Consider the following 576,716-nt stretch of genomic DNA (forward strand, 5'->3'; position numbering starts at 1 on the left):
GTGATTCTCCTGCCTCAGCCTCCCAAGTAGCTGGGACTACAGGTGTGTGCCACCACACCTGGCTACTTTTTTGTATTTTTAGTAGAGACAGGGTTTCAACGTGTTAGCCAGGATGGTCTCAATCTCCTGACGTCATGATCTGCCCACCTAGGCCTCCCAAAGTGCTGGGACTACAGGCATGAGCCACCACACCCGGCCTTTTTTTTTTTTTCTTGAGACGGAGTCTTGCTGTGTCACCCAGGATGGAGTGCAAATGGTACAATCTTGGCTCACTGCAACCTCCACCTCCCACGTTGAACTGATTCTCCTGCCTTAGCCCCACGAGTAGCTGGGATCACAGGTGTACACCACCACACCCAGCTAATTTTTGTATTTTTAGTAGAGATGGGGTTTCATCATGTTGGCCAGGCTGGTCTTGAACTCCTGACCTCAGGTGATCTGCCCGCCTTGGTCTCCCAAAGTGTTGGGATTACAGGCATGAGCAACCGCACCTGGGCTGATTTCCTAAAGTAAGGAAATATCTAAGGTACAATTTCTGGCATTTTCACGGGGGCATACTTTTGCAACAGAACAGAGGGCTACCACTGATAAAACACCACCTGTGTGCCTGTGTCCTGACTGCATTGCTTATGTCATGCTCACACAGTCTTGTGTGACTGAGTATTAGCATAATGGTATTGTGACAGAGAGCACTGGGGTCAACCCTGGGCTCTGTACTAACTAGCCAAATGCCCCTGGGTGCTCCTTTTTAAAAACATAAAGGAGGGGATAGTAACAGTACCTGCCTCACGAGATGGTCATGAGAATTAAATGAGCTAGGGAATGTTGGAGTGTGCTTCACTCGGCACCTTGCAAATAATAAGCACTTAGTAAATGTCTGCTTGTGTTTTGTTGTTTTCCTCATTTTACAGATAAGAAAGTCTTATCTCCAAGAGATTAAGTAACTTGTCATATCAGAGACATGTTAAGTCACTTGCTTAAGGTCACCACATAAGTAAGTCATGAGAGAGGAATTCAAACCCTTTTGTCTAATTTCAGGTTTGTCCAATTCTAGAGTCAGATATTTCACAACTATGTCATCTTTCTGTTGAATAGTCTATTTCAAACACTTTATTCCAATTACGCAAGATAATGGGATGAAGCTCCTAAAAGTTGGAAATTTAAAATAAATATTTTTTGTTATCATTCTGAGTGTTCTGCACTTAGGAGGCATTAAGCGGATGTTGCTGCATGACTGAAAAATGGCGAATCTATGCTTAAGACCTTGATAAACTACCATGTTACAGTTTTCAGTAATAGACTGAAAATGTAATAATCCTCACACCAGCTGGGCGCAGTGGCTCATGCCTGTAATCCCAGGATTTTGGGAGGCTGAGGTGGGTGGATCATGAGGTCAAGAGATCAAAACCATCCTGGCCAACATGGTGAAACCCTGTCTCTACTAAAAATACAAAAATTAGCCGGGCGTGGTGGTGCATGCCTGTAATCCCAGCTACTCGGGAGGCTGAGGCAGGAAAATCAGTTGAACCTGGGAGGCGGAGGTTGCAGTGAGCTGAGATCAGGCCACTGTACTCCAGTGTGGTGACAGAGCGAGACTCCGTCTCAAAACAAAACAAAACAAAACAAAACACTCATACCTTAGCAAGGTGAAGAGGTTTGCCTGAGGTCATAAAGCTAGCAGGTGGCAGAACTCCGGGGGGAAGTGTGCGTGGCTGCATTTCTGACCCAAGTTCCTGACTGCCCTGCTGAATTGTCCCCTCGCTTTGAAAAAGCTCCCAGTGTGTTCAAAGTGAACTTAGGACAGTATATAGAAAAACCTTAAGTAACCAGGACCTAAGAATCAGGCTTTGTTGTCTCTGCTCTGGTGAAATAAATTCCATCAAAATAAACAGGTAAAAAAAAAAAAAAATTATATATATATATCTATATGCAAAACCAAACCAACAAACCAATACAGCAAACAAACACCCTCATGCTTGGTTTGGGGTGGGTATGGGGTCCCACAGAGTCAGTCAATTTCCATGCCATCTGCAACTTCTCTATTTCTATGTGTTACTATGATCTTTACTCATGACCACCATCTTCGAGAAAAGGTTTAGTTTTGCTAAGTGTTCTCTCTCTGTTAGAGAAAGGAGCTAAAGTTTCAACAAGTTTTGAAGCGAAAAAATGTTCTCAGTTCACCAGAAAATTTATATTTATTTAAATGTCCCAGCTATAGTTAAGATATATTTTTTTCTTTTTTAGTAACCACAGTAGAACTTCTTTTATTGCAGTTTATCATTTTCTGGATTTGGGTATACTGTGTATCAAGTTGCATGTGCCCAAATAGATCAGTCAACTAAAGAGTAACTTGGTGTGTTTCAGCTGGCCTATAGGGTGAGGTTTCCCTTTAACACCAGATTTTAAAGCCATTCTAATGCATTGTGTTACAGCAAATATAACTGGTGATTCAATTCTGAATATCTGAATCACCTTAAAATATAAAAATAAATACATACTTTTATTATATGTGAAATTTTAGCTCAAAAGGAAAAAAAAGAACCACAAACAACTCTTTATCCTAAACTCTGTTTAACAATATGCAGGCTGACATGTTTGGGCGTGATGTATACTGATGTTTTCAACTTGATTTGATGTGCATCAAAATAATAACGATTTTGGATGGATATAGGGACGGGTAGAAAAATAAGTGATAATACCACTGCACAGTTCTTTCAACCTTACGATAGGTTTGGAAATTTTCAATAAAATGTTGGGAAAAACATGAATGCATGAATTAAATTACTTGTAGTCAGACATTATTTAAAAGAGTCCAGAAAATGTTTGTATTATAGAAAATCTCACATTAAGTGAACTTGATTATGAAAACATAGAATTAAAAATGACTTTGGTTACAATTTATCAAGTGCCCAGTAAGTGCCAAGAACTGCACAAAGCAATAAATATTATTTAATTTAGGCCAGACACGGTGGCTCATGCCTGTAATCCCAGCACTTTAGGAGGCCGAGGCGGGCGGATCACGAGGTCAGGAGATCGAGACCATCCTGGCTAACACGATGAAACCCTATCTCTACTAAAAATACAAAAAATTAGCCGGGCGTGGTGGCGGGCGCCTGTAGTCCCAGCTGCTCAGGAGGCTGAGGCAGGAGAACGGCATGAACCCAGAAGGTAGAGGTTACAGTGAGCCAAGATTGCACCACTACACTCCAGCCTGGGGGACAGAGTGAGACTCCTTCTCAAATAAATAAATAAAAATAAATGTTATCTAATTTAATATAAGTGTCTTTTGAACTGTGGGGAATTATTCTTATTTTACAAGTTAGGACACAAGCGTAAGAAGGTTATATAACATTCACAGAGTACACATCCAGTAAGCAGCAGATACAGAAACTCTTATCTGTCTGGGTCTGCAGCCAATGCTGTTAGCCACTGCACTCCAGGAAAGGCAAAACTGAACTGGAAACCTTTAGAGATTATCTAATTCAATGTCCCCACCCCTTGTTACAAATGACACAAATGTTCAGCAGCACTAGAATCCCAGGGTTTCTACTCTTTGGTCAAGGCTTTCCCACTAGTCACTGAGTGTCGCTAAGTACAGCTGTTTTTTACGAAATGGATTCGCTATAGGATTCCTTTAAGTAAAAATTTTCCATAATACACTTTAATTCTAACATGACGTACTAGAATTTGATCTATATACTTTTTTTTTTTCAGGCATCATATATGCAGTAAACAGGGGCACCCTAATGCTACAAACAATATGTCTGAAAGTGTAACATTAGCTTGAGCTTCTGAATGAACTCATATTCTGCAGATTTCCCTAATGGGAAAAAGGCATGAAATTCTGAAGTATTTAATACATATATATTGCAGCCATTTGGGTGAAAATGCCGTAATTCTGATAATTCTGGAAATTGTTTCACAGCTCAATTCTAAACCCATGGCTTTCCTGGGCTTTTTTTTTTTTTTCTCTGATTTCCATGGTGCAAACCACCCTAAAAACACATGAACAGAGGAATGGGGAGTTGAACATTAAAAAATAAAAAGAACATTTGTGTCCTTTCCTCCACTTACAATCTATCCCTTTTCCCCCAGATTTGTCTTCAGTATTATTTTTGAAATCCTGATGTGGGTGTGTGGCAGCATTGAAGAAACGAAGAGAGCCACTCAATCTCCTCTTAGGTTTTAAGTTCTAGACAGTTGTCCATTGATTCCAGTACAATTAGTCAAGTGTTTGGCAGCTTTGAAGTTAGAAGTCTTGAGTTTAAGTTTCAGCCCCATCACTCACTAGATGAGTGTCAGTGAAACACCTTGTCTTCTGAGTCAGTTTTCCATCAGCTATAAAATACTAACCTGACAGGATTATTGTGGGTATCAAATCAAAATGTATTTATGCTTTGAAAACAAAAAAGCAAAGACAGAAAAGAACAAGGTGATCAACATTTTAAAAAAATTACCCTTTGTTTTTGCCATTTTCTATCAGGCATAATTGTATGTTTTTAGTGTATGATGAAACTATAAACATCTTTCTTGATTTCAGAATATGGAAGTGCTGGAAGACAATTTTCCGTTGATCTCTTGCATATCTGCACATGTTGCAAGTGAGGCACTGATTTCCTTTATTACAGACTATTTTTTCAATGATTTTTATAGAACAGCCTTGAAAGACAGAGATAATGTCTCTTTGTGGAGCAAACAGCAGGCATGCTTACTATTCAGTATAAAAGATTAGAGTTCCCTAACTTTAGTGTTTCTCTACCATAACACAATCAGTTGTATGTGCAGCTGTCTATCTGGGCTTGTCCCTGTTGCCCTGTGGGAACTGGGCCTTGGGGTACTGGTGAAAAGGCTGACGCTCTGTCTACTTCTCTTGCTGTGAGTAGTAAAGCCTCTTGCCTCTGCCCCACGAGTCTTGTGTCTTCTAACAATCCTTATCATACTCTGTGGCAAGCTAACTTGTTGGCTGGCAAAAAATAAAATCTCAGGCCCTTCACAATTCTTGACAGGAAGTTGGGATGTAAAATGGGGAATGGTTTTTCCTTCTATCGTGACTTGAGACAATTTTTACAAAATATGTGTCAACTTTTTGAGAGTGGGCAGTATATTGTAGTGATTAATCTTATAGACTGTGCAGCCAGGCTGTTTGGGTTCTAATCCTGAATAGTGGTCCCTTTTAGTTTGGGTTCCCAGAAACAGACCCTGAGACATGGATGTGAGTGAGATTAGTTTATTTGGAAGGTGATCTTAGGAATCTGTGATAGGAACTGAGAAAGTTGGAATGGAGACGGAAGGCAGACAATAAGTGATGAATTTTCAAGTGAGTTATGACTGTGGATAGCTAGAGTTTAACCTTATTTGGGAGCTCTTGATAGCCAATACAGAACATGGGCCTCTGATTTTCCTACTTGAGGGGTGAGGGAGCTGGATGTTATACACTAAATTGCACGAGTCCTTGGTTGATGGGTCCTGGAAGAGGGTAGGTACTGATTCTAGTCCTGGATTTTTTTGGTCTGCCTTGCACAATACAAAATAGACTGCCACAGGCCCTGGCAGGTAGATGTGAGATTTGGGTATGCATCGCCCAAGGGAATGTAGTTGGCACAGCCACAGCTTTCGCTATAGATACCCTCCAGCAGTATAGTCTTATGAAGTTACTCAATCTGTTTATGCCCCTGTTTCCTCATCTGTACAATGGGAATAATAGCCTCAATCGTATAGGGTTGATGAAAAAATTAAAAACTCAGTCCATGTAAAACACTTAAAATAAGCCATAGTATTTCATAAGCACTTATGAAATGTTGTTTATTGTTGTAGAAGAAGGTGACCTTTTGTATTGACATTTTTTTCTGTCTCATTCTCCAGCATTTTGGAGATTGACTTCTAATTTCTTAACATCGTGAAATGTTATTTTATTAATACTACATGCCTGTGATTGAGTCTTCTAAATTTGAGGTATATTTATGTTTGACATTTGTCCAGGGGCAGCACTGGCTGCCTCATGGGAAGCACCAGAAGGATGTGTTTAAAACTTATTCCTATTTAAATTTCCTTAGAGAATTTATGGGGCTCAGCACTCCTGAACTCTTTAATTTAAAGATTTACTGCTTTGTCAGAGAAACTAATTGAATCTTTTTTGAAGTGTCAGTAACACAGCAGCATTAGACTCAATTTTCTGTTCCTCTATTATGGGAATGAGAATATAAAATAGAAGTGTATTTTAAACTCAATTTTCTAGCATTATGTATCATTTATGTCAGACTCCTGCGAATTGGCATAGTAACTATGGAATTTGCCAAAACAAAACACGCAAGAATTTTAGTAAGCCTACTTAACTTTCGATTATGGTAAAATTCTACTATTAAGCTAAACAGCGCATGTAGGAAGTGACAACTTACTGGGAAAGAGGCCCATATTTATGGAAACCAACTCCTCAGAGGTCTATAGATTTGCCTGTTTCCTACCTTAGTAACATTCTTTTTTATTCTCCCTTTTCTTTTATTTTAGTAAGCCAACAGTCCTCTTGGCTTACTCGATCTTTTTTTTTTTTTTTTTTTGAGACAGAGTCTCGCTCTGTTGCCCAGGCTGCAGTGTAATGGCGCGATCTCGGCTCACTGCAACCTCCACCTCCTGGGTTCAAGTGATTCTCCTGCCTCAGCCTCCCGAGTAGCTGGGATTACAGGCGTGTGCCACCACGCCCGGTTAATTTTTTGTATTTTTTAGTAGAGACGGGGTTTCACCATATTAGCCAGGGTGGTCTCAATCTCCTGACCTCGTGATCCGCCTGCCTTGGCCTCCCAAAGTGCTGGGATTATAGGCATGAGCCACTGCACCCACCCGGCTTACCCTGTCTTCACTCTTGACCTCTTATTTAAAGATCCCAGTCACTTTTACATATTATCCAAGTCCTTATATTAAGGAAATTGGCTAAAGAAGTTTCCCCAAACCCTTCTTTCATTTTTGCAGTTGCTCATATAGGTATTCTTTTTTTGCCTAAGGATATGTTAACACAATGTATATGTGAATATTGTTAAAAGTTAAGAAAGTTATAATTTTTCTATAAATATTTTATCAGTGTTTAGGCCAAAATAAAATTAGTCATAATTTTCTGCATTAATTTTCTGCATTAGTCATAATTTTTTGCAATGAAAATTTTAGTTAAATTTTTTTTCTAGTTACTGTTTTTTTTTCCCACCTTAAACATCTTAAATTTGAACTCTACTAAATGGTGTTTAATTTTGGCTATGAACCACAAAGAGTTGTAAAAACCTATAAACTTTCTTTTAATCCATTAGTCAACTTTTAAAAAGCTTTTGATGTCTTATTGACCTAAAAATTTTTTCTAAGTAAAAGGTAGAATAAAATTTCCTATCAATTTAATCCATATACACTGTGACACTATTTTTATTGAGTTTTCCTACCCATTTTCCTTCCTGCTGAATTCCAGCCTGAAAAAATATATTAATATATATGAAAGAAATATATATTGTTATAGATAATATGAACCAAATGTTGTTATCTTAAACAGAATATTCAGGCTATTAGGGAGGAGAAATTAATGAAATTCAGCTAAATACTAAACCCAAGTTTAAAAAATAAGTTCAAATTGTATTACAGATTTATGGAGGTTAAGAAGTGTTTTAATGTTTTTAAATGTTTTAAATAGTCTTTTAGTGCATATATGTGGTTATAAAATAATCCAATAATAATTGATTGAATTATATCTCTTTGCTTTTCATCAGCTCATTTATGGAAAGTCATCCATTTGTTGAGACCAGCCCAAAAGACCCTCAGGAACTTAGAATATTCCTACCGACTTTGAAGACCATAGCCCCAAAGCTGAGCTGTGAAATGGAGCAGCAAAGAAGAGTAGCATTGTCAAAGCTCAAGTTCCATCAGAATGATAAAGTAGGCAGAAAGTGTTTTGGGGGCCACCACTGCCTTCTCTTTCTGCACTATCTCCTACCTCCCTTCCCTCCCAAGTGCCCAGGGTCCTAGGCCACATCCGATCTATTTGGGGTTCCTCTGCAGCATCCCACTAAAGCTTATTTTTCATGGGTATATTCTAAAGTGAACCAAATCCTATCTTTCAACAAAAGTTGCTACTCTTTATTCCATTTTTTATGGGCCCCCATTTTTTCCTCGGGAAAGATAATATTCAAAAAATCTATTTCTGATAAATTGTTAATGATGAGAATGGATTTAGGATAATGTCTGGCACAAAAATACTTGCTGAAGATATAAAAGCATCTGGTAATCTAATAATATCTCTAGGTCACATGTATATGTTCTAACAGGGGCCACTTGGATACATTTCTTAAATTACAGAAAATGATGTGGTTATAAAGTAATCCAATAATAATTGATTGAATTATGTCTCTTTGCTCTTCATCAACTCATTTATGGAAGGTCATCCATTTATTGAGACCAGCCCAAAACACCCTCAGGAACTAAATTTGACAGTTCCAGACCTATAAGAAAGTTCTATCTGCGGGTAGGTCACCCATTTATTAACTTGATGGCTTCATATAATTGATGCATATGGTGAGCCTGGTCTTACGGGCAAAGTCTATTATTATATGAATAGGCATTGAGTTCAAGGTACACTGTTGGAAATTTGAGGCTTATCAGTGATGCTGACTATTTCTGGGCACTGGTACAAGCCCCAGAAAGAAAGATTAGTTACATGTTTTCTTTAGTGATGACATGAATTAAATAATACACTCTGAGATTAAATTTGTCACCTATTCAACAGAGTACTTACAAAAGACCTCAAAGCAAATATAGTCTGTTAAGTGTAAAAACTGGGGAATGTTGACAGCTGCCAAGCCCATATCGTGTTTACACATTTTATATGCTAAGCAAACATGTCAGTCAATTTGTCTGACCTAGCTGTGCCCTCTTCCTGAGAACCTGTTACCATTACTTTTGGTGAATGCACAGCAAGCCACATGACCCCGTCCTCCTGGACACAGTGGCTTGGAACAGAGATGAAAGAGACAGAGGAAGAGAGGGAGACACACGTAGAGGCAGAGAGAGGAAAAAAGGGCAAAGCCAGCAGGTAGTCAAAGACCAGTAACCACGTGGCTCCAGTGAGAGAGGGAGGAAAAAGGAAAAAGAGAGAGTACACATTTTGATTTCAGAGATCTTTCCAATTCCTCATTGTAGTTCTGTGAGTGGCCCAGATGTATGTTCTATCCTGATTCTATAAGATAATCTGTGTAACAGAGAAAGCTAATTTCTATAACAGTATCCAACAGAAATAGAATGCAAGCCACATGTGTAATTTAAAATTTTCTAATAGCTACATTAAGAATATTTTAAAAACAAGTGAAATCAATTTTAGTAATATATTTAACCCTATATATAATATTGCTATTCAATATGTAATCAATATAAAAATTATTGAGATGTTTACATTCTTATTTTTATACTAAGTCATTAAATTCTGGTGTGCGTTTTACACTTACAGTGCATCTCAGTTTGGACGACCGAATTCCAAATGCCCGATAACCACATAATAGCTACCCTGTTGGAGAGTGCAGACATAGAACAGTTACTGGAAGGCCCTGCGCTAGCAGGGGCTACATTTCCCGGCTGCCTTGCATCTAGGAATGACCACGTGACTAGTTATTACCAGACCTAAGAGTAGAAGCTATGTGTGTCACTTCCAAAAAGAAGGTGGTTAAGAAGCAGATATGAGGCCGGGCGCAGTGGCTCAAGCCTGTAATCCCAGCACTTTGGGAGGCCGAGACGGGCGGATCACGAGGTCAGGAGATCGAGACCATCCTGGCGAACACGGTGAAACCCCGTCTCTACTAAAAAATACAAAAAAACTAGCCCGGCGAGGTGGCGGGCGCCTGTAGTCCCAGCTACTCGGGAGGCTGAGGCAGGAGAATGGCGTAAACCCGGGAGGCGGAGCTTGCAGTGAGCTGAGATCCGGCCACTGCACTCCAGCCTGGGTGACAGAGCCAGACTCCATCTCAAAAAAAAAAAAAAAAAAAGAAGCAGATATGAGCTGGGCGCGGTGGCTTATGCCTGTAATCCCAGCACTTTGGGAGGCCGAGGAGGGCGGATCACAAGGTCAGGAGTTCGAGACCATCCTGGCTAACACTGTGAAACCCCAACTCTACTAAAAATACAAAAACTTAGTCGGACGTGGTGGCGGGCACCTGTAGTCCCAGCTACTCGGAAGGCTGAGGCAGGAGAATGGCGTGAACCCGGGAGGTGGAGCTTGCAGTGAGCCAAGATTGCGCCACTGCACTGCACTCAGCCTGGGGAACAGAGTGAGACTCCATCTCAAAAATATATATATATATTTATTTTGGATGTTAAGCAAGAAATTAACTTTTCTGGTTTGAACTGCTATATATATTTTTCTGTTTGCTTAGCAGTTTAGCCTATTCTATCGTGTGTGTGTGTGTATGTGTATAGATATATACATATATACATATATATTTTATAGAGAGAATATATATATATAGAGAGAGAGATTTGTACACTCATGTTCATAGAAGCATTATTTCTGTATTGCTGTTAAAAGCTTTTTCTATTTCTAGTGGCAAGTGATACTCTAAAATGTGTGTGTGTGTGCACACACTAACTACCTTTGGGTTTTGTCAATGGGTAATTTATCTGTGTGTATTTTACCCAGCACCCAGCACATGTTTGGGCTGAAGACTTCTTTTTTTTTCCCCCCTTTTTGAGACGGAGTCTCACTCTGTTGCCAGGCTGGAGTGCAGTGGCACAATTTCAGCTCACTGCAACCTCCACCTCCCAGGTTCAAACGATTCTCCTGCCTCAGTCTTCCAAGTAGCTGGGACTACAGGCATGCGCCACCACGTCCAGCTAATTTTTGTATTTTTAGTAGAGACAGGGTTTCACCATCTTGGCCAGGATGGTCTCTATCTCTTGACCTCGTGATTCGCCTGTCTCGGCCTCCCAAAGTGCTGGGAATACAGGCATGAGCCACCGTGCCCAGCCAGGCTAAAGACTTTATCTGGAAAAATAAAGCTCTAAAAATAAATTGAGAGGAGAATATGAATGAACTATAAAACTCTTACAAGAAAACGTTGGACAAGATCTTCACAACATTCAATTTGGTGATGATTTATTGTATATAACACCAAAAGCACAGGCAACAAAAGGAAAAATAGACAAACTGGACTTGATGAAAATGTAAACATTTTGTGCATCAAAAGACACTAAACAGAGTAAAAGGTAACCCACGGAATGGAGAAAATGCTTGCAAATCATGTACCTGATCAAAGATTAATATCTAGACTATATGGGGAACTTCTAAAACTCAACAACAACGAAAACTAAACAACCCAATTCAAAAATGGGCAAAGGACTTGAATAGACAGTTCTCCAAAAAAGACATACAAATGGCCAATAAGCATATGAAAAGATGCTCAACATTAATCTTCAGGGAAATGCAAATTAAAACCACAGCGAGATACTACCTTATACCTATTAGGACAGCTACCATAAAAAACAAATAACAAATGAAACAGAAAATAACAACTGTTGGAAAGGATGTGTACAAATTGGAACCCTCGTGCACTGTTGGTGGAATTGTAAAATGGTAGAGCCATTGTAAAAAATACTATGGTAGTTTCTTAAGAAACTAAAAATGGAATTACTGTATGATCCAGCAATTCCACTTATGGGTATATACCAAAAGAAATTGAAAGCAGGATCTTGAAGAGATATTCGTACACCCATGTTCACAGAAGTATTATTCACAATAACTAAAATGTAGATACACCCTAAATGTCCATTGTGGATCAATGAATAAGCAAAATCTACATACTTACTTATTTGTGGAGTATTATTTAGCTGCAAAAAGGAATGAACTCCTGACACATGCTGCAACACAGATGAACCTTGAGAACATTATGCCAAAGGAAAGAAGGCCGGGTGCAGTGGCTCATGCCTGTAATCCCAACACTTTGGGAGGCCGAGGTGGGCAGATCACCTGAGGTCAGGAGTTTGAGACAAGCCTGGTCATCATGGTGAAACCCCGTCTCTGCAAAAAATACAAAAATTAGCAGGGCATGGTGGCAGCTGCCTGTAATCCCAGCTACTAGGGAGGCTGAGGCAAGAGAATCACTTGAACCCATGAGGCAGAGGTTGCAGTGAGCTGAGATCATGCTATTGCACTCTAGCTTGGGCTAGAGTGAAACTCCATCTAAAACAAAAATTTAAAAATTTTTACAAAAGGAAATAAGCCAATCGAAGAAAAACTAATACTGTATGATTCCATTTATATGAGGCACTTAGCATAGTCAAGATCACAGTGACAGAAAGTAGAATAGTGGTTGCCAGGGATTAGGACGTGGGGAACTGGGGGATCGCTCTTTGATGGGTATAGGGTTTCAGTTTTGTAAGATGAAAAGAGTTCTGGAGATGGATGGGAGTGATGTTTACTCAACAATATAAATATACTTAATACCACTGAACTGTATACTTAAAAATCATTAACATAGTACATTTAATATTATGTATATTCTACCCCAGTAAAAATAATTTATTTTAAAAGTGTTATTTTAAAAAATCAAGAGGAGCATATGATCAAAGGCTTTAGAATTCTGAAAGATTGGATTAGTAAACATGGAATTACTCTTTGCCAAGAGTTTTTCCAACCTCACTGTATAGCTAGAATAAGGAAAGGATTATTAATAAGCATAAACATTTAACATGCTTATTTTCATTGTGCAAAAATAATTCTGACAGAATACTTAAAGCTCCAAAGGCACTGTGTTCAGTCCTATGATATTTTCACAGGAAATATATCTGTATTTTTATGGAGGGAGATTCTGAAACGTAAAATTGTTAAATCACTTGCTCAAAGTCATTTGCCCAGTACTTTAAAGTGGGGCTTCTCAACTTCAGCATTATTGACTTTTGGGGCTGGATAATTCTCTGTTGTTGGGGCTGCCCTGTGCATTGTATGATGTTTACCAGCATCCCTGGTCTCTACCCACTAGATGTTGGTAGCACCCCTCCCCTTCAGGTTGTGATAAAAAACTTTGTGGATTAGTTCAACCATTGTGGAAGACAGTGTGGCGATTCCTCAAGGATCTAGAACTAGAAATACCATTTGACCCAGCCATCCCATTACTGGGTATATACCCAAAGGATTATAAATCATGCTGCTATAAAGACACATGCACACGCATGTTTATCGCGGCACTATTCACAATAGCAAAGATATGGAACCAACCCAAATGTCCATCAATGACAGGCTGGATTAAGAAAATGTGGCACATATACACCATGGAATACTATGCAGCCATAAAAAAGGATGAGTTCATGTCCTTTGTAGGGACATGGATGAAGCTAGAAACCATCATTCTCAGCAAACTGTCGCAAGGACAGAAAACCAAACACCACATGTTCTCACTCATAGGTGGGAATTGAACAATGAGATCACTTGGACACAGGAAGCGGAACATCACACACCGGGGCCTGTCGTGGGGTCGGGGGAGCGGGGAGGGATAGCATTAGGAGATATACCTCATGTAAATGACGAGTTAATGGGTGCAGCACACCAATATGGCACATGTATACATATGTAACAAACCTGCAGATTATGCACACGTACCCTAGAACTTAAAAGTATAATAATAAAAAAAAAACAAACAGACAAAAAACCTTTGTGGAAATGCGCTCTGGGGGCAGAATCGCTCCAGGTTGAGAACCACTGCTCTAACACCAGCAGCTTCACGAGGTTAGGGAGGCCCACCAGAGTCCCTGGCCTTAGAACTGGGGTTTCAGAAAATAACTGGTCAGGTCAAGGTAGGATCAATTTAGGAGGATCTCACATACCAAATTATCAAAGTAAGGGTAGAGGTGGGAGTTTTGTCATAGTAACAAACTAATCTATCTGTTTTAACTTTGATCAGAGTAGTGCTAGGCGATTGAACTAGGCCTTCTCCTAGTCCTTGGAGGGTAGAACATCTATCCCAGGGCTTAGGATTGGGGGTTAAGCCGCTAGGTGGCGAGGCAGTGAGAACAGGAAAGCAGACAGGTCATGACAAGATAGCAGAGCAAGGCAAGAATCATCTGAGCTGGGACGATTCAGAAAAGTGTAATGGAAGAATTGTCATCTGAGCAGGGGTGTTTTTTTAAAAGCAAAATTCAATGGTTGTAAGGGATGGAAATCCATTCAAATTAATTCCAACTGAAAGATTTATTTTTAGGATATAGCGCACTCACGTAAATGAGACACAGCTGGGAATGGAGCTGCAACTTGAAGAGCTGCTGAGGATCATCATTCCTTTTTCTTTACGTGGCTGCATGATCCTTCTTCTATGCATCATTTTGCAAGTATGCTCTCTTCTGTTTGGCAAACTGACTTTCTTTGCTTACTCTTGGTCTCTGATCATCCATAGCTTTGTCTTGCCCATGACTTTGGTTTGACATAGTGTTGACCTGTGAACAGACCCTAGATGAGCTTTCACAAAGCTTTCTATGTTGAACTGACTCTGTTATTCTCCAGATTCCCAGGAGAAGAATCTGATTGGTTGAATTTGGGTCAGCTATGCACCCAACATGATTAATTCAGCTGAAAGTAGGAGAGGGAGCACATGATCAACACATGGTCACCTCTGCCCATTCCTTTAGCAGCTCTAGTGGACTGAGGTGAAGGATGGCATTTATCAGGGAAGGGAGTTTGGGCAGATACATTTCTTAAGACATATCTACCACAGCCTTAGTGGGTGGGTAAAGTGTGGAAGAAATTAACTTCTGTAAGAGGAAATGGCACCAACAAAAGCACAAAACAAAGATATTTTATATATATACATATTCAGTACATTTTCTAGATTAATTAGACTGATGTTCAAGGATCATTACATAGTCTGGATTTATTGTAGCCCAAGATATACATAGAGGACAATAAGGTAATGAGGCTGGAGATACATTCTAGTATCAGATTGTCAAGGGCATTTTAAATGCCAGACTGAGGCATTTAGATTTTTTAGGGTGTCTCTAATGTCTGAGGATACACCATGGAGGGAAGCTGCCAAGTTTTTCTAGAAAATATTATTTGGTTCCTGGGTAAACCCTAGGATCGAGTCAAGTAGCAGGTTAATTTCATTTTACAGTGCATTGAAAGAGAAATCAATCCACAAATTGAAATAATGTAGAAAGAAGTCTACTTAGATTAAGAGTCTACTTAGTAAGTTAGTAAAAAAAAAAAAAAAAAGATTATCTGTTATTTCAACACTTTTAAAATAAAGCTAGTAGATCTCTACAAATGACCTAATTAAAAATCCCAGCCAAGAAGCCAATAGCCATTACACAACAAATACAGATAACAATGACAACAACAACAGCAGCAGCAGCATTTATAAGGTTTCTTCTATGGGCCCACTACTGTTTTAAGCATTTGTGTGAATGGTATAAGGTAAGTGAATGAGTGTTTTATTCATCTGTTAAACACATATAATCTTTTTCTTTCATGGCCCAGAATCACTGAATCTTAAGAGTTGTGAAGGACTGTGACCTCCATGCCAGGGGCAGAGTCTTCTTTAGAAATATCTGTTAATCGTCTAACAGTTACCAGAGTCTGTCTGGTAATTGGCCATTTACCTAGAACCTAACAGATTCCAGATTATATAGCCCTATGGTTCTGAAGACTGGACAGGCAGTTTCATGTACAGAGGTACAGCTGACTTGCATACTATATGTTGGGCCTTAAAGTCCACATTAGAATATCAAAGTGTTTTGTAAACTGCATGTCTCTATAGAGAATACAAATCTACTCTAGGATTTGGTAAGTCTGCTTCTTGCTTTAAATTTAATGCTAATGGTAAACTGAAAAAGATTTCTAGTGACAGATAATTAGTGATAATGGTAATTACTGGCCTTTATATAGTCTTTCACCCAAACAGATGGCAGAGCACTTACAAAATGAGTGCTTTAAGGCATAATTTCTCCCCCTTCTTAAATAAAAGTTCCTCTAGGGTCAGCAATAGTTTGTATTTAACACACTGCATTATGTTACCCATAACTAAACAACCATTTCCAGACAATTCAGTTAGTCTGTTAATTTGCTTAGCAATTAGCTTTGAATGGATTTTTTTGCCCTGAATACATTATAAATGTATGAATACATGTTTGCCTTGCTTATTTTTCTTATTATTTTATTTAACTTTTGTAAGCCACTGTGGTTACCATCGCATGGATGATTTCCAGGGAGCGGGAGGCTGGATCACTTAGCAGGCTTCCACAGGTCCTGTCTCCATGAACAGAAGTTAGCCTCTTGTAGATGGAGCCATCCATCCCCATACATTTGTTGCTGTTTTCATTTGTTTGTTTTGAGACGAAGTCTTGCTCTGTCACCCTGGCTGGAGTGCAGTGGCACAATCTCAGCTCACTGCAACCTCCACCTCCCAGGTTAAAGCAATTCTCCTGCCTCAGCCTACCAAGTAGCTGGGACTACAGGAACACGCCACCATGCCCAGCTAATTTTTGTATTTTTAGTAGAAACAGAGTTTCACCATGTTGGCCAGACTGGTCTCGAACTCCTGACCTCAAGTGATCTGCCTGCCTCGGCCTCCCAAAGTGCTGTGATTACAGACATGAGCCACTGCGCCTGACCCATCCCCATACATTTGATATCTCTGGGTATTCCTGAATTCCTAGGACTGTACATCAGGATTCATTTTCTGGGGGCTATTTTCCCTATTTCATGTAGAGTTCTAAAGACAATATTAAAAAGTCATCAACGTTTAATCAAAATGTATCATACATTTATACTATGAAAGGAAACACAGAGACTCTTTTCTCCATTCTCCCTTTCTTCCCCCATCTCCCCTCTCGGGAAAGATGATTTGGGCTTCGTGTTATGGGATACTTCATGATGTGATCTAGGAAAAAGTCAGGGCAATGCTTTCTAGGCCTAATAAGATGAGGATATTCATTTGTAAGAAATAAAGTCAAAGTTATGTTAATGGGAAGAATATTAATTTCTATTCGTATTCTACCCCCAGATGAAGTTTTAGAAGGAAATGAGTCTTTGTGTTGCAGGATGTGTTTGGTTCTGCAGAGGACGTGTTAGGGGAGGGTAGGTGGGGGAGTTGCACCCTGGGAGAACGACTCTCACCTCCTCTCTCCTCTGCTTCTCCCCATCCCTAATCCTTCCTTCCCTGGGGCAGGCCTTCGCAGCCTGAGTCAGACCCCAGCTCTCTCTTCTTCAGAGCAGATGATGGCTCTGGATGGCTAGGGGAGAAAGAAGAGGTGATATGGTGGCTGAAAGCCCAGAACAGGAGGTCTGGATCAGAATCTTACAGCCTTATGGCACCAGGAATGTCATTCTTTTTATCTGGAGCTTCAGCTTCTTCAAACATAAAATAGAATTAATAATTCCCAGTCAGGCATGGTGGCTTACACCTGTAATCCCAGCACTCAGAGGCAGAGGCGGGCGGATCACAGGGTCAGAAGATCGAGACCATCCTGGCTAACATGGTGAAATCCCATCTCTACTAAAAATACAAAAAATTAGCCAGGCTTGGTGGCATGTGCCTGTAGTCCTAGCTACTCGAGAGCCTGAGGCAGGAGAATTGCTTGAATCCGGGAGATGGAGGTTGCAGTGAGCCGAGATCGTGCCACTGCACTCCAGCCTGGGCAACAGAGCAAGACTCCATCTCAAGATAATAATAATAATAATAATAATAATAATAATAATTCCCTTGAGCATCATATAACATGCTAAAGCCTTGAGCACATAGCCCTTGGCATGTAGTATAAACGCCATCCATGTTAACTATTGTTATTGCTATTGGCATTCCATGCCTGGGATTGTGGAATTGAATTTACTTGATGATTTCTTTAGGGAAGGGTGAAAGTCCTGGGAAAAAATTAGGGAATGGAACAGTGAAGGGGAAAGGGTTAAAAACAGAGAGAGAGAGAGAGAGGAGACAGGAAACAAGAGAGATGCAGGCAGAGCTCCCTCCGAAAGCTGGCGATTGTCCTCATAAGGCTGTTCCCTTCACCCAGGAAGTGACACATGGAATCCTAGCCACAGTGAAGTTTAAGAGAATTGAACAGCAAGATGAGGGGTGCAGTGTTTGATTCTTCCCCTCATCTCCCTACTCCCTCTGTTCTTTGCAGCCTGGGAGTAAACCCAGAGCGCTAGAGGTAAAGACCTGCTTCTGGAACTGCAAATTCAGATGGCTTCAGGGGCCACAGAAGTATTTCAAATGTCAGAGGCAGTCAAGTGTGTATCACCTAAAGGCCTTCAGATTCAAATTAAAAAACATACCCTCCTTACCAATGATTGCTTGCATGTCTTTGGTTTTGTTTGCAAGCTTTGGCTTCACTCTTCAGGCAGTACCATGCATGGGTGCTTTAGCCAAAGGTCTGAGAGGCAGTGTCCGTAAGAGGAGAGACACAGTTCTCTATGTCCTCTCTGGTTACATAGAACCCTCACTATGGGCCACTGGGGGCCAGAAGAATCACTCTGCAAGCAATGGGTATCTCGCAGAGAGATGGAGAGAAAAAGTCTACCCTATGGGTTATATAACAATTCACTTTTATTGAGAAAAGCACAATGACTGTTGGCTTGGAACTGTATAGCAGATAGTGAACACAATGAGAATAGCCAAGGAAAGCAGGATGCATAAGAGACATGGATGAAAGGTGGTGTGTTGCCGTGGTATGGAGTCTTGGATTCTAAAATTACTGAAGCCTCTAAGCCTCACGTTTCTCATCTATAAAATAAGACCATTACTATCACTGTATGGAGATGTTGCACATGTCAAATGAGGCCAATATACGATAGAAAAGTATTGTGATTTTAAAAAATTTCACTCTCTGTTTATTTGCGTATGTTTTGGATACACTGTCTGCATATGCTCCCTTTAGACCTTATCACCAAATTGTTCTTTGTTCTGAAAGTTTAGGTTCACCTAATGATCTCCTCCTCAAAAAATCACCTGTTTCCCAGATATTTTCAGATGGCTTTGGTTTTTCTCAAAAAAGATGAAATAAATTCCTTTTTTTTTTTTTTTTTCCTGCGACGGGGGTCTCATTCTGTTGCCCAGGTTGGAGTGCAGTGACTCCATCGCAGCTCACTGCAACATTGAGCTCCTGGGCTCAGGTGATCCTCCTGCCTCAGCCTCCAGAGCAGCTGGGACTACAGACACATGCTACCATGCCCCACAAGTATTTCTGGATCTAAACATTGAAAAGATGCAGGAAAAACATGTTACTATAATCTTATGGGACTGTCATATAGGCGGTCCATCATTGACTGAAACAGTGTTATACGGCACATGACTATACTTAAATCTGGACTATCCCTGTGACTTGGATTTTTTGTTTGTTTGTTTGTTTGTTGTTGTTGTTGTTGTTTTCAGACAGAGTCTTGCTTTGTCACCCAGGCTGGAGTGCAGAGGCGCGATCTCCACTCACTGCAAGCTCCGCTTCCCGGGTTCACACCATTCTCCTGCCTCAGCCTGCCGTGTAGCTGGGACTACAGGCGCCCGCCACCACGCCCGGCTCATTTTTTTAAATGTATTTTTAGTAGAGATGGGGTTTCACCGTGTTAGCCAGGATGGTCTCGATCTCCTAACCTCGTGATCCGCCGGTCTCGGCCTTGTTTGTTTGTTTTTTAAGAGAGAGTTTTGCTCTTATCACCCAGGCTGGAGTGCAATGGCACAATTTTGGCTCACTGCAACCTCTGCCTCCTGGGTTCAAGAGATTCTCCTGCCTCAGCCTCCCGAGTAGCTGGGATTACAGGCACCTGCCACCACACCCAGCTAATTTTTGTATTTTTAGCAGAGATGGGGTTTCTCCATGTTGGTCAGGCTGGTCTCAAACTCCTGACCTCAGGTGATCCACCCGCCTCAGCCTCCCAAAGTGCTGGGATTACAGGCGTGAGCCACCGCGCCCAACCTGTGACTTGTTTTTAATCTGTAAAATGTGACAGTTCAGGATGAGTGTAGTGGCTCACGTCTGTAATCCCAGCACTTTGAGAGCTTGAGGCAGGAGAATTGCCTGAGCCCAGGAGTTCGAGACCAGCCTGGGCAACATAGTGAGACCCTATCTTTATAAAAAATGAAAAATTAACCGAGTATGATGCCATGGGCCTGTGGTCCCAGCTACTCAGGAGGCTGAGATGAGAGGCTCACTTGAGGCAAGCTTTGGCTTCACTCTTCAGGCAGTACCATGCACGGGTACTTTAGCCAAAGGTCTGAGAGGCAGTGTCCGTAAGAGGCAGAGACACAGCTCTCTATTTCCTCTCTGGTTACATGGAACCCTCACCATGGGCCACTGGGAGCCAGAAGAATCACTCTGCGAGCAATGGCTATCTCTCAGTAAGAGAGAAAAAGTCTACCCTATGAGTTACATAACAATTCACTTTTATTGAGAAAAACACAGTGACTGTTGTCTTGGAATTGTATAGAAGACAGTGAACACAATGAGAAGAATAGCCAAGGAAAGCAGAACGTTTAAGAGACATGGATGGAAGGTAGTGTGTTGCTGGGAGGCCAAGACTGCAGTGAGCTGTAATTGTGCCACTGTACTCCAGCCTGGAGATAGAGCAAGACTCTCTCTCAAAAATAAACATGGCCAGGTGCAGTGGCTCACACCTGTAATCTCAGCACTTTGGGAGGCCAAGGCGGGCAGATCACTTGAAGTCAGGAGTTCAAGATCAGCCTGGCCAACATGGTGAAATCCTGTCTCTACTAAAAATACAAAAATTAGCCGAGCATGGTGACTGGCGCCTGTAATCCCAGCTACTCAGAGAGGCTGAGGCAGGAGAATTGCCTGAACCCAGGAGATGGAGGTTGCAGTGAGCCAAAATCATGCCTTTGCACTTCTGGGTCTCAGCCTGGGTGAGGCTCAGCCTGGGTGACAGAGTGAGACTTCATCTCAATAAAATAAAAACAAACATATAAAAAATAAAATGTGACCGTTCAAAGACAAGCAGGAGGAATTCTCTCTTACCTGGGGGAGGGTCAACCTTTTTGTTCTATTTAATATTTAGACCTTCTACTGATTGAATGAGGCCTACTCACATTAGAGAGGGCAATCTGCTTTATTCAGTCTACCTGCTTAAATGTTAATGTCACCCAGCAACTCCTCCATTGACACACTCAGAATAATGTTTGACCAAATATCTGGGCACCTTGTGGCCCAGTCAAGTTGCCATATAAAACTAAACATGAATCACATGGTGTGAAATTGAGAGTTCTGAATTTTTAAAGTCCTCAAAGACGTATTTGAGAGAGAGTACAATGGAATGCCTTCAAAGACCTGAACTCATCACCCTAGATTTTATTTATTTATTTTTTGGTAAATGTTCCTCAAATCCTTAGCAAATCAATATTAAGCATTCATTCAGTGCTTACATATGAAGCATCCTGCCACCATCGGAGGGAATCATGATAAAAGCGATTAAGTGTTGTACTCTTACTATGTGCCTCACCTGATCCAACATGGTACCCATGTACTAACTTACTATTCACTAAAGCCCTTTAGTAGGTATGATTGTCATCACCATTTTAAGGATGAAGAAATGGAGCCACTTGACCAAAGTTAAGGAATTGGCCAAAGTCACAACACAGGAAGCAGGAAAACCGGCCTGCAGAGCCCCTGTTCTTCCCGAATACTACACAGAACTGCCCAGAAAAATAGAGCCCAGCAACCTCTCTAAGAAAAGGAAGAATAAAAGCTGGCTGCTGGAATGTGTGTGTGAGAAAGAGAGAGATTGCAAGCACACTGGGATGCTCTTGGACTGTGCTTGTAACCAAGGTCCCTGTGGACAGGAACCACTCCAAACCTTCCTCTGAAAGGGAGACTGCCAGGCATGGTGTGTGTATTAGTGTGCTAGGGCTGCTATAACATAGTACCACAAACTAGGTGGCTTAAAACTATGGATATTTATTCTCATACAGTTCTGGAGGCCAGAAGGCCAATCTCAAGGTGTCAGCAGGGCGATGCTTCCTCTGAGACTCTGGATAGAATCCCTCCTTGCCTCTTTCTAGTTTCAGATGGTGGCTGTCAATCTTGGTTCTTTGTTTTGCAACTGAGTCACTCCAATCTCTGTCTCTATTATTGTTTGTTTGTTTGTTTTTGAGGTGGGTCTTGCTCTGTTCACCCAGGCTGGAGTGCAGTGGTGCAATCATAGCTCACTGCAGCCTCAAACTCCTGGGCTCAAGGGATCCTCCAGGCTGCCTTTATCTTTAAATGATGGTCTTCCCTTGAGTCTGTTTGCATATCCACATGGCCTTAATATTATATAAGGACACCAACCATTGGATTTAGGGCCCATTCTAATCCAGTATGACTTCATCTTAACTTGATTACATCTTCAAAGACTGTGTTTACAACTAAGGTCACATTCCTAGTCACTGAGGGTTAGAACTTTTTGGATATAACATTTCTTCTAGAAGACACACCTCAACCCATAACAGATGGAAGTAGGACTCTTCACCTGGAAATCAAGAGAATCCTAAATGACAATAACAATTAAATATTTGATATTGTATTTGAATAATTTTAAAAACTTAGATATAATTTACATGTCATAAATTCATCCTTTTAAAGTGTACAGGTCAGTGGTTTGTAAAATATTCATAGAGTTGTACGGCCATCATCTCTAATATCAAAACGTTTTCATCACTCCTGTATCCATCAGCCCCCAACCCCTGCCAACCACTAATTGACTTTCTGCAGCTATGAATTTACCTATGCTGGACATTTCATATAAGTGGAATAATATAAATGTGGCTTTTTGCATCTAGCTCCTTTTGCTTAGCAAAATGTGTTCAAGGTTCATCTATGTGGTTAACAGGTATCAGTACTTTATGCCTTTTCATGGCTGATTAATATTCCATTGCATGGGTATGACACATTTTCTTTATCCATTCATCAACTGATGGACATTTGAGTTATTTCTACTTTTAATTTTTTTGTAATAGAGATAAGGTCTTGCTCTGTCACCCAGGCTGGAGTGCAGCAGCCTTGATCTACTGGACTCAAGCTATCCTCCCACCTCTGCCTCCCAAGTAGCTAGGAGTGCAGACCACACCACCATACCTAGATAATTTTTTAATTTTAACTTTTTAATTTTTTTGTAGAGACAGAGTCCCGAACTCCTGGCCTCAAGCAACTTTCTGTCAAAGTGTTGAGATTCCAGATATGACCCACAGCGCTCAAAACTCCATTTTTTGACTATTATGAATAATGCTGCTATGAAATTAGTGTACAAGTTTTTGTTCACATATGCTGTTTTAGTATTTATGGTGTCCTTTAAGGTCGCTTGTCTCATTGGGCCTCACAAACACTTTGTAAGATAAGACAAATCGTATTTCCATTTTGCCGCTAGGGAAACAGGCTCTCAGAGATAATTGCCTAGTTTGTGCTAGAGTCAGCACGCTAATCCAGTCCTGTTTTTTAAAAAATAGCTTAAAAATGTCAAAAGAAGCACAGAATGTTCTGGAAAAGGTGAAACTTGTTGCTTATTTTTAGTTTTGTAAAGATGTGAATATATTTACTCATGCTCATTAGAAAAGCAGTGTCTAGAGTAAGTTACAGATCCAGAAGAAAATGTTGCCATAACAAGTGGTCAGAATTTCCTAAAACAGAGTTAAAACAGAATTATACCCAGGCTGTTGTATAGGAATAGGCACTTCTATTCTTTGTAGTTTTGTGATTTTACTTTCAAGGAAAACGCAGACAGATTGTAGCTGTTCGCAGTTCTAATGGTTCACAGAAAGAAACTGTTTCAGATTATTTTTTTTCTCTTAATTATCATGCATCTTAGAGACATGTTTATGACTAGATTTAAATCTTAACACAGTCTATTAATATTTCAGTTTTGGCATCAGGCACATGAAATAGTATTATTCATGCAAACCTTGCCAAAAGCATTCTGAGTCAAAACCTGACTAAATTAATACAGTCCTTTTTTGATATTTGAATCATCATATATAAAAATTTTGTAGGAGACCTTGGAAACAGTTTAATCCAAATACTTACCCAATGTATGCATTCTGATTCATGAATTGAATGCCCACCCCCCCGCTACCTACTCTCTTATTCTTATGGCCAAAAGCAGGAACACTAATAATAAAGGACAGAAGCCTAACAACAAACAAAAAAGTCTTGTTCAATTTTTCTTGCTTGGAATATCTTTCACCACATCATATTCCTGGTGAACTCTGACTTACCCTGAGTTAATTACTCTCACCTTGTATCAATGCTCGTATTCTATTTATCACACTGTATTGAGATTATTTGTTTAAATATGGGTACTCTATCAGATGATGTGATTTAAAACACATTTTGTTAAATCTCCAGCATATAGTAGAATTCCTGGTATAGTCATGCAGTAAAGATTTGGTATTTTGTTGTTGTTTTTTTGGTTTCTTTGTTTTTTGAGACGGAATCTTGCTCTGTTGTTGGGACTGGAGTTCAGTGGTCCTATCTCAGCGCACTGCAACCTCCACCTCCTGCGTTCAATCGATTCTCCTGCCTCAGCCTCCAGAGTAGCTGGGATTACAGGCGTGTGCCACCATGCTCAGCTAATTTTTTGTATTTTTAGTAGAGACAGGTTTTCACCATGTTGGCCAGGCTGGTCTCAAACTCCTGACCTCAGGTGATCCACCTACCTTGGCCTTCCAAAGTACTAGGATTACAGGCATGAACCACCATGCCCAGCTAAAGATTTGCTGATTTTAGCCAGGCTCCGTGGCTCACGTCTGTAATCCCAGCACTTAGGGAGGCCGAGGCCGGGCAGATAGCTTGAACCCAGGAGTTTGGGACCAGTCTGGGCAACACGGTGAAAATCTATCTCTATAAAAAAATACAGAAATTAGCTGGGTGTGGTGGCACGCACCTGTAACCTAGTCCCAGCTACTGGAGTAGCTGAGGTAAGAGGATCACTTGCCCTGGGAGGCTGAGGCTGCAGTAAGTCCTGATTGTGCCACTGCACTCCAGCCTGGGTGACAAAGCAAGACCCTATATCTAAAAAAAAAAAAAAAGAAAAAAAAGATTTGTTCATTTGGATGGACTTAGGATCTCAGTAACTCTGAGTTCTGACTGACTGCTGGTTGTGAAATCACTATCTGCATTACCATTAACTAACACTTACAAAGCCTCACAGCTAGGAGAACGAAACTGGACCTATAAGATGTATGAAGTATCGGCCGGGCGCGGTGGCTCAAGCCTGTAATCCCAGCACTTTGGGAGGCCGAGACGGGTGGATCACGAGGTCAGGAGATTGAGACCATCCTGGCGAACACCGTGAAACCCCGTCTCTACTAAAAAATACAAAAAACTAGCCGGGCGAGGTGGCGGGTGCCTGTAGTCCCAGCTACTCGGGAGGCTGAGGCAGGAGAATGGCGTAAACCTGGGAGGCGGAGCTTGCAGTGAGCTGAGATCCGGCCACTGCACTCCAGCCCGGGCTACAGAGCGAGACTCCGTCTCAAAAAAAAAAAAAAAAAAAAAAAAAAAAAAGATGTATGAAGTATCTTGCACACGGTCCCAGCACTTAGGAAGTGAATGAAGTCTGTAAATTCAAAGTAGAAGTCAAGCCCGGCAAATGTAGATTCAATATTAATGTTGAGAAGACTACCCATGCAGACACACGTAATCAATGGGGCGTCAATGTGTGGGATATGTAAAAGGATTAGTGATATTGAGATTGGGCCATGTTATTAGCCAACTTCACAAAGATCAATCAATCCTTCAACATAAAATTACTGAGCAATTATTTTAAAGGTGGGGCCAACAACATTTCCTGACTGATTGGATGTGGTGTAACAGAGAAGGTCAAGAATGCCTCCAATGTTTCTGACCGGGGTCACTGGAGGTATGGAGTTGCCATCCAGTGAGACAGGAGAATCTGTGGTAAGGCAGGTTTGTGGGAGGTGATTACGAGTTAGTCACTAGGCTCTAGAGAGACATTGGGACATCTTAGTGAACAAGATAAGGAAAGATCCAAGCCTCTGACATTACACACTCATGGATAGTGGGGACAAAAGTGTAATGCATAAGAAAATTATATCAATGTTAAAACAGATGAGAGCTAAGAGAAAATAAAAAGCAGGGTGCAGGGATTGGAGAACTGGGGTGGGAGGTACCTGGAAAAAGTCTGTTTCAAGCAGAGGAAATGGTCAGCTCAACTGCCCTAAGGCAGACAGTGCCTGCCAATTCCTCTAGGGAGGATCGGGGAGTACAGAGTGGCTAGAACACAGTAGCCAGTGAGAGTAAGAGATCCGAGGGGCCAGCGGCCCAGATCATGTATGGCCTGATGGGCCATTGTAAGTGGTTTGTACTACTCTTGTTTAAACAGGGAGTCTTTGGAAATTTTCCTGCAGAGTGATGACATAATCTGATTTATGAATTCAAAGGATTACTCAGGCTGCTGGGTTGAGAATACACTCCGGGAAGGTAGAACAGACCCAGGTGGAAGCAGGGAGAGTTAGAGATGCCATTGCGGTAATCCAGGCAGGGAATCATATGGATTACTGTGCAGGGAGGAGCGTGGGGAGTGAGAAGAACTTGGAGTCTGGATATATCCAAAAAGTAGAGCCAACAGAATTTCCTTACAGATTCAATGTGGAGTGTGATAGAAAAGGGAACCAAGCATCACTCCAAGTTTTTGTTTTATTTTGTTTTGAGACAGAGTTTCACTCTGTCAACCCAGGCTGGAGTGCACTGGCACAATCTCAAAATCTCGGCTCACTGCAACCACCGCCTCCCGGGTTCAAGTGATTCTCCTGCCTCAGCCTCCCTAGTAGCTGGGACTACAGGCATGTGCCACCACACCTGGCTAATATTTGTATTTTTAGTAGAGACGAGGTTTCACCGTGTTGACCAGGCTTGTCTCGAACTCCTGACCTCAAGTGATCCGCATGCCTCGGCCTCTCAAAGTGCTGGGATTACAGGCGTGAGCCACCGCGCCCGGCCTGACTCCAAGGCTTTTGACCTTAGCAACTGGAAAGGATGGAGTTGCCGTCTATAAAATAAGGAAGTCTGTGATGGAGGCTTTTTGTGGGGGAAGATCAGGATTCCATTTGGACATGTTAACTTTGAGGTGCTGATTAGACATCCAAGTGATACAAGGGCTATGGGGGAAAAAGGATCATTGGATGAGAGGCTGCAGGGGAAACAGTGTCCTCAGGGGAAAGCCATGTTATAGTTAAAGCTAGAAAAACAAAGCACTGTGTGTCGGGGGGTGTATTTAGAGATAGAAAGGGAGAGGCCGGGTGCGGTGGCTCATGCCTGTAATCTCAGCACTTTGGGAGGCTGAGGTGGGCAGATCACGAGGTCAGAAGATCAAGACCATCCTGGCCAACATGGTGAAACCCCTTCTCTACTAAAAATACAAAAATTAGCCAGGCCTGTGGTGCGTGCCTGTAGTCCCTGCTACTCGGGAGGCTGAGGCAGGAGAATCGCTTGAACCCGGGAGGCAGAGGTTACAGTGAGCTGAGATTGCACCAGTGCACTGTAGCCTGGGCAACAAGAACGAAAAAAAAAAAAAAAGAAAGGTAAAAGGGGGGATATTTAGAGATAGCTTGAGGGTACAGGGATTATTATTATTATTATTATTATTATTATTATTATTATTTGAGACGGAGTCTAGCACTGTTGCCTGGGCTGGAGTGCAATGGCACGATCTTGGCTCACTGCAACCTCCACCTTGTGGGTTCAAGTGATTCTCCTGCCTCAGCCTCCTGAGTAGCTGGGACTACAGGTGCACATCACCACGACCGGCTAATTTTTTGTATTTTTTAATAGAGACAGGGTTTCACCATATTGGCTAGGCTAGTCTTGAACTCCTCACCTCGTGATCTGCCTGCCTCGGCCTCCCAAAGTGCTGGGATTACAGGTGTGAGCCACTGCGCCTGGCCTGAGGGTACAGGGATTTTATAAAGGATGGACCATGAATTGCAGAGGGCAGTGTGGAAAAGGTTCTAAGAGCTGGGGAGGAATAGAACTTAGGGCCAGACAGGTGCTGTGCAGAGTGCTATGGGGGTTCGAGTGAGAAAGATTCCAGATGACCTGAGAATCTGGGTCTTATTAGGGTGATTGACATGCACAATATTATGGGACTTGAGATTCATCCAGGGGGATTCATGGCAGTGGTGGTGAGACTTTGCAGGCTGGAGGGCGGAGGAGAGGTATTTCAAGCTTGCTTTTGATCTTGTTGGAGGAGAGGAAGACCAGACAAGAGGCATTCCACTGGCCCCTGTTGATGTATTTAAGAACTTCTAGGGAAGACGGATGTTGCTCCTTGCAGACACCATGTAGTTACTCCTGTTTGTGTAGAAATTGAGACTCAGTTATTAGGTTGGTACAAACATAATTGCCAGGTAATTGCAAAAACTGCAATTACTTTTGCATCAACCTAATACATTTAAAGTTTTAAGAAGCAACGTGGGACAAAGAGAAGTTATGTGGGAATTGTTCTTTAAGTATTTGCTATTCTATTAAAACAGAAGCAATCGTTTCATCACAGTCTAAAAGCATGACAACCGAAGTTAATAAGTAACAGAGTCTGTGCCACTTTGATATTGCTCAGATGAATTCCACGCAGGGGACACTGTCAGGGATGTTCTTCAGACTACCAGTGTATCAGTGTATGGAGAAGAATATCTTTTTTTTTTTTAGACGGAGTCTCCATCTGCCGTCTAGGCTGGAGTGCAGTGGCACGATCTCGGCTCACTGCAACCTCTGCCTCCTGGGTTCAGGTAGTTCTCCTGTCTCAGCCCCCTGAGTAGCTGGGAGTACAGGTGCGTACCAACACACCTGGCTAAGTTTTTGTATTTTTAGTAGAGACAGGGTTTCACCGTGTTAGCCAGGATGGTCTCAATCTCGTGACCTCATGATCCACCTGCCTTGGCCTCCCAAAGTGCTGGGATTACAGGCGTGAGCCACCATGCCCAGTCAATCATTTTCAAAGGAACTAAACTAGCCATTTCAAAAACCTGAGTTGAAGTCCCACTTTTTAATTAACTAATTGTGAATTTTCATGCTCGTTATTCTCTTTTCATTTTATTCATTTATTTACCTTTTTTTTTTTTTTTTTGAGACAGAGTCTCGCTTTGTCACCCAGGCTAGAGTGCAGTGGTATGATCTCGGCTCACTGCAACCTCTACCTCCTGGGTTCAAGTGATTCTCCTGCCTCAGCCTCCCAAGTAGCTGGGATTACAGGCGTGTGCCAAGCCACCACACCCGGCTAATTTTTTGCGTTTTTAGTAGAGACAGGGTTTCGCCATGTTGCCCAGACTGGTCTTGAACTCCTTAGCTCAGGCAATCCGCCCGCCTTGGCCTCCCAAAGTACTAAGATTACAGGTGTGAGCCACCTCACCTGACCTCATTATTCACTTTTAAAATATCAGTATAATGAAGCCTCCCTCACAGGTAAATGAAAAATAAAATGTGATATGTATACAAAGAAGCACTGTAAACAAAAAAGTAACACAGAAAGCTAAGGTGGTATTATAGCGAAAATGTTGTCTATTTTCTATAGTTAATCTATGAATATGATGGAAGTCCCAGAAGCATACTTTAAAATACTCAGCAGATCATGTGCTCCATCATCAGTAGCTAGAGGAACGAGCAGTGGTTCTTTGAAAACGGCAATCCCTACTTAGACTCAGAAATATAAGAGAAAAATTTTAAAATACTCAAAATAGAATTATCATCATTTGCTTCAGTTAGCAACAGAGACTGCAAAGAATGAGTAAATTTTTAACATTTTTACCTACATTAAAAGTTGATATTGGGACGGGCGTGGTGGCTCACGCCTGTAATCCCAGCACTTTGGGAGGCCAAGGAGGGAGGATCACTTGAGGTCAGGAGTTCGAGAACAGCCTGGGCAACATGGTGAAACCTCATCTCTACTAAAAATACAAAAACTAACCAGAGGTGGTGGCACATGCCTATAATCCCAGCTACTTGGGAGACTTAGGCAGGAGAATCGCTTGAACCTGGGAGGCAGAGGTTGCAGTGAGCAGAGATCACACCTCTGGACTCCAGCCTGGGTGACAGATCGAGACTCCCTCTGAAAAAAAAAAAAAAAAAAAAAAAAAAGGTTGGCAAGGTGAGGTGGCTCATGTCTGTAATCCCAGCATTTTGGGAGACTGAGGCAGGTGGATCACTTGAGGTCAGGTGTTCGAGACCAGCCTGGCCAACATGGTTAAACCTCATCTCTACTAAAAATACAAAAATTAGCTGGGCGTGGTGGTGCATGCCTGTAATCCCAGCTACTCTGGAGGCTAAGGAAGGGGAATTGCTTGAACCCAGGTGGTGGAGGTTGCAATGAGACGAGATTGAGCTACTTCACTTCAGCCTGTGCGACGGGAGCGAGATTCCATCTCAAAAAAAAAAAAAAAAAAAAAAGTTGATATTAAAGGATTTTTTCAAAGGAAATCATAAACATTACAAGGTTTTATCCTTAAATTAATGCATTTTAGTTAAACATTTCAGACATGCTTTAAAATATTTTTAATTCTGGGCTGGGCACAGTGGTTCACACCTATAATCCCAGAACTTTGGGAGGCTGAGGCAGGCGATCACGAGATCAGGAGATGGAGACCATGGAGACCATCCTGGTTAACATAGTGAAACCCTGTCTCTGCTAAAAATACAAAAAATTAGCCAGGTGTGGTGGCGGGCGCCTGTAGTCCCAGCTACTCAGGAAGCTGAGGCGGGGGAATGACGTGAACCCGGAAGGCGGAGCTTGCAGTGAGCTGAGATCACACCACTGCATTCTAGCCTGGGTGACAGAGCGAGACTCCGTCTCAAAAAAAAAAAAAAAAAAATTAATTTTGATTTTTTTTTTTTGAGACAGTGTCTCATTTTGTCATCCAGGCTGGAATTCAGTCCTGTGGTCATGGCTCACTGTAGCCTCAACTTCCTGGGCTCAAGCAATCCTCCCATCTCAGCCCTCCCAGCAGCTGGGACTGCAGGAGTCTGCCACTATGTGTGGCTAATTTTTTATTTTTGGTAGACAGAGGTCTCTCTGTGCTGCCCTTGCTTCTTAATTTGGTCCCCGTTCCTCTATCTGGGTACTTAAGTTCCATAAGTGGTTGACTTTTTCTGTCTTGCTGGCTCTAGGGTCATGAATTGGACACATTTGATTTATCTGGGCATGCTCAGGTTATATGACTTGCAACCTGGGCGTCCTCTACAACTGAAAAACAACTCATCAGATGGCTGGGTGCGGTGGCTCACGCCTGTAACCCCGGCACTTTGGGAGGCCAAGGGAGGAAGACTACCTGAGGTCAGGAGTTTGAGACCAGCCTAGCCAACAAGGCACAACCCAGTATGTACTAAAAATACAAAAATTAGCTGGGTGTGGTGGTGGGTACCTGGAATCCCAGCTACTTGGGAGGCTGAGGCAGGAAAATTGCTTGAACCTGGGAGGCGGAGTTTCCAGTGAGTTGAGACTGTGCCATTGCACTCCAGCCTTAGCAACAGGAACAAAACTTCATCTCAAAACAAAAAAAAAAAAGAAAAAAGAAAAACAACTCATCAGATTTATCATTTTGTTACATTTTCTTATTGACAAGGTTGAATCAGACTGAGCTGGTTCTACAGGTACAGTAGGGTGGAAAGCACTCTTGAGAGATCTTCCAGTCTATCTGCAGCCATTCTGCAAGCCCTTGCTTCAGCTGCACTATCCTTAAGCTATATCATATGAATGCAACCAAAATCTAACTTTAAAGATAATTCCACTAAAAAAAAAATGTTTTGTGACTGAAAATTGACCTACAGAAACACTCATACTTGGAGAAACTTTCCCATGCCTACTTTACATTTCACATGCGGTAGTTTAAGTTAAACTAGGTGGGAATGGGGAAGGGACACTGCAAATACAAGGGAAAAGAGAGAGGGGAAAGTGTCCAAAAGCATCCAGTGTCTTCACTGAGAAACAGAAGCACAGTTCATGCACACGCCATGGAATGTTTGTGGCATAGCATGTCACTATCGTCTTGGAGAAAAAGTTGGTGCCAACCATGGATCTTCTTATGGGAAGAGCTGTTGGTATAAGCATATCAACTCATTTTGTTTGCAAGTACAAGGCAACCCAAGTCAAATTGCCTTAAATCAGGGGTCCCCAACTCCCAGGCCATGGACCAGTACCAATCTGTGGCCTGTTAGGAAACAGGCCACAGAGCAGGAGGTGAGTGGCGGGTGAACGAGCATTTACCAGCAAGCTCTGCCTCCTGTCACATCAGCTGCAGCATTAGATTCTCATAGGAGCGAGAAGCCTATTGTGAAGTGTGCATGTGTGGGATGTAGGTTGTGCACTCCTCATGAGAATCTAATGCCTGATGATCTGAGGTGGAACAGTTTCATCCTGAATCCATCTCTCTCCCTCCATCCCCCTGTCCTTGGAAAAACTGTCTTCTATGAAACTGGTCCCTGGTGCCAAAAAGATTGGGGACCACTGCTTTAAATAATAAACAAATCCATTGGCCCCCATGACCAGAAGCCCAGACATAGGACAGATTTTCAGTTATGTTCACTTTTGACTCTGGCTCCATTTCCCTGTGCCTTCTCCAGCTCGCTCTGTGCTTCTCCATGGGTCAGCTCCATCCTCAGGCCCGTGGTGAACGGATACACCAATTCCAGATGTGTAATCTGTGAATGACATCATCCAGAAGCAGACAAATAAAACCTTCCAGAAGCTGAGGGTTCTGATTTAGTGGACCCTAACCCAGAGGATGGGGGAAACCTGCAGTATACTTCTCATGACTAGGCAAGAATTTTCACCTGCCCAATGACTGACAGTGATTTACCCTTCAACCAGAGCTCTGGAAGGCCTAAGGGAGGGATGCCTTCTAGATTTGCAATCCGTAATGCCCACCCCTACTGTTTCCTTCTGCAGGATTTTGCTGAAGGTGGGTACCATGTTTTACTCATTCATTTATTTCTCATATCTATCATGGTGGCTGGTACATTGTAATTATTCAATAAATGTCATTGAAAAAAAAATTAATAAACGAGTACCCGGAAAAGTGCCAAGTCTGATCCATAATTGCCCTGTAGTTAAAAAAAAAAAAAAAGTTCAAATAATCCCTGGTTTCCTGAAATTCAAAAGGAAGGCATTTTGGCCAGGTGCAGTGGCTCACACCTGTAATCCCAGCACTTTGGGAGGCTGAGGCAGGCGGATCACGAGGTCAGATGGAGACCATCCTGGCTAACATGGTGAAACCCTGTCTGTATGCAAAATACAAAAAATTAGCCAGGTGTGGTGGCGGGCACCTGTAGTCCCAGCTACGAGGGAGACTGAGGCAGGAGGATGGTGTGAACCTGAGAGGCGGAGCTTGCAGTGAGCCAAGATCACACCACTGCATTCCAGCCAGGACGACAGAGCAACACTCCGTCTCAATAAATAGATAAATAAATAAATAAATAAATAAATAAGTAAATAAAAGATAAAAAAATAGGAAGGCATTTTAAAGAACATCCTATCTAGAAGGTACAAAGGAATATCCAATAATATAATCAGGACTCAAGTTACATAGGATTTTATAATAGACCAGCTGTCAACCATTTAAATAACATTTAGCAGTAAATACACATAAGTGCTACACTTTTTTAACGAACAATTTGGATACTGAATCAAATGAGCTTCTGAATTTCACACAATGGAAGGTTCCAGATTTTCAGCTTACATTAATCGATTTAGAATTATTTTGCTTGGAGATGGGGGGATGGACTCGTGGGCTGGTGGTTTGCAGGCATTTCTTCCAGATTTTAAGATTATATTGGGATTTAGCACTTACAGGGTTTAATAGAAACGCAACAGAAAGCAACTGGCACCAGTTAGGAACTACTTCCTGCTGATTGCAAGTTTTTTTCTCTACTTTCTTCACAATTTACCCAGGACAATATAAATGTTACAAATTATCAGCATTGATTGCATTACTGTGAGTAGGAGGAAACAGGATATTAATGAATGTTTTGTAGCAGCCTTTCAGACCTGAATCTGCCCAGCCTTTTGCTGCTGTTTGTTAGGGTTGTAGTCTATTTCTTTGCATTGGCGATATCTTGTCCCTGCCAAACGCTTTACAATGTAAACACTTTGACAAGTGGGTGTCTTTGGGAGGAGCCCTTAGTCTTTCATAGCAATAAACTTCAGCACTTCCTCATTTTGGCTGCCTCCTCATTCTGATTCTAAAGAAAACAAACAAGCCTGGCCTCCGCCTCAGCTACTGTGCACCTGCAAGAGGTGAACGGTGATTGTGCCAGTCTAGGCCCTGATGGTCTAACCAGGGTCCAGATTGGCAACTAACAGTGTTTGGTTGAGCCTGTATTTTTTCTTTTTATGGTATTTGGATTTGAATGACTTTAGCTGAGACATGCTTTTTCTGTGCATTGTAAGTCTCACTATCTCTTATTTGACTAATGTGTTTCCATTATGTGCCCAGCTCCTGTAGGCGTTGACCTTGCCTCCCCAGACCAACCCACAGAAGGAAGTGCATAGACATTGAGGCAGAGTTTATTTACGTTAAGTAGGGAAAAGAACAGAGTTAAGCAGATACCTTTTTTTTTTTTTTTTTTTTTTTTTACCCTCCTAGAATAAACATAGCCATTAGTATTTTCAATCATTGCTTCCAGAACTGTGATGAAACTCGGAAGGACCTTCAAAGCCTGGTTACCATTACACCTACGCATACAGAAGCGTGATTTTGCATTGACTTGGCGCTCAAAGAAGTTTCCTGGGCTGGGCCGGGCGCAGTGGCTCACGCCTGTAATCCCAGCACTTTGTGAGGCCGAGGCAGGTGGATCACGAGGTCAGGAGATCGAGACTATCCTGGCCAACATGGTGAAAAACTCCGTCTCTACTAAAATACAAAATTTAGCTGGGTGTGGTGGCAGGCATCTGAAGTCTCAGCTACTTAGGAGGTTGAGGCAGGAGAATCGCTTGAACCTGGAAGGGGGAGGTTGAAGTGAGCCGAGATTGTGCCACTGCACTCCAGCCTGGCGACAGAGTAAGACTCTGTGTCAAAAAAAAAAAAAAAAAAAAAAAAAGACGTTTCCTAGGACTACCTTAAAAACTTAGTTCATCTCATTTTCACACCTGTGAAAAATGAGGAATGTTGTAAGCCAGTCCGTTAGGGCAAGCTTAATTCAGGTCATTTGTGAAGAGATACATCATCTGGTTTTGGAGGAAGAGCAGTGTTTTCTGTATGTACATAAAGCACTATATCACTAAGTGAGAAACACCGTCTTCCGCCCACCTCAATCTTTTTTTCTTTTTTTTTTTTTAAGTCAGGGTCTCACTGTCACCCAGACTGGAGTGCAGTCGAGATCTTGGCTCACCGCACCTCCGCCTCCCAGGCTCAAGCGATTCTCCTGCCTCAGCCTCCCGAGTAGCCCTGATTACAGGCACGCGCTACTACTGCCCTGCTAATATTTGTTTTTTTTTTTTTTTTTGGAGATGGAGTCTCGCTCTGTTGCCCAGGCTGGAGTGCAGTGGCGCAATCTCGGCTCACTGCAAGCTCCGCCTCCTGGGCTCACGCCATTCTCTTGCTTCAGCCTCTCGAGTAGCTGGGACTACAGGCGCCCGCCACCATGCCCGGCTAATTTTTTTGTATTTTGAGTAGAGACGGGGTTTCACCGTGTTAGCCAGGATGGTCCCTATCTCCTGATTTGGTGATCCGCCGGCCTCGGGCTTCCAAAGTGCTGGGATTACAGGCTTGAGCCACCGTACCCGGCCAATTTTTGTATTTTTAGTAGAGACGGGGGTTTCATTTTGGCCAGGCCGGTCTCGAACTTCTGACCTCAAATGATCCTCCCAAAGTGCTGGGATTACAGTGAGCCACTGCGGCTACTCCCCCTCCCCCGCACCTCAATCTTTATTCTCTAGCATTACAAGTTGTTTTATTTATTACATTTCTTTCCCATTTCCCATGCAGGCTGTCTTTTCTTCATATATATATATATTTTATTTTTATTTGAAACGGCGTTTTGCTCTTTGTTGCCCAGGCTCGAGTGCAGTGGTGACATTTCGGCTCACTGCAGCCTCCGCCTCCTGGGTTTAAGCGATTCTCCTGTCTCAGACTCCCAAGTAACTGGGATTACAGGCACTTGACACCATGCCTTGCTAATTTTGGTATTTTTAGTAGAGACCGGGTCTCACCATGTTGGCCAGGCTGGTCTCGAACTCCTGACCTCAGGTGATCTGCCTGCCTCGGCCTCCCAAAGTGCTGGGATTACAGGCGTGAGCCACCGCGCATAGCCCTTCTTACATTCTTATATATCTACTCTTAACATTTTTATATTCATGCATCCAGTTAGCCAATATTTGGAGCTACTGCTGTGGACTGAGTACTTGCTGAACCATGCTGTACTAACCCTTGCCTAACTGGTTAACTGTGGGTGATAACCTGTGAAAAATGAGGAATGTTGTAAGTCAGTCCTTTAGGGCAACCTTAATTCAGGTCATTTGTGAAGAGATACATCATAAATCCTTATGATATATATGAATTTTAGTATTTTAATTAGAGGATAAGTGATCATCTTTATTCCAGCTGTTTCCTAGTTGTCCAAAGTGACTTAAACATGGTATTCTTTAAAAAAAATTTTTTGTTTTGAAAGTATAAATTCACAGGCAGTTGTAACCATAGTACAGAGAGTTCTTTTGTACAAGTGACTCAGGTTCTCCCAATGGTTATATTTTGTATAACTATAGTACAATATCAAAGCTGAGAAACTGACACTGGCAAAATGTGTCTAGTTTTATGCCATTTTATCACATGTGCACACTCATGTAACAACTACCTCTGTCAAGATACAGGGCTATTCTATCACCAGGAAGATTGCCCTCTTGTTACCTCCCCACACCATCCCTCTTGCTACCTGCCCCACTCCCAACCCCTAAACTCTGGCAACCACAGATCTGTTTTCCATTTGTATAAACTTGTCATTTTGAGACAGTTATATAAATGGAATCATATGGTATGTGATCTTTCAAGAGCGGGCTTTTCTCACTTAGCATAATGCGTTTGCGATCCTTCCAAGTTATTGCATGTATCAAAAGTTCATTTCTTTTTGTTGCTGGGTAGTATTCCACTGGGTGGATGTGTCATAGTATTTTGGCTATTTCAAATCACGTTGCTATATATAACCATGTACAAGTTCATGTGGGTTTACGTTTTTATTTCTCTGGGATAAATGCAATTGCTAGGATATGTCATAAGTGCATGTGTAGTCTTTTGTAAGAAATTGCTCAGCTGTTTTTCAGAGTGGTCATATCATTTTACATTCCCAGGGTGCTATTTTGTTAATTTTAAAAAATAAATTCCTTAAGAAATTGATTCTTGATAACGGTTCTTCACATGGGAAAGCCAATTTGTGAATTTGTTTATAATCATTATGTATGACCACATCATGGTCCTTTTCCAACACATCCTAATTGATGGGGAAACCTAGGATCCTAGGCCATTCCATTGGCTGACTAGACCAGCAAATATAGAAACTACCTTGTATGGGTATGAGCAGGAATGGGCACATCCATCAACAGGCCTTCCATTGTTGGACTTCACTATATCAGTGTGGACACAATTCGTTCCGGCATTCGAGATAATCAAGAGTCACTTTGTTGTCAAAGATGCTGAAACAATTTTTTTAGCATTATCTTCTTGCCTTGGTCACATTCCTAGGATAGAGAGGGCAAGTTCCTTTTTTTTTTTTTTTTTTTTGAGACAGAGTTTTTCTCTGTTCCCAGGCTGGAGTGCAGTAACATGATCTCAGCTCACTGTAGCCTCTGTCTCCCGGATTCATGCAATTCTCCTGCCTCAGCCTCCTGAGTAGCTGGGACTATAGGTGCCTGCCACCACGCCCGGCTAATTTTTTTATTTTTAGTAGAGATGCAGTTTCTCCATGTTGGCCAGACCTATGCCTGGACCTGGGGAAAAGTTCTTTTTAGCTCCACCTTTTTGTAGGAGAACGTGCAAGGATGGAATGTCATGACAGTGAATCTCAAAGACAGCAGTCAAAGCCAAACAGAGCAGTGGGAGGAAAAATAACTCCAGCTTTGGGGTCAGTTCTGTCACTTTCTAGCTATTTGACTGGCCCGTGTTACTTAAAGTCGCAGCCTCAGCTTCCTTTTCTGTAAAATGGGACCACTAGTGTCCACTTCACAGGATCTATGAGAGTATTAAATGCAATTGTGCATGTAAATCAGTGGGCATGTAGCATCAACAAACACAGGTACTGTTTGTTGGGGGCTTAATTTGAGGCACTGTGCTGAGCTCCTTGTAGGCACTTTAAAAAAATGACAAGTTTTTTTCACTCTTTCTAATTTCCTTTTGTTTTCTTATTCTTACCTCCCTAAAGCTAGTGAGAGGTGACAACGTGCTAGCAGCCCTCACTCTCAGCGCCTCCTTGGCCTCGGCGTCCACTGTGGCGGCGTTTGAGGAGCCCTTCAGCTCGCCACGGCACCGTGGGAACCCCTCTCTAGGCTGGCTGAGGCCGGAGCCGCCTCCCTCTGCTTGCAGGGAGGTGTGGAGGAAGAGGCGCAGGTGGGAACCTGGGCTGCTTTCCTTGGTCAGCCCTTGAGTTCAGCCAGTGCCCGAGCAGTAGCCGGGCTCAGGAGCTCCCAACACACTGAAGCTGGCCAGCACCGCAGGTGCAGGGCAGTGAGGGCTGCCCACCAGACCCAGCAGCTACAGGGTACCCATGCAGATCGCACCGCTGGGGTTCCAGGCCTCACTTCCACCTCCCCGTGAGCAGAAACTCCATTCCTTCCTGTCCCTTCCCCGACCCCACCTCCCGCCCCTCCAACCCCTCCACCCCTCCACCCCCTCTCCATCCCCCCACCCCACCCCCCCCACCCCCCACCCCCCCACCCCCACCCTCCGGCGCCCCTGGTGGGATCCCACCTTGTTGAGCCTCCCCAATGAGCACCGCCCCCTGCTCCGCGGTGCTTGGTCCAGTCGACTGCCCAGGGGCTGAGGAGTACGGTTGCATGGCTCAGGACTGGTGGGCAGTTCCGCCTGCAGCCCCGGTGCCGGATCCACTGGGTGAAGCCAGCTGGCCTCCTGAGTCTGGCGGGGACTTGGGAGAGCTTTTATGTCTGGCTGAGAGATTGTAGATACACTAATCAGCACTCTGTGTCTAGCTCAGGGTTTGTAAATACACCAATTGGTACTCTGTATCTAGTTAACTTAGTGGGAACTTGGAGAACTTTTCTATCTAGCACTCTGTGTCTAGCTCAAGGATTGTAAACACACCAATCAGCACTCTGTGTCTAGCTCTGGGTTTGTAAATACAGCAATCAGTACTCTGCGTCTAGCTCAAGGTTTGTAAGTACACCAATTGGTATTCTGTATCTAGCTAACGTAGTCGGGACTTGGAGAACTTTTCTGTCTAGCTAGAGGATTGTAAATACACCAATCAGCACTCGGTCAAAACGGACCAATCAGCTCTCTGTAAAGTAGACCAATCAGCTCTCTGTGAAATGGACCAATCAGCGGGATGTGGGTAGGGCCAGATAAGGGAAGAAAAGCAGGCGGCCCGCGCCAGCCCGCGGCAACCTTCTCGGGTCTCCTTCCATACTTTATTTTTTCACTCTTTACAAATAAATGTTGCTGCTTATTCTTTGGGTCCATGCTGCCTTTATGAGCTGTAACACTAACCTTGACGGTCTGCAGCTTTACTCCTGAAGCCAACGAGACCACGAACCCACCAGGAAGAAGGAACAACTCCAGACGCGCTGCCTTTGAAGAGCTGTAACACTCACCACGAAGGTCTGCAGCTTCGCTCCTGACAGCGAGACCACGAACCTGCCAGAAGGAAGAAGCCCCAGACACATCTGAATGTCTGAAGGAACAAACTCCGGACACACCATTTTCAAGAACTGTAACACTCACCGCGAGGGTCTGCGGCTTCATTCTTGAAGTCAGTGAGACCAAGAACCCACCAATTCCGGACACACTAGGAATCTAATGGCAAGTTTATAATTTCATTCTTTCGTTTAGCAAATGTGTATTGAGCAACTATTGTGTGCTAGGCCTGGTTCTAGGTTCTGAGGTCATAGCTCTGAACATAACAAGCAAATATGTATACTAGAGAATTTCAGACCGTTCTCAGTGCGAAGGAAACAAAGGAACAAGGCAGTGTGAGGTGGCAGAGGCATCAGGGATGAGGCAGGGGAGACAATGAAGAAGGGCTACCTTAGAAATGGTGACCGGGAATGAACCTTTACGGAGAAGGGGACATCAGAAAAGAAACACGGAAGAGAGAAAACAGCAATAGAAACATAGGAAAACAGAGTTGGAGGCAGAGGGTATGCAAGTGAAGTGAACTTCGTGTGCTTTGAGGAGCAGGAAGAAACTCAGGGTTCCTGGTGCTTGACAAATGAGAGTGATTGTGGAGGAGATGAAGAAAGAGATCGGGTTTTCTAGGACTATGGCAAGAAATTTGAACTTTATTGTAAATGTGACGGGAAGTTTTTGAATATTGGAACCATGCAATTTGATTTATGTTTTATAAAGGAGTATTTATTCGGCTGTTTGAAAGGTAGACTGAAGAGGTTAAGATGGCAAGGGAGCATGCAAAAAAATGAGAGGGCTACTGTGGTACTCCAGGTGAGAGGTGATTGTGGTTTGGCCAAGGCTTCTAGTTAGCTGAGCTGGAGAGAAGAGGATGGATTTGGGATAAGTTTAGGAGAGGAGCTGATAGGATCTATTAGATGGATAAAACATGGGAGCGAAAGAACAGAAGGAATAAAGGATGATTTCAGGCTTTTGACTGAGGCATTTGTTGATTGGAAATTCAGGGCCCTCTTAATGTTCCATTGTGTGTTTTAAAAGGGAGCAATTTCTTGTACAAGATGCACTTAGTCCTGTATATGCTATTGTCAGTGAGAAGCAAGACTGGGCTATAGATTTGTTGGAATTAGAGAAGAGAGGTTGATTACTTCTTGAATCCTCTAGGATTTTTCATTTATGGATACAGTTGTTGAATTACTTTGTATATTTTGCTTCAGTTATCCCCAACTCTCCCATGTTTCTACTCTACTCCTGGCTCCCACTTCTGCTTCCTCTGCACCTCAGTAGGACAGGAGCAGCCTCCCAGGGTGTGGCAAGTTCATTTGGCTTGGCACAGGCCCTGGACAATGGGTCTTGCCTTCAGGTGGTGTGACTTCTTGGCTTGGTGAATAGAAAATGCCATCCTAGGCCAGGCGCAGTGACTGACACCAGTAATTCCAGCACTTTGGGAGGCCGAGGCTGTCGGATCACCTGAGGTTAGGCGTTCGAGACCAGCCTGGCCAACATGATGAATCACCATCTCTACTAAAAATACAAAGATTAACTGGGTGTGGCAGTGCACGTCTATAATCCCGGCTACTCGGGAGGCTGAGGCACGAGAAGCACATGAACCCCGGAGGTGGAGGTTGCAGTGAACCAAGATGCACTACTGCACTCCATTCTGGGCGGCAGAGCAAGATTCCATCTCAAGAAGTAAACAAACAGAAAATGTCATCCTGGCTGCCTGTGCTGATCCTGAACAAGGCTTGGGGGCTAGAGCAGAGCAGACGCCTACGCATGTCTCTTTTCATTTAGGGTCTTTGGGGAAGGGGTGCTGCAGCCATGGGTGATTGGTGGTACTGAAACCCCAGCCCGGCAGCTTTGGGCTGACTCTGTGGGAAGCTGATGTCGACTGTAGAAAGCTTCTCATCTGCAGTGCTTTGACGAGCACTTTCAGAAGTGTTTCTTAATTCTCTGAGCTCTAATTTCCTCATCTGTAAGAGCAGTAATAATTATGGCTTCTTAGAGTTTTTATGAAAATTTACTTCATTTCAGAGGCAGTAAACAGCCCAGGTAAGCTTGGCTTGGAGTGTGGAGTCAGGCCTTTCAATTCCTTTCCGTCTGGAATTTTGGGTTGTGGGACTATGGGAACAAGTTTCTGTCTGTGTCTGTTTCCTTATTCCCAATAAGAGGATAAAAATGGTACCTACTTGTTATGCTTGTGAGAATTGGATGAAATATTTTATGGGAAATGCTTTAAACTGTGACTGGTATTTGATTATAGCACTTAAAAAGTAGCTGTTGAGGCCAGATCATGCCTGTAATCCCAGTACTTCGGAAGGCTGAGGCAGGCGGATCATGAGGTCAGGAGATCAAGACCATCTTGGCTAACATGGTGAAACCCCATCTCTACTAAAAATCCAAAAAGTAAAAATAAAAAAAATTAGCCGGGTGTGGTGGTGGGCGCCTGTAGTCCCAGCTACTTGGGAGGCTGAGGCAGGAGAATGGCATGAACCCAGGAGGCGGAGCTTGCAGTGAGCCAAGATTGTGCCACTGCACTCCAGCCTGGGCCACAGAGCGAGATTCCATCTTAGAAAAAAAAAAAATTGCTGTTGATAAAAGAGGCTCTTGACGATGTCTGTTATTTTAAGAAATTACATCCATGAAAAGTACTTTAACAGCATTAAAAAGTTAGTTATTGTGGGGCTGGGTGCGGTGACTCATGCCTGTAATCCCAGCACTTTGGGAGGCCGAGGCAGACAGATCACAAGGTCAGGAGTTCAAGACCATCTTGGCCAACATGATGAAACCCCGTCTCTACTAAAAATACAGAAATCAGCTGGGCGTGGTAGTGTGCTCCTGTAGTCTCAGCTACTTGGGAGGCTGAGGCACAAGAATCGCTTGAACCCGGGAAGCAGAGGTTACAGTGAGCCAAGATCGTGCCACTATACTCCAGCCTGGTGACAGAGTGAGATTTAGTCTAGAAAAAAAGATATTGTGTTAACTTTTTATTACAACCTCCGTTATCCTTGCTGATTCTGTTTTCCAGAAATAATTACAACATTATCACACAGCTCTAATCTCTGGTATCTAAATGAGAGGATCACACACTCAGATGGCAACAGGGGGTGAGACAGGTCACACAAATAAATGAGGGTGCAAGCTCTGGGATGAAGGGCCCACAGTCAGAATCACATCTGTCTAAATAGGCTATGGCCAACTATTTCAATACCAGCAGTATCACTTACAGATTCTTTCAGAGAAGTTGGAAATCTGAAATTTTTATTAATAGCTGAGATTTCTGGGTTTATTAATGTTAGCAGTTTAACCAAAGAGTTTAGAAACACCTTGCTGGCTAAAAAAAAATATATATATATATATATGTTTCAGGGGAGTGGCCTTGACCCACAGACCACCAGTTTAGAAATGCTGATCTAGACTACTGCAGATTAGTTTGTGAAACCAGCCAGAAATAGGATCCAGGAAGGTCAATATACATGGGAGGATGGTTTGAGCACCAGGAAACACTGGAGTGACAGGCTCAGGTGGGTTCTGACAGGATCCTCAGAAGCTGTTCTGGGGCAGGAGAAAGACTGGACTTGGGAGCAAGGAGGATGCTGAAAAGATGAAGCCCGTGACCGAAGGTGACCTGGGCATACTTCACAACCTAATCTAGGGCTGGCCGCAATGCCACAGATGTCTGCACTTTGAATACAGGTTGTTTTTACTTCCTTGGCAATCAGGTTACACAGAGGCAGTATTGTTCAATTCCTATGGCTTCCTGGGACCTGAATTGCACCTGCTGTGCATAGCGATGGCATCATCCATAATTAGGCAACGGCTTGCTTTTGTCTTGAGGCTTCTGTGGGCCTTACCTGATGCAGGCATTCTGGAGGGGAGTGTAAGTGGAAAGACTTTGCTAGAGTCAGGTAATATAATTCAGCACACTAAAGTGAACTATGGAACAGGTGCACATACAATGCAATAGCTCAGTTTCACTTTTAATGACTTGCATTATCACACAGCTATTTGGTTATCATTTTCATAACTCAACAATCTCAAATTAAGACTTTACTGTACTTATATAATGGTCTTCTATGCATGGGCAGAGACAAGCAAGGTACAAAATCGGGGGAAAATGAAGGCTAAATATGTATTACTAATATTTAAAATGAGAAACATTTATTGTTACTTAAAAGTTATAGGACAATAGCAGTTGATGAGTGGTTCTTAACGGGGGCAATTTTACCACCACCAGGGGACATTAGCAATGTTTGGAGACATTTTTGGTTGTCACAACTGAGGGTAGCGATTGCTACTGGCATCTAGTGATAGAGACTAGGGATGTTTCAGAACATCCTACAATGCACAGGACAACCCCCTACAATGATCAGGCCCAACATGTCAACAGAGACAAGGTCAAAATAGTTTGAAATATGCAATAGTTTTGAAAGAAAAAAATTCATCTGCGTGTAACTTTAGAAATGATTTAGGGGCGTAAATTAAATTTTTTTTATTTGGAAATTTAGGGGCGTAAATTCAAGGCTGCCATGTATATGCACGTAAATTAAAGGGTGAAAGGTGTGCGTATGTGTGACTGATTACAGCACATTGCTATCTCTTCATGAACTCTTAGCTGAATTAATCAAACCAACCTCAGATAACAAGAAAACCATTTTCGCTATTAAGGAGATGCTTAATACTGCACGTGGAAGCCCCCCAAAAGATGAATGTGCTGATGATATGCAGAGCAAAAATCATGTGAATAGAAAAAACTTGAAGAGCAAAACCTAGGGTCCTTGATCCTTCTGAATGGACCCACCAATTGTGTCATCTCCACCCATTGCTCCCAGTATATGGTAGCGTTTATCTCCTTTGACATCTTGCTTTACTAACAGATGCTTTAAATATAAAACAAGTTTAAAGACAGGTAAACAGAGGCTGAGGCTTTCATGCAATAGAGTGTGCTGTGGATAAATTATCTGTCAAGTACAGTGTTTACTCAGTTGAGATACCTCTCCACTGAAGATGCAGGCCATTATTTCCTAAAGGGGAGTTCTACCCTGAAGTATAGTCTGAGCTGTTAAGGACAAAGGATAACATAAAAGAGCTGAAAAGTTTGGGATGTTGAGATAAAATGCTGAATTTCATGAAGGATCTAATAGAAAAGAAGTAAGATTGAGGGTTTGGGGTTTTGCAGTTGTTTTTGGTTTTTGTTTTTGTTTTTGTTTTTTGAGACATTCATGTTCTGTCACCCAGGCTGGAGGGCAGTGGTGCTATCACTGCAGCCTCTGCATCCTGGGCTCAAACTGTCCTCCCACCTCAGCCTCCCAAGTAGTTGAGACTACAGACATGTGCCACCACCCCCAGCTAATTAAAATATTTTTTCTTTTGTGGATACGGGGTTCCCCTTCGTTGCTCAGGCTGGTCTTGAATCCCTGGGCTCAAGTGATCCTCCCACCTCAACCCCCAAAGTGCTGAGATTACAGAAATGAACCACTGCACTAAGGCATTTTGATTTTACTGCAAGGGGGCAGGAGTGTGGGGCCTGGTTTTTAAATGAAATCTGCACACGAACTATTAAGGTAGGTTTTCCCGCTTTCCTGTAAACAGTCTCATTATGTAGCCAGGGAAGTCGTATCACCCAAAAGAATCCAACAGAAACCAAAACCCAAACTGGAATATTTACACGGGTTTTTTTTGTTTGTTTGTTTTTTATTTGTCTTGAGACAGAGTTTTGCTCTGTCACCCAGGCTGGAGTACAATGGTGTGATCTCGGCTTACTGCGACCTCCGCTTCCCAAGTTCAAGCGATTCTCCTGCCTCGGACTGCTGAGTAGCTGGGATTACAGGCATGTGCCACCACGCCTGGCTAATTTTTGTATTTTTAGTAGAGATGGGGTTTCACCTTGTTGTCCAGACTGGTCTCGAACTCCTGACCTCGTGATCCACCTGCCTCGGCCTCCCAAAGTGCCAGGATTACAGGCATGAGCCACTGCACCCGGCTTGTTTTTTTTTTTTTTTAAAAAAAAGAGTCTTGCTCTGTCACCCAGGCTAGAGTGCAGTGGTGCGATTTCGGCTCACTGCAACCTCCACCTCCCAGGTTCAAACAATTCTCATGCCTCAGCCTCCCCAGTAGCTAGGATTACAGATGTGCATCACCACGCCTGGCTAATTTCTGTTTTGTTTGTTCCTTGTTTTTAGTAGAGATGGGGTTTCACCATGTTGGCCAGACTGGTCTTGGACTCCTGGCCTCAAGTGATCTGCCGGCCTTGGTCTCTCAAAGTGCTGGAATTGCAGGTGTGAGCCACTGCGCCCAGCCTACATGGGGTCTTTAAAAAGTCTTAATTGTTAAACTTAACTGTACACATCCTTACGTTTTTTTTCCCCAAGTTGGTGATCCTCTTTCATAGTTCCCATTATTAAACCTCCTTCTCTCTTTTGATTTCAAACAAAAATAGGAAGGGTTGGTATTTCCTGAGCACTTACCAGATGTTGTTGTAAGCACTTTACACATACCTAATTTAAGCCTCATCTGTGAAATATATTTTATTAACCAATTTCCAAATGAGGAAACTGATGCCCAGAGAATGTAAATAATTTGTTTAAAGGACTTTAGCTAGTAAGGGAGGAGTCAAACTTCAAGCTAGGCAATTTAGCCCTAGAATTTGTGACGTATTGTACAGTCTGAAATCAGGATCTAGAATTTTTCTAAGCCACGAGTCAGTTTTGTCATGGGGGGATATTGAGAAAATTGATTTCTTATTTTTCCTGAGATTCCTTTGAATTATTTCCAGTGAATTATCCTCACTGCCTTTGAAAGAAAGGAGTGTAAGTGAAGGAAGGAGTACACGTGATGCCTTTGATAGCTCAGCTGATAGAGTGGAGGACTGTAGTGGATGAGAATGGACTACAGTAAGTCCTCACTTGGCATCGTCAGTAGGTTCTTGGAAACTGCAACTTTTAGCCAAATGATGTATAACAAAACCATTTTGTTCTCATTAATATTATAACAAAGTGATGTTATTTGAAGACCTGCAGTTCATCATTTCGCTTAAAGTTGTAGTTTCCAAGAACCTATTGACGCGGTTAAGTAAGAACTTACTATACTTAAAAATTTACGGGTTTGGAGACACTTTGGGGGCAGTCTTTGCAGAGTGGCAAGATGGCAGTGGACAAGGAAATTTATTCACTTTGTGTTGGACGGAAGTGACTTGATTTCTAGTTAAATCTACTAGCTGAGTGATGTTGAGCAAGTCACTTAGTGTCCCCAAGCCTCAGGTTCGTCATTTGTAAAGTGAATAACAACACATCTTTGAGTTGTAAGGATTAAGTGATATAATTCAGGTCAAGTGTCTGACACAGTGCCTGGTACAAAGAAAGGGCTCAGTAGAGGATAGTTCTCATTGTTTTGCAGGGAGCTTCGTGGTGGAATTACAGGATGGGGGTGGATTAGCAAGCAAATCTCAGATAAACATTTTGAAACTGTGAAACTAAATTCTGTTTCTGCCAATCTGAAATAAGGTGACCCTTGGAAAATGGTTTGGCACTTTGGAAATTTTAATTCATAATGAATTTAATATAATTTATAAAGGAGGCTGGGTGTGATGGTTCACGCCTGTAATCCCAGCACTTTGGGAGGCCAAGGCAGGTGGATTTCTTGAGCTCAAGGAGTTTGAGATAAACCTGTGCAACATGGCAAAACCCTGTCTCTACCCAAAATACAAAAATTAGCTGGGTGTGGTGGCATGCATCTGTGGTCCCAGCTACTTAGGAGGCTGACGTGGGAGGATCCCTTGAGTCCAGGAAGTGCAGGCTGTAGTGAGCTGTGATGGCAGTGTGAGATCTGGGTGACAGAGTGAGACCCTGTCTCAAAAAAAAAAAGTACAAAGGAAATTTGTATTTGTAAGTTATTTATTATGTAATGTATGAGTCTATAATTATGTAGATATGATTATCTTTATAATTTGTTATGTGGTACATGTCTCACATATAAGAGGTGGGACTTGACTCCGGACCAGATTAAAGACTAGTTAAACATGGAAGAATCACCAAAAGCATCTCTCCATAAGACATGCCTACCAGTGCCATGACAGTTTACCATTGCCATGACAACACGTGGAAGTTACCACCCCTTGCCATGGCAATGACCCGGAAGTTATCACTCCTTTTCTATAAATTTATGAATAATCTGCCGTTTAATTTGTATATAACTAAAAGTGGATATAAATATATCTGCAGAGCTGCCTCTGAGTTGCTACTCTCAACGTAACTGCTTACAGGGTAGCCCTGCTCTGTGGAAGCGGTCACTGAGTTGTTAACATTGCCGCCTCAATAAAGCCATTTTCTTCTATCACCAGCTCATTCTTGAATTCTTTCCTGAGCAAAACCAAAAAACTTTCCCAGGCTGAGCCCAAGTTTTGGGGCTCACCTGCCCTGAGACATCACTAGTGATATTTTTTTTTGGTTACATGTAGTAAAACACTTCTATATTACCTCTGTTCTTAAAAGCAAAATTAAGCAAAACCAAACTCAGGAAGAGTAAGCTAGAGACTGGATACCTACTGAGTTAATATTTTGATGTACAGCAAACAGCATTTGCTATTTTTTTGGTACCAAGAAACAAAGTCACACATGGTACGATTTACATACTTGGAAAGGGCTTTGAGGGATTACCTACTTTTTCTTGACACTTTCCTTTTATGGATGAAGGAATGAAAAAGAAAAAGGCATAGTGTGAAAAACGAAGACCAGGTGGTTGGTATGTCACAGGGAACTTGGAAGCAGCAGTGATAATTTTCCCTCCTGGTGGTTTTCCTAAGAGATTACTTTCTAGTTTGGGATTTGGTTAGTCTCAGCTCACTCCCTGTAGAATCAGATCCTGTTAAAATTAGGAAGGATCGCCCTCTAGAGGTCAAAATAAAGAGCGTATACCTACAAAATGGACTAGATTTGGGCAGATGAGGTTCCCCTTCATGAGGATTTTTGGAGCTGAAGAAAACTCTTAATTTGAGAGACGAATTTAAAGTTTTGCAGAGGGGAAGGGACTTTATCACGTGGAAATAATTAGTATAATTCAGTTAATTTGACAGCCCAGCTTACCTTCCTTCTCAGGCTTCCCCATGCAGCAGCAAATCTTTAATTTGTCAACCTTTTTCATAAGCAGGAGATTCAAGAGCAATAAATGAAAGAAGCAATAATCAGCAGTTGGGGGCATTTCTATTTATTTACTCCCATCACTGCTGCAAGATTGATTGCTTTAACTTTACCATAGTTTGATTAATGCGTCAAGACTGGACAGAGTGTATTGAAATGCTAGTTCCACTAAATTTTGCTTGAACTCTTCTTATACTGTCTGTCTGTGAAAGTCCTGAAGTCAGTTACAGAAATGCATGTAGTTAAGGGTAAGAAAGGCAAGGCCCAAGTTCTGGGAACTTGGACAAAGGACAGGAGAAATACTTTTGAAAATGTAATTATAGCAGTAATTAATAAAACATATTTCTGAATGCCTGAACAGGGTTAAAACTGGCATCTAAATTTAAGCAGGAAATTTTTATTCAAAATTTACTTCATTATGAAAATGGCATGCACTGAAGATATTTGTATTAGTTCACTTGGATCACTGAAAATCTAATGCATTCACTTCAATATTAACAATTTTTTGGTACAGTAAACTAATTTTCAGAGAAATGTGATTTATATCTTGTAAACAAGCTGGAAAGCAAATGTTTCACGTATTGAATCTTTCTATCTATGCAAATACTTGGTAATAGATAAGTAATGGAGCTTTGTAGTCACTGTCACTTAAGTTTCTACTGTTTACTATCAACATGTTTAGAAAACTGCATTCAAGAGGAGAAAAAAAATCACCCTTCTTTTAACATAGCCTATTTCTTTTCTTTTTTTTCTGAGACACAGTTTCACTCTTGTTACCCAGGCTGGAGTGCAATGGTGTGATCCGGTTCGCTGCAACCTCCACCTCCTGGGTTCAAGCGATTCTCCTGCCTCAGCCTCCCAAGGAGCTGGGATTATAGGCGTGTGCCACAATGCCCGGCTAATTTTGTATTTTTAGTAGAGATGCAGTTTCACCATGTTGGTCAGGCTGGTCTCGAACTCCTGACCTAAAGTCATCCATCTGCCTTGGCCTCCCAAAGTGCTGGGATTACAGGCATGAGCCACCTCACCTAGCCAAGATAGCGTATTTCTGAATGGTTTTTGGTTCCTGACAGAAAGTGAGCTGAAAGCTGATTGGATCTTAGCTGGCAAGTCTTACAAGATCACAAATTCTAGGAGTAAGGCATAAAATCAGTAAACAAGAGTTACAGCATCCGTGAAGTATGAATCTGAGAGCCTAAAGGCAGGATGTGAAATTGACTTGAAAAATGTGGCACTTGAAACTCAGGACACAGATACACATAACCAGGAGGAAAAGAGTCTTCTTTGGCTAAGCAAAGAAATGGTGGACCACTGACTTGAATTTAACAAGATGCATAGAGGAGTATTTTTTACATCAAGGATTTAGACCTGCATATACTTTTAGGGAACAAGATTTGATTTAATAGCATGTTGTCAAATATTTTTTCTCCTTTACATTCCTTAATAGGCCATGTAAATGAAGGACAGTATCACTCAACATTATCCTGGAATTGTTTCTGTTGATACCAAAGAATGTTGGATGAAATGATTATTAACCTGAAATTTGCATATATTATCTTTTTGGTGATAAATTCATGTAGTTTTTGATAAGCATTTGAAATTATAGATATGATGAGTTTTGTTTGATGTAGTTTTTTTTTCTTTTTTGAGACACAGTCTTGCACTGTCACCCAGGCTCAAGTGCAGTGGTGCGATCTCGGCTCACTGCAAGCTCTGCCTCCTGGGTTCACGTCATTCTCCTGTCTCAGCCTCCCGAGTAGCTGGGACTACAGGCACCCACCACCATGCCTGGCTCATTTTTTTTTTTTTTTTGTATTTTGAGTAGAGACAGGGTTTTACCGTGTTAGCCAGGATGGCCTTGATCTCCTGACATTGTGATCTGCCCGCCTTGGCCTCCCAAAGTGCTGGGATTACAGGTGTGAGCCACCATGCCCAGCCGATGTAGTTACTTTTGAAAGGATAGTAGTTACAGATATAGTTTATGCGTTTAATACTTATGAAAGGTCTGGGACACATTTTGTGATAAATGGAGCCTAAGAAGCAAATATACATACATGTGCGCGCGCGCAAACACACACACACTACCCATACTGCGCATATTTTCTCTAAAACTAAGTAGCATGTGTGAAATTGGCCAACCAAAGAATGGCTTAAGGTAAAAATGCATAATGTCATAAATGTGCATCCTCCAAACTTTTTATCTTTTACTTTATTTTATAAGGTCCACCTTTGGAGGAATCATAAGGTTCTGAAATCAATAAAAAGTAGGTACATTCTTATGATTAACGTAGTACTCTACCATAATGGATAGCAGCATTTGCCTCAGTCCTGGATACTTAATGTTGCAAAGACCTTGTTCTCGCAGGGCAGACTGTAGTCAGACCCAAAGTCTGATACAGTGTGATTTTCCAGTTGCTGGCGTTGAGCCCAGTGGTCATCAAGTTGCATTTTCCCCTGAGGTTTGTATTCTGCCAAAATTTGGCTGGAAAATTATTTTCTTGTGGATGTGGTTTTAAAAGACATTCACAGGTAGGTGTAGTGTCTCATGTCTGTAATCCCAGCACTTAGGGAGGCCAGCCAGGGGGATTGCTTGAGACCAGGAGTTTGAGACTAGCCTGGGCAGCATAGTAAGATCCTGTCTCTTAAAAAAAAAAAAAAAAAAACAAAAAACCAAGGTTAGCAGGGCGTGGTGGCTCACACTTGTAGCCCCAGCTACTCCAGAAGCTGAGTCAGGAGGATCACTTGAACCCAGGAGATAAAGGATGCAGTGAACTGTGATGGTGCCACTGCACTCCAGTCTGTGTGACAGAGTGAGTCCTCTGTGATTTAAAAAAATATTTTTAATTAAAAGAAAAGACTAAAGGACATTTACAAGAGCAAACAGCCTTGTGCTTGAAGAGCTCTAATTTGATGTCTTACTTCTTACCCCTGCAATGTCTTTCCTGTCTCTGCTTCTCACAGAGATCAACCATGCCTACTTGTCTCCCTTCCTTCAAACCAGATTTATTTAGAGAAAAGCTTTTTGAAAGAAGTCATATGAATTTCAAGTCAGGCATGGTGGCTCACGCCTGTAATCCCAGCACTTCGGGAGGCCAAGGTGGGTGGATCACCTCGAGACCAGCCTGACCAACATGGTGAAACCCCATGTCTACTAAAAATACAAAACATTAGCTGGGCATGGTGGCTCACACCTGTAGTCCCAGCTACTCAGGAGGCTGAGGCAGGAGAATCGCTTGAACCTGTGAGGCGGAGGTTGCAGTGAGCCAAGATTGCATCATTGCACTCCAGCCTGGGCAACAAGAGTGAAACTCCGTCTCAAAAAAAAGAGATCAAAACAAAACAAAAACGGAGTCATATGAATTGCCTTTCCTTATCCCAACTCCCATGGCTGTATCTGGCTCTTTCTGCAGTAGAATATGATGCTTGAAAGGTGGCTTTTAACTCAGGCGGAAAGAATATGTTCTTGGGCAAGAGAGAGGAAAATGGTCTTTGACATGGTCAGAGAAGCTCTAGAAATCTGTTAGTTTCATCAGCTCTCAGGTTTTCAGAGGTTTATGACTTAGTAAAATAATTCCTAGGCTCAGTAACGTAAGTTTAAAGAAGGTGAAAAATCTTTTAAATGTTATTTTAGTGGTGGGAACATATGTTGAGGTCAGAAAAGTTTTTGGAAATATCAATGATCCAGCCAATCTTTAAATGTTATGCCTTGAGAGAGGTGAGGGCCAGGCGTGGTGGATCATGCCTGTAATCCCAACACTTTGGGAAGCCGAGGCAGGTGGATTGCTTGACCCCAGGAGTTTGAGACCAGCCTGGGCAACATGAAACCCCATCTCTACAAAAAATACAAAAATAAGCCAGTTATGGTGGTGCATGCCTGTAGTCCCAGATATTCAGGGGGCTAAGACAGGAGGATCACCTGAGCCCAGAAGGTCAAGGCTGCAGTGAGACATGATTGTGCCACTGCACTGCAGCCTGGGCTACAGAATGAGACCCTGTCTCAAAAAAAAAAAAAAAAAAAAAATAGAAACAACAAAAAAAACTACATGACAGGATCCAGGATCCAATCAGACCAGGCTCCAGCATCACCTCATGGCTGGATCCGTCAGATCACACCTCATTTACCTCATGCTTATAAAACTCAACCCAGCCCTCAGCTCTGGGAGCATTTCCTCTTACCACCTTGTCAGTACAGTCATAACAAACCTTTCTCTGCACAAACCCGTGTTTTGGTGTTTGGCTGTCCATTGAGCAAGGGCAACTGAACTCAGTTTGGATACACATGAGTGTGTCCACATACACATGTTAGCATCAACTACACTGTTCTGGATAACCTGGGGCCAGGCTAGGGTTCAGGCTAACTTGGCAGATTTTTTCATTATAAGGCCAAATAGCAAACATTTTAGGCTTTGCTGGCTACAGACGGTCTCTGTCACATTTTTTGTTGTTATTTTTTTTTTGTTGTTATTTTTTACAACCCTTTAAAACTTGGGTGAACTTCAAAAACATTATGCTAAATGAAAGATACCATACACAAAAGGTCACATATTGTATGATTCAATTGATATGAAATGTCCAGAATAGGTAAGTCCATGGAGACAGCAGATTGGCGGTTGTCAGAAGCTAGGGGAGGAGGAATGGAGCGACTGTTTAATGGGCTTGATTGTTCTTTCTGGGGTGATGAAATGTTTTGGAACTGGATAGGTGAGATTGCACAACATTGTAAATGTACTAAATGGAATTATTTCACTTAAAACATGGCATTGTTAAATTTAAAATGGTTCGGTTTCTGTGAAGTGAATTTCTGTTATGTGAATTTCAATTTAAAATGGTTCAATTTCTATTATGTGAATTTCACCTCAAGGAAGACAAACACGTACCTTAAAGAACATTCTTAGCTCAAAAGCCTTAAAAAACAGGCTAGAGGATGAACTTGGCTGCAGGGTCATCATTTGTGGACTCTTGGACTAAAGGAAAGGCTAATTTCCTTTGTCAGAAGTAAGGAGTATATAATAAGTTCTCTGGGGCATGAATTTTATGTTAATCACATTTATTAATTCCACAGAGCATCACCCAGGAGGACATATGCCTGGTGCCCTAGTTACAGTAGTGGGCAAGGCAGACATTTTGCCACCCTCATGGAGCTTAGTCCTTTCCTTGTTTTTACTTCCTCAGGATGCAGACAATAAGCCGAGGCCAATTCATGGGCTGCATGAGAGTTTATTGCATTTGAGTATTTTTCTAATTTGGGTCTCTTATTACAACAATGGCCAATTTGTGTGTGTGTGTGAATGTTTTGCAACTAGACAGATGTGAAGGTTACCCAACATTGTGAATGTACTAAATGGAATTGTTCTATTTAAATACGGCATTATTTGCTTTAAAATGCATTCTGTGAGTTTCAAGTTATGTGAATTTCACCTCAACAAAAACGAACAATGTAAAAAGGCCATTCAGTTTGAAGGCCTTAATATCCTTATGGAGATATAATTCATATAACTATACAACTTCTCCATGTAAAGTGTGCAATTCAATGGGTTTTGTATATTCATAGAGTTGTGCAACTATCACCATAATAAGTTTTGATACATTTTCCTCTCCCCATAAGGAAGCCCTGTGCCCCTTAGTTGTTGCTATGGACTGAATTCTATATCCCCCTCCCCATAATTTATATGTTGAAGCCCTAATCCCCAATGTAATGGTATTTGGAGATGGGGCCTTTGGAAGATAATAGGTTTAGATGAGGTCAGGAGATTGAGACCCTTATGATAGGATTAGGGCCCTTATAAGAAGAGACCCCAGAGAACTTGCTTGTTTTCTCTTCTCTCACCATAGAAGAAAGCTTCCACCAGAGACAGACTCCACTGGTACCTTGATGTTAGACTTCCAGCCTCTTGAATTGTGAGAAAATGAATTTATTTCATTTAAGTTACCTAGTATGTAGTATTTTGTTATGGTAGCCTGAACTGATTAAGACAGCTGTCATTCCCCTATGTGTCCTCCTCTGCCCACCTCCCACCTCCATTCCCCCAGCCCCAGGCAACCACTAGTCAACTTTCTGTCCCTGTGGGTTCTCCCATTCTGGACATTTTATATACATGGAATTGAGGCAGGAGAATAGGGGCTGGAGGCAGGGAACCCAAGGACTCCCTAGAACTAAATCAAACAGAAACACTTCAGCGATGATAGGAAATATCCTTTTCATTTACATAGGGCATACACTGAGTAAATGACATTGTAACTTCTCTTTAGTGTCTTCATTTACATAGCACATACTCCAAGTAACCAATGGACACCTCTAGAGGGTATTTAAACCCCGGAAAATTCTGTAACCAGGCTCTTGAGCCCCTGTGCTCCGGCTGCTCCCACCCTATGGCACGTACTTCCGTTTTCAATAAATCTCTGCTTTTGTTGCTTCATTCTTTCCTTGCTTTGTTTGTATGTTTTGTCCAATTCTTTGTTCAAGATGCCAAGATCCTGGACACCCTCCACTGGTAACAGAATCATACAACATGTAGCCTCTTTCACATAGGGTAATGTTTTCAAGGTTCATCTACATTGTAGCATGTATCAGTATAATCAGTATATAATTTCTTTCCTTTTTTTTTCTTGAGAGGGAGTCTCGCTCTGTCATCCAGGCTGGAGTGCTGTGGCGCCATCTCGGCTCACTGCAAGCTCTGCCTCCCGGGTTCACACCATCCTCCTGCCTTAGCCTCCTGAGTAGCTGGGATTACAGGTGCACACCACCAGGCCTGGCTAATGTTTTGTATTTTTAGTAGAGACAGGTTTTCACTGTGTTAGCCAGGATGATCTTGATCTCCCGACCTCATGATCCAACCACCTCGGCCTCCCAAAGTGCTGGGATTACAGGCGTGAGCCACGGTGCCTGGCCCCCCACCGCCCTTCGTTTTATTTTTTTGAGATAGGGTTTTGCTCTGTTGCTCAGGCTGGAGTGCCATGGTATGATCATAGCTCACTGGAGCTTCCAACTCCTGTGCTCGAGCAGTCCTTCCTTCTCAGCCTCTCGAGTAACTGGACTACAGGTGCATGCCACTGTGTCTGGAATTGGTGGGTTCTTGGTCTCGCTGACATCAAGAATGAAGCCATGAACCCTGGCGGTGAGTGTTACAGTTCTTAAAGATCGTGTGTCCGGAGTTTGTTCTTTCATATGTTCAGATGTGTCTGGAGTTTATTCCTCTGGTGGGTTCGTGGTCTCGCTGACTTCAAGAGTGAAGCTGCAGACCTTTGTGGTGAGTGTTACAGCTCATAAAGGCCGCCCAGACCCAAAGAGTGAGCAGCAGCAAGATTTATTGTGACAAGCGAAACAACAAAGCTTCCACAGTGTGGAAGGGGAGCTGAGTGGGTTGCCGCTGCTGCCTGGGGTGGTGTGCTTTTATTCCCTTATGTGACCCCCACCCACATCCTGCTGATTGGTCCATTTTACAGAGAGCTGATTGGTCCGTTTTGACAGAGTGCTGATTGGTGCATTTACAATCCTTTAGCTAGACAGAAAAGTTCTCCAAATCCCCACCCGTCCCAGAAGCCCAGCCCGCTTCACCTCTCACTGGCACTTGCTGCAGGACTTTGCGGCACCCAGCCCGGGCACTCTGGCAGCCTAGAGGGAGCTCCTCCCCTGATCAAGCCCAGCAGGCGCCAGCCTGCCTCGCTGAGTGAGGGGCCCATTAACCCGTGCCCACCCAGAACCTGCCCCGGCCGGCAGTGCGCAGCCCCAGCTCCCGCCTGCGCCTCTCCCTCCACACCACCCCGCGAGCAGAGGGAGCCAGCTCCTGCCTCAGCCAGCCTCGGAGAAGGGCCTTCATAGCGCAGTGGCAGGCTGAAGGGCTCCTCGAGTGTGGCCAGAGTGGTCGCCAAGGAGGAGGAGGCGCTGAGAGTGAGCAAGGGCTGCTAGCAGGTTGTCACCTGTCACCACCATGCCCAGCTAATAAATTTATTTATTTATTTTTTTTTGTGGTGACAGGGTCTTGATTTCTTGCCCAGGCTGGTCTGCAACTCCTAGCTTCAAATAATCTCACCTCAGCCTTCCAAAGTGCTGAGATTATAGGTAAGAGCCATCATGCTCACCCATCATTTCTTTTTATTGCAGAATAATACTTCATAGTGTGGTATTTATATAGCTGTAAATTTTTGTGGCTACAATTTGTGCTGGGTAGAATTTATCCCTGTTGTAGAAAAGGACAGTCCTGGTAGGTGAAATGTGTAGATATGCCCTTCCTAGAGACAGGGTGTATTAGTCCATTTCCATGCTGCTGATAAAGACATACCTGAGACTGGGAAGAAAAAGAGGTTTAATTGGATTTACAGTTCCACATGAGTGGGGAGGTCTCAGAATCATAACCGGAGGCGAAAGTCAGTTTTTTTTTTTTTTTTTTTTTTTTAGATGGAGTCTCGTTCTGTCACCAGCTTGGAGTGCAGTGGTATGATCTTGTCTCATTGCAACCTCTGCCTCCTGGGTTCAATCGATTCTCCTGCCTCAGCCTCCCAAGTAGCTGGGATTACAGGTGCCTGTGACCATGCCTGGCTAATTTTTGTATTTTTAGTAGAGACAGGGTTTCACCATGTTGGCTAGGATGATCTCAATCTCTTGACCTCGTGATCTGCCTGCCTCAGCCTCCCAAAGTGCTGGGATTACAGGTATGAGCCACTGTGCCTGGCCATGAAAGGCACTTCTTACATGGAGGCAGCGACAGAAAATGAGGAAGAAGGAAAAGCGGAAAACCTAGAAAAACCCATTGGATATTGTGAGACTTATTCATTACCATGAGAATAGCATGGGAAAGACCAGCCATCATGATTCAGTTATCTCCCCCTGGGTTCCTCCCACAACACGTGCGAATTCTGGGAGCTACAATTCAAGTTGAGATTTGAATGGGGACACAGCCAAACCATATCATTCTACCCCTGGCCCCTCCAAATCTCATGTCCTCACATTTCAAAACCAATCCTGCCTTCCCAACAGTCTGCCAAAGTCTTAACTCATTTCAGCATTAACCCAGAAGTCCGTAATCCAAAGTCTCATCTGAGACAAGGCAAGTCCCTTCCACCTATGAGCCTGTAAAATCAACAGCAAGCTAGTTACTTCCTAGATACAATGGGGGTACAAGCATTGGGTAAATATAGCCATTCCAAATGAGAGAAATTGGCCAAAACAAAGTGGTTACAGGGCATATGCAAGTCCAGAATCCAGCAGGGAAGTCCAATTTTAAAGCTCCAAAATGATCTCCTTTGACTCCAGGTCTCACATCCAGGTCACGCTGATGCAAAATATGGGTTCTTATGGTCTTGGGCAGTTCCACCCCTGTGGCTTTGCAAGGTACTGCCTCCCTTCTGGCTCCTCCCTCCCACCTACCAGCACTGTCCTTTTCTACAACAGGCACAAACTCTAGCCAGCACAAATTGTAGCCGTGAAAACTTATAGCTATGTAAATACCATACAATGAAATATTATTCTACAATAAAAAGAAATGATGGGTGGGCATGGTGGCTTATACCTGTAATCTCAGCACTTTGGGAGGCCGAGGTGAGGAGATTATTTGAAGCTAGGAGATGGAGACCAGCCTGGGCAAGAAATCAAGACCCTGTCTTTAACCAAAAAAAAAAAAAGAAATTTTTTTTTCATGGGCTGGCGTGGAGAGCCTGTGGCTTTTCCAGGTGCACGGAGCAAGCTGTCGGTGGATCTACCATTCTGGGGTCTGGAGGATGATGACACTCTTCTCAAAGCTCCACTAGGCAGTGCCCCAGTAGGGACTCGGTGGGGGTGGCGCTCCGACCCCACATTTTCCTTCTGCACTGCCCTAGCAGGGGTTCTCCATGAGGGCCCCACCCCTGCAGCAAACTTTTGCCTGGGCATCCAGGAATTTCCATGCATCTTCTGAAATCTAGGTGGAGGTTCCCAAACCCCAATTCTTGACTTCTGTGCACCCAGAGGCTTAACCACATGGAAGCCACCAAGACTTGGGGCTTCCATCCTCTGAAGACACCGCCTGAACTGTACACTGGCCCCTTTCAGCCATGGCTGGAGTGGCTGGGACACAGGGCACCAAGTCCCTAGGCTGCACACAGCATGAGGACCCTGGGCCTGGCCCACAAAACCACTTTTTCCTCCTGCACCTCTGGGCCTGTGATGGTAGGGGCTGCTGTGAAGGTCTCTGACATACCCTGGAGACATTTTTCCCGTGGTCTTGGGGATTAACATTAGACTCCTTGCTACTTAGGCAATTTCTGCAGCTGGCTTGAATTTCACCTCAAAAAAATGGGTTTTTCTTTTAACTGCATCATCAGGCTGCAGATTTTCCAAACTTTGTGATCTGTTTCCCTTTTAAAATGGAATGCTTTTAATAGTACCCAACTCACCTCTTGAATGCTTTTCTGCTTAGAAATTTCTTGTGTCAGATACCTAAATCATGTCTTTCAAGTTCAAAGTTCCACAGATCTCTAGGGTAGGGGCAAAATGCTGCCAGTCTCTTTGCTAAAATGTAACAAGAGTCACTTTTGCTTCAGTTCCCAACAAGTTCCTCATCTCCATCTGAGACCACCTCAGCCTGGAGCTTATTTTTCGCATCACTATATCGGCATTTTCATCAAAGTCATTCAGCAAATCTCTGGGAAGTTCCAAACTTTCCCACATTTCCCTGTCGTCTTCTGAGCCCTCCAAACTGCCAACCTCTGCCTGTTACCCAGTTCCAAAGTTGCTTTCACATTTTTTGTGTATCTTTTCAGCAACACCCCACTCCTGGCACTAATTTACTGTATTAGTTCATTTTCAGGTTGTTGATAAAGGACATACCCAAGACTGGGAAGAAAAAGAGGTTTAATTGGACTTACAGTTCCACATGGCTGGGAGGCCTCAGAATCATGGCAGGAGGCAAAAGACACTTCTTACATGGTGTCAGCAAAAGAAAATGAGGAAGAAGCAAAAGCGGAAACCCCTGATAAACCCATCAAATCTCTTGAGACTTATTCATTATCATGAGAATATCATGGGGAAGGCTGGCCCCCATGATTCAGTTACCTCCCCCGGGTCCCTCCCACAACACATAGGAATTCTGGGAGATACAATTCAAGTTGAGATTTGAATGGGGACACACCCAAATCATTATCAGAGGGAGCTGTTTTTCAGAACAGAGTCCTCTTTTCCGTTCTCTGGACCTTTAATTGTTGCTTCCTCTGTGCGCCTGCTCTGAATACTGTGAGGTCTGGGGCAGGAGTCCAAATGGAGGCCATCATGCCATATGTGCAAATATGTAAAAGTTACAAATCAAGGAACCGAACTGTTATATAAGACATATTATGTCCTCATCTTCACAATGATTAGAAGGGTTGTTTCAATCTCCTGGGCTCAAGTAATCCTCCTATCTCAGCCTCCGGAGTAGCTGGGAATACAGAAGCATGCCACCACTCTTGGCTAATTAAAAATTATTTAAAACTCTTTTTTATAGAGTTGTGTCTCACTATGTTGCCCAGGCTGGTCTTGAACTCCTGGGCTCAAGTAATCCTCCCACCTTGGCCTCTCAAAGTGCTAGGATTACAGGCATGAGCCACTGCATGCAGCCCTGGTTTCAGTTTTATAATTATTGGACTCCTTGGACTTCCGTGTCTCTATGCATCCATGACTTTCCTTTTCCCATCCGAGCTCCATCTTGCCCTGCGAGAAGCCTTGTGCAGTGGTTCTCTCCACATCTCACATACATAACTGCTTTTGGCCACTCTAGTCTCAGTATGAGGAGTCCAGGAAGAGCTTAGGCTCTGGAATCAGGCGTATATGTGGATTCTGTATATGTGGATCATGGCTCAGAAGAGGAAAGTGTGGGATCCAGGGGAGTATGTCCACTGGGCTTATAGACTCTTTGGTCTGTGGGGAGAGCTGGTAGCCAGACGAAGGCCAGAGTGGGTTCCTCTAACATGTGAGATTCAGTTTCGCAGCCCTTCTTGCTTGAAACCAAAGGCAGTACTGTTTCTGTGGTTCCCAGGTAATGGAGACATGATTTCCAGCAATCATAAAAGCCTCACCAAGCTTGCCTATCCTTTCCCACCTGGAGTGAGACCCACACCGTCTCAAAGACAAGGCCAGAAACCATTACACGTGCTTCACCGAGATGGATTTTAGAAAGCCTAAACCATTACTTACACTTATTTGATCCAGAATGTCACCTCTGAGAAACACTGTGTGTGTGTAGTCTTGGAACTCCTGGGCTCAAGTAATCCTCCAACACACATTGGTATGTCTGTGCTAACCTAAAAGGTTGAGCAGATGCCACCACATCTTGATGTTCTTTTGTGTCTGCTTATTGCAGTTTCCAATCAGGTGTTCAGGATACTTTTGCCTTGCCCTCCCAAACTACTCTGGTTATAGGCATGAGCCACTGTGCCTGGCCTAGAATTTTTAACTGTATTCAGTAAGGACTATTTTATTATCAAGTAACAGAAATAGTACTTAAACTCGACAAAAAAAGAATATATATTTCCCTTTTCTGGAGAAAAGAGAAATACATGTATTGCCCACTTATCTGGAAAGTCAAGCAGTAGTGTTGCAGACACAGCTTTTTCTAGGGGCCCAACATCACCAATAATACGTCCCTCTCAGTTCCCGATTCTGTTTCTCTTCATGTTGGCTTCATTTTTGGGCAAGGTCTCCCTTGTGGTAACAAAGAAGGCATCATGCAAGGTTACCACCTTCTGGAAAGGCTCATCTTTCACAACAGTTAAAATAAAAGAACCAGAGTCAATTCTTTTTGAAACATCATGGGTCATGTGCCCCACCCTGAATCAGTTGTTGTGCCCAGGGAAATGGAATGCACCTGTTGGCTAATTTGAATCACATGCTTCTCTTTAGAGCCAGGAGGTTTGTGGGTATGAGGTTGACTCATCTAATCATGTAACCTAAGTGTTGGGAAAGGGGTAGTTCCTTGAAAGAAGACCAGGCACTGACTTCTAGAGGGTGGCTGGATGTTGGCCAGGCCAAAACAATAGTTATCTCCTACAAGACTGCAAAATCTAATGGGTTTTAGAGTCTGCCTTTAAAAGTGGGGACAATAAAATGTGCCTTACTTTACTTCACAGGATCAAATTCAATCCTTCAAATGAATTCTAAAAATTATAAAGGATTTTACAAAGGCAAGGTAATAGGTTACCTCTCACAGGTGATTTAACTAAAGGAATATATAGAAAGACATTACTGGGGCCAGGCACGGTAGCTCACACCTGTAATCCCAGCACTTTGGGAGGCTGAGGCGGGCGGATCACGAGGTCAGGCGATTAAGACCATTCTGGTTAACATGGTGAAACCCCGTCTCTACTAAAAATACAAAAATTAGCCGGGCGTGGTGGCAGGTGCCTTTGATCCCAGCTACTCAGGAAGCTGAGGTAGGAGAGTCGCTTGAACCCAGGAGGTGAGGGTTGCAATGACCTGAGATCGTGCCACTGCACTGTAGCCTAGGTGGTAGAGCGAGACTTTGTCTCAAAAAAAAAAAAGAAAAAAAAAAGAAAAAAAAAAGACATTATTAAAGTGTAAAGCATACCCAATTTTCTTTATCTTACCATATATTGACCCCAATGTAATTTTGAAGACGTTTGGAGAATATTTCTTTGAGTTTTGCAAACGGTCAGACACTGATCATATGCTGATGATCCTAACTAGAAATTTGTACAACTTTATGGAAAACTTGCATGCATTACATAGTTCCTTATCTGCATTAGTCAGAGTTCTCCAGAGAAACAGCACCGGTAATATACATATGGGTTTTTTTTTTTTGAGACGGAGTCTCGCTCTGTCACCTAGGCTAGAGTGCAGTGCTGCAATCTCGGGTCATTGCAACCTCCACCTCCTGCGTTCAAGTGACTCTCCTACCTCAGCCCTCCTGAGTAGCTGGGATTAAAGGAGCCTACCACCTTTAATCTTTAAAATTTTAAATCTTTAAAATACCCGGCTAATTTTGTATTTTAGTACAGACGGGGTTTTACCATTTTGGCCAGGCTAATCACGAACTCCTGACCTCAAGTGATCCACCTGCTTTGGCCTCCCAAAGTGCTGGGATTACGGGCTTGAACCACTGTGCCCAGCCTATGTGGAAATTTATTGTGAGAAATTGGTTCATACAATTATGGAGGCTGAGAAGTCCCACAACCTGCCATCTGTAAATTGGAGACCCAGGAAAGCCAGTGGTATAATTCAGTCAGAAGGACTGAAAACAGGAGAGAAGTAATTATGTAAATCCTATTCTGAGGGCCAAAGAAGCTGAAATGAGGTGTCCGAGCTCAGCAGAGAGGGGCAAATTTCTCCTTTCTCCACTTTTTCTTTTATTTAGGCTCCAGTAGATCAGATGACACCCATGTACACGGGGAGGGCGGTCTACTTCACTGAGTCCACTGATTCAAATGATGTCGCATCTGGAAATACCCTCCCAGATACACTCAAAAACAATGTCTAATCTGGGCACCTCATGGCCAATCAAGTTGATACATAAAATTAACCATAACACCTGTCTTTGTCATATTTGGTTGATCAGCCAGCCAAGAAATGACATATTTTGAGAGTTTTCAGACTTGCAGAGTCACTAGAGGGTTAACGGTAGTGCAAGTATCTTAGCTTTCACATCCTCTCTTTGATAAGAGTTTATGTTTGCAGCAAATAATCTGTGAAGTGGCTAATTTGCTGGGGGATGAGAATAGATAGTTACTTTAAAAATTACTCTTATACAATTCTACTTACTTTTTAATAGTGTCTCTTTTCTTTGTAAGGAGTGCCATATTTTGGGACAACATGGGGAATTTAATCATTAAGTTAAACAAGAAACCCTTTAAGCTACCTTAACTTCATTTTTTCTTCCTCTTCTTTTTTTTTTTTTTTTTTTTAGATGAACTCACTCTGTCACCCAGGCTGGAGTGCAGTGGCACAATATTGGCTCAGTGCAGCCCCGCCTCCCAGGTTCAAGCAATTCTTGTGCCTCAGCTTCCTGAGGAGCTGGGATTACAGGCATAAGCCACCACACCTGGCTACTTTTTGTATTTTTAGCAGAGCTGGGGTCTCGCCAGGCTAGTCTCGAACTCCTGACCTCAGGTGATCCACCCACCTCGGCCTCCCAAAGTGCTGGGATTATAGGCGTGAGCCATTGTGCCTGGCAAGCTACCTTAATTTCTAAGAGATTTAACAATTCTAGTAGCTGAATTATACGTAAGTAAATAAAACCTTAAAACAATCGAAAACCTCTTATACAAAAGGGAAACGATTAGAAAAGACTTAGTACCCTGGGGCCTGAGTAATATCATTAAAAGCAGGATTTTAAAAAATAAGTTGTTTTATAAAGCAGAAGAAAGCACCAAGGTGATTGCTTTGTTTCCCAGAAGCTTTCAGACCCTGAGTGTATTAGTAAGATTTGCATAATTGCTATATATTTTTATATTTTATGAAATAAACAGATCATTTATCTTTCTAGTATACAAGAAACATTTTAAAAGGGCCAATTCTCTTGTTTAAATGATAATTCTGTGTCATAATCTGTAGTAAAGGTAGAAAGGAGGCTCACACTCCCAGTGTTTCAGGAGACAATGGAATATAACTAGTTAAGATGTCATTGTTAAGATATAATAGTAATCAGTTAAGATGAGGTCATACTAAAGTAGGGTAGGCCTCTAATCCAACATGACTGTTGTACTTATAAAAGGGGGAATTTGGACACAGACAGTCTCATAGGGAGAACACCATGTGAAGATGAAGGCAGAAATCTACAAACCAAGGAGTGTCAAAGGCTGCTAGCAAACCACCAGAAGCTTGGAGAGAGGCATAGAACAGATTCTCCCTCACAGCCCCTAGCAAGAAGCAACCCTGGCAACCTCTTGATCTCAGACTTGTAGTTCTAGAATTGTGAGATAATAAATTTAGTTTGTGGTACTTTGTTATGGCAGCCTGGACAAAGTAATTATGGTCCTCATTTTATAGGTCAAGATTCTGAGGCCCATGAAGATAAACTTGTCTGAAGTCAAGCAGCTGGCAAGGGGCAGAGCTGGGGCTGGACTCAGGCCACTCCAAAGATTGTGTTTTAAACCTCTGCATCGTTTTCCAAAAACTGATCCAAGGACCTCTTGCATAAAAATCACCTGGGATTCTTATTAAAAATGCAGATTCAGGCTGGGTGTGATGGCTCATGCCTATAATCCCAGCACTTTTGGAGGCAGACATGGGTGGATCACCTAAGGTCAGGAGTTCAAGCCAGCCTGGCCAACATGGTGAAACTCCGGCTCTACTAAAAATACAAAAATTAGCCGGATGTGGTGGCACATACCTGTAATCCCAGCTGCAAGGGAAACTGAAGCAGAAGAATCACTTGAACCCGGGAGGCAGAGGTTGCAGTGGCCCAGGATCACACCACTGCACTCCAGTCTGGGCAACAGAGCAAGACTTCATCTCAGAAAAAAAAAAAATAGAAAAAAAAAGCAGGTTCCGGGATTCAACTCAGACCCATTGAATATGAAACTGGGGAAAGGTGGCAAGATACTGAATTCTAAAAAAAGAAACAACTCTAGATGAACACCCTTAATACTTACTTTGCTTCTGAATTAGAGTCCCTCAACCCCTTCACTATGGTCTGTTGAAATTGAGGTGATTCCAGCACTAAATGAGAAATATCTGTGTTCATCAGTTAGATTTTGGGCAAATTTTTGTCTGGACTTCAAATTTTGCTTTTTTTTTTTTTTTCTCCAGTGAGGATAATAAAATATATCCTATTTTATCTTCTAGAATCAAATTAAATCTTTTGAAAATGAAAGTTAAAACTTATAAAGGTTTTAGAAATGCAAGGGAATATTATAAGCTATCTTTATTCAGATCATCTAATTAACAGACTATGGAGGAAGATATTACTTCAATGTAATTCCTACCCATTTCTCTGGAAGAAGTAGCCACTGAGTTATCAGTGGTTTTATTCTGGAAAGCTTTGCTTTGTTTTTACCACAACTAATGCCCTGCCTGTGTGGTGGGGCAATTCCTAACATCATCTTCTATGTTGAATCATCTTCTCTTACGTGATCGTGTATTGTACTTGTATGCAAACTTTGCTCATATTTTCCAAGTGTAAGGAGAACTTGGTAATGGCAAGAGAGTTTATTTTCTTGATTATGTCATTGTTGACTCCAGATGGAGAATAATTAATGGTGTATACATATATATTATTTATATCACCACTATATTTATATATACATATAAAAATATATAAATATAAATATATAATTTATATCACCATTATATATTCATCTATTATATGTAATGTACATATAATATATAAAATAATGCATATATTATATATTATGTATATAATAGCTAAACAATGTATATATTATATACATTATGTGGTATGTATTTATACTATATACTATATATACACTATATAATGTACATATAAAACTATGTACATATGTAATATACAAAATAATATACATTATATATAAAAATAATGGTGATATAAATTATATATGTATGCAATTTTTATACAATTTCATACAATTAAAAATAATTAGGAATTACCCCACTTTCTCTTACCAGAGAAGAGTAAGGACGAGCCAGTGCATTGCACCATTACTCAATGATGTGAGCTGTGCTGTATTATTACAGGCGCTGCTGACTGTGAGGTGCTGTTACGTTATTAGTTGTGTCCTGTTATAGAACTCAGAGTCCGTCCTTATCAAGGTTAATTGAAGCATGCAGCATGGCTGTATAACTTAATTATTGCTACTGAACAAAGCACCCAAAATGTAGTGGCTTAAAAACAATGACTTACTATGACTGGGTGCCGTGGCTCACGCCTGTAATCCTAGCACTTTGGGAGGCCGAGGCGGACAGATCACAAGGTCAGGAGATCGAGACCATCCTGGCTAACATGGTGAAACCCCGTCTCTTCTAAAAATAACAAAATGAGCCAGGCGTGGTGGCAGGCACCTGTTGTCCCAGGTACTCTGGAGGCTGAGGCAGGAAAATGGCATGAACCCGGGAGGTGGAGCTTGCAGTGAGCTGAGATCCAGCCACTGCACTCCAGCCTGGGCGACAGACCCAGACTCCATCTCAAAAAAAAAAAAAAACAAAAAAAACCCCAAAAAAACCCACAAAAACCAAAACACCAAAAAAATAGCTTATTATTTCTCAGGTTTTTAAGGATTGACTTGGCAGGTTCTTCACTGGGTTTGCGTAAGTCTGTTCATGTAATGCCCTTCAGCTGGAGGTCCCCAGGGCTTAAACTCCAGGATGGCCTCCCTCACACATCTGGGCAGTTGGTGCAGGCTGAGGTGCCTTCGTTCTCCTTCATGGTCTGGCGTCGTTCACTAAGCTAGACCGGCTGTCTCACTTGGCTCTTCCAGGACAGTTTTCCAAAAGGCAAATGTGGAAGCTGCAAAATCTCTTGAGACTGAGGGGCTGAGACTTGTATCACATCACTTCCAGCACATTTTATTGATTCAAGCAAGTTACAGACCCAGCTCAGATTCAGGCAGGTTGACGAACAGACTCTTAATTTTGGATGGTAGAATCAGCCATGTCACACTGCAAAGGAGTGCAATGTGAGATGGGAGGAGTTTCTGGCTTTTAAACAGTCTACCACAATGATGATACGATAGGTTGCATTATTCTTTACCAAATACCAAAGACCATTGCTAGAGCTGTGTGAAAGGCTTACTTGGAACAAACAAATGAAAAGTCCAAATCTCAATAGAATCTACTTTCAGCAATAACCAGTTAAGCTACTTCATAGAGCAAATAAAAAGGGGACTCACAGGTTATTGTATTTGAAGGATATGTTATGTAGTGCCTGCATATTATCTTTTAACAAAGGTAAAACATAAAAGGTGTATTCTTTTATGCAATCTCTTTTTGTATCGAATGTAGATTAAGACAGCCTTATTATGTGGTCCAGGGACGAGCAGCGTTAGCATCACCTTACAGATTGTTAGAAATAAAATTTTCAGGCTCCGTCCAAGACATACTGAATTAGAATCTGGGGGGGCCCAGAATCTGTATTTTAAAAAAATTTCCGAAGTAATTCTTACATGTACTAAAATTTGAGGAGTACTGTTTCAGATCAGACATGCCTCCTCATTAGATAAAAGTACAAGATTAGAGATACTTTTCCCAAATCTCTTCCCTTCTTCGTACATTTAGAGTAAATCCAATGACTGATAAAGTTGAATTTGTTTTAACAAAATGGTGTAGTCAGTTTTTCAAGAGGTTTGAATTCAAATAAATTACTGGTAGTTGTTTTTAATATATTCGTATTTCTACCATATATTTAAGAAACCAATAATCAGAGATGATACAATGTTTGTACTGATTTGGGATCAGGGACGTCCCACAGGATTATTCCAAGAGGATGGCTTAAAAACAGCCAGGAGTATGAGCTTTATGAACATATGGAGAGCTCTTCCTTTTCAAAGGCAAAATAAATATAACCTGGCAAAGCCCAGCCAAATAGCATTATGCTTTTGAAAGGAACTTCACGGCAGGCAGCTGTTTGTATTCATTTTCTAAAGGAAAGGATTTAGGCTTACTCATAAAAACAAACATGGTATTATTATCTAGAGTCTGTGTATTTTTTCTTTTTAGGTAATGAAGAGTTCACTTATTAGGAGAGATTCATCACACATTACCAATGATGTTCTTTTTTTTTTTTTTTTTTTGAGACAGAGTCTCACTCTGTCACCCAGACTGGAGTACAGTAGCATGATCTCGGCTCACTGCAACCTCTGCTTCCTGGGTTCAAGCGATTCTCCTGCCTCAGCCTCCCGAGTAGCTGGGATTACAGGCGTGTGCCACCATGCCCTGCTAATTTTTGTATTTTTAGTAGAGAGAGGGTTTCACCCTGTTGGTCAGGCTGATCTTGAACTCCTGACCTCAGGTGATCCACTCGCCTCTGCCTCCCAAAGTGCTGGGATTACAGGCATGAGCCACCAGGCCCAGCCCTGCCAATGATGTTCTTAGAAAAGTCATTTTTACAAAGATAGATGATTATAAATAGCTTTAATGGTAATGGTGAATTTTATCAGAAAACTCTTCAATTTTCAGTAATCAAGGGATAAGTATCTCCATTATTAAAATCAGGGAGTTTTCTCAGATTTATACTAACTTTCCTAGAAATCATTGCAAGTTCCTGTGATGTTGATAATAAATTTCATCCCCAAACATAGCATGATCTTGTAATTTTTCACTGATTGTCCAAAAATTTGTAGGCTACTTTTACTCAAACTTGGAATTGTTGAGAATTATACCAGGTAGTGTAGAGTTAATTTCCCTTCAGCAAACTAACAGTGTTTGAAAATAATTTTTGATTCTAACAAAGCAGAGGGCTTTGGTAAATTATAAAACCCTGTCTCAAGATGTTATAGTTTTTCCTATCAAGAGGTGGAGCCCATGTCATCCTTCCTTGATTCTGGTTGGGCCTTGAGACTTGCTTTATGCCAATAAAATGTAGTGAAAGTGACATTGTGAGAGTTCTGATGCCTAAACCTCCAGAGGCCTTGACCCGGAATCCTTACATTCTTGGAACACTGTTCTGAGACTGCTCTGTGGGGAAGTAGTTCTACTCTTTTGGAGAGGGAGAGGTCATAGAAGTAAAGTGGTGGCCCAGCAAGCAGCCATGCCCACCACCAGAGATATGTGTGAGGTCATCTAGGATCTTCTAGCCCAGCCAGCTTTTCAGCCGAGTATAGAGGATGAACAGGCCCAGGCAAAACCTCAGGAGAACCATCCAGCCATCTCAGCGTTGGGAGAAATAATACATGACTGCTATTTTAAGCCACATGCTTTGGGATGGTTTGTTATGCAGCAATAGGTAACTGCCACTTTTTTTTTTTTTTTCCCTTAATGTAGGCTGGGAGCAGTGGCTCACACCTATAATCCCAGGACTTTGGGAAGCCGAGGCGGGTGGATCATCTGAGGTCAGGAGTTTGAGACTAGCCTGGCCAACATAGCGAAACTCTGTCTCTACTAAAAATACAAAAAATTACCTGAGTGTGGTGGTGGGTGCCTGTAATCCCAGCTACTAGGGAGGCTGAGGCAGGAGAATCACTTGAACCCAGGAGGCGGAGGTTGCAGTGAGCTGAGATTGTGCCACTGCACTCCAGCCTGGGTGAGAGAGTAAGACTCTATCTCAAAAAATAAATAAATAAATAAAAAGTGTAGTAAAAAAACATCTATCATAAAATGTACTGTCTTAACCATTTTTTAAGTGTATATTTCAATAGTCATAAGTATATTTACATTGTTGTGAAACAGATCTCCAGAACATTTTCATCTTGCAGAATTAAAACTCTACTTGTTAAACAATAACTCCCCTTTGCCTTCTCCTCCCAGCCGCTGGTAACCAACATTCTCCTTTCTATGTCTATGAATTTGACTACTTTAGATACCTCATGTAACTGGAATCATACAGTACGTGTTGTTTTGTGAGTAGCTTATTTCACTTAGCATAGTGTGTTCAAGGTTCATCTGTGTTGTAGCATGTAACAACACGTTTCCTTTTAAAGACTGACTAATATTCCAAAAAGATGAAAGAACAGGGAAAAGGATTGGCCCAGCTTTGTGGTCTGATTGTAACTGCATTCATCTGGGATCTCAGCTGGGCCTGCAGTGTCCAAGATGTGCTCTCCAACTCCAGGGCCCCTTTCCATGTGGTGTCGCATTATTCAAGTGTAGCCCAGGCTTCTTTGTAGCATGGTAGATAGCTTCCAAGGAGGAGCTTTCCAAACGGTCAAGCTCCAGTGTCCAATCACTTAATCAAACTCTGTTTGCATCATGCTTGGTAATTTCCCATTGGATAAAGCAAGTCATATCACCAAGGCTGGAGGTGACATGGAAGGGACAAACTGCAGAAAGGCACGAACACCATTAGGTAAGGATCCGTGGGGGCTACCAGTGTAGCAGTGAACTACACCTACTCTGTTCTTTTTCCACAGCACTTATCACATAACAATTTTTATTTAATTTTTAAAATTTTTGTAGAGATAGGGTCTCACCATGTTGCCCAGGCTGGTCTCAAACTCTTGGCTTCAAGTGATTGTCCTGCCTTGCCCTCCCAAAATGCTGGGGTTACAGGCATGAGTCACCATGCCCAGCCCACCTACCACTTTTTAACGTGCTCTATACTTTACTCCTTTATTTTGTCTGATATCCATTGTCTGACTCATCATTAGAATGTAAGTTTCAGGGCTGAGCTCAGTGGCTCACATCTGTAATTTCAGTGCCTTGGGAGGCTGAAGTGGGAGGATCACTTGAGGCTAGGAGTTTGAGACCAGCCTAGGCAACATGGTGACATCCCAGCTCTACCAACTCCCCAAAAGTTAGCCAGGTATGGTGTTGTGTACCTGTAGTCCCAGCTACTTGGGAGGCTGAGGTAGGCATATTGCTTGCATTCAGGAGTTGGATGCTGCAGTGAGCTATGATCACGCCTCTGCACTCCAGCCTGGACAACAGAGTAAGATCCTATTTCTGAAAAAAGAAGAAAAAGAACATGTAACTATGTTTTGTTTAGTATTTTTAATGAATGCATGTTTGAAAGATTATAAAATTACATAAGAATGAACAAATTCACAGCATAATAGAACTTTTCCTGTTAATAAGTCAAAGTATATTAAAAAGAATAGGACAAATACTGGGTTAATCCTCCCTCCTGTTAGATAATAACGATCGTCTTGTTTGGAAATCATGCATCCTTCATCCATGTAGAGCTATTAGGTTCCAGGAAACAGGGAAGCAGTGGAGAACAGGATGGACACAGTGCCTGCCCTCATGAAGCTTAGGTACTACTGGTGAAGATGGAGAAAAACAAGTGAGCAGATCAAATGATTATGAATTAGGAAAAGAGTTACAAGGTAAATAAGAAAAATGGTGGGAGGTGCTCACTTCATATAGGTTGCCTGGGGCCAACTTGCCTGACAAAGTAGCATTTCAGCTGAGATCTAAAGGATAGGAATAAATTAGTGTATTAGTCCATTCTCACACTGCTGCTAAGAACATCCCCTGAGACTGGGTAATTTGTAAAGGAAAGGGGTTTAATTGACTCACAGTTCAGCATGGCTGGGGAGGCCTCAGGAAACTTATGATCATGGCGGAAGGGGAAGCAAACATATAGGGGAAGCAAACATATGCTTCTTCACATGGTGGCAGCAAGAAGTACAGAGTGAATGGGGTAGGGGGAGGGGGTAAGCCCCTTATAAAATAATTAGATCTCGTGAGAACTCACTAGCATGAGAACAGCATGGAGGTAACAGCCCCCATGATTCAATTACCTCCCACTGGGTCCCTCCCATGACAGGTGGAGATTATGGGAGCTACAGTTCAAGATGAGATTTGGGTGGGGACACAGCTAAACCGTATTAATTAGCTACCTGAAAAGTGGAGGAGGAGAGTTCCCAGCAGAGGGAAAAGCTTGTATGAAAACTTAGGCAAGAACAAACTTGGAGTATTCAGCGGGGGAGGAAGCGTGTTGGTTCTGGAATTGTTTCTGGACATAGACCCAGCCTATCTGGCCCCAAGATCCCTAAAGGCACCATGATCCCCAAACCAGCTAAATGTCATCATCATTCATACAGTTTTTGTTAAAGCCAGAAACCTAAGAGTCCTTGTGGATGCCCATCTAGCTATCAGCAGGTATGGTCAATTCTGTGTTCAAATCTAGCTTCGCCTCTTACCTGGACTCCTTCTTACCTGGTCTACCTGCCTTCAGACTTACTTTTTCCCATTCCTTTCTCTATAGTAGCAAAAAAACAATCTTTGAAAATATGAAACAAATGATTTTTTAAAAAATCCTTTGAAAGGCTTCCCATTATACTTTGAGGGGAACAAAAGCCCAAGTTTTTTCATAGTCTGTGGCCTGTTAAGTCCTATGTGTGTTATAACCGCTACCTGCCCTCAAATTCAGTTAGTTCCCCTATTTTACAGGTAACTAAACTGAGGAAGAAAGAGGTCAAGACACTCATCACAGGTTAACATAGCTAGTGAGTAGCAGAGGCAGGATTGAAGTCTGGTAAGGATTCTAGACTCTAGGAGTACAACTAAAGTGTCATTCCTCTTTATATGAGAAAGAATATTTAAACGCTGCCCTCAACGAGCCTAGCATTGTTTAAGGGCTTAATAAACAGTAACTCTACTAAATAAACAGTAACTCTACCTTAGAACAACCCTCTGAGGTAGATGTTACTATCATTACCATTTTACAGAAGAGAAAAGCTATGTTGCAATAAAAAGGAGAAACTGAGTTAGGCTCCAGGAAGTCTCACTCCAGAGGCCACACTGTTAACCAGTAAATTACCTATGTTGGTTGTGTTACTAAATAAAGTGTAGAGAACAGTTTTGACTTTCTAATGGATTTTTTTAAATGAAAAGACAACACGTAAAGAAGAAAGTGTAAAAGGCTGGGCACAGTGGCTCATGCCTGTAATCCCAGACCTTTGGGAGGCTGAGGCAGGCGGATGACTTGAGCCCAGGAGTTCGAGCCCATCCTGGCCAACATGGTGAAACCCCATCTCTACTAAAAAATACAAAAATTAGCCAGGTGTGGTGGCGCATGTCTGTAATCCCAGCTGCTTGGGAGGCTGAGGCACGAGAATCTCTTGAGCCCAGGAGGCGGAGGTTGCAGTGAGCCGAGATGGCGCCACTGCATTCCAGCCTGGGTGATGGAGTGAGACTCTGTTTCAAAAAAGAAAAAAAAAAGAAGGTGTAAAAATCATGAGTGGACAGATTGATGACTTATCAAAGTGGACAAATTCATGACTACCGCTCTGGTCAAGCAATGGAACATTATAGAGCCTAGCAGCCCATGCCATGCCCCTCCTAGTCACTCACGCTCCCTCCTGCTCACAGGTAATCACTCTCCTGACTTCTAAAACTGTAGCAGAGTTTGTCTGTTTTTGACTTACTATAAACGAAAAGATAAAATTTGCCTTTTTTTTTTTTTTTTTTTTTTTTTTAGTCTCTCTCTGTCGCCCAGGCTGGAGTGCAGTGGCACGATCTCAGCTTACTGCAAGCTCCGCCTCCCGGGTTCATGCCATTCTCCTGCCCCAGCCTCCCGAGTTGCTGGGACTACAGGCGCCTGCCACCATGCCCGGCTAATTGTGTGTGTGTGTGTGTGTGTGTGTGTGTGTGAAGGACAAAAGTGTGTTCTGGCCGGGAGTGATGGCTCACACCTGTAATCCCAGCACTTTGGGAGGCCGAGGTGGGTGGATCATGAGGTCAGGAGGTTGAGACCATCCTGGCTAACATGGTGAAACCCTATCTCTACTAAAAAATAAATACAAAAAATTAGCTGGGTGTGGTGGCGGGCGTCTACAGTTCCAGTTACTGAGGCAGGAGAATGATGTGAACCTGTGAGGTGGAGCTTGCAGTGAGCCGAGATCATGCCACTGCACTCCAGCCTGGGTGACAGAGCGAGACTCCGTCTCAGGAAAAAAAAAAATTGGGTCCTATTTTGGAACACATGGGCCATTCAGTGGGAATCAGAACAACCTGGTGGAAATTGCCTCTAAATGCTGAGGAGAAACCACTGTGCCCACCCAGTGTACTATAGGGCCGAGCTTGGAATAAACGTCCCTGGATTTCCCAGTGACAGGTGGTACAGTCAGCCTGGAAAGTAAATGAAAATGAGGTAAAAATGAAATTTTGAAGGAGACATCTCGAGAATGCATGAACAGAACTGGAAAAAAAAATGCCACGTGGAATTAATAATGTGGGAAAATGAGAGGTTAACTCACTACCAAGGACAAATTGTAATTGCAAGGTAAGACATTTATGGAAAGATCACTTGTTTACTTGTGACGTTTGGGAAGTGAGGAACCATTTGGAGTTGTTCCGTCTTTTATCCATTTTCAAAAACCACAGGGGTAAGCTCTTAAAAGCCAATAATATGAAAGAGAAACTATATAATATGGCATGGCTTATGTGATGCAATAAAAAAGATTAAGGGGTTGTACAAGCTTGCAATTGTCAGTTAATCACTAGCTGCATGAGTGATGAAAGAGATTTTATAATCCAACGCCTGCAGTTTATAGAGACCCCGCCTTGTTAAGTGAACAGAGGCACAGTTAACCAGGGCACACCCTGAGAAGGGACAGGGTTGGGGCTAGAGCCTTGGTATTGGGAAGGTTCAGTTCTTCACCCTATACTCAACTTTCTTATGACGTCAAGATGTGTAGATGAAGGCTGTGGTCTGAGATCTTAAAAAGGTAAGCTAAAATTATTCTGGGGTGATTTTGCCTACTATTTATTCTCCGTCGTGAAAGATCAAGGGGTCCTGGTAGTAGGAAAATGGCTTCTGTGGGTTTGGGGATGGGATGACTACCTGCACCTGGAATATAAATTATTCTTCCATTTCCCTGCAGACTCTGCTCTCGGTTCTTTGAAAGCTGCCTCCGTCTCACCCTTCAACCTTTCCTAAAACTGGACCTAATTTTTCTCCACTTAGCACTTGATAGATTTTTTTCCTCAAAACTTATTACAATAGTATTTATGTGTGAGAGTGTGTGTGTGTGTGTGTGTGTATTTATAGACAGAGTCTCACTCTGTCACCCAGGATGGAGTGCAGTGGCGCACTCTTGGCTCACTGCCAACTCTGCCTTCCAGGTTCAAGTAATTCTCGGGCCTCAAGTGATTCTCGTGCCTCAGCCTCCCAAGTAGCTGGGATTACAGGCATGTGCTAAAACACCTGGCTAGTGTTTTTGTATTTTCAATAGAGATGGGGTTTCGCCATGTTGCCCAGGCTGGTCTCGAACTCCTGGCCTTAAGCAATCCACCCACCTCGGCCTCCCAAAGTGCTGGGATTGCAGGCATGAGCCACCGTGCCCAGTATTTATGTGTTTTGTTTTGTATTTTTTGTTTGTTTGTTTTTAAATCTCTTGCTTGGTTAAGAAATCTCTTTGTCTGTGTCCCCAGCTATACGCTAAAATCCAGCCAGCCAGGGACCGGTCTGTCCAGTTCACTGCAGTAATCCCTGTGTGGTTCCAGCACTTCACCCATAGTGAGTACTAAGTTAAGATTTCCTGGAGTCAGGGACAATGACTCACGTGTGTAATTCTAGCATTTTGGAAGGCCACAGTGGGAGGATCACTTGAGTCCAGGAGTTCAAGACCAGCTTGGGCAACAAAGTTAGACCCCTTCTCTACAAAAAAATTAGCTGGGTGTGATGGTGCACACCTGTAGTCCCAGCTACTTGGGAGACTGAGGTGGGTGGATCTCTTGAGCCTAGGAGTTTGAGGCTTCAGTTAGCTATGGTAACTCCACTGCGCACCAGCTTGAGTGGCAGAGCAAGACCCTGCCTTGAAAAAAAAAAAAAAAAAAGGAAAAAAGATTCCCTGAATAAATGAAATGGCCTTTCTGAAAATGATAGGTGATAACCATATGTCCCTGAATGTCTGGCTCTAGTACAGGCAAATTGCTTTTAAAATAAGGCTGTTAGGCTAGGCGTGGTGGCTCACTCCTGTCATCCTAGCACTTTGGGAGGCTGAGGTGTGTGGATCACCTGAGGCCGGGAGTTCAAGACCAGCCTGGCCAACATGGTGAAACCCCGTCTCTACAAAAATAGAGAAATTTGCTGGGCATGATAGCGGGTGCCTGTAATCCTAGCTACTCAGGAGGCTGAGGCGGGATCATTGCTTGAACCCAGGAGGCAGAGGTTGCAGTGAGCTGAGATTGCGCCGTTGCACTCCAGCCTGAGTGACAGAGCAAGACTCTGTCTCAAAAATGAATGAATGAATGAATGAATAAATAAGGCTGTAACATATATTTGGGCTTTCAAAAGCAATGTTTCTATTATGTCAGCAGTTTTGAGTATTCTTGGTACTTTCAGCTATCTGTATGTGGTCCCTCAGTTTGGTAAGCAACAGAAGTTGTGGAAGATAACACACCTCAGTCGTCTCATTGAATTCTTCTTAAAATCTATCTAGTCCCAAAAGTGTAGGTTCTTCCAATGTGTTCAAAATCTGGGATGTTTTCCTGAGTGGGTTCATCTTGGGGAAACTTAGTGGTCCACTTCAGTGGAATTTTGTTTCTATTTCCTGGGATTTTGTTTTTATTTTCTGAATCGAAGTGAACTTGAGATGCCTCTAGAGCTTTCTCACTGGCCTGGAAATTCTGGGGGACACATGCAATTCTTGGGGATCCTCCAACCTAGAGTCAGTCTGCAATTAGACCTTCTACAGCATTTCAGGATATCATCAAGCCCAGAGAGCCCTGTGTTCTCTCCTCCTTGTCCAGACCAATGTGTGGAGAATGGAGGAAGAATTATTTTAAGATGGATATATGTATGGCTATGATTTTTGTGACTTAGGAGGCAGCATCAGATAGTCGCTAGTTCCATGGGAATCAGACTGCCTGAATTCAGACCCTGTCTGTATTACTTAGTGTCAATATGACTTTGGGAAAGTGATTTCTGTGATCAGAATGTTTGTGTCTCCCTCTAAATTCTTTTTTTTTTTCAGACAGAGTCTTACTCTTGTTGCCCAGGCTGGAGTGCTGGAGTGTAATGGCACAATCTAGGCTCACTGTAACCTCCACCTCCTGGGTTCAAGCAATTCTTCTGCCTCAGCCTACCGAATAGCTGGGACTGCCTGCCACCACACCCAGCAGATTTTTGTATTTTTAGTAGACATGAGGTTTCCCCATGTTGGCCAGGCTGGTGTCGAACTCCTGACCTCAGAGGATCCACCCGCCTCGGCCTCCCAAAGCACTGGGATTACAGGCACGAGCCACCGTGTCTGGCCTCCTCCAAATTCGTATGTTGAAATCCTGACCCCCAAAGTGATGGTATTAGGAGGTGGAATATTAGGAGGTAGTCCATTTCTGCTGCTATAAGATAATACCTCCGACTGGTTAATTTATAATGAACAGAAATTAATTTCTTACAGTTTTCAAGGCTGGAAGTCCAAGATCCAGGGCTTGGTCTCCAGCAAGGGTCTTCTTGCTGCATCATCCCACGGTAGAAGGTATAAGGGCCAAGATAGCGACAGAGAGAGAGAGAGAGACAAAAGGGGCCAAACTCATTCTTTTATAAGGAACCCACTCCCATGACAACAAAGCCATACCCTATTAATGGCATTAATCCATTCCTGAGAATAGACTCTCATGGCCTAATTACTTCTTAAAAGTCTCACCTCATAATACTGTTAAAATGGTAATTACATTTCAACATGAGTTTGGGAGGAGACATTCGAACTATAGAGTGGGGCCTTTAGGAGGTGTCTAGGGCGTGAAAATGGAGCTCTCATGAATAGAATTGTGCCCTTATTGTGCCCTTAAAGAGACCCCAGAGAGACCTTGGTCTCTTCTGCCATGTGAGGCCACAGCAAGAAAGTGCCATCTATGAGCCAGAAGTGGGCCCTCACCAGACATTGAATGTGCCTGGATCTTGGACTTTGCAGCCTCCAGAATGGAGAGAAATAAATTCTTGTTGTTTGTAAGCTACCCTGTTTATGGCATTTTGTTATAACAACTTAAATGAATTGAGACATTGACTTCTCCTATCTGAGAATTGTCTACCAATATTGGTGTGTGGATTTTTATTTCCTGGGGCTAAATTCCCTGCCCATAAAAGTCCCTTCCTACCTGAATTTCTAAGACCAAAATGCATTTCTGTTGCTCAGAAGTGGTGAGAAGTTGCCTGGCAAACAGTATACATGGATAGTCTCCTTACCTGGAAAACTCCTGTGTTTAGCATTGCTTATAGTCATCAAAGAAGCAAAATTGCCTCTAGTGAAAGATATTTGGCACAATCTCCAGCCCCAGGGGTATGCTACAATCAAGATGGCTCAGATCTCTAGCAGGACAGCAGGTGCACATTCAGGTAAGCAGGATTACTCTGGAGTAGGACTATAGGCACAGCTTTTTATTTTATATTATTTTCTGAGCTTAATCCACAGAGTTCTTTCTCCTCAAGGGAATGTGATAATACATGTTGGCAAAATAGTACAAATGTAACTTGAGACCATATGATGGTGTATTTATTTTCTTATTAGGCAAATACTGCTAATCTGTTATACATAGTAAGTATGTGTTGTGAATATATTTTAATGAACAAAGCAATAGCTAAACTACCTTTAAAAAATAAGGTTGACACCATTTTTTGCATCTATTTTCATTTATTTTACCACCATCTAATATTTTTGCATTTTAAAAACATTTAAATCTTACAAGCTTTTCAATTGCAATTTTCGGCTGAAATCTCAAAATATAAACCTTCAAGATTGAGATAATGATTTCTGTCTTGGCTCATTTATCCAGTTAAAAGTCAAAGTGAGGTACAAATTAAATGATCCACATCATCAAATAACAGTTTGTGGTCTCTGGGATGAGATATGAGAAGGGACATGAGACAATCACAGATTAGTTGGTTCTTAGGCATCGTAACATTTTTACATACGGAATTATACTTTATGTAGATTTCTGCATATGTCCTTCAACTCAATCAAAACGTAAGTTGGGGGAAATTGATTTACTCCTAAAGGGACTGGTTTTTTATGTTAGAGTACTGAGTGAGCTATGAATTAACTTTTAGTAGTTTGGATTCTGTTTGGCTTCTGTTTTGATGAATTGCTTCATAAAGCTTGACATTCTTGGGGTTTTTATCAAGATTTCTGCCTGGCATTTTTCTTTTCTCTTTGAAAAGCTTTATTTTTTTGTTGAGGTATAATTTACGCACAGTAAAATGCATATATCTTAAGCACTGTGCTAGGCGGAATAATGTACTACCAAAGATTTCCACACCTGAATTCCTGAAACCTATGAATATGTGACTTTATATGACAAAAGGAAATTTGAAGATGTGCTTAAATCTCCTTGAGATAGGGAGATTATTCTGGATTATTTATGTGGACTCAGTGTATCACAAAGGTTCTTAAAAGCAGGAGAGAGAGGCAAAAGGGAGATCAGAATTATGTAATGTAAGACCTCTACCCATTACTGACTTTGAAGATAGAGGAAGGAGGCCATGAATTAAGGAGTGTGGTTGACTTCTAGAAGCAGGAAAAAGCAAGACAATGAATTCTCCACAGTCTTTATTTATTTTATTTCTTGAGACAGAGTCTCACTCTGTCCCCCTAGGCTGGAGTGCAGTGGCACCATCTTGGCTCACTGCAACCTCCCTGGTTCAAGCCATTCTTGTACCTCAGCCTCCCAAGTAGCTGGGATTACAGACGTCTGCCACCACACCCAGCTAATTTTTTGTATTTTTAGTAGAGATAGGGTTTCACTATGTTGGCTAGGCTGGTCTTGAACTCCTGACCTCAGTTGATGCACGCACCTCAGTCTCCCAAAGTACTGGGATTACAGGTGTGAGCCACCACACCCAGCCAGTCTTTATTTTATTATTATTATTTTTTGAGACAGAATCTTGGTCTGTTTCCCAGCTTGGAGTGTAGTGGCATAATCTTGGCTCACTGCAAACTTTGTCTCCCAGGCTCAGGCAATACTCCCACCTCAGTCTCCCGAGTAGCTGGGACCACAGACGCACACCACCACACCCAGCTAATTTTTTGTACTTTTTTGTAGCGAAGGAGTTTTGCCATGTTGCCCAGGCTGGTCTTGAACTACTAGACTCAAGTAATCTGCCCACCTCAGCCTCGCAAAGCTCCACTATCTTTAGAAAAGAACACAACCCTGCCAAAACCTTGATTTTCACCAAAGGAAACCTTTGTTGGATTTTTGGCCTTATAGAACAGTAAGACAGTACATTTGTATTGTTTTAAGCTACTAAGTTTGTGGTGATTTGTTCTGGCAGCAATAGAAACCCAGTACAACAGCGAAATAAATCTTTTGGGTGAGAGGGACAGATGCCTCATAAATAGCTTGGTACCCTCCCGACAGTAATGAGTTAGTTCTCACCCTGAGTTCACATGAGAGCTGGTTGTTTAAAGGGGCCTGGCACTTCCTCCTTGCTCTTTTGTTTCTTCCCTCTCCATGTCATACCCTGGCTCTCCTTTTGCCTTCCGCTGTGAATGGAAGCTTCCTGAGGCTCTCACCAGAAACCAAAGAGATGTTGGTGCCATGCTTGTACAGCCTGTAGAAAGATAAGCCAAAATAAACCTCTTTTTAAAATTCATTACCCAGTCTTAGGTATTCCTTTATAGCAATACAATCCGACTTATATAGTGTAAAACATTTTAACCACCCTAGAAAGTTCTCTTATACCTTTTCCCAGTCAATATCACCCATTAGAGGTAACCACTATTCTGACTTCTCAGTTTCGCCTTTACCTGATCTTCTTATAAATAGAATCATACCATATGCTCTTTTGTATCTGGCTTCTTTCTTTTTACATAATGTTTTTGAAATTCATCTATCAACATCATTTTTATTGCTATATGGTATTCCATTGTATGGATATATCACAATTTATCTGTTTGCTCTATTTCTCTGTTTCTAGCTTTGTCTATTACTAATACTGCTCTTTGAACATTCTTACACAAGGCTTTTTATGGACACATGCACTTCTCTTGGAGATGTACTAGGCATAGAATTGCTTGGTCATAGATAGGTTTATATTTAGTAAAAAGTGCCAAGGTTCTTTCGAGTGGTTGTACTGTTGCGGAATAATTTTGCAAAGCTTTGACCCAGATGTACAAAATCTCTGTGGAAGGACTTAAGAACGTTCTGTAGTGGGCTCCCTTCAGTCATGATTATTGATGAAAAGGGTGTGTTTTGTGGCACCATGTTGCACAAGGCTCATTACCAGGTGCTGGGAGGAGAGCAAAGAGCTGCTGAGACAGTGGCTGGGACTCTGTGCTTTGGACTTTCATCTGCCACTTCAAATACATATTCAACTCTGTTCTGTTAACCTGTCAGCATCAAAAGCTGATGTTATGAAGCTTAATTTAGCACTATTACTATGTTAATAATTACTTGGGGAAACATTGAAGGACACATGTGAAGGAGACCAAAGGAAGAAGAGAGAGAGGAAAAAAAAAAAAACAAAAAACGCTCTGGGGCTGGGATTTTGTCGAATTATTTCATGCATCATATAAAATAAATATAGTGCCCTTTGGAGTTAGTACAGGGATCCTATCAGAAATAATAAAGTGCCAGCCGGACGCAATGGCTCACGCCTGTAATCCCAGCACTTTGTGAGGCGGAGGCGGGTGGATCACCTGAGGTCAGGAGTTCGAGACCAGCTTGGCCAATGTGAAACCCCGTCTCTACTCAAAATACAAAAATTGGCTGGGCGTAGTGGTGGGTACCTGTAATCCCAGCTACTCCAGAGGCTGAGGCAGGAGAATCGCTTGAACCTAGGAGGTAGAGGTTGCCATGAGCTGAGATCGCACCATCACACTCTAGCCTGGGTGACAGAGTGAGACTCCATCTCAAAAAGAAAGAAATGACAAGTGCCAACTCCTGGAGATACTGAAGAGACATATATTGAATGATCACTCTGCATCTGCTTTTCAAAAATGTTAAAGTTCATAAATACTCTAGTCCCCAGCCTCCCATCATCCTTGTCATTTATGTTTCTGTTGATGATAAGATGAGAAATGCAGGTGATCCTCGTTGTTCGTGGATTTTGTAATTGTGAATTCACCTACTCACTAAAATTTATTTGAACCCCCCAAATCAATACTTGTTGCACTTTCATAGTCATTTGTGGATGCATGCAGAGTGGTGAAAACTTTGAGTCATCCTAAAATTGATGCTCTGCCCTCTGCATTCTTCTTTTTCTTTTTTTCATTTTGTTTACAAATCCACATATTTAGGTTTTCATCAACGATATTTAGTTTTTGATGAATAGGTTTTCCGTCCGTCCGTCCGTCCGTCCGTCCATCCGTCCGTCTGTCCGACGGAGTCTTCCTCTGTCGCCCAGTATAGGTTTTCTTTTTACAACTTTTAAAAATTGGCCAGGCACAGGCTCACGCCTGTAAGACCAGCACTTTGGGAGGCCAAGGTGGGTGCATCACCTGAGATCAGGCGTTCGAGACCAGCCTGGCCAACATGGTGAAACCCCGTCCCTGCTAAAAATATAAAACTTAGCCGGGCATGGTGGCGGGCACCTGTAATCCCAGCTACTCAGGAGGCTGAGGCAGGAGAATCACTTGAACCCAGGAAGCGGAGGTTGCAGTGAGCCGAGATCGTGCCATTGCACTCCAGCCTGGGCGACAGAGCGGGACTTCGTCTCCAAAACAAACAAAAACTTTTTAAAATTAACAGATACAAAATGTATATATTTATGGTGCACAACATGTTTTTATATGTGTTCATTGTAGAATGGCTAAATCAAACTAATTAATATATGCATTGCCTTGTATACTTATTTTTTTTTGTCATGAAAACACAAAATCTACTCTTGGCAATCTTGTCTCAGCTCTCATGTTGCAAACAAGTGTTGTTCTCACAGTCTTAGTACCACATTTATTTTTTGTTTGCATTTTTCTGCTTTTTGTTGGGGATTTTGCCCTTTAAAATGGCCCCAACCATAGGGATGAAGGGCTATTTAGTGTTTCTAAGTGCAAGAGGGCTGTGACATACCTGCTGGAGAAAATACAAGTGTTTGATAAGCTGCTTTCAGATGTGAATTATAATGCTGTTGTCAGTGAGTTTTATGTTAATGAATCCCAATATATATTAAATAAAGTGTTTTTAAGCAGAAGCACACATACAACAAGCTTCTCTATGGATCAGTTGATGAAAAGATACCAGAGGCTCACAGGATCTAACCCTGTTTCCCCTAAGGTGATGGTTCAGTATTCACTAATTCAGTGTTCACAGTGGCTTTACAGAACATAACTACCCTTAATAACGAGTACCAGCTGTCTGTGGAACATCATCCCTCACTTCCACTGACATCCCGGAGAAATTCTTGATGGTAAACCCATTAAACCAACATAGAAACCCATTGGGACTTCCCACTGATCTACTAAGGGGATTTCTGTAGGTTCGTAGCCAAGTTTCATGCGAGCCCATCCTGATCTCTTTTAGGTTCTAGACATACAGCTTCATATTTACTCTTATATCTGTCTTTTCTGCTAAAATAGATAACAAGCTTGTAGCAACAGTTATAGACTTACGTGTCAGTGATGAGAAGTTCCTCAGTTGTAGCAGTCCACATCCCTCTTTCACAGGTGAGAAATTTGAGGCCTAGCCAGGTGGAGGAATTGCCATGACTTGGAATTCGGTTCATTCCACTGTCTTCTATTTAAGAAGTATGAGTTGATCTGAGGAGAGAAGATGGCAATAATAACAATATATGAAACCTATTAGAAAATAACATAGGCCAGTGTGGTGGCTCACATCTGTAACCCTAGCACTTTGCGGGGGCTGAAGTGGATGGATCACTTGAGCCCAGGAGTTCGAGACCGGCCTGGGCAACATGGTGAAATTCGCTCTCTACAAAAAATACAAATATTAGCTGAGTATGGTGGCGTGTACCCGTGGTCCCAGCTGCTTGAGAAGCTGAGGCATGGGGCTCAATTGAGCTCGGGAGGTCGAGGCTGCAGTGAGCTGTGATCATGCTACTACATTCCAGCCTGGACTACAGAATGAGACCCTTCTCAAAAAAAAACCAACAACAACAACAAAATATATATATATGTAAACATAGTAAGAACACATTCTATATTATCAGCCTCGTATATATTTAAGTGACAGCCATAAATTTAAAAAAAAAATGTTTCTCACATAACTTAGAACTCTATCATTGCAAGTCGAGGTTTCAGAGCGCCAGTGTCATACTGTAGAGAAATCTTTTAACTAGAAGATAGTTGAATCACGGTGTCTCCGTGTGACACTGTGAATTTTTGAAAAGTTGTTATATACAGTGTAGCTAAAGAGACACTTGTGGGAAGCGAAGCTCTGTTTACTGACTTGATGAACACAGAACTGAATTCTTTCTTTACCTGTCCAGAGTGAGGCAGATACCCTGAAGCAATTTCCTCTGTATCTGTTATTCAGATGTTAATTGCCAATATTTTAGTTTATATTATATGTATATGAAAACACTATATATATATTTTGGTTTGTTTTTGTTTTTGAGATGGAGTCTTTTTCTGTCACCTAGGCTGACCCAGGACGGAGTGCAGTGGGGGGATCCTGGCTCACTGGAGCTTCTGCATCCCAGGTTCTAGCCGCCTCCCACATCAGCCTCCCAAGTAGCTGGGACTACAGGTGTGCACCACCTGCTTGCTAATTTTTTGTATTTTTGGTAGAGATGGGGTTTTGCCATGTTGCCCAGGCTGGTCTCCAACTCCTGGCCTCAAGTTATCTGCCCACCTTGGCCTCCCAAAGTGTTGGGATTACAGGCATGAGCCATGATGCCTGGCCAATAACATTATATATATATATTTATATGTATAATACCGTATATATTATATATATACACACACACATATATAACATGTGTTATATATACATATATAATTTTTTTTTTACTGAGAGAAGGACAATGTGTGTGTGTGTGTGTGTGTGTGTGTATGTCCTTTTTTTTTGTTTGTTTTACTGAGAGAAGGTTGATGCTAGAATCTGGAGAGAAGCAGCCCAGCCAAAATTGAGAGTTCCTGGAGTGTGTGACCTCTGCAGCTATTCACGCATGAAGATGATGCCACCGACTCACCCTATCAGCACATCAGAAGCTCTTGAGTTGTTTTTCTGTGAAATCAGTAACATTTCCCCCAATTATAAAATTCCCTATGGAAAATCTGGGAGATAAAGGGTGAAGAAGAAAATAATTTATTCATAATTTTGCCTTTCAGAGATGAGCACTTCGGGGATTCGATCTTTTTATCCTTTGTGCATATATACTCACAGACATTAGTTGTATTTTTAAAAATAACAAAATAGTGTTACATGCTTTACTTTGTACCATTTCAGTTTAATATGTCGTGAACGTTTCCATGTATTTCCACATATTCATGAAATATTCTCCAAAAACTCTAAAATCGTACCCCCAAATTTTTGGGCAGGAAGGCTACATTTTTGCTCTTGTAAAATAACACCACAATGAGTATCTTTGCACTTTTTTCTTTTTTTTTTTTTTTGCTTTTGCATAGCTCTGATTGCCGCCTCAGGATAAATTCCTAGACCTGTAATTATAGGGTTAAAGGGTGTGGGGAATTTTTATGGTATTGGCAGAGGTTTCTCTGGGCCCATTATCATCGTAGGGCCTTTTGATGTGGATGACTGGAGGGAAGGGGAGTTGTCCCCCCTGTGGTGATGGCTACTGAATTAAAGGCTCTGAATCTACCACTGGGGTCAAGTCCAATATCCAGTTTTGATAGAATAGCTTCTCTCTCTAGCCATTTTCCTGGAGGCGGGTACCTGGAGTTACAGTTTTGCCTTTTAAATTGAATCTGCCAATCATGACTTTTTATGACTAAAGCTGGATATTTTGATGAAAAAAGATAACATTGTCCAGAAAAACTGTTTGAATATTTAAAATGAGAACAATACATTTTTGAAGTTGTTTTTCTTTTAAGATTTTCTCAGAGCCAGAAAATCCAAGCATATAGAGACTAAGCCCAGTTTCCTTTCAGGATATTTTTAACAGTATTTACAAGGGGATCAGGCACACTGGCCTTAGAAGACCGGGTGCGGTGGCTCACGCCTGTAATCCCAGCACTTCGGGAGGCAGAGGAGAGCAGATCACGAGGTCAGGAGATAGAGACCATCTTGGCTAACATGGTGAACGTCATGTCTACTAAAAATACAAAAAATTAGCCAAGCGTGGTGGCAGGTGCCTGTAGTCCCAGCCACTCAGGAGGCTAAGGCAGGAAAATGGCATGAACCCAGGAGGCAGATCTTGCAGTGAGCCAAGATTGCACCACTGTACTCCAGCCTGGGCAACAGTGGGAGACTCTGTCTAAAAATGAAAAACAAAAAACAAAACAATTATTACTCCCACCTCCTAAAACCCGGTATATATAAATATTATGTAGGCCAAGCGTAGTGGCTCACGCCTGTAATTCCCACACTTTGGGAGGCCAAGACTGGCAGACCACTTGAGGTCAGGAGTTTGAGACCACGCTAGCCAACATGGTGAAACCCCATCTCCACTAAAAATACAAAAAGAAGCTGGGCATGGTGGCATAAGCCTATAGTCCCAGCTATTCAGGAGGCTGAGGCAGATTCACCTGAACCTGGGAGGCGGAGGTTGCAGTCAGCCGAGATTGCACCACTGCACTCCAGCCCGGGCAACTGAGCAAGGCTCCATCTCAAAAGAAAAAAAAAAAAAAGATTGCCCTATAAATATCATATAGAGAAGTGATTTGATTTGGCTTTTTTCCGTGTGTGTGTGTGTGTGTGTGTGTGTGTGTTCCAAGTAAACCTTTCACACATTTCTAACAATAGTCTTGAACTTATAAAACGCCTATATTGTCTAAAGAATAATGGCAACGAACAATGTGTGGGAAATCACTTTCAATCTGGCCAGTGCCCTTTGTTCTTTGTATACCTATTTTATATCTCAAACAGCCCTTTTTTCTTCAATATTTATTTAACAGAGGAGGAAACAGCCTCAGAGAAATCAAGGCACTTTCCTCAAATCTGACATTACATGAACAGCTTGGTCTGTCCAGTTTCAAAGTCTACGTTCACTCTAACACTCGGTCTCCCTTAGAGTTCTTACAATGGTTTCTTATTCCAAATCAAGTGACTACTGTGCATCCCCACCACTGTTTCAACCATTCATTCACTCATTGGCTTAACATGTATTCACTCATTTAACATGTATTGAGCGAATACCCTGAATAAGGTTTTAGGAGTAGAAAAATGACCAGACATCCCATCATCCTAGATGGCTTTGGGAGGAAGACATGGAAATGAGCAACACAGGATACTGTGATGGGTGTGAGAAAGAGGAATTGCAAAATCTTATAAAGTATCTGATCTTGACTGGGGGCAATGACCTTGAGGCCTACCCCGAGTGATTTTCAATCATTAATGTTCTGTCACATCTAAATTCACCCTCACACATGTTTACTCACTCTTGTGTATCCCCTTACACACTCTCATGCAATTCACTCAGAGTGTGCTCAGAAAGGTGATACGCAATTTAAAAACAGCCCAGTGTTTTTTGTTTATGATAGAAGCAAAACTATATGTGTTTCTCTATCAACATTGTCAGTGAATCACCTGAGGGACACATAGATTGTAAAATACCCCTAGATTACAAATTGTAAACTTGCCAACTAAAAACTGTTTATTCAACACCTCTATATGCAAGACACTGGGCTAACTGGGGTAGAAGATTCAAAGCAATAATAATGATATAAAAATGATTCCTGCCACCAGGCAGTAAAGAAGTGCTAAACACTGGCACACATCACAGTGCTGAATGAAATCAGAGGGTGCTACCATTCATAAACAGGAGAGATTCAAGGTAATTCTTTCACTTTAGACAATAACAATCCAAGTGCTTTATATAATCTGGATAATAACAAAGAACAAATATGCAATTGCAAAAATGTGGAACCAGCCCAAGTGCCCATCAATGAGTGCATAAAGAAACTGTGAGAGAGAGATATATATACACACACACACACGCACACGCATAGGTACATATCTATATATCTATATGAATACTGCTCAGCCATGAAAATGAATGAATTAATGGCATTTGCGGCAACCTAGATGGGATTTGAGACCATTATTCTAAGTGAAGTAACTCAGGAATGGAAAACCAAACATCGTATATTCCCACTTATAGATGGGAGCTAAGCTGCGAGGATGCAAAGGCATAAGAATGATACAGTGGACTTTGGGGACTCAGGAGGAAAGGGTGGGAAGGGGTTGAGGGATAAAAAACTACAAATTAGATTCATTGTATACTGCTTGGGTGATAGGTGCACCAAAATCCAGAAATCACCGTTAAAGAAGTTACTCATGCAACCAAACACCACCCGTTCCCCAAAAACCTATGGAAATAAAAAATAAAAAAATAAAGAGTGCGGCAGCTTTATTAATAAACTTCAATGGAGACCAAGTATTAGGGACTGCACAGAAGCAATTGATCCACTATAGAGCTTTCTGTGGTGCAATATGACTGGACGCTGGAGCCGAGCATGCTAATCATCTTAGCTGTTATACTATGATGGGTACCGAATGTGTGAGAGTCTTTATAAATACATGATTTGAGTCCTGTGAAAACAAAAGCATGGTAAATAAAAGTACAGAAAAAGTCAGGTAATTTTCCATCTTCCTGTACCCTTACACTTGCATGTTTTCCCCACCTTTTTTCCCCCCATAGTTGCATTTAGGTAAAGTAGCTATGACTTTTTGTGCTCTGATAAACTTTAAACTTACCTAAAGTAAAATAGCTGCAGTTTTCTTTGTTATAATAAACTTCAAACTCGCTTATTTTTTTTTTCCTGAAATTATTGATGTTCTATTTTTTTAGACATGAGCTGTCCTTTCTAGTATTAAAAAAATAGCTCTATTGAGATTATTTGTTTTCACATGTGAGACTTCTGTATTTACTATAAACAGTCTTTTATCACAAAGATTCTATATTTTATTTTTCTCTTTACAGGGAGAAGTCTAGTATCACCCACACATTCCTGTCTTTTTTCCTTCAACTGTGCCCTCATATTGGTTCCTTCATCTGAGTTATATCTATCCTATTCAAGTAGGAGCCTCTGAAACTCTCTCTCAATCCCTAGACAAGACTGTAAGTAAAAATAACATTGCATCCCAGGAGGCATGGAGAGATTAGAGCCACCCTTAAGGATACAGTGGATGAGGAGTCAGTGGTCCCCATTATATCTCCATTCAGTTCACCAAGTAGACCCCAAAGAAAGTCAGTGGATCCTGGAGGATAGCTATAATGACAGATAGTAAGATAAGGTATTTTTGCTGGAACAAATTATTAAACAATTTGTTCTCAAGTTTCTGATAAGTGGCCATGGATTTGGCAAATGCATTTCTTTGCAGCCCAGTTGCAAAAGACTATTGCTGTAATGGTGAAGACCAGGAACAATTTTCATTCACATGGAAGAGACATCAATATTTGCTTTCTGTCATGATACAGTCTGAAGAAATCCACCCTGCCTCAATGTCTATGGAAGGCTGAATATCGATCCCCCTTCCCCACTCAAAGGTGTCCATGTCCTAATCCCTGAAAGCTGTGTCTGTGTCACCTTCCATGGCAAGAGAATTTTACAGATATGATCAAGCTAAGGCTCTTAAGATGAGAAGACTATCCCGGGTGATGTGAGTGGGCCTGATGCGATCACAAAGATCCTTATCAGTGAAAGAGGGAGATAAAGGAGTGAGAGTCGGAGAAGAAGATGTAATGATGGAAGCGTGTGTGTGTGTGTGTGTGTGTGTGTGTGTGTTTGTATAAGATAGAGAGACAGAGATTGAGATTTGAAGATGTTACTTTGCTGGCTTAAAGATACAGGTAGGGGCCATGAGCCAAGGACTGCAAGTAGCCTTTAGAAGCTGGCAAGGGCAACGAAACAGATTCTCTCCTAAAGCTTCCAGAAGCAACACAACCCTGAAGACACCTTGATTTCAGGACATCTGGCCTCCAGAGCTATAAGATAATACATAGATACGGCTTTATGCCATTGAGTCTGTGGTGATTTGTTGTAACAACAACAGGAAACTGATGAAGATTTCCCAGAGAACATCAGAATGATGGTAGGAGGTAGGATGTTTTCACGGGTTAGTGAATTCAGCAGCTCAATGACATATTCAAAGTCCCAGGTTCTTTAGCAGTTTTCTCTTTGACATCCTCAGTGTGGTTTTTGCTTTTGTTTTCAGACTAATCTCCTCATGGTGACATGATTGCTGCCTGGTTCCAAGCATCACATCTCACATGTCACCAGTCAGGAAGAGGGAATGGGCATTGTGTTTATTTACAGTAATAAATAACACTTTATCATAACAGTAGAATATATTTTGTCCCGTGTGTCCTCCATTCTTTATATTGAACTTCAAATCAGGATAACTAAAGGAGACATTGCAAAGGGTTGTATAGATGTTGAGATATAATGTTGAACAGGCAAGTGACCTTTGAATCTCTGAATATTCTTGTCGTATTTGATAAAGATAAGAGTTGGCATACAGCGTAATCTAACTGGAATGTTTGTTGAGAAGAGGTATATTGAATATTTGAAGACACAGTTCATAAAGAATCTTGTGTAGAGAGTTACAGGATTCCAAGCAAAATTCAGTCCAAGTACTTATCAGTGAGTAGTTATGAAAATGCCCTTTGCTTTAAAGGCCTGTAATCTTTGGAAAGCTCTGAATGCAAACCTTCTTCTAAAATGACCAAATATACTTATTTGCCAATAATCAATACTTTCTCAGAGTAATTTTTGTTCTCCACTATAGATTTCATTAACCTATTCCATTTATAAGCTTATTCAGTTAATTACACAGTTTTGTTCTGGGGCCTGGCAGCAGCAAAATGATGTCATGGTTCACCAGTGTTGGGGAGCATGTGTAGGGATTGGGTTGGAAATTTTCACGAGGCTGAATTCACTGAGGGCAGAAGTGTGATGCCATGGGAAGGGCATCGGACCATGAGTCAGGAGATGGGGTTTCTGGGGCAAGTTCTGCCACTAACTTCCTGTGCAGGACTTGGAATCAAAATGAATGCCCACTTTAATTTTCTTCGAAGGTGAAAACGATGTCATATATATAATGTTACTACTACTACTATTACTTCTACTGCTACTACTACTACTATTACTACTACTACTGCTACTACTACTACTATTTCTTTTTCTTTCTTTTTTATTTTTTTGAGATGAAATCTCGCTGCTCAGGCTGGAGTGCAATGATGCGATCCTGTCTCACTACAACCTCTGCCTCCCAGGTTCAAGCGATTCTCCTGCCTCAGCCTGTCAAGTAACTGGGACTATAGGCGTGTGCCACCTTGCCTGGCTAGTTTTTTGTATTTTTAGTAGAGATGGAGTTTCACCGTGTTAGCCAGGATGGTCTCGATCTCCTGACCTCATGATCTGCCCACCTTGGCCTCCCAAAGTGCTGGGATTACAGGTGTGAACCACCATGCCTGGCCTACTACTACTATTTCTTCAGTGCTTACTGGGAACTAAGTATATCATAGTAAGTGCTTTGCGTCATTTGCCTCATTAAATTTTTATGTCAGAGAATGTCAGTATATCTCATCTTAACAAATGAGAGGACGAGACTTAAAGAGGTGCGGTCACGTTGCCTAAGGTCACATGGGTATGTAGGTGTTAGAGCCCAGGACTGTCTGATTTCAAGGCCTATGCGCTTTCTGCTTTAAGATGGATAACAAGCAGGGCTGATATGAGTAACCCCTCACCTTTACAAGAGTGATTCTCAGCCTGCGTGTCCATTGGCATCATAGTGGGTGAAGGGGAACTTTAAAGGACACTGATGCCAAGCTCCACCCCAAGGGATGCTGATGTAAGTTGTCTTGGGTGAAGCCTGGGCAGTGGGATTTTTTAGTTCTTCCCAGTTTGTTTTATTTTGCAGCCAAGATTGAGAACCACAGCTTTATGTGAAGTTTCAGAGATTGAGAAGAGAAAGCTTGCAGGGTTGAGGCACTTCCTGGTCATGGAGCTCCAGGGTTCAGAGAGCTAGCTTTTCTTAGAAGAGTTTCTTGAAGAGATTCTTTAAATGCTAAATTCTTGGGATTTGGACTAATCATCAATGCAGCTCTAGAAGTGTAAAGCACTTGTGGAAGGGAAGGAGCAAGTATTTGGGAGGAACACTTGAATTAGTTGGTTTCAGAGAGCATATTTGATATCTAGGGAGTTCCTGTTTTAAGAGAAAAAGGGCCAGGCGTGGTGGCTCACACCTGTAATCCCAGCACTTTGAGGGGCCGAGGTGGGTGGATCACGAGGTCAGGAGATCGAGACCATCCTGGCTAACATGGTAAAACCCTGTCTCTACTAAAAAAAAAAAAAAAAAAAAAACAAAAAATTAGTTGGGCGTGGTGGCAAGTGCCTGTAGTCCGAGCTGCTGAGGAGACTGAGGCAGGAGAATGGTATGAACCTTGGAGGTGGAGCTTGCAGTGAACTGAGAACACACCACTGCACCCCAGCCTGGGCGACAGAGCGAGACTCTGTTTCAAACAACAACAACAAACAAAAAAAAAAAAAAGAGAAAAAGAAGATTCTATGCGTGATGACGTAGTGACAAGTTCCCACATAATTAATCCAGACAGGCCCATAACCAAAGATCATGGCAGAGATGAAAAGGGTCACAGTTTGGGTGGACAATGTTATACCATCCACATAGTAGATAAGATTATATAAATTAAGAAGGGAGCAATTGGCTCACGCCTGTAATCCTAGCATTTTGGGAGGCCGAGGTAGGTGGATCACAAGGTCAGGAGATTGAGACCATCCTGGCTAACATGGTGAAACCCCGTCTCTACTAAAAAAAGACAAAAAATTAGCTGGGCGTGGCGGCGGGCACCTGTAGTCCCAGCTACTTGGGAGGCTGAGGCAGGAGAATGGCGTGAATGTGGGAGGCGGAGCTTGCAGTGAGCAGAGACCGTGTGCCACTGCACTCCAGTGAGACTTCGTCTCAAAAAAAAAAAAAAAAAAAAAAAAGGCAGCAATTAGTTTACTTCTTGGTAATTAGTCAGATCTGTTACATGTGACTATGAGCCATTGAGCAAATTACATTTTCTAGTATATTAAATGGTATAACAACGGAACCAAAGAGTTATCTGCTTCTGGGTTATGTATTCACCTTCCTGCTCTGCAATGCTGAATGCTCTTTTATATTAAATAACTGGATTTGTTGGAAAATGGTGCTTCAAAATCAAAGGATCTTCTGAGTGTTTTGGAGAGTGAAGTTTCCTCCTCCTTAGCAAGTCTTGGTTGTTCCACCATCTTTCCATCAGCAGTGAGTTTCTGGTTAGAAGTAACTCTGTATAAATTAAAAATCCTCAAGGCCATGGAAGAAGAGGAAGAAAGAAGTGTGTGGGCTTGAGAATTAATTCTGTGTAGAACTGGGGACAGTCTTCATGAATGAGTGAAACCATGAGTGATAATTGTGTTCCTTGAAGAAGAGGGTTGCTGTGTTTCTTGGGATGCTCTTTAGAAAAGTGAGTGTGTATGTGGTTTTCCCAAAACAGTGTTGAGCAAACGACAGGATGAATTTAGCATTGTTAGGTACGGACTTTTCATTGGTCCTCAGATATAGACATACCCAGTATAAGAATTCTGAAGTAACTGAAAGAGAAGATATTCTAGTGGAAGAAAAAGAGAAAAAGGAAGAATGAGCTGCTATTTCCTGACTGAAAATCTGACATCCACAGAGAATTATCTTTTAGGAAAACCCAGACAGGAACAAGTTTAATCTTTCTCTGAGTTCAGGCTGAATGGGGTTTCCAGTTCAATTTTTAAGGTAGTTTTAATAATGCCAAACTATTACACATGTATGTATGAGATTGGATTAACTCAGTCTTTCTTGTCTCACATTTTAGAAAATGAATTGTTAGCAGATGATTATAGTCATGAAATATTTTGACTGTGTGGCAGCACTAATGGTAAAGATAGAAACCATAAAAAAAGCCAAAACAGGTCGTTTATTCATTCCTGTATGAAAAAGCATATTCTTCAACTATCTATGCTTTTTGAAAAATTTTATTTTTCCGTAAGTTGTTGGGGTACAGGTGGTATTTTGTTACATGAGTAAGCTCTTCAGTGGAGATTTGTGACATCCTGGTGCACCCATCACCTGAGCAGTGTACACTGCACCATATTTGTTGTCTTTTATCCCTTGCCCCCTCCCACTCTTCCCCACAAGTCCCTAAAGCCTATTTTATCATTCTTATGCCTTTGTGTCCTCATAGCTTAGCTCCCACATATCAGTGAGAACATACGATATTTGGATTTCCATTCCTGAGTTACTTCACTTAGAAGAATAGTCTCTAATCTCATCCAGGTCATTCCAAATGCTGTTAATATGCTTTTAAAAATGCAGCTTGATTAAGTGAACATTCTCCGGCATTGATATTTAAAAATTAAGTATTGCAGCAGGTGGCAGAACTCAAGTCTCTTGAGAAAGGGATATGGTTGAAGATTGTTGACTGGAATAACATACTTTTTCTTTCCCAGATGGTTTTATTGTCCTTTAAGTTCTATGAATGGTGTTTTCTATAATCAGCAGGTACTACTGTATTTTACCTTTAATTTTGGTGGCTAAAATTATCAAGCTCAATGTTTGTGCCTTCCAGGATTCTTAGAAGTTGCAAAGATCTGTTTTCTAGAGGATAAACTAGAATTTGGATCTAGAAATAAAATGAACTCCATTATGTTTCACATTTTCCCTGTACACAGCTATCTCTCTGGTTAAGTTTATTGTAGGTTTTTACCATAGAGAGCAGAAGTAGCTCAAGGCAATGAGAACAGACAGAACTGGGGTGCTAGAAAAATTGCCAGAGCTTGCCAGCCTGAACACATTGTTTAGGCATCCTTTGCATTAGTATGCTCATTTGTTCAAGGAAATTTGCTGGAGGCCGTGTTTACGAAAGCAGATAGCTCTGGCAGACGGTGTTATGCTTGACAATAAATAGATGGATGTATTTGCTAACCCCTAGTTTTCATCTCCCACAGGATTATTAATTTGTACCATTATTGGTAGTGTTGACCATCCAGAATTCATCGTGAAGTCTTCCTCCCCCTTCTTCTTTGTCTTTTTCTTCTCTTACTCTTCTTTACAGGTGAAGCTCTTGACCCAGCACTAGGGAAGTGTCTTGCTCTCCAACTATTAGCTGATCACTCTTCAGTTCAACCTAGAGAAAATCAAAAGCTAGAAAAAAACAGCAGCTAGAAATCTCACGTCTAAATTTTATCAATTTAACACCTTGACTTAGGTGTATGTTGGGAGTCTGTTTTGAATGGAACAAAATAACAGTATCTTGCATTTGTTTAGTGCTTTATGCAACATATTGACATTCATTATCTTATTTGATCTTTAAATACCCCTGATATGGTTTGGCTCTGTGTTCCCACCCAAATCTCATCTCGAATTATAATCCCCACGTGTCAAGGGAGGGACCTGTAATTCCCACGAGTTGAGGGAGGGCAGTAATCGGATCATGGGGGCAGTTTCTCCTCTGTTGCTCTCGTGAGAGTGAGTCTCTTGAGAGCTGATGGTTTTATATGTGTTTGGAAGTTCCTCCTTCGCGTTTCTCTCCTGCTGTCATGTGAAGAAGGTCTTTGCTTCCCCTTCACTTTCCGCCATGATTGTAGGTTGTCTGAGGCCTCCCCAGCCATGTAGAACTGTGAGTCAATTAAATATCTTTTCTTTATAAATTACTTAGTCTTGGGTCTTTCTTTATAGCAATGTGAAGACAAACTAACACAACCACCCAGACATTGAGAACATTGAGATCATCACTTTTGAGAATGCCTCAAATTACAAACATTTAAATTTGATAACTCGCTTAGTGTCATACATTTAGGGGATAGCAAGGAACTCTTGCAGAAGGAATCAGGAAATATAAGTTCTGGTTTTGGCTGTGCTACAAACTAACCATGTCAGGTTGGTGGCGCAACCACCGTGAGCTATTAGTCTATGAAATTATGTCCTGGAACTCGAATTTTGCAGGAATATTTTATGATTTTTTGATTTTGGAATCTCCTTTCCCCATCAAAAGGAAGAAAAATCAGCTGGGCGTGGTGGCTTATGCCTGTAATCCCAGCACTTTGGGAGGCTGAGGTGGGCAGTTCACCTGAGGTCAGGAGTTCAAAACTAGCCTGGCCAACATGGTGAAACCCCAAATCTACTAAAAATACAAAAATTAGCTGGGTGCGGTGGTGGGTGCCTGTAATCCCAGCTACGTGGGAGGCTGAGGCAGGAGAATTGCTTGAACCCGGGAGGCGGAGGTTGCAGTGAGCCGAGATCATGCCACTGCACGCCAGTCTGGGCAATAGAGTGAGAGACTGTCTCAAAAAAAAAAGAAAAATCTGCCAGAGTGATTGTTTTTGTTTATGTATTGTTTTCCTTACAAGATAACTGTACAAGTGAAAACCATAAAACGGACAAAAATATATTTTGAAAAAAGTTTTAAGACAAAATATGCTTGTACTTTCCAACATTATGTTTCAGTTCTGTGGCAAATATGTCTTGACTCTGGATTAGGCTACATTTTCATGAAGATGAAACTTTAGTCTTTTTATCCACGTAGATGTCACTTCTTATACGACCCTCTTATTCTCTTTTCCCATCCTCAGACTTCCTCTTCCCTTTTTCATTTTCCAAAGTGTAACTTTCCACATCCCACTTCTTGTTCTGGATCTCTATGTTGAGGAAGTTGCATTTAAGTCAGAGATCAAAATCTGATATCCTAGGGCAGGGGTCCCCAACCTCTAGGCCACGAACTGGTACTGGTCCGTGGCCTTTTAGGAACCTGACTGCACAGCAGGAGGTGAGCAGCAGGCGAGTGAATATTACTGCCTGAGTTCTGCCTCCTGTCAGATCAGCAGCAGCATTAGATTCTCATAGGGCCACTAGAAGTGCCAATGTGAGGGATCTAGGTTGCATGCTCCTTATGAGAATCTAATGCCTGATGATCTGAGGTGGAACAATTTCATCCCCAAACCAACCCCTCTACCTGCCTCCGCCATCCATGGAAAAATTGTCTTCCACGAAACGTCCCTGGAGCCAAAAATGTTGGGGACCCTTGTGCTAGAGGCTAGATCTGGCCCCTAGATACATTGTGTTTGGTTTTCATAGTGTTTAAAAAACTTGAGCACATTGCCAACATTTGTGAATCAGGAAATTTTGTATAAAAACCCAGATTTTAATGTTTCTTGAAAAATAGGCCATATGGCAATACTATGTCTGCTTTGCCATATGGCACTATGAAGGTGGGTAACAGTGGCTCTTCTTAGATGGAGCATATACATGTCTGTTTTCCAGAATCTTCACTCATTGTTGTTACTTTCCTGTCACTGCTAGGCATTTGAATTCCCGACTTAGTTTCATACATACCACTGGAAGTTTTGGGCATAGAAGAAGACAAATATATTTAGTCAATCAGAGCATGACCAAGATGCATTTCGTATTCTTTGTAATTCATTATATTTAAAAATATGCTCTGAGGGCTTATTATTAAGCACTATATCCAGCCGTGGAACAGAGATAGAGCCTTGTTTCTTTAATCAAAATGTTAAATGATTTAATTTCAAAGCTTAACATTTTATAGTGTGGTAGCTTTTTTTTTTTTTTTTTTTTTACCAGAAACTGTTAGATTCATGTAACTGTTCAGCTCACTGAACATGGGTGAAATGCCAGTTACATACTCATCATTGAGCTTAGCATTGGGGATATTTGTCATATTAGCTTGGCCAGTTATGACATTACAACTTGCATAATTGTCATGTATTTTAAAAAAGTTTTGCTGTTTGGGGAATGTTTCTTTTTAACTGAGGTTAAGGTAAAATTCCCAATTTTATACATATGCAAAGAATATAATTGTGCATAAACTAAAAATGCCAAGTATCTCATAGGTAATAGCTTAATTATCGACTCAGTGTGTGTCTTTATTCCCAGAGGCGTGTATTTTCACGTGCAATTTTTATCTTTCCCCTCTAACTGTAACCTTGCCCTATTGTATATCTGTTATCATGTTGGGAATCTTGTTAATATTAAATGAATACCATAAATAAAAGAAGGATTTCATTTTATTACATGACTTTTACCACAGGGTGTTGGTTGCTTTATTTCTCTCTTTTCTAGAAGCCTGTGACTATTAAAATTTATTCTTAGAAATGGTATGAACCATTCCTATCCTTTCTTTGCTTCACTGCTTCCACTTGGTGCAAGCTCGTAGGGTCCTGGACCATGTTTCTTGGTATTTACAACAGTAGATCGCAAGCACAGCTGTATGGCAGAAGTCACCTTGGAAAGCTCATTTAAAACGTGAATTTCATGTCTTCTTTCTGCCTTCCCCAGCTCCCCCAATCAATCTAGTAGGTCCGTGGTGAGGCCCAGGAATCCGCATTTTAACAATCTGGAGATTCTAATACAATATGATCTTTGTTTAAGAAGGGTATTTGTATCAGAAACTCAATTGCTATAAACAGGAAGAGGAGCTGTTATGTTAACTAGAAGTTGGGGAGTTCTGAGAACTTCCATCCCTTGAGTGGTGATGAGCGGAACCATTTTTTCTCTCCTTCCAGTCAGGGTTAGTGTGTTTGCCCTTAGTCAGCTCGCACTTGCTCTGAGTCCACAATGTACACTACGGATGTTGCTGTGTTTGAGCTCACACGTCTGTGACACAGGCTCTTAAAGAACAAATGAGCTGGTGTCAGTGAAGTATCAATACACGATGAACAAAAAGGAGAGTCAGACTTACGTCACAGAAAACAAAGGATAGTTGCTTTTATGCCACTAATCAAAACTAGAACTTTTTTTCTAGGCTTGTTCTAGCTTTATCTGGAAAGTGAACAGAAGCATTTCTTGATGGCATAGTACAGACCCTGACACTTAGCATATAATCACATTTAATTACTCACATGTTGTATAGTCTACGGTAGCCACGGCACACATACCAGTCCTTAGCATTCAGCAACAACAAAAAGTAATTGCTTCCACTCCTTGGCCAGACAGGTCCATTGACGCAATACCAAGTATTTTGTATGTCTTACTGGACATCTTGCCAGACTTCTTTATAGGGAAAGACACTGACCCAGCTAGACCTTGGTGCTCCTATCTCTTGAGAATCAACTGTTTCTTACATTTAATCATTTCACATATCCTATTCTGCAATGACACTTAGCTGGTTTGTGGTCTGATTTGGTGAGTATTTCAAAGAACTTGAATTTTTGGAATATGAAGACATGTCCGTGGGTAACAGGAAACTGACTGTCTTTGTCTTGTCCCTATAAGAAGCAAAATAAAGGGAAGAAAAAGACTTTTTAGTGAGCCTTTATACAGAACATTGATGATTTTTCCCCCAATCACCAAATACTGCCTACAGTGTTAAAAGTTCACTTAAAAATATATCATGATATTTTTTGTTAAGTTGTTCAATAATGATATAAAATATATATTGGAATGACCTTTTAATTAAACCCAAGGAATAGTGTGGATAAAACAAAAACTTAAAACTATTGAGGGAGAGACTGTATGGCTGAGGAATGATTATTAGTTTGATGTTCAAAGTGGAAGAATATTTCATTCTTAGGCAGAGTCTCTTGCTTCAAATCTCTTCAGCTCATGAAATGAAGCAGAAACTTGAGGCAATTATTTTATAATCCAGATAAATCTGCTCCCTTTGACTGTGAATTAACTGAATATCCATCATGCCTGAAGAGTAAAGGGGGTAAGAGCAATAGCCCCATGTTATCTGAGGGATTATATCTTTTCATTTTGCCTACTTCTCCTTTTACCTCTAAAATATTACATAGAATTTAGACGTTAACCAGGAGAAACTGCTCTTGGGAATAAATCTAAAGAACAGTGTTTAAAATGACTGCCTTTTCTTCATTTTTGTTCTCTTTTGTGGGAACAAAGAGGGTAGATAAGGCAATAATTTCACTGAATGACATTTGGTGGCCTGTGTCTCAGAAAATACAGCTGCACCTTTTTTTTTTTTTTTTTTTTTTGAGACAGTCTCATTCTGTCGCCCAGGCAGGAATGCAGTGGTGTGATCTTGGCTCAGTGCAACCTCCTCTTCCCAGGTTCAAGTGATTCTCCTGCCTCAGCTTCCCCAGCAGCTGGGATTACAGGTGCACGTCACCATACCGGCTTATTTTTATATTTTTAGTAGAGATGAGGTTTCGCCATGTTGACCAGGCTGGTCTGGAACTCTTTACTTCAAGTGATCTGCCTGCCTTGACCTCCTGAAATGCTGGGATTTCAGGCATGAGCCACCATTTCTGGCCAGGCCAGCTGCACCCTCTTTTGGGAGGAAGGCAGGCCAGCGCTTCTAAGCACTGGGATTGATAAAATAATAACAACCACTGCCACTTGGTGAGCAGTCACTCAACCACCTCATTTACTCTTCACAAAAACTATGAGGTCACTGCCTTTAGGATTCCCTTTTTACAGAAGAATAAACTGCGACACAGGGCAAACTAGTAACTTTCTCCAAGCCCACATTGTTTGTAAATGATGACAGAGGTGGAATTTTGGCTGATTCTGGAAGCTGCCTCCTTAAACTTCTTTCTGGATTTGGAAAAGGACAGAATATATTTATTGTAATGAATCTGGTTTAGCCTATCAGTAAACTGAATAACATAACATTTCTAATTTTAACTGTTTATATGGGCCCTTGTCCCTAAGCTTGTCAACTGAAATTTGTTTTTCTAAAACACAGGAAGAAAAGATCGAATTTCTAAGTCAAAATTAAGGAAAAATTAAAATCCTGTCTTTAGTTTCTGGAAAGCTTTGATTCTTAGAAATACTGACATTGGCATTATTTTGTAAAATACTTTCTTGGTATAATAATGGAAGAGTTCACAAGCAAATTGGGTATGATGTCTGATATGATTCAAAAGTCAGTGCAAACAAATTGGTTCTGGATAAATATTTGTTAAATGCTTTGAAAGCTATTAGTAAGGAAATTAATTTCCCAAATAATCAGAGGAATAATATAATGACATTTTACTAGTTAATTCCTGAGACTATAAAGGACATATTTAAAAAGGACTACAATGAAAAAAAAAACATGCTGAATTCCTACTCAATAGTTCTAGTGGATTTCATGCCAATCCAGCTGTTGATTTTAAGCCAATACTGGCTTTCTTCCTTTAATACAACCTTGCAATTGGCTCAACCTTTCAAATTAACTTTTACATTAGAAATGGGGTGTGTTCTAAATAGTTCATTAGTTGGCAGCTTGGAAGTTAGAAAACATTTTACTTTAGAAAAATAATACCTCATAAATGTTTGTTAGGTTCCCATACTATTGTAGAAAATAATATAAATTGAAATGGAAAAACTAATAGTACTATAATTCTGAGCATTGTAGGTCTGTGAGAATGATTTAAGTGCAAAAAATAAAACATGATATATATACCATATAATTTCAACATATGTGGACACAAGCTATCCATCTCAATTGTAGTTATTCAGGTAGTAGGATTATTTACTTTGTATATTGCCTCTATGTTTTGTAACTTTTTTTTTTTTTTTTTTTTGGAAACAGAGTCTTACTCTGTCACCCAGGCTGGAGTGCAGTGACCCAAACTCGGCTCACTGCAACCTCTGCCTCTTGGGTTCAAGCAATTCTCCTGTCTCAGCCTCCCAAGTAGCTGAGACTACAGGCACATACCACTATACCTGGCTAAGTTTTGTATTTTTAGTAGAGATGGGGTTTCACCATATTGGTCAGGCTGGTCTCGAATTCTTGACCTCAGGTGATCTGTTCACCTCAGCCTACCAGTGCTGGTGCTGGGATTATAAGTATGAGCCACCGTGCCTGGCTGTAACTTATTTTTTTGTTTGTTTGTTTTTTTGAGACAGAGTCTTGCTCTGTTGCCAGGCTGGAGTGCAATGGCGTGATCTCTGCTTGCTGCAACCTCCGCCTCCCGGGTTCAAGTGATTCTCCTACCTCAGCCTCCCAAGTAGCTGAGATTATAGGCGCCTGCCATCACGCTTGGCTAATTTTTGTATTTTAGTAGAGATGGGACTTCACCATGTTGGTCAGGCTGGTCTCGAACTCCTGACCTCAGGTGATCCGCCCACCTCAGCCTCCCAAAGTGTTGGGATTACAGGCGTGAGCCACCATGCCCGGCACCTGGCCATAACTTTTTTTATGATAAACATTTAGTGCTCTTATAGAACTGGAAATATATATATACACACACACACACATATATGTATATACATATATACACATACACATGTGTGTATATATACATACACGTATATACACACATACATGTGTGTATATATACATATACATATATGTGTGTGTGTATATATACACACACACACTTTTTTTTTTAAGGAAAAGTACATATCTCTGCCATTCTTCTGTTTTCCTTTGGAGACACATGACCAATGGAACCCGATGGTTGAGTGTTCATTTCTTGTTTCCATATGCCACATTTGCTCTATAAATAAATCTCGTTGGCTCCACCTTTGATACACATCTAGAAATCACACCCACTGGTGGCACGCTTGGCAAAGGAATAATCACCTCTTGCCTAGATTATTTTATAGCCTTCAGTCTGGTCTCCTTGTTTTCGATATTGTTCTCTTAAAATTTTTCACAATACGGTTTCCAACCCAAGAGCTTTTTACAAAATGAAAAGAGCATGTTATACACACAAATTTATTTAGAATAAATCCAGAGTCACTGGAATTGGGTGGAAGGCCACCCTTGGCTCTCTGCCTACCTGTCCTTCTGCTCACCGGCTTGCTCACTTGTCACACCAGGCTCCTGGCCTATCCTTGAACACACTGGCCATGCTCCTACCCAGGGTTTCTGCATTTGCTCTTCTCAATGCCTAGAGAGTTCTCTCAGCCGTGATCAGGACTCACTGTCTCTCTGCCTTCTTTACTCAGATGGAAAGGCATTCTTTGGCCGTGGTATCAAACATTTCATCATGTTCCTCTAATCCTTCTTTATTCGCTTTATTTTTTGCTTTGGTACTTAACACCGTCTAACAAAACATACACTTTATGTATTTGCATGTTTACTGATTATCATGTTGCAAAGAAATAAGCTCCACATGGGCAGGGGTTTTTGACAGTTCACTTTCCTGCTGTATCTGCAGGGCAGAGAATCCTGCCCAACATGCAGCACACCCTCAGAATATATTTATTGAATGAATGACTGTAATAAAAGTATAAAAACCTAGACTGAAAAGATAAAAACCAATGTCATGATTACATTTGCTCCTGGGAGGACAAGGGAAAAGTTACATAACTTTCTTTCTTTCTTTCTTTCTTTTTTTTTTTTTTTTTGATGGAGTCTCACTGTTACCCAGGCTGGAGTGCAGAGGCGCGATCTTGGCTCACCGCAAGCTCTGCCTTCTGGGTTCACGCCATTCTCCTGCCTCAGCCTCCCGAGTAGCTGGGACTACAGGCGCCCACCACCACGCTTGGCTAATGTTTTTTGTATTTTTAGGAGAGATGGGGTTCCACCATATTAGCCAGCATGGTCTCGATCTCCTGACCTCATGATCCACCCACCTCAGCATCCCAAAGTGCTAGGATTACAGGTGTGAGTCACCGCACATGACCGCTCGTTTCTTCCTTCCTTCCTTGCCCGCCCGCCCTCCCTCCCTCCCTCCCTTCCTTCCTTCCTTTTTTTCCTTCCTTTTTTCTTAGAGGCAGGGTCTCACTATGTTGCCCAGGCTGGTCTCGAACTCCTGGGCTCAAGGCATCTGCCCACTTCAGCCTCCTAAAGTGCTGGAATTACAGGCGTGAGCCACCACATTTTATTTCTTTCATATATAAAAACATGTGAAGCAAATGTGGCAAAACTTTTTGAATCTATTGGTACATGTAACATTAATTTCTGAATATTTCTGTATTTTGGAAGTTTTCAGAAGACATTTATTCTGGCTTTCCAATAATTTCATGATAAAGCATATATTCCTTAGCATTCCATGAGTGGCCTTTAATGATGAATTCTTCTCACTTCTCCATCCTCATTTATTTCACTACTTTTAGTTTCTCTCAAAGACATGACTTCTTCTATCCTCATGTCAGTTTCATTCTACTTGGGATGACCTTTCCATTTTTCTTTGGCTAAATCTAGTAGTCCTTGGTGACTCCAGTTACTCTTCCCTTTCTGCAAGGGAAACACAATTTTCATCCTGTTTTTGGAAATCCAAATAAAGCTGGCTCAACCTTTGTATCCCACATCCTGTGGGAAGTCCAGTGCCCTTTCCAATATTTACGAGAATTCCTACAGGCTTCTTGCTTATGGTTATCTCTTGATTTGCTTTTCTGCCACTGCTGAGTTCGATGGTGCTCTTGGTCTCTCAACAATCATATTTTTGCATTTTCTCTTTCCTGTGGTAAGCTAATAATCATGAGACCCAGGTCCCCTCCTCTTGATGTTCCTCCTTCTACTCACACAAGACAAAGACAAGTAGAGATCTTGCTGAAGAGTTAGGGCCTCCCTGGGAGTTGGAAGGTAGGGATACAGAGTGTGGGAGAGAGGGGGCAGTGCACGCTGCTGCACAGTCGTGCAGATAAATTGGGCTTTGTGTTAGAGGACTTGACTCTACCGCTTCAGGAGCCACTGGCCAAGTTTCCCCTAACAGACCGTGGCCTGTTTTAATTTTTCTTTTGAGATGGAGTCTCACTCTGTCCCCCAGGCTGGAGTGCAGTCCCGGTGCCATCCCAGCTCACTGCATCCTCCGCCTCGTGGGTTCAAGTGATTCTCCTGCCTCAGACTCCCAAATAACTGAGGTTACAGGCACAGGCCACCACGCCTGGCTAATTTTTGTATTTTAAGTAGAGACAGGGTTTTGCTATGTTGGCCAGGCTGGCCTTGAACTCCTGACCTCAAGTGATCCAGCCAGCCTCAGCCTCCCAAAGTGCTTTCTTGACTGTTGTCTCATATCCCTCCTAATCTCAGGCTGTTCCAGCTCTCCAAATACCAATTCACATAGTTTGGAGAGCAGATTGGTTTTTCCTTTGTCTCTTGGCCCTTATGAGTTATGCCTAAGTAGTTTTTTTTTTTAAAACAATTCCCCTAAAGCCCACTAAGGCACCTGCATCCACCAGAACAGCTGTTCTCAGAGAGGAGTTCTGCATTCAGCTCTTAAAGTAATTGTGCCTTCTCCCTGAGATGCACTTAATTGCAGTGGATAGTTTACTTGTGTGCCTTTGTCACTAAATGAGAGTTTTGAATGTAACAGCTTACTTTTGCTGAATCTTGTATCACCAGTGCCTGGCTTAGAATATGATCACTAATGCTTAATGAATAAATGAATACTAAGTTGTCCACTTGTTAGAGGCATGTATTAGAGGGTGCCATTTAACCTCAAATAAATTTGTTACTGTAAATTCCCAAAGTGGACATAGGTGAGATGGAAATTATTTATATGCTATTTGGTTTAGTTTCCTCCACTAGATAAGACTTCACTTATCCAGGGGAATGTCTCAGTAACCATCTCAGCATGTGCCTGTACACCAGCTTGAAGTGTATTGTACATTACCTGCAACCACAAACATGCTCAGGAGAAGATCTTTGGCTGGTACTGTTGCTGGTGAAAGAATCTGTGGCAAACACCTTTTCTTCCATGTCTTGCTTCTTAATTGGAGAACATGCCAGTGACTTAAGTGTTCCCTGAGCTTCTAGAATTCTGCTCTTTGAGTGACTTTTCCCAGCTTTCCAGGGATCATTTACAGCAGATGAGCAAACTGATGATGAAATGGAATAGCGTCTGACAATCATGACATTGCCTGTACAAAAACATAAAATTCAACTTAAAAATATTCTACCCTAATGACACTCACAATTGAAAAATGATAGAATTTTATTGAAACCAACTAGACAGAACTATTGTTTCTCATTACTTTTTTGGCATAAAAGATATCCATTTGGCCGCACGTGGTGGGTCATGCCTGTAATCCCAACACTTGGGGAGGCCGAGGCGGATGGATCATGAAGTCAGGAGATGGAGACCATCCTGGCCAACATGGTGAAACCCCGTCTCTACTAAAAATACAGAAATTAGCTGGGTGTAGTGACAGGCACCTGTAGTCCCAGCTACTCAGGAGGTTGAAGGAGGAGAATTGCTTGAACCCGGGAGGCGGAGATTGCAGTGAGCCAAAATCATGCCACTGCACTCCAGCCTAAGTGACAAGAGGGAAACTTCGTTTCAAACAAACAGACAAAAAAAAAAAGCATTCACTGATTTATTTTACAAATATTAATTGAGTGCCAACCATATGCCAGGATCTTTTTTAAAAGATGGGATGTGGTAGAGAACAACATAAAATTCCAGAGTACACCTTCTTATGTGGAAGACAGACAGTAAACAAACAATATATAATAGAATTCACATAGTAATACATTCTAGGAAGACAAATAAGGCTGATGAGGGCAAGGGGATAGAGACAGATGCAGAAAGATGTTCGGAGGCTATTTCAATTGTGTGGCCAGGGAAGACCTTTCTGAGAATACAGCATTAGAATGAGGGCTTGACATACATAGATAATAAAAAGACCTTAAAATTGGGAGAACGTGAATCTTCCAGACATGACAATTCTTGATGGCCTTCTTACTCCTGATTTTAGAAGAGCAGGCTTATCCATAGTGTCTGATCACCTAAATGGCCTCAGGAATTTAACAGGTTGTTGCTAACTGGCCTATGATTGCATGTCTTGGCCTTAGTTGGGACAGTCGTTAGGAGGATGTCTATTGAATGAGAGATGAACACCAAGGAGACACATGGCAAAGAGCAAAGATGCATGGCTTGGGAAATTGGAGAGCCCCTGAAAGAGATGGAGAGATTTGTGGCTTTAGTTTCCAGGGGCTTCCAATTCAGTTTCTGTTCATAGTGTCTCCCAATAAACCCTTTCCTTGAGGTAAATCAAATCTTTCTTCTTTTTTTTTTTTTTTTTAATAACGAAAACATGTTGATTAAAAGAGCTTTATTTTAGAGGGTCTTGGTATGTCTGAATGCCAGCTCTTACACTGCATTAACTCTGATCTGGAGCCGGTCATTTAACCTCTACTTGGAGGTCTGGTGATTATCCAGCATCTACTTGCTTGTCCAGTGTTGTCCATGTGGCTTACAACACTGACCTCATGGGTTGTTTTTCATTTTCCAGAGCACTTTATGAGTGATTGTGGAATCTTCATTCTTTCTCACTGCAGCTTTGCCATGAACGAGCTTGAAAGTGTAAAAAAAAGCACTGCATTATGGGTAGGCTTTGCGAGTGCCAGAAGCACAATTATTTTTTATTTATGCTTGCTGGCCCTTCTGGAAAAAGCAGACAGAAAATCTTTATGGTTACTGCAAAAGTTGGAGGCTATTTCGGCTTTTTGTAGAACAGAAGACTGAATTGTAGGAGAAGTCTAGGGAGAGTTTAAGTTCAAATCTATCTGAAGTGATTAACTGCAAATATTATTCATAAATGATCTTTAAATGCTCCCTGTGGTCATGGTATATAACTTGTATAATTATCTAAAAACAGATCTGTGACTACTTACAAACATAAAAGTTTTTGTTTAGAAGGATTATAAAACGATCCCTTGATACTGAATCGTAGGAAAACACAACAGGAAATCATGCTGATGATAGCAAAGTTAGGTTTATTTTCACTGGGGACCTACAGTTAATTTGGGAGTGATTAGCATATAGGCTCATTGTTCATCTCCATGGGTCACAAAGGGTCTGTGTCCTTTAGTTTCTTATTAACAAAAGAGAAAAGATATTCAACACAGCATCACAGGCTTATTAGAACAGTTTCAAAGATCACAGCCAAATGCAGTTTATTTGCCAGCAAAGGATGTGAGCAGAGAATCAGAGGTCCAGCAATGCTGTAGAGAGTTGTTTCTTTTATCTTCACTGCGGCAAATTGCTTCAAGGTTCCACAGGGCAAGAGGGGCTGGGAAACATCTCTGAAACTGCTGGCTAGATTTCATATCTACCAAATATTTATGCACTATTACAGATGTTTCCATGAGCATTTATCCAGCAAGGATTCATTCTGAGCAGGCACTCTGCATTCTCAGTACATTCTATCACCGCGCAGCTGTGTCTGGGCTGTAGCGTAGCTCTGTGTCCTCAGGTGACTTCAGGGGAAGTAGGGTTCTCCACTCACAGAGAGCCTCACTTCATCTCACCACACATACCAAGGAACACATGGAGGAACTTTTAGTTCTAAGTGATCCACTTCCAGGCCCTCCTTAATTGTTCCCTTTCTTAAAGGAGACTCATATTTCTGATTTCACATTATTCTTTCTGAAAGAACAGGTTTATGTATTTTTGTTTCCAAAAAAGGATTGGAGAAGTTGAATAAGATAATCTCTATGAGGCTTATATTCTCAACTGTAAATAAGGAAATTTCTACTGGATGACCTCCCTCCCTCCCTCCCTTCCTTCCTTCCTTTTTGATGGAGTCTTGCACTGTTACCCAGGCTGGAGTGCAGTGGTGCAATCTTGGCTCACTGCAACCTCTGCCTCCTGGGTTCAAGCGGTTCTCCTGCCTCAGCCTCCCAAGTAGCTGGGACTACAGGCACATGCCTCCACGCCCATCTAATTTTTATATTTTTAGAAGAGATGAGGTTTCACCATGTTGGCCAGGATGGTCTTGATCTCCTGACCTCGTGATGCACCCACCTTGGCCTCCCAAAGTGCTGAGATTTCAGGAGTGAGCCACAGTGCCTGGCCTCTAACGTTCCTTTCTAGTAACAGATTTGTATGATTCAATTAATTATGAGTATGAATTTCAATTGACTTTGGCAATTAGTATTAAAACTACTGATAAAACATGCTCAAGTCAAATAATATTTTTTCTGACATGTCCAATGATATTATGACAACATTTAGTCTCACTTACACTATCTTTACTCCTCTCAACAGCCCTGTGAGGTAGACTCCATCATTACCTCCATTTTACAGATGAGAAGAGTGATCATAAAAAGCTCTACATCACTCTGCATTCATAGAATCACAGAATTTTGCAGTTGGAATAGGACTTGGAAAACTTTTAGCCCAATCCACTTACTTTTACACGAGGATGCTAAGATCTGAAAGTTTATGTGATCTGCCCAATGTTGAACAACTGTTATAAAACAATTAGGAATACAGCCCAGGTGTCTTCATGCTGAGGACAATGTTCTTCCTACTTATGTCACTTGCTATTTTAATAGCTCATAACATTTAAGAAACAGGTAAACATCATTTAAAGTAACTCAACTGGACTCCCAATTACAAATCGAAATCACATTTCTTTCTGTGTTTTATTTGTGCAATAAGCAAGGTTTCCTACAATTTTATCAAATATTTTTCACCAGTATTTTTTTTTGAGACAGGGTCTCACTCTGTCACCCAGGCTGGAGTGCAGTGGTGCACCCTTAGCTCACTGCACCTCAAACTTCTGAGCTCAAGGAATCCGCCCATCTCAGCCTCTCAGGCTCTCAAGTAGCTGTCTATAGATGCACGCCATCCTGCCTGGCTAATTTTTTCCTGGCTAATCTTTTTCTTTTTCTTTTTCTTTTCTTTGTAGAGATGGGGGTCTCACTAGCATGCCTAGGCTGATCTCAAACTCCTGTCCTCAAGTGATCCTCCTGCCTTCACCTCCCAAAGCGCTGGGATTACAAGCATGAGTCACCATGCTTGGCCTCACCAATCCTTTTCAAAGTTAATGCTAACATTCTTACTGGAAATTACCACCCATATGCTGAAGAAGTATGATACCAATTGTGCGTTTAACTCTTACGAATATGTTCGAACCTCCTCTAAGCTTGATGATTAGACCCTGAGAATTTAAAGGGCAATATTCTGTTCTTTGAACAGCATTAATACATGTTTTAAAACAGGACAGTTAGTTCTAAGACGCAACTTACTTTTCTCTTAGGATAAATACCACAGATAATAGATTTGAAGGATTATTGTTTATTTTTGGAGTAAGGCAGTGGTTTTCAATGGTGGATGGGGTGCGATTTTGTTCCCAAGGCAACACTTGGCAATGCCTGGAGACATTATTGATGGTCATAACTGGAAGGAGAAGCCTGAATACTCCAGCATCTAGTGCTTAGAGGCCAGGGAAGCTGCTAAACACCCCACCATGCTCTATGACCTCTACAGTAATTATTCCATCTCAAATGTCAGTAGTGCAGAGGTTGAGAAACCCTCAACTAAGCATATATTACAAATGTCCACATCTTTATTTTCCCAGCAAGAGAATGTCTAACCTCCTTTAATTCACTCTTTCACAGTTTTATTAAATAACCAGTAGACAGTTACTCAATCCAGAGTTGTACTTATGAAAAGGGAAAAAGACCTGGATCGGAATCTGTTTTCAGCTTTCAAATATAGGGTCTCATATTAGAGAGACACATCTCTAACTGGGAGACCAAACCAGCAAATATGACCTGTTCCATTGTCAAGCTGTTCAGAACTTCTTTTTTTTTTTTTTTTTTTCTTTTTGAGATGGAGTCTCACTCTGTCGCCAAGCTGGAGTGCAGTGGCACGATCTCGGCTCACTACAACCTCCACCTTCCAGGTTCAAGTGATTCTCCTGCCTCAGCCTCCCCAGTAGCTGAGATTACAGGTGCGCGCCACCACGCCTGGCTAATTTTTGTATTTTTAGTAGAGACAGGGCTTCACCATGTTGGCCAGGTGGTCTCGATCTCTTGACCTCATCACCCATCCGCCTTGGCCTCCCAAAGTGCTTCTAATTGGCAGTGCCTGAAGCTTTTGACAGATTATTTTAAGAGTTTTGAGTATTTAAGTATGTATATCAATTATTTTATTTGAATATGTTGTGTGTAGGCAAGTATTGACGATTTTAATGTACAGTGTATTTCTCACTCTGCTGATTTCTGACCCCATGTGTAATCTTCACAGTCAAAATATTTCTCGTAAAAGGTGAGAGATTTGGCCAGGCACAGTGGCTCAAGCCTGTAATCCCAGCACTTTGGGAGGCCAAGATGGGCGGATCACGAGGTCAGGAGATCGAGACCATCCTGACTAACACAATGAAACCCTGTCTCTACTAAATATACAAAAAATTAGCCAGGCGTGGTGGCGGGCGCCTGTAGTCCCAGCTGCTCAGGAGGCTGAGGCGGGAGAATGGCTTTAACCCGGGAGGCAGAGCTTGCAGCGAGCCAAGATCATGCCATTGCACTCCAGCCTGGGCGACAGAGTGAGACTCCGTCTCAAAAAAAAAAAAAAAAAAAAAGGTGAGAGATTTGATTTTTAGATTATATCAAACATTGACCCTGTATCTTGAAGTCTTCAATCTGGATAGCAGGCTGAATTATGTGCAGCATTCATTCATACAGGACAGTAAAGTTGTTAGTAAAACATGGATAGGAAATAGTATCTGCCATTTGTTGTGCCTTCACCAGGTGCAATACTAAGCATTTAATTCATATGACTGTAGTTAATCCTCACAACCTTGTGAGATAGGTACTGTAACACTTCCAGATGAAGAAAACAGAGATTAAAGAGGTCTAATCACTGGCTTAGAGACAAGTGGCTGAATGACAAATCATTGGCAACCATATTTGTTTACTCTGACATCCATTCCCTTATCTGGTGTGCATACTGTTCCAGCCTTATAAGTGTGTGTGCCGTTTGACATACACACATTCAATGTTCTATTATACAGCATTTAAATAGTTGAAGTTAAAGAGGAAAAAGACCACAATGTTCCTAGCGTGACTGGTTTCCACAAACCTGTCTCTCTTATCTTTCCTAGCAAATACGGAAGATTTAGTGTTGCTATAATATGTTGCTTGAAGATGCTAAAGGCATTTTTGTCTAGGGATTCAAAGGTAATCTACTAGGAGGAAAGGGATGAAACCCACCACTGTTATTACCAAACTATACAGTTATGTGATCAGCACAATACACTTAACTATTTCACAATATTTGCAAAATGGGCACAGTCCAGAAGAGCTTGGAATGTTTGGGTACCTTGGTGTTCCTGCACTGCTGGTGCTGCATCAGGGGAAACGGCACCCTGAAGGGTTGCTGGAGATTGTCCTGGCGCTTCCTCCTCCCTTTCGTCTCCGGATTCTCCCCCTGAGCCTGAGGCCTTCTGACTACTTGCAGTGAGTTTCATCCGGAGGGCTTGATTCTCTTTCTCCAGTTTGTGGATCTCTGCTTGCATTTCCTGGATAACTCTCACGAGCTGGATATTAGCTTCCATTGCCTCTTCTCATGTCACTCTGGTTGGCTTCTTTGGGAGAGACAAGTGGGCTTTTCCTCGTGAGCCCAAAACACAGTCTACTCAATGGGTCTGGCTGATCCTGCTCATAAACCTTCCTGAACAATAGATGTCACTCTTCTCTGCACCATCTTTCAGCACCTGGAGGGTTAGGCTGCCAAGGGAGGTAAAGGATCTTCCATGAAGTATTCATTGTGGGTTTTGTTTTTCAAAACAGAGATTTTCTTTCTATCTTTTATTTCATGTCAATCCACAGTTCTAGAATATTGCTTTGTGTGGGAGGAGAAGAGAACACTCCACAAATTTCCAGTGAGGAACAGTTTCTTGTTTCCATCATGAACTTACCATCACAACAGCCACTCCGTCTTTTCTCTGTTGCCACTTCTGGGATCAAATGTTTCTCAGGATCACCAGCTGCCACAAGTGCATCAAAATGGACATAGAAGAATTATGCCATGTCTTCTCTGTCAAATGTGCCGTAGTTCTGCATTTTTTGCTAAATTATTAATTTTGACACTTATTAAGGAAGGGTAGTAACATTAATCACAGGGGTCATATGAACTGCAGGGATATTATTTAAATATGATGTGGTAATTAATGCCTAAATCCCTCAAGATAGGCCAAGGAAGGACAGATATTATCACTCCTCAGCAAGTTTCTATCTTACAAGCATTTTGCTATTATTTACTTATAGGATGTTTGCCTGGGCAAAGGCTGCCAGGGGTATTTTGGAAATGTAAGAAGATACAGGCTAAACATTAATCTTGAATGAGAGAGACACTTGACAGTTACAGCTTTTGTTACCTATTTCCTGAAGAGGTTTCTTTGTGGGGAAATGAAAAGTACAAATCTTAAATAGCATATGCCCTGATAGCAGTATCTGCTTGGAAATTCAATTAATGTTTAAACATAAATGATCTTTTGCAATAGGGTGAAGGTAATTAGAAAACTTTTTATGGGGACAGATTTTCTTTCACATTCATTTTTGTTTTCTCTCTCTCTCTCTGCGTGTGTGTGTATGTATGTGTCTGTGTGTATTTTCCCCATCCTAATACATATTTGTTGATTGATCCAGGGCTGTTTAGATGGAAGGAATGACTGGAGAAAGTATTACTCCTTTTTTATTCATACAAATGTATTTTATATGTTTGAATTTTATGTTCACTAAAAAGTCAGTATATAAAAATGATGAGGGCATTTTGATATACTATTTATATTTGTATTTAACTGAATTTCAGTAAACATGTGCCACTCCAGAGGCTCTAGAAGTAGGTTGTAGAAATATGGACTGTGGAGCAAAATGGGATTGGAAAGGTCATCCAACCTCACCACCCAGTGTATGTTCAAATCTGTTCCACAGTATCTCTGCAGCGGATCATTGATCCTATATGTGAGTATTTCTTTTGTAGGAGAGTTTCCTTCCTACGATTTTCTTTTTAAGAAAATTTACTCATAAATAAGATGGGCAGTATTATTATCCCCATTTTACAGCAAAGGAAATGGGCATAGAAAGTTGAGGAGACTTGGCCTAGGTCAGGGATACTAAATGCAGGCAATGTGACTCAGGAGTTTACATACTCAATAATTACTTATACTGTACCCCTTAAAATTGTGACCACCTCATCAGATATTCTTTAAATTATTTTTATTTTTAATTATTATTAATACAAAACAGTTGTACACATTTATGGGGTACATGTGATTTTTTTTTTCTTTTTTTGAGACAGAGTCTTGCTCTGTCGCCCAGGCTGGAGTGCAGTGGCGTGATCTCGGCTCACTGCAAGCTCTGCCTCCCGGGTTCACGCCATTCTCCTGCCTCAGCCTCCTGAGTAGCTGGGACTACAGGCGCCTGCCACCACACCCAGTTTTTTTTTGTGTGTGTGTGTGTGTATTTTTAGTAGAGACGGGGTTTTACTGTGTTAGCCAGGATAGTCTTGGTCTCCTGATCTCGTGATCTGCCTGTCTCGGCCTTCCAAAGTGCTGGGGTTGCAGGCATGAACCACCACGTTCGGCCCACATGTGATATTTTGATAAAGCATACAAAGTACAATGAGCAAATCAGGGTAACTGGGGTATCCACCACCTTAAGCACTTATCATTTATTTGTGTTGCTTTTTAACTACAATTATTTCCATTGACCAAAAATTGGTCTCATGCAGCTCGTTCTTAGTGCTACTCTTTGGAGATGTTATGCAATATGTCTAATCTTTGCTTTAATAAAAATTATTGTTCCATCATGTTCCAGTGAGTTTCTACACTCTAGAATAAACAGCCTCGATATTTTTAGGTATTGTTTTATTCTAATGTGTGTTCCAGGGCCTGGAGTGCATCTTAACATGTTTCAATTTGTCAGTAGGTGTCTTGAACTAGGATATCTAGGTCTAAAGGCATTCTCCTGAATGCATCTGACTAGAATAGGACAAACTGCCTCAGGTTCCATAAAGTATTTTGTGGTATATTCCACAAAAATGGGCCATAAAATTTCATTCTTGAAATTGAACTCAGTGTTGAAATTGTATTTGCTTCTTCAAATTGCATTCAGCAACAAAGCAGAATGTGAAAACAGCTTGTATTGTTATTGGAAATGACAAGATTATATCATTATTTATAGACAATTTGATTACACATCTAGAAAGCCCAAGAAAGTAAATCTGGGTGGGTGCAGTGGCTCACACCTGTAGTCCCAGAAATTTGGGAGGCCGAGGTGAGTGGATTCCTTGAGCTCAGGAATCAAGACTGGCCTGGGCAACATGGTGAAATCTGTCTCTACAAAAAATATCAAAATTAGCCAGTCATGGTGACATGTGCCTGTGGTCCCAGCTACGCAGGAGGCTAAGGTGGGAGGATCGCTTGAGCCAGGGAGGTCAAGGCTGCCAAGATTGTGCCACTGCACTCCCAACCTCGGTAACAGAGCAAGCCCCTGTGTCAAAAAAACAAAACAAAACAAAAAAACCCCACAAATAAAATAAGTCCAAAATTTTATTTTGTAATCTACTCGTATGTTACAAAATAGGCACTTAAAAATCAACAGTTTTTCAAAATACTATCAATGACCAGTAGAAAAAAAATGAAAAAATTCCGCTGACAATAGGTCTCTGCGTATAAAATACCCAGTAATTTTTTTTAAGTTCGTAAGGTTTATTATTAAAAAAAAAAAAACACTAACATTTTGCTGAGATATAAAAGAAAACTTAGGAAAATGGAAACTATTTTCTTGGCAAGAAGACTGAATATTTTAAAAGAAGTCTTAATTGAATTTCTTTTCTTTACTGTTTTTTTTTTTTGAAATGGAGTCTTGCCCTATCGCCCAGGTTGGAGTGCTCACTGCAACCTCCGCCTCCTGGGTTCGAGTGATTCTCCTGCCTCAGCCTCCTGAGTAGCTGGGATTACAGACGCACGCCATCATGCCCAGCTAATTTTTGTATTTTTAATAGAGATGGGGTTTCACCATGTTGGCCAGGCTGGTCTTGAACTCTTCTGCTCGTGATTCGCCCACCTCGGCCTCCCAAAGTGCTGGGATTACAGGCGTGAGACACTGCCTGGCCGTCTTAATTGAATTTCTAATCAAAATCTCAATGGGACTTTTAAAAAAAGAAATTGTTGAAATCATTGTAAAGGTCATCTGGAAACAATTGTTACGAAGTATGTGAAAATGAAGAGTAATTATTGGGGACTTGCTGTATTGAATTTTTCAATATAAAATGAAGTTATAATGATGAAAACAGCAAATATTGGTGAATTTGCAGGCAGGGCAAAGTTACAGACATTTCCTAGAAGAATAGCAAATGGCAAAACATGAGGAAAAAAGCTCAACTTCATCGGTAATTTTGCAAATTAAATTACTGAAATTTTTATTGAGGGGCCTAAGAAGTTAGCAAAGATTTTGAAAATAAAGTTAATGCAAATACTATTAATAATTGACAAGTCTTTCAGATAAAGCAATTTAACAATAAGTATCAAGGATATTTAACAAGTTCTTAACTATAAAGCCTTTAAATTCCACCTTCTAGACTCTACCTAAGAAAGTAATTGCATGTAAAGATTCTTATAATATGATGCATACTGCACATTGATAGCAAAACGCTGGAAATAACCTAATTGCCCAAAAGAGAAAGATGAATAAACAAAATATGGTATAACCATAAAACAGAATAATATTCTGAACCCGAAAATATTGAGTGCAAAAATCAGTATACCCAACTGATATGGTTTGTCTCTGTGTCCCCACCCAAATCTCATGTTGAATTGTGTTTCCGAGTGTTGGAGATGGGGCCTGGTGGGAGGTGTTTGGATCATGGGGGTGTTTTCTAATGGTTTAGCACCATCCCCCTAGTGGTGTCTCATGAGTGAGTTCTCATAAGATCTGGTTATTTAAAAGTGTATAGCATTTCCCCCTTCTCCCTGTCTCTCCTGCCGTCGTGCGAAAACGTGCTTGCTTCCCCTTCACCATTTCGCCATGATTATAAGTTTCCTGAGGTCTCCCCAGCCATGCTTCCTGTACAGCCTGTGGAACTCTGAGTCAATTAAACCTCTTTTCTTTATAAATTGAGAAACCTTGTCTCTACTAAAAATACAAAATTAGCTGAGTGTGGTGGCATATGCCTGTAATCCCTGCTACTTGGGAGGCTGAGGCAGGAGAATTGCTTGAACCCGGGAGGTGGAGGTTGCGGTGAGCCAATATCATGCCATTGCACTCCAACCTGGGCAACAAGAGCAAGACTCCATGTCAAAAAAAAAAAAAAAAAAAAAAAAAAAAAATTACCCAGCCTCAAGTAGTTCTTTATAGCAGTGTGAGAATGGACTAATACACCTACTGTACATAAAATATTATCTAAACTATGTTAAAAATGGAAAGAAATATCCCAAAGGAAAAACAGTTTCTAACTGTGGTAAGATTTTTGATGATTTTTAGTTACCCATGTATGTTATCTGAATTTTAAAAAATTCTGTAATTATGTGAATGGCTTCTATAATAAAAAAATTAAGTAATGAAAATAGAATAAATAATATGAATGAAATTTAATAAAATGAAGTGATATTACATTTTTTTGGAATTTTTGGTGGACTTTTGAAGTCAGATGACTAGTGAAAACTGGAATTTTCTTACCAAAGTTGTTGTAGTCTGTAATAGTTGTCATAAAAATTTGAAATTTTGATATTTAGTGAAAGCTGTTTAGAATTAGTAAATTTTTATACAAATGCAAGAACCAAGTTTTTTTTTGTTTTTTTTCTTTGAGTCAGAGCCTTGCTCTGTCTCCCAGGCTGGAGTGCAGTAGTGCGATCTCGGCTCACTGCAACCTCTGCCTCCCAGGTTCAAGCAGTTCCCGAACCTCAGCCTCCTGAGTAGCTGGGATTACAGGCGCCTGCCACAACACCCAGCTAATTTTTGTATTGTTTGTAGAGATGGGGTTTCACCATGTTGGCCAGGCTGGTCTTGAACTCTTGGCCTCAAGTGATCCACCTGCCTCAGCCTCCCAAAGTGCTAGGATTACAGGAATGAGCCACCACGGCCAGCTGGTTTATACACACACACACACACACACACACACACACACACACACACACACACGTACGTACGTATATGTTGTAAAGCACGTGGATGTCTTATGTAGTGGAATAGGCCAAGGTTTCCCTAGGCATCTACATAGCTAATTTCCTCGTCTCCTGCATCAGCTAGTAAATACCATACCTCCAGCCCCCAGCCTCCAGCATGAGTCAGCACTGTGGGAATTGAGTAGGCCTTTGGCTCTTCTCGGGTCTGAGGGCAACATTTTAGAAAAAATGATTAGCCACATTAGGATGTCTGCTTTTCAGACACTGGAAACCTGGCAAGTACCTTCCTTCCACCCTGCTCAAACAAATACCACAACATTTGCCTTTTCTAGACATAACATCATCTTTCTGGGATATGGTGTGGAGGGGTGATATGTGGCTTCCTTACCTGTCAGAACCTTCCATTTTAGTCAATGACAAAGAATGAACAAGGTCAGAGTAAAAAGAAGGGATTTTGACTGGATCATCAGCACTCGATCATATTTCCTTCTGTGCAGAGATAACCAATTGCCTTACCCTCTATGACATAATAGGAAAATGTCACTTACATGAAATCTTACGTCTTACTTTTCAAGCAGACATACATCCTGCTGTTATAAATTATTTAAACAGCTGCTGAGAAATTCTACTTTTGCAGCATTTGCCAAGAATTTACTTTGACCTTGAACTTGATATGCAGCTATTGTCACTGTGATTTCCCAGGTGACCAGAAGCATCTGGTGTTTCTATGAGCCCAGACTCAGCACTAGATTTGACAGTCTGCCATTTTGCTGTTGTTCTGACATTTGAGTACCACAAAGTGTCAGAGCAGTCGTGTGGAAAGGCAGAAGGAGATGAAAAGTTTTTGATGGGCACGACATACATGAAATGCTGATGAGTCTGTGAGGGGGATGTTTACAGATGCCCTGGGTCAACTCACATGAAAGAGATTAGCTGCTTCCTCGTTCAGCCAGACATGAGATGATCATGGCTTGGTTAGGTTTGTGTGAATACAGGGACTTCCTTGGAGGCAGGTATGGGAAGGAACATCTACCATTTGGTAAGCCGATGAGAATAGGAATTTCAAAGCCCCCTTGACTGGCATGTGTGCCAACAATTTGAACCGATGTAATGGACAGGGTGAAGATCCCAGGTCCTAACTTCTGCTCTGTCATTAACTCATTATTAAATCTTAATTACAAAATACAGACATTGCAAAAATTATAAATAAATGTCTTATAGAGGGAGTCAGGTAAAATAAATGACTAGAGATGCTGAGGTTGGCAACTACTCAGCTCCAGCCATTTGCTGCCATAAAGGATTATAATTGCAGTGTTTCCAATTCTTTCGACTGTCAACCTCAAGTAACATCAGCGAGAGTGGCTCTCAAAATAAATGAGTTTGTTCCGGAACGAGCAGGGGATCATAATTTAGGATATGCATACTATGGTGGATCACAGGCATATCCAAGGAGTTTAGGATAAGGGGAAATTTTTAAAGGCAAAAAGCAGAAGTTCACACAAGCTCTCCTGAAACTAACTTCATTAGTCACAGAGGCTCACTGCAGGAGCTGTTGATTACTCACTGGCAATGCTGATCATTGTTGGAAAGACGTCTTCATTGAAGCATCATCTTATCTAGAATTTTTTGTGGTGTCAGAGAGTTCTTGCAATAGTTCTTGTCATAGGCATATGTGAATAAGGACCTTCAGAGAGTCTTTGAAATAGTTCTAATCTCAAACATACATGCATGAGGTCCCCTCCCTCATGCCCTCTTGGCTCTGCTTTGGTTTAGGTCTGACGTAAGTGACTCCATCTTGGCTTCGGCAGCTTTCGCAAGGCTTTCCAAAAGAAACCGGGCATTCAGATTTTTCGGTGTATTTTTAACTGATCTATCAGAGTTGTACGTATTTTGGGGGTACATGTGATATTTTGATACATGTATATAATGTATAATGAGCAAATCAGGTTAATTGGGATATCTGTCACCTCCGACATCTTTTCTTTGCATTGGGAATATTACAATTCTTCTGTTCTAACTATTTTGAAATATACAATAAATTACTAACTATAATATCAAACACTAGAATGTATTCCTTCTATCAAACTGTATTTTTGTACCCATTAACCAACTTCTCTCTATCCTTTCCTTTCACCTTCCCTTTTCAGCCTCTGGTTACCATCACTGTACTCTTCACTTTCATGAGATCCAGTTTTTTAGCTCCTGCATATGAGTGAGAACAGGTGCTCCTTGTCTTTCCGAGCCTGGCTAATTTCACTTAACATAATGACTTCCAGCTCTATCCATTCTGCAGCAAATGACAGGACTTTTTAAAAAAAATCCATTTGTCTGTGGATAGGCATTTAGGTTGATTGCGTATTTTGGCTGTTGTGAATAGTGCTGCAATAAACAAGGGAGTGCAGATATCTCCTCAATATAACAATCACCTTTCTTCTTCTTCTTTTTTTTTTTGAGACGGAGTCTCGCTCTGTTGCCCAGGCTGTACAGTGGCACGATCTAGGCTCACTGAAAGCTCTGCCTCCCGAGTTCACGCCATTCTCCTGCCTCAGCCTTCCGAGTAGCTGGGACTACAGGTGCCTGCCACCACGCCTGGCTAGTTTTTTGTATTTTTAGTAGAGACAGGGTTTCACTGTGTTAGCTAGGATGGTCTCGATCTCCTGATCTCGTGATCTGCCCGCCTCGGCCTCCCAAAGTGCTGGGATTACAGGCGTGAGCTACCACGCCCAGCCCAACAATCACCTTTCTTTTAGATACATACCCAGCAGTGGAATTGCTGGGTTGTATGGTAGTTTTAGTTTTACATTTGTTTGTTTATTTATTTATTTTTGAGACAGTTTTGCTCTCGTTTCCCAGGCTGGAGTGCAGTGATGCCATCTCGGCTCACTGCAACCTCCACCTCCTGGGTTCAAGCAATTTTCCTGCCTCAGCCTCCCTAGTAGCTGGGATTACAGTCCTGTGCCACCACGCCTGGCTAATTTTTTGTATTTTTAGTAGGGACGCAGTTTCATCATGTTAGCCAGGCTGGTCTTGAACTCCTGACCTCAGATAATCCATCTGCCTCAGCCTCCCAAAGTGCTGGGATTGCAGGTGTGAGCCACCACACCCAGCTGGTACTTCTATTTTTAGTGTTTTGAGAAACCTCTATACTGTTTTCCATGATGGCTCTTACTTTACATTGCCACCAGCAGTGCACCAGTGTTCCCCTTTCTCTGCATTCTTGCTAGCATTTTTTTTTAAAAATAGCCATTCTAAGTGGGGTGAGATAGTATCTCATTGTGGTTAATTCACATTTCCCTTGTATACCTGCTGGCCATTTGTATGTCATCTTTTGGGAAATGTCTATTCAGGTATTTTGACCATTTTAAAATTAGATTATTTATTTATTTGCTACTGACGTGTTTGCTTTCCTTATATATGCTGGTTATTAGTCTCTTGTTGGATGGATAATTTGCAAATATTTTTTCCCATTCTGTAGGTTGTCTCTTAATTTTTAGCTTGATGTAATCCCATTTGTCTGTTTTGGCTTCTGTCGTCTGTGCTTTTGAGGTCTTGCCCAGAAAACTTTGCCCAAATCACTCTTCTGGAGTGTTTCCTAGTGTTTTCTTCTAGTCATTTCATGGTTTCAGGTCTTACATTTAAGTCTTTAATCCATTTTAATTTGATTTTGTTTATGGTGAAAGATGGGGATGTAGTTTTATTCTTCTGCATATGGGTTATCCAATTTTCCCAGCGCCATTTATTATAGACTCTGTCTTTTCCCCAGTGCATGTTCCTGGCACCTTTGTTGAAAATGAGTTGTCTCTAAGTGTGTGAATTTATTTCTCAATTTTCTTTGCTGTTCCATTGGTCTATGTGTCTGTTTTTATGCCAATAGCATGCTGTTTTGTCTACTATAGCCTTGTAGTATAATATGAGATCAGGTAGTGTGATGCCTCCAGTTTTGTTCTTTGTGCTCAAGATTGCTTTAGCTATTCTAGGTCTTCTGTAGTTTTACACAAATTTTGCAATTATTTTTCTTATTTCAGTGGGGAATGTCATTGGTATTTTGATAGGGATTGCATTGAATCTGTAGATTGCTTTGGGTAGCATGGACATTTTAACAATATTGATTCTTCCAACCAGTGGACATGGAATATCTTTCCCTTTTTTTGTGTCCATTTCAATTTCGTTCATCAGTGTTTGGTAGTTTTCCTTGTAGAGATACTTCACTTTTTTGGTTAAATTGATTCCTAAGTATTTTATTTTCTTTGTAGCTATTGGGGTTTATTGCTTTTTCAGATTGATTACTATTGGCATATATAAATGCTACTGAATTTTGTATGTTGATTTTATATCCTGCAGTTTTACTGAATTTGTTCTCGGTTGTAAGAGTTTTTTTGGTAGAGCCATTAGGATTTTTGAAACATAAGATCATGTCATCTGCAAACAAAGATAATTTGACTTTTTCCTTGCCAACTTAGATGCCTTTTTAAAAAAAACTTCTCTTGCCTAATTGCTCTTGTTAGGACTTTAATACTGTTTTGAATAAAAGATAAAAGTGGTGAAAGAGGTTATTGTTGTCTTGTTCCAGATTTTAGTGGAACAAGTTTTCAATTTTTAAAAATCAGGTTTTCAATTTTTCCCCATTCAGTATGTTAGCTGTGGGTTTGTCATACATGGTTTTCATCATGTTGAGGTATGCTCCTTATATACCCAATTTGTTGAGGGTTTTTGTCGTGAAAGGATGTTGAATTTTATTGAACACTTTTTCAGCATCTATTGAAAAGATCATGTGGGTTTTGTCCTTGAATCTGTTGATGTGATGTATCATGTTTATTGATTTGCCTATGTTGAACCATCCTTGCATCTCTGGGATGAATCTCACTTAATCATGGTAAATGATCTTTTTAGTGTTGATATATTTTGTGTATCTGTCCCTGAACAAATCTCATGTTGAATTGTAATCCCTAATGCTAAAGATGGGGCCTGGTGGGAGGTGTTTGGGTCATGGGGGTGGATCCCTCATGGTTTGATACTGTCTTTGCAGTAGTGAGTTCTTGTGAGATTTGGTCATTTAAAGGTTTGTGGCATCTCCTCCACCACTTTCTCTCTCCCATTGCTCCTGTTCTCGCCATGTGAGATGCCTGCTTCCACATCACCTTCTGTCTTGAGTTAAAGCTCCCTGAGGCCTCCCTAGGAGCTGAGCAGATGCCAGCACCATGTTTGCGCAGCCTGCAGAACTGTCAGTCAATTAAATATCTTTTATTTATAAATTACTCAGCCTCCGATATTTCTTTATAGCAGTGCAGGAATGGCACAAAAGTGTTGTTGAATTCTGTTTGCTAGTATTTCATTTAGGATTTTTGCATCTATGTTCATCAAGGATATTGGTCTGTAGTTTTCTCTTTTTTTTTGGTCTTTGCTTGGTTTTGGTATAAGGGTAATGCTGGCCTCATAGAATGAATTTGGAAGTACTCCTGCCTCTTTGATATTTGGAAATCATTTGAGTAGAATTGGTATTAGTTCTTCTATAAGTGTTTGATAGAATTCAACAGTGAATCCATCAGGTCTTTTCTTTGAGATTCTTTATTACTGCTTCCCTTTACTTGTTATTGTTATTACTGCTTCCCTTTACTTGCTATTGTTATGTTTAGGTTTTCAGTTTCTTCATGGTTCAATCTTGGTAGGTTGTATTTGTCTAGAAATATATCTACTTCCTGTAGGTTTTCCAATTTGTTGGAGCATAGTTGCTCATAGTATTTCTAATGATTCTTTGTACTTCTGTGGTATGAGTTGTAATGTTTCGTTTTTCATCTCTGATATTTAAAATGTGAGGCTTCTTTTTTCCTTGGTGTACCTTAAGGTTTGTTGATTTTGTTTAGGACTGTTAGAACTCAGAAAGCTTATCACTCACAAGCTTCAGAAAGATTTACTTAAGGATATATTGTAGCAAGTGAAAATTGAATCAGAGAAAGCATAAGGCCTAAGATATAAGAAACTGATAGGTAAATAAGCCTGTAAAAGGTATAATTATCTTATTAATCTTTGATATATAATATAGAAGAAAATTTATAGTAACTTTTCTGGACCTAAATTTCCATAGCTTATAATATAAAATATTGTTGAAATAGTAAGGTGATAAAGTTCTTTTATTCTCTATGGAAATGTCTAGATATTGATTCATTTAATATAATTATAGAAGAATACAGATTTAGATAGGTCTGTTAAAAATGTAAAGGATAGTACTAGAAAAAGAGATAGAATGCATGTCTTCTGAACCACTAGAGATAAAAATTGATACCATCACAAAATACTTATAACCAAAAAGGAATAGATCTAAACATATAAACATTACCCTTATGATGAATGGATTAGTTTCATAGAGGTACTTGGATTGGGGTTTTTGTGTGGGATTCTATAATTTAGCTAAATGTTGGCTGCAGTAGAAGCATTAGCACACACAAAATGACAATGAAAGAAAAGGAAATCTTATGCCAGTCCTTCTAGTTCAATATAGCAAACTGAACACATGCTTTATCTCCACTCCCTCTCAAAACCCCACTACAGAGAAGGAAAAAGAAAGCATGGCTCCAGAAGGACAAAGAAGACACAATGGCAATAAATTTTTGAAGCTAGAAATTAGACACAAAACCGGTAACTGACTTGGCAGCTCAGAGAAAGCACACTTAGGAAGCAAGACTGAAAACCTGGATAGTGTCCTTGAAACAGCTAATTCATCATGCAGAACCTGAGATTTTGGAAAAATCAGGTGATGATCAATGTGCAGATATGGAAAGGTCCAAAACAAGGAGAATTGGTTGAAGCAGTTAGATCTCTAGATGCCCTTTCACCCCACATAGACAATCAACTACCGAGCATTAATATAAAACAGGAGATTTATTTTCTGGAAGGGATGAAGCAAAGGGACTCTGAACTGGGAACACCAAGTTGAAAGTGTGAATCCTATACTGAAAACAGGATTAAGTGATGCTCTACCTGCTGAATGATGAAAATGCTGGAACCAGTTTTGGCCAAACAGGTTTATAATCTTTTTTTTTAGACGGAATCTCGCTCTGTCACCCAGGCTGGAGTGCAGCGGTACGATCTTGGCTCACTGCAAGCTTTGCCTCCCAGGTTCATGCTATTCTCCTGCCTCAGCCTCCTGAGTAGCTGTGACTACAGGCACCCGCCACAACACCCCGCTAATTTTTGTATTTTTAGGAGAGGTGGGGTTCCACCGTGTTAGCCAGTATGGTCTCGATCTCCTGACCTCGTGATCCGCCTACCTCAGCCTCCCAAAGTGCTGGGATTACAGGCGTGAGCCACTGCGCCTGGCCTAGGTTTATAATCCTTGGTGATTCTCTCTTGATTTCTGGGACACTGACCAGCCCAATAAGAAAAATCTATAGATATTGTCAGTGGATAGCTCCCTAAGTTAATGCCCAGTCTGCTCTGGTCACTCAACAACGAAGCCCAGTAATAGAAAGGTGTTCTCTCTGTTTCTTGCATGCACACGTGTATACACATTTGCACATTCACTGAGTTTAATGTCAACTAGTAGTGCCCCACTTTGAGTATGGATGGGTAGTAAATCATTAACAAATTGAGGAAATCATCTAACATAACAGACAAAGGCCAAAACAAACAGAAAAAAGTACTTGTAGGAAACAGAGATAATGTAAGAAGAAAATTCAAACAAGTAACTATAATTAGTATTCCTGGAAACTATGTGAAGATTAGTGTTAATGAAACAAAAACAGAATGTACATAAAAAGAGAACCTTTAGAGAAATAAGGAGCCTCTAGAAATTAAAAACAAGGTGGCAGAAATGTATGGGTTACATTTTCTGAAGATAGTTAATATAAGCAAGAGGAGAGATCTCTATTTCCATCCCTAAGAGACTGACCAAATGCGTAACTTAAAGTAATTGCAAAAACCAAAATTACTTTTGCACCGAACTAATAGAAATTTAAAACCAGCCATGTGTTAATACAGAAATTAAAATAATTAAAAATGAATGGAAAATCTCTGAGATCCACTATAACTATCTTCAGAAGAAAATTTGATATTTGAAGTGAATTTATTTAATGCTTTTACCAAATTTGTTTAATTTTTCCTCCTTGACTTGTGGATAAACTACATTTCCCGCAGATAGTTGGGACCATGTGACTAAGTTCTGGCCAGTGGAATGTGGGCAGAAGTAATTATGCTGCTTTCCGGCCTGACCTCTGAAATGCCCATTCTCTAAAAGTCCTGCTTTCATTCTCAGATTTTTTTTCCCCCATTGGCTGGTCAAGTAAAGGGACTCAATCAAGGTGCATCACAAATCTCCAGTAAACATTACCCATGCTTTTCTGCTACTGCCGAGCCTGTTCTGTCTTTCCAAGGGTGAAGGGAAGGTATCATTTATCCCTGGTTATTCGGTGCTTTTAAATCCAGGCTGGTGGGATACCTCATAGCTTACTTAGTATGAATCAAACAATGTATTTCAAGTTCTTAACTCAGTGACGCAATAGTTTGGAAAGGATCCTTTACCACAAGCCTGACACCTGTGTATGTTGGGGGCGGGGGTAAGAGAGAGGGGAGGGGGAGGGGGGGGAGAGAGAGAGAGAGAGAGAGAGAGAAAGAAAGAAAGAGAGACACTATTTGAGAGGTTGAAATAATTCATCCATTTGTTTGTTTGTTCATTCATATATATATTTGGCAAATACTTATTAAGCATCTATCTATCTCTAATGCACTATCCTAGACACTAGAGACAACAAAGTAAATACATAAAATAATCAAAATATAGATTGCGGTTTGTTTGTGATTAGTATTAGAAAGAAACCACCAAGGACAATCTTCTTTAAGGAGAATATCAGGGAGACCTCTCTGTGTCACAAAGAAGTAGAACTTGAGAGTCCCATAAAAAATTCAGCCAGCTTATAAAAGGCCTTGCAGACCACATGGTGAAATTTGGCTTTTATTTTAAGTTTTTAAGACTTAGGAAGAAGATCCTTTGGGCTATTCAGTGAAGAATGGTTTAAGTGATAATAAGTAACTGGTAATAAATCCTGGTGAGGAGACCAGATAATTTATGAGAAAATATTTTAAAAGTTCATTAAGTATTGCAATGTTATTTAAGGAATTCTTCCTACCCATGGTCTTTTGGTAAAATAATTTTCAATCCCAAGCTTGACAACAATGATCTTGTTATGACCTGTCTGCAAAAGTCCTGCTTTCTGGGTGACTGCATTGTTTGTGGTGGACAAAAACATTGTGTTTTTAAGAAATATTATTTAAACATGTCTGATTATTTTAAATGGCAAGACGTCCTTGAATTTATCTGATGATCAATTGTCTAAAGTTTATGATTGAACTTACGTGGTGGCGGATAAATCTTATTTCAAAGAGGAGAAGCGACAAACTATTACTTTTTGTTCTCTTACTAGTTTATACTAGAGACTGTTCCAAATGAACTGTGGTATTTTGACTACTGCCATTATAGTAGAACAAAGATCTTTCTTTATTCCTTATGCTATTATGGTGTGTTTGGTAAAGGAAGAAATCAATAGCAGTTTTCTCTGAATATATTTAAAAAATACATAGAAGGTACTCTGCCAATAGAATGAGCACTAAAATGCCTACTCATTTAGTTATTCAACAAATGGCTGGTGTCATTATAAATGAGTTTATGCATGGGACTTCTTTAAGCATGAGTAATGCAAATGATAAGACTATTTGACTCTGGATTAAATCTCTGTGAAGTCATTGGCATGTGTTGCATGCAGTCTGGCTGGGTTGGAGGTCCTGAAAATAGGGTTCCCATGCCTCTTTCCACTCTCAACTCCTGCCATGATGAATGGAGACAGAGCTCTTATTCATAACAATAATTCATGCTGTGGCAGAAACAGGCCAGCCTATGGAAATGATTTCACAGGGCAAAGGAGTCATCTGACCATTATACAAATTGATGGAGAGCTGAGTTCTTTCCCTGAACTAGCCATAATGACAACCTGATGAAAATGGGTTAAATTTTGGTTCACCTCTGGTTTTCCCTTTTCATGAGATTTATATTAGATTTAGTTCACTGGCTTTTATATTAAACTTGGTTAATGAGTATAAAAACATACAGGTTAAAGTTAACAAACAAAATATACAGAGTTCACTTGCATTTGTGATTTTGTTAAAATTTTTTTCCATCAAATATTTTACAGTTTATTCTTGTCTGGGTTCAATTCAAATTCTTGGTCTCTGGAAATGCTTATAAATTAAGAAAATGGCCATCTGGTTTTTTTTTTAGATAGCCGTTCATCTGCCTAATGGAAGTGTTGAGGTCATCTCCAGCTCTAAGGTTTTGTGATTCAAACAGGAAAATATGTTATTCTTCTTTAAAGACCTGGCCACCATCTGTGATTTTTGGTATGTTGCCACATAGAGAATAGCAATGTATCAGAAGGTGGGCTTAAAAAAGGATCAGTGGAATGAAACAATATGAATAATTTTTTTTTTTTTAAGATGGAGTCTCACTCTGTTGCCCAGGCTGGAGTGCAGTGGCGCGATCTCAACTCACTGCAAGCTCCGCCTCCTGAGTTCACACCATTCTCCTGCTTCAGCCTCCTGAGTAGCTGGGGCTACAGGTGCCCGCCACCACGCCTGGGTAATTTTTGTATTTTTAGTAGAGACGGGGTTTCACCGTGTTAGCCAGGATGGTCTCAATCTCCTGACCTCATGATCTGCCTGCCTTGGCCTCCCAAAGTGCTGGAATTACAGATGTGAGCCACCACGCCCAGCCTAATAAATTTTTTTAAAATTAGAGTTTCTGTGTTTATATAGCCATTACCATTTTTTCTGACTATTATTTTGATCTAAGTAGTTAATCAAATTATGTTTTTGGAATTGAGTTTTTGGGTCCTCTGTTCTTTCTTGCAGATTTTCTTGGCAGTACAGCATTTTGGTATTAAAATCCTGCTTCTTTTATATATCTCATATCTATGCATTGTCTTTTTACATCTAAAAGCAATGGTTTAGAGATATTGGACAGTGATGATGTGACACAGAAACAGGAAATCTTGCTAGGCTATTATTTATTACCTTACTTTTTTTTTTATTGTAGAGGGTATTCATGTCTGTAATCCTAACACTTTGGGAGGCCAAGGCAGGTGGATCATTGAGGTCAGGAGTTTGAGACCAGCCTGGTTAACATGGTGAAACCCTGTCTGTACTAAAAATACAAAAATTAGCTGGATGTGGTGGTGGGTGCCTGTAATCCCAGCTACTCAGGAGGCTGAGGTAGGAGAATCGCTTGAACCCAGGAAGCAGAGGTTGCAGTGAGCCTAGATCTCGCCACTGCATGCCATCCTGGGCGAAAGAGCGAGACTCCGTCTAAAAAAAAAAAAAAAAATGCAGAGGGCAAATAAGTGTTGGGAAACATTTAGCTATAATCGTAAATGAAAATAGATCACAGATGCCAACCTTTTTTTTTGAAAAAAGAAAACATATTGTTTTCTAACCATCAGGAATAGCTCTGTTATTCATTATTGGAAAGATGCTTTTGTTATTTTTTTCTATCACTCTTCTGAGTGGAAAAAACTCAAACCATGCTTTTTTTTTTTCTACTCACTCAAATAACAATACAGAAGACTTCTGTGACCAAACGCGTGGGATTTTTTTCTCCCACACACCAAGCAAGCAGTCGGTTCTGTAGTGGGCACCAGCTGGGTAACCTCTAGTTCAATTTTGACACTATTTACTTGGAGATAGCATCAGGTCCTATAGGTTGAGGGCTCAGTCTTGAAGACTGTTCCCCAACTTTAAATACCAATTGCAAACCCTCGGTTGTTTTACCTGTGCTTCTGACTGACCAGCTATAAATTGGGGTTCCTGTGGTCACCTTCTTGGACTCAATTAATTTTCTAGAGCACCTCATAGAACTCAGGGAAACACTTACTTTGGTTTACTGGTTTGTTATAAAGGATGTTACAAAGGGTACAGATGAAGAGATGCATAGGGTAAGGTATGAAGGAAGGGGTCATGAAGCTTCCATGCCCTTCCCAGGCATGCCACTCTCCAAGAACCTCTAGGTGTTGGGCTATCCAGAAGCTCCTCAAACCCAGTCCTTTTGTGCTTTTAGTGAGCCTTCATTATGTAGGCATGATTGATTAAATCATTGGCCATTGGTGATCACCTTAACTTTCAACCTCTCTCGCCTTCCCTGAATTAAGGGAGGCAGGCTGAAAACCCTAACTCTCTAATCCTGCTTTGGATTTTCTGGCGACCAACCCCCATCTTGAAGCTACCTTAGGGCTCCAGCCATCAGTCAATCATTAGCAACAAAAATACATCAATTTGGAGAATCTAAGAATTTTAGGAATTGTATGCCAGGAAACAAGGTCAAAGACCACATATATATTTCACAAAATCATACACTCCATTTTCTATCTGTTAGGTTTATGTGACTATTGTGTGTTTATAGGTTATTACTTAGGTTTGTCCAAAGAAACAGAACAAAATGATGTGTGTGTGTGCATGCACATGCATGTGTGTGTGTACACATATATGTATATATGTATGTATATACACATATATGTGTGTATGTATGTATATATATGTGTATATATGTATATATGTGTATATATACACATATATATAGAGGACCAACAGAGATGTATAAACATACACACATATGCTTATATACATACATATATATATTTATGTATACATACCCACACATACATATATATAGAGAGAACCTTCAGGAGCTGTAGATAAACACACACACACACACATATACACACATATATATACTCATACACTATCACAAGAACAGCAAGGGGAAATCTGCCCCCATGATTCAATCACCCCCTACCAGGCACCTCCTCCAATTCAGTATGAGATTTGGGTAGGGACACAAGTTCAAACCACATCAACAGGACTTCTTAGCCTCCATAATTATGTAAAGCAATTCTTCATAATAAATCTCTCTCTGTATGTATATATATGTATGTGTGTATGTGCATACAGTTGGTGGGAGGTGATTGAATCATGGGGGCAGATCTCCCCTTGCTGTTCCTGTGATAGTGAATGAGTTCTCATGAGATCTCATGGTTTAAAAGTGTGTGGCACTTCCCCTTTCACTGTCTCTCTCTCCTGCTCTGCCACAGTAAGACGTGCTTGCTTCCCCTTTTCCTTATGCCATGATTGTAAGTTTCATGAGGCCTTCTAGCCTTGCTTCCTGAAAGAAAGAAGCTATCCTGTACAGCATGAAGAACTATGAGTCAATTAAATCTCTTTTCTTCATGAATTACCCAGTCTCAGGTAGTTCTTTATAGCAGTGTGAGAACGAACTGAGACAGAAAATTGATACCAGGAGAATGGGGCTCTGCTATAAAGATACCTGAAAATGTGTAGGTGACTTTGGAACTGGTCATGGGCAGAGATTGGAACAGTTTGAAGGGCTCAGAAGAAGACAGGAAAATGTGGGAAGGTTTGGAACTTCATAGAGACTTGTTGAATGGTTTGACCAAAATGCTGATAGTGATAATGGACAATGATGTTTAGCATGAGTTGGTCTCAGATGGAGATGAAGAACTTATTGGGAACTGGAATAAAGGTCATCTTTGCTCTCCTTTAGCAAAGAAACTGGAGGCATTTTTCCTCTGCCCTAGAAATCTGTGGAACTTTGAACTGGAGAGAGATGATTTAGAGTATCTAGCAGAAGAAATTTCTAAGCAGCAAAGCATTCAAGAGCTAATGTGACTGTTTCTAAAAGTGTATGCTCATACATGTGAACAAAAGATTATCTGAAACTGGAACTTATATTTAAAAGGGAAGCAGAACATAAAAGTTTGGAAAATTTGCAGCCTGGCCATGTGGTAGAAAAGAAAAACCCATTTTTTTTGGGAGAAATTCAAGCCTGCTGCAGAAATTTGTATAAGTAAAGAGGAGCCAAATGTTAACAGACAATACAATGAGGAAAATATCAGATACCAGGGAATTTCAGAGACCTTCACCGCAGCCCCTCCCATTACAGGTCCAGAGGCCTAGGAGGAAAAAATGGTTTTGCGTGTCAGGCCAAGGGCCCAGCTGCTCTGTGCAGCCTTGGGATATGGTGCCCTGTGTCTAAGCTGCTCCAGCTCCAGCTGTGGCTAAAAGGAGAGGACATACAGCTCAGGCTGTTGCTTCAGAGGGTGCAAGCCCCAGGCCTCAGAGACTTCCACGTGGCTGTGGGCCTGTGGGTGCACAGAAGACAAGAGTTGAGCTTTGGGAGCTTCTGCCTGGATTTCAGAGGATGTATGGGAATGCCTGGATGTCCAGGCAGAAGTCTGCTGTGAGGCAGAGCCCTCATGGAGAACCTCTACTAGGGAAGTGCAGATGAGAAATGTGGGGTTGGAGCCCCCACACAGAGTCCCCACTAGGGCCTTTCTTAGTGGAGTTGTGACATGAGGGCTACTATCCTCCAGACCCTGGAATTGTAGATCCACTGACAGCTTGCACTGTGCACCTAGAAAAGCCACAAGCACTCAATGCCAGCCCGTGAAAGCAGCCACAGGAGCTGTACATACCCTGCAGAGCCATGGGGTGGAGCTGCCGAAGGCCTTTGGAGCCCACCCCTTGCATCAGTGTGCTGTGGATGTGAGACATGGAGTCAAAGATCATTTTGGAGCTTTAAGATTTAATGACTATCCTGCTGGGTTTTGGACTTGCTTGGGGCCCCTTTGTTTTGGTCAATTTCTCCCTTTTGGAATGGAAGCATTTACCTGACGCCTGCATGTCTGTATTATCTTGGAAATAACTTGTTTTTGATTTTACAGGCTCACAAGTGGAAGGGACTTGCCTTGTCTCAGATGAGACTTTGGATTTGGACTTTTGATTTAATGCTGGAATGAGTTAAGACTTTGGGGAATTGTTGGGAGAGCATGACTGGTTTTCAAATATGAGAAGGACATGAGATTTGGGAGGGGCCAGGGGCAGAATAATAAGGTTTAGATTTGTGTGCTGTCAAATCTCATGTTGAATTGGTGGTGGGGCCTGGTGGGAGGTGATTGGATCATGGGGATGGATCTCCTCTTGGCTGTTCTCATGTTAGTGAGTGAGTTTTCATAAGATCTCATGGTTTAAAAGTGTGTTGCACTTCCCTCTTCTCTTTCTCTCTCCTGCTCTGCCATGGCAAGATGTGCTTGCTTCCCCTTTCTCTTCTGCCATGATTGTAAGTTTCTTGAGGCCTCCTAGCCATGCTACTGGTACAGCCTGAGGAACTTTGAGTCAATTAAACCTCTTTCCTTCATAAATTACCCAGTCTCAGGTGGCTCTTTATAGCAGTGTGAGAATGGACTAATGCACCTGTGATCTACCTTTTGCAGGCTGAAGACCTAGATGAGTCCATAGGCCTAAGAACCAGGGGCACAATGATATAAATCTCTGTTACCAGACCAAACTGGGATCTGCTTACCCTGTGCCATAGGCCAACTATCTACATGAAAGTTTGCAGAGGGAGAAAAGAGGGACCCAAGCATGAAGAATTGGGCAGCTTACACTTGAGACATGACCCGTGATGGCTTGTGAGTGTTATCTAAAGGTGGGGGTAAATTTTAGGAAAGTTGAAGTTACAGTAAAAATTATAAATCAATACATGGAGGTTACACATCGATTTGGCCTAAAATGGTTTGATATCTTAAGGCAGGTAGATTCAAAGACTTTCTGATTTGCAATTAGTGAAGGAAGAGAATGTCTGTTTTGAAATGTGGGGTTAGCAGAAAAGAATGTTAGCTCTGGCTCATGGGCATGATTTCCTCCAGACCCCTCAGGAAGAACTTTAGAGTGAAGAACTGCAGAGTTCATTCCTCGGTTTTCCCTTATCTGAGGTCTGCATGCCATCATGTTTATTTGATGGGGATCCAGGTTTCTGAAAAGAGCTCAGGCACATAGGTTAGGATGTTGCCTTTAGTTTCTATAGGGAACACCAAACATTCTCTAACTTCCTTGGCTATTGTTTTAAGCTACTATTCCTTCTTACTTTTCAAGTTGCTCATTTACTTCTCAGGGCTAGCTAGGTGCCTGGAATTTCCCTTGAAGGAACCAAATATTTTCTTTTATTTTCACAGTATGGGGTGCCCACAGGTCCCTCAGAGGGGTCCCTGCTTTGTCTCAAGTCCAAGGACAAGCGAAGACTGATGTCCCAGTTCATGCAGGCAGGCAGAAAGCAAAGGACAAATTCCCCCTTCCTTTGCCATTTTTTTTTCTATTTCGTCCCTCAGTGAATTGGACAATGCCCACACACATTTGAGAAGGACATCTGCTTTACTCAGTCCACCATTTCAAATGCTAATCTCATCTGGAAACAACCTCAGTGACACATTCAAAAATAATGTTCAATTTGGGAACCCTGTGGTGTAGTCAAGTTGGCATATAAAGTTAACTGTTAAAGGCTGGGCGTGGTGGCTTACACCTATAATCCCAGCACTTTGGGAGGCTGAGACAGGTGGATCACCTGAGGTCAGTAGTTAGAGACCAGCCTGGCCAATATGGTGAAGCCTCGTCTCTACTAAAAATACAACAATTAGCTGGGTGTGGTGGTGCATGCCTATAGTCCCAGCTACTCAGAAGGCTGAGGCGGGAGAATTGCTTGAATCCAGGAGGCAGAGGATTCAGCGAGCCAAGATTGTGTCACTGCATTCCAACCTGGGCAACAGAGTGAGACTGTGTCTGAAAAAAAAAAAAAAAGTTAAACTGTTACAACAGATTTTCCATAAAAGGGTTAAGACACTAAGGGTAGTGTTCTCCCCTGGACAGAGATTGGCTACTGACCTTTGGGTCTGATCTCAGATTTGTTCAAGATATTGTCATTTACAAGGTAGTGCTACCACCACTGCAATCTAATTCCAAAATATTTTCATCATCCCCAAAAGAAACTCCTTACCTATCTGCAGTCACTCCTCATGGCTGCCCCCACCCAACACCTGCAACCATTAATCTACTTTTGTCTCTATGGATTTTCCTGTTTTGATATCGCATATAAGTAGAATCATAAAGTACGTGGCCTTTTGTGTCACTTAGCATAATGTGTGATAAAGCAAATATAGAAAGTGTTTATTGTAGAACTTAGGCAGGAACATATGGGTGGTTCATTCTGAAATTATTTTTGTATATCAAATTCCACCTTTCTATCAAATGGGAACCATATCAAGTTCATGAAACCCTTCTTGACACCCTACATCACCTCGGTCTTTTCCTCCTCTGAATTCTTTTTCTTTTTCTAGAGACAGGATCTCGCACTGTTGTCCAGGCTGGAGTGCAGTGGCCCCATCATAACTCACTGTAGCCCCAACCTCCTGGGTTTAAGTGACCCTCTTGCTTCAGTCTACCAAGTAGTTAAGACTATAGGGTTGCATCACCACCACACTCGGCTAATTAAAATTTTATTTATTTATTTCATTATTTATTTTTTAGAGACCGGATCTCACTATGTTGTCCAGGTGGGTCTCAAACTCCTGGTCTCAAATGATTCTCCCACCTTAGCCTCCCAAAGAGCTGAAATTTACAGGCAGAAGCCATCATGCAAAGCCTTCCTCTGAATTCTTTTAATAAAAGCATAATCACAAATTTTAATAGTTGATTATAGACTGCCATGCATTTTCTGGAATTGTGTAAATAGCATTTATCTCCTTGACTAAGATACAAACTTCTTAAGAGCAAAGACTAGTCTCATTGCTTTATTTCCTCTCCCCTTATGCCGCTTCCTCATCACTCACAGAATTCACGAGAGTGTTGTCGCCTAGTAATAATGTTTGTAGGTGCAACTCAGCTTCCAGACACAGGTAATAACTGTGGCTTCTTCATCATTTTTCTCACAAATTTTTAATTGGCATTTCAAGGATGGCCTAGCCTTGTAGTACTAGACTAATCTGTTCCCTGGGTAGATTCCAGTTTCCATTCCATAGGCCTGGACATTACTGTTTACAGATGAATAGAATCATCCATTCAGCTCTTCTCTGTCAATGTCTCTTACAGATACTCTTCTATATAGAACCAGGGGCACAATGGTTATAGACTGTCTAAGAAACATTGACAGAGAGGAGAGGAGCTGAATGAAGTGTCCCCAGTGAACCAAAGCCAGCCCATTGAGTTACTTTTGGGGCACCTGGGAGTGTGGTGCTTTCCTTGACAGTCTTTAGAGAAGAGGAGACTGTGGAAAGCTGTTCAGACAAAATGATATGCATGCTGGTGGCTTACTGATCCCTTACTCAGCAGACAAATATAGGTCAACAATTATAAAATCTTCAGAGGGTGGTTTGCATTAGAACCGCCTTCTGGGACATTGACACTGATCTTACATTTTCTCAGTGGTTGATGACCCAGTAGATACACAACTGTTACACTGTGAGCAACCAATATTGTCCTTGCTGTTAATTTCAGGAACAATGATCTCTAGGATTAGTGAATAGAGGTAATTAATCTGTATTGAGAAAATTATTAAAATCCAAAAACTAGATTATTTATCCCAAAGATAAGGATGGGTTAAATATTATGAAGTATATTTTCTATTCTCCACATATCTGAATTTTCTTAATTATAGCAATGGAATTTCTCAATGTTTTACACATTATGTTTTTAGAGTAAGTTTGAAACATTAAATACAAACTTTTTTTTTTTCCTGAGACGGAGTCTCACTCTGTCACCCAGGTTGGAGTGCAGTGGCGTGATCTCAGCTCACTGCAAGCTCTGCCTCCCGGGTTCATGACGTTCTCCTGCCTCGGCCTCCCAAAGTGCTGGGATTACAGGCGTGAGCCACCATGCCTGGCCTAAATACAAATATTTTTGCTGTAGTTTTTGGAGTGAGGTGAAATTGTAATATAAAAATTTATTAGTTCCAGCTCTAGAGAACATTCTGTAATTTGTCATTTCAATAAAATATTTTTAAAGTCTGACTTTGTTTTTGAACTTGCTTAGCTATGTTCATGTACATGGAAGATCTCCTCCCCCAGAGGTATCCAGAATGTTCAGTTAGCCTCAGCAGGATGAGACATATCTGCTTTCTATTTCATCTTTGGATTCCACATTCTGACCTGTGAAATAATTACACCAGATTTAAAAAACATTCTAGTCGACTTAACTAAGAAATTCTTTTTCAAAAATTATTTTTTATTATGATAAAAAGCATATAACATGAAATTTACCATCTTAACCATTTTTAAGTACGCAATTCAGTAGTGTTAAACATATTTACATTATTGTGCAAATGATCTCCAGAACTATTTCATCTTGCAAAACTGAAACTCTATGTTCGTTAAACAATAACTCCTCATTTATCCCTCCCCCCGTCCTCAGCAACAACTATGCTTCTTTCTGTTTCTATAAATTTGACTATTCTAAATAACTCATAGGAAAGGAACCATACAGTATTTATCTTTTTGTGTCTGACTTATTTCACTTAACATAATGCACTTTTTTTTAAAAAATTTATTTATTATTATTATACTTTTGGGTTGTAGGGTACATGTGGCTAACGCAGGTTTGTTACATATGTATACTTGTGCCATGTTATGTGCTGCACCCATCAACTCATCATTTACATCAGGTATAACTCCCAATGCAATCCCCTCCCTCCCTCCCCATGATAGGCCCCGTGTGTGATGTTCCCTTCCCCGGTCCAAGTGATTCTCATTGTTCAGTTCCCACCTATGAGCGGAGAACATGTGTTTGGTTTTCTGTTCTTGATAGTTTGCTAAGAATGATGGTTTCCAGCTGCATCCATGTCCCCAAAGGACACAAACTCATCCTTTTATGGCTGCATAGTATTCCATGGTGTATATGTGCCACATTTTCTTAATCCAATCTGTCACTGATGGACATTTGCTGATTCCAAGTCTTTGCTATTAGAATACTGCTGCAATAAACATACGTGTGCATGTGTCTTTATAGCAGCAAAATTTATAACTTTTGGGTATATACCCAGTAATGGGATGGTTGGGTCATATGGTACATCTAGTTCTAGATCCTTGAGGAATCAGCCATACTGTTTTCCATAATGGTTGAACTAGTTACAATCCCAGCAAATAGTGTAAAAGTGTTCCTATTTCTCCACATCCTTCCAGCACCTGTTGTTTCTTGACTTTGAATGATCGCCACCCTAACTGGTGTGAGATGGTATCTCATTGTGGTTTTGATTTGCATTTCTGATGGCCAGTGATGATGAGCATTTTTTCATGTGTCTGTTACGTATCCGAATGTCTTCTTTGAGAAATGTCTGTTCATATCCAATTCACTTTTGATGGGGTTGTTTGTTCTTTCTTCTTGTAAATTGTTTGAGTTCTTGTAGGTTCTGGATATTAGCCCTTGTCAGGATGAGTAGATTGCAAAAATTTTCTCCCATTCTGTAGGTTGCCTGTTCACTCTGGATGGTAGTTTCTTTTGCTGTGCAGTAGCTCTTTAGTTTAATGAGATCCCATTTGTCAATTTTTGGCTTTGCTGCCAAGCAGCTTTTGGTGTTTTAGACATGCTGGGTTCATGCCTATGTCCTGAATGGTACTACCTAGGTTTTCCCTTCTAGGATTTTATGGTATTAGGTCTAACATTTAAGTCTTCTAATCCACCTTGGAATTAATTTTCAGATAAGGAGTAAGGTTGAAAGATCCAGTTTCAGCCACTTATGGCTAGCCAATTTTCCAGCACTATTTATTAAATAGGGAATCCTTTTCCCCATTTTGTTTCTCTCAGGTTTGTCAAAGATCAGATGGCTGTAGATGTGTGGTATTATTTCTGAGGACTCTGTTCTGTCTCCATTGGTCTATATCTCTGTTTTGGTACCAGTACCATGCTGTTTTGCTACTGTAGCCTTGTAGTATAGTTTGAAGTCAGGTAGCATGATGCCTCCAGCTTTGTTCTTTTGACTTAGGATTGTCTTGAGATGCGGGTTCTTTTGGTTCCATATGAACTTTAAAGCAGTGCTTTTCCAATTCTGTGAAGAAACTCATTGGTAGCTTTGATGGGGATGCATTGAATTCATAAATAACCTTGGGCAGTATGGCCATTTTCACGATATTGATTCTCTTCCTATCCATGAGCATGGTATGTTCTTCCATTTGTTTTGTGTCCTCTTTATTTCACTGAGCAGTGGTTTGTGTGTCTCCTTGAAGAGGTCCTTTTACATCCCTTTGTAAGTTGGATTCCTAGGTATTTTCATTCTCTTTGAAGCAATTGTGAATGGAAGTTCATTCCTGATTTGGCTCTGTTTGTCTGTTACTGCGTATAAGAATGCTTGTGATTTTTTGCACATTAATTTTGTATCCTGAGACTTTGCTAGTTGCTATCAGCTAAGGAGATTTTGGGCTGAGACAATGGGTTTTCTATATACAATCATGTCATCTGCAAACAGGGACAATTTGACTTCTTCTTTCCTAACTGAATTTTGATTTCTCTTGCCTAATTGCCTCTAGCCAGAACTTCCAACACTATAGTGTTGAATAGGAGTGGTGAGAGGGCATCCTGTCTTGTGCCAGTTTTCAATGGGAATTTTCCAGTTTTGCCCATTCAGTATGATATTGGCTGTGGGTTTGTCATAAATAGCTCTTATTATTTTGAGGTAATGCTCTCGCTCCATCAATAATGTAATTTATTGAGCTTTAGTATGAAGGGCTGCTGAATTTTGTCAAAAGCCTTTTTCTAATTCATTGAGATAATCATGTGGTTCTTGTCTTTGGTTCTGTTTATATGCTGGATTATGTTTTATTGATTTGCTTAATGTTGAACCAGCCTTGCATCCCAGGGATGAAGCCCACTTGATCATGGTGGATAAGCTTTTGATGCTGTTGAATCCGCTTGCCAGTATTTTATTGAGGATTTTGCATCAATGTTCATCAGGATATTGGTCTGCAAATTCTTTTTGTTGTGTTCTGCCAGGCTTTGGTATCAGGATGATGTTGGCCTCATAAAATGAGTTAGAGGATTCCCTCTTTTCTATTGATTGAATAGTTTGTAGCTGAATGGTGCCAGCTCCTCCTTGTACCTCTGGTAGAATTCAGCTGTGAATCAACCATCTGTCCTGGACTTTTTGTTGGTAGGCTATTAATTATTGCCTCAATTTCAGAGCCTCATATTGGTCTATTCTGGGATTCAACTTCTTCCTGGTTTAGTCTTGAAGAGTGTAAGTGTCCAGGAAATTATCCATTTCTTCTAGATTTTCCATTATTTGGTGTAGAGGTGTTTATAGTATTTCTCTGATGGTGTTTGTATTTCTGTGGGTCGGTGGTGATATCCCCTTTATCATTTTTAATTAAGGCCGATTTGATTCCTTCTCTCTTTCTTCTTTATTAGTCTTGCTAACGGTCTGTCAATTTTGTTGATCTTTCAAAACCAACTCCTGGATTCATTGGATTTTTGAGGGTTTTGTGTCTCTATCTCCTTCAGTTCTGCCTGATCTTAGTTATTTCTGCCTTCTGCTAGCTTTCTCGGGACCGTGTTTGCTCTTGCTTCTCTAGTTCTTTTTAATTCATGTATGTTAGAGTGTCAATTTAGATCTTTCCTGCTTCTCTTTGTGGGCATTTAGTGCCATAAATTCCCTCACACACTGCTTTAAATGTGTCCCAGAGACTGGTATGTTGTGTCTTTGTTCTCATTGGTTTCAAAGAACATCTTTATTTCTGCCTTCATTTCTGCTATGTACCCAGTAGTCATTCAGGAGCAGGTTGTTCAGCTCATGTAGTTGAGCGGTTTTGATTGAGTTTCTTAGTCCTGAGTTCTTAGTTTGATTGCACTGTGGTCTGAGAGAGACAGTTTGTTATAATTTCTGTTCTTGTACATTTGCTGAGGAGTGCTTTACTCCACTACGTGGTCAATTTTGAGTAAGTAATGACATGAAAAAAAAGTTGAGAAGAATATATTCTGTTGATTTGGGGTGAGAATTCTATAGATGTCTATTAGTTCTTGCTTGCTGCAGAGATGAGTTCAATTCCTGATATCCTTATTAACTTCTGTCTTGTTGATCTGTCTAATGTTGACAGTGGATGGAAGTTCTTAATATTATTGTATGGGAGCCTAAGTCTCTTTGTAAGTCTCTAAGGACTTGCTTTATGAATCTGGGTGCTCCTGTATTGGGTGCATATATATTTAGATAGTTAGCTCTTCCTGAATTGATCCTTTACCATTATGTGTAATGGCCTTCTTTGTCTCTTTTGGATCTTTGATGGTTTAAAGCCCGTTTTATCAGAGACTAGTACAGTAACCCCCGCTTTTTGTTCTCCATTTGTTTGGTAAATCTTCCTCCATCCCTTTATTTTGAGCCCATGTATGTCTCTGTGTGTGAGATGGGTCTCCTGAATACAGCAGACTGATGGGTCTTGACTTTATCCAGTTTGCCAGTCTAAGTCTTTTTCATTGAGCATTTAGTCCATTTACATTTAAGGTTAAGATTAAGTTATGTGAACTTGATCCTGCCATTATGATATTAACTGGTTATTTTGCTCGTTAGTTGATGCAGTTTCTTCCTAGCCTCGATGGTCTTTACATTTTGGCATGTTTTTGCAATGGCTGGTACCGTTGTTCCTTTCCATGTTGAGTGCTGCTTCCTTCAGGGTCTCTTTGTAAGGCAGGCCTAGTGGTGACAAAATCTCTAAGCATTTGCTTATCTGTAAAGGATTTTATTTCTCCTTCTCACTTATGAAACTGAGTTTGGCTGATATGAAATTCTTGGCTTAAAATTCTTTACTTAATGTTGAATATTGGCCCCCACTCTCTTCTGGCTTGTAGAGTTTCAGTTTCAGAGATCTGTTGTTAGTCTGATAAGCTTCCTTTGTGGTAACCCGACCTTTCTCTCTGGCTGCCCTTAAGATTTTCTCCTTCATTTCCAACTTTGCGGACCTGGCAATTATGTCTTGATGTTTCGAGGAGTAATATCTTTGTGGCGTCCGGCCTCCTGGATTTGAATCGCTGTTCGCCCTACTTCAGTTCAGTTCTCCTGGATGATATCCTGAAGAGTGTTTTCCAACTTCTGGTTCCATTTTCCCTCACTTTCAGGCACCCCAATCAGATCGTGACGGTCTTTTACATAATCCCATACTCTCTTGCAGGCTTTGTTCATTTCTTTTTTTCTTTTGTTTCTCTCGCTTCATTTCATTCATTCTGATCCTCAATCGCTGATACTCTTCCAGTTGATCGAAGTCGGTGTTACTGAAGTTTGTGCATTTGTCACGTATTTCGTGTCATGGTTTTCATCTCTTTCATTTCGTTGACCTTCTCTGCATTAATTACTCTAGCCATCAATTTTCCACTTTTTTCTAAGATTTTTAGTTTCTTTGCTGGCACGTAATTCCTCCTCTTTTAGCTCTGGAGAAATTTGATGGACTGAAGCCTCTTTCTCCCATCTCGGCCAAAGTCATTCTCCCGCCCAGCTTTGATCTGTTGCTGGCGTATGAGCTGCCTCCTTTGCTGGGGAGAATTTTATTTTTGAATCTCCAGCTTTTCTGCCCTGCTTTTTCCCCATCTTTGGTTTTATCTGCCTCTGGTCTTTGATGATGGTGATGTAATTACGGTTTATGTAGGTGTCCTTTCCCTGTTTGATAGTTTTCCTTCTAACAGTCAGGACCCTCAGCTGTAGGTCTGTTGGAGATTGTTTCTGAGGTCCACCTCCAGACCCCTGTTTGCCTGTATCAGCAGCAGGTGCTGCAGAAGATAGAATATTTCTGAAATTATGAGTGTGTACCTTGTCTGTTTCTTTGCTTGAAGCCCTCCTCAGGGTGTACCCACCCTGTGAGGTGTGGGTGTCAGGGACTGCCCCTAGTGGGGATGTCTCCCAGTTAGGCTACCAGGGGTCATCAGCCAGCAGGAGTTCGTCCCTTCGTGATCTCAACCTCCTGTTGGGGAGATCCACTGCTCTCTTCAAAGCTACCATGAGTCATTTGAGTGTCCGCAGAGGTTTCCCTGCTATGTTTGTTATTGCTTACTGTGCCCTGTCCCCAGAGGTGGAGTCTACAGAGACAGGGTAGAGCCTTGAGCTGCTGTGAGCTCCCACTCCAGTTCGAAAGCCCCAGCAGCTTACCTACTTAAGCCTCCTCAAGCAATGGCGGCTCTCCCCCAGCCTCATGTTGCCTTGCCGGTAGATCACAGACTGCTGTGCTAGCAATGAGGGAGGCCCTGCGGGTGTGGGACCCTCCCGGCCAGGTGGGATATGATCTCCTGGTGTGCCTGTTTGCTTAAAGCAGTATTGGGGTGGGAATTACCCGATTTTCCAGGTGTTGTGTGTCTCAGTTCCCCTGGGTAGAAAAGGGATCCCTTCTGCGCTTCCCAGGTGAGGCAATGCTCCTCGGCCTCTGCTTCAGCTCGCTGGTCGGGTTGGGTAGCAGCCGACCAGCACCGATCAGTCCTGCACTCCCCTAGTGAGATGAACCCAGTACCTCAGTTGAAAATGCAGAAATCACCGGGTCTTCTGTGTCGCCGCTTGGGAGTTGGAGACTGAGCTGTTCCTATTCGGCCATCTTGCTCCGCCCAACATAATGTACTTAAGGTTTATTTATGTTGTGGCATATGTCAAAATTTCCTTCCTTTTGAAGGCTGAATAATATTCCACACACACGCACACACACACACACACACACATACCCATTGTAGAATTCTGTTCCTCTGTTAATGGACAGGCAAATTTAGGTTGTTTCTATCTTGGCTAGTGGGAATGGTGTTGCTATGAAAATGAGTGTACAAATAATGTCTTTGAGATCCTGCTTTCAATTCTTTTGGATATGTACCCAGAAGTAGAATTCCTGGATTGTATGCTAATTTTGTTTCAATTTTTTTTTTGAGAAACTGCCATACTGTTTTTTATAATGGGGAAACCAACCCAATTGTCCCATAGAACTAATGTTTATGGTTTCTTTTGAATAAACATAGAAATTGACTCTCTCAGTTTTAAAACTTGAAAAAGTTACATTTGTCTTACCTGAGTACTTTTCTTAAGAAAACAACCATCGGCCAGGCATGGTGGCTCACGCCTGTAATCCCAGCACTTTGGGAAGCTGAGATGGGCGGATGATGAGGTCAGGAGATTGAGACCATCCTGGCTAACACGATAAAACCCCATCTCTACTAAAATTACAAAAAATTAGCCAGGCATGGTGGCAGGTGCTTGTAATCCCAGCTACTCAGGAGACAGGAGAATGGCATGAACCCAGGAGGCGAAGCTTGCAGTGAACCGAGATCATGCCACTGTACTCCAGCCTGGGTGACAGTGCGAGACTCCGTCTCAAAAATAAATAAATAAACAAATAAATAAATAAATAAACCAAATATCAGGCCTCCCAGATAGTACCAAGGAACTGACATTTACCAGATCACTGCATCTGGATAATGAGACACCAGACTCCTTACCCATCATGATTGTCTAACCCATCACCTACTTCCTGTTTACCAACTTCTTTTCCTTACCCCTCCCTAAATCTTGTTTTCCCACATGTGATTACATTTCTTCCATGCTATATAAACCCCTAATTTCAGTTGGTTAGGGAGATGGATTTGAGACTGATATCCTTGGCAGCATCAACTGATTAATGCCTTTTTTCTTGGAAACACTCATTGTCTCAGTGATTGGCTTTCTGTGCAGTGAGCAGCAGGATCTAGACCCTGGTGTCTTAGTAACAGTGGCTGCACCATTTTACATTTTCCCTAATAGTGCACAAAGATCACAATTTTTCTACATCCTCTCAAATACTTGTTATTTTCTGTGTTTTTTGATAGTAGCCATCCTAATGGGTATAAGGTATAAGAAATCACTTTTTTTTTTTTTTTGAGATGGAGTCTTGCTCTGTCGCCCAGGCTGGAGTGCAGTGGCCGGATCTCAGCTCACTGCAAGCTCCGCCTCCTGGATTTACGCCATTCTCCTGCCTCAACCTCCCGAGTAGCTGGGACTACAGGCGCCTGCCACCTCGCCTGGCTAGTTTTTTTTTTTTTTGTATTTTTTAGTAGAGATGGGGTTTCACCGTGTTAGCCAGGATGGTCTCGATCTCCTGACCTCGTGATCCACCCGTCTCGGCCTCCCAAAGTGCTGGGATTACAGGCCACTTTTAAGCAGAAAAAACCCATCACTTTCTAGCCAAAGGAATTAAAACTATCTAAGGTACCTAATCCAAGTAAGATTCACTTCACATTAAACTTGTGGTTTATCATTCTTACATTCTTCATGGATTTGTTCTTCTTTGGGTGTCTGAAATAAGCTATATACTGATTTTATCACCTACCTCAGTATGACTGAGCAGGATTTCTTTATTTATTTGCTTATTTTCTTTTGAGACATGGTCATGCTCTGTTGCCCAGGCTGGAGTGCAATTGTGCAGTCATAGCTCACTGCAACCTTGATCTCCCAGGCTCAAGCAGTTCTTCCACCTCAGCCTCCCAAGTAGCTAGGACTACAGGCATGTGCCACCATACTTGGCTAATTTTTAAAATTTTTAGTAGAGACAAGACATCGCTATGTTGCCCAAGCTAGTCTCAAACTCTTGGGTTCAAGCAATCCTCCTGTCTTGGCCTCCAAAAGTGCTAGGATTATAGGTGTGAGCCACTGAGCGTGGTGGAATGAGCAGATTTTTTTTTTTTTTTTTTTGAGACAGAGTCCTGCTCTGTCACCTAGGCTTGAGTGTAGTGGTGTGGTGGTGTGATCTCAGCTCATCTCAGCCTCTGCCTCCTGGGTTCAAGCAGTTCTGTCTCAGCCTCCTGTATAGCTGGGGCTACAGGTGTGTACCACCATACCTGGCTAATTTTTGTAGTTTTAGTAGTGATAGGGTTTCACCATGTTGGCCAGGCTGGTCTCGAACTCCTGGCCTCAGGTGATCCCCCAGCCTCGGCCTCCAAAATGCTGGGATTACAAGTGTGAACCACTGTGCCCAGCCCCAAATGAGTAGAATTTAAAAGGTAAACTTTGCAATTCTCTTATTTATGGTAAAAAATTTGTCTCTAGGGGAAACTACATTCTAAAAATGAGAAAAACTAGCCATGCAGACTTGGTCTGCCCCTGAGAGATGATGTGCATTAAAGTTCATCATCACCATGGACCTCAGTGTTCTCATTGGTCAAACAGGGGAATTGGTCTAGATGAGAGGCAGCCAACCTATATGCCTGTGGGACCACAGCAGGTCCTGGAGACAAGTGAAGAGATCTGGTTGTAAAATCACAGTGCTGTAGTGTCCTCATCAAACTGAGGAGTAGGAGTAAGAGCTCATTCAAAAGGAGGTAGGCTGGGCACAGTGGCTCATGCCTGTAATCCCAGCGCTTTGGGAGGCTGAGGAGGGCAGATCACAAGGTCAAGAGATTGAGACCATTCTGGCCAACATGGTGAAACCCTGTCTCTACTAAAAATATAAAAATTAGCTGGGCTTGGTGGCGTGCACCTGTAGTCCCAGCTACTCGGGAGGCTGAGGCAGGAGAATTGCTTGAACCCAGGAAGCAGAGGTGGCAGTGAGCCCAGATCGTGCTACTGCACTCCAGCCTGGTGACAGCTAGACTCCGTCTCAAAAAAAAAAAAAAAAAAAAAAAGGAGGGTGGTAGCGTTGGTAGCATTCACCTCCCACTTAACATGCTGTGAGGGAATATAGACTTATGTCTGTAATGTGTTACATCAGATCTTCAAACTCATTAAAAAACGTTGAAAAATTTAAAATATGGCAAAAATGTTAATTAACATAAAACACTTCTGTACAGGGCAAATAAAACACCTTTTGAGGTGAAATGTAGTTTGTCTGGTGGTTTGTAATACGTGGGCTAGATGATCTCTAAGGTCCTTTGAGTTTTAAAATTCTTTGATTTCTGCGTACCAAGAACAGATTAAAAATAACAGCAATAGTTAGGGGCTGTGATTCTATCTTTTATCTTGGATCACTCAAAACTATAGGCTGCTGTCTTGGTTTCACTAGAATGGATCAAAATGACTCAATTGTTTGATATATAGACATTATCTCCTTAAGCACTATATTTATCTTCAGTGAATTGTACTAAGAAAGATTTATGTGACAATTCATATCACATTGGAAAATGATACATGGTTCTCTCTAGCAAAAACTGCCATCTTCTATTTGATTCCTGAGCTCTGTTTTGAATTTTGGCAAAATTGAAGAGACAAAAAAATCAGTTCATGTCTCAATCAATTTCACAAACTGAATGACAGATGAGATTTCTCTTTTCACTCCAGATTCCCCTGTCCCTACAGAATTGTTGGAGAATATTTGTGGTTGTCAGAATGTTTTTCTTTTAATGAGAATGGAGTCGTGATTGACATTTGTTCCCTGACCAGCATCGTTCTTCTTTTGTTTCTTTCTTCTTTTATTAACAGATGCTGATTTCCCAATAGGGAATTATTGCTGCCACACCCATAGCCTACAACAGAGGTTCTCCCTAGACCAGGAGCATCAGCATCACCTATGGACTTGTCAGAAATGTCCACTCTTAGACTCCGTTCCCTAGTTCAGGTAATTCTAGTGCCACTGAGCCATCGTACAACTCCAGGCCTGAATTCTTAGGTCCTGAGATTGGTTTAAGGATGGGCATATGACCTAAGTCAGTGGGTGTCAAACTTGATAGGAAATCAGAATCACTTGGAGCACTTCTTTAAACAAAAATTGCTGGTCCCTTACTTCAGAGTGTTTAGTTGTGTAGGTCTGGGGTGAGACCTGATGACTTGTTAAGTTCCCAGGCAACACTGATGATCACACTTAAGAACTACTGACCTGAGCTAATGAGATTAAACAATTTTGTTGGAATTTTATATGCACCAATCAGCTGTTGCCTCACATCCGCTGTGTGAGAAACTGCTCCAAATCTCAGTTGAAAACTATTTATTTATTTTTTACGCAAGGTAAGATGGACTGGGCTTGGCTCCAATTTTGCTCCATGTGTCCATCCTCCCTGGGCCAGTAGCTACTCAACTCAAAGCATAGTCCTCTAATGATGAAAGCAAAGTGTAAAAGACCACGTCCCACTGTGTAAACCTAGTTCAGCCAAACTCATGTCACATTGACTAATATTCCATTGGCCAAAGCAAATCGTATGACCAATATTGACATCAAAGGCTCTCATGAAAGTTGAGGGGGCGATAATGAATACTTGCTGAATGATAATCTAATAAATCTGGGAAAAAGTGCCTTCTTTCCACTGTTTTGTTCTTTTTGAGACAAAGTCTTGCTCTTGTCCCCCAGGCTGGAGTGCAGTGGTGCGATCTCAGCCCCCTGCAACCTCCACCTCCCGGGTTCAAGGGATTCTCTTGCCTTAGCCTCCTGAGTAGCTGGGATTACAGACGTTTGCCACCACACCCGGCTACTTTTTGTATTTTTAGTAGAGACAGGGTTTCACCATGTTGGCCAGGCTGGTCTCGAACTCCTGACCTCAGGTGATCTGCCCGCTTCAGCTTCCAAAAGTGCTGAGATTACAGGCATGAGCCACCACATCTGGCCTTTCCACTGTTGTTTTAAGCTGGTAAACTGTAGTCTTGGACTGGTTAGTGGTTGACTTTGCAGCCATATAGAAAGAGCCTGCCTCAGAATAAAACCAATAAAAAGAAAATTATAGCTGAGAGCTGAAGAGAGACAGATTCCTGAAGATGCAGCCATGTTGGAAAGCAGGTCTATTACTACACTTTTTTGTTAGGTAAACCAATACTTTTGTTTTTCCTAAGCTAGTTCTTGCAACCCAAGGTCCATAGCCATGACCCAGTATTTAGTTTTTTCAGTTTATAGATCATCATCAGCCCTTGAGACAATGAATATTTTAAAAAATATAGTGTTTAAGTTGCTGTATTGAAATTTTATTTGCCAGTTTTTATAGTACAGTGGTATTATAGAAGTTTGACTCGAAGTTAAATTTACTGTCATAGGATTTGTCTTTAATCAGACTTTTAATACCTTAGAACATTTCACTTGGTCATATCCCAAAGGATTAGATGAAAATTAAGTTTTTTTTTTTGAGACAGAGTCTTGCTCTGTCGTCCAGGCCAGAGTGCAGTATGCCGACCGCTCACTGCAAGCCTGCCTGCCAGGGTTCACTTCATTTCCTGCCCCCAGCCTCCTGAGTCGCTGACTACGGGCGCCCGCCACCACGCCTGGCTAATTTTTTTGTATTTTTAGTAGAGAGGGGATTTCATCATGTTAGCCAGGATGGTCTTGATCTCCTGACCTCGTGATCTGCCCACCTCTTCCTCCCAAAGTGCTGGGATTACAGGCGTGAGCTACCGTGGCCCGACCTGAAAATTAAGTATCTTTCGTCTATCTGTAGTTTCCAGAAAGGAACTCCATATCCTCAGGGGAGTCCAGGAAGATTGCATTTATTAACAATTGTGTAAAGATACTAGTAACAACACTAGGAGCAACACAGGCTTAAATGAGATGAGTTCTTAAGTTTCCTTTTTTCTCTCCAGAAATAGGCAGTGTAAGACTGGCGTGGTACTCCACCATTATCTTGGACCTGGTATCCTGTCTGCTCTGCCACATGTAACGTGTGTGACTGACAATCTTCCCTGTGGTCCAACATGGCTAGCAGGGCTCAGGCTCACACGTCTGGCAGGAGGAAGGAAGTGAGGAAGAACAAAAAAGGCCCGGGCCAGCTGTCTGGTGCTCTGTCAAGGAGCATTTCTATAAGTGTCACTGACACTTCCACTTGTGTGTCATTGATCAGACCTTAATCACATCGACACAGCAAGGTTGGATGAGAAATACAGTCTTTTGTCTCAGCAGTTTCATCCCTTGCATAAAATCATGGTTGTGCAGAACAGATATTGGGACGGCAGCTACCCATCTCTGGCAGAAATGCCAATTTCAGAAGTAAGAAAGAATGAAGTATGTCTGATGGAAATAAACATAAAATCAAAGATCAACAGGAGACAAACTTAAATGGCTACCAAAATGAATGTGAACACACCCCAGAAGAGAACTGGAAAACAAAATGTAAGTAGCTATGCATTGAGAATGAAAATCAAAATGGTCAGTATATTTCTAAGAAAAAGGAGGTTGGAGAAAAACATTTTTCTCAAGGTTTACTGCATGCAGTTCTTGGAATAGAGGAAACTGTGATAATTCAGTTTATAGAAAGGCATACCATTGAAAGGGAACACACATTTTCTTTTCAAATAAATAAGTCAAAATGTTTTTCGATGGGCTTTAGCAGACTTGGCTTGAATGAAATATATTTTAAAACATCTACGTCTAGTATAGTAACTTTAAGTTCATTATCAGCCGTCCAGTGACACATTTACCTTCCAGAGTAGACTTCAAGCTTACTCAGAAGAGATTTTTTCATTGTAAAAAACTTTGGGTTTTGGCATTTAGGGTGAAAAACATCATTATGTGAATTTCCCTAGAGTGACACAGGTAGGCAACAGCATCTCCTTAACCTCATGTGGAATCAGGGATGTCCTTTGCAGGATTGGGAGTGCCATCAGGAAGGGTACCTGATGACATGGTGGGCAATAGCTAAATGGCCAGGGCAGGTGGGTTGCTGTTGACTTGTTGAGGAATCTGGTTTAGGGTCAAGTATGTGCAGGCATCTGGTGAGTTGCAGAACAGCAGTGGGCAGGCCAGAAGAACTGAGAATAATCTTGTTCTGCCACTTATTATACTGTGAGACTGAACCAATTTCTTCACTTCTCTGGACCTCCATTTCCTAAGCCATGAAATGAGGCTTAGGATACCTACTTACAGTGGAGTTGAGAGGATTAATGAGACCATTTAGGTAAAATTGCTTGGCATGGTATAAATGGTGGGCATTCAAGGAATCCATCCCCTACTTCTACCCTCTACTCTGCCCTTCTCTTTTTTACCTTTCCTCTCTCTCTCCATTCTTCTTTCCCCCAATCCCTCAAAATTTCCTAAAGTGCCACCAGAGGGCACAACCTAGACCAACCTTGTGTAAAAGTATAATAGATTCCATGCAGCTTATGGAGTCCTCAGAGATGATTCCCAAGTTATCCTGGAGTGTGGTAAAAAGCCTTTTGACTGGAAGTTCTGCCGTTCTTCTGTATAGATTAAGTACGTGCAACACTGTATGACATCAATTTATTTACTCCAATTTGTTTAATCTAAAATCCAACAAGTACAATGTAACTAGGTTGGAGCAGTCTGTCGTTTTCTATTCATTTCTTCTATTTCACACTCATTGTGATGTGCATAAAGTCTTGCTCTCTAGTCAAAATTGTCATACGATCTCTGCGTGTGGATGTGCATGTGTTGGTCCTTGGAATAAACTAGTAAATGAATAGTTTTTATTTTTATTTTTTTGAGATGGAGTCTCACTCTGTCGCCCAGGCTGGAGTGCAATGCAATTGCGCGATCTGGGCTCACTGCAACCTCCGCCTTCTGGGTCAAGCCATTCTCCTGCCTCAGCCTCCCAAGTAACTGGGACTACTGCCTGGCTAATTTTTGTATTTTTAGTAGAGACAGGGTTTCATCATATTGGCCAGGCTGGTCTCGAACTCCTGACCTCAAATGATCTGCCCACCTCAGCCTCCTAAAGTGCTGGGATTACAGGTGTGAGCCGCCGCGCCTGGACCAAATGAATAGTTTACTTTAGATTTCCTTTCTATGTGCTCCCCCATGTCCTCATCATCTCTATTTGAATTTTGTCTTATTTTTTTTCACAGTATTACATGTATACATATACATATATCTATTTAGTTATTTCACAGCATTGCTTTGAAAAGCTATAAATTCCATCTTTGAGCTGTTTTGGGGGTGTTAATTACAACAAATGATTGCCAAGAACATTACTCAGTCGGTCTCCAATCTCAACATTATTTCATTTATTTTAAAATTTACTCTCCAGCTCAAAGGATTCAATCTGAACTTTTAACCCATGTGGCCGGTCAGGATTATACATTTTCTTGTTTTTAAATATCTTCTAGGAATTTTAAAATACCACAAAACCTTACATCTTTCCAATTTTTTGCCACTAAGAAAGATCAAGTTGACCTCCTAGCAGATAAGTCAAATCTTAAATTAATTTTGACATCATTGACTTATAAAAGGAGAATGTCTTTACACAAATAACTGTCTCATCTAGCTGGACCCAAGAAAGCATGCCTGTGGAGACTAAAGCAACACCATCTTGGATGGTAGTCGCCATGTTGACTTTTGACTAGCCCCAGTTCTGAGAATGCCTCTAAGATTTCTATTTTATCTACTGTTCCTTGTATAAGAGCATATGTTTCAAGTAAATTCTGTCCTTAGGTCAAAACAACTTTGACCATAAATCCTGCCCTTAGTGAGAGTCACATGACATTTGTGCCTTTCTTTGAGGGGTTGACTTCAGTTGTCCTACACATTCCTACCCGATTATATAGAAGCCTTGGATCTGGGGGATAATGGTGCCAGGATCCACCATCTTGCCTCACCACCACCGGAAACTATGGCTTTTATTTGTAAGTCACTATTAAATGTTCCCTTCTGAGAAACTGGATTTGTCAGCCTCTTTCTTTGGTCTCTTAACTTCCTTGGCCTTTGTGGCTGGGTTTACATAGGTCTGCCTACCACAGAGCAATGTCTTTTTTGTGTTCATTTTCTTTGTCAGCAATTCCAGTTTAATCTTTTATGGACAAGCTCAGAGGGCTTATCCAAGGCAAAAATAGTAGCTAACATCTTTCCTTAGGGACGTTTACAGATAATGAGTAATGTTTCTGTGCTTTGAACACTTCCCGAGTGACCACAATGCAGTGTGCACTCTGCTAGTCTTTGAGTAGATGTGTTTCCGCCCTAAGAAATCTTGCAGAGAAGAAAACCACCCCAGGTTTTCCAGCTGGCACTGGGTTGTTCATTAGAGACCTTGTAAGGAGACCACATGAGTTACCCATTTCCCAGTTTATGCATTCATTATTACTCACTTATTTGTATCACTCTTTTTTTTTTTCTTTTTCGAGACAGAGTCTTGCTTTGTTGCCCAGGCTGGAGTGCAGTGGCATGATCTTGGCTCACTGCAACCTCCGTCTCCCTGGTTCAAGCGATTCTCCTGCCTCAGCCTCCCGAGCAGCTGGGACTACAGGCGTGTGCCATGACGCCCAGCTAATTTCTGGTATTTTTAGTACAGACAGGGTTTCACCATGTTAGCTAGGATGGTCTTGATCTCCTGACCTCGTGATCTGCCCGCTTCGGCCTCCCAAAGTGCTGGGATTACAGGCGTGAGCCACTGCACCTGGCCTGTATCATTCTTTTAATAAAGATAATTAGAAAAGCAACTTAAAGTCATAACCCTGAACTTCTCACTTGGGCTCTATTTGGTACCATCTTCATAATTATATCTCAGTTATGAGTGATATCGCAAATATTGAGTGCTTACTGTTGTCTGGCTTTGTGCTAAGGACTTTAGGTTTTTTATTTAACTTAATCCTCTTAACAACCTGGTGAAACTGTTGCCAAATACCAGGGGTTCAACCAAGGTCCTGTTGCTCACTATACAGAAAGCCAATCCCTGAGCCAATGAATATTGCCAGGGAAGAAAGTCTTTTTAATGCAGTTGACAGCTGGTAGATGGGGGGTAAGTTTCAAATTGGTCTCCCCAACCGACTAAAATTAGGTGTTTATATAGTGGGGAAGGTTTGTGACTATGTGTGAGAAAACAGGAATTAGGGAGAGGGAAGGAAGAGGATTGGTTAGTAGGAAGCAGGTGGTCAGTTAGGGAATTATGACAGATGAGGGGTCTGGCATCTCATTGTCTGAATGTTTCAGTTCTGGTGAGTTTCAGTTCCTTGATACTGTCTGTTTTCTGAGAAGGGGGCTCAGAGAAGACAGCTGTAATTTTCAGCTTTAAGACCAAAAGAATCAATTTTTATATTTACTGAAAAAACCCATTAGTTCTATGGAAAAATTGGGCCAATTTTAAAATTTGTGTATTTATTATTATCATTTTACAGATAATGAGACTGAAGCTCACTGAGGAGACTCACTCAGGGCCACACAGGCAATTAGCAGTGGAGCTGGAGTCCTCTGTACAACCCTGCTCCACAACCAGAATGGTGCTCCACATTGCTATGTCATTCTGATTTAGAATGTTCCACCTTCAACAGTATGAATAGGGAAACCAAAAGAGTCACTAGTCAGTAGAAATTGCTCAAGGAACTCTAACCTTGATTTCTTTTCGATTCATTTATTCATTCACCTATGTGTTCAGAAAGTGTCGATTGAAATCTTCTCTGTGCTAGGCACTCCACTAGGCCTCTGATAGACACAAACAAGACACGATCTTTGCCTCTCACGAGTTACTTGCTTATATTCAATTATTTCTTTTCCGTCTCCTTCATGGATTTCTCTTTTCATTACTCTTGTGCCATGTAACATCTTAGCTGTGTGAGACCAGGAGAAGGTGTTTGTCACCTACCCTGGGCAGTAGCAAGTCTTTCAGATCTGATATTAATTGTGTATTCAAATGTCAAGGTATCATAGTATACAAAATATCAGTGGGCTGGCCGGGCGCGGTGGCTCAAGCCTGTAATCCCAGCACTTTGGGAGGCCGAGACGGGTGGATCACGAGGTCAGGAGATCGAGACCATCCTGGCTAACACGGTGAAACCCCGTCTCTACTAAGAAATACAAAAAACTAGCTGGGCGAGGTGGCGGGTGCCTGTAGCCCCAGCTACTTGGGAGGCTGAGGCCGGAGAATGGCGTGAACCCGGGAGGCGGAGCTTGCAGTGAGCTGAGATCCGGCCACTGCACTCTAGCCGGGGCTACAGAGCCAGACTCCGTCTCAAAAAAAAAAAAAAACAAAAAAAACAAAAAACCAAAAAACCCAAAATATCAGTGGGCTATTCTGACAAGGAAAATACTATTTGCTAATTTTAGAAAAGAGAATATGCTAACAGTTAGACCTCAGAGGGAATGTCATCTGATACGGTGAACAGTAAACCCAAGAAGTTGTGAATTCCATTCAAAAGATGAAACTGCTTAGAGGATAAAGTAATGTTCTCGCCCAAGATGAGCACTGCACTCAAGGCCATTTCTAGGGTGAAAGGGTGGGATGATTATCTGTGATTTTAGCCATGAATTATTTCTGTGGCCCCCCGAAGATGCAATTGAATTGTAGCTCTGTGTCCAAAATTAGTTCCTTCTGGTGGGTTCTTGGTCTCGCTGACTTCAAGAATGAAGCTGCAGACACTCACGGTTAGTGTTACAGTTCTTAAACACGGTGTGTCCAGAGTTTGTTCCTTCAGATGTTCAGATGTGTCTGGAGTTTCTTTCTTCTGGTGGGCTCGTGGTCTTGTTGACTTCAGGAGTAAAGCCGCAGACTTTTGCAGTGAGTGTTACAGCTCTTAAAGGTGGTGCGTCGGGAGTTGTTCGTTCCTCCCAGTGGGTTCATGGTCTTGCTGACTTCAGGAGTGAAGCTGCAGACCTTCGCGGTGAGTGTTACAGCTCATAAAGGTAGTGCAGACCCAAAGAGTGAGCAGCAGCAAGATTTATTGCAAAGAGTGAAAGAACAAAGCTTCCACAGCGTGGAAGGGGATGGGAGTGGGTTGCCGCTGCTGGCTGGGGTGGCCAGCTTTTATTCTCTTATTTGGCCCCATCCATATCCTGCTGATTGGTCCATTTTACAGAGCACTGATTGGTCCATTTTACAGAGTGCTGATTGGTCCGTTTTTATGGAGTGCTGATTGGTGCATTTACAAACCTTTAGCTAGACACAGTACTGATTGGTGCATTTTTACAGAGTGCTGATGGGTGCATTTACAAACCTTTAGCTAGACAGAGTGCTGATTGGTGTGTTTACAATCCTTTAAACAGAAAAGTTCTCCAAGTCCCCACTAGACCCAGGAAGTCCAGCTGGCTTCACCTCTCAGCTACACAGTCCTCCATGGGCTCTGCATTTTTACTAAAGTCTTTATCAGTTTGAGTAGAGGAGGAAAGCTGCCCTTGAGGAGAGTGGAAAAATCCATGGTAACTGAAAGCCATGTTGAAACCTATTATTCAAATTTAAGGCATCCTGTTGTTATTTTATTGACAATTTGATTTGAAAATCTAACTTTTAATGCTGTACATATGAATAAGGCCAAATAAAGTATAATGTTGCCATGTTATCCACCAGAAACAAACAGATGCCTCAACACGTGGGAGCTTCTGTAAATGGGAAACTTCAGATCCTCCAGGGCCAGTGACTTGCCACGGAGTCAGAGAATTGTTGGCTGACTTTGTTGGGCTAGAATTCATTTGTGTTTCGTGCATTTTTTAAAACATCCCTTTTGTTCTTGCCAAATGTATGATATTAGGAAATCCCCATTACTGGGGTGTGGTACCTACCCATCCCCTCTTGGGATTCTGACTCATTGCAAGCAGGAGCAATAGTGAGATAGGAAAGGAAAATGGGCAGAAGAATTAGACTCTATTAGCACAGTTATATTCCCAAGTTATGCTATAAAAGCCAGTGAACACTGGTTTGGAAAGAGCTGTTATTTTTTCATTCTCAACTTTTCCCAGTGGTCTCTATAAATAACATAATATGTGAACCTAGGTCCCTTGAGGAAAAGAATGATGATTGTTTTGCATCATTATCTGCAACTCTTGGGCTTAAAGTCCTAACGAAAACAGTTTCTTTCTGGTGAGGACTTCTATTTTCAGCTCTTCTAAATGTTAAAGGCAAAGTAAGAGGGTCACATACTCCATAAATTCTTTAACTCAGGAAGACTCAGTTCAATAAACCTAAGGGAGTTGATGTCTTTTTGCTCAGCTATTCAGAAGAAGAAAGACACGCAAATTTGAAACCATTCAGTAGAATGTGATGGGCCTATTTGACTGCAGGATTTTAAAGGAGTGTTTTTAAAGGGAGACAGTGAAAACCGTATTCCCTGGGCTTGGGGGTTACTGCTTGGAAATGTTTCCATAGAACCACCCAGAGCCTTTTGGACTAAATTTTCAGTTCATGTTACTCTTGTTAAGAAGTAAAAATTTATCATTTATTGGATTTAAATTATTATGCAGCTTTGTTATTCTTCTTTAAAAATTCACTCATCTAAAGGGAAAAGTCACATTGTAGAAGACAGGTTCCTTAAAATCCAAGGGAACTCACTAATCTCCATGCAAGTGTTATTAAACAAACTTACTTTCTCAGTCCATGGGCCACACTGTTTAATAAAAAATCCTGCAAGTACCACTGTCCTATTTATAACAACACCAACACCAACAACACCTTACTCACCATAGTTTTAGTAGTTATAGTTGCACTATTTTTGATAACATGCAAGAAACGTTGGCAGGGGTCACGCCTTGTAATCCCAGCACTTTGGGAGGCCAAGGTGAGTGGATCACAAGGTCAGGAGATTGAGACCATCCTGGCTAACACTGTGAAACCCTGTCTCTACTAAAAATATAGAAAATTAGCTGGGTGTGGTGGCATGTGCTTATAGTCCCAACTACTCAGGAGGCTGAGGCAGGAGAATAACTTGAACCCAGGAGGTGGAGGTTACAGTGAACCGAGATCGTGCCACTGCACTCCAGCCTGGGTGACAGAGAGAGATTCTGTCTCAAAAAACAAACAAACAAAAAAGAAAAGTCATCAGCCTAAAAAATAAATACCCTTTATGAATTAGAAATATATCCAAGAAACAATGTTGCTATAGTTAGTATATTAATATTGGCCAGGTGTGGTAGCTCACACCTGTAATTCCAGTACTTTGGGAGGCCAAGGTGGGTGGATCACCTGAGGTCAGGAGTTCAAGACCAGCCTGGCCAAGATGGTGAAACCCCTATCTCTACTAAAAACACAAAAATTAGCTGGGCATGATGGCTTGCACCTGTAGTCCCAGCTGCTCAGGAGGCTGAGGCAGGAGAATTGCTTGAACCTGGGAGGTGGAGGTTGCAGTGAGCCAAGATTGTGCCATTGCACTCCAGCCTAGAGTGAGACTCTGTCTCAAATATAAAAAAAAAAAGAAAACTGCAAGCAGATTCCTCTGGAGAATCCTTCATGTTAGTGTTATTTAAAGCTATTCTTTTTAAACCTTGCTCAATTATTCAGGCTCAGTCACCATTACCTTCTCCATCAAATTAATCTTCTCATATATCCCATCCCCTACCACATGCAACCTGTTATAAGAATAACAAGATAAGGGAGTTTAGAACTTTTATGGGATTTTTTTTTTGACTGACATTCCTCATCTCACAATTTACCTGGAACATTATGATCACCCATATTCTGAGCCCAAACGTGTTTATTTGCCCCTTATTCATAGCGGATCCTCTTGTTTGCCCATAGGTTAATCAACTCTTTTTAAATTTTTAAAATTGATACATAATATTTATATATATTTATGGGATACATGTATTATTTTGTTACATGCTGATATGGTTTGGTTGTGTTCCCACCAAATCTCATCTTGAATTGTAACTTCCACAAATCCCGTATGTCATGGGAGGAACCCAGTGAGAGATGTTTGAATTGGGGGGGGTGGGTCTCTCCTGTGCTGTTGTTGCGATAGTGAATAAGTCTCATGAGTTCTGATGGTTTTAAAAATGTGAGTTTCCCTGCGCATGCTCTCTCTTCTCTTGTCTGCCGCCATGTGAGATGTGCCTTTCACCTTCTGCTGTGATTGTGAGGCCTCCCCAGCCATGTCAAACTGTGAGTCCAATAAACATCCTTCTTTTGTACATTGCCTAGTCTCAGGTATGTTTTTATCAGGAGCATGCAAAGGGACTAATACAGTATATTGGTACCAGTAGAGTGGGGCACTGCTGAAAAGATATCTGAACATGTGGAATCAGCTTTGGAACTGGGTAACAGGCAGAGGTTGGAACAATTTGAAGGACTCAGAAGAAGACAGGAAAATGTGGGAAAGTTTGGAACTTCCTAGAGACTTGTTGAATGGCTTTGACAAAAATGCTGATAGTGATATGAACAATAAGGTCCAGCCTGAGGTAGTCTCAGATGGAGATGGGGAACTTGTTGGGAACTGGAGCAAAGGTGACTCTTGTTATATTTTAGCAAGGAGACTGGTGGCATTTTGCTCTTACCCTAAAGATTTGTGGAACTTTGAACTTGAGAGAGATGATTTAGGATATCTGGCAGAAGAAGTTTCTTAGTTGCACAGCATTCAAGAGGTGACTTGGGTGCTATTAAAGGCATTCAGTTTTAAAAGGGAAACAGAGCATAAAAGTTTGGAAAATTTGCAGCTTGACAATGTAATAGAAAAGAAAATCCCATTTTCTGAGGAGAAATTTGAGCCAGTTGCAGAAATTTGCATAAGTAATGAGGAGCCGAACATTGTCACCAAGACGATGGGGAAAATGTCTCCAGGCCATGTCAGAGGTCTTCACAGTAGCCCCTCCTATCACAGGCCCAGAGGCCTAGGAGGAAACAATGGTTTTGTGAGCCAGGCCCAGGGTCCATGTGGTGTGTGCAGTCTAGACTTGGTGCTGTGCATCCCAGCTGCTCCAGGCATGGCTAAAAGGGGCCAAGTTACAGCTCAGGCCATGGCTTCAGAGGGTGCAAGCCTCAAGTCTTGACAGCTTCCATGTGGTGTTGAGCCTGCCAGTGCACCAAAGTCAAGAACTGAGGTTTGGGAACCTCTGCCTAGATTTCAGAGGATGTATGGAAATGCCTGGATGTCTAGGCAGAAGTTTGGCCCTGGTGGTGGCAGCTGGGAGCAGTAGTGGCTGTGGGCAGGAAAGCCTGACCTCAAGGTGCATGGAAATACATGGTAGTTCCTCTGCTGGGTGGGGAATTGCAGGGGTGGTGCTTGTTCCCATTGGCTCTTGCCAGCTTGCTGGGTGTTGTAGCAGCAGCTGCGGGTGGGGGATGTCAGTGGGGCCAAAAGGGTATAGAGATATAGGGTCTGTTGGGACCTAAAGCAGAATGCCTTCTGGTGAGGGCTGGGTTTCCAGAATGGTGCTGTGCTGTAACTGCTTAGAACTATGGATGTGTGGAACCCAGTGTGAGCTCCCTCTCTGGATCAATGCTATTGAGCAATCTCCAAGCACCTCCTATGTTAGCCTGAAGGCCCATGACTGTCAAGTGGCTCTTCTGTGTCTATGATTGCAGAAGTCTGTGGTGGGAATGTGGACCACTGGGGGTCTCTCGCTTACTGTTTGTTAGGGAGCTTCTCCAGGTTTCTAGATGCTTTGGGAGAGCAGGCTGCCTCACTTCCTTCTCCTTTGCCTTCCATGTTTGCTATCACTTGTCTGCGGAATTCTGCTGTTTTATCTTAAATTATGTATTCAAAGTGGGATTATCTACTCACTATTTTGGTTCTTCTTTGTGAAGGAGGTGAGTACCAGATGCTTCTAGTTATCTTGAAGCCCCTCCCAGATTGGCCTTTAAAACCCAGATTAATTTTTGTCATGCTCCATCTCAGGCAGATGACCTCCTGGTTAGAATGGGGCTGTTCTTTAAGTAGTCCCTGGATCTTCTAGTGAAGGCTTGGGACATGGCTGAGTGGATGTGCAGAGGACTGGCTCTCACATGCCAGCTTTTGTCATTCTTTACACTTGTCTCCATCTGCTTAAAAAAATCGTGATCCTACATAAACTTTCTTACATTTTAAAATTTCTTTTATTAGTTTTACTCACATGCAGCTCTCTCAGTGGCTCTCAGACCTTGAATATTGTCTGAGCATCAGGTCTCATTGATGTCAGTTGCTTTGTAATGATGTAAGAAGATGGAATGAGTAGCTTGGATTGCTCATTGGAACTTGTCAATTCAGGACTATCATATGACATATATATACCACTCTACAAAGTACCCATATGTCCTCCTGCCTTTTGTTCTAACAACCCTTTCAGTAGCTATTATTTTCCCCTCTTAGAGATGAGGTTTAAAGAGTTTAAGTGATTGGCCCAAGGACATACTGATTTGAGCCTTGAGACCGTTATCAGGTATGGTTCTTCATAACTTACTATGCCACCTAGATTTAAATGAATATGTTTAGGACTGGCTTTAGGCCTAGATACAGGAGATGATTGCTCATGCAGTGAGATGGTGAAGAGGGGGTATGGGTGGAGAAGAACTTCAGTGGTAGAATATCTGAAAACCTAGTATTACCCAAATCAGAAATTCATCCTCTTGGGTTAAAGATTGTCCTTTGAAGGTATTAATTTATCTCAGGAAACCATAGCTCTTTTTCCTGTAATCAGCCATTTGCATTCTAGTTTGAGCTGAATTAGTGTTAGTCTTGAGTAGGGTTCACAAGAGTGGCAAAGACACAGAAAATGGGCCACCATTCCTAACGCCAGTGCCCCGTACCTCATAAGATGCTCAAACCTCCTGGAGCAGAGGTGGCCTCACATGTTCCTTCTCAACCCAGTGTTCCAGGAAGCAAGTTCCTTTTGATTGGAGTTGGCATTTGAATTGGAGTCCCTTTGGAAACAAAAAAGGCACGGAGTGAGAAGGGGAGGGGGCTCTGTTTAACCAAGGCGGGCCTGGGTGGAGGCCGAGAAAGGACTGTGACAAGGTAATGGTAGGTAGCAGTTGACCGGAGAGGACAAGAATCTAACGGAGCTTGGAGCAAAGACAACTTGGGAAACTTCCAAATAAAAAGATCATGTTGTTAACAATTTTGCCTAAGTTTGCTCCTGCAGATAAACATATCCAGTATCAAATACTTCAGTGGCAAAACCCTGAGAACTGAAAGGAAGCCAAAGTCCAGTAAACTCTGATATTTTCAAAAATAGTCCCTTGTAAAAGAGATTCAAGGACAGTCATTCCTACGATGAAGTCTGGGCCCCTAATCCATCTTCCTCTGCTCCCCATTCCCTGCCCTAGCATTTTCTCTGGAACGACTCCATTCAACAGAACGTTGAGAATTTGACTCCAAAACTCTGAAGGGCAGGTCAATATGTCAAACCTTCAAGATTACAAAGATTAAGACACAATCTGCTTCAGGGAAGCCATGACAGGATTGGAAGACAATGACATGATAACGGATGATATAACTAAGGAGAAGAGGGAGACGGGTGATGCAAGCAACACCTGCCAGTCATGGGCAGAGGATGGAAAATCCAGGCAAGCTAGGAACACAAGCAAAGCCTCAGGAGAACCTCCTGACTTAACCCACTCCCAAAAAGACAGGCTCTGAGGTGGAGATTTACATGCAAGATGTTTACAAAGCAATTCCCAGTGCTTCTTGGGAATTTGCCTAGAGGGAGGAGTTGAACTGTGAAGCAGTTGCAAGAGGCCTATTAGGAGGAGCTGGGGAACCAGGATGATTTTTAGAGCCGGGGCAATGAGCGCCTTTGTGCTTCTCATCCTCAACCAGTCATTGAAGTGAGCTTCCGCTGGGCTGGTGATGTGACCTGGAGCAAGAGGGACTCAGCTGAGATCCACTGGGAGTCCACATAGCTGGGGAAACGGGGATCTCAGTTCTGAAGGAAGATCTAGGTATGATTTCGCTGCATCCACTGTACATATGAATTAAGCTGGCTCCTGATGTGTATGGGTTAGATTTCCATGCTGGGAGAAAAGGGAGGAAAGGACAGGAACGGTTTTTTTTTTTTTGGAGATGGAGTCTTGCTCTGTCGCCCAGGCTGGAGTACAATGGTGAGATCTTGGCTCACTGCAAGTTCCACCTCCCGGGTTCAGGCCATTCTCCTGCCTCAGCCTCCTGAGTAGCTGGGACTACAGGCGCCCGCCACCTCGCCCGGCTAGTTTTTTGTATTTTTAGTAGAGACGGGGTTTCACTGTGTTAGCCAGGATGGTCTCGATCTCCTGACCTCATGAATCACCCACCTCGGCCTCCCAAAGTGCTGAGATTACAGGTGTGAGCCACCACTCCTGGCCTGTTTTTTTTTTTTTTTCCTCTTAAGTGAGCAGAACATTGCAGCTCTAGTGAAGGTTGCGCATAGGCAAGCAGATGGGATATGAAATTAGGAGGAAGGCAAGGGGCTCTCTGCAGAGAATCTTGAAGGCCAATCATGCCTACACTTCGTCATTTTCTCAACAAAATATATTAACATATAACATTGAATATATGGTATATAGTTTTTCACTGCTCTAAGTGTAGGGGTGGGGGATATGGGGGCCACTTGTAATATGAGCAAATAATAACTTTGATTTAGTATCATTTTGTCACATTTGTTCTCAAAAGTTTCTTATTTCCTAACTGCTCATAGGAGTACTGAAATCCTATAATATATATATTTTTGGCTTTCTGGGGTTTGACTAATATGATAAATCATCCGCCTGCAAATATGGTGGACCCCTTCTGCAGAGACCAGCGTTCAGGATTATAAAAGCCAGGCCTTCCCAGCAATGTTCTCTCCATCTCCCTGTGACTACATCCCCCAGAAAGCTGTCATTAGGAAGGAAACATGGTGATTGGACCATTCGTATTGGTTTCTAAGTGAGTGTTAACACAGGACTAGAGATGTACTATATGAGGTTTGGATAATGGACACTCATTTGTAAGGTAATTGTCACCAAAAATAGGGGATTATGTTCATTTTTTATAGTCTGGGCATTTTGCACTTTGAAATGAGAGTGAAAAGAGAAGTAGCTACTGAGCGGGATGATGAATGAATGAGGGGACAGAGCCAGGGCTGACATCCCAAGTATTAGATCCACGTATTCTGTGTTGGATCCTTTCCAGGGTAAATTATAGGGGAAAATGCCATTTGTCTTCTTTTCATCCTTTTCATCTGTAGAACTGGAAGAGTTACTACCATTTTTTATTGGGCTTATTTTGAGGAGTATTAATTTAACTTTATACAAAGATGAAAAAATGTAAAATAAGAATTTGGTTTCTTGGCAATTCAAAATCAGGTCACTGTTTTACAAGGCTTTATCATCTGTACAGTAATTTTTTAAGGGGTAGCTAATTAGCAGAGGACCCAGTGGGTTTTTTATACCCAGTATGTCTAAGAATCATGTGGGCCTGGGTACTGGACTCCACTCCTGGGGTTCTAGTTCAGAGGTTCTTATGGCACAGAGAAGTATGCATCTTAACAGGTGTTTTATCTGATTCTGAAGCAAGTGGTCTTCTGTCCATGAGTGATTACTACAGTGAGATAGATAATAATAGTTTGTTTGAACTGGGGTCTAGACATGCCTATGGGATCTAGCCAGGAAATATAAATAAGAGGGGCTGCCTGGTATAAGTCGATTAGGGCTTGGTGCATATCGCTGCAAGCCGGAAAGCACATGTAAGTGGGGCAACAGTGTCTCAATTTTCACTTATTGTTGTGATGGGGGAGTGCAATTCCAATACTGGTAAATGGCCTGAGCATTCAACAGATACCAGGGAGCTGGAAATCTATACAAAGTCTCCTAATATTTAAATGTTGACACCTAACTGAAATAAAATTAATACTACGTGTTTGGCAGATAAAACATGCATACTGGATTCCATCACTAAGCAGCCAGTCTGATGCATCTGCTCTAGAGAAAGGAAGAAGTAAAAGGTGTTGGGATTGTGAAGGGTGAGTTTCAATGCTGTTAAGGCAGAGTGGTCTTAGGTGATTCTCTTTAGAGCAATTGTATTTAAAATTCTTGTTCTATGAACAGTGTCAGGGGCAAAACAGTGACATCCTCAAAGATATTGTGGTTTGTGATGGAAAAATTAGAATATTTGGCACCTGACACAGGCACAAAGATCTATTATTTTCAATTACTTCCTTGGAGATTTTTTGGGAAGATTTATTTTCAGATTTGGAGGCAACTCATTGCCAACTATGTCCTGGGGGCATGGGAGATGGGTGGATTGGCATGGGTGAGAGGACTTGAGCCTACAGGTGGGAATTAGGTGGGAGATGATATCGGAGGCAGAGTCCTCCTGGGTGCCTGGAATAGTGATATCTAAGGTGGCCTAAAGCTACATACAGGGAAATTAAAAGACCTGAGATGCTGACCCAGACAGTCAGGAACCAAGAGAACTGGAGCCAGAATTAAGCTGGGAATAATGCTTTGGGCCAGAGCTCATCACAGGGCAATCTTTTCTAAATAAAGAAGTGAGATCTATTTAAGAAAAGAATAGTTAAAATGTGTCTTGAGGCCTGGCGCGGTGGCTCATGCCTGTAATCCCAGCACTTTGGGAGGCCGAGGCGGGCAGATCACGAGGTCAGGAGATTGAGACCATCATGGCCAATATGGTGAAACCCCGTCTCTACTATAAGTACAAAAATTAGCCAGGCATGGTGGTGCATGCCTGTAATCTCAGCTACTCGGGAGGCTGAGGCAGGAGAATCGCTTGAACCTGGGAGGCAGAGGCTACAGTTAGCCGAGATCGTGCCATCACACTCCAGCCTGGGCACAGAGCAAGACTCTGTCTCAAAAAAATAAATAAAATTAAAAAAAAGTGTCTTGAGGTATCAGAGTTCTCACCCAAAATATCTTTCTATCACTTCTGTGTACTCAGCATTTAAATATGCATTCCAACCTCTCACCTCCCTCCTCACCATCAAGTACTGACATGGCCAGTGGACTTGTATAGCAGAAATATGAACTCAGCTAAAGTCTCCTTCTTTGAGTCTGGGGCTTTGGAATGACTGCTGAAGGTGAATATGAAAATTAGATTCTCTAGCTTGCCTTCTGCACACCTAGAAGCAGCTCAGTTCACGTCCATGGCAGGCAGTATTCGCTAGGGAAGGGAAGTGGGCCAGAGGGTGGAAAATGTCAGTGGTTCCCAAACCTGGGTCAGCACCTATCAGTCATAGCTCTGATAAGCTTATGACACGGCGGTAACAAACAATCTTGAATCGTAACACAGCGAAATGGTATTTCTCACGCAAGACTATATGACCAACAGGGTTAGCAGAGAGAGAGAGAGAGAGAGAGAGTGTGTGTGTGTGTGTGTGTGTGTGTCTTGCTCACTGTGGTTACTTGGGTATTGAGGCTGACACAGTACGTCAAAGGTAAGTAAATCACGGCTTCAGGTACATCGGTAAGTACATCAGGGGAAGCAACTGGGAAGAACTACTTACTGGCTTTGAAGCCTCTGCCTGAAAGTAACACATGTTACTTCTGCCTACATTTCAATGGTTATAGCAAGTCACATGATCATGCTTGCCTTCAAAAGAGGCAGGAAAGTGCAATCCTACCACAAGGTTAGAGCAGAGAAATGGAACATTTGTGATCCCTCTGAGAACCTCCACAAACCTTAAGATTCGGATTCATTATATTTTCCCCAAGTCATTCTAAGTCTCTCTTATATTTGGAAACCTCTGATCTACCCATTTCATCTTTGGAGGAACTTCTGAGCTGAGATGTGAGTCCTTTCTTGGCTTCTTGGCAAGGCATCCTAAGTATTGAGTGTAGATTTGCATTCAGCAGGTATCCAATGAACCGTTTTTCTCAGTAACGCACCCAGTCTTCAAGAGGAAACCAAATGCAAAGTAACCATATTTTTTATTTCTATGAACAATAAAATACTTTCATAATTTCACATCCCATTGCTTTTAAGAGCACATATATTACAAATAAAGAAACTCCACAAACTTTAAAGATTAGTATTTATCAACACTTCTGTACACATACACAAATATTTTAATATAATGGTATCTGAAATGTTATTCATATATTTTTAGTACTGTCATAGTATTAACTAAAAAGGATCTTTTAAATTTGGTAAAAACCGTATATTTTACAATCTTTTATTTACATCTGAAATATGCTTAAATGTTACAAAAACATTCACTTTAACCTTTAAAATATGTGTACTAGGACTAGGGTACTGACCATACAATAACTGACAGCAAACTTAGGGTTTGCATTTGAGCTACACATTCACTGGAATTTCATGGCAAATACTCACCTTGGCTTGATCAACACTGCTTAAAGAAAAAAAAAAATTATACAAAATGTGCAAATTCAGAGATTGGCAAAATTCTGAAGCTTAGCGAGGTAAACAAAAATATTAACACCATGAAAACTTCAAATAAATTAAACCTATCTTCCCCGAGATTAGCTGCAAATTCAGAAAGTTCTCTTAGAGGCGGGTCTGATGCTGCAGAGCCCTCAGACTTCAGCACTAGATGAGATGGAGACCGTGGGTAGGGCCGGAGTTGCTTTGCTAATTACTCGAGTGCAGGTTTGGTCCACTCCGCGCTTTGACGGGTCGTCCCTGCCCGTAATCTTAAAACAGGAAAAAACAACACAACGAAATAAAATAATGCAGAGGTTAATGTTAATATCCCAAACACAAAATTAAAACCCAGAATACAGGTTTTTATTCCCCACAGGGCAATTTATGCAAATTATGAAAAGACTCATATCAAAGTAGATCTAAAGAATTTTTCCCCAAGACGGTGTGCTGGCTTTAACTTTTGGTGAAAGTTAAAATAGTTTCACCATCATCTTCCGCTATCTGACATAAATTTATAAATGTTGGGTGAAACTTACAAAATATATCTGAGTAATTCCAGGATTTTATTCTATTCTAAAAGGCTATCATTTATATTGTCAGCATGTGCCAAAAAAAGGGAAACATTAGAAACCTCATTTAAATGTTTGCATAAAAGGAAATACAGTAAATAAAAGTCTTCACCTGATTTTAATTTTGAAAATAATGTTAGTGTGCCTAAAAAATACTTTTTCAGATTGATTCAAATAATGACGTGTAAGCACAATAACAGCAGAAACTCCAGACACTTTTAAAATATATCTTTGTACAGAAGAGATTTCTGTACAAAGAATTGTGAAGATTTTTCCACTAACTTCACACATTGTCCCACTGTGCCATGACCACCATCTCTACTCTTCCAAGATAAAATCGCTACTTCTGTTCCCCAAAGAGCACTCAGCTGAGAGCATCCTATACCACCAGTAAATTCTCCTTATGATCAATATCACAAAGCTCTGAATAAATAATCCGACTGATGATGTGTTCAAAGAGTAGACTCCAGGTGCAGTATACCTATGCTTGGCATCACACCAGATTGGGTCTGTTCCTTTCTCTGTATTTTACATTGGATACCCATCGTCACAGTTGACTTCAGTATGCTGTTATTCTTACTGAATGTTGAAACAGACTCCAAATGGGCATCTTATACTGATGCTTAATCTGAATGCTTATATGCATTCCTTTGGCCTCAAGCCTTTTATGCTTTTTTGCTATTTATTATAAACAGTATGGAATTTTGGCACCTATAAAAGCAATTATTGCCATGCGCTGGGGCTCACGCCTGTAATCCCAGCACTTTGGGAGGCCGAGGCGGGTGGATCACGAGGTCAGCAGATTGTGTCCATCCTGGCTGACATGGTGAAACCCCGTCTCTACTAAAAATACAAAAAAATTAGCCGGTGAGGTGGTGGGCACCTGTAGTCCCAGCTACTTGGGAGGCTGAGGCAGGAGAATGGCATGAACTCGGGAGGCGGAGCTTGCAGTGAGCCGAGATCACGCCACTGCACTCCAGCCTGGGTGACTGAGCGAGACTCCGTCTCAAAAAAAAAAAAAAAAAAAAATTGTTGCCTGCTGGTCAGTGACAACTCAAACTACTTTATCTCAACACCTCCATTTTACACAGTAGCATCCACTTTATCTTGTCTTGTCTCTTTCCTTATACTGAAGGTTCCTTCATTAACTAGATGTATTCAAAATACTCTCTAAGCTAATACTTTTCTAGACACTTTTTGAGTGAATTGCATATGTAGCTGAAACAGCAGAAGGACGAACATAACTACATTTTTTAGTTTTAATCATGGGGCTTTTACCCATTCCTGCATGTAAGCTGGGATCATTTTGGAGCACTGATACAATCTGAAAAAACAGCAATCATGTAGTTTTTTTTTAGACGGAGTCTCCCTTTGTCACCCAGGTTGGAGTGCAGTGGCACGATCTCAGCTCACTGCAACCTCCGCCTCCTGGATTCAGGCAATTCTCCTGCCTCAGCCTCCCAAATAGCTGGAATTACAGGCGCCTGCCACTACGCCCAGCTAATTTTTGTATTTTTAGTAGAGACGGGGTTTCACCATGTTGGCCAGGCTGGTCTCGAACTCCTGACCTCAGGCAATCTGCCTATTTCAGCCTCCCAAAGTGCTGGGATTACAGGTGTGAGCCACTGCGCCCGGCCTCATGTAGATTTTAAAACTAACTATGGGATTAAAGAAGTACGTAAACAACTGACAATGTTTTGTTAAAAGATTTATAGGAGCACTGTGACCTGACCAAGGACAAAGAAGTTTCCAGCCTCCTCAGACCCTTGCTGGTGCCCAGATATCTGTGGTCATCAGACACTTCTTGATTTCAACCACTTTCTTTTCTCCCTGCCCTTAACTTAAAAAGCGCTTAAGATGTGTACTGAGTTAAGATGCCACGTTAGGATGCTGGATCACCATCTTCATGTTTGCTGGCTCTTTGAATAAACCTGCTTTTCCTCCCATCAACTCTCACTTCTAGCATTCAGCTTTTGAGCAGAGAGCAGCCAAATCTGGGTTTGCTTACACATAATTAATTCTGTTTTTCTATTTCTTTTTTATATTTTGATGTCTAGCTATCCATTCTAATTGTTTCTTTTTTCTTTTTCTTCTTCTTTTTTTTTTTTTTAAGACGGAGTTTTGCTCTTGTCACTCAGGCTGGAGTGCAATAGTATGATCTTGGTTCACTGCAACCTCTGCCTCCTGAGTTCAGTGATTCTCCTGCCTCAGCCTCCTGAGTAACTGGGATTACAGGCATGTGCCACCACACCCGACTAATTTTTTTTCTTTTTTGTATTTTTAGTAGTGACGGGGTTTCACCATGTTGGTCAGGCTGGTCTCGCACTCCTGACCTCAGGTGATCCAACCACCTCGGCCTCCCAAAGTGCTGGGATTACAGGCGTGAGCCACTGTGCCCAGCCTGTTTCTATTTTCAAGTGTTCAATAGAATTTTTTTCTTCATTGTAATTTTATATGTACCTGTTTTCAGAATATGTGCATGAATAGATAGGTATGTGAAGGCATTCTGATAGATAGAGACCTAGGTGACAAATCCCCATTGAAGTTCAGAACCAGGAGGAGGTGTATCTTTCCTGTGGACAGATCTTTTTACAGATCTATTTCTATAACAAGGCCTGTGCAATCCATCAGTTTCTTTTCTTTGTGTCAGTTTCCACGAGGCATAGAGTCAAGTTTTGCTTCTTTTAGCAAAGGTTTCCTGGAAAAGAAATGATTTTTCTCTCCCCTTAAGCACCTGGTCCTTGTCTTTATATTTTTGTTTTAGCACTTTGAGGTATAGCATATCTTTGTTTTGGAAACAAATCAGCTCAAATATATTTTAAAAGTTGGAGTATGCATTTTCATTTTAAAAGCTACGTTGTTAACTTCAGTTTAAATCACTAGGCTTTCCCCCCCACCCCGTTGATCTCCCTTGAAATGGAAATGGAATTGTTCTAATTAAATAAAAACTTAGAGAGTACTAGCTACTATGGAGGTGACTAGAGAAACTGAATGGCTAGGAAGAGAGGGGTACACCAGAAGGCCACAAAGGACAGAGTAGACATAAAGAAAGAAAAACATACCACTTTTGCTTACAGTACTGAGGGAAATACTAGACACAGAGGAACAGAAGCTGTATAAACACGGACCTCGACAGAGCTGTCAGGAAAAAAGAGAAAAAGCATTTTTGTGCAAAGTTTCTAGGTCAGATGTGATTGACAGTTGGAGACAAGCATTCCTTCACCACCTTCCCAAACTTTCAGATCCATCGTTTGTTCTTTTTATTTCACTCCCAGATTTATGATTTTCCCCATTCTATCATGTCATCTCTCCTGAGTACCTAATTCCCATCACCCCTCAAGTAGCCCAAACCAATACTACCTCCATGAGGAATCCTATCTACGGCAATTCATTTTCTCCAATATAACTCGGTCAACCATTTCTTTCTCTAGCTACAATGGAGAGTTAAAAATCAAGATGGAAGAAGATGGAAAAAAAGAAAAGAAGCAAGATGGGAAATGCAATTAGAAAAAACAGATTCATACAACACACTTCATGGTTTGTGAATCGTATTGATGCCAGGCCATTTAAGGAAAACAAGGGAAATGCATATTCAGTGGGTGGCTACCATGTATGAAGCACTACTGGGAGGCTAATTCAAGTTCTGTCCCTCAGTTTTTCTGTAGAGAACACATCTAAGTCCTGGGGAGGAGCATGCGTGATGAGATGTGCAGGTAGAATGTGAGGGCATGGGGGGGGGGGCAAGGTGCTGGGAGGAGATGTCTGGAAGTAAGAAATAGAGAGTATGGTAGGGAGCAGAAGTGCTGGAAGTGCAGGTAGAAGCGTGGGGATATAGGGGCACAGGTGCTGGGATGAACATATGCAGGTTAGGCGTGGGGGAATTATGGGGAACCGCAGGTGCTACAGGATGTGCAGGTGGGGCGTGGGGGTATGGGGGCATGGGTGCTGGGGATGTACAGGTAGAGAAGTGCAGAGTGTAGAGGGCCTGGGTGCTGAGGATGTGCAGGTAGAAGTGGGGGTATAGGGGGAGCCGCGGGTGCTAGGATGTACCCAGGTGGTGATGGGGGAGTATAGGGGAGCTGGGTGCTGGGGATATGCAAGGTAGGCTGATGAAATTATGGGGGGCATGGGTGCTGGGGATGTACTGCAGGTAGGCGTGATAGAAGTGCTCAGGGGCATGTGGAGTGCTAGGATGTGCAAGAGTGGTGATAGAGGTGCTCAGGGGACATGGGTGCTAAGGATATGCAAGGTGCGTGATGGGGGCATGGGGGCATGGGTGCTGGGATGTTAGATGGAAGTGGGGGGTATGGGGGAACCGCGGGTGCTGGGATGTGCTGAGTGGGAAGCATTAAGGTGTCAGGGGAACAGGGGTGCTGGGATGTGCAGATGAAGCACGTGGGGGTATGGGGGGGAACCGCGGGTGCTGGGATGTGCAGATGGTGATGGGGGTATGGGGGCATGGGTGCTGGTGCGGAGTGGGGAGTAGGGGGTATGGGGCATGGGTGCGCTGGGAGGATGTGCAGGTGGGGCGTGGGGGGGGTATGGGGAGGCCACGGGTGCTGGGGATGTGGAGTGGAAGTGATGGGAGTATGGAGAAGAAAGAGTCACGAATAAATGTCATGTCGGGAAATCTCGAAAAGGCTCGAAAGTCACTAAAGATAAATCGCTTGTCGAAATCTCGAAGATAAAGTCGGAGGAATGCAAATGCGTAATAAAGATGCGTCGAGAGAACAAAGAGGTCGGATCTTCGTCAATGCGAAGTGCATCACGAAGGGAACAAAGTGCAGGATAAATCATTGTCGAGGAGTATAGAGGGAGGAAGGTCACTGAGAGATGTCGGCCGTCGAGGTATCGAGAGAACAAAGTGCGAGATAAATCGGCAATCGAGATGCGTCGAAGGAGTCTGGATAAATGATAAAGTCTCGAAGAACAAAGGAGTCGAGATCATACGTCGAAGCAATGTCGAGGAATCTCGAAGGGGCTCTAAAGTCTCGAGATCTCGTCATGTCGAGTCTCCGAGAACAAAGTCTCGAGATAAATCATTGTCGAGGGGAAGGAAGGTCTGGATGCCGTCGGCGTGAAGGAGTAGAGGATGTCGACATCGAGGGTATCGGGGCTCAGATTGAGATGTCGTGGTCGGTCTCGAGGGGTTTCCTGGGTCTGGATCTGCGGTCGGCAGGTCGGATATACAAAATGCGGCCCCGATAGAAATTATCGAGAACAAAGTGCTAAGGATGTACAGAGTAAATGAGAGGGTATAGAGAACCACAGATTCTTTCTGATATGCAAATGGCCGTGGGGTATATAGAGAACCGCAGGTGCTTTCAGGGGATGTACAGGTGCGTGATAGGGTATGGGGAGTCTGGGTGCAGGATGTGCAGGTGGAAGTGGGGGTATGGGGGGGCCGCGAGGTGCTGGGGATGTGCAGATGGAAGCGTGGGGTATGGGGAACGCAGTTAACAGGATGTGCAGATGGGCGTGGGGTATGGGGGGAGCCACGGGTGCTGGGATGTAGATGGGGCGTGGGGAGTTATGGGGGCATGGGTGCTAAGGATGTGCAGGTAAGAGCATGTGGGGGTATGGGGGAGCAGGGGGTGCTGGGATGTGCAGGTAGGTGATGGGGTGCTCAGGGGGCATGGGTGCTGGGATGTGCAAGGTAGAGGCATTAAGAGGGTATGGGGGGCATGGGTGCTAGGATGTACAGGTAGAGCGTGGGGGTGTAGGGGGAGTCTGGTGCTGGGATGTGCAGGTGGGAGGCGTGCAGGGGTTATGCGGGGGGCCGCGGGTGCTGGGATGTGCAGATGGGAGGGGTGCCGGGGAACCACGGGTGCTGGGGATGTACAGATGGAAGTGCAGGGGTATGGGGGGGGAGCAGGGGTGCTGAGATGTGCAGGTAGAGCGTGGGGGTATGGGGGGGAGCAGGGGTGCTGAGATGTGCAGGTAGAGCGTGGGGGTATTTATGAATTCTAGGAACTCGGCCAGGAAGTAACATTTGGCTTTCAACCAGTTGATTTTTAGCCACCCAAAAAGTACTGAGATGACTGAATGCCCACATTTTGTGTGCAGCCTTACAGAACATGCTGTACACATCCGAGACATCACGGATGACTTGCTTATGGAGTGGGTGGTAGAGTTTTATCTGAATTCTGCACATCTGCAGGAGGCCCAGCCGCCACAGAGGCAGTCTTGGTAGCAAACAGCCATGACTAGTCTTGGGGTTCATCCTGAGTATAGTGCAGAGACCCCCTCAACTGTGGACTCCACATCACGGCCTTGGGGTTGTGCGGTCCTCAACCAGGGATGGCGGAGGGTGGCAGCAAACCCTCATGGGAATGCCACCCAGTGTTCCTCAGCATTTGATGGGACTCACATAGTCTAGAAAAACCAAGGGTTCATGTGGACTGTGGAAAGTATCTGGATTCTCATAATCCTTTTCTATAGATTTTTCCCCAACCTGACCTCTGCTTTGGGGCAAGAGGTGGTGTGCACAGGAGAGAAAATAGATCAGCAACATGGCGCTGATGCAGTGATTTCTGCAGCAAGAAAAGGGCCTCTTTCCTGTCCTTCTGGCATTGGGGGTGAAAGGGATTTTCTGTCCACTGATCGCGCATGTGCACCAAGGAGCGCTTACCTGCTCATTCATGATAGTGGAGAGTTCGCTGAGCATGTCCTTGTAGTGGGACCTCAGTTCTTCCTGGTACTCCAGCTGGTCCTCTTTGATGAGGCGCTCATTCACGTCAAGGGCCTGCCCACATGCATCTGCAAATTGCCTTTAGCAACAGCATTAAACAAATTAAAAACCAGTCCTCGCAAGTGGCATTGAATTCAGTGACTGAGTTCAGAGTCAGGCTGCTGATGGACTCTGCCACCTCAGTGAGTTTTGGTGTGATGGATTCTTGGGGAATTGAGGACTCCCTGTCTGAGGAAGTTCAAGGAAGAACATTCCAACAAAGAGAAGCTTACCTGAAGATCTCCTTCAAAAGCTTTACTTGGTTGTCAGGGTACTTCTTTGCATTGGTTTCTTCAAGAAAAGCTCGTGCATAGGCCATTGGCCCGGCATTAACCTGTTGAGAAGAGAATTGGTGGAGGAAGAGCTACCTTCTGCATGGAAGGAGTAGCAACTGTGCACCAATGGTGTGGTACCCCGATCTCACACCCTGCCTTCTAGTCCACTCATTTGTATACCTGACTTAGTTGCCGTCCTCCAACTTGTCAATAAAGCATGAGTCTGAGCTCTACCTTTCATTGACAAACTTCCTAAACTTCAGTCCTTTGCCAATCCTTCCATTTTTTTTTTTTTTTTTGCCATATCTGCACATTACCTGAACTGCTGTTTTTTTTTTCTTCATTGTTTTCTTTGTTGGAGACAGGGTCTCACTCTGTTGCCCAGGCTAGAGTGCAGTGGCATGATCACTGCAGCTTCAAACTACTGGGCTCAAGTAATCCTCTCACCTCAGCCTCTCAAGTAGCTGGGACTACAGGCGTTTGCTGCCATGCCTGGCTAATTTTTTTAAAAAAGTTTTTCTAGAGATGGGGACGGTCTCACTACATTGTCCTGGCTAGTCTCGAACTCTTGGCCTCAAGCAATCCATCCGCCTCGGCCTCCCAAAGTGCTGGGATTACAGGCATGACCCACCCACCGAATCTGCCGTTTTCTTAATAGCTTTTAAAACGACTCACTTCTAGTAACTCCAGGATATTTATTTAAATTGAACATTTGTGAAATCAAATGTTTGAAGTGCTAGTTTTTCTCTATTAACACTCAGATAAACACATACTACTTTGAAGGGATAACCCACAGTGGTGGTGGTGTGGGCACTGCCCCGGAATCACTGTTTCACTGGGTTCCATTTCATGGTCTGGCTTAGATTCTGGCTCAAGGAGGCATTTATCAGATTTGCTGAATGAATGCACAATGCTGGGTTCAGTTCATGCTCATGCACGTGGATGGCCTCACTTGTGCAGGAGTCCAAATCCTTTAGTGCATAGAAGCTTTTAATGTGGCTGTCAGGCTTGGGAAGGAAAATGGTAAAAGATGAAGGAAGCTGACTTCAGGGGCCTGTGACCAGCAGGCATGGCCAGTGTGGCAGATGCAGTCACTGGTACTGGGTGTACCATCTTTTGCTTCTTCAGATCCAATCTCCACTTCCCTCCACTCAGCTATGTGCCTAGGGAAGTCATCCTGCATGGGACAGGACCATGGCTCTCATGCTTTCTGGCCTTCTCGGCCCATGGGGGACACAGACAAGGGAGGTAGGGAAGGGGAGAGTGTAGTCAGTGTCAAGATCAGTAGCATTAATTTTTCCTTTGGCTTTTTTTTTTTTTTTTTTCTTTCTTTTTTTTGAGATGGAGTCTTGCTCTGTCACCCAGCCTGGAGTGCAATGGTACGATCTCAGTTCACTGCAACCTCCACCTCCCAGGTTCAAGCGATTATCCTGCCTCAGCCTCCCAAGTACCTGGGATCACAGGCGTGTGCCACCATGCTCGGCTAATTTTTGTATTTTTAGTAGAGGTGGGGTTTCACCATGTTGGCGAGGCTGGTCTCGAACTCTTGACCTCAAGTGATCCATCCGCCTCAGCCTCCCAAAGTGCTGGGATTACAGGCGTGAGCCACTGCGTCCAGCCGCCTTTGGCTTTTAGGCTCCAATGCAGCTGTGCAGGGTGCTACTACTGATCTTCCTTTATTTTAAAATTTAATACTTTGTTCCTTATGAATACTTTGAGGATCAATTTATTAATACAATAAATAAAAATTCATGCCTTATTCCTGATTTACTTGGGGCTCCCTTTAATTTTGTGCCCGAGGTGAGTGCCTTACTCACCTCACCTGCCTGGCTGTGGTCAGAGTACTAGGCCCCAGGCTTCCTGCTTGCAGAAGCCTCCTTATCGCCAGCTGAAGCCACTCCTGTCTACTTGTCTGTCATCAGACAGACTTCTCAGCTCCCCTGTCTGCTTCCACTAACCCTCCTCTGCTTACATCTTCAGGTCTACACTGGTCACACCGCCTGAGTGCTGCCAGTCCCTGTGCCAGCCCTTTCTGGCTTTCCCAAATGCTGCACACATTTTTGGGAACAGTTTATTTACTCTGTCCTCCTCAATCACTCACTGAGCATGCCAGCTGCTTCCTGTCACAGCTCTGCCAGACAGATAAACATGTATGCACCTTTTATGAACTAGTAATCATTCTTTTTTGGACTTGTTTCGGAACAATTTTTTAAGGCCCTTAATGACAGATATGTACAAGAATGTGGTGTTTCTTCATTTGTTAATTCATTTGTTAGTATACACATATAGGACACAGTTATCCATAGAAGATGGGATAGCAGAGTGGAGGAAGAATACATTTTATTTCAGCTAAACCTAAGAAAGAGATATCTACAGGTTTCGAGTAACGTTAATGCACATTGACAACTCGAAGCAATTTTAAAGACCCAGATAAAGGTGTTCTCACAAACAGAAAAATGTTTCTTATATTCTTTGTAAACAAAGTTCCCAGGGCATTTTCCACCCAGTTTCATTGGCCATGTGCATCTCAGCCCTGGGCAATGCTTACTCACCTTCACGCTGACACTTCCTTGCAGTTTGAGCTGCAGTCTGATCATGTCCACTTCTTCCATTGTGCAAAGCTGATTAAGCTCAGAAACCTTCTTGGACATCTCGTCAATTGCCACTTCAATTGGATTCAGTTCTGTGCTCGATTGGCTAATGACTTGTATTCTCTTCTTCACGTAGGGGAACAGGTGACTCGCTGCACAAAAGCCATACAAAAGGGATTTCAAGGTTGAGGATTAGTGAAGAGTCAGGGGTTTCCCTGAAGGACCAGAGAATCACCTATCATTTCACAGCACATGGCACCTTCCATTCTGCATGCTTTTCACGCGTGGGAGTTACTTTTTCTGCTAGGTGCCATCCTCTCTCATACCTCTTAGCTTTTGCCCAAACTCCTTTGACCTGGTGTGCTCTTCTGCCTTCACTGCTAACAGACCCTCATTCTCAGGGCTGTTTTAGGCCTTTAGATTTTTTTTCTTTTTTTTTTGAGATGGAGTCTCGCTGTGTCGCCAGGCTGGAGTGCAGTGGCGCGATCTTGGCTCACTGCAATCTCTGCCTTCCGGGTTCAAGTGATTCTCCTGCCTTAGCCTCCCAAGTAGCTAGGACTACAGGTGTGCACCACCATGCCCAGCTAATTTTTGTATTTTTAGTAGAGATGGGGTTTCACCATGTTGGCCAGGATGGTCTTGATTTCTTGACCTCATGATCCATCCGCCTTCGCCTCCCAATGTGCTGGGATTACAGGCGTGAGCCACCGCACCCGGCCAGCCTTTAGAATTTCTAAACACTGAAAAGATTAAAGCTTCCACAGCAACTTGTAAATTCATATAAAAACTATACTAACCCACAATACAGAATGCCTAAATATATGCCAAATAGTATATATTGATACAGCTTTGTTGTGGCTTTTTTATTTCAAAAGTTTTGGATACATTTGCTGAAGGCAGATGCTTGTCACAGTTTAGACGTCAGTGCTACTGACAGGCTGTAGCCTAATCTGAGATGGCCCAGTTCTCAAAGCGGGTTACTGATCATTTCCTCCAGAATGCCCTTGCTCACCTTGCAGCCAGCCTTAGGAGCCCCCACGGGTGCTCTTGTTTCATTTCTCATGCTCTGCTCACCTGAAATTCTTGCCTTACTTGGTTCTTTCTCCTACCAGACTGTGAGCACCTTGAGGGCAAGAATCACGTTTCATTTGCGTTGCCAGTAGCTAGAACAGTGCCCAGCCCCTAGTAGGGCCTCATTAAATGTGTGTTGAGGAAATGAAGGGATGGCTAGCTCACAGCATGGATCTAGAGAGCGCATAGAGGGATATTGGAGATCCACATCTGCATTAGCTCTCCAGATGAAGAATGTGAATCCCAGAGTGGTGGTTTAGAATGTCGCCCCAAAGCACACGATGAGAGCTGCTAACCCTGAAACAGTTGAAGGTAGACTCAGAGGAAAGTTCAGAGTGCCTTGTGCCTTTCCCAAGGCACTGACCCCATGACCCTTCACACTTACAACCTAAAGGGAACAGGTATGCAAAGCAACTCTTTTGACAGTTTCTCCTCTGGTTGACTTCTGTTAATAGAGAATAAAGAGATGGAAATCTCTTCTTGGCAAACATTTCCAAGTTAGCACATTTTGAGTACTTCTCTGCAGGACTGAAATAACTCTTGATGCCTACTGATCCAGCCCTATAAAGGGGCCTGTGCTGGAACAGGTGCACACATGTGGCCCGGCTGCCTGCACCTACTTGTCAGGATCGTCCGTCGCTTGCACTGCTCCGCCACTCCACCGTGCTTCTTGCCCGACAGCGTGAAGGGCGTCTCGAAGACAAAGCGGTTGATGTTGTGGTGCATTTCGAAATCTGTCTTCCGGTCTTCAACTTCCTTTTCCTCAAAGAATGGCGTGACATAGGTCACCTGGATGTAGGCATATTTGGGGTCCAAATCCTTGGGGTTTACCTGTGTTAACAGATTATGGGCAAAGTGAGTGGTGTGCCCTGGAGTGCTCCTGAAAGCAGGAAGCTTCCATTCCCTCAGCTTGCATACCAACGAGGCTGTGCCTCTCCCCTTGGAGAAAAATAGGCAGTCACATCATTTCAGAGCTAGGCAGGATCACAGAGAGAATAAAGGTTGGACTGCACCTGAGCAGCCTGGTCTGTAGAGGGGGGATTGGAGCCAGCTCACCAAGTAGCTGAGGCTCTTCCAGATGTGCCTGGTTGTGGCATGTTATTTAGTCCTTTATTTTCTCTCTTCGCTGTAATGAATGTTTAATCACCTTTGTCTGGAATGCAAACTTCTTTTATTTCTTAATTTTGTTCATTATTATTATTATTATTTTTTGAGACAGGGTCTTGCTCTGTCTCCTAGGCTGGAGTGCAGTGACACGATCTCGGCTCAGTGCAACCTCCGCCTCCTGGGTTCACGTGATTTTCCTGCCTCAGATTCTCTAGTAGCTGAGATTACAGGCATGTGCCAACACACCTAGCTAATTTTTGTATTTTTAGTACAGAGGGTTTTGCTGTGTTGGCCAGGCTGGTCTCAAACTCCTGGCCTCAAGAGATCTGTCCTCTTGGCCTCCCAAAATGCTGGGATTACAGCCATGGGCCACTGCACCCAGCCCTAGAATGCAAGCTTCTTGACAGTATTTCAAATGAAAACTTTTAAAAAATATATTTTGGTCCCTCTATGATTTTACCCATGTATCTAGACTGGGGCCACTGGCTTTGGGCTTGTGGCAAGGAGGGAGGTTCCTTGTTTTATTTAGCAGATTAGCTGAGGAGCCTATTACATGATTGCGAAATTTTGTAGTTTTAATGTCAGGATCCTTCTCTAATCTGTAACAAGTCATCCTACGCATTTTTAAAAAATTCAACTCTGCTTTGGGGAGTGAGTTTGACAAATAGCAAGGAAGACAGGCTGGGGGTACTAAGAAAATCCAGGAAATCACACTTGCTCTCCTTTGGAGTTGGAAGAGATGGAGTTCTCAGCTTCTTTTCTAATGAAACCTCAAAGAATTTTAAAAATTCTTCCAGTTTTCTCCATCTGTCTACCCATCCGCTGCCTATCCAGTCCCAGAGATTTGAGGGACCTCCTGAATTTATTTGTAATGCTACTACTAATTACACTATAAGGTAGGTATAATTGTAACCATTTTATAGATCAAAAATAGAGATTTAGAGTGACCAACTAATTTCTCTAAGATCATCAGCTGATCGGTGGTGGGATGGTAGAATGAAGACTCAAGTTGTTCTGATACCAAATTTGGCATTTTCTCATCCCCCACGCTGCCCCAGGAACTCTGTGCATACTTTCTACTTTGGAGAGCCAGTAACACAGTAGTTCCAGCTGCCTGCCTTTCTGGGGAAGGGGACTGTAGCCATCAAGCTGAGAAGGAGAATGATGAACGCAGTCACAAAAATTTCTGCCCAGACTCAGGGATTTCATGCCCAGATGCCTCCAAACTTGAGTTTGTAAAAGAGGACAGAAAAAAAAAAAAAAAAAAAAAAAGACTTCTATAGCCCAATAGGACTGTATGCCATTGGGCAAAAACCATCTTATCCACCTCCATCTTCTACCACACTCTTCTATCCAACCTGTGTTTCAAAGGCCTGCCATTCTCTACACATATCTCCCTCTTTCATTCCTCCCCATCATTGCATGTGCTGGGCTTCTCAGCATGCCCTTTGCTTCCAGCAAACTAACTCAAACATCATCCCATCTATGTAATGCTGCCCAACCAAGAATGAGCTGTTAAGAGAGGTCCCTGCCCTGAGCTTTCCTTGTACAACTTGGACTTTGACTCTCTGGTGATACTTGATTGTAATCTATTTAATTGGCTGTTTGCACAGGTCCTTCTCTTCTTAGCCCCATGTGAACTGTGAGCTCCAGAAGGAAGAGACCCTGTGTGCCTCATCTCCAGTTCTGGGCTTGGCATTCAGTAGGCATTTGATAGAGGTTGGCTAACTGAACAAGAGTGTATAAGAAGATGCTGAGTAATCTAAGAGAAGAGGTAAGTATTTGCTTTCTGGAGCCAAGAGGAGGGTAACTGAATGTTCAAAGGTTAATGTAATGTAACTGGCAAGTCTGCCTCTATTATAGGGGACAGCTTTCAAAATTGGTGTGGCCTACCGTGATGGTTAATATTAAATGTCAACCTGATTGGATTGAAGGATGCAAAGTATTGTTCCTGGGTGTGTCCATTGCGGGTGTCGCTAAAGGAGATTAACATTTGAGTCAGTGAACTGGGTGGGAGAGGCAGACCTGCTCTCAATCTGGGTGGGCACCATCTAATCAGCTGCCAGTACAGCCAGGATAAAAGCAGGCAGAGGATGTGCAAGGACTAGACTGGCTAAGTCTCTGACCTCCATCTTTCTCCTGTGCTGGATGCTTCCTGCCTTCTAACATCAGACTGCAAGTTCTTCAGCTTTTGGACTCCTGGACTTACACCAGTGATCTGCCAGGGGCTCTCGGGCCTGCAGCCACAGATTGAATGCTGCACTGTCAACTTCCCTACTTTTGATGCTTTGGGACACAAGACTGGTTTCCTTGCTCCTCCGCTTGCAGATGGCCTATTGTGGGACTTCACCCTGTGATCATGTGAGTCAACACTCCTTAATCAACTCCTTTTCATATATACATCTATTCTATTAGTCCTGTTCCTCTAGAGAACCCTGACTAATACGCCTAGGAAGACTTCCCTGACAATAAATATTTTCAATTTGCTGTTTTCTCCAGTTCCACCACTGAGCCCAATTACTTTAAGGCTTTGATTGCTATTCAAATGTAAATAACCAATGGAGACATAGAGAATTTACTAAGATCTTTTTAAAAGTTACCCAAATAAACACATATAATGTTTTTGACTCTTCTTCCCTCAAATTACTAACCAACTAACCAACCAATAGGCAAACAAGCAAAACATCTAAAATCGTTTTAGTAGTTTACTTTGCATCATCAGGCAGAAAATGAAAACTTAATGTGGTTAAAGAATAAAAAACTCAGTCAATTGTTAGCACTTGCATGAAAACTGATTTTCCTCTACCTTGTTGGAATCCTGGATTATCTTCACATTGTCTGCTCCAAATTTATCTGCATAGAGCTTGAGGAGTCTTTGGGAAATCTCGGACAGACCTGTCAGCTTAGGCTCTTTATAAATATACTCTTTACCTTCTTCTTCTTCAAAAAAGCCCTATGGAACATAATGAACCACCAATTTTATTAGAGAATGCTAGTCATAAATCAAAAGCAAAACAAAAAGCCATTTACTTAAAAAATATATACAGTTTTTGGTTGTCATCCAATCCACTGGTTAACACCCTATAACATTCAAAATCGGAGAAAACACAGTGAAGAAAATAAAATATCATCTTATAATCAGACATTAATGTAAATATTTCCTAGCCAGGCCAAAGAAACTCATGAAATATCTTGCAAATACTGTTTTCTCTATTTGTAGAACTCAATGGTACTACCTACTTGCATATATTTTGGGGGAAGCATGCCCTCTTGTGGTAGCTTGGGGTAGAACATGAAATATGGAGCAATTTTTTGCAGCAAAGAGCAGTCAGTATCCTTTTTAATAAGATCTTCTATAAGTCTTTGAAACTAACATAGGAAATGTGTACGGCATGTAAAGCTATTTAAATGGGCTGACGTGCATCCCACATAATCTTCGATGAAAAATCACAAGACTTTATATAGTTGTCGTAACAGAAATTACATGTGTTATGCTCCCAAGTACTGCTATTTAAAAAATAACTTTACATCAACATGACTTCAGGGACCTGCTGAAACTTAGCTATATGTAACTTAATCATGCAATCTACCTTACTAAGAGATCTTTTACATTCTTGAAAAGGAAGACATTATAGGATTAAAAATAGCAACCATATCATCATTTTTATTCCACAAGAGCAAGTAGGTTTTAGCCTCTATTAATTTATTTGTCTGGTTGGAAGCAGAGGGAAGGGAAGATTCTATTATCTGAAGATAACTAAGTGAAGCAATCTTTGTAATTCCTTCTCTTTGAAGAGACACAGAAGCATTTTTCCTGTGGAATACATGTGGCCTCAGAATACCAGATTAAGTTTGGAGTTAAGAACCCAAGGATATCTGGTTTCTTTTTTTTTTTTTTTTTGTAGAGTCTTGCTCTGTCGCCCAGGCTGGAGTGCAGAGGTGTGATCTTGGCTCACTGCAACCTCTGCCTCCTGGATTCAAGTGATTCTCCTGCTTCGGCCTCCCAAGTAGCTGGGACTACAGATGTGTGCCACCACGCCCAGCTAATTTTTGTATTTTTAATTGAGATGGAGTTTCACCATGTTGGCGAACTCGAACTCTTGACCTCAGATGATCCACCCACCTTGGCCTCCCAAAGTGCTGGAATTACAGGCTATATCTGGTTTCTGCTGATTGTAGAGTTGACCCATAAGGAAATGGCTTTTGAGGTCTGGGTGAAGACACTGGACGTCAAAAGGAAACTTAGCCATATTAAAAAATCACTTTTGACTATTTAAAAATTATATGATAAAAAAAGCATAGGTGGCCGGGTGCGGTGGCTCACGCCTGTAATCCCAGCACTTTGGGAAGCTGAGGCAGGTGGATCATGAGGTCAGGAGATCGAGACCATCGTGGTTAACACGGTGAAACCCTGTCTCTACTAAAAATACAAAAAAACTAGCCAGGCGTGGTGGCGGGCACCTGTAGTCCCAGCTACTCGGGAGGCTGAGGCAGGAGAATGGCGTGAACCTGGGAGGCGGAGCTTGCCGTGAGCCGAGATTGTGCCACTGCACTCCAGAATGGGCGACAGAGCGAGACTCCGTCTCAAAAAAAAAAAAAAAAAAAGCATAGGCAAAGTGTTCCAGTGCTATATTTTTTCATGGTTAATGTGAGACAATCTAAGAATATTGATTAAACTCAAATCTGTATGATGCTTTATACTTCAAAAGCACTTTCATACATGCAAATGGGATCATCTTTAACAGGGTAATTTGTATTCTAAGTGTACTGTAGCTGTACCTTTGCAGAAGCAAATGAATAAGGTCTACTCCATAGTGGAATTCTTGCCAATCAGGTAATCGCCTGCTTCCTTGCACATCTCCCTAATTGACTTTGGGCTTTCTAAAGGCAGGAAGTGTGTCTTCAACGTTGCATGCCCAGTGTTTAGCACAATGCCTGGTCTTTAGGGGGAGGTCACTCTATTTGTTGCGTAAGCAGATGAATGAAAGAATTCTTAAAGGGCATACATCTTAAACAGGCGTATATGCACCAGGCATAACTGGAAAATAGTCCATGGCTTTAAATAAAGATGTTTTTAATGAACAATTTCTTTGAGAAATGTTCAAGACAAAAATACAAGTAATTATAAGTGCCTTGACCCCAAACTGCTACAAAGTGTCATATGATGTTGAAAGCTTTTTGAAAAGCAGCTCCCTGTCATTCCTGTAGATTTCATAGGGGTAGTGAGGTCTGACTCCACTCCCACATGACTTCCAGCCTGCTATGTTTTTTTCTGTTGCTGTCTTTGTGGAGTTTTGTCTGATTCAAGGTCAGGAGTTAGTGGCTACAATTGACAGACTGACACATCAGAGAAATAAGACCTTCTGAAGCCTTCAGGCAGAATCCTCATGGGGCTAAAGCTGAAGCAACATTTGCAACTTCAATTTCAAGGAGAAAAATGTCTCTAAGGTTCAGGAAAAGATTTTTTATTTTTCACCATAGTGTGAAAACTAGTATAAAGACACATTTTCACTGTAAACCCCTGACAAATTTCTGAATCTAGAGTGAGCAGAAAATGAGTGGTAGGAGGCAGGTAAAAATTGCCATCATCGGCCGGGCGCGGTCGCTCATTCCTGTAATCCCAGCACTTCGGGAGGCCAAGGTGGGTGGATCATAAGGTCAAGAGATTGAGACCATCCTGGCCGACATAGTGAAACGCTTTCTCTACTAAAAATACAAAAATTAGCTGGACATGGTGACGCATGCCTGTAGTCCCAGCTACTGAGGAGGCTGAGGCAGGAGAATCACTAGGAGGCGGAAGTTGCAGTGAGCCAAGTTTGAGCCACTGCACTCCAGCCTGGGCGACAGTGAGACTCCGTCTCAAAAAAAAAAAAAAAAAAAAAAAAAATTGCCATCATCGTGACCTTTGTGGCCTTGTTCATAACCTGTGGCTTTCTTTCATCCCTCCTCCTTGGGCTATGGGGTGGGAAAATTCAGACTCAGCAACCTACTGGGGGGTTGTAAGGACCACACCTGGTAATCAGATGGCCTTTGGTGAGTGCTAGCTATGTTGAGGATGGTAATGATGATGATGCTGGTGGTGATGACAACAATGACGAAAAAACTCGGTATCTATAAAGCAATTTGAGTTCTGGCTTTTATGCAGCGTAACTCAGTGTTCAGTGCTTGAAAATACATACTTTCAGCTTCTCTTGCTTAGGCAATGAAGTTTTTCTTATTATAAAAGGTCTATTGAAGCTCATTTGAATATTTTGGTAACTGATAAATTAGTGATTGGAACCTTTTTCTAAAGAGCTTGGAAAGGTAAACCTGTTTTGTAAAATGAGTAAGAAGGAGATGGAGGAGCAGAATAAAGCGTTTAATCTGCTGTCCACTGGGGTTTCTGTAAACCGTTTTGAAGCCAGACAAATGGCAGCTCTGAAAATGTTTGGAATGCAGGCTTACCTTATACCCAGGGAAGCTATCAAAGCAAAGCCCACGGAGCTACAGGCACTATCTGAAGGAAGGCTTCCATTTCAGCTCTGTCTATGATATAAATGATTTATCAACAGGGACACAGAGTGACAAAAACCAGGATCAGTTTCTCTTTTGCTTTAGCCCCAAGTTTATAAGCTGACTGAATTTCAAGGCAATGGGAAAGGTGATCTCTGCACTTCCCTTGCCAGTTTGATTTTTAAAATGTCATTTGGCAATGCAATAAACACCTTCATCTGCTCTGGTCAAGAAAGAACACGCCCTGGTTAAACAAGGACTGTATGAATTATGAAACTTTAAGGCAATACATTATGGTAAAAATGGACTTCAATAAACTGTCAACTAAAAGCATTGACTCCTCCTCAGATGCTTTTGCAGGTACGTTAGCATCTTGCAATGTCCCTGGATCATCACTGTGATGTCAAATATCAGGGCCCCTGGTATTATATTAGACTCATTCAAAGTTCACAAAGAGAAGAATGTATTTGAAAAGGAATCTAGTATACAAAAGATGGGCCAGAAAATGTCAATACGAGGCTAAATGCTAAGAGAAAAGAAGCTACATGAATGAATTTCTCTGCATTCATGTAGCTTCTCTTAGCATATACATCAGAACTCAATTATGATGTTTATACGGTATAGATATGCGGCCTAGATCAGCAACTTTCCTATAGGCGGAGAGCTATATCATGTCTCAAAGTGGAGATGGCGGTTTTCCACACTACACATGCACCTTTCCTCCTCCCCCAAATTCCTTTTTTATTAAGATCCTGAGATGCAAGTACACCCATACAGGCATGACTGCAAATTATGGCATCTATGGCCTTTGGTGGATAGAATAAAATTCTCCCAGGTCTTTTACTTAATTAATTCCAGGGGCATCTGATATTTTGTTATGTAACGGGTATTCACTTGCTTTCACGTTAAATACCAGGGCCTAAGGACTTCATTGATTATAGTTGATGTTTGCTCACTGCTGCTGTTTCATTACTGTGGAAATCAATACTTCAGGGACACTTTGGAGGACACTTTGTATAGGCTGCTGTATGTCAAATTTCCATATTGATGCTGATGCCGGGTGTTGCATTAGACGGTTCATGTTGTGCAAGACTTGCATTTTTGTAAAGTTCCTGCTATGAATGATCAGTTTTATTTATACTTGTTTTCTAGTGTCTGGCTTATTACAGACACAGTATTAATACCTCAGCCAAAACTATAAAATGAGAGCAGTGGTCTACATGGGACACTAAAAAAAAGTACCCAAAGGCCTTTGTGCAGGCAAAGAGCCTATTGCATGTCATATTTCCATAATCTTTTTAACATCATTGCAAGGCATGTCAACTTGGATATTAAAAGATAACTTTTATACCATATGGGACATAAAGCACCATTATGAATAAGAAATTATTTCTGACCGTGGGGATTATGCTAATCAAGTAGTCAAGATTTTATCTTAAATCTTTGGAACCTTCATTCTGTACACGTTCTGGGGAATGCTGGAGTCTACTTGGTATTTATTTATCATCGAGTGTGAAGTGATGTGTGCTGTCTGCTCCTGTTGAATCCCGCAGTTCTCACTCTCCATGTGGTATCTTGAGACAGGCATTTGAATCTCGTCTAAGCAGTGATGACTGAGGCTCTAATTTGCTGCTTATCAGGACAACCTCCATTAGTTCTCGTTGTTCGAAGGTAGCTGGGTTTGAGCTTATGGAGTGTCATGCTTAGGCAGGTTCTCAGTCAGAGGATTTAACAAAACACTTTGCGTTTTAAGCTCAGACTGGAATTTATTTATTTTTGTTTTTATTTTATTTATTTATTTTTTTGAGATGGAGGCTCACTCTGTCACCCAGGATGGAGTGCAGTGGCACAATCTCGGCTCACTGCAAGCTCCGCCTCCCGGGTTCACGCCATTCTCCTGCCTCAGCCTCCCGAGTAGCTGGGACTACAGGGGCCCGCCACCACGCCCGGCTAATTTTTTGAATTTTAAGTAGAGACAGGGTTTCACCGTGTTAGCCACGATGGTCTCGATCTCCTGACCTCGTGATCCGCCCTCCTCGGCCTCCTAAAGTGCTGGGACTACAGGCGTGAGCCACTGCACCCGGCCTTGGAATTTTTTACAAAGACAAGTGAGAGTACTGCAGCATTAAAAAAAAAAATCAGGTGCAAAATCAGCACACTTTACTGAGGAGTCTGAAAGAAAAATAAAGTTAGGTCATTTGCAAGGGCCCCCCCAATGCTTCCCCACTGCCCCCCTCAGTCTATTTAGTACAGGGGTTTTCAAGTATTCTTTTAGTAGGTGAGTTAAGGGCCCATAATCCCATATTTATAAATGAACATAGAAAATGCTGATATGGTATGAATGTGGGAAGGAATTTAAAGAATTACAAAAAAGTATGTACTGGTCAGACAAGTAGGGCTGAATATGAACAATGTGTGAATATTAAATGTTCTCTCTTTCCAGCTTAACTGACAATAATTATGTTGAACCATATAAAGTTGCCATTTTTGTACATAAAAAAGTGATTGAATATAGGCAATTTCATATGGCTCAAAATAATATGAAGAAAATCCTTTGTCACAGAGCTCTGGGTACTGGCAGGTTATTTTGGACATGGCTTGTTCTCCAAATTTCTTACCTTGCTCCTTTCTGCATCTCTGGAGACTTACCCAGACATATTGGGTAAAGATTTATTCTCCAGTTCCTCTTTTATGTTGGGAATTACTCCCATCACCTCTGAGAATGCTCAGAGCTCACCACCATAGACCCCCATCTCTCTAAGACACTCCTTTGGAAAAAACACAGTTTTTTCAGTATCTTGGGAGGTGTCCACCAATAACCATTACTCCAACTTCCAAAATTCTGACCATTCTGTTCTTAATAAGCTGCAGCTCATAGTGGCCTGAAATAAGTAGACAATCTACAATACCAAGTCTGTGCTACGTATATTTAAGATACGCGGTACCCATACTTATCTCTGTGTGTGTTTGTGTAGGTAAGGCTTTCAGACTACATCTACCTTTAGGCAGAAAGATAGCATGTATGAAAAACAAAGGATACATTTTTTGTAATTCAGATAACTGGCATAAACGTAACTTAGTTAAAGAGATGCAGGATGATTCCAAAAATGAATGAAAGCAAGATTATCTCACCCTTCGTACCAAATGTTGATTTGCACAAAAAGGTTAAGTTTCAGTAAAACCATACAGAGGGAAGTGTGAGGGGTGTTAGAGCATGCAAATGGAGAGTGAGAGTGAGTGAGAACTTACCACGGCCTGGAACAATCAAGACCAAAAGAAGAAAAGAGTAAACATCTGCATTAAAAACTAGTTGAAAAGCAGCGTGATTCACTTCTACCTGCTTTAGAGCCCGTGTCTCAGATAGTGGTTGCAGCAACCATCTGGTAGGCAATCCTGTTTTCATGATCAGGTTATCAATGATTTTTTTTACTTTTTCATTGGAAGGAATGCCTGAGGCGTTACAGAGTCATGTCTTGGTGACCCAGAAGCACATCTTTTGTGCTACTTCTGTGCTGCCCAGTTAGCCTGTGGCCATCTCCCTTGAAACTCTGTTTTTCCCTTTCAATTCTTCTGCTCCCATATCCCCTTCCCTACTTATAGCATTTTCTGCCACTTTTCTTGCTGTCTCACCAATGTCACAAATTGTATATTTTCTTCGTAGCTTGCCAAATGGCTCCAAAGTGTCATTTTCTCTTTTTTCTCTTCCTCTTCTGAAGGTTCCCACACCTCGCTCTCTCCCCATCTATGTTCTCACTTCAGATAGTTCAGATTCTTTTCCATGGACCCCCAAAATGTCTAAATTTGCTTTTTATATTCTATAGATTGTTTATGCAGATCCCCATTTTTCAGACCATTAGTTTCTCTGTCTCCACTATCCTGATGTTGCTGTGTCCTGAGAAAAATCCTGGTTGGATTAATTTGTTTATAATAAGTGGCTACTTGGTGATACTTCTCCTTTCCAGGTAGAAAGTATCTAGCTTTATTAATTCAGAGGTTCTTTCTTTTCTTTCTTTTCTTTTTTTTTTTTTGAGACGGAGTCTCACTCTTGTCACCTAGGCTAGAGTGCAGTGGCACAATCTCGGCTCACTGCAAGCTGTACCTCCCGGGTTCATGCGATTCTCCTGCCTTAGTCTCCCGAGTAACTGGGACTACAGGCACCCTCCACCACACCCGGCTAATTTTTTGTATTTTTAGTAGAGACAAGGTTTCAGCTTGTTAGCCAGGATGGTCTCGATCTCCTGACCTCATGATCCGCCCGCCTTGGCCTCCCAAAGTGCTGGGATTACAGGCGTGAGCCACGGCACTCAGCCCAGAGGTTAGTTTTTAAGCTGCTTTTGGTGAGCAGAGGAAAATATGTACTTTTCAAACAACTTCAATGGGGAGTGACCTAGAATGAACATGCTGGAGTTGACTCCTTCCGCTGCAGTCTTAAGAACAAGAAGCTGAGGCCGGGCACAGTGGCTCACGCCTATAATCCCAACATTTTGGGAGGCTGAGGTGGGTGGATCACAAGAGGTCAGGAGTTCAAGACCAGCCTGGCCAACATAATGAAATCCTGTCTCTACTAAAAAATACAAAAATTAGCTGGGCATGGTGGCACCTGCCTGTAATCCCAGCTGCTCAGGAGGCTGAGGCAGGAGAATTGCTTGAGCCGGGATCCAGGAGGCGGAGGTTGCAGTGAGCCGAGATCATGCCACTGCACTGCACTCCAGCCTGGGCTACTAAGTGAGATGATAGGTTGCGGGGAGAGGAAGTGTGAGGTCTGAGAGCCACTGCCACTCTGAAAATAAAAGCATGGGATGTCTATCCACACGAGCAACAGTCTAAACTACGTCTGCTGAAATATAATAGCGTTATAAGCCTTCCCGAAAAGAAATGAATGGTGCCTGGGTTTATCCCATTGAAAATGTTGCTCAGAGACATTCACAATTAATATATAGTATGTTCACTTTCAGGCCAATACAGTGGCTAAGTAATATTTTCCATCTTCTTCATTGGTTATGCAGTAAACTGGGAAAAATAATGTTGAAATTATACTGACTTGCAATATAGGAAGCAAAATAACCATCTGGTATTCTGTCTAGAAACAGTGGCAGTTTGAAAATAGGAGAAAAGAAATTGTGTGATTGTAAAATCAAAGGTTTGATACGGTGGAGCCCCTAGGAATTCTCTTATTTCCTAGAATATTAGGAATGTTATTTCTTAAAGCATGTTCAATTTAATTTCACTTTAATATATGACATAAACTCATAATTAGATATTTTAGGGTGAGCTGGAAAGAAGAGAATGTTGAAAAATAAGTGCCCTCTTTCTTTGAGAAGTCAGAAATCACTGTTAACTCAACCCATGGATTTCTTAGCTCACTTATTTTCCAACTTAGTACATTCCTATGGACAAACATATAGACCATCACATCCGGAGAAACACTCAAGTATAGTCAGACACAGCCATACCTCTCCATTCACTGGCACACACAGATGTCTCGTAAAGAATGAAAGACAACATTCAACTGCTCAGCAGAATTTATGGGCCATGTTATTTCTGGTGAACTTACCTGCCCATAAAATGCCACACGATAGTAGCGACCAAACAGCCGCTTCTCTGAATTCACCACCTCTGCCACTTTCAGGTATGACCGATGAATGTCATAGTAGAGATCTGACAATTTCTGAAACCATAAGTGAAAGAGTTTCATGAAGATCACGCTGACATACAAATAGAGAGTTTTTAATTTTGAAAACTGTAAGTAATTTTCCAATTCAACATAGGATATTTTACATAACTTCTTCTACAGGGTTGGAATACATACTTTGAAGTCTCGTTGTTTCTCAAAGACAGCAATGATGGGCTTGTTGACATCAGCGATGAGTTCGTATCGCTCAGACTTCCAGAGAAACTCCACACACATGTATAGCTGCTCCACCAGGATATTCTGCAATTCCCCCAATCAAAGTGAGATTTTACATGATTAGGATTGTGGCTCATGCCTGAAACTTGGTTTCAAAGCTGTTGCATTGTCAAACTTTTTCCTCTGTTACTGGCATTTAAAACCCAGCAGGGGATCGTGGTGTCATCTTGGATTCTTGCCTATCCCGCATTACCGTTACCTAATTAGTGCCTCAAAAGTGCTAATTTAAATCTGTGAAATGCCTTCAGATCTGTCTCCTCCTTTCCATTCCCACTGCTACTGACTTACGTACTCCCTGACCCCTGCAACAGTTTTGAGCGAATCTGTTTTCCCTCTCCAATTGCTGCTCTCCAGTAATCTTTCTTTGTAAAACACAAATCTGATCACGAGACCTCCCGTGCCTTAAACCTTTGTTGGAACTCCAGTATGTAAGCTGCTGTCCAAACTCTAGCATGGCCTTCAAGAAGCTCCACAATCAGGCACCAACCTCCCTTTCAGTGACCCCTTCTTTCAGTGCTCTCTCATTGACTTTGCATTTGGCCATACCATATACCACTCCATTATTAGAACACTCTCTGACCTCCATACTTTTGTCTGTGTTACAGCTGCATCTCTAAGAACCTTCTTATTTCACACCTTCAAGTCCTATCAAGACTCAGCACACAAAAAATGAAGAGCTTTTATTTACATTCTATTCATCACCATTTCAACAATTGTCATGTAAAAAAAAAAAGTTCCCCTTCTAATTGCAAGTGTATATGATACCTAGATTTGGTCACTGGGCATCTGTTTTTGCCTGGCCATTCCCCACTCTGTAGGAACTGTCTTTCTCAATATTCTAAATTCTTTGAGAGCAGAAATTATACCTTATTTTTTTTCTCAGCCCTTACCTCAATTCCTTTCATATACTAGTGGCTGAATAAATTTTCAACTGAATAAAGTTATATAAGCTTTCAAGCAAATGTATGATATTGTTGGAATGTTTTCAACAATTTCCTTTAAGAAAAGGTTCTTAAACATTATTTAAAATAGTTAACATAAATATGTAATTACATTTACTTCATTTATTTGCAATATATGCTAAATTGATGTAGAACCATGTGTAAAATTGTATTAACATTCATCTGAAAATTTACTTTCTATATAGTTTTTTCCATTTATGTAATATTGACTTAAAAATTAGCTTATAAAATATTTTACTTAATGAGAGGAATTCTGTTTTCTTCACCAGAACTATTGCTAAGTAATTCCCAGTAGAACGTTTCTTTTTGTGTTAATGAAAAATAACTCTGCTTATGTTCCATAACAGAAGTTTTTCTAAACTAGTGAACTTTTACATCCACCTGCATTTGTAAATAAACTTGCTAATGCTTTTAGAAAAAAAGCTATGATCGGTTTGCAAAATTTAGCATCCCTTATCACCTTTACCAAAAGGCCAGAGATATTATCTTATAGAAGAGCTGATAATATACATTTGAGCCCATCTTACAGAAGTACGACATAGTTTAAATTTTTACTGAAATCTGGTATCTACTAATCTTGGCTTGATTTTAGCCTACATTTCATTTTGTCTAATTAAGTTATAGAACAGCTATAAGCTTGCTTCCCCTTATTTAGCTTAATGTCACAAGCCAATGCATCTCTTTACTTAGTTACTGTACATGAGATAATTTTGGTCTAACCTCATTGTAGGGTGTATCTTGCATTCCGGAATCCTCTTTCATTGCTCCTTCTTCCTTAATATTTGGCGTAATGCTCAAAAAAGCTGGCCATCCCATAGAGAACATGCCTTGGGAGGACCAAGCAGAATAAAACGTTACTATTTGAGACAAATTTTGCTTAGATTAGATAATGCCTTTCTTCATGATGTTACCAATTGGTAGTATTACAAAGCTCACATAATCAACAAGATGGTTAGATTATGACTGTTGATAAATACTCTCTGTCAGACAAACAATATTCCCCTTTTTATAATTCTTGTATAATTTTCAGGTGGTATTTTTAATAAAGAGATAGCATGGGATTATGGACAGAACATAAGATTTGTGGGTAGATGTTACACTTCCAATCTTCTGCTTTAATTAATCTCTGAGACTGTGTCCTTCTTTTGTTAAACTGGGGACATTAATATCTATCTCAAAGGATGTTGAAAGGACTCAAAACATTAATATTTGAGAAAATACCGGGTACACGCAGCACATTATAAAGACAATGCTTATAGTTGGATGTGTGGGTGCCTGTAATCCCAGCTACTTAGGAGGCTGAGACAGGAGGATTGCTTGAGCCTAGGAGTTTGGGGCTGGAGTGAGCTATCACCATGCCATTGTACTCCGGCCGGGGTGACAGAGTGAGACCCTATCTCTCCCCCAATGGCCCCCGCAACAAGACAAACAATGCCCAATACTTGCTTTTTTTTTTTTTTTTTTGAGATGGAGTTTCACTCTTGTTGCCCAGGCTGGAGTGCAATGGTGCCATCTTGGCTCACTGCAACCTCTGCCTCCCGGGTTCAAGCAATTCTCCTGCCTCAGCCTCCCGAGTAGCTGGGATTACAGGCGCCCGCCACCATGCCCAGCTAATTTTTGTATTTTTAGTAGAGACGGGGTTTCACTATGTTGGCTAGGCTGGTCTTAAACTATTGACCTCAGGTGATCTGCCCGCCTCAGCCTCCCAAAGTGTTGGGATTACAGGCGTGAGCCACTGTGCCTGGCCAATACTTGCTATATGTCACTCTTTTACATTATGTAGAAACCTTTTCAAATTTTCTTAGTATCTTAGCCACCAAGATTTAAAAAGGCCTCCCTCTACAGATACGTGTGAAAACAGCTGACAACGGGTAACATTCCCAGAGGAGAGATAGATCTGAATTGTGGGGAATGTGAGTGATTAGAAAAGCACTAGCTGGAGTGACAGACCAGCCTCTGAACTTTGGCTCCAACACAAGCTAACCATGACATTTGAGGCAGATTATTTAGCCTCTCTTGTTTTTCTCACCTATATAAACAGGAGGTGATAATAGCACCTAACTCACAGATTTGTTACTGGCAACTAATTGACACATTGCTGGTACAGGGCTTAGTGTGGTGCTTTTTAAATTATAGCTAATACTTTTGTGGAATATTTTTGCTTTTAATAATCAGCTCATTGGTTATGTAACTAAATGATCACCCCCCAAACATGCTAGAAATTATAAATATAATAATTATTGCAATCTAATACTTGCTTTTATATAAATTTTATTTTTCTACTTTTTATAATAATATTAAACATATATTAAACTATATCAGTTAATTGAAGGAGGAGAAGTCACAACATACTTCTTGCAGGATGATGATCACTTATTAGTACAACTGAAGCAGCTGTACTTTCTGGGGTCGCCTATATTCACCTATATTCATACCATTGTGCACATTGTAGGGAAGGGATAGTTCACTCCTTTGACTCAAAAATATCAAAATAGAAAAGTATATTAAGGGCTTCAAATACATGCCAATGACATTCACATATATGCTGATGATATGTGCTAGTTAGAATATGCTAATATATCATAGCCTATATCATCAGTTAATGTATCATCAGATATATGTTAATATGTCATAGATGATCACCTTCCTAATTTTAACGTTTCCTAAACAAATATATCCTTTTCTTGTTGAACACATTATATTCTAATATCACCTTAGGTCTAACATTGGGCATTTAAAGCATTTTGAATATGAAAGATTCACACAACTTTTTGGCATATAAGTTTCCACAAGTTCTGAAACTAACACCTGCTTTTATCGGTTTTCTTCAATTTTGTTCTTAGAATTTGAAAGTCTTTATGGAACGTTATGGCATCTGGTTATGATAAGCAATAGAGGAGGAGGAAGGGCATGTTAAATAAGGCAATCATGTTTTTGATGACTTGCATATAAAAATCAGGCTAAATAGGACATGTGACACTAAGCAAGAAGATTCCTGAATTTTAGGGTGGACATGAGCCATGGGTGCCATAGGGTGCCACATCTGGCGTCTTCTCCAAGGTCCTCAAACAAGTGACCTCACTGTCTCTCAGTTTGCTTTGGTCATTTGGTTCAAATGTCTTTTTTTTTTTTTTTTTTGAGATGGAGTCTTGCTCTGTTGCCCAGGCTGGAGTGCAGTGGTGTGATCTCAGCTCACTGCAACCTCCACTTCCTGGGTTCAAGCAATTCTCTGCCTCAGCCTCCTGAGTAGCTGGGATTATAGGCACCTGCCACCATGCCCGGCTAATTTTTTTTTTTTTTTTTGTATTTTTAGTAGAGATGGGGTTTCACCATCTTGGCCAGGCTGGTCTTAAACTCCTGGCCTTGTGATCCACCCTCCTTAGCCTCCCAAAGTGCTGGGATTACAGGCGTGAGCCATGGTGCCTGGCCAGTTCAAATGTCTTATATGCAAACTCCACTGAGACCTTTTAGAAAACCTACAAATATTTAAATGAATAAGGGATGAATTATGTTTCTGAAATATAGCAAGTAAAGTCCATTTACATTTCGTTTTAAGTATTCTGATTTTCAACATCTAAAAATGTATTTCTGTTGTTTGTACACTGAGTTTTCCACTGCATTTGGAAAGTTAAACCAGTGTTATCAAATAGACTACAGTTCATAAAATTCAGATTTGAACAAATTTTTGCAAGAGAATGTAGATTAAATGTATAAACTATATCACCCACTTTTTTGTGCAAAGAGTAACTCTTTAGTCTTTATAATTTCAAGAAATCAGACATTGATGGGATATTTCTAAAGGAAATCTGTACCATAAACCATATGTTATAAATTGTCATTTATACTTTTTAAAAATGAAATGGAACACGCTGATTATAAAGTCCTACATATATAGTATATAGATATATGTATATGTCTTCATTTTTCTTTTTATTTTTTTTGGAGATGGAGTCTCACTCTGTTGCCAAGGCTGGTGTATAGTGGTGTGATCTTGGCTCACTGCAACCTCCACCTCCTGGGTTCAAGAGATTCTCCTGCTTCAGTCTCCCAAGTAGCTGGGATTACAGGTGCCCACCACCATACCCGGCTACATTTTGTATTTTTAGTAGAGACCAGTACTTTAGTAGAGACTTTGGCCTCCCAAGTGCTGGGATTACTGGTGTGAGCCAACACGCCTGGCCCTATCTTTTATTTGGAATCAACAGTTTTATTACATTTAAAAATTAAAATAGATTCCTCTTGCAATTCAGAGTAAAATCCCTATGGCAGGCTGGCATGCAGATTGGTAGCTAAATATGGCCGTAACTCATAAACTTGAATGTTGGAGAACATACAGTTCTATTTGCTGACAACTTTTCAGTTATTTAAATTTCATAAATTTTGGATGGGATTTCTGAATGGCAGGAGTTTAAGTGTTTTGCAGAGTAAGTTGTGTAGATCTGAGATAGTTTTTGCTTCTAAGAATGTATTTAAATCCTAGCACTTTGGGAGGCCGAGACGGGCGGATCACGAGGTCAGGAGATCGAGACCATCCTGGCTAACACGGTGAAACCCTGTCTCTACTAAAACATACAAAAAACTAGCCGGGTGAGGTGGCGGGCGCCTGTAGTCCCGGCTACTCGGGAGGCTGAGGCAGGAGAATGGCCTAAACCTGGGAGGCGGAGCTTGCAGTGAGCTGAGATCCAGCCACTGCACTCCAGCCTGGGCGACAGAGTGAGACTCCATCTCAAAAAAAAAAAAAAAAAAAAAAAAAGAATAAAGAAGGTTTCACTGAAGTAGAATTTAAGCAGCAAGTTGATTTCCTCTGCATTGGGATAAATGAGCAGTTAGGTCACTCACTTCCTCCACTGGGAGTTGTTAGTAATGAGTTGCTATCACAGGGGTGGGTATCCTCCGAGAGCAGGGATGCTGTGCAAATCTTTTCCACTTTCCAGTAACCTATGGTAGTGCAAGATGAGGTTAGGACGTTGCTACATGTTTATGTTAATACAAGCTTTTGAGACTACAAATTGTTAGCCAATGATGCATTCTCGTTTTGAACTAAGAAGTTGACCATTCAGTTAGCCTTTGCTGTACATAGAATAAATACGTCAGTGGCATAACAGACTGAAAATGTTAAAGTACAGCATAATTAGAAGTATCTGTGAAAGCAATTATTACTTAATTAAACATAACAGATTAATAAAATGTAAAATTAATACATTATTTCTATTAGGCTTCAATGTGTTGAAATCTGGGCTTTTTGTCTCCCTCACGTGGTCATCTTACCCTTTCTTTTCAGATATTCTGCAATGAGAGCAGCAATATGGATATAACACATGGCAGCCTGTAATGAGAAAGAAAATAAAGAGGCTCAGGGGATGCAGTTTAATATAATTAGGGCTAATCTTCCAAGGCGAGTCAGTATTCCATATCAGAATATGTTATGTAGAAGGATCCTTTGTAAACACCGAATTGAAAGCAAGAATCAATTGTATTTCCAAAAAATTCACCATCAAGAATAAAATGAATATTTGGGTTTTTGTTTGTTCTTGATTAGTCTGGAGATGGCTGAAGGAGCTGGCCCAAAGAATTTTCCCATAGAATTATCTTCCTCCTTTAATGTCTAAGCCTATATTAAAAATAAATCATAGTTCTCCTTTTACAATTAAAACTATAATTCTAGTATTTAGATATAAATTGGAAATAAAAATAATCTGCCTTCTAAATAACTTTTTTTTTACCTCCAGGAATAGCCCCTCTGAATTTGTGTTGCCTTTAAAACGGTCACTTCACAAGTGAGTGCTTGATTAGGTAGTGTGACCTGATGTAACTAACACCTGTGCTCCCCACAAACCAGGTTATGTGAGTGATGTTATATTTTACTCTAATGTCTCTTATGAAGCCCTGAACATTGCTGAATCCATATTAAAACTCAACTTGCTAAAGATTCCAAATGACTTCAGCTTTTTCCTTTTGAGGTTTTATGGAGGAATTTCATCATTTTCAGAGCAGCCCAAGGGCTTCTCATTCCTGTCCTCACTAAATTGCTGCCAAGCCAGGCTTGTGGTTTCCATTCCAGAGTCCCTGATTACCACATGTGTTTAGAAGAGCTTCAGAGTTCAGGACTATCCTAGACAAAGTAATCTCTTCCCCAAAGGGACATAGTTCTGGAATGGAGTAGAACTTCCCATTTGGTACTCAGAAGCCCTTGGGTGCCATGAATTGCTGCATATGATCCACCCGGTATTGAAACTGACATAAAAAGTTAAGTGTTGACTTATAATCTTCGCACAGTGGACTCTCCTCACGTGGTGCTAAGGATCATTAATTTTTCTATGGCCAGTTCAGACTAGCTGTAAATGAGGACTGATTCCCCCTGCCTGAGTTTACTCACTATGGTGGCAAGCTTCCCCATTCAACTCCAGTTGCAGAGAAGAAGTTTTAAAACACAGAACATTAATTTAATGACTCAATTGCCAGACACCCCTACCACACTCCTCCTTAGCCTCAGGTTTTTAGCATTCAGCGTTGCGTTACAATTTATACACCTGCAGTTGCCCCCACTGACTCTGGTCTTTATTTGATGTCATTTACTTAGAGTCAGGTATCCTTGAACGCGATATGCAAATTTATTGTATATGATATATAACTGAGTCATTTCTAGATTAGTGGAAAAACATAGCTTCTTTTTCTAGTCCATGCTATAAATGAAGATCCAATTTTCCTGATAAAGAGGACAATACTGATGGTAAATGACCGAGCCTTGGCTAATCACCTCAGATAAATCTCCGTTTCTGGCATGAATCTTGGCCATACTTTCCAGCCAGGTCCTTCGTAGTTCGGGAGTGCTTGCATAGGAGTTTGCCAGGCTGTACTGGAGATCCACCAGCATCTCGGGATCCTTCTCATGCTCCTTCATCTGAGCTGTGGCCATCAAAACAGTCCTTATACGCTTAGTCAGGTCTTTCACCTCTGCTGGGAAATTGCTGTTCTTTGGAAAAGAGAGAGCCTGGGTCATTATCTGTTTAGAACCTGTAGGTTAACTGACTTCAAGTCATGCTATTAATTATGGCTAGGCATCACAGTTTGGAGCATTCTATAGTTATAAATGTGTGCATTCTATATATGTGCATTCTATGTTTTATGACTGTGGATATACACATTTGAAGATAAAAATTTCAGGAGGCTCTATTCTTTTGTCTTCAAGCACACCTTCTGGTAAAACATCCTGATTGTCTTTGAGATATATTCCCCTTCCTGACTCTAGTTCATGTGATTTGCACAGGTCTGACTTTACTCCTAGGGACCATGGGTGGCACATAACACTGGCCTGGCCAATTCTATTTTTTGATCCTCCAGGCTACAGTGATTGGTTTAGGGATAAGCATATGATTTAAGCTTGGATCAAAGAGATTCAGTTGTGGGACTTTAATTGGAACTATCAAACAAGGTGATTTTCTACTCATAAGATACCACCAGGGTCCTTAGAATTTCTGAGAACATGCCCAGGGCGATAACCTGTCTGGAAATAAGTAAACAAAGAGGAAAGCTGAACTGACAGACAGTGAGAGAGGCAAGATCGAGGCAGTGGAGGGATGGGTCTGAAAATTATTTTAATCCCTGGGTCCAGCCATGACTGAAGTCTGGCTCTAGACTTGGACTTTTCAGTATAATGACTACAGGAGAAGTCTTCAGAAAGCACTAAACAAAAGAAAAGATGAATTTTCCCCCAAATAGAGTTAGGAGGGAGTCATTGTATTTCTGGATATTTACGGTAAATCCTCTTGTTCTAGGCCATTCAACCACGCATATTGGGAATGCCACTTAACAGATCACATGCTTAAAGTGTAAGAGCTGCTTAGCGATTCAAACAATAAACTTGATCGTTTACTTTGAGGAGGGCTCAAAGCTCAAAGTCTCAGTAAACAAAATAAACAATTATTATTATTATTTAGAGACAAGGTCTTGCTCTGTTACCGAGGCTGGAGTGCAGTGGTGCCATCATAGCTCACTGTAGCCTCAAACTCAAACTCCTGGCCTTAAGCGATCCTCCTGCCTTGGCTTCTCAAAGTGTTGGGATTACAGGCGTGAACCACCATATCCGATCTATTTCTATGATTTTGGTATCTCACAAAAAGAATCCACTTCAGATTTTAACAAATTCTGTAGTAAAAGCCCACAAAGCATTTCTTACTTTCATTTGCTTGTCTCCATTGGCGAAATTATTGGTAATTGCAAGCGAATGTTGAAACCGAGAGCCTCCGATCCCAGCGTCAGCTATTAACTGGCTCACAGCTTTGATGAGCTGGAAGAGAAAAAAAATGAACTCTCAAAAACAAGACCAGAAATAGTCTTCTTAAAGAAATCCACTGGGCTGGGTAAATGTACAATTACTTTCTCCCTGTAGGTCCAATAAAAGATGTGTTTATGTATTAAAGCTCCAGAACGTATTATTAAATCTAGTGTGTTTCCTATAATCTTAAATATCTAAGAGAGGCTGCAGGAATCTTGGAATCTCGGGATGCCTAGAAGAAAAAAAAATTATGTTTGGAATTTGGTGGGGTTTGACCTGCTGGAGCTAGCCATGGTTTCCTTAGTTGTTTATTCCATGTGATTCTATTTCCTGGCAGAAGAAAGGAAAGTACAAGTGGAGATGGGGCTCTGCTGATTTCTGCCCAGCGGCGCCCCTCCTATTAAACAGAACTGAATGCTATGGGTGTCTTTAAGGAGGACTTTGGTGGAGGAGTTAGTAACGGCTTGCCCTGAGGACAGTAGGCTTTAAGCATTGCTGAAACAGATCAGTGGTTTTAACAACAGTGTTAATGAAAATTGGCAGCACTTACTTGTAAGTGGGACCGGACAATTGACTTCTGCTTGTTAAATTCAAAATTCTTCCTCATGAAAAAGTACAGAAGGGCTGAGGCTTCTGTCTGAGTTGACCGTGACCTGTGGTTACAGCATTTTAGGACTTCATAACAGAACGATCCACAGAGGTCGGCAGGCCCTTGAAAGAACGCTGAAGGAAACTGCAGAAATGAAAGAATGGGTGAAGGAGCAACATGCCTTCATTTTGCTCTGTTCATGCTCATACTTTAAAATTCCCTAAAACAAACAAAATCCCTCTCCTTTTTTTTTTGTTTTTTTTTCAATCTGGTCTTTTTTTTTTTTTTTTTTTTTTTTCATTTGCAAGTGAGGAGGATAGAATTTGTTAAGGTCTATGTTAGCATTTGTCTTTTTTTCCTAGACATAATTATTCTCTACATTGTATAAGTATCCTTTGTATCAGTAACTGATGACGGTCCAAAATAACGGAATGAGAGCTTTGAAATGACCTCAATTCATCTGACATTGTTAAAATCACAGGTGTTATTTACAAGTGTCCTCAAAGGCAGTGGCTGTATCCACTTTAATGTGGAATCTTTAACTTGATATGGATGGATATGACAGTTCAAGGGGTGCATTTTACCTAACTTGGTGCTGCAAACACAGATAACTCAAAGAATTGGTGACCAGATGCTAATATCTTCTGGTATTTGAGCAGACATATTGTCAAGGCTGTGCACTCATTTTGAGAGCAGGAATCAATGTCTAATAAAACCCAAATTGAAGAAAACAATCCTTCTTCCCTCTCTACTGAGAGACGCAGGGATTCCTATGGGTTTACTGTTCTGTGGGTTTACTGTCATCCTACCTAAACTTCACTGAAACCTGGAGGATCCTTACCTTGCATACAAACAATCTCAAGGAGGCAAACACATGCTTCAGTGCTGTGGCTGACTGATTGACTTGGAAAAAGAGCATGTAGGTATCAAAGACCCTTTTCATCAATGAATTTTGACAGTCACATTGTTGGAGTTGTCTCTGGAAATTCAATGCAGATGTTATTCAGGATAAGTGAAAGAAAATTTGCATTCTATCAAAAATGTTTGTTACGAACCTATTGTGGTGAGGCACTATTCTAGAAGTAAAGGATTGAACAAGGAGACACAGTTGATGTTTACTGTGAAACTTACATAGCAGTGATTGAAAAAACATGACAAATTGAAATAGACTAGGATGATGTGATTGAAACTAGTTGCTTTGAGGGTAGAATTACTTCCATAGGGTAGTCTGCAAAGACTTCTCTAATGGAAAATTGGCACGTGAGCTCAAGGGGCCTGCCCTGGAGAGATCTGGGAGGATTGTCCCATGGGGGAGAAACAGCTAGTCCAAGGGCCTTGATTGGGAAAGGAGCTTATGAGTTCAAGGTTGAGAAAGAAAAGCAGAGTAGCTGGTGCAATGGCAAGTGAGGTGGGGTTAGGGGAGAAATGGGAGATGAGGTCACAGGTTCTTGAAGGCACTAGTAAAGTCCTTAAAATCTGTGAGATTTGAGTGACATTTTCATAGCCCAATAAAGAATCAATATAGTCATTAGTTTCTCTACCACCATGCTGACATTTCACCTGCAGTAGGGCTTTCTTGGCATAATTATGCTGTTCTGTGTAGACTTTATTCAAAGAATCCAAATTTTCCTGGCTCAATCTTTTTTTTTTTTTTTTAAGACAAGGTTTCACTCTGTCACCTAAGCTGGAGTGTCGTGGCACCATCATAGCTCACTGCACCTCCACTTCCTGGGCTCCAGTGATCCTCCCACCTCAGCCTTCCAAATAGCTGGGACTACAGGTATGTGTCCCCATAGTTGACTAATTTTTAAATTTTTTTGTAAAGATGAAGTTTCACTATATTGCCCAGGTTGGTCTTGAACTCCTGGGCTCAAGTGATCCTCCCTCCTTGGCCTCCCAAAGTGCTGGAATTACAGATATGAGCCACCACAGCTGCCCCTGGCTCAATCTTTAATGTGCTAGCCTAGGTATTTAAGCTCATTTGGTAGGAGCTGCAAATGTTTTTAGTAGCTTTATTGAAATATAATTGACATACAGTAAATTGAACTCATGTGACATGTATAATTTAATAAGTTTAACACTTGCATATACCCATGAAACCATCACCACAATCAAGATAATGAACATATCTATCACTCTCAAAAGTTTTTAAATACTTTTTTTTGTAATTCCTTCCTCCCATCCTTCTTCCACATCCCTAGGCAACCACTGATCTGCTTTTTGTTTCTATAGTTTGCATTTTCTAAAATTTCGTATAAATGGAATAATATACACTGAGTAATATAGTATATACTGTTTCTGGTTTCTTGGGTTTCACCCATGTTATAGCATGGATAAGTAGTTTATTTCTTTTAACTGCTGAGTAGTATTCTATTGTATGGATATACCACAGCTTTTTAAATCTATCCACCTGTTGATGTATACTTGAGTTGTTTCTAGTTTCTTTTTTTTTTTTTTTGCTATTAAAATAAAGCTGCCATGTATATTTGTGTACAAAGTTTTGTGTGGAGATATGCTTTCACTTCTCCTGGGTAAATACCTATTATAGTATTGGAATGGGTGGTCATATGATAGATGTATGATTAGCTTTTCAGAGACTGCCATACTGTTCTCCAATGTGTTTTTACCATTTTGCATTCCCACTGTCAATAAATGGGAGTTCTAGTTTCTCCATATCCTTGCCAAAACTTTAGATGGTCAGTCTTTTTAATTTTAGCCATTCTAAGTAGTGATAATCATTTCATCAAAGTTATCTGAATGTGAAATGAGCACACAAAAAGATGTTCAGCATTATTAGCTTTCTTTAGATCTAGCTGTAAACTTAATACACAGGACCATTTATCGCTTTCTCTTCTACTGAAAAAGTACAGAGTCACATTCCCACTCAGCCCAGCTTACCTGAGAGTGAAGCAAGATAAATGAGGAAGAAAGACTATTTGACAATAGTGAAATGCATACATGTACATATCAAGCAAACATTAGTCAACCTGTGATAAAATCAAAATCTCATCTTTAACATGTTTTCCACTCACACTTGGGTTGATTTATATAAGGTTAATTGATTTCATAAATAATTTAAAAAAAACATGTTTTTGACTTCACATGGTTTTTCCGCCTCACATTTCATCATTTTTGCAGAAAATGTTGTCATATTCACCTGGTGAGTCTGAGTGAAGAGCGATAACAGGTCTAGAATAGTGAGGCACACCTCCGTAGCAATATTGGCCTCCGTGTCTACGTGATGCACAATGTCTATTTCGTTGGAGTTGCCTATAAAATAAAAAACAAAACATGCATAAAAGTCTAAGACAATACTTTGTACCCTATAAAGTATTTCCTTTCATTACAGTATATTCAAAGTTTACTGGCATTTTGATTAATTATTAAATCAAAGTGCTTTTGTTTGTTCAGTTTCTTCATTGGCTGAATTAAAAGTACTAGAGTCTTTAGTGTGTGTGCCCTTTGCATATATCAGTTGTGGGGTTTCCATTGTTTCTGAGTTATTTTCCATTAATTTGGCCAAAGACAGGGTCATATTTCTTTCATAATCAGGCTGTCTCAAGTTCTAGGCTTCTGGGCTAGTAGACCAAATGTACAGTCTCAGTGGACAGTCTTCATGTCCCCTCAGAAAGTCACAAAGTCTATTTATAGATTAGGGCAAATACCTCCAAACAAGTAACTGTGGGCCACGTGCCCATAATTGCTAACAATCTGTCAATGAAAAGAGTCAAATTCTGTAAAATACTTGAAGAGATTTACTATGAGCCAAATATGAGTGACCATGGCCTGTGACACAGCCCTCAGGAAACCCTAAGAACATGTGCCCAAGGTGTTTGGGCTACAGCTGGGTTTTATATGTTTTAGGGGCACATAAGACATCAATCAATACATGTAAGATGTACATTGGTCTGGTCTGGAAAGACAAGACAACTGAAAGTTGGGGAGGGGGCGCTTATGGGTGGATTCAAAGATTTTCTGATTGGTGATTGGTTGAAGGAGTTTATCTAGAGACCAGGAATCAATAGAAAAGAAATGTCTGGGCTAAGAAAGGGGATTGTGGAGACCAACGTTCTTATTATGTAGATGAAGCCTCCAGATGGCAGACTTCAGAGAGAAGAGATTGTAAATGTTTCTTATCGGACTGAAAAAGGTGCCAGACTCTCAATTGATTCTCTCCTGGATCAAGAAAAGGACCTGAAGAGGGAAAGGGGATTCTTTACAGAATGCAAATTTTTCCCCATAAGAGACAACTCTGCAAGGCTGTTTCAAGACATGGCAAAAAATATATATATATATATATTTGGGGGTAAAATATTTTGATTTCTTTCTTTATCTCTCATGTGATGTTATGCCAGAGTCAGGTTGGAAAGTAAGCCATGTTATATAAGGTTAACTAAAACCCCTCTGATGAGACTGGTGTGACTTTCCAGGCCTCTTAAGAATTTGGGCAAGAGAAGAGAAAAGGTCAGAGTTTAGTCCTCAAATTACATGCTTACAAAACGCTGGCCTCCATTTTACCCTCATTCACAAGCCGGAGTGTGTGCATCTCTAGGTTCAAGATGTCACCCTTGCTGCTTCTGGGACATTGGCAACTTTATCCCCTCCCCACAGAGGAAGCAGTAATCATCTGTTTGACAGCAGCCTCCATAACCTGCACAATGCTGAAAGTCACTTGTTTCCAAGGGAGCTATGCTAAACATATGATAATTGAGGGTTCTGCCTTTCCCCTTTCTTCACCATCGGGCACTACATTTTTTTTAACCACTCCCTGGTGGCTCAAGCCTGTAATCCCAGCACTTTGGGAGGCCGAGACGGGCGGATCACGAGGTCAGGAGATCAAGACCATCCTGGCTAACACGGTGAAACCCCGTCTCTACTAAAAAAATACAAAAAACTAGCCGGGCGAGGTGGCGGGCGCCTGTAGTCCCAGCTACTCGGGAGGCTGAGGCAGGAGAATGGCGTGAACCCGGGAGGCAGAGCTTGCAGTGACCTGAGATCCGGCCACTGCACTCCAGCCTGGGCGACAGAGTGAGACTCCGCCTCAAAAAAAAAAAAAAAAAAAAAAAAAGAAAAAAGAAATATTTCCAGAGCTACAGCAAACCTTAAAAGCAGTGGTTTTAGTGCATTTCATGTCCTACACATACCTAGAGAAAAACTGGTAACCATCTTGTTCCTGTTATTTCGGTTTACTTACTGGTCATGGTATTGTCTAACATCTGTAAGAGTTTGGGGTTAGAAAGTGCATTTTTGCCTCGAATTATAGGTAAAGTTTGTGATCTGTGCTGCTTATGGCCTTCATGACTGGAAGTGGAGTGCATCCTGAAAATGAAATAAGAAAAGTGATTAGAGTTATTTTAGGGATGTTACAGCCAAATAATACTTGTTCATTCAAATGTTCTAAATTGAGTCAAACATTAAAAACTAGTTTGGAAAGCAACTTTTTATTACAAATATTAATTACAGGTGACATGATGAGAGGGACTTTTTAAAGTACTTTTGGAGAAATTTCATTTAAGCCAAAATAGCGTTCAGAAGGATAATCTATAGAATAACAGATCCTTGAGTGAAATCTATTCAAGCATATTCATTATTGTTTATGAAATAATGGGATTCTATGAATGTTAAGTTGGCTACTGGCTGATCAGGAAGGTACAGTGGTGGACATTAAAAGGTACAATATTGTATAGCTCAGATGCATCAACTTATTTTTAAAGAGGGCCGGGCGCGGTGGCTCAAGCCTGTAATCGCAGCACTTTGGGAGGCCGAGGCGGGTGGATCACGAGGTCAGGAGATCGAGACTATCCTGGCTAACATGGTGAAACCCCGTCTCTACTAAAAATACAAAAAACTACCAGGCGTGGTGGCGGGCGCCTGTAGTTCCAGCTACTTGGGAAGCTGAGGCGGGAGAATGGCATGAACCCGGGAAGCGGAGCTTGCAGTGAGCCGAGATCACGCCACTGCACTCTAGCCTGGGAGACACAGCGAGACTCCGTCTCAAAAAAAAAAAAAAAAAAAAAAAAAAAAAGTGTAAAATCGGGTTCTAAAACAACCCTTGCTTTCCGAGGTATTTGTATTTGGACATTCCTGTTGATTTGTCATTTCATTGGTGTCATGTCCACAGGGGGCTGACATGTGATGGTTGTGGGAGTTAGGTAGTTGAAGGACTTCTGTGCCTCTGTGTTTCCAGGGCAATGACAATGGCCTGCAATGACTCATTCAACACCCCATGGCATTTCCAGCTGGGAAAAATAAGCCAGTGTTACTGTGGCAGTGGGAATATTTCCTACTCCTGACTTTATCATTTGGCCAAGGAAATAGGTTGATAATTCTTGGGATATGTGCTGTCATAAAAACTATTTATAAAAACACTTACGTAAAGAAAGCAGCATTTGGAAATACCCTGAAGTATTTCCTAATTCCTTCTTTAGGCCTTAACCTAAAAATGACTCTTTCTCCCACTCTTAAAGGCTGTTTTGGTTCTGGCTAAATCCGAAAACCTGGATGGGTGGAGGCCCAGGAGATGTGACTTTGGCTTTCAATAGCCAGGGGAGCCTGGGTCATTCCTGCAGCTAAAAAGAGTGAGTGATTCCTTGGCTGTAGGCCTTAGGCATTTGGATTGGCTTATTTCTAGGTTTTGAGTGTAGTACAGACTGAACTTGTGGAGGAAAAGCCCTGGTTTCTAGGATGTGAGGGACAGAAATGGCCAGGACCCATCCAGATGTTTCAGGAGCAGCCTGAAATCTAACCCACCACCCATCTACAAAACTTGAGTGACCTCAGGTGGCTCACTATTATTAAACATGGAAACTAATTCTTTATTTTCTTCTGTTCTGTTATTATTTGCAAAAAATGTCCATTACATTTTTTTTTTCATTTACTTTTCACAAGGGGGCAATTTCAAAGGATTCCCATGGAGGGAGGCAAAATTTATTTTATGATTTATTTGCTATGTATTACTTTCATATTTCTTTCTAAAATCCTTTCTAAAATATTCATAATATATATTATGATGATACCTCTGGGAAGAATAAATCAAAGTGGGGATAATTTTAGCAAAGACTTCTCATTTACGAGACCCAGAGGAGCTCTAGGTAGAATTTCAGGGCAAGTGTTTCCCATTGGTTAGGCTGGTGAGGGATGATCTCCAGGTCCTATCTGCTAGTCAAATCAGTCTAATGACTAGGAAATCTAAAGTGAGGTTATGGGACTTCCTCATTGCCTTTGACCCTTTAAGAAACAATTTCAGCTTCAAGAACATTGCAAAAATATTATAATTACTGAAAAGCCTAGGGAGACATGATCCCACATTTTGGTTTGTCACTGGAAGATTAGCTAGCATTAAAAGAGGCATTTATTGGGCCTAGGTCTCAGGTTTCATTAAATGAAAATACTCATTAATGTTCAGTCTATGCAAGGGATTGTGCTCTAAGTGCACACATATGTCTTTGGTCTTTACCAGCCAGTAGGGCAGACAGTAAAGTATCTAGGAAGTTTCTTTAGATAGACACATAGTTATTTGAAATCTGCACTTGGTTTGAATATATAAATAGAAATATGTGTGTGTGTGTGTGTGTGTGCGCGCGTGTGTCCTCTGACGTGCATATACAGACACACAGAGCTATGTATAATTTTAAATACCAAGCAAATGTGACATTACCATTGTGACAAGAGACCTGATGTCTGGCAGGAAGGATTGGATCCTTTGAGAGTTCCATTGTTCTGGGTGGACTGCACAAATTTAAATGCAGCAGCAATTTTTCTGCAATGAAAATGGAAGTTTTAATCATAGCTCAGTGTTTGTAATTTACATATAAAAATGAATGGCAACTGACAAAATGATTACTGCACAATGAAATATTTCACATGCTGTGAATTAGTCAAAAATAAAACCCTGTTTTCCTTTGGAAATCAGAAATTGGGATTTAGTGAAGGTGATTCAAACATTGTTATCTCATAAGAAAATGATGACAGTGCAAAGTTACTCCAGATTACTTTTTTCTTTTAGTTTACTGAAAATGTCTTCTGAAATAGGTATCTTCCAAGTTATATCTATATAATGATAAATTCGTTCTGAAGATACATGAAATGTGGTTTTCTTTCAAAAATTTGTGCTTTTGTGCTTTTCTCCCTAGATAACATGAACTATTCCTAGATCTACAATGTGTATGAGGCAATCTTCAAACTTCTGTGTCTAATGTGAAGTCAACCTAACAATCCTTATTTGCATTTTAAGATTTCTAACGTATATTTATAACTCTAACCTGATATGTTAATACATGTCATATGCTTTTTAAAAGACCAGATTCACCTATTGGAATTTTAAATTATTACCTTATTATGTTGCGTTTTCCTAGGTATCTGAAATTTTGAAGACAAACGCTAGAAACGAAAAAAAAAACAAAAAACCACGTTCTAATTATTCATATTCTTTCATTATATAAACTGTTCATCTAAGTATATTGAAAGAAAAATATTAAATTTTCTTTAAATAGTTCATGTGTTATTATTGATAACTTACTATATGGGTTCTTGAATGAAACTTGGTATAGTGGACTATTTAGAAATTTCCAGAAAAAAGTGTTATGTCATCAACTCTAAAACTTACTCCAAGATGCTGAAGAAGTCGGACACCTCTGGACTGGGAGCTCTCTGCCAGTAGGCAATCAGAGTCTCTAAAAGGAAACACCACGTAGCATGAGAATCTGCAGGTTTTCTTTTTCCTTTTTTCAAAAAAATTAATTTTAAAGAGTTCTATTTACCGTACGAAATCGTTTTCATAATGTGAAGAAAACACATCAGGAGACTCCTGGTTTCTGCTTGATCTAACTTGTCAAATCGAAGAGTTGAGCCAATCAAAGACAAGGGTCTTGGGATCTGGGAATTCAAGAACCAATCAGGATTGAGTGAGAGTGAGTGACGTCTGCCTTGTAATGATCAGTAGGTTTGAGAGGGAAGCCCTACCTTTTCACAGTTGTCCGTCTTCTCACTGCTCTTCTCATTGGTACTTGGATTGGAGTCAAGACTTGCTAAAGATGCTCTGGAGTCAGCATGGTTTACTGTAGAAATAGCTATTGATGAAAATGCTGTAAACACAAGCCACAGCACACATATGGGAATGAGATGTATGGGCGCACACACACACAAAAGCTTCACATGATGAACCAAAAAGATGTTGATTACTGAGGTGGCAGCAGTGTTGTGAAAGACCAACATAACAGCGCCTGGGACTGGCATTCAAGATAGCTCTTGTTTTAAAAATGCTTTAGTAAAAGTTCATAAAGATACTTTTGGGAAGGAGCTTTCAACTTCTGATTGTTTATGAGAAATTGAAATGACATTTCCAAAACAGTTCTTAAAAATAATCCTTGAAGTTGAAAATCCATTATATTTTAAAAGGCTGTCTGCAGTGAAAACTTAAAGATGGTTTCCAGAATAAAGTAATTTGATAACATCTAAGTAGGCTGCTCCTCAAGCCAAGTAATAATGAACACTAAGTAGAAGAGGAAGTCACTGGATGGAATTCAAAGAAATATGTTAAAAAGACTCTGGTTGTATAAATGTAGTATACTTTGCCACATAGATTATGCATAATAAATTATGGACTGAGTAAAAAGCACAATGATATACAATGTAAACATGGATGAGTGTTAAAAATAAGTGATCTCAGAAGATCTCAAGTACCTGCTATGGAATTTAAAACATCTTTAGAAAATGATGTATCCACAGAGTTTGCATGTTTCATAGCTGTCTGGCTTTGAAATCCGCCGTTGGTGCTTAGATCATCTCTAGACCCCTGTATTCAAAGTATAGTAAAGATTAATGGGAATCACGGTATTTCAACATTGTTAACCCACATATGCCATCTTCATTACACTTCCAATTAAGTGATATTTAATTTGTTGTTTTATATCCCCTCAAAGGTTTTCTGCTAAAGTAGGCAGTGAAAACAAATACAGCCAAAACCATACTTGTAGTTATAATTTGATTGATGTGACTTTTTTACAATGTTGTAGAAACAATCTTTTAGATACAGATATGTAGACCACATGGCTGGATTGGTTATGGATATATTCATGGATCACATTATGGATATCATTATTACCATGAGTTATCTTATGTACATTACTATTATTGTCAACTACATTTTATTTTGTTTTAATTATTCTGTTTCATTATTTAAGAGGCAGGAACTTACTGTTACTCAGGCTAGAGTGCAATGGCATGATTATAGCTCACTGCAGCCTCAACCTCTGGACTCAAGGGATCCTCCTGCCCTTAACCTCCTGAGTAGCTGGGACTACAGGTATGTGCTACCACGCCCAGCTAATTTTTAAAATTTCTTATTTGTAGAGGTGGGGTCTTGCTGTGTTTCCCAGGCTGGTCTTGAACTCCTGGCCTTAAGTGATCCTCCCATCTTGGCCTCCCAAAGTTGCTGGGATTAGAGATGTGAGTCACTATACCTGGCCTACAACTACATTTTAAATATTTATTGTTTGCCAGGCTCTATAATAAATGTTTTCTAGTATGTTTTCTAGTATGTTTTCAATTTAATCCTCATAAAGACACTGTGATTTAGGTATTTTATTCCATATTATAATGAAGGAAATGGAGTCTTAAGGAGGTTGGCTGACTAATCTCCAGCCACCCAGATAGTCACTGATACTGCTGGGATTTGAACAAGGTAAAAAAAAAAAAAAATCCATAGGCATAGCTACTAACTCCTAGATGGTAATACCTTCATTAGATACTGGACTCAGCAGTGGGTTATTTCATCTGAGATTAGAACACAGGCAACAGATCTCTAGTGGATTGTGTGTAGTCACTGTGGTGCCTCCGTGGAGGAAGGATTGTAGTCACTCCTGGGTTGTGACTACAAATAAGGCACTTGGCTATTTATTCTGACACCAGGTGGGGATGTAAGTAATGTAGACAGTGGTAGGAGAAGGTGTGCACTGAGGAAGGGGCCATGATTGCAACAGAGGAAACTGTAAAAGCTGGAAAGAATTGGAAACTGATACAGAGAACAGAGGGAAATGAAAGCCTAATGTTGAAGGGTGGATCAGGCGGAAGGCTAAAGGGACATATCTGGAACAAATGACCCATCGATGTGAGTACGTAGCAGAAAGTGTTGTTCAATGCCTAGTATGTTCACAGATGAGAAGAAATGGTTACCCAGGGCAAAAAATAATTTTAAAAAGACAAATTCCTTATTAACATCGAAATGCGACTTATTGTGCAAACGTACCTGATTAGATGTGTTGACAGTAAAAGGATACAGGTCCTTCAGATAAATCCTTGGCATATTGTCCAGAAGCATGCCGTATAGGGGCATGTATAAACTTGCTATCTGGGCCTGCTTTCTCTAGGTGAAAAGGTAGCCAAAAGAAATGATTCACATAAAAATCAATAGGCTTGTCGGTTTCATATGCATTTAATGCAGTGAGCCATTAAATGGTGTTTAGGGAAGGGAGAAAGGAAGATCACTTACTGGCTCTCTGTATCGATCATCAAACGAATGCTTAGCCATTAGATTTTTTAGGACAGCTAAAGCTAAGTGTCTGACATCTTGGTCTTCCTGCAGGGCAAAGCCAACTTCTCGGAGCAGAATTCCGATTAAGAAGTGTTTGCGACAAAATTCATTTGTGACTGAATATTCAGGCATATCTTTGTGAGGAAGGAAAATAACTCATGTTATTGAAAATCAAATGATCACTTTATAATTGAGACAGATATACCAGACAACTACCATCAACTTCTTCCACCATTAGGAGGGATTCAGGAATACAGTCTTGCTACAGAAATGAGGTGTGTTGTATCCTCAAGGAGCATTCAGTAAGGGGACTATTCTGTGTATACAAACACAAATACAGGTACAAACTAACACACGACATCAACTTTTGAATCCCATAATACAGCATATTTACAGGATTACAAGAGCTGAGAGGGGAAAACACATTTTCTGCTTGGAGGAATCAGGATATGAGTAGGAATCCATCAAGATGAGCCTTTGAGGATACTTAAAATTTGGAGGTGCAGATCTTTATGGGAACAGATGGAGGTAGTGGAAGGGACAGGAGGCTGGGAGAAGCCGTTGGATTTTCAATGGCACAGAATTCTGAAAGCACAGGTATGGAAGGGAGCAGGTATGGAGGGGAGCACGGGTATGTGGGAATCAATAAGCACAATGGCTAAAAGAGGAATGGTGAGAGAATTAGGCTTGAGAGGCTGGGGCTAGATGATGGAGAACAGTACAATTTCCTTAGCTGCCATCTAGGTCCCTCTCCATTTGTATTTAATTCTGTAAGAAATGTTAACACACGGACAGCTTTGAGATCAGTGCCCTGATAAAGCTCATGCTTTACTGACTTATTAATATGGTGTGGCAGGGTGTAAATAATTAGACTGTGGGGAGATGTGGGGTGAGGGATACAGTACAGGACATTGTAGCAATGGGGGAGGGAGGGGACAAGTGACAACGTGATATCTGGGCTGGGGTAGCAGAAACTGAGTGGTAAATCACTAGGAAAAGTTGACTTAAGTATGTGAGGGAGCAAGGGGAGAGAAAGGCACTGCCAAATTTTGAGCCTGGATTATAGAGAAAAGAATGTTAAAATTTCCAGTAATAGTGGATTTATTCAAATTGTCCAAAGGGTTTTTAAAATGTAACAATTAATAGTAGTACTTGCACCTACAAGAAAACATAGGGAGAAAGCTCTTTGACACTGGCATTCACAATGATTTTATGAATATCACCCCAAAAACACAGTCAATAAAAGCAAAAATAAGCAAGTAGGATTATATAAAATTAAGAAGTTTCTGGACAGCAAAGGAAGCAATCAACAAAATGAAAAAGCAAACTACAGATTGGGAGAAAATGCTTGCAAACCATATATCTGATGAGGGCTGATATCCAAACTCTACAAGGAACTCATATGACATAATAGCAACAAACAAACAAACAAACAAAAACCCCACCAAGTTTTAAAAATGGGCAAAGGATCTGAATAGACATTTTTTGAAAGAAGACATACAAATGGCCAAAAGATACAGAAAAAGTGCTCAATATCAATATCACTGATCATCAGGGAAATGCCAATCAAAACCACAACGCACTATTACCTCATACCTTTTAGGATGGCTATTATCAGAAAGTCAAATGAGAACAAGTGTTGGTGAGGGTGTAAAGAAAGGGGAACCCTTGTACACGATTGGTGGAATACGTTCATTATAGAAAACAGTATAGAAGGTCCTCAAAAAAATAAAACTAGAGCTACCATATGATCTAGCAATCCAACTTCTGGGTATATATCCAAAAGAATTCAGATCATTATGTTGAAGAGATACGTTGCAGCATTATTCACAATAGCCAAGCTATGGAAACAACCTAGGTGACCATCCATAGATGAATGGATTAAAAATGGTATATACATGATGGAGTAGTATTCAGCCTCAAAAAAAAAAAAAAAAAAGAAAGAAAAAAGAAAAAAAGAAAATCCCACCATTTGTGACAATGCAAGTGAACCTAAAAGTCATTATGCTAAGCGAAATAAGCCAAACACAGAATGACAAATACTGCATGATCCCAGTTAATATGTGGAATCTAAAGAAGTCAAGCTCTGGTGGACAATAAGAGACTACTTAATAGGTACAAAGTACATTATTTGGATGATGGATATCCTAAAAGCCTTGACTTCACCACTATGCAATCTATGTATGTAACAAAATTATACTTGTACTCCCATAAGTTTCTACAAAAAAAATTAAGTTAAACTCATAGAAGCACGGAATAGAAAGATGGTTGCCATGGGCTGGTGAATGGGAGAAATGGGAGGTGGATTTTAGTCAAAGGATACAAACTTTCAGTTATAAGATGAATAAATTGTGGAGGTCAAATATGTAGCATAGTAAGAATCATTAATAATACAATATTGTATATTTGAAATCTATTAAGTGAGTAGACCTTAATTATTTTAATCGTGCAGACATAAAACTATATGAGGTGTTTGCTTGATTGTAGTAATCATTTCACAATGCACACATATATCAAAACATCATGTTTTCCACCTTAAATATATAAAATTATTATGATTTTTTGAGACAGAGTCTTGCTGTGTTGCCCAGGCTGGAGTGCAGCGGCACAATCTTGGCTCACTGCAACCTCTGCTACCAGGGTTCAAACGATTATTGTGCCTCAACCTTCCGAGAAGTTCAGAATACAGGCATGTACCACCACGCCCAGCTGATTTTTCTATTTTTAGTAGAGATGGGGTTTCGCCATGTTAGCCAGGGTGATGTTGAACTCCTGGCCTTAAGTGATTTGCTTGCCTCGGCCTCCCAAAGTGTTGAGATTACAAGTGTGAGCCACTGCGCCCAATTTTTGTCAATTTTACCTCAGTAAGGCTGGGGGAAAACAGTAGTACTGGCACCCATGTATACAACCTGCCGTCTGCTAGCACTAGGCTAAGCACTTTATGTGCATTATCCCATTTGATCTGCAGGACAACCCATAAGGGAGGTATGATTATATAATTAACTATTAGAATATTCCAGCTCATAGATGACCAATAGCAAATTAAACAACGGACTTTTTTAGTACATAAAGAAGCTACTGAATATGGAAATTCACAGGGCTTCAGGTTAAATAAATTTCTTAGTGACATCGTAATACTGAAGATCCAGGACTAGAACACAACTTTTAAACTCCCATCTATGACTACAGAAAAGGTTTGCCTAGACCATTTTAAGTTACTAACCTATTTCAGATAAAATAAACTTATACTAATATCCTCTGTCTTAACAAGATTGATCAGACCAGGTTGTGGTTTAGGAAAAGACACGTATCAAATAAAGTCAGTTACATTGAACAAGCATGTTGTTATATATATCTGGGAATTTCATTTATGATACAAATTAAGGAAATTTCAAATGCTTTGGGAAATTAAAAAATATTTCCAACCTCTGGAGAATAAAATATGAAAGAATTGAAATTAGGCAATCATTAAGCTATCTGTGACAAGAAAACAATTCAGTCAACTTTTTGAATATTTTTATTATATGATATTAAATATATGAATACTTATGAGCACCCAGAAGCTGGAAATTTATAGTATTTATAGTTGTCAATATTACTGGATTACTAGGTGGTTACTGATGCTTAGATAAGGTAATAATCACTTACCTGATGCATGTAACTCTTGAGTTGATTCTGAAGGTGTCAAAGGATCTGAATTTAATATAAATAAAAAGTTCAGATATATACATATACATACTCAGATACATATAGATTCATTATGTGTAGTTTATACTGAACAATTAAACTATATTATTTAAAAATGTGAGTCTTCAGTATTGCCAATTTTCAAGGAGAATGTCTTAGGTTATTTGTTTCCTTTTTTTTTTTTTTTTTTGAGACAGAGTCTGGCTCTGTCGCTCAGGCTGGAGTGCAGTAGCACGATCTTGGCTGGCTGCAACCTCGGCCTCCTGGATTCAAGCGATTCTCCTGCCTCAGTCTCCCAAGTAGCTGGGATTACAGGTGCCCACCACTGCGCCTGGCTGATTTTTGTATTTTTAGTAGAGACGGGGTTTTGCCATGTTGGCCAGGCTGATCTCAAACTCCTGACCTCAGGTGATCTGCCTGCCTCGACCTCCCAAAGTGCTGGGATTACAGGCATGAGCCATCACACCCAGCCTATTTGTTTTCTTAAAAAAGAGTCATGAGCAGAATTATTCTAATTGTTAGCCTTCTACTTGAGCATCTATTTTTCTATCAGAACTTTGCCTGCTATGAAACATATTTTTATGTTCATTATTTATAGTATCAGATCTACAAAGAGACTATCAGGATTTTCTCTGAGCTACTGACTAGTAGTAAGTAATATAGTTTGACTCTCTGCTCTCACCCAAATTTCATCTTGAATTGTAATCCACACGTGTTACGGGAGGTACCTGGTGGGAGGTGATTGGATCATGGATACGGTTTCCCCCATGCTGTTCTCATGACAGTAAGTGAGTTCTCTTGAGAGCCGATGGTTTTAAAGTGTGGCACTTCCTGCTCTCTCCCTTTCTCTCTCCTGCCGCCATATGAAGAAGGTCCTTACTTCCCCTTCCCCTTCTGCCTTGATTGTAAGTTTCCTGAGGGCTCCACAGTCATATGGCACTGTGAGTCAATTCAACCTCTTTTCTTCATAAATTACCCAGTCTTAGGTAGTTCTTTATAGCAGTGTGACAATGGACTAACACAATAAGCCCAAATAAAGATTTGGTCATCTTGACTATCTCAATCAGCCTGGCTAACCAATAATAACTTGTCACTAATTTATAAAACAAAAATAAATTCAGAACAAAGTAAAAACCTTAAAGCATTATTATCTAATATACCATTTCTACCCTATTTTCTATGAAATATGCTTCATAAATTAGAAAAAATTGGAATAATATTATATAGATTATATTTAAGATTAAAATAGCAAAACTTTTATAGGCTTGATAATGTAATTTTCCCTCCAGAATACTAGTGTAAGCTAATAGGTTAAGGAAGTATAAGGAGGCTCTCTACAAATCTTAGTGCTTGCGTTTGTGAATATCAAAGCAAATATGCCTCTCGGCTGGGCGTGGTGGCTCACACCTGTAATCCCAGCACTTTGAGAGACTGAGGTAGGCGGATCACCTGAGGTCAGGAGTTGGAGACCAGCCTGGCCAACATGGTGAAACCTCCTGTCTACTAAACATACCAAAATTAGCCAGGTGAGGTGGCACACCCCAGTAGTCTGAGCTACTCAGGAGGCTGAGGTGGGAGAATCGCTCAAACCTGGGAGACAGAGGTTGCAGTGAGCCAAGATCACGCCACTGCACTCCCAGCCTGGGTGACAGAGTGAGACTCTGTCTCAAAAACAAAACAACCCCCACCCCCAGAAAAAAACTGTACCTCATAAATAGTTTACTCTTTGCTTGGTAATAAAGTATTTCATGCTCCGAAATAATTTTTTTATTTTATTTGCATCTTGATGTTTGGTTAGTTTTTGATGTCTACATGGGTAATACTCTCTGCCATAACACATATGTATTTTTATATATAATATTTGTAAGTTATATATATAGTACTTCTCCTTCCTATAATTTTATGTCTCAAAATCAAAGGAAAGCTGTCTTTTGGAGCCAGCAAGGTGCCTCTAGGTTCAAATTATTTGATTTACAATCATCAGGTTTATAATTTTGTTGGCCTTCTCTTTAATAAAAAGGGAAACACACAAAAATTGAGGAATATGAAGCTGCATTCATCACCACATGCCAACAACTTCTTTTGCATTTTAATTTAATTCTGATTACCTGGGTCTGATAAACAAAATTATGACTGAGGAAACAGGAAAATAATAATAAAAGGTAAAACGAACAAACAAAAGCATTCACTTTGCAGGAACTGATGAAAATTCTGGGAATTTTATTACCTGGAATGTTTGCTGATCTTATGGGCAGACACAAAGGAATAAAGTGTTCATGTTGACATACTTCTTGAAGAAAATCAAATTTATACTGACACAAGGTCTGAAAGAGAGGCAAACTAAATGACTATGACTTACAGACCAAGAAACTGAATAAAAACAAACAAACAAAATCTGCACTTGAATCTTATCTCTAAAAAGAAAAAGTATTTACCGTACACTTGTGGGACCACTAGGTAATTAGGTTGAAAGGATTTTGTCCCCTCTGAACTGTAGTTAAGCTCCCTACTTTTAGAAACTGGTCACAGCCTCCTCAGGAGATAATCCCATTTGTAACCTACATGTAGCTTCTATGAGATAAGATCCTACTGAGTCATATTTTGTAGCTTCTTTTAGCATGTACCATGATGCATTTATTCTGAAAAAAATTTCTGCTGTAACACATGCACAGAATTCTCTCAAAGACTACACTCAGATAATGAAACAGACCTCTACAATGAGCTCCTACCATCCAGAGCTAAGGAAGACAATGGTATGTATCACATAAAATTAGAGTGAAACTCTGTATGCTACATGTTCTCATAATACATTATTTAATTCCTCTTTCCTCCCTGCCCTTGGAAATAAGTCTGTCTTTCCAATAATGTTTGAGTTAGACAGAGATAAATGGAGTCCAGGCACGGTCAAAGTCTACTGTAACACAGAAGTCAAGAAAAGCCACATCAGTAGGAAAAATTAGCATGTTCCTAACTGCTCTATTTTCACTCTTATGCATGCTAAGTAACCATGTTTTAAGACTAAGTTCGATGATCATCATTATATTCACTAATCTCAGCTCACAAAATAAAATATATCCCAATTTCTCAGATATTTTAGAATTATATCTTGTGGCAACTTTAGTTAATAAATTAAAATGCTGCCATTTCAAAAAGGATAGTATTTGACTTAAACTTTTGTACATCAAAGTGAACAGGAACATTATTATATTTTAACTATTTTACACTGAGAACATTCTGTTTGGTCTTTGAAAATATATAATTTAGGTCTGATGCAATTAAATGGATATTCTGCAAATTTCATGCCTGAGAGGAGCACAAATGAAGAATATACTTTCAAAAAAATATTTAGAGGGAGAATTGGATTTTCAAAACCAAATGACATAAAATCATGTAACTCTGGTCAAAAGTAAATCTCCACTGCACCCCATCTCCCAAAAATAATATTTAAGCACCTAAGCATGACATCAAAGGCTGTAAGAATCTCATTATTTATTTTTGGCTGGTCTAAATCTATTGTTCTTTTCAAATACCTAGATACTTTCCCCTTGAGGACTGGCCTCCTTCACAGTGGGTAAAGGATAACAGAGAATTATTAATTCATATGCCCTGTCTTCCCTCCTAAAGAGGCAAGCATGTGACCCAAAGCAGGCTGCTCCCACACTTCCTCTATGGAAGGTGAATCTGAAGCAGAGTGTTGGGGGGAGAAAATGGCTTCAGTTGATTCATTTAAGCAGATGCAGCAGCACCCTGGCCAAATGGTTCTTCATTTGCAATTATTGTCAGGCCCCACATAACATTTTGGTGAAAGACAGACCATATATACAATGGTGGTCCCATACAATGAGAACAGAGCTATATAATGGAGTAGGATATATACCAGCTGGGTTTGTGTAAGTACACTCAGTGATAATCACACAGTGATGAAATTGCCTAACAATGCTTTTCTCAGTACGTGTCTCTGTCATTAAGTGACGCATGACTGTATTCCTTGTGCTTGAAAAGGCTTGGCCCCTGCTCTTTTCAAAGCCTGCTTCTGCAGCTGCTTCATCAATGCTATTTACTCCCAATACCTTCCCAGTCAATTCCCTTTTGCTCAAATTGGAGTCAGTTTCTGTTGCTTGCAACCCAAAGAACAGTAATTGATCCAACTTTCATCATCTGGCCCATTTCCAGTCTAAGTTCTCTCCAGCATATGTCATAACCATAGCTCAGTGGTTCTCAAACCTGAGAGTGCGTAAGAATCACCTAGAGGTCCTGTTAAAACAGACTTCTGGGCTCCATTACCAGCAGTTCAGTTCCCAAGTGATGCTACCTCTCTGGTCTAGGAACCACTGCTCTAGAGTTCTCTTTACATCTCCCCAACATATACCCCTATTTGGGTAGGGCATTCAACTGTCCCATTTTGCCCAGGACTTAAAGGTTTCCAGGGAAGTAGGACTTTCAGTGCTAAAACCAAGCCAGTCTAGGGCAAACTGGACTGTAGGAATTGTAGCTACAAAGAGCCATTCTCTTCACCACCCACAGGAAATAGAAATGAAATGTAAACACTTTCATTCCACTCTCCTTTGTCCGCATTAAGGGAGGACTTGGTAGGCATACTCAGCAGATGAACCATTAAAAGGCTGCCTCTCCTTAGCGTAGAAATCACTTTCTGATACAGAGAATGGATAGGTTAATGACTTAAGCAGGTATCCACAGAGACTACTTTATTTATTTACAATGCCATAGTTTAGAAAACGATCACTCCTGTACATGGTTCTTACCTTGAGGTCACCGGAGGAGAACATGCTGATGTAATTGTTGACCATCTTAAACACATATCCTCGGTCCATAAACGTAAAGCAACGCTAAAATAGATAAATTCTAAATTCAAAAACTTTTACTTGAAGAATCTATTAAAGATTTTAGAAAATATGATTAAATATATTGAGGTAAAATAACACTGAACTAAATGTGTTGTATAATTAGGTATTTTAGAAATCTCCTAAATATGTTTAAGCAGTCATCCACATATGGCAACTAAAATAACTAAAATTTATATTAAAAATGAAAATGAAATGAGGCAATATACTAACAGAGAATAGGTACATTTAAAAATTCAGAAGAAAACAGAAAAGTTGAAAGAAAAACAAAATGAAAGTATAACTGAACAAAACAAAAATATCAATCAGAAAGCTACAAATCTAGATTTATTGATTTTATAAAATGTCACTGGAGCTTTGCAATGAAATATTATAGCCCCTTCTATTTTATACAGAAAGCTTTAGCTTTTGGTTGTCTACTTTTTTAACCACTTAGTTACATTTTATTATTTTCTTTTAGTAATTCTATTTCACACTTCTGGGGTTGTAGATCTTCTCCTGTATACACTGGGTCATAATGAGGAGTGGTAGAGATGGGTCAGGAAAGCCTTTTAAATCTCACTGGGCCCTTTCAACAGAGTAGCTCCTCTCCTTATCAGCTGAGGAAGCTTGCATTTCAAGGCCAAAGGAAAGAGATCCTAAGATTTCTATCAGTGAGCTGCTCACTACCTGTCTTATTCTGTGGTCAAATTTCTCTTTACTGTATCAAGGAGAGTCTTAAACAGTAAGTAGGCTTGGAGGAGCACTTGCTGTCTCTCTAAAAGATGGATGGTCATGTAACCAGTAACCAAGCTACCGTGGCCAAAGACTGCATAGGCAAAGTGTGGAGCAGGAGGAAGGGACCATAGTTCCCAATGTAGGATCTGGGGAGGCACTAGAGCAGGTGTCTCCCACAGTGGATCTGCAGCTCATCACTTGGTGTGTGAGTCTCATTCTATTCACCCACGTGGGTGTGAGTCAACATGCTGCTTGGGAAAATTCCACAGCTAGTGTGGAGTGCTTCTTTCTTGTCCAAAGAGTCCAGGATGGTCCATTAAAGTGGTTTTGCATTTCTTGGAATCTCTCCTCAGTTTTACTCACAACTCTCTTTTCTCAGACAGGACTACACATAAAATCTTGCTAATGGAGAGTGGACCAAGTGAAAAGTCTCCTCTTGAAATACACCTGTGTGTAAACAAGAGCTATTTTCTCCAAAGTTGTTCTTCGAATTGTTAGGTCAGTTATATTGTTGTTTTGTTTTTCCTTTCAATTTTTCTTTACTTTCTTTTGAATTTTTAAATGTACCTATTCATGACTGTGTTAGTACATGGCCTCATCTATATTTTCATTTTAAATATAAATTTTAGTTCTTTCAATAATTCTTCATTCAGTAAAAAGTTAATGGCTTCCAGTCCTCACAAGTCTCAATAGAATAGTGGGAGAGAGGTAGACACCACAGTATAATCATAGCCTAAAAAGACAGAGCCAAATGGGGAGGGGGAAGGAAAGGGGCTTTGGTGCCTTCTGCACTGAGCTGGCTCCTGTCTCCCAGGCTCTCCATTTGCAGGAGGAAGTCCCAACCTGGCCACCTTTGGAATATCAGGGGCCCTGCCTCATCTTACAGAGGAGAGGAAGACCACCCAGCACATCTCTATGCTGTAGAAACTTCCCAAGAAAGAGAAGGAGAAAGGAGCCCTGGGGAAGTCTTTGGCAAAGATGCAGGGCTGTTTGACTGCATGAAGGAGGGACTGGTGAGTCCTGTCTTTGAACTAGTCCAGAGTAGGGATGGTGACTGCTACATCCCAGAGACTATGGCGGCTACTCTGCAGATAAGACCTGTGAACGTTGAAGGAGACCTGTCTCCAGCACTCATAAATGGGGATCGTGGGGAGAAAGTGGTGCTGGGGAGTAGAAGAATCAACTTGAGGTTTCTTGACTGTGAAGAAAGACCTTCTATGTGGTCAGCTTGGCATCCTCTTTCCAAGGGGCAGTGAGGGTGAAAGGGGGTCATTCTTAGGGTGAAAGGTCTCCAGAGTCAGCTGTCTTCCTGCAAAAAGCCCTCCCTCAGGTCTGGCTTCACCAAGTGTAGTGTGTCCCTCTTGCCCTGGGCCCCCTGAATCTGATCTGTTTTAGCATCTTCTTGACCCCCAGGGGCAGTGGCTCTCTTGCTTATGGCTGAGGCCTGGAGGGGCCTCTCTCATTTCATTTTAAGATAATTTATATTCATCTTTTATATTAATAGAAAATAAATTGTAGCAGATTTTGGTAAACTATGCCCCATGGGCCAAATCTGGCCCACTGCCATTCTTTTTTTAAATAAAAGTTTTACTGGAACACAGTCACACTCAGTCCTTTACATATTGTGTATGGCGAATTACTGTTTTTGTGCTGTAGTTGCAGAGTTGGGTAGTTGTGGCAGAGACTGTATGGCCCACAAAGCTGAAAATATTTAGTATTTGGCTCTTTACATAAAAAGTGTGCAGACTCTTAATTTAGAGGATAACTTATACCCTACCAAACTTTTTTCACAGTTTGGTTGAATAAACTAAGGACCAAATATTCTAAATTATCTGTTAAAATATATGATGATAAAAAATTTATTTATTTTATTTCACCAACTGTGAGAGCAATGAGAATTTTACTTCACAATTGGTTGGGAGATGAGTTATGAACCTTCACATTTCAAAACAAACCACATGAATGTCTTGTCCTTTCCTTATATAATTTACAAAACCACTACCCGCCCCCCCACCCCATTTTCTTTTTCACCTTGGACACTTTTCCTTTGCCCCCGTATTAGACCTTTAGCTCATGTGCCACCAGCAGCAAATTTTGCACAGAGGAGCTCTATGGAAAACATTCATTTGTTCCAAAAGCACAGGATATTTAAGCCAAGTAGAGGAGATGTGAAGGGTTTTCCCTTTTTAGAGACTTGCTTATCCATCCTTATCTGGTATTTAGAGAGAAATACCACAGATGTTTCTTTAAACATGTTTTGCTAACAAACCAAGTCTCTCTCTAATATTAGGTGATTTCCAAATGGTTTTCAAAAGCTCATTGAAACAAAGCAGTGGTTAGTCAGGCGAAAGGGCTAAAAGATATGGCTATCCAATCAGGAAAATAAAAATCAGAATGAATCCGTCTTTGCTCCCATCTTGGTATTGTGCTTCATAAAGAGAGTGTCTAAATAGGTATGTTCAGATAAGTAGACCTGTGACCTAGGTGGGTGGCAAAAAGAAAAATGACAAAAGCTGCATTCATTTGAATCCTATTTACTTCACTGAGAGAATAGTTGAGAAATGTACCAGGTTTTTGGCATAATTGCTGAAAAAATATTACTTTCCCATAATGTGGGCTAAGGGAGGCTACCTTTTAACGTAGAATATTTTTACATGCCCACACACTGGTTCCCAGAGGTGGTTCTTGATTCTTGGAGACCAATTTTGAGCAACCCGTGGAGTGTCAATAATATTTTGTTAAATTCCAACGTTGACTAATTCACAGTAGTTGACTGCTAATGTAGACTTCAATAACAAAAAGAGGTAGCAGTCATTTGAAGCCCCAATTGAGCAAACAACTACTGTTTGCTGGAAATATAAGAGATTTATGACATCAGCACTGGGAGTGGGCTGTGTGGAGCAGCTGAAAATTCAAACGTATTGGACTTGCACCAAATGACTACGTTCAGTTTTACATTTTCAAAATTCACTTTCTATTCCTTTCTTTTTTTCTCTCCTAGTTCAAATGATTCATCTAATAAGTGTTCCAATTTTGTTTTAACTTTATGTGTCAAATAAATGCCATTAAAACTTCAAATTAGTAATAAGGAGGGCAACTATGGGGTCTCTTCCCTTTTTTAGAGACTTGCTTCTCTGTCATTTTTTTATAGTTTAGGGAAGAATATTTCAGATGTTTCTTGCAATATATTTTATTTGCAAACTGAACTATATAGAATTCTTTCTAAGTTTCCTAGTAAACAACTAGCATAGCAATAAACCTTATTCCCATAGGTCTTAAAACGTGGTAGAAAACTACAGTAATTTTTCCCCCCTGTAAACTTTTCAACCCTTTAACACTTATCATTCTTGTCTCTTTCTGGAAGCAAGGAAAAAGTTAAAATCAGAGACAAAACCTTAAAGAAAAAAATAAATTCAGGGTAAGAACACATATAGTGTATAATTTGAAATAGTTTTTAACACATTAAAAAAGAAATTAGGCTGGATTAAAGCTCTCCACTGACAAGCTGGGCTCATTTTCTACTTCTATAGGCTTTTAACTGTATATTATTAGCATTTATTTATACCCTCTCACACCCACCCATAAGTTCTGGTGACTACCATTAAGAAACAAGTCAGATGACTTCATAAAGGTTACAGTAGTCAAGAGTTAGACAAAAGAAGGAGGCACAGAAAACTATTGTCTTTCTAACTGCATGCATCATCTGTTAAATGGTATACTGTAATTATGTATCTTAGTTTTTTCTTTGACTTTGCATTTCTTTCCTCTCAGCTCAATATAAATGGTTGTAACCCAATGAAATATAACTAATTTCCATACATATCCAGTTTAGTAAGTAGTTGCTCAGTGCTTTACTTGATAATTTTTCTTTCATGGGATCAGTGTGATCTTTTCATAATGTAAAAAACAGCCTGGGTCAAGCTTGGTGGCTCACACCTGTCATCCCAGCACTTTGGGAGGCCAGTCGCTTGAGCTCAGGAGTTTGAAACCAGCCTGGGCTACGTGGCAAAACCCCGTCTCCACAAAAAATACAACAATTAGCTAGGTTTGGTGGTGTGTGTCTGTGGTCCTAGCTACTCAGGAGGCTGAGGCGGGAGGATCGCATGAGCCCAGGGAGACTGAGGCTGCAGGGAGCTGTGATCACGCCACTGTGCTCCAGTTTGGGTGACAAGAGTGAGATCCTGTCTCAAAAAGAAAGAAAGAATAAAAAGAGTCTGGAGATAATAAACAAAAATGCTAAATTCCTGAAGGTTTTCAAAAAGTGGCTATTTGGTATCACTGTCAGAACTAAAGCCATTATAACATCACTTTCAAGGGCAGAAATGCCCGAGACAATATTACTGTAGTGCAGCTTCCCTTTTAAAAATTTCATTTTTTCTCTTCAGATATATTTAGAAGTATTATGATTTGACTACACTCAAATGGATACTTTGCTCTAACCTTAGTTTTCTTTTTTTTTTTTTTTTCTGTGAGACGGAGTCTCACTCTGTCACCAGACTAGAGTTCAGTGGTGTGATCTCAGCTCACTGCAACCTCCGCCTCCCAGATTCAAGTGATTCTCCTGCCTCAGCCTCCCGAGTAGCTGGGACTACAGGCATGTGCCACCACGCCCAGCTAAGTTTTGTATTTTTAGTAGACATGGGGTTTCACCATGTTGGCCAGGATGGTCTCTATCTCTTGACCTCATGATCCGCCCGCCTCGGCCTCCCAAAGTGCCGGGATTACAAGCGTGGGCCATCGCGCCCGGCCCTCTAACCTTAGTCTTTATTCAATAAAACTTCAAATTGGAAAAAAAAAATTAAAAAGTATTTCAAGCAGGAAAGATGTATAAATGAAAGTTTTCATCTAACAGTGCTAGTTTTGATTTTTCATCATACATGAAGATGTGAACTGATGAACGTTTAGACTATCTTGCATCCACCAACACGGGGCCTTGAATAGAACTGTGATCTCATATAACTGTACCTTGAGAAATCTGGCAACGCTGTGGTTTGCTCTTCTCGTTTCTTCAAGTGCATCCTTGTATTTCCAAATCACATGGTCGGATAGGACCATGACAAGATTGTCCAATTCATTTTGGTAAGATTCAGGAAATCTCTGAGGCCGGGGAAGCTAAGGAAAGAATGGATTATTTCTTTATAATGTGGCATGTGAAATATTAAGCCGAGGAAATATCAATCGAAAGATTTACTTTATTTTATAGGTCATCAAATAAAAAGAATCCTTTTGAAAACTTGAAAGCAATAATAAAATAGAAGCCTTTTAATTTCAAGGTCATGATTTCCATCATTTTTATTTAATGTTTCCTTCAATTTTGGTCAATTAAATTTTCACCTTATAATAAAAGTCAATCATAAATATTAATTGCAAACTATTGAAACAATGTAGCAATGTACAAAGTAAAACGTGAACCTTTTCTGTGACCTGTCACATCTTACTTCCCCTCCTTCCCTCTCAGGGAATAGCTACTATTAATGATTTAATGAACATTATTCTAGATATTTTGGACATGTAGTTCTCTATTTCATTGTATTTTATTTTATTATTATTATTATTTTTTGAGATGGAGTTTCGCTGTTGTTGCCCAGGCTGGAGTGCAATGGCATAATCTCAGCTCACTGCAACCTCCGCCTCCTGGGTTCAGGTGATTCTCCTGCCGCAGCCTCCCGAGTAGCTGGGATTACAGGCGCCTGCCACCACACCCAGCTAATTTTTGTATTTTTAGTAGAGACAGGGTCTCGCCATGTTGGCCAGGCTGGTCTTGAACTCCTGACCTCGGGTGATCGACCCACCTTGGCCTCCCAAAGTGCTGGGATTACAGGCGTGAGCCACCGCACCCGGCCCCTCTATTTCATTTTAAAATAAACTATTTTGATTTTTTTACAACTAGGAATTCCCCCAATAAACAACTTTAAGAAATTAATAAATGAATAACTGAATGAGTACAGATACTGGTTTGAAATGTCCTCTGATACATGGTGAGTCCCAGCTAGTTTTAACTCCCTGGTCCTAGTATAAGACATAGTTAAGAGGCACCAGTGGAGCCTCACAAGTCAAGATAAAGAAGGGCTTGGCTGTGAGATGACATTACATCCACTGAATAAAGCTCTATGGATCCCAAAAGACCATTTCAGGTCCAGAAATCCATCCCTCCTGTTTGGACTCCTGCATATGAAGAGAATGTTTGAGGCAGCTGAGTTCTTCCAACCCAGACTTGGCCCTTTTTTTTTTTTTTTTTTTGGAGACAGGGTCTTTCTGTGTCACCCAGACTGGAGTGCAATGGTGTGATCTCAGCTCACTGCAACCTCCGCCTCCTGGGTTCAAGTGATTCTCCCACCTCAGCCTCCCAAGTAGCTAGGATTACAGGCGCCACAAATGGCTTGGGGAAAGTTTACTATGAATGCTTTGGTGTCAAAAGATAATATCAGGGCTGGGCACAATGGCTCACGCCTGTAATCCCAGTACTTTGGGAGGCTGAGGTGGGTGGATCACTTAAGCCCAAGAGTTCCAGACCAGCCTGGGCAACATGAAGAAACCCCATTTTACTAAATATATATCTATCTATCTATCTATCTATCTATCTATCTTCTATCTATCATCTATCTATCTTCTATCTATCATCTATCTTCTGTCTCTATCATCTATCTACTATCTATCATCTATCTATCTTCTATCTCTATCTATCATCTATCTTCTATCTCTATCATCTATCATCTATCTTCTATCTATCATCTATCTACTATCTATCTATCTATCATCTATTTATCTATCTTCTATCTGTCATCTCTCTCTCTCTCTCTCTCATATTAGCTGGGCTTGGTGGCCGTGCTTGTAGTCCCAGCTACTAGGGATGCTGAGGTGGGAGAATCACCTAAGTTGGGGAAGTTGAGGCTGCAGTGAGCTATGATTGTGCCACTGCACTCCAGCCTGGGCAACAGGAGTGAGACCTTGTCTCAAGGAAAAAAAAAAAAAAAAATGGGCCAGGCATGGTGGCTCATGCCTGTAATTCCAGCACTTTGGGAGGCTGAGGTAGGTGGATCACCTGACGTCAGGAGTTGGAGACCAGTCTGACCAACATGGTGAAACCCCGTCTCTACTAAAAATGCAAAAATTAGCTGGCCGTGGTGGCATGCGCCTGTAATCCCAGCTACTTGGGAGGCTGAGGCAGGAGCATCGCTTCAACCCAGGAGGTGGAGCTTGCAGTGAGCCAAGATTGTGCCACTGCACTCCAGCGTGTGCGACAGAGCGAAACTCGGTCTCGGAAAAAAAAAAGAAAAAAGATGGTATCAGGTCTTTTCCCACTGTGATGATGAGAGATGGTTAGAGAGTGAAAGGTGCAGCGCTCCTGAAAGAAGACTAGGGTGTGAGGGTTACCACTGAAGGGGGTCATGAAAAGCATACCTCTATCGGGGAAGACAAACTGCTGGACACAATCATGCTGGCTATTATCAGTTCATTTATTCTTAGGCTGCTCACAGGTGTGTTTTGTGACCTGTCTATACAAGCAGATGCATATTGGTAGGAACTAGAAGAGAATTTTAGTCCAATCCACTCTTCTTACAGATGAGAAAACAGGCACTGAGATGTGAAGCGTCATTTTCATCAGCTAACAAGTTAGTGACAGAGCAGGAATTTCAACAGTGAGGTTTCCTGACCCCAGTAGAGCTTAATGACAGCGAGATACGAACCATTTTTATCTTTGTGTTAGATTTTCTCTCCCTCCCAGGTAGGAGGTTCTCATCTCCAGAAGTGGAAAGCAGATACAGCAGAAAAGCAAACACAGGATTTACGAGTTAAGAGTTATGGAACTCTACAGACAATTAAAGGTCCAGCAAGGCATTTCTGTCATGCTAAGATCAAGGCCGTGGTTAGAAAGACCTGGGGCCTAGAGCGTGGATGAGGACCTCTGGATGGATGACTCTGAGGAAGTGGATCTGCATACTTCCCTGAAGCCTTAGTGCTGGCAGAAGTTTAATTCCTCCCCATTAAGTGTCAGCACTCCTCCCATGCAAGATGATATTGCAGAGGCTTCTCCCTGCTAGGAATCAGGCAAACCCTTGAGGAGTTGTCCCGCCTCTCCTTCTGGTGATCAGGACAATACCTGGAGGTTAAATCCTAGCTTAACCCAGCTGGGTGCTTGCTGGTCCTAAAAAAAGCAAGAAAGAGAATACACCCAAAGGGGCTATAAAAATTAGCTAGCATGTACCACCAGGAGGTAGGGCAGAACCTCTGCAACTGGACATTGAGGATGTGGGCCAGAAAGTAAGGGCAGGTAACTTAGAATGCATTGACATGGAGGTGCTTTTTCAGAACACGGGATTAAATAAGGACTCACGGGATGAGCAACTCACTGCTAGGGTTGCTCTGAGAATCCAGAGATGGCCTACTTTAAGCGAAGTGGAAATGTCTGGTTGTCCTGGCAGAGGATAGAGGAAAAAATAAAGAGGTGGAGAGAGATGGATATGTGGGAATGGATATTAATTGAGACCAGAAGATCCACCAGCGTATCAAGTTCCCCAGGCAGGCCCAGAAGACAGCATGCACCACGGCCATCAAGAAGGTGCTGGGGACCAATATCATTAAGAAAGTCAGGGGCGTTTCCCATCTGTTGGCAGGAGCAGCAGTCACAGCGTTGGCTCATGAGCAGCCATGGGGATCAGGGATCACCAAAACAACAGAGGCCATGTGCTACGCTTAATCTTAGGAGCCAGGAGGCTGTGAGTATCATGACAAATGGCAAGACTGGTGGGGAAGCCAAGAGGGACCAACTCTCAGGGAGTTGTAGAGCTGGTTAATGATACCTGGAACTCCTAGGGACAAAACAGACAGCAACCAGCAATGGTGGTACATCATATTAACAAAGAAGGCAAGAATGGGCAACTGGAAGATGAGGATGTTCATTCTAATGAATAGTCATGGTTCCTTTCTCTGTTCCTGGACCTGAGTCACAATTCAGATCTGGTACACATTGACTGAAGAGGTGATGGAGTCCTTAAAGGAAAGCCCCTGCTGCAACAATGCAGTAGGTACGTAGTGTAATGAGTCTATCAGTTCTTCTCCAAAGGGCCCTGTAGCCATTTACTCAGGCTACTATACACTGAGAAGAAGGGAATACAGTTCAAGGACTGTTGGACACAGGATCTGAGTTGACACTGATATCCAGAAGTGAAAAGCATCACCCTGATAGAGTGGGCACTTACAGGGATTAAAAGTGGAGTCCTGACTAAAGTTCTGTTAACAGTAGATCCATTGGGTTCAAAGATCTCCCCCAATAGTCATGTAACTGGTCCCAAATGTATAATTTGTATTAGTAAAATTGGCATTTGGAGTAACCTTCCATGGGGTGCTTGGTCCGTGGAGGTAGCCTAGAGGGAGAGGCCAGGTGGAAGCTTCTGACGCTGCTTCTCCCCCACCAAAAGAGTAAATCAAAACAACATCACTGTACACCACCAACCCCACCTCATGCAGCATTGTTCTGATTTACTCTCCATGTGGGGCAAGGGCAATGCCAAAGGTCTTCCCTTGACCTTACCCACAATGGGGGCTGAGAGAAATGTGTGTGGAACTCAGGTGATCTACTTGGCTGCTTCTTGGTCTTCCTCACTCCATTGTAACTATGAATGGCCACATGTACCAACTCTGGTGTGAGTACAGTATGATGACCTGAGGCCAAGACCACTCTAGAATGAGGGTTTGGGTTACATCACCAGGTGAGTCACCAAGACCTTTGGAGCTGCTAGCTAGGGTGAGAGGGATCTGGAATGGAGGGTTGTGACGGGAGATGATGAGTAATACGTAGGCTCCTGAAAAGCCATGGCAGGGGCTTTAGTTAATTCCATCAGGGTCCCTCTTCTAAGCTTCCTTCCTTTCAGGAGGAGAGGCCCATGGGAACTGTGGGGAAGCAGATTCATGAACATGTACAATATGTCATGCAAACTTGGACTGTGGCAGCCAGGAATGTGCATTGCTCAAATGTTTCTTCAAGACAGAATCTAGTGGAGGAATATAAAGAGCTGCTGTATCTTGGGATCTGCTCCAGCATTCATGCCAAGGCTACCCTCTCCCCAGGCTGCTCCCAGTCAATGACTTAGCTTGCAGAGGTCCTAGAGTCAGATGGCCTCCCCAGTGCAGGGTTCCTCTAATGACAACTCTTTGCTCTCAGACTTCCCATTAGCCCAGCTAAAACCTTATCACTGTGAGACTCTTCCTAGCCAATCCTCCTTCCTTCCCGCTTTTCATTTACAGGCATCAGACTTTCCCATTTCTTTTTCCTGTTCCTTTTATCCTTTATAGTTACTTCCCTCCAATACGTCTTTTGCATTTCCAATATTGTCTTGGTATCTGCTTCTGAAGGGCCTGTGCAGATGTACACAATCATTTCTCCTACTTATAAAGTAATTATTGTAAATTGCTAAGGTTTATAAAGCAAGTAAAAATGGAACTAATGACAGCATAATCATTAGTGCAATTGTTGGATAATATTGTAAACATATTATAATATTATATTACTGATGTTCTTACCTGGATTTTATTTGTTTCAATCAAGTGCTGTGCCATCGATTTTAGGATAATTGCAAAGAAGAACCAGGAATGCTATTAGGAAAAAAAAGGCAACGAGACATTTATTATCCTATAGTAAAATAATGATAATTTTTTTCTTTGTAATATGTAATATACTATAACATTGTTATGTTAAAATGTGTTCTTTGAAACTAAATGAATTAGAGCAGTAAAATATTCTCTATTATAGTGGGATGATTTGTATCCCACTATAAAATGGGATACAAAGTTCTAGTGGTAAAAGTAAATGTCAGACATTTCAGTCTCTCAATCCTCTCAAAAAACATTTAAAACAAGTTACAAGTTTACTTGGCATGACTGACTAAGCTGTTATTTTATGAAATATTTATTCAAGGGATGTTCTAGTTGTTTCACTTAGTGAAATAAAACTAAACAAACTTTTTTTTTTTTTTTTGAGACCATCTCACTCTGTTGCCAGCCTGGAGTGCAGTGGTGCTATCACAGCTCACTGCAGCCTTGAACTCTCCGGCTCAGGTGATTCTCCCACCTCAGTCTCCTGGATACCTGGGACTACAGATGTGTGCACCATGCCCAGCTAACTTTTTGTGTTTTTTGTAGAGACAGGGTTTTACCATGTTGCCCAGGCTGGTCTTGAACTCCTGGTCTTAGGTGATCCTCCCGCCTCAGCCTCCCAAAGTCCTGGGATTACAGTCGTGAGCCACCAAGCCCGACCTAAACAAACTTTTTATTGTACCAGGCTCACCCCTAAAATTTCAAAGGTTAGAGGCAAGGGTGAAAATGGAAGGTCATATGTCTAAATATCTAGAAGTTGGAAGTCAAGCTGAAAAGGTGTTAAATAAAATATATTTGATCCTCCTACCTCGACAAACAAAACTTCATAACACCTTGGAATGCCGCACCAGTGTGTGAGGTCCTAGGGGGCACAGGGCCTGGCCTAACCCTTTTCTTCTCGCCCAAGGCTCTGTCCTCCCCCTTGAGGGGCCTGGTGCATATGTGTTAAGTACTTTAAAAAACAAAGCTTCAAAACTTATGTCACCTAAATAACTAATATCTCAAAATTATCTGCTCATACCAGATTTTGTCATGAAATAAATGCAGGCCCAATGATAAGAGCAGTACACACTTGTTCCTACTTAGGGCTTTGCAGAGGTAGGACCTTGTTCACCTGAGCTCTTTTGGAAACTGTCCAGCCTGCACATCTGAGTGCTATCCACAACGCGACCCTCCTCCCTGCCACAAATAGCTCCTTAATGGGGTCTAGTGTTGCACTCAGGCATCAAGACCTGTCCTCTGGGGGTCCTGGAGGGCTTGGGACAGAGATTGAAGCAGGCCTGGGAATCCGCCTATAGGACCTTCAGCAAGAGGGTCTTGGGGTTCCTTACAGGTCTAGAAGGGGAGGTAGGGGCTCCTGGTGGGCTTACTCTCTTTATTCTCTTAGCTCCTCTTAAACCTTGGCCTATGAGGATGGGTGCAGTATGAGAAAAGCAAAGCACACCCCAGGATGGGCACCCTTCTTTCTTGGGCCTAAGGGTGACACTTAGCTACAAAAAGTCATATTGTATATGTACAGTTTCAAGAACGCACCCCTTGCATCCTCTCTGCTTCCCACCCCTTCCACCACAGTAACAGTTTTAAATTTTATGCTAATCATTCCCTTTACTTCACAATTTTGCTATGAATACTTATACAATGAAGGGATATTTAGTTCATCTGGCCACTGATCTTCATATAAATGGAACTGTCCTCTATGTATCTATGAGATTGAGATTGCCTTTTTCATTCAACAAACTCTGTTCTATGGTTTGTTTATGTTGAAGCATGTAGCTGGGGGCATCACCTATGGTCACCACATGACATATATAATCACCACGTACTTATCTGCTCTACTGTCAGTGGGCATTTGGATTATATCCTGTTTTAAGCTCATACAAACAAGGCTGCTATAAACTTTTGACAACATAGTCCTAATTCCGAAAGACTGGCTCAGATCAAAAAGAGAAGGGATTGATGTTCTACAAAGGCAGCTATGGCTTAATGGAGTGATCACTTCTTAGTAAGAAGAAATGGAAATGGCTACCAATACTATCCTAGCACTCCAACAGCATTCTAATGGCTATTAGAAGTGAAACATGTTGTTAGGAATATGAATGAATCCCAGGCACACTGCTGCAATCCTCTCTCCCTAATCTTGTCCAAAATATTTTTAGCCATCATGTCAAGTGTTCCAGCATTTGTCTCTTAATTCAACAGACTCCTGCCCCTCTCCACCCCTAAGCACTCTGGCCTGCCTCCACTATTTTCCTTGAATCCACCAGCACTAATGAAATTGAGCTTTTGCCTGTTTACGTCTGATGACAGATGAAACCTTGACTCCTCTGCTGCCCTCTCCACACGTTCCCTTATGTATCTGCACACTCCACTGCCTCCCGTCTCCTGAAACCCGCCCGCCCCGCCTTCCAGAGCACATGGTCCATCATTAGCACAATCTCCTGAAGATGCAGTTCTTCTCCGAGCATTCTCTTCACTCCGTATTTTAACTGAGCAGCGACTCTCTGCAGAGGATCCTGCCTCTCTGATAGCCCCTCGAGTGGTTGCGGTCTCCATTTTCACCCCACTGTAGTCTATTCTCAACACAGCAGTCAGAGGGATTCTTTTAAACTAAGGTCAGCTTGGTTTAAAACATTACTCCTCTGTGCAAAACCTTCCAATGACACAAATCCCCGTTCTGCTCTGAGTGGGAAAGCCAGGCCTGTGCTAACTGCCAAGCCTCCAGTGGCTTCCATGACTTCATCTTCCATCTTTTTTTTTTTTTTTCTTTCTGCTCACTTGGCTCCAGCCACAGTGTCCTCCCTGTCTCCTGCAGACACACCAGCCGTGCTGCTGCCTGATGACTTCATGCAGGTCTTTCCCTCTGAGCATCTCCATGGCCAGCACCCTCTTTGCCTTCACATTTTTTTTTTTTTAACTCAAGAATTACCTTCTCCATCAGATACATCCTGATCACTCTATTTAAAACTTCAACTCTCCCCTACACCTTCAGTACTCACAATGCCCAATTCTTACCAGTTCTATAATTTTTCCAATGCATCTTCTTTTCTAACATACAATATCTGTCTGTCTGTCTGTCTGTCTATCTATCTATCTATCTACCTACCTACCTACCTACCTACCTACCTATCTATCTATCTGGTCTTGTTGCCCAGGCTGCAGTGCAATGGCATGATCTCAGCTCACTGCAACCTCTGCCTCCTGGGTTCAAGCGATTCCCCTGCCTCCACCTCCTGAGTAGCTGGGATTACAGACGCGCACCACCACTCCTGGCTAATTTTGTTTTTGTAGTTTTAGTAGAGATGGGGTTTCACCATGTTGGCCAGGCTGGTCTTGAACTCCTGACCTCAAGTGATCTGCCCATCTCGGCCTCCCAAAGTGCTGGGATTACAGGGGTGAGTCACCGCACCCAGCCCATTCTACTTTTTTGTATGTTGTCTTGATATAGATCTCTTTTGCTTAGTATCTTTATATGCTAAGTTTCAATATGAATCTTAATGCTGGAAACTGCAAGAGAAACAGTCTACATCAATGACTCCTGTCATTTTCCAGGGATAAGCATGATCCATGCCTAGTACTCACATTAAAGGACCATCTTTAAATTCTTACCTTTAGGACATGCTTTACTGTTGTTGAGTCATTTGATTTCAAAAGACCAGTCACATTTTTAGCCAGTTCCTCATGTACAGTCCTCTCCTTGCATGCCCTGGTCTTGAACACGAACTGAAGAAAATCCAAAAAGTGAATAAAGTTAAATACTTTGAAAAATGAAGCTTCAAAAACTATGCCATGTGAATAACTCATATCTCAAAATTATCTGCTCATGCCAGATTTTGCCATGAAATAAATGCAGGCCCAATGATAAGAGCAGGACACACCTGTTCCTATTTAGGGCTTTGCAGAAGTCGGCCTTGCTCACCTAAGCTCTCCTTGAAACTCTTTGTAGAAATCAAGAGAAAGAGTCGGAGAGCCATTTAACACGTTCAAGGAAACATGGAGGGCTTTGACCCACCTACTTAGGACACATTCCCCTTCTCCTTCCTCCATTGGTAACAGGTGGCATGGTAGCAATTCTTCATCCTGAAAGGGTAGAGCACCCACTCAAATAGCCAAGTGGGGAAGCTGGTGCCTTCCAGAGGCCAGTAGGTGAGCTCCCCACAAGCCCAGGGTCTATCATCCCATGCTTAGACACATCTATCAAGGCGTTCATGAACATTGGCCATCAGTAAGATAACAAATGGTGCATACTTATTTTTTTTCCTCAGAAGATTGGTTTTGGCATGCACCACTGAGTGCATGTAATGGCTAGTTTTCAGTATTTCTTCATCTCTTAAGAATATCAGTATCAATTTATGCACATCCATAAAGTTCAAATATAAAATGCTTATTACTGAATTATAATATTTCACTTATGAGTTGGGTTTGCCTCATAGAAGGACATTTCTTCATAATTTTCACAATTCAGATTTCACTATAATTGAGAGTGAAGGCAGGAAAGTGAATGAATGGCTTAACATAGAGGCACATGAGCTTTTGGATCTGTAACTGTTTCTTTAAACTTTGTAGCACACTGGCAACCTAACTTGTCTTGGTGGGATTTGACTTCTCCAAGCTCATCTCAAAGAAGAAAGATGAAGTTAATGGATGCATGAAACTAGATAAGATCAAGAGTAATACAATTTTTCCCTCTCATGGATTATACCTCAGATGAGAGCAATGTCATCAATGAGCTCATGCCATGCACAGTTATTTAGCCTGAAGGGCATTTAAACTGGCACTGAAATATTATTTTAAAATGTTGACTATAACCCATCAGTGCTACAAATCACTGTTAACCATGGCATTTAATTAGACTGGCTTTAGCCACGCATCTTTGAAAAAGGCATGGTGTATGTGTGCATTTTGAATATTGTAGATGAAGTGAGTTAGCAGCATTTAGCACCACTGAACTTGAAATGGTGTTTAGATAACTTCTGAATAAATACAAATTGCATTGAATGTCACATCTTTCGAGGACATTCAAGCATGCGCTGAGTCCAGTCACAGAATGATAGAGCTGAGTGTTCCTTAGGTCATTTCATCGCACATCACAGAGGAGAAAACTGAGGTTCAGAGAGGCTGACTGCTCCAGTCTAGAATTGACTAGAATCTAGTCTCTTACTTGCCAGCTTAGTGTTCTTTCCAGAGTAAAATGTGAGTTGATGATATTTATTAGGAGGTATTTTAGATATGTTAAAATTTATTATAAAATTGTTATCAGCCTAAAATTCCACATAGGTGTATTTTTGGATTTAAATCACTTAAAGCAACCTAAGTAGATAATCTCCTGTATTATAAAGTGAGATGGTCCTATTGGGTATTTCAGATATCCTGGTTAAAAATAAGGGCCACACCAGGATGCATTTCTAATGCATCTCTCCAGGAGCATCATCGGTAGAGAGTCTGAGATTTGAGGTACTCACAAAGAGCTAGCCTTGGTAATCACAAAAATAGTCACAACACAGGAGAATTCTTAAAGTAATTTTCAATGATTTCACTGACATGAGGAAAATAATATGTGTTGAAATGGAGATGCCTGTGTATAAGATGGGTCAAGAACTTTTTTTCTCTTTCTCTCTCAGTCCCTTTAAGGATTGAAATGAAACATTGGGGTAAGCATTGAGAGGGTGAAACCTCTCGAGGTGATTCTGTTGAATGGTAAATTCATCGATACTCTATAAAACTAAGCTATGACCCTATCTTAGGGAGCAAACTAACAAGGCATGTGTAGGTGGAACTGGCTTTTCACAACTGAGATGTGGATCTTAGTGGGTAAAATTATACCGTAAGAAATTATTGTGAAATAACTATTTTCGGCACGTAGCCTATGTTTAAAAAGGGCACACACTCATACTTTGGTATTTGGGAAGACAACCAACATTTCTGACAGATAGAAAACATATGGATATAAAAATTGTTAACGAAAAATATTTCCTTCCAGATGGTATCTTAGAGGGGTTCTCTCCAGAATGCAAGTTCTGGTTACTTCCTTTTATGGGAGCGAGGATTTTTTTTTTTTTGAGATGGAGTCTTGCTCTGTTGCCCTGGCTGGAGTGCAGTGGCGCGATCTTGGCTCACTGCAAGCTCTGCCTCCTGGGTTCACGCCATTCTCCTGCCTCAGCCTCCCGAGTAATGGGACTACAGGCACCCACGATCACGCCTGGCTAATTTTTTTTTGTCTTTTTAGTAGAGATGGGGTTTCACTGTGTTAGCCAGGATGGTCTCAATCTCCTGACCTCGTGATCTGCCCACCTCGGCCTCCCAGTATGCTGGGATTACAGGCGTGAGCCACCACACCAAGCCAATTTTTTTAAAAAAACAAGTTTCTAGACATCTTGAATATGTTAGTATCTGTCTGTGCATACATATTAAGAGAATATAGTTTTTTGATGAAAAAGCTGTGTCTCAAAAAGATTTAATCTATGCATAGGAAAAAGATTAGATATTTAGATCCTCTATGTATTATAAAGTAATTTAAGATACTCTTCTGTATTTCTGGATGGGTTCTCTCTTTTCATTAAAGAGGATGACATTTAGGTGGGAACTACGAAAACACAAACATCATCACAAGTTCACTGGCATTAATCCACAGGCCAACTGGAAATGAGAATAGAAGCATCTCTGAGTGAACACTTGACATAGGACACTGGAAGAAGCAGTGCACATTATGGAATGGGCAAGTGGTTCATGCCAGAAGATAAAGGACTTAACATACCAGAAGCAGGTACAAATATACAGTAACTGGGAAAATGAAATAATGCCTGAGAAAACAATAGAAAGAGCTAAGAAAGCATTGCAGAGGAAACACAGAGCATTCAACAAACCAATAGGAAAGTCTTCCTTAAATTAACACAGGAATCTCATTTACTTGTAATGTTGACTTCAAAAGCACAGCACTTGAGTCTTCTCCTCTATCTTTTTCTTTCCTCTCTCTCCCCATTTAATTATTTATTTGCACAGGTACACATTACTTATACGTTTAAAAATTCACCTTGCCCATTAATGCAAAGAGATGGAATTCTAAGTAGCTAAGGGGAATTCCTGATATTACTGTGATGGGCGCCACTCAGTTAAAGGGAGAAAACTTCCCACTTACTGCACACAGGAAATGAGACAAGCCACACAGCACAAGGGATATGAGCAATTTCCAAGAGGCATTTCATACCTTAATATATGACTGGACAGAATGATCCAGCTGTTCGTCATGGCACTTGGCCACAATGTCGGTCAGAACCCTGGAAAAGCAAAGCTGATCAGTGGCCTTTCTGGAGAGGGCAGAAAAATCCCGCTTTAGTTTGTCATTACAGTGCTTCGTAAATTGGGTATTTAATAGTTACCGGGTGAATGAATGAACCAATCTCTGACTCCTTCCTTGCCCTTCTCACCCCCATATCCAATACTGGGCATTTAATATCTATAGCATCGATGACCATTTCCATCAATGAGCCATTTCCAACTTTGAAACTTTGAAACACAAAGATATAAGTAGTGTTGTAATATCACAATGGAGACTTTTTGTCCAAGTTGAATGTGCTAATTACAGTCTGTGCATTTTTGACATTATCTTTTTTGCAAAAGTTATTACTTTTAGTGCCTCATTAAAATTTTAGACTTTTAACTTCAAATTAATAATCATATTTCATTTGAAAAGGGCTTGCCTTCCGATCTATGGGCAGTATATATGCTTTTGGAAGAAGTAATTAGGTTAAGATGTAGTTGGTTTGTTTTGCTTTGTTTTTCCCGTAGCTGGGTTGGGGTTTCCAGTAGCAGTGATGGTACAGGTGGATCTTTTTTCACATGAACACTACTATAGCTCCATGGCTTTTTTTCTTTTTTCGGCTTTTTTTTTTTTCTTTTTTCACATTAACACTATAACTCCATGGCTATGGTGCTCAGGAATATCTCAGAATTTTCAACAGATCTATCTGCTGCAATATTTAGGAGTCTTGCCAACACAGACACACATTCACATGCTGAAAAGAGCATGAGTTGAAGACACAGTTGGGGCTTTTAATGTGGGTCCAGAACTGGATGGTTGTGGAGCCATTAGAGATATTTAAATTGTCCAGAATTTCAGGCTCTGCTTTAAAAACTAGGCTAAAAACCCTCATTCAGAAAGAGGTCAGTAACAGGCCTGTGAGTTAGAAAGATACTGGAAACATTTCAATGCCAAAAGTAACATTTTTTTTTTCCCAGAATTCTATGACTAAGTTTTTATAAAAAATGAACAGCACAAATATAAATTTAATAATTAATTCAAAACACTATCTCTATAAAGAAGAAACTGTGATCTGTGAAGGCATTGGCCAGATTAGAGATGTTGGAAGAAGTCAGTATAGCCAAATTTAAAGTGAGAACAGTTAAAAAATTTAGTATTTTAAAAAAAGGTTCTTGTGGGAATGCAAAATGATACAGCCACTCTGGAGAACAGACACTTTCTTAAATATCAAACATGCAACCACCTTGTCTCCCAGCAATTACACTCTGGGCATTTACTTCAGAGAAACGAAGACTTATGTTTACACAAAACCTGTACATGAATGTTCATAGCACTTTTATTCATAACAGCCCTAAACTGGAGACACTCCAGATGTCCTTCAACAGGTGAATAATTAAACATACGTGGTGCATCCACATCATGGAATACTACTCTGTGATGAAAAGGAGTGAACTATTGATAGATGCAATGATCTGGATGAATTTCCAGAGAATTATGTTTCGTGAAAAAGCCAATTTCAAAAATTTATACTGTATGATTCTACACCTGTATGGAAGATGTTGCCAGTGGGGAAAACTAGGTAAACGGCACATGGGAAACTGAATTATGTTTTACAATTGCATATGAATCTCAAAATAAAAATTTTAATTTAAAAACCAAAGAAAAAGAGGTCTAACACTTTACTACTAATAATAAGGTATTAGAAGGTAAGGAGTGAAGAGTGGAAAATGCTTAAATTAGAGATGCGTTCAAGTGAAATGTAAACACACAACAGTAGATGACTGTTTAGTTATAATTAAGAGTTTGTGTAACTACAGATTATAAAGTCTCTTCTCTTAAGGTTGTGTTACGGATACCTGGTGACAGTTGTAGTTATTTCATCTTCCTCATTCTGTACCAGAACTTTGAAGAGCTGATTCAAAATTATAGGCAGAAAACTCATGATTGCATGAATCTTTTCCACATTCAATAAGTTCTGTAGTAAATTGGCAGAATAAAAAGGGTATCAATTAAATTTGAAGCATGTCCTAGATTCAAGACCTGAAACGATAAAGCTATGAGAAGAAAACATAAGGAGAAAAACTTCATGACATTAGACTGGGCAATGATGTTTTGGATACGACCCTCAAAGCTCAGGCAGCAAAGTGAAAACAGACAAGTGGCACTATATCAAACTAAAAGGTTTCAGCACAGCCAAGGAAACACTAAATGGAGTAAAGAGACAACTTTACTCCGTTGAATGGAGGAAAATATTTGCAAACCATACATCTTAGAAAGGGTTAATATCCAAAATATATAAGGAACTCAAACAACTCAATAGTAAGAAAACAAATAACCCAATGAAAAAGTGGGTGAGGAACCCAAATAGCCATTTCTCGAAAGAAGATGTACAAATGGCCAACAGATATATAAAAAATGTTCAACATCATTGATCATTGGAGAAATGCAAATTAAAACCACAGTGTGATATCACCTCATAACTGTTAAAATGGCTGTTATCAAAAAAGGTGAAAGATAATAATTATTGGAGAGGATGTGGAGGAGAAGGAACACTTGCATACTGCTGGCAGGAATGTAAATCAGAAGAGCCACTATGGAAAACAATATGAAGGTTCCTCAAAAAATTAAAAATAGCACTGCCATATAATCTAGCAATCCCACTACTGGATGTATATCCAAAGGAAGTGAGATCAGTATGCTGAAGATGTCTAGGTTCCCATCTTTATTGCAGCATGATTCACAGCAGCTGAGATATAGAATCAATTCAAGTGTCCATCAACAGATGAAATGAGTAAAGAAAACGTGGTACATAAACATAATGGAATACTATACAGCCTTAAAAAGGAAGGAAATTTGGTCATTTGCAACAACATGGAGGAACCTGGAGTATATTATGCTAAGTGAAATGAGCCAGGCCCAGAAAGACAAATACCACACGATCTCATTTATACGTGGGATCTAAAAAAGTTGAATTCATGGAAGTAGACAGTGGAATGGTGGTTATCAGGGGCTAGGGAGGAAGTGCTGGGGAGATGCTGATCAAAGGATACAAAATTTCTGTTAGATATATAGGAGGAATATTGCACAACATGGTGACTATAGTTAATAAAAACGGGCTATACTCTTGAAAATCTCTAAAAGAGTGGATATTAAGTGTTATAACCATAAAAATTATAAGAATGTGATATAACAAATACAGTAATTAACTCAATGAAGCTGTCACATAATGTATACATATTTCCAAACATCATACTGTATACAATAAAGGCATATAATTTTTCTTTGTTAATTAAAAAATGAATACATTAGAAAAAAATAAAGTATATTCTGCTGGTATTTTTTTCAGAACTTGAATATGAGCACTGTAGCCCACCTTTATCTGGCTTTATTCTTTATTGCAATTAGTATGGAATATAGGCATGATGGCAATGTTGCAAGGACTCGATTTAATAACTAATTTAAAATAAATTGATTCTGATTTTCAATTATTTTTATTTCGGAAGAAACTGATTTTTGCCTGTCTTTTAAGTCAAGAAACAGAAACGATTCAGAAATTACGAAATAAAATCATTTACTCTCTGAATTGATAAGGTATTTAAAAATCTTGAGTAATAATCATCTCCCAGTTTACCAATCAGTGGAAAATATAAATGTCTCCTTTGCATATTTTTACCCTGGAGATCACTGAAACTGCTTGCATGTCATGTTACCTTACAAGAGCGGACGAAATTTGAGGTAGGTGACTGAGACATATCTTTCTCTCTTTTTTGGCACTCTTGGAAAAATGCATTCACATGTGGATCCTACAACAGCAAAAAAAAAAAAAAAAAGTTTATTTCTGATGACACGTAAACTGTGTTACAAACATAAACCACTGTGATGTGAGGTAAGCACTTCTGTAGGATTGATGCCTTGAAGTGCAAATGCTTTATTAAGGAGTCTGAGGAACACAGCTTTGATGTGGACATTGCTGGCCTAGTGAAGGCTCTGCATAAACTACAAAGCCCACTCTTCTATTTCATTCTAAGAGGTTTTGTTGTCCTGTTCAACCACATGACAATGGCTGGAGAATTACTTCTCTTGGTTGTGCTTTTTGTGTTGAGAAAAATTTTCCTCATTTATCTTCCCACTCCCGCTTCTTCCATAGAATTCCACCAATTTCTTCCATGCCATGCTTGACACACATGACAATGCGTACTCTTTAATATCCACGGGGCATATTTTCAGGCTTAGAATGCCTGAATTAGCCCCAGATTAGAAGTCCACAACTCATATCTTAGGATAAAACTGACTATAACACTTGAAATTTATTTCCTGAAGAAGGTGGTACCTGGAAAATTCTCTCATGTTCTGCCCTGAGGGGAGCTACACAGTCAGGCAGTGAGATAAAGAACTTGTGTGAGGACATACTCTGAATGTTTCTCTGGCTTTCTATGATTCCAGAAAGGCATCTGTAGCTTGGGTTTCCCTCATTTCTCTCAGGTCACTATGTGTGTGCGTGTGTGTGTGTGCGCGCGTGCTATTTTCTGTTTTCGAAATGTAGCTCTTTTTTGACTAGAAACAGCTGTTTTCCTTTTAAGTATCACTTCATTGATTCGTCTATTTGCTCATTGTTTATGGAAAGCTGACTGCGTGCCAGGCTCTTAGCAGGCACCGAGGGAGGACAGAGCAGAGGGCAAGGAAGGCCCAACCCCTTCCTCTGTGTACCTTCCATTAAGGTGGGGAGGCCAGCACGACACCACTACTTCCACACACACCTATGTAATCCCATTTGATGAGCACTTCAAACACAAAGCAGGTGCCATCTGGATGAGTGACAAGATGGCCCAGCTTTGTCTGTTGGGTCAGGGAACAGGGAAGGCTTCTTAGAGGAAGTGACAATTGAGCTGAGATCTGAAGGATGGGTAGGAACCAACCAGACCAACAAGGGGAAGGGGGGGTGTCCACCCCCTGCAATATGGTTCGTAATAGCTGGCGGGGCGGTGGGGGGTGGCAGGGAAGGGGAGTACAATTACTCCCCATATCATGTAGGGTGTCCACCCCCCATGATATGGTTCGTAATAGGGAGGGTAAGTGGGAGAGCTTCTCTTCCCCACTGAAGAGGGGCTGAATGTCAAAGGGATCACTGGGTCTTCCTGGAACCAGGTGGATATTGTTTGGCTGCAGGGCCTTGGGTGTTTGAAAACTAAGGTAAATGCTGCCAGCATGTGGGTGATGAAAGTCAAGGCAGAGAGAGGGTGTGTTGTGGTGAGTTAGAGACCAGCTCTTTGGAGAAAGCAGCTGGAAGCATGAGACAGAGAAACTGAGGAGCTGCTGAGATATACGAAAATATAGGGTTTGGTGGACATTGAGCGTTTTGTGGAACTTGACCAGGGTTGATGGCATCAGAGAAAAGATGGGTTTAAATAGTTGTGGGTTCAGGGCTAGGGATAAGAAGTCAATGGGACTTGAAGCCTCAGAGGTTGCCGAGAGAAATTTTGGTCCAATGTATATATGATGCCTGGATTATTTCATTTTTCTTATGGATCAAGTGTGGCTTGTAGATAAAGCAGCATGAAGCAAAAAATGAAAAGCAGATACACATTAAACCTAAGAAAGGAGAAATACATATTTTATGTACTTGTAATAATGTATAGTTTATATCTGTTGCCAGAAAACTCACATTGTGGTAAAATAAGCTGCTTTGCCACGGAAGGAATGAGTTTGTGGTCATTTAACAATGGTAATAATTATACATGTATTGACTTTTGCAGTTCATGATGTATTTCTCATTTTGATCACATTTTGAAATATTTCTCCTTTGGATCACATTTGCTACAACCTTAGGTAGCAGAGACTCTGTTGATATCATTCCTTGTTGAGGAAATAAGGATATCGGAGGTAAAGTGACTTGCCCAGGGTCATGGAGCCAGAAATTAGGTGGGGTGGTTCTCAAATGCAGTTCTGCCAACCTCATGGCCTTCCCATGAGGTGAGCCCTGGGAAGGCATTGGGGATTGGACTTGGTTTTCAGGTAAAGATCTGAAGTATTTGTTTGTTTGTTGTTTATTTATTTATTTATTATTTTTGAGATAGAGGCTCGCTCTTGTTGCCCAGGCTGGAGTGCAATGGCACGATCTCAGCTCAACACAACCTCCACCTCCCGAGTTCAAGAGATTCTCCTGCCTCAGCCTCCGGAGTAGCTGGGATTACAGGCATGCATCACCATGCCTGACTAATTTTGTATTTTTAGTAGAGGCGGGGTTTCTCCATGTTTGTCAGGCTGGTCTTGAACTCCTGAACTCAGGTAATCTGCCCGCCTCGGCCTCCCAAAGTGCTGGGATTACAGGCATGAGCCACCGCGCCTGGCCTTTGTTTTTAACATTTAACATTTTTAACACATGAGTGTTGTCAGTAGAAGCAAGCCATATTCCAAGGGCAGTGTGATCCTATTAAATACACTTCTGGTATTTTGGTCTGAAGTTTTATGGTATGTGGGCTTAAGGGATTAGGACATTCTATCTATCTTGAGGGAGGCATCAGATTATGCCCTTAACATTCTTCCTTTGTAGTATTCAAACACCTGCCTTTCTGACACTTCAGGAAATGATTAGTCTCATCCTGTAAATATGGGACTTACCTCATGATGCTGTGAGTTAGAGAAAATGCTACTATTTCAGGTCAACATGCTCACCTGAGTATTTACTGTTGATAAAACAAATGTCGATACTTTGAAAAGTGGTTTGCCACCATCAACCCATTTGATGTCACTCCCACCATGCTGCAAAATAAAGTTTGTTTACGGTCACTGTGACAATTTGAGAGAAAGAAAATAAATAGATTGTTTAGTTTATGTTAATATGCTGTTCTGATCCATTAATCTTATGTCACCATAGAGGAGAAAATAAAAGATGCAAATACACTTAGCACTATTGGTAGATGAGACCAATATGATATCGGGATCATTTTTAACAGATCATTTCCAGTGGCCATAAGCTAAACAAGAGATGTGGCATAGGTACGCTTGATTCATAGCTACAAGGGACGTATACACTATGATCTTAATTTAAATAGCAGAGAAAGAAGATAATCTTATGCCATTAAGCTGTTGTGCTTTTTAAAAATCTTGAATTATACATTATTCAGTACCTTTCCGCTTGCAGAATCTTGAAAGCTTAAATAATTAGGAGGCAGACTTGTTGCTACTGGAATGTTGTATTCTTGAGAAGCTATCTGATCATGTTTCATCAGAGGAAGCCAAGCATATCCAACTGTGCAAAAGAATAATAAACACAAATTCTGAGTACAAACCTCCACGGTAAGAAGTCACAATAACGCTATTTATTATTTACTAATATTAAACTTCATGAAAAATAATTGCATAAATCAGAGCTTTGAAGATGCTCTCCAAACCAATTCGAACAGAAGACATGTGACTCTGCCTCAGATTTCTTCCTGGCAGTACCTGATGTTTCCAGAGCCTCCTTCTTTTTGGCATTAGCTTTTGCATTGATGTCACAGGTGACGTGATAAAAAGAAAACAAAATATGGTGTTTCTCATGGAGTTGTGTTGGTAGCTCAATTTTCACCTGCAAGGAAAGAAACCATAGTTGGACTGAGATTAAAATCATTTGCCCAATATCAGAGCAAGACAAAGCATAGCTTTAAAAAAATTTTTTTTAAAAATTCTATTTAATTTTTTTTTTTTTGAGACTGTGTCTTACTCTGTCACCCAGGCTGGAGTGCAATGGCGTGATCTAGGCTCACTGCAACCTCTGCCTCCTGGGTTCAAGCAATTCTCCTGCCTTAGTCTCCCCAGTAGCTGGGATTATAGGCACGTGCTACCATGCCAAGCTAATTTTTGTATTTTTAGTAGAGATGGGGTTTCACTATGTTGGCCAGGCTGGTCTCAAACTCCCGACTTCAAATGATCCGCCCTCCTTGGCCTCCCAAAGTGCTGGGATTACAGGCATGAGCAACCACACCATGGGTAAAAATTCTTTAACTGAAATCTAGGTCCGTGTTTAACAGTGCTGGATGTACTGATTTAATGCTCAATAAATATTGTTTCTGCTAGCAGTGATTTATTCACATGTTGATATTTTTACTTCTTTATTGTGATGGATGATGATAATTTAGAATACCTAGTGTTTCTCATTAGATAATTCATGCTACTAGGGTATGGATTAAATACATGCACATACATATGCATAAACACACACACAGATGTAACTGCAGAATATAGATAAGACACACATCGAGGAACTGTCATTAAGGGACACAAATTGAATAAACAGTAAGTCCGTGCCTCCCAAAGTGTGGTTGGGGACCAGTTGCATAAGCATCACTTGGAAGTTCGTTAGAAATACAGAAGTTTTTTTTTCATTTTGGAGACAGGGTCTCGCATTTGTTGCCCAGACTAGAGTGCAGTGGTACGAACACAGCTCATTGCAGCTTTGGCCTCTGGCTTTTTTTTTTTTTTTTTTGAGATGGAGTCTTGCTCTGTCACCAGGCTAGAGTGCAGAGGCATGATCTCAGCTTATTGCAACCTCCACCTCCTGGGTTCAAGAGATTCTCCTGCCTCAGCCTCGCGAGTAGCTGGTACTATAGGCGCACGCCACCGCACCCAGCTAATTTTTGTATTTTTGGAAGAGATGGGGTTTCACTATATTGGCCAGGATGGTCTCAATCTCTTGACCTTGTGATCCACCCGCCTCGGGCTCCCAAAGTGCTGGGATTACAAGCGTGAGCCACCGCAGCTGGCCATGACCTCTGGCTAACTTTTTGATTTTTGTTGTTGTTCTTGTTGTAGAGACAGATGTCTTACTTTATTGCCCAGGCTGAAGTCTCAGACATTAACCTAGGCACACTCAATTGGAATCTGCCCTTTCATAGGATCCCCAGGCAACTCATATGCACATTGTTGAGTAATATGGTATAGTAAATGATGCAGCTTTGGCATGGAATTGATCTCTTTTTAAAAACTAACAAACATATCTGTGTTACTGTGACAGCTAATGAGACATTTTGGGAAGTGGCCAGGCTGTAGCTATACAAATAATGCTTTCGAATGAAAATAAAATATACTGAATGAAGGGCATTCTCTCTATTTCTGGAAAGAAATGTTTTCAACTAACTCTACATTTTATCGTGCTTTTGAGTTTTCAAAGCTCTGCCACGTACGTCATCATTTCATTGTCCCCAGTGGCCTTGTGAAGTAGCATGGTGCAGTGTTAGGAACCAGGGCTGCACATGTTAGGGGGCTCTGAGTTACTGCAAAGGTGGTGTGGTCAGTAAGAGGATCTTCCAGGACAAGAACCCACATCTTGGGATGATCATTTTGCATTGGAACTCCGGTGAGCTGCAGGCAGCTCAATGTCAGCAACCGAGTCGTTCCCAGAATTGTACATATTCTCATGTGAAAAAGCTCATGGCTTTCATGAGGCTTCCAGGAAACACATGAGAATAGAAAGATTAAAACAGTTAAGAACAGTAAGAATATTAATTTTTTAAAAAAATCATATATCTACAGAAAAAGCATCTTCCAGATGGGTTTTGTCAACCGATTGACCCTTTGGTCAACCGATAACAGTAAATATTCTGTAATGTGATCATGGTTTTCCCTTAACTGTATTTCACTTTCTGTCCTGAATTTGTGGGGGAAAAATTAAGGAGCACTAAATGTACATGGAAGAGTGAAATAATGTCAGGCAGGTGTTTCATTGGTGTTCCTTTAATTAGTTTTTAAATGATTACTGTGCACAGTGTGGGAGGCAGAAAGACATCACCCGCTAGATGTCCTGAATGTTCTAATTCTGCCAATATGCTACCTTACATGGTAAACAGGACTTAACAGATGTGATTAAGTTAAGGACCATGAGATGGGGAGATTATCCTGGATTTTCCAAATGAGCACAGTGTCATCACAAAGGTCCTCATAAGAGGAAGGCAGAGTCATAAGAGAAGTGAGAACAGAAGCTGAGGTCAGAGTGATGGGATTGTCGGGAAGGCTCAAAAGCCAAGAAATGTGGGCAGCCTCTAGAAGCTGGAAAAGGAGAGGAACTGGAATCTTCCCTAGAACCTCCTGAAGGCTCGTAGCCCTGCTGCAAGCTCGATTTTAGCCCTGTGAGCCATTTCAGACTTCGGAACAACAAAACAGTAAGATAACAGTTGCATGCTGTTTTAAGCTGCTAAATGCTGGTAATGTGTGAAAGCAGCCATAGAAAATGCCTATAAAAGGTGTGATATTATGAATCTCAGGCATCCCATCAGCAGGCTGCACTAGTCAGACCTTCACTTTACGGTTAAAAATTAAATTTTATCACTGAAATTTGTTTGTCTAAAGTTGTTTGTAATGTAAGCTAACATGTGTATAGTAATTGACCATGAGCCCAATGACTTTCTGTGTGTTAGAGGAGAAGGGTGAAGCTTCAGGCTCTGGAGTCACATGGCCTGGTTTGATTTCTCTCACTTATTATGTACCCTTGGTAAAGTTACTTGACTTCTCTGAGCCATAGTTTTCTCATCCATCAAATAGGGAGGTAATAATAGTACCAACTTCTTGGAATTACTGTGGGGATTAAGGGAGATGATGTGTGCATGGAATTTAGCTTGAGGCTTGGCACACTGCAAGAGTCCTGAAAGCCTGCCAGGGCAAGGCTTGTTCCCTGTCATGTTTAGAGATGACAGGGTCCAAGCTCACTTAAGTTCAGGCATGTCATAAGCAATGTAATTGGCTCAGGCTCTAGTTCTCTGCTCTCTTCCTTATGACATGAAATGCTGCCATTCATTGGTAAAGCTATTTAACACAATCTCTTCACTAGCTAGTGAAATAAAAGAAAAAAAAATTCACTGAAAAAGAAAAGAAGAAAAGATATATGCCAGCACTAAAAGCATATTTTTTTAAATTTAAATTTTAATGTTTTTAGTTGAAATGGAGTCTTGTTCTGTTGTTAGGCTGGAGTGCAGTGGTGTGATCTCGGCTCACCACAGCCTCCGACTCCCTGGTTCAAGTGGGTTTCCTGCCTCAGCCTCCAGAGTAGCTGGGATTACAGGCACGTACCACCACACCCAGCTAATTTTTGTATTTTTCGTAGAGATGGGGTTTCACCATGTTGACCAGGATGGTGATCTGCCTGCTTCGGCCTCCCAAAGTGCTGGGATTACAGGCGTGAGCCACTGCACCTGGCCAGCATCCCATTTTTTTAAAAGGTCACTCCTGTCCTGAAATACATGAATTTGCAATGTACTCCTGGAACAACTGTCAATTAATATAGTTTAGAAATCTTGGTAAGTATACATCGGCCAAGGCATGTCCTGAGTCTAATGAGGTCTAGAGAGAGTGTTTCTCACTACACAGTTATCTGACCATTCACCCACCTTTCTTAGGAGCTGCGGGGGACAGTGGAGGGCTGGCTCTTACCTCATCTGAGAAATCTGGATTCTGAGAGTGGTGCAGAACTGCTGTGTAGGCGGCTGAGGTGAAGATGGTCCCTCCAGGTTTTCCATAAATACACTGTTTAAAAAGTTATGAGTTGAACAATTTTAAGTGTCTGAAATTATCCCTGGGTGAAAAAAAGGCCACAACTCTTCAGTACCAACCCTGGGACAATGGCAAACTTTGTGATAACTTGCCAGGCTAAGCTGGCATCTAATTAACTTTTAACTTCTTTGGCCTACTACCCTGCATTTATTATACAGTGAAAGCTGCTGAAGATAATTTGATGGCTTTCATTCATCATATAGATAATACACCAGGGCCAAATACCTGTGAGACAGGAGTAATACAGGGTGGCCACAGGAGAACAGACAATTCCAGGCAGAGGTTTCACATGACTAGCAAAAAGGATACTGTTGAAATAGCTCCATAAGTCAGTGGCCAATAAGACCCTAAAAAATAAGATGTGGGCCAAGCTGGCCAAGACCAACTGTACCCAGCATGGTGCTGGATTTGACCTAGGTTTCTCCCAGGACCTCATTATATGCCCATTAACATACTAAATTACACTTCCACCAGCACCTGGGCAGTTTTGCAAACACCCATGTTTGCTATAAATATAGGTGGCACCACATTTCTGATACATCGTCACCTTTCTTTAGACATCTTCATGAATGTAAAGAAACTAAAGATAGAAGCCCTAAACCTTCTTGCAGACGAATGGCTCTCTTGAGTACACCCACACTCTTCTTTCCTGAGTGTGTACTTTTTGCTTCGCAAAAACTACTTTCACTATTTTCTGAGTCATCCTTGAAATCCTTCTTGTGACAGTGTCAAGAGCCTGTTCACCGGCTGGGGTTGGGGTCCTAAATACACTGTTTAAAAAGTTATGAATTAAACAATTATGAGTGTCTGAAATTATCCCTGAGTGAAATAAAAGGCCATAACTCTTCAGTTACCAACCCCAGGACAATAGCAATGACTCAGACAATGACCCGAGACAATAGTGAGTGTTTGGGGACCTCCCCTAGCCCATGGGTATCACCTGGACCAATCCGACTCTCGATTTACATGGGATAAGGGCTAACTTGTTTAAGACTGATTCCTGTAGAATGGCTTCCTGAACAGGCCCTCATGGTTAAGCTTTGTGTCCCTACCCAAATCTCATCTTGAATTATAATCCCCACATGCTGAGGGAAGGAAGTGATTGGATCCTGGGGGCAGTTTCCCCCATGCTGTTCTCATGATGGTCAATGAATTCTCAAGAAATCTGATGGTTTTATAAATGGCAGTTTTTCCTGCTCTCACACAGGTGCTCTCTCTCTCTCTCTCTCGCCTGCCACCATGTAAGACGTGCCTGTTCCCCTTCCACCATGACTGTAAGTTTTCTGAGGCTTCCCCAGCCATGCAGAACTATGAGTCAATTAAATCTCTTTTCTTTATAAATTACCCAGTGCAGTGTGAGAACAGAGTAATACAGGCCCCATGGAACCAGCTCTGATCTAGAGTTAAGGTCTTGTGCAACCACAAGAGTTGGTTGGACCCCAGCCCCTGACACGCCAGCTTCTGGGATAGGGCTGGTTTCCGTTTCCACCACAGTAAGTTACTATTCTGTCCAGCCCCGAATCAGGCCAGGGGCTATGATATGGCACTTCCTTATAACTTATAAGCCCCCTTTGTCCAAAACTCAAGACCCCTCTTGTAGCGTCTGACATTTGACTTTGCTCTATCTCTGTGTAGTATTTTAGAATGCAGTGAAGCCGGGGACCCACCTGTGATTGTTCTTCTTTTCTACAATTTTCCATGTAAAAACATTGCTCTACAGGGCAGATGTGCTTGCCATCTGATCATTGCCTCTGTTTGCTTGACAATTATATTTCACTTGAATTTTTCTCTCCTGATGCTAACGCTATTTTGGAGTTTGGTGCCAGTGGATGCTGACAGTGGCTCAAGAGTTTTTTTTTTGTTGTTGTTGTTTTTTGTTTTTTAAAGACTCTCTTTACTGTGCCTGATTAATTCAGTCACTCAAATTGATTATTGTTCTTCTGAATAATGCTACAAATTAGAGGACTCAGTTTGTACCAGACAGACTGCTTTAAGAGGCTACCACAGTGACTGGTGGGGGTTAGTTAGAAATTAGTTTTGTCCTCTACTACCTCATTCTTTGATTTGCCGAAGCTGGTAAGATCGGCAGCAGGCCCACTACAAATAATTTCCCCCTCAGTTTTTATGGGTTACTTTATGTTGTTTGAAATCCCTAAAATAAAAACTGCATACTATATATCAAATATGAACTCTAAAAAATGCCATCCAGTTGTAGCTTTGTAGAGTGAAACAGCACAGTGCCTGCAAACCTCACAGTTTTATGGAGCATACTAAATCACGTGATCAGCAACCGGGACTGACTTCCCAGAGCCATTTTTCCAGTTCCTCAGGCACTTGGCCACGTGCACCTTCCATAACTGTGGGCATCCCACGGGCCCCTGCGTTAGACGTTGGGCCAGTATGCAGCAGTGCTTCTGCGCAGACCACACGAGGGCCGGCTGGGAGTTCTGTTTTTAATCAAGCACGCTGAACCGAGAGGCAGGCTAATCTTTGAAAAAGGCAATGTCTTCCACAGGGGAGTCTCGGCATTTACCTTGGAGATTGTTGATTTTTAGATGGGAGAAGCAGAGAGTCAATATTTGGGAACAAAAGGTACAAGAATACTGTGTGTACATTAGAGGGCCAGAAGTTCATGATAAGCAGCTCGTAATGAAAGACTTCGTCATCATCAGATGTTGGATGTATGGTTATTCATTTAAAAAATGTGTCCTTTTTTTCCCAAGTCATGAAAAGCTAAAAGAGCTATGAGACTGGGATTTCTAACAGATCTAGTTAATGATGACTGTTAAATCAGGTACATTTCAGATCTAAAACAAATGTATTAAATTACTGCTCTTTCAACCACACTCACATAAAAAGCCCCACAATGGTGGAAAGAATCCCTGCACCTGCCTTCCCCCTTGATGCTGGGTGCCTTTGCTGACTTGGCTTACCTTCAGGGGCTTGGCACTTTCTTCATCGGAATTTTTGAATTCAATGCACACAGTTATATTTCGTGCCTGAAATTATGGAGAGAAAAAATGAAATTGTAATTTCCTATCAAATAACATAAAAAAATCCAAGTGCCTAAAATAAGTAGCTTCTAATTAAATCCGAAAAATGTAAAATATCCAACATTTTCTTGTGACATTATCCGTGATGTTCTGAAATAACAGAAGGATCTGGAGAGTGTAGTTAAAAGGGAAGTAAAAGCTCATATTGAAAGGGGGGCAGGCATGCTATTTTTAGAATATCTTAAGAAACTAAAAAAAATGGTCTAGAACAAAATTATTTAAGACTGATTTAGAAAAGATGATTAATATGCTACAAAACTGCATCCTTAAACACTTCTAAGATAAAACTCATCTCTGCCTCTTACTAAACATTTTCTCCAAAAGGTTTTCTATGACAAAGTGTTGCCCTATAGTAATTTGTATTTGCACATTCAGGAACTATCGTATATGGTCTAAATATGGTGAAAAGAAAAGATGATATCTCAGAAACTTATATCATACCTTGTTGAAGCATTTCTGACTATCATACTTGAGGTGTCTGGGGTAAATATAAATTTGATTTTTATATACTCTATAAGGCCGACAATACTTTGTTGAGTCGTAAACAAATTCTTCCACCTCCACTGTGGGTTCTGTTTGAGCCATCATGTTGAAAGGCTTGACAGGGATAAAGGACGATGTTACACAATCTTAAAAAATCAGAAAATAAGAGTTTGTCATTTAATATGGTTCTTTTAAAGTGAACAATACTTAACATATTTTAAAATGAACCCACTCAAGATAGAAACTCCTGGCTTGTACGCCAATGGATATTAACTTACGCTACCAGGAAAAATTTGTAGGAGGTGGGCATGGCAGATTAACAAGCTACATATTTAATATTAAAACTGATGTCTCAGAAAAAGCAGTAAATCTTTTAGACAGATTTATAACTATTTTCTTTTTGTATTAAGCTTCCCATAAAAACAAATTTTAACTAATGAACCACTGAACATAATAACCATATATTATAAGAAATAATCCACCAATCTTTGCTATAACACTATAAAAATAATACATATTCTGATATATGACTGAACAAAGCCTTGTCCATTAGATATATTACTGATAGTAACAGTTAGATTAATAGCAATATCTCTCTACAGAATGGATTTCACAGCACGGGCCTGAAGCCCCTCTCTTCATCAGTAGATACAGTTTATTTATTTTTCTCTTCAGTTTGTATCACCTTTTAAAACCTACTCTTGGAGGAATAGCTTAAGAAATAATGATTAGGAATTTATAAATCAAAACTTCTGTCACCAAACAGTTTGAAGGCTGAAGTTGTGGTACTGAAAGACCAAGGCCTTCTACCTCCCTTTACTCCACCTGGAATCTGTGTTCTAAAAAGCAAAATGATTAGCTATGAATGCTTGAGAATCAGATTATGGTTTTCTTTTTTCAAAAACCAATTATGATATTTTTATTATGTGTTCAGATTTCTCTAAGATTCTACCCTTCTTCCAAAGAGAATACTGAGTGCCTCATTTGTCATGTTTCATTTCCATAGGTAATAAAAACAATGATCCCCAAATCAGGTAGAGGAAATGGCTTAGTTTACCCTCTGCTTTTTCACATCAATCAATATAAAAATGATTTCGAGCCATGGCTTAAGTTAGAATGCTCATTACATTTCATATTAAAATTATTTGTAGAAAGTTACAAGGATGGAAAACTTAATACCGCAATGGTAATCCAAATATCCCATGTCAATAGTCCTTTCCCTGTTTAGAGTTCATTATAGGAGGCCTTTATTCTTTTTTTTTTTTTTTGCATTGCTGAGAAAGTCACTAAAAGGTAGAATCAGAAATAACAAAAGAAACCAATTTTACCACTTAAAAATTAAATTCTGAAACTCTTATAAAGTTAATAAAAGTGCCTTCTAAAATTCAGTTTTTTTTACTGACAATACTTTTGACCATATTCTAAAAAAAATTATGTTCTCTGTATAATAACAGAGTCTGACAATATTTGAGTTATAATCATTGCATGGCCACTTGAATGCTTACACATAGTGTTCAGAGTAACCCTCTGGCAGCACAGTATGGCAGAACTAGCCTCTATTTTGAGTGAGAGGAACTCACTCAATGGAAGCATATTCTCCCGTTATGGATTATTGGTTTGTTAATCTATCCAAATCTGACTTTCCTTCTTTGAAACCCTCCAGGGTTTTGAGGATTAAAAGACGTAATTTAATACCTTGTTGGGTGCATGGTGCATACCAGGTAAATGTTAGGTTACCCTGATTATAGTTCTTGCTCTACAAAACTCATCATCTGTCTTAGTGAAGCAAAAAGAAGCTCCACATTTCTGTAGCATCATGAATTCCACATATTTAAACTTTTGGGGAAAAAAAAACCCAAAACCTTGTAACCAACCAACTAGCCAACCAACCAACCAACCAAAAAAACCCACTAACTATTCAATATTCAAAACTCGGCAACCAAACCATGACATCATCATCATACTTGGATGCTCCAAGGGAACGTTGTCAACAGCAATATCCAGGCTTCCAGGAATGGTCTGCATTTTGCTTATTCTGTCGGCTCTGGAAGAGTCCATGAGCAAGGAGACACACACACACACACACACACACACACACACACACAGAGAGTATTATTCCAATTTTCAAGAAAAAGCAGTCATCTATAATTCTGAGTTTTGTTAAGGGTAAACAGCAGATTCCCAAATAATCTTGTGAATGATTTATTTAGCTGGTTTAATTTTGCAAACTAAAATACATGTGATATTGCAAATAAAAATACAAATCAGGGAGGGGTCAAGTGACAGATTTTCTGAAAAAGATTTTAAATGTATTTCCTTCTACTTCAGATAACACGAAAATGATCAAAAAAGTATGAGAGTAAATTATGGAGTTTTTATTAACAAAAGCTAACAGTATTTAAACTGGCTTAAGTAATGCACTCTCATAATGAATTTTAAGAAGTTTTGAGAGCAAGCTTGGTCTTCGCTACAATTGCCAAGTGGACGGTCCATATTCTTCCTCTTCACCAACAAACAAGGAGGAGGGGGACCCTTCCCTGAGCCCTGTTTCTTCTGCTCTCTCTCACCCCTATAGTGTATGCGGACACCCCTTCCCCACCTGTCTCCCACTCACATGCACTCCCTGGCTCAAATCCTCCCATTTCCCTCCTACTCTCTCTCTATTAAAACCTCTCGCCAGTCTTCCTTTAGAGTAGTGTGAAAGCTGCTGATAACAGTTGCAAGTCTCAGGAAATCTACTTTGAAAGGTGGAATAATTACAGTGATGGGTCAGAGTCAGCTCTTCTCAGCTTGTGAGAGCTGAATGTTCAATTTTTAGGAATTTTGCTTGACAGCTAAACACGGCCATTAATATAAATTAAGTTAAATAAACTTATGAAAGAAATTATATTAAACACAAAGGTAGTAAGTACTCAAAATTCACCACTTTCTGATTATTTCACTACATGGTAAGATTATCTGTACATCTCTAACTATATGGTGGAAACGCTGTATTAGGGTGCACATCTCTTGCTAACTCTATGTTCAGTGAAGCCCCATTGGTAGGTTGGAATCAGCAATAGTAGATAGACACCGGCCATCAGCACAAGTCCATTGTTCCCTTAAAGAGTTGGTTGTGAAACATTTGTCAGCACACCACTGAGAATAAAGGCCATAAAGTGTGAGGCTGACATGAAATAATTTAATGTCAGCACTGCGTTGTGTATTCTAGGGTGCCCCCTTAATTTACACGGTAATAATTTTCCTTGCTATTCACTGATAACATGGGTTTTGTAAGAGTTTGTTTTTTTCTATTTATAACAGATCACCCCAGAACCTTCTGCCTATTCTCTTCTGCTCAGCATTATAGCCTTTCACGCTTCAGTATACTGGCAAAAAGGTAAAGAGGAAAGGCTGGGCCTTAGGAAGGCTATGGTATGGGTTTTGGCCAGGATGTTTGATTACTTTAAAGGGGAGGAAGCTCTCTCCATGTAAGAAGTGGTCCTTTTTTTTTTTTTGAGACAGGGTCTTACTCTGTCACCCAGGCTGGAATGCAGTAGTGCAGTCGTGGCTCACTGCAGCCTCAACCTTCCAGTCTCAAGGGATCTTCCCACTTCAGCCTCCAGAGTATTTAGGACGACAGGCACATGATACCGCACCCAGATAATTTTGAAAAGTTTTATTAGAGATGATGTTGCTACTGTGTTGCCAAGGCTGGTCTGGAACTTCTGGGTTCAAGCCATCCTCCTGTCTTAGCCTCCCAAAGTGTTGGAATTACAGGTGTGAGCCACTGCATCTGGCAGGAATGGTCTTATAGCATCAAAAATAAGTCAGACAGGTTCCAGACTCCTTCAAGATGTTACTTCCCATTTTTATTTTGCTTTCTAAGATTTACATAATTTTCAGAACAACATCATCAACAAAACATTGGCAAAACTTCTTGTCACATAGAGTATGTCCTCTCCAGAAGCTGCAGAAAATATTAACTGTTCTTGCTTCATAATATTATATTATTTTCATTTTGCATAAATGAATTAAAGGATTGGAGATTGTTGATTCTTAGATGGGAGAGGCAGAGAGTCAATATTTGGGAACAAAAAGTACAAGAAGACTGTGTGTATATTAGAGGGTCAGAAGTTCATGATAAGTAGCTTGTAATGAGCGACCTCGTCATCATCAGATGTTGGATGTATGGTTATTCATTTAGAAAATGTTGTGGCATGTATATGTTTTCTGTTTTGGCAGTAATTTCCACTGTCTTTTCTAAAAGTATTTGAATGACAGAGCTGTTATGAATGATTATATTTACAGCAAAATAACTGTAAAACATTGTCCTAAAATGCTTTAATACTCCCCCTACTGAGAGATGTCTATGCTTCCTTCCTTTGAATCTAAGTACTGTGTCTGGGCTCTGTGACAGCTTGATAGGTGACTTTGGCAGACATGGCACTGTAACAGCTTCTGGGCCCCAAACTGAAATCAACAGTGGTCATTTCCTGCCCTTGAGACACTTACTTTTAAAACGCAGCCACCACGCCTAAGGAAGTCAAAGAATTTCATGAAGAGGACCCCACAGAGAACTGAGATCTCTAGCTCATAGTCCCCGCTGAGTTTCCAGCCAACAGCCAGCACCGATTGGCTGAAAACCAAACGAGCCATCTTGAAAGTGGATCCTCTGACCCCAGCTGATCTCTCTCAGCCCATGCCATGTGTGGAAGAGATAAGCTCTCCTCACTCAGATGTGCTCAAATTGTGGACTCAGGAGTATAACTACTGTGGCAGTGTTGTTATTTTAAACCATTAAGTTTTGAGGTGGTTTGTTACACAGCAATAAATAACTGATACAGTTTAACATTTCACAGGCCTTCCATACAATTCTAGCAGTTTTTGCCTTTGTGGCACTATTTGGGCATACGTGAAGTCACCTGGAGGTTTGGGCATTCGGGAATCAGATCCTCAGGTATTTATGAAGCAATAACAAATCAACATGGCTGATTTTTGTTAATTTCAAGAGTATTAAAAAAACATACCTTCTATAATCTGATACTAGTTTAATCAGGTCCTCGGTTGAAATCTTGCTACTTTCTTGTCTAAACAATGGTGAAAATCTTGAGTCTCTGTCCACATTTCCCTGGTTGTCCTTAAATACTGATCTGAAAGAAAATATTTATTCAGGTTGGTATTTGGATATTGTTTATAAAGTTGTGTTTTTAAGGTGACTATATTAATTAAACTTCTCATTTATAACCAGAGAAGCTCTAAGAACTTATAAAATAAAAAGACAGAAAACTTCTTATACAAATGTTTCATTTATACACTTTATTTTTGTTATCTTTAATTTTTTTATTTTTAACTCTGTATCCAAAGTGATACCATTCCACATTACAACTGTATTTTTTATGATGTCTCACATTTAATAACTTGTGTCAAAACCTTGGAGTATTAGGGAAGTGGAAAAGAATAGGAACACAAGTTATTCTTTTAAATTATTTCTTCAAGACACCTTAAACCTGGGCAGGACAGAGTCACTTCAATTTGAGTGGCATTACTAGGATTTACGAGTGGTGGAACAGGGATAAGGTTGTATATGTGAGTGTGGAAGGCCATACTCTTGACACATTTTCATGGAGCTAAATGTACCCATGTCCTAACTTTTAGGACAGAGACAAAGATAAAATGGAAGGCACCTGAGTCAGACTTTTGTTTTAAAGAAAGGGAACACCATGAATCCTAGCCACTTATTTCCTTCCTTGGTCTATTTCATTGGAACCAAGGAAAGTTAGGCTTAGTTGAAACACATAAATAGCTTTTGTCCAAAGAATATAGCAACATCAGACAATACTTGCTTCACATACGTACCATGCTTAGATGTCAGTTTTACATGAAGTTCCTCATATCTCATCATACAATGTGTGGTCCAAAAAAAATTAGACCCATATATTTTCTTCAATGTTAGAGAAATAAATATTGAATTCTTACTTCAGTGTTAGAGAAATACTGAATTCTTACTTCTTCTAATGTAGGGCCTTAACTAGAATGTTTCATCACTCTTTAAGTTAACCGAAGAATTCAATGCACAGGCTGAGATGACCATTTAAACAGATATCAGATTATACAACTTTAGTGTTAAACAGAACACTAAAAGAAAATAGGCTAAGATTTTATCAGAATGATATTTTTAGACTCCTTCAACTTGTCTCCTCATTTTTTCTCTGTTAAGTAGTGAATGAGGGAAGGTAAAAAGGCAAATAACATTGGGGAGAAAGAATAAAAATATTACATGAACATTATTTTTATTTAAATATTATAAAGGGCGTTTGTTTCAGTGCATCACATGTTGAAACTAACATGACACAATTCCCAATATGAGAGGAAGCTAAACTGAGCTTGAGCAATAACTTTTTAATTAATTAGTGACTTCCATTTATTGATAGATGTTACTTGTGGAACTCAATTTGCTCTTATCCATAACTCTGTCATGGAAATTGCTCACTTACACTGGACACTTTTCATAAAAAGAATGAAGAGTACAGCACCATGGGAGAAGTTTTGCTCACAGTGCCATACAACCTGCGGCTGCTCAAGAAATATATAACTGGTGGCTGGGCACGGTGACCGCCTGTAATCCCAGCACTTTAGGAGGCCAAGATGGGGGAATCACGAGGTCAGGAGATTGAAACCAGCCTGGCTAACATGGTGAAACCGCATCTCTACTAAAAAACACAAAAACTAGCTGGGCGTGGTGACGTGCACCTGTAATCCCAACTAGTTAGGAGGCTGAGGCAGGAGAATCCTTGAAGCTGGGGGGTGAAGGTTGCAGTGAGCCGCGATTGTGCCACTGCACTTCAGCCTGGCAACACAGTGAGACTCCGTCTCAAAAGAAAAAGTAGGCCGGGTGCAGTGGCTCAAGCCTGTAATCCCAGCACTTTGGGAGGCCGAGGTGGGCGGATCACGAGGTCAGGAGATCGAGGCCATCCTGGCGAACACGGTGAAACCCCGTCTCTACTAAAAAAAAATACAAAAATTTAGCCGGGCATGGTGATGGGCGCCTGTAGTCCTAGCTACTCGGGAGGCGGAGGCAGGAGAATTGCGTGAACCCGGGAGGCGGAGCTTGCAGTGAGCCAAGATCGCGCCACTGCACTCCAGCCTGGGCGACAGAGAGAGACTCCGTCTCAAAAAAAAAAAAAAAAAAAGAAAAGAAAAAGTATATATATATGTATATATGTGTATATATGTATATGTATATATGTATGTATATGTGTGTATATGTATATATATGCATGTGTGTGTATATATACATATATATGTATATGGCAGGAGATAAAAGAACTGATTCATTTACACAGATGGTTTTGTGATGGCTGGAACACCTAGTTCCAACTGCTACAGTTGATCAGTGGTCAGTATATTGTGAGGGTGTCAGCACCATGATATTTGGGGTATGATTGTAGGAATCATGAAATATGGCCGAGCCATTCCAAAACCACTCGTGTAAGTTTTCTTGTTTTCTTGCCCAAAGGAAAAGAACCTTAGATGTCCCTGATAGATTCATTCACAAACAGTATGAATAACCATGATGTGCAGAATGAAGTAGACATATGTTTTGTATGTGTGTGTGGCTATGGAAGAAAACACATAAAAGTGGTTTTCAGATAGCTGAAGATGATTTTGAAAAATAAATTATTTAATAATTAGAGCTCTACAAAGACAGACAGAAGGAAGCACTGTGGGGTGCACTCGGGTTTTTGTCACTGGAAGGAGTCAAACAGAAGTTGGACGACCATTTGTTGAAGACGTTGTCAGTATGGGAATCTTAAATGACAGTTGTACTGTGCACCTTCCATAATTGTAGAGATATGAGAATGAAATGTTTATTTTAATTTTGCTTCATTAAAAAAAAAGTCAGTGTTGAGTGCTGGTCCATTTAGAATATCAAATGAGGTAGTCAAGGAAATCACAAAAGAGTCCTTGCAAGGATGCTGGCACATAGGATTCTGGGGATGATATGCACGGAAAGAGATCCATTCACAACCTGACACATTCGGAAGGGTCAGTTTTCTCCCGAGTCAATGAGTATAAAATACCCTGGGGAGTCGTCTGTATGTGTTCTCTATTCCTCCCCCAAGGATAACCTTTTCACCGTGAAATGGCACTGCAGCTGGTGCCAAATATAAGAACACCAAATTAATTTCAGAAAAAACGTTGTTCACAGCGATGAGCATCTGTGCGTACTGCAGTGGGTGGGATGATTAGATGTGGGTAAAAATATGGTCATAATCTAAATTGTCAGTTCTACTTTGTAATGACAGTTGATTGTAAGGGCCAACACGTCTTAGGGCACACTGAAAGCTGTACTTCGCAACGAACTGCAATCTAGAAAGCGTAACAGGAAGGAGCAGTAGCCTCAAAATCAGCAGCATCAATTAGGTATTGAAGTATGTCAGGAAGCTGGTAAAGACATGGGCAACAACCGGCCTTCCTCTGATGCTGTCCATACTAATTTGAAGCAGTTTCTATGTTGTGAAAGAGGAATTAAAATCTTTGGCTGGTAATCCAAAGATTTTTTTTTGTGGTTCGGTAATCCAAGTGGTTTGACCTATTCTTTAGAATTGTCCTGTTAACTATTTTTCTCAGTTGTGAGAAATTTAGGTGGAAGTAAATCACATGTGTATATACACAGGTTGGTGCTGTTTCCTAACTTACAACCAGACCACTAATTGGGCATTCATATGGTCTAAGCTTGTGGTTTCACTGGCTTTCCTATCCTAGGAATAATTTCAATAGTCAGTATTACTGTCAGCCTCCCTAGAGACTTCATCTGTCTTTCTCCCAGCATATTTTACTAGACAACTTCAAAGCAGGATTGTCACTTCGCCTAATTTCTCAGATTCTTTCAATAATGGGTAATTCATTGACTTCTCTCCTTTATATTGTTCTTCACTGCCTCAAATTTATCAGAAAAGGGGACTTGGTGACGTAACTATGATCTCTGTAAGTGACTCTATAGTAATAATAATATTAGAAAAAAATGACTTCTAAAAATCACAGTCTTTTATTGGGTACATATCTCTTCTCCTTAATCCTTATACCAGTACATTAGATATTCTTATTTTCCTCTTTTGTAGATTAAAAAAAAAATAGGTAAAGTCAGGTTATAAGTAACTTGCCCAGGCTCACTTGGCTAATAAAGGATAGAGTGGGTTTTTTTTCTTTTTTCTTTTTTAGAAACAGGGTCTCACTCTGTTCAGGCTGGAGTGCAGTGGTGCTACCATAGTTCACTGCAACTTCCAGCTTCTGGGCTCATGTGATACTGCTATCTTAGCCTCCTGAGTGGCTAGGACTACAGGTGTACGCTACCACTCTTGGTTAATTTTTAAAAGTTTCTTAGAGATTGGGTCTCACTATGCTGCCAGGCTGATCTAGAACTCCTGGCGAACCTCCAGGAGACCTTGGCCTCCTAAAGTGTTGGGATTATAGGCATGGCCCACCATGCCTGGCCAGAGTTAGGATTTTGAGCTCAGTTCTGTCTGGCCCCAAAACGCCTGCTTCTAAAGTCTCAGAGCAATGTTGGATCCTTAAAGTGAAAAATGTGTGCACTATTGTACTTTTGTTATACTGGAATATTTCACAACAGACATCTTGCCTCTACTTGCCCCAGTAGGTTTTCTGGAGGGAACTGAGAATGCTTAACAATACCAAAAATGTTTAATCAGTGAATTATAATTAGTTAGCCTTTCTCTTAAAGCTTATGAGAAATAAAAACAAATTCATTACGAAGGGTTTTGTAGCTCTAAATACCATCTTTTTTCATGCAGAATGTCCTGGCATTAGTTGTTCCTATAGAAAGAGATAGAAAAGGGAGGATAAAGTACTATCCATGAGCTATTTTATGCCAAATGCTTCTGCACTTGAGATTGCACATACTGTTCATAAGGCAGGTATTGTCAGCTTCAATTTATAGCTGGGAACCTTGAGACTTGGAGAAGAAACTTGTTCCAAGTCACAGTAAGTAGTGGCCTGATCTGCAATGTTTATCAGACTCCCAGGCCTAGACTCTCCCTCCCTTGCTATGGCACTGCCTTAGGGCAAACTAATTCCTGGAGACTGCATGAATCTATCTTGGTTTACTGCTGCCCAAACTTCCACATTTCTCCTTCCTACACCTACTCATCTCCAACTTCAAATAATAACCTCAAAATTATGACAGATATTGGTGAGTTTACTCTGAATATACATCACTGGGAACTGTGAGACTTAAAAATGGCATAATTAATAGGTTCTCTCGTCCTTCTGGATGTTAAAGTTAGATACATTGAGATAATGTTACCAAAGTTCAAATGAATATTTGATGGGCTGTATTATTTGCCACCACACCTGGCTAATTTTTGTATTTTTAGAGAGACGGGGTTTCACCATGTTGGCCAGGCTGGTCTCGAACTCCTGACCTCGGGATCTGCCTGTCTCGGCCTCCCAAAGTGCTGGGATTACAGGTGTGAGCTACCATGCCCGGCCGGTAGCTCTAACCTTTCTTAGTTCATTCAATGTGTACATTGCTGACCTTTTAGCCTTATGAGTCTATGCCAGGCTCTTCCTCACTTAAGAAATTCTTATACTAATAAAGATGTAAAGAGATTGAGGAGGACAATAATAATTGATGATATTAAACAGTTCTGAAAAGCAATTATGGTTCTTCATGAAGAGGTTATGCATCCAAGTGAATGATGTGTCCATCTATGTCCACAGAACTCAGCCTTTCTTTCAGAGAGGCAACTGGTACTGATACATTTGGCTAGGCTAAACAGTATCAAAATCAAAATGAGTTTAAATGATTGGTTTGATGGTTTCATTTGGACATCCATATATAGATGTGAGCTCTACGCATAGATGAAAACATGCAGCTACATAAGAAATCATAGTGCATCTATCTGAATTTTAGGCACACCAGACTCTCAAGACTGACATAATGTCAAAGATTTGTTAAGTCAAATACACATAATAAACAATTTATGACATTGATTTGATATCTACCAAGAACCCATAGCATATCTGGTCACGCACGCACGGCACATGTGTCACGGCCCTCTATTATAAACTGTATTGCTAAACTGTCTTGTGAAATGTATTCTCAGGGAAGCTCAAGATGTTTATGAAGATGACCATATTAGCATTTTTCCAGGTGTAGACACGTTAAAAATAATAGGCAACACAAAAATGTTCAAAACTGAAGCTTCCAATGCCACCATTAAATGTATTTCTGTTGACTGTAACTGTCGACTTACCTTACTGCCCAGGCGAAAGGCATACGGTATTTTCCCAATTTGCCGCAGAACTGTCTGTTGGATTTTAGTATCTTTTGTGCATACTAAAGAAAAAATAAATACAAATATTGTTTAGAATAGCACTTTACAAACTGTACATATAAAATAATACTAAATACTTTTTCATATTATTTTATACTGAAACTCAGCATAACTCTGTCTTACTAGCCCATATTACCTTATAAAGAGCCAAATGGTGTCCGTCTGTGTTCAAACTATTGTATAATATTTTTCTTTGTTTCTTTTTAGTTTGGAGATTTCAAATGTAGAAAATATCCATGTCTTGGAATATCAACTTTTTTCCTTTTTTTTTTTTTTTACTTAAAAGATTTTAAAATCTTGAACGGAAAGTATTAGCAACTTTACATTTACAGTCTATTCTATATCCCTTTTATTTGTAATGACAGAGGGCAGGAGACTGGTTCTATAAAGTGTCATATAGTAAACACATTGGGTTTCATGGGCCATATAGTCTCTGTCACAAATTTTCAACTCTGTTTCTGTAGCAGGGAAGTGGCCATAGACAATCCACAAATGAATGTGACTGTGTTTCATTAAAACTTTATCAAAACAGATGGTAGGCTGGATTTGGCCTGCACACCGTAGTTTGCCAAACACTGAATTATGGGACTCTCATAAATATGTTAAACTTCTTTCTAAATTGTCATACATGCTCAGATTCAATTCTTGTAAGCTATTTCCTCAGTATATTTCTTTGGCATGGAAAATATAGACTTTTAATACTTCTTTTCTTTTTTTTTTTTTAGACGGAGTCTCCCTCTGTCGCCCAGGCTGGAGTGCAGTGGCGCGATCTTGGCTCACTGCAAGCTCCACCTCCCGGGTTCACGCCATTCTCCTGCCTCAGCCTCCCGAGTAGCTGGGACTACAGGCGCCTGTCACCACATCCAGCTAGTTTTTTGCATTTTTAGTAGAGACGGGGTTTCACCGTGTTAGCCAGGATGGTCTCTATCTCCTGACCTCATAATCCATCCGCCTTGGCCTCCCAAAGTGTTGGGATTACAGGCGTGAGCTGCTGCGCCCGGCCTTAATATTTATTTTCTATTAAACAGTAATATTTGATTATTAAAGAAAATCTAATAGAAAAGAAGGAAGTAGAAACATATTACCTGTAGTTCCACCATTCAAAGCACAGTATTCTCTTTCCTGTTCCTTTTTTCACTTAAGTGATATTATAATTTGATATACAATTATTTATCTCACTTTGTTCATCATCAGCATTGCTGATGTCTCATTCACTTGCTTTTACTAAGATTATTCCTAAGGTTTCATTATTACTAATACTCTGACCCTTGGAGTGAAAGCTTTGTCCACATTTGAATTTATTTCTACCATTAGATTCTCAGAGATCAAAAATTACCAGATCAAAAGAACATAAAGCAAAAAGATATACTTAAAAAAATTTCTGGTGGATATTCATTTCACCATTAAGTGAGTATTTCAAGATACACAAATTTGATAATTCAAAGTGTGGCTTTCTTTCTTAAAAGCAAATGAAGTTGGCTGGGCACAGTGGCTCATGGCCTGTAATCCCAGCACTTTGAGAGCCCAAGGCAGGCTGATCACTTGAAGTCAGGAGTTCGAGACCAGCCTGACCAACATAGTGAAACCCTGTTTCTACTATAAAATACAAAAAATTAGGCAGGCGTGGTGGCATGCGCCTGTAATCCCAGCTACTGGGGAGGCTGAGGCAGGAGAATCACTTGAACTCAGGAGGTGGAGGTTGCAGTGAGCCGAGATCATACCATTGCACTCCAGCCTGGGCAACAGAGAGAGACTCCATTAAAAAAGAAAAAGCAAAAGCAAATGAAGTTATTTATAAGATTATACATTACCTTGTTGGAGTCTGGGTTCTTAACATAAGGTTCGGCACCACTTGCAATGTTTCCCATCAAGACTTTTTCGATTTTGGCCACCAGAACAATTTCAGAATGTGGATTGCTTACAGAAAATACAGCCTGTGTACAAAGAAAGCAGCTAATAAGCATGGAAGAAATCACATTGTAGACATTTACAAAATTCCACTTTTTCAAAAAAGGACAGCTTTAAGGGAATTTTTATTCAGGAAATTGCTCATCTTATGTGATCTATTGGTAAGAATAATGGTACACGCATTTTCCATCTCATCACAAGTAAACAAAGTGCCACCTGCTTTGGAAATTTTAGCCATTCCTCCGGAAGTCCCTTGATGTGAGGTTCTTCTGATTGTCTTGGCGTGATGGTGTCGATGTTGCCATTTTCCAAAGCCACAGAAGCCCCCAAGAGCATCTGTCTGACAGCAGCATGGTTTAGATCCACGTGAAAATCAGCAGAAATCTTCCTGCCGTCTCTGAGGTCATAAAGTGCCACACTCACAAAAAAAGGCTCAATCTGCATGAAAAAGAAAGAACAGATGTTTTTGACATAAAATCATTATCCATGCGACAGCCTCGTTAGTACATCATTTAACAAAGCAGTAGATAAAATAAATGCAGCAGGCAAGCTCCCCTTGACTCAGTGACCCGGAATCCTGTCCTCCAGCAAGTGCCTTAGATCCTAGTACTGGATCTCATTGGTTCTTTAGTTTCCCTGCCAAGAACTCTCTTCTTTATGTTGCTTTTACATGCATGGTTAGGCCTTACAAATCCTTCCAGTTATTTCCCTTACAGTCTTAGAAAACACATGCCACCTCAGTCTCTTAGGCCCTTGAAAATCTGTAATGAAATGCTAGAAGTTTCCAGACTGCACTGTGGTTGGACTTCACTAGACCAACCACGTCTCTGTTTTTTTATCACAGCTTGATAGAATCATAATAATAGCTGACAGTTGTTGAGCATTTACTATGTGTTTTGCACTGTTCTAAGGCACTCCTAACACATTAGTGTCACAGATACATATTAAAGCACAAAACACTGTGGCAAGCAGGTAGGTGAGCATCAGGTTGTGAGGGAGTCTGTTGGCAGAGAGGGTGGCAAGTTTCCCGAGATGAGTTGATATCTTAGTTGAATTTTTAAAACAGATACTATTTTTTCTCTTATCTTGAAATAATTTTGAATAGAGAGAAAGGTTGTGTATAAGGTGCATAAAACCACCTTATTTATCCCCCTTGCCCGGATTCAACTGTTAACCTCCTGTTTCTCTCTCTCTCTCCCTCTGTCTGTCTCTCTCTCTCTCACACACACGCACACGCACTCGCTCTCGCTCACGCAGTCACCTATTATAACCAGTGTGAATGCTTTGAGAGCAAGTTTCCAGTATTACTCCTCCCCTAAATACTCTGGTGAGTGTTTGCCCCAAATGAGGACACTCACCTGCCTAATCACTGTGCAGCCATCCAAGTCAGGAAAGTCATATGGGCCTAAAACCACTGTGCAACTCACATGCTCCTTTCAGTGCTGCCAGTTGACTCAACAATGTCTCTGCTTTTCTTTCTGGTCCAGAATCCCATCTAGGACTACTCAGTATGTTTTTCTGCTATTTCCCTTCAATTTACTTCAGTCAAAACTGTTCCTCAATCTTTTTCTCTCTTTCAGGTTTTTGGCCTTTCAAAGACTACAGGACATACATTGTGACATACATTCAATCTGGGTCTGTTGTGCGTGTCCTCATGACAGGATTCAGGTCATGCTTTTACGGCAGTACAATCTCGGATCGATGCTTGATTTTCATACTTCATTGTTTCAAGAGCACACAGTGTCAACTCCTTCAGCAGCTGTGACGTTAACCTTATCTGCTGGTTTTCTCCATTATAAAGGTCACCATTTTCCCTTTGGCAATTGATTTGTATTTGTGGAAATATGTTCTACCCCCATGTCTTGCTACTCATTAAACACAACCCACCCTAGTCTTCATCTCCATTGATAACTTCCATTGCAGTCAACTACCACCACAATGGTGGCCAATGGTGATTTTTCAGTTCCACCATTCTTTCTACACGTATTAGCTAGTATTCCATCATAAGGATGAACTTCCCCTTCTCCCTTATTTTGATATTAATTAATTAATTTATTAATACAAGTATAGACTCATGGATTACTGTTTTACTCAATGGGTTTTGCTCTTACAATAATTAGTGTTAGTGTGATGCTGAAATTGTCCCAGATTTGGCTAGAGGCATTCATTCAAGGTAACTTCTGGGTATTTTTTTGGCAAGTCTCCATCATTTTCTGAGTACTTCTTTATCAAATAGTATGTTCCAGACTTATCCTATACTTCTCATGCTCCAGATATTTCTCCAGGGAGCGCTGGTTCCTTATAGTGAGGGTGACATTTACAAACGACGATCTGGGTGCTTGTTGTGCTCACTGTCACTGGGATATCATTGCTTCTGTGCCCTCCCATCATACGGAGGTAAGAAATACACACACACACACACACACACAATTTATCTCTATCTGTGTATGAATACTTATTAAAAACCAATTAGTTCATGTTTATACCTCTGCTTCCAATACAAACACTCAAGGGTTCATTCTAGCCTTCCCATTTTTTATATTGGTAAGTAGGTCCTCCAACAATGAGAACCCAGGATCTCATTACCATGAATCTGTTTACTTACTTGTTCCACTAGTTACTTATTGATTCAAAGTAACCAGTCTCCCAACCATACCAGCCATCTTTTCTAATTGCCTCCTCTGGGCTGCCCTGCACCTGTATCCCAACACATCCAGGACAGGCTGCTTCTGTTCCTCTTCATGGCTTTCTCTCCCCATCAATTCTTGGGTGCTCACCCAAATTCAAGCCTCTATGTGGCTTTCCTCTTAACCTCTTGTCCCCAGGCTAGGAAGGAAGTGGAAGATGTGAAAATGGGAAAGTTATGGAAGATGAGAAGAAGGAGAAATTTCTTGGTCAAGTGTGAAAGAAGTAGGAATTAGGTAAAGAGTTGGTTAGAAGGGATTTCTAGGTAGGGTGTGTGACCACATGTGCAAAGACATAAGACATCAAAGAGCACAGGAAAAGAACATTAGAGTGGGATCAGAGTGGAAGCAAAAAGAAAAATTGGTAGGAAGTGTTCGTGGGAGAGGCATTTGAAAAACATTAAGGAAGTATGACCAAAGAGCTTGGATATTCTTTGCATGTGTTTGTATTGGTTGATTGGAGAAAAAGTTTAACAGGGGCATGAATACAGAAAATTCCCAGGTTTGAGGATAAAAGAAATGAAGTACATGATCATACCATTGGTTGATATAGGGGATAAAGATACAAAGATGAATTCTAAATGGGACATAGAAAGTCATCTGCGGGACATCTCAGTGGCAGCTGGATGTGTGTATTGAGCCGAGTCAAGGAAACTGGACTGGAGAGCTGGACTTGAGAGTTTTTTTGTGTGTGGGGTCCTGTTGAATCCATGAAATAGAAGAAAATCAGAACAGGATTCTGGAAAGTATCAACATGCAAAGGATGGAGATGGGAGTAGGGAAGACAACTTATAAAACAGATTGGGAAATAGGGAAAAATTTTAAAAAACAAATAAAAAATTTTAAAATGCTGCCAGAGTATTACAGAAGCTAAGAAAGATTCAAGAAGGAAAGAATGGTCAACTAGAAAAATCTCACAACAGAGATAAAGACCAAATTAATATATGCCTATGTAATTACATACATATATGTACATATATACATATATTGAATACATGCACATATATGTAGTTATACATTTATGTGATTAAAATTGGAATACGCCTATAAAAACTAGCATTTTTACTGTTTTAAAATGCTACTTAATTTTGAGTTGATGCCAATCTCTACCAGTATTCTATGGACAAACAGATTATAGTGAAACACCATATTGTGATCCAGTTTATTATTATACAGACTCACTCATACTGTGGGTTTTGTTAAATGCTTAACGGTATCTCCTGTCTTTGAAATGTAGTAATGTGACTAGTTTATACCAAGGGGACAAGTTCAATTTCTTAATATTAGCAATACTTGCCAGCTCCCTTACTGTTAGAAAAAAGTTTTTGCATATGAAATAATTCAATAAATTATTATTATTATTATTATTATTATTATTATTATTTTGAGACGGAGTCTCGCTCTGTCGCCCAGGCGGAGCTTGCAGTGAGCCGAGATCGCGCCACTGCACTCCAGCCTCCCGGGTTCACGCCATTCTCCTGCCTCAGCCTCCCGAGTAGCTGGGACTACAGGCGCCCACAACCGCGCCCGGCTAATTTTTTGTATTTTTAGTAGAGACGGGGTTTCACCGTGGTCTCGATCTCCTAACCTTGTGATCCGCCCGCCTCGGCCTCCCAAAGTGCTGGGATTACAGGCGTGAGCCACCGCGCCCGGCCAATTATTTTTTAAAATATAAAGCAATTACAAACTAAAAGTTTATAGTATACCAATTTAAATTAATTTAGAAAAACTCTTGTTTTGTGGTAGTGGTTGTCTGCCAAAAGTTGAAAAATGCAAAAATTACAGAAAAATAACTCAAGTGAGAACTCAAAACACATTGAAGGTCAAAGCAAAACCCTTATTATTTTTTCCTGAATTGTTGCATTTTGATTTTCATTTCTACTTGTGAATGGAAATAAATACCTACTTTGATAACCCATCAAAAATTAAAGCTCATGTGGTAATTCATTTCTTTCTTCCAATCCACCTTTTCAAAATAAATGTCAAATCACTGTCTTTTCAGTGAGGATTTGTTTAACAAAGCTCTGCAAAGCCTAACAAATTAATTCATAGGTTTCTTGTGTTTAGAATTCTGTACTCTTCTGAAAAAAACTCAACGATAAAATTTTAAATGTAGTTCTACTGTGATGTAGCTTTATTAGTTCAGATTTTTGGAGTCAATTTCTATTTTCAAAGAAATATTTTATACTATAAAACCATCAACTTGAATTTGGTTTTCAATTTACTGACTAAAAAATTACATGCTGTCAAACACTGTTTTCTCATCACGAGGATGTTATTTCAGGGAGTCTTTAGAATCTCATTCATTAAATGCAGTAGTTGGCTCTTAAGCAACTTGGAGAAATACTTCAATTAATTTAAAACATGCTCATTGAATTAAGAACAATGAGTTTAAAAATAGTTTCATTAAGGAAAGAGTATCATTGAATAAATAAGCAATGATTTTTAAAAAACAATGACATTAAATAACAAACTGCTGTGAAGGTGAGGCTGACATTATTTTTTGTATTATTGCTCATAGGCACAATGAAATTATTTTTCTAAAGTAATTTCCCAGTTTTTCAACGTATGTATCAACTGTAAAATGAAAAACAACACCGACATATAAAACACTCCAAATCAACTTAACCCTTCAGTCTGACAGATACCAAAGGACACACTAACTTGGGTCTCTGTACTTGGCCCTGTTCTCTTGCCTGGGGAGATTGGCCTAAATACAAGCATTTGGCTTCTGAATATGCATCTTAGTACAAAGAAAGGAATTCATGTGGAAGGAGTCATATGCCCCTGGCAGTAGAAAGAAAAGCCCACTATCTTTGATTTTCAGTTTCTAAATTGCATTTAAAAATGTTCTAGGTCAAAAAAAGCATCTATTTTTATTTAACAAGGTGACTAACTGACATTACCATTTGAGGTAATGATATGGTTTGGCTGTGTCCCCACCCAAATCTCATCTTAAATTGTAGTTCTCATAATCCTCACGTGTCGTGAGAGGGACCCAGTAGGAGGTAATTGGATTATGGGGGCAGTTACCCTCATGCTGTTACCGTGATAGTGAGTGAGTTCTCACAAGATCTGATGGTTTTATAAGGGGCTTTTCCCCTTTTTGCTTGGCATTTCCCTTTGCTGCTGCCATGTGAAGAAGGACATGTTTGATTCCCCTTCTGTGATGATTGTAAGTTTCCTGAGGCCTCATCAGTCATGTTGAACTGTGAGTCAATTAAACCTCCTTCCTTTATAAATTACACAGTCTTGGGTATGTCTTTATTAGCAGTGTGAGAACAGACTAATACAGGTATTTCCAAATGGTTCCAAGGACTAAGTTTCTAGATTTTTGTTTTGTTTTTATTTTAAAATCCTGCATGAAGGCATGATCAGATTACTTCTAACACTTTCCACTCTATGGGAGTTGCTCTTGCCATAGTCCACAACATCCCTCACTTTGCCATATCTACCGGATGGACTCCTCTTTCACTTCATGTTCCTCAGCTTCTTGGCACCACTACCACAGCTACCCATTCGCTATTGGTTTCATGATTCCTTGGTTTATCTTTATCCCAACAGCCATTTCTGCTTAGACTTTTTTGGTCACTTCTCTATTCATCCTTCAGATATTTTATTTGGTTTCTGGCCCCTTCTCTATGGTCATAGACATTTTTAGATCCCCGCCCCACAACATTATTGTCTGAAGTAGACTTCCAAATTTGTGTTTCCATTCATGGCCACTCCATTTTTTTTTTTTTGAGACAGAGTCTCACTGTGTCACCCAGGCTGGAGTGCAGTGGTGTGATCTCGGCTTACTGCAACCTCCATCTCCTGGGTTCAAGTGATTCTCCTGCCTCAGCCTCCCAAGTAGCTGGGATTACAGGTATGTACCACCACATGTCCAGATAATTTTTGTATTTTTTGTAGAGACAGGGAAGCCACCACGCTGGGAGGGCTGGTCTCAAACTCCTGACCTCAGGTGATCTGCCTGCCTTGGCCTCCCAAAGTGCTGGGATTACAGGCATGAGCCACTGTGCCTGGCCTCCAAACTTGCATTTGAATCTGTTCCTAAGATATCTCTCTTTGGATATCTAATCGTCCCAACAAGTGAAACATGTTCATAATGGTATTTTTGACTTGTATTGTGCAAATCTCTCTCGAATGTTACCATTTTAGTCAATGGCATCACCGTGTGTAAAGCTGTCCAAAGCAAAAACCAGTACTCATCCTTGAGATTTATTTTTCCATCATCCAGTATATCCAACACATGAGGAAAACCTATCAGCTCAATTTACAAAACACCAGTCCAATCCACCCATTTCTCTCCTTCTCCCTTGCCAGCCCTTGTTCAAGCCATGCAATAAACGGTGGTAGTAGCCTCCTAACTCTTCTTCTTGGACAACTCTTGTGTTTTTGTTTGTTTGTTTGTTTGTTTTGTTTTAAACCTTGTTTTTAAAGTGCTTTAAACCATTGAATAGCGTCCACTCACACTTAGGATAAATTCAAACTCTTCACTGTGGCTTAAGGCCCTTTATCATCTTATCTCTGTTTCTCCTACGTCATCTTGGTATGTCCTTCACCTCCCTAACTCTTTTCAGTTCCTAGAACTTGCTAAAGCTTACCTGTCTCAGTGCATTTGTACTTCTCTTTCTTCTGCCTAGAATGTTCGCCGCTGACCTGCCTTTTTATCCTTCCCAACCCTTAGGTCTCTATTCAAAATCAGCTCTGCAGAGAGGGCCTTCTATGACCATCCTGTCTAAAGTAACCCTTTCCTGCATTCCTCTGGAACACCTCTCTCCATATTTATTTCTTTTAAAGAACTTGGAATAATGTGCACTTAAATCGTTCGTTTTCTTGTTTGCTTTCTGCTGTTTTAAAAAAGAATCTGATTTTCAAGACACTGGGGACCTTGCTTATCTAGTTACTTCCTGTTTTCCCAGTTCTTAGGACAAGTCTGGCTCACGGGAGACACATGGAATAAGTATATTTGGAGAATAAATAAACCTGACTTCACCTACTTTCATTTCTACTCACACCTAGTACAAAGTTAAAGTTATAGAATATAAAAGAGCTTCATTTTTCAACAAGATTCTTATTGGTGACACATTTCCATGTTAGCTTACCTGTCAACAAGAATCTCACATATATCAACACAAATATCAATAACTTGCATGCAGTTTTGACAAATTTCAATGCAATGTCTTACATATTTAGATGACGGTTAAGTATTTAATGAACGCTTACTTTGTACCAAGCAATGTCTGAGTACCTTTGATACGGTACCCTGTGTAACCACAGTGATCACTTGAAATAGCTATTGTTACTGTCTCCATTTAAAGGAGTGAAGGCTGACAGTAGGCCGTTGCCCAGCGTGGCACAACTTGTGAGCTGGAAAGCCAGGCAATCTAATCCCAGAATGGCACATCCCATTTGAGTCTCCTCATTAAATCAGAGGTCCACAGCATGGACCTTTTCCTGCTCTATACCTGGGGTAGGAGGCTCAAAGCAAATCATTGAGGTGCTAAAGACACAAGTCAGTCGATATCAAGTAGAGTCTTCTGAAAAGGTTAATTCTTTCTGCCATCCACTCACTGTCACAACTAACAAGGCTAGTTTCACTGGATCATAAATAGATGAAGGCATGACATGTGTGGACCCAGTTTACAGTGAAAATTTAATGTGGTTTCTGCCTTCGAAAGCCAATGTGACTCCTATCAAGGATCTGGAAATCAGTTTTCCTCTTTTAGGTGAAAGATGACAACTGAGGATGATGGATTAGAAAGTGAACAGAATGCATTAAAAAATAATGAAAGGAAATATGCCAAAATATTAACTGTGCCTTATAGTGATTAGGATATTAATATAATCGAGATTGATATAGAATTTTGAGTGATTTTAAAAAATAATTCAACATTTAATAATGTTTATGCTCATAAACAGTTCCCTTCCCACACATACATTCACAATCCAGTGGGACTGACCACTAAAGTACTAAGAAGAAGTTCTCAAGAGAACTCACACAAATATCAGTGAAGCTCCTTTGTCATTTCTGCTATTTACATGTCCCATCCTGCTAGTATTTATTTAACATCCATCTAATATTATTTTACTTGATACACTATTTAGATTTGTCCTCAGCAATAATGGCTGGGAAGTCACAGGGTTTGTTAGCTTTGATTTTTCTCTAATAGACATGAAAATAAATATAGAGTAAAATAAAAACGTCCATGTAAAAGCCATCTTTTACATGGATAAATATAGAAAGAGTAAAATAAAAACTGTAATCCCAGCACTTTGGGAAGTTGAGGCAGGCAGGTAGCTTGAGCCTAAAACCAGTCTGGCCATCGTGGCAAAACCTCATCTGTATAAGAAACACAAAAAACTTAGGTAGGCGGCCACAGTGGTGCGTGCCTGTAGTCCATTACTCGGAAGCCTTCGGTGGGAGGATCACTGGAACCCTGGAAGTTGAGGCTGCACTGAGCAGAGGCTGCAGTGAGCAATAATGCGCAACTGCACTCCAGCCTGGGCAACAGAGCAAGACCATTTCAAAAGAAAAAAAAGCCATCTTGAGTACTACTAAGAGGAGTCACACAATGCCATAGAAAACTCTAAACCACTATGCTGATTTCATAGAAAATCCCCAAACACAGTCCTTTAATGTTTTTTCTTTAAGTTAAAAGGAAAATTTTATGGCAGTATATTGATAAAGTATAGTATATTAATATTTAATTGTGCTTTATTCATACAGTGTATTATAAAGTGTTCCACTTTAGAACTTGTAAACTTGTGTAATGTGGGAAAATGCTGTTAATAATGTTCCCTGGTACACTAGATAGTGTGAAACCAGTGCCTGGAATTAGCAGGAATAGAAGAGATTTTGACTAGGGTGGTGTAATGCTGGCTGAATGGTATAAGATGTAACAGAGGAGAAACTTACATTCGTTATCGGATCATTTTCATTCTCCGTAACACATCCCTGAAGATTTAAGTTGAGGGTTTTACAGATGATCATGATTCTCTTGGCAGCTTTTTCTTCAAATGGTTTGATCACAGACTCAGGTTCCAAGAGATCTTTTTTGTGAAGTTTCAAGGTCTAAAAAAGTTTTGAATGAGTCACCAAACATCCAACATAAAAAAGAAATTCTAAATTATAATCCCCAACTGTATGGATCAAGTTCATATCTGCTTAGAAAAAATTTTGACTTACATCTATGTCTGGATCTAGAGAGAACAGATTTAGCCTCTCCATGTTTCGAGTTGTTCTTACAGTATCTTCTGTTTCTGTGAGGTACTACAGAGAAAATCGTGTTAGTCCTTAGTATCTCAATATCCAGATACAGCCCGACACATCCACATGGCCAAGAAGCAGCCCCTTAGTATTATCACCATTTCAGTATTACCCATTAACACTTGGCAAATCTTGTAAAAGTTTCTTTCCCTTTTGAGCTCTGTGTGTATGTTAATGAAAACACATAGGTTAATGGAAAGTTCCGAATTAGTTTCTTAGTCTAAATCTTAAAAGAAAGCATTTACGTCTTTTCCGTGAAAGCCGTAACTAACAAATAGCTCAAATCATTTTTGCAAGTACAATGTCAACTTTATTACCTTTGCAAAGTCGGGGTGTAGGTTGTTCTCTAAAGAATCTGTTTCCTCTGGCGTGCATTCGCAAGTTACAGAATTATCCAGTGAATCTTAAAAAGATATACCAAGTCAGGTTATTAAATATTACTCATGAGTCACACATTCTTCTAGCCTGTGACTTACAAAACTAAGTTAGACTTAAGAGCTAAGAGGGACGTTGGTGAGCCTAAACTTTCCTTGTGTTCTGACTCCTGAACATTGCTGGGTGATCTGGGCCTGGAAATCAGACCCTCTGAGGATCATTTTGGGATTCTGACCATGATACCATCTTGTGTCTACAAGAACTTTGGATTTTTACACTACATTTATACTTGGGGTTGTCTTGACCTACTTAATTAATGCATACTAAAGTTTTCTTAAATATGTACATATTTTTGGTAATTCTCGCTCTTAGGCTGTCAATTTAGAATCCACCTTCTTGCTTCAGCTACTTAAACTCTGTAAGACACTGTAAACATTAATACTATGGTTGTTATTATTAAGTAAATCATAAGTGTAAAACACCTACTATGGCATACAGTAGTTGTGTTAAAACAACAATAGTTTTTTTCCACATTATTCTATGGCTCTTTCACTCTAGAGCCTGAGACGTAGACGAGGAGAACTTAAAGATGCTTTGGTTTCTAATGTACCATGTGCTGTGCAAAACGCCTGAAAATAGTTTTGTTTTGGGAGGAGTGACTGACTTTGCTGGTGTTGAACTTGCCTTCTATGCAGCTACAGGCTTGCTTTTCTAACCTTCTTTTCACCTTTTCTTTCCTCTCTCTTGTTCCCTTCTCTTTGCATAAAATGAAGTAGACTCTTATGAAGGAATCAGGATGGGGAGAAAAAAAATTTAATCTTATAAAAATTCCATTACCATGTATAATTTTTGAAACTTTCACATATAAGATGATCACAGTATGATCAAAAAGCACAAATGAAAGATGCTTTTTAACTTACAGGAAGAAATTCATATTTGCCTTTACAGAGCATAAGATTCATTAATTAAATTTAATGAAAGACTGAAAACCACAAATTGCCCCCTAAAAGGTAATGTCCCATTGGACATGAGCACATTTTTGATGCTGTGACAAATGATTCCCAACATCATTTGCTGGGGGACAGCCTCAGATCATTGCGAGTTGACTCTCAATTGTACTTATGTGTGGTGGCCATTACTGTGCAGTAAAGATTTAGGAGTGATTAGTGATTTCTTGGAACAAACGGCCCCAGGATGGATGAGTTAGAACAGACAGCGACTACAATGCCTAGCAGCTTGAGTGAACCAAAAACACAGGTCACACTGGACAAAGGAAGGAAGACGGCTTCATATGCTCTCACCCAGCCCCAGATCAGTGAGCTCTGTGCTCCTCCTCCCTTGGTGGGGCCCCTCAGGACTGATTTGCAGAATGCGGTTGAGGGTGTGGATCCATTCATCCATATCTGACTCTGTTTCAGCTGCCAGCACAAAATAGGTCAGGTCATTCATTTTCAATTCAAAGGCATATTTTCTTAGTCTGTTATTCTGTGGTATAAAAAGAAAGAAAGAAAAAAAAAGAGAATACCAAAAAATAAGCCTTCGAGAGAGAGACCATTTATGTGGGCTTGAGGTTCCAAAAGTCTTTCCATACAGATAGGTAACATAAAGAAGATTTTCCAAAACAAGACAAAATTTTAGATGGCTCTGATCATTTTGTTTGGTTTCTTTCAAAGCTTTTTGTGCTAAGAAATAACTTATTTAGGGTTTTGTTGATTGGATGTACACGTTAGCTTAAACATTTCATCATGGGCATGTGCTTGAGTATATTCTCAACTCTTGGTAAAAGTTTCTTTGAGTTTCTGCCTGGACTGTCTCACCTTATGTTCTGTGATTCACTCCAGGTGGGCATCTGACCCTATCACATCCCAGAGGCAGCTCTTACCGAGATCACTAACAGGCCCTGTGTTGCCATACTATCTTAAGGACTATTTCTTTCTTCATATCTTCCTTGTCCTTGCAGCATAATTAATACGATGGCCACCTCCTCCTTTCTGAAACTCACCTTTCTTCAGTTGCCATGACCACATTCTATTCTGGTTTTCCTTCCACCTCATTGGCTGCCATTTTTTGATCTCCTCTGCCAGCTCTTCCTTCTTCTCATGACCTCTAGTGAGAATCCCAACTATGCCTCAGACTCCTTTCTCTCCTTTATTTCTCATCTGTTCCAATAGCCTCAAATGACATCCATGTGCAGTGACACCCCAGTTCCTTTCCTGGTTCTGGCTTCACCAACCTCCGGATTCTTCTATAACTTGACATCTCTACTTTGCATTTTGTGACCAACCCACAAAGCCTTGTTCTAGTTCCTGAATGTGTTCCTGTCATGTTCTTGTTGCTGCCACAAGGAAGGCCTGAGACAGGTTGGCCCCCTCCACCACACATGCTCTCACAAGCACAGTGAGCATGATGTATGTCCTCATGTACTTATATGATTTGTATCCACTCTTCAGATCTCAACTGAAACTTTCCTCAATTTTCCAGTCTAGGACAAAAGGACAAAGGTCTGGTCCTCCAGAGCACTTACCATGATTTGAAATTATTTGCTTATTCATTTTTGTTTATTTGTTTTGACAAATACATGTCTCCCTTAAGGCTACCTCCGTGAGGACTGGATCAGTTTTGCTAACCACCAGATCATGTAATAGTGCGGACACATGAAGGATTCAATAATGGTGGGTTCAAAACCAGTCATATTTTATGAATGGAACAGAATAGGTTCCTATTCCAAGTTGACATTCTAGTAGAGAAGAGGTGAATGGATGAATGGTTGAAGGAATGAACAAACAATTGAAAAACAAAGGTTCTCCATTCTGCAGAGAACTAAAATAAGCCAGTGTGATGAGTAGGTACTTTAGATTGGGTGGTCAGGCCTTTCCCTAAAGGAGATCTCTGATTTGAAATCTGTAAAAAGGAGAAATGGGCTATTGAAAGTTCAGGGAGGGACATTTAAAGCAGGGGAAACCCAAGAACAAATTGTTACAATTTTATATATTTATATATATACAATTTTATATATTTATATAATATATATATAATATAAATATATATATTTATATATTATATGTATGTTATATATATAAAATACAATTTTATATTCCTGGCATGAGATTGGAATGTACATTTAAAGAGAAAACTTTCCCCTAACGACACAAACTGGTGTTATTTAAGGGGGTGGTTGTTGGAAAGATTACTGAAGATATTTCATCTTTGATTTACTCCAGGCAATTCCTATGCAGGTGTCCAGCTTTTATCAATAAAGCCTGTAGCTTACTCATAATTGTAATAGAGCAAACTCTAACACTTAGGACAACTCTATTAAGTAGAATACAAATAAGAGAAGAGCCATAAAATGAAATGAATGGTGTGGGATTGTGGCTAAATAACAATGTATGAAATTCTTTCTGAGAACAGGATTGCTATTTCTTGGTGACAAGCAAAATTTCTAATACCCCTCCAGCAATGTTCTCTTTCTTTGGGATACTCTCAGACTGTCCCCAGATAGCTGTTTCTTTCAACATTCACAACAGATTACTAGTGCAAACACAACAATTACTAAACACTGGTTCTGTTAATTTAAATGTCATAACAACCCTATCAGACCAATCACGTTATTCCATTTCACATGTAGTGAAACTGAGTTTTGGGGAGATTAATTAAAATGTGTTTGGGATTATATTGATAGCAAATGGTAGAGAAGGGGAAATAAGCCCTATATACTCTAACAACTGTGCTCCTAATCCCACCCGCTGAGCTGTCTTATGCATTGCACAGAGCCAGGGACACAGAAGATGCTCAACTGATGCTGGTCTCCTTTCTTGACATTGCCCCAGCACAACAAAGGGGCATCTGTGGCCTGGGAGTTGTGGTTTCTCTCAGTGCTCAAGAACACATAGTGGGGCAACACATAGCCTTGAGAAAAAGTGAAGTTCAGGAACTGAAGGGGAAAGAATTGGCTAAAATGCTAACTATGGTTCTCATGTGGAAATTCACAGCTCAAACATCACTTTCTAGACTTCCAAGGATGAGCCCTTTGCTCCTGTCCATACTTTTGTATTACTGTCAAATATTATTTATTTCTTTGCCTTATAATGACTTAGTCACAGGCCTGGCTCTTTGTAGTCCACAAGTCTTAGAAGGGCAGAACCTAAATTTGTATCCTCAGTGCTTAGCGCAGTGATATAATTGACTATCAAAGAGATATCTGTTGTGTTCATATTTTGTTTTGGACAAAAACACAGCGAGTCTCTGCTCTTGCAGAATAGGAATGACAGGCATTAAGCAATTAGTCAGACAAATGTGATATCAGAAAACAAACATACTTAAATTGTGTATAAATGTTTTGAAAAAGAGGTATTAGGTTCTATGAGAACATAGAATAGAAGTATTTGGACAAGTAAAAGGTCAGAGTTGCATTTTGAAAAAATCATTTTGACTGCAGTGTAAACAGAGTGGAGGGTACTCAGAAAGCCCATGGCCTCAAACTTCAGTGTGCAAAGCAAACATCTAGGCAGCTTCCTTCCAAAGGCAAATTCCTAGATGCCCCACTCTGCCCAGGAGGACTGGGGTAGATGTCCTCCACGTGCCCTCACACACAGCTCTGGGATGTTCTGATGAAGAAGGGCTACAAAACTGCCTGTAACCTTCACTGACAGACAGTCTAAGGGCAAAGACAAGATGGCTGCAGAGAAGGTATAAAAGGAAAGACAGGTGTCCTATCACAGCACAATTTCCTTCAAAAAACAATAGGAATAAAAATAGACACTCAGGGCCAGGCACGGTGGCTCACTCCTGTAATCCCAGCACTTTGGGAGGCCAAGGCGGGCAGATCACTTGAGGCCAGGAGTTTAAGACCAGCTGGCCAACATGGTGAAACCCTGTCTCTACTAAAAAGACAAAAATTAGCTAGGCATGGTGGTGCACGCCTGTATTCCCAGCTATTTGGGAGGTTGAGGCAGGAAACCCAGGAGGTGGAGGTTGCAGTGAGCCAAAACTGCACCACTGCACTCCCAGCCTGGGTGACAGAGTGGGTCTCGGTCTCAAAATTAAAAAAAGAAAGAAATAGACACTCATAAAAGAACTAGAAATGTCCAGAGTTTGGCACACAACTTTTGCTAGGACATTTTTAAGTATTTGATTATATAAAAATGCAAGCAAATCCCAGTGTTATCTTGAAAACAAACAAATGAAAGAATTTGCTCGATGAATTTGATGCTGCAAATAATGTTAACGGGGAGATAAAAAGCAACCTAAAATGCTTATATTGGGTCTAAATTAAAGGTGAATCGAGCTGCAACCTGCTTTCAAATGAAGATGCTGAATACTACCAAAATTTTGAAATGAAACATTATAAAATGTAAACAAACATTGATTTGATTGTCTAAACTGCATTCAGTACTTCAAATGAATTAAATATGATTGCTGGCTTCAACAATGTAATCACAAATATTCTTAAAAATTTGAGCAAAGGATTACAATCTTGTTTCTCAAAAAGGGACATTTATAATTAAAATAAATATTCGATTTGAAACTTCTCAAGAACTAAATTACCTTCTTCTATTTCAAGAGAAATAGAACTATTTGCAGCCCAGAGAAGCTTATGTTGGGAAAGATTAAGGTGTCTGAGTGGTTTTCGATCTCGCTGTCTGTAATCTCAAAGATAATGTCATATAGAACAGCAAAAAGGACAAAAATTGAAAATCAATGGGACATGTCAATAGGACATTTTAATAACTTTGAAGTACAATTGTTAAGTCATTAAAATGGTAATCAAGAAGTAATCATATTCTTCTTTTTACTACCCCCAAATTTTCCTCTATTTCTCGTGTATCAGTGTCCTTTGCAGCCAGTGCAACTACTTCATTCAGTCAACCTTACCATAGTATATCTACATGACTTCATAAATAGTAGGAACCTGTGAATAAGTCTTATTGTCATGATATGTTTAACAAGTTGTGGCAAACTGTTCTGCTTCCACAATGTCCATCTGAAAAAGTTCCAGACTGTAGATACTCCAAGAAAATCACTGAAGCCAATGGAGGACTGAATATCAAAGAGGGAAGCTACCCAAACCAAATATTTAATTACACCTATTATGTGGCTACCATCTGGCATAGAATTTTGCGGGAACAAAATAAGAGTCTCAAGGGAATCATACAACAAATCCAGGTTTCTGGTATCGATGGCTCCCTTCCATGAAACCCTCTCCACTCTGTAGGTTTATTTGTTCATTCATTCAATGAAAATTAAATGGGTACCTCCTATGTTTCAGTCACACAGAACTGAAAAAATTCAAGTAAAGTGCTTTCCCTCATTGAACTTACCTTCTGGTGTAATGAAATGTCAGTAAGCAAATAAGCAGAAAGATAACATATGTAATACACACACACACACACACACACACACATATATATAAATAAAATAGATGTGCAATATAATATGGCATCATGCAGTGATGAATGTAATTTCATTCCTGCATATGTTATCAGGACTTACTGCTTGAGGTGTGTCACTTGTTTGATTTGCATGTACCATATTTGTTTTGTTTTTTTTCCCTGTGCATCCTTCCCACATCCTGGAAGCTTTTTGAAGACCTGAGCCACGTGTATTTTTAGTGTTTGCTCTTTTCACAATGGTTTGCACATTGCAAGTTGTCCAATATATATATAGTATTTGCTGAAATGAATCCCATATCTAAAATTCACTGCTTAAAGCTCCACATGAACATATCTCTGTAGTGTTTCTTCTGGCCACATAGCTTATGCAGGTAGAATAAATGTACGTATGTGGGTATGCCTACTTTACATATGATAATACATCATTTCTTTGGGCATCTCTCTGTAATTTTGGACATTCCTCTGCCTCAAGTTAAACTTTGCAATTCATTAGCTCTGTGACTTGTGAAAGACACTCTATCTCTCTGAATTGTATTTTAATAAATGGAACAATCATAATTCATGTTCCATCAAGTGCTGTCAAATAATAAATGAAGAAAACCACAAGTATAATTTTGGCTCTTATTATTCTCAGAAGTGAGATTTTCAGAGCTTGAGTTGCTAATGTGAGGCTTACAGGTCATATTTGGCTTCTAGATTTGTTTTCCTTGTAATGTTCTTTCCCCTGCTCCCAATTTGACTTGCTTTCTGTAGGCAGGCATTCTCCACGTCTACACAGTCCAAGCTGCATCTATTTCTCACATCTGGCCTCTCTTCACACATGAGGGGGCTGCTTGACCTACGGGAGGTATCTGCGTTTCTAGCCTTTGATTAGTCACATGAAGCCATTGTCTTGGAACCCATATCCACATGGTGGTAGACTTGTCCACCACACTGTCCACACCCATGTAAGCCTGTCTAAAGTGACATCAGCTAGTATCATTACTGAGATAGGGACCTAAAACAGATGGGATTCTTGGGCTGTTCATTCTCTTCTACAGTGGCAGAACCTGGAATGAATGGATGGATAGATGAACAAATGTGAGAATGAATGAATGAATACATGAACTGAAGGAACAAGATAGGATAACACAGGCCTAAATATCCCTTAGTCCCAGGAAAAAAAAAAAAAAAATTGAAGCAGCAAAAACCAAGTTCTCTTCCAGACCGGGAGCATAGGCCCATAAAAAATATCTAATACTGTTTGATGATGTTATGAAAAAGTAGAAAACCACGATTAGGTTTTGTTTTTTTGTGTGTTTTTTTTTTTTTTGGCCAAGATTCAGAAATTGTCAGTCATAAACATTACCTAAAGTCTCTGAGAAAGCTGGGAAGGAGTTTCTCTCTACTTAAACCACCCTTGTAATATATGTCTAAGAATTCCAAATTATTCTAGGGAAAATGATGATATGGATTGAGTCTGAATGAATCAAACTGAAATGGCAATTCACTAAAGATTGTTATGAACTTGAACTCCCTAAGAATGCCGGATGTTAAGTAGTACTTTCTGAGGCAGAGACTTTGTTCCTCTTTTTTGTTTGATTCAACAGAACCTGGCAATGATTCTACATAAAATTGGTCTGATTCATCCTAGTTATTCATTTGCTCTGTGCTTTTGTGTGTACATGATTCATCTTCAGGCACATTTCATGCCTGAAAGCTTACTAGAGCAATGGTTAAACTGGCATTATTTCACTCAAATTCTTCTCTCCAGATGTAAAAACTTACACATCTGGAAGAACTATAAGCAAATATGTAAGAACTGGGACCCACACGCAAAGTGACAAGTGACCCAGGGTCTGTCTCCCCAAAGTGATCCCAAGAAACTGGTCCCTGCCTCTACAAAGGATATAGAGAATACTGGATAAAGCTTCTTGATGAACAGGAATATAAATGCAGGGATAGAAGTGAACTCTTTAAAAGATATATGTGCCAGATCCACCTTGGGGAATACTACAGACAGGCCCAGCTTTTTCTGTATAGACTTATAGCCTGAGCTGAAAGAGTTCATCATTGTTTCATGTTCCCAGAGCATTCCATGGGCTCTGCCATTCATACCTCCATCATCGCTCCATTCATACCTCCATCATTGCTCTTGAGATACTGTGTGACAGTGAGCAAGTAGCAATGCCCTTCTCTGATTCTGACTTCAATAAAGAATTGACTTCCCCACACCTAGATGTAGTTTCTAGCATGTCATAGGCACTAAGTGGGTTTGCTGAATGCATCAGTAGATTAATGACTAAAGACACAGATAAATAAACACACTTTGGAAAAAATATCCGGAAGGTAAATCAAGGTTTTCTAGGAAGGCTTTCCCATAATGGAATGTCTATATCCTAGGTTGTGACCTTTGAAATTAATGGAAGAAGTAGGGGAGAAGGGCTAAATACACTATCTCCCAGTTCTTTTCTCATGCTAGTACATCGTTCTGGTTTTACAAATGAGGAATCTGAGATCAAATTGGTCGAGTAACTTTCTCAAAGTCTTCAGATAGTAAATGGTCAAACTAGGATTTGAATGCTGACCTGCGTGAACCCCAAGCTTGTGTTTTCCCTTCAAGACTCCTTTTTTTTTCCATGACAATGTTTAAGCAGAGACTGAAACACAATCTAAGTAAGAGATGATGGAGAAGCAGTTCCTCCATAGGAAGGGCAGATTAGAGCAGTAAGTTCTATGATTATTTGAAGAAGAAAAATATTGCATATTAACCTGTGTTTCTGCAAACTTAATATATAACAAAAGACTACAATGATGTGTCTTAAAAAATGATGACTCATTTGCTGGAGAAAGCTTTCAAGTACAAATGGAAAGGATAATATTTAAAATTTTCAGCTCAATGTCTATAAAACGCAGTTATTGATCTTTATTGCTAACGTTTTACTTCATGTTTCTAAGGCCAAAAAGTGTCCTTTGTGATCAACGATAGAAAACAATTTCCACCTTCCATTAAGGTCATTATTGCCCTTTCCCTATGGAAAGCTGGCATCTGTGTTAAAATGCAATCATCTTTCACTTGTGGCAGAGTGCTCAGAAACAATTAATTCTTTCCTTTTAAAGTTCAGCTTTATTGCTTCCTGGAAGAATTCCAGATTTTAACAGATAAACCATCCAGAAATAGGCCAGGACTAAATCATTTAGACTGGAGAGAACTCTACTTGTATCCGCATATCCAGGGGCCTCCGGAGTGGTCTGTGATGTCATCTCAGCTCGTAACAAGCTAGGCGAATGCTGAGGTTTGAGGGTAACCAAAAGTACTTCTCTACTGGCCTGTGACCAGAAATAGAGTCCTGGACCTCAGTGAGCCAGTGTCATTGTGAAATTTGAGGGAAGATTCCTAAAACACTTTTGATTGCTCCATGGCTACATAAAAGGGAATAAGGTTAGTTATTTCATTAGAGTAGGAAGCAGCACTTTGAAACTAAAATGTCCAAATGGGGTCTATGGAATTACTCTGCTTCCCTTTGCCACAGTGGCCCATGTTGAATTTCATACTAAGGACAATAATTGGAAGACCGAGAGTTGACAGAACATTATTTGTTAAAAGCACTATGTCTGTTTTTGAAATTAGACTCTTTGGAATCAATGGAATCCTTGTCTTTGAAGAAAACCACCTCTTAGAAGAAAGATGCTGCATATGTACACTGTCAACTTACTCTATCATTATTACCTAATTATAAAATAACATATTTGAAGTGCCCATGTTAATACTATGTCATTTACATATTACTTTACTGAATTTCATGATCTCAGGGGTTCGCTACATGGCAGCAAACATGGGTGCTAATTTTCTGCTTCTCTTTGAATATCTGAGACTCGCCCCTGCCACAGGGCCTTTGCACTTGCTGCCTCTGCCCATTCTTTTTTTGTTGTTTGTTTGTTTTTTGAGACAGAGTCTTGCTCTGTCACCCAGTCTGGAGTGCAGTTGCACGATCTCAGCTCACTGCAACCTCTGCCTCCTGGGTTCAAGTGATTCTCCTGCCTTAGCCTCCCCAGTAGCTGGGATTACAGGCCTGTGCCACCATATCTGGCTAATTTTTGTATTTTTAGTAGAGATGGGGTTTCACCATGTTGGCCCAGCTGATTTCGAACTCCTGACCTCGTGATCCGCCCACGTTGGCCTCCCAAAGTGTTGGGATTACAGGCGTGAGCCACCACGCCTGGCCCTCTGCTCATTCTTTAGTTTGCAGATCAAATTATCTGTCTTCAAAAATACTCTTCTCCCTTATTGAGTATTAATATTCCTTTTCATCCTCACCACTCTTCTGTCTCCCTTATGTTTCTCTGTTTATTTTCTTTATTGAAAAGTTTAACAGCTGATTCCATGCTGCTTATTCATGTCTTTGCTTATTTCCTGTTTTCCTTTCTCTCTGGAAAGTAAGATTTGTGAAAGCAGAGATCCAGGCTGCCTTGTTTGTCACAGAATTCTTAGAGTCCACAGCAGCTCTTGGCTCATATCAGATACTCCATGAATATTTGTTAAATATACTTTTCAAATAAAAGAAATATCCCAAGGAGGAAAAGGGATTTCTACTCACCTGCACCACTCCTGTACAGGAATCCAAAAAGATGCATCCTTTGGGTTCTTTGGATATTTTCTCATCTTTGTAAAAATTCATAATGTAGGAATTATCTGGCAACTGAGTCAGCTGGAAGTAGCGCTTTTTGAATGACTAAAATATATAAGGAGATATTCAAATTGTAATGTGCTCTTACTCATAGAAATTAGAATTATTCTAATTCCTTCAGGAGTGCTATATTTCTAGGACATTTTTTCTAGAGAAGAGCATCCCTACTTCCTCATAAATAAAATATTACATGAAACATAAACTCAATGAAAATGGCTCTTTTCTGTGCTGTGACCTGAGGAGGGAGTGTTAAGAAAGGTGACAGAGACAAAGATGAGTCTTGATGTCTCCTTACCCGAACAGTAACGGTGTTGTTCACGGTGCTGTTAAAATTCCCCTTGTAGAGCCAGCCGGACTTGAAAACACCAGTTCCTCCTGCTCCTCCACCCCCCTTGGAAGACGAGTGGGAAGTGGTATCCTGTTGGAAAGGCATATTAGCATGACAGCCATCTTTTGTGGACCCTAGATCGTAGGTAGACACTGCATTTAAAAAAGAGACTTCTTTTCCTCTCTTTGACTTATCTTAAATAAGCATGTTCAATTTCAGAACAAACGTGATTCATTTTGACTAAAAGCCCTACCACCAACAGCTACTACAACTTACAACAAACCAGTCAGAACTCAAAACTTTTAGTGCAAGACAAACTAATTATCCTCATGTTTTAAACATCTCACTTTCAACTCTTTACTTACTTCATCCTTATCAGCATCTTCATGGTCAATCTCAAAGGAATGTGAAGGAAGCTTCTCTGGTTTGTATTCTGCTCTGATATTAAAAAAAAAAAAAAAGCTTCTGATTTATCATTGGAGACGGTTTTCATTTTAAACTGCTCTCCAGGTAACAATAACAACTATGGTGCTGGTATTCTTACAGATTTTTGTAAAATAATGTAATCTTTTGAGTGTCTCATTTCCTTTGGAAGTATTAACTTTCCTCTACCATGATATCTTATCTCCTGTATATAAATCTCTATTTTAAAGCATGGAGTTACTAACTAACTAACTATATATATATATATATTTGAGACAGTCTCACTGTCGCCCAGGCTGAAGTGCAGTGGTGTGATCTCAGCTCACTGCAACCTTCACCTCCTGGGTTGAAGCGATTCCCACGCTGCAGCACCCCCCCACCCCTGCCCAGTAGTACCTGGGATTACAGGCATATACCACCATTTTTGTATTTTTTTGTGGAGATGGGGTTTTGTCATGTTGATCAGGCTGGTCTTGAACTCCTGGCCTCCAACTATCCTCCTGCCTCGGCCTCCCAAAGTGCTGGGATTATAGGCATGAGCCACTGGCGTTTGGCCTTCTAATTACATAAACTTACACATACCTTTTTGAGTTAGATGTAGGCAAGCAGGACAATTTGAAAGGTTGGGGAGTTTCTATTTTCCTTCCCCCACATTTGTAGGTGGAATATTAAGTGGTGATATTTTCATTGTGATTTCTGTGTCATCTGTATGTGACATACTCAAGGGTACACAATGGTCATTGGAAGAGTCCAGCTCTGAAGAACCATGATCCTGAGAACCAGTCTGTACTATGGCCACTAGGCTGTGCTGCTCCCTAACCATGGCCTCCTCAAAAATGTGCACCAAAGGGACTGGTAGCAATTACACTCTGTGCACTTTCATGGTATCCTAGAAATGCCTATTTAAGTTGCAACATCTCTGACCAGAGAAGCAACAGTGTACATCTGGTTTTATAAATGGTAAAATAAACCATAAATAAGTTTTCTTTGGCTCGATTCTATCTCATAACTAATGGTTGAATGGAAACCAGACAATACCACCAAAAGTATGGGCATTTCTTGATGTCTAGCTGTGTGGCCCCCTTTACTATATAAAATCCCATATAAAAATTTCATGGGATGTTTTTCTTTTGTAAAGTAAATTTTATTGTGTATGCCCGAGGTTTACAACATGGTGGTATGGGAAGGATACATATAGACAGTAAAATGGTATTGTAGTGAAGCAAATTAACATAACTATCATCTCAATAGTTACTTTTTTGTAACAAGAGCAGTAAAATCTACTGATTTAACTAAAATCACTAATGCAATATGATTTCACTAACTTTAGTCCTCTTGTTGTACATTAGCTCTCTAGACTTCATCCTGCACATGTGCTACTTTGCATCAGTTCATCAACTCCTCCCTGTTTCCTCTCACCCCTGGTAACTGTTGGTGAGAATGCAGATTGCTACAGGCATTATGGAAAACAGTATGGATATTTCTAAGTAAATTAAAAATGGAACTAGCATATGACCCAGCAATTCCTCTTCTGGGTATATATTTGAAGGAGATAAAGTTGCCAGCTTATAAAGATGTCTGCACTCCCGTCATCATTGCAGCATTATTCATACTAGCCAATATATAGAGACATTCTAAGTGTTTAAAACAGGAATGGATAAAGATAATGTTTAATATATTAATATATGCCTCTGTGTGTGTGTGTGTGTAGCATTCTCTTTATTCCTCTGTCAATGGACACTTAGGATGTTTCCATATGTGTGTGTGTGTATACATGTGTGAATATATATGTGTGTGTCTTTGTATTGTATATGTGTGTGAATATATATGTGTGTGCATGTATGTATGAATATGAGTATCCGTATATATGTGTGTGAATATAGGTGCATGTATGTATATATGTGTGTGAATACGTGTGTGTGTGTAGCATTCTTTTTATTCATTCCCCTGTCAATGGACACTTAGGATATTTCCATGTATATGTGTGTGTATGTGTATATGTATGTGAATATATATGTGTTTGTATGTATATGTATGTGAATATATGTGTGTATGTATTTATGTGAATAAAATATATGCATGTGCATGTATATATGTGTGAATATATATGTGTGCATGTATATGTGGTATGAACGTGTATGTATGTGTGTGAATATATGTGTGTGTGTGAATATACATATGTGTGTAGGTATGTGTGTGAATGTATTTTTTTGTGTGTGTATATATATGTGTGTATGTGTGTGTGAATATATGTGTGTGAATATATGTGTTTATGTGCGTGTGTGACTACCTATGTGTGTATGTATATAATAATGTGTGTGTGTATAAAATGGAATATTATTCAGCCTTAAAAAGTAGGGATTCTGCCATTTGCCATGATATGGATGGACCTGGAGGACATTATGCTAAATGAAATAAGCCAGAAGTGGAAAAAAAACCCTGTAGGGTCTCATTTATATGTGGAATCTTAAAAAAATCAAATATACAGAGATAATAAAATGGTATTTGTTTTAAGATTATTTATATTATGTGAAAGCAACCTCTGAATCTGAGTATTGAGAAAGAAAAGATCAGAGGCGCATTTAGTATTCACATCACAAATTATTCCCTATGTTGATGGCACTCCAGATAGGAAGGTGAATGATCAGGGCTCTTTAGGCTTAAGTATGCATCAAATTACTATGCTGTGCGCTCACATAGGTGTTAAGTAAGGGCTTCCAAATACTCTTACCCTCCCTTCATTTTCAGCAGGGAAAGTTAGAGCACAAAAGGAACATTGGCTTCACTGTTAAACTATGAAAAGCCTGAGATCAGAACCATGTTCTCCATTCCTGATAAGCGTTTTTTATTGTGGTAAAATAGACATAACATGGAGATTTATCATTGTAACCACTTTTAAGACATGGTATTAGAAGCCTGCATTTAGGAAAGGTGAATCTTTAATAAGCACATTAAGTAAGATTGCTGCTATTTCTCTCTTCCAAAGGAGGTTATCTTTCCTTCTTGCAGAGCCTTAGAGATAGTCAAGCCTATCAGTGATGCCTGCACTGATGTTAACTTGTTCTGCCTCTTTTGGTCAGGGTCCACGTTATGGGAGGGCAGAGGAAGCAGCAGAAGACATAGAGTTCTTTTAGGATCACTGGGAAATTCTTGATACCACACCAAAAATATTCCTTTTTCTCCTTACTACCATCTAACATGCTCCGAACAAGAAGCAGTCTCTCTCACCATTTAATTTGACTGGCAAAAATAAAGCCTGTAAATACAACCCTTCCCTCTCTCCCCCTCCTGTGAGAGGTGACATGTTGCCTGAGATTCAGAGGAAGGTTCCAATGGTTGATTTCAGAGCAATTGCTCGAGGTACCTTGTCTGCAGAGAATAGAAGAAGAGTGTTCCACGATTCTTAAAATGATGGCACAGCAGTAAAGAAAGAACAGAGGAAACATCCCAAGTGAATGAAAAAGAGTGAATCGGGAAAACTAAGGAAGAGGCAACAAAGACAAACTTGAATGTGGAATGTCAATATTTGGCCCCGTGCTAGTCATTTCCCATCAGTTTCATTTGACCTTGATGCAATGGTATTTGTTTCTGAACCTCCTATTCTGTCCTCTTTGGCCAGCATGGCTTATCCTTCCTTCCAAAAGAATAATTTTGTAGGTATTTGTTCTCAATAACTGTGGATCACAATACAGGCCAGGCGTCTCACTAATGCCAATTTCTGCAAGATACTTATAAACAAGGAGGGGACAAAGCCTTTCAAACTAGTAACGATGTAAAAACAAAAAAGTGAAGAAACAAAGTAAGGTTCTCATGAATTTCAACTTAAAAGGCTAAATGCTTGCAAAAGTTTTTTCTCACAAATCTCCCAGTTGAGAAGTGGAAATAATGACTAAATAGCCTATATATTTCACAAAAGTTTCACAAAAGCCCATAGGTTTAGTGACTTATGACCAACTCAGCTCAGAATGCTGCAGAAGTGTCTGTCACTGGAGGATGGCTAAACAAACTACAGTAGATCCACACACAGGAACGTTACTTAGAAAAGAAAAGAAGCTACTGACACGTGCAACAACGTGGACATCACTCAGAAGCATTGTGCTAAGGGAAAAAAGCTAGAAACAAGAACACGCATGGTATGATTCCACAGTTATGAAAATCAGAGCACTCATTGTCTCTTGGGGGAGAGAAAAGGAGAGGTAAGGGTTAACCAGGGAAGGGTGGCAGTTAACTCTTTGGGGTGATAACATTGTTCTGTTATCTCAACAGAGGTTTGAGTCGCATAGGTGTACTGTGGTCAAAAGTTATCAAATGGTTCACGTACAATTTGCACATTTTCTTGTATGTACGTTTTATACCAAAAGAGAAAAAAGGAACTACAGATGTCTATAGCTGTATTTAAAGGTGTGCATTTTAAAGAGTTTAAAGAGGCAGTGTGTTAATGTTTTAAATTCCACTTTAAAATGACCAAAAATAAAACAAATTGATAGATCTCTAGAAGGATGGATGGATGGATGGATGGATGGATGGATGGATGGATAGCAGGTTGTATAAAACAAAATATAGCAAAACATAAAAGACACATTCTAGATGGTGGGAATAGTGGGATTAATTGTACACCAATCTTTTAACTTTCTCCTAGGTTTAAAATTTGCAAAAAACTTTAAAAATGATGTGTGAAAATTTTGAAAGTGTTGAAATTATACATAGAGTGACCAAAAATGATGCCTTCTGAACTGATTCTTTTTTAGAGTAAAGATAATAAAAATTGTACAACAGATACATATAAGCTATTCTCAAAGTAAACGTTGAGTAAAAATTTCTCAATGATTTTTCCCTGGTATTTTTGAAGAATAGATGATTTAGAAAAGAGAGAAGAGAGCTTCAGACAAATGATTGGAAATGTTTTTAGGAATTTCCTAAATGTCATATTTAACACTATATTACAACTTATGACATTCCCATACTTTCTTTAATAAAATAAAACTTTATTTAAACATCCACTTTAAGTATTAATGATTCAAAAATAACTCAGAAAATATGAGACAGAGAATACCAATGAAGTCAATAGCAAAACTCAGAAGATATGAAACAGAAAATACCAATGAAGTCAATAGCAAAACTCAGCCAACCCCAGTAGTCCCTAGCCATATCCATGCTGATCTTAATCTTCATTTTAAAAATCTGTGCAGACCACAGAGTGTCAATTTAAGTCAGATCTGGGGCTAGGGTTATAGTGCATGTAAGCATGTCACTTCATTGGTGGCTTTTCTTAATTCTGAGTTTGCTTGATCAAATTCAGTGTGCATTATTGAGAGCCGTCTTAATTCTTGGGGGCCATTCTCCTTTGCCATTCAACATTCCAGTTTCCAGATATTACCTGGCATCCAGAAGAGCTGCAATAATGTCAACCGCATATCAGAAAGTAAGTTCCTGAACCGAGGAAGTTTGCATTCTAGGGGTCTAGAGAGTCAATCATGAATTAAGCATAAATAAGATAATTTCTCTGAGTGAAAATGGTTGTTAAGAAAATCAAGGCTGTGTGCAGCAGCTCACGGCTGTAATCCCAGCACTTTGGGAGGCTGAAGCTGGTGGGTCACATGAGGTCAGGAGTTAAAGACTGGCCTGGCCAACATAGTGAAACCCTGTCTCCACTAAAAACACAAAAAAAATTAGCCAGGCATGGTGGCGCACACCTGTAATCCCAGCTACTTGGGAGGCTGAGGCAGGAGGATCCTTTGAATCTGGGAGGTGGAGGTTGCAGTGAGCTGAGATTGTGCCACCACTGCATTCCAGCCTGGGGACAAAGTGAGACCCTGTTTCAAAAAAAAAAAAAAAAAAAGAAAGAAAAGAAAAAAATCAAAGAGGAGAAAGAGGAGAAGAGCAAAGAGTGATCCTTGTGGAAATGGCAAAGGCCAAGTGTAGAAAGACTCTTCAAGGATGGCCTTTCTTGGGAGGTAACATTTAAACTGAGGAGGAGAAGCAGCTGATTGTGTGATGACCTAGGAGAAAATCCCCTGGCAGAGGGAGCTGCAAGAGTACAGGTTCTGAGGAGGGGCCAAGCATGGAGCATCCAGAAGGAAGGCTGTAGGGGCTGGAAACAGTGCAGGAGGGAGGGCTGCGGGAGGGAGGCCTGTCCAATGCCCCTGGGCAGGGAAGGCAGACAGTGCTTGGATCATTGCTGAGGCTTGAGGGCTACTGAAGATTCTTATTTCCCAATCTAGTTTTTAAAAATCCACAAGGCACAGCCTCCTGCCTTTCAAGAGCCATCTTCACGCTCAGTCAGATGTCTGTGGGGCTACTATGCAATGACTTTTCTCTTTCAAAGGTCATGAAAAGATTAGCACCTGTGGCTATTGATTTTAAAATTTTTCCCCCAGGACCACTGTGTGATCTCTAAGATAAAGGGCTCATCCCAGACCTTACCCTTTGGTGTTTGCATCCAACATTGGTAGTAACTATAGGCAGCCTCATTTCCCCTTTCTCCACCCAAATGACCTGGATTGCCCAGTGTGGGGATGCCTGAGTGCCCCATCAGTTAAAATTCCCTCTCAGTTTGGGGTATTTTCCCTCTCAGTTTCCTAGTTTCTGCTATAAAATGGGGATAACAGTTCCTATTCCATAGGGTTATGAGTGTTAAATGAGATAATGCATGTATGACACCCAGCACATTCTGGCTCACTGTAGACACTCAAGAAAATGCTCTTTTATTAAAAAAAAAAAAAATCTGTTCTATTTCAGCCCAGCTAAGCTGGTCACACTTTATTTGATCTTTAGTCACAATTCATACTCTTACGAATTTTTCTTCCTTACATCTTCTTTCTATCAAATCGACCATGGTAAAAATTTGTAATATGTCACAGATCTCTGTATTTTACCCAGTGGATTAACGAAATCAGTGGCATCATATATTTTTATGCTGCTTTTTTCTTCTGGGATCTCCAAGTTCAGTGCTGATTTCTATTGCTAGTGTGTAAAGGCTTACATTTTCCATTCTAGCCTGAAATCATCTATCTCTTCAGTATCTTCCTATGGACCCTTGCTTAAAAATTAAAAAAGTGAAAATCTTAAGGGTCAATAATACACATTTAAATTTAAAGAATAAATTTCACCGATTTTTTTGCTTTTCTATAATTGCAGATTTTCATTTTGCAGTCTCAGTAACTCATAAAAAGAAATAAGCAATTTAAATTGGTAGCAGACATAGGAGAATTCTTCTAATCCAGGAGGTATGAAAATGATTTACTTCTATTAGCCTCAGAAGACCCAAGTAAATTGTCTGTTTCCATTACTGACCTAAATACAGGTAGTCTTTAGAGGGGAATGCTTAGCTTTGTAAAATCATTTTAAAGAATAATTCTGCTGTTCAGTGCTCATCTTCATTGTTCTGGGGTATATCTGAAAGGGTTATATTTTAGAACTTCTGATTTTCAGTTTGAATACGTAAAGTTTCTTACTTTGTGGCAGTCTGATTCTTCCCTTTCTTGGTATCAACTTCCACTTTCTTTAGTTAAAGTAAGGGAGATTCTCAACACTATTTCAGTTAATTTTTAAAATTTCTTCTCATGAGATTAATCTTGCGAACTATGAGAATCGCAATTTAGCAATAATGTCCAGGACTGGTTCTTTCTCGAGATACTTCATTGTTTTAACAGAGGAAGAATACTGTGAATGTGAAATCTCTAATTTGCTTTCTTTATAGCATCATGAATATAAGGAAAGATGAATAGTGTTTGGGGATACAGACACTGAAGACTGTAATGGACCTAAAGACGGTGGGGAATACATTTAGTTAACAGGACGGCTAAACACTGCTGTCTCCATCCTCTCAACTTGAGATGCAGTCTCCCAACTTCTTAGACACAGCTTCCGAGTTGTAACCACTTCTCAGAACTATTTTCAGAAAGAGGAAGTCCTGATGTTAAAGGATGCTTTGCTTTTCAGTTGTGCCTACAAAAAGTGTGTCATGAACACCCGGACATTTTGAATGTAACAATTACTCATGAAAGCTCAGGGTGTGGTGAACCTTCCCAACATGAAGTTGCGAGAGCTTGTCTATCAGCAGCGACTCAAGTCTAAAAGAATGCTCAAAGATCTGGTAAACGTTACTGTTCAGTGTTTTGAAAAAAGATTTGCAGTTTAGAAGGGACATAATATTTTTGTCTTCACGGTAATGAAACCCCAAAAGAAATGGCCTCCTCCTGTCTTTTTCTTCAACTGCCACCCCTGCAGTCCCATTCTCCACAGAGTAGCCCAATAGTTCTTTCAAAGAGGTAAATCAGATCATGCCACACCGCTGGTTGAAATTTCCCAAGGCTTTTCTTGGAATGAAAGTAAAATCCAAGCTCCTTTCCAGGGCACACAGGGTCCCTTGCCTAAGGTCCTTGGTTTCATCTTACTATGCCCCTTCCATCCTTAAGCTCTGGCCTTCCTGACTCATTCTGCTCAAGTGACCATACTGGTTCCCACCACTTCAGGGTCTTTGCCTTGCTGCTTCTCCAGAATCCTTTGCCAAGATGCCCGTGTTGGCAGCTACTGTTGATTCATATCCAAGATCAAATGCCACCTTCTTAAATCTAGTTCATAATCCCTCTTTCAAATTCCACATTCAGAAATTGAGAGGAGCGCTTCTAAATATACAAGTCTTGAAAGCATGCTTCTGGGTCCACAGGAAATCTAGCAAAGTGGTTCCCAATTCTGTACCATGCATCTATTAAAAATTAGATCCAATGTGTATCATCTCAGTGCTTCACTTGAGGAAAGTGTTAATAAAAGCTTAACTTTTGATTGTTCCAAGTGTTTTTCTGAATTATTTACATAATCTTAGCTTGATGAACCAGTGAGTTGGGTAGTAGCAGTTCAAGGAAGTTCTTTAAATATGAGCAAATCCAATCCTATCCAGGAATATTATATTTTAAAATTTGCCATTTACTCAGTTCGTTCGTCCAATAAATGATTATAGTACTGCACACCTACTATGTGCCAGGCATTCTTCTTACAGGCCTGCAGGGTATTCTGCAGGGAAAAGTCCCTGCCCTTTGGGGATTTTTACTTTAGAAGGGGAAACAGATATTGAATTAATTTCTATTTTTGTTCAGGTAGTCAGGTGAGCTTTTCTGCGGAGGTGACATTTGAGCAGAAGCAGAACAAAATTACTTTCTCCAAAGGCTTATGTTCCTAAGACTCAGGAACAAAATTAGGGGTTTATTTTCCTTTTGGTTGTGTGTGTGCGTGCGTGTGTGTGTGTGTGTGTATATATTATAGATGCAATGTATATTTTATATATAAAATATATGTTATATATTTTACATATATATTACATATATACATATGTACATATATATAAATAAAAAATATAAAATATAAAAAACATAAAATATAAAAAACATAAAAATATATATGTAATATATATTTTATATATATATATTTTGTGGAAGTTGTTTATTTTCATGACTTCTGATATCCCAGCACGAAAATGCATGAAACAAGTAAGAAATATGAATGTTATATTGTCAGAAAAACTATTTGGCCATAGGGTACTTTTCTAATCCTCTTGTGCCTGCTATCGAAAAAACAGCTCACAAAATAATAACACAATGATAAATGAACGTCAAAACTACATTTAAAAATTAAATCAGAGTATATTTATATCTCAATCCAAACTCTGTGAAGATGCAAGCTACACATGTTGAACAAAATGTCCTATCTTGACTCTTATGTGTACATTTTGGAAAATGTGCCTTGACAGAAGATTAATGTACGTGTATTCACAAACAATGGCAGGACTAGAACAGAGGACGTCATCTATATTTGGAAAAGATCAATAAGTGCTCATCACAGGTTCTTACCGGGGTAGCTGTCGAATGTCTCCAGAATATTGTTCATATTTGTAGTTTACCACATGCCACTGGGAACTATAAAATTTACAAGCCTGAAAGAAAGAAAAATGACAATTATTAATATAAAATTATCATTAAAAGGCTGGGCGCGGTGGCGCACGCCTGTAATCCCAGCACTTTGAGAGGCCGAGGCGAGTGGATCACCTGAGGTCAGGAGTTCGAGGCCAAACTGACCAACATGGCAAAACCCCGAAACCCCGTCTCTACTAAAAATACAAAAATTAGCCGGGCGTGGTGGCAGGTGCCTGTAATCCCAGCTACTCGGGGAGGCTGAGACATGAGAATAGCTTGAACCCAGGAGGCGGAGGTTGCAGTGAGCCCAGATCGCTCCATTGCACTCTAGGTTGGGTGACAGAGTGAGACTTCGTCTCAAAAAAAAAAAAAAAAAAAAAAAAATTTAAAAAGAATCAGCTGCCTGAGCAAAAAGTACCATGAAGACAGGTCTTGTGCCTCTGGGGTGGTGTGAATGCTAGCAACTTAAAGGTAGGTAAGGAGATTGCTCTTTCTAATCATTTTCCATTTCCCATGGAAATCTAACCATTTCCATTCCATTCCTCCGTTAAATAGGAGGAACTATTTAATATATTTACTCTATTTTACTCTACCAAAAAAACTAATGTAATCACCCCTGAATGCTACCGGACATGCCGCTAACCTCAAGAACCATCATTTTCCAGCTTCCCTTGGCAAGCCCTGACATGATCTTAGAGTTCTTAGTGGGAAAAGATGTTGTTATTTATATGAGAGCCTTTTGTCATGATTTTAGCCCGTTCCTTCTTGTTCTTACTTCAGTGACCAATCTTCCATTTTGTATCGTTGCTTCTGTTAGCCTGAAACTAGCTTTTCAGTTTTATCCCATGCCTTCTAAGGCACAGCCTTTCTCTGCGATTATTCACAGGTTCTATTTTGTTTTATTTTATTTTTAATTTTTGTGGGTATATTGTAGGTGTGTATATTTACAGGTTACCTGAGATGTTTTGATACATGCATGTAATGTGTAATAACCACATCATGGAAAATGGGGTATCCATCCCCTCAAACATTTATTGTTTGTGTTATGAACCATCCAATCATACTCTTTTTGTAATTTTTAAATGTACAATTAAATTATTATTGACTATAGTCACCCTGTTGTGCTATCAAATAGTAGGCCTTATTCATTCTAATTTTTTTTTGTATTCATTAGCCATCCCCACCTCCCCTCCACCCCAGCCTCTGGTCACCACCCTTCTACTCCCTTTCTCTGTGGGTTGAATTTTTTTCATTTTTGGATCCCATAAGTAAGTGAGAACATGTGATGTTTGTCTTTCCGTGCCTGGCTTATTTCACTTAACATAATGATCTCCAGTTTATTCATAGATTTTATAAGCAGATGTGAATAACTGATAAGCAAAAATGATTTAGAAACGTTAATGGCACAAAATAGTTATATAGTGGTATGTAATGGCTGATTATATAATATTTATGGATGGCAAATATTTTCCAAACACCTGCCATGCACCCAGCACGGTACTGATCATAGATTTGTAACGGGATTTCACCTGATGACTTTTGAGACTCCTTTCTATTCTAAAATTACGTGATTCTGGAGAGTAAGCAGCTATTATTTGGATTATAGGAATACCTGTTCTTTAGCATTGGGGGAATATGAAGAGTAATAAACCTATTGCACTGTGAGGAGTAAAGACCTGTGATTATCTTTGTAAGCAAGAAGGGAATAGGTAAGGTGCAGGACTGCTGCAGCAAAGAAAGTGCTAGCACTGCCTTTGCAGAAAGGATGGAGGGGTGTGGCCTAGTGGGCATCATAGAAAGGGGAATGGAGAACACATGTTCCAGGCATGAGGCTCAAGATGCATGAAAAAGGCAAGGAGAGGGGATGGGGCTTTTGTGGATTTCTCTGGCCTGGAGTTCTCTCAGCACCACGGCTTTATTTGTTCAGGGAGGTGCCCACACACAAACTGGGGACTGAGGACAAAACAAGGGGTGACCCTGGGACAGAGGTGGGTGTTGGAGGATGACAGCTATGAATGCAGGATAAAAGGAGAGCTTGAAAGCAAAACAGTGGCAAGACAGATGAATGTAGAAAAGAGTAGTAAAACGGAAGTCAGGGGATCTAGAAGTACTGGAATGGATGGGGAATTTGAGCAAAAGAGTATGGTGAGCTGTAGCAACTTGCCAATGCCTGAGCCAATTCTGCAAAGCACGTGTTTCTGGAAATAAGAGGAAAAATGAGACTTTTTTTTTTTTTTTTTTGAGACGGAGTCTCGCTCTGTCGCCCAGGTTGGAGTGCAGTGGTGAAATCTCAGCTCACTGCAAGCTCTGCCTCCTGGGTTCACGCCATTCTCCTGCCTCAGCCTCCCGAGTAGCTGGGACTACAGGCACCTGCCACCACGCCTGGTTAGTTTTTTGTATTTTTAGTAGAGATGGGGTTTCATCGTGTTAGCCAGGATGGTCTCCATCTCCTGACCTCGTGATCTGCCCGCCTTGGCCTCCCAAAGTGCTGGGATTACAGGTGTGAGCCACTGCACCTGGCTGAAAATTGAGCCTTAATACACTCCTTTGCTGAAATGTTTTGTCTTCATTTTGGATAAAGATGCCAGGGATTTAGACAAGGAGCATATAGGTCAACAGTATCCCAAGCCAAGGAGACAGAACTTTCATGGTTATAATTCTTTCTCATCCCCTCTCTTTTCCTTTCCTTTCCTTTCTTTCTACCTTGCTGTTGTTCTCAAATGAAACAAAATCCATTTTAAAATGGAAAAAGAAGAGCATAAAACCCACTCCCTTTTTGCATTCCCTTTCAATCCTTTTTCTGTTGCATAGTTTTATGTAGTTCCCCTCTAAGTATTTATTTGAATGTGAATATTGTTTTTTATTTACTTAATAACATATTCTATAGATTTTTACACTTGCTTTCTAATTTTATGACCACTTTAAGTAGAATAAAATATTATCCCCTGATTCACTAGCCTAGTCTTCTCATCTTGGAGATCATTCATTCATGCATTCATTGAACAAACATTGAGCCCTACTAGGTTACCTGGAGTTGTTCTGGGTAGTGTGAATATAGCAGGGAACAGAAAGCAAAAGTCCATGCCCTCTTGGATTGACCTCCTTTTGAGGAGCTGATCAATAAACTAAAAACTAAGTAAATTGTGTTATATGTTAGAAAACGGTGGTGTCATGGGAAAAATAAAACGAAAGGGGCTGGGAGATTTGGAGCAAGGGAATTAATTTATATAGGTTGGTTAGTATGGAGCTCACAGGAAAGGTGTGACTTGAGCAGAGATGTAAAGGAGAGAACAAAGTGAGTCGTTTTTATGGCTACTTCCAATTTGGGGACATTATAGAAAAAAAATGCCCCAGAGTATATGGTCATACATATGGCCCTCCTACCCTCCGCCTGTACCATCCTATTTTGATTATTTTCTTAGGATAGAATGCTCAAAGTATTTTAAAGAGTCTTCGATAAAAATAGAAAATTGCCAAACCAGTGTATATTCTAAGTTAGCAAAATGAAAATAGAGGGTACGGCCTTGGGAACTACATGATAGAAGGCTTTATTCTTTTTCTGGAACTAGGACTGACTCCTGATGTGATCTTGGTCGAGATATTTTATTTGTTGGGATCTCAGATTTAGCTCTTGAGCATTCAGAATATTAGACGGGATTAGAAATTTCTGCAGCATAATTTCTATCTCCACACCTTCTGATCTGGAGGTTTCGATGGGACACAGATGCATTGACTTACTCACTGCCCTTTCTTGCTGTTGATGGTACCTATGTTTGACCTTGATAAACATGTATACTCATGCACGTTCATGCGTGATGTTCACAATATGCTACAGGTGTAGCCGAATCTAAGATATGTTAGTCTTGAATTTCACTGACCAAAATGAATGTGGCACTTTCTTATATTAGTATGATATTAGTTAAAAAAAAAAAAAAAAACTTTCTTTATTTTTAAGCTGTGTTTGTCAGATACTGTACTACTAAGCACTTTGCATACAGTCTTAACATTCTTTGAGACTATTATTCCCATTTTATAGATTAGAGAGGCAAGCAGAGATTCAGATCTTTGACCTCGGCCCCATAGGTGGTAGAAATAGAATTTCACACTGGATTTGTCTGATTCTAAAAGTCTATTTAGCTAATTTATAAATTGTTTGATGGTTGCAAACCTTAAAGACGAACCACACATTTAGACCATCATTCTGGATGTTTTGTATAATATTTCTGTGTCTGTTTTAGAATCAAGACAAAACCAGTTTTGAATTTTGGTTCTGCCATTTAATAGCCATGGGATCTCAAATAACTTAATATCTCTAAATGCTTTTATGTGCCTAAGTAATATCACCTTCACTAGGATCAAATAATTTGTGTAAAGCACCTAGCATAGTGTAAGCACTCAATAAGTACTTACTTAACAACATCAGTTTTCTCAGCAAGTTTTTCAATCTATAATTCACATTCACAACAGTTAATAATAACAATTTGTATTGCTTGATTATTAAAAATGAAGTTTTTGAGAAATATATTAGGTCTGATTATCAAAGGGTTCTGTTTAATCAAATTTCTTCTGATTTTATTTGCTAGGCTTTATATATCTGGTAGTGAGTAGATGAGAATCAGAGTTAGACTAGATGACTCCTAAGAATGCTTCTAAATCTGTGATTTCTCTGATTTTGAGAAAGCCAGTGCATTTTACAAACACATAACCATTTCTCCTACATAGTTATGGCATTTTGGAAATGTTACGCATAGAAAATTATTCTCTATTCTTTGTTCCAGCCCACACAGTCACTCTAAGGAGATCATTAAAAACTATTATAATTATGACTACAGCTCCTCTTTGTCCAAAAACTAAGCTGAAATGATCTGTTGCAAATTCAAAGTCACAGGCTACAACTCTGCTTGTTACAGTAAGACAATGACTCCAATTTTCCCTTACTGACTTTCCAGCCCACGGCACCTGTTTCAAAATGCCAGCTCCTCATCCCCTTTCAACTGGAGGCTGCCACAGACAGCTTCAAAGGCAAAGACTGTGAATATTGAGCAAGAGTTTTCTGAGATGGTTAATTACTCCAAACAGTGATGTCCTAGCTCACCTTTTTTTCATTTATTATGTTTGCTTAGTCAGCCTTTATGCTTGCCATCTCTGCCTGTATGTATTTAGACACCAAAAAACAAGCCAAAGTCAACATGGTCAAAGGCTTTTGTGCCATGAGGATAGAATTTCCTAAAAAATACAGTGTCCATGGTCCTGGGAGACAATAATGAAAATTCAGGCTCCTGGGTCTCACTTGAGATCCAGGGAATCAGAATCTCTAGAGAGAGTGCCCAGAAATCTACATTGTAAAAAGTACTACAGGCGATTCTGAAAGAGATGGAGAAATGTTGCGACTTCACCAGGTAGATTCCATGATTCCACATGAGTGATAACGGGGTCCAGTCCTTGTCCGACCATGAACTGAGTGCCTTGGGGTCCTAGTTTCACACAGTGGATTCTGGTAGCTGGAATTAGCTTCTTATTTTCACTCATCTAGACATAGCCTTTTAAAAGGACATATCAACTCCAGTATGAGGTTTTATTTATAGTGGACATTCAATATTTATTTGTTAAATCAATGATCATCTATATCATTTTCTTCCGGAAATGACTAAAAATGATACTTTGAAAGTTCCAAAAATCTAAATACTTTAAAAATGAGTGGGCTATTATAAAGAACACCCTGAGGTGCTGAAAAGAAAATATTTCATTTTTCTCCTTGTTCCTCTGCTTCAGAGAACCATTAGAATCAATTCAAATCATGTTATACACCTCAAGTAGCAATTTGGGTTTGGCAATGCAATTTGTTCATCTCGTAAAAGGTTGATTATTGAATTCTGGCTACATAGTAATAAGCAGGTAACAGATGGTTTTTTAAGATGCAAAATTATTTTTCTTTCTGGCTATAGAGGTTTATTTAATTACCTGACTGGTTTCTTGCTAGAAAGATTAATGCAAGCATAAACAGTGTTCATTTTGGCCTTTAGTCACCACTGGAAACAATTCTGTATTTGTAAAATGATGGTGGCAATTTTAGTATTCATGTCATTCTTTATAAAGTTGAGAAGTAATTGTGCCTATTATATAAATGCTGAAAATGAAGCATCATGAAATTAAGTGAGTTTAGGCAAATTATGCACCGCAAGAGTGGCCAGATAATTTATTGTTCACACTGAGATATTTCAGAGTGAAAGGAGGCACTATTAGCAAGGCTGAGCCTTAGAGCATGAGACGACTCCTGCAAACCAGGATGTGTGGTCACCCAATACGTTGACATTTTAGTGTAAAAGAGAAAAGGCACTGAAAACAGTTTTTTTTTTTTGGTCTTCAACTAGATCACACTACGTGTTCTTTTAAAGCATAATAATTAGTTTCTGCAGTATACAAACCAGTTGAAAAGTTAATAATATTTTAAAACTTGGTTGGGCGTGGTGGCTCGCGCCTGTAGTCCCAGCACTTTGGGAGGCTGAGGCAGGCGGATCACGAGGTCAGGAGATCGAGACCATCCTGGCTAACATGGTGAAAACCCGTCTCTACTAAAAATACAAAAAATTAGCCGGGGTGGTGACGGGCACCTGTAGTCCCAGCTACTCGGGAGGCTGAGGCAGGAGAATGGCACGAACCCGGGAGGCGGAGCTCACAGTGAGCCGAGATCGCGACACTGCACATAGCCTGGGCAACAGAGCGAGACTCCGTCTCAAAAACAAACAAACAAGCAAAAAACAAACAAACAAAAAAACACTATACCACACTCTTGAGGGAGAAGTACAAATAATGAATTTGGGCAAAATAAATAATGTAACTGTAAGTATGTCTCAGTTTCAGAAATCATGGCACGATCTAATTTGATAGATCTAATTTAATTGATTCTGGTTTTTAAAAAATACTACTTGATATGAGGTAGTGTTACTATGTATATAAGCATGCATGCCCATTTGTAAAATATAATGTCGTATCAAGAGCCAATCCAGGGGAAAATCATTTTAAGACGATTTTGTTGCTTTGAACTACAGTAGCCTAAATTTTCATTGAGTATCTTCATTCATGATAAACCGAAAATGAACCAAAATATTTGGTTTATCTTTTCAAAATGTGCTGTGTTAAGGCAGTTGAAGAAATTATAGAAGTAGACTTTTTGACCTGGGAACATGCACTCTAATTTCCCAGCTAGATCTCACAAGTCATTTGTCAGGACATAAATGATAGACGGTGTTAAAACACCTTGCTACTATTACGATCCAATTATTGCTCTCATGTAAGGCATAGAAACCGGGTCATTTTTCAATGCAATTGAAATTTTAGGTTCAACCTTAAAAATGGGTTCTTTTTTATTCTTAGGCTCCAACACCTCTAACTTGTACATCTGTGTTTTACTCACTTACTGCCAAACATTTTTGGGGGATTTTTATTGTGAAGAAGAGAAAGCCAATTTAGAATTGGGGCAGGTTTTCATATTTGGAAACAAGACTATTATTGTAGAAATTTTAGTGAATAGAAGATAAGTTTCGTCAGAGTTCTTAATGTGAAACACGTAACCATTTTGTTTTCATTTTTCAACAGTTTGTTTTTCCAGATATATTTTATCCTAAGTTCAGTTAGTAATATATGCACTTGAATTTGTCTTAATCATTTTTTGTGTTTTTATTACCTTTAGTGTTATATATTTAGTGTAAAAAAATTGGGGTGATCCATTTTGTTTTGGCTATGATAGGAATACAGTCACTACATATGAACACAACTAAGCCAAATGTAAGACAAGAGATTTTAATATCTTAATTTTCCATTACATTTTTAAAGTCACAAAATAAACATGGCTTTAAATTTATTGTGTAAAAAGTACGCACAAAATAAAAAGTTCCTTAACTTCTAACAAGATCTTCATCAGCAAGACCTTCATTAGTGAACGAAGAGCCTTATTTTTCAAAAAATAAAAATCCAAAACACCCAAAACACAACCAAAACAAAAATAAGACATACACACAAATATTTTTATCTGCATTAATTTTATTAAGAAAGAATGTAACTTTTGTAAAAATTTGAAGCAATGTTTGTGGTTTCATTTGTTTCTCAATATGCTCTAAGAATTTAAATTGTTCATATACCCCTGAGGTCACAGCATAGGAGTTAGTTCTAGGATGAGAAACTCCATGCTAACTGTGCTCTGGTCTAAAGTTAATAAATGCATTGAAGTCATTCATTTGCTGCCCAATGTTTCAGGATCAGAAAACAGCATTCATTTTTACTTAATTTATTTATACATGCAACCCACTCTCCCAAATCAACTAGTAAGAGACATTCTTATATATGGGCAAGTGTGAGTGCACATTATTCTACACATGGAAATTCAAAGATTAGTATAAAGTATACTAAACAAATGCATTTTGGTCAAAAGTGGTTTCTTTGTCAACTTACATAATATGTGGTCTAAAATTAAACACAAAGCATATAGAATTGTTTTAACTACAAAAGTAAAAAAGAAATTCCCCATGTTTTCTTGAGACAAGATAAATTTCATTCTAGTTAGATATATTTCTTTCAGTTTAAAATGAGCAGCATGAAGTATTTTTAAATTATAGCCAACTCCCCCTCCTCTGTAATTTTCTTCACTATGTTTAGGACTTAAGTTGTTTAATATCTCTTGAAGTCACATGATGTGGCTTCTATCTTGAATATTCATAATTTTCTCCTGAATTAATTAAATGCCACTTGTCTGAGTCCAAATATGCAAGGGAAGAAGAGGAAGAGAAAGAGATTTCATTTTCAATATTATCCTCATCGGATCTTATTGTTTTTCATGTTTACAGAATTTTGCTCTGCAATACATTAAGTAGAATTTTGGTACACAATTTAAAGATCAATAGATGGCCTATGGAACTATTTTTAACTGGTATGCTTTGGGCACTCTGCCTGAAGAATTCTAATATTTTTATTGGGTTTACTCCTGAAGTGGGTTTATGCTTTGCAAGTAAAGGGACAACAATATACGAATACTTTGCTTGATAAGAAACACACCCCACTCTTCAGAGTTAAACCCACTGTAATCAAGGTGTGCTCCCAGCTTCTGAAACTGCTCTGCTAAAGACCACCAATAATCCTGAATTGCCAAATCCAGTGAGCCCCCATCTTGATTCCTCTTTGGCATTTTATGCCATTAATGCACTTTCTCTCGCTATTGACCCTTCTTCCTTAATTCTGAGATATCAATGTCTCCTTGTTCCCTGCTTTCCTCTCTGCCCACTCCTCCTCCATTCCTTACACAGGGTCCTCTTTGCCTGCCCCTTGGTGAGACTGTGGCTCAGGGAGCTGCCTTCTCAGCTGCAGTCCAGTTCTCTGGTTTTCATGGGCATACTCTTCCAGGTTTAAAGCTTCAGTGTTCAAATCTAGAGTAACTGCCCACACTTTCCTGTGCTCCAGACCTAGATATTTATCATCTTCTTGGATGTCTCTCTCTGCATGTTGGCAAATGAGGTTATCTTCCTTGCTTCATCCTTCCAGCAATCTTCACTCTCTTCTGGGCACCTTATTTAAATTAATGGCACAACCATCTAGGTAATAGCCCAAGCCATAATTATGGGAGTCATCATAAACACATTCCTCTTCTTTACTTTATTTTCAGTCCCCAACTCCTGTCAATTCTATCTCCTTAATAGGTCTTTACTGGTACCATAATCGCATAGTCATACAGCTCTTTGTAATCATGCACCTGGACTATTAAAACAAATAGTTTCCTATCTGTCCAACTTTTCTTCAATCTTACTCCTTCCCAAGCCAACCAATCCATACTGTGGTATGCTTTTAGTTGTTTCATCTGCCATGCAAACCTGACCTTGTTTATCTTTTTTTTTTGGGAGGTGGATGGAGTCTTGCTCTGTCTTACAGGCTGAAGTGCAGTGGTGTGATCTCCGCTCACTGCAACCTGCGCCTCCCGGGTTCATGCCCTTCTCCTGCCTCAGCCTCCCGAGTAGCTGGGACTACAGGCACCCACCACCATGCCCGGCTACTTTTTTTGTATTTTTAGTAGAGACGGGGTTTCACCATGTTAGCCAGGATGGTCTCCATCTCCTGACCTCGTGATCCACGTGCCTCAGCCTCCCAAAGTTGATCTCCACTCACTGCAACCTCCACCTCCCAGGTTCATGCCCTTCTGCCTCAGCCTCCCGAGTAGTTGGGACTACAGGCACCCACCACCATGCCCGGCTACTTTTTTTGTATTTTTAGTAGAGATGGGGTTTCACCGTGTTAGCCAGGATGGTCTTGATGCCTCAGCCTACCAAAAGTGCTGGGATTACAGGCATGAGCTACCACGCCCGGCCTTGTTTATCTTAAAGTAGTACTCCAGGGGGTACTTGTCAGAGTGTGTTGTAGAAATCTAATCAGAGGTCTGTTACTTCTTGCCTGACGGTATGCAGCTTGAGGGCAGGGACTGTGCTACATCCATGTAGTTTCATCTGTTTAGCCAGTGTTCAAGCCCATGTTGGATAATGAACCTCGTCTAATCTTTCATCCAATGGTTGATTCTCTTTATTACATACACTTTAGCTTTTGACACAATGTGATCTGTAGTAATAGTAAATCAGTGGGAGAGGAAATTTCTATGTAAATTTCATTCTTTGTAAAGATAATTTCACTCTTTGTAAAGATAATTAACTCCACCTAACTGAATTGCAATTAGCAGATTCTTAGATACCTCGTTTATGCCACTGGATATACATTTGCCCCTAGGACAAGAGAAAGGCTAATCTGATAATTAGGTAGGGGAATGAAGGGAGAAATTTAAGGGCTAAAAGAGTATTACACTGACTTTATGATCATTGTTAATTACTTCAGACTTTGAGAGTAACAATATTTATACTTATAATTTGCTGTGTGAGGGTAAGACCATAGAACAGCCATCACTGGGGCTTATGCGGAATTGTGTCTTAGAACTGCATGACCTCCCTGAACATAGGTAGACATTTTCGATGCTAACAATAAGAATTAAGAATAGAGGTTTGGCCATGAAAAGAAACAACTAATTTGTCTGATCTCCTGGAGGGTTTAATATTTTGTTTTTCTTCATTAGAATCAGCCTGAATGAAATGCACACCCAGGTTCACCTAATTGTTGATTCTGTTTTACTCGAACTACCTTGTGCCTCTAGTTTCTGGTGATCTCCTTGGATCACATTCACATTAGCATTTCTCAAAGGTGTTTCTTAAAGATACTTGGAGAAAAATGGACAGAATTTCTACATGGTCAAATATATTTTAGAAATGTTTCATTTCATATCCCCTTCTAAGACAGTTTTGATGGATATTAGCTAATTAAAGACTCTGAATATGTGTATGTGTGTGTGTGTGTGTTTCTGTGTGTGTGAGACACTTAGAAACAGACCTAGCCTGTTGCAGAACATTCTATATTTACATAATGTTGGCTTCTGCCCTGATTTAAATGAGGGGTGTGTGTGTGTGTGTGTGTGTGTGTGTGTGTGTGTGTGAATTTTTTATGGACAACTAGAGATTTCAACAACATTTACTTTGCCTTAAATCATATTTGTATTTACCATTTAGTCTTGGGTCCTGTTTTCATTTTTGTTTTTTCCTTTCCAGAATTCATTTCTGGTTTGAACCCCTTGCTTAAAATCTGAACTTTTCCTCGCTCTGGTAACCTAGTGTTATTTGGATGAAGACAGTACATAATCATCATTTTGTGTGTGTGTGTGTGTGTGTACATGTGTAGATGTGGTTGTAGAGATAAGTATTTGCTTTTATTCTTTTTTATTTTTCTACAGACAGAGTCTCACTCTGTTGCCCACGCTGAAGCTCAGGGGCATACGCATGGCTCAATCATGCGGTCTCGAATTCCCAAGCTCAAGCCATCCTCCTGCATCAGCCTCCTGAGTAGCTGGGACTACAGGTGCACACCATCATGCCCAGCTAATTAAGTTTTTTTTTTTTTTTTAAGAGATGGGGGTCTCACTATATGGCCCAGGCTGGTCTTGAACTCCTGAGATCAAGCAATCTTCTTGCCTGGGGTTCCCAAAGTGCTGGGATTACTGGTATGAGCCACTGCACCCAGCCTGCTTCTGTTCTTTCAATGTTATCATACCGCCTAAGTCCCCAAGAGTTTTATGCCATGACCAAACTGAGACTTGGATTCTCGAATTCGTTACTTTCTCCTCACTTCATCATTATTCTACTCCTGCAGCAGGGTTGGTTTCCAGAAATCAGAGAGGGCTTTGTTGTCAGAGTAACTTGCTACCTTAGTACTTTGTCAGTATTTCTCTCAGCCATTCAGCTGAAGTGGTCCCTAGACCTTGGTTCCTTCTTGAGCCACTGTATTATTCTCAGTTCTCTGCTCCCTCATCTCCTTTTGTTAAGAGAGACTGAACCAAGAGCTTAGTTTTAATTAGTGTGCTGAGCTTTCTTCCGACTTTATATGATCCCTTTGTGTATATTAAAATAAAAACTTCGTTGTAAAAGTTTTGCTTAGGAAGTTTGCATCCTATTTCTAGATCCCTTTAATTGCCCCCCTCTCCTCCTCAAACCCCTTGTGGGAGTAGTGCTTGTTTTATCACGGAAGTGTTTAGATATTTTTTATGGTTATGGATGCTCATTTTAAGCCACTTACGAGATTCAGATAAAGACAATGCTCTCCAGTAGTTGTTTTCCAAATGTTTTCATACTATTGCTATATTTATTTTCAGAATCACAGCATTGGGATTTTTAATATCCCTATTTAAAGATGGAAAAACAGGCAGAAAGGTTAATAGTTTGCCAAAATGAAGGATACGTTCCCTTGTGAGGAGTGGAAATACCCTCATCCAGTCAGGCTAGTGAGCATGTGGTATAAAGGAACTTAGCAAAGGACCAGAGACGAGAAAATGTGTAAGAACATGGAATATGATGTCAAAGATAGCAGAACCTTAATTTTGGCTCTGTGTGAACTTGAGCAAGTTCGTTATACATTCAGAGCCCATTTTCTAGGCTGTAAGATGAGGTAATAACACCTATTTCACAGAGTTCTCTAAAGTTTTCACATACACACAATGTATAAGCAAATATGTATGCAGCTAGAGCTTGATGTTAACATGCAGTGTTTTAAAAGATGTGAAATAAGCCTATGCTTTTGTGTGGCGAATGTTTAATTTTACATTTAAGAGACAGGGAGGAGAATTAATAACAGATAAAACAGAAAAGGAAGAAGCTGTTCATTTTAGTGAACTCCCATTAAAATATGACGTCATTCAAGATTTTTAAAAAAAGAATGCCTAATGCCTTTCAAAAGAAGCTGAGAATTGTCAAAGTAGAGAGCAGTGAGAGAAAACTCAAATCTTTTACCGAGCTGGATGTGTTGAGACTAGAGTCTTGCCAATCTGTTGTCTAGCAACCATGGTATTTGCCCTTGCCACCCCACAGGGAGCCGCAGGGCAATTTAGCACAGGGTGGACCAATAAGGTTGCTTAATACACTTGCGGTAGGTCAAGCAAGTGTTTCTGCAAAGCTCTACAAACGTCAATGAATTCATTTCAGTGCCAGCATAATCTAGTTTCAAAAATCCAGCCAACGTTCCTGAAAGCGTGGTCCACTGACTATGCATCAGAGTCACCTGAGCAGAAACCACAGTGGGGCTGTGAGGGTGAAGACTGGGAGAAGTTTTCTTTCCAGAGGAACATAGCAATTTTATAACAAAACACCCTATTGGCAGTTAGCATCGCAGTTAGGAGCCCAGGGGCGGGGCTGGTGGCATGTGTCCAGATGTTGGATCTGTCTATTCCTGGCTGTCTAATGCTGGCTGGGCAAATTTCTTAATGCTTCTATGACATAGTTTCCTTGTTATTAAAAGGTGATAATGATGATAATAACAAACATATGTTTGTAATTGCTACAAGTAAAGGGCTTAGAAGTGTATCTGGCACAAAGTAAGTAGTCAATAAAGGTTAGCTGCTATTAGCAATTGGGGTTAAGACTTTTTGCAGTGTAATTCTCTGGGACTATTTCTCAGTCTTAGCCCAGCTCTTTGGTGACCTCTTTCTTTTTATCTGCTGTCTCCAGGCCTGACTATTCATGTTCCATTATCATCACGGGATACTTGTAAGTAGGGTTTATCTTCTTCCCATCCTATAAAACACAGGTTTCACTTTATCTTTATCCTTAAAATCAAGGACTACTATGGGAGTTTTTGCAGGGTTTTCAGTACTAGTGACACAGAAAAATTAGCAGGGAATAAAATAGTTTTGTCCCAGGCTTCTTCCTTTATTTTTTTTCCTATTTTAGATCCATACAGTTGAGAAAAAATATGATCAGAAGATTCATTCATGTTGCCCAAGAGAGTCGAATGTTCTGTACTGAGCTTTGCAACATAAAAGTTTAGCAGGTATTTGGGATCTAGGGCGAAAGGCACTCTACTTGTTTCTCCTTGGAGCAGTTCTTAGAGAAGTAAGATGCTGATACAAGAGAGAAAAGAAAGCTACAAGCAGTTGAAAAGGAATTAAGGCGGGAACAAAAGTGAAGGTGAGAAGTTTCCCCCCAGGAGCAATAATAAAATAAAGGCAAATTTTGTGGTCAACTTTTCCTCAGCTGAAGGTGACAGTCTCAGAGAACAGATAGATGAAAAGATCTATCTGGACATTTGAAGTTGTGAGGTAGAAGCTCTTGAAACACAAGCAACACTGAAGGCCTCTGGGAACCCTAGAATAGTCATTCGAAGTCTCTTGTGTTGTATGGATCCAGTTATCTGCTTTTCATGTCATCTTTCCCCTGGAAAAGTAGCTACACTTGAAACCTTGGTTGGATATAGAGATTGGGGGTGGAGGTTCTGAATGGTCCCAGAATTTAGAGTTCGGGATAATTGGCCCTATCTTGAAAGCATGCCTGGCAATAAAATGAGGCAGTGTTAATATGTGGGAGCTGAAGGAGGCTGGCAGCCAAATCCAAGGCTCTGAAAGCCTTGGGTTCTAGAGACCCAGAGCCACGAGCTGGGAACACTTGTTCATGTAAGAGCAATTAGAAACTGCTGAAAATTGGAAATACACAAATGCTATATACACACACCCCCAAAGAGGGCAAAAGGAGCATGAAAAGTCCCTAAAATGATAGAAACATTTATAAATCTGTAGTAGTTGGATTAAAAATGACTGAGAATGGACTGTGTTTGCTGAATGTAATTGACTTCTATGACTGAAAGATAAGCCCAGCAGGTGGAATCCTAAAGCAAGACACGCATGAGGTTTTGAGTGCTCCACATGCCATTTTCATCAGCAAACTAAAACAATAATTAAAACGAAAGAATCTGAAGTAGTCTTTTAGGTAATTATCTAATGACTTGAAGAATTATGTTGGAGTTTTAATTTTTGCAGACAAGTTTAGGCAACAGGCTTCAATTGCTTCCAATTCTGGCAGCATTTAAAAATACTTTTTTTTTTTTTTTCTTTTCTGAGAGGGAGTTTTGCTCTTGTTGCCCAGGCTGGAGTGCAATGATGCGATCTCACATCACTGCAACCTCCGCCTCCTAGGTTCAAGCAATTCTCCTGCCTCAGCCTCCCAAGTAGCTGGGATTACAGGCATGTGCCACTACGCCCCAGTAATTTTGTGTTTTTAGTAGAGACGGGGTTTCACCATGTTGGTCAGGCTGGTCTCGAACTTCTGAGCTCAGGTGATCCACTCTCCTCGTCCTACCAAAGTGCTGGGATTACAGGTGTGAACCACCATGCCCAGCTCCCCCGTCTCTACTAAAAATATATTCTAACTAATTTTTCCAAAATAGCTTTTAAATTACAAAATTTATGTGTAATATCACAACAAAAGAGAATTACATATGTTGAAAATCAATCTCTCCCCTCCCACTAGAGTCCCAAACTTGTGAGGTAGCCAACGTTATGAGTTTGATGTGTGCATTCTTTTATCCTTTTCCTAGCCTTATATAAACATATTTATGTATATATGTATAGGTTTTATATCTTTCATGATATCATACTACAATTCTGTGACTTGCTTTTTTCTCCTAACAATGTATTATGGGCATCAGGGCGGGCGTGGTGGCTCACACCTGTAATCCCAGCACTTTGGGAGGCTGAGGTGGGTGGATCACTTGAGGGTGAGGAGTTTGAGAACAGTGTGGCCAACATGGTGAAACCCCATCTCTACTAAAAATACAAAAGTTAGCCAGGCATGCTGGGAGGCGCCTGTAACCCCAACTACTCAGCAGGCTAAAGCAGGAAAATCGCTTGAACCCAGGAGGCAGAAGATGCAGTGAGCAGAGATCGCGCCACTGCACTCCAGCCTGGGTGACAGAGGAAAGACTCCATCTCAGAAGGAAAAAAACCCAAAAAAACAAAAAAAAAAAACCATGGGCATCAAAATTAAGCTATTTAAATAGATGTAATTTTTTAGTTGTTTTATATTATTACAAAATATAAATGTGAAAAAAATTTTAGCCTCACCCTTATTAACTGATAATTCAAAATTTCCAATGCAGCATACATGTCTGTTAATTAGATCTTTATTCCCAAGGGTGTTTTCATCCTATGCGTTTGTCTGTTGATATATGCTGCTTTAAAAATACTTGTGAATTACATTTCAAAAGTTACAGATGTGAGTATTTCAAACATCGTGTGACAGTGTTTCTTTCACTGTATTGTTATCATTGCTAAATGGTGTTTGTCTTAAAATTTTTCTTCCCTAAAATTGTTCTTTTAATTTCTATTTCCATGACTACTAGTGAGGCCGAACGACCTTGTATGCCTCTTAGCCAACTGCATTTCTTCTTTTAAACAGACTGCCCATCTCTTTTGCTCATATTTTCTAGGGTTATCTTTTTTAAAATTAATTTGCAGGATTTTGAATACTAGGAATGTATGTATTTACATGTGAGTGCGTGTGTTCAGCAAAAGATATAATAAGTTACAAATGATTTCTCTGATTAAATATTTTCTTTTGACTCTGTTTATGGTACCATACATTCATCATATACAAATTTGAATGTTTTGTTTGGTTAAATCTGTCAGTTTTCCCTAACTTCCCACTTAGAAATGTTTTCCTACATTTTTATAACCTTTATTTTTATTTTGTTTGTTTGTTTGTTTGTTTATTTATTTATTTATTTATTTATTTGAGACGGAGTCTGGCTCTGTCGCCCAGGCTGGAGTGCAGTGGCATGATTTCAGCTCACTGCAAGCTCCGCCTCCCGGGTTCACACTATTCTCTGGCCTCCCCCTGCCAAGTAGTTGGGACTACAGGCACCCGCCACCAAATCCGGCTAATTTTTGGGGGTTTTTTTTGTATTTTTAGTAGAGACGGGGTTTCACCGTGTTAGCCAGATGGTCTCAATCTTCCGACCTCATGATTCACCCGCCTCAGCCTCCCAAAGTGCTGGGATTACAGGCGTGAGCCACCGCACCCGGCCTATAACCTTTGCTTTTAAAACTTAGATTATTTTATTCATCTGGAATTTATTTTTGTATGTAATATGAGATACGGACACAACTTTATTTTCTTCCAAAATGGATAGTTGAGTAGTGTTTGTTGAATTGTCCACTCTTCCCCGGAGACTTTGAAGTGCCATCTTTACTATCTCTTAAATAATATTATGCCCTTAAATTTGTTCTAGATATTTTTTGTTTCACTTGTTTATCTGTTCATTCCAGAACATAGAAAAAGATGTAGAGTGCCCCAATTTATTTTTTAAAGCTAGCATCTCTCTAATACCAAAGGAAAAAAGAAAACTAGAGCCAAATTTCACTCATAATATCAACTCCAAAATTTGAAATAAAGTAAAAACAATTAGAAGACAACACGGTATTAAGGTAATAATACAACTTGAAGTAGAAAGTTATACCAGAAATACAAGTAGGGATCCATAGGACAACAGCCCATTGATTTTATTACAGTGCTAACTAAAACAGAAAAGCTGTTGTATTAATAGGATACATATGCATGTGATAACAGGGCAGCCAGTCTTTATAAACACCCTAAAATTTCATAGAAAGACACCTTTTAAAATACAATAAATGCCAGAAATGAACATAAAACACCGTCTTTCATAAAGGGTGAAAGATACTAAAGTCTCCCCCTAAATTCAAGAATAAGACATACTGCCTGGTATTAGCATTATTATTCAATATTGTTTTAGGGATATAAAATAATAGAATAAGATAAAAATCAAAGAAATAATATTCTTTTTAGAAAAGAAGAAAATTTTAATTGTTTACTCCTATACACCTAAGAAATTAAATACGAACTATAAGGATAAGAGCTAGTTATTTATATTAGGACATCAACAGCTTTTTAAAAATATCAGTAATTAACAGTAAGAATTAATTCATTAAGTAATTAACAGTAAGAAAAAGAAATGGAATTTTAAAATTCCACTCACATTTGTGACAAAATGGTAAGGACCTTAGAATAAATTTTACAACAAAGTTAAAGATCTTTATGAAGAAAATGCAATGTATTTCTAAAGAATGCATAAGACCTGGTTAAAGTTCCCTGTTGGGAAGTCAGTGTCATAAAAATGTCAAATCCTGCCTAAGTTAACACATATTTATTGCAGGTTTCAATAAGTCTGATTGTCTGGTATAAAAATTATTTGCCAGCTTTTTTTTAAGAATAGTGACACCCTACCGTATGCTAAGACTTTCTCTAAGGCAACTCTAAACAAAATATTATTGTACTGATATCACACACTATTTTTATCAGTAAATGGGAAAACAGTATTCTCAGATATCCTGATGTTATCTGAGTCTGCATTTTTTCTTTTTTCTGTCTCCTTAAAAGGTATTGTAATGCAATGTGAACTTTGGGAAATACATACAAAATAATGGAATTGGGAAAAAAAGACCGATAAAACAATGATCTGAATTGAACAGTACAACAGAAAAATGTACAGTCATATTAATATTAATATGTACACTAATAAGGCTAGCTTATATAACATAAATATGTTAAGAGCCGAGAAAAGATATTGCTATTGTATGCAGCTTTAATGAATTCCTTGTTGGGACACACACACCACTTTCTCAGGGTTCAAGATTGAACTTAGATTCCACTACTTTCAGTTTGACCTGTGCTGGGCTAAATTGTATCACCATATTTTCTATAAGGAAAGGATAAGCATCGTTTATTTATTCAGTAAACATCTGCTAAGTAGCTGCTATGCACTGGCTCAATTCCTGCTCTAAAGCTGCCTGGAGTCTGGTTAGAAGAAAAATAAGCCGTTTTGTAGGCCTCTTAGACACCAATAAAATGCAAGTCAATGCTATACTCAGAGATGTTCCATCAGTCCTTGATGTAGTTTAGCTATGTGTTCCCATCCAAATCTCATGTTGAAATGTAATCTCCAGTGTTGAAGGTGTGGCCTGGTGGGAGGCGTTTGCATCATGGGGGTGGATCCCTCATGAGAGGCTTGTGCCATCCCCTTGGTGATACATGAGCCCTAGCTCTGAGTTCACATGAGATCTGGCCATTTGGCCGGGCACAGTGGCTCATGCCTTTAATCCCAGAACTTTGGGAGGCCGAGGCGGGCAGATCACTTGAGGTCAGGAGTTTGAAACCAGCCTAGCCAACACAGTGAAACCCCATCTCTACTAAAAATACAAAAGTTAGCCTGGCGTGGCCAGGCGCGGTGGCTATGCCTGTAATCCCAACACTTTGGGAGGCCAAGGCGGGCGGACCATGAGGTCAGGAGATAGAGACCATCCTGGTTAACATGGTGAAACCCCGTCTCTACTAAAAATACAAAAAAAAAAAAAAAAAAAAAAAATTAGCCAGGCATGGTGGTGGGCTCCTATAATCCCAGCTACTCAGGAGGGTGAGGCAGGAGAATCGCTTGAACCTGGGAAGCGGAAGTTGCAGTGAGCTGAGATCATGACACTGCACTCCAGCCTGGGCGACAAACCAAGACTCTGTCTCAAAAAACTAAATAAATAAATAAATAAAAATAAATAAAAAAATAAAAGAAGTGTGTGGCACCGCCCACTCCAGGCTTTCACTCCATGACATGCCTGCTCCCCCTTTGCCTTCAACCATGAGAGTAAGCTTCCTGAGGCCTCCCTAGAAACCAAGCAGATGCCAGCACCATGCTTCCTGGACAGCCTGCAGAAACGTGAGCAAATTAAACCTCTTTTCTTTATAAATTACCCAGTATCAGGTATTTCTTTATAGCAATGCAATAATGGTCTAATATAGTCCCTTCAAGCTGTCTACAGGGTTTTACCGTTAACTATTTCCATAGTTAGTCCTAAAAAGAGATACATCTTCAAATAAGAACTCCATCATCCAAAATTCTCATGTAGTATGGCTGCTCCTAAGGCTCAATCTACATAAATAAAATTAAATCAAATCTTTGTATTGGGAATACTTACATCTTTCTCGACTTGGGGGTTTTAAGTTAATTAAAAACAAAAAGAAAAATCTAAAACTTGAACAGTCACCAAATAATGTGAAATGATTAAGAGGAAGATGGAGAGTCATCTAACAAGTAATGAAGATTGAAAGACATCCACTAGGGCCAGGCGCAGTGGCTCATGCCTGTAATCCCAGCACTTCAGGAAGCTGAGGTAGGTGGATCACTTGAGGTCAAGAGTTCGAGAGCAGCCTGGCCAACATGGCAAAACCCTGTCTCTACCGAAAATACAAAAATTAGCCAGGCATGATGGTGTGTGCCTGTAATCCCAGCTACTGCGGAGGCTGAAGCACAAGAATTGCTTGAACCCAGGAGGTGGAGGCTGCTCTGAGCAGAGGTGGTGCCACCACACTCCGAGCCTGGGTGACAGAGTGAGGACCTCCCCCCCACAAAAAAAAAAAAAGGACATCCACTAGTTAGAATATTTGGAATTATCTATTGAAAATGAGAGGAAGATAATAATAGTAAATTGCATTGAGAATCCCCTGGGAAAAAGCAAAAGTCTTATAAATAAAACATTGGAAGCATCACATTTACCTCCTTCACCAGTAAATTTTCTGCCTTGTGCTCTGCATCTTCAGGTACTGTTGAGTACAACGTGCGGATATCCCAGGAAACTGTGGCTGCCTGAAACGAACAATGAAAAGAAATTGAGTCCTCCAGCTTAGAAGTGTTGAGCAGACTAGCACACTGAAAACACAAAAGGGAAGTCTTTTAGATCTTAGTATTTAAAGTTATTTAAAGTTAACAGAAGACAGAAGTACTTCTGTAGTTCTTCCCAATTTAATCTCTAGGAGAGAAGATGCAGACATTTATTTGATTACCAGTACTAGTATTTTTACAACAGTGACTGTTTTTACTGCAGCTCATAGTTTTAAGCTGTTTCTGCCTTTGCAGAAAACAAAAATTTAGGCATCTGTATGTTTCCAATTTAGCTTATTTCTATTGGAATCTTTTTTTTTTTTTTGAGACGGAGTCTTGCTCTGTCGCCCAGGCTGGAGTGCAACGGTGTGATCTCGGCTCACTGCAACCTCTGCCTCCCGGGTTCAAGCGATTCTCCTGTTGCAGCCTCCCTAGGAGCTGGGATTACAGGTGCCCACCAGCCCCCCCCCCAGCTAATTTTTATATGTTTTCGTAGAGACGAGGTTTCATCATGTTGGCCAGACTGGTCCTGAACTCCACCCGCCTCAGCCTCCCGAAGTGGAATCTTTTTTATTATTGCTGCTAAGGCTAAAATAAATTTGAAATGAAGAAGAAAACTTACAAAATCAGCATTATTTGAATAATATTGTAAATGATCTCAAATATCAAAGGATAAACACAGTCCCTTTTAGAAGCTAACTGTGTGTGTGTGCGTGTGCCTGTGCGTGTGCACATACAGTCGTAGTTAGGGGTGGGAAGGAAGAAGGAGTGTTTAGTGAATCTGAACCTTGAAAAAAAGAGGTTGTGTTTTTGGTGTCTTTATTTTTGCTGAAATAAGCCATCTATTTTTCAACTTCCATGCTAAATAAACAATATTCTTTTAAATGAATACATATTAATTATTATATAAAGTGCTTCTTAAAACAAAACATCTAAAACAGAATTTCATAGGTTATTGCCTCTTATATGTCTTCAGCCCATGAAGCACAGAAGAATGAAATGCCCTAAAACAGCAAGTTTCCACTTCCAGTCATCTTCCTTTAGTCTGTGCACCTCAGTAGTTGTAGGGATGCTCAGGTGATGAGTCTGTGACATCCATGGTACCAACAGCTGAGATTTCATATATTGCACATCCCCCAAATCACAGCTATTCATTTAAACTGCTCTGGATTAGCTGTTGGAACAGATAAGAATCTCCAAACCCATCCTCAGTATTGGAGAAGATGGGTAGGGAGGGGTCAAGGGAGTTTTGTCTTCCAAGTTCACAGCCTTTGCTGGCAGCTCTGCCACCAAGGGCGGTGTCCTTCCCATCATTCCTTCTCTTCCAATCCTGGACTCTTATTTTCTCCAAATCTCTCTCCTTTCTTCATTCCTGATGTAAGCTCGGTAAGTGCACATTTTATTTTGTTCACTTATAACCTCAGTGCTAGTTGGATACCTAAATGATTCTTTGTTGAATTTATTGACTGGGTGTATATGTGTGTTCCATAAGAGGATGAGAGAGTGTGGGAGCATATATGTGTGTGGTGTGTGTGTGTGTGAGCATGTGCAATTGGGTGGGTGTGTCGGTGCAATGAGTGTGTAGAGTGTGTGTGTGCATGAGACTGTGCTGCATTTGAGTGTGCGTGTTTGTGCGGTGTGTGTGTTATGTGAGCATGTGTGGTGAGTGTGTGTGGTGCGGGGTGTGTGTGGTGTATGTGCATGTGTAGTGTGAGAGTGTGTGGTGTGTGTGTGTGATGTGTATGTGGTATGAGTGTGTGTGGTGTGTGTTTATGTGTGGTGTGTGTACTTGTGTATGTGGTGTGTATACGGTGTGTGTGGTTTTAGTCTGTGAGCATGTGCAATTGGGTGTAGTGTGTGTGTGCAATGAGTATGTGTGGAGTGTGTTAGTGTGTATACATGAGTGTGTTGTATTTGAGTGCATGTGTATGTGTGATGTGAGTGTGGTAGTGTGTGTGTGGTGTGAGTGTATGTGTGGTGTGAGTGTGGGCGTGTGTGTTGTGTGTGTATGTATGTGTGGTGTGAATGTGTGTATGGTGTGTATGTATGTGTGGTGAGTGTGTGTATGTATGTGTGGTGAGTGTGTGTATGTGTGGTGTGGATATGTGGTGTGGATGTGTATGGTGTGTGTGTGTGTATGTGTGGTGTGTGTGGTGAGTGTGTGTGTGGTGTGTATATGCATGGATGTGTGCATGGTGAGTGTATGTGTGGTCCGTGTGGTGTATGTGTGCTGTGTGTGGTGTGTGTGTGGGGAGTGTGTGTATGTGTGGTGAGTGTATGTGTATGTGTGGCATGTATATGTGTGAATTGTGTGTGTGTGTGTGTGGTGTGTTTGTATGTTGCGTGTATGTGTGGTATGAGTGTGTGTGGTGTGTGTGTGGTGTGAGTGTGGTATGTGTGGTATGTGAATGTGCTGAGTGTGTCTGCATGTGTATGTGTGTACACATGTGAGTGGGTGTGATGTGTCAGTGTGTGTGTGGTGTGAATGTGTGTGGTGTATGCGGTATGTGAAGGCATGTGGAGTGTGTCTGCATGCGTGTGTGTATACACATGTGAATGGGTGTGATGTGTCAGTGTGTATGTGGTGTGAATGTGTGTAGTGTGTGTGGTATGTGAATATGTGTAGAGTGTCTGCATATGTGTGTCTGTACACATGTGAATGGGTCGGTGATGTGTCAGTGTGTGGTGTGTGTGTGGTGTGTCTGTATGTGTGATGTGAATGTGTGTGGTGTGTGTGGTATGTGAGTGTGTGTAGGTGTGTCTGCATGTGTATGTGTGTACACATGTGAAGTGGTGTGATGTGTCAGTGTGTATGTGGTATGAGTTATTGTGCTTAGTGTGTATGTGTGGTGGCCAGATATTAGTAGTTATTGTGGTATGTGAATCTGTGTGGTGTGTCTGCATGTGTATGTGTGTACACATGTGAATGGGGGTGTGTCAGTGTGTGTGGTGTGTGTGTGTGTATGTGTGGTGTGAATGTGTGTGGTGAATGTTGTGGTGTGTGTGTAGAGTGTGTTGTAGTGTGGTGGTGTGTGTGTGGTGTGTATGTGTGGTATGAGTGTGTCTGGTGTGTCTGTATGTGTGGTGTGAATGTGTGTGGTGTGGTATGTGAATGTGTGTAGAGTGTCTGCATATGTGTGTACACATGTGAATGGATGTGATGTGTCAGAGTGTGTGTGGTGTATGTGTGGTGTGTGTGTGGTGTGTCTGTGTGATGTGAATGTGTGTGGTGTGTGTGGTATGTGAATGTGTGTGGAGTGTCTGCATGTGTATGTATGTACACATGTGAATTGGTGTGATGTGTCAGTGTGTGTGTGGTATGAGTGTGTGTGGTGTGTCTGTATGTGTGGTGTGTGTGAATATTGGTGTGGTGTGTGTGGTATGTGAATGTGTGTGAGTGTGTCTGCATGTGTGTCTGTACACATAAGAATGGGTGTGATGTGTCAGTGTGTGGTGGTGTGTATGTGTGGTGTGTGTGTATTTGTGGTGTGAAAGTGTGGTATGTGAATGTGTGTGGAGTATGTCTGCATGTGTATGTGTGTACACGTGTGAATGGGTGTGATGTGTCAGTATGAGTGTGTATGTGTGGTGTGAATGTGTGTGGTGAGTGTGGTGTGTGTGTAGAGTGTGTTGTAGAGTATGGTGTGTGTATGTGTGTGGTGTGTGTGTGTGTGGTATGAGTGTGTGGTATGTATGTGGTGTGAATGTGTGTGGTGTGTGGTACGTGAATCTGTGTAGAGTGTGTCTGCATGTGTATGTGTGTACACATGTGAATGGGGGTGATGTGTCAGTGTGTGTGGTGTGTGTGTGTGTGTATGTGTGGTGGCAATGTGTGTGGTGAGTGTTGTGGTGTGTGTGGAGTGTGCATGTGTCTGTACACGTGTGAACGGGTGTGATGTGTTGGTGTGAGTTTGTGCATGTGCACATGCATGTCGGGAAGCAGGGGGTTTGTATCCTATGAAAAAGGAAGAACGTCATGTAGATTTAACAAGATCAGAAGATGAAAAATAATGAGAAAACTAGGATCTAGACACATCGCTAGTGAAAACGAATGCTCGCCCTAAAGCACAGCTGCGGACTGAGCTCCCTGGGCCACTGCACTTGCTCCAGGATTTGACTGCAGCTGTATGAACAGAGCTTAGAAGAGCTGTGGCTACCAGTTCAAACCAGGCATCGGTGCAGGGAGCAAGCATAGTGCCACAGATGGAGCAGGGAGCGGTTGCTTTGCATGAGAAGTAAGATAGAGTCAATGTGGATCTTATTATTTATATTTACATTTTACTTTGTTGTTGTTGCTGCTGTTGAGACAGGGTCTCATTCTGTTGGCCAGGTTGCAGTGCAGTGGTACAATCACAGCTCACTGCAGCCTCGACATCCGGGGTTCAAGTGATCGCGCTCCCCAGTAGCTGAGACTACAGGTGCGCACCACTATGCCTGGCTAATTTTCACTTTTTTTATTTTTATTGTTGTAGAGACGGGGTCTCACCATGTTGCCCAGGATGGTCTCCAGCTCCTGGACTCAAGGGATCTGCCTGTCTCGGCTTCCCAAAATGCTGGGATTACAGGCATGAGCCACTGCGCCTGGCCTACATTTGACATTTTTAATTCCTTTAGAGTTCCTTTCTTCAAGTTGCTTATTTTATGCTATTCACTCTGTTAGAAGATAAACAGTAAATAAACTATATTGAAGTTTTGGAGTAGGATATTAAGAACCATGCCTACATTGAGCTTTGGGGATTATTGCTGAGTTTAAATTATCTGAGATGCCTTTGTTTCCTATTTGGATGGATAATTTACGGATACATGGTGTTACTTGCTTGGTTTCCAGGGAATATTACATATTATAATATACTGGGAACATTAGACATTTTTCTAATTCAAAGAAAATTCTATATTATGGCCATTATTAATAATTTTTTATACAAAAATGCAAGATATTCCTCTTTTTCATTTTCCACTAGAGTCTCCATTGCTTTCTTGGCTTTTTAAAAAATACTTTTAAGTCTGATGGAGAGTAGAGTAACGTGGCTCAAAATTAAGCTTATAATTAAGTAAAACGTAAATAATAAGATCTGAATTGGCTTCATCATACTTTGCATGTGACAAAACCACTCCCTGTTGCATCTATGTAGTAAACTCACAGTCCCACTACGATCACTGCTCTGTGACATAATAAAATACAGTGGGCCGGGCACAGTGGCTCATGCCTGTCATCCCAGCCCTTTGGGAGGCTGAGGTGGGCAGATCAACTGAGGTCAAGAGTTCGAGACCAGCCTGGCCAACATGGCAAAACACCATCTCTATAAATATATATATATATACACACACACACACACACAAAATAGCCGGGTGTGGTGGCGGGCACCTGTAATCCCAGCTACTCGGGAGGCTGAGTCAGGAGAATCACTCGAACCTGGGAGGCGGAGGTAGCAATGAGCCAAGATCGTGCACTACAGCCACGGCATCAACAGCAAAACTCCGTTTCAATAAATAATAATAATAACGTGAACACTTAGCTGATTTAAGAAGCTTTTTGTTTGTTTGTTTGTTTTATTGATAAGTTTCTGGAATGTAGGCTTGGGTTCCCCGTAACAGTAATCACATGGCTACTAGATTAGTAATGTCCTATAGTTAGATAGGTCCCCAAATACTAAGGTAATGTTCACATCCAATTTATGAGACTGCGAATTCATTCAGGTCGGGTTACAAAAATTGCTTAATCATGAGTACAATGCCTGGGAGCTCTTGTTATAAAATGATGTTGACTTTTTACTAAATAAGACAACGGGCTGAATCATGCTCTTGGAACCATGTGATAAATCTAAAACATTATTTTACAATATGTGCAATTATTGCACATCTAATGTCTTGTGCAGGTTACACAAGGTATAGGAAAGGGAATGCATATATAATGCATGCCCATAATGTGCTATCGAGCTTAGTTGTATTTTATTATAATACTGGAGTAGTTGTCTGAAAAAGTGCAAGGACAGCCAGGCACAGTGGCTCACGCTTATAATCCCAGCACTTTGGGAGGCTGAGGCAGGTGGATCACCTGAGGTCGGGAGTTCGAGATCAGCCTGACCAATATGGAGAAACCCCGTCCCTACTAAAAATACAAAAAAAAAAAAAAAAAAATTAGCTGCGCTTGGTGGCACATGCCTGCAATCCCAGCTACTCGAGAGGCTGAGGCAGGAGAATCGCTTGAACCTGGGAGGCGGAGGTTGCGGTGAGCCAAGATGGCGCCACTGTACTCCAGCCTGGGCAGCAAGAGTGAAACTCCATCTAAAAAAAAAAAGTGCAAGGACTCCACAAGTTTCCACTTTAAAAACTGTGGCACTTCTTCTCATTTTAGATCTCTTTAATGTGTCTCCACTGAAGCAAAAATGAATTGATCAAATAAGAAGAAAACTATAAACAATCATATTTGGTAAGGGTTTTAATATGGTTACAAAGAATTTTTTCTTTTCTGAGAATCAGATGCTTTCAGACCACTACAAATTGTCTTGACCACAAGAGACTTCCTGTTCTCTTTTATAAAACTCTGGTCAACAATTAGTATAGCTCAATAGCATAAAACGGATCTGAAACTGCAGTGGAACTCAGCTGAGCTTCTCCTTTGGCGGTAGGATTTCATAAGGAGCCTATCTATTGTCCAGAGATCAGGCATTTGAAAATAAAAACTGTCCTGAAATGATGCATGCAGGCCTGTGTTTATAGTTTCAGGTCCATGAGATTCAGACATCCTCCCTTGCAGCCCTGTCACTTTCTGGTTCCTTGTAGCCTGCAGTGTGTGGTCTTGGGGGTTTTGTAACAGCCACCAATCTGCTGGCTACACTGGCTACAGAAGACTTCATTCCAAGCACATCAGGACCATCTCTCAGTTGGCCAAAGATCACTGTAAAAGTCTAAAAAAGGGCTGCTTATCCTATCTTGGGGCTGAGAAAAGCTTCCTCTAACAGTATTGTATCTTCTACCTGTTCGAAAAGGAGGACAAAATGATGGTGTTTAAAGTAATCAATCAGCCTAAGCTTGGGGACTTACAAGCCTCACAGTAAGGATTATTAACTAAAATTTCATGATTAATGACCCTCAGCACGTGTTTAAAAGTGATTTTAACCTAAATTTTTCAGACACTGAGATTGCCTTTTATTCTATTAGAGAATGTCCTTAGATTAGATTAGTTGCTTGAAAAACATCTTTTGGCCGGGCGCGGTGGCTCAAGCTTGTAATCCCAGCACTTTGGGAGGCCGAGACGGGCGGATCACGAGTTCAGGAGATCGAGACCATCCTGGCTAACACGGTGAAACCCCGTCTCTACTAAAATACAAAAAAAAATTAGCCGGGCGAGGTGGCGGGCGCCTGTACTCCCAGCTACTCGGGAGGCTGAGGCAGGAGAATGGCGTGAACCCGGGAGGCGGGGCTTGCAGTGAGCTGAGATCCGGCCACCGCACTCCAGCCTGGGCAACAGAGCCAGACTCCGTCTCAAAAAAAAAAAAAAAAAAAAGAAAAACATCTTTTACCACATTCAGAAGAGTATTGTGATTTTATCTTACTTGTTGTTTAAATACATGAGAATAATACTTTAGTACCTGACTTGTGCTTTAAAAGGAAAGCCTTTCTTGTTTTGCTGGGGTTAAACTGTATGGCAAATACACAAATAATGAACAGTTGTCTATTACTGGATAGTCATCATTCCAGCCAAGTTAAGCAAGGGGACGCAGTGTCATAGTATTTTGGTATATAGTAGTGATAGAAGTCTGTAAGAAGAAGTTCAAGGTGTTTTACTCTTGGATTGACAAACTAGTCATTTCACTTCTTTTTAGTGACTTATTTTCCAGGCTCCAAAATGTGTCTCATTTCCTCTAAAGAGATGAGGACCAAACATTCTACATATGGGGAGATGTGAGCATTAATAGAAACGAGTTGCTCCAACAATATAAAGACACCTACTGTACCAGGACCTCCCCCTGGCAAAGACTCTGAGGTCTGTGGTCTGAGTTTACTATCCAAGAAAGCCCGGTAAAGAGGGCTGCCTGCTGCGAGGCCTGCAGACATGGTCTAGGGAAGGAAAATGGACTGAAGAGCGGCCCAGCACTGCCAGCTCTCACTGGCTCCATCCCACCTGGCTGCCCGCATTTGTCCTTCAGGACCAGCCTCATTCCTGCACAGGGCCTTTGCCTATGCTCCTCTGCCTCTCCCAAAGTCTTTTTCTTTCCTCATTCTTTCAAAATCTCAGGTTTTGTATAGGTGCCAGTTCCTTTTGAAAAGCTTTCTAATTCATCCAACACACATTTCTCTTCCCTAAATGCTATTATTTACTCTCTGTAGCACACATGAAGTCTGCAGCTTACCTTTAGGCCCAAAAGTTATGCTGCTGATGAATTCAGCCAGTCATTTTACCTGTGTGTTTTATTGTTTATAAGCAAGCACATTACGTCTGCTTTGGGAGTAAAATATAACAACTGTAAAATAAGTTTTGCCATGTTCCTTATTACTCCTTTGCTATGTCCCATTAATTCCTTTAAAGAATAAAGTGCTTGTATCCAGATATATGTTTTCATGATTTTTTTGTATCCTTCCTGTGATCACATACACCACCTCTACCCTAGTACATAGAACGGCTTTAAAAAAATATCTAATTGAAATATAATTGACATGTCATAAAATTTATCCTTTAAAAGTATAGAATTAAGTGGTTTTTGGTATATTCACAGAGTTGTGCAACCATTACCACTATTTAATTACAGAACATTTTCATCATGCCCAAAAGAAACCCCATATCCACTCTCATTCACTTCTCATTTTCCCATCTCCCCAGCCCATGGCAACCACTAATCTCCTTTCTCTCTCTATGGATTTGCCTATTTTGAACATTTCATATATGTGGACTATGTGGTCTTTTGTGACTGGCTTCTTTCACTTAATACAATGTATTCAAGGTTGATCTAAATTGTAGCATGCATCAACATTTCATTCCTTTTTATGGCTGAATGATAATAACATTCCATTTTATGGATATACCACATTCTGTTTATCCATTCATCAGCTGATGGATTATTTGGGTTATTTTCATTTTGGGGCTATTATGAATAATGCTTCTATGAACATTTGTATCCACGTCTCATGTGGACATACATTCTTAGCACAATCAAACACAGACCAGGGTCCCCACACACATTCTTACTGAAATGAAATAAGCAACTAGAACTGTTGCAGTACAGTACTTATTTTCTAATGGCATCATTCACTGTGGGATTCAGGAAGTTAATATTTCCCCCAACTTGTGTGCCTTCTTTTTCTAAGAAGCATCTGACCAAAAGCATGCTGTTTAGACAGAAACTAATAGTAAAAGTCAAGGTGCTTATGTTAGATTTCTGTCCTTCCAGTTGCTCTATTTCCTTGAACAACAGCCTTTCCAAATCTTAACTTCATTAGCTTGTAAGTGAGAAGAATATTATAACCTAGAAAGAATCTAACGACAAAGACTATTACTTAGCTTTCAAATTGCAATTACAATGTTCTTACATGAACACCAGGAGCCATTTAAAAGCCTGCTTTTCAGGCTCAAAAGCCACAGATTTTTTTTAAAAGAGGTTGAGATTCTTATAAAATGTTAACCTTTGTCTCAGAAAAAAAAAAAAGAAAGAAAGAAAACTCATGACCTTACTGATTTGCAATTTAAAACATATTCAAGTCTTTCTGCTTCCTCTCTAGAATGACCCTTGTGGTTTTGTCTAGAAGTCCCCATATACCATCTGCTTTGCTTTTCGTTGCTGAAGACATACTATGAAAAGAACAAGCCATTGGTATATCATGATATCCACAATTCTCTGAGTTTTAATAGTAGCCAGTGAAAAGTGCAGAATGTCCTGGAGTGCCCTGGGACACAATTCTGACCTACTAATATGAAGATGGAATTTGAAAAGATAATGAGCCTCTTGGGTGATTGTAGTTATGTGACATAGACTGCAATCTTTTGACTTTGAAAATCACACTGCCCAGTGTTGAAAGTGTGACTGTTCAAGTGTAAGTTCTGCTTCTTATTCATATTGGTGTCCTGGATATATACAGCTTAGATCACCAAAGGTGGTCCATGAAGGTAAGATGAAATAAGAGTTTTACTGGTGTGGACAATATTGAAGTATAGTTGATAGGCGGTCTTCCTACACAGTGTACAGTCTCATCAGCTTTCAGACATCAGAACTTTCTTAATATGGTTTTGTATTTCCCAGAAATGATCCCATCTCAGGCTTTCTACATCTTTTGCTCAGGAAGAAACTCATTTCTGACTTTCTCAGCTTTTTTCCTGCTATTTTGCATCAGCCTCTTCTTAAACAGAATCATTTAACAATATGATTCAGTGTGTCCTTGAAACCATTTTTCTTAGCACTTGCTTTCTTTTCTTACTTTCTTTGCCTACTTTACTGAGTCACACACTTTGGTGACTAAATTCTTTATTTTTTGTTTTGTTCTAAAGTTTCGATTACTACCAGCTTGAAAAAGAACGATGAACAAAAGTAGCAAATACAATTATTGAAGCAGTATAAGTTTTTGCAATTAATGGTTTAATAAATACATCAATACTGCTTATTTTAGTGAATCGTCAGGACACATGTAGTGCAGAAGTTCATGCTGCTCAGTCCCAGAACCCACATACCAGGAGGACTAGCTTCTACCTGGTATGCCAAAATAAAGGAAAGTGTTTCTGTGTCAGGCCCTTAACCTGGAAGAAAACTATTTTAATTCCATGTTTGATAATCTATTGAATGTCCATGAACAAGACATTGTGTTGGGTACTTGAAGTACAGATGTGAACTGATTTGTCCCTTGCCTAGTAACAGAAAGGAAGTGAATGAGTAAGTGAAGAAGTACACGAAAGTGTTAGAGGGCTGGGTGCAGTGGCTCATGCCTGTAATCCCAGCACTTTGAGAGGCCAACTTTGAGGCTGCAGTGACTTGCCACTATACTCCAGCCTGGGTAACAAAGCGAGACTCCATCTCTTTAAAAAAAGTGTTAAAAGGAGAAAACTAAGCTTTGTTGATATCAGCTAGGAGCCAGGCACTATGTTGGAAGGAATGGGCCTCTTTAAAAAGAAAATCGTGTTCTTAGTGCTGTTTTTTAAGGTTAACTGTTGAGTTGAGTTGTGCCAAAGAGGGAAGTATTTTCCTCACCATCAAGCAAAGTCGATTACTTCAGCCTCTTTATTCTCAAGAATTTTGTTTCAGAATAGCCTTTGGTTCCTCAAGGTAGTCAAAGGATCAACATTATGTTATAAAATAGCAATCTAGATGTTTCTGAAAGATAATTCCTGAAATAAATATTTATTTTCCATCTGCTTTGTGCCAAGTTCTGCTTTAGTTGCTGAAAATCTTTCAACAATCAAGACAGAAGATGCCTCTGTCCTGCTAGAGGCTACCGTCTAACAGCGAGAAACAAGTGACAGAGGAGTGAAAAAGCAAACCAGGATATTTCCCAGTGGTGTTAAGTGTTAGCAAGAGAAGCAGGTGGGGTAACGTTATAAAGTAACTGGGTGTGAGGGCAGCGTAGCTCGGAAGTCAGGGATGCTTCTTTGTAGAGGTGACATTTAAACTGAGTTGTGGCTGAAAAATAGGAACCAGCTATACAGAGAGTGTAAAGGCCCTACAGAGGGGATGAGCTTGGCAACCTGGGGGAACAGAAAGAATGCTTGATGTCTGTGCAGTGACTGAGGAAAGCAGGCTAGACGAGAGCTCAGAGATCATGGGGAACCGGATGACAGGGGTTATGGGAGGAGCTGGATTTGACTCTTAAGGCAATGAGAAGTCACTGAGAAGTTTTAGCCAGGGGCATGGCGTTATCTAATTTGTGTTCCTAACAGCTTCCATTGAGTACTGTGTGTGAACGAATCAAAGCAGAGCAAAGAAGAAAGCAGGAGGAACAGTTACAAAGCCACTTCTTGGAGGGGAGGTGTGGTCCAGGCAAATGAGGGTATTTGGCGGTTGGGACAGCAGAGTGAATAGAGAAAAACTTTTAATATATACAGTCACAATGTAAGAATACTGCCTCGGTGAAAAGTAATCTTTCCGGTGTACTAGATACCAGATGAAGTCTCTGATTCTTGGTATTTCTTAACCAGAAGCATTCTAAGTCAACTTGCTTTTTCATCCATAAAAGGGCATGAGCTCCTTAAACACAGCGCTTTTGCTTTTCTTGTCAGTCTCACTAGTCTAGGAAGTGCTGTTCTATATTCAGCAGCTCGTGGGTGCCAAATAAATATTGATTAAACAAACCAAGTAATGAATCATGTGTGCTGCAAGTGTGGGTGCTTGGTAACGTGGAAACATACGAGTGAGCTGGATTCTCCAATCTGCAAGGCAGAAACTGGATGAAAGACGTTTAGAGGTAGGGGTGGGAAGCTTGGAGCTGCCCCTATCCTTCCATCCCGGGATGTCTTGGGATTGGGGTGGTCATTCTATGACCACTTCACATTGGCTCAGTGGAGATCGACCCCACACACCCCAGAGGAGCCTCACCCACTGCTCAAGGGAGAGCCGAGGAAATGACATGCTTGCCGACTGCACGGACACTTCCTGTTGGTGCACCACATCCCTAAAATGTGACATAGGCTGTGGGTGAAGCAGGTAACATCAGAGATTTACAGACACGCCTATATTCCACAAAGAGCGTAAGGATAAAAACCAAAAACGCATGCAGTTGTACTGTATGTCAGCCAACTTTTTCTGTAAAGCATCGAAGAATAAATCTTTTCCGGCTGAATGTCTCTGTTGCCACTACTGCAACTCTGTTGCAACCCTGCCTTTGCATCATGAACACAGCCACTGACAAGAGGTCAAGGAATGGTGTCCATGTTCAATAAAACTTTCTTTATGGATATCAGAATTTGAATTTCAGATAATTTTAATGTGTTTGGAAATGTCTTTTTTCCTTAAGCTATTTTAACAACATTAAAACCATTCTTAGCTCATGGGACATAAAAAATAGGCAGCAGGTCACCCAAGGGCCACCTTGGTGCCAAGTTTGCCAAGCCGTACTCTGTAGAGCAGGAAAAATGAGGAACAATCGCCACATATTATTCAAAAATGGGTAATTTTATGTATAGATAATATCTAATACTATCCTTTTGTTTGTCAGTTGCTTAATGCAAATTAAAATTTAGCCATTTGGAGGATGCGACATTTGCTGATAGTAAGGATTAGGTGGCATTGAAAATCTCTTGGGCAGAGATTAATTGTGAACGATTCTTTGGACCACACTCCCCACTTCCTCCAGGTCCTGTTTTATGTTTTCCACACAGAGCCCAGATGAACTTTTAATATTTAGGAATCCACACTCAGTCATTTGTTTTCCTTCTTGAAACACTCCTGTGACTTGCCCTTGCCTGTAGTTAGAATAAGATGTAAATGACTTATCCTGTCCAGCCATACCAATCTCCAGTCTTAGAGTTCTTCAGGGCCTTTGCACCAGCTACCCCTTTAGGCTGAAACACACCTTCCCCAGCATGGCTGATCCTTCTTGAGAACTCAGAACTCAGCTTAAATGTCGCCTTCTTAGAGAGGCTCATCCATGGTCACCTAGACCAACACAGTTCTTACCCTACTCAGATTCTATCATCAGATTCTGCCTGGTTTTATTTTCTTCATAGAACTGGTCTCTATTTGAATTATCTGGCAAATTAATTGGTTTACCGTTTTCTTTGGAATAAGTAAACCTTCAATAAGTAAACCCACCAAAAGATAAGCTCCCTTAGAACCCCAGGTGATTTCTGTCTAATCACTGCTGTCTCCATTCATCGAGTAATGCCCAGTATTCGGTATTATACATCATGTATTTGCTGAATGAATACAGGAAGGAAATGGTTTGGGGTGTGTTATAGAATAGTATGTTTGGAACTGTGCTGGTCTTTTACCCCAGTTGGGAATGAGGGTGACTGTGTATGATGGGCCGGAATGGGGTGGGAGAGAGTAGGCTATGGCTTTGAGAAATGGGCAAGGACCACATCTTGAAGCAGGCATTGGGTCATGCTGAGGTGACTGCACTTCATTTTGAAGGCAGTCGGGGAGCCACAGAAGGGTTTTAAGCAGCCATGGAATAAAATAGTTCAGTGTATTTATTGGAATGTTCACATTGGAAAAAGAGTTATTCTTGTATTCTCCATTACACTGCTAAGGACGGTAAAGATCAAGGAGTAAACAGACACATTCCTCAATTTAAATGAGCATGGAAAGATGCCAAAACAATCCAAACTCGCTGCAAACTTTACAGTCCATCTACCTGCATCCTCTACTTTCTTTTTGAGCTAGGAGGCTTTGAAGTAGCATTTGACATATTTTTGAAGGACATAACTAGGAGAAAAGATGCTCCTGGATTCATGATTTGTGGTGTTGTTTGACATAAAGAGGCCGTTCAAGGCTGGGCGTGGTGGCTCACCCCTATAATCCCAGCACTCTGGGAGGCCGAAATGGGTGGATCACTTGAGGTCATGAGTTCGAGACCAGCGTGGCCAACATGGCAAAACCCCATCTCTACTAAAATTACAAAAATTAGCCGGGTGTGGTGGCATGCACCTGTAATCCCAGCTACTTGGGAGGATGAGGCAGGAGAATCACCTGAATCTGGGAGGTGGAGGTTGCAGTGAGCCAAGATTGCGGCACTGTATTCCAGCCTGGGTGACAGAGAGACACTCGGTTAAAAAAAAAAAGAAAGAAAAAGAAAGAAAGAAAGAGAGAGAAAGAAAGAGAAAGAAGGAGAAAGAAAGAGAAAGAAAGAAGGAAAGAAAGAAAAGAAAGAAAGAGAGAAGGAAAGAAAGAAAGAAAGAAAAAGAAACTGTTCATCAGGTTAATCTTCAGTCTGAAAAATGAAAATGAGGATGTGGAATTTTAAAAAATGTGGTTTAACTTTATGCTTGCAGTTCAACTTCCAGTGGCCTGGTCCAACCACGGAAATGAGATTTCTGCACGAGATAAGTCTCTCTCAAAATGTGCCAGCACTCAAGTGGAAGCCGTTTAAAATTCTGAAAAACATTGGAAGACTTTCTTTCTTCCTATTTACAAATCTGTCTCCTTTCTTCCATGATTCTTCATACTTGAAACAGAAAATCATTAACTTCCATATACCTTCTTTTTCATGAATCCATGGTGGAAGGTGAAAAAAAAACACCCCTTTAAAAGCCAGAAGCCAGACCTGCCCTCAAAGTAAGAGAGAAAATGGAAGTTTGAGGCTGTTTGAGGAATGTGTAGGCACTGAGACCCATGCTCCCTGATAGAGGTCTGCATGGACAATGGCTGTTTCACGGGGGTACCCTTCAGCTGCCTTTTCATTTGCTTTAAGATGTTGAAGTTTGTGATGTCTGAGACTACCTTTCTTTTAGGAAGAGACAGGAAAATTTACTAACTGCCCACTGAGATCTCTTTTTGCATAGTTAGATAACAATTTAAAAATCTTTAAGACCACAAAGTAACAGTATGTTATGTTTGGAACATGTGGGTGCTCACCATCCAGAACTTTGTGTTTGTTTGCAACGCGAATTTCCTTTTCATTCATTATCTCTACTATCCTCAGAGGCTGTCTATGTGGTAGTGTGCATCTAAAGGGGACTATCTCAGACCTCAAATCTCTCCATGAAGATGTTCTAGCCTACCTTTCTTTGCCCCCAAGTGTCAATATCTCCTTATGAAAGGCCAACCAAGATTAAGGGTGATTTTTAAGAACTGCATCTTTTGTGCTAATAGAGTCCTGTCTTTGCCATTGGTTGGTTTCAGTTGCTTGGAAGCTTTCAGTTAGAAATGGCTGAGGGAGAAAGTGCTCTGTGAGTCCAGGTAAGGCAGTGGTCAGAAACCCGGACATTGACAGGTACACGAGTACCAGCTGGAACCAGGCTGTGTCCTGGGCCTCCTCCCAGTCCCCAGTGGCCACTGACTCACTAAGCTTCTGATCTTTCAACTTGAGGGGGCCCTGGGGTACTTTCTATTATTGGATGTGAACTCCTGCTGCAGAGACTGAGATGTAGGGTGGCCACAGGGAGGGCTGGACTCCCTGAATCTACAGAGAAAGACAACGACCCAATCTGTAGGGCCCTCCTGAATCTAGACGGCTTAAGAAGAGAAGACTTACTGAAAAGTCATCACTGGGGAAGAACAGGAGATCTTGAAGAGGATCATTCCTGGTAGGTCTTTTCAAGTTCTTCAATGACAGTTCTCATAATCCAAAGGCTCGAGAAGCCTAGGCTTTTCTTGCTGTAGGAAAAGAAAATATGGTAAATTTTAATCAACATGACATATAGGCCATCTCCATTACTTGCTATGGTATTATGATACACAGAGACTCCAGGAATGTAGGGCAAAGCCACGTAACTATTATTTCCAGATTTGAAATAATATGAGAAAATCCTAAAATACCTGATATCTCCCTCAGAAATGCAAACTGTTCTTATTAAGTCCCCAAGGTTCACGATACCCAGCCCTATCACATCCTCAGAATAGATGTTTATGTAAATTTTTGTCAACAGGAAGAAAGGCCTTCTGCTTACTTGCTATGGTATTATGATAATTATCATCATTTCTTCTGAATTAGATACTTCCTTGTGAGTTCTCCTTGGGTCAATTTGAAAATGTTGGCACCTTGCTAGCAATCAAAGTATCACAGGCGGTCTTGGTTGTCATGAACACATGGATCCTGTGTCAGGATTAATTGCTTGGCTCTGAGCCTCTTTGTCTCTGCAGAGACAAGCTAGGTCATTTTCTAATAGAACTGAATGACAGGACTATTATGGATGCAGTGTGGTGAAAATGGATAAGTCTGAAAAAATAGCCCGATAATCACATTGCATTAGATTCCTGAAGCCAAGAGGGAATGCGCTCCCTTCAAAGAAGCCTCCCGTAGTGCCAAAAATAAAAATAGAGGGAGAAATGTGACTGTTTCATTATAGGGTTGATGTGTACTCCATTTGTGTTTCACTATAGGGTTGATGTGTTTGCTCCAGTTGTACAGAACTCATATGGTGAGAAAAATGGACCCTCTCCTGCTGCAAAACACAACAAAATCCAAAACAGAAAACCAAAAACACAATCTGAGTCCTCTAACCCTTTTGATGAAGCATTTATGCAACCTAAGTGAAAAGCGGTGGTCCTCTGGGTTATTTTGGGACTCCTAGAGATTTGAGTGGTTCTTATGAAATTTGAACACTAAAGTGATCTCATAAGTGAAAAAAATTATTTTTCTTTTCCACATAAGTGACATCAACAGATACCTTCCCACCGAAACTCTTCCTTCCCCACACTCACACGTGCCACCCTTCCTCATTCTGCAAAGCACACAGATAGCTTTGACTCCTAAGGCTATTTTTGGAAGAGCTCTTCTGATAAAGCCCTAGAAACTTTCATTGACATTTTAATAAATGCTAATGGGCTTCTCAAAGTAGCAGTCAATATATATTTTGATAATTTTCCAAATATAAAAATATAAAACAAAATGTGAACATAGTGGGCCAATGGCAAGGATCATCATATACCCTCTACATTAGAAAAAAAAGAAAAAAACCCAGCTCACTTCACAAATGCGTAAGGAAACTAAAGGTAATGCCAGGTAAATATTCTATCTAGAAGGCCCTTCCAGAAAGGTGGCTAGTTTAGTAAAAAAGAAATACCCCACGCAATATTTGGAGAAAAGAAATTCACTTGATCAACATATTTAATGAAAGAGCTGTGAGACGCTGAGTATTTTGAGGCAGAAAATACAGAGATGATATGGCAAGTCTTGGGTAGTGAAAAAAGTCTTTCTGGAATCGCTACCTTTTGATATTATTCTATTTAGACTTATTTTAAGTTCCAATTCCTTATTTCCCAGGCAAAGGTTAATTCCAAAGATTATAGATTGACAGCTCAAAAGGCAAACGCATGTTTCAGATGTTTGGTTTGCCACCCACATTTATTTTCTTTTTAATTGGCTTGTCTTTAAGTCATGGTATTTCACTCCAGTTCAGCTGTAGGCCTCAGTAGTCTTTATCTTACCCTGCAGCATATTACTTTTATATTACCAACTGCCCCCACAGGCCTTCAAGTCTGAAACAGTTGGCTTATTCTGAAACCTGTTTTTCCCCCCTATTGAGTGTGTAGGTATCAAATGTAGCAAATGAAACAAAATGTACAGTAAAACCCTTTCAGGAAGCTCTTACGTCTGCCTTAGCTTTGGTTAGTTGTTTATGTCCCTAAGAGTTCTTCAGCTGAAGTATATGATGCCCTTTGGTACTTAGAGCAATAGCCCATGATGTGGCTAATAATACTTTTATCTTCTCCCTCCTCACACCAAAATGAGTAGGGATATGAGAGTGTGGTTTTAGTGTGTATTGTCATTCATAGGTTTAAAGGCAAATGACATATGGATGTTTTGAGAGAGCTTCTGTAATCGGGTTCTCACTATCTTTTAAATTTTATCACCTATTAGTCCCAAAATCCAGCATTATTTAAGGCGTTGGAGACAAGAAGATCTTTCAAAGAAGATCTTTTACTGGGACCCCAATGTTACCTAAAATCAATCCCACCTAAATTGGTACAATAGGCAAATCCGAGTTCCCAAGTCACAGGTTATGAATAAAACCACAGAGAAACTAAATCCTAACTCTCCTTAATATGCCCACATAAAACATATGGCCTGCAAGCATCTGAAGGCATAATTTCAGGTATTCATTTCAGGCTATGACATCAATTAATGAATGATATTTATTAGGCCCTTCCTGTTTAGGATATTGCACTGGGGTTATTTTGACATGGGACTGCAAAATCCAGCAGGTCTACTTCATGTAATTTACTAAGTTTTGGCCTCTGGTGGAATAGACTGGTGAAGTTCAATCTTCCCAGTGTATTTGTTGATCATTGTGTAACATTCAAGATATTCAATGCATCACAACTTTGAGGACGTAAAGTTTAAAAAGAAATAGCAATGATATATTCCATAGTGTCTAGAGCCTGGGATTAGGCCAAAGTTGTCATAGATGCTTTACATATCTGTAATGGCGAGAATCCGGGCTATATAACCAGTAGTTCTCTCTGGAGCAAGGGAGCTGCCTGCTCGGTGTAAAGAGACAGATGTATACAAGGATGGTGGGATCAGTTAATTTCTCGCTACTGCTCCTTGCAGAGACATTGAGTGAAACTGGTGACTGAGCAGCATTGATTTACAGCTTTAACAAGGGTTGGGTTGTCTCTCTTGAATTTAATGTGCTTGTTTCTTTTGGAAATGCACCAACGGGGATAAGGTATGTGCCAAGATTACTCTGAATTGGCTTGGATTTTTATAGTGCTTTTTACTCTTTCTCTCTTTCTCTCAAATGAGTAAGGAATTTCATTAGCTGTTCCAAAGTCACTCTGCATGGGAAAAGGCACCCACCAGTACCTGTTATTATGCATCAGGGCTGGTGTTGCACCACAGTGGTAAGAGGCCCTATTCTTCTTACAGAGAATTAAGAGATTTGTTTGATCTAGTTCCCCAAATCCACAGCTTTCCTCCAAATCAACTTCACAGCAGAAGAATAGACTCCTGTCACAAAAACAAATGCTTGCTTCCCATCTACCTGATTTCACTACTGAATGCCAAGACGATTATCTAAGCCCCAAGGTGGTAAAACAGTCATCTTTGTAATAGTCTGGGCTACCCAGGGCATCTCAATTGGTTTGAAACAAGCAAGAATAAAGTATATTCCACTACAAATATCTGAATTATTTTCTTTTTTTTTTTTTTTTTTTTTTTGAGACGGAGTCTCGCTCTGTCACCCAGGCTGGAGTACAGTGGCCGGATCTCAGCTCACTGCAAGCTCTGTCTCCCAGGTTTATGCCATTCTCCTGCCTCAGCCTCCCGAGTAGCTGGGACTACAGGCGCCCGCCACCTCGCCCGGCTAGTTTTTTTGTATTTTTAGTAGAGACGGGGTTTCACCGTGTTAGCCAGGATGGTCTCGATCTCCTGACCTCGTGATCCGCCCATCTCGGCCTCCCAAAGTGCTGGGATTACAGGCTTGAGCCACCGCGCCCGGCCTGAATTATTTTCATCACTATAATTCAAGACCAAATGGATGAAGAAATGACATTGAAGAAAATAAGCATTTGAAGTATGTAACACTGAAAATTACATGGCTAAATTACCAACCTTCATATTCCTCCAGAATGGAAGTACGATCTAACTGAAACATAAGCTAGACTACCCAGCCTTATTTTGGAAAAATCCAAAGTATAAAGGAGAGCGTGAGTATAGGTTTTCTATGTTAACATACAACAGAGCGTTTAACATACCATAGTGCCAGAATTCCTGGGATTCCAGTTTTGGCATTGCCACTTATGAGCTGTGGAACTTCAGGCATGGTAATTAAAATCCCCATGCATTAATTTCTTCATCTGTAAAATGGTTTAGTAGGTGCTGCCTCACAGGATTAAATGAGATAATACTTTTTAAACACCTAGAAAAGCCCACACCTGTAATCCTCATTACCCGAGTGTTAATAGATAAAGGCTATGAGTTTCTAATGTTCACTAGTCAGGGATTTAAAGCATTAGTATCGTAAATTTAATGTCTACAAAGAGCAAATAGTAATCACTCAATAAATATTTGTTAAATAAATAAATTTATAGTATGTCATCCAGATCCAAGAATTCCTTTTCTGGGATTCTATCTTAAAGAAACAAGCACACATATAACCCAAGATTTACACAAGGATGTCTTTACAATATTATCTTTGTAACAAGATGGAGAAAATATAGTCACCCTAATCCAAAGGTATAAGGGAGAAAGGTAGGCTAGTGGTGGTTATACCCAATCAGTGAAGACTCCAGACTCCAGAGCTGCTGTTCCAAACAAACGGTTTATCTTTTTCAGAGAACTGTGTATGGTGGAGATAGGCTCAATGCTGTGATGCGCTTTGGGAAGGACATTGGAACTAGGGTAGGGGTTGGCATAAATCCGTGAATAACTATTAGTACATGCTATAAATAATGGTGCAGCGCATGCCATAAATTTACTGAACGCTTCAATTCTTCAGCAAAGTTAGCGAACTCACAACATTTCGCATATTAATTGGCTTTTCTTTTTGGAAAACACCAAGTGGCTGGAGTTCATGATCAAGATGGCAAGCATTGGTACAAAAGGAAAGATAAAGAAAGGGCACTCGCTACCCCAGAAGGAAAGAGGTTTCGGTTACCTTGACAGTGGTTCTAGATTCATAGCTATTATGACACTAGAGTTTGAGCTCAGAATACCTATATCTCTAAGGGATAGTAAGGGCACAAACTAGCTAAAAATGGGAAACAGTAAATCATCGCGGATAAGAAATAATTAGGAAATTATGGTACATTCATCCTAAGAAACAACACATACCCATTGAAACTAAATTTTTTAAAGTTTGTAATAAAAAGCAAAATTGCTTATATATTATTGTTCAATAAAGTGGTAATAAATATAATACAACAGAATAATCATACAAGATTTAAGAAATTTAAAGAGAAAAGATTAGAGATATGGATCCTAATATTATCAGTTGTGATATTTAGGATTTTGCCATTTTGATTTTTCTGCATTCTCCAAATTTCTACAATGAACATGTATTGCGTTCCTCGTGGTGAGAAAATGAACTTGGTTTCTCAAAACTGTCATGTGTTCATGGAAACACTGGGGAGTTATTTGATTTTAAAATTGTTTACCCTTTGAAAATCCACCAGAGAGGGAGCCTAGAAAAATCACAGTGAGACTTCCCATAGAAGTTCAACCACTAACAGTTTCAAGTAATTAAGAAAAGATACACAAAACCCTGGGGAAAGGAGGCCAGGGAAAATAATTACAGATTATATATGTGGTTCTAGAAACTAATGTCAGCAAAAAGGAGATGTGCAATTAGCAATTTAATAACCAAAATATTTTTCACCTCTGTAGGGAACCATCAACATCTGGTAACTTAAATACTCATGTGTATTGGTCATTGTCACAAAGGATTAGACATCAGAATCTCTAGTTGGAAGTTCAGGATCTCTCACCTACCAGCTATGTAACTTCCACAAGTCATTTGCAACAGCCGATATTGGGACGAATGGGGAAAGGGCAGTGTTGCTGCAAAGATCAAGTAGATAAAGTATGAAAAGTGATAAGTGAACCACTGAATATCAGACAAATGTAGATTTGTTTATATTTGAAGATGATTGAAAATTACCCTACATGTTTTACCCAAGAAACGTATGCCAATCAGCTAATCAAACCAACTACGATGAATTCTTCATGTACCAGGAATTGTCCTCTATGCTTTCATATTTATTATTTAAATTTTCTTAAAATAAACTCAGAAAATTAATGATTCTATTGGAGGCAAAAAACGTAGTCATAAGGAAGAGTACTCAGATAAAAAAAGGACAGCTTCTCTTTCCAGCATCTCCTGAGTGAAGTCGGGCTACTCTGTCCCCCACAGGAAAAAGGAAAACAATCTACCTGATTATGCATATCAGCAAATGAAAGTGACTTTGAAATTCTAGCTTTGTTTTCCTTGAGAAATGGCCTAGAAAATATTTTCATGTATTTATACTTGCAGATCAAAAGAGAAGGATTACATTTAGGATTGGTTTAATATTAAACTCATTAGCTTTGCAAATAGAAAAATCTAAAGAACAATCAATGTTGCAGATACTTTGAATATCTTTCTGTAGCTCTGACCTACACAGATACAAGGTGAGCTTGTCGGCACTGGGGAGCTCATCAGGAAAAGGACTGATGGAACGAGGAAGAGAGAACATCTCTGTGGCAAATCCCTCGTGACTGAGGACCGCATCTTTGGGATCTACATTCTGAGCGTAATTAGGGAGCCATGTCTTGGTTATTCACCATTGGGGTTGCTCTAGTTTTGTCCACCTGAAGTAGTTATTCTTGGTTCTCTTTTTCAGAAAACCTAGTCTTTTCAAGAAACACTACGAAAAGAGCATTCCCCACTTCCTTTGAGAAGTTTTATGTTCTTTCTGTGACACGTGGCAGATCCTGTGATGCCATTTGGAACTCCCTCTTCCTCAGCCAGCGCTGTTGTTCCCATGTATCTGAACCTTTATTCTATTTTCAATATTCACAACAGAATTAATCCTATATCTGAATGGCTTCTTTAGTTTTCAAAACTATTCATACTGATTAAGGACACAGAAAAACTAACAAAAAGTAGATATTTAGTTTGGTACCAATAGAGTAGGCTCTATTAGAGTGCCACGTGCTAATTATTTTTCAGTTTTCTTCACATCTTGACATACGGACAAGCAAATCACTCACAGTGATGATTCATGGGGTCTTTTGAGAGATCCTCCAAAAATTTCAATCTTGAAATCTCCAAAACAAATGAGAAGCAACATAGCTTTTAACTAATTTCAGTGTTATATCAAGATAACTGATTAGATTTCTTAGAAGAAATAGAAGATCTAAATGACACATGGATTCTTTAGGCCTTAACTTAATCCAGGACCCTTTGACCTTAAAGTAATTGGAATGAAGCCAACTTCCACGCCACTTGTGTTTAAAACAAATGAGAAGATCGGAGAAAGTCCATACAGCTGGATCCATGGCCGCAGCTGTCAGCCTGGGTCATGTAACAGATTTAATTTAGCCTTTCATCAGAGGGAGTTCCCCTGGAGAACCTCTCAAATGTTTGAGCTTCAGGAAACAAGGCTACTTTTTCCTACCAAAAAGGAAATGATTAAGTAAAGAATAAGCCATCTTATACTAACCCTTTAACCTTCTGTCTGTCTTGAACCACACAGTTTCATGAAAATGGAAAAACACCAGTCAAATCAAAGTTAACAACTGTGCAGCTGGGCAAACTCAGATTAAGCTGAATTTGGAAATGGTTCCCTTGGTAACAAAGACGGACACAGATCTCACAAGAAATCAATCAGCAGTAACTCTTGGAATGTCTTAGTCCATTTCAGTGACATAAAGCAGGTGAAAGTCAGTAAAGTATAAAATGTTTTGCAGATATAAAGGATGACTGTATTGTTACATTCAATACACATATTATAGTTAGAAAAATCAGAATTTTGTATTTTGTTAACCCTTAATTTCATTAGGGCAAGAAAGGACACAAATGAGCTTTACAGGATTTGTGATGTAAGGTGCACTTTCAAACTAAATTTGGATTGTTGAAGTCTTATTTTCTTTTTAAAGAAATCTGACCATGTATATCTCTTATGAGCATGTTAAAATTCACATATTTTTGTACAGCAAAGAAACATAAAATTTAAAAGTGGCTGCTTCTCTGTATTTGTAAAGAAGTAGAAAATATCCAAGAAGATATAAATCAAACTAAATTACATGTCTCATTTAGTTTTCTAGAAACACTTGAATGATAATAAATATCATTAAAAATACATCACAACCCAATTACAAGGCTGCCTGACACAAGGGAAATTAATGCCTTGGAGTAAACTGTGGAGAATTTTAGATTCATTTATATGAAGCCTGTGATGAGAGCTGTCACCAGGTTAACCTCAGATACTATCTTATTATTTTAATAATCACAAAAACATCCACTCACAGGTCAAGTGTTGTACACGCACACACATGTCACACATACAAATGTAAATAGTTTTGTCAACAACAGGCATTTTATAATTTCAATATGTCTTCCCATAATGACAGACCATTTTTTTATTTCCTTTCCTACCTGTGGCTACTTGAAGTTGAATACGCATAGTGGATATTTGTTGTCTTTTTGGCCTATGTAGCACTCATCCTACTTTCTTTTAGTACTAGCATGTTAATTTCCTTTTGGGGACTTACTTCTTTCCACATTCCCATAAGAAGCAGCCTTGGTGGATCTGACTAATTAAAGGGTCCTGATTTTCTGGCATCAAGGGTGTGTGACCCATTAAACTCTTCCCTGCCGAACTCTGAATCTTGAGTGGAAGGATGCAAAAGTAGGTGAAAGGATTGGAATTGTTTCATTTCTGGGGCTACACTCCCACAAGACTTTCCATTAGTTCCAGTCATCAAGATCACCCATTTCCCACTGTCCTGAGCTTCTCTAAGTCCCTTCCTGGTTCTTTTCTGAGCCCATCTCTCCACCTTTCCTTCTGTCCCCTTCTCTGGACTGTGTTTGTTCATTGGAGTAGGTTTCTAGTGCTTGCAACTAGAGGAATCTAATGAGATATAATACAAGGAATAGTGCCGACAATAAGGGACTATTATTTCCTCAATTTTTATGTTTATTTGGATTTGAATGGTCTTAAAGGAGGACCTCTTTTAGCCAATGACTCCTGTCTTTGAGGTGTGGAAATTTAGGTTTGGTAAACTCCTGAATTACCAATGCAACCCAACATTGTCTAATTCTGTGAAAAGTACATCAGGTATCCAGCATCCCCAAAATGGGGGCTTAAGAACCTTCCTGCTTCTCCAGGGAGACACATTCAGTGCAGCCCTGATCTCTAATTTTCCATTAAGCCTTACTCATTCAACTCATCACTCTCCTATAACACCAGAACATCTGGAAGCCAAAAGATGAGTTTAAGACCCCGTTTACCTTCAGTGACAATAGTCACATACTATAATTTTGCTCTCTGTAGGAGGTGTCTGGTTGTGTTGGAAGTTCTGGCAAACCCCTGTAATATACAACAGATCAGACATACCTAAGCTAGCAATGGTTTAGGTATGTCTCATCTGTTGTATGTTATAGGGGTTTCACCTTTCTTCCTCCCCTCATTTTCATCGTACAAGTCACATTTACTATATTTATTATAGTAAAACTAATTCATATGTGTTTTCTTGTAGAAATAACAGTCACACCAAATAATTGATAATAATGGTAACAATATGCACTACCATTTTAAAATAAATTACCCTGTAAATGCCAATAATGGTTATTGTTTTTCTACTACCACTATCATAATCAATGGCAAAGACCATAATCAGTATGTAATATCTTCTCTCACTGAATACCCACATCAACCCTGGAAAAGATCACTGCTGCTTTTTTTTTTTTTTTTTTGATGAGGAAGCTTGGATTTTGAAGACTTCAACAACTTGGCTGCAAGTTGACAGGAGAATTGATATTCTAACCAGCTCAGTTTGAAGCCTGTAGTCCACTCCACTCCACTCCACCAGCAAAGAACATAGCCTTGCAGAACAGAGAACAGAAAACAGAAATGCTTTTTCGTCACTCCCTGTTGGGAGGATTCTGGAATAGAGCTGTGATTTGGCGTACTACTTCTGCTCCCGAGTTTCTGCAGCAAACGCAAGAGAAGGCTGGGGCTGGTATAATAAGGTCACCAGGCACCTCAGGGGAACAAAGTAGTAGGGAAAGAGGACCAGGCCAGGCCTGGTGGCTCAGGCCAGGTGTGGTAACTCACGCCTGTAATCCCAGAACATTGGAAGGCCAAGGCAGGTGGATCACTTGAGGTCAGGAGTGCGAGACCAGCCTGGCCAACATGGTGAAACCCCATCTCTACTAAAAATACAAAAATTAGCCAGGGGTGGTGGCGTGCGCCTGCAATCCCAGCTACTCAAGGGACTGAGGCAGGAGAATCGCTCGAACCCAGGAGGCGGCAGTTGCAGTGAGCTGAGATCTTGTCACTGTAATCCAGCCTGGGCAACAGAGTGAGCCTCCATCTCAAAAAAAAAAAAAAAAAAAAAAAAAAAAAATTAATAGGAGGGAAAGAAAATGAAAAGGTAGCTTTAAGGAACCATATAATGAATGTTATTAGTGCGTATGTCAACATCCACAATGAAAATTGCCACCAATTGGGGGAATCTTTAAAATAAAAAAGTTTTGTACCGCTGCCACCTTCCAGGAAATAAAGGGTTGCTGGGATCATGACCCTCCTTACTATCCCTGTTGGAACTCCTCTTTTCTAACTAACAGTCCTGCCCATGCTCAGAAGCTTGGCTCACTTCTGATTTAACTCTTCTCCCTCCCTTCACAGTCAGCTGCTAGGGAAAGGAAGACCATTCTTAGTTAAATTACAGGTACCCCTCCCACTTCCATTTTGGAAGCAGCTTCTCTGCAGCTCCCTGGCACATGAGCTAACTGTTCCTGTTGCAGCCCGCACCCAGGTCCTCTCATCTGTGTTCACCTGGATTCTCAGGTGGACCAAGTTTCAATGCTCACTTCTCCATTTCTTGAATTCACATCCCCTGGTTACTCCTGCTTCTTCGCATTCTTCCACTTGTCCATATACAACATTCATTCCTGCTTTCCTGTGTGTTTCAACCCTGATTCAGCCTTGTTTCATTGTTCCTAGAACCAAAATCCTGGCTCCTGGAACCCCATCCATTGCTTCTTTCAGCTAACTGGCTCGTTTCACAACAGCCTAAATAAGCAACGCCCTATGAATGGTTGTACAAAACAAAGAGATAGCACCTAACGAAGCACAGATCACCAGTGAGGGAGGCTCCTCACATTAACATGGAAGATTCAAGAAGAAACAACTGACTTGAATGATAATAGTACAGTATGATATAAAATAATGTATATTAGAGATATGTTAAAGCTATTCAGATTAGATCCTCTACATAGAGTTTTCATTTTTATTTTCCTATTAAAGTGCTAATAGGTACTTTAAAGATGAGAGGATGAATTTTCATGGGTATCCAGTCTTCCAAATACTTTGAAACCCTGCAGATTAATAACCTGTAAACCAGTAACAACTTAAAAACAACAAATCATATTTATTTAAATATATTTGTATATTTTTATGACTGTGCAGATGATTGATATAGTAATTCAACTTAATTCTGTTTTTAATCTTTCTAAATTAGGACACACAAGTTAGGAAGGAAATGATCTCTTTATTGACTTCCTTTGTACCAGAGATCATACTGAAGAATTTTAGTATAAAAAAGAATAAAATAAAAATAGAAAGGCAGTTAAAAAGAAAACCATCAGCGGCAGATCGCCACACACATTTCAGAAATTAAGGGAAGTAGTTCTGCTTGATGATCTAACACGTCAGGTTCACCCTTTCCTTAAGCTTTTCTCATAACACAATGTAGTCTCTCAATTGTATGTTGTTTGTGATAGGTGGCATTTCTCAGACAATACATTTGAAAATTAGATTAATAAGGGAAACTTTCAAAAGAACTAAAAATTCTACATAAAATATACAGCTTCAAATAGCATTTGAAAAAAAACCCAGAATATACAGAATAGTCAACCTGGGTCAAGAGGGTGTAAAATTTGGGTTGCATAATTCTTAGGAAGTCACAGAGCTCTGGATAGGTATTCGAGATTACTGTAAAATTAAACCATTTCTAAATGTTCTTTAGATTAAGAAATTACTTGAGTTCAAGATCTACATAATCATTACAAAAACAGATATGATAAGTATATGCAAAAATCACTTTTTTCCTCTTTCACTACAATTTTTGAGTATATCCAAAATTTAAAAGAAGTTACTGCTTTCTTCCTTAACTTTAGGTCTCATCTTCATTTGTTGGGTGTTTTGTCAACTGAATTGCTCCTTCCCTATCACTATTTGAATGAATAGGCTCTGAAGCCAGTCTAGGGATCTTGGTGTGTATGTATATATATGTGTGTGTGTATATATATTTTTCTTTTTTTTTTTTTTTTGAGACAGAGTCTTGCTCTGTCACCCAGGCTGGAGTGCAGTGGCACGATCTTGGCTCACTGCAACCTCTGCCTCCTGCATTCAAGCGATTCTCCTGCCTCAGCCTCCTGAGTAGCTGGGACTACAGGTACGTGCCACCACACCCGGCTAATTTTTTGTATTTTTAGTCGAGACGGGGTATCACCATGTTAGTCGGGATGGTCTCCATCTCCTGACCTTGTGATCTGGCTGCCTCGGCCTCCCAAAGTGCTGGCCATCACGCCCGGCCGTTTTAGATTTTAGAAAGCTTAGATGAATGTACTGGGCACAGTACAATCAGGCTGTGAGTGGGTTTCAGCTAAACTGGGCTTCGGCTGGGTAGAAAAAAACCATGGTGTTTCTGAAATAAACTGTATCAATACATAGAAAGATCTGGGACCCCAAGCTCTCAGCTTAATGCAGTTCAGAAGCCTGTCTCCTGGGTGGTTCTGTTATCAAAGAAAAGCGTGACCTGTAGTCCAGTGACTTCAATTGCTAAAGTGACTAGAAAGATAATTTCAGTGTCCCTTTTCCCTTGTCCTTGGAAATGGAAATATTTTACTTAGTTTTAGTAATACTACACGACACTTGTAACTTTGGCAACACTTGTAACCTGGTTTGAACAGTGTTCAAACCATGTTCAGAATGCACAGTACCAAACTGTATTCTAATCAACAATCTTAACACAGGGTAGGTATTATTATGAGCATTTTACAGAGAAGGAAACTGAGGTTCACAGTGATTTAAGTAACTTGCCCAAGGCCGTATAGATGGCAGGTGAGAGCGGCAGGGAGAATGACCCCCTCAAGATACCTATTTCAAATCCTAGTGTCTAATTACTCGTTTCACTTTCATTGCATTCCAAAATGAAAAGTACATCTCAGGATAATACTTAAGGATGGATCAAACAATCCCACACTCAATTCAAGAGACAACCTGTGAAAGTAGATATGCCTATCTTAGGCAGACCAAAAGCAGGCAACTGTAGCAGGAGCATCCCCAGTGCCTTCTGTCCTCGAAGAAAGCTAATCACTGTATGAATGATCTTAATTAAATTTGAATGCATTGCTAACTGAATGCTGTGGGAAAATACCGCGTCCTTACTGGCTGCTCTTCCCATAGTACTCAGTAGCAATACGTTCAAATTCAATTAAGATAATTCATAGAGTGATTAGTTTCATTATATGGTGAGACTCTGGGGACTGTCCTCTTGCCAACCCTGTATGTGTGGTCTGGGTAAGATAGACATGTTCTTCTGTGCATTGTGTCTTTTAGTGGACACAAGAAGTAACTCTCAGGGTGACATAATCCATGGTACTTCTAAATTTCATTGAGATAAAAACAGTAGGGAAATTATGTTTTGGGGACAAGACTCAAGTTAAAAATAATCTCAAACCAGGCAATATTTTGAAACAGTTATCCTCCTTAACAGGCTGACGAGGCTCTTTTGGAGTCAGTAGGGAAGACATATCTGACCAGTGGGGAGGAAGTGGTTAGGTCCAGGCTCTCATTTCTGACCAATGGGGAGAAAGAGGTCAGGTCCAGGACTCTGCATACTCCAGCTATGAAATACCCAGTGGAAAAATTAGAGCTACATTAATGGGAACAAGGCTAGGGGCTCAAATGCATGTATTCACCAATGGCAGACACACACTCCTGAGATAGAAACGGAACAAACAACACAGTACCAACCCTCTGAGCAGACCTCTAATAAACTCTATTCGTATCAAGTTACCGTCAACTAATTGTTAGTGTAAAGAGGGACTTTTTTCATTGAGAGGCAATGTACTTACTCATATTTATAAAGAGCCTATATATAAGTGCACACGTGCGTGTTTATATATATATAATTTATATATTTATATAAAAAATGTATATATAATTTATATATGTATATAAATTTTTTTTGGAAAAGCCATCTCTGTTTCTATATTAAAGATGTTTCTATGAACAAAAAGATCTTTCACCCCTAGAACTGTGGTTTTCATATGGGTGATCAGTGATCACCCTCCCAGAGATGTTTAGCAATGTTTGGAGATGTTCTTGGTCGTCACAACTGGAGAGGGATTGCCACTAGCATTAAGTGGATAGAAGCCAGGAATTTGCTAACCATCCTACACGGTACAGGACAGCCCTCCACAGAAAAGAATTCTCAGACCCCAAACGACAATCGCACTGAGGTTGAGAAACCCTGCTCTGAAGAAGGCAAACAAAGCCAGACCCACCCGGTAAAATGAATATTCTTCTAAAATAAGCTACCCAGGAATATTGCTGTAGCCATTTAACATACAAAGTGGGCCCTTCACTTTACATGAAAGTCACTAAAGTGCTCTAGCAGTCAGCTCTGATATTCAACTGTCAGTAGTTTATACAGCTGTAAAGCTCTATACATTCTACAGTTTATAGATCTGTAAAGTTCTGTAATAAGTACAGGTTTTCAAGCTCTCATTTTGTTTGAAACAACAAGGCAGAAATATTTTTAACAGCAAAACAAAATCAAATCTTTTTAACTTTTAAAACCTTTAAAAGTATCACTTTTTAAAGTCCTCCTTAGCTCTATTAATCAAATGCTTATTTACTTTTTCTTTCATATTTTGGATTGCTCTTTCTAAGAATTTTAAAATAAATAATTAGTGGCATACGATAAAATGGCGCAATGATGATTTTTTAAAAACACAACTATATACATGTCATCGACTGTATTCTTAGGCAATTAGAGGCTTTTCTTTAAAAAAGAGAATAACTTCTTCAGAAATTTTAATTTGTACCATAATATTAAGATAACCTTAAATTCCAAATATAGTAATTTTTAATGATTAAATTCTCTATCAATATATTTTAAAAGAGTTATATGTGGTTTGAGAACAACGTGACTTCAAAAATAATGATGCAAGTAAGAGAGAATATTTAGGACCCAAATGGAATCTTCTGTTCCATATAAGACTTCACCCACCAGCCTGTGTTAGAATACCACTGTAGAGCTAATCATTTTTGAAAGAAAGGATTGAAGGAAAGATGGAAAGCAAAACATTGACATTTGGATACCTACAGAACTAAATCTGTGAATTTCTTCTTGGTTTACTCTCCTCACTGTTCGTCTCTTCTTCCAAAATTCACTGGGCTCCCGTTTAAAAACCTTTCCTCGAAAGCTCATCGTATTGCTGTAATTTGAGTCACAAAATATTTTAAAATATCAGTGTCGTTAAACTGTTTTCTTCTGAAGCGCCACCAGGCTGAATAAATCTTTCTTCTTGGTAAAAAGGGAAATGCTCATGCTACGTGAATGTAACTCAACAGAAAGGAAAGGAAAGCTGTCAAGTTACCACTTCCTGTGAGTAACTAACTACCAGCTGTTCAGATACTGCTTTTGTGCATATATCCTCCCTCTTCACCTGCAATAAAGCAACACAAAATGACTTTGGACGTTTAAGAGAATTGCTCACAGCTAAATAAACCATATGATGTAAAACCACCCAGGGAACCAAATCAAGATTGAATTGAACAGTTAATTGACAACAGGGCTCCATGGCTGTCAAAACAGCTACCCAAACTTTATAATTCCGGCTAGACCCCAAAAGTCAACTGTAATAATATGGCTGAGGTCTGAGAATTGTGTTTAAAGAAGTTGCTCTTGTTAAGTGTAGACCAAATAAGTGATCTTCCAAGGGGAATTCCCGAAGTGATTGCTCAGGGAACAAGAAGAAGACATCAGAATGTTTTGTATATTGGCTATCTAAATAAAGAAATTATGCTTGACTATTATTTAATAGAATACACACAGACACGGGCTCCTTGAATCTGTATGTCAAATAGTTACAAAGAGTTACGGAGTTAGTTCCCTCATCTTTAGATCTTCAAGCCCTTCCTCTGGGGCTATTTTATTTAAAAGTGCAGTTCTCCCCTGTAACCCACCCGGATGCTCTTTCTTGTTTTGATTTTCTCCACCACAGTCACTGACATGGAACACAACTGTACAGTTTGTTTATTTGTTTTACTCGGGGTCCGTCTTCCTCTACCAGGCTGTACGTTCCATGAGCATGTGATTTCGTTTCCTTCACTGGGTCCTTAGTGATTAGAACACCCGGCACTCAAAAGGCTTTCAGTACAGATTAGTTAAAGGTATGTTTAATAAAGAATAAATGAGGGATTTACATTTATTATGCTTAACAATGAACCTAGTCTCATATATATGTTGTGTTTTGAAATATTAGCTATTGATAAAAGCTATGTAATTGATAAATAGATATGTAATATAGGAGTATGTTCAGTCTTTTCTACTAGGTGAGACAGAAATATTTGGAGGCCACAGGACTAGGCTGTTCTCTTTTCCCCAGTAATAATTAGATTTAGTTGATAGACACACATGTACCCCAGGCCGGAGCCATGCACCCATCTCTACCCTGTCAGGCAGTCATTTGCGCCAGACAGGGAAAAAGGGATTCTGATTATTCCTGTCTTAGCACAGAGACTGAGAAGACCTTCTTTTGAAACCAATCAGAAAAGTAGCATAATACTATAAAAGGACAGCTGGGGAGACAAATTATATCATTACTTTGTGACTGGCTTAGTTAGGCAAACTAAGGATTCCACCGAGCAGAAGCCTGTTGATCCCCAGTCATTCGATATTTAGAAATTCCACCATATGTCTTCAGTGCTAAACAGATTTCACCCTCGAAGTAACTCTCTGACATCTGACAGACGAACAGGTACATTATAGTACATACAGAATCTTCAGATTTATTATTTTTTCCTTATATGGTGTTATGAGAGTCTGACTCTGGATCACCTGATTTCCTGGGGTCAGATTATGTGTGTATGTTGATGGCTAAAAATAGTATTTTACAATCCCTTTTAGATCATGAGCTCATTTGAAAATCTGATAAAAGCTATGAACCCACTCATCAGAAAAATATAAGCACTCAGAAAATGTGCTTGCATGGTCAAGGGTCACAAACTTCTGAAAACCATCTGTGGATCCATTCGACAGCGGTGCCTTAAATTTCTGAATCACAGTTTTAGAAGATGAGCGTACTGTCTTATAACAAAGCATTGAATAATCTTGAGACACTCTTAAGTGACTTTCTGTCTGTCTAATATTTGCATCTATTTTGTCCTCTATTCCTCTTTAGGCGCCACAGTTCTTTATCCTAAAGTTCCTCCCACTTTTCAACTTCTGCAATACGAGAATGACTCATTTCTCCATTTCCTCAGCTGCTAATCATAGCTTCCTGAAATATTGGCAAAAAGAGGCATCACCCGGCAGCATATGAGGATGTTAGATAGACAGAGTCTGTGTTGATGCAAAGGAGGGGAAAATCCAGCAGCATGGGGTGGAGTGTTCCATGGGATGACACCGTTGGGCCCTCTATGGGCTTTCTTCTTGTTTCTAGACCAAGCCTGTTTCTCAACCACACTATGAGACACTCCACCCCATTCCAACACTTTACTTTTCTGCTTTAGTTTTAGAAACATATAGTTAATCAAAAGTCCTAGCTAGGAAAATGGTCAAGAACCAGTAATAAGGAGCAATCAGATTTGTTGGCTTAGTTACAAGGAGATGCCTCCAAGTTCATTAGAAAAGAAATCCAAGACCAATAAATCATCAGAATTTATTCAGTACTGTACTCAAGACATCACTGAACTTCGTGAGAAAAATAAAACATCTTTCCTAGTTTTAAGAAGCTTGTGGCCGGGCGCGGTGGCTCACGCCTGTAATCCCAGCACTTTGGGAGGCCGAGGCGGGTGGATCACGAGGTCGGGAGATCGAGACCATCCTGGCTAACACGGTGAAACCCCGTCTCTACTAAAAATACAAAAAATTAGCCAGGCGAGGTGGCGGGCGCCTGTAGTCCCAGCTACTTGGAGGCTGAGGCAGGAGAATGGCGTGAACCCAGGAGGCAGAGCTTGCAGTGAGCCGAGATCGCGCCACTGCACTCCAGCCTGGGTAAAAAAAAAAGACTCCGACAAAAAAAAAAAAAAAAAAGAAGCTTGTATCCTACAGAGGAGTTCACTAGAGTTTGAAGGAGTCTGGGTAAGCTTTATAGAAAAGATATCTCTAAGGTAGGCTTTGAATAATAGGTGGGAATCAAAGAGACGAATGCAGAGGAAAGCATCCTACTGGAAAGGAAATGTAGCAGAGGGGATGCATCAAGGTAGAATGTTTCAAATTATAGAATCATCTGTGATTCAAATCCTGGATCCATCACTTCCTAACTGTGTGTCCTTTGGCCAATCACTCACCCTTTCCAGCCCTCAGTTTTCTCATCTGTAAAATAGGGATAGCACAGTCACTATCTTATACGTTTCTGGTGAGGATAAATAAAATGACATCTTAAAAATATCAGTGCATTGCCTTGCCTGGTACATAGTATGCATAACTGTTAAGTTACAACAAAGGCAAAAAAGCAGGCCAAAGCAGAATATTTAAGAAAGAATTAGAAATTTGCCTGTCTACACTCCAGGGTTAAATAGGAGAGGAGAGAGAGAATCAATTGAAGGTAGAAGTTAGGAGCTAGTTCATGGAAGGCTTTGAATGCCAAGATAAGGAAAATTTTCCACTGTATCCTGAAATCATGAGGAACCGCTAAAGGATTTTTGAATCATAATTACAATAGTGCTTTAGAAAGATTCATTCAGTAGCTACATGCAGGCTGGATTGTAGAGAATTTGATCCAGAGATGGTGTGCATTAATCTAGATATTAACATAGGGTGGTAGAAGACAGAGAAGTAGGCAACAGAAACATAACCATAAATTTCAGGGAGATTACAAAGATCTAGCAGTAAAATAAAAAATGAGAGCTGAAATTTATTGAGCAAGTACTATGTGCTGGATGCTGGTCTAAATTTTTTGTGGAACCTTATTTGAACCATCCAACAACCCTGTGAGGTAAGTATTGTTATCATTGTTAGCACCATTCCAGTTTTACAGAGGAATATTTGGGATCTGGAGAAATTGAGCTATTGGCCCAAAGTCAGTAGCAGAGCTGGGATGTAAACCCAGGGGGTCCAGTTCCTGAGCCCACCGTCTTAGCCAGAAGGGAAGTTCAAAGATGCCAGGAGGTTTCTGACTGGCCATGAAGGAGATGGATTATATGAGTGAGGGAAAAAGGGTGGTAAGAAGGGAGGGTTTCCCCCTTTATTTAATGTGCAATGCTGATTTAGACATGTTGAATATTGCATCCAGAAGATCGTCAAAAGGGAAAGTTCAGCTGTTATAAGTGTGCCTAGAACTTAGGAAAAAGTTAGGACTGGAGGCGTGGAACAGAAAGTCATGAAAAGAACTAAATTTAAAAGTCTAAAAGTAAACTGAATATTTGGAGAACAGAGTCACAGAATTAAGAACACACAGTCTTGAAGTTCCTTTACATATGGTAGATGGAGGGCAATTCAGGAAATACTGAGAAGGCAAAGAGATAAAAGGGGAAACTACAGAGGCATTACAGAGCCTCAATGTCCTGGACAGGTGAGGTTAAGGAAGGTGGTGCATGGCACCTGGACCGAGATGCATGTAGGGCCTGGCAATGTCTAAAAAAGATTCAATGTGAGAGAGAGACAGGCTGAAAACTAAGGAGCTTGCAGTTTTGGATCTAGACATACTTGTGCTTAGATCTTCAGCTGTCTTTTAGGTAACCTCCAGCAAGGTATTTGACTTATCTCTGCCTAACTCTTATATGTAAGAATAGAGCCATTAGTATATAGCTTGTAGGGTTGCTATGAAACAATATATGTTAGTCCCTGGAGTTGAGAACAAAATACATATATGTGTATGTATAATGGCTAAGATTCCTATATGTGTATATACGTAAACTATTGTATGTGTATATATACTATTATATGTGTATATGTAACTATTATGTATGTATATTATACACATTATACTAAAACTATATATACACAAACTATACACAAAATATAATACATATATTATACACTATTATATGTGTATACGTAAAGTATTATATGTGTATATACGTAAACTATTATATATACATATATATGCATGCATATATATATGTACATACAAAATGCACAATCTCACACATTCTTATATAGGATTCAAAGTCTGGTCCCATGGCGTCCAGTCAGAAAGTAAGTTTGCCATTTTCAATAGGGAAGTCTAGATGTTTGGAAATTAAGTAAGATGGGACACTTAACCATGATTTAGAGACATGGGAATTTGAATGCAAAGATGTCAGAAACCTAAGAAAAAGTTCTGGCAATCTGTGTTAGTTTTCTATTGCCACTGTAACAAATTGCCACACATGTAGTGGCTTAAATCAACCTCCATTTATGATCTGTTTTCACGGGTCAGAAATCTGCATCCAGTGCAGCTCAGCTGATTCTCTGCTTGGAGAACCACAAGACTGAAACTTAAGTGTCAACAGGGTGATGTCCCTTTCTGGAGGCTCTAGAGGAGAAGCTGTTGTCAGGCACATGCAAGGTTGTTGGCAAAATTTATTCCTTACAGTTACAGGACTGAGGTGGCCGTTTCTTTTCTGTCTGTCAGCCAGGGGTCATTCTTAGCTTTTAGAGGCCACCCACATCCCCTGACTCAAGAACTCTTTCTAAACCAGAAATAGCCGGTTGAATCCCTCACACTTTGAATCTAACTTCTCCTTTTGCCTCATCTTCCCAACACATCTCTTCTTTTGTGTCTCTCTGCTGTAGCCAGGGAAAAAAGACTTGGCTTTCAGGGCCTCATGTGATTAGACCAGAACAATCCAGTATCATTTCTCTGCTTTAAGGCCACCTGATGATCAACCTTAATTTACAATTGCAAAGTCCCTTCACAGCTGTACGAAGATTCATGTTTGAATGATCAGGGAGTCTGGAGGGGACATCTTTAAAATACCATCTACTACAGTCTTATTTTCAATTTTGTATGCGTGTGTTTTCATTTTAACATCAAAGATGTACTGAGAAGAAGGTGTAGACAAGAAAGACCCTTGGCCTTTGGTTGTGGTTTCCACTGACCACGGAGGTCCAGGTTACAATGGGTCTAAGAAATGAGTGGGAGGAAATGGAAAATTGGCTTCTAGATCATTTACTGGAAAATACTGGCAGTGAAATAAAGATGAGAAGTCGAAACAAAGGAGAGAAGTCGAATGGAACAGGAGAGCTCAACGAAGTTGGAAGAAAGAAGAAAAATAATGGTGGAGGAAAGGCAGAAAGCAAAGTCAATATACTATGTGAAAGTCCTTTTTAAATGTGCAATTATGCTATGTTTTAACATGCTCAATTCTAATCATTTTCAATTAGATAGGCTATCCAATCTGGAAATGGCATCATCACTGAATCTAAGCAACCAGGGGGCAGAAATCTGGCTTTCATTGACAATGCATTTGAATCCATTCCATTAAAATGACCCCAAAAGTACCATTAGAAATTTAGAGTAACTAGAAACATAGTGGTTAAGATGTAGACACATGTACATGATGATAGGATTCGCAAGTCCTAAACTGAGCAATTGGTAAGGCATCTCCTATTCATCTCTGCCCATTTTAGTTGTTACTTCCTTATTACATCTTATCTTTATTCCAAGTGTTTTAACCTGTTGAGCTTTTTGGCATTTGCTGTTGATTACTTCTTCATGATTGCAGAATGCTTGGATAATTCATTTTATTTTTTTCTCTTCCATTTCCAATAGATTTCCCCATTTGCCTGCAGGTTAGTTTGCTGCACAGCCTTTCTGTCATAGGAAAAACAAGGCTGGTCCATGGTGCATCTGCAGGTTCAGCTCAGCCGCTGTACACCCTGCTTAAAGGAAGTAAAGCAGTAAGTAGCTACTTCCTCCTTCACTGTGGTCTCTCCTGAGCCTGCAGAAGAGCTCTTAAAGTTAGTAGTACTCAGGCTCACTGCTTCCTGCTAGAAAGGTCAACCCAATTGAGCAGCTCCAAGTTACCAGTGAGAGTAGACTTCTCTGGGGGAGTTTAAATGAACACGACAAAACCTCATATTTCTAAATGTAGAGTTTTCAAAGTGGACAATGTCTGTGAAATATAGGTTGGGGCAAAGGTAACTGTGGTTTTTGCGATTATTTTTAAAATGGTGGTTTTTTAAAACGGCGCTATTAAAAATTACGGCGAAAACCACAATTACCTTTGTGCCAATCTAATAGTTTAAAGTATTTAGAAATTTCATGGAAAATAAAGGGTGCTGTGCACATGAGTGAGAATGTAGATGAGCCAACAATAAAAGAGACTGCAGTTTGTGAGTGTGTGGTGCATGCGTGAGTCTCTGTGTGTGCACAGTGTGTGTGTGTGATGCATGCTTAGTGTGTATGGGGGGTAGATGATATGCGTTTGCTGTGTATGTCTGTACATGTATATAGGCATAAAATTACTTGATTGTATTAAAATAACATAATACTCCATTCATAGCCTTTCAGACAGGTATAAAGTTGTAATATTTGTTCACAGTACTGAATTTCAATAGGTTAGAAAATTCTCTAAATGAGCATTTGATGGGAGAGGGGTTTGGGTAGGTAAGAAATTCATTTCTTCCAGAGTTTACTGAGCCCATCTTAGAATCTAATAGCAAGCAGTGAAGGAGTTATACTTTTTCAATAGTGGACTTTATCACTGGTCAGAGATATCCACTTCCAGAAAAAAGTTACAGTCCAGAGATATGCATATATCTTACCAATAAGTATCTTAGTGTGATGTTTAGAAAATAGAAAACATTGATTTTGGGGTTTATTCTTTTCTGAATTTCCTGTTGGGCATTTAGTTAATTACCCTTTTTGAAGTTTTTGATATGTTTTGCTAAAGGCATCCAACTGTATTCAAGAAGTCATGTGTATTTTAATATTTCCAGCTTCGGCCGGCTCTGCTGTTGAAAATGGGAAATCTCTAAGGAACAAACATTGATTCTTGTGGAGACAAAACTCTAACTCACATGCCCTTGCCTCCATCCTCAGAAGCCAGAGCCTAACAATAATGACAAGGACAACAACAAAAATACCACAGCTAGCTCATAGCATTTCTAAACATGTTTCACACAAATATATATGGCTGGACTGCTACTGCTCTTTACAAAGGCATGCAGCTGATTCTCACCTAGAATACAGTGTTCTTTTCCTACTAAAAAGTAATCAACTCCAAAGCAGTATATTTTTCATTATACTATTGTTCCTTTACCTTTTTAAGAAAATGAAAAGCATTCCAAGCTGAAGCAGATTTCTTCCACACATGATCAGGTGAAGACACACAAATATAGCCTCCAAGAAGACGAGGCTGAGGAGATCTGAATCAATGCAGTTATCTTTTATCTTACAGGGACTGTTTTCCAATTGCATTTTCCCTAGAGACAGAGGTATCCTGTCTGCTTGCTGGCTTGGAACCTGCTCCAGCTTCCCACTGCTGGCAAAGTTAACTACATACCAATGTTATTTCCTTTAAAATAAAGCAAGCACCTAAAATTGCCCTCCTGTAGCCATTCCAACTGCTCATTACCTTGCTTTCAATATGAATGTCACTCACTGTTTAATAATTACCCTGAAAAGCACATTGTATGTAAGTTTTGTGGGGAGACTAAGGTCTTTGAAATCTGTAGAGCTCTAATGGAAAAACTGGTCAATTTATGGAATATCAGCATTACATATGCTTTATTCTTGTGGCTGTCTTTTTACTGCAGAAGGATTTGTCTTTATAAATGGAAGGCAATAAAGCATTCTTACCTAAGCAATTTTGAGAAGGAAACTAATTGTCATGTAAATGCCAATTACTGAGTGTGAAGGCAACCAGATATTTAGACCAACAATCTATTGCTAGTGGATCAGATTGTTAGCCTAGGTACAATCTCTGCAACCAGTCCACTCCACAAACCACTTCTTTAATGGCACCGTAATGCATTTGTGTCTTTTAAGGCCTCCACCAGGAGATAAAGCTAATACAATACCTTGATTTAAGTGTTTAATGCCTCGCATTGTGGAAATTGGAGAATAATGGTAGGGTCTTGGGTTTGCAATCAAGAGCTTTCTTTGTGTTTTGCAGATAATTAATTGTTGGATTTCCTTTACTCAGCTGTGCACACTGCAGTAAATTCTTGATATTTTGATGTCCAGTAGTTAAGGTCCCCAATTACAGGACAAATTAACCTCTGGGTATCTGTTCTGCACCTCACTAGGTAAAAAAGAAGAACTCAAATAGCAGAGAAACAAGAATTGGATACCTCTAATAAGGGCACCCATACCTATTTAATCTAGTTTATGAGAAGGACTCTCTGTCAAACATTGCTCATGTCTGTCCAGTGCCAGGAATCAATGATAAAGAGAGAATTAGAACAGACAGACTATACATCGTCCACGTGGGGAGATGATGGTACACATAAAACACAAAGGGCACAAACAAAGTGACAAATGAAGAATATGGGTTGCAGCATCTGAAAACAAAGGAGAATGTTGTGTTGGCCAAGGTGAAGCAAGAGTGCTTCATACAAGCACTGAGACTTGATTTGGGACCTGGACAATAGTAGGACTTTGAAAGTTACTACTATACAACCCCAAGAGAAAAGACTCTCCAGTGTTTGTAAGAATCACATGGATAAGTTGTTAAAAATGTGGATTCCTTGACCCTATCCAGGAGCTCAGTAGCTCTCATGGCAGGGGGGGTGGGTTAGTAATCTGGCTTTATAAAGACCATCCATTGGCGGGCACGGTGGCTCATACTTGTAATCCCAGAACTTTGGGAGGCCGAGGTGGGTGGATCATTTGAGGTCAGGAGTTCAAGACCATCTTGGCCAACATGGTGACACCCTGTCTCTACTAAAAATACAAAAATGAGCTGGGTGTGCTGGCATGCACCTGTAATCCCAGCTACTCGGGAGCCTGGGGCAGGAGAATCACTTGAAGGTGAGGTTGCAGTGAGCCGAGATTGCACCACAGCACTCCAGCCTGGACAACAGAGCGAGACACTACCTCAAAAAAAAAAAAAAAAAAAAATAGAGCATCTAAGTGATGCCTGTTAAAGACGCTACGTGGACCATACTTTGAGAAACAATGCCTCAGAAACTGGTTCACCTAATAGTTTTCTTAGGCAGAAAATCATATACTAGTGTCCTCTGTGGTACTACCTCCCAACACAAACTATTTTATACTGCACTGAGGTCTCATTTATAAAATCAAATATTGTCTTTTCCTAACGTATCCTCAGTTGGTGGAATTAACTAACCAGCTGGATCACGCTGCATGTTTGGGAAAAGGAGGAGAAAACCCTGCAATAAAGCCAGCCTCTTCACTGACCACTGCTCTGCTTGGACTTTGTAAACCTGATCATGCTGGTCACGTCCCTCGGGTATTGTCTAAATCAGGGTTTCTCAAACTCAGCACTATTGACATCTTGGACCTGATCACTTGTTGTTTGTGTGGGAGGGTGTCCCTTGTATTGCAGGATGTTTACTAGCATCCCTGGCTGGCCTCTAACCATGGATGCCAGTAGCAAACTCCCTGGCCTCTGCTGTGCCCATCTGTGACAGCCAACGAGGTCTTCAGATGTTGCCAAAACTTCTTGGGGGAGGGGAGGGGAGGGAAAAATCTCTCCCCAACCCTAGGTCTAAATCTAGTATTTAGTTTTTTCTTTTTTTTTTTTTGGAGATAGGGTCTCACTCTGTCACCCAGGCTGGAGTACAGTGGTGTGATCATAGCTCACTGCAGCCTTGAACTCTTGGGCTCAAATGATTCTCTTGCCTCAGCCTCCTGAGTAGCTGGGATTACAAGTGTGTGTCATCATACCTTTTTTCATTTTAATGTTTTTCGAGGTGGGGTCTTGCTATGTTGCCCAAGCTAATCTAGAACTCCTGGTTTCAACAGAATCTCTCACTTCAGCTTCCTGAGTAGCTGAGATTACAGGTGTGAGCCACCAAATCCAGTATTTCCTTGATGATGGCTTTCAGCGTCAGGGATCTCCTGGCAGACAGTGGAGATTTCTCTTCGGACCAGAGTTAGTATCTCTTGAAAGCCCAGCTGACTTGCTTGGAAGAACCTCAGACCTACTGTCCTTCAAATCAGTGCCCTCTTTCATTTCTCCACATGTCTCAGAACCCACTATTCAAATTAGTGCATAAGCCTAGGTTTCTGTGTCTGTTCTGGGATGTCTCTGTTAAAATGCGGCTTCACTTGCCTGGAAAAGCTACAAACCCATTACAATCTTCAATAACTTAGAATAATATCTCCGAAGAGGCAAGCTGGTCACGTAGGCAAAGGCCCAAGGAATTGGGGATGAGGATACACACTTCAAGCATGAAAGCATGTCGTTGGGAGTGTGGTGTTGGCCACTGTGGGTAAGACCACTGCGCTGGCCTTCCCTCTTACTTGCTGGGTACCTCTGGGTGACTTCCTAACCTCTCTGGAAATGAGTCTCCTTATCTGCAAAATAAAGATAACCACAGTATCTACTTTATTAGATGTTGTGAGGCTTATTAAGAGAATATTTGTGAAGTGCTTAGTGCCGTGTGTGGAATATAATAAAATGCTCAGTGGATATCAGTTGTAAGTCTGATTATAAAGTAATTGTGTTGAGGTCATCTTGAGCTGGGCTGCTACAGTGTATGGTTTATGAGTGCAGGATGATCCTAGCTGCTCATGCATTGAGCATTAGGAGGAGGAGCTTCAGGCACAAAAGGGCACCAGCTTTGGGCACAAAAAGGGCACCTCGAAAGTGGCAGTGAAAGGAATAGGATGCTTCAGAAAGGAAGGGAGTAGCCAGAAGACCATTTGGTTTGGATAAGGATAATTAGGTTAAATAGCCTCTCTTCCCCTGCACACTCACTCCTTCCACAACTGACCTCTTTGTGTTCATTGTGTCTTGCAACACTGGCTGTTTCATTTTTAAATCCCCTCTGTGCACAACTACAAAAGGTTCCAATTATCCTATTTCTGTCATCTCCCTTCATCCCACAAAAAAGACTCAAATGCCAAGGAAGTTAAGAAAGCCAAGTTTTAACCAATATCATATGCTTTAAAAAAAAAAAAAAAAAAAAAAAAACTTTTCATGGTTACTTTTCTGCCTAAGTGGGACTATAAATTCCCAGAGTAATAAACAGTATCCTCTTTATGTTTCAGCGGTGCAGGGTCTCCTACTGGCATGTGGCAAATACCAACATAATTACCAATTTGATGTTGTGAACAACAGAAAGAGTATCGCACTTTGTTTTCTCCCCGTCTTCCTCTTTTTCCTTTGAATACATTTCCAAGGCCACTGAAAGGTATTAAAGTACACTGACAAAGAGACATTTAATCTGACTTTGTTCTCTTTTGCAAGGGTATCATAGATTGGGAAGGAGATCCTCTACCTAGACTGAATCAAAAGATCTTCAGCAGCATTTAAAATTGGCATCCTTCTTGCTTTGGTTGGCATTAGGGAACATATTTTCAGGAACCAGTTCTGAATTTGTGTTGACTTCTTTCTCACTGCCCATAACTACAGAGTGGAGACTGCCATGATAAGCCATTTCTTTTCTTCTTTTAGGCAGAGTGCATCTCACTGCATTCACAGTGAGGAGAGCATTGGATGGCACCAGGAAACCTGTATTCAACATCTATCGCTGATGGGTTGAGTGACTTCAGGCAAAACAGTAACCTTTCTGGACTTCTTGTCCTGAAGCTTTTCTTTTTAAACTCTAAACTTCTATGTTTGAGTGTTTTTAAATAAAACAACTTGTATCAGCCATTTCCAGGTAAACATATAACTGGACCCCCAAAAATAAGCCTTTATTATTTTCTTTTTTTAACCTTAAAGGCAAGAAAAATGATTTTCAATCAGAGCTCCTCTTTCTCCACATTTAGTTCAGATGATGCACCCAAAAAGATGCTACTGTCTCTCATTCCCTGCTTTCAGCTGGATTCCACTTCAGAAGGAAACAGCTGTGCCTTCTCACTAGATGACATTGCCCTTGACATGATTTGTAAATAAAGCACTGGAAATAATTCTGAGGCTGTTTTCACACCCACTTAATTTATTGATAGTATCTTGCTGAAATCTGAATATTCAGTTATATATTTTTAACATCTCATCACTTTTGCCTTGAATGCAGCTGCAAAACAGAAGCCGACACTGGGAAACCCTTCCTTTCCAACAGGCCTGATGTTCAGTTTTGTCCCCCTCTGCTCTTTGGGTTGACTTCAGTGGTCACTGCTAAGACTGAGTCTTTGTATAAAAGCCTGAGCTTTTCATCCGTTGGAGAAAAAGGCAGAGTCAATAAGGGTGTGACATATACAAGTCCTCTTTGTTGTGGAAATTGCACCTTGATTTTCCTATGGGCAATGCCCCAGAGGAGGCACCTTCCAGAGCACATCAAACAAGGTGACCTGACCTCACCTCCACCAATCAGATTGCTCCTTCTCTGAACTTGAACCTTGAGAGGAATGATATATAAAGGCAGAAAACAGCCATGATTTATACCAAAGACAGTGTCTTTAATGCTGCACATTTATTATTATTATTATAATTATTATTGCTATTCCTATTGTTCCTGGGCTCCTGCTCCCTCCTGTGCTTTGAGGCCTCTTGCTGAGCTCCTCCTCCAGTCTGAGAGGCTTCCCTAACCTGCACTCTTTATTTTCCTTGATCTAGCTAAGGTCATGTTCTTTTTACAACCATATAACTATTTGCAGCCATGTATTTATTTACACTGTAAATGGGTACAGATATTGTGCTAAGTATTTAGGAGAACCAGAAGAATAAAATAACTTCTTTGCCTTTACAGAGCTTAGAGGAGGTGGTTTGGCAGGTGCTGTGATGAGAGATTTGCATCAGAAAGTACTAAAAGTCAAACAAATGAAAATTTCATTATCATTTCTTCCATATGTCCTTGCAAGGGCCAAAAAGCAAACCAACTAGATGCTCATTCCCTTTCCTTCTAAATACTCTTCCATGCAACTTTATCATGATGTTACTAACATCATCATCCACCTAGGTGATAACATTGGAAACTTGGTACTCATTTTCAACTTCCCTTATCCCTTATGTGCACAACGAACCCATCACCAAATTCTAATGATTGTATATTTTCTGGTAATCCTCCTCATTGCAGCAACTTTCCTTGTGAAAACTAGGTCTGATCAGGTTATTCCCAACTTGGAGGCCTTGAATAGCATCCCCTCTTGTCAATATCAGTGTTTCCCCAACTGTGTTCTAGAGCTTCACAACACGTTGGCCAGGATTACAGAGAAGAGATTTACAGTGGCAACTAAACTTGAGAAATGTTGCATTGAACAGAGCTAAACTGACCTTCTCACTGCAGAATTCCTCAGAGTTCTAATTCCCACTGTGCAACACAATTCTCTCTCCAGTCTGTAGTATGTGATATTTCCCATGCTTAGTTTTGCATAGCAGCATTTTCTTTTCTTTTCTTTTCTTTCTTTTTTTTTTTTTTTTGTCAAGACGGAGTCTCGCTCTATTGCCAGGCTGGAGTAGAGTGGCGCAATCTTGGCTCACTGCAACCTCTGCCTCCTGGGTTCAAGCGATTCTCCTGCCTCAGCCTCCTGAGCAGCTGGGACTACAGACACCCACCATCACGCCCAGATAATTTTTGTATTTTTAGTAGAGACAGGGTTTCATCATGTTGGCCAGGATTGTCTCGATCGCTTGACCTTGTAATCTGCCTGCCTCGGCCTCCCGAAGTGCTGGGATTACAGGTGTGAGGCACTACGCCTGGCCACATGGTAGCATTTTCTTACAGCACACTTCTTATTCTGTGTCACACAGTTTGGGAAATGGTCTATGCCACTGGGACACAGTGAGACAACTAGTGAGATAGAATTTCAAATTTTTTAGCATAAGATGTCAGTGACATCTTCTCCAGGGGGAACAGGAATTGCAGGAGCTTATTGAGGAGCCATGAAAATCTGAACTAGGGCAGATGCCAGGTTGCTTTGGTGCTAAAACAAAGAATTGACAGCATAGTGGCTGGCTGACAGGCTTCAGGGCAAGACCTCTGCACCTGTTCCAATTTTGGTCTGTTCCTTCCCTGAAATGAACCCCAGCCAAATCACTCATTTCTACCAGGAATCATTTTCCATAGCAGTCAGACCAAGATACTTGTGCCCATCAGTTAGGGGAATGCATAAATTAAATAAATACTTCAAGTTATTTGCTGAGATTGGACAAAAATTGACACATAATTAGGTATGTAGCATTGGGTTCACTGGGTTTCTGTGACATCTCAGCATAATAGAGTGAGGCATGAACAAATTTTCATGGATGTATAGTAAGCACTAAATAAGCACTGTAGTCAGCATGGAAAATAATTTATGACCCAGTTGAGGGGAATATATGGAACACGAGAGTCCACTCTCTACTCGCTTTCTTCAATAACCGGTGATATCTCTGGTCTGCTTTGTAAACAGATTTCTAAAAGGATTTTTTGCTTTTGATGCATTAGTGCTCACATCTCCTACTTGCATTATGTTGCTGAAAATTAAATTAAGTATCAGATATTTATTACCACATTCCCCTTTTGCTGTTTTACTGTCAAGAAAAGATAGTCTGACTTGTTACTATTCAATTATACCTGTGGAAATCTGTCTGAATTAGGAGCCAAAATGCATGTTTCTCAAAGTCAAAAATATAACCTTTAATCCTATATTTATATTAACAGCAAAATCATTTTCCACTCATATCAGCCAAGTACATTATAATGGATTGCAGACATTATAGTTCTCACTGGTACCCTGAAGTTGGAATACTGAATGAAAGTGAAACCCTAACGAAAATTTAAAAGAGAATAACAATTAGGCAGCCTAGGATTCAAGTTAGTCCCACAGTTGTGTTTTTTCTGCCAAAAAATGTTTTAAGGTATATGAATTTGTTGCCAGCATTTAACAATTGGGAGATTTTTTATATAGAAAAAATTGGGAGATTTTTCTATATGAGTTACTAGTTTATTTTGAAAAATTCGAGATCTGACCATACTGATCCCACCTTTTGACCTGGAAACTGTTGTCCAAGCTGACTGGTGGCTAAACCCTCTGGATAGGCCACGTCTGCCCTAGTTTGCTATGCGACCCACCAATCTGATTTGACTCCTTGTCTAGCCTGCTTCACTTACTCCCTTCGTGGCCTGGTGGCATGGAGTTTGGAACCCCTAACTTAAGGGTTTCACATGTAAGACCATGTCTTTTGGGAAGAATATTGTGACTGAGACTCTGATCTAAGTCTTGCCTGATCCCTCTACATTAGACAGCAATCCTAAGGATTTCTACTGCTGTTATATTCGCAGTTAATACAGGTCTGCAATAGATCAATAGTTTACTTGTGAAGATTTCTCAAATGTGAATAATGTGCCAATATTTTAAAGGTGGTAATAAAATTGTGTATCTGTTCTGTTTAGCCAGAATGCCCTCTCCTTAAATGTATGGGACAAGAGAATATTTCTTGTATTGATTAAGCCATAGTAATCAGTACATTGTACCAAAATTTCTTCTTTAATTTAAAAGAATAAAAATCATTTTGAGGCACAGTCAGTTCATGTGAGAAATCAGTGTGGCAATTAATGGCATGGCTCAAAGCCTCTTCATATATATGATGAGAACGTGATACTAAGCAAAACTTCCAAGAAGTGACAGAGATTTATTTTTAAAGTGGAAGCAAACATTTTCAAGTAGTAATTTTATATTAAGAATGAAAGAAATATAATTAGGACTTTAGCATGAAAGTTAAAGTTACTCAAATTTAAAATTTTCAATTACTTGTCTTTCACAATTTAAGAAAAGGTGGATGCAATGTCAGATTCTCATTGATGTTCTTCACCTATTCCTTCATTATCTACATTTTACATTCCTTTTTCTTCTTGCAAAGGGAAGAATTTGATGTACAGTCCAACTGACTATTGTTAGAAGAAAGCTAAACTACAATCACATGTTTTCACAATTTGGTCTAATTTTTTTTTTCAAAAGAATCATTTCTTACATATTATATTTTCAAAATACCTATTTAAAACTTTATGTTTGAAAGGAGAACTAAAATACAGGATGCGGAGGGTGTTAGCACAGGTGAGACATCTTATGTGAGTTTTCCTTGGTGAAATTTAGATGACTGTATTTAAGTGGATGTAATAAAAATATGTCATAGAATTTAAAGTGAATTCGAATATGTCATAGAATTTAAAGTGAATTAGAACAACTATAAATAATAAACTGCTGTAATAATAAAGGATACTTGATGATTGGTTAAAATTTAATGTGTTGTTCATTTTCTAAATGCAAATGGTTCTTTAATACAGCTTGATCTTAAAATAACAAACCTCTTTGAAAGAGATACCACCTGACTCATCAGTAAGTCCTTATTGAGGGCTTAACGAGGCACAGGAACCATGGGTCTAGGAATAAAATCGTGATTTTTCTATAGCTTTAAGTCTTGGCCTTTAAGTATGTGTTCTTTCTTTCTTCTTCTTCTTTGTCTCTTCTTTTTTTTTTTTTTTTTTTTTTTAATAGAGACACGGTCTTGCCCCATCACCCAGTCTGGAGTTCAGTGGCGTCATTACAGCTCACTGCAGCCTCAAACTCCTGGGCTCAACCCATCTGCTTACCTTGGCCTTCCAAAATACGGAGACTACAGGTATAAGGCACCATGCCTGGCCTGGCCTTTGAATATTTCTAAGAAAAGGTGATGACTGGTGTTGAATATTATCAAATTAATGTTAAATTTCACCTTTTGGTAACATGCCCTCAAAAATGCAGATCTCCTTTCCTTTCTTTTTCTTTCTCTTCTCCCTTTGGCCACTGAACCAAAAGGGGAGAACAGTCCGGTTATAAGAACCCATACTTCAAGGATACAAGACATTCTTTTGAGAGAATGATTCACAACGGCTCTGGGTAGAGACATAGGACAATGTGTTGCCCACTAAACTACCAAGTTATTTCTAGTGTGGATGTCCGCAACAAACATGTTCTCTTTGATGGTTTATGTCAATACCACTATATCAAATAAAAAAGAAATTCTTTTGGTAGAAGTCAAGAGCTCTCATTAATCAACTTTTCCATTGTTTGCAAAAATATCACCAATGAATAGCGTTGATTTTAGAAAATAATTACATTGTGTATCTCATGAGGCACATTTTCCCAAAAACATAATCATTCAGCCTTTTTGGTGTATTGAATAAATAGCTTATTCAATCGGAAATGCTTTAACTTCCTAGTGTGTGCAAAGTTCAAGGAGGTTTGGTGATAATCCTAAAAGTGCCCAGATTTCATGTTGTGTCAGAGAGGGAGCAGAGCCTGGCATGTAGGAAAAGTACCTGTTTTCTGATTGAATGCCTAACAGTAGGCATTCTTGGGCACCCTTTCAAGGTCAATGTTCCTACACAAGATGGTTTTTTTCTGCCTTTATCTCTGAGCATGATTCTGTATATAGTCTATGATCCAGTCCTTCTTGGATGGATTCTTGTCTTCTTTATCCCTCTATTGAAACCTCATGGTACTTTCTTTGTGCTTTTCTTGTGGAAATTATCTTATTTCCCTTTAGATTGTATTCACTTAATACAGGCCAAATGCCTTATTGCTGTGATATCTTCTTAAATACACAGATAGTAGCTTAATTACCTTTCTATAATTTAGAGAGTTTAGTGTCAGAACTTGAATACAGCAGGTGCTCTGTAAAAGAAATTAACTGGCTTCCCTAAAACTTGCATATAGCATAAAATACTGGTTAAGCCTAAAATACTCTTTCTTGATAATTTATTTGAAAATTGTTAGAAAAAAAGGTAACTCAAATTTCACCCATTTATGTAGGAAGAGTCAGAAGGCATTATATAAAACTCTGTATTTTTCTTCTCACAGTATTATTTTTAGGGAAATAAATTTCAATTCAACCATGTCCCTTATATACAAAAATGTACTTTTCAAAGAGCCACATTTAAGTGCTGGGAGAAATGCTACTTTGGGAAATTGGAATGTATTATTAATCACATTGCTGTGGCTTCCAGTGAATGTAATTGCTTACTATCTATAGCAGAATTGAACTAATTGATTAACATTCTCCTATAAACATGCAAGTGGGCACAACAGACTCTCTGACGCCTTCAGATATTTGGCAAACATTACAGAGTGTGCAGCCTATACACAATCCACTCTTAGCCCTACATTCCCTCCAATTTGATTTGAAAGACTTTTCTGAAGGGCCTGCATATTCTTGATACTTAAAAATTACATCGGCAACTAGGAAAGCACAGTTGGATGGTGCCCCTCCCCCACTGTGGCCCTTGTTTGTCGCCTTATTCTCCCTATAGAGAGATAAACTTATTTGAAAATAATGGCTTCTTTGCATTAGCATGATACATCACAGGCTGTTTTGAATATACAAAATAACCATCACCAAATGCTTCACAGCCTGTTAAGATTTATGTAAGACTGACTTTCTTATTTTATTCATGTGTAAATTCCAGAATGTAATTTTCTCAGGTCAACAAAAGGGAGATGTTTGCTTTATTGCTATTTTCTAGAAATCTCAAGTCTTTATTTCCTCCTTCTGGAAGTCAATAAGACTACAATCGCCAATATGCGAATTATAAAACTAGATCACACAGCCTTTAAATTTGAGTTGTTATCACACAGCATCCCTGAGAAAGAGGAGAATAACTCTCATTTTAAGACGTAGAAAAATGCTAAGTATGAGAAAGAGTATAATGGGCTACATATTAAGTTTCTTTGGACCTAGGCCTCAACACTTGCTGGCTTTATGGCCAATTACATTTTATTGAGGCTGTGAACAAATATGGATAAACCTTTCATACCAGCGAGCTCATGGGAATAAAGTTGAATAGCTCATCCAGAAGCAGGTACTCAGGTGAAAAAAAAAAGAAAAGAAAAGAGGCTCACATTTCATGGTATCAAGGATGAAGGAGGCAGGAATTACACACGTTTGCAAACCCCTTCAGTCTAAAATAATGTAGGTGCTAAAACAAGAGTGCATGAAACGACACTGTCCATTGTTCATGGAATATCAGGACCAAATGGATAAAGTTCGCCCTATCCTCTAGTTTTTGTTTTGTCTTGTTTTGTTTTGTTTTGTTTTTGAGACGGAGTCTCGCTCTGTACCCCAGGCGGGAGCGCAGTGGTGCGATCTCACGATCTCGGCTCACTGCAAGCTCCGCCTCCCGGGTTCACGGCATTCTCCTGCCTCAGCCTCCCGAGTAGCTGGGACTACAGGTGCCCGCCACCGTGCCCGGCTAATTTTTCTGTATTTTCAATAGAGACGGGGTTTCACCGTGTTAGCCAGGATGGTCTGTGGTATCTCTTGACCTAGTGATCTGCCCGCCTCGGCCTCCCAAAGTGCTGGGATTACCGGCGTCAGCCACCGCGCCCGGCCGGCCTATCCTCTAGTCTCACCTGGTGTGAAAAAGTTTGCCCTCAGATGTCTTAATGATCTCCATAACAAGTAAAATTTCAGGTTTTTGTCCAATGGCTTGGTTTTGGGTAGGTCAACCCAAGTATTATTTTATAATCAGGTCTCTGAAGTTGCCACTTTACTTGGTGACTATGACAGAAGAATGTTATAATAGTGAGTACAATAGGCCTCCTCACCAAATCACACCAGGAAATTAAGCCCCAAACTGGCTCTGTGTTGTGTGTACTACATCATAATCATGTTTAGTTTTCTAATTAGAAAGACCTTCTCTTAATGAGTCAGATGTTAAGTGTCATGGAAATCCATATTGTAAAAAAAACCCCACATATATGTAGTTGTTAGTAATGGTTATCTGTAGGGACCTGAGAGGAGTATAGAAATACAGGGAAGAAGTTTTAAAAAAATGACCTCAAATGTTTTCACTTTTTATTTTATACTGGTATGCAGTATTTATATTTTTCGCATAGTATATACTTCTTTTACAATGTAAAAATATATAAAAAGAAAAAATGGAGAGGCTTTATTCTGCCTTGATTTTTTATACTTCTGCAACTGCAGTTTTCTAATACCTACTCATTATGTATTTTGGGAAAACATCTACATGGAAATCACAAGCTGAATTTTGAACTGAGTCCTCTAAATCTAAACTTTTGAACATAGAGTAAGATAACCATTTGGAGAACAAAACAATGTTAAATTTAAGCCATGATTATGATTGTAAAAGGGAGCACTTGCTGGGAAATCAAGTATGTGTGAAACAAACATGGCAAGGAGAGAGCTAAGAGAAAATGGTATGTTCAGTATTTTTGCTAACCCAAATAATTCCCATGTGGTATTTTAAAAAGAGCGCCAGAAAATGACCTCCAGGAACTAAGAATAGTTTAAACTTTTGATTCATAAAACCACAGGGAATATGAATCAAGGAAGACAGTCCCAGGCAGGGCAGGTGCGAGGGCTGAGGAAGCTCAATCCCACACAACAGTTCTCATCTGCAACTTCCCCAGCCCCTCTCCCTAATTTCCCACTTCAATGCCTGGCCTTTGGCACACAGCTGCTTTTAATCCATTTGGTATGGAGTATTTGGGATTTGGAATTATCTGTAAAATGGTGATAATTTGATATTTACTGTAGAAGGTGAGCGATCAAATGAGATAGCTGCCAAAATTTATGAATTCTACATCAATAATTTCAAATCTTTACTGTTTTTACCTTCCCAAGGTTCTAAAATAACAGATTCAGTCCTAACTAAGATAGTAGATTACTTTTTCCATACATACAGGGTCCATTTAAAACTCTGGTTACCAGGATAATGGATGTAATATCATAAACGAGTCTTTATCCAGCTACATGCTACATGGTATGTGTACATGCAAACATTTATAGTCATATATGGATATGAACAGGGCTGAATGTTTAAAGGCAACACAAAGTGTGAACGCCTCTTTAACTGACTGTAAAACAAACTGAGCCACAGACAGACACACACTTAGAACTACCCCCTACACTTCAACCAAACAGAGGCAGACGATTGGGAAGGTGAACTCAATGTAGGGCTTGCCAAATCCAGGCAATAAGGAGGGCTGCAGAGAGGCACAGTGTTTTCTGCGGAACCCCAGGGCAAAGCTGTTCAGCTGTGATGTTTTTCTACTTTTCGGCGGTCTCAGTTTGAAATTAGGCTCCTGGCTTTTGCCAAGGAAGGTTAAAAATGTGCACGCGTGTGAGGCAGCAGCAGTCCTCTCAAATGGGGGTACCAGATTTCTTCTGTTACTTTTTAATTCACTCAGCAATGATATCACTCCACATTCCTAACGTTTCTCCTTTCCATCTCCACCTTTATGAAAGTCATTTAACGTCTTTGTGATCTTTAACGACCTTAACCACATCTGTAGCAAATATCTTCTAAGAACAGATCTGAAAAGCTTCTGTAGGTGAACTTGGGCGATTCCAAAGGTCCTTACTGTTTTGTGATGAACAATATATGGTTCATAATTTTTTCATTATAGTTGTGCAAAAAGAAGATGTATTTGTGATGAGACTTTTTATTCCCCACTTCTTTGCAAATGAGTCCTCCAGGGCTGTTCACTGGTTCATTTGCCTGGAGGTCAAAACAAAAGCTTCCGATGCCCATTATGCCAGCCTCTGAAGATGTGATACTACCCCAGTTGCATTAATTACAGATTTGCCATGCTTCACTCAATTTTCAGAGCTAAAAGAAAGAAATACATACGTGTAATCTTTAACTTGAAACCCATCAGCATTCTTTTCAACAGCTTGGGTGAAAATGAGACAAAATATGATTTCACAAAAATGTGAAAGGACCAACATCTTTAAGGAAATAAAAACCAGGGTGGAGGAATGACACAGACTGAAGTGTCAGGTTGTTTTAGAGTGATAGAAAAGCAGGCTGGTTTTAAAGCAAACTTTTAAACAGTCCCCTTTAACAACCATAGGCCACTGTAGTTTCACGCTTCATTTCTTTCCCCGCTCGGGGAGCCTCTTCCTTGCCTGCATCTCTCCTTGTCCTTGATCCCTTTCTCTGCCTTTTGGCTCACTCATTTCCCCCGGTGGCTTTCATTTGGGGAATATCATTGGGTTCACTAGCTTTTCCACTGAGTCCTCTTTTGAGCAACTCTGTTCACCTGATAAGTGTTCTATTTAATGTTCTAGTTTCCTTATTAGTGGAGAACTGAAGAGTAGTCACTGAAGAGTATCAAACTGAAGAGAACTGAAGAGTATCAAAATGTCTCCCCAGAATTAATCCAATATAATAAACAGTATGTTTCTACTTGTAGAAGTAAGTACTTAAATTTCTATGATGCAGGTGGGCAGCAAGTATTTTCCTCATTTTACAGATTAAAAACAGGTGCAGTGCCTCAGTGATCCAGGCACTGTGGTCAGCGTTTTTACTCAGTTTTCATTTAGATCATCAACAGCTTCGTGAGGAATCCCAATCATGCTGCATATAAGGACACGGAGGCTCAGGGAACTCGGGGAATTATCCCAAAGTCCTACAGTTCTCAAATGGCACAACAAGCCTGATACCAATACCCAGATTTTGTCATTATGTGATTCTGTTTCTGTTCTAGCACGGCATTTCCGGATTCAGAGTTCTGCAAGATGACAGAGATAGACGTCTGTTCCCAAAATAGAATTCTATAAACCCTTCAATCTGAAGAGATTACAACAAAGCGATTTTCCCTTTTTTTCTCTTTGTTGTCTCTGCCGTGGGACCCATAAGCCCCCACAGTTGCATTCTGTTATCTCCAGAGCATCTGTTCTGCTCATTGCTTTACTCTACAGATTAACTTGAACTCATTATCTCTGTATTTAATCCTTAAAGGAAAGTCAAAAAACTAGTTTGGAGCAAGAATCCCTAGGACGGAATTGGCTTTCATCTCCCAGTGGATTTATTCCTCTAAGATAACCAGAAACTGGATAGAATTTGCTATGCTATTGACATTACTTTGTATTTTGTAGCTAGCATCTATGTAGTTTCACTTAAAATTGTGCACATACCTTGGAACATAGCTCATTATTTCTGGATTAAGAGGAGGAAATACCATGTAGTTAAAAAGAATGTGGGTCTCATCATTTTGAGACCTGAACAAATACCCTTGTTCTGCCAGCAACTTTGTAGAAGCCACAGATAAGTCAATTGACCTGTTTGGCCCTGGATTTCATCTTCCAATGAGGCAGCTGGATTGTATAACATCAAATTACTAGCATTTTATTATTCTATATAATCTGTATTAAAAACTCTGACTTTTAAAGAGAAGTGCCATTTGAGCAGAATAATGCCACTGTATTATTGGATATTAAACAGAAAAATGCCACTGCAAGAGATCCCAGACCTGAGTCAACAGAGACAGGGAGGGCAGGAAGGGGGCATGGTCAGGTTGCAAGAGGAGAGGGGAGGTAGGTGGAGATTGCAGGTGAAGAGAGGAGAGGAGGTGGGTGGGATGGGAGGAATGGGCGAGGTTGCACTGTAGCAGGGCGTGCAGTGAAAGAAGTGAGTATGGCTGGACTTTCACGGGAAGGTGGCAGGTACACATTTGCCTAGGGCCACACCAGATGGGTGACTTTGGACAAATGCAGTAACAACTACACCTGCATAGTTCAATGTAGCTGCCACTAGCCATAAGTGGCTATGAAGTCCTTGAAGTGTGGTTAGTGTGACAAAGGAACTAAATCTTTAATTTTATTTAATTTTGATTTACTTTAAGAATCGAATATTTTATCCAGTAATTGGAAAACAATTAACTAGTTTTGGAGAAACTTTGGAATATGAGTTTACTCTTTCAACTATAAATTTTATGAAATCTGAATACTGAACAAATGTTTGTGATTAAACATTTAGCATCCAAATTGAAATGTGTTGTATGTATGTAAATGTACACTACATTTTGAAGATTTGGTGTGAAGAAAGACTATCGAGTATTGTAATAATTTTTATATTGATTGCATGCCAACATAATAATAGTTTGGATATATAGGTTTAAAGAAAATATACTATTAAAATTAATTTAATATGCTTTTTTTCTTTTTCAGAGATGGTCCCTAGAAAATTTAAAATTACATATGTGGCTTACATTATATTCCAATTGGTCAGAGCTACTCTGTGTGCTTTAATTTTGTCCTTAACTATACTGGAATAAAAATCACAATATCCTTCAGAGTGACTGTGGCAAAAGAAAAGAATACCGAGCAAAGTTTGTAGCAAAGTGACCATCAGAATTCGAAGTGATCAACAAAGAACTATTATTTTTGGACATTATTTCCATGTTTACTTCCTCCAACTATTTATAAAGCAGAATTTTAAGATAATCTGTGGGTTACTCAGTTCTCATAAAGTGTATGAAAGCAAAGAAGGTTCTTGATTACCCAGTGACCAATACTAAGGATGCAGATAATCTACCAAGTGAATCCATATTCTTTCCACCTAATGTATTCCTACTTTCTACCTTTATGACCCATAAGATATGGCTTGCATTCATTCATTCATCAAACCTTTGATTGAGTACCTATTGGTAGAAGAATCAAGATTCTGTAATTTTGCATTCTTAAGTTTCTTAATGATTACAAATCTGTAATAAAAAAATCTACTCACATTAAAAACATTGAGATAACTTTAAAATTACACATGAGATACAATCTATTCTCCATCTCTAAATTAATAAGTTCAGTTGTACCTACTGAACTTAAAATGCATTCTCTCTCACCTGATTTTCGACTTTTCTTTACGATTGTGGTGGTTTTAAATTCTAAACATTCAAGATTTTGTTCCTTATAATTTTTAAATTTGGCTTAATTTGAGAACAACAAAATTGAAATTAAACGGTTAATTTCAGTTGTATTAAAGGATGCAACATTCCTTTAATAAATGACGAAAGGAAAACAAGAAGAAACTAAAAGTTAAATTTTGGAAAACTGGCAATTAGTGGATAACACAAAAGAGAACTCAAATAAACTTATGTTCTTTGAATAATCTATTTGTGTGAATAATCTATTCAGTATTACAGTACTCCCATAAATAAGCTAACTTTGAGTTTCCATTTCCACACATTTTATGAAGCACAGATTAAGTTTCTGCTTAACAGTTCGATTCTTTTTTTCTATAACAATCCTTTAACGTAAATTAAGTTTGTAAACTTTTCTTTGTTTCAATAAGACAATATATGCAATAATAATAGCAAAAACTTAGTGAGTTCTTACCAAGTGCCAGACACTTTGACGGGTCCTTTACGTGTATCCACTCAATGAATCCTTAAAACAACCCTGATAGATAGTATGGTAGGCAGAACAATGTCCCTTTAACAATGTGCATGTCCTAATCCCCAGAACCTGTGCCTATGTCATTTATATTGCAAAGTGTAATCCAGGCTGTAGATTGGAATCAGCTAACTTAGAGATGGGAGAGGAGCCTGGATCATCCAGGTGGGGCCAATGTAATCACAGGCGTCCTTAGGCGTGAACGAGGAAGCTGGGAGAGTCAGAGGTCAGAGTCGGAGAGTTGCTAGAAGACACTATGCTCCTGGCTTTGAAGATGAACGAGGACCACAAACCAAGGAATGTGGGCAGCCTCTAGAACTTGGAAAAGGCAAGGAAACAGATTATCCCCTAGCGCCCCCAGAAAGGAATGCAGCTCTGCCAATTTTAGCCCAGTGAGATCCGTTTCAGATTTCTGATCGCCAGAAATGTAATACATGTGTTTTAACTGTAAGATAATATGTGTGTTGTTTAAAACTAAGTTCGTGGTCATTTATTACAGCAGAAATAGGAAACTAAGGCAGATAGGTACCCTTACGACTCATTTTACAGACAGGGAAGCCAAGCTATACGGAATTTAAATAACTGACCCAGAGATCACACTGCCAGTAAGTGCTTTTGTAAGTCACTCAGACCCACACACCCTGGTTCCTCACCCATGGCAATGCAATGTAAATCAGGGCTGGCATGTGGCATTTTCTCACGTGGTTTCTGGGTACGGAGTGTTTTTCTCTTTCTTCTTAGCATCTATTTATTCTCCAGGTCTCAGCTCCATTGCCACTGCCTCAGGGGAGGCCTTCCCTGACTGCTTTGAGGAGGTGCGATGTTCAAACGATGCAGTTTTAAGGTAAGGTAGAATGCAACTCTCAAGGAAGTACCTATCATGATTACAATTTTCTATTTGTTTGAGCTTTGCTCTGCCACCAAACTGTAAGTGCAGGGCAGCGGCAGTCTATTGTCATCTGTGCCTACCAAATGCAAGATGCAATTGTCTCAGTTGTTTACTGAATTTCTGATGTTTAGACAATCTAACCATGACAAACTCACTGCATGCAAATTGAATGTATTGGGCATGGTCTTAAAAACTAAAATATGTTCCAACAGAATGAAATAGATTTGGAAAAGTGAATTTCAAAAACCTTAAGCTTTAGCCCCATCAAAATAAATCAGCTCCATGAAAATAAAATCTGAGAATAAAACAGCTATCCACAAGAAACTTATTGAAGGCTGACAAAAATACTGTGTTTATATCTGGTTTGCCAAAAGACACATTATATCCTCAATTGTATTACTCGGTTTTCACAAAGTTTTATTATATCGAAGCCTGGTGTTTAGAGAAAATCCTAAAAACCACTCTTCTAGAAGGCAAAGAAACAAAACCCAAAACAAGCATACCAGTTTTTTTTTTCTATATTTGATTATGTTTTAAAAATTAACAAACGTTTTATTAGCAGTAATTTGTTGGAGTCTGTACTTTTTCTAGCCATAAAACTATGTGTTTTTACTTGGTAATATGATATTTTTCATCTTCACACTATGATTTCCCCCAAAACACTTACATCCACGAAAGGTATAATGTTCTATATTTACACACACACACACACATATATATATAAAATATGTATATATAAGTATATATGTGTGTGTATGATATGTATTTATCTATAGCTCTATCTACATATAGTTGAATTTGCTTTGGTTTTGATATGTTTCTATATATCACCTCCCCCGACCACCATACCCATATCCGATTTTCTGCTTTTCTTTATCACTGTGTTGGTTTTGGATTTTAAGCTGTTTTGTTTTTTCTTTTTAGACTTTGTGTATTTTTTCTTTGCTTCTAATCATTTCTAAATTTGGTACAATTTGGAGAATTAAAAAGATGCAAGATTATCTGAACAAGATGATACAGGATGTAATCTGAGTTTAGTAAGCCTTTGCCTCGAAGATTTACGTTGCTAATTACTAAGGCTCTCATTACATTCAATTAATTCTTTTACCCAGAGAGAAGCCATTCAATTCATTTGTCCATTTTCTGTGGCTTTGGGTTTCAACTCAAAATTAGTTCACAAGGGAAAATAACTACCAAAGATTCTCTGTGCCTTAAAGCTCCATGTTATACCCATCTATGGTAGACCGTTTAAACTCATACTCCATGACACAGGCTTTCTTTCCCAGGGGAATCTGATAATATTAGTATATTCAAGATTCAACCTCACTGAAATGAAATAGAAACATTAGCTCAGGATTTAGAGGGTCTGGAAATTGTTTCTTCTTCATACATACACTCAAAAAGATGAAACTGGGCAAAACATGTTAACATTCTTTGATAATAAAACTTTATTATGTTAGGATATTAAGAAGAGAGTCAATTTATTTCCTTTGGAGTAGTTTCCATAGTATGTCCCTCTTTGGTCCTGATTGTATTCATAGGACACAAATTAAACAAATGTATGTTCCAAAGATACAGAATTACTGTTTTCATAAATAATTCATTTCCTTCATTTAACTTACTTCCTTATACCAGGTTCTCAAAGTACTTGAGCAGAAAAGAAGAATTATTGTCTCCTACAAGCGGGGGACCCAAATGTGGAGATTTTTTGAAGGTCATAAAGCAAATCAAGTAGAAGCTTGATAACACCCTCACTGGCCTCTCTTGTTCACTGTACCACCTTTTTTGGGGTGTGGAACAAATACAGTGAAATCCTAATGTAAATCACCTCCCTGCATTACTGAGTGAGTTACCCAGTGGATAAAATGAATTCTTACCAGCACAGTGGCCACTGTGGATTTCTCATAAGCTATGTGAGCCTGTTGACCTGCAAGACTCCATCGCTTTATAATGTGAATTAGTTTACAATGTGATTCTACAAAAGTCACAGGAACAGAAAACCAAACACCACATGTTCTTGCTCATAAGTGGGAGTTGAACAATGAGAACACATGGACACAGGGAAGGGAACATCACACACTGGGGCCTGTTGGGGGGTGGGGGGAAAGAGGAGGGAGAATATCAGGACAAATACCTAATGCATGTGGGGCTTAAAACCTAGATGACGGGTTGATAGGTGCAGCAAACCACCATGGCACATGTATACCTATGTAACAAACCTGCATGTTCTGCACATGTATCCCAGAACTTAAAAGTAAAATAATAATAATAGTAATAAGTCAATATTCTGGTGCTTCCAACAGACAGGACAGATAATAGTCCCCATTTAGCCAACTAGGAGAAATGAGTCAGCATGTCTAGGTCATCTGGGCTTTTATTAATATTAAGTGACAGACTTGAGACTCTGACTTGAAATCCAGAGTTTATTATTCAATCATAGCAGTTCTCAGACCCTCAGGTGAACAACAGGTACCCAGGGAAAAAGCCAAGTTCCTTTGTATCTTGTTGGGGGCAACAGAAAATACACTGTAGAGGCCAAAGTTTAAAAAAAAAAAAAAAGAAGAAAAAAAGGTTCCTTTGTGGTTGAGGCCACATCATTCACCAGACAGGGGTCAGTGAGCATTTTCTGTAACCGGTCAGAATACTTTAGGCTTGGTGGGCCATATATGGTGTCTGTATCTTTTTCCCCATGCCACCAACCCTTCCTCCTCCTTTTGTTTTTGGTTTTGTTTGTAACAATTTAAAATTGTGAAAATCATTCTTAGCTCAAGCGCTATATGGCTGCAGGCAGATTTTGACCCATAAACTGTATAGTTAATCAGAGTGCTGGATCTAGCAAATTCTAGAGCACCAACAGAGGACTTGTCAGGGAGGTCTTGGAGCAGTACAATTCTCTTACTTGGAAATGTCTGCCATATAAGTGCACACATCCTTGATTCACAGAAGAGATTTCACCTTCCCAACTCACTGCAAATTTAGGCTATTTATTGTTAATTTCCTGCCTTAGACCAAAATTCAAGACAAAGCCATATTTGGCTTGGTGTATATGCTAGATCGTTGGCAGTCCTAAATTTAAATTTTATGGTTTCTACTATTTCAGAGAAACCCCAGAATGTTCATGGATTTTAAAGTTTTTTTCACTTTTGAGTTGAGACCTGTGAATCTGGTGTGTGGGTACTGGTCATATAACCAAAGTGAGACTAGTAGCCTGACCAACACTTGCTTTTCTCTCTCCTCTTGTGCCACCCCTAAACTCCACAGTGTGAACAGAAAAACATTCTCTTTTGGGGGAGTGGGGAAGAAAAAGACTGAAAATGAAGCTAACTTCTGGGGTTGGTGATGAGTAAATGACATGAGAAATAACATATTAGCCAGAAAATAGTAAATCTACATAAATTGAATTAGTGTCTGAGACCTTTAACAAAATATGCTCTAAAGGAAGTAAAAAAAAAATCATGAAAGTTTCTGTTAATTCTCCTGCCAAAAAAAATTGTTTGAGTGAGAGATAAAAGTAGAGCTTTAAAGGAATTTCTTCATTTTTCCCCCGTTAAAATTGACTGCATCATAATAGGCCATTGTAATGGTCTCAGATGTCACGATTCATGTGTTTCTTTTTAAATAAGAATCTACATTAGTTAATTTTGATGTTTAGCAATTTCTCTCCACTTCGGACTACATAAGCTAGACTACAATTATGCCAGCCCTAATCTTATCTCTGCACAAAGATTCGGAACCTAGACCACAGGAATGAGACTCTTTGATACAACTTTCCACTGTGAAGTTTTGAATGCCAAAGGCTTGTGAAGGGTGTCAGTATTCAAAGCCTTGTATTTATCTTGGCAACTTTCTTCATCCTTAACTTACTCTTGGACATTTCAATTAAGAGTTAAGTGGGCATCTTGATCAACTGAACTTTGCATATTAGTGCCAGCTGCTTAAAAATATCAAATAATCAGCAGACACTTATTTAGCTTCGAGTCTGTAAATGGCTTTGGGCTGGGTACTAACGGAGCAAGAAGGAAGCTCAGAGACTAGGCGGGGTGGCTCATGCCTGTAATACCAGAACTTTGGGAGGCTGAGGCGAGTGGATCACGAGGTCAGGAGTTCAAGACCAGCCTGGCTAACGTGGTGAAACCTCATCTCTATTAAAAATACAAAAAATTGGCAGGTGTGGTGGCATGTGCCTGTAATCCAAACTACTTGGGAGGCTAAGGCAGAAGAATCGCTTGAACCCGGGAAGCAGAAGTTGCAGTGACTGAGATTGCACCACTGCACTCCAGCCTGGGTGACAGAGCAAGACTCCATCTTGGAAAAAAAAAAAAAGTCCGCTTACTTTCTGCCTTTGAGGGTCAAGGTCAAAGCAAGGAGACCATTAATTAGGAAGTGATTGCTCTGGTAGATGAAATTTCCTGTCTACCAGTGAGGTAAGAAAAATATGTGATCAGCAAGTAAATAAACAATTATACATTCAATTAAATAGGCTTAACTTTCAAATGGATTTATACACTATAAATATTATAGGAGATTAGGAGAGACAAAGATCCCATTTATCAATCATTTATTGATGTTTACACTGGGCTAGGCTTTACTCATCTTTATATAGTTCCTTGAAACTCCAGACATATATGCAACTTCCTACTTGACATCTCCGTATATAGACCTAACAGGTATTTCAAACTCAGCATCCTTAGGGTGAGCTTAGATTCTCTCTCTAAACCTTCCACTCCTGTGTTCTTCTCTCTCTGAATGGCAGCTTGGTTCTTCTGGACATTCAGGCCATAATAAACACAGTCAACTCTGACACCTTTTCCTTTTCCACACTTTATATTCAACTCTATTCGTTCTACTTTTGAAATCTATCCAGAATCTGACTACTTTTCACAGCCTCAGCAACTACCATCCAGGTCTTTGGCTGGGATCATTGCAACCGCTTCCTAATTAATGGTCTCCCTGCTTTGACCCTTGACCCTCTATGGCCAGAGATCCTGTTACTTCATTGCTTCAGGGCCTTCCAGTTAGTGGGGTTATAGTTAACATAACACTCACTATTCACCAGTCACTGTTTTAAGCAATTTGCACCTATGAACAAACTGAATTCTTACAATAACCTTACACTGGTGGGTACTGTTACTTTTTACATTTTATCAATGAAGACACAAAGACACAAGGAGGACAAGTCATTCATCAAGATCACACAGCTAGTGAGTGGCAGAGATACCACTCAAACTCTGACATTCTGGCTGCATGGCCCAGGCTCTTAACCTCTGTGCTTGCCTCTCCCAGTGGCTTTCTTTCTCACTTGGAAAAAGCCTAGGCCTTCCTGACAGCTGTGTGTCTGACCTTGCCTTCTACGACCCTCTCCTTGGCTCATCTGGACATGCTGGCCTCCTTGCTGTTCTTCTAACACCCCAGGCTTCTTCTCACATTAGGGCCTTTTGCCTTGGCGGGTCCTTCTGCATTAGGCATTTCCCTGCTGAAAGTGGCATGGATCATTCCTTTGCCTCCTTAGGGTCTTTCCTCAAATGTCACTTTTCAGTTGGGATGTCCCTGATCACATCCCTATCGAACATCTTACCATTACATCCAGGCACTGTTCTAAGCACTTAACACTTACTTTATGAAACCCATACAACTGCTCTAATTTGACAAAATTGCTATCCTCATTTCACAGTGGAGGAAAAGAGACACAGAGATGTTAAACAGCATGCCCAAGGTCACACAGCTGGTAAGTGATGAAGTCAGGATTCCAACCTAGGCGCTCTGGCTCCAGAGTCTGTGATCTTACAAAAAAAAAAAAAAAAAAAAATCAATATATAAAACTTGGTGACTAATGGGCAGTGGGAAAGTGAGTAAAAAAGAAAAATCAAAGTTTGTTCAGAAGCTTAGAGCCAGAGCGAGAAGACGATTAGCCAATATAGGAACACCACACTGGAGGAGGAGAAGGGGTGGACAGTTTAGATTATCATCTTCCAGAGCCATGTTTCTCAGAGTGTCATCCAAAGTACTCCTTCGTCAGAATCAACTGGGAGTGCTTGCTACAAGAGCAGATTCCTGAGCTCCACTCCACATCTGCTCATATAGAGTCTTTGAGGTCAAGAGCTCAAGGATTTGCGTGAATGAAAACTCCTAGGTGATTTTGAAATACACTAAAATTTTCAAATCACCATCTTGGAAAACAGAAAATATTTTCATTGGCTAAAGTTTGTAGACTAAACATCACAATTGTAGTATAGCATTTCCATAACAACAAGACTGGCAAAATGTTCTATCACCTTCAAACTTTGCAACTTAGGGTAGGGACTCTGGATGGGTTTGTTCATTGGCGGATTCCAAGTGCCTGAACCAGTGCTTGGACCATCATGGGCTGGCAATAAATAATTAGTGAGGGGGTGAATTTTGGAGTGGCCCAGAAGAAATTTTCAAGATGCACAATGACTTTGTATGAGGACGTTTTACTCAGAGTAGTTCCAGATTTCCATCAGACTTCTTACATAAATTCAGTTTATCTGTTTTATCATGATTTCCTTCGAAGTGTGAACAGACTGGAAAATACACTGGCTTTTGGAATCATTGCTTTAAGTGTGATTCGGGGAACTGGCATTTAGCAGCTGTGTGATGTTAAGATATTCAACCTTTCTGAGCCTTTAGTTTCCTTATTAGTATATTCTTCATCACCTTATTTAATGTCATAAAGGTATTATATGAATCAAAAGGATCCTTGGAAAAATATTATGACTAGCAAATAGCTTTTTAAAATTTCTCAGTTATTTTGAGGTTTTTTTTTTTTTTTTGCAAATTTCTAGCTGCAAAATTTTATAGACTAACAAAATTAGAAAAATAAGACTTACTGGTATAGCATGAGCACTGCAAATAGTTATAGAATGTGTTAATGTTATTAACAAGAGTTAAACTTGGAAAACACAGATTTCTTTGACAATTGAACTATTTCAAATCCTTTAAAATTTAATTTGTAAAAACTTATGGGAATAATAAACATGAAACTATTCCTATTTAGTGTTTCCTTTCAGAAATAATCACAGCCCCCTAGTTCAAGAACAATATTGCTTTTTGAAAATAAAATATTTGTTGAAGAAGTAGGCAAACAATGTTATAGTTTAGTATTCTGTCACTCAGAGGCATAGCCCAAGCCAAATGACTTTCATTTAAGAACTTTTAGAGTAACAGGTATTTTTCATTCATTATTTACTACAACCTTGATATCTCAACATTGAAATATAAGAGAAAAAAGTCGATTATGCTGAAGCCACCTAGACTTCAATGTCTCCTCAATTTTGGAGACTTTACCATACTACCTATTCTAATTTCAGTGACTAAGCAGATCTGTTTTTAAACTTAAAGAAAGAAAGAACTGTATCCTCAAATTTATTCTTGCTGATCAAACAGATGCACAAAAAAGGAACAACATTGTTTACTATAATTAAAGCACAGACAAAAGTGTAATTTGACAAGCGGCAAGAAACAGCTTTCTAATGAAAACACTATGCATTCTACAAAATTCTTAATTCTTTATTCTAATATTGTGCCTAAGTTAAGCATTCTGGAAAGGCATTTCCTTTGCAGAATCAGAAAGAAAAGCCCCAAATATCCTGAAGTTAAAGATCCAACTATGAGCATCTATACAACTTCAGTGGTTACATGTGATTTAAAAAAATGCCCATTTTGGGCTCTTCTTTCAAATTATAGTTATAAAATAAAATCCACTCACTTAAACCAAACTCCAAATTTTTCTCTTATTTTCTGCACAAAAGTTAAATAACAACATGCAAAACATGAAGCAGAAGTGAATTTCTAGTAGACCGAGAAGCTGCACAGTTTCATGACATACAACAAGAAGAAAATACGCTCTTTGGATGATAGAAATAGTTCTGAAAGATTTTCCCCAAATAGTACTTCAGAGTAGTAAACTCTAGGTCACACATGTCTTTATCTAACGCTGAACACCAACACCCCTAAACTGTAACCTCTCTATAATAACAGTTCAATCCACTGAGGCTGCTTTACCACGGATACCATACCATTATGATGAGGGTTCTGGGTCTATTCATTTCATCGTCACTTTCCAGAGGCAAAATTTCGTGGGATGGTTCCTCTTGGCGTCGTCTACAAATGTGTGGACAGCTCCTCTGGACCACAGAACGAAAAGCTTGAAGCAGAACAATGCTGGCAGTGCAGCCCATCGCTGCATCCTGGAGCCTACAAAATAACTTCTATGTTGATGCTATGTTTGCAAAACAGTGGCTCCTTGTCCCTGAAAACAGCCTACACTGCAGCTGCAGCCGGCTCACTCTCCAATCACTTCCTTGAGCTCTGATCATCTGATCATGGCCAAATAGCTTGGATGCAGAGATGGGAAAGATTTGATCCACGGAAACTGAACACACTTAGGAATATTAGAGCACTGCGCTCAGAGAGTATTTCTCAATTCACGTCGAGAGCATGTTTCCTGTTCATTACAATGAAGCTCTTCGATTCTCCTTTCAGAGGTCTGAATCAATGTATCTTTCCCAGTCAGACACACAAATGAATTACTTTTTCAGATCATACAACTGAAAACCTGACTTTACACTGACAATTTTTCCAGAGGCAAATGAGCATCATGTCAAGAGTGAAAATGATTGTTTTTTATAAACATAAACACTTCCTGAAGGAAATTTCGCTGGATATCTCACTGATTGAGGTTTTACTTTTCATGGCTCATAAGTTCCAGAAATGAAATTGGCTTATCTGAAACATAGAGTTCACTAGATCAAGATGATTTAACAAAAGTATGCACGCATTAACCAGCCCCGCGTGAGAGACACCAGTGTTCCCCTGTGATTTCAATAGTATGGTTGTTCTGTTCCCACACATGCAGTTCTGCAGCCTAATACATTTTTATATTTACATAGGCGGCTTGCAGGGCTGAAAATATCTGTATTACTGAGGTCACTCAGCAAGCTCCGCCAAGCTGACCTCTTAGAAAAAGCAGCTGTAAAGCATTTTAACATCCTATCAATAAGAATTCAAGGCTCTGGGAAGGACTTTAAGGTCTTTGGTAGTTAAGAGTCTAGTATTCCCTGACTCCTGCGAGACTAGTCACTTAGGAAAGAACCAAAGAGAGATGCTTAGAAATCACGTGTCCTTTCTGGAATGGCCTCAACATCTAATGGTATAGTGAAAGAGAATAGGGCAACAGGGGCTGCTTGCACTAAAAATATCTCATGGAAAATGGATTTTGCTTACAAATGAGGAAAGTATGAAATCCCCAATAGAATTCAATGTCGGGATCTTTCTGCCAAGCTAATTCTTCCAGTGTAACTCTTGGAGATTCAAAGAAAAAAAATGTTTTCTGTGGTTTCTGGGCTCCTTGGCGTGAAGGGTGCTGCAGGAAGTTTGAGGAAGGATTGTTTTGCTATAACGTGTGGCTGCCCCAGCCTCAGTAAGGTTGTTGCTTTCGCGGAAGCATCTAGCGTGATGCTCAAATACGCATTAATTGCTCAGCAATCTGTCACAACACAGCATCGTTTTAATTGGTATGTTCGCCCCAGAGAAGTAAAACATGCTTCTTTTTCTTTTCTTTTAAGAAGTTACTGGCTGCCAGTAGTTTTTCATCTCCCTCTGTTTTGAGCAAATATATTTTAGTGCTGCTGGAAAAAGAAGAAAAAAATGCTAATGATGCTGGCAAGTCCCCTACTCCCTCTGGACCTTTGTCAGACTGCCCGGGTGCTAATCTAAACCATTTTTCCTCTAAACAACTAGGGCATTTACTGAAGAGAGGCTATGATTTAGCCTGTCTGGCTTGTGTGTATTGAAGATCTATATCTAATGGTGTCCACTAGAGACAAAGTGCAGAGTGGGCTTCTATGTTTGTGAATGTGTCTTTTCAAATAGGACAGTTCCTCTGGGCTCTCTGTATGGCAGTGCCCACCCCCACCCACTTACTCCCATCCCCCCAGGACGTCTCTCTCTCCAATCGTTTCTGTAGGTTCTCATCATCTGCTCATGGCTGCGTAGCTCGCAGGCAGCAAGCGGCTAGCTGGAAACGCTTAAATAGTCCACCAGCCCCAGTCAGAAACTGGAGAGAGAAGACAGATCCCTCCGCTCTCCACCGTGGGCTTGGCAGGCAAGATGGACTTCACATCCTAAACTCCTCTCTAACCATCTCTCTCTAAATCTGGCTGACCTCCGGGGTGGCTTTTGGAATCAGATGTTTTGGCAGATGCCAAAGTCTTTAGGGAGACAAATGAGATGCTTTCTAGCTATTACAGTCCCGCCTTCATCGATCCCCTCTGCCTGAGGAATTCACCCCTATTACTGACGGGCTGCTGACAGACTCTCAATATTCTCTCTCTCTTGCTCTGTCTCCTCTCTCTGTTAGCCTCTGTTATCAAGCTAAAGGAACGTCCAAGGACTGGTTACTTTGGAATTCAATACACACAAGCATTATCCAGTGGACAAGAAATACAAAGATGAAACTCAGGGAAGAAGAGTTGAGGCCGGGCGCTGTGGCTCAAGCCTGTAATCCCAGCACTTTGGGAGGCCGAGACGGGCGGATCACGAGATCAGGAGATCGAGACCATCCTGGCTAACATGGTGAAACCTCGTCTCTACTAAAAAAAAAATACAAAAAACTAGCCGGGCGAGGTGGCGGGCGCCTGTAGTCCCAGCTACTCGGGATGCTGAGGCAGGAGAATGGTGTAAACCCGGGAGGCGGAGCTTGCAGTGAGCTGAGATCCGGCCACTGCACTCCAGCCTGGGGGACAGAGCGAGACTCCGTCTCAAAAAAAAAAAAAAAAAAAAAAGAGTTGAGTATGTTCTCCAACATTTTCTCATGAAAGATTCCAAACATGCAGCAAAGTTGCAAGAAAGGTGTTGGGTTCTGAGCTCTATGTTTTACATAGTAAATTGAGCTGGAGATTGGGTTGGGTTGGGGGAGACACAGAAATCTACCCAGAGACATGTCCATGTTTCCGTCATATTTAGCAGGCATGTTGACACACAGGCCCCCCCCCACCTTTTTTTTTTGAGATAGAGTCTTGCTCTGTCGCCCAGGCTGGAGTGCAGTGGTAGGATCTCGGCTCACTGCAACCTCTGCCTCCCAGGTTCAAGTGATTCTCGTGCCTCAGCCTCCTGAGTGGCGAAGACTACAGGCGTGCACCACCACACCTGGCTAATTTTTGATACACAGGAAATATTTTAAGATTAGGTATAAACTCTTCAGCAGGTGTCTGCTATTTTTATTTGAACTATTAATACGATGAATCATTAATTTGGCCTCCAAACATCAAATGTGCATGGCCTGACTAATAAATGACCTTTGGAGATTCTTCTTCACTCTCTCGTCTGCCTTCTTTCCGTAGTGGGGTCTTATTTCATGATTCAATAAGATATTTATTAAACCTGAAATGCTAGAAACAAGATTTTTTTAAGTAATTGTCTTGGATTAGGAAATAATGGCACTAACAATTCGTAAGGCTAAATTTTCCAAAGAAGTGTTGGAAGCTAAATTTCATCCTGGGTCATTAATTATATATTATTATATGTTATTTTATATATATATATAAATTTATTCAGCACTTATGAAATCTTAAATTGGTGTAAATATTCTTGTTTCAAAGCAGAGATAGCCGTGTTGTGTAGATTATAGTAGCCTTAATGCACATAGGAAATGGAAGGAAGGACAGAGAGAGATGTTTTTAACATCTTATTGACCAGGGAGAAAGACATATAGGAAGAAAAAGTAAGGCATTTCAAGAGAATAAAAGGAGGCTAAGGAGAAAAAAGGAAAAAAAGAAATAAACGAATGAAGGGGCAAACAAAAACCAGCAAAATCGTACTGAATCCTAGGAGGGTTCTGGACCCTGCCTCAGCTGCAGACTGCCCATCCTTCTTTGACAAATCTTGACTAATGAATTTAGTTTTCAGAGCACTTTTCTAAAATCTTTTGGCCTAAGAATCATTTGGCTGTACATGTAGATATCTCCACCACTGGGATAATATGTCCAAAGACCTTTTTACAATAGGCAAGGAAATACATATTTAATTTAAATAAATAATGTCCATTGAAAGTGTTGGACCTTCCCAGCTTTGTTAAATTATGTAAGAGCCGTGTGTCTAAATCTATAATCTATTGCAAAATACCTGCCTCTATTTTGACTGTGTCAAATTGGACTGTGCTCTGGCATGATGGAGATGAAGCCTATATTCTTCTCCTCCCCAAAAGACCTGGTGCATCTGAGTCTTCTGACACATAATGCTGACCTTGGATGGGGAGAGGTTTTCTGCTATCCTCTATAAGGCATCAAATACACAGAAACCTACTGCTAATAACACATGCTTGTCTTGTAAAAACAAAGATGAGCTTAGATAAAATATTTGAGAAATAAAAAATTGAGAAATGAAGCCTGACAAAATCAGCCTCAAGGACTTTTTGGATATCCCTGATGCTATACAGCTTGGTTTCATTTCTTCACACACTGCAAGTTTCTGGTGGGTCTATTTCAAGACCCTCATAAGGTCATGATCAGAACTTATTTATAAAGATAAATTTATGGAAAGGCTAAGAGTTTAAGGGTAGAATTATGTACCCCCAAAATTCATATTTTGGAACACTAAGCCCCAGTGTGACTCTGTTTTGAGATAGAGCTTCTAAGAAAGTAATAAGGTTTCATGAGGTCATAAGGGTAGGGCCTTCATCCTCTAGAACTAATGTCCTTATAAGACGAGGAAGAAACACCAGATCTCTCTCTCTCTCTCTCTCTCTCTCTCTCTCTCTCTCTCTCTCTCTTTTTTCATGTGTGTACAAGGGAAAGGCCATATGAAGCCACAGTGAGAAGGTGCTGTTTGCAAGATAGGAAGAGAGTCTTCACCAGGAAACAATCCTAAGGGCACCTTGATCTTCAACTTCCAGCCTCTAGAGCTGTGAGAAGATGAGTTTCTGTTGTTTAAACCACCTAGTCTGTGGTGTTTTGCTACAGCAGCCCTAGTACCCTAGCAGACCAATACAAGGACCTTGCCTGTGAAAACCATATTCTAACAGTGAAACCTCAAGGGAATCATCACCTCCTCAGAGAAAGGTTCTTATTTCCCCCAGGTTGAATTAACCCCCGCCTTCCTCCCGGCTTCCAAAACACAAATGTTCAGGAGTCACTTTTGAAGTATCTTTTTGCTGCACCTGCCTGCCCTCTGGCCAGCAGAACATGGTTTCCACATTTGGAGTCTGGAGGCCCTGACTTGTAGCTCAAAGTGGTGTGCGGAGTACATTTTTTTTAGCTACCTCTTTCCCCAAATCCAAGTGAAATGACAACAAAGCAGTATAAAGGCAACATATTGATTACAACAAAATGAGAAAAGGTGGGAAACTTTTTCAGCTAATGAGAATTTTTGAGCATCTCTGAAGGATAAAAAGTGATTTTGATCACATTGATTAATAACTAAAAATGAAGTATTTAGGAACAATTTACAGGCACAGAAAGAGGATACAGCAGATGGCAGCCATTGCTCACAATAGAGCCCAAAAGGGGGTCCAAGCTCTAGAAAGTAGAGGCTGGATGTGAGAAAGTAACTCAATAACTGCCCTTGGACCCTGTTCTCAGCACAGACAAAACACTAGAGCACCTGTCACCAAATATCCCAAGAAGTGCAAATACTTCCAGAATACCTAGCATAGGTGTCAGCACCTCAGTAGAACCCCTCACTATTTTGACTTTGGCCAGTGGGGATGGGGTGTGTATCTAGTAGGCCTGCTAGACTGGCTTATATATCCTGAAATGAAGACTGCAGTTGGTGCACCAGTCAACATAACAGCTTGTCCACAGGTCAGTCTGACGAAGTGAAGGAGAGGATTCAAGTGTTCCTCCTCTCCCCGATCCCAGGGCCAGAAGGCAGAGCACTCTAGCTCCCCAAACTAAGGAGATCTCTCTTAGTTTGGGTTAATTTATGGTGAGACTGACAGAACCTACAGTCAATATGGACTAAGCATCCCGGTTCAAGTCTAATTTGTTGCTTGTCCAAATGACCTGGTGGAAGAGGTGGCCAGCAGAGCACAGTAGAAAAGCTCACAGTGAGCTTCAGAGTCAGCCTGACTCATACGAGTCACCTAACCTCTCTAAGCCTCAATAGCATCTGCTCTAAAATGGAGATCATCCTTTACACTTTCAGGATATTGGTGGGAAAAGAGTAACTGCAAAGACCAACATCGAGCCTGGCCCATAATTATTCAGTGAACAAGCGTGATGCTGCCTCTGCTAGGGTGATAACAGAGGCTTTGTCTCTTCCCTCTCAGCTTCCAGGATCAGCTTAAAGGTGATACTACCCTGGAAAAGCCTCCCCTAACAGGCCTTGCTTCACAGCCCTGAACTTCAGTCCTTATCACTGTACCCTGTGGGTTTCCTTTCTAACACACCAGCTATAATTACATCCTGATTGATTTAATTTTTAAATTATGTCTTCCCTCTCTGTAAGACATAGGATTGTGCTTACCTTGTTTGCTATATATCCAGCACCCACCTTGGAGTACATGCTCAATGAATAATAATCATGATGATGATACCTCTAAGAAAGCAAGCCCTTATGGCACTCGCCATGTGCCAGGCATAGTGCTAATGAATATTTATACATCAGGATACATTTACACCTCCCTGTATGAGGCAGTGCTGTGATCATCCCTGTTTTACTGTTGAGGAAACTGAGGCACAGAGAAATTAAGTGATTCCCTCAGAGAATCACAGCTAGTAAGTGACAGAACCAGAATTAGAACTGGCATGTAGCAGGAGGTAGTGAGGCAACCCTGGAAAATTCCCTTTGAGAGCTGGTCTGTCCCTCACAGCAAAGTCTATGACTTTTTCTTGGATGACAGTTTCAGAAACCAGCTAACAATTGAGCAGATTGTTTTAAGGTGATGATTTAAATTGCATTTTGATGGGAATTGAAACCACTCTTAAATGTAATGACTTTGATAAATGAATTTTTTTTTAAGGTGCCTTGTTTACTGTGTGAAGTGTTCACTGGCAGCAGTGACTTAACTGCCTAAATTGGCTGTCAAAGCATATATTTAGAATACAGAAATATAATGGGCTCCCTTTATCATTCCTTGCTTCCCCCTACATGACACAAAATGTTGGTTAACACCAAAATGTCCCCAGAAAAGAGGCTACTTTGGGTCCAATTAGAAAGAGGAAAATGAGCCATCATCCCAGGACACTCTGTGAGCGTGGACTTGGTTGCTGGAAGACCTGCCACTCACTCTTGAATCCACTGGAGGCTGTCCCTGGAGAGTTGGATGACAGCTCAAACATGTCACTGCTGCAGATGGAACCAGCCACTTTCCTTCCTGGGCTAGTGTAAGGATCTAGGGGTGACCATCAAGTTGGTGGGAGCTCAACTGCCTCGCAATCTTTGTTTTGTCTTCCTTCTCTACCACAAATATTCTCTGTGGAGTCATGCGATAGGAAGAAACATGGGGACTGAGGCAGAGGGTAGGAAACCTCCATCTGCTGATTTAAGCTATAGCACTGCCTTTCTATGACAGCTCAGAAATGATTAGTGGAATGAATGAATTAATAGATAATAAAAATCACACCATCATTGTCATCATTATCATCTTCATCATCATCATCATCAAGCTCTTAATCATGTTGGACTAAATTTTCCAGAGGTTCAGCAATTGTTCCTAAACAAAAGTGACCCAAAGGAGGAGAACCCCTTAGATTGAAAGTGGTAGGGAATTTTGCCCCCAGTCAGTAAAACCAGGTCATGGGATTTGGTCATTTTCCAGGGCAAGATTAGTGAGAATCTTTTTCCGTGTCTGTTTCCAGATGGGTAAGCCCCTCCACCAGGTCTGAACTCAATTAAATGGCTAGGAGGGAGTTAATCAGTGCCTTCTTAGCTGAAAAGTGGAAAACACAACCCGATGAAGTAATTCTTCCTAGGTCCCAGTTACCCTTTCTCAACTTGCATCTCTGCCCCTCCTACTGCTACCTCTAATCAGGGACCTGGGACTTAAGTTTATTATGATAATAACCCGTGACCTCTTTTGATCCCCCTGCAACTGTGATTTGTAGAGACCTTTTCTTTCGGTTTCTCTCTCTTCATTTTCACTTAATTATAGTGGTCTCCTCTTTGCAGGCATCTTTCCCATGTGCTGACATTTATTGAGTTGTACAATTAATCACTTTGGAAAAAAGCACACTGTTCTTTTGCTTTAAAAATCAGGTGCTGCTGCCAAGCTTTCCTTTATCTTCATTTTTCTACCTTTGGCATTGGTGCAGCTGAAAAGCAGATTATTCTTTTGTGGGTACATTTAGATGCATCAGAAAATTATCTTTCATTGCCCTCTAAATCAGCTTCCTGCAGAGTGCATAGGTAATTTAAATGTTCCGTTAATAACTTACCTTTCTCAGGCATCTATGTTTGATTGAACTCTTCTCAGCTCCTACTAAACCTTTCTTATTCTTAATAAAAGGTGGTATAGTGCGGCACTTAGGCATCAGGAAGCTGTTTGCCAAAATGTAAATCCCTGTTGAGCTGTTTATTAACTTTGTGACTTTGAGCAAAAATTTTAAGCCTCACTTTCCTCATCTGTTCAATGAATGAATATTAATGAGGATCTAATATCCACATAAAGTGCTGGGCCCAGTATCAAACACACGGTACAAATTCAACAAATTCTAATTATTACTGGAAAAGAGAAAATCTAATGACTTTTAAACACTGCTTGTTTTCTCCCCACTTCCCCAGTAAGTAGTTTTGTTTTTTTTTTTTTAAATCTCTTCACTCTTCTTTTCCCAGGGACACACAGTCTTCTCTGAGTGATAGGGGAATGGGTGTTGCATATGTCTCCTCTGCGCTTTGAAGTTAGCTCCCATGGTAATGTGACACAAGTTCTAAATCCCCTTCCCTGTTATTTTTCATGAGTAAACAAATTTGAAATAATATAATAATACCTCACTTACCCTAAGGTCACTACTTTTGCAACATCAACTATGCTGATCATAGTCAAGTACTGAAAAGGGACAGAAACAACTTCTCCAGAGCCAGAAAAGGATGTCATGAGATTTATTCTGTGAAGCTAATGGGAGTGGCTTAGTGAAGAGGTCTTTATATCCTCATGGTTAACACTGTTACCTTATGCAGGATTCTAAAGAGCTTGCTGAACTAAGCTTACAGTGACTTTTGACCAGAAGCAATATCATTCTGACCTGCCCTGGTCCAGCCAATGTCTACTGGAAGGATGTCCCTGCTGAAGGCAGGTGAGATGAAAGATTCTTCAAGGGGTTGTGGTGGGCCCAGCTACAAAGCCAGCTCACCAAAGACTCAGCCATCTGATGGAGCTGAGGCCACATACATAGGGAAGGAATGAGGGTGAAATAATGCAGCCTAGAAAGTGATTCACAGCAATAAGCATGAGTTTTAGAGTTGAAGAGATCTGCCTGTGTTTGAATCCTAGTTTTGTTGTCTTGGAACATGAATTCTCTGAGCCTTATTTTCTCCATTGGCTAATAAGAGTAAGAAGAACCCTTCTACATAACTGTTATAACAAAGGCACATAGTACAAAACACTGGCATAAATAGTACATGATATCATTCTTTCACCATTATCATTATTACAACTATTTGTGTTATTATCATTGCTATTCCGAGTTAGTACCAAAGAGGGTAGATAACAGTCCTGCAAGTCAAGGCTCAAAGTCAATAAAGCCATGTGGAAATGGTAACTCAAACAGAAGAGAGAGCCTTGGCACTGGAATGAAGTGGCAAGGACAAGAGAGAGGTGGGACAGGAAGTTTCCTTGACTTCTCTTCACCAGCTCATGGGTCCAGGGTGCATGGCTGAGTCAGGCTAACTTAAAGGTATGAGCCACCCACCAAAGGAAGGGACAGATGACAGACAATGTGAGAAAATGGAAAAGAAAAAAAAAATCCATATCCACAGTATCCGGGACTAATCCATGTTTGGGGAGGTAAACACTAGAAAGGTGGATATAAATTATGGTGTTCTACCCCAGTACAATGGATGAAATTGATGCATTAGGGAAGTGACTGATGCATCAATGACTGATGTTTGGACTTTATGGTGGGGGTGAATACAGGAGGAGTTGTTACTGGAATATATTCACAACAAGGACACTAATGCATCAGGAAAAAACAAATTATGTCCAAGTGGCCTTGGGTTCAGGAGGGAGAAATCTGTGACACATTCTAGATAAAACTTCCACCAGCAACTGCTTTTAATTTTTAAAAGTTAAGTGATCAAATTGGGCGAATTATGTTATCTTCAAGAGTTAGTTATGTGAAAAATATTTTTGGATGACATGGGATAAATGAGCTATTAACTGTACTCTCTGTACTTGTTCTATTTTATTTTCTGTGTTCATTTTTCCCCCTTTGAATTGTGGCAGGAATTAACCACCCACGTCTTAAACATTCCAAGTTAAATCTAGTTTACAATAATCACGAATTGCTTTCCAAACATGAAAATGGCAGTCTTTAAAGTCATTTACAATGTTCTTTCCAAATCAATTTTAAAGATAAAAAGATAGCCTGAGCTCAATTTTACATTGTTTGCCAGGACTCAGGGGAGACGCCCAACGTATCATTTTAGGGTTGGTGCAAAAGCACCCAGCTCCAGGGTTTTGAAAGGAAACAGGGACAAACCAAAGTTTAAGTCCAGCAGGAATAGGAGAAGTAGGCAATATTCAGAAGATTAACTTGATAAGCTAATGCTTAGCCTCTCTTTACAACCTAAACTGCAGGATGTGGATTCTTAAAGTTTTTGTTCCTATTATCTCCAGTTTGTGCTACTGACAATTGAAGCCACTGCAGTTCCCAAGAGGACATGTGCAGCCTTCCTTCTTGTGTGAAGAGGTGGGGAAAGCAGGGGATTGGCTTTGGGCTCTAACACTAATTAGGACTGCAGACAAGTCTTGTCACCTTTTTCTCTGGATCTAAGTTTGCTTGTCCATAAAATTAGAGGGTTAGAATAGATGACATGAGTTCTTCTAGGTGTAGGATTCTATAGCTTTATCTAACAAAAAGATTCAGATAGAACACCAATGACCAATGTCTGGACTTTAAGGTAGAGGTGAAGACAGGAGTTGTTGCTGGGATATACCACATTCCCCTAACGATATATTTTTTTGAAGGCTATAGTAAACACCACTAACAGTGTCATAAAAGAGGTAGGAGCACTGAAAAGTGAGGTGTGAGAGGAAAGAACTGGGAATCAGGCAGTAGAAGGAGGTCCTACCAAGCCCAGAACAGTCACGCCAGTTAGCTGTAATATGTAGACCGCATTGCCCTGTGGTGCAGGTTGATGGAAGGAATACTAAGAAGACTCACATGGTCTTTCCTTGGAAGATATTTTTGCTGTCCAACAGACCTGAAGTTACCATTTCCTGGATTTGTGACTTTTTGGCAAATGATCATCTGTTCTTTGTTTCTGCAGTGGAGAAATGGGAATGGTAGTCATGTATTGTATCAGATCCTTACAGGATAAGGAGTAAATGAGATAATCCAAATGGAGCACTTGACACAGCACCTGAGACACTGGGAAAACCCAGTGAAAAGAGAAGCTGTCCTGGTTATGGGCTCCACCTGGGAGCATCCACAGTCCACAGCAGCTCACAAAGTGAGTCAACTGTGCCTTCCATTGCAGGGTGGCATTAGCAGTCATGGGAGAACAGAGAACCTCCTAAAGTGGGAGAAATCACTGGGCTGCCAGCATTTCAGATGAGAAGAATGCAAGACAGGATGCAGGATATTCATGTTCATCTTTTAGGCAAAGTATTGTTATCCTGTTTTATTTTCAAGTGCAACTGAATTCTGGCTGTAGAAGGCGTCCCCCATCCTCCATCCCCAAGCCCACTCTGTCCCCTACCCAATGTGGCCAAGCTGACAGAGGGCAAAGCTGCAGTTCCAATGGAGGTTGGCTCCAGGACTGCTGGGTTATGTGGGGGTAGGAGCCCAGCCTCCATGCTGTTAGTGTTTCTACCTTGAAAAACCCTTAAACCTAGTCAACTGCATGTACTCTTGGGTCTTTAGGAATATGTGTGGTTAGGATAGGATCCTATTACATTTCTGAAGGGAATACAAATTATCTTAGGCAGTCTTGATAAAGGTCTTGTCCCCACCCAATACTGAGAGGAAGAGAAGGCATATCCCATGAAGATGCTTTGGGTTCTAAAACACAGCCTATCACTACATGTCTATAAATAAAAATGGTGACATATTACATCGCTTTGTAATTCATTTAATATATAAGATTTTTAAAAAGAGTAGCCTACCAACTTATGTTATGGCCACCTCTATAGAAGCTAATGGTGATATAAAGCTTCAAAATCAAGTTTAACATGACATCAGAGGTAGTATACATACTGGTTAAGGAAGATTCTAGAAAAAGTCAGCCTGGATTTGAAAGTCAGTTCTGTCTTTCACTAGTTTGGTAATCTTCAGCAAGTTACTTAACTCCTCTCAACCTTCACACTTCCCTCAGAAGACTGCTGTGAGAATTAAGTGAGATAATATGGATAAAAGGTTTAGCATGGTGCCAGGAAGTAGTACTACAAGGTCAGCAAGTGGCAGCTACTATTACCCTCTCCAAAAAGTGGGAGACACTGTCAACGAGAAAGTCTCTACTTCTGTTTTCTCTTACAGGCATTGAATATGTGAGATGCAGTACTCACTAAAATATTGTCACAACAAAGATTACTTCTTTCTAGTAGCTTCTATCTTAGTATGGCCTGACACTTAATTATCATTGCTAACATATGTTGGGAGCTCCTTGGGAAGAGGTCACTGGTACACACCCAGTGTCGGCAGCCAAGATCTTCATCCAACTGGTCTTTTTCAGGGTATATACTATGTCATTCTTCTACTCACTTTATGTAGCTCTTTTTCTAGTTCAAGGCAAATTTTTATACACACACACTCACACACACAATGCATAAAATAAATCTGTGTTTGTTATCTATTGTTGAATAACACAGTACTCCAAAACTTAATGACTTTAAACAAAAATAAACATGTATTATCTCACAGTTTCTGTGTGTCAGGAATTCAGGAGTGGCATAGATGTATAGTTCTGGCTCGAGGTGTTTTCTGAGGTTGCAGACAAGATGCTGCCTGGGCCCACGGTCATCTGAAGGCTGCAGGTGCCCTCCCACGGTTCACACACATGGCTGGCAAGTCAGGAGGGGAAGGTGACAGACCTGACTTCCTCAGCAGGTGGGTTTCTCCACAGGGTTGCTTGGGTGTCCTCATGACATGGCAGCTGGCTTCTTCTAGAGCCAGGGATCCAAGAGGATAAGGAAGAAGCCACAATGACCAGTCTAAGTTCCTGGAGTTTGAAGTTTATGACCAGTCTAAGTTACACACTATTATTTCTACAATATCCTATTGGTCTATAAGTTAGTCCCATTCAGAGTGGGAAGGAACTACACAGGGCTTGAGTATCAAGAGGTAGAGATTGTTGGAGTCCACCTTGAAGACAGTCTCACTGTAGACTCCCCACTGCCACACACAAATTATATATATAAGAAGCATCTTTAGCAAATCATCTAATGTCAACATATATAATTCAACAAACACTTATTGAACACCTATTATCTATTTCATGCCAGTGATACACAGGAGGGCCTCTTGTAGTTGTTTCTGGGTCTTGAAGAATCTGGATATTTTAATGTAACTTTTACTATTCTAGCATTGAAAGGATGTTGCATAGCGTAGGTGTCCACAGGGACTTGCTTCCACTCCCTCCTCACAAGACAGAACCATGGAGAGCCACCCAGTCTAAATGAGCCAAGAAGATACATCATCAATTGCTGGAGAGAATGCTTTTAAAAAAGTATGGTTAATTGTGCAAATCTCAGTACATTCCCTTGTTTTCAGGATGTGGAAAGTGATTGCTGCATTTTTAACTTTTTAGTTTTATTTGAGAAAAAGGTATTATATCAGCTTGAAGAATTTTTAATGTGTATTGCTCACACTCTTGACCAAGAACTTGTTTTAATGTAAAAAGGACACTATGGATATCCAAACTCCAATTTTTGCAAAAATCCAGGTTTTTTAGGTAAACTTCTACATGGCATTTTTGTTCTTAGCATTTTAGCCAGTTACATGATAGATGTTATTTTCTTTCTTGGAACTGACTATGGGGTAATTTGAGTCGACTAGTAAGTTGTCCAAAATAAATGGCTAGGCCATTACTTGGCCTAACCATTGCTTATGCAATAAAAGTCTCACTCAAGTCTCCTATCCACTCAAGCAGGCACTTTGTTTCTCTCCTCCTCTTCACACTATGTGATAAAAGCTCACCCTATATCTGCTGCTTCTAATCAGGCACAGTGGGGCCTGGTGGTCACTAGAAGTCGGCTGGGGGTGGAAGAGGATAAGCTACCTGGTATGACACAAAATATCACAACTGAATTAGTAGAAGAAACAAATCCTAAAAGGCCAGGTATCCATCCAAACTTCAAGGGGACTTGTAGACATGAATTCAATCACAATGGGGTTAGACCACTTGTGTTCAAGTCCTGGCTCAGCCATTTATCAGCTGTGTGACAATGGAGAAGGGACTTAACTTCTCTGCATTTCATCTGTAAACTGAGGAGAGTAAGTGTAATGACAGTTCGGATGCCCATATAATTGACCATCCAAACTAGAACCCTTTGAAAGTGAGAGAGGGTGCTATTAATAACTATGCATACATAGGGACTATTCACAGACAGAATGGAATGCATAGCCACCTTGTTATTGCCTTCTAACCCTTATGGCTACTGTGAAAAATCAAGGAAGAAAATCCATGTGAAATCACTTAGCCAGGTGTTTGGCATAATAATGTCAATGAGTATCAGCAACATGACCAGGGCTTCATAGTGAAAAGGTCCTATCTGAATGATACGGTAACAAGAAGCACTGAGCAGCTTTCGAACTTGACTCTGCATGCAGGTGAGTCAATTAAATTGCAGGGTGAAAGGAGATGCAGGCCCCAGACATCAGGGGTGGTATTGAGACAAATATCTAGCACACATAGGGGTGCAACAGGCAGAACAGATTAGAGTCTGGCTGCTGTCTTGCAGAGAAGCTGGAGTGAGGAATAGGAATTGGATCAGAAGCTTCACTAGGCACACTGACTTCTGATTAGAGGCAGGAGAAGGAAAGGACAAGACAGTTCCACCTTAGTATTCATGTAACCTCACAAGATCTTTGTTTGCCCTACATTTGGCATCTCCAAATTCTCACCTCTGACTTCAAAATCTACTGTAACCCCCATATGCTTATTTCCATGTTTCTGTCTTCATAATCTGCTCTCCATCAATTCAACATTGCCTTTGGGATTTGTCTTGTCTTCTTTCTTTCTTTCTCCTTCTCTTTCTTTCTTTCTTTCTTTCTCTCTCTCTCTCTCTCTTTCTTTCTTTCTTTCTATCTATCTATCTATCTATCTATCTATCTATCTATCTTTCTTTTTTTTTTTTTTTTTTCTGAGAAGGAGTCTCACTCTGTTGCTCAGGCTGGAGTGCAATGACATAATTTCGGCTCACTGCAACCTCTGCCTCCCGGGCTCATGTGATTCTCCTGCCTCAGCCTCCCAAGTAGCTGGAATTACAGGTGCCTGCCACCATGCCCGGCTGATTTTTGTATTTTTAGTGAAGACGGGGTTTCCCCATGTTGGCCAGGCTTGTCTCGAACTCCTGACCTCAGGTGATCCACCTGCCTTGGCCTCCCAAAGTGCTGGGATTACAGGCGAGAGCCACTGCGTTCAGCTGTCCTACTGTTTTTTTTTTTTTTTTTTTTTTTTTTTTTTTTTTGAGGCCAGTCTGCTCTGTCGCCCAGGCGCGGAGTGCAGTGGCGGATCGGCTCACTGCAAGCTCCGCCTCCCGGGTTTACGCCATTCTCCCTGCCTCATCACGAGTAGCTGGGTTTGCAAACCCGCCACCTCGCCCGGTTAGTTTTTGTATTTTAGTAGAGGCGAGGGTTTCACTGGGTTTGGGCAGGTGGGGTCTCTCGATCTCCTGACCTCGTGATCCGACCGTCTCGGCCTCCCAGAGTGCTGGGATTACAGGCATGAGCCACCGCGCCCGGCCCCTATTGTTTTTAACAGCTGCACCATTTTCCCTGAGACACTGGGGTGATCTTTGCTGCCCTCTTCTTCACTGCCATCCATGTGCAACCTGCAACAAGCACAGCTCGAATGTACCTGCTGATAGAGGGCAGGAGGAGAAGAGTCAGAGAGCAGTCCATGTGGGAGTATATGCAACACCCAGTGTGTGAGGCAGGAATGGTGAGCACGAGATTGAAGTCCAGAGCTATGTACTAACAGGCCTGAAAGCACCAGGATAGAATTCAGAAAGACAGTCACTACCAGACATGCAATATGGTTCAAAGCCACAGAGAAGATTTTAGACCTGAAAGCAGATTCCCAGAGGGAAGACTGGTGGCTCGAAGAGAGCAAAGAACCCAGGGGGCTACCAGAAGACCAAGCAGGGTGTGGGCGTGTAGGCATGGAGATATAAACAACATTCTGGCAAACAAAGATGTGTCGCTCCAGCTGGCTCTTGTCTGTTTTCCCTCATGTAGTTTCCAAAAGCTGTGATGTTCTGTACCCTCAGAGCTCTCAGTGACTCAGGAACACGCACCCATATTTTGATTTCTAGTGCAACCCTCCTGGTTATAGTTCTCATTACTTTCAATCTAATGGTACCCTGGGATTCTAAGAGTGAGATGAAGATGAACTGGAAAGTGGCGATCTATTTTGGATTCTCAATTAGAAATATGCCAAGTGTAAGTTTTTAATATATTTTCTTAATATTTTGCCTCTATTGCTGCTTCTCTGTGAGTCAGGATTAGCAGCTGCGTAAAAATGAATGAACAAGAAGCAAAGGAACAGTACCAAAATGATTCAGGAGCATCTGGGTTTTCTTGGCTCAACATCTTGGTGTTATTCGTATTCTTCTTGCTCTTTTTAAATATTTACTTACGTCCTCCTTACATTCTCCTTGGTGTCAGATGCAAGGGAAGGTTTCCCGTCTCTGGACCAATCTCTGTACTCTCATCTCTTCCAGGGTCTTGCTCCATCAATCATTCTTCTCCCCTCTCCTGGATCCTTCCCCTTAGCAGCATCAAAGCTTCTGCTATTTATAAAATAACCCCCCCACAACACACACATATAAAACCTTCTTTAACCCTAAGATTTCTTTGGCTACAGCACTCTTTCACCTTCCCTCACTGGCAAACACCTGGAAAACATAATCTAAGCACCCTCTTCCTTCCCTCCTTCTTTTCCCATTCACACTTATCCCAGGGGAATTGACAATAAGCACTGACTATACCCAACTCCCTCCATCAAAGGGTCACAAGTCAGCTCTCTGCATGTGATTTTTATATGGGAAAAGGATGGCTGAAATTCTTAGAAGTGTTGTTTTCTCTTATGAAAGTGTTGTTCTTAAAATTTCATTTATAGCCGGCTGTGGTGGCTCACATCTGTAATCCCAGCACTTTGAGAGGCCGAGGCAGGTGGATCACTTGAGGTCAGGAGTTCGAGACCAGCCTGGCCAACATGGTGAAACCTCGACTCTACTAAAAATACAAAAGTTAGCCGGGTGTGATGGTACACACTTGTAGTCCCAGCTACTCAGTAGGTTGAGGCAGGAGAATCTCTTGAACCTGGGAGGCAGAGGTTGCAGTAAGCTGAGATGGCACCACTGCACTTCAGCCTGGGTTACAGAGTAAGATTTTGCCTAAAAAAATCATTTATAGTATTGTTTTTCTTTGTCTCTCTCTCTCTCCCTCTTATTTTTAGTAAGGGTCTCGCTATGTTGCCCAGGCTGCACTCCTGGCTTCAAGAGATCCTCCTGACTTGGCCATCATGCCCTACCTTATTCATAGTATTAAACTTCTTGCAAACATCTTCTTCAGAGTTGCTTTAGCACTGTTATTCCAGTGAGTGAAGCTCAACTTAATGAGATATTAATATGCTATCTTTCTTCCCTTCCTCCCTTCCTGCCTCCCTCCCTCTCTCCCCTCTTTCCTTACTTTCTCTATTTAATGAAAATTTACTGACTGCTAGTCTGTTCTAGACAATATCCCAGGCCCTGGGGATAAAATAGTGAATACAGAGACACAAAGAGTCCTATCTTCTGGGAGCTTATATTTTGGTGTAAATCTCAGAAATAATATGATTCCCTCTTGGGAAAATATCCATAAACACTATAATGGTGGGGTTTTTTTTGGTAGATTCTTTAGTCTAAAATGAACATTGTCTGGTTTAATGCCCATAATTGCAGATAAGAAAAATTAAGCCCAAAGAAGCAGCGTTTCCAAGGTCTCCAACCTGAGAGTTGCAATCTGACAGTATGCAACAGTAAATATGTATTTTATTGCATGCCAAGTGCTTGGAAAAGCTCAGCTATGGATTGAACGCTTTATTATGTGTGGTGCAACAGTATCTCTCTGATCATTCTTCAGACAGCATCCTGCCTGAAGTCACAAGGCACTGAAGCAGGAACTGCTGAACTGGCAAATGACCTTCAGTTAGAAAAGTACAGTATATCCAAAGGGAAGATGTGAATTTCAACTTTATACACCTTCTATGCAAAAATACAGCTGGCCCAGGGAAGATTCATGATGAGTCTTCTGAAGCCACAAAGGCTATGTTCTACCATTTATAAAGTAGCATTGGGATCACTCAAGTCACACACACAAATGCACACACACACAGACACACACACACACACACACACACACATGCAATTACTGGCTTTACACATGATGGAAAACTGATTTCAGTCTTATTGCTGCAGTTTATAATGATCTATGTGGCCAGATTCTAAAACTAGAAGGAAAGAACCACTGGGGAGCTCTTAGTGTCTATAAACACATATTTTATTTATTACAGTCATTCGTGGAATCGTGCTTTCCACGTGTGGAAGACTGAAAGTTGAGTTCTCTAGCAAAAGAAGAAACAATTGTATTGTTTTGAGCATTTCCTGTCCACAGTTCATCGAAAGCAATTGGTGCCAATCCTGTGAGAAGGCCTGGAAAATTTCAACACGTTCACAATGTCTCCAAGGTGTTTACGCCAACAGTAGGGCAGGAAAAAAGGATTGGGAGTAGTGACTCCACGAGCCAGCCATGCTTCCATATCTTTTCCTCAGAGAAAGGTTGCCCAAAACAGGTCACAGGCTACTACTAGACAGACAATCAGGTTGGGTGGCTCATGCCTGTAATCCCAGCACTTTGGGAGCCTGAGACAGGAGAATCACTTGGGGTCAGGAGTGTGAGACCAGCCTGGACTGGTGAAACCTTGTCTGTACTAAAAATACAAAAATTAGCTGAGCGTGGTGGCTTACACCTGTAATCCCAGCTACTCAGGAGGCTGAGGCAGGAGGATCGCTTGAACTGAGAGGCAGAGGTTGCAGTGAGCCAAGATCATGCCACTGCACTCTAGCCTGGGCAACAGAGTGAGACTCTGTCTCAAAAAGAAAAACAAAAAAGAAAAAAGAAAATTAATTACTAGAAACTATTGTGTTAATTTGGCTAAAGATGTGTTGGAGTTAGCCTATGAAGTGGCTTAGTGCTGTTTTGTGTCAACAGTGGGATGCCAAACATTATTATGGGCAGTGATATTTCATCAGTACTTTAAAGTGACTGGTTAGCTACTAATAATAGAAATAGTAGCAGTAGTCTGGCCACATTCAGGGTGTATGCATTTATCAGTAAGTACGTAGGTGAAATAGCAGGTAGGTGCTCAGGACTTTGGTAAGTCATGAATAAAAAGAGCTACACAACAGTATAAAACAGACTTTTTTTTTTTCTTTTTGAGATGGAGTCTCGCTGTGCTGCTCAGGCTGGAGTGCAGTGGCTCGATCTTGGCTCACTGCAAGCTCCACCTCCCGGGTTCATGCCATTCCCCTACCTCAGCCTCCCTAGTAGCTGGGACTACAGGCGCCGGCTACCACGCCTGGCTAATTTTTGTATTTTTAGTAGAGATGGGATTTCACTGTGTTAGCCAGGATGGTCTCAATCTCCTGACCTCGTGATCCCCCATCTCGGCCTCCCAAAGTGCTGGGATTACAGGTAGGAGCCACCGCACCTGGCCAGTGTACAACAGACTTTCTACAATAGAGTTGTATTTGCAATAGTGTAGAAGGGCAGCGTCTTAGTCCATGCAGGCTACTAGAATAAATACCATAACCTGGGTGGTTTATAAACAACAAAAATTCATTTCACATGGTTCTAGAGGCAGGAAGTCCAAGATCGAGGCGTCGGCAGGTGCGGTGTCTGTGAGGGTCTACCTCCTCGTTCACAGATGGCATCTCCTTGGGTTGTCCTTACATGGTAGAAGCAGCAAATTAGCTCCCTTGAGCCTATTTCATAAGGGCACTAATCCCACTCCTGAGGGCTCTGCCCTCACGACCTAACCATCTTCCATAAGGCCCCACCTCCTAATACCACCGTCTAAGGAGTTAGGATTTCAACATGTGGATCTGGGGGGAACCAGTAAGGGGACACACATAAGCAGCCCATAGCCAAGACAGAGGGACCGTAATTCAGTCAGGGGGATTCCGTATGGCTAAGCTATTTGAACTGGGCCGTGAAGGATGAATAAATGGCATTTGGGAGGAAAAGCAAATTAGAGTACTTCAAATGCGAAAGGCTGTGTGGCTCATGGAGGCATCTGACTTTTGAAGGTTCATGCCAATGTTTACCTGATGCTAAACTCTCCCTATATTAGCACTGCCCCCTGCTGTCCCTTGTGAGAAGAGGTCTCAAAGGGCAAATGCATCCTTTTTGCCGTTTTGCCCTTCAAAAATGAACAGACTGTCATCCTCAATATCACTTATTTGTAGTATCATTTCTTCAGGTTTCCATTTCCAAGTGGCACGCTGAATAAAAGCAGGCACAGACCAAGAACTGCAATAACAACACGGCTTTCTCAGTGAGTTTACATAGATGTAAACCTGCTTCTGCCTCTTCGGGTCCTTTATTGATAGACAAGTCATGCGTTTCTTTGACCTCAGTAGTTGAGATTTATTCAACTGTTCGGCTCTCTTTAACTGTTAACTGATGAGACTATTCGGAGACAGAAAGTGTCTCAGTGACTCCTCATCACAGTGAGACAACGGCCACGCCATGCTACGAGGAGTTGGTTGCATGGGCAGGCAGGTGTAAACATCCACATATGCAGAAAGAGAAAAGCCAGCAGATGGCATCTCATCACCCACAGAATGTTGCTGGATGCTCAACACTGCAGAACTGGTATGAACCACATCAGTGTGGTCTGTCTTGGGGCAGACAGCAAGAACCAAGAAATGACCCGGGTAAATTCTGAGAGTGACAAATTCCATCTCTATTTGAGAATGGGAAGGAATTTGAAGGTTACTTTTTTATTTTTATGCTTATTTTATTCTATTTTAGAGACAGGGTTTCACTTTATCACCCAGGCTGGAGTGCAGTGGCATGATCTCAGCTGACTGCAGCTTCTACTTGCTGAGCTCAAGTGATCCTCCCACCTCAGCCTCCCGAGTAGCTGGGACTGCATGTGTGCACCACCACACCTGGCTAATGTTTGTATTTTTAGTAAAGGCAGGATTTCACTATGTTGCCCAGGCTGGTCTCAAACTCCTGGACTCAAGTATGCATCTGCCTCGGCTTCCCAAAGTGCTGGGATTACAGGAGTAAGCCACCGTGCCTGGCTGGAAGATTACATTTTTCAGTTCAAGTTTTGGGTAAACATCTCCTGTCTCCTAAACTACAAGAAATATTGTCTCTTTAAAGTCCATACTGTGCATTTACACTGATAAAATAAGGCCAGGGACTCCCAAGCTGCTTTGGGGAAAGAGGCCATCTTTTCTCTGTGTGACTTGTTCATTGGCAATTGGAGTTTCACATCTGCTCTACAGGTCTAATCATAATAGAGCTCACTGTTAAGTTAAATGTAGTTAGGTCTATCAAAATGTTAATAATCATGATAACAACAAACTAAGGAGATGGTTAAATATCATAAGATGATGATAACCTTTCTTGAGCGTGTCCTATGTGCTCAGCATTTTTGCGTTTCATTTCGTCTGTGATGTAAGCATCGTGATCATCCCTTGCAGTGGGTTGCATGGTGGCTCCTCCAAAGATATGCCCATATCCCAATCACTGGAACTCATGAATGTGACCTTATTTGGAAAAAGAGTCTTTGCAGATGAGTTAAGCCTTTCAAGATGAGATCCTCTTGGATTATTTAAGCTGGCCCTAAATCCAATGAAAAGTGTTCTTATGAGATAGCAGAGGGAAAGACACAGAGAGAAAAGGAAGAAAAGGAGGGAAGGACATATGAAGACGAAGGCAGAGATTGGAGTTGTGTGGCCACAGGCCAAGGCATTCTTGGAGCCACCAGCAACTGGAGGAGGCAAGGCAGGATTTGCCCCTAGAACTTTCAGAGGGAGTGTGGCCCTGCTGACTTGATTGTGGACTTCTGGCCTGTGAGAATAAATGCTGTTGTCATAAGCCACTTAAGTTGTGCTCATTTGCTATGGTGGCCCTAGGAAACTAATGCATCCTTGAGAAACTGGAAGCTCAGAGAGGTTAAATAACTTCACAGGGCCACAGAGCTAGTCTTAAGAAATGGGGGAGCTGTGTTTGAATTGACATCCCTCCGACTCAAGCACCTCTGCCCCAGGCATGAAGCCACATGTCGGCTTAATAATTCAGAGAGCATTTGTTTTCCTAAGACAGAACCAAGGATGTGAAGAGTGTACTGATGCAGTTTCAGAGAAGACCCTTCCAGCAGCTTTCTGCCTCCACAATGCATTTTTTGCATTAAAAGAGCCATTAGAGTTTGTCCATCACAGTTCAGTCCACATGTGGCTCAGCCTCCCAGCTCAGGGATAAGGCAGTTCTGTACTTGGCCCCCAAAGGCCTTGCTTTATTTTTCTAATCATAAGTATGATTGTCTTGACTCATGCTGGGCAATAATACAATGGAGAATGAACATTAAATTAAATCTATAAAGAGCCTAAAATCAATCAAGCCCTTCATGAAACTAATTTTAGAAAAGAGGTCATTAGATATAGTAGAGGCAATTTGAAAGTGAACTGAGAAACGAGACCTCATGTTCTCTTTGGAAAAAAACCTTTTAGTCATGAGATAGAATTTGTACTACCTTCCATCAGAGTAGTACAGCTGCTACAAAAACCCTACAAATCTCTAGGAGTCGAAATGGTGATTTTATGCTTCAAGTAGCACAGGCTACCACTGTTATCCCATACACATGGATAATGGCAAACAACTTTCTATTCTCCATGGGCCGTCAAACCACCTCTCAGCAATGTAAGGACATTATTTCAATCATTGGTGAATTCAGAAGAGGAGAAAAGCCATCTTCAAAATATGTAAGGTTTTTGTAATTCTAATTGGATTTTATATTAGAGCAGTGTTAACTGAATGTCAGTTATTCATGTCCCACCATCTTGATTTTTGCCAAATCATAGTATTACCTATTAATATACACTTAACAAAATCCTTTGAATCAGACTACCTTTTTTCCATAAAATTTCATTTTAAACTAAAACTGTTATTCTTTGACCATAAACAGGACAACAGTATCACTTGCAAAAAATAGAATAACCAAAAGTCATGGTATAATACAAGGATAAAATTAAATAAATGTTGCCATTCCATTTTAGTTCAATGTTGTTGTCTACCAAAGTTTCTAAGCCCAAGCCCACTCAGTCTTTGTGTGAAGGGGAAGAACTGCAAATATTAGGCAAGTGTTAGGGACAAACTTTACACTAAATTGAGACTTTATCCTCTGTGTAATCTCAAGTTTGAAAGAGAACTGAAAAAAAACCTTCCATACAATATGATTCAATGTTATTTAAAGCTGTGTATGAAACAACCCAAAATAATTTAGAGATTATCCATGTGTCTAATTTAACAAAGTCGAGAGAGAGCTGTGATGCTCACTGCCAAAGACCACCCTCTAGGGCGTACAAAAACATCCTGGAGGTGGCCGGGCGCGGTGGCTCAAGCCTGTAATCCCAGCACTTTGGGAGGCCGAGACGGGCGGATCACGAGGTCAGGAGATCGAGACTATCCTGGCTAACATGGTGAAACCCCGTCTCTACTAAAAATACAAAAAACTAGCCGGGCGTGGTGGCGGGCGCCTGTAGTCTCAGCTACTTGGGAAGCTGAGGCAGGAGAATGGCGTGAACCTGGGAGGCGGAGCTTGCAGTGAGCCGAGATCACGCCACTGCACTCCAGCCTGGGAGACACAGCGAGACTCCGTCTCAAAAAAAAAAAACATCTTGGAGGTTTCTATTAGATGCCTCATGAAATGGAGTGGAAAGAGTGCAAATGAGTATTAATATTCTTTTGGAGGGGTGAGTATGGATGGGTGAGGTAATTTTCTAAGCAGAGCAAATATATTATAAATATATTTTAAATATTTGACCAATATGAAAACCATCTTCATTTTTCTCCCCAGCTTGACTTTATGGACTGTTTCCATACCTTCCAATTATGGCCATCTTAGTTTGAGTGGTAGGGGTTAGTATAAAATCCCCTAGTGGTTTCCTAACTGCAGTCCTTCTCTTTTTTAGATTAAGTTTACAAATTTACTTATATCACAGCCTTAGCTGAAAAGCTTCAAAAGCTTCCTGATCCAAATGAGGAGGAACCTACAAAGCCCCCCTTTAACCAGGCTCTTATCTGCTAGGTAAACCTAATAAGCTCGGCATCATTTCATAAATGTTGACATAGTCTCTCATTTATGTTTTAGTCCCTGCCACTTTTTGCACTTAGAGTTCCTCTCAATGCTTCCAATCACAATCCTTCATTTTTCAAAGACCAGTTCAAAGAGCACACTTGCTGAGGTCCTGTGATGAAGGTAATGTCTCTATCTTCTGAGCCCTTCTAGTCCTCCTACTACACCTATCACACACTGTCTAACATGAGTTATTTGAGTACATCTCTTATTTGTATTGATGGTTTCAATCTATGTTTGGAGAAATAAAAGGAGCAAGGAAGGGATAAGCCTGCAGCTTAGAGTTGAGAAACATTGATGGATATCAGAGTTAACCTTTCATGTTGTTTCTGTCCTATCAAAGTCAATGACCTGTGCATAAAAAGGGTAAAGAGAACCTTGAAAAGGGGGAAATAAAATCCCCAGTTTTAAGACAGTACTAGCAGTCCTGAGGACTTGAACTTCAAGCCATTAGATTACACTGTGGTGTGCTGAGCCAACTCACCCAACCGCAGTCAAGAGCTCTCAGGATGTGTGAAGATAGGCTAGAAGGTTTGAGAATGCATAAATGTGTCACAAAATGTATGAAAGGAATGTGAGATTCTGCAGTCCATCATCTTGTTTTACGTTTACTTCTAGTAAATTTCTAGAGTGGACGTTAACAGGGTGATTTGTCAGCTCTTGGGAAAGAAAAAGGTGGTTACCAGGTATCAGTACAGATCACTAAGACCAAATTAAGTCATGATAATCTTATTTTCCTTTTCCCTGGCCTGAGATAAGAAGATTGTAAGAGTTTTATGAAGGTATATTATAAGAACTCTGAGGTATTTTTGTACCCTCTAGAGGGTGGTTTTTAGCAGTAAGCATTACAACTCTCTCTTGACTTTGTTACATTAGATGCATGCATAAATGAAACATGTAAATAGTCCATGAGGCCAATATTGTTGTAAATAACCTGAAGTTTGAAGCAGACTTGGTAGGTTGACATAACTAGAACCCATAATATTCCCATATGCAAATTAAGTCTAAGAAGTTGTACTTTAAAGAGGATTAAAAGAAAATCCTGATTTACATAAAAAGTACAAGGATATAAAAGAAAGACATGATTTAACAGTGCATTTGTGAAAAAGACTTCGGCATCAATGTAAACCAACGTGATGAGGAATCTAATGTTAAGTTGTATTAGCAGAAAACATAGTATTTAGAATAAAAAAGGTGGTGATCCTGGTTTTCATGGCAGCGATGAAACTTGAAATACTGTGTTTAGTTCTTGGTGACAGATTAGGAAGGATATAGACAAACAGGACCCATTGCAAGGAGAGTAATGAAGACATTAAAAAACATTCATAAAAAAGTCCTGAAGAACGATGGTTAGCTTTGAAAAGATAAGACTATAACAGGCTTGACAATTGTTTTTGAAAACTTAAAAATGGTCATGTAAAAAGAATTATGTCTAATTGTAAGTGTGACCAGGGATATGCATTCTATTCTTTAAGAAATGCTGCTATCATCTAATTTTTTTTTTCAGTGGAGTGGGGGCAAATAAAAATAAAGTAACTTTCCATGCATAGCAGATCCAATATGCTCAACGTCACCCGAAGGAGTACAGTTAAAGCCATGGCTGGAAGTTCATGAGCATCAATCCTGACTCATTATATTAAAGAGTATTTTAGAAGTAAAAGCGGTACCCAGCATGGAATTAGTGTTCTTGTCATTCATTCATAAACTTTTTATTTCTTTAGAGATGAGGTCTTGCTATGTTGCCCAGACTGGACTCAAACTCCTGGGCTCAACTGATCCTCCCTCCTCAACCTCTGGAGTAGCTAGGACTACAGGCATGGGTCACTATGCCCTGCTGGGAATTCACAAACATTTCTTGAGTGAAGACTCTTTGTTATGCATGGTGCTAGATTGTGAGTAGTGGACACTTTTTCTTCTAGGCAGTCTTATATCAATACTTTATGCTGACTTTGTAAGAATATTCATGTTTTAAGGAGATACATAAAAACATGTATTTATTTAGCATTTATGGGTTTCAATGATCAGCTGGCATCTTCTTTTCCTGAAAATGTAATACATTTTCTGTAGGCTAACCAAAATATCACTGGGTAACTACCTACATTTCCTTTGAATTGGCAGTTGGGAGCACTGGTATCACTTCCTCTACCAAACTGTACAGAACTATTGTTATGTATCAAAGACTATAAATCACAGGGTTGCTGGGATTGTGAAAAAAATATTGAGACTAGCTATCTCATCTTACAAATGAGGAAACCAAAGTCCAAGTGGGGCAAGTACTAGCTGAAAGCGACATATCCAAAATGAGAGCACAGGTCCACTGAATCGTCCTTAGTACTCGATCCAATGCTCTACTATCTGCCCATAATATCCCACAGGTTACTATGCATCAACACAAAGATAGACTAGGATTGACCTGAACAAACAGCCACAACAAACAGCCACAGCCATGTTAAACAAGCACCGTTTCCTTCTCTCATAAGCTGTGTCTGATTTGCCATAAATCTCTAGCCAAATACGTCCAGTGAGTTGTACATTTATCATGTTAAGATGAAGGCTCTACTGGTGATAGATTTACTAAAAATATTCCAATCTTGTAATCTAAAGGACTTCAGCCTCAGGTGATATGGGCCCGCAGCCAACATTGGAAAGACCACGTCATGAAGTGAGGCTATGGCGCCCTCTAGGGAGAGATGCTTGAAAAACCAGGGTTAATGCCTAAGTAAGGGGGTCACAGATTAGGTTTAAGTGGTTAAAATTTTATGTCTCCACAAAAAGTTTCCAACTACAAAAGAGTATTTAATTTTTTGCTAAGATGTAATATTCTATCTACCAAGAAAATCAATCATTGAATCAAAATATTAAAAATAGCTGATATTAAGCTCTGTAACAGTAAAACCTTAAGCAGGGAAGCTCTCTGAACATTAAAATACTCTCAGCCAAATTTGTAAGTTAGTAAAAATACTTGAGAATTTCCATCTTTGAGATTTCAAAAAAGAAGACCATAAAATATCCACTATATCCACTTATTAGCTTCAACCAAATAAGAGATTACTTCTGCAATTATTCTTCATGTAAAAAGATCTGCTTATTCTCCCTGAATGTCTCTCTGCAAATCTCATTTCACCTGGGTGGCTCTTGGCAAGGTTAGCAGAATGTCGTCTGCAGAGAAGAAATGCAGAAATGCAGTTGACGGGAACAATGACAAAGGCAAGCCCTAAGGCAAACAACAACAACAAACAAAAAAAACCCAAAAAAACCCATGAAAACTATATTCAGAGTTTGCTAACAAAGAGAAAACTCTCGAAAGCAATGAATTGAAACTGGCTACTGGAAAGGCTTGTTTATAGATGTTCATTTTGACTCAATAGTACACTTGAGTCCTCCTCTTATTTAATTATATGGTCAAGTCATGCAGGCTGATATGGATGTGATCAGAGAGACGAACAAGAGCCTTTGTGTTGCCCTCCCGCATAGTTGAGGGATTAGATTTCTTTAAGAGGTGTACTAGTTAGTCGTTAACTGAGTAACAAACTGCCCCAGACACTCAGGGGCATAGAAAAAAAATGCAGCCTTTTTTTTTGTTGTTGTTGTTGCTAAGGAGCCTATAGGTTATCTGGGCAATTCTTCTGGCATTGGCTGGCTTTACTCATGCATCTGCAGTCAGCAGTTCTGAGGGTGTGTGGGGCCTTGGCTAGATTAACCAGGCCGACTCAGCTCTTTTCCTTAAATCTCGTCTTCCAGCAACCAGGCCAGGCATTTTCCTACGGCAATGAGAGAGGATCAAGAGAGGAAGAAGAGGCAGTCAACAACTTTTTAAGCTTTGCTATGTGTTTAGTTTATTAGTGTCTCATGGGCCAAAGCAAATCTTAACAGGAGGCCTAAATCAGTATGGGAGGGCACCCCCAAAGGGCCTGGATAGAGAGAAGTATGAAGAACTGGGAAGGTGAATGCAATTAATTTGCCAGGCCAGGGGACAGAATCTCATACTGTCCCCTAGACAACCTAGAGGACAATATAAAATTCTGTCTCCTGGCCTGGTAAACTGGTACCTTGGAGGCATTTGTGTGTGTCTTAGATAAATACCTCCAAGGTATCAGTCACTGGTACCCTAGCTGACATCAGTTTCTTTTAGAAGAGTAGAATTTGAGAAAGGGAAAGGACACTGGGAAAGGGAACGTAAGATCAGTTCAGGCACTTCATCTTTTTATTCAAATAAGACAGTTCATACAATTTTGGGGGTTAACATTATTATAGAATGAATTAGAGTTGGGAATCTAGATTAAAGTTGAAAAACAACTACAGAAAAGAAAATCAAAAAATTTTTTCGAAGACAGACATCAAGTCATGCAGAATGAGAAACAAGATAAATCCTGCAAAACTTTTCCAAAGAAGCATTTAGCCTCTATCAAATGGGCCGGCTAAGAAGCTAAACAGCACAGCAAGGACATACTGATCCCATCATCTTCATGGTTCTAAATCAAACCAAACGTAGGTAAAAGGCCTGATATCTTCTCAGGTGATGAGTCAAAAACTTTGAAGGGAAAATATAGTAAAATATTTCAAGGTTTGGAAGACAGCTTGGCTGTGACACATTCTGACTCACAACAAGTCATGAGTTTTCTGACAGAGCAAAAGTAGTGATGGAAAATATTGATATGATATCTATCATAGCATATGTATATAGTTAAAGTTCTTTCACAGCAAGCACGTGTTGCCAAATGATCAGTTCAAAGATTTCATGCCAATGGAGATTATTACAAAGCGGAAAAAGAGGCAATGTCGCAGTAGTTGCCAGAAAGGACTTAGGCTTTTCAGGTAGGTAGAGAAGTCACAGGTACTATTTCCTTGCAAGAAAAAAATGAGATAGAAGCACATATTCACCACACAAATAAACTTGTTAGAAATATTTGTGCTAGAAGTTTCAGCTTCTTAAAGTGACTCTTTTCTTAGCCAGAGAGAAAAGAGGTTGCAAGATCAAGTTAGCTTAAAGAAGAAACGAAATTCAAATTAACTTAACTCTTAGAGTGTTGAATATTGACATAAATGCCACCAGCCAATGTGAAGCTAATGAGAGGCCTGCAGTTATGACTTCAGGACATGCATGGCTTTCTTATAAAATGTTTACGTTGGCAGTTTTACTGCAAATAATACCTTTGAAACTGAAATGCATTTATTTAATCCTGATTTTTAAACAGTAAAGACTCTGAACTTTAGCAAAGAAACTCAACCAAGTCAAGTCCAGAGTTGGGAGCAGTTGAATGAAAGGAAGACGTTGGGGCTTGCAGGGACATCTGGCTTCCAGCAGGGAGACCACGTCAATATGCAAATTGCCACAGGCATTAAAAAATGGCACCCAAAATGTTAGGCTCTGCAAGAACGGTCTAGCTGCCCTTAGTTACAGCATAAGCAGAAGTACTCAGAGTCAAAACGACCTGAGCTGCTCTGTAGGACATGCCCCAACGAGAACATCTTCAGGGCAAGCTCAATGAAGATATGCAACTGGATGAAAACGAGCTCACGTGTACTGTCAGGAAGAAGAAAAATAAGCCTTCTGAATTCATTCAGTAGAGAGTAGGATTTGAAAATGGCTTTGCACAATATTATTCACACAATAATATTCAATATTATGCATATCAAGTCTCCAGATTTCTCAGAATGAGGCCCCACTCATTCAGAATTTGAAATCCATAAGTGGGGTGAAAGTATTTCCTCTGGTTATGCTAAGGGAAACTTGAGGTCCAGAGAGTTAGACTTGCCATCAGTTGTACTGAGTTGCTAGCTAAAGGCTCTTTGCCTGGAGGTTTTAACCTCTGCTCTGGACCAGACTGAAATGGGCAGTAATTGCATATGCTCCTTTCACATGAACCAAAGGCTAAATGTATCCTGAATTACCTCTTTGTTAAATAAGGAAGTTTAAAAAGTATTTGCAGGCATGCATGTCAATTAGTCAGGGACAATACATCAATCAACCAAAACATGCTTCTAACTTCATTTTATTTCAGTAATAATTTTGTACTAAATTCCTTCTGCCTCTACTTTCTCTTCAAAATAAGATGAAGACATTTCCAAAATCCTTTAATATACTTGTATAATGCTTGCTTTTTCAGTTTTATAACCAGCTTTTAAAAAATTGTAGTGCCAATAGAAATGGGCTTCTCCATCAGGTAGTCCAAAAGAGATTATTAACATATAGCTCCTTAGAGTTAGCAAGGCATTTACAAGTTGCAAAGCATTTATCTCATTTGATGCACATCACTCATAATAATAATAATGGTTAACAATTATATTGTATAACAGATATAAACCTAAACATTACTTGCTGTTTAAACAAATTAATCTTTACAAAAACTATAAAATAGGTACGATTTTTATTCCCACTTGTACAAAAAAGAAAATTAAAGCCCAAGAAAGTCCTATTAGTTGTTTAATGCCACAGATGCTAATATTTATAAGCCTTAGTTCCATATTAAAACATTTCGTTTTAGCTTATGTATTAAATAATTGAGCTTCTATTAGATTACCATTTCGCTCTGATGGCAGGGTATTACTATACTTTTAAAGAAGTCTTTTCCAGAGTGCTTTGTTATTTCCATGTAATCAGGACCAAATTCCTCTTTTGAACATTAATTTAACTGGGTACTTTTCTTAGTATTCATTTTCCTCATATTTCCTGGAATTTTAGTCTGCAGACTAATCTTGAGTTAGATTAATCAGTCAGTCCTGATTAGTACTTTGAGTTAGTTCACATCAGGGAGACTGCACAAATTATTTCTTTGTTAAAATCAAACCATATTCCCTTTTACTGCCAGTTAATATATAAAATTTACTATAGGAAAGTAATCATTTACATACTGGATGACAAGCATCAGCAAAATCTCCAGACTATAAAGGTCCCTGATCACTCAAAAGCACATCCATTGGTGCTTGTATAGTTAAACGTGCAGCTGTGAAAGGTACATCGAGGTTCAGAGTATCCAAAAGTACTATGTCTCAGAAATGGTTCCACCAGTTTAGTCAAATCCCATTTATTGGTGTTTCTCTTAACTGGTAAGATCATGAGCAGAAAGTTCATGATTCTGAAGTGAATGAAATGATGTAGGTCAGATCACTCCAACCAGAGTGAAGTGGAGAGCTGAGGCATGTTAATCAACCAACCTGGATTCTCGAGTTCCCTAGATAATAACCTCTCAGGGCTTCCCGTGCTCAGTGTGGAGCAACCTAATCTCTCTGCACTTGACTTTACTTAAGAACAGGCTTGAGTGATGGCATCCTACATGTGCAGTACTTAATGCCGGTTTTTGAAACAGGTATTTACAATTCCTTTTGGTTCTCTTCAGTTCAACGACCAGCTCTGCAAGGCTATTGGCAGTGTCATAGAATTGAGACAGAAAATCCAACACAGGCTCTGGGGGTGGGGTGTGTGTATGTGTGAGACAGACAGAGAAGGAGGCAATAGTAAGTGACAAAAAGTAGATAAGTAACTCAAGAAATATACAGCTTTCCAAGCACTTAAGAGCCTTTCATATTTTTCTTCTCTTTCCTGTGTCCTTTAGTAAACAGCTACTTAGACCACAGCCATGATTTAGAAATTCAAAAATTTATTCAAAAAATCTCCAGAAGTCTAAATATAAAGTTTTTTTTTTTTTTTAAGAAAAACAGGTTAAAAACTCATCAGAAACAAAATGCCTTTAGCTGAATCAAAAGTACCCAAATCAATGTGGATTTTTAAAGCCTCATTTTGCCTCTGGGAATTTTTGATGATATCATCTATTTTCTAGGGTTACTGGGTACCATGGTAGACTGAAAGGTTTTTTATATATCTTTTGCAGACAATGAAAAATTTTTCAAATAGTATTTTGGGTGTTTCTGTGTTGAGAGAAAGCTTAGTCACTGAAAAATTCGAATGAAGTAGAAGGAAATTTCCTTATAAAAATAGAGAATTTAAAATAAAAAGTGCTATAATATACTAGGATATGACAATATTAGTATAAGAATATCCTCTGTTTTATATTGGATGAGATTAGTCATCTTACATTTATTGTCATTAATTATTGATATCATTAATCTCTAAAATTTTATTTTGAAATGTCTACTAACCATGCCTTTTATTTGTGTCTTTTTTTTCCCCATATGTGTTTGGTTGGAATAATATGTTTTAAATTCTTTGCTTTTCTGAGAGTTTAGAAGCTCAATATTTTATTTCTCCTCTTAGTTTTAATATGGCTAAATTTATATATTTTTCTTTTTCTTATTTTTAATCTCCTAATTTCTCTGTACTTTGTTCTGGTGAATTCAGTACTATTTTTAATACATTAGTTCTCTCACAAACTGGGTCCAGTGTGAAGGTTATTCCTTAATTTCAAGGGATCTAATTTTCATTTGCATGATTTCTAATTGGTCGTTAAAAATATCTCTGCGTTTCTGTGTTAATATTTTTACAGACACTAATTCATTCTTTACCTCTTCAAAAGTCGAAAACAAACTACGTTATGGGAGGTCCCAAACACTTGAATGTGGTTATAATGTAATCAGTGGCTGACCTCTATCATCTGCCTGTTCTCAGCTGAAGGCTGAATAAAATTCTTCTCTGCTCCTGGGAACAGGAGGATGAGGGTGCAGTCTGGAAGTGACCACTTTATGGTCATTTAAGATTTTCTCAATTTAGTGCATGTTACAAAGTTTGTAATAGCAGTCTTTTTTTAAACTTACTAATATAGCCAATAAATGAAAGTATAAACATAAAAAACACTTCTCCTTTTCCACAGAAGCTGGAAGATAGTCAAATAAATTTCATTATTCTTAGAATAAAGCAACTTTGCAGTTCAGGTGATTGAACTTTTATGAGAGCACTACTTTCTAAGACGGCAGGATTTGACCCTACTTTTAAAGAAGTCTTTTCCAGATTGCTTTATTATTTCCATGTAATCAGGACCAAGTTCATCTTTGGAACGTTGATCTGACTGGGTACTTTCCTTGGCATCTGCTTTCCTCATATGTTCTGGGCTTTTAGACTGTAGACTAATCTGGAGTTGGAGTCTGTGCCTCCCCACTTTCCAGCAGCCAGGTGGCCCCATCACATGCTGATAGGAGATACCTGAGATCCAGGCCAGCCGGTCGCTCGGCCATGGCTGAGAGGCTGTGTTTTAGAAACGAGGCTCTTGGGAACGGGGCAGAATGTTTCTCAGGCCCTTTCAAGACCAGTGGAGCTCCACTGCAATCAATACCCCAGTCTGCTTCTAGTCGCGCTATTTCTTGCTTCAGTGCTCCTTATGGCTTTGTGTTGCTGTTTCATTTCTAGTACATGAGATGTGTGTCCTGATTATAGGCATTGTATTTCTTTCTAATTTCTTCTTGAAGACTGTATTTACCTTTACATTTGGTAAGGGTACGAAAGTTAGAGGGGGAATGTCAAAATGTCAAGTAAATAAAATAAAATGTTAGTACCTTTAAAAAAAAATCAGCTAAAATAAGACCACTTTAGCTAGAAATTTCATTTAAACTCTCTAAGCTTCAGTTTCCCCCATCACAGAGTTTTTCCTAGGCCTAAATCGGATAGCACATGCTAAAACACTTCACAAATTATTTATGTACTATTTCCGTTAATGTGCTGCTCTATTGTGGCCGCTTCATCTAGAGTCAGGTAGCTTTAACAGGTCTGGTTAGCAGGTTTGTCACCAGCATTTAATTTGCTTTGTAAATGTCTTGCTATGACCTTATCCATATCACATATGTAAAGAGAAATGACAAATAAAACAGTTGGTTTAGATGTCAAAAGTTTGTTTTTATCTGACCTTTTATATCACATAGAAAACTTAGATTTTATGTTCAAAACAAGTGTCACTTTTCATAATGTGTTGTAATTGGTGTTTGTTTAAAATTTTTTGACTAAAAAGGAAATATTATGATGTTCTCATATGAGTAAGAAGGCAAGTATCTTATTAAAAATTTGGAGGTGATATTATCTATGTGCACATTCTTTCTCAAATAGCAATTCCTCTTATATATATGTGTATAGATCTACATATATGTATATATACACATATATCTATATATCTATATATGTATATACATATATGTATATATCTGTATATACATATATGTGTGTATATATACATATATACGTGTGTGTGTGTATATATATACACATATAATTTTTTTTTTGAGGCAGGGTCTCACTCTGTTGCCCAGGCTGGAGTGCAGTGGCACAATCTTGGCTCACTGCAACCTCCACCTCCTGTGTTTGAGCGATTCTCTTGCCTTGGCCTCCTGAGCAGCTGGGACTACAGGCATGTGCAACCATGCCTGGCTAATTTTTGTATTTTTATTTTGTATTTTGTACTTTTAGTGGAGATGGGGTTTCGCCATGTTGGCCAGACTGGTCTCAAACTCCTGACCTCAGGTGATCCACCTGCTTTGGCCTCCCAAAATGCTGGGATTACAGGCATGAGCCACTGTGCCCGGCCGCCTCTTATATTTTTAAGTGTTGTGAACTCAAGCCTCTTATATTTTTAAGTGTTGTAAACTCAAGATGAAACTGACTAAAATGAAATAACAACAAAAAGCTTTTGAGAGGATTTCCTAATCTGATCTAATTTGATCTATTATTCAGTACTTTTATTTTGAGGAAATAGCAAGAGTGAAGAGGGTCATCTCGTACAGCTTCGGGTCAAAGTTATGTATTACTAGTAAGTCCAAAGATCAACTAGGGATGGAATTCACCCACCAACGTTTATTTTTGAAGACAGCTTAGAGGCAGGAGCACATCCCACTGTTCATGTAAAGAATTACACATTATAAGGAGAGAAATAGAAATAAAATTGACATACTAGAGAAAGGCAAAGAGAGAAAGAGACAGAGATTGAGAGAGAGAGAGAGACAGCGAGAGAGAGCCTGAAAGAGACCAAGAGAGACTGACTGACTGATTGATTGATTCAGCAGTTTAACCTGGTATGCCATTTGGGTAAAGCATCTAAGATAATTTTTCAGCATACCCATTCTTCTCCAGCCTGCCCATTTTCTTGTAGATTTTTAAACTGAGTCCCTTAGTAATTTTTTCTGCTTTGTCAAAAAAAAAAAAAAAAAAAAAAAATGTGGATAGCACTGTCTAGCCAAAGAAGCCAATAACTGAAGATATGCCTACTGTTCCAAAAAAAAAAAGCAAAAAGGAAATGCTGGCCTTGCTGAATATGTTTAAGCCGGCTGTCCTTTTAGATCTCCACTAACGTAGTTAGGTTAATCATTGATGAAATCATCTAGAAAATTCAATCAAACAAAACCTTGTGTTGACTGAGTTATCCAAGTAATCCTGGTCTGGGCTATAATTCTATTTATAATTGCATCTGTTCTTCATTATCCCTGCCAACAGAGAAACAGAGGCCACCGTCTGGTTGCCAGCCCCCACTCCCTGCCTCTCCAAATCAGTAACTCTCCTGGAAAAACATGAGTTCACAGTCATGGCAGAGAGGCCCCCCAGGTGTCCCACAACTCCTGCTTGACTGAATTTTCAATAACAAAAAGAGCATTAAGGAATATTATACCAACGTGACAACTCACTTTGCAAATGCAGTATTCATACGTTTTTATAGTACAGTACATCAAGAAATCTTTTAAAAAATAAACTTTATTCTCAACAATGTCTGTAGTCTCCTGTATTCTACTCTGTGTATTGTATCAACTATGGGACTAAATGGTTCCTTTCTATTTCTTAACAGTTTGAAGGGAAAAACACTGAGCAAGGTGTAGGTATGGAATGAGCTGCCGTTCCTTGCAGGACTGAAATAGGCGGTCGAGTGATATGCATAATGTGAATCCCATCCTAACTATTGCTGTCTTCCTAGGACAGAACATTCAGTTGATTTCACAGAAGGCAACAAGTTGCACATAAAGGTGGAGAGGTTCTAGGCCTTTATAAGATATCATGTAAATATATTATATATTATTATTATATTATATATAATATATATTATATATAATATATATAATATTTTATATGTTATATATAAAATATATAATATATTGTTTTATATATTATATATAGTATTTTATATATATTTTTACATGACATCTTGCAAAGGCCTAGAACTATATAGCCCTGTTACCAACTAGCAACAATCTTTTTGAATGGCTGCACATTTTCTCTCTCTATATATAAAATATATAAGGTGGAGAGGTTCCTAGGCCTTTCCAAGATTTCATGTAAATATATACACACACACACACATATATATATGTGTATATGTACATATATACACCTAAGATGTCATGTAAATATATATACACATATATATGTGTGTATGTTTATGTGTATATACATAATATGTAACTGTATACATAATATGTATATAGTTATATATGTGTATATATGTATAAATGTGTATATATGTGTATGTATACATATATATATTGTTTTACATGACATCTTGGAAAGGCCTAGAACTATATAGCCCTGTTACCAACTAGCAACAATCTTTTTGAATGGCTGCACATTTTCTAAACCTTTCTTTTTGAATTGTTACAAACTCTTCAGCAATTGTGTAAGGCAGAAAACAGCCTCATGGGCTGGGCCACAGTGGAGACCAATCATGTAACATCTGGTCCTCAGGTTCGCTGTGTATTGCCCTCCACACCTTCAGGACCCCTGCTATCCTGTGTGGGATCTTGAATGAGTAAAGGCTGTCACCCTGGCCACATGATGTGTTCGTTTCCTGAACAGATATGGAGAAATACCACACTCCGCAACTAAATACATGGTCTGGGTTTCCAAGATCTGAAACAGACTCTCATGGGTAACTAAAAAGTAGACAACTGTGAATTTGAGGATTGGCAACTTCAAAGCTCAAGAGAGTGTGGTTTAATCTTTTTTTTTTTTTTTTTTTTTTCCTGGCTAAGATACAAATCCTCAAGCCAACCCCACTTTGGTGTCCTATGCTCCTGCCTGGTTTTCTTCTTTCTACCCATTTCTAGTGCTGCTGGCATCTACTCCTTCCTGGCTTCCATCTGGTTCCCGCTGCTCAATGCCTACTATTTTCTCTAAAACCCAGTGGTCTGCTCCTCATTTCTCTGACAGCAAATCTTTCCTTCCGAAGCAGAGGGTTTATTCCGTCTTCACTGGAAGCTCCTTTGCAAACACTGCCCTTCACTCTGGCTTTGGTATCAGACTGGAATGTGAGGGTGAACAAAAAGATTGGAAGTTTTTAATGTTCGATTCTCATTATACAAAGCATGGTCTACTGATTTCATGATTATTAAGTTAAAGATCAGACGCCAAAATGTGAGTAGAAGTAAGGCAAGTTCCCATGCTTTCTGTCAAGCTACATGACCAATTGACAAAACCGAACCAACAAGCTGAACCCCTAATACATGGGTGTAAGTTGCAAGCATATTTGTGATCTATATGTTGTTCCTGAGTGTTAATTCCTGATGAATCTAGCTTGGAGTCAGAGATACAGTCCCAACATATATCTATTTGTCTTTGTAGACAGAACACTTCCCTCTATGGGATTTCATAACTTGAAACTGCCAGAGTTTAATGTTAGTTTTCTTTCCCATCTAGAACACTCACATTAGTAATGATTCATAAGTGAATAGTCTTGAAATTGATATTAAAGTATATATATATAAATGTTATATATGTAATATTTTCAAAAGGGCATCTTACCTATTATAACTGCATGTCCTTGACATTTTGTGGAGAATGATACACACATTAATGTTCATCTGCTGTCAATATAGTCTATAGAGCAGAACAGATGAATCACAGCAAAGACTAGCATAAAATGTGGTGAACACATTGGCGAAGCAGTAGAGGAATAATGAGCTAACCACGAAGCAAAGAGTCTGTTTTCCGCCAAACTTAACCTAGCAACATATATTTGAAAAGCAACTTTTCCCTATATTTTGTGTATTATGATTGCTCTCTGAAAAATCATACTTTATTATTTGTGAGAAAAAATGACACTGATTGCTACGATGCATTCTAAAAAATGTCTTCCCTCTGAACAGAGGTAGCTATTTTAAGATTCTAAGGGACAGTTTGTCAATTTAATGGCAATCATGGGATGATGCAATTTTCTAAAAATGTGTTTCAAGCAACTCAACACAAGAATGAAACAACACTTGCCACCAGTTAGAACAATCTTCACCTTCAGAAATCCAATTTCTACATACACTAGAGCATGTCCTTTTAGTAAGAAAAATGGAACTGGTTTAGATTTCCAAAGATGTTGGGTTTCTCACACACACACACACACACACACACTCTCACACACACACTCTCTCTCTTCTTGCATTGTGTGAAAAAAATTCATAACTGTGATACAATGCATATATAGCATAGGATATTGTTTATATACATTGGTTTTGAGAACATCTGCAAAGATATAACAAATCAGCATTTGGTTTCAGGAGCTACACTCTGGGGGCCGGTTGACAGCAATCAAGGGAGTGTGCTAAAGGCAGGAGGAGCTGGAGAGCTTTGCCTCCTGCAGAACAACCAATGTTAGAAGGACCATCACTGTCCTGTTTAACAGTATGTCACTTACCAGTGTTTCCCTTATCCAAAACCACGTTTCCATGTGCATTATATAATAAGTTGAGCCCATGTCCCAAGGACATTTCAGTAAATAATCGGTTCATTACATAACAAACAAACAAACAAAACAGAACGTAGCATGTTGAATGTCCATCAGAGAACCTGGCAGGTAATAGACGGTTGGTTAAACAGTGGGGAAATAATCAGTTCACAGCTCTGTCACTTTCACTGAAGCTAAGCAGTCACCTCTGCCTCCACAGCCCAATCTATGGTTCTACCCAACCAGGAGGCCCATTTATAATTATATCCCCCTTCAAAACTGCCCTTAGTGTTTTTTTTTGTTTTTTGTTTTTTTTTTTGTTTGTTTGTTTGTTTGTTTTGCTAAAAATATGTCATTAAGGAAGTGAGAGAAAAGTGGGAAAAGGAGAAATTCAAGGATTTGTCCATGAAAACCCTGTCCCCTCCAAGGCTGGAGCTTTGTTTTATTTTGTGGGCAACCTTGTACACTTAGAACTTGCAGCAGGTTCCTGTAACCATCACACAAATTAGTGGTTTTCAGCCTTTTTGGATTTGCACTTTGATATCCTAACGCAGTTGGGACAAAAGCTAGAAGAGTCGTAGGTTTTTGTTGTTGTTGTTCTGTTTGCTCCTGTAATTTCTCCTCTGTCTCTTCTCCAAGACATAACAATTTGAGTGTTGGCATTCTTTAGTATTGTTCAGAAAATGCCTAGAGGTAAATCATCATATCAGTATAATTAGGCCAGCACCGTTTTTGGGGGAGGCACTTGGCAGTTTAAATTTCACCATATAACTAAGATGGGACACATACCTTAAAGAATTTAAGTTGTTCTGTAAGGTGATAAATATTTTTACTTCAATAAGTTATTTATAATGGACTTCTGGAGAAATTGCTTTTCTATTTAGTAAGTGGCAAAAGAACATGAGTCAAGTTGGATTCTATATTCAATAACATTATATTCAATTTTCTTAATTATGTGTTTTCCCCATTGTGCCCTAAAATGCACAATATTCTACTCTCCATGCATACATACACACACAAACACACAGTAGCTTACCATATAGCAGGTAAGAGTGTGGGCTCTGGAGTTGGAATCCTAGATCTACCATTTAAAATTGTGTAATCTTGTCTTACATCTACCATTTAAAATTGTGTAATCTTGAGCAAGTTACTCAACCACTCTGTGCCAGTTTCCCTTATTGGATCAAACTGAGCTGCCTGTCCCACTTCCGCAGGTGCCCTTTCACCTGTTCCCTGAAGGTTTAGTTTTGCCAGCCAAAATCAATACAATTGGGCTCCACAACTGGCTCCAAGTCACAAACCTTATCAGTAGCAACTCCGTGACAGTAAAAACAAATCTTCCTTCTCCATCACTCTCCTAACCACACATTTTCACACACGTGAAGAACTTAACTGTTAATCTAAACTTGAAGTCAACAAGAACAAAAGCCTTCTAACGTAAACACTATATACTACCACCAGAATTTGTCCCTGGAAAAATTCTGATACTGTGAAATTACTATCTGTCTTTCAGGCAGGGTGTTCAATACAAGTCAAATAGAATGCACTGTATAACTCAGTTTGATTTAAGCAAAACAACATGTGCACAACAAATGCCTGGGGCCAGGAAACTGTGTGGCCTAAATAGCTCTTTTGTCCCTAGATTTGGGTAAAAGTTGGTATAGTTGGAATTTTCTTAAATGCAGACACCTGTTTGTGTTTATTGTTGTGAATCTCATTATGAGAACTTTATATGGGACATTTATAGTAAGTAATGAAGCCCATAAATTTGATGATGCAAAGATACTGTTCCTAATTACCACCATAGTCTGGAGGAAATGCTGATGAAACTTTAAAATGCAACTTAAATAAATTAAACACATTTCCTCCAACAAAACAACTTTTTTTTTTTTTTTTTTGAGACGGAGTTTTGCTCTTGTTGCCCAGGCTGGAGTGCAATGGCACTATCTCGGCTCACCGCAATGCTGCCTCCCGGGTTCAAGCGATTCTCCTGCCTCAGCCTCCCGAGTCGCTGGAATTACAGGCACCTACCACCACACCCGGCTGATTTTTGTGTTCTTAGCAGAGACAGAGTTTCTCCATGTTGGCCAGGCTGGTATTAAACTCCTGACATCAGGTGATCCGACCTCAGGTGGCCTCCCAAATTGCTGGGATTACAGGTGTGAGCCACGGCACCCAGCCCAAAACAACTTCTAATAACTCTCTCGTCATTCATTTTTGACACATTTGCAATATGAATGCAAATCTCCCAAGTATACATGAAATTATCAGTTGGGGAAAAAATGTGGCCAATAAACATATAAGAAGATGCTTTACTTTGTTTGCTTATAGGGAAAAGGAAATTTGAAAAGTGGTATGATACCATTTCATACCCACCAAACTGGCAAAAATCAAAAAGTCTGACAAGTTTACTGTCAAGGATGTGGTAGAAAGGAAAATCTTTCACACTGCTTATGAGAGTGGAAAGTGGTATAGTCTTTGCAAAACAAGCTGGCAGTATTACTAAAGTTGAAGCAGGGCTCGCCCTAGAAAAGTCCATGCACCTGTACACCAGGAGATGGGGAAAAGGCTGTTTACAGAAGCATCATTGCTAAGAGCAAAAACTAAATAAAATGAGAACAACCTCAATGACCAGTCACAGAAATAACTGTTTCAAGAAAGTATCACTAAATGCTAACATTAATAGCAAAGGTACAAAAAGCCGTGGGGGAGTCTCAGAAGATCTCCTATAAGTTAATCACTAGTTACAGAAAGGAACCTAGTAACTTCACAGAGGAGCAATCTGCAGACACTTTCTTAACTAAGTGACCACTAACGGGACAAACTGACATGTCCCTCCTGATACGATGTACTAAGGACACCCTATTTCTTCTGTGACATTCCCACCAAAAATAGCACAGCTTAAATCTAACCATGAGGATGTAAACTGAGGTCCGTTCTACAAAGCAACTGACCTGTATTTTCCAACATTTCAAGGTCAAGAAAGACAAAGAATCTATTCTTGATTAAAGAAAACTAAAGAGATATCACATCTAAATGAAATGGAATCCAAGACCAGAAAAAAAACAATAGTGGATTAATTGTCAAAATCTTAGTAACATTAATGGATTACATAATCTTATCAATATTGATTTCTTGATCTTGGTCATTATATTATAGTTGTGTAAGAGAATTTCTTTTAGGAAATATATTTTGAGGTAAAGAGCATCATGTATAAAATTTATTCACAGATGTTTTATAAAAACAGTATTCTGTGTATGTATAGAAAGAGAAAGAATGATTAATTTTTAAATTTTAAGTGTGGCAAAATGTTAACATTTGGGAGATCTGAAGGAAGGGCATATGGTATTTTTTGTACTGTATTTTACAATTGTTTTACAAATCTGAATGTTTTTCAAAATAAGAAAAGACAATCAGGCAAACATTGAGCACATTTTGATTCGTGGCCAGGTATGGTGGCTCATGCCTATAATCCCAGCACTTTGGGAGGCTGAGGTGGGCGGATGCCAGGAGTTCAAGACCAGCTTAGCCAACATGGCAAAATCCCATTTCTACTAAAAATACAAAAAAAAAAAAAATTAGCTGAGCATGGTGGCACATGCCTATAATCCTGGCTACTCAGGAGGCTGAGGCATAAGAATTGCTTTAACCTGGGAGGCGGAGGTTGCAGTGAGCTGAGATCACGTTACTGCACTCCAGCGTGAGCGACTGATGAAACTCTGTCTAAAAAAAAAAAAAAAAAAAGGAAAAAAAAATCAAAAAACCATTTGGATTCATGGTTACCACAGGGAAAGGATACTTGGGAAGGGGAGAAGCCGACGGAGGTCTGCAAAGGTATTGGTCATGTGTATTTCATAAAAAATAATTTTGTTTTCTTTAAGGAGTAAATACATGTTCCAGGAACTCATTTATATAAAAAGTGGAAAACAAGTATTTGCCACATTAAACAGGTGCCCAGTGCGATGCAAGCTCTCTGGGCTTTGGCGGAGATCAGGGAAGGATTCTTGAGGAGACACCGAGTGAGAAGAACTCTCAGTAAGAATTGTGAAGGAGTCCTGTGGGCAGGAGAAAGACCAAATTAAAGGGCTGTGGCTTAAAGGCAGATGTTGCATAAGGAGTACTTGAAGGTGGTCTCTGGGCCTTTGACCCAGGCAGTAAGAGGACACTAGAGGTAGGAACTCCTAGATCCAAGATGTTCCACGCTAGCAATGGGACATTTTAATATGTTTCCATATTTCCCTCAGCAAACTGGATAATTCAGAAAAAATGAAATGCACAATTTAATATGACTCACTACAAATAGAAAAAATATTTAGAAATGTTCAACAGCTAAAAATTCCAATGTGAAATGATAGGTTGTGCAGTTTAAAAAATAAAGAAATCATGGGCCTAGAAAGCAATTTTCTTCACAATCACATCAATTCATGAAAGGCAATAATTAAAATGGTTCCTTTTAAAAAGTCCCTGAACCTGTTACATTTTCTAAGAAGCATTGAACCAAAATGTCTGGGCTCTTGTTTCCAAGGCTAGGCAATATTCAAAGCCCTTCAGTTAAAAAAAAGGAAGATAATGCCATACTGCTCCCCTTTTACTACAATATTTGCAATGCATTACCCTTTCAAAATTGACAAGGTATGGTTAGAACATTTTTAAAAAACCACACATATGCATATACATCTATCCATCCATCTAACCAAGAATCATTTATGAAGCTATTATAAAACTCTCTGTCTGGAAGCAATGAGATAATAACTAAATAATTACAATAAAAATTAATGTATTCAAGAAGTGTTATGGAAATACAGAAGAGGAAGAGACTAAGTCTGCCTATGGACTCAGAAGAGGGCATCAGATGAGGGGCAAATTAGTTGGGTCTTGAAAGGCAAGCAGGAGCTGAACAAGAAGAGAAAAAAGGAAATGTCCTCTGGGCAGCTGGTGGCATGGGTGTGCATGGCATCCTTGGGTAATGCCCAGAAACTTGAGTGGCTGCAGTGTGGAAAAGGTTGGAGGAAAGAGAATACTAGAAAGTGAAGCTAAATGCTAGAAAGGTAGATTGAAACCAAGTGAGATGTAATCTTTTGAGGGCAATAATCAAGAACATTAGCAGCATTCTGGTATGGCTATATCATGATCAGAGCTGTGTGTTCACAAGATGCAGGCAGAATGGAGGGTGGATAGTTGCCTGGGGAGAGACAGGAAGACAACTAGTGAGAAGGCTGGAAGGAAACCACAAAGACATTGCAAAACACAGTGTGGGGAAGAAATACTAAGTGACTTACATAGATCACTAAGGTCAGGAAGATGTCTGAAATATTTAGGAGGTAGCCTTGCCAGTATTTGGAGCATGAACTGATGTGGGGTGGCCAGTGTTGGAAAGAATTGAGCATGGTTTTAGTTTGAGATTTCCTGGATACACTGAGGTATACAACTCAGGAAATAAAAGCAGATTTATGAAGCAAGAATCTGTGTTATATCTGGATCCTGTTGAGTTTGAAGTAACTGAGGAACTTCAGGACAGAGATATCAATGGGCAGAGCTCAGAGATGTGTGAAAGGATGAAATCATCAAGGGGGGTTTTGTGGGGAAGGCAGAGAGATATATTAGATCCCTGGTACACCCTAACATTCAAAGCCCATTTTTCCTCAAATTGTTCCATGGGCTGAAAATATATTGAATAATACTTGATCCACTCTTCTGTGACCAGAAATATAGTGAATCTGTTTACTGATGAATCAAAGATGTCATTTTGAAGCAAATGTCTGTGTTAAATGGTTCAGACTATCTTTCAGAGTAATGATGATTGAGTCCCCGTACACAACTTAATAGTCCGCTTGTCAGGTCCCGTACATAGAGCGCATGGTTCTTCCCACAGGCTCCTCAGTACACAGTACTAGGGAATATATGGAGAAAGAAGTACAGAGCCTTGTAGGTCTGAGATCTGTCATGGATGAAATGTATTCTCACCTAAACAAAATGATGAGGCCTGGTCAGAGATAAAGCCCTACACAGACCTAGCCTGCACACCCAGACCAAGCCCCGCTAGTCATCTTTCGTGACAGTCTAGGGTCTACTGAATCACAGTGAGCTCGTTCTGAGATGCTCATGCCCAGGCACAGGAGCACAGAGGCAACTGAGCAGCACTCTCCTTGGCCCGATGACCACTGTGACAATGAACACGAATGTAGCTTCAAAACTCTGAGGCATGTTATCACTTGATCCTTGATATGGCTTGGATCTATGTCCCCACCCAATTCTCATGCCAAATTGTAATCCCCAGTGTTAGAGGTGGGGCCTTGTGGGAAGTGACTGCATCATGGGTTAGGTTTCTCATGGTTTAACACCATCTGCCCTGGTACTGTGGTCTTGATAGTGAGTCTCACATGATATGGCTGTTTAAAAGTGTGTAGTGCCTCCTCCCTCTCTCTCCTTCTCCTGCTCCTGCCATGTAAGATGACCCACTCCCCCTTTGCCTTCTTCCATGATTAAAAGCTCCCCGAGGCCTCCCCAGAAGCAGATGTCGCCATGCTTCCTGTATAGCCTGTGAAACTGTGAGCCAATTAAGCCTCTTTTCTTTACAAAGTACCCAGTCTCAGGTATTTCTTTATAGCAGTGTGAGAACAGACTAATACAATCCTCATAAGAATTTTGTGTCTACTAATTTTACAAGGATAAAAGCTGAGGTCTATTAACTTAATCAAAGCCGCATAAGCAGAGGGTTAGATTTAAGAACTGTCTCTGGTGTTCTATAAAAGATAGTTCCCTCCACTTTGTTTTAGGATCAGAAAGCAGTGCCTGGGGAAGAGTTAGTCCTTTTAATCTTTTAATGCACTTTCTGAGCATTTTTATGATCGGCCCCACAGAGATGTCCACACCCTAATACACAGAACCTATAAATATACTCATTTCCATGGAAAAGGGACTTTGCAAATATGATTAAGATGGAAGACCTGGAGATGGGGAAATTGTCCCGGATTATCTAGGTGGCCCAATCCAATCACCAGTCCTTCAGTGGGAGAGGAAAGCAGAAGCATGGGTCCAAGGGGTGCAACATGTGAAGAACTTGAACCATCACTACTAGCTTTGAAGATGAAGGAGGGAGGCCAGGGTTAAGTAATGTGGGGGCCTCTAGAAGCTGGCAATAGACCTCAGTTTGTATCCAGCAAGAAAATGGGGACCTTGGCCCTACAGTCTCAAGAAACTGAATTCTGCCAACAGCTCAAGTAAGCATGAGACAAATTTTCCTCTACAGCTTCACAAAAGGGTCACAGCCTTGCTGATACCTTGATTTTAGCCTGGTAAGACCCTCACCAGACTTCTCACCTACACTACGGTAGGATAATACACAGATGCTGTTTAAGTGCTAAGTTTATATAGTCTGTCATTGCAGCAACAGACATCTATTAAGATCCTTTGTATCTCTGCAAAGTCACAGCAGCCCAGACTCAGTCAAGTTCTGATCATTGAGGGCACTGAGACAGCACACGCAGTAATTCTGATCACTAGACTTTTGGCATAATGTCAGCTTACAAAAATGGCTCAGGCCCAAGGGCACAAGTGGACTCGAGGAACACATTTTCAGCTGGCTGCCAAGCATAGGTCACATTTTTGAAACACCTGGGCAGAGTCTCAGCAAACAACAGGTAACACTGACATCACATATTCAAGAAATAAACCAGGCGTATGTGCCCAGGTTAAGCGAATGTGTACTATTTAAATATCTTTACAGGTAGTGCTCTATTGGGTTTAAGGCTCATTCACTTTTACTGGAGAGCCCCATGGAAATATATTCTAGATTTCTATCTTATGAAATTACGCGTATTGCAGATGGTGCACTGGGCTAAAGGAGAAAATACCCTGGGTATGAGTCCTCCCATGGCATTGCTCTGTGACCCTGACCACATCCATTTAAACCTCCTTGTGACTCAGCTTCCTTCTGTTTTATTTATTTATTTTTTTGAGATGGAGTCTTGCCCTGTTGCCCAGGCTGGGTGCAGTGGCACAATCTTGGCTCCCTGTAAACTTTGCCTCCCAGGTTCAAGTGATTTTCCTCCCTCAGCTTCCTGAGTAGCTGGGGTTTCAGGTATGTACCACCATGCCTGGATAACTTTTGTATTTTTAGTAGAGACAGGGTTTTGTCATGTTGGTCAGGCTGGTCTTGAACTCCTGGCCTCAAGTAATCCACTGGCCTCGGCCTCCCAAAGTGCTGGGATTACAGGCGTGAGCCACTGTGCCCGGTCTCTATCTATTTTAGATTTTCTTTCAGGTCTAAATGTTTATGACTGTATAATCTCAAGAAATGTAGCACAATTTTTCTTTTTTTAATTAACAATATATATTTCCTGTGGAGTTGGTATACAGAAATGCCAGCACAAAGAATTTTTAGGACAGAAGATACCTTAAATCACTTAAGACAAATTAAAAATGTAAACATTCAACATTAGCTCAAAAGTGTGTCAAAGCGTGTTTTCATGAAGAGACAAATGCTTCTAATAAATATAGCAAAAGTTGTTATCAGTGGGTGGTAGGAGTGTGGGTGATTACTAGTGTTTTCTTCATTATTTTCTATATTTTGAACTATTATTATAGTAAAACTCACAAAAGCTTAGAAAATAGAGATGTAAGGCCAGGAGAGGTGGCTCACACCTGTAATCCCAGCACTTTGGGAGCTGAGGCAGGTGGATCACTTGAGGTTGGGAGTTTGAGACCAGCCTGGTCAACATGGCAAAACCCCGTCAATACTAAAAATACAAAAAAATTAACCAGGTGTAGTAGCACACGCCTGCAGTCCCAGCTACTTGGGAGGCTGAGGCAGAAGAATCACTGGAGTGCAGGATGCCTAATCTATAGTCCTGTCATCTCTAAGTATGACATTCTCTTTTCCCTTTGGCAAGCATTTAGTAAGCACCTACTATGTGCCAAACATCTTGCTGCCCTGGAAATATGGAGACTATAACCACGGTCTTGGTCTTGAAGGTCTCTCAGAGTATCAGAAGTGTAAGGGCAAAACCACGCCTCTTCCTCCTCCTCCAGGACTGGCAACAGAGACACATGTCATTTGGACTGTGGATAGCTCTACCAGAGATCAGACTGGCTACCAGGGAAGTGGTGAAAGGTTATTTCTAGTACATCAGCCTCCCATTTCCATGCTCTATTATCCTAATGGGTCAGGGATCTTCCCAAGATACATCTGCTCAGGAATGGACTTACGCTGTGGAGTGAAATAAAGTCCTCACAACACTGCCTTGTGCATTTAAGGTTGATGACTAACTGTGGAATAAAATGGCCTGTACCTTGGTTAGGTATCAGTTGCTAGGAAGACAATGTGGGCACAGGGCCGAAGGCAGAATCTGCAGCCTTGAGACCCTCTGAAATCACACTGGGTCCAGGACAGATCATATTACCTTTCCCAGGTGAGAGCAGGGAGAAGGAGGTGATAGAAGCAGAGACAAAAACCAGGGATAGACACAGAACTAGAAAACGAGAGGTTCCTGCTGCTTTTTCAAAGGCAAGGGAGACAGGATCTGGTAGCACAGTTCAAACTTGTGCTCACGTATGTTCTATTCATGTGGATGCTGACATGGCTTGGCACAGACCTTAGGCCAGAGACTGCAACTACAAACATTCAGCATGGGAACTGGAAAGCCTGCTTTCTTAAAGCAGATGGGGCTTACCCTTCTCCTCAGGATAAGAAAGAAGGAAATGGGATTGTATGCTTGCCTCTGAGGCTCGATAAGGTCAGAAGAACCTGACTTGTTCAGTCTTTGCCACCACTGGCTGTCTTTTGCCAGTCTCCATTCCCCTAGCCCTGTATTCAGGATGTGTGAACAGCCATCCTCTTCATTGCATTCTTAAATAACCACGTTTTATGCTACCATCTTCATCGGTGAAATACAAATGTGGTCATAGATCATTGGGACCAAGTCTTCCAGTTGCTAAAATCAGATATCTTAATCAGTAATCATCTTATTAAGATGAAAATAAGTTTTATTTTAATTCTTATGAAAACCCCTTTAAAAGGATAAGATCTTCCCGGATTTTTAGGACTAAAGCATTCTTGAAGGTCTTGGTGTTCAACTCTGTGGTTTTAAAGACAAGAACACTGAAACTCAAAGAAGCTTAAAGACTTGACCAAAGTTACACTGCCTGGAAACCACTGCTTTCTAATGACAAAAAGATACATTTTTCAAATTGATTGGACAGAAGCCATATAATGGCTTCTGGCTTCAAAAATGGAAGTTAATGAATGAACTTTCCCTGTTAGCACTCAGAAAGGTTCTGAAAGCATCTTATCTCTGCATGTTGGTATGCCAACAAACTTTATGACTAGTAGTTTCTCATGTAGGACAAATTTATAACCCACCATAAAGATATGTTTCAAAGAAAACTTAAAATACATTCTTTTCGCTTCAGAATAAAACTTCCTTTGAATGTGTCCAATTTTTAAACAATATAAAAAACAAAAAATAAATGTCTTTAAATATTAGTTCTCCACATATGCACTATCTTCAAAAATACTGAGTTCCAACATCACTTCCATGTTTGTGAAGATTACTCAGCTGCAATCAATTTCCATTTGTCATTCTAAAGAGCTGTGACAAAGGGACATTTAAGAGCTAATCAAATAAACAATGAGTATTTGAGAATAATTTAATTATCATATTTCACTGAACAGTAAATTTTGTTAAGTTTTTTGTTTGCTTGTTTGCCAAGTCAAATGTTCATGCCTGTGTTCTTTTTATAGAATGTTTAATTTGAAAGGCCAAAGAGTCACTGGTCATTTTGACAGCCTCAATTAGTCATTTAAGTTGGTAATTACTAAGATAATTATATGAAGAAAAATCTCATTGTGTTAATCCTAAATGGTGTCATCTTTTCAAAGAGAACCCTTTTCAGATTTTCAGATCCTATTGTTAAACTCTGCCATTTTGGAATTTAATTTAAATTAAAGAGCTGCCTAGCTTCCTAAATTCTACATGTCTGAGAGGAGGTATGCTGACATTGAGTTAGAAATACAGTATTTTCACATTTAAGCTGCCCAAATTAAAGAAACTTTTAGTGATTTGGTACTATTAATTCTTTTTGTTTGTTTTTTGACAGAGCCTCGCTCTGTCGCCCAAGCTGGAGTGCAGTGGAGCAATCTTGGTTCACTGAGACCTCTGCCTCCCAGGTTCAAGCAATTCTCCCGCCTCAGCCTCCTGAGCAGCTGGAACTACAGGTGCACGCCACCATGCCCAGCTAATTTTTGTAATTTTAGTAGAGATGGGGTTTCACCGTATTGGTCAGGCTGGCCTCAAACTCCTGACCTCAGGTGATCCTCTCATCTTGGTCTCCCAAAGTGCTAGGATTACGGGTGTGAGCCACCGTGCCTGGCCGGGACTATTAATTCTTCTAATCTCTGAGGCAGATATTTTCACTTCAATCCAACTGCAAAATATTAACGTTTTCAAAGGCAAGTGTTTTTCTGTATTGCCACTAACTCAGTCACATTCATTAAATTTTATTATTTCTACCTCATTAAATGTAGGTCAACATTTCGAGTCCAGCAAACACAAGCATTTATTTCCAGCCGGCTAACACTGCTGTGAAAGATAAGAAGTAAACAAGTCTCACTTCAATGGGGGGGATAAAAAGAACCATCAACCTTCTTATTTGTAAACAAGAACACCAAAATCAAGACTACAAGAGATAATGTAACAGATGTAATGTTGCAACCAAACCGCCCCCCCACCTCATGCTTATCTTGCTAGAAATGTATTTCTATAGAAAGAGAGGAATCAAATAATGCCCCTTTCACAGTTGAAGGAGCCTTTGTTTGCAAAGCTTAACTCACTCCGTGCCAGTTCTGTCCTTGGGAAATGTCTGAGCAACAGTGTCCAAAGTTGGTGTCACTCCCAATATCCCAGCTTGCTGAGATGTCATAAATGAAAGACTGTTAAGCAGAGAAAAGTAGCCACAGCTCTTCTTTTGTCAAGAAACTCTTTTTTAGAAACTCTTCCTACAACTAGTACTCTGAGGGTTTCTTTTCTCTCACTGCTTTTGCTGATGGATGCAAACTGCATGTTTAATGAGGTCCTTCCTGCCTGGTGGAGCTGGGAGGCAGTTATAGAGTAGTCAGGAGGAACAGGCTGTGGAGTCAGACTGTGTGATTGTGGACTCTGGATTCACCACTGAGGAGTCATTTGATCTAAAGAAAGTTCCTGATCTCTAAGCATCTCTTTCCTCATCTATAAAATGAGGATACCAACCTTTTGCCATCTGGTTGCTATGAGGATTAGAAGAGGTTGCACAAGTCTAGTACTTGGCACACAGGACATGCCCAATACCTTTCTGCAGGATTGCATTTCCAATGCTTGCCAAGATTCACAAGTAGACTGTGAAGAGGATGACACAAGGGCCGTCATTATCAGATGCTAACAACCTGGACATTTTAAAGTTATAATTCCACTATAACCTTTCAGTAATGTGCATTCAGCCCACTCTTCTGACTTTCCTTAAGCAACTAATGTGCAGTAAGAATGGAGACTCCACCCCTCTTATTTACCAATAGCAAATATACTATAAAAGTAGTGAAACAGACAAGTTCTCTCTTTTCAATAGCACTTATATTCCAAGGCAAGAGCGTTGGAAGACAAACAAGAAATTAAATCAATAAAAAGATCACTTTAGATAACAGTAAGAGCTATGAAGACAACTAAACCTAGTAATGAGATTGAGAGTGTTGAGGGTGGGGAGCCTGGTGGGAGATTCTCTGGTAGGAGGAGTAACATTCACCTCACCCTGAAACACATCTTTAGGGTATGAACTCTCACCCTCTGCTTGGTAATCTGGGATGACCTTTCTGAGAAGGTGACATCTGAGAATCTGAGGGATGAGAAGGAGAAGTTGTGAGAACTCTGGGACAAAGAAGTGGGAAATTCAAGAGCCCAATCACCTAATCCCCTAATTTCACAGATCAAGAAACTGAGTCTTCAAAGAGAGAAGGGACTTCATCAAGGGCCACAGAGCCAGGTTTGAAATTCTGGTCTCCAGACTCACAGGCTCTGACATTTCCAAGACCAACACCCATTCATTAGAATCCCATACGGCCAAATTGTTACAAGTGCATAATGGAACTCCAACATGGATAGTCAAGAAAAGAGTATCTCAAGATGATCGTGAAGCACAGCCCATCAAAGAGGTCATGAACCACATTATAGCATATGGGGAAATCAAGATCTTTAACTCCATGGAAGCCCATTCTTATTGCATTCAAGCATGAATTCAAGAGGTATCACTTTTTCTAGGAGTCAGTGACTGTGAGAGAGAAAAACATCTTCATGATTTTATGATTCTAACAGTTGGATTTTCTGATATCACCAATTATTTTCAAATCCCTAAGGGTTTCACTCAATACCATATCAATATAGATCTTATATGTCACCAAGGAATCAGTGTTAATTGTGTGTTGTATTAGTCAGTGCAGACTGCCATAATAACATAACATAGACTGGGTTCTTTAACAACAGACATTTATTTTTCACAGTTCTGGAGGCTGAAGTCTGAGATCATGGTGCTACCATGGTTGGGTTCCTGGTGAAAGCTCTCTTTCTGGCTCGCAGATGGCCGCCTTCTTGTGTCCTCACATGACAGAGAGAGGGCGATCTCTCTCTCTTCTTCTTCTTTTAAAGCCACTAATCTTATCATAAGAGGTCCACTCTCATGACCAAATCTACCCCTAATTACCTCCCAAAGGCCTCACCTCCTAATAGCATCATATAGGGGGTTAAGGCATCAACATATTAATTTTGGGAAGACACAAACATTTAGTTCGTAACACATGTCTTTCATGAGTTGAAGTAATTGTACTTAAAATTCTCTGTAGGAGGAATAACATTCGCCTTACTCTGAAACACGTGTTTAGAACTCTTACCCTACAACCGAGGGTGAGAACTTGTGCTGACTTAGATAGCAATTATTTAAGTATGTTATGGAATTTTTTCTTCACCTGGAAAATTAAGTTCACACTACAATTAAGGGGCTAGATGGTAGATGAAGGAGAGAATATAACACAAACAAGTAACAGATTTCCTTAAAGCCATTTAACAATGAACCAAATCCCATTTTCATTTCTAAGTGGTGTAGACCTCATCTCTGCTTTAAGTAAAACTTTCAAATAGTTGCAGAATAAACCACATTGTATTGGACCCTCCTCAATTGACTTTATGTAACAAGATACTGCAAAAATGTGGCTGAAGATGTAGGTTATTTTCATGTTTCTCAAATTTTAGTGTCCTTGCAAATCACTAGGGGATCTTATTAAAATGCATTATCTGGTGGGAGCCCTTGGATTCTGTATTTCTAGCTAGCTCCCATGTGATCTAATGTTGCTGGTCCTTGGACAACACTCTCAATGACGGGACTCTATCACATCATGCTACTGTTTGTAAAAACCCCAGGAAAAAAAATCTTGTCTCTTAAATTTCATTATAAGTTAATGCTGAATATGTCTAGAGCAAATTTTCATTTATCTAATGGACTTCTTAAATCTCATGGCTGATGGTGTTTTTCTCTTTGACTTGGTCACCAAGAAACACCTTTAACAAAACTATAGGACTTAATAGTGATGTATTTTATTTGCTGGTCCTAATGACCTACACCTGATTACATCTAACTTTCCAAATATTGTTTTTTTCTTTTCTGGCTAATATTGCTTTTCACTCCCCTTACTATATTTTGTTGTTGTCGTCTCACATGCATCTTTGTAAGATACTTAGGATCCCTCCTTCAATAAGATAGAATGTGAATAAAGAATCCCAACACAACTTAGTTAAATGGAAATCCATGCTCCAAGACACACAATGCATTGAGGAATTTCAGGCCCATGTGAGAGTGGGGTAAGCAATTGAGAATGGAGAAGCAGACAGTTTTGAAGTAGATTGCAGGAGGATTAACCTCATGCTCTTTCTGGTACTGCTTTTTAGGCCAGTCTGCAGCTGTCACCGGGCTGGAGTGCGGTGGCGTGAATCTCGGCTCACTGCAAGCTCCGCCTCCGGGTTCACGCCATTCTCCTGCCTCCAGCCTCCGAGTAGCTGGGACTACAGGCGCCCGCCACCGCGCCCGGCTAGTTTTTTTTTTTTTGTATTTTTAGTAGAGACGGGGTTTCACGGTGTTAGCCAGGATGGTCTCGATCTCCTGACCTCGTGATCCACCCGCCTCGGCCTCCCAAAGTGCTGGGATTACAGGCTTGAGCCACCGCGCCCGGCCCACAATTTTCTTAAGACTTTGCCATACAGGTGAGATGGGGATGGCTGAGTGAGTTCATATTTTAAAAACTTAACTATTGAAATTCCGGTTGTCTTGGGAAGATCTATTATAATCAAGGGTACCTGGAACAGCCTCTGCTATTGCAACTAACCTCAGGGGAACACTGGAGTGAATACTGACAGGTACTCTGAAGCACTAGTGGGAAGAACAATTTTCCTGTTCCTTAGGGAGAACTACATCTTGGGTAGATCAAAACGCAACACCAACCAACATCAACTACTCATATCCACCAATTTGGAGATGCTTTTAGAAACAGCTAAAAAACTGGAAGGTAACCCCTCCAGTTTTCTATTCAAAATGCAGAGGAGGTCCTGTGTCAGTTACTTAACTTAGGGAAACATGTTTAACCCTATGAGTCTCATTGGCCTCCTCTGTATTTTGCAACAATAATAACTTCCTCAAATGATTGCTCTGAGAATTATATAGAATGCTTAACACTGTGCCAGGCACATCGTACATTCTTAACAAATGGTTTACCATCATGCATTCATTATTGCTTTCTTTTTCTATGCTAGGCCTTAGAGAATCTGGTTGTGAAGAAAAAGACAGCCAAAACCTATACATGTTGATTCATTCTTTCAGTCTTTGATCCTTCTAGAAGTTTTCTAGAACGCACTTGTGGTTACTATTTATTTTCAAAGTTATTTCTCCAATGCCCTTGAGAAATAAAAAAACGTTGGCAGACACATCAGTAACATTCAAACTTGATCTTGTAAACTAAGTTTGTGTTGACTTCTTCTCCAGGCAAAGAGGTCAAGGGACTTTCCTCATATGAAAACACAAACGTGTGATTTCTGCTAAAGCATAAACACCCTTGTCATAAAGGACTCTGTCCAAAACAACAAAAAACAAAACAAAAAAACACAAACAAAACAAAAAGACTGTGCTGTGAATGCTAAACAAGCAGGCCCTTATATTGCATATTGCTTTTAAACCTGGACAGTGACAGCAAAACAAGTACTTCACTTTCATTCACTATCACTTTCTGCATCTAGCATATGACTTTTGGGAAATTCCAGTATCCCCCACTCAATTAAAAAAAAAAATCCCTCCTACTCTCAACTCTTGAATGCCACCAAGTTCAGAGGGGAGAGAATTCTTCCTTCTAGGAATTCCTCATGCTCATTAAACATGTTTACATATTCATTACTTCTCAATCAAAGCTCTTTGGTTGGTCAAAGGTTCTGCTTCTTACTCAAAGCTCTCTAAAATATCAAAAGTGGTATTATTGGAGGCCTGAAGAGTTAGGAAACATCACAGAAAATAAATAGAATTTACCGAAATAAATACTTTCCTCTCTTTACCCCTTACCCTTTCTGGTTGGGTAGGAAGGGAGAAAACTTACTGGTTAAGTATAATCACTTCTGGCAGGATGCTTTCTCTTTAAAATAAGTTAATAACAAAATTAGGTACAATCAAAAACGAGGAGTTTTTGTCCAATAATAGAGTAAATATCATAAAGGCATTAAAAGTGCGTGTAACTAAAGTGGTAAGCTCCGAATGAACGACTTTAGGCCAAAACTGACCAAATGATTATTTGACTCTACTAAATGCTTCCTTTCCATCATCTGACTCTATGTAGATCTCATCCTTCTGGTTACCTGAAGCCTTCCATTGCACTAACCCACCTAAAGCATTCCATAAATAAAACCCTATTTCTCTCAAAGTGACAGATCTCATGGGGTGTTTGCAAAAAGTTAACCTATACTTTTTTAAAAAGTATGTTTCTTTTGAAATGCTCTCAAATACAATATATATGCAGAAAAGTGCACAAATCCTAAATGTGTATCTTAATGAATTATAGAAAGCTATCGAAATGAACTAATTCATGCTAGGGTACAGATATACCTCATTCATTTTAAAAGATGAGCTTCTTATCAAAAAGGAATTTCTCATTAGTGGCATTACAACTTTGAAGCCAACATGGAATGCATATTCAACCAAATGTAATAAAACACTCCAGTTCTGATATGAGACAAATGTTCCTAATCATTTTCGGCTGAAATTTTACCCTAGAGAAGCCTGCTTTATGAAACAATCAGGAATGAGATTTCAGGAAATTATGTGAACTTGACTTGATCCTTTGAATTGATCTTTGAATGAGTTGTCTTTCATTTATTTTCTATGGAGAATTTTAGGATAATGAAGGAGCAAATATTTCTCCTTTTGAAATGTATGTTTTTGCTCATTACTGTTCTCGGGAGGGGTGAAGAATAAGGTAGGTCCTGTCTAGGAGTCTGCAAGTACATAAGCCTACTACATACAGCGCCTTGGGTAAAAACTGACATCAAATTTGCTTTGGCATACACCTCTACTGTCCTCAACTGCCTTAAATTTTGGCTTTCCCAGTCATTACCCTCACTCAGCATCTCCTTGATCTCTGCTCTCCATATTCAAACACATTTTGAAGGCTTCCTGTCTTCTCTCTCTCTGTGTGTGTACACACATCCCATTCTCAGAGACCAAAACTACCTTGTTAATCTGACAACCTTTTCTAAACTTATTGGATAGAGCAGAGTTCAAACCCTATGGCAGATTTTCGGCAATGTCCTGGAGGATTTGGGTCCCCAAAACAGGGATTTCAGAAAGGGGACTATATAAATCTAGCAGTAAGATAGGTTTTCTCAGCAGGACTTTCTACTGTCTTTCAAATACCTTGCAATAGAGGATGGCTTGCTCCAATACACACCCACAGTTCTATGAGTCTGTATTGAAGTCGGGTACCCATAGTATTTTCCCCAACATGCTATTATTTTTCACCCTTGACAACCATGTTTTGAGAACTTGAAGCAGCAGATATAAAGAGTCTTAAGGGATTGGATCAATGTAGGCTAAGATTAGTCTCTACCACATAGTCCAACGACAAGGTTTTAGGTTCAAAAGGGATGCTATACCCCTACAGAATCCCACCCAGTTCAGGTGCCAGTTCATAGAACTCATCACCTTCCTGTTTCCCTTCAAGAGTTAACTGATGGGATGGAATGCAAAGCACATGTGTTCTTGCTGCCAAAATAGCAGCCAAAACTGCCTGCCTAGATGTGTAAGATCCCATGAAATGTCTTGGCAAAAGCTAGTTTAGGAGTGTTGGCCAAGGTGCTGAAGCGAAGCAAGGGGAGTCAGGACCACCTTTGCCAGTGAATCTCCCCTCCCCCATCTCTTTTTGAAGACACCAAGCTTATTCATTTTGACAAGATACCCTAGGATTTCAAATCTGACATAATTTTGGAGAAAGCTCTGTGTGTGTGTGTGTGTGTGTGTGTGTGAGATGTGTAGAAGGGTATGGGATGCATACTCTATAGAAATTCTAGTGCTACAAAAATTCTAGGAGAATCTACTTAAAAAAACCACAACACTTTAAGCTGTTTATTCCCACTGAACGCTTTGTGTTTCTATCAGATCCTCAGTGAGATTCAGTCCAATGAGTCAACTGCAAAATAAAGTTATTGTCAAGGGAATGGCAGAAAATGACAAAATCACAATCCTGAATTATCATTCAGGTACTTTCTACTACTGTCTGGAGATTTTCTTATCTCTACTTTTACTCGAATTGAATCTTTTCTTCGAATGTTCTTTCGAACAGTTTCTCTTTGCTGTCCTGAAAATGTGTACGCTGATAGCAGAACCACATGCTGTCCCTGGCACAGAGTGAGCTAACAGTTGAACCACCTCTGGGTAACTGCGGTCTGCAGCTACTGTAAGTGCAAGAGAAGGCACCCTGGCCACCAATTCGTTTCACACTCCAATCACCCCCGCCCGCTCTACACCCCCTGGGCACTCGATGCCTCTTCCCTCTGCCAGGCAATTTGCTTCCGTTCTGTTCAACTTTCCGACCTCTGGCTTTAGAGAATAGTCCTGGCTGTGGGAACTGGCTCTGGGCAGCGTTTGGCGCCCTCCTCATTGGTGACTGGCAAGAGTAACACTTTCACACTCTTAAAAAGAGCCGTTTAGTTCCTAATGATATTTACTGGCAAAAAAGAAAATGAAACACACAACCCGGATTCCGGTCCACCAAACGCAGGCCAAGAGCGCGGCTGCTGAGCCTCGGTCTTGCTGAGAGGCTGTTGTTCCCACTCGCTTCCCGTTTCCACTAGAATTGATTTGTCTCTTGCCACCTCTCCCCTGCCATGTGGATCTACTGCAACGCAGGAACATCTGGGTTGGTATGGAGAGGATCCTAGCATCAGATGCTGGCTGCTGCCCCAGGGACTTCCCGCGGAAATCACCCAACACTTAGAAGGCGTTTCAATAAGGAAGTAACCAGTAAAGCACTGCTGGCGGGAGAACCCCGCGAAACATATTAGAAAAATACCAGAAACCGCTGGAGACCTAATGACCCATGTCTCCTCCAGCCTGTGTGCCTCAGCTCTTTCTGGAGGAGTATTAAGTGGTTTGTGGGTTTTTACCCTGCGGTGGGAGGGTTGTTCCAAGTACATCTATTTCCGCGATAGTTAAGGTCGGGGGTCCCAGCTCTAACCAGGGCGAGGACCACTGACTGCATCCCTCTCTCAGCGCACTGGTCTGTTCGCTGGAGGGTGAGAGAGACGCGCAGACCTGCGGACCAAGGGGTCCAGTTCTGTAGATCCCCCCGACCCCACCCGGGGTCTCTGGCACTCTTATCACTTAGCACCAATATGACTGGCAGTGCATTCCGGTCCCTTCCCACCCCGTTAACCCCCCTGCACATCCTCTCCCACGCTGCGCTTCTGCTGCCCACGCAGCTGTTCCTCTAAGCGTCCCGCGTGCACAAACGCGCCCCCGGTCCTTACGCTTCGGTGGCGCTGCCTCGCGGAGGTGGCGCCGGGGGCGCCCGCAGAGGCGGCGGGGGAGGGAGTGCGGAGGAGAGGACCCGCTAGCTGCGGGGACCTGGGCCCGCCGAGCTTTTGGGGAGGCCGGGCTTGGTTCCCCTCGGGCGCCTGGGGCGCGCGGGAAGGCGCGGAGGACGCGCCGCACTCACCCGCTGTTGCTGCCGGCTGCTGACGACCACCGCGGCGGCGGACGCGGCGCTGTGCCGGAGCTCGGCCGCCTGCCCAGGTCTCAACAGGCTCCGGGTGAACCTGCGGGTCCGCTCACCGGCCATCGCCCGCCACGCTGATCGCGCCGCTGGCCCGGGGCGCGCGTCCCGCCGGTCTTCCCCGCGCCAACCTTCTCTATCCACCCGCCGTTCAGGAAGCGGAACTCGGAGTCTTTCCCCCCCTCTTCCTCGCTCAACTCGCAAGAGGCGGGTTTTTCTCTCTTGCACCCCCACTCTTCCCACCCCCTTCCCTCCTCTGAAGCTTCTCGAAGACTTTCCAAACTCTGCGCTCCCCCGGGCGCGCGCGGCCAACTCGGCGGGCGGCCGGGGCCCTGCAGCGGCACATCTGGAGCGGGCGACGCGGGACGCGCGTGGGGCGGCTCCCGCCCGCGCCGCCCACACGGGCTCAGCTGGCCGGCCGGGGCTGTCCACGCCGCCCGGGGGAACTGCAGGCTGCGGGAGAGGGGGAGGGCGGCGGGCGGCCGCCGCGGGGCTCCGGGCGGGGCCTGTCCAAGGCTGTCGCCTGTCCAAGGCCATCAGCCTCATTTGGAGGCTGCTGGGAGAGTTGGAGCCCTGGATGCATTTGCCGTTTAGACCTCTGTTTTCTGGGTCCGGCGAGTGGGTGGGGGCCAAGCTCGGTTCGCCCTGCCATCCTCGGGAAGGGGTCAGAGGTTTATTAAAGATCTGGTGGCTGGGATCCCAGCAGCATCACCCACGCCAGCGTTTGGTAGGCTCACTTGCCAGAAGTCCATGCTCAGGGCCTTGGAATAAGCTTCCTCATTCATTCACTCCTTCAACGAGTATTTATTAAGCGCCTACTATATGCCAGCTCACACTGTTCTGGAAACCGAGGACACAGAGAGGAACTTAGTAACTACACTTTAAGGCTGTGTGGAGCTGATAGGCTTTTTCGGGGTAGGGGTGGGAGACGGCAAGTAACCAAGTGAACAAATAAACAAATACAGAGAAATCAAGGAGACAGTTTAAGCTACTAACACGAACTCAAAACCAATAAATCAGCGTTGTGGGGGTAAGAGACTTTGGGTGGCATTAGGATGAGGAGTCAAGAACCAACTTGCAGGGTTACTATGTAGGGTGGTCAGGTCGGGGGTGGAGTTCACAGTTACGCTATCTCTGCTCCACTCTGCCCATACCCGTCTGGCCTGCATTTTGTCTCTAGATATCTGATGAAAGCCTTCTAAGAAGTCTCTTCCTGGGTCATACCCAGGGTGGTTCTCCAACTCAGTGTTGGAATGGATAGGGGGCAGAGAAGTTCTGACACCTCGATACTGGTCTGGAGAGATCTGGGACAGACTCTCCAAGTGGTATGGTTTTTTCTTAACAGCTTTTTATGGATCCATGACCCTGCCACTTTCTAAGGCCAATGATAGATAGTTTTAACACAAGGTCACATTTGGGTATAAAGAATTCCTAAGCAATTGATAAATGCACTTTAGTCAGCTCTTTGTTCGCCAGGATTCAATTAGCCAGAGATGCTGATTGAGGATCATTTCAGCACATTCTAGAAATCATAACAGGCATAAGAGGCTCCGGAAGATTTGAGAAGTGCCATTTGAAACATCATCTAGTTCCAAGACAGCCTGCATAACAAAGAACTGTATCCTGTATTGTATGATCCTGTATTGTATGCTTTCACACTGGCACTCAGTGTGGGGGCAACACCACCTTTCAGGGTAAGCAAAGTAGGTGGTTGCCTCTGTGTTGGCACATGAAGATCTCTATAGGAACGGCTCCCTTCAAACGTACCCTTTCCCAGGTGTACCCAGCCTCGATGTCTCTAAATGCATATTCCCCTGAGAGAATCGATGAAGCACATTTGAATTAACTTGAGCTTCCTAAGAAGAGGTACCTAATCTTTGTCTCTGGTTTCAAAACACTGCCTGGCACATGTAAGTACTCAATACATATCAGCTTATGGATGACTTTCCAAAGGGCTCAGATGGGCTAGTGCAGTCAGAGAGCTGGGTGTGCCTGACACAGAGAAAGTCAGAGAGGAGAAGAGAAAGGTATACTGAAAGGGAAGGCTGTAGTAATCGATAATACATCAGAATGTGCCCTGCACAAGGCAACTCGCTGATCCAAAACACTGAGCAACACACACAACCCATTCTTCAACCATATTGAGTAACAGAAAGTCACTTGCAATTTGTTAATTGTACAATTAATACACTTAATTGTACTTTCTCCAGCTTCAGGAGGTCACCCAGAGCACTGGTGTGAGAGGGTTTAATGAGCAAATGCCTGTTTGCCCAATCCATACCCTATATGATGTTAATTCCATGGGTCACACTGAGTAGGAAGGCAGGTATAAGTGTTGATAGCATACTTCTCACACCAGGGCATGTCAATAGTGATACTTCAGAGACTCTCCTCAGCCCTTATGATCATGTAGGTTTTAGTTAAGCTTCCTTCGGACACCAAGGAGAAAGAGCTGAGTATCGACCCTTGCACCTGCCCTTGTAGCATAAATACATTTATTTTTTGTTACGGAAATGTAACTTCAAGTCTGCTGATTTGGGACCTTGACTCTCTGCTGGTCACCCATCTCTCAGATCCCTGGAGAAACTCGGCTCAGATGCTTGGTAAAGGCAAATCTATACAAATATCATGAAGTATGTTAAGTTTCTTGGAATAGCTAGTTAATAAGTGAATCTTTAAGGGCTTGTAATATTGTAGAATAGTGGTTAAAGTAGATGCTCTGAAATCCAATTGCGTTGTTCAAATCCCAACTCCGTAAGCCTCAGTTTTCTTACCTACACAATTAAGGTAGTAGTTATGTGGCTGGGCTGCTGAGAGAGTTACTTAAATTAGTGTAAATTTCTTAAAAAGTGACTAGCGCATGATCTTCAATAACTGTTATTATTCCTACACTTGCATATAACTCAGCAATTAAATAAACTTCCATGTCTTCATATATTTGATTCTCATATGAACCTTTGTGAGAAGGATGGATGTGTATTATCTTGGAGCCAAGGCTGGGGATTTAATGGGCATTCTTGAGACAATGTCTTAACCCAAATCAATGACTATGGAATTTCATGAATAACAATAACAATGTAATTCTTATAGTATTAACTCACTATTGTGTGACAATATGTAACTATAACATAATGTGCTACAGTTTGGATAATAGTTTCACATATATTATTTCACTTGAATTTTAATATATTATAAAATGGGGTTGTTCAGCTTATGTACCCCATGTCTCACTGTCTAAAATTGTAGACGGATCATTAAGGGAACTCCCCAAATGGATGGAACAGACATTTTAGAAACAAGTGGTTGCACATTTTGCTAAATGTTCTCAAATCAAGATTATACTAATATATAGAATGCAGAGGCTGCAATCAAGTTTTATCAACATTTGGATTAGCCAATTCATTTGAGTTGTCACGGTACAAGGCATTCACTCAGGAAGAAATAACCCCACTCAACAGACATTTATGGAATATCAACTATGGACAGAATCTCACACTATGCTAGGAGGGCACAGAGCTGAGCAAAATGTTTGTCTCCAAAAAGCTCAATTTCATATAGAGGAACTGACTTACAAAACATTATTGGTGCTCATGGGTGAGTCGGTAGGGGGTGGGAATAAGATTTTGGAGATGAAGTCTCTATGGACCCATGTTAACGTTTTACACTTCATATTTTTATGACTTTTTAAATAAGATTGAAAAAATTGGTCTCAATAACATAGAATTTTCTAGTTTTCTCTTTCTCTTCCCCTCTTTACTTCCCTCCTCTTCTCCCTTCTTTCTTCCTTTCTCCCTCTGTTCTTTTCTTTCCTTCCCTTGCTGCCTCCTCCCTTCCTTCCCTTCTTCCCTCTTTAAAACTTGATACTCTTCTTACTCATACTAAAGCATCAATGACTCTCATAAGATGTAGTAAGCACTGATTACTTGACCTGGTACAGTTCAAAGCTCTATAGAATTAAGAAAGCACAACTGTCAATAGCCCTCTCCTGTCATCCTTCTACATGACTGTGTCCATGTCTTATGAGCAAGGAAAGATTCAGAAATTTTTTTCATAGCAGTAATAAGCATAAAAGTGAAAACTGTACTATATTTTCCAAAATACCTAGAGACATAAGAGTGTGCAAATTTAGTCTAGGAGTCTGACTGTTGGACTAATAACTAAATTTGCACACTAAATGACTAAATTAGGTCTTGATACCCAGAGATCGTAGGAAGTGGGGCAAATACTCCTTGCATTCATTCCATGGCATTGAGCCACCCTTCCTAAGTGTTACCAAGCCCAGTGCACCCTGGGTGTCAGCCTGGGCATCATCATGTCCCAATGCTTAACTACATCAAGGTTGTCTAGTGTTGTACCATGTACAAAGCACACTCATTATTTCATTTGATTCTCAATCATCCATTCTAAAATGCACATGGAGCATGTGATATTGCCCCCACTGTACATAAGGGAGAGCTGGGAGAGAATTTAATAGCATGGAAATTAGGAGGGAAATTTTTCCAATTAATAAAAAAGAAAGATACAGAAATAGGAATACAAATGCCCAAGTTAAAATGATTTTCTGATATTATAGGAAGCCTTCCTTTATTTTATGTTATTTATTATTATTACTATTTTTTATACTTTAAGTTCTGGGATGCATGTGCAGAATGTGCAGATTTGTTACATAGGTATACATGTGCCGTGGTGGTTTGCTGCACCCATCAACCTGTCATCTAGGTTTTCTGTGTGATGTTCCTCTCCCCTGTGTCCATGTGTTCTCATTGTTCAACTTCCACTTATGATTGAGAATATGTGGTGTTTGTTTTTCTGTTCCTATGTTAATTTGCTGAGAATGATGGCTTCTGGTTTCATCCGTGTCCCTGCAAATGACATGAACTCATTCTTTTTGGGGGGGCACAGTCTTCCATGGTGTATATGTGCCACATTTTCTTTATCCAGTCTGTCACTGATGGGCATTTGGGTTGGTTCCAAGTCTTTGCTATTGTAAATAGTGCTGCAATAAACTTATGTGTGCATGTGTCTTTATAGTAGAACGATTTATAATCCTTTGGGTATATACCCAGCAATGGGATTGCTGAGTCAAATGGTATTTCTGGTTCTAGATCCTTGAGGAATTGCCACACTGTCTACCACAATGGTTGAACTAATTTACACTCCCACCAACAGTGTAAAACATTTCTGTTTCTCCACATTCTCTCCAGCATCTGTTGTTTCCTGACATTTTAATGATCGCCATTCTAACAAGAGTGAGATGGTATCTCATTGTGGTGTTGATTTGCATTTCTCTAATGACCAGTGATGATGAGCTTTTTTTCATATGTTTGTTGGCCACATAAATGTCTTCTTTTGAGAAATGTCTGTTCATATCCGTCACTCACTTTCTGATGGGGTTGTTTGTTTTTTTCTTGTAAATTTGTTTAAGTTCCTTGTAGATTCTGGATATTAGCCCTTTGTCAGGTGGATAGATTGCAAAAATTTTCTCCCATTCTCTAGGTTGCCTGTTCACTCTGATGATAGTTTCTTTTGTTGTGCAGAAACTCTTTAGTTTAATTAGATCCCATTTGTCAATTTTGAGGAAACCTTCCTTTATTAAGGGAAAAGTATATTTGTCTTATTTTTACAATAGAAAGGGAGGTCCACAGAGGCAGGTGACTGCCTTGACAATGTAGTAGTGTAATTGGGGTGGGTAAATTAAAATAATTTTATTTATTGAAAGTATAATGCTTGTCATATTCAGCAATAAGTAAAGTATCAGAATTGTAAACCACATTGTAGGAAAAAATACTTTGCCACAGCACGTCTTGATTTCCTAATACTAAGAAAAAAATAAACAATTGATTGTACATCCAGTGGTTTTTTGGCTGAATACTGTTTCATAAGATACATTTTTCCTAACCTTACCAAGAGAATATTAAAGAGCTACAAGAAAAATATAGTTTGAAAGGTGTGATATTAATGGGGTCTATTAGTTCTTGAGTTCTTGCCAGAGCTGAACACATTTGACAAAGCTGAGTGCCTCCATGTTTTCTATGGAAAAAGGTATTAAAGCTGATATGTATTTGTTACTGTGTTGAGAAGACAGATCACTTCTTGGGAGAAAATTACACTTAAAGTAATATGATTTGAATGGGAAACACTGCCAGGCTGTCTATTGTGCCAATACACATGCAGCATGGCATTCTATCACTATTAGTCCACCGGAATCCTCGGGGCATAGCTCAAACAGAGGTACATGATTGAAAGAAAAGAATGACCATTTTTGACTGGAAATGAGTTTCTGGGTTCTCTATTCTACTTTGGCTTTTATTTGTAGTCTAGCCTAAGGGAGTTAAGGTCCCAGGATCTTTTTCTCCTCCATCTGTAAAAGTTACTCAGAGGCAGATTTTGGTTCCATATGAAGAAGAAAACGATTAGTAAATATGGGATGGGAACATTTTTATTTCTTACATGCATAATTAAACTCTTGTACTTTACTTTTCCAGGCATTTTAATGTTCTCCTCCTCTTTTCCAGTGTGTTGATTACTCCTGACATCTACTATTCTCACAGAAATAGACCTTGATACGTAACAAGGTTCTATCATAATTATTTCTTTTGTTTCTTAAAGAGAGCAACATACAAATAAACCTGTTGTCTAATATTTCATTGAGAATTTTGCATTTACACATATGAGTGAAATTGATCTACCTTTTTTATTTTTGGAATTAATGTTACATTTTGCCAGGAAGATTTTTCTGGCTTCCTTAATTAAATTGGAGAGCTTTCTGCCTCTTTCCATGGTCTGCAGCAATTTAAATAACATTGAGTTTATTCATTCTCCAAAGGTTGGATAGAATCCAGCTGTGGAATCATCTGGTTTTGGTATATTTTTTAGTAGGAGATCTATAATCACTTTCAAATCCCTTGTATGGTAATTGGTCTATTCAAGATTTTTCACATCTTTTATTTCTTAATAATTTATATTTTACTAATAATATGATCCCGTTTTTCTAGATTTTAGAAATGTTTGCCTTAGAATTGCATGTAACATTGAATTATATGTGTTCCCTTCTATTATGGCTTCTTTAAAATTGTATTATAAAGATTTTAAACATGCCTAAAAAGTATTAAAAAGAACACAATGAATACTCATAAATCCCCCAGGTATATTAAACTATGTTAAATTGGAGAAATCATGACTTTTCATCTCGAAATAGCTCAGCATTTATCTCCAAAAGTAAGAATATTCTCCTACATAACTGCAATATTATTTAACACATTGGATTCAACAACAATCCCTTCATATCTTTTGTCATCCGGGCCATCTTTGAATCTCCCCAATTGTCCCCCAAATGACTTTTTCACAGCTGATTTGATCAATCTCAAATTTAATCTTGAAGACACATTGCTTTGGTTGTCATGTCTCTTAAGACTTTAATTTGAAACCATTCTCCTCCCCTTTTTGATAATGACTTTGACTTTTTGAAGAGACCAAGCTGGTTATTCCAAGTTTTGTTATCTTTTGCTAACATTTAATTTGTTCCTTTTTTTTTTTTTTTTTTTTTTTTTTTAGATAGAGTCTCACTCTGTTGCCCAGGCTGGAGTGCAGTGGCTCAATCTCGGCTCACTGCAACCTCTGCCTCCCAGGTTCAAGTGATTCTCCTGCCTCAGCCTCCTGAGTAGCTGAGATTACAGGCACACACCACCACGCCCAGTTAATTTTTGTGTTTTTAGTAGAGACACGGTTTCACCGCGTTGGCCGGGCTTGTCTCAAACTCCTGACCTAGTGATCCGCCCGCCTCGGCCTTTCAAAGTGCTAGGATTACAGGCGTGAGCCACCACACCAAGCCTAATTTGTTGCTTTTTATCTGAAGGCTTTTAAAATACATACTTTAAAAAAATTATTTTTTAAAAAAAATTGCACATAACAATTATACAGTGCAGTGTGGTCAGATCAGGGTGATTAGCATATTCATTGTCTCAAACATTTGCCATTTCTTTGTGTTGAGAATAATCAATATTCTCTTTCTAGCTATTGGAAACTGTATAGTAGCATTGTTGTTAACTATAGTCATTCTACAATGTTATGAAACACTAGAACTTATTCCTTTTATCTAGCTGTAATTTTCTATTCTTTAACAAATCACTCCCTTTCTCTCCTTCTTCCTACCCTTCCTAGCCTCTAGTATTTTTTGTTCTAATGAGATCACCTTTTTTAAGCTACCACATATGAGTGAGAACATGCAGTGTTTACCTTTCTGTTCCTGGCTTATTTCAGTAACATAATATCTTCTAGTTCCATCCATGTTGCCTTGAATGACAGGATTTTATTCTTTGTATGGCTGAATGGTATTCCATAGTGTATATATAGCACTTTTTCTTTATCCATTAATCTGTTGTCAGACACCTGGGTTGATTCCATATCTTGGCTATTGTGAACAGTGTTGCAATAAACATGGGGATGCAAATGCTTTTCATGTAATGATTTCCTTTCCTTTGGATAAATGCCTAGTAGTAGGATTGCTGGATCATACGGTCGTTCTATTTGTAGTTTTTGAGGAGGTTTCATACTGTTCTTCACAGTGGCTTCATTACATTCTTACCAACAGTGTATGAGAGTTCACTTTTCTCCACATCCTTGCCAGCATTTGTTATTTTTTTGTCTTTTTGATAATAGCCATACTAACTGGAGTGAGATGATACCTCATTGTGGTTTTGATTTGCATTTCTCTGATAATTAGTGATGTTAAGTATTTTTTCATATTTTTTTGGCCATATGTATGTCTTCTTTTGAGAAGTGTCTGTTCAGATAATTTGCCTGTGTTTTAAATCAGATTATTTGTTTTTTATTGTAGAAATGTTTGAATTCCTTGTATATTCTGGATTTAGCCCTCTGTTGGGTGACTAGTTTGAGAACATTTTCTCCCAATCTGTAGGTTGTCTTTTCACTCTGTTGATTGTTTCCTTTGCTGTGCAGAAAGTTTTTAGTTTTTAAAATCCTTCCTTAATTAGTGCCTAATCACTTTTCTCATTCTTAATCTTGAATATTTTTACTTCCTCCTTTTTTCCCTAATTGGGGTCTCAAGAGGGATTATCCACTGTAGTAGTCTCTTCAAGGAACTTGTAGTGGTTTTATTAGTTTGACTTTGTACTGTGTATTTTTTTCATTAATAAGCTATTTTCTTAACCAAGAGAGGAATATCAGATGCTATAGAAGAAAATATAGTAATATTTAAATACATAAAAGCTTAAATCTTCATTATGGCAAAATTAATAAAAAACCAATATAAATGACATAATTGAGTCCATGTTTGTAATACAAATAAACAAGAAAGGCAAATATCTCTATTATATAAAGGTCTCTTACCAATGGACAAGAAAAATATCAAAAATGAACAAATTCCTAAAAAAGAAAGTCTAATACAAAAAGCCAAATTAAAAGAAAACAGAAAATCTCAAACTCAAATTCTTTGCCCATTTTAAATTGTATTGTCAGTCTTTTTCTTACTGGTTTTTAAAATTTAATTTGCATATTTTGGAGACAAGTATTTCGTGAAATATATATGTATATATGATTTGTTGTTTTTAATATTGCACGTTGCTCACTAATTAGAAGTCATAGCATCATTTTGCTGTTTTCCTTATATATTCAGAGAATGTTATACCAAATGTACACTTATCAAATGCAATTGTCTTTCAAAAGAGACAGACGATGCATTTTTCCTAATAGTCTCAGAAAGAAATACATTAACACTTCCGAAGTTTTAGATTAATGCTGTAAAGTTTATAAGGCTTCTGAAGTTTATCAAAGCATTGATTTCATATCCTGATCAAGTGAGCTAAAGACAGTTGGAGAAAACATATTTTGGGTTTGTTTATGTACATGTATAATTGATTTAAAGAAACTATTTTTTTTTTCCAGGAAATGTTTCTTTTAAAAAATATCTCTCAGTTGTCACAGCTCCCTTCCAGTCATGTGGTTTTTGTGTATACTTGTATTTGCACTAACCCATTTCCTGTGCATGCACTCTGCTTGCCTTTGCTCTTGCTGTGGTAGAAAGAAGTGAAATAGAAATATCACAGCATTGCCCGGAGCTCAGTTTTTGGAAGGGTAAGGCAGAGGAAGGAAAGCAGTGCAAACTGTGCAGCATTTGTGAAGCCCAAGGCAAAAATGGCAGATTGACTGGTCTTGGGGATGTCTATTCAAATAAAAGCCAGTGGGCTTTTGTTCTTCCCCACGTGATCATTAGAATTTATTAATACGACTAGATTAGAGTTTTTTGTAGCTTTATCTTTTAGCAGTTTCTCATGTGTAGGCTTGAAAATGAGTTTCTGTTCTGAGCTAATCATGAATATTGTCCCCTTTCTCGTTATTTGTTGATTTGCTAGAGGGACAAAAAGAAGTAAAATAGCTATTTTTATCGAAATCTTAAAAGCAATGGGAGAGTCATTATGATGCACCTAGTCTAAAAATTGATAATAAAGTCAAAGTACTTTTTGTAGTTTTAAAAAGGTGCTATTAGTGTCATCACATGCACAAAGCTCCAAGCTGACATTAACAAGGGGCCTCCCTAACACTACCACACAGCCTGTTTGCTGTTACAGCTAGACTGGAGTTACTTAAAAGCACCTGAGTATGAGTCCCAAGTCTCAATAAAATATTTGAGACCATCCTGGCCAACATGATGAAACCTCGTCTCTACTAAAAATACAAAAATTAGTCGGGTGGTGGCACACACCTGTAGTTCCAGCTCCTCAGGTGACTGAGGCAGGAGAATCACTTGAATTTAGGGGGCGGAGGCTGAAGTGAGCCAAGATCATGCCATTGCACTCCAGCCTGGGTTACTGAGCAAGAGTCTGTCTCAGGAAAAAAAAAAAAAGAATACACACACACACACACACACACACACACGTATATGTATTCCATAAAGACATCAGGTTGGCACTACCTTTTTCTGCTTTTGTTTGCTTCTCTGTGTGTGTGTGTGTGTGTGTGTGTGTGCGTGTGTGTGTATACATATTTTTTAATTGAAACGGAGTTTCACTCTTGTCACTCAGGCTGGAGTGCAATGGGACGATCTTGGCTCACTGCAACCTCTGCCTTCTGGGTTCAAGCTATTCTCCTGCCTCAGCCTCCTAGTAGCTGGGATTACAGGCACCTGCTACCACACCTGCTAATTTTTGTATTTTTCATAGAGATGAGGTTTCACCATATTGGCCAGGCTGGTCTCGAACTCCTGACCTCAGGTAATCCACCCTCCTCAGCCTCCCAAAGTGTTGGGATTATAGGCATGAGCCACCGTACCTGGCCTTTGTTTCAATATTTATCCAGCCAATGTTGATCAGTTGGATGACATTTACTTGTGAAGGCCAAACCTAGTAGTTAGTGTGTGAATCTACTTAGTTGGCTTTAATTCAGTTGTTGGATGTATATTCTTTTGTTGGATTCACATTTTGGGCTGGGTTAGAGTGCCTGATGTATGATGCTAAGTCTGATGGTGAAAACTGCTGGGGCTATGTTTGCCTACGAGTGAATCAAGACATTTCAGAGATTGTCAAAGCTGGAAGCGGGCCTGGCCCGGTGGCTCATGCCTGTACTCCCAGCACTTTCTCCCACTTTGAAGTGGGGGAAATCACCTGAGGTCAGGAGTTTGAGATCAGCCTGGCCAATATGGTGAAACCCCATTTATCTCTACTAAAAATACAAAAAAATTAGCCAGGTATGGTGACAGCCGCCTCTAATCCCAGCTACTTGGGAAGCTGATACAAGAGAATCACTTGAACCGAGGATGCAGAGGTTGCAATGAGCCGAGATGGCACCACTGCACTCCACTCCAGCCTGGCCCACAGAGTGAGACTCTGTCTCAAAAAAAAAAAAAAAAAAAAAAAAAAAAAAGCTGGAAGTGGCAGAGAAATTAGGCCATTTTGTTGTTGTTGCTTTGCTTTGTTTTCATTGTTCAGTTTTATGGAAAAAGAAGTTAAAAACTCGAAAGCTAAGTGCTGTATCTTAGATCAACTAGTTAGTGACAAAGCTGTTTTGCAGCAAAGGTAGAAATGCCACCAAGATGTACTAGTTTAGGGCTTAACCCAAAACCATGAAGCCAGAAACATGAAGGGGAGGAAAGTTAAAGGCTAATAGCAGTGTTCTAGAAATATAGCACAGAACTGCTAGAATCATCGTCCTACCTACAAGGTCATGAATGGGACCAGGGAGAGACACCAGTATCTGATATTCCCTTTTCTCTCATTTCTTTCCCTTGCACTTCTCATATTTCAAGATTCAGACCTGAAACCATCTCTCTTAGGAGGTCTTTTCTCCTAGATCCATTCACATGCAAGTATAGTCCTAGCAGTTTTTTACCAGGAGACTCAGAAGTGTACATCTGTTAGATGCTCTCCTACATAATCAGATACTGTCTGTGTATTCTAGTTTTTTGTCCACTTGTCCTCTCCTCCATTAATAATAACTGCTATTAATCATTGAATACCTACCATGTGCTAGACATTTTACCAGAAACTTTATAAAAGATGAGTTGAGTTCTTGAAGAACCCTTCAAATTAGCTATGAGTATTTCTTTTTTTACAGGTGAGGAAACTGAGGTTTAGACTAAGTGGTTTGACCAAGATCATATCTAGTAGCAGGAGAACCAAGATGAGAAATTGTATTTGTCAGGCTCCAAATCTCAAGTCATTTCTATGTGTTGTACTGAATAAATTTAGGCTCTGATGACAGTGATAATGGATACTAGGTTTCTCTCATCATCCATCCCACTGCCCTTCTGACCTAGGGGAGTGAGGTTGGAAAGCTAAAACCCTACATTTCTCAAGCTCTTCTGAATCTAGGATTCTGGATATGGTATCAGGTCTACCAAATAGAAGCACTTGTGTGAGATTTGGAAGGCACACTGAAATGCTAGCCACCCTGCAGCTGGGAGGCAAGGCAGGAAGGGATGTGAATGTTTAGAGGCAGTTTTGAAGGCCAAACTCGAAAATTCAGTGTGCAGTCACCAGCTATCAGGTTTAAGAGGCAGTTGAGGCAGTGACTATGGTAGCAGCCACAGACACTTCCTGACATCTGAAACACAGTTATTATGAGGTGGACTCGGTACTCCAGTAGGGGCCCCTAAGCAGGGGTTCATGTTGCCATTTCAATGATTTTATAAAAATACATTCTTGTATTAAATTGCTTGGCTTCAAATACCTAATGCTATATTACTGTTTCAGATAACTATCAGTACATAACAAACCGCTCCAAAACTCTGTGAACCAAAACAAAGGTGATTCTGGGTTTGGTTGGAATCAGCTGGGCAGTTCTGACTCCCATGGTTTTCTGGGAACACTCATGTGACTACATTCAGCTAGGAGCTCTTTGAGGCTGGAACACCTAAGTCACTCTCACATGTCTGCAGAAGTGCCTTGGTACATTTCCTGATGGCCTCTCTTTCCACTCGGCCTTTTGTCACTCAGTAGTTTGATCTGAGATTCCTTAGATGGTAGCTGGTTTTCAAGAGAGTGAAGCTTCCATGCCTCTGAAGGTCTAGATCTAGAAGTAATTCACTACATTCTCTTGGTCAAAGCAAGTCGTGAGGCAAGCGCAGACCAAGACTCCATCTCCTGGTAGGAGGAGTGACATGTGTGTACCATAGTTACCACAAGGGGCCAGGTGTGAATCTAGGGAAGCAGGACCAGCGATTGGATACCCAAGTTAGACACAAGTTAATCTGCTTCTAAGCAGGATAAATACAAGTGAAAAATAGAAAAATCTGAAGTCAACATGAACAAAAGAATGGATTTAGGTAGGAGGTAGTCTGTTCAAAGCTCTCATTTTCCCATTGTAATTCTGCACAGTGCATTTTATCATCTGCTTATGCAGCAAAATTTGTTTAGTATATAGTATTTGAATTAACCCATTCTAGGTACTAGTATAAATAAGTTCTACTTTCAAGGAGATAAATAATGGAGTATGGTAAAATCCACAAACACATAGAGTGACTCACTAGCTCTGCTAGGCAGTCAAGAAACCAGTCTAGGCAAGGTCACTCTTAAGGAAGGGCTTCTTTCACTTAGTGAAATACATTCAAGCTTCTTTTATATCTGTTTAGGCTTGAGAGCTCATTTCTTTTTAGAGCCACACACCAAATATCATTGCATTGTGTAGATGTACCACGGCTTAATTTATATATTTACCTACATTCACCAAAGACATTTTGGTTCCTTTTAAGTTTTGGCAGTTAAGAACAAACCTGCTATTACACACATCTGCATGCAGGATTTTGTTCTGATATAAGTTCAATTTATTTGGTAAATAACAATTTAAAGTAGTTTGACAATTTCTTACAAAATTGAATATACTCTTACCATTCATCCAGCAATACATCCAGTAAATATCAAGGAGCACGATTGCTGGATGTATGGTAAAATATGTTTAGCTTTGTAAGACATTGCCAAACTGTCTTCCAAAGTGGCTGAACCATGTTACATTCCCACCAGCAATAAATGAGAATTCCTGTTACTTCACATTCTTCCAGTATTTGCTGTGGTTCTTGTTATGTATTTTGCCCATTTTAAAATCAAGTTGTTCATTTACTTATGGTTGATCTTTACGAGTTATTCATATATTTTGGATAACAGACCTCAGATAGGCCTTCTGCAAATTTTTCTCCTAGAATGTGACTTGTCTTTTTATTCTCATTTTCTTGACAGTGTCTTTCAGGAGAAGAATTTTTTTTTCTTTTTTTTTTTTTTTTTAATTTTAAAAAGTTGCTATGGTTTGAATGTGTTCCCCAGCGTCCATGTGTTGGAAAATCAATCCCAAATGAGAGAGAGAATTTTCAAGAGGTGATTAATACCATTATTGTGGGAGTGGGTTAGTAATCTTGAGAGTGGGTTAATGACAAAAGAATGAGTTAGGCCTCTTCTCTCTTGTGCATGCTGTCTTGCCCTTCTACCTTCCTCTATGGGACAGTGCAGCAAGAAAGCCTTTGCCAGATGCAGGCCCTTCTACCTTGAACTTCCCAGCCTCCAGAACTGTAAGAAATAAATCTCTGTTCTTTATAAATTACTCGGTTTCAGGTATTCTGTTATAGCAGCACGTTTTGGACTGCAAAAGAAGTTCAACTTATCAATTGTTTCTTTCATGAATTGTATCTTTGGTATGTTATCTAAAAAGTTATCATCAAGTACAAAGTCATCTATATTTTCTCTGATATTATCTTCTAGAAGTTTTATAGTTTGCACTTGGCAATTAGGTCTATGACTCATTTTGATTTAATTTTTGTGAAAGGTATAACACCTGTGTTTAGACTTTTATTTTGGTTTGCATATGGATATTCAGCTGTTTCAGCACCATTTCTTTAAAAGGCTATCTTTTTTCCATTGAATTGCCTTTTTTGGGGTTTTCATTAGGGTTGAGATGAATCTATAGATTAAATTGAGAACAACTGACATCTTTACAATATTGACTCTTCCTATCCATGAATGTGAAATTTATCTTCACTTATTTAATTATCTGAGTTATTTAATCAGGATTTGGTCGCTTTTCTTGTACAAATTTTGTTCATACTTTGCCAGATTTAAATCTAAATATCTCATTTTGGTGAGTGCTAATATAAATGACAGTGTGTTTTTAATGTCAAATTCTTATTGTTCCTTGTTGGTATATAGGAAAATGATTGGTTCTGTAAATTAACCTAATATCCTGCAACCTTGCTATAATTGCTTAGTGCTTCCAGAAGATTGTTTTTGTCAATTCTTTTGGATTTTCTACATAGATGATTATGTCATTTGTGAACAAAGACATTTTATTTCTTCCTTTCCAATCTGTATACCTTTTATTTACTCTTCTTGTCTTATTGCATTGGTCAGGACTTACAGTACGAGGTTAAACAGGAATGGTGAAAGGAGACATCCTTGCCTTGATTCTGATTTTAAAGGGATAGCATCTAGTTTCTCACTAGTATGTTAGTTGTACTTTTTTGTAGATATTCTAACAAGTTGAGGAAGTTCTCCTCTATTCCTTGTTTGCTGAGAGTTTTTATTATGAATCTGCATTGGATTTTTTCAAATGCTTTTTCTGCATCTGTCAATATGATCATGTGGATTTTGCTCTTTAACCTGCTGAAGTGATAATTACATTAATTGATCTTCAAATGTTTAACTAGCCTTGGGATGATAAAATCCCTGGAATAAATCCCACTTGGTCATGGTATATGATTCTTTTTTACAATTGGATTAGATTTGCTAATATTTCATTGAGAAGTTTTACACCTATGTTCATGAGAGATATTGGTATGCAGTATTCTTTTCTTGTGATGTCTTTGTTTGGTTTTGATCTTAGGATAATGCTAGCCTCATAGAATGAGTTAGGAGTTAGGATGTGTTCTCTGCTTCTATCTTCTGAAAAAAATTGCATAGAATCGTTACAATTTCTTAAATGTTTGACAGGATTCACCAGTAAACACATTTGGGCCTGGCACTTTCAGTTTTGGAAGCTTCTTAGTTATTGATTGAAATTCTTTAATATGTAGATACATAATATAAAATATAAGCCTATTCAGATTGTGTATTTCTTGTGGTATAAATTTTGGTAGATTATGTCTTAAGAAATTGGTCCATTTCATCTCGATTGTCCATTCGTTCTCAATTTTGGCCTAGAGTTAATAGTATTCCTTTATGACGTTTTTTTTGAGACGGAGTCTTGCTCTGTCATGTAGGCTAGAGTCCAGTGGCACGATCTTGGCTCACTGCAAGCTCCACCTCCCAGGTTCATGTTATTCTCCTGCCTCAGCCTCCCAAGTAGCTGGGACTACAGGTGCCCGCCACCATGCCTGGCTAATTTTTTTTATTTTTAGTAGAGATGGGGTTTCACCGTGTTGGCCAGGATGGTCTCGATCTCCTGACCTCATGATCCACCCGCCTCAGACTCCCAAAGTGCTGGGATTACAGGCATGAGCCACCGCGCCTGGCCCCTTTATGTCCATGGGACCTGTGATGGTGTCTCCTTTTTCGTTTCCGATATTGGTAATTTGTGCCTTCTCTTTTCTCCTTAGTTAGCCTGGCTAAAGACTTACAGGTTTTGTTATTATTTTATTTGCTTGTTTTTGTTTTTGTTTTATTGAGAGGGAGTCTCTCTCTGTCATCCAGGCTGGAGTGCAGTGGTGTGATCTCGGCTCACTGCAACCTCTGCCTACTGAGTTCAAGCGATTCTTCTGCCTCAGCCTCCTGAGTAGCTGGGAATACAGGCGCCCACCATCACGTCTGGCTAATTTTTGTATTTTTAGAAGAGATGGGGTTTTTCCATATTGGCCAGGCTGGTCTCCAACTCCTGACCTCGTGATCTGCCCATCTCGGCCAACATACTGGTTTTATCAATCTTTTCAAAGAACCAGGTTTGGTTTTGTTGATTTTCTCTGTTGATTTTTTATTTTCAATTCAATTTATTTAGTTTATTTAATTAAATTGTTTTAAAATTTTCTTTTCTCCTAGTTTATTTGGACTTCATTTGTTCTTTTTTTTTTTGCAGTTTTCGAAGGTGGGAATTTAGATTATTAATTTAAAGTCTTTTCTAATATATTCATTAAAGATAAATTGCTCTCTAAGCACTGCTTTCACTACATACCACATATCTTGATGTCATATTTTCATTTCACTTTATGCATTCTTTTTAAAATATGTGGAACATATATTAAAATTAACAGGTACTTGGGGAAAAAGGAATACACAAATAATACCGAAGATTGTAATCATATAAAATTTATTCCCTTTTCACAGTACAAAAATACTACAAATCAATGGCAAAGATATAAATTTAAAGTTACCATATGTTTTGAAATTTAGAAATATACTTTTAAATATATTAAAATAATAATGGAAATTAGATAATAGGTTAAGCTGATCTATAATATATATACTTTATATAAAATCACATGACATGTCTAAATCAGCACTTTGAAGAAAATTTATATCCTTATATTCTTATATTAAGAACCCTAACAATTAGCAAGCTACATATCCTTTATAAGAAATTAGAAAATAGTAACAAAATAAACCCAAAGAAAGTAGAAAGTAGATGATAATAAAAATGACAGCACGAATTAATGAAATAGGATACAAACATGCAATGGAGAGACTCAACAAAGGCAAAATGGCTTTTTCAAGAAAAAAATGGTAAACCCATAGGGATTCTGATCAAGACAATAGAAGAGAAGATACACATAACCAACAGCAGGGTTATAATAAAATCCTATAGTAGATTATTAGAAGATATAATAAATAGAAAATCACTAATGACCAGCAAAATTTAAAAATTAGGAAGCAAACTGGTGGCAAAAGCTAGAAAATTTACATGACATGGGAAAATTCTTGGAAAAATTAAGATTATTAAAACTGACTTAATATGCAATAGAATATCACAAGGGTTCTCTAATCATTAAGGCAAATTGACTAAATCCATTATTGAAAAAATATTTCAGGCCCAGTGACTCTTCTGGGCAGTTCTATTTAACACTCAATGAAGAAGTAATTGCAAAATTATACAAGATCTTCTAAAGAGTTGAAAAAGGAGCTACAAACTCCAGCTCATTTTATCAGGCTAGCACAACCTTGAGAACATACACCAAAATGATAATATGAGCAAATACAAATTACAGTTCAATCTAACTTATGAACATAGGTTAAAAATATTTATAAAATATTAGCAAACAGAGCCTGAGTCAAAGGTGTCTCTAGGTCATGAAAACATAGTTGATATATCAGTTTAAACCCATTTATGCCTAGTGTTCCATTATTGGAACATTAAGCATGTGACAGTTATTTATATCCTACTGCTCAAGGTCATTGCCAAGGTCTGGTTGCAAAAATTAAAAAAATTGCAAACTCAGGCATAGAATGGGTTAAAATGAATAGATTTTGTGACAGGATAAAGGAGAAAAATAATCATATGACCATCTTGGCAGAGCAAGATGGCCAAATAGGAACAGCTCCAGTCTCCAGCTCCCAGCACGAGCGACACAGAAGATGGGTGATTTCTGCATTTTCAACTGAGGTACTGGGTTCATCTCACTAGGGAGTGCTGGACAATCGGTGCTGGTCAGTTGCTGCAGCCCGACCAGTGAGAGCTGAAGCAGGGCAAGGCATCGCCTCACCTGGGAAGTGCAAGGGGGAAGGGAATCCCTTTTCCTAGCCAGGGAACTGAGACACACAACACCTGGAAAATTGGGTAACTCCCACCTCAATACTGCACTTTACCAAGGGTCTTAGCAAACGGCACACAAGGAGATTATATCCCACACCTGGTCAGGAGGGTCCCACGCCCACGGAGCCTCCCTCATTGCTAGCACAGCAGTCTGTGATCTAACTGCAAGGCAGCAGCAAGGCTGGAAGAGGGGCGCCCGCCATTGCTGAGGCTTAAGTAGGTAAACAAAGCTGCTGTAAAGCTTGAACTGGGTGGAGCCCACAGCAGCTCAAGGAGGCCTACCTGTCTCTGTAGACTCCACCTATGGGGACAGGGCACAGCTAAACAAACAAACAAAAAGGAGCAGAAACCTCTGCAGACGCAAATGACGCTGTCTGACAGCTTTGAAGAGAGCAGTGGATCTCCCAACACGGAGGTTGAGATCTGAGAACGGACAGACTGCCTGCTCAAGTGGGTCCCTGACCCCTGAGTAGCCTAACTGGGAGACATCCCCCACTAGGGGCAGACCGACACCCCACACCTCACACGGCAGGGTACACCCCTGAGACGAAGCTTCCAAAGCAAGAATCAGACAGGTACACTCACTGTTCAGCAATATTCTATCTTCTGCAGCCTCTGCTGCTGATACCCAGGCAAACAGGGTCTGGAGTGGACCTCAAGCAATCTCCAACAGACCTACAGCTGAGGGTCCTGACTGTTAGAAGGAAAACTAACAAACAGGAAGGACACCCACACCAAAACCCCATCAGTACGTTACCATCATCAAAGACCAAAGGCAGGTAAAACCACAAAGATGGGGAAAAAGCAGGGCGGAAAAACTGGAAATTCAAAAAATAAGGGCGCATCTCCACCTCCAAAGGAACGCAGCTCATCACCAACAATGGATCAAAGCTGGATGGAGAATGACTTTGATGACTTGAGAGAAGAAGGCTTCAGTCCATCAAACTTCTCAGAGCTAAAGGAGGAATTACATACCCAGTGCAAAGAAACTAAAAATCTTGAAAAAAAAGTGGAAGAATTGATAGCTAGAGTAATTAATGCAGAGAAGGTCATAAACGAAATGAAAGAGATGAAAACCATGACACGAGAAATACGTGACAAATGCACAAGCTTCAGTAACCGACTCGATCAACTGGAAGAAAGAGTATCAGCGATTGAGGATAATGAATGAAATGAAGTGAGAGGAGAAACCAAGAGAAAAAAGAAGAAAAAGAAAGGAACAAAGCCTTCAAGAAGTATGGGATTATGTGAAAAGACCAAATCTACGTCTGATTGGGGTGCCTGAAAGTGAGGGGGAAAATGGAACCAAGTTGGAAAACACTCTTCAGGATATCATCCAGGAGAACTTCCCCAACCTAGTAAGGCAGGCCAACATTCAAATTCAGGAAATACAGAGAATGCCACAAAGATACTCCTTGAGAAGAGCAACTCCAAGACACATAATTGTCAGATTCACCAAAGTTGAAATGAAGGAAAAACTGTTAAGGGCAGCCAGAGAGAAAGGTCGGGTTACCCACAAAGGGAAGCCCATCAGACTAACAGCAGATCTCTCGGCAGAAACTCTACAAGCCAGAAGAGAGTGGGGGCCAATATTCAACAATCTTAAAGAAAAGAATTTTCAACCCAGAATTTCATATTCAGCCAAACTAAGTTTCATAAGTGAAGGAGAAATAAAATCCTTTACAGATAAGCAAATGCTTAGAGATTTTGTCACCACCAGGCCTGCTTTACAAGAGACCCTGAAGGAAACACTCAACATGGAAAGGAACAACCAGTACCAGCCATTGCAAAAACATGCCAAAATGTAAAGACCATTTAGGCTAGGAAGAAACTGCATCAACTAACGAGCAAAATAACCAGTTAATATCATAATGACAGGATCAAGTTCACACATAACAATATTAACCTTAAATGTAAATGGACTAAATGCTCCAATTAAAAGACACAGACTGGCAAACTGGATAAAGAGTCAAGACCCATCAGTTTGCTGTATTCAGGAGACCCATCTCACATGCAGAGACACACATAGGCTCAAAATAAAGGGATGGAGGAAGATTTACCAAGCAAATGGAGAACAAAAAAAAAAGCAGGGGTTGCAATCCTAGTCTCTGATAAAACAGACTTTAAACCATCAAAGATCAAAAGAGACAAATAAGGCCATTAGATAATGGTAAAGGGATCGATTAAACGGGAAGAGCTAACTATCCTAAATATATATGCACCCAACACAGGACCACCCATATTCATAAAGCAAGTCCTTAGAGACTTACAAAGAGACTTAGACTCCCATACAATAATAATGGGAGACTTCAACACCCCACTGTCAACATTAGACAGATCAACGAGACAGAAAGTTAACAAGGATATCCAGGAATTGAACTCAGCTCTGCACCAAGCGGACCTAATAGACATCTACAGAACTCTCTACCCCCAAATCAACAGAATATACATTCTTCTCAGCACCACATTGCACTTATTCCAAAATTGACCACATAATTGGAGGTAAAGCACTCCTCAGCAAATGTACAAGAATAGAAATTATAACAAACTGTCTCTCAGACCACAGTGCAATCAAACTAGAACTCAGGACTAAGAAACTCTATCAAAACCACTCAACTACATGGAAACTGAACTACCTGCTCCTGAATGACTACTGGGTGCATACCAAAATGAAGGCAGAAATAAAGATGTTCTTTGAAACCAATGAGAACAAAGATACAACATACCAGAATCTCTGGGACACATTTAAAGCAGTGTGTAGAGGGAAATTTTTAGCACTAAATGCCCACAAGAGAAAGCTGGAAAGATCTAAAATTGACACTCTAACATCACAATTAAAAGAACTAGAGAAGCAAGAGCAAACATATTCTAAAGCTAGCAGAAGGCAAGAAATAACTAAGATCAGAGCAGAACTGAAGGAGATAGAGACACAAAAAACCCTCCAAAAAAATCAATGAATCCAGGAGCTGGTTCTTTGAAAAGATCAACAAAATTGACAGACCGCTAGCAAGACTAATAAAGAAGAAAAAAGAAGAATCAAATAGATGCAATAAAAAATGATAAAGGGGATATCACCACTGACCCCACTGAAATACAAACTACCATCAGAGAATACTATAAACACCTCTATACAAATAAACTAGAAAACCTAGAAGAAATGGATAATTTCCTGGACACTTACACTCTCCCAAGACTAAACCAGGAAGAAGTTGAATCCCTGAATAGACCAATAGCAGGCTCTGAAATTGAGGCAATAATTAATAGCCTACCAACCAAAAAAAGTCCAGGACCAGATGGATTCACAGCTGAATTCTACCAGAGGTACAAGGAGGAGCTGGTACCATTCCTTCTGAAACTATTCCAATCAATAGAAAAAGAGGGAATCCTCCCTAACTCATTTTATGAGGCCAACATCATCCTGATACCAAAGCCTGGCAGAGACACAACAAAAAAAGAGAATTTTAGACCAATATCCCTGATGAACATCGATGTAAAAATCCTCAATAAAATACTGGCAAACCAAATCCAACAGCACATCAAAAAGCTTATCCACCATGATCAAGTGGGCTTCATCCCTGGGATGCAAGGCTGGTTCAACATATGCAAATTAATAAACATAATCCAGCATATAAACAAAACCAAAGACAAAAACCACATGATTATCTCAATAGATGCAGAAAAGGCCTTTGACAAAATTCTACAGCCCTTCATGCTAAAAACTCTGAATAAATTCGATAATGATGGAATGTATCTCAAAATAATAAGAGCTATTTATGACAAACCCACAGCCAATATCATACTGAATGGGCAAAAACTGGAAGCATTCCCTTTGAAAACTGGCACAAGACAGGGATGCCCTCTCTCACCACTCCTATTCACCATAGTGTTGGAAGTTCTGGCTAGGGCAACCAGGCAAGAGAAAGAAATCAAGGGTATTCAGTTAGGAAAAGAAGAAGTCAAATTGTCCCTGTTTGCAGATGACATGATTGTATAGTTAGAAAACCCCATCATCTCAGCCCAAAATCTCCTTAAGCTGATAAGCAACTTCAGCAAAGTCTCAGGATACAAAATTAATGTGCAAAAATCACAAGCATTCTTATACACCAGTAACAGACAAACAGAGAGCCAAATCATGAATGAATTTCCATTCACAATTGCTTCAAAGAGAATAAAATACCTAGGAATCCATCTTACAAGGGATGTAAAGGACCTCTTCAAGGAGAACTACAAACCACTGCTCAGTGAAATAAAAGGGGACACAAACAAGTGGAAGAACATACCATGTTCATGGATAGGAAGAATCAATATTGTGAAAATGGCCATACTGCCCAAGGTAATTTATAGATTCAATGCCATCCCCATCAAGCTACCAATGCGTTTCTTCACAGAATTGGAAAAAACTGCTTTAAAGTTCATATGGAACCAAAAAAGAGCCCGCATTGCCAAGATAATCCTAAGTCAAAAGAACAAAGCTGGAGGCATCACGCTACCTGACTTCAAACTATACTACAAGGCTACAGTAACCAAAACAGCATGGTACTGGTACCAAAACAGAGATATAGACCAATGGAACAGAACAGAGTCCTCAGAAATAATACCACACATCTATAGCCATCTGATCTTTGACAAACCTGAGAAAAACAAGAAATGGGGAAAGGATTCCCTATTTAATAAATGGTGCTGGGAAAATTGGCTAGCCATAAGTAGAAAGCTGAAACAGGATCCTTTCCTTACTCCTTATATGAAAATTAATTCAAGATGGATTAGAGACTTAAATGTTAGACCTAATACCATAAAAACCCTAGAAGAAAACCTAGGTAATACCGTTCAGGACATAGGTGTGGACAAGGACTTCATGTGTAAAACACCAAAAGCAACAACAACAGAATCCAAAATTGACAAATGGGATCTAATTAAACTAAAGAGCTTCTGCACAGCAAAAGAAACTACCATCAGAGTGAACAGGCAACCTACAGAATGGGAGAAAATTTTTGCAATCTACTCATCTGACAAAGGGCTAATATCCAGAACCTACAAAGAACTCAAATTTACAAGAAGAAAACAACCCCATCAAAAAGTGGGCAAAGGATATGAACAGACATTTCTCAAAAGAAGACATGCATACAGCCTACAGACACATGAAAAAATGCTCGTCATCACTGGCCATCAGAGAAATGCAAATCAAAACCACAATGAGATGCCATCTCACACCAGTTAGAATGGCAATCATTAAAAAGTCAGGAAACAACAGGTGCTGGAGAGGATGTAGAGAAATAGGAACAATTTTACAGTGTTAGTGCGATCGTAAACTAGTTCAACCATTATGGAAAACAGTATGGTGATTCCTCAAGGATCTAGAACTAGAAGTACCATATGACCCAGCCATCCCATTACTGGGTATATACCCAAAGGATTATAAATCATGCTGCTATGAAGACACATGCACACGGATGTTCATCGCGGCACTATTCACAATAGCAAAGACTTGGAATCAACTCAAATGTCCATCAGTGACAGACTGGGTTAAGAAAATGTGGCACATATACACCACGGAATACTATGCAGCAATAAAAAAGGATGAGTTTGTGTCCTTTGTAGGGACATGGATGCAGCTGGAAACCATCATTCTCAGCAAACTATTGCAAGAACAGAAAACCAAACACCACATGTTCTCACTCATAGGTGGGAACTGAACAATGAGATCACCTGGACTCAGGAAAGGGAATATCACACACAGGGGCCTATTATGGGGAGGCGGAAGAAGGGAGGGATGCATTGAGGGTTATACCTGATGTAAATGACGAGTTGATGGGTGCTGATGAGTTGATGGGTGCAGCACACCAACATAGCACAAGTATACATATGTAACAAACCTGCACGTTATGCACATGTACCCTAGAACTTAAAGTACAATAATAATAATAAAAAATCTCACAAACAGAAAAAATTGAAGTTCCTGTATCTAAAAAAGGGAGTCTATATTTGAACAAACTAACTAGCTACCATCAAAACAACTATTAAAAATATGACATGATGGTGAATGAGGATTATATTGGGAGAAAGAAAGAAATTTTACCACAGTCACTACTAGTTTCATTCAGTATTTTCTTGGCATTCTAAGTGGCACAATGGGGCAAAAACCAAAGCAAATCAAACCAAACATGTTTATAGGTCTTACAAGAGAAGACTAGAAATTGTGATTTACAGAGAATATGGTTGAGTAGTTAGTTACAAGAGTCAAAAGAATGTACTAGTTACTAAATTACCAAATACTAAAGTTAATGAGAGATTAGCAAGTTTGCTGTATACTTAACATATAAAAATCAATAATAAAATAACAAAAGTCAATCAATAACAATATGCAGAAATAGAAAAAAAGGAAAAAGTTTAAAAGATACCATTTGAAATAGCATAAAAGGCTATGAGTAAATCAAAGAAAATTTTAGTGAGTCAGCTAAGGGGAAAAATACAAAACTTTTAATGAGATCTAAGTGCATAGAGGAATATACAACACTTATTGATTAGAAATGTCAACATTGTAATGATGTCAGTTGTCACCAAATTGATTACCAATTGAAAACCAATTAAAAACTCATAAGCTTTACTTCTCTTGTAGAATTTGGCTTTTTAACGGAGCTTGTGCAATTGTATCTGTTTTTCCTGGTTGTGGAGCAATTCCAGCCTCATCCCTCAGTAGCATGAGTGGGTCTCTTCTTCAAGGCCAGCAATGAAGGAAAGGCAAAAAAGAAAAATGCTGTTAGCATCTAGAACAGTGTAGAAGTTATTATCTTAATAGGTCCTGCTGCACAGCATAACTAAGATTTATGATCCGATAGGTCCATTCATTATCTTCAATATGCTTGGTATCTTTTCTTATTTCTGCAGTTTGGTTCATGTCATCTCTCTGGCTTGGAATTTCCTTTATGCTTATCTCATTTCCAGCCATCATTCAAATTGCAGCTGAAGCCATTTTTCCCTTTGATGTCTTCACTGACTATTCCAAGAGACACTGCTTATTGACCTGGGGTGGGCAGTGCCCCTATGGCTGATTGGCTGAACCACTCCCTCATTGTGTTAACCTTATATTAAGTCTTGTATCAGCTTGAGTAATTTTCGTCTTTGTGTCAGAAATGTAATTTCTCTGTGTTTCTCCCACAGTATCCTTATGTATCATCTACTCTATGGAGTATTGATAGAACATGTATTGTTATTTTCAGAGTTTGACTATAACAATTCGAAAATATATTACTTTGGGAGCTTACTTTATGTATCTTAAAGGCAGATAAAATAAATTCTTCTATTAATATATAGGAAGAAAATGCCATACCATTCTCATTTATTATGATTAAATAAGGTTGTAAGTTCTTTGAACAAAAAACCAGCATCTGGTACTTGTATTGTTAACTTAATATTCACAGAGCTACATGCTGATGCTGTAATCTCTGTCATATAATGTTTTGCTGATAATGTCTTTAATACCTGGTCTCAATATTTCTGACTTTATTCCTCCTGTAATACTCAAGGAGTAAAAATAAAGTGTTTTAAATAATGTATTATTAAGATTTGCATATTCTGGGACATATAACATACAATACAGATTTCTCATTATTTACGTAGTAATTAATATCAGACATAATATTAATAGATACATAGTGTAGTGAACTCAATAAGCAGAAACAATATGAAATATTTGTTGAATCGATTCACATAACAGATATTTATTGTGAGGTAGGCAATGTTAGGCACTGGAAATAGAAGGTAAGTAAGATAACTACATGCTATACCCTCTTCTTCTGGGACTCATTCTAGTTGAGGGAGGAAGACATTGTAGAAGGAATTACACAATTGCTTATTAGTTGCAATTTTGGCAAATGTTGTCAAAGAGAATTATGAAGTGTTAGTAGAGTGTATCAGAGTGGGACCTAAACTGGTCCGCTATGGAATTGGGAGTGACCTGTATCTTTTATTTTGTTTCTTGGGAGTCAGAAATCAGAGTTTTCCACTATCTTTGTAAAATATAACCAAAGGTGTCATTCAACTGCAAAAATAGACATGGAAAAACTCCACTCCTAATGTTCAGAATTCAGTCATTTAAGAATTATAACCATACCACAGACTTTGAAAATTAAGCAAGTAAGTTATGGTATGATTTAGATGTTTAACAATGTGCTTTAAAAGTAAAAATTAAAAACACTCTAAAATTGAGTTTTTATATTTAACTGTTAAGTACCACAGGTCAGGGATGAATATGCAGAATGACAGCTTTGGGGAAACCATTGCTTCTGACCCGTTACTGCCCAAAATTCAGTTGCAGCAAATATTGCAATTATATGAAGAAATATTTTTAGGCATTTAGAACAACAGATCCCAAACATTCTCCTCTATAATAGATTACTCACTGATATTCTAATTTTGAAACAAGAAAAATTACCAAGTCCAAATTTGTTGTGAATGAGTGATTTGTGTTTTTGTCCAGTCGTGGGGTTAGTGACCTCTTTTTGGTAAGGTACAAGTCGTTTGATGGGGTCCTAAAGAGTAACGTTCTGTAAATTGTGGTGAAAGAACGCTTTCATAAAAAGGTTATTTAAAACTTTTGCTTTTATATGTGTATTAATTTCCTGTGGATGTTGTACCACAGACTTAATGTGGTTTCTAGTTCTAGCTAAAGACAACACCCATTTATTCTCTTTCAGTTTAGAAGGTCAGATGTCCACAGTCCGTTTCACTGGGCTGAAATTGAGGTGTTGTCAGGGCCCTTACCGGTGTCTAGAGCTGCATGTTTCGCTTGTCTTTGTTCATGCCTCTTCATCCATATTCATGATTGGCAGTGTAGCATCTTCAAATCGTTTTCTGCTCCATCTTCACATCACTTTCTCCTCCTCCCTGGCTGAAATCTCCCTCTGCGTATACTTGGAAGAACACCTGTGATGTCACTTAGGGGTCACCCAAATAGCCCACAATAATAAGGCAGCATCCACAAGTTCCAGGGATGAGGACACAGATATCTTTTGAGAGAGTGTATTAGTTCGTTCTCACATTGCTATAAAGAACTACCTGAGATTGGGTAGTTTATAAAGAAAAGAGGTTTAATTGACCCACAGATCCACAGGCTGTACAGTAGGCATGGCTGGGGAGGCCTCAGGGAACTTACAATCATGGTGGAAGGCAAAGGGGAAGCCAGCACCATCCTCACATGGTAGAGCAGGAGAGAGAGAGAGTGAAGTGGGAAGTGCTACACACTTTCAAACAACCAGATCTCATGAGAACCCACTCACTATCACAAGAATATCACAAGTCCTCCCCTATGATTCAGTTACCCCCTACCAGGTCTCTTCCCCCACATTAGGGATTACAATTCGACATGAGATTTAGGTGGGGACACAGAGTCAAACCATATCAGAGAGGGAGGGCATTTTCAACCTGCCACAATATATCCTTTTACTTTCATGCATTATGCATATAGCTTTGAGAGTAGCCCAAATGCTTAGGTTTTATTCATTAGCTAATGTATTTTTAATTTTTTTCCAGAATTTAATTTTGTTTTATTGAACTTCCTAGGAAGAAATTCTTCCACTTGACTTGACTTGGAAGAGACTTAAAAGCCTGTTCACTTTTTCTTGGCAGATGAATAGCAGTGAAAATCACTAATCATGTTGTCGTTTATAAAATGGAATTGACACGTATTGTTTTCATAGGCGCCTACCATAAAGCTGTGACAAGGCCAAGCTCTGTATTTCTCCTCACCAGGGAAGATTCAGTACTTTTGTGAAGTAGTGCACCTTATTTATCCTTTTGTTTGACAGTATTAAAATAGTTGCACCAAGAATGAAAAAAATATGTTAAAGTGTCCATGGCACACCAATGCTATACTACTTTCCAATACTAAATAACTATGTCTTTTTGGGGGACAGCTTCCATTCCATCATTTTATAAGTATAACTAATGTTTCCAGTAAACGCTGTGAACTAGAATAAAATTATTATCCTGGCATAGCCAATTAGTAGGACAAGTTGCACACGGCAGATAATGGTCTGGAATTATCAAAAAAGCTGAGCAGATCTTTAATGTTTTCCCCAAAAAGATATTTATCAGTTGAGATGTATTTAGTTTAAGATAGGAAATCCAACTCAAATAATGAAGTGGAATTTTTTGTCATTGTTTCTGTAACTAGATGAAGGTCCAGATATAGAGCAGGTTTCAAGTTTGATTTAACTTAATGACTCAAAGATATTAATAATCTAGTCTCTTTCTCTTTCTGATTCTGTCCTTTGCCTTCCATATATCATCTTCAATGTATCATTTTCCTCTTATGTTCAAATTTAAGGTTCCAAGAGGACACTGAAAACAAATTTGTCAATAGATGCATACAATCATCTCTCACAAACTAGTATGAAGTTAGCTCTAGCATGCTGATATGGCTTGGCTTGGTGTCCCCACTCAAATCTCATCTCAAATTGCAATCCCCACATGTTGAAGGAGGGGCCTGGTGGGAGGTGATTGGATCATGGGGTAAGATTTCTCCCTTGCTTTTCTCTTGATAGCAGGTTATCATGAGATCTGGTTCTTTAATAAGTGTCTGACGCTCTCCCCGCAAATCCTGCAGCTATGTAACATGTGCCTTGTTTCCCCTTCACCTTCCACCATGATTGTAAGTTTCCCGAGGTCTCTCCAGCCATGTCGAATTGTGAGTCAATAAACCTCCTTTGTTTACAAATTACCCAGTCTCAGGTAGTATCTTTATAGCAGTGTGAAAATGGACTAATACAGAGAATTGGTATTGGGCATGGGACACTGCTATAAAGATAACCTGAAAATGTGGAAGCGACTTTGGAACTGGGTAACAGTTGAAACAGCTAGGAGGGCTTAGAAGAAGACAGGAAGATGCCGGAAATTTTGGAACTTCCTAGAGACTTGTTGAATGGCTTTGATCAGAATGTTGATAGTGATATGGACAACGAAGTCCGGGTTGAGGTAGTCTCAGATGGAGATGAGGAACTTATTGGGAACTGGAGCAAAGGTCACTCTTGCTATGCTTTAGCAAAGAGACTGGTGGCATTTTGCCCCTACCCTGGAGATCTGTGGAACTATCAACTTGAGAGAGATGATTTTGGGTATCTGGCAGAGCAAATTTCTAAGCAGCAATGCATTCAAGAGGTGACCTGGCTTATTCCAAAAGCATTCAATTATATGTGTTCACAAATAGATGGTTTGAAATTGGAACCTATGTTTAAAAGGGAAACAGAGCATAAATGTTTGGAGAATTTGCAGCCTGACCATGTGGTGGAAAAGAGAAATCCATTTTCTGGGGAGGAATTTCAGCTTGCTACAGAAATTTGCATAAGTAACAAGGAGCCAAGTGTTAATAGCCAAGACAATGGGGAAAATGTCTCCAGGTTATATAAGAGAGACAAGCCCTTCCATCACTGGCCCATAAGCCTAAGAAGAAAATATAGCTTCATTGGCCAGGTCCAGGGCCTTGCTGCTCTGTGTAGCTTTTGGATTTGGTGCTCTGTATCCCAGCAGCTCTAGCTGTGACTAAAATGGGTTAAGGTACAGCTTGTGCCATTGCTTCTGAGTATGCAAGCCCTGAGCCTTAATGGCTTCCACATGATGCTGGTTCTGCAGGTGTGCAGAAGACAAGAGTTGAGCTTTGGAAACGCCTGCATAGATTTCAGAGTATGTATGGAAATGCCTGGATGTCCAGGCAGAAGTCTGCTCAGGGGCAGAGCCCTCATAGAGAACCTCTGCTAGGGCAGTGAGGAAGGGAAATATGGGATTCAGCCCCCATTCAGAGTTCCAACTGGGTCACTGCCTAGCGGAGCTGTGAGAAGAGGGTCACTGTCCTCTAGACCCCAGAATGGTAGATCCAACAACAGCTTGCACTGTACACCTTCAAAAGTCACAGGCACTCAATGCCAGCCCATGAAAGCAGCTGAGGGAGCTGAACCCTGCAGAGCCACAGGGGTGAAGCTGCACAAAGCTATGGGAGTCCATCCCTTGCATCAGCATTCCCTGGATGTGAGACATAGAGTCAAAGGAGATTTTGGAGCTTTAAGATTTAATGACTGCCCAGTCAGGTTTTGTACTTGCATAGGGCCTCTGTCCCCTTTGTTTTGTCCAGTTTCTCCCGTTTGGAATGGGAATACTTACCCAATGCCTGTAACCCCATTGTACAGGTTTTTTAGGCACATAGGTGGAAAAGACCTGCCTTGTGTCAGATGAGACTTTGGATTTGGACTTTGAAGTTAATGCTGAAATGAGTTAAGATTTTGGGGGACTGTATAAGTAATCTAGAGATGATTTAAAATGTATGGAAGGATGTGCAGAGGTTATGTGCAAATATTACACTTCTTTATATAAGGGACTTGAGCACCTGGATTTTGGTATTCATGGGGGTCCTGGAATAAATCCCCTGTGGTTACTAAGAGACAACTGTGTATTTCTATGCATCAGAAGGGGGACTTAAAAAGATTTATGATTGTAGTACTTAATCAAAGACAAAGGGGACTTGTAATAGTCCAAGGTACCTTTCCCACTGATATGGTTTTGCTGTGTCCGCACCCAAATCTCATCTTGAATTGTAACTTCCACAATTCCCACATGCTGTGGGAGGAACCTGGTGGGAGGTGATGATTGAATTATCTGGCAGGTCTTTCCTGTATTGTTCTTGTGATAGTGAATGAGTCTCACGAGATCTGATGGCCTTAAAAACAAGAGTTTGCCTACACAAGCTCTCTCTCTGCCTGCTACCATCTGTATAAGGCGTGACTTGCTCCTCCTTGCTCTCTACCGTTATTGTGAGCCTTCCCTAGCCATGTGGAACTGAAGGTCCAATTAAACCTCTTTCTTTTGTAAATTGCCCAGTCTCAGGTATGTCTTTATCTGCAGCATGAAAATAGATTAATACACTCACCCAACCCCAAATCACAACAGCAGCTCTGCTACTTATTAAGTGTGTGACTTTGAAAAAGTGACTTCTGTCTCAACTTCAAGTCCTCTCCCACTTCCAACTACAAAAGGAAAATCTAAACTTTTAGCATAGTCATGTGGTTTGAGTGATATTAAATCCATAAACTACATAACAAAGTACGTTATCTATAAGTACTATTTCCTACCCCTGCTGGATATATTGAGATTTATGGAGGTACACACTATTTATGGAATTATTTAATATCCAGTTTTCAGATGAACTCTGTATGCCCCATTCACTTCACTCTCCTGGAGGAAGCATCCTGATAAACATAAAGTGCTCACAGTAGATGAAGATTCAAGGTCCAAGGGAGCATCATAACATGGCCCAACTGGCTGGCTAAAGTGCAAAGACTTGAACCAGCAAAGATGTCAGGGAATATTTATATTATAGATAGAAAAAGTTTTACAGAAAGGAAAACAGTTTACTCTGAACTTGGAAGAAGCAAAGGAGAGGCATAGAAACTCACATTTGTCTTCTCTTCTCCACAGCCTCCTCCTTCTCTGCAAGAAATAATATAAGCCTGGGGAGGGATCATAGTTCAAAGGAAAGAATGGATTTCAATCCTCTGTGTGTGTGTGTGTGTGTGTGTGTGTGTGTGTGTGTGTAGTTGGGGAATGTTTATATTGTGAATTTTTAGACTCGGGTGGCTTTGGGAACTTTGGATCTTTTGAACTGCTGGCATGCTTGAAGTTTCTAATTTCCACATTTGTCTTTCTTCATTTTGTGTTGTGGGAGGTAGACTTTGCCTGTGTGACAACAGTATCTCTGGAAAGCTAAAACCACAAAAGTGGGGCCCTGAAAAGACATTAGGAACTGGGTATTTGGGGCTGACTGTAGGCTTAGGAAACAGGGCTGGAAGGTCCTTCAGATTGCCTTTAGTATGCTGCTTAACCAGCTCTGCAGTCTAAGATAGGAGACAGGGTTTTGGGTGGATTCTTGGCTAGGAAGAAAAAAAAAAAAAAAAAGAAGAGCTTCCATTCATTTGACTGGAGCTTCCCTTGTAAGGAATTAGGGAATCCCAATGGTTATTTATGCATGATATTCCAAATTAGTACATTAAAATTTATTTGCTAAGCTTCTTTTATCCTTTCTCCATTAATTAGTAATTCAATGATTTATTAGCTTTTTGAGTATAGTGTTTTATAAAGCCATCAAGCCTTAGAAGCAGAGACCAGAGAAAATAACAATTCTAAAAGTAACGGGAAGCCTGCTGAGATTTTCCAACCTAGACTAAATAATGTTGCCTAATTTGTGGAACATTCTTACTTCCCTAATCGAGGTCTCTAGTGCTATATTTCCATATTATTATATATGATGCAATTAAATTCTGAGAATTATTAAGGAACAGATTGCTTTGAGAACTTAAAATGCATCCTAATAAGTGATTTGCAGTCCATTTCTGTATTGCTATTCAAGATTTAATATAGCTCTTTCAAAACCTGAAATTCCATTGGCAAAAGCTATGAGGGATTGTCTTATTTCACACAGGTAAGATAACACTACTTCATCAAACTGAGAAGGAAAGAACACGGGGCTAGGAAGCAGGTTCTCTTTAGGGCTTTGATGCTGTTTAGTTCAGCACATTTCTTTGTCTGTATGGTGAGATTAGACAAGCTGCCTCCAAATCAGATAACTTTGGGGCAGAAATGAAAGGTGAATGAGTGAAGTTGCACTTGATGGAAGCTGTGCAATATGTGATTGCATACCTCCTTGGTGGTAGATTGGATTACTGGCTTTAATTATTTAACTGTACACATACACCCTTCTATACCATATTTTGAAGTCCTTCCCAGCAAAGGGGCAGCATATATTTCCCCATCCCTTGACTTTAGTTCAGCTATGCAACTTGCTTTGCTCATTTGAAAAGGCGGTTGTGATGATGTGCTGGTTAGGAGCCTAGACAGTAGGAAGGCTTATGTGTTCCCCCTGCCCTTTTCCATTTCTCTCATTGCCATGAGAAGAAGCTGCTCAGCTAATCTGCTGGTGCTGGGAGAAGAATGAGTGACAAGGAGCCAAACCACCCCAGAGGAACCCAGCCTAGAGTAGTTGAACCCAGCTGAGCCCCAGACATGTGAGAAAAACAAATGCTCATTGTTGTACACTGTTGAGCTTTTGAGGTTGTTTATTATGCAGCATTATCAGGACTAGAACTAATTTGCTTTGTTTTCCCTGGAGAAATTTCTTTAGCTGTAACATGAGGGTGTGAGAATGGGGCTGTCTTTGCAAACCCAGATTGCCTTCAGGGCAGAAAGGAAAAGTAGGTGTGGGAAGGAAGAAAGTGTTCAATGGAATCACATACCCTTTTAAAGGGTATTGCTGCCACTTAGCTCTAGTCAAATGTGATTGTGCAGGAAAGTAAGCCCTGTGTTGCCAAATGTATGCATTTTTTTTTTAAGAAAAGCTATAAATCTGGATTTTTGAATGTAGAATATTCAAAATTTAAATTTAGAAACTAAAAAAATGTATGGGATACACACACACAGAAACACACATATATATGTCCTGTAAATTTTTGTATGTCCTGGATAAATATACATCCTTAAGGGTCATCGTTAACAGTCTCCAGATTAGAGTCTGTAGGGCCCCATCTGCTCTAATGTTCAATACTCATTAACACTCAATGCATTTGTTGCAAGTCTACTCTGCTCAAACTTATCCCAGGTGAATTTACTTTCGAATGAACTCAGCAATATTTTCACTTTAAAATATCACAAAACATGTTTCTTTTGTCCCCAGTGGAATAGCTTACAAATATGGCCACAACACAGAGGCTAAAAACAACACACAAAACTCCAGGCAAATCCCCAAATCCTCGAGTTCCTAAGATCTTCAGCTACTTCAAATACTTAAAGATGACAAGTCAACCACCTAATTATAGATAGAAACCGACTTTTCTTTTGACAAGAGAGATTTTTTCCAACTTTAAAATCTATTACTGTTTTTCATGATGCAGATTTCTGAGATGATCTATTGTTATTACATTAAGTGCTCTAAGTATGAAATATAGTATGTCTAGCAGAGGCGAACAGGAATTTTTAACTCCTTTAAGTGATTTTTCTTAATAGTCATTAACTAGAAAAATGGCCTGGCATCTCTGTTAAAAGAAAGAATACCAGGAAGCTTTCACATTATATCTTCATTAGCTACTGATTATGCCAGCAAGAGAAATCTCTGGATTTCCTTGACCATGGATATAAACTCGGGATAATTAAATGGAAGGAATATGAACTTCTCACTGGGTTCTTGATTAGATTAATAATTATCAATGACTTGCAAAATAGAGACCTTGTGTGTGTGTGTGTGTGTGCACATCGATTTAATTTAAATAAAATGTACTTGATCCCATCCAACTGTGCATTAGATATAGGGCAAGGCATTATCCAGAACATAGATATGGAGATTGATGTAGATTAAATAAAGACCAAATGATGGAGACAGTACCTGGGGAGATGTCATTTTATATTTAGAGCAAAGGGTTAAGGTACATTAGTTATAACTGTTTTATACTTCATTATGCTTGGAGAAGTTATGCCATGCTCTCTGTATTTCTTGTCATTAATGGTTTTTAGGATTCCTTAACAACAAAAAAGGGGGAGGACATTTAACACTTGTTGGGTGTTAATAATCTGTTAGGTTAATGTATCTAACCTGCACAATGAGCCTATGCGGTAAAAGCATTTATTCTCATTTTACGCAACGGAAGGCTCAAGAGATCCAGCTGAGCTATCGTTTTTTTCCCCTGGAAGCCATCCTTGGTTACAATCTGAGTAAATTACCCTGTGAGCACCCTAAAACCCATCGCATACTTGCATTATAGCATTTATAAGGGTTTGCAGAAATAGTTGCTTACTTTCTGTCTCTCCTTCTGAACCATAAACTCTTGGAGGCTGGTGATTGGCAAAGAGTATGATGCAGTAAATACGTGTGAAATGCTCACATTTGGTCGAGGTGCATACAACCTGCAAGTGGCAGAAACTGGAGTGATAACCATTTATATTTTTCTAAATATAAATCTCCTGCACTTTCTACTGTGCTGTCACTTCAAAAATTTAAAAAGTGGGAAACATACTCTAAGATTCCTCTTCTCTGAAATGTTTTAAACTTGCATGTGCTTCTGATAAATATCCTCATCAGAAACTTCTGGTTAAGGCAGGGTTCCCCAAACTGGCATGGTGATGAGAATCACTGGGGAGCTGTTAGAAAGTCTGGGTTCTTTGGTCCCATCCAGACTTAGTAAACTAGATCCTAAAGGGGAAGGGTCCCCTCCAGGATTGGCTTGAAATTTCCCCCAGGTGGTTCTTATCATCACACCTGTTTAGCCAATTGGTTTAAGGCCATTTGGGAATTGTAGTATGCCTGGTGATGTGGGCTTTAAAGGAAAAAAAAAAAACAACATGAATATTCTACTACTTCAGTGTCTGGAGATCCAGAAGGCAATTCATTTAAAGGAGAGTCATTTGGAAGGGGAATGTTTCAGATGCCCTCCTTTGTTATGTAAGGATAAGAAAAGTGGGCATCCCTGCTTTAGTTCTGAGCAAAGCCAGCCCTCCTAGTTCCATATGGAGGTCTGAGGAGGGGTCAGATGAAATTGCATAAGGATCCAGGGGCCTAGAGTGAAGAGATGAGCCCTCAAATTCTCAAACAAGAGAACCTAAAAGTTAGATAAACTTATCGAGATGAATCCACGCACTCTTCACAAGGTCAAGTGACAGCGAGCAACAATGAAGCCTCAGAAATTTAAGTTATGATATGGTTAAAAAGAGACATCAGTAGCTGGCCCCATGCACTGAACAGAGGACTAGAATGGGAGTCCCAAAACCCACAGGCAGTGAAATTCCATTTGTTCCAGGCCTCCAGAAGGGTAGATTTGCTCATTAGCAAAACAGCTGCTCAAAAGAATCCAGAAAACTTTGATGGAGCTGTCACACAGCTTTCAAAACCTATGTGGCAGCCTAGGCTCTTGGTTCTTTGGAGAGGAGGATTTATAGCTGAGGGAAAATGAGCGCCAACAGCACCACTTTCCAACTTAGCCCCAGATTCAGCAAAGTGGATGTGCGCGTTGGCGAGTGGATGACCACTTTTTCAGGGTGGATGATCACCAAGGGAGGAGCCAAAAGGAAAGGGAAGGTATTAGAATTGTTTCCTGACAAGGGAGCCCAAGTCAGCTTTTAGAATGTCTTTGTCTAGACAGAGCACACTACTGGTCTGTAGAAACAAACTTCTTCAAAAAACTTGCTCTTAGTATGGCAGACAACTGCAGTTCCCTCTTGGTTTCTTCTTGGAAGCCAGGATACCAAACTGAGGTTTCCAGCAACCATGTGCTTGGTATAATGTAGACCCCAAGAGGACAGTTAATATTGACTGCTTTGTTCATTGATACATTCCCTCGACCTAGACCATTGCTGGGCACATAGTAGGCTCTCAATAAATATTTATTCAGTGAATGAATGAATAAATGAATGAATGAATGAATGCTTAAATGAAGGTCCAGAACTGATACATCCATAATCTCCCTTTAAGGAGCTCAGCCTACCTGTAAAGACAGACACAGCAAGACAAAAACACAGCAATGTGTGAAGTGCTTTGGGAATGCACTGAAAGGAGCTATTGATTCGGAGTGGTGGAGGGATCTGTGCTGTGGGAGCTGGGGTGGGGTGGATGGGAAGATGTGATGTGGAGCCGACGGAAGGGAGGTAGATATGGGGGCACAGAAATTCATGCAGAGTTCAGCACTAATACAGAGTCCCAAGGGGCTTTCCCTTGAAAGTATTTGCCCGATGGATTATTTTTTTCAATCCTTTAACACTTTATTTTTTAACCTAAACAATCTAACAAGATTTTATCCCGTTTGGGGTTTTTCAGTAAACATGTCTTATTTTTATAAAAACACGAAAGGTACTTGACATTTAACGATATTTAGATTTAAAGAAAACTGGGAAAGAGAGAAAGAGAAAAAGAAAGGAAGAACGAAAAGAGAGAAAAAAAGGAATAACGAAAGAAAAAGAGGGACAAGAAAGAAAGGGAGGAAGGAAGGAAAAAAGGAAGAAAGAAAAAGAAAGGAAGACAAAGAAAAAGAAAAAAGAGAAAGAAAAGGAAAGGAAGGAAGAAAGAAAGGAAAATAAAGAAAGAAACGAAAGAAAGAAAGAAAGAAAAAGAAAAGAAAAGAAAGAGCTTTCCTGACTGTCAGTTGTGCTCAGGTTGGAGAAGGAACTCTCTCCTTAACCTGACAGACCAGCTATGCTCTGGTTCCTGCTTTCTTTCCACCTTCAGCTCAGAATCCTCCTCACCCCCAGTGCAACAGCTACTTCAGATGACTCTCAGTTGTCAAGGAAACCGTTCTCTTAAGAAGTGTGTTCTACACCCTCTGCCTGAAATGTTTCTGCTCCCTGCCCTATTTTCCTCACTTCATCTGGCTGTTTCCTCCTCAGGGACCAGTTTATACTCCATGGTCTCCAGGAAGACATCTCAACTACCCATCTCAGGTTTGTGCCCCTTCTTCATGCTCTCAAAGCATTTTGTGCTTCTGCCACCATATACCTGAACATGCTTCATGGAACCCTGTCTAACCTGCAAGGGGACAGGTTTTATGTGTCCTGTGCACCACTGTGAATCATGTGCATTTTTCTCTGGGCCTGTGTATCATAAGTGTTCCATCATTACTCGTGGAAGGAATGGCTGAATTAGCATTTTCTCCTTTTCCATGTAGTACGTGGCTTGATTTGGGGCTTTGGGCAGATGTGTCTGAATCTACAAGGTTCACTGCCAGGCTGTCATCCAGGGCCCCACTGGTGTATGTTTAAGTTTAGACACAAGCATGGAAAACATGGGTTGAGAGAGAAAATCTTTGCCTAATTTAATAAAGTAACTGGAAACTCTGTGTGCACTTCAAGAAATGCGTTTTTCTTCTTCTTTTGGCCTATTGAATGTGTTTTTCCTAGGATGCAAGTGACATACTTTTTGTCTCTCAGTGGAACAAGAAACAGACATGATACCACCGTACATTAGAGGAAATTCACTGATGGTTCAACAATTGAATCACATCTCAGTGACTTGCCTCCTTTCCTCACACGTATGATTTTGAGAAGATGTTACACTCCGACAAAGAAAGAACTGAGGTTTTCTAGGCACCTGCCTATTTTATTTTGGGAATTCAGATATTGGAAAGTGGTTTGCATAAGAGACTTCACAACTACCTTGCTGACTGCAATTTTGTGAACTATTTACTAGCCTGTGAAGCAGATATCACAGCTTGGTGGCTGGTTCCAGCCACTAAAGTGGGCCTAGTTGACACCTAAAGCTCCTCTGTGTGAGAAAGAGATCTGATCATTTTGCTCTCAGCCACTGTTTCTAGGCAGCAGGTTCAGAAAATGTTCAATTGACTAGTTCAAAACCAGAAAAACATGCTGTCCCACTCAGCGCAGCCAACATTTAGATGTTGCATCTGGTAGGAATTAAAGAGACCAGCAATAGCATTGCCTTTGGAAGCCCAAGAATGCAGAGGCAGGGAACAGTGAGGTTTCTTTGGGATGTGTGAGGTGACTGAAGATTAAATCTTTTAAACGTCATTTGCCAATTGCCCTTGGGCATTTATGTTGAAGAAATAAAAAGTCATTTTCACAAAGAACATGTACATGAATTCTCATAGCAGCTTTATTCATCATAATCCCAAACTGGAAGCAACACAAGTGTCCTTCCCTGGGCGAATGCTTGAATAGGCTGGGGTGCACCTGTACCATGGCACACTGCTCAGTCGTTGGGAGGGATATGCCAGTGTTGCATGTGGGAGCTTGGATGGATCTCATGGAGTTATGCTGGGTACAAGAAGTCAGTCTCAAAGGGCACATGCTATATGATTCCATTTGTGTGACACTCTTGAAATGACAAAATTGTGGAGACGGAGAACAGCGACAGAGATTGAGAGATTTGTGGCTGCCAGGAATTAAGGAGGAGAATGGGTGTTGCTATAGAGCGCTAGGGAATTTTGTGGGGATGAAACAATTCTGTCTTGTATCTACGTAGATGATAAAATTTCATAGAGCTCCGTACACACACACACACACACACGCACAAACTCATCAGACCGCATACTATACACTAGTACAAGTAATACTGGTAAACTTGGAATTAGCTCTGTGGATTGTGCCGACATCCATTTCCTGGTTTTGACATCCTACTGTAGCTGTACAGGATATTATAATTTTGGGAGGCTGAGAGAAGGACTTGGGACCTCTCTGTATTTTTTTTTTTTTTTGGCAATTTCCTCTGAATCTATGATTATTTCAGAAGAGAAAGTTATAAAAATCACTTCCACAAATTTAATAGTTGAAAGTGCAGTGTAAGTTAGGAAGTAGGGAAATTAAGCCCAAGGCCTTACTGTATATTGGTTTTTCTTTCCTTTCTTTTATTATTATTATTTTGCTTTGGATTAATTTTAGAAGTTTGAGATGTATTTAGCCTAACTTGTCATATTGTGGGATTTGTATGCATACACAGTTGCATACACCAATGAACATACAGTTAATAGTTGTTCTCCTTTTGCCCAAATAGAACAAACAGAAGATCATGTGGATTGTAAAGGCATCAGTTGGGCTTGTAGCCTTCACAGCTCTGATGGGGAGGGTGCCGGTGGATCACAGCCACTAGCTCCCCGGGTTGTACTTTCCTGTACCCCTGGTGCTCACCACACTGCTGGCACGTTTCGTTTGGTATTTACCCCACATTGGCTTGTGCTGGTGTCTATTCTGTAGGGCATGAGCCTTTTCCCTCAATGGGCTGTAAGACCCCGAGATCAAGGACCGTGTCTAGCATATAATAGGTACCATGTAAATGAGATAAATGGGCATCATGTCTTCTGGGCATCTTTACCCATATTGAATACTGTTTCAATTAAGATATTTTCTCATACGAGTGACAGAAAAGTCAATTCAAATTGAATTGAGCAAAGAGGAAAATGTATTGCCTTGTGTAACTGAAGCATCCAGGAGTATGTTTGGTTTCAGATCATGTTTCTCTCTGTCTGTCAGCTCTCCTTTCTCCATCTTGCTCCTTTTGCAGCTGGGTTCTGACCTTGAAGTCACAAGAAGACCACAGCTTCCTTAACCTCACGCTTTCAAACAAAGTCCAGTTGAACTGTCTTTTTCTTATAGTTCCTATGGAAGTCCAAGTATTCACTGCTTCTCTGGTTATTCTGGGTCACGTTGCCATCCCTGAGCCAATCACTGGGAGGGATTGTGCTGAGTGGTGTGGCTCTTGGTGCATAGGCTTTTTTTTCTGGTACCCAGTAGTGGAGTCCACAAAAACCTTGTGAACTAAAAGTTGGGAGGAAATAGTTCTACCAAAACAGGAGAGGTCTCCCAAGCTCAGCAGAGAAACAACAATTCTCCTTTATGAAAATTTAGAAATTCTTTTTTCTCTTTTGTGATTGACTTATATTGGGGGAATAGGAATCATGAAACTTTAGAGTGGTCATTGGAGAGCTGGTTATTAGTGGTTTGCATCATTCATTAACAGAACACAAATGTAAATAAAATTTATTATCTGACATGCCACAAAACGTTAAGCTAGCCTGTTTGTCCTATGACTGCCTTGTTTTAGTGCTAATGAAGTGTATAGAGTTATTTTATTTTGGTGGTTCAGACTGCATTGGTAGAATTTATAATCTGTGCAGCAGTGTTGGGAGAATTAATTGGTTTGGGTTTATATTCAACATAGACTTCATTACCTTCTTTCTCCTCTGGAGGAATTCTTAATTCAGCCGTGTAATTTCCTTGCTGTAATACACTGATGGTTTGACGCTTGTAAAGTGTGTAATTATGAATGATAATCGTGCTTCTCTGCAAAGCCTCTGTATTTGCACCTCCTTTTTGTTTATGGCCCTAGAACCTTTGGTGATGTTGTGGATACTGTCAGGACCTCTTGGGTATGACAGATTGTTGCTCTGCTTTTTGGGTTAGTCACATCTTGGATATGGTTCTTTTCCCAGTAAGAATCAAGGAAGAAGACTCCTAGCTGAAGCGGGACCCATTGCCCAGCATTATGATCTGTGTATTACAGACAAGTTCCGATTTCCCAAAGGCATTCCTTCTGTTGATCTCCTACTTTGGGTTTTCCACTGGCTTAGATGCAAACCTCAGTTCTGTTTCTGGAGAAATTTATTATGTCCTGAGCTTTAAATTATCCACCTCCCCTGGTGTGCGTTCATATCTACAGTCTGTTATTTCATGTTATTCCATAAGCTTGGCTCTCCTCTCCATGACTTACCTACTTAATTATTTGCTGATCATATCCCACTAACATGGCTACTTCTTAGTACTTTGATTGAATTTTTTCTTTCTTTCTTCCTCCCCTCACCCCCCCCTCCTTTTTTTCCCATACAGAGTCCTGCTGTGTTGCCGAGGCTGGAGTGCAGTGGTACAATCTCAGCTCACTGCAAATTCCACCTCCCTAGTTCAAAGGATTCTCCTGCCTCAGCTTCCTGAGTAGCTGGGATTACAGGTGCCTGCCTGTAATTTTTGTATTTTTAGTAGAAACAGGGTTTCACCATGTTGGCCATGCTGGTCTCAAACTCCCAACCTCAAGTGATCCACCTGCCTCAGCATCCCCAAATGCTGGGATTACAGGCGTGAGCCACCGCGCCCAGCCTGATTGAACTCTTTCTATAGGGCCTCACCACTTTGGATCATGCTGCCTGGATTTCAGCTCTAACTTTCTCTCTTGTTTGCCCCCATTCATTAGTTTTTCTGTATACTCTGAGTAAAATTTTCTGTGCAAACTGTGTAAAATTTTGAAAACAAAAATCCAATAATGTTTATAATGTGTCTTCTTCCCCTCAGCCCACTAAAAAACCACCAGTGAACTTCCATTGCACTTGGAATAAAGACAGACACTTTAACAAAGCCTACGGCACCCTGCAAGCCTGAATCCCATGGACTGCTTCAGTCTTAGCCCTGGCTAGATTCCTTTTATCCCCCTGCCCCCCATCTCACCACCGCGGGGTATCATTAATGTCTGGGACATGCCTTGCACAAACTTTGTCCTGCCTGGAACTCACTTCCTTCTTCTCTTTACCAGGATGCACCCTACTCAGTTTGCATATCCTGGTTCCAGTACTGTTTCCTCAGGAAGATTTCCTTGATCTCTCTGGCTGACCAGCTCTCCTCACACCCTCCCTTCTCTAATTTCTCAGAGCACCATTGACCTTTCCTTCATAACAGCTGCCATATGCATTTTATATTTTGTAATGTGATCATTTGACTAATGTGTATGTCTCTAACTATACCATAGTATCCTTTGGGGCACAGGCCATTTCTGCTTTACTTACCCTAGAATTCCCAGCATCTAGCCCAGTGTTGACATATAATAGACACCCAGTGTATATTTGTTGAAATATTTGTTAACAAACAAATAGATGACTAAAGTGAATGAATTTTTTTATTTGAGATAGAGTCTCACTCTGTCGCCCAGGTTGGAGTGCAGTGGCACGATCTCGGCTCATTGCAAGCTCCGCCTCCCAGGTTCACACCCTGAATGAAGTTTTTGCTCCCACCAGAGCCAGCAATCCATATGAAGTTCCTGCCACAGGGCATTTTGTCAGTGATATCCTCCTGTTACCTCAGACTGAACATGAATAAAAGTGAATTCTCCAAAGCAGCAGCATCTTTTCTGTTTCCACTGATGGTGCCACCAATTTTGTGTTCCTTAGGACAGGAACATTAGAATAAGGATTGCAAGTTCAGGTGTTGATAGGAGCAAAGAAAGTCACATAAGCTGTGAGAGGACTGTGGCAAACTGGAGACACATTTGCTCCATTGAGGGACAGACACTATTCAACTCCAGTTGACAGATGGAGCGTAGGAATGTCATCTCAGGGTTGTCAGATCTTCCAGTTAGAAAAGAGAAGCCAAAAATTTAAAAAGTGATTGCTATATGAAATATCATTTTTTACATGTTGGTAAAATTCATTTAAAAAGTATTTTATAATATTAGATAGACCAAAGAAACTTGTAAATTAGACCAAGAACCAGATGCAGGGCTGAAGCTGCCATGTTTTGACTTTTGCCTAAGAAATGTCTCTAATAATTTCCTTTCCTCAATGCCTATAGTCCACAATCCACCAAGCCCTATGTAGTCTTCTTTAAAGATGTCTCTTGAATCTGCCCGTTGCTCTTTCTGTGTCCCAAATACCTCCAACTAATGTAATTATATTTCTTGGTACCTGGCCTTCATGTCTACATTATTTCTTTCTCTTAGCTTCTCATATAGATAGGTAAATGACAAATACATATGTAGTAACATGTTGATTTGATTTCTTCCTACTATCTCAAGGCTGCATAAATGCTGAATATGGAGTACAAAAGACACAAAGAACTCCCACAGTCCAAGTTCAGAGTGACACAGCAAGCCACCAGCAATTGGTTCCAGTCATCTACTTATTTGTAGGGTGTACGAAAAGGGACCAATTTAAAACTGACTCCACCATTGACTTCCTTCTCACACACATAACACTTTCCCAGATTCCAATATAAAAAATGGAATGAGAATGAATAGGTCTTTGAATCCTGTTAGGAAGAGTGTGGTGACTAGTCAGGCCTTCCACATGGGGAGAGGGAAGGAGTGGTTCTCTTCCTCTAAGGCAAGGGAATAGTACTCCAAGAGGTTTGGATGTCTGCAAGATGGGTGATAGAACACATCATTCTTCAATCGAGAGTCTGTTTTGGGCTGGTCATTAACATTTGGAGACCCAGGCTGAGAGTTGAAGTGGAAGCCCCATCTGGAAGTGGCAAAATTCAGGCCCCTTCCCTAGTCCCCACATCCTTCTCTCCCAGCCCACCCCCAGCCCTCGTTGACCATCCTTCAGGTCTGGGTGTGGGCACACTGGTGATGCTGTGTTCTCTCAGGAGTATGGGCTCCAGAAGGAGGTTAGCCCAGGGCCCAGGGACCTGGAGCATGGTGTAAAATGTGTGTGTGGGGGGGGGCGGGGGTGGACTCTGGCTAGGCATATCTCACAGACTGTTACTCTGATGGGAAGGGGTAGGTTCAAAAGAGGGCAAGAGCAGGGCTCTTGAAAGCATGGGATCTGGGAAATGGGCCCAGCTTCTGGGTCTATGGGAGGTACTAGTTGCTTAACTAGAAGACTTGATTAGTTACTTAACTAGAATACTTGATTTTCTTTTGGGTTTTCTGAGCAGAGAAAGAGATAAGTGAAGTGGCAAGGTAGAATTTAGGGCGAGGTGCGATAGAACAAGTTCGTACTTCCCTATTTGGCATGCCATAAGGGAATACATCAGTTCACTGTAAGTTAAGTGGATGCTGAACTGATAGCTGAACTTATCTTTACTCTGGGACCCCATGCAAGAGGTCACTTGCTGGGCAAGGAAAGCCCACCACCCACGGGACATTAGTAGACATCTTTTAGTGGGGCTAAGAGGTAATGATGGAAGACCTATCCAGGAGTAGAACTATTTTGCAGAGTAGAGGCCCACGCAGGACTCCTTGGAAATCCCGTACATGTCACAATGACAGCATCAACATGAAGGACCTCGGCAGAGGAGAGTATCAAGTTACTAACAAGAGGATTGCTCCCTGCAGGCAGGTGAGCAAGGCTTGCCTTTACACTACCTCTTCCTCATTGTCCCAACACCGAGGACTAGCAAGAGCCTAGAAGAGGGAAGGGAGAGAAGTGGGTCAAAGAAATCCCTTCCTTCCAACTTGCAGCACTCCCTGTCCCCAAGAAACTCCCTGACCAGCCCCACCCACAAGCTGTTAGAGGACTGACTGTTTATTGCCCGAAATGAGACTTTCAAAATAAGCAAAACTGAGTGGAAAGTTACTGCATCTTACCAAGGTATCACTAAAGTATACAGTGGGAAACGCAGGATGGATCTAGCACAATTAGAGAGCAATACTGGAAAAAAAATGAAATCATATCGTGGACAGATTCCAAGTTGAAACTCTTCAGTACTCTAGTTAGAGATACATAGATAGATAATTTTAACACTAAAAGACTGGTTTTCCTAACATGATAATTTAACATACTATTTCCAAGTAAAAGAAGGAAAAACTCAAAGCTTTCCTTTGCCAAAAAATACAGATTAGGCATTTCATCTGAAATGTAAGGCTTTCCAAAACCTATTTTAGTTTTAATAACCTTATTTATACATGTCTTTTTTTGCAAACCGATTCAGATACTTTTGAAATGCCAATAAGGACATTGATTACAAATAAAAAGTTTGAAATACTATAAATAATTTCTGTTTTGTCATTTTGGACTTGAACTTTCATATTGGTTTATCTGATGTTTTGAAAAAGAAAATTAATGTACATTATGTATACACACAAATACATTTTAGAAAATAGGTTACAAAAACACAAAGTGAAGTGAAATAAAATAAGTAGTAGAAGAAAACAATTTTATACAAATAGAGGCTTTTTGATTTGTCTGATGGGTTGTTCAGGACTATGATACTGATTGGTCCAGAACGTGGTTGGCTGAATGGTCCCTGGAGAGCCTAAGATAAAGTTTAGAATGAAAGGTAACATCTTATGGGCCTCTGATTGACCCAGCACTATGCTAGTCACCCCTGGGAAGAAGGCAAAGTTGAATATTTGATCAGTGATTTTGAGGAATGTATAGTCTAGTTGGGAGTACAGGGAAGGATGTGGGGAATGTGTAGAGTGTGCCAGCAGTGCTTTGGAAGCACAGGATAAGACAGAGCTGTGGATGTGTCCTGTGAGCCATTCTGTCCAAAGAGCTGAATTGGGCTGGATGCATTAAGAGGAGAAGGATGCATAGGTAGGGGCTGGACACTTGTGTCCTGTGCTGGAAGGTAGACTGAGGAGTGCAAGGAACCAAGGAGGAAAACACTTACTGAAAATCTTGGGGGTGATGTTTGTGCACCAAACTCAGATAGAAGAACTCTTAAGGAGGGGGTTTCTGGGGAAGAAATGGAGGCAGAGTAGACAGATCAGTTTTCAGGAAGTTGATGGGTAAGTAGAAGGGGGCATCTAACTGTTATTTCAACATAAATATGTTATTTTGTAGATTATGAATATTCTTATTTGTATTTGATCAGTTATAAACTCCCATTTCCACTTAAATATAGATGAATAAACCAACTAAAAATAACATAAAGCCACTTCTCTAATCAAGAAAAATACTTTGTAATTAATTCAGCAAATTCTATAAATATTTCTAAAAATTCATATGGTTTTAAAATTTGTGTATTCTTGCATACACAGCAGCTAAATTAGAGCCCCAGTTTTCCCCTGATGATTTAGTCACTTCATTCTAGTGTCTCAACACCTGAATTATTTATTCTTTACCTATAGAAATGCTTATTATTTTAATAATAACATTGGGAGGCAAAGTGGAAAACAGTCGTTTAAAAATGTGTTCTTAAGATTAGAAAGAAAATAATGGTGAAAAAGAAAAATAAGATCTGTACTCTGTCATCAGAAATTTAAAGTGTCAGCTTCTTTGTTTTAACACTTTACATAAAATAATATGCACACAGGGAGAAACAACGAAATAATAAAGAAGAGCTAATAATGACAGCCATAATTACCCAGCCCACCTGATATGGTTTGACTATGTCCCCACCCAAAGGTCATTTTGAAATATATTTCCCATAATCCCCATGTCTTGTGGGAGGGACCAGGTGGAAGGTAGTTGAATCATGGGGGTGCTTACCCCCATGTTGCTGTTCTGGTGATAGAACTTGAGTTCTCACAAGATTTGATGGTGTTATAAGGGGCTTTTCCCCCTTTTGCTTGGCAATTCTTCATGCCATCATGTGAAGAAGGACATGTTTGCTTCTCCTTCCCCCATGATTGTAAGTTTCCTGAGGCCTCCCAAGCCATGTGGAACTGTAAGTCAATTAAACCTCTTTCTTTATTAAATTACCCAGTTTTGGGCAGTCCTATAGAGCAGTGAGAGAATGAACTAATACACCATCCTTTCCCGCATCACTCCACTAGCCAGAGGCAGGCTCTTTTAACCACTCCTATTTTAGTGCACTTGGTGGGTTATTTACATTACAATAAATTTATTTCTCCCGTAGGTTATTGGTCTCTTGACTCCTCTGTATGAAAGATGAGGTTCACCATTCACTACCCCATCTTTCCTTCTCCTTCTCAATTTCCAATAATTCTTACTATTTGCAGACTTTCTATTGGTTATGTGTTAACTTTAAAATAAAATATTTAGCCTAGATATCTTGTTCTACTGGCATTTGGCACCTCATCAGATAAAATTAAGATACCTTAGCCTTCCTTTCAACTTTGCTTCCATTTCTGTCTCCAAATTCTGTCATCTCTACCAGGGAACATGTAGATGATATTAAAAACATTTCACAACTAGCACAGTAGTCTTATTAATTGGAGGCTGGACCCTTAACTACAGTCCTTTATGCTGCTTAGTTGTTCTCTTGTTTTTTTTCCATGACCTTTGCCTTTTTGTTTCGGTCCTGGAAGGTATCATAGGGGTTATAATCATAGGACAGGCTTATGTAGAGCTCAAGATGTGGAGGTATAGAAGCATAGATAGAGGAACTCAGGAATCCTTGAAACAATGTATTATTTAAAATATACCTAGTAAGTGGTGGAGCTGATATTTAAACTTAGGCAGCCTGGTTACTGAGTCTATGTTCCTCAATTTTTATGAAAAAATTAAGTATATGTGTATATATGTGTAAAATATATAAAGTATATATAAAGATATAGATATACTTATGAATATATACTTATATATTTGTATGTTAAGTATATGTACATGTATAGTTATATAATACATAAATACATTGAAATATATTAAGTACATAATCAAGTATAGTAATATATATGTAAATATATGTCATATGTATTTTACTATATATATTTTCCACATATATATGTGTATGTATGTATGTGTGTGTATATGTATTTGACCCTCGAACAACATAGGTTTGAACTTCATGGGTTCACTTATACACAGATTTACTTCTGTCTTCGCCACCTCTGAGACAGCAAGACCAACCCCTCTTCTTCCTCTTCCTTCTCAGCCTTCTCAACTTTGAAGATGTTGAGGATAAAGGATACCTTTATGATAATCCACTTCCACTTAATAAACACTAAGTATATTTTCTCCTCCTGGTGATTTTTTAATAATATGTTTTTCCTCTTACTTTATTGTAAGAGTATGGTATATAATACATATGACATACAACATATGTGTTAATTGACAGTTTATGTTATTGGTGAAGCTTCTGGTCAACTGTAGGCTATTAGTAGTTATGTTTTTGGAAAGTCAAAAGTTATACATGAATTTTTTTACTGTAGGGTGTTGGTTCCATATATATATTTATAATTTTGCATTAAAAGAAACAAACCTCAGCTACCTCAGTAACTACTTGTATTCCCTGATTTATTTATTTCCCTTAGGCTCAATTGTTTCTTTACTTCCCTTGGACTTTTGCTTTCATGTTTCTGGTTCTCCTCCTGTATCTGCTGCTCATCATTGCTTGTCCTTCTGTATTTACAAATGAAGAATTGGTTGATTTTCTCAGTGGCCAGTTTGGGCTGCCTTGCTTTAGTATATGTATCTACATCTGTGCTCGGTGGGTTGATTTTGAACTTTGTAAGTACAGGTGGGGCTTCCTGACAACCAGACCTTGCTTTGTAGGAGACAGAGTGGGAGAGGGACATAGGAGCTGAGGACGCTACTCTGGGGTACCCAACAGTGCCGGCTCCTTTCCCTGCCCGGCTGACTTTGTTGTGTGGGGGAAGTGGAGGTGGGTGAACAGGCAAAGCTGTTCAGCAAACAGACTTCAGTGAGTAGCCAGGTTTTAGGCTCCTTCCTCACGCCCTCTGCTTTCTGTTAAGTTTTATCTTCATGCTCAGAGCGGAGTGGCAAACACCTCTGCTGCAGGTCCCTCTAGCGAGTCTCCTCTCTTCAACCACCAACCACTTCAATATACTTTCAGACTTGCAGACTTTGTTGATGGGCACTCCTATCCTCTTTGGTTTATAATTTTATATTTATTCTTCAAGTACTTTGCTTTCTGTCCCCGACATTAGCAGATGACAAAGGAGACGGGGTTGGCATGATTGCTAAGTGAGCCAAGCCGTAGTATGCACCACCCAAAGATAGTTGGTGACAGTTTGGGTAATTTTGCTGTCAGCTTTGTCTGAGATCAGCAGCATAGTTGTCTTCTTTGACATCTTCCCACATCCTGGTTTTCTCTTGGCTGACTTTGTCAGTACTTCCTTTTATATTGTGGTTTGGAGTTACACATGTTTCCAGTGTCAATGAAAATGAGCTTGCATTTCTGATTTTCATCCTCTCTGTCTTTCTCTCTCTCCCTTTCTCTTGCTGGCAGGAGAGGCATTGTGTGATTGGTTTCTTAGCTCTTTCATTTTAGAACTTGAATGTTACTGTTATTTTAGTGGTGTCTCTGGTAAGAGGGGATACAAACATAACTTTCAGTCTGCTACCTAGAAATCCTACATGGAATTTCTCTTACATTTTGCTAAGAAACATTTTTCTCTCTTAAATATAATTGAAATTTCATTTTACATGTTTTCTCATTCATAAAGGCCTGCTAAACAGGAAGCAGGTAGTTTCCTTTCTCTGGGGAAAAAAATCCCTGATAATTATTAAAAACTTTCAACTGCAGGTCAGCTTCACTAAAGAAGTGTTAACTGTGTTTTTCCCTTTAGGTGTCAGAAAACCAACACTGAATTTTTAGTCCCTTTGAAACCTGAGCTTCCTATGAAGCATTCCTCTTTCCATGGCTGAGATTGCTTTGCTTAATCCCTCTGCTACAGCTCTCTGTCATCAGTGAAAACTGTAGATTTTTAAGGTTTCTTTAAGCTGGATTTTCAGTGCCTCTGGAGGTGGATGCCAAGGATGTAAGTTCAGATTGAGTTACCCAAAAAACTGCCTATTCACTACTCTACAATTTAATTTGTTCCTTCCTTTCTTCACTGAACTAACATTATGTCAGGAATAGTTGAGGAGTGGTAAACCAGCAAGATACGGTCCAAGTCCATAGTCATTGATCTTTTATGTTGACTAGGTGTTTTACACACTTTAGTTATTTAATACTCACTGTAACTCTGACAGGTATGTACAGATATTATCGTTTCCAACTTGCAGTTCTGACAGATGAGGCTCAGTGAGATATAATAACCCATTCTACATCCCGTAGCCAACACCATAGTCTGGATTTGAATCCAAGTTATTTGAGATCTTTGTTTCATTTTTAATATAGCCCACCAGTGTTTCTATATTTGGTCCATAATTATTGCTGATAATTAGGCTGAGACTATGTCACACATTTCTCTGAAAAGTCTATTTTTCTCATTCTCCATTATTATATTAATGAGGAAGCTACTATTCAATCATTTTAGAGAGAACTAATATAGGTTGTCTATACTAGTTTCCATTTTCAGAAAGGTTAGTAACAATGGTAATATACGTTTAGAAGAAAATCAGCTTGTATCAATCAACCAGTCAATGATTATTTTTTAATACTTGTACCAAATATTTTGGTGGAAGCTGGATATACAATAGTGCAAGAAACAAGGTATGTGTATTGGTTCATTCTCATGCTGCTAATAAAGACATATCCAAGGCTGGATAATTTATAATGGAAAAAGGTTTAATGGACTCACAGTTCCACATGGCTGGGAAAGCTTCAAAATCATGGCAGAAGGCAAAGGAAGAAGAGCAAGACACGTCTTACATGGAGGCAGACAAGAGAGCATGTGTGGGGGAACTCCCCCTTTATAAAACCATCAGATTTCATGAGACTTATTCACAATGATGAGAACAGCACTGGAAAGACCCGCCCCCATGATTCAAGTATCTCCCACCATGTTCCTCCCACAACATGTGGGAATTACGGGAGCTACAATTTAAGATGAGATTTGTGTGGGAACACAGCCAAACCATATCAGTATGTTTCTATCCTGCTGTAGCTTATATATTTGGGGGGAGATTGCATTACACAAATAAATGCCTAATTATTTATATGAGCACATTCAGACAAGTGCTATAGTGGATACGCATAGAAGACTGTGATAGCCAAGAGATATTTTTCTGAATGTGAAAGGACAGTTGGAAGAAAGAAGATTTACCTATGTAGATACTGTGGTTGGGGCGTTCACTCTTATACCAAGAAAAGGGCCAGCATGAGTTGGTGGAACAAGCTTATGGATAGTTGTGGTAGATGGTTTCTGGTTTGTATCAGTGCAATGATTTGCTGATGCAAATAATTTGGAAAACTCATTTCATTATAAGTTCTATGAGGCAGAAGCTTCATCTCTGTTGGTCACTACTCTGTCCCCAGTACCTAGAACATTGTGTGGCACATTAGAGCTGCACAATAAATATTTGCTGAGAGAATGTTTGCAATTTAACCAATGATTATTGGGATCCTTTTGCTGGTCACAGTGCCAGCTCTCCATTCAATAATTCATAAATGAGGAAGTGGTATTAGATATCCTGTTCCTGGTACTTGCTTCTTTGTCCTGATATTATTCTCCTGTGCTTCTCTTACTTCATTCTGTATTGCAGGAGGCTGACGTGTAAAATTACGTTTTCCAAGCTCCTTTGCCAACTAACTTCTGGTTAGATTTGGCAGATGGGGAATTCTGGTAGAAAACTGGAGATCAGGAGAGAGCAATCAGCATATATCTCCCCTTTATTTCTACTCAGCGTGGCTTCTGTGACTGTTGTTGATATACCTTGGTTGTTCTAACCCCACCAGACAGCTGTTGGATTAAACATTATCCCCTTTCTCTGTCCCTGTGGCCTTAAGGGCAAAGCAGCTATCTGCAGCTGACATACTCTGGGTTTTCTTACCCTCTTCTGTTTGTCTGTTCAGCTCTTTATACATCTACAGAAATGGTTTCACATATGAAAGTTGTTCTACTGAACTGCTTATATTAATATGCTACTTTCCCTACTGGAGCCTGGCTCCTTCCTGCTAAGACTTCTTCCAGTTTCCAAATCCAGTAACTCCAAACCTGACTTCTCATTTGTAATGCCTCGAAGAGAGCAATTATGAGATTGCCAATGCTCAATAGGGTTATGTCATCTCAAAACAGTGAATTCTTCATATTTTTGTCTCTTACTATTAGGACAATGATAAAAACAGTCTATTATTGTTAGAACAATAATAAAATATGTAGATCTTACATAAATGTAATCTTTGAATGCTTGAGGTCTGATTACTCAATTATGAAACCTCTTTCAACAAAAGGAGGCTTTGGTATAAAGTTATTTTGTAAACTATGCATTACATGTTTGGAACTGATACTGATGCACCATTTGAAACATTAGTCAAGGTTTGGTTATAACTGTTTCTACTAGAGAGAAACAAAAGACATGAGGATTTCATTGTCCAAGAGTATGTTTGGAAACTAGGTTTTAAGATACTGAAATTTACCCTTATCTTTCAAGTATAGTGAAATATACAATATACATGCATTTTTAACTACTGCTAGAATAGTAGATTTATGTATGCTGTGAAGAGAATCAAAATGAACAATTTATCTGAATTTCATTTTAAACTCAGTAGAAGCAATTCTTCCACCTTCATCTCCCTCTCCTCTGGGATCACTTACAGGTGATTACCAGATGACAGACGATTACCACTAAATGGCTAGATGCATGTGGTATTACATGGTAAAACCCTTACATGGCCGAACCATCATTGTCATCAAACTGGACGATTGATGAAACCATGACTCAAAGCTAAAAGTCTACTACAACTCCTTTGGTAAATGTACTTTTAAGAATAGTTCTCTTTGCTCACTTCTGTTCATAAATGCAAGTATCACTTTGCACTTGTACATGTTTTCATAGAATCAACAAGTAATTAAAAAAGCATTCTTTGTCCAGTATTGCTATCCACAGTGGCATTTCTCAAGCTGGAATTCCCTCAGGCAGTGAAATTTAACACTACAGTTGCATGTAGAGGAAATAGCCATACACGCTTCTCTTCCTTTGAACTGTTACCTGACAACTTCGTGTAAAAGACCACGGACAGTGAAACCTAAAATGTGCAGTTGTGGGTCACAGATTTTTGTTCTGTCTGTGTCAGCCTCATTTTTTTTTTGTTGAAGAGACAGTGAGGATGGTTTGCATTAGCTAGCCCGGAAAAAGACTAGACTATACACACCAGGATCTGTACATACACCTCAATGAGGTGACAGTGGACATCAGGATTGTCTTGTGGTTTCTTGAGGAGACTCATGCAGGATTCTTGTGGAGTCATTTGGGAGGGTTAGGGCTCATTGTGAACCATCCTCCTATGTTGAGATAATGACTGCACAGATTATAGAGATGTTCAAAGTCTCTAAAGACTCTATATTTTAAAAATAATCTCAATACATATGCTTGATTTTAAATTGTGTCATTGAACTTTTATTACAGGAATGTTCAAACCCTCACAAAAGTAGAGAGGATGGAATGAGTTCCCACCATTGCAATAATTAAGAGCATTTTGCCTATCTTGTTTCATCTTTCCTAACTTTTCTTTTTATCAGTTTTGGTGTTTTGTAAGGCAAGTTTCAAGTGTCATATAACATAATGAGTAAATCACTATGTTTCATTTACAGAGATCTCCTTAAAAAGTACCTAAGTTTTCTACCACTATCACACCTAACAAAGTAGTATTTTAGTATCTACTAGTACATGATCCATCTCAAATTCCTCCAGATGTCTCAAAAATATTATTTAATAGTTGTATATTTGAATTAAAGTCTTATCAAGGTCTTCATACTACATTTACCTGAGAGGTCTCTTAAGTGTCTTGTAGTTTATAAGAAGAGGTCTCCCTTCTCATTTATTGATGACATTTATTTGTTGAAGAAACCATATTATTTGTTCTAGATTATGAATTTGACTGATTGCATTTTCCTGGTGCTATTTATCCTCTTTTAACTGTTAGTTATATCTGGAAGCTTGATTAGATTCAGGAGAAACTTTGGGGAGGAAAAATACTTTCTGGGTTGTTCTGTGTTCTTTCTGTTGCATCATGTCAAGGGAAGCAATAGGCACATTTGGAGAGTATGTTAATTCTCTCAGTAGGATTAGTGTTGGCAAATGGCTCCACTTATGAAGATTCCCTTCACACTTCTCCCCAAAATTTATATCAGTAATTGTCTAGATCTATTATTTAACTAAGGGTTACAAAATGGTGGATTTTCTAAATCTATCTTTTGTTCAGCATTTATCAGGTGATATTCTTACATACTGGAAAATGTTTCTTTGTTAACTACTTGGTTGTTGAAATGGAATTCAATAATGCAGTCAGAATAAACCCTCGCTCCTTTCTCCTTTCTCACTAAGCATCAAAATGACAATAGCATGCTGGCAGCCTCCAAAGATGACCAATGAAGATTTTGTTTCTCCTTTATTGTCTGTGTATCATTATTACCTCATGGATTTTTAGTTATTTGATGTGTTCCAATTTATTGCAATTATTTTTCTCCCACGTACACAAACTGTCCCATCTTTAGCCAGAGGAAGCCCCTTCAAGTTGGCTTTTATCTCCTTTTGAAATAATACCAATAGTTTTCAAAGGTATGCATATACTTCCTGTTCCAATTAATTGTACCAAGCTCATCTTATACGTTTCCTATTCCATATGTGCCATCAACTAGTAATTCAGGGAACCCTGATTCCTTTTCCAGAAATGGCATCTAGAGAATAAATCTGGGGCAAAAGGAGCGCTCATTGTCACTGGGCTGTCATTGCTTCCAGATTTTTTAGCCAACAGAGAGAGGAAACATATATTTTACAAAACAAAAATAAGCCTTAAGTGAACACTGATATTTCCAATACCACTTGTGAACCAGAAGAGTTCATTCAACACCTTTAATTTTACACCAGTATCTTTTTTCTCCTTTGCAAATAGCCCTAGTGCCTACTAACATCAGTGTAATTGTACTAGACTCAGTGTATAAACCACCACACCTGTGCACATTTGACTCTATTTTTGTGAGGAGCAGCCTCAGGAACTGCTTTAACTTTGCCCATGGTCCAGCGTGAGTCAGGTTCATGTTGCTTTCACTGCCCCAAGACCAAGGGTCTCATTGGACAGGATGGTTGCTTGACTCCCCTTTCACTTGTAGTTTATATCCTGGCCACGTTTTCTCTCTTATTGGGCTTGTTTCTCCATCATCCTGTCCCAGGGCTTCGTAGTTGCAGCTGAGGGATCCTGCAGGATTTGCACATCCCCATGTAAATTAGGCAGGATTAGCTTCCCCTGAATTACTTTGGCCACTGAGACATAAAGAACAAATGCTTATCCCTTCCTTTCACACTATCCAAAGATTCAGTAGTTTCATGATACTTTCATAAAGATGCTCTGTAAAACCAAAAATTCAATGTATCCTAAAGCTTCGACCAGCTTTGCAATATATTTTCATAATAGTGTTGGCTCTCCCTCCTTTCTATCCTTACTTCCTTCCTCCCTCGTTCTCGAGTCCCTAGAATTGCACTCCCCAATAAAATGTTAACTGAAATTTTTTTGCCTTAGGATTTGTTTCCTAGGGAACTCAGTCTAAAGCAATTTATCAATTGCTTAATCCTGCAAAATATGTACAATAATTTCAAAATAACAATACCCAAATCACTCCTAACAAAAACTATTGAAATATCTGTTTGCAATTCCTTCTGTCCCAGAATATAAGCCACAAGGGGTGAATAGTCAAAATATGTTCTTCAGCTTAATTTGAAAGAATTCTCCTTTTTATTTTTTAAAATTTTGTTTTATTTTTAAAAATTTACAAGTAATAATTGTACATACTCATGGGATACATAGTGATGTTTTGAGACATATAATGTGTGGTGATCAGATCAGAGTAATTAGCATATCCATCATCTCAAATGTTTGTCATTTCTTTGTGTTGGGAACATTCAATATCCTCCTTTTAGCTATTTGAAACTATATATTATTGTTAACTACAGTCATCCTACAGTGGTATAGAACACTAGAACTTATTGAGCCTATCTTACCAGAATTCTGTATCCTTTAGCAAATGTCTCCCTATCCCTCCCTTTCCTCTATCCTTCCCAGCCTCGAGTATCTCTGTTCTACTTTTCCAAAGGAAGAAAATCATTTTATTAGAGAGACATCTGCACCTCCATGGTAATTGCAGCACTATTAACAATAGCCAAGATATGGAATCAAACTAGGTGTCCAACAGATGAATGAATAAAGAAAATGTGATATATATATACACTATGAAACACTATTCAGCCACAAAAAAGAATGAAATCTTGTCATTCGAGACAACATGAATGGAACTGGAGGACATTATGTTAAGTGAAATAAGCCAAGTACAGAAAGTTAAATATCACATGTTCTCATTCATATGTGGAAGCTCAAATAGTTGATCTCATAGAAGTGAAAAGTAGAACAGAGGATACTGGAAACTGGGAACAGTAGGAGGAAAAGAAAGGATAGAAAGAGAATTGAAACAATTCTTTATGTAGTCAAGGCACCATTTGGATATTAAGTTAGTTTGATTTGATTTGTTTTACATTTAAATTTTTTTAAAAATTATGAAACATGTTTACATTGTTACCCTATCAAACTATGAAAGGAGATGTATTCAGAGGAGTCATGCATGTTTCCGCCCCATTCTCTCACCTTCTTTTTTTTTTTTTTGACAGAGTCTCACTCTGTCACCCAGGCTAGAGTGCAGTGGTGCCATGCACTATCTCGGCTCACTGCGATATCTGCCTCCTGGGTTCAAGTGATTGTTGTGCCTCAGCCTTGGGAGTAGCTGGGATTACGGGCGTGAGCCACCACAACCAGCCAATTTTTGTATTTTTGGTAGAGACGGGGTTTCGCCATGTTGGCCAGGCTGGTCTCTAACTCCTGGTCTCAAGTGATCCACCCACCTCAGCCTCCCAAAGTGTTGAGATTATAGTCGTGAGCCACTGTACCTGGCTCTCCTTCCCTTTAGTAGTGGCTTTTTCTTTGATTTGTTTTGGCTTATTCTTTCATATTTTTCCAGTCTTTTGATATTGCAAATAGTACTTCTATGGACACAATCTAAGATTTTATATACACTGATTTCTTGGCAAAACATAACGAGATAAACATAGTGAGTGGCTACCTGAATTTTTTATTCATCCACTCAGTCACGTGCTATAGTTTACTGAGGACAAATTTGCACATAAAATTCCTTGCGAAAACATTGTTGAGTGAAAAAAGCAAGTTGGATAAGTATCTCTATCTATCTATCTATGTATCTATCTGTCTGTCTGTCCTGTCCGTCCGTCCGTCCGTCCGTCCGTCCGTCCGTCCATCCATCCATCCATCCATCCATCCATCCATCCATCCATCCATCCATCTATCTATCTATCTATCTATCTATCTATCTATCTATCTATCTATCTATCTATCTATCTATCTATCTCTCCATCCATCCATCCTGTCTATCTATCTAGAGATGTCACAATAGGATGGCATCTCAGGACAGGAAAAAAGGGACTAGAATAGACAATAATGATTGAAAAGGAATTGAAGATATGTATGTATCTTGTTGTGTAATAAAATAATATAATAAAGAGGCTGGGGCCACAGTCAGGAACCCCATTTTCTAATTATCAGAGTGACTTGAGTAGGGTGTATTCATGTCTGAGAAATGCAATTGAGGAATCTGTTGATCTGTTAAGTGGCTTTTCAAAATTGGGGTATACTTATGATGCAATATTTGCTTATAAAAAAACACAGTAAAATTATACCTCTACCATTATTGCTATGTATTAATGTCTCCTGTATTCAGATAAAGAACAAAAGAGAACTCTGAAGTGTAGAAGAGTTGTGGCAGAATTGTGAATGACTTTTTTCTTTTTTTTTGAGATGGAGCTTCACACGTCACCTGTGCTGGAGTGCAGTGGCATGGTCGTGGCTCACTGCAACCTCTGCCTCCCAGGTTCAAGTGATTCTCCTGCCTTAGCCTCCTGAGTAGCTGGGACTACAGGCGCCCGTCACCATGCCCAGTTTTATACTAAAATATGTATTGTAGTATTTTTAGTAGAGATGGGGTTTCACTATGTTGTCCGGGCTGGTCTGAAACTTCTGACCTTGTGATTCAGCTGCATCGGCCTCCCAAAGTGCTGGGATTACAGGCGTGAGCCACTGCACCTGACAGTGAATGACTTTTAATGCCCTTTCTTTTTTTCAGTTAATGCAACAGTTGAACAAGAACATTTTAAAATAAATGCAGATGTCCAATCTCTTGCTCCCTTGAAAGTCACCCAAACTAAAGAGAATGAGAAATATAAGTACATACTTCATTTGTCAATGAAACTAGGGTATTGATAAATATGCTCACAGTATATGAGTAAAGAAGTAAAATTGAAGCATGATAAAAATCAGACTAACTATCAACAGAAAATGAAAAAAATTATGTAATGAAGGGTTGGAGAACTAGTGAGAATTAAGCTTATTTGTCTTCCCAAACCAAAAAAGTTCTGTAATTGTGGTCATTGTGTATTGTAGAAGATGAGAGTAAAGTAAGAAAATGTATTACAGAATGGATGGAGTGTGTGACAAGACTTAGTTGGATATTTAAATAAATAAATAAAAACAAAGAAGACAATTTCTAAACTGAAAAAAATTGATAATACTAAGAACTTATTATGTAGCAAGGACCATTTTAAGAATTTACTTGATTTAACTCAATTAATCCTCATGTAATCTTATGAGGTATGCAGCATTGCTGTCTCCATTTTCTATGTATAAATAGCTTGTTCTATTTTACTGCTGAATAGTATTAAATTGTTTAGATGTATCACAGTTTGTTAATCCATTCACCAGCTGTTTCCAGTTTGGGGCTATCATGAATAAAACTGCTCTAAATATTTACATATGCAGTTCTACAGATCTACATTGATTTAAAAATCCTTGTTGAGGTTTCAAGATCCCAAAAAGGAAAGGAATTCTGGAGAGAAAGTGAAAGGACTTTTAATTAGAAGTCTAGATTTATTTTTAAGTCCTATTAAGATAATTTTTCTGTAGAAATAGATTTAATGCATAGAGCAACAGAAAAGAGCCCTAAAGAGAAATACAGATGTGTAGGAAATTGTTACATGAAGAGAAAGCATAGAAACCAGTGGAGAGAGTGCATGAAATGTAAGTATTTGGTTTGACGCAAGCAGTCGTTTTTGTTGCAACAGTAAAAAGAAAAATATTATAAATAAAACCACTGTAAACATCTCCATAGAGGTTTTTCTGTGAATATGAGTTTTTACTTTCTGTAGGTAAATTTTTAGGAGCATTGAATTGTATGGTAGCTGTATGTTTAACTTGGTAAGAAATTGACAAACTATTTTTGAAAGTGGCTGTACCGTCTGCATTTGCTGTGGTTATGTAGGAGAACTGGGGCTCTCTTTCCTCACCAGGACTTGTTATTGATGGCTTTTCTGCCTTTTTTTTTCCTTTTTTGCCATTCCAGTAAGCAAATAGTGATATTTTTTCGTGGTTATAATTTGCATTTGCCTGATGATCAATGATGTCGACTCTATTTTCATGGTCACATTTATTTACCATCTGTGTGTTTTCTTTAGTGAAGTAATTCGAATTTTTGTCCATTTTAAAAATGGAGTTTTTTAAAATTACATTTTGGGACTACTTCATGTAGTCTATATAGAAGTACTTTTTCAGATATTTGTCTTTTCTTGTTTTATGGCTTGTCTTTTTATTCTCTAAACTGTCTTTCTCAGAGCAGAGGTTTTTAAGTATGCTAAAGTCCAATTTATCAATGTTTTCTTTATGAGTCATGATTTTTGGTATCATATTGAAGCAATCTTTGCCTAATCCATGATTCAAAATATTTTCCACATTTGTACATTTTAAGTTTTACATTTCGATCTATGATCCGTTTTGAGTTACTTTTCTACAATGCATGAAATATGCATTTTTCTGCATATGGATATACAATTGTACCTACACTATTTGTTGGAAAGACTATGCTTCTTTCATTAAATTCTTCCATTAAATTTCCTCTTTGTCAAAATAAATTGGCTCTATATGCCTAGATTCTATTTCTGGATTCCTTCTTCTGTTCCAAGAATCTCTGTGCCTAGCCTTTTATTATTACACTGTCTAACAGGATGAGTCTTCTGATGTTCTTTTAAAAAAAAGTTTTAGCCATTCTTGGTTTTTTTGCCATTTCATAAAAAATTTAGAATCAGGCTGGATGCGGTGACTCACGCCTGTAATACCAGCACCTCGGGAGGCTGAGGCAGACGGATCACGAGGTCAAGAGACCGAGACCATCCTGGCCAACATGGTGAAAGCCCATCTCTACTAAAAATAACAAAAATTAGCTGGGCGTGGTGGCACACACCTGTAATCCCAGCTACTCAGGAGGCTGAGGCAGGAGAATCACTTGAACCTGGGAGGCAGAGGTTGCAGTGAGCCGAGATTGTGTCACCTCACTACGTCTAAAACACACACACACACACACGCACACACACACACACATATTAGAATCTGGCTTCTGAATTTACAAAAGAAGACTTACAATTTTGATTGGATTTACAGTGAATCTATAATTAATTTGGGGAAAACTGACAGTGATATTGAATCTCCATTACTAGACTTTTTTTCTTTCCTCCGTCACTTGTAGTTGTCAGCGTAGAGATCCTGCATAATTTTTGTTAAGTTTACTTTGTGTTTTTGATGTCATTGCAAATGTAACTTTAAAATTAAAGTTTCAATTCTCAGTTCTTCACTGTTACTATATAGAAATACAATAGATGTCTATATGTCTACATTTTATACTCAAACCTCTCTAGAGTCAGTTGTTAGTTTAAGTAACTATTTCTGTATGTGCTCTCTCTTTCTCCTTACCTCCCTCATTCTTTCTTTCCTTCCTTTCTTGCCTCATTTTTGGTGTGATAACTTTCAATATGATGTTTAATAGGAGTGGTGAATATGAACTTCCATACTTCATTTCTATTCTTAGAGGAAAGATGTCAATATTTTACCATTACAAATGATGTTATCTGTAAATGTTTTGCAGATATATTTATTAGATTAAGGCCGTTCACTTCTATACCTACTTAGCTGAGAGTTTTGAACATGAATGGATGTTGAATTTTATTAATGTGTCTTGACAACACATATTATGTAAAATGCTTTTAGAAAGTTGAGGACACCTGTATTTATTTTCATGAAGGATAGTAGTCTGTGGTTTTCTTTTCTTGTAATTTCTTCATCTGGTTTTGGAATTGGGGTAATCCTGGATTAACAAAATTAGTTAGGAAATGTTCCTTTTTTTTCTTCCTCTGTAATCTGGAAGATTCCATGTAAAAGAAGTATTATTTCTTACTTAAGTGAGTGTGCTGGATCTAGTTATGTTAATTTTGTGTTTGTCTTGCTTAGGTTTTCCCAAGATTCTTAAAACTGAGACTACTGTCTTCATTAATTTTGGAACATTATTGGTCATTATACGTTAAAATGCTTTTTCTACTCAATTCTCTATCTCTTTGGAATTTTTGGAACTCCAATAACGCACACATTAGACTGCACCATTGTTCTATAGCTCTTTGATACTGTTATTTTTTTCACTTTTTGTATGTGTGTTTCCTGTCTTCAGGTTCACTGATTCTTTCCTGTGCTGTATCCAGTTTACTGATAAGCCCATCTAAGTAATTTTTATCTCTAATGTCTTATCTTTCATTTTAGCATTTTCATTTGTCATTTTCTTACAGTTTCTCTTGGAAGTTCCCTCATTTGTTCATACATGTCCTCCGTCTTTTTTTTTTTTTTTTCACTAAACTCCTTAGCATTTTTTACTATAGCTTTTAAAATTATTGGTATGATATATACAAAATCTCGCTCTCTGGTTGTCTTTATCTCTTTATTGTTTGACCATGGCTATGGTGTGTGTGTGTTTGTGTGTGTGTGTGTGTCATATTTTTGGAGAATGCCAAACGTTGTGTGTAAAAGAACCCTATAGACAGAAGTAAATAATAGTTACTCCTGGAAATGAGCATGTTTGTCAATTTTGTCTATTGTTTAGCTGTGCCTGGGTTTTCTTGTCGCTATAACTACTTTGAGTATGCACATATTTTAAATTCCTCTTGTAATGGACTACAGCTACCTTGTGCTTAGTATGAAGACTGGAGTATCCGAGTTTGTTTCCATGTCCTTTTAGCAGATCCTGCACAGCTGTACCATAGAGAAGGTCTCTCTCTTTACTCCTGCCTTCTCGCACCAGTAGACTGTTCTTGTTTATTACTTCATACAAGACTCTTGACAGAGTGATTGTCTTATTTCTCCTGCTGAATTAGAGCCCGTGTTATTTGAGCCACAGGAAATAGATATTTTTACTTTTCTGACTTTTCCTACCACGGTAACAAAACTTTATTTATGACAGTAGAGTCTTGGTATGAGCATATTTTCTCCTTTTCTTCATTGGTTTCTCCCTTTTTCTGCCCTGCTCTGTCTGAGGAAGGATAGTTCCTCAGTTCCTGTGTCCTGTCTGTCTCTCCCCAGAAAGGCTTGGACATTTCAGTATTCAGTTCATCCAGTTGCCTTGAGACATCAGCTCTCAGATGGGCTTCCAGAGTTCTTTAGGATCTGTGAATTATGCAGCTTTTTCTTGCTGCTAGGGTGGGAGGGACCGTTTCTTGGAATTTTCTGTATTCTGTGAACCCAGGCAGGATTTTAACCAAAAATTGGTACATATTTGGTGATGGAAGAGAGGAGGAAGGGGATGAATCAGCTAAAATACTCCTCTGCTAAGTAAATGACTAAGGATGATGCTTACAATTGATGACTCACCAGACTGCAATGAAGGTAAATAATATAATAATGTTAAAAGATTTGTAAGTGGTTGCCTCTGAGAAGGAAGGTGGTGGTCGTAAACTATGGAGGAGTAAGCCAGCATGGAAGAGAAGCAAGTAACTTCTTTTATGTTCCAAGCTTTTGGCATTACTTTTTAAATGGCTTATAGGTGTTATTTTGACCAGAATTATTTTTAAAAATTTATTAATTTTTTTTTTACAGTTGAGGAAACATCTGTTTTCTTTTTAAACTGGGAGAAATTTTGTTGCTTTAGAGAAAAAGAAAAAAATCATAGTCAAATGTAGAACATCCATGTGATACAGAGACATTCAAAAAGAAAGGAAAAAAACACAAAAAAGAAAAAAAAACCCAAAAATAAACATTACTTAGAATCAATTATGGTCAACATCTTATAATAATCTTTCTAGAAATTCTCCACACAATTACAATTCGATGAATAGATTGAGAAATTATATATATTATGTTATAGTTTTCCGTTAAAAAATGGTATGTATTTTCTTAATCCAGTCTATCACTGATGGGCATTTGTGTTGGTTTACTATGCAGCCATAAAAACTGATGAGTTCATGTCCTTTGTAGGGACATGGATGAAGCTGGAAAACCATCATTCTGAGTAAACTATCACAAGGACAGAAAACCAAACACCACATGTTTTCACTCATAGGTGGGAATTGAACAATGAGAACACTTGGACACAGGAAGGGGAACATCACATACTGGGTCCTGTCGTGGAGTAGGTGGGGCAAGGAGGGATAGCATTAGGAGAAATACTTAATATAAATGAAAAGTTAATGGGTGCAGCACACCAACATGGCACATGTATACATATGTAACAAACCTGCACATTGTGCACATGTACCCTAGAACTTAAAGTATAATAAAAAAGGTATGTATTAAAAATCAATTAATAAACTAATTTACTTATGAATCCATAGTTTATTATTTTATTTATTTATTTATTTTGAGATGGAGTTTTGCTCTTATTGCCCAAGCTGGAGTGCAATGGCATGATCTTGGCTCACTGCAACCTCTGCCTCCTGGGTTCAAGTGATTCTCCTGCTTCAGTTTCCTGAGTAACTGGGAGTACAGGCATGCACCACCATGACCAGTTAATTTTGTGTTTTTAGTAGAGACTGGGTTTCTCCATGTTGGTCAGACTGGTCTCGAACTCCTGACCTTAGATGATCTGCCCACCTCGACCTCCCAAAGTGCTAGGATTACAGGTGTGAGCCACTGTGCCCTGCCCATAGTTTGTTATTAAACAGAAATTAAAAATGCAACCCAGAGGGGTTCGAATTTTTCCCTTAAACACCGCAACTAATTTAAGACAGTCAGGATCAGTATTCAGATTTTTTGACAGTAAGGTCTGTGTTTTTTCCAACTCAGTAGGTAGTTTATTATTTGAGTTTTTGACATTACTAGCTTTTTGCAAGCAATTATAATGAATTTTCACTAGTTTTGCAAGATATATTTTCTTGAGTCATATCTGGTTTTGCCACCTAATTAACCTTTAACAATATTTGATAATTTTAAGTAAGAGAAAGATGTTCTTACTGTAGACAAGGATCCAAAAAAAGGGTCTTTAAAGGTCAGACTATTGTTGTGAATCCAGAATCTGTGTATGAATAGATTTTTAAAGTAATGGAGTGAACAGTGATCCCAAACAAGCTAGATTCAAATTCATATTTATTCAAAAATTTTTACTGTGACTTTCATAAGTAAAAGTGTCCACACATTTACCAATTAGTGGCTATCAACTGGGGAAAGCATTTCAAAGAAACTTTAAAATCTTAAATATTTTTTAAAAGTCTGTAGAAGGGCCTCTTTAAGCATTCTGACCAGGAATAATTCTAATCATCTAAGTTATAATTAATATGTGTATTTCCCAAGAGAATAGAATTGAAAAAGGCTTCCCTCTTTTTAATTTTTCCTCTTAAATTTTCATAGCAATATATTGACAGATAGTAATAGAACTTCCACTTCACCTTCAATTTGAAAGCCTTAACTTTCAAATTGATATGAGCAAAATTGTTGATTATTATTTATTGTTCATTATCATCTCAAAGTATTCTTGTATGCTATCATTCATTTAAAAACTGAGGAAAGAACAATTGCAATGCTGTGTTAAGATATTTTGAGGGAGAAATGCCCTCTGATAATTTTATTATGCATCTTGATGGTTTTGGTCTATTGAAACCATCTTCCATTATTTCAAACAAAATTATAACATCATCTATAATCGGAAGTGTTCTTACTCTCGCTCCACATTTTACATCTTGATCAGGAGTTTAAACAACAGGGTCTGATTATGGTGGTAACATCCAGCCATCTGCAAGTCAAAGGAAAATCCATTCTAAATTGTAAGTAGTGTAGGAAAGTCCAAAGAAGATCCAGGTTTTTTCCATACTGAATCTCAATGCTCTTTTTTCACTCCAAATAATTTCTTATAAATTTTTATGATCTCTGGATTCTTTTCATTTGCAGATGCCTTACTGGGTAATTCAACACAAGTATGTTGATACTTTCCTTTGGGAGGTTTGGATAATTAGTCATTTCAGATGTAGACAGTCAGTTCTAGGTAGGGTAACCAACTGGTCCCAGTTTGCTCAAGAGTGTCTTGATTTTAAACCTGAAAGTCTTGCATCATGGAAACCCACTAAGTCCCTGGGGGACTCGGATGTTTGGTCACCCTACTTTGAGGTGGCAGGAGCTCATTTTTAAATGAAATGTCTAGCATGCTTAGTAAAATTAGAATAGAATTTTGTTAAGGCTGTGTTTCTGATGACTCACTTTACAAATATGCAGTTGACCCTGGAATAATATTGCATGGGTTCAATTATATGTGAATTTTCTTCTGCCTTTATCACCCTTGAGACAGCAAGATAAACCCCTCCTCTTCCTGTTCAGCCTCTTCAACATGCAGATGACGAGGATGAAGACGTTTGTGATGATCTTTCACTCAATCAATAGTAAATGTGATATATTTCTCTTCCTTATGATTTTCCTCATAATATTTTCTCTAGCTTACTTTATTGTAAGAAAACAGTATATAATACAACATATAAAATATGTGTTAGTCTACCGTTTATGTTATCGGTATGGCTTCTGGTCAACAGTAGGCTATTGATAGTTAAGCTTTTAGGGAACGAAAAGTTATAGGATGCTTTTTAACTGTGTTGGAGGTTGGCATTCTTAGCCTCCATGGTATTGGAACATGGGTTAACTGTACTTAGCAACTATGTGAATGAATGGATCTTTCCCCCAAATATCACCTTTCCCCTATTGACTACCCAAAGATTATGGATACTTCCTTTGTTACACAATGGTTCATTCCTTGCTGATATATAAACATTTCACTTCAGGCTGCTTATCTTTATTCACTAGAATGAATGATGTCCAGGTGCTTCCTTAGGGATAATTGGTAGGAAATATTGGGTTTTATGAAAATATAGCACTGAAATCCAAATTTATCTCTATTTCTAGTTCATGAATTAGTTGCATTCATTCAAGCAAACAACTGCTTAGAAGATTGAAATTTTGCATTTTGATTAAAATGTCTTACTTTTTAAACAATTTAATAAAACTTTAATGTTATCAGCTTTTTCTGTAGAACCACAGTACTATTTTAAATTCTTACTCATAATTACCAGGATACATTAAAGTAAAATTTATATTCTTGGTAAAATATCAGACTATTGTATGATTAAATTATAGGTGTTGGCTGGGTGTGGGGACTCACGTCTATAATCCTAGCATTTTGGGAGGCTGACGGGAGTGGATTGCTTGAGCTCAGGAGTTTGAGACCAGCCTGGGCAACATGGTGAAACTCTGTCTCTATAAGAAATACCAAAAGTACCTGGGTGTGGTGGCTCATGCTTGTAATCTCAGCTATTTGGGAGGCTGAGCCCGGGAAATCAGGTTCCTGTGAGTCATGATCATGCTACTGCACTCTCTTCTGGGTGACAGAGTGAGACTTTGTCTTAAAAAAAAAATTACAAGTGTTTGTGTCTACTGTCTTCACTGCTTATTTTAGTTTAACCACTACTTTCTAATTTATTTAATGATATATCACATAATTATAGTTTGTTCTCAAATTAAGATTTTCTTTTAAATGCTAGCATAACTTATTGACACATGTATAAAGATCTGAGCACTAATACAAAGTAGAAGGCTAGAAAGTCTAACAATGTCATGTTAATGATTGTTGATGCTATCCATGGCGTTGAACTCTCAGGAATAGGATTGGTACCACAGGTTTCTGCAAATTCCTGTACTTCTTAGTCTCTTTTTCCCTTCCTACTTTTATTTCTATTTTTTATTAGCAGGTAGTGTGAATCTCTGTCCCTGTTGAAATGCATATTCATTTTCTTGTTAGTACATAGGAAACAGTGACTGCTGTTATAGAAAAGTATTATTTTGATTTTGCATGCTTTCTGTTCTGTCATAATCACCTATTCCCAGAGTTGCTTTGAAATTATGGATAATTCAAGTGAGCTTACTAATCAGATTTCTAGTTTCTGGCTCACTTCCTTGACTTTCCTCATAAGCATATTCCATACCCTCATCCCTCTGTTCAAGTCTCCAGGCACTTGTCTGCCTCATCTCTGGCACATCCTTGCCTAGTCCCAGCCAAGGACACTGCTTCCTGCGTTACAGAGAAAGCGGACCCTTTCAGGCATACATTGCCTTGAATATCAGCCTCTCCTTTCACAAATTGATTCCTATTTACATTGTTTCTTCCTTATCATTTCAGATTTTAAAAATGCCACCTCACCAGTCCCATCTCTTGAATTTCTCTGAGCAGGACTTTGTGGTTTATTTCTGCACCCTTAGGGTCCGTCCTTATACTCAGGGCATTTTAGGTAGTCAGTAATTTAATAGAATGAATGAGTGAACACCAGGCAGTGTTAACGGAATACTAGACATGAACAATCAATAGTAAAATGAAGATTAAAATTTATTTTGACTTCTAATCAGATATATTAAAGTAGTTCTTAAACAGAGTGTTGTGTTGCAGGTACTTAAATCAAATGAGCAAATTGTATTTGATATTGAAATCATAATTCCACAAACAACTATCTGTCCCCAGGTACCCTCTGATCTCAAGTAAATGGGATTTCTATGCCTTCAAATCAATTACAGAGAGATTTAGGGCATTGTTTTATTTTTTATAGGACTAAGATTAATTTATGAAAATGTGGTTTAGAGATACTTTCAAATGTGATTGATGATTTTGATTTCCACTGGTATTGCTATGAAATCACATGAAATTAAATTGGTCACATTAAATTACCTAACATTTGTGTATGCATAATAATGTTTTAAAAATTGAATCATGTTCCTATGTTGAGAAAGGGAATTCTTAAGATGTATTTAAAATTTATTCAACTGATGCTAGTGAACTGGAAAATTTTCTGCATTACATTGTTTTTCAAGATGAAAAGAGCTTCACTAAATTGTTATAAAATAATGTGTATAAAAAATCATATGCATTCATAAATGAATTGGATAATTCAGAAAAGTGATTATGAGTAACCATAGATGATCACTATTACTGTTTCTGTATACAGTCTACACGCATTTTTGAATATGTTTTACAAAAGTGGATTCATACTATTTTGTAAATTTCATTTTATTAAAACAATGTGCTATGAGCAGCTTTCCATGCTAATAAGGGTAATTCCGCATCCTCACTTTTAATGGCTCCAAAGCATTCAAATGGTGAAAGCACAAAAAAAAAAAAAAAAAAAAAAATTCAACCAATTTCTTGTGATTGGACCATAAAGTTTTAAAGATTATGCCACCAATCTAAAAATGCTGTGTAAAATATCAAAATGCATTTATTTTTCTACACATTTGATTATTTTATTAGGATAAATACCTAAAAGTAGAATTACACATTCAAAGGACATATACATTTTTAAGGATCTATATCTATGTGAGGGGTGTGTGTGTGTGTGTGTGTGTGTAGCCCAAGTATGGTGATTTCATCCAGCTGATCGGTCAAGTCAAAGAATGACATCATGTATTTTAGGCCAATGAACATAAGGGAAGTTGGCTGGGGCATCTTAAAATTGTTTTTTCACTATGAAAACTATTTATGAACTAGAACTTTTCAGCCACCAGTGTTGATGTCTGAAACTATGATAGCTTTAGGTTCATGTGGAAACCAGCCAGCGAGAAAAGACATACTCTCCAAGAATGGCACAGTAGTAAAGTTGGCAAGATCCTGATGATGGCAACAAGCCAGTAAATCCATCAATCCTCGACTCACCTTACCTCCATAGTTTTGTTATTTATTTAATAAAAACCCTTTATCATAAGGCAGAATTCTCAAAGTGAGAATATGAGGCATTCTTGAGACCCTTTTAGAAAGTCAATGAATTCAAAACTATTTTCAAATTATTCTATGAAAATATTTGTCCTTTTCTCTCTCATTCTTCAGCTTACACAGTGGAGTTTTTCAGAGGCTAGGTGGTATGTAATTTGGCAACAGATTCAATACAGAAGCAGATATGAGAATCTGGCCATCTTCTATAAACTAGACATTAAAAGATTAGTAAAAATGTAAAATGATTCCACTTTTCTCGTTAAGGTTTTGGAAAAATTTTTGAAGAATGGATCATTTATGTTAACATGTGATGGATTTATTTTGTTATTTCAAAATGAATTAGATTCATGAGGAAGGCTTATATACTCTTAAAAATGTATTATTTTTATTTCTGGTATAGTAAATACTAATAGAAAAAATCCAAATAAACCTCAAACATTTTTAAGAATGTGTGGGGGCCTGGCATGGTGGCTCACGCCTGTAATCCCAGCACTTTGGGAGGCCGAGGCGGGCGGATCACGAGGTCAGGAGATGGAGACCATTCTGGCTAACACGGTAAAATCCTGTCTCTACTAACAATACAAAAAATTAGCCGGGCGTGGCAGTGGGCGCCTGTAGTCCCAGCCACTCTGGAGGCTGAAGGAGGAGAACCGTGTGAACCCAGGAGGCGGAGCTTGCAGTAAGGCGAGATCACGCCACTGCACTTCAGCCTGGGTGACAGAGCAAGACCCCCATCTTAACAAAAAAAAAAAAAAAAAAAAAAAAGAATTTGTGGGATTGTCTTGGTTTGTTTAGGCTACCATAACAAAATACCGTAAGCTAGGTTGCTATAAACAACAGAATTCAACTCACAGTTCTGGAGTCTGAGAAGTCCGAGGTCAAACCTTTGTCAAATTTGGAACCACTTTCTGGTTCATAGATGACACTTTCCTGCTGTGTCTTCACATGGTGGAAGGGGCAAGGCAGTTCTCTGGGTTCGCTTTTAAAAGGTCATTAATCCCATTCATTAGGGCTCTACCCCCATGACCTAATCAATTCTCAGAGGCCCCATCTCCAAATACACATGTGGACATTAGGTTTCAACCTATGAATTTTAGGGGGACATAAACATTCAGACTACAGCAGGGATCCTGAAACCAAAGTTTTTGAGAACCACTGACCTAAACCAATGTCATTTCATTGTCTTTTGGCAGTGAATAAGACAACATTGTTGTTGTTTTTTACAATAAACAATGTTATTATTTGACAGTTAATAATTATTTTTGAGGGAGGTAGTGGTGATAAGGCCGATCTAACACTTTTGCCAGAATGATTTTAGAATTTCAATTTATCCTTAAAGGATATTAACTAGCTCAGAAATGTTTCCATGGTGTAAAATGACTAAGCATATATTTCTCTGTCTTTTCTTCATTTTTTCCCATTAATTTTGTATGAGATACAGAGATCCCTTTCATCTACAAATGTTTCTTTTTTCCCTTCAAAGTTTTCTCTTTTTTCTTTTAACTTGCTGCCTGTCACCTTTTATTGACTCTTGAGTCTTTCTCTACATTTTCTCTTCTCTTTTCTCATATCATTGTTTTCCTCTGCTCTGTTTCATCTTCGTTCTGGGAAAATTGCTTGTCTGCAATATTGATTACATTTAAAACAGCATCTATTCTGCTTCAATTTAGTTTGCCATTCCTACAATTTGTTTTTAATATTCTCAAAATATTTCTTTATCCTTTCCGTCTATTTAATCATGCTATCTTGTTTTCTTTCCTGTCCCTTGGATTTTTTTTTTTTTTCTTGTAAGGACAATTTCTTGTGGTATTCTGTGGAGATCAACTTCTAATGGATTGTTCAGTGCCATTGTTACTTTTTTTTTTAAACAGCATTTTTCCTCTAGATCCCTATTTTCTTAACATGCCCCATTTTCACCTTACTGTCATGAAACAGAGAAAAATCCTTACAGATTTGTGTCTGAGAGATCAAGGAGCTTGCACATACGTGGCTCCTTTTCTCCTGAGAATGTGATTTTTGTCTGCTTCTCAGTTTATAGCTGGAACTATGGGGAGGCTGGTGCACTTACCTTTACTGCTAATGAAACCACAATAACATTTACTTCTGCCCTGAATAGTGGTCCTCTTTTATTTCCATAGTGTAGCCCTCTGGAACTCTGGGAAGCATCCTCTATTCTAGAACATTCTAGAGACATTCCCTGTGGTCAGTGACACCCCCACACCCAAGCATTTCACCTTTAGGGGTGACTGCAACACTGTTATTTTTCTTTTGCTTTCTACTCCAAACTTTGGAGGAAACCTTGGTACTCTGTTGACAATACAGTTTGTGAGTATAGCATGCCTTATTATTTCCTTGAAGTTTTCCTACAGAAATCACCTTTAACACTGAAGTACCCTTCTCAATGGTATCACATTACCAAGACGTTTTTACTTTCTTGGATAAATATTTATCCCTGAATGATATCAATATTGAAATTGTTTAGGCTTAGTTACTTTCATGATGCCCATCTTTAAGTGTATAAAATTACAAAAAAAAAAAAAAATCTCCTAAGTGAATAGGCAAGAAAGTAGCAACTTTTACTGCTAATAAGTTTAGCACTGGAAAGTTAGAGCACTAATTTCTTTGTCCTGCCCAAGTCTTTTTCTAGGTGTATTTATTGTTTTACATGTATTATTTTTAGATCTTCACATGATTCAATCTGAATAATCAATGTTCAAATAATTTTAATTCAATAAAATAGCTAATTTAAAACTTATGTTTTAAACACAAGCATTAAAGGTTAAGAACGATATCACTTTTTTTGGTCAAAATAATGATTTGACTTCAGTGCAAAAACTAATTTCATTGCTGACAACTGTTGATTTTTTTCTAGGAAAATTTCTCCTTGCTATATTAATATGGAATAAGATTAGTTCAGAGAAAAGTGTTAGTGTGGAAGATCTTTTGAAAGATGTCTTAATAGCACCATTGACTTCTGGATAAAGAAGAGAGTGAATTTCAAAGAATAATTGGTAGGCTCTACTATGCTAGTATTAGAGTGTCCTTGGGGCACTCTTTTTTTTCCACCTTGTTTTCTTTCTAAAGAGGCACAAAATATCCAGTAAATTAAAGATTACCTTTTATTCTTTAATTTGCTGGATTTGCTGGATATTTTATCCACTATGTAGATTGTTACATGGTAAGAAATGTAGAAGATGCAAAAAAAAAAAAAATAATAATGTAAAGCTTGTTCAGTTTGGAAGTTTGATCAGTTACTATCATATCTAGCATTTCTCGTGCATATTCATGGTCATTCTACTGGTGGTGTTATATTGCATATGTGGAATCTCTGCAAACTGAATCAGCTTCAACAGCTCCCTGATGAACTCTTAGTGAAAAGAGTCAGACTCCATGACCCACAGACCCCCAAAGACATACTCCAGGACTCAAGTTTTAAATGTGAAATGTGTGTTTGCAGCAAAAATTCAGTGCCAACTTGTTAAATGTTGAGAAAAGACTGTTACATCAAACCTTTATTAAAGTGGTATCTCAGAAGTGAATGTGTAGAACTATAGAGAATTTAGAATAATACCATCCATCACCTCAAGCATTTATCATTTCTTTGTGTTAAGAACACTCCAGTTCCACCCCCTTAGTATTTTTAAATGTTCAATAAATTATGGTTGACTACAGTCACCCCATTGTGCTATCAAATAGCAAATCTTATTCATTCTATCTAACTATATTTTTACACCCGTTAACCATCCCCACTTTTCCCCTGCTCCTGGGTACCCTTCCCAGCCTCTGGTAACCATCATTCTAATCTGTATCTACATGAGTTCAGTTGTTTTAATTTTTAGCTCCCCCATATCAATGAGAACATGCAAAACTTGTCTATGTGCCTGGCTGATTTTACTCAACTTCATGTCCTTGAGTTCCATCCATGTTGTTGCAAATGAGAGAATTTTATTCTTTTGTATGGTTGAATATTCTATTGTGCATATGTGCCACATTTTCTTTATCCATTCATCTGTTGATGGACGATTAGGCTACTGTAGATCATTAACCTTTGAAAAACAATATTTAAATAAACACCAATGAGGCTTAAAAATCAATTTAATTTTAATTTCTTACTTTGGAACTAACTCAAGCTATTTTTTTGAAATTTAAATTTACTAATGCTTTATTTAACTAAAATACCCTAAAATTTTCCTGAAGTTGGGGATTATTTTTCTTTTTAATATGAAAATGATGTCTCACTCTGGTATAAATATAAGAAATTCAGTGTCCTTTCAACTATTGTTGGAAAACTTCAGAGGTTGCTTTCACATCATGTTTGTGGCCTGTCAAGCTGAAAGTTGTATTCCCAGGTGCTCTTGTTCTCCCTGGTAGCATCTGGCCATCTCATTGCTGTATCTTCCTGGTGATCGGTGATCTAGTCTTCTGTGGACTCCTCTCCCTGTCCCCGTATGGTCATAACTACCTTTCTTTAAACCCTAAGGTTACATTAATGTAAGACCACCATGAAATTAGTGGATGATTAGCCTTTACTGACTACCAGAGGTTGGTAAGGGGCAAGGCATTATACTATCGAATGGGAAAATCAGTAAAATTAGATATCAAACACCATTGTTTCTGAAATCCAACAGCTGAACTTTATCGCAGAAAGACCATTAATTTAATCTGTCTCCACCCCCTTGGCCAAGGGCCTCCTTCTGGTCGCTGGGGCAGGCCCTCATTCAGAGCTGCCCTTTTCTGTTTCATCTACTCGCTTCTTTCAGTGCCCAGGACTCCTGACCCTCCAGCCCACTCACAGGAAGACGCCAAATCATTTTTACAAATGATTTCAAATTAACAGCTTGAGTACAAAAGGATACTCTTCCCCTTTTCTTTAAACTTCATCCTACAGAGCGGTTTAGCCATCTCTGTTCTCACTTCTGCATTCCAGGTTTGGCTGCAGGCCCTGCTTTCGATAGCCACAGTGCCTGTTCCCTGGAAAACCCTCTCTGTCTTCTGAATGCAGAAATGGTAGCTGTCAGCAAGCGCACGTGCACGCACACACACATGCATATTCTCCATTTGGATTCATGTCACTTGTTACATTTTGTGGACTATGTGCTTTCAGTACGCTACATGCTTTCATATTATTTAACCATCCTCTTATAAGTGTTATGCATTGAAAACAGATTAATAAAGAAAAACCATTAACAGTTTGGAAAATTTGAACATCTTTACCGATAATAAACCTCTTACATGTGAGAGCCCAGAACTAATTTTGCTCAGTCTGATGCCATGCCTGTGCCCTGCTGCTATACTAAACTGTATCTCATGATTTTTTTCCTGTAGAATGGTGAAAAGATAGAGTAACACCCAATAAAGTACAATGTCACAGGCATTTGAATGTTCTTAATAAATAAAACAATTGTGACTTTGTTTTCAAAATGTCTGTATGAAGTTATAGAAATACATGGTTGGAATTTCTACCCACGTACAGGAACATTTTTGTTTCAAAGGCTGTTGAAATCTGATATCTGTCACATCTGTGATCCAGAAGTCCCTAAGTCCTGAGATTATCCAACAGTGGTACAAATGACATAGACGTTTCATTGTTTACGAAATGCTCAGTATAAGTTCTGGCAGTGAGTGCCAGATTTGGGGAGACTGTATGTCATGGTGCCTCTCCCAAACTGCCAAAAATATGACAGCTATTAATTCTCAGTACCCCTGAGAAGCAAGCGATTTACAATATAGAAGTCAAACTCAGAAAGGAAACGTTCAGAATCTAGGGGTGGTTAAAACTCAAGTCTGTTAGGTGAAGCCAAATTTAATTTTTGACTCCTGCTAACATTGGGAGAATTCTGCTTGTGTCCTCCCTCTGGAATTCAACACTATACCCCGTGTTACAATCACAGTGGCCTTATGGAACACTATGTCATCATCTGCAGAAATATACAAATGCTGGATCTTAAATTATTTACTATAATGTGTTCAGAATATTAACTACAATTGCTTCAAGTCTACTGCGTTTGAATATAAATTGCAGTTTTTTTGGATAATAAATTTTGTACTCACGTAAGACAGTATATGTCCAAAATATATAATGCAACATGAGAAGAGTAAATTAATAACTTTTCAATCTAATTTTTAATAGATCTCCAGATAATCTTGTTAGAGCTTAAATTTTTCTGTTTGGTCAACTACACAAGGAGAAACTAGGGGGAAAATGTCCTGTGGAATAGTGGAAAATTCATTAACATTCTCTGAATAATTTACTCATAGACACAACTTTTCATAGCATAATGGTGAAATCAGCACTTACCGATATAATCCCATGATAACTCAATTAAAATTTTTGACTCAGTTAAAAATTTTCCTAATTAACATCTGCTAGAAAATGTAAAACACAAAAATTAATAATTGCCTGAGTTCTGAAGTATGCACTTAGTTGCACACACATTCCTACTGGCGTGTGTGTGTGTGTGTGTGTGTGTGTGTGTGTGTATGTATTAGAATGTGTTGGTATACTGAATCACAAAGCAATAACAAGAATTGCTTTCTCATCTGGTCTGGCATATGAGAAAACCACGAAACAATGCATGCACTGACCCTGCAGGTGTGCGGGCTGCACCATAACAAAGAAACATTATTCCCTGGACTCTTTCTAGTGCTATCATCATTTGTGCTGAGACACAAAGAAGTAAACAAATGCCAAATGCTGGCTTTGCTTCTGTGCTTCTCTCACTGGGGAGTTTGAATTGGGTCAGAGAGGAGTCAAATGGGAGGGGGTTTGTAGGCCAATTTTAGCTGTCAGCTGATATACTGAAAAGAAAGAAAAGAGAAAATAAGTAGAAACAGTGGTTCAAGGTTATGATAAATAAATAGTTAGAAATTTCTTTTAAAATTTATTTTCTATGTAAATTGGATTGCTTTAATAATAATGACTGGGAAGCCAAGGGTGCGATTTTTCTTTTTATTGTAAGGACGCTTTGTTTTGAGTTCTGCTGCCTGTGAGCCATTCATATTTCAGATGTGGTTGGCAACCCCATGGGCTTTATTGCCTCATTTGAAAAGTTAAGAACAGCAGCCTCACTTCTCTCAAGATTCTCTCTTCTAGAGTGGTGAACCCAATGGAATGTCAATTGAAATGGTTAAATTTAATCATTTAATTTAATTCTATATTAGGCCATCTGGTTAGCCAAATTTAGTATTTCATTGCTGAGAAGCTAAGAAGATATGAGGGCCATCATGATATAGCTTGATTACAGTTTTGCAGATACTTTGAATGGTGCCATTGATTTTATAGATGTTTGTGTTTAGCTTCTGTATTTTATTCTGTGTAAAGAATCGTGGAGGTTATAAACTACAAACACTCTTGTAGTATATAAATTACATTTTTAGGTATTACTCTTCAGTGGCTACAAATAAGGTCATAGTTTTGATAACATTCAAATCATGAAAACTGGAGGCCACATATGACCTCAAGAAATCTTCACCCTTCATAATGCCAACAAGATACTTCTATGAGTTTCTTAGGGGCTGTCTTACATGTGTGTAACTCCATCCCTGTTACTCCATCATATTTCCTTGTTACATTGTAGGTCATCCACAGTTCCTCCCAACCTCAGCATAATCAACCCAGCGGTTGAAAGGGTAGCCAGGGAGTAACCCTTGAATTGTCTTGTCCCCTCAATCCCAGTTCAATCCACCACTAATCCCTATTGACTCCTGTACTCCTATCTCTATTATTTTAACCATTTCAGCATGCTTTAGTCAACTCCCAGCAGCTGGTGTCTGCCTCTCTAAGCCTGAAGTCCTCATTCCATAGAAGGCCACTCTGCCCGGACTTGAAGTAGCTACAAATTCTGAGAAATGAACTCCTCCTAGCCCCCAACCAATATCCTCAATCAAGGAGGCCCAGGACTTGTGTATAAATGCTTCCAATCCCTGATACCTCCAGTAGAATAATTCTGAAATGTGTGTTTTCCAGAGTTTCTCATGAGAGTAAGCTCTGGTTACCTACTGTAGTAGCTGGCTTGATAACACAACATTACTGACTGACTTCCTTTCCTTGTCTTACTTCCCCACTCATCTAAGAGTATGTCTGTGCCTCCCAAATAAAATACTTACACTCGAATCTTTGTCTTAGAGTATACTTTTGGGACAACACAAACTAGAAAATCCTCACACTCAAGAAAGATCCCTAATTCATTTTCCCATTCGATCTTTTCTGCTATCCCTTTGGTCATTGCTCTAACAGGAACAAGAATCTCCAAAATATTAATATCTGCTTAAACGTCCTTGCCTCTCTGAAGTTTCCCAAAAGTCATTGTCTTCAGAGCTGGCTGTGTAGGTCTTACTATAACAACATTCACCCATTTCATTTCTTCACGTTTTTCAAAGTGCCCACCTATGAGTGCCTAAAAAGTTGATGAAAAGAGAGTGCTCAAAGAGCGAAGAAGAGGATTCTTCTGTTCAGGTCAGGCATGGCTCAGGCCAAGTTTATCCTTGGAGTATTAATCTGAATGTTCTCGTTAGTCAATGATATCAGTTACAGATAATGAAATTTGCCTCCTCCTTTCCAATATGTATAGGATTATTCTATTTTCTAATTGCAGAGGTCAGTCTTTAATTAATTCCAAATATTCTCCAGGAGTACCTGAACAAAAATACTTCTACTCTTTCAACATTTAGGTCTGAAACCCACCTTTTATTGCTTGCTATTATACATAAAATATAGAAAAGAGTAAAAATCATCTCAAAGATGAATCCAGCTATATATGTTCTACTAAGGAATGTTACTAAGAAAATTGTTTTTAATATACGTATGTAAGTAAACATATGTATTAGTCCATTTTCATGCTACTGATAGAAGACATACCTGAGACTGGGTAATTTATAAAGAAAAACAGGTTTAATGGACTTATAGTTCCACGTGGCTGGGGCGACCTCAAAATCATGGTGGAAGGTGAAAGGCATGTCTTACGTGGTGGCAGACAAGAGAGAAATGTGAGCCAAGTGAAAGGGGAAACCCCTTATAAAATCATCACATCTCGTGAGACTTATTCACTACCACGAGAATAGTATGGGGGAAACTGCCACCATGATTCAGTTATCTCCCACTGGGTCCCTCCCACAACATGTGGGAATTTGGGGAGCTACAATTTAAGATGGGATTTGGGTGAGGACACAATCAAACCATATATATATGTCATATACACACACACACAAGGGATAAGTCCAACTTGGTCATGTTGTATTTTTCATTTAATCCTCTGTGTCATCATTCAATTCTTAGGACAGTGGTTTCAGGCTTTACTTAACAATTGAGGAGGGGACTTCAGGAGACACTTTGGTGGGAAAATAATCACCTGGGGAAGTTGGGACTTTGTCCACAATACCCCTTCAGTTGAAGTTTCTCTGTTGCCTATATTTGCAGTTTTATATTGAGAACATCTACAAAATATTTGAAAACTTGTTCTTTTTTATGGGAGAAGCACTTTGTTGTCTACATGAAAGCTATTTGCCAAACCCATTTCTCCTTGATACCAGAGCCCTGATTTTTTACAGGGATTGCTAGGCAATGTTCACAGACAAAAGAGATGAATCAAATTGGTCTAAACTAATTGGGGTACTCTCAGCCTACTTTTCTAGTCACTAGGGTTTGTACAAATGAACGGTGCAGTTATTGGCAATGAGATATAGAGGGGCATCTTCTGAGATTCTTCTGGGAGACATTTTCTGTGCTGAGACAAAGAGGAATTTGCAAGGAGAGAGTCTGTTCCCACCTTCCAGTTTTGGATATATCTGAATGTGGAATGCTGAAGAGCTGGTGTGGTCATCTTATTAAAACAAAGTAAAGGCCTAGAGAAGCAACTGAAAGCTTATGACTTCTCTAATTTTTTTAATGGACCCTGAATCTACCTATTTCTGACTCTGTTGTATATGAAATGTTAATCTGCTTCTATTGTTTAATTTAGTTTAATCAGGAAAACAAAAGTAGTCTAAATGATACATTTGCTAAGAAATCAGTTTTAAATGCCTGCCCTAGGCCACTTCTTTTTCTTAGCATATAAGCATCCAAGATAAGCAATTGCTCTACAAGACTGCTACTTAAAGAGGAGTCTCGGCTGGGTGCAGTGGTTCACACCTGTAATCCCAGCACTTTGGGAGGCCGAGGCGGGCACATTATGAGGTCAGGAGATCAAGACCATACTGGCTAACATAGTGAAACTCCGTTTCTACTAAAAATACAAACAGATTAGCTGGGTGTAGTGGCACGTGCCTGTAATCCCAGCTACTCGGGAGGCTAAGGCAGGAGAATTGCCTGAACCCTGGACATGGAGGTTGCAGTGAGCCGAGATCGCACCACCCCCGCGACAGTGACAGAGCAAGACTCCCTCTCAAAAAAAAAAAAAAAAAAGTGTCTCTGCAAATGATTGCTCCAGTTGTTCTATCAAGAGACATACATTTGTATTCCCTTTGTTCTCTAATGAAGAAAACACAACAAATCATTTTCACACACATTTACTGAAATGTAAAACGAATTGTGATGCTAACAGATATCCATCCACATTTTTAGTAGTTTGAAAAGACGGCTCATGTGCCACAAAAACCGCATTGGCTGGTAAACCTCAGCAAAGTTTCACACAACAGGGGATAGTTAAATGTAGTTGGCACATTTTTCAGGTCATCCTCATTCTATTGTTCACATTTGCTAATTTTGCATTTTTGGTAGGTACTATTATTTGCATTATATCACAAATCTCAAAGAGGAATCAATATATAAAACTAATCATTGAAGTATAAAAGCAGAGGTAAAAATAGTAGCTGACTAAAAATTATGTTATATACAGCAAAAGTAGGGGGAGTCATTTTGGAATGAAACTGTTCCACCTCACATCATGATCATGTGAGTCAGATTCTCATAAGGAACACACAACCAAGATCCCTCGGATGTGCAGTTCACAATAGGGTTCGTGCTCTTACAAGAATCTAATGCCGTTGCTGATCTGACAGGAGGCGGAGCTCAGGCAGTAATGCTCACTGGCCTGCAGCTTACCCCCTTCTGTACCATACCAGTCCACGGCCAGGGGTTCAGGGACCCCTGATATACAGAGTGACCAGGACCCCAGTGAGTCTGTACCTGCTGTGATGAGTGAACATGCAAGTGTGAAGACCTTGCACAAGCAACTGAGAAAGAAAAAGCAAACTACTGAAACGTGGAGGATTTGCACACTCCTTCCATTTCTCCTAATCACCATTGTTCTCTCTAGTATGAACTTAGTCAAGAAGCGGCAAGAGTTCCATAAAACTACATAGTGACCTCTCTGGCAAATCTATTACAATTGTCCAGATCGAGCCCAAAAATGATTAATTACTTAATTAACTTATTTTTGTTAAGAGAGAAAGAGCCAAAAGGTCAAGTGACATTTAAGGTTTCATTTCTCCTTGCAAAACCAAGCACAAGTCACATGATTGCCCAGAAGCTGATACAACTGCCTTCAAAGTTAACAACAAATACGCTTAGAGAGAAAATGGCCCTGTTGCGCAGTGTGCAGTGGAATGGTGACTGCAGTCACCTGTGCGTAGCAGCAGGTTCCCCTTTTGTGGTGCACCAAATCGTCAGTTGGCAGAGAATGCCTTTCCCCTTGGCAAATGCTGACTACATATATGAGCAAGAAGGGCTCTGTGAATTTTTTTCCCCCAGAACAATTCTGATATTCTGTACGAAGTGCACTGGCGTCAGTTTCACCTAGCTGTGAGTGCCAAGCCACACACTTTATTTGCAGAGCACCCTTGGCAGTCAGTAATATATGACTTCGTCTTGAGTTAGTGTTGAGGAAAGTGGACAACTGTGGACAGGATCGACCTGTAGTCACAATGCACTGCGTGATAAAAGCATACTTTGTTCCATTGAAATTCACTACATATTAAGGAGAAGGAGCATGATAGGAATTTATAGCATTGGATGAAGCATAATTATTTTTTGGCACTAATATTACAAGTAAAATCCATTTCTATGATTTCAAGCGGCAAATCTCCATTCCGAACTTGTAATCTTGAATAGCATGAATAGTGGGTAGGAGGCATGCAGGGAATACATATCACTTTTTTAAATAGCAAGTCTAAGTGCCTGAAATTATAACACAAATGGCTTTAACTCTTTTCTAATGCTGAGTGATTTTATTTTCACTTGTTAGAGAAAGACTCAATGGCACATAGGTGTAAGTAAACTGCCTGCAAACAGATCTACAGAAAATAACAATATTTTACAGAATCCAGTTAAACCCAAGAATGGATTAATAATCCAATCACTGCTATTCACAGATTGAAACATTCATCCTCCCACTTTTGGGCCGTGTTCTGTTCACAGGGCAGACTGTATGGTAAGGAGCTGTTCAGAGTAAAGTCTTCAGAGTCCATCATAGTACCTACGATAAAGTGTTTCTGTGAAGATTAAATAAGCTTATACATGTGAAGTGCTTAGAAATTTCCCCAAATCAATGATATTAGCTCTTTTTAATATTGTTACTGTACCTAGGTCGGGCACGGTGGCTCACGCCTGTAATCCCAGCACTTTGGGAGGCCGAGGCGGGCAGATCACGAGGTCAGGAGATCGAGACCATCCTGGCTAACACAGTGAAACCCCGTCTCTACTAAAAAATCCAAAAGTCAGCTGGGCGTGGTGGCAGGTGCCTACAGTCCCTGCTACTAGGGAGGCTGAGGTAGGAGAATGGCGTGAACCCAGGAGGCGGAGCTTGCAGTGAGCCCAGATAGCGCCGCTGCACTCCACCCTGGGCGACAGAGCGAGACTCCATCTCAATAATAATAATAATAATACACACATATATATATACACATTACCTATTCAGACAGGGAAAAGAACATAGTTTTCAGTGAAAAATTCCTTCTTCATTTTAGAGGCTTCATTCAATCCAAATACTCCAAACTGTTTTAGAGCCACCAAACTTTTGTGTTTTGTGGGTTTTTTTTTTTTTTTTTTTCTCTGAGACAGAGTCCTGTTCTGTCGCCCAGGCTGGAGTGCAGCGGCGCAATTGCAGCTCACTGCAACCTCTGCCTCCTGAGTTCAAGTGGTTCTCATGCCTCAGCCTGCTGAAGAGCCAGGATTACGGGTGCGTGCCACCACACTAAGCTAATTTTTGTATTTTTTAGTAGAGATGGGGTTTCACCATATCAGCCAGCCTGGTCTCAAGCTCCTGGCCTCATGTGATCTGCTACTGCCTCGGCCTTCCAAAATGCTGGGATTACAGATTGAACCACTATGCCTGGACGAACCACTAAACTGTTGTTGCATGTTCTGACAACCTAATTAAAAGGCAAGGTTTTCTAATGAGATAGAAGAAATAAAGTGTAAAACAAGAAAAAGAGAAAGAACAAATTGACCTATGACTCATGCTGTATATTTTGACATATGTTTATAAACACTTAGAAGTCCACAGATCAGGCAGGTATATGGCTAATTTGGCCCATGCCCCTTCCCTTGATCGTAGAACCTGGCTAGTTTCTCTTGATTGGCTTTCTAATGTCTGGAACTGCAAAGCCTCTATCTCCTATTCTCTATTCAGTACAATCCAACTTAGAGAAGCGACTCATGTTTTGGATCACCTGTTAAGATTATTCTCAGCAGGAAATATTTCTCCTGAGTGAATAATAATAGAAAGAGGAGAGAATGATTATTTTTGCTTCCCCCAGTGAGTATTCTTAGACACATGGAAAGTATTTAAAGTTTTTTAAATATTAAAAAGCTTGCCAGATCCCCCTCTCTGTGAAAGATGATTCCCTATTCAGAGAGGAGAAGAGGAATGGTGTGTGTGTGAAGGAGCAGCCTGATCAGATTTAAGGAAATAATAATTTGTGATATGAAATGTACTTTCTAGGTCACTTTCCAGAAATCATTATTACTGGTAGGAGATTATTACAGAATCCAAGGAACACAAAACTCAAAATTTCCCCCTTACCTAAAAAAGAGTGAAAGAAAGAATTGCTGTAAACTTGCATTATGCGAGCTAGGGAATAATAAGAAACTGATGGTTTCCTCACTACCCTATGGGGTGCCTAAGCTCTGGACAGAGGTTATTTCCATTTGATTGCTTGGTTTTGCTTTTGCTTTTTTCTTTTTCAAGTAGACTCAGCAGTTCTTTTCCCAAATCTCTATAGATAGAATATTTTTATTTTTAATAAGTCCAGTTCACAGAATAAAAAAGGGAGAGAATAGAAAATCACCAACACAGTACACTAATTGCTTGCTTCTTACTCTGTATAATTTAAGTGTGGGAGAAAGAAACATAAATCCAGAAGAATTGGGGCAGAGCATAATCATGGTGGAAATAGATTAAAATGTAAAGAAAATAAATGACACTAGAAGCAGCAGCATAAGCTTTATAATGTGTAGGTACACTGTGGTAGCCAGGAAGGTGCATGACCCAACCAACTTCTGGGGGGCACAGTTGAGGGAGAGCTCCAGGTGTGCTGTGAGATCTGTAATATTCATGCTGAAGCCACATTCCCCAGGGCTGTTTGCCTGCTAATGACTAAGCATAATGCCAGCAATAATACAGTCCTGTTCCTGCCAAACACAAGACACTCTAATGGGTGACTTTGGTTCCAAGACTCCCCATTAGCATGACTCAAACTTTTGGAGAATAACACAGCAGTCTGAGACTCTTCCCACCAACCCTCCTGCCTTTTCCCTTCCTCTGCCTGCCTACCCTGATCTTCAGTTTCATCCTTTCTGGGCATTCTTTCAATAAATTTCGGTGCATTTCATCCTGTCTTGGCATCTGCTTCTCAGAGGTTCTGAATGGAAGCCTATGTATATACTTATTTATTATAAAGGCATAATGATCTATTACATCAGTTTGAGAAAGAGAAAAAACCATCAGTCCATTCCTCTCTTGTTTTCCATGTTTATACAATGACAATATTTCACTAATTGTTAATTATTGTCTAAAAATAGTGTTAATTTTATTTACCATTTTATTCTAATTTATTTTACCATTGATTATATAGTTTCCTTAAGTTTCTTTGTAGCCAGTATAACATTGCAACTGATATGCCATAAGTTGTTTATATTTTTATGGTCATTTATGGATCACCTTCTTATTTCAAATAGTACTGGAAGAAATTTCTCTCTCTCTCTCTCTCTCTCTCACACACACACACACACACACACACACACGTACATACTCCCCATTCCCCTTCTTCTTCTTCTTCTTCTTCTTTCTTTTTTTAAAGGTTTTGAGATGATAATGTCCTGAATGACTCCATTGTGTAGGAAGAAACCAACTAATATGGCCCAAGTATTACTGCAGGAAATGTTGCTGGAGTAATGAATGGGATAAGAATTGTCTTTCCAAGGCTTAATTTTCTCATCTGTAAAATAGGTATAATAAGGGTATCTCATAGGATTTTGGGGAGGATTTTTAAGGCTTTGCATAAAAATGGACATATTACTCAGTCATTAAATGATATTATTATTTGTATTACTTTTATAATAATTCTCCTGAACAGGGGGATTTTAAAGTCTCACTTGAATTTTCAGTCTCCAAACTCTCCAAGAATTCCTCCTTTGTCACTTAAAGGAGTCTTTGTTTCATCATACCTCAAAGGATTCTCTTCCTTTCTCCCCACTGGCCATGAAGCCATGCTGCACCTAACTTCTAGCTCACAACTCCCTCTTTCATTTATAGGGTTCTTACATGCTTTACATTTTAAGAGAATAAAAGGGTAATTTTGGAGACTGCTCAAACTATTATGTCAAACCTTTTCTTCTAAATTTTTATTCTAAGTGATTTGTTTTCTAAGTTCTGGAAACTAAGACTTAAAATACGTGTAGAAATTAAAGCTGAACTGAAAATTAAAGCTATTCCATGGGACTTGCAACTCAGAATAAACTTAACTCAGTGTTAAACACCTGCTCCCACAGCCCTAGATAGGACTACAAGGAGGCTTTTCTGCTCTGGGAGCCTAACACCTCGTCTTTGTGGCGCTCCTTCTAACTGAGATTTGCTTTTCTTCTTCAATGCTTATTCTTATCCTGTTCCAGAAGAGCTAAAGTCTCACCCTTCAGCCTACTAGGAAAAACATAAAGTCTCTTAAAAGAACACATATAACACCGTATTATAAAATATCACCTAACATATTTGTATTAGTCTGTTCTGCCAGTACTATAAAGAAATGCCTGAGACTGGGTAATTTATAAGAAAAGAGATTTAACTGGCTCACTGTTCCACAGGCTGTACAGGAAGCATGGCAGCATCTGCTTCTGGGGAGACCTCAGGGAGCTTTTACTCACGGTGGAGCAGGTGTCTTACACTGCAGGAAAAGGACCCAGAGAGAGGGAGAGGTGATACACACTTTGAAACAACCAGATCTTGCGAAGACTCACTCACTCTACAGTACCAAGGGGGGGGGGGGAGGGATGGTGCTAAATCATTCATGAGAACTCCGCCGCCAGGGTCCAGTCACCTCCCAGCAGGCCCCACCTGCAACACTGGGCATGATGATTTGACCTGAGATTTTGTGGGGACACAGATCCAAACCGCACCAATATTATATGTATTTCTCTCAAAGAACCCATTCTCCCTCAATTAAAAAGCTTTGTATATGATTAAACATACATTTAACATTCCACGGTTTCTTCACCAATGTCTGGTCAGTGTGTAGGTTCTTGAGTTTTGACTGAAAGGATTCACCGGGGAGAATTGCCGGAATGCAGAAAAAGTCTGCCCCAGAGCCGCATCCCTGCTTCTATCTACAGCTCCACAAAACACATGTTTTTAAAGCATTTTGTCCTTTTTACATTACTTTTAGCTATTTTTAATATATAAGTGTAGTCTCAGGGCTTCCGGTCAAATATGGATCGCCAAGCGGAAGCGGAGGACAGCCTTACCCTTAGAGACCGATTTTCATCTGTGCTCCATCCCCTCGTGGTTTTATCTGTGGGAAAATGAGCTTCTCTGAAGTGCTGTTAACTAAGCGGGGTGGAGGAATTGACTAGTAGCCAGGTTATAACCTTCTTACTAGGAATACTCATCTATATCCTACATAATGAAGTGCATTAATGTTTATACATTTTATTGCAGTTGTTTACTCAATTTTCTTATTGTAAACCAACATGGATGCTTTGCCTCAGGCATATCCTAATTAGATTATTTTAAATAAAATTATAAAGACTGCAGGATTTAGAAACAAAGTATTTATAATAAATTTGTTATTGGCAATACTAAATATTTTCTCATATGTAGTTCCCCAGTCTGTCAGCAGGTTGCAGCAGAGGGCTGGCTTTAGTTTTAAATTAGCATGTTAAAGAGCATTAAAATCTTTCTCCCTCCCTCTCTCCCCTTCCTTCCTCCTTTCCTTTTTTCCTTCTTTCCTTCTTTCCTTCCTTCCTTCCTTCCCTCCCTCCTTCCTCACTCCCACCCTCCTTCCCTCCCTCTCTTTCCTTCTTCTTCCTCCCTTCCATCCTTCTCCTTCCTTCTGTCCTTCATATTTTCCTTCTTTCTTCCTCCCTCTCTTCCTTGTTTCCTTTCTTCCTTTATTCTTTCTCTCTCTTTTCTCATCCCTCCCTTCCTCCCATCTTTCCTCCTTTCTCTTTCTTCATTTCCTCCCATCTTCCCTTTCTTCTCCTTCTTTCTTGTCCTCAGTCTTTCTCTCTCTCTTTCTTGCCTCTATCCTTTCCTTCCTCCCTTCCTTCCTTCCTTCCTTCCCTCCTTCCTTCCTTCCTTCCCTCCCTCCTTCCTCACTCCCACCCTCCTTCCCTCCCTCTCTTTCCTTCTTCTTCCTCCCTTCCATCCTTCTCCTTCCTTCTGTCCTTCATATTTTCCTTCTTTCTTCCTCCCTCTCTTCCTTGTTTCCTTTCTTCCTTTATTCTTTCTCTCTCTTTTCTCATCCCTCCCTTCCTCCCATCTTTCCTCCTTTCTCTTTCTTCATTTCCTCCCATCTTCCCTTTCTTCTCCTTCTTTCTTGTCCTCAGTCTTTCTCTCTCTCTTTCTTGCCTCTATCCTTTCCTTCCTCCCTTCTTTCCTTCCTTCCTTTCTTTCTCATTTCTTTTTCTTACAATATGAACATGATAATTACATTCCGTAAATGGAGGAGCTGACTCAATAGTAAAGCGTTTATGTATGTGTATGTTTAAAATGATGTCCACCTTTTAGGATTTAAAAAAAATAGTACTGTAGTTAAAGATGGAGACCTTCTATAGAAGAATAGAGTATCAATAAAAATAAGAGTTGATGAACTTATAGTTTTACTAACAAAGATAACAATAGCAAAGCCCAGATTTGGTGTCATGTATACAAACTCTTAGGATCGCACTCCACTCGCATAGCATATGCAAATGACCTCGTTTTTGCTACTACATTTGGAAATGTGGAAGAGGGAAAAAGGCATTTCAATCATAGCTCTCATTAGTTATTCACTGTATCCAGGCCGCTCAATTGTGCTTCTGTCTTTAATGTAATACTAAGCAATAATCTCACAGCTGTGCTTTGTAGAGTGAACTATATAAGCATCTATATTGAGATTTCATACACACATAACATAAAAGCAAGAGAAAAGCATCAAGAATACTGCTTGGCCCATTGCAAAACGATACAAAAGAAATAATGACTCCCTCAGAACGATTTTGTAGAGTGACCAGCTGTAAGATAGATTTGCATTCTATAATGAAATCACCATTCAAAAAGCGATTACCTCAAGGTATGACACTACTTTCCCTCTGAGACATTGATATATTTAATTATACAACATCAGTATCAGCCACTGGGATGAGATAAAACAGACTCCTAAGCCAAAATGTGTCTCCCTTTCAATGTTCTCATTCACTTCATCTCCTTCTAAGCACTTACCCAAAGCCTCCCAAAGGACATTGCTCATATATGAGACACGGTGGGTGGGTGCTTTTTGCTCCAGCATTTGAGGTTGAGTGTTCATTGTTAACTGGGAAGTGTTTTAGGCTTATCGTTTAATTCACAAAAATGTCAGTTTTGGCAGTGTTCTGTAATAAAAATTTCTTAGTAATAGTTGGGATATATAACATTGCCATGCATTCCACATTCATTTGACAAATATTTACTGAACTACTATCAGTGTTCTTGGCATGTATTAAACAGACTAGGCCTTGCTCACTGTGGAGCTTAGCATGGACAAGAGGGAAGAAAGACTTCAGCTGATAATTATATCGATCTTTAAAATAATTACAATTGTGTTAAGTGTTATGAAAGCAAAGGACACTCTGTTATGAGAAAGCACAATAAAAACACTTGACCTGGCCTGGGGGTGGGGAATTAAATTAGAGTCGCTTTCCTCTGTGACAGATAGGGAAATTCATTAGTCTCAGGCAGTGGTTTAGAGTGAGGTTTGATTATTGTCTTTAATTTGTAATGAAATAGGAGAAACTATAACTGAGCATGAAGCAAAATCTTATGTAATGTAGCACATTATTGTATGGGATGATCACTGTGGTGAGTAGTACGAGATAGAGCAGCTTCATTTAAAGAGTCATATTTTGAATTGTATGAAACACGTTTGTCTTTAATTATGGCAAACCCGAAAAAGTGTGGTTACTACTGTTTATGTGAGCAAAGGCTCCATAGCTTAAATATTGTGGCTGTTAACTTATAGGTTAGGACTTTGTCTCTTATTGGACCATATAGTTTGTAAAAGCAAGCAAAAATCACAAATCACATTTTGATTAAAAAACTATACTTTCAAAGAGTCCATCTTGCTTATCTTTTCCCTCCACCTTTATAAATAAAATTTTATAGTTTTTTTTTTAAGTGTGTCAAAATCCATAGCTGATATCAGTTTTAAGTAGAGATTCTGTGGTGCATTTTTTGTACTCTTAATTATATACTCTTAATTCATAAGTAGTGTGAATTAATACACTAACTTAAATGGAAGCTGACTAAATGCTGATAAAGTAATGATAATTAGGAGAATGCATAGTAATAGTTTTAATATCTTTGTTGACAGAAAAAAGGAGAAGAAATAGCATGAAATTAGCATAGCAGACAGTGAGTTAAGGTATTGTAAACATAAAACAAATCTGTAGGAAATGATAAATTATAAAAATTAACTGAGCACAGTCCAAAAATACTGGAAGCAGAGAAACAAATGAAAATAAAATTAAAACAGAAATTTACTCATATTAAAGTAGAACAGCAAGAGACCGTCTTTATGTGGCAGTATTTTGAAAAGGATATTTTGAGAAGTAGAGGAATAAGATAAGGATAATAGGTCTATAGAGAAATGTGTAAAAATAATTTATACTAGAAAAGAGCAAAGTTTCAAAACGAAATGATCAAAACTGCATAAAAAGTACAAATGCTGAAGGTAAAGGATATGGTATGTTCTATGAGAAAATCAACAACAACAAAAAATATACAAAGAAAAGATACTCTAAAATGAGGGAAAACCTAACTGACAATGTCAACCATTGTCACTTAAGATTACTGATGACTTAGATTTCTTTCAATAGTATATAAACACTCTCTCTCTCTCTTTTTTTTTTTTTTTTTAATTTTACTTTAAGTTCCAGGATACATGTGCAGAACGTGCAGGTTTGTTACATGGGTATATGTGTGCCATGGTGGTTTGCTGCACCTATTGACCTGTCCTCTAAGTTCCCTCCTCTTGTCCCCCACCCCACAACAGGCCCTGGTGTGTGATGTTCCCCTCCCTGTGTCCATGTGTTCTCATTGTTCATCTCCTACTTATGAGTGAGGACATGTGTTTGGTTTTCTGTTTCTGTGTTAGTTTGCTGAGGATGATGCCTTCTAGCTTCATTCACACCTCTGCAAAGGACATGCTCTCATTTCTTTTAATGGCTGCATAGTGTTTCATGGTGTATATGTGCCATATTTTCTTTATCCAGTGTATCGTTGATGGGCATTTGTGTTGGCTCCATGACTTTGCTATTATAAATAAGGCTGCAATAAACATATGTGTGTATGTGTCTTTACAGTAGAATGATTTATATTCCTTTGTGTATATACACAGTAATGGGATTGGTGGGTCAAATGGTATTTCAGATTCTAGATCATTGAGGAATTGCCATACTCTCTTCCACAATGGTTGAACTAATTTGTATTGCCACCAACAGTGTAAAAGTATTCCTGTTTCTCCACAGCCTCACCAGCATCTATTGTTACTTGACCATTTAATAATCACCATTCTGACTGGCATGAGATGGTATCTCATTGTGGTTTTGATTTACATTTCTCCAACGATCAGTGATGTTGAACTTTTTTTCATATGTTTGTTGGCTGTGTAAATGTCTTCTTTTGAGAAATGTCTGTTCATATTCTTTGCCCACTTTTTGATGGGGTTGTTTGTTTTTTCTTGTAAATTTGTTTAAGTTCCTTGTAGATTCTGAATACTAGACCTTTGTCAGATGGGTAGTAGATTGCAAAAATTTTCTCCCATACTGTAGGTTGTAGGTTGCCTGTTCACTCCGATGATAGGTTTTGTTGTTGTTTTTTTTTTTTTTTTTTTTTTTTTTTTTTTTTGCTGTGCCAAAGCTCTTTAGTTTAATTAGATTTCATTTGTCAGTTTTGGCTTTTGTTACAATTGCTTTTGGCATTTTTGTCGTGAAGTCTTTGCCCATGCCTATGTCCTGAATGATATTGCCTAGGTTTTCTTGTAGGGTTTTTATGGTTTTGTGTTTTACATTTAAGTCTTTAATCCATCTTGAGTTAATTTTTGTATAAGGTCTAAGGAAGGGGTCCAGTGGTCCAGTTTCAATTTTCTGCATATGGCTAGCCAGTTTTCCCAGCACCGTTTATTGAATAGGAGATCCTTTCCCCATTGGTTGTTTTTGTCAGGTTTGTCAAAGATCAGATGGCTATAGATATGTGGTGTTATTTCTGAGGTCTTGATTCTGTTCCATTGGTCTATATATTTGTTTTGGTACCAGTACCATGGTGTTTTGATTACTGTAGTCTTGTAGTGTAGTTTGAAGTCAGGTAGCATGATGCCTCCCTCAGTAAAACACTCCTTAGCGAATGTAAAAGAACTGAAATCATAACAGTCTCTCGGACCACAGTGCAATCAAATTAGAATTCAGGATTAATAAACTCACTCAAAACCACACAATTACATGAAAATTGAACAATCTGCTCCTGAATGACTCCTGGCAAATAATGAAATTAAGGCAGAAATCAAGAAGTTTTTTTAAACCAATGAGAACAAAGAGGTTGCCTACCAGAATCTCTGGGACACAGCTAAAACAGTGTTAAGAAGGAAATTTATAGCACTAAATCCCTACATCAGAAAACCAGAAAGATATCAAATTGACACCCTAAAATCACAATTAAAAGAGCTAGAGAGGCAAGAGCAAACTAATCTGAAAGCTAGCAGAAGACAAGAAATAACTAAGATCAGAGCAGAACTGAAGGAGATAGAGACATGAAAAATCCTCCAAAAAATCGATGAATCCAGGAATTGTTTCTTTGAAAAAATTAACAAAATAGACCACTAGCTAGAATAATAAATAAAAAAGTGAAAAAATCAAATAGACACAATAAAAAATGATGAAGGGGATATCACCACTGACCCCACAGAAATACAAACTTCCGTCAGAGAATACTATAAACACCTCTAGGGAAATAAATTAGAAAATCTAGAAGAATTGGATAAAGTCCTGGACACATACACCCTCTTAAGACTAAACCAGGAAGAAGTCAAATCCTTGAATAGACCAATAACAAGTCGTGAAATTGAGACCATAATTAATAGCCTACCAACCAAAGAAAGCCCAGGACCAGATGGATTCACAGCCGAATTCTACCAGAGGTACAAAGAGGAGCTGGTACCATTCCTTGTGAAACTATTCCAAACAATTGAAAAGAAGGGACTCCTCCCTAACTCATTTTTATGAAGCCAGCATCATCCTTATACCCAAACCAGAAGAGACACAACAAGAAAAGAAAACTTCAGACCAATATCCTTGATGAATATCGATTAGAAAATCCTCAATAAAATACTGGCAAACAGAACCCAGCAGCACATCCCAAAACTTATCCACTGTGATCAAGTCTGTTTCATCCCTGGGATGCAAGGCTGGTTCAACATGTGCAAATCAATAAACGTAATCCATCACACAAACAGAACCAAAGACAAAAACCACACGATCATCTCAATAGATGCAGAAAAGGTCTTTGATAAAATTCAACATCCCTTCATGTTAAAAACTCAATAAACTAGGTATTGGTGGAACATATCTCCAAATAATAAGAGCTATTTATGACAGACCCACAGCCAATATCATATTGAATGGGCAAAAGTTGGAAATATTCCCTTTGGAAACCGGCAGAAGACAGGGATGCCCTCTCTCACTACTCCTATTCAACATAGTATTGGAAGTTCTGGCCAGGGCAATCAGGCAAGGGAGAGAAATAAAGGGTATTCAAATAGGAAGCGAGGAAGTCAAATAGTCTCTGTTTGCAGACGACATGATTTTATATTTAGAAAACCCCATCATCTCAGCCCAAATACTCCTTAAACTGATAAGCAACTTCAACAAAGTCTTAGGATACAAAATCAATGTGCAAAAATCACAACCATTCCTTTACATCCACAGTAGACAAGCAGGGAGCCAAATCATGAATGAACTCCCATTTACAATTGCTACAAAGAGAATAAAATACCTAGGAATACAGCTAATGAGAGATGTGAAGGACCTCTTCAAGGAGAACTAGTAACCACTGCTCAAGGAAATAAGAGAGGACACAAACAAATGGAAAAACATTCCATCCTCATGGATAGGAATAATTAATATTGTGAAAATGGCCATACTGCCCAAAGTAATTTGTAGATTGAATGCTATTCCCACCAAACTACCATTGATATTCTTCACAGAATTGGGCGGGGGGGAAACTACTTTAAATTTCATATGGAATCAAAGAAGACCCTGTATAGCCAAGATGATCCTACGCAAAAAGAACAAAGCTGGAGGCATCATGCTACCTGACTATAAATACTCTTTAGAATTTTAAGAATGAGGTTAATGAAGTAATAAAAATAGTATTAGAGTCATTGCTGGCTTAGAGACTAGAGTGTTTTTAGGTAGCTAGTCACTTCAGGATGTGTGTGTGTGATCCACTTGAATTTTAGAAAGGTAGAACAAGTTTTTCCAGTGAAATCCACCCACATCCCACCCCAACACTCTCCTACCTACGTCCACCGTGAGGTAGGAGAACTATGTGAACTTTGTTAGCAGACACAACCTGACAACTGTCACTTCATCTCTTACCTGTTTAATTCCCAAATGCGGTGCAATGAAGCTAATTTATTCCCATGCCACGCTTCAAAACCTTAAATTCTAAAATGTATGTTCCAGATAAGGGAAAAGAGACTTTCCATTACTTTGTTATGCATAGTCTTATTTTACCAAAGGTTATAATTAGGTCTAAGGGTCTTTCTGAAAGACTGTTTGTTTAACAGAGATGTCCTAACTCAATTAACTGGGAATAAAAGGAACAAAAGAAAGCCATTATGCAAATGTCAGCAAATGAAGGAGATACAAAGTTTCTTGGGTTTAAAAACCAATTAAAAATTAATATCAAGCCTCTCCTTGCATACCATCAATATTGTAGCCTCCAAAATGTGGGGACAATTGGAAAATGTATGAGATATTATAAGGAATAAAAAAAGGTTAGAACACACCATGATGTTTGGGCCATAATCTCTATGAAGATATGGTTACAACTGATCAGGCTGATAGTGCAAATTAGCCATGAGTGTCCACTGCACTTAGAAAAACACCCTGCTCTACTGAATAGATATAAATAAAAATAGATTGAATATCTATGGATTGTCTCTCCTTCCTTTAAACCTAGTGATATAAGTTTTCCAAAGTGTTAAAAATTTTACTTCACTTTAAGATGTGAAAATAAATGGAGTAACCTCTGTGATGTTAGACATTTAGAGTCACAGATGGACTCTTAAATGTGCTTAAATGGAGACTGTACTTTACCCTTCACAGAGTTTAGTATTGTCACATCAAAATCTTTGTTGAATTTCATTGGTCATCAATCATTAATACCCCCACAAGCAGATTGGATTCTATGCTTAGGTACATTAGGTATATATGTCTGTTTATGTGTCTATCTTTATCTATACATCTTATACACACATACATGCATACACACACATGCACACACATACATATTCATGTATATAGCATTATATTAGTATATAATATATCTTATACATAAATAACTATTAATATTTTAAAAATAATGTGTTTTCCAACTTGTAAAATCAACACATGGGATATATATGTAATGTAATTTATATCACATATAATATACATAATGGACACATATGCTATATAATATTTTACAGTTATATAAGATAGTCACAAATTCTGGATGACAGAGCTAGGTTGGGTACTAAATCTTTATTTTGGAAATTTTACTTGAAAATAATCCTGTTAGTCTCTGGGCTCTGTTTCACCTTCTGTCTCTGGTTGGTATTAACGGGCTCAGCAATGCTATTTCACCCTTATCACTCCTAGTTGTAGAGGTGGTCCTTGAGCTCATGTCAATGATGGGTTGAGCGCTTCTGTTTTCAACTTCTTAATATTTTCTTTTGCTCACACGTTTATGCTTTTATTTCCTATATTTTCATCACGACTTGCCATTTCCTGTTTTTTTACCTTGTAGGTGTAGCTAACCTAGAGGGTTTTGTTTTCCTAATGAATGATCTTCACTGACTGTTTTCTGCTTCTCCTCTTCACCCCATTGGTGAAGGAGAGCTTCCCTCCTGGGGGTTCTGGGCATTCATGGCTGGCCAGAGGACACCCAGCACCAGAGAGATGAGATTGGCAGCAGGTTATTAGTGACATACAGCTAAAGCCACAGGGAGAAGGATACCAGAGGTCATGGGAGGAAACTTTGTAAGGCCAAGAGGATTGGGTACCCCTGTCACCTGCCCCATTCCCATGAGAGGATGTGATTGGCTTGTAGGCGGGCAGGGAAGTGAGACCTTTTAGGTTGAGGCCCAGGTAGAGTGGAGCTTGTCTGGGGGACAAGGGGACTAGCTGTCTGGAGTCTGTCCTGCAGGTGAGGAACATATCTGGTGAGAGTAGGGGAACCCTTAGTTAGGCCCTTGGGGCCCAGTGAGGTTCAAAGATGTCAAAGAATCACTGAAAGTTTTAGGGTATACAATATACTAACCTGGTTATTCCATTTAAACATTGAATTTCATAGTTTATGGCTCTAATTTGTCTCATAAAATCTGACACACTCTGCTTTGCCTTGCAGTCATTTGCTGGCAATTTTGCTCACGTTAACCTAGCCTCTCAGTTAGACTGTACAACTAGAAGACAGTTTATCTCTTTTAATGACGTCTCCACGTTTAAAAAATTTATATTTCACATACATTTAATATATGTGCATGCATATTGTTTTAGTTTCCTAGGGCTCATGTAAGAAATTATCATAAGTGGGTGACTTAAATGTATTCTCTGAGAGTTCTGGAGGCCTAAAATTTGAAATCAAGGTGTCAGTGGGGCCAAGCTCCCTCATAAGACCTTGGAAGAAAAATGCTTCTTTACCTCTTTTAGCTTTGGGTGGTTGCTGGCAATTCTTGGCATTTCGGGCCTTCTGGTAGACTAACTCTAATTCCTGGCTCTGTCTTCACATGGTTGTCTTTCTTCTCATGTGTCTCTGCATCTTTCTCCTAATAAGGACACCAGTCATTGGATTTAGGGCCTACTTTAATCCAATGTGACCTCATTTTGACTTGATTACATCTGCATAGATCTTATTTCCAAATAAGGTCTCATGCACAGGTATCGGGGATAAGACTTCATGATATCTTTTTGTGGGACAAGATTCCACCTACAATACATATGATTGGAAAATATATGTCTGTTGTCTGCATAGACACACTCCAGAAAAACTCCTGTAAATGATTTGTCCAAAATTAAACATAAAGTCTCAGGTAGGAGTAGAAAAAGAGCTAAGACCCTAGGACTCCCAGCCAAGGACTTCTTGTTAATGGCTGGAAATGAATAATCAGTGTGCCTTGGCACATAATTTGCTTCTTAAACATAGTAAAATCTACTCAATGCCTATGAAGCTCTTTGTGAGGTTAAAGGACTATCTCAATGTCAGCCAATTCTTTAGATAAAGTTGCTATAATTAACATTATCTCTAAGAACACAGAAGAGAGACAGAAATATCTGTGTTGGCTTTAGTTTGTGGTTTTTGCCTCTAGCAAAAGAAAATATAACATAGGAGGCTAGAACAAATGGTCATTTCCCTTTTGTGACTGAACAAGTCACAGAATGGGATTTGAATCTTTCTTGGCATATTCTACTCCCTTTCTGCCAGTTTGTAGTTAATCACAATTGGCAGAACCAGCAGACCTCCTGTGGGTGAAATTTTTGTGTTGTTTCCTTACGCCAGTGATTTCATATTTTTTTCCAAGGTCAAAGAAACAACCCACATTAATGACTCACCTTCTTCATTACAGAGAGAGTCTATGACTACAAGATGCTTGTAGCAATGTGGGAAGAGCTACTCTGACAGGTTGCTGTACCAAACAAAGTTAAATGCAAAAAGAAGGGCTAAAGAGCAATTTACTACAGTCTCAGCAGTTGTAGGAAGTATCACATTTACCAACACACTATTCTTAAAATTTTTCTCCTCCTCAATGATTGCTTATTTGAGATATAACAGAAATATTGTACCAAGAGAATACATACTGCATGTCTCAGCTGACCCAATTTTGCTACTGAGAAAGAATTACAGATACATCTATTATATAGTTATTAGCATTGGTCAAGGATTAGTATGAAACCCAATATCACAAATTAAAAATAGTTGCTAAGTGTTTTTGATTCTTGCTGCATTTCTTCAAACTGAAGAAGGATATTCCAGATCAATGCTCATTCATAAATATACAGAATTGTTTGGGGCTCAGCACTTGTATTAGTCGATTCTCATCTTGCTGATAAAGACATACCTGAGACTGGATAATTTATAAAGGAAAAAGATTTAATTGACTCACAGTTCAGCATGGGTGGGTAAGCCTCAGGAAACAATCATCGTGGAAGGGGAAACAAACACATCCTTCTTCATATGGCAGCAGGAAGGATAAGTGCCAAGCAGAAGGGGGAAAAGCCCTTATAAAACCGTCAGATCTCATGAGAACTCACTCACTATCATGAGAACAGCATGAGGGTAATCACCCCCAGGATTAAATGACCTCCCACAGGGTTTCTCCCACAACACATGGGGATTGTGGGAACTACACTTTAAGATAAGATTTGGGTAGGAACACAGCCAAACCATATCAACACTACTATTTAGTAACTTAGCCAATAATAGTGTTGGGTGTGTTTGATTGGCCCCATGAATGTGGGGCTGTGGTAGAATGTTGGAAAAGCAGCAGATCAAGGAGAGTTTCCTTGTATGAATGGCCTCCTGCTTATCCTATTGGCTTTGGTCAATTTGGCACATGTAATACATGCTATAGAAAGTTTGACTCGCTGATCCCTCCTGTTTTTTTCACTGGTGTCATTACCCAGAAGGGAATCACGTATATCGGGAATCACATACTGGGAAGAGGCAGAGACGTGTACTTTTGGCATCTTGAGTAAACGTACAGAAAAAGCTGGGCTGCCTGACTTTTTTACTATAGTATAGTATAGTAATGGAGATTATGGTAGTATTGTATAAGGTTTCATTGCCTTGGTTCTGAAGACACTCTCATGGAGTTGAATCTCTTTTTAGCAGCGTGCTAGCTCTGTGACCCTGGGCAAGTCTCTTCAGCACTCCATGTCTAGATATCTTAAATGGGAATAATAAAGGTTGCCAGATTTAGCCAATGAAAAACAGAACACTCAGTTAAATTTGAATTTCAGATAAACAATGGTCTTTTAAGAAGTAAAAGTATATCCCATGCAACATTTGGGATATATTATACTAAAAAAAATCGCAGTTTATCTGAATTCAAATTTAACAAGTCATCCTGTATGTAATCTGGCAACCCTAAGATAATAGGTGTGTCTACATTCTCAAGTTCTTAATACGTTAAATGTGTTGAAATGAGGAAAGCATTTAACATGATGCCTAGCACTTAATATGTGCCAGTTATTATTATTTCTAATTGTAACACCATTTAATATTAGACATTGTGTTGGCATTTTAAAATCATATTATTAAACTTAACAATAATTCTCCTGGTTTAGGGTTAACAATGCCAATTTACAATAGGTAAACATGGATTAGAAAGTTTGAAATTTATACAGCTAGCATCTGTCTGAGTTCAGGAGCTACAACCATTCTAGTATACCGCATTGGCTTGCTTTAGATTTTAGCCAAAAAGACTGAACTTCACAAAAGTGTGTAGAGTCTGACAGCTAATTGGAATATATTTAATAGTAAACTATTTTGTATAGTAAAACCCTAAAGCTTTTCTGCTCATTACCCTTTCTCTGAATGATTATATACAGCAGCAGGACTTAAGAGAGAGAGTTCTACACAGAAAATGCAACCAACACTTCAAAAAACACCTACAGTGGTCTCTGTCCCTCCTATGAATTCAACAGATGAAGAAAAGAAGATCAGTGATATATAGTATACTTGCAGCATTTAAAGTTTGCATCATTCAATGCCCCCTTTGCTAACAGAGAAATATTCATTGGCTATTTTGTGAACCAAAATAGATGGTCATGTAATTTCAGATTTGGACGCATATTTGGGAAATGTTTATAAGCTGTACAGGGAGCCAGTGGAGCTTGGGCAAAAGGGCTGCCAGGGATCCCTGATAAGAGTCTTCTGCTCATGTTCCCTGCAGAGTGGTGGTGGGGGGCGTTGGCAAAGGAGCTGCTAGAAACAGGGCTTGGTACTGACTGGACACTGAAGCTATTTGGTTGCTTTAATAAAAGAGATTTCAAATTTAATTCACTTACTGTGAGATAACTAAGTGCTCATTTCTGGAAATAGTTCTACTGCAGTCAGCAAAAAGATGCCATTACCAGCAACCTTTCCTGTAGGGGGCTTGAATCATTTGGAGGCAAATTCATTTTCATTCCTGAGATGATGAATATGAAGACTAATGTCAGGATGAAGGAAGGTTTCGTGCATGCCGCCTGAATCCTACCTCTCCTGAGCATAAGGGTGTGGCCATATTTTGGATTTGGAAATAAAAAGGGCATTGTTGGATAGTTACCAAAGCTTGTCAGGGCTGACCACTGTATTCCTCAAGGAGACGGAGGGTGTGTGCCACATCTGACACTGTGCGCATCATCATATCGGTGTATTATGCTGATTTATGCACAGGTGTCACTTTAATTCAACAGATCAATTTTCACATTTGTTTGTATAATGACACTCAGTACTGGAGTCCCAACTCTGTCTCTCATCATTCATTAATTGGGTGACTGACTTTTCTTCAGCTTCTTTTTCCAGCCAGATTTTAAGCTTTTCTTTTTCTTTTTTGTATAAGTACTGATTCATACATTTTATGGATGCTCACAGCACCTGCTGTAGTATAAGGCACAAAGTAGTTTCCAAGAAAATTCGGATTCATTAATAGGAATAGGCATCCCTGGTTCAATCCTGTATGGATCTTTCTTTGCCTGAAATCTCACAGAAAGTTATTTCTGATGTGCCTGTCTGAGTATTTCCATGGATTGAGTATGGCTGGTAGAAGGTAAACCATCTATAAAATATGACAATGGACTTTGGCAAACATTTTCTTTCTGTTTGTAATATAATGTTAATATTTCCATCCTTCTCTCTCCTAATCCCATTCACTTCTCGTATTTATGGGGTAAAGAGCAATAGTACAACAGGGATACATATATACTAGTTGCCTACATATTTAGAAATAATAAATCAAGTTACAACATAGTTAAATATTTGACAGATATTTACAGCAAGAAATTGTTTCAGACTTGTACTGCTACTACTTGAGACCATCACTATGACAGTTACTACTGTTACTACTTGAGACCATCATCATGAGACTGAACAAAGGGACGAGCATAGAAATAACAAAAAACAAAAAAAAAACTGTTGTAAGGAAAGGGCCAGGGGAAGAAGAAGAGAGAAGAAAAGAGAGAAGAAGGAGAGAGTAAGGAGAGAAGAAGAAGAAAAGAAGAGAAGAAGAAGAAAAGAAGAAAAGGACTCCCTGCTTCTAATGAGCAAAGGCAGCCTCTGAGCTTCTACAGCTCTTCCTATTTATTGGGTAACAAGAGCAAGGAGGAGGAGGTAATGATTGGTCAGCTGCCTAACTGATCACATTATTGTTAACAGGCTTCAGATGTGCCTAATCACAAGAAACACTTGTGTCTGGGTCATGACTGCCCTCAGAACTCCTTCTGGGTGGCAGATGCAGTTTGTCAGTTTGCCAACATTCTGCATTTATGAGAAACAGATTGCTATTTACTCATATAGTCTCCAGTGGAATACTGAGTTGATCACGACCCTCATTCTTTCGGCCTCCACAAGAAATTATTTTTAATGTAAAGATATTTTTCTGACTAAAAGTTAACAAAACATTAAAGATGATTCATTTTAATTATTATTATATATGTTTGGGTGTTCTATTGATGGATTGATTTTTCAGTTTATCTCTTGTAGAAGCAGAAGCTGAGACAGATCTAGAAAGGCAAGAGGTTTGTTGTAGAGTAGTATTTATAAAATATAACGGAGAATGGAGTAGAACTGAACAGCTAAAGCCTTCAGAAAGCAATGCAAATCTAATATATGTGAAAAGAGAAAAGAGGAAGTAGAATTGGGTAGGAGAGCCTCAGATGGTGAAGTAGTTTTGACAAAGTCTCAGCTAACCCAAAAGAAAACCCTAGAACCATGACCTTCTATTGGAGGGTCCTGCATTGTACTGAAATGGTCCCAGGATACATGCTACGCTCAGTCATTGGCTGGTTACTACTTGGAAAGAACTTGAAACTAAGGTTAACTTTGAAGGCTCTGAAAATGGTGGTTGTCAGCTAACTCCTTTCCTATAGCAGAATGTCATAGTTTATTCAAGGGGTATCCCAGCTATGTCCCTCCATGGTTGACAGTGTAGACTTTATCTGCACAGATCCAATTTTCCATTCAGAAATGGAATGGAAGCAGCTCTCCAGAATTCCAGTGGGAAGCACCTTTTACAGGAAATTAATGGGATGAACTAGAACTCCTCTCCTCCAACTATAGTTGATCTTAAGTCTCCAAGTGGTACTCATTGCATCTCTCCTCACTATACATTCCCCTTGCCCTCAGCCACCATCATTGCACATCTTGATGGTTTACCTGAAATTCCGAGACCCTGGAACGATATGTTTCTAAGGCTGGTGCTGCTGCTCTTGTCCTCATAGCCACAGCTGGTTAATTGAGTATTTGCAGGCAAGCAGGTGGAACACCTCTATTCCACATTTATTTCTTCCTGCCCCACTGTGTGACAGCAGCTTTGTCTCCTTCTGCAGATCAGGGTCAATTGCTCTCCCAAGATGATGACTCTTCTTCTTGCCTACTAGTCCTGGGACACAATAAAAAAGAAGTGATGCATGGCTACAGTAGCTTGTTGTTCAGTGTGCTCTTGCTATGTCCCTTGATAAGAGTGCCTCCTGCTCCTTTGGGGACCAGGACCTTTCCATATAGTCCAAAGTTGTGGATATAGGAAAAAATGTTTCCCAGTTTGGGAATAAAAGTAAATTAGGTCACTCCTGCATCCTTTCACTGTTTCTGACCTCATCTAATCATGATATTGGGGACATAGCACCTATATAAAGAAAATAGTGTAGAAAAAACAGGCAAAAAATTTACATAGGTACCTTATCAAAGACTATGTACAAATGACAAATAAGAATATTTCTCGGAATAGGAACAGCTCCAGTCTCCAACTCCCAGCGCGAGTGACAGAAGACCGGTGATTTCTGCATTTTCAACTGAGGTACTGGGTTAATCTCACTAGGGAGTGCCGGACAATTGGTGCTGGTCAGCTGCTGCAGCCCGACCAGCGAGAGCTGAAGCAGGGCAAGGCATCGCCTCAACTGGGAAGTGCAAGGGGAAAGGGAATCCCTTTTCCTAGCCAGGGGAACTGAGACAAACAACACCTGGAAAATCAAAAATTCCCACCCCAATACTGTAATTTTAAGCAAGCAAACAGGCACACCAGGAGATTATATCCTACACCTGGCCTGTAGGGTCCCACCATGAGCCTCCCTAATAGCAGTAATAAGCAGTCAGGCACACCATAGGAGATTATATCCTACACCTGGGCCGGGAGGTCCCATGCCCATGAGCCTCCCTCATTACAGCACAGCAGTCTGCATCTCCTGCAAGGCAAGCAGGCTGGGGGAGGCTCACCATTACTGGGAGGCTTAAGTAGGTAAACAAAGCCAGCTAACTGGGTGGGAGCTCACAGCAGCCTGGAAGGAAACCTGCCTGTCTCTGTGGACTCTAACCTCTGGGGACAGGGCACAGTAAACAACAAATAAAAGCCAAAAGCAGTAGAAACCTCTGCAGGACAAACCACCGTCTGACAGCTTTGAAGAGAGCAGTGGATCTCCCAACACTGAGGTTGAGATCTGAGAAGGGACAGATTGCCTGCCTGAAGTGGGTCCCTTGACTCCCCTGAGTAGCCTAACTGGGCATAATCCCTCTAGGGGCAGTCTGACACCCCAGATACCTCAAGCAGGGTGGAGTACACCCCTGAGAGGAAGCCTCCAAGCAAGAATCAGGACAGGTGCCACTCACTGTTCAGCAATATTCTATCTTCTGCAGCCTCTGCCGCTGAAACCTGAGGCAAACAGGGTCTCAAGTGGACCTCAAGCACCCCAACAGACCTACAGCTGAGGGTCCTGACTGTTAAAAAGGAAACTATCAAACAGGAAGGACACCTACAATTCAAAACCCCACTTTCAGTACATCACCACTCATCATCAAAGACCAGAGGCAGATAAACCACAAAGATGGGGAAAAGCAGGCAGAAAAGCTTGAAATTCAAAAATAAGAGCATTGATCTCCTGGCAAAGGATGCGAGCTCATCACAGCAACAGATCAAAGTTTGATGGAGAATGACTTTGACGAGATGAGAGAAGAAGGCTTTAGTCCATCAAACTTCTTGTGAGCTAAAGGAGGAATTAATGCACTCCAGCGAGAAAGAAACTAAAATCTTGAAAAAAAGTGAAGAATTGATGGCCAGAGTAATTATTGCAGTGAAGGTCATAAACGAAAATGAAAGAGATGAAAACCATGACACGAAAGAAATACGCGGATAAATGCACAAGCTTCCAATAACCGGGAACATCAACTGGAAGAAAGAGTATCAGCATTGAGATCAAAATGAACAAAATGAAGCAAGAAGAGGAAACCCAAAAGAAAAAAGAAGAAAAGAAAACGAACAAAGCCTGCAGAAGTATGGATTATGTGTAAAAAGACCAACCCACGGCCTGATTGGCGCCTGAAAGTGAGGGGAAAATGGAACCAAGTTGGAAAAACACTCTTCTTCATAGGATATCATCCAGAGAACTTCCCCAACTCAGGTAGGGCAGGGCCAGCATTCAAATCCAGGAAATACAGAGAACTTACAAAGATACTCCTCGAAGAGCAACTCCAAGACATAACTGCTGATTCACCGTGCTGAAATGAAGGAAAATCTTAGCGCCATAGAGAGAAAGGCTCTAAGTCACCACAAAGGGAAGCTTCCATTGTAGATCAATAGAAAGCAGATCTCTGGGCAGAAACCCCTACAAGCTGTGAAGAGAGTGGGGACAATATTCAACATTCTTAAAGAAAAGAATTTTAAACCCAGAATTCCTATATCCAGCCAAACTAAGTTTCATAAGAAGGAGAACAAAATCCTTTACAGATAAGCAAATGGTTAGAGATTTTGTCACCACTAGGTCTGCCTTTAAGAGACCCTACAAAGCACTAAACATGGAAAGGAACAACCGTACCAAAGCATTGAAGAAACATGCCAAAAAGACCATTTAGGCTAGGAAGAAACTGTATCAACTAACGAAAGGAAATAACCAGTTAATATCATAAATGGCAGGACTGCCCACACATAAATAACATTAACCTTAAAATGTAAGTGGACTAAATGCTCTAATTAAAAGACACAGACTAAAAACTGATAAAGAGTCAAGACCCATCAGTCTGCTGTATTCAGGAGACCTGGCCTCACACGCAGAGACATACATAGGCTCAAAATAAAGGGGATGGAGAAAGATTTACCAAGCAAAATGGAGAACAAAAAAAGCAGGGTTGCACTACTAGTCTCTGATAAAATAGGACTTTAAACCATCAAAGATCAAAAGAGAAGCAAAGAAGGCCATTATATAATGGTAAAGGGATCAATCTTAAATAGGAAGAGCTAACTATCCTAAATATATATGCACCCAATACAGGAGCACCTAGATTCATAAAGCAAGTCCTTAGAGACTTACAAGAGACTTAATTCTACACACAATAATGGGGAGGACTTCTAACACCCACTGTCAACATTAGACAGACTAACCAGACAGAAAGTTAACAAGGATATCCAGGGACTGAACCTAGCTCTGCACCAAAGCAGACCCATTGGTATGACCTTATAGAACTCTCCACCCCAAATCAATAGAATATACATTCTTCCTAGCACTACATCAAAGACTTATTCCAAAACTGCCATAATTGGAAGCAAAGCACTCCCTTTCAGCAAATGTACGTAAGAACAGAAATTATAACAACTGTCTCTCAGACCACAGTGCAATCAAACTAGGAACTCAGGGACTAAGAAAAATCAAAAAACCGCCAACTACATGGAAACTGGAACAACTTGTTCTGAATGACTACTGGGTACATACCAAAAATGAAGGCAGAAATAAAAGATGTTTCAAAACCAATGAGAACAAAGATAATAAATACACTTGAATTTGGACACATTTAAAGCAATGTAGAGGGAAATTTATAGCACTCAAATGCCCACAGGAGAAAGCAGGAAAGATCTAAAATTGACACCTAACATCAAAATTAAAAAAGAACTAGAAAAAGCAAGAGCAAAACACATTCAAAAACCTAGCAGAAGGGCAAGAAATAAATCTAAGATCAGAGCAGAACTGAAGGAGTATAGAGACACAAAACCCTCCAAAAAATCAATGAATCCAGGAGCTGGTTTTGAAAGATCATCAAAATTGGATAGACCATCAGCAAGACTAATAAAGAAGAAAAGAGATAAGAATCAAATAGATGCAATAAAAATGATAAAGGGGATATCACCAATCAATCTACAGAAATACAAACTACTTCATCAGAGAATACTATAAACACCTCTATGCAAATAAACTAGAAATCTAGAAGAAATGGATAATTTCCTGACACGCATTACTCTTCCAAGACTAAACCAGGGAAGAAGTTGAATCCCCTGAAATAGACCAATAGCAGGCTCCTAAAATTGAGGCAATAATTACAGGGCCTACCAATCAAAAAAAGTCCAGGGACTAGGATGGATTCATACTGAATTCTACCAGAGGTACAAGGAGGAGCTGGCACCATTCCTTCTGAAACTATTCCAATCATTAGAGAAAGAGGAACTCTCTCAACTCATTTCCATGAGGCCAACATCATCCTTGGATACTTCAAAGCCTGGCAGAGACACAAAAAGCAGTAAATTTTAGACCAATATCCTGATGAACATCGCATGCAAAAATCCTCAATAAAAAATACTGGCAAACTGGATTCAGCAGCACATCAAAAGCTATCCACCATGATCAAGTAATGCATCCCTGATGCATATTGGTTCACATTTGCAAATCAATAAACATAATCCAGTATATAAACAGAACCAAAGACAACAAACTTTACATGATTATCTCAATAGATGCAGAAAAGGCTTTTGACAAAATTCAACAGCCCTTCATGCTAAAAACGTACCAATAAATTCGTATTGATGGAACGTGACTCTCAAAATAATAAGAGCTATTTATGATAAACCCACAGCCAATATCATAATTGAATGGGCAAAACTGGAAAATTCCCTTGGAAAACTGGCACAAGACAGGGATGCCCTCTCACCACTCCTATTCAACATAGTGTTTAAACTGGCTGAAAGCAATCAGGTAAGAGAGAAATCAAGTGCGTATTCCATATAGGGAAAAGAAGAAGTCAAATTGTCCCTGTTTGCAGATGATACATGATTGTATACATTTAGAAAAACCCCATCATCTCAGCCCCAAAATCTCCTTAAGCTGATGTTAAGCAACTCCAGCAAAGTCTCAGGATACAAAATTAATGTGCAAAAATCACAAGCATTCTTATACACCAGTAACAGACAAACAGAGAGCCAAATCCTCAGGAATGAATCCCCATTCACAATTGCTTCAAAGAGAATCAAATACCTAGGAATCCAACTTACAAGGGATGTAAAGGACCTCTTCAAGGAGAACTACAAACCACTGCCCAGTGAAATAAAGAGGACACAAACAAATGGAAGAACATACCATGCTCATGGATAGGAAGAATCAATATCATGGAAATGGCCATACTGCCTGGGTTGCAATTTATATAGATTCAATGCCATCCCCTATCAAGCTACCAACCAGCTCTTCAATAGAATTGGAAAACTGCTTTAAAGTTCATGAACCAAAAGAGCCCAAGATTCCCAAGATAATCCTAAGCCAAAGAATAAAGTTGAGGCATCACGCTACCTTCGACTTCAAACTATACTGTAAGGCTATGCAACCAAAAACACCATGAAAATAATTGGTACCAAAACAGAGATATAGACTAATGGAACAGAACAGAGTCCCTAGAAATAATACCCACATCTACAGCCATCCGATCTTTGACAAAACCTGAGAAAATGAAATGGGAAAGATTCCTATTTTAATAAATGGTGCTGGGAATTACAGCCAATGGCAGAAAGCTGAAACTGGATCCTTCCTTACTCCTTATATGAAAATTAATCAAGATGGATTAGAGACTTAAATGTTAGACCTAATACCATAAACCCTGAGGGAAACTTAGGTAGTACCCATTCAGGACATAGGCATGGGCAAAGCACTTCAAGCAGTCTAAAACACCAAAAGCAACGGCAGCAAAAAGCCAAAATTGATAAATGGGATCTCATTAAACTAAAGAGCTTCTGCACAGCAAAAGAAACTACCATCAGAGTAAACAGGCAACCTACAGAATGGGAGAAATTTTTGCAATCTACTCATCTGACAAAGGCTAATATCCAGAACCTACAAAGAACTCCAAACAAATCTCTATAAGAAAAACAAACAACCCCATCAAAAGTGGGCAAGATATGAACAGACATTTCTCAAAAAAGAAGACATTCATACAGCCTAACAGACACATGAAAATGCTCACTAACACTGGCCATCAGAGAAATGCAAATCAAAACCACAATGAGATACCATCTCACACCAGTTAGAATGGCAATCATTAAAAAGTCAGGAAACAACAGCTGAGAGGATGTGAGAAATAGGAACACTTTTACACTGTTAGTGGATTTTAAACTAGTTCAACCATTATGGAAAACAGTATGGTGATTCCTCAAGGATCTAGAACTAGGATGTACCATAGACTCCAGCCATCCCATTACTGGGTATATACCTAAAGGATTATAAATCATGCTATAAAGACACACACACGATGTTTATTGCGGCACTATTCACAAGAAGTAAAGACTTGGAATCAACCCTAAAATGTCCATCAGTGACAGGACTGATTGAAGAAAATGTGGCATATACACCATGGAATACTATGCATTACAAAAAAGGATGAGTTTGTGGGTCCCTATAGGACATGGATGCAGCTGGAAACCATCATCTCTTTTAGCAAACTATCACAAGAACAGAAAACCAAACACCGCATGTTCTCACCTAGTTGGGAACCGAACAATGAGATCACTTGGACTCGGGAAGGGGAACACTCACACCAGGGCCTACTATGTGAGGGGGAGGGGGGAGGGGGAGGATTGCACTGGGAGCTATACCTGATGTAAAATGATTTAGCTGATGGGTGCTGACCAGCTACTGATGGGTGCAAAGACAGCAACATGGCACAAGTATTACATATGTAAATAAACCTGCACATTATGCACATGTACCCTAGAACTTAAAGTATAATAATAAAAAATAATTAAAAAAAAATTTCTCATCAATTGTCATTAATGAGATGACATCAATTGTCACTAAAACAACATAAATTAAAACTGCAATAATATGGGAAGGCAGGGCAAGATGGTAGAATAGGACTCTTCAGTGATTGTTCCCTGCAGAAACATCAATTTCAACAACTATCCACATGCAAAAATATTTTCGCAAGAACTAAAGAATGCAGGTCAGAGATTACAGTACCTGGTTATAGCACAATAATTTGAAAAGACATTTAAGAGAGTAGGAGTGACAGTTTTATATTACCTCCATCACTCTTTCCCTCACCCTAGGCAGCACAGCATGGAGAGAGATACAGTAGGATTAGAAGAAAGGAGAAAAGCGAGCATGGGAGTTTAATTTGGACCATAGTACTGGGATCACTACAGTAAAAGCCAGCACTGAGCAGACATATATGGAACCTGAATCTTGCCTGGTACGTGTAGAGTGAACCTCCAGACCTGCCATAGCACCAGGTGGAAAACTATAGGCCCTATGAGGTAGACTTGATCTCCAGTCCACATTCCACCAGCTAACTACAATGACCTTGGGCTCTGGACTGCCCTTAGTGGCAGACAGTCCTCAATTAGCTTGGGCTTTGGGCACACCCCAGCTCCATGCCAGCCTCAATTGCTACAGGAGTCTAGCATGGCACTGCATCAGCCGCAGCGGTCCTGAGCTTAGAGATTATGCCAGATGGCCGGAATCTCTCAACAGGTTAACTGTTGAAGGGTGTTCCTAGACAAAGCCAATATGCAAAGACTGGAATAAGTGCCAACAACCTCAAATGTGCAGACATGAAAGCATGTCCATAGGAATCAAAAATAATCAGGGAAACATGACATCACCAAATGGAAAAAAGAAAGTGCCAGTGATTGACCCTAATTAAATGCAGATGTATGAACAGCCTGGCAAAGAATTCAAAATTACTATTTTAAGGAGGCTCATCAAACTTCAATAAAATATAGAGAAACAATTAAACAAAACAAGAAAAAATAATAAATGGCTAGAATGAGAAATTTAAGATTGAAGTAATATAAAAAAACAGAAATTCAAGGGCTGATAAATACAGTGAATGAAATGAAAAATGCAGTACAGAATATTAACAGAAGAATTAATCAAAAAGAAGAAAGAATCTGTGAACTCAAAGAAAAATACCTTGAAAATATACAGTCAGAGGAGAGAAAAAAAAAGAATGCAAAGAACGAAGAAAGCTTACAGGATTTATGGAACAACATTAAAAGAGGAAATATCTGAGTCAAAGGAGTTTGAGAAGGATAATAGCAACATAAAAGGGTAGAAAACTTATTTAAAGAAATAAGAGCAGAATATTTTCCAAACCTGAAGAAACATATAAATATCCAGATACAGGAAGGTTAACTATTACTTAGTCCAAATCACATTCAGTGCAAATAAGACTACCCCAAGAAATATTATAATCAAACTGTCAAAAATTAAAGACAAAGAGAGGACTCTGAAAGGAGCAAGAAAAAAGAAGCAAATACAATATAAGGGAGTTCCAGTATACATGGCATATTTCTCAGCAGAAACCTTATAGTCAGGAGAGAATGGGATGTCATAGTCAAAGTGCTGAAGGGGAAAAAACTGCCAACCAAGAACATGTTACCCCAAAAAGCTGCCCTTAGGAAAGGAGAGATAACAACTTTCCCAGATACTATTGTAAATAATGCTGCAATAAACTTATGTGTGCATGTGTCTTTAAAGTAGAATGGTTTGTTTTCCTTTGGGTATGTACCCAGTAATGGAATTGCTGGGTAAAATGGTATTTCTGGTTCTAGATCCTTGAGGAATCACCACACTGTCTTCCATGATGGCTGAACTAATTTATAGTCCCACCAACAGTGTAAAAGTGTTTCTATTTCTCCACAGCCTCACCAGCATCTAATGTTTCTTGACTTTTTAATAACTGCCATTCTGACTGGCATGAGATAGTATCTCATTGTGGTTTTGATTTGCATTTCTCTAATGATCAGTGATGATGAGCTTTTTTCATATGTTTGTTGGCTGCATAAATGTCTTCATTTGAGAAGTGTCTGTTCACATCCTTTGCCCACTTTTTGATGGGGTTGTTTGTTTCTTGTAAATTTGTTTAAGTTCCTTGTAGATTCTGGATTTTAGACCTTGTCAGATGGATAAAGAAAATGTGGTACATATACACCATGGAATACTATGCAGCCATTAAAAAAAAGAATGAGATCATGTCCTTTGCAGGGACATAGATGATGCTGGAAGCCATCATCCTCAGCAAACTAAACACAGGGACAGAAAACCAAATACTGCATATTCTCACTCACAAGTGGGAGTTGAACAATGAGAACTCATGGACACAGACAGGGTGGGGAACAACACACACTGGGGCCTTTTGGGGAGTGGGGACCAAGGAGAAGGAGAGCATTAGGACAGATACCTCATGCCTGCAGGGCTTAAATCCTAGATGACAGGTTGATAGGTGCAGCAAACCACCATGGCACATATATACCTATGTAACAAACCTGCACATTCTGCACATGTATCCAGGAACTTAAAGTAAAATTTAAAGAAAAGAAAGAAAAACGAAAACCAAACACTACATATTTTCGCTTATAAATTGAAGCTGAACAATGAGAACATATGGACACATGGAGGGGAACTACACACACTCGGGCCTGTTGGTGGGGGGCAGGCAGGAGAAGGGAGCACATCAGGACAAATAGCTAATGCATGCTGGACTTAATACCTAGGTGATGGGTTGATAGGTGCAGCAAACCACCATGGCACACATTTACCTATGTAACAAACCTGCACATCCTGCACATATAACCCAGAATTTAAAATAAAATAAAACAAAAACAAAAACAAACAAAAAAACTTTCTCAGATACACAAAAGCTGAGTGATTTTATTATTATTGTGACAGTTTTACAAGAAATGCTATATAGGGAGTTCTTCAAACTGAAAGAAGAGAACACTAATGAGTAACACAAAAACATCTGAAAATGTATAACTCCCTGGTAAAAGTAAGTAAACAATCATATTCAGAATACTTAACCCTTTTCCTGTTTAGAAAAAAAGTACAGCTTATTGCCAGCAATCATTTAATTTTACATAAACACACTCTTTGAGGCTGAAGCAAATCTGACTGATTTTCATTGTGAAAATATAATATAAAAACTGTTCTTGGAGTTACTTCTAAACAGAACTAACATCAGAATGTCTGAATCATCAGAATCGTCTGTTTCAGAAAAATCGGATTCATCAGACGAATCTTTGGCCAACAACTGTTCAAGAAGGATGTTAACATCACATGTAGGAATGCTACATTTTCTAGGATTTGATATTTTCAGCAGTTGAAAATTACTATATTTTGTAAATGGAAATACCACTACTAAAAACAGAATGCTATAAATAAAATGATGTCTTTTGTTTTCAAAGTCAATATACTAGAGCAATGTAAAAATAATAATAAAAGCTAGATATATCATGGCAAAGTTATATCAGGGTAAACACTGAAGCTGCAAGTGCTGCTGGTGAATATTCTTCAGGCAAATGGGAAAAAGGTTAATACTGTAATGGTGGTATACAAATCACTTACTTCAGTTGAAGATTAAAAGGCAAAATTATTAAAATAGTAATAACTACAATGATGTATTAAAAGATATGAAATATAAACTATGTAAATTGTAACACCAAAAATTCAAAATGTTGGGGGAGTGAAATAAACTTTCATAATCTTTATGGTAACCACAAAGCAAAAACCTATAGTAGACACACTAAAAATAAAAATCAGAGAATTAAAACATACCACTAGAGAAAAATCACTTAATTACAAAGGAAGTTAGCAAGAGAGAAAGAAAGGAAAAAGAGTTCTACAAAACAACAAGAAAACAAACAACAAAATTGCCATAGTAAATCTTTACTTATCGATAATTACCTTCAGAGTAAGTGGATTAAATTCTCTAATCAAAAGACATAGAATGGTTGAATGAATAGGTAAACAATACCCAACTATATTCTGCCTAAAAGAGACCCATTTCACCTGTAAGAACACATGTAGACTAAAAGTAAACGGATGAAAAAAGATATTTCATGACACAGAAGCCAGTAGAAAGCAGGAGTAGCTATGTTTATATTAAAGAAAATAGACTTTAAATCAGAAACTGTAAAAAGGGCAGAGGAGGTCATTATATAGTGATAAAGGGGTCAACCTAGCTAGAGGATATGACAATTTTAAATATATATGCAGTCGACACTGGAACACCTAAATATGTAAAGCAGATATTAATTGATCTGAAGGGAGATATTGTTTGTGATACAATAATAGTAGGGGACTTCAGTACCCCACTTTTAGTAATGGACAGATCACGCAGACAGAAAATCAATGAAGAAACATCAGACTTAAACTATACTGTAGACGAAATGGCCTTAACTGACATTTATAGAACATTTCATCCAACAGCTACAGAATACACATTCTTCTTAAGTGGATATGGAACATTCTCTAGGCCAGATCATATGTTAACTCATAAATAGGTCTTATCAAATTTAAGAAGATTGAGATCGTGTCATATATCTTTTCTGACTACAAGGTGTAAAACTGGAAATCAATAACAGGAGAAGCTTCGGAGAATTTACAAATATATGGAAGTTAAGTAACATACTCTAGAACAACCCAATGGATCAATGAATAAGTTACAAGTGAAATTAAAAAATACGTTGGGAGAAATAAAAATGAAACGCAACATACTGAAACTTACAGAATGCAGCAAAAGCAGTTCTACGAGGGAAGTTTATAGCGATAAATGTCTATACTAAAGAAGAACAATTCAGCAAAAAACCGTATGCTGCACCTCAAGCAACTAGACAAACAAGAACAAACTAAAGACCAAAATTGGTAGAAGAAAGGAAATAATAAAGATTAGAGCAGAAATAAATAAAATAGAGACTAGAAAAATGATAGAAAATATCAACAAATTAAGAACTTATTTTTTGAAAAAACAAAATGAACAAACCTTTACCTAGACTAAGAAAAACATTCAAGTGAATAAAATCATAAATGACAACCAAGTCATTACAACAGATACCACATAATCCAAAAGATTATAAAAGACTATTGTAAACCAACAAATTTAATAAGCTAGAAGAAATGGATAACTTCCTTGACACATACAACTTACCAAGTTGAATTACAAAGACTAGAATATCTTATCTGAACAGACAAATAACAATTAAAGAGATTGAATTAGTAATAAATGTTTTCCCATCAAAAAGAAAATGGCTTTACAGCTTAATTTTACCAAACTTTTAAATAAGTACTAATACATATTATTCTCAAACTCTTCCCCAAAACTAAAGAGGAATGAATACTTCCTAACTCATTTTGTGAGGCCAAAACTGCATAAAACAAAACCCAAAATCTACAGGCCAATATCCCTGATGAACCTAGGTGCAATTATCCTCAACAAAATAATAGCAAACTAAATTTAACAACACTTTAAGAAGATCATTCATCATGATCAAGTGGGATTCATCCCAAGGATGGGAGGATGGCTCAATATAGGCAAGTCAAAAATTGGATACATCACATTAAGAGAATGAAGGACCAAAACCACATGCTTATTTCAATAGATGAAGAAAAGAATTTGACAAAAGTAAACATTATCTCACATTGAAAACTGTCAACAAATTATGCATATAAAAGATGTATCTTAACATAATAAGGGCAATGTAGGACAAACCCACATATCATATCAGAAAAAAAGGAAAGCATTTTCTCTAAGATCCAGAAAAAGACAAGTATGTTCATTCTTGCCACTTCAATACAATATATTACTGGAAGTCCTAGCCAGAGCAATTACGCCAGAGAAAGAAATAAAAGGCATTCAGATTGGAAAGAAGGTAGTCAAATTGTCCTGGTTTGCATCTGACATGATCTTATACAGAAAACCCCAATGTCTCTACCAGAAAAAACCTATTCAAAGTAATAAGTAAATTCAGTAAAATTGCAGGATGTGAAAATCAGTAGCATTTTTATAAATGGCAACCTATCTGAAGAAGCAATCATGAAAACAATTTGTTTATGATAGCTACAAAAAAGATAAATACTTGAGAGTAAATTTAATTTAAAAGGCACCAGGCACAGTGGCTCATGCCTGTAATCCCAGCACTTTGAGAGGCTGAGGTGGGTGGATCACCTGAAGTCGGGAGTTCGAGACCAGCCTGGCCAACATAGCAAAACCCCATGTTTACTAAAAATACAAAAATTAGCCAGGCGTGGTGGTACGTGCCTGTAGTCCTAGCTACTCAGAGGCTGAGACAGGAGAATCGCTTGAACCCGGGAGTCAGAAGTTGCAGTGAGCTGAAATCATACCGCTGCAGTCTAGCCTGGGTGACAGAGCAAAATTCCATCTCAAAAAAAAAAAACCAAAAAACCAAAAAAACAAAAAAACCCAGGGTAAAAAAGATCTCTACACTAAAAATCTGTGAAACAGTGTTAAAAAAGTTGAAGAAGACGTAAATAAACATAAAGTTATCCCGTGTTCAAGGTTTGGAAGAATTAACATTGTTAACATGTCCATCCCACCCAGAGTGATCTGTGGATTCAATACAATCCCTATCACAATACTAATAACTTTCTTCATCGAAATAGAATAAATAGTCCTAAAATTTCAGAGTCCACAAAAGACTGAAAAGTCAAAGCAATCTTAAGCAAAAAGAACCAACCTGGAGGCATCACACTGCCTGACTTTATAATATACCATAAAGTGACAATAACCAAAATGGCATGGTCCTGGCATAAATACAGACGCATAGACCAATAGAACAGAGAGTCAGAAATAAATTCGTGCATTTACAGCCAACTGTTTTTCAACAATGGTGCCAATAACACAAAGTGGGGACAGGATAGTCTCTTCAATAAATGGTATTGGGAAAAACTGGACATCCACATGCAGAAGAATGAAATTAAACCCTTATATCTTACCATATACAAAATCAACATGAAATGGAACAAAGACTTAAATGTAAGAGCAGTGACTAAAAAATCACTGCTACATCTGAGGACATCTAGATTATCTCCGATGTTATCTTCTAGAAGTTTTTAGTTTTGTGTTTTACAGTTAGGTCTATAATCCATGTTAATTTTTGTGAAAGGTATATGGTTTGTGTCTAGATTCTGATTTTGTTTGTTTGTTTGTTTTTGCATGTAGCTGTCCAGTAGTTTCAGCACTGTCTGTTAAAATGACTACCTTTTCTGTATTTTATTGCCTTTTCTCCTTTGTCAAAACATTTTTTCTTGAATCCATCACTCCGCTGAAACTGCTCTTTCAAGGTCATCCGTCATCTGACCCATGTTGAAAACTCGAAAGGAAATTATAAGTGCCCATTTTATTTGACCTGTCAGCTGCATTGGACATGCGGTTGAACACTCTGTCATCCTTGAAAACTTTTCTTTACTTAAATTCCACAACAACAGACACTTCTGGCTTACTTTCTATCACACTGACAACTGCTTTATAGTCTCATTTGCTGATCTCTTCTCTTTCCAGAACTCTTAATTTTAGAGTGTCTATAGCTCAGTCCTTTGTGTTTACTCTAATTTATTGATAGTGATTCCTTTGATGTTCTTATCTAGTCTTGCCTGGTTTTTGACAACTTCCAAATTTATATTTGCAGACTTGAGTGCACCACTTAACTCTGGTATAAATTATACCCTTCAGTTCAACTTTTCCCTATGCTATTTAATGAATGTCTTCAACTTAACTAGTCACAAAGTGAACTTCAAAACTTCCCTTAAAACTTGCTATTACCAATTAATGAAAACTTCATCTATCTAGCTGCTCAGGTCAAAATGCTGTGTTTATCTCTGACTCCTCTTTTTATCCCATTCCACAGTTCCAATTTGCCAGAATATCTTTTTAGCTCAACCTTCAAAATATATTTAGAAAACAAAAACACTTCTTCTAGGCCCTACTGCTACAGTCTCTGTCTAAGACTTCACCTCTCACTGGATTATTGCAAAACCCTCATATTCCTGCACTGCCTTCATTCCTGTTCCTCTGTAGTCTAAGATCAGCTTCAGTGGACTGCCAAAAATGGCCAAATATTCTTTTCCTTCTATCAAGATGTGAAGCCTATGAACTTGCTTTGGCCAATGAGACAAAAGCTATTAATGGTAAGATATGACTAGAGGTGTGAAAAGTATGTGTGCATTTGGACTTGTCCTGTTTCTGTTCCTGAAAACCTTTGCAATCCCAATAAGATGAAGAATTCCAGTCTAGTCTAATGGATGATGAAACGCATATGGTCCAGTTGCCTCTGTTTTCCAGGCTGACAACCATCTAAACTCCACAAGTAAGACCACATTCCTAACCAGCCGCTGACCACAGACGCATGAGCGGACCTACCGAGACTTAACGGAGGAACAATTTAGCTCAGTCTAGCTCTGCCCAAGTTGCTGACCCTCAGAATATTGATCTAAATAAATGTTTATTGGTTTAAGCCGCTACGTTTAGGTGGTTTGAAATGCAGTAAATGCTACTTGAAACATTAGTAAATCAGACAATGTAAATTGTTGAAAGTTTTGTTTTAAGTTAGATCACGTCATTCCTGTGCTCAAAACCCTGTAAAACTGTGTCCTTATAGTAGCTTATAAAATTGTACCTGTTGTGGGGGCCCTCTTCCCGCTCTGACCCATCGCCTCTTATTCTTCCCCTTGCTCAGATCCTGTAGCCATACTGCTGTCCTCTTGTTCTCAAACTCAGCAGACACATTCCATTTTAAGGCCTTTGCCCTGGCTCTTCTCTCTGCTTAGAGCAGTCTACTAGCAGATGTCCTTTTGGCTAAATTCCTTCCTTCATCAAGCCCTTGCACACCTTCTAACCATTTCATTAAAAATTCTCCCTCACTCAGAACTTCAATCTACTTACTATGATTCATTTTTTTTTTCATTCAAAGAAGTGATGTACAACACGCTTTACTTAGTCACGATGTTTATTGTCTGACTCCTCTGCACTAGAATGTACAATACTTACGTCTAAGGATTTTTGTCTGTTATGTTTAATGCTGAATTTCCAGCACATACAGCACTTCCTGGCATAGATTGGGCTCGAAATAAATATTGTTCAATAAATGAGTTATGGAGGACATGTGAGGTGAGAAAATGAGTGTAGTTTACTTTTCAAGGAGCTTTGGTTTAGCAATTTTTAGTTCAGAGAATTTAAACTTTTTAATCCTTGCTAGTTTGTGTGTGTGTGTGTGTGTGTGTGTGTGTGTCTGTGTCTATGTGTATAAACATGTAGAATTATAGGACAAAGCCTGTCAGTATTGGAAGGTGCAGGAAGTGCTGTTTTCTCTCCTAATTACTAAAAAGATTCTATTTGAATAAAAACAGAAGTGTACATCAGTGCTTTGAAATGTTAAAAAATGAATGGGTATTTCAAAAGGTCAGAATTTGCTGATTGTCTTTTAAATACTCTCCTGTCTCTAAAATATGGCATATTTATATGGTGTTATCCTTTTCATTGTGTGACCTCTATGTTGGTCAAAGACACGTGAGTATCCTATAATTCAATGTTTCATAAGTCAGAGTGAAATGGTCTCTTTACAAAACGAAGTTTGAAAGTAAAATTATGCTTTGCCACTAGTCTTAATTCTTAGCAAACACACCTTTAGTCTTTTTGATACCTTGAGTATATTATCTTTCATGGACTTTGCAAAGGTCACAGAAGACAATTTCCTTTTTAAATAGATCCTTGCAAGCATCTCATATTTGATTTGTCTGGAGATGAGCCTTTTATACTTTCTTCTCCGTTTTCCTTCATTACTAAGGGAAAAAAAGCTATAAGCTGTATATCCTAGACTCTGCTGCTTGATGTGTTTACTTTTTTTCTTCATCACGATATTCATATTCTGAAGCTCTTTAAAATGTTTACCCATACTCATTAGCATGTTGATCTCTGTGCAGACTGTCATGTTACAAAAGTTATTGACTGAGACTAGGTATAAAAATATGACCAGAATTTAGTTTAACGGTAAGATTGATGACAGCAACGTTTTACCCACTTGTTCATTCATTCATTCATTCATCCATCCATTTGTCAAATAGCAAATTATAGAGCACTTACTAGCAATCAAGTTTCCTGTTAGGTATATAGACATTAGAAATAAGCGTCAGACATAAGCCTTTTTCTTGAAAAGGTTAGTTTCCTAGTGGAAACAAACATATGTGCTGTAAAAGAGGTCCCTATGCAAGTGCTCATCTATATTTTCCAAAACGGAACAATCAATGTGAGCAAGTATTTATTTTTTCAATGAATTGTTTCAATATTCTATAGACAAAACATCAGAGACCTCATTTGTTTTTCTGCTGTTTGACTTAAAAGTAGCTTGGGGCATCTTCGACTGGAAGGCCTGGAAACATAAATCACCCATGGTCCAGTTTTTGCTTTCTGTCTCTGCAGGGAGAAACAGCATGAACTGCAGTGGAAACAGAACTCGACTCCACTGCTTGCATGTGTAGGCAACATATAAATTCATATACAAAAGCCCACCATGTACTTTCTTCCATATGTTTATAATAATCTGAACTCCTGCCAGAGTGTCTGAGACTTGAGATCATTATGTTGCTCTGACTTAAAAACTTTTTTTGAAAACTCCTCTATTCATTTTATTTGATTTTGCCTGTATGTGTGATGTGGGCTTTTATTTGGTGTCTTTAGTGTCAGGTGTCATGGATACAACATTGGAGGCTATAGGTTTGATTTTCAGTTTCTTTAAGCTTGAAAATCCGGCTGAGTATTGACCATTAATGAGACAGGGCTCAGGTGGTCTTATTGTCAGTCTTCCAAGTTGAATAGAGGGAACCCCAAGGATTCAGGTACATATTAGAAATATGTTTAGAATGGTATACAGTTTGTAGAAGAAAGTACATTGAATTCCTTAAAGTTGGCATTTATCTTCATGGATAAAAGCTTAGGGAACCAGATCAGATCTCTGCACTTTAGAAAGAGAAGACTATGTTAGCAAGCAACGTTATAAGAAGGCTTTACATTATGTTTATCCTGTATAAGTTATTGAAACCTATGTATCAATTTGAAGGTTGAATTGCAGAATTTATATCAGAAATTATGGAAATGTAAAAGTAGAAGCAAAGTGTGATGAAAAGACTTTCAAAAAGCAAAATACAAGGACGCGTTCATATGTAAATACAAGGTATAAATGAAATATAAAGAAGAATATAAAAGTTTTAGATGAGGTAATGAGATAGTGTATATGTCAAGTTGAAGGTGGTTTTACCTTATGGTTTAAGACTACAAAGATTACACATACAGGTATGAGTGCATAAAGATTATATACGGAGAGGAATCATTAGGCAAATTTGGTAATATTTTCTAGATTAAAAATACAAAGATGAAATAAATATGCTAGTAGAGCACTTAATCCAGAAAGAGAAAGTAGATGTGACCTCATGAACAGATTATCAAAAATTATAGGGTTAATGTCTGACTTCATGGGAAGTGTTAATTTCCTTGATATGAGTGAGATAGTGATAAAGTTATTTGGATGTGTTTCAAAGAGGAGTACTTAGAATAATTCAATAGACTATTCTGGCTACAAGCTATCACTATTTCTGCCTTGCATTAATTAGCCTTTCTTTTTGTTTTCATTTGACTCACACCAATGACCAGAGAACCCACTCATCTGGTTGATGAATTGGAAAAGTTGAACTTTGTAAGTGAGACTTGATCCCTCTTGGAAATGCATTTTCTTGTCAAACTTTCAATGAAAGAAAAAGTACAAGGTCCAGTGGATTATCTGATAGAAATAATCAATAATTAATAATTCTACAGCACTTTATATTTTACAAAGCTTTCTCACATTTACATACCCTGCTTCTCTGGCTTCTTTTTCTTCAAGTTTATATTTAGAGATGATATTCAAAACATTTAAATAGAATTAGTTATTCCATTAGAATAAATGTTGGCCCTAATGCCTATATAGCTATATATTATCAGCCCTGAATTTTTTCTATAATTATTTTATAAGTCGTTCTGTTAACATCTTGCCACATTACTGTTTATTTCAAAGTCCTATTGTCAAGGGAAGCTCTTGTTTTAATCAGGACAATTTTAGTTGCAAGTGACAGAAATGAAACTCAAACTGGGTTAAGCAAAAAAAAAAAAAAAAAAAAGAAAAAGAAAGAAAATAATTGCTGGATAGAAATGAACTATCATTGTTCAATTCCCACCTTTGAGTGAGAACATGCAGTATTTGGTTTTCTGTTCTTGCGATAGTTTGCTGAGAATGATGGTTTCCAGCTGCATCCATGTCCCTACAAAAGACATGAACTCATCCTTTTTTATGGCTGCATAGTATTCCATGATGTACATGTGCCACATTTTCTTAATCCAGTCTGTCATTGATGGATATTTGGGTTGGTTCCAACATATGTAACAAACCTGCACATTGTGCACATGTACCCTGGAACATAAAGTATTAAAAAAAAAAAGAAATGAACTATCATTGCCATTAGAAAGGGACTCACAAAGTAAAACATGCTTTAGAAAGGTAGAAAGGCTACATGATTATTAGAGTCATAATGTTTTTTTCTATGGTCCAATTCTTCTACATTCTTCATGAAGAATAATAGTGATTTTTAATGTGGACACAGCTACTAGCTTGCCAAGTGACTTTAATTCACTTGTACAATGATTTATTAAGAGGAAAAATGTTACCTTTTAATAATGTAGTATTCGATATAGTCTTTTATGTATTAAAATTAGATTGTAAGATGCATAAAATGCTTTTAAAATATATTTTGTTCCCTTTTGATTATGTATAAATTATCTTTATTCCACCTATAGTAACCTTTCTATTAAAAATGTTTACATCCTCTTGACTGACACCTTGCTTTGTCCCACACTTTCTCGCTGTTTTCCTATTAATTTCCTTCTAATAAGAAATTCTTCTTTTAAAGGTAATCTGAACATGCTATTTATTGATCTTGCTGAATTTATACAAATCCAAATGTACCCTCATTTTATACAAAGGTGCATAGTATGTGCAGTTTTGAGAATCTGAATGCATTCAAATATTTTCTGTGTTCAAATGTAACCTGCCAATCCCCCACCCCCTAAAAGTATGTATAATAACAATCAGAGAGCTGGATATGTCATGATTCAATGTGTGTTCTCTCTTCAGTATTTCATCTATTAGCCAATGACACATCAGAAATAGTCCTTTTTTCTTTTCTTTTGTTTGTTTGTTTCTTTTTTTTTTTTTTTTTAGACAGAGTCTCGCTCTGTCGCCCAGGCTGGAGTGCAGTGGTGTGATCTCGGCTCACTGCAAGCTCCGCCTCCTGGGTTCATGCCATTCTCCTCCCTCAGCCTCCCAAGTAGCTGGGACTACAGGTGCCCGCCACCAAGTCCAGCTAATTTTTTTTGTTTTTTTTTTTTTTTTTTTTAGTAGAGACGAGGTTTCACCGTGTTGGCCAGGATGGTCTTGATCTCCTGACCTTGTGATCTGCTCATCTCGGCCTTCCAAAGTGCTGGGATTACAGGCGTGAGCCACTGTGCCCGGCCAATAGTCCCTTTTTCTTTAGGCAGGTGTACCAATAATGTATGTGTCATGACAGAATTTTGTGTAAAACATTTTCTATAGATTGTTTGCATGGGTCATTATGCATTTCATCAGTTTTGCTCCTTCTCCTACTTGAAATCCTCTTTCTTATCTTCTCCACCTGGTATATTTCTTAAGTTTTACCTTCTCTGCAACATTTCCCCAGTAACCTCAAGCATTTTCTCTGTTGTGCATTCCATAAAACTTTGTAAGTGGCCATTGTTATATTACTCATTACAACATATTAAAGTTGGTTTTATTCTTTGTCTTTCCTAGGGTCCTAGATTGTGAGAGTACAACACGTCTTTTATATCATTCACCCTTAGTGCAGGCTGAGTACTGGGGTCTGGACACTCCTGGTCACCAAAATCGGTCTCTTCTACTTCAGATACCCTAAAATCTAAGAAAAATATTTCTCTTAGAACAGTTATGAAAATCTGGAGATTCCATGAGGACATAAACTAGGTCTACCTCATTCAGCATTGACTGTTCAGTCCTCATAACACCGCCTATCACGAATTTGTAAATAAATTAATAAATGGAAATAAATTTGTTAAATGAGTAGAACCAGATCAGTGCCCAGACTCCACTCCTTCAGACTCTAATTACTCTTTTCTTAAATACTCCTCAGGTGATACCAACGTATATAAAATTTTATAATACACAATTTTACTAAAATTGTATATTATAAAAGTCCTCTGTGTTTCACCTATTTATCCCAGCCGCCTTGTACTCCTGGCAAAACCTGATCATTTTGCTGTCTCTATAGTTTTGTATTTTCCAGAATGTCATAGTGTTGGAATCATAACCTGATCATCTTGCTGTCTCTATAGTTTTGTGTTTTCCAGAATGTCATAGAGTCGGAATCATATAATATGTAGCCTTTTCATATCGAATTAATTTATTTAGCAGTATGCATTTAAGTTTGCTCCATGTCTGTTTATGGCTTGATATCTCCTTTTATTAATTGATAAATAATAGTGTGATATAGATGTTCCACTGTTTTTTCACTCGGCAACTGAAAGGCATCTTGGTTACTTCCAGTTTGAGGAGATTATTAATAAAGCTGCTGTAAACATTTGTGTGCAGGTTTTTCTGTGAACACAGGTTTGTATATCAACTGGATAAAGACCTAGGAATTTAATTGCTGGGTCATATATTAAAACCATGTTTACCTTTGTAAAAGACTGAAAAACTGTCAAAGTGGCTGCTCTATTTTGCATTCCCACTAGCAACACAGAAGAGTTCCTGTTACTCCACAATCTCACCAGCATTGTATATTTCCAGGTTCTTTTTAATTTTAGCCATCCCCATATGCATGCATGTTATGTAGTTTTTAGATTTGCTATTCTCTGATGACATCTGACTTTGAGCATATTTTCATGTGATTATTTTCCAAATGCATATTTTCTGTGAGGTGTCTGTTCAGTACATCTGTCTACTATTTAATTGTGTTGTTTGTTTCCTTATTATTGAGCTTATATACTTTGTGTATTTTGGATACAAGTTGTTTATCATATATGGATTTTGCAAATATTTTGCCCAGTCTGTGACTTGGCCACTTCATTCTGTTAACAAGGCCTTTCACAGAGCAGAGGTTTTAAATTTGAATAAAGTCTAATTTATCCATTTTTCTCTTCATTGAATTATATTTTTGATATTGTATTTAAAAACTCTTGACCAAACTTAAGGTCAAAGAGATTTTCCCTTTTGTTTTCTCCTATAAGTTTTATAATATTGCACTTTGTATTTAGGTTTATGATCCATTTTGAGTTAATTTTGGTGAAAGACGGTAGATCTGTTATGGATTTATTTTTTATATGGACATTGAATTATTTCAGCACTATTTATTGAAAACACTATCTTTTCTCCATTGAGCTTATTTTGCCTCCTGAAAGATTAGCTGACTATATTTGTGAGTTTGTTTCTGGACTGTTTATTTTGTTCCATTGATCTATGTATTCTTTCTCTCACTAATACCAGGCTTTCCTGATTTTTGTAGCTTTATAGTAAAAAAGATAGTGTCCTTCATCTAAGTTTTTTTTTTTTTTTCAGTATTGTTTGGCTATTCTAGACCTTCCCATTTTTATATAAACTTTAGGCTCAGTTTGTTTGTATACATGAAATTGTCGGCCAGAGGTTCCAAGATGGCTGAATAGGAACAGCTCCAGTCTGCAGCTCCCAGCGTGAGCGATGCAGAAGACGGGTGATTTCTGCATTTCCAACTGAGGTGCTGGGTTTATCTCACTGGGGCTTGTCAGACAGTGGGTGCAGCCCACAGAGCAGGGCAGGGCATTGCCTCACCTGGGAAGCACAAGGGGTCAGGGAATTCCCTTTCCTCGTAAAGGGAAGCTGTGACTGATGGTACCTGGAAAATCGGAACGCTCCCACCCTAATACTGCACTTTTCCAACAGCCTTAGCAAACGGCACACCAGGAGATTATACCCCATGCCTGGCTTGGAGGGTCCCATGCCCACGGAGCCTTGTTCACTGCTAAGACAGCAGTCTGAGGTCAAACTGCAAGATGGCAGCGAGGCTGGGGGAGGGGCGTCCACCATTGCTGAAGCTTGAGTAAGTAAACAAGGCGGCCAGGTAACTCGAACTGGGTGGAGCTCAAGGAGGCCTGCCTGCCTCTGTAGACTCCACCTCTGGGGGCAGGGCATAGCTGAACAAAAGGCAGCAGAAACTTCTGCAGACTTAAACATCCCTGTCTGACAGCTATGAAGAGAGTAGTGGTTCTCCCAGCACAGAGTTTGAGATCTGAGAATGGATAGACTGCCTCCTCAAGTGGGTCCCTGACCCCCAAGTAGCCTAACTGGGAGACACCTCCCAGTAGGGGCCGACTGACACCTCGTACAGCCGGGTGCCCCTCTGAGACAAAGCTTCCAGAAGGATCAGACAGCAACATTTGCTGTTCTGCAATATTTGCTGTTCTGCAGCCTCCGCTGGTGATACCCAGGCAAACAGGGTATGGAGTGGACCTCCAGCAAACTCCAACAGACCTGCAGCCGAGGGTCTTGACTGTTAGAAGGAAAACTAACAAACAGAAAGGACATCCACACCAAAACCCCATCTGTAGATCACCATCATGAAAGACCAAAGGCAGATAAAACCACAAAGATGGGGAGAAACCAGAGCAGAAAGGCTGAAAATTCTAAAAATCAGAGTGCCTCTTCTCCTGCAAAGGAATGGAGCTCCTCACCAGCAATGGAACAAAGCTGGATGGAGAATGACTTTGACGAGTTGAGAGAAGAAGGCTTCAGGTGATCGGTAATAACAAACTTCTCCGAGCTAAAGCAGGATGTTTGAACCCATTGCAAAGAAGCTAAAAACCTTGAGAAAAGATTAGACAAATGCCTAACTAGAATGAACAGTGTAGAGAAGTCCTTAAATGACCTGATGGAGCTTAAAACCATGGCACAAAAACTTTGTGATGCATGCACAAACTTCAGTAGCCAATTTGATCAAGTGGAAGAAAGGGTATCAGTGACTGAAGATCAAATGAATGAAATGAAGTGAGAAGTTTAGAGAAAAAAGAGTAAAAAGAAACAAACAAAGCCTCCAAGAAATATGGGACTATGTGAAACAACCAAATCTACATCTGATTGGTGTACCTGAAAGTGATGGGGAGAATGGAACCAAGTTGGAAAACACTCTGCAGGACATGATCCAGGAGAACTTCCCCAAGCTAGTGAGGCAGGCCAACATTCAAATTCAGGAAATACAGAGAATGCCACAGATATACTCCTCGAGAAGAGCAACTCCAAGACACATAATTGTCAGATTCACCAAAGTTGAAATGAAGGAAAAAATGTTAAGGGCAGCCAGAGAGAAAGGTTGGGTTACCCACAAAGGGAAACCCATAAGACTAACAGCGGATCTCTCAGCAGAAACTCTACAAGCCAGAAGAGAGTGGTGGCCAATATTCAACATTCTTAAAGAAAAGAATTTTCAACTCAGAATTTCATATCCAGTCAAACTAAGCTTCATAAGTGAAGGAGAAATAAAATCTATTACAGACAAGCAAATGCTGAGAGTTTGTCACCACCAGGCCTACCTTACAAGAGCACCTGAAGGAACCACTAAACATGGAAAGGAACAACTGGTACCAGCCACTGCAAAAACATGCCAAATTGTAAAGACCATCAATGCTAGGAAAAAACTGCATCAACTAATGAGCAAAATAACCAGCAAACATCATAATGACAGGATCAAGCTCATACATAACAATATTAACCTTAAATGTCAATGGGCTAAATGCTCCAATTAAAAAACACAGACTGGCAAATTGGATAGAGTCAAGACCCATCAGTGTGCTGTATTCAGGAGATCCATCTCATGTGCAGAGACACACATAGGCTCAAAATAAAGGGATGGAGGAAGATCTACCAGGCAAATGGAAAACAAAAAAATCAGGGGTTGCAATCCTACTCTCTGATAAAACAGACTTTAAACCAATAAAGATTAAAAGAGACAAAGAAGACCATTACATAATGGTAAAGGGATCAATTCAACAAGAATAGCTAACTGTCCTAAATATATATGCATCCAATACAGGAGCACCTAGGTTCATAAAGCAAGTCCTTAGAGAGCTACAGAGAGTTAGACTCCACACAAAAATAATGGGAGACTTTAACACTCCACTGTCAACATTAGACAGATCAACGAGACAGAAAGTTAACAAGGATATCCAGGAATTGAACTCAGCTCTGCACCAAGCAGACCTAATAGACATCTACAGAACTCTCCACCCCAAATCAACAGAATATACATTCTTCTCAGCACCACATCACACTTATTCCAAAATTGACCACATAGTTGGAAGTAAAGCAATCCTCAGCAAATGTGAAAGAACAGAAATTATAACAAACTGTCTCTCAGACCACAGTGCAATCAAACTAGAACTCAGGATTAAGAAACTCACTCAAAACTGCTCAACTACATGGAAACTGAACAACCTGCTCCTGAATGACTACTGGGTACATAACAAAATGAAGGCAGAAATAAAGATGTTCTTTGAAACCAATGAGAACAAAGACACAACATACCAGAATCTCTGGGACACATTTAAAGCAGTTATAGCACTAAATGCCCACAAGAGAAAGCAGGAAAGATCTAAAAATTGACAGCCTAACATCACAATTAAAATAACTAGAGAAGCAAGAGCAAACATATTCAAAAGCTAGCAGAAGGCAAGAAATAACTAAGATCAGAGCAGAACTGAAGGAGATAGATACACAAAAAATCCTCCAAAAAATCAATGAATCCAGGAGTTGGTTTTTTGAAAAGATCAACAAAATTGATAGATGGCTAGCAAGACTAATAAAGAAGAAAAGAGAGAAGAATCAAATAGATGCAATAAAAAATGATAAAGGGGATATCACCACCGATCCCACAGAAATATAAACTACCATCAGAGAATTCTATAAACACCTCTACGCAAATAAACTAGAAAATCCAGAAGAAATGGATAAATTCCTGGACATATACACTCTCCCAAGACTAAACCAGGAAGAAGTTGAATCCCTGAATAGACCAATAACAGGTTCTGAAATCGAGGCAATAATTAATAGCCTACCAACCAAAGAAAGTCCAGGACCAGATGGATTCACAGCCGAATTCTACCAGAGGTACAAAGAGGAGCGTGTACCATTCCTTCTGAAACTATTCCAATCTACAGAAAAAGAGGGAATCCTCCCTAATTCATTTTATGAGTCTAACATTATCCTGGTACCAAAGCCTGGCAGAGACACAACAGAAAAAAAGAGAATTTTAGGCCTCTTGAGTAGCTGGGACCACAGGTATGCACCAACAAGCTTGGCTAGGTTTTAAAAAATTATTATTTGTAGAGATGGGGTCTCACTACATTGCCCAGGCTGGTCTCAAACTCCTGGGCTCAAGTGATACCCCTGCCTTGGTCTCCCAAAGTGTTGGGATTACAGGTGTGAGCCACTGTGCCTGGCCTGGTATTATGTTTCAAATTTCAGATTCCAGTTGTTTATTGTTGGCATATAGGAA

General features: G+C 39.9%; 1 protein-coding gene and 1 long non-coding RNA gene across 2 annotated transcripts; both read right to left on the reverse strand.

Moving 5' to 3' along the window:
• Window positions 1-166,372: 166,372 nt before the first annotated feature.
• DOCK10 (dedicator of cytokinesis 10) lies at window positions 166,373-447,898 on the reverse strand. The gene is given in 58 exon segments (XM_031651896.1): window positions 166,373-167,117; window positions 174,049-174,187; window positions 174,381-174,481; window positions 176,975-177,165; window positions 178,705-178,915; window positions 181,998-182,144; window positions 191,238-191,351; window positions 191,493-191,615; window positions 193,274-193,380; window positions 197,393-197,491; window positions 197,822-197,879; window positions 199,311-199,526; window positions 200,730-200,840; window positions 201,379-201,561; window positions 202,259-202,396; window positions 204,575-204,687; window positions 206,612-206,736; window positions 209,075-209,176; window positions 209,749-209,796; window positions 210,023-210,089; window positions 210,177-210,291; window positions 210,379-210,500; window positions 211,099-211,210; window positions 212,663-212,779; window positions 212,906-213,081; window positions 216,596-216,640; window positions 218,862-218,958; window positions 221,398-221,481; window positions 227,179-227,325; window positions 232,735-232,806; window positions 236,413-236,526; window positions 240,008-240,077; window positions 241,918-242,036; window positions 243,772-243,864; window positions 246,734-246,820; window positions 247,189-247,310; window positions 247,505-247,628; window positions 251,462-251,554; window positions 254,515-254,580; window positions 255,076-255,263; window positions 257,082-257,161; window positions 260,127-260,249; window positions 266,376-266,458; window positions 268,268-268,390; window positions 268,581-268,802; window positions 277,971-278,126; window positions 278,241-278,324; window positions 278,639-278,724; window positions 279,998-280,181; window positions 289,666-289,800; window positions 290,051-290,173; window positions 290,449-290,521; window positions 300,352-300,434; window positions 321,367-321,456; window positions 337,585-337,635; window positions 337,637-337,666; window positions 337,668-337,706; window positions 447,622-447,898. Coding segments are annotated over 58 exon segments (6,561 nt in total). The 5' UTR covers window positions 447,745-447,898; the 3' UTR covers window positions 166,373-167,000.
• Window positions 412,338-420,959, reverse strand: LOC110740990. The gene is made up of 2 exons (XR_002516453.2): window positions 416,902-420,959; window positions 412,338-416,843 (listed from the first exon to the last, which is right to left on the reverse strand). It is a non-coding gene; the product is annotated as an uncharacterized LOC110740990 (long non-coding RNA).
• Window positions 447,899-576,716: the final 128,818 nt, after the last annotated feature.

Source organism: Papio anubis, chromosome 10, assembly GCF_008728515.1.
Source record: "Papio anubis isolate 15944 chromosome 10, Panubis1.0, whole genome shotgun sequence".
NCBI lineage: Eukaryota > Metazoa > Chordata > Mammalia > Primates > Cercopithecidae > Papio > Papio anubis.